Consider the following 503,358-nt stretch of genomic DNA (forward strand, 5'->3'; position numbering starts at 1 on the left):
CAGGTTGAGTTACAGCCAGGCTGATGGTGGGCTGGGGCTGCCAGGAGGAACAAAGCAAGCCCCCCCCCCCCGACCGAGAGCAGCCAAAACAATGTCTTCTTCCACATAGTCTCCTTTCTCCAGCACATGTTGGCTGGGCTGGCAGCCAAGGGGTGACTCCTTCGACAGTAGTTTTGACGGGCAGAGCCTTTTCTGTGAAAAGCTTGTGCGAATCACGCTGAACCGAGCCGGAGAAGGCTTGGCAAAGTGCCCTGGAGAAGCTAGGCTTGAATGGATGGGGCCTCCAGGGAGATGTTGTGTCTTCTCTGGTCTTCTGCTGCTCCCTGTTTGGGTGATTTTTTTAATGGATTAGATTTTTTTTTATCCTGCTTTTATTACTTTATAAGTAAGTCAAGGTGGTGAACATACATTATATTGCTTCCTCCTCTTATTTTCCCCGAAACAACAACCCTGTGAGGTGCATTAGGCTGAGAGAGAGAGAGAGAGACTGGCCCAAAGCCACTCAGCTGGCTTTGGTGTCAAAGGCAAGACTAGAACTCACCTTCTCCTGGTGTTTGGCCCAAAGTCACCCAGGCAGCTTTAATCCCTAAAGTGGGATTAGAACTCATAGTTTCCTGGTTTGTATGCTAGCACCTTAACCAAATTGGCTCCATCCTGATCTATCCAGGGGTGAAATACTACCAGTTCACACCAGTTCAGTGAACTGGTAGTAAAAAAAAAAGCTACCGGTTCATTTGAACCGGTATTTCCGATGATCAGGTGTGCCGCACAATTTATATTTGCTAGAAAGCAGGAAATCCTGCTTTCTAGCGAATCTAAATCACACGGCACAGCTGTTTCCCCCCCCCTCGCTGTTCTACTTATCTTCTTAAGCCTCCTTTTTAACAACGGCATGAGTCACTTAATAATTGCAGTGACTCACTTAACAACCGTGGCAAAAAAAAAAGGTCATAAAATCTGGACCAAGTCACTTAACAACCACCTTGCTTAAGCAATGGAAATTCTGGTCCCAACCTGCGGTTGTAAGTCGAGGACTACCTTCCGTTAAAAAGGATCTAAGAATGATTTCCCGATCAGTAGCAGTGGTGGGTTTCAAAATTTTTTACTACTGGTTCTGTGGGTGTGGCTTGGTGGGCGTGGCATGGCTTGGTGGGCATGGCATAGTGGGTGTGAAAAATCTCCATTCCCATCCCACTCCAGGGGAAGGTTACTGCAAAATCCCCATTTCCTCCCGATCAGCTGGGACTTGGGAGGCAGAGAATAGATGGGGGTGGGGCCAGTCAGAGGTGGTATTTACCGGTTCTCCGAACTACTCAAAATTTCCGCTACCGGTTCTCCAGAACTGGTCAGAACCTGCTGAAACCCACCTCTGATCAGTAGCAATATATTTTTTTTACTACCGGTAGGAAACATCACCCAACAAGATGGGGACAGGGAAGGAAAACAAGAAGATTCAGTCCCACGTTCTTAAATTACAAAGTTTATGCAACAAGCAGATGGGAGAAAAGACTGAGCAAAGGCAGAGGCAAAAGGAGAGCTGGTTTCTATAGAGCAGATGCCAGGTCTCCATGGGAAGGGTGCCAAGATGGTGGTGGCAACCGCCTGCATCAAGCAACCACATAAAACGGGGTAGGGTTTTAATTGCACTGTTTCAGCCACCATCTTGATCTTTTGTTATTCCTTCGTGGAAAAGCTTTAATTTTACACCTCTGTCTTCAAAGCTGCAGGAATGGTAGAGTGCTATATATTGTATGGATAAATAATTATTTGGGAATTAGCAGCCAAAGGTGATCGGGTAGAGTAGGGTTGTCAACGCGATTGAGGGCTGCATCAGGGTTGTGTTTGACCTCAGGGGGGCTGGGGTGGGCGTGGCCAGGTTGGGCATGGCCATCTCAACATCACTCATGTCGAGGGCGCCTGTGGTGGCCTGAGCCCTCTGTCAGTTGCAACAGCCTCCTGCAACCCTCTGCCAATGAAAATGGAACTTGGGAGGGCCGTGTACAGCCCTCGCAAGCTCCATTTTTGGCTGCGACAGCCTCCAGCAACCAACCCTCTGTTGCTTCCAGCAATCCTCTGCCAGTGAAAACGGAGCTCAGGAGGACCGCCCTCCCGAGCTCCGTTTTCGCTGGCAGAGGCACAGCGGGCCGGTCCTTCTCTGTTTCCAGGGTGGTCCTGTGGACCAGATCTAAACGCCACACGGGACTGATCTGGCCCACAGGCCTTGAGTTTGACCTAGAGGAAGCTCAGTGGAGGAGGACATAGATTGCATGCAGATCGAGACGGATTCGTCGTTCAGCATGGCTGCCTTTTCCAGCACAAAGGAACTCAGTTAACAGAAAGCAGAGAAGCTCTCATCATTCAAGAAATAACAATAAATTGTGTACTGCGGTGGTATGATTCAGTAGAGGCAGAAGTACTGAGGGAATGTGAGGAATTTCAAACGTTTTAGGTACCGGGCCAGCCATCTCACACTACTGGGATTAGCCCACCCTTACTTGTTCCCACAGAAGAGGTGTGCTGGAGATCCCACTGGTTAAGGAATGTTGGCTGGTGAGGTCTAGGAAGAGAGCCTTTTCTGCTGTGGCCCCCACTCTGTGGAACATTCTTCCATAGAAGGTAAGATCTGCTCCCAGCTGTCTGATCTTCTAGAAGGACCTTAAAATCTGGTTTTGTTGGTTAGCTTGGGACCCCGATAGTGGTATATAAATTAATAGATAGATAGATAGATAGATAGATAGATAGATAGATAGATAGATAGATAGACGATAGACAACAGACAGATAGAGATGATAGAGATAGATAGATATGACCAGCTGGGTAGGTGTGGCTCAGTGGTCATGTGACTGTGTGGGCTTGGCCAATTCAACATCACTCACGTCTACGGGCGAAGCGCCTTAGCTGTTACAATGTAATAAGGGTTAACCAGAGAGGCAGTTTCTGTAAGCAGGGCAATAAAGATTAGGCTAGAAACAACACCTAATCCTGCCTTCCTTACAGGATTAGCCCTGTAAAGTGGAAAAAAACCAAAATAAGATTTCTTTTAACAACCGGTTCTCCCGAATAGGTGTGAACTGGCTGAATCCCACCACTGGATGTACCCATTAAAGATACATTTGTCCCAAGGCAGATAAAGGAAATTTCTTTTTTTCCTTCTTCAAACCATGAGGACCCAAGAGAGAATCTTCCCATTTTAGATGGATGTTGAGCTCAACATCTCCTGCTAGAGACCACCAAAGAGATATGAGATAGCAGGGAGAAGAGGGTGCAGCATGCTTGGACACCATGGCAAGGACTTTGTGGCAAAAAGCAGAAAGGGTAACATTCTTGTTTGAGGTATTAATGTCATCTTGGTTTAACAGCCCATTCGGGGAGAAGGGTGTCAGCGAAAGCCCAAAGGCCATTAAATCTGAAGCTGAGGGAAAATATTTTGAGGGAGAGAAGAAAGACAGACCCCTTCAACCACCATATTTAACATAGATCATCTACGGCGGCACATTAGGAGAGGTGCAGTGGTGGATTGCCCCTGGTTCGCACCGGTTCTGTAGAACCGGTAGTAAAACCGGCGGGAGGCTCCGCCCACCTACCCCAACATCATCAAAACGCTTCTGCGCATGTGCAGAAGCTTCTGCGCTTGCGCGAGCGAAGCAACCACACACAGCCCCGCTGCGAACCTGTAGTAGGAGCCTTGGTGGCACAGCAGACTAAAGCACTGTTAAGTAATACCAGCTGCCTGCAATTACTGCAAGTTCAAATCTCACCAGGCTCAAGGTTGACTCAGCCTTCCATCCTTTCGAGGTAGGTAAAATGAGGACCCGGATTGTGGGGGCAATAAGCTGACTTGGTATTAAAAAAAAAAGGAACACCGCTTAGGGGGCCCCCAAAAGCCCTACTAAGCAGGTATATACAAAAGTATGAAGGCTATTGCTTAACGCATTGTAAGCCGCCCTGAGTCTCTGGAAAAGGGTGGCATATAAATCAAACCAACCAACCAACCAACCAACCAAACAAACAAACAAACAAACAAATAAATAAATAAATAGTAAAGGTAAGTAGAACCCACCCCTGGAGAGGTGTGGCCTGTTTTTTTTATGTACAATAATACATTATTTACTGCTATAATAGAGCCTGCCGTGAAATTCACCGCTTGTACCTCCCAGTCCCACCTATAAAATACAGTCTCCGTACAAGCTGTGCTTGGTTAAAGCTGCAAACTTGATTTTTTTTTGATCCTGCTATGCAGGGGCCTGTTTCTCATTGACCGGCAATATAAAACAATCATAAATAGTCTGGGAAAGAGTCTGCTTTGTCATTTTTAATACTGGTAAGTCCTCTACTTGCAATCATTTGTTTAGTGACCGTTCAAAGTTACAACAGCACTGGAAAAAAAAGTGACTTAGGACTGTTTTTCACACTTACGACCGTTGTAGCTTTCCCATGGTCACATGATCAAAATTTGGATGCTTGACAGGTGGGTCATGTTTATGACGGTTGCACTTTCCAGGCAGTGGTGGGTTTCAATTTTTTTTACTACCGGTTCTGTGGGTGTGGCTTGGTGGGCGTGGCTTGGTGGGTGTGGTAGGGGAGGGATACTGTAAAACCTCCATTCTCACCCCACTCCAGGGGAAGGTTACTGCAAAATCCCCATTTCCTCCCGATCAGGTGGGACTCAGGAGGCAGAGAATAGATGGGGGCGGGGCCAGTCAGAATTTTAACTACCGGTTCTCCGAACTACTCAAAATTTCCACTACTGGTTCTCCAGAACTGGTCAGAACCTGCTGAAACCCCCTCTGGTTCTGGGGTCATATGATCCCCTTTTGTGACCATCTGACAAGTAAAAACAATGGAAAAGCCAGATTCTCTTAACAAGCATGTGAGTAATTGAAGAAATGCAGTGATTCACTTAACAACTGTGGCAAGAAAGGTCATAAAATGAGGCAATATTCACTTAACAACTTGTCTTGCTTAGCAAAAGACATTTTGGGCTTCATTGTGGTCATACGTCGGGAACTACCTGTATATTATCATAGTCACCATGTTCACTTTTTTAAAAATATAGGTAGTCCTCACTTAATGACCGCAATTGGGACCGGCAACTCCATCAGTAAGCGATGAGAGTTTGATTGTTGAAAGTTGACTGTGAAATGTGCATATGGCAATTTTGTGCCCATGGGGATGCTGTAAGGGTTGCATGCGCAGACCAGCTGTAAAGTTACCATATTTTTCGGTGTATAAGACGTACTTTCCCCCCCCCAAAAGTAGGTGGAAATGTCTGTGCATCTTATAGAGCGAATGTTACTGAAGCTCCGTCCACCCGCTGGCCCCCACCCTTCGGCCTCTGCCTCCCAGCAACTTGCCTCCTTGCAGCAAGCAGCAAACAGCCTGGTCAGCTTCAGCACAGCCTGATTTAGCACAAGCAGCTGATTGGCGGTTGGATAGGCATCCCAGAATACCGCCTATCAGCTGTTCCAGAGTGCGGGGATCGCCACTGCCCATCACCGCCATCGTCGCCGCAGCCTATCTCCACTGCCTGGAACAGGCTGAAAATGGGACAAGCGGAGGCCGAAAATGGGGCACGTGGAGGTGGTGATAGGCTGCAGTGGCGATGGGCAGCGACGGCGGTGATGGGTAGTAGCAATCCCTGCAGCCTAGAACAGCTGATAGGCGGTATTCCAGGAGGCAGATCCAACCGCCAATCAGCTGCTCGTGCTGAATCAGGCTGTGCTGAAGCTGACCAGGCTGTTTGCTGTTTGCTGCAAGGAGGCAAATTGCTGGGAGGCAGATTTTTTTTTCTTGTTTTCCTCCCCAAAAGCTAGGTGCGTTTTATAGTCCGGAGTGTTTTATAGTCCAAAAAATACAGTACTTTTTCAACATCACTGTAATTTTGAATGGTCATTATCAGGGCAGTCATGAAGCAAGGAGTACTTGTAAACCTTGTGGGCACCTTGAATGAGGGTACATAGTAGGTAGAGCCTTTAAGTGGACTAGTAGAATAGCACTTAAAGCTTTGTGGAAAAAACTCTCTGCTTAAGTACACGGCAAGTAGATGTAATGTCCCAGATCTGGTTTCTCAAGTTCAGCTGGGTTTTTTTTTAAAAAAATCTTTACTTTCCATTATTTGATTAGCTTTCTCTATCTCTTTCAAGTATGTGAAATGAAAGCTCCTTTCCCCAGCAAAAGCTACGCTGCTCTTCAACACTTTCCAAAGATTGCAAGGTGGAAAAAAAAAGACGACTCATTAAGATTTCCTCTTACAGTAATGCCAAAAGAAAAGAGGGAGAGAGAGAAAGCATCCGAATTACTACATCCAAACTAGCTGAGTAAAGTTGTTCCAGAGATCCGGAAAAAGGTCATTGCGGTAAAACTTTATGGAAGAAATCGAGGCGGGTGGTATGAGTTTTTCCATGGAAAGTGAGCAGATGGTTTTTGATGGAAAGTCCACCCTGCTGAGATTTGGTTTTATTATTATTATTATTTATTATTTATTGAATTTCTATACCGCCCTACTCCCGAAGGACTCAGGGCGGTGCACAGCCATGAAATAAAACACATAAATATACAAAATTTAAAATTGAATAAAATGAATTAAATAAATTTGGCTGAATTAATATCCAATTTAAAATACCCATATTTTAAAATCCATTAAAAATTTAGAATTTACACTTAAAAGGGGGAAGATTTAGGCGAGGCCAGCTTGATGAAACAAAAGCGTCTTCAACTCGCGGCGGAAGGTGCGCAGATCCGGAATCCTCCGTATCTCTGGGGGGAGCTCATTCCAGATCGTCGGTGCCCCCACAGAGAAGGCTCTCCCCCTAGGGGCCGACAGCCGACATTGTTTGGCCGATGGCACCTGGAGGAGCCCCTCTCTGTGGGAGCGTACTGGTCGGTGGGAGGCTGTTGATGGTAGTAGGCGGTCCCGTAAGTAACCAGGTCCCAAGCCATGGAGCGCTTTAAAGGTGGTAACCAGAACCTTGAAGCGCACCCGGAAGACCACCGGGAGCCAGTGCAGCTCGCGCAGGAGAGGTGTTACATGGGAGCTCCATGTTGCTCCCATAACCACCCGCGCGGCCGCACTCTGCGCCAGTTGGAGCCTCTGGGTGCACCTCAAGGGGAGCCCCATGTAGAGAGCATTACAATAGTCCAGACGAGAGGTGACGAGGGCATGAGTGACTGTGCGTAACGAGTCCCGATCTAGAAAGGGACGCAACTGGCGAATCAGGCGAACCTGATGAAAAATCCTCCCGAACCTGATGAAAAATCCTGGTTTTGTCAATTACTTGTGGTTAAATTGACCTTGGAGTCCTGATTATCTGGGAATATCTTACACACACTACTTAGGGAGGCGCAGAAGGGGATAACAAAATGAGAGAGTTGGAAGGACCTTCGAGGTCTTCTAGTCCAACCCCCTGCTCAAGCAGGAGATCCTATATATCCGTGTTAGCGAACCTATGGCACGCATGCCGGAAGTGGCCGCAGAGCCATGTCGTCTGGCACACGTGGTGTCACCCATTCCTCTTCCGGGTTTCCAGGGCACGCATGTGTACGAGGGGTGGGTTCTACTTACCTTTACTACTGGATTGCGCGCGCGATGATGACATCCAGGGCGGTGGGCGGGGCCTCCTGCCAGTTTTACTACCGGTTCTTGCGAACCGGTCCGAACCGGGGGCAACCCACCACTGATGCGCACCAGCCAGCTAGTCTGCTGGTTACTGATGTGCGTGCGTCAATCAGCTGGCCTTAACGTCTTAGTGCGCGTGCGCACTGGCCATGCCATCATCACCCGCATGCAGCCCCTTTGCCAGCCAGGAGCACTGCCATCAGTCGCTCCCCTGTGCCTGGCTGCCTGCCTGCCTCGTCACCGCCACCACGAGGAAAGGCACCAAAGTTGCGCTGCCTGGGATCCATGTGGGCTGCTGCAGGAGGAGGCCAGGTATGGCTGGTTGGACGCTGCCCGAAGCTCGAGGTTGGCAGGAGGAGGAACTGCTGCTGCCTCTTAGCTGGCACGTATGGCCTGCTGCCGCAGCCTGCCATCATCCTCTCTCCCCTGCAAGCTGCTCCTGCCACTGCCAGGGAAGCGGCTGTGCAAGAACCGCTGCTGCCGGGTACGAGGGGATGGTGGTGGCAAGGATGGGTGGTCAGGGGCTTCCTGGTCTTCCCGCCCAAGTGGGCTTCTGGCATAGCCCCAGGTCTCTGGAGGAAAGGATTGAAGCCCTGGCCTGCTGCTTCTGGCACTGCCAGGGAAGCAGCTGTGCGAGAACCATCACCAGCGGGGATGGCGGTGGCAAGGATTGGTGGTCCAGGACTTCCCTGACTCCCTGCCCGAACAGCAGGCTGTGGCCGTTCTCACCAGCTAAGAGACAGGCTGCTCCCACAGCCTGCCCCCGCCCTCTCTCTCCAAAGTTTCTCACGGCAGAGGCGGCGTTGCGAGTGGGAACCCCGCTTACCTGCTGGAAGCGCAGCCCTGGCTGCTGTTTCTGCCTCTTCTCCAACCACTCGGAGCCCTGCGTAACAGTGCTGCGGCTTGCTCGATTGGACTTTTCCCCTCTCTTCCTTCATCTTCTCCTCCTTGAGGAGGAGCCTCGCGGTGTGACTGAGGCTGAGGAGGGGCAGCATAGTAGCTGCATGGATTCCCCAGTGCTGTGCGCATCCCCTGTGGTGCAGTGATGAAGCGCTTTGCCAAGGAAAGCATAGTCTCTCGGCCGGGCGGGAGGCGAGATCTAGCATCGCCTCCCTGCTGGTGGCTTCTCCTTCTCCTGGCTGCTCCAGGAGCAGCCTGTCTTTTACCTGGCGAGAACGGTTTGCCGCCACAGCCTGCCCCCGCCCTCTCTGTCCTGCCAGCTGCTCCTGGTGCTGCTGGAGAAGTGGCAGCATGAGAACCGCTGTTGCTGGGGGCAAGGGGGGGGGCAAGAGGGTGGCGGCAGTGGTGAAATCTAAAATTTGTTGGTTCTGTGGGCGTGGCTTGGTGGGGGGGTGTAATGTGACTGGGTGGGCGTGGCCAATTTTTTTTTTTTTTACTTTTAAAACCATTTTTTCTACAACCTCTTCGGCGAAGAGGTTGTAAAAAAAATGCTTTCAAAAGGCTCTGACGATCCCAGCTGAGTTGCCTGATCGGCAGAGACTTTTTTTCTTTTAAATGCCTCTGACGATCCAAGCTGAGTTGCCTGATTGTTAGAGGCATTTAAAACAAAAAATGTCTCTGCCGATCAGGCAACTCAGCTTGGATTGTCAGAAGCATTTAAAAGAAAAAAAGGGGTTTTTTTTCTTTTAAAAGCCTTTGATGATTCCAGCTGAACCACGGGATCATCAGAGGCTTTTTTTTTTACTTTTAAAAGCATTTTTTTCGGCCGAAGAGGTTGTAGAAAAAATGCTTTTAAAAGTAAAAAAAAAAAAGCCTCTGATGATCATGCGGCTCAGCTGGGCATGGGGGGGCCAGGGATTTTTGCTACCGGTTCTCCGAACCACCCGCTTCCATCGCTACTGGATCGGGCGATTCAGTCCGAACCGGGAACATTTCACCCCTGGGTGGCAGCGGCAGGAGCAGCAGGCCAGGGCTTCCCTTGCTCCCTCCCCCTGGAGGTCTGGGGCTATGCCAGAAGCCCGCTCAGGTGGGGACACAGGGAAGCCCTGGACCGCCCTCAGAATAACGACTTTCCAGGCCCAAAACAGGGCGTGGGGGGGAAGCACATTTGTGGGGTGTGCAAGCACAATGTGGGGCGCATGTGCTGGGTGAGTGCGGGGAGGGGATCAGTGTGCATGCACATGTGGGAGGGGTTGCATTGTATTATGGGTGCTGGCACGTGCGCAAACTGCTGCGCGCGCGTATACGCACTTCCGGCCCGCCACAAGGAAAAGGTTCACCATCACTGCTATATACCATTTCAGACAAATGGTTCTCCAGTCTCTTCTTGAAGGCCTCCAGTGTTGGAACATCCACGATTTTTGGAGGCGAGTCATTCCACTGATCAATTCTAATTGAAATTGATTAGGAAATTTCTCCTTCGTTCTAGGTTGGTTCTGTCCTTGATTAGTTTCCAGCCATTGCTTGTTCTCCTGCCTTCAGGTATTTTGGAGAATAGCTTGACCCAGGGGTGAAATGTAAAATTTGTTACTACCGGTTCTGTGGGCGTGGCTTGGTGGTGGTGGGGGTAATGTGACTGGGTGGGTGTGGCCAACTTTTTTTTTTTTAACTTTTCAAAGCATTTTTTCTAATGCTTTGAAAAGCCTCTGCCGATCAGCCAACTCAGCTGGGATGGTCAGAGACTTTTCAAAGCATTTTTTTAACCACCTCTTTGGCCAAGAGGTTGCAGAAAAAAATGCTTTGAAAAGCCTCTGACGATCCCAGCTGAGCCGCGCGATCATCAGAGGCTTTTTTTTTTTTTTACTTTTTAAAGCATTTTTTCGTTGGAAGAGGTTGTAAAAAAATGCTTTTAAAAGTAAAAAAAAAAAAAAAAGCCTCTAATGATTTTGCAGCTCAGCTGGGCATGGTGGTGGTGGGTGGGGGCAGGGATTTTTGCTACTGGTTCTCCGAACCACCCGCCACCATCGCTACCAGATTGGGTGATCCAGTCCGAACCGGGAGCATTTCACCCCTGGCTTGACCCCCTCTTCTTTGTGGCAGACATAATCAATTCCTGCAACCATTCTTCATATGCTTTAGCCCCTGGCCCCCTAATCATTTTATTGCTCTTCTCTGCACCCATTCTAGAGTCTCAACATCTTTTTAATACTGTGGTGACCCAAACTGAATGGAGATCCATGTTCCTGGGCAAATTATTGTGATGAGTTGGGAGGATCTTGGCAGGGCTGCAGAGAGGTGGCTTGCGAAAATTGGGCTTTATTTATTTATTTATTTATTTATTTATTTATTTATTTATTTATTTATTTATTTATTTATTGGTTCAATTTATATGCCACCCTTCTCCGGAGACTCAGGGCAGCTTACAATGCGTTAAGCAATAGCCTTCATACTTTTGTATATACCTGCTTAGTAGGGCTTTCGGCCCCCCCTAAGCGGTGTTCTTTTTTATACAAAGTCAGCTTATTACCCCCACAATCCGGGTCCTCATTTTACCTCCCTCGAAAGGATGGAAGGCTGAGTCAACCTTGAGCCTGGTGAGATTTGAACTTGCAGTAATTGTAGGCAGCTGGCAGCTAAGTGCTATTTAACAGCGCTTTAGTCCGCTGCTCCACCAAGGCTCCTTCCCTTCCTTCTCTGAGAAGATGACAGAAAACCTTTATTTTCCTAACCCTCCTCCACCTTAGAACACAGCATTTCTCAGAGTTTTATATAATATCAGGTTCCATTTACAACCTTCTCATATTTACTTGTCCCTTAAGAAAAATAATCAAACGTTAAGGCTACATGATTCTAAAGAAATCCCCCTTCTTTGAGGTTGGAAAGCTTTACATTCCTTGCCGATGAATCCACTGCTTTATCAGTTTCCATAGTTTTGCGTTATTCATGCGCTGCTACGGGAGGTGTGAGGAGGCCGAAGATAAAGGCTGCACCTGTTGAACATATGCCAAATTTCAAAGGACTCCTGTGCTGCAAACATTAAAATGCCCTCTCCGGTCATGGTAATTGTATGTAAACACAGGGCAGGGGGAATGAGAGTAAAAATCCTGTGTCTACACTTCTTTGTAAGACTGTGGTTTTCCACATCTCGAGAACAACTATGTTTAACCAGGGATGGGTTCTAAATTTGTTTACTACCGGTTCTGTGGGCGTGGCTTATTTTGTGGGTGTGGCTTGGAGGTCATGTGACTAGGTGGGTGTGGCTAGCTGGTCAGAGTCATTTCTGGAAGGTCCTCGTACTTACGACCAGTCCTTGCACTTACAACCCGACTCATTTGTTTGCTTTTAACACTGATCAGCTGTAGGGCGGCCCTTTGAAGCCCCGCGGCCAGAGTTTAAACAGTTTTTTTCCCTCTAGTCATCAGCTGGGACTCAGGAGGCAGCAATAGATTGAGGGTGGGACCAAATAAAAGATAAGAATAACGTAGGTGGGGGGGGATGGGAGGGCGGGGGGGAGAACCGTTTCGGTGACGTCATATTGTCACCGCTACCGGCTCGGCCGAACCGGACCGAACCGGGAGGAACCCACCACTGTGTCTAACAAAGAACTTGTACAGGAAGTCCTCAACATACAACAGTAATGGAGCTTGCCCATTATGGGCATATATCATGATGGTAGTAAGTCAGGACAGTCTTGTTGACCAACCCAATTTTACAATCGTTTTTGCGGCGGTTATTAAACTAACACTGCTGTTGTTAAATGAACAAATGAACACCGCTGTTGTTAAATGTGGTCATTACGCAAAACCGTTGGTGGCTATGTGCACAGTTTTTCTAAAACCGCAAGTAACTTCCAGTTTTTGGCAAAACTCATCATAAAATGCAGTCATGTGGCTGCATGACATGGCAAACAGCCATAAATGCATCTATGTTGCCAAATACATATAATTATGTGATTGTGTGTGTCTGTGCAACCATCAGAACTTTGGAACTGGGTCACAATTTTCTTTTTGAGGTAGATTATCACTTGGAATGTCCACTAAGTCAGGGGTCCCCAACTCCCGGTCCGTGGACCAGCACTGGGCCGCAGCATGCCAGAAATCGGGCCGTGCAAGCAGGCGAAGCTCCATCCGCGGGATGCAGGCAAAACATGAAATCACGCCCCCTCCGCTCCATGGAAAACCTCTCTCCACGGAACCGGTTCTTGGTGCCCAAAAGGTTGGGGGCTGCTGCACCAGTGGTGGGTTGCTACTGGTTCGCCCTGGTTCGGGCGAACCGGTAGCAGTGGTGGCGAGAGGCTCCGCCCACCCATCCAGACATCATCAAATACACTCTAGAAGTGTGCAGAAGTGGCACACACGCGAGCAAAGCAAGCACACACGAGTGAACCGGTAGGAAAGGTAAGTGAAACCCACCACTGCGCTGCACTAAGTGATTGGCCATAACTCAAGGATTATTTGTATTTGCATACTGACTCCCCAAGTGCTCTAAAAGTGTTTTAAATCTTAGAGAACATCTTTCGATATGGAGTTACTGGTGACGGCCCTTTGAGGTTCACAGGAATATTAGGTACTTTATTGTTACAGGATCTAGTAACTGAATCTCGGAAACTAACAGGCAATGCACATAAATAGGCGGAGCGTCAATTGTAGAGGTGCAGCCGCCATCTTGACTTCTTTTAACCCTAGACTGGAGACAATTTTGCATGGTAGGGAAGATAAAACGAAAAGCAGAATTCTTTAAGGGTTCTTAAACAAGGCATGGCCAAAATCAGGTGGAATTGTGCAGCATTAAAATTGAATGAAGGAATGAAAAATAACATAAATAAAAATTAAAATAAAGGTATTGTATGTCACACTTACGGATAACTCCCATGTTTTGCCTGAACGCCATAAAATCTTTGTTATGGTCATAGACTAGCGTAGGGCTGCACTCAAACCAGGGGTGGGTTCTACTTACCTTTACTACTGGTTCGCAACACGCATGTGCTCTTCTGCGCATGCGCAGAAGCTTCCTGATGACTTCGGGGTCGGTGGGCGGAGCCTCCTGCCAGTTTTACTACCGGTTCTATAGAACCGGTCTGAACCGGGATCAACTCACCACTGACTCAAACTCAACTTTGTATTTGGATCCTATTCACTGTATGTTCACCAGTTTTAATTCAATATTCCATTTTAATTTCTGTTTGCCACCTTGTATGCCGCAGCGCCTCCCCCTCCCCTGCAAAATGTATAATTTAGATCAATATTGAAGGAAAGATCTTTTGTAAGACTAACCCTAAATAAGACAGAGAATGAGAACGAGCTACAAAAAATTCAGTTCTTTGTGATTATTTTCCTTGGATGGGCATCCTTTATGATCGTCTGATTAAAAATGATAAGATTTGGAGAGAAAATCGTCCAGGGACTCTGAAATTTAGTCACAGTGCACCATCTTGTGGCCAACACTCTAATCTATTTAAACTAGATTGTTCTATGAAATGTGCTGCAAAGGCCAATATATATTATATTAATTTTGATCTGTTTCTGTATCTCTTTATAATTTTTTATCACCGTTAGAATCTCTTGGGAGAAAGATGAACCAAACAAATAAAGCAAGCAAGCAGATTTGGAAGTGAAGATAACTTATTTAAATATTAGTTTCATTTATTTAATTAATAATGGCTTGGCAACTAGGTACCTGCAGAACCAGCTGCTCCACCTGAATTGGCCCAACCTCCTTTTTTTGCAGCCAGGGAGATTTTAAGGACAAAGCTGTTCCAGAGAGAGTACCTTTTCTTCTTATTGGAAGATTATTTTATGCTTTTAAATTTACTGTAAAAATGTTTTAAATTTGTTTTCTAACATATAAGCTAGGTAAAGGTAAAGGTTCCCCTGCATATGCGTGCTAGTCATTTCCGGCTCTAAGGGGCGGTGCTCATCTCCGTTTCTAAGCCGAAGAGCCAGCGCTGTCCGAAGACGTCTCCATGGTCATGTGGCCAGCATGACTAAAAGCTGAAGACGCACAGAACATGGTTACCTTCCCACCAAAGGTGGTCCCAATTTTTCTACTTGCATTTTTTACCTGCTTTCGAACTGCTAGGTTGGCAGAAGCTGAGACAAGTAACGGGAGCTTACCCTGTTACACAGCACTAGGGATTCGAACCGCTGAACTGCCAACCTTCTGATCAACAAGCTCAGCGTCTTAGTCACTGAGCCACCACGTCCCTGTAACGTATAAGCTACCGATGTTCAAATGCTGTAATGTGTCTCTCCCTATAAAGATCAGACTCGCGGAAGCCATATTACTCTATGGAAACAAAAATTGGACTGTTGAAGGAACAGGATAGGAAGAGTCTTGACACATTTGAAATCTGGTATTGGAGAAGACTCCTGAGAACATGGTGGATGGCCAAGAAAACAAACAAATGGATTACTGAACAACTCAGTCCAGAGTTTTCACTTGAGATATAAACGACCAGACTCAAATTATCTTACTTTGGATACTTTATGCAAAGATTTAGCAGTCTCTGGAAAAAAACTGCAGTGAGGGATCCTTGGTGCTCTGGAGTTTTTTTTTTTTGCAAACATTTCATTACCAAACTAAGTAACATCATCAGTGCTAGTAAGGAGTGGGGATTGTTGTTTATATTCTAGTAGTGTCACCATATAAAGGTCACCAACACCTTTATATTCTAAAGGTGTTGGTGACCACCTTTAAAGCGCTCCATGGCTTAGGGCCAGGGTACTTATGGGACCGCCTTCTGCCACCAATTGCCTCCCACCGGCCGGTTCGCTCCCACAGAGAGGGCCTTCTCAGGGTGCCGTCAGCCAGACAATGTTGGCTGGCGACCCCCGGGGGGAGAGCCTTCTCTGTGGTGGCACCTACCCTCTGGAACGATCTACCTCCAGAGATACGAGTGATCTCAGACCTCCGGACTTTTCGTCGGGGCCTAAAAACTTACTTTTTTTAGCTAGCCGGGCTGGCCTGATTCCATGTTGGTTTTAACGTTTGATTGATTTTAATTGATATGTTTTAAATTTATGGGCCAAATTCTATCTAATTAGTTTTAAATAATTATTTTAACTTTTGTACAAATGTTTTTATCTTGGCTGTTCACCGCCCTGAGTCCGAAAGGAGGAAGGCGGTATACAAATTTAATAAATAAAATAGTGCAGGGGTGTCGAACTCAATTTCAGTGAGGGATGCATCAGGGTTGTGTTTGACTTTGGAGGGGGGGGCGGTATGTGTGTGTGGCCGGGGTGGGAATGGCCAGTATGACGTCACTTATGTCGGGGGCACCTGTGGTGGCCTGAGCGCTCTGCCAGTGAAAACAGATTCCCACGCAGCCCCCTGAGCTCCATTTCCGCTGGCAGAGGCCTGCAGGAGGCCGTTGCAGCCGAAAATGGAGCCTGGCCCTCCCGAGCTCTGTTTTCACTGGCAGAGGCACCGTGGGCCGGTCCTTCGCTGTTTCCAGTGTGGCCCCATGAGCCAGATCTAAGCATCCCGCGAGCCGCATCTGGCCCGCGGGCCTTGAGTTTGACATCACCGTTCTAGTGGCATGTCCTGTCAATAGAATTGAGAGCAATCCCCACTCCCTTCCAGCACTGATGTTACCTAGTTTGGGTAATGAAACATCTGCAAGAAAAAAAAAACCCTAAGATCAGAGCACACCATGAGCACATCCTCATTTCAACCCTTGAGCTACAAATATTCTTCTTTAAAGGCTATAATGTTGGGAAAGGTGGAAGAGAAAAACAATCAGCAGTGAAGTGGATGGACTCAGTTGCAGTGGTGATGAGGACACAATCCAACGACTTAAATTAAGAACAGGTTAGGGTCAGTTGATCATCATCACCAGGAGTGGGTTCTAAAATTTTTTACCACCGGTTCTGTGGGTGTGGCTTATTTTGTGGGCGTGGCTTGATGGTCATGTGACAATTATTTAGGATTTAGCAGAGGTAGCAGGCTTTTAACTGCTTGCAAAGCTGTACCAATCTACCCATTTATTTTTGCAGGCACTGATCTACTCATGTATTTTTGCAGGCACTGATCTACTCATGTATTTTTGCAGGCACTGGTCTACTCATTTATTTTTGCAGGCACTGATCTACCCATTTATTTTTGCAGGCACTGATCTACTCATTTGTTTTCTTTTAACACTGATCAGCTGTAAGGCGGCCCTTTGAAGCCCCACAGCAAGAGTTTAAACAGTTTTTTTCCCTCTAGCCATCAGCTGGGACTCAGGAGGCGGCAATAGATTGGGGGTGGGGCCAAATAAAAGGTAAGAATAACGTGGGGGTGGGTGGGTGGGCGCAGGGGAGCGGGGGGCAGAACCGGTTCGGTGACATCATATCGTCACCACTACCAGCTCGGGAGAACCGGGCCAAACCGGGAGGAACCCACCACTGATCATCACACTCACTGTGCTTTGGTAGTTCAGATCACAGTTCATTTAGTGACCATTCAAATTACAACAGCCCTGAAAAAAATGACTAATGTCCATTTTTCACACTCAGGACCGTTGCAGCATCTCCATGGACACGTGATCAAAATTCAGACGCTCGGCAGCTGGTTCGTATTTGTGACGGGTTGCACTGTCCTGAGGATACGGGATCAGCTTTTGCCACCTTCTGACAAGCAAAGTCAATGGGGGATGCCAAATTCACCTAACAACGATGTGACTTAACAACGGCAACGATTCACAGTGGCAAACAAGCTCATAAAATAGGGCAAAACTCACTTAAGATAACATGTCATTTAGCGACATACATTTTGGGCTCAGTTGTGGTCGTAAGCCGAGGACTACCCGTATTATGTGCGTTAAGTGAAATGTGTATTATGTGCCTAAGAATACTGCCGCTACTGCTCTCCTTTCTGAAGAGTTTATCTCATTCTACATTCTTTGGATAAAGTAATTAGGGTTGCCAGGTCTGCTTCCAAAAAATAGCGGACAAGCGGGGGGGGGGGGGTGTTAAGTAGTAAAAAAATAAAAAAAATTTTTACAGTTAAATTATATATTTTCTTACAAACATTTTAACATGTATTAAAATAATCTCTTCAAAACTTTACTTAAAATTCAAAACATCAAATATAATATGTAAAATATTAAATTACATTTTAATTTCATCATAAAGCTTTTGAATAAAAAAAATGTCCACTATTTTGTGAAAAAAAAAATAGTGAACATAATGTGAAAAAAGTGGACTGTCCGCTCAAATAATGGACACCTGGCAACATTAAAAGTAATAAGCTTTCATAATTTTTTTTAAAAAAGCCTTGCATACAAACCCCTTAACTAAACCTGCTGGAAATCCTGTTGCTCTTAAGCCCTTTGGAGTTTGCATCAGTAAGGAAAAGTCGCTTGTTCCTACTCCAAATTATTCTCTTTCTTTTATTTGCTGCTCTCCCCCCTCCCCGCCTTCCACACCGATTCCAAAAAAAGGGGGAAAAAAACCTATTCCCAAATCCAGTGTCATTTTAATCTACATTTCGGGGGCTTGTCTTCAAATGAGAGGAACTTGGACTCCAAAAATGCCTCTCATCCCATTTTCAAATGAGCTGTTCTTTCTTTTATCACAGAAGCAATGAAATGTGCCAAGAACTGGGGAGGGTCTTTCCAGTTTTGAACAAGGTGCACTAGATCAGAGGTCACCAACCTTTCGGACCTCAGGGACCACTAAATTCATAATCTTAAATCCCACGGACCACTAATATGATCTGCCTAATGACCGGCTGGGTGGGCGTGGCTAGGTGGTCATGTAACTGGGTGGGCATGGCTAACTCAATGTCACTCATGTCAAGGGGCACCTCGCCAGCCTCTACTCACCCCCTCCCCTCCCAGCCACTCCTCGCCTCCCTGCCCAGGCTCCTTAGGGCCCCAACAGGAAGCAGTTGTTGGAGCTAAGCAGCCACCATGTGAAAGAGTTGGCAAAACAGCTCAGTCCAAATTGGATTTGACCAAGAAGGAGGTTCAGCAGAAGCACCTCACTCAGGACTAGGAGCATAGGCTTTCCAAGCAGAGGGAAGATCTGCAGGAGTGCAAGTCCAGGTACCGGCGCCTGGAGGCTCAGCGGGCTGAGATGGTCAGCCAGTTCCAGGACATGATGCAGTCCCACTGGAACAAGGCCCTCTGGCCCCTTGCCACCAGTTTATTTATTATTTATTAGTTCGATTTATATGCCGCCCTTCTCCGGAGACGCAGGGTGGCTTACAATGCATTAAGCAATAGCCGTCATACTTTTGTATATACCTGCTTAGTAGGGCTTTCGGGGCCCCCCCAAGCGGTGTTCTATTTTATACAAAGTCAGCTTATTGCCCCCACAATCCGGGTCCTCATTTTACCTACCTCGGAAGGATGGAAGGCTGAGTCAACCTTGAGCCTGGTGAGAATTGGACTCGCAGTAATTGCAGGCAGCTGGCAGCTAAGTGCTACTTTAACAGCACTTTAGTCCGCTGCGCCACCAAGGTTCTTCCCTCCAGCCTTCACCCAAAACCTAGCACCAGGAGGCTGGAGCAGACCCCAAGTTGGAATTTCTGTCCCCCCGACCCGCACAAAAAGACCCCGAAGGGGGAGATTCTCTGCAGCAACACAATCGTTCATTGCACATATCTGGCCCAGGGGCCATATTTGAGGATCCCTGATTTAGTGCAATATACAAAAAATGCCAATAATTTTTCTGTGGACCACCAAAATTTTCTTGTGGACCACCAGTGATCCACGGACTACCAGTTGGTGACCGCTGCACTAGATCACCCACTTTTCTGCAAAAGAGAAGGCTCACACAATCCCAAAGCTTCTGATTACAGATAGTCCTTAACTTACAAACGTTTGTTTAGTGACTGTTTGAAATTGAAAAGGCACTAAAAAAAGTGACATGTGATTGTTTTCATCCCAGTGATGGGCTCCAAATTTTTTAACAACCGGTTCTCTGCCTTAATGACTGGCTGGGTGGGTGTGGCTGGGTCATGTGACTGAGTGGGTGTGGCCAACTCTACGTCACTTGTGTGGGTGGCATCTGTATGGCGGGGCCAGCCAGGTGGTCCGATTTGCCGGTTCTCTGAACCGCACACAATCGGAACAACCGGTTTGGGCGAACTGGTCCGAACCGGCAGCAGCCCACCTCTGTTTCATCCTTATGACCGTTGCAGCATTCCCATGGTCACATGATCAGAATTCAGATGTTTGGCAACTGGCTCGTATTTATGACGGTCGCAGTGTCCCAGAGTCATGTGATCCCCTTTTGTGACCTTCCGACAAGCAAAGTCAATGCGGAAGCCAGATTCACTTAACAACCGTGTTACTAAGTTAACAACTGCTGCGATTCGCTTAACCATTGTGGCAAGAAAGGTCGTAAAACAGGGCAAAACTCACTTAACAACTGTTTCACTTGAGAATAGAAATTTGGAGCTCAGTTGTGGTTGTAAGTTGAAGACCACTTTATATCCTTCAGAATCATCAGAGTGACACTCTTAATGGAGAAAACTTGACAGAAATCCAGACTAAAATCCTCCAATTTCAATATTACTTTACTTTTTTTTTAGAAGGCACATTTATGTCTGTCAGGCTTTGTTGTTGCTATGGCTTAGTGGTTCAAACAAAAATCAGATCCAAACCTTTATGCTGGTGCTAAACTCCATCGAATTACATTAACCAAATGCAAAACAATTCAGGATGATTTGATAGGCTGGGAAGCCACACCGATAAAACGTCGCACTCTAGGTTCGTTTTACCTCGAATTGGTGGCTGCTAAACATTTCTCCGATAGCATTTTTATTAGAAAAATCAAAATTGAATTCAGTGGGAGGTAATGGATCGATAAAAGTTAAGGAAAAATCCACCCCATCAGTTGAAGGTTAGCTTGTTACTTTCCCTAAAAAACAGATTTTAGCAGAGTGCTTCGCTTTAGACTAGATTATTGACAGTCTGGGCACAAAAGGACAGTTGTAACTCTCCCTCTCTCTTGTTTCTTCAATTGGTTGTGTAACAGTTAGCAGAGAATGCAGGGTTAAATCCTGGCAGCCTCTAGCTTGTCCTTCAGGCAGTATTCTGAATGATGAGAGCTATGCCTTGGCCACCTCCGATGCAAGCAGAACCCACGGCGTATTTAGCTTTACGGCGCCTACAACAAACCAAGAGAATAGCAATTACGAACAAGATTCAAGAAGAGACTGAACTGCCATCTGTCAGAAATGGTGTAGGCAGTGGTGGGATTCAAGTAATGTAACAACCGGTTCTCTGCCCTAATGATTTCTTCCAACAACCAGTTTGCCAAACTGCTCAGAAAGTTAACAACCGGTTCTCCCGAAGTGGTGCGAACTGGCTGAATCACACCATTGGGTGTAGGGCAGTGACGGCTAACCTTTTTGCCATCGCGTGCCAGGAGAGGGGGGAGCGCAGGGGGGTGCGTGCCCACACCCATAATTTTATGCGCCCCGCCCCCACGTATGCGCGCACAACACCCCCCTCTCCCCGCTCCTGGCACGCGATGGCCCGGTAGGCCTGTTTTAGACAGCAAAAAATGGGCCTTCCGATCCCACCGGAAGTTGCCAAACAGGCTAATTTCCAGCCTCCGGAGGACCTCCGGGGGGTAGGGAAGGCTGTTTTCACCCTCCCCAGACTCCTAGAAAGGCTCTGGAGCCTGGGGAGAGAGAAAAACGGGCCTTCCCCACCACCCCCTGAGGCCCTCTGGAGGCAGGAAATAGCCTGTTTCCCTACTTCTGATGGGCCCAGAAGGCCCCAAAAGCTGAGCTCGCATGCCCGCTGATATGGCTACGCGTGCCACCTGTAGCACGCGTACCATAGGTTTTCCATCACTGGTGTAGGGTCTCCTGCTTGGGTGGGGGGTTGGACTACATGACCTACAACGCCCCTTCCAATGCTGTTAATCTGTAATCTTCAAATCCCACATTAGGATTACCTCATAATTGATTCTACATTTCAAATCAGCTGGACTGAATTTTTTTTTTTTTTAATTTACCCACCACTTTGGAATTGAGAAGGATTCCAAAGTGATGGAGAAAATGCACATTATAGGATGGCAACACTTCAACAGGGCTGGGAAAACCGCTTCAAAGGCCTAAAAGTGATACGAATCTGTTGAATCAGCTTTCAAGGATTTAGAGAATAGTTGGCTTTGCCGCAAACTGAATCAAAGGTTGCTTGCTTCAGCTCAGAGTTTCTAATGACTGACGTGTGGCTGTGGCTTTTTAAAATGCTTTTTAACAGACTGGGGTGGAATTTGCAGGCAAAATGGAGAATATTTGCCCGTTTTCAGAAAGTTAAGAGATACTAGACTACTCAAGAGCCTAACTGTTCTTAGAGTAAGGTTACATTTGCAGGCAGAATTCCTGCAAGCGGTTTTTGGGATGATTAAGAAAAAAAAAACAGTGATTTTTTTTCCTATTGTTTGATAGACAATGTCTCTCTAAGAAAAATGTGTGACAGATGTGGTCCTTGGTTAGAATTATAAGAGACTACAAAAGATAGGAACATACGTTTTGAAAGCAAGCAACCTAAAACGCAATTTTCAAAACGAAATTGCCTACAAATTCTTTATTTTGGGGGATAATCAGATGAAGTGTTTCAGTCATTAAACCAGTGGTGAAATCCAAATTTGTTTACTACCGGTTCTGTGGGCGTGGCTTGGTAGGCATGGCTTGGGCGTGGCAGGGGAAGGATACTGCAAAATCTCCATTCCCACCCCCTTTGGGCCCAGCCAGAGGAGGTATTTGCCGGTTCTCCGAACTGCTCAAAATTTCCGCTACCGGTTCTCCAGAACCTGTCAGAACCTGCTGAATTTCATCCCTGCATTAAACAGTTTGTATATTCAACCAGCCATCACCAACCAGTAAAATGATGGTACTTATAGATAGGACGTCATAGAATGACAGAGTTCAAAGGGACCTCGGAGGTCTTCTAGTCCAACCCCCTGCTCAAGCAGGAGACCCTATGACATTTCAGACAAAAGGTTGTTCAATCTCTTCTTAAAAACCTCCAGTGATGGAGCACCCACAACTTCTGGAGGCAAGTTGTTCCACTGATTAACTGTTCTAACTGTCAGGAAATTTCTCCTTAGTTCTAAGTGCTTCTCTCCTTGATTAGTTTCCACCCATTGCCTTTTGTCCTGGCTTCAGGTGCTTTGGAGAATGTATTGACCCCCTCTTCTTTGTGGTAGCCCCTTAGATATTGGAACATTGCTGTTATGTCTCCCTTAGTCCTTCTTTTCACTAGACTAGACATATCCAATTCCTGCAACCGTTCTTCGTATGTTTTAGCCTCCAGTCCCCTAAACATCTTTGTTGCTCTTCTCTGCATTCTTTCCAGAGACCCAACATCTTTTTTTAAATCGTGGCGACCAAAACTAGATGCAGTATTCCAAATATGGTTTTACCAAGGTAGTACAAATTGGTACTAGCCTTTCACATGACCTGGATTCTAGCTACATGCTTCAAACTTCTTAGTCTGCAGTAGGAATACAAAGGGAGCAGTTATGTTTTTCATCAGAGTGTCTAATTCTGACTACCGTATTTTTCAGACTATAAGATGCTCCGGACTATAAAACGCACCTACTTTTTTTGGTGAGGAAAACAAGAAAAAGAAATCTGCCTCTGCCTCTTAGCAATTTTGCCTCGTTGCAGCAAACAGCCTGCTTTACTTTCATTTTCGTTTTCAGCATAGCTTGATTAGCAAAAAAAAAAAAATCTGCTCCCAGCAATTTACCTCCTTGCAGCAAGCAGCAGAGGCCGGGGCAGCAATAGGCAATGGCAATCCCTGCAGCCTGAAACAGCTGAGAGTCGGGAGGCCGATCCAACGGACAATCAACTTGTGCTAATTAGGCTGTGCTGAAGCTGAAATGAGCTGTTTCTTCTTGTTGCTTGCTGCAAGGGGGTAAATTGCTGGGAGGCAGAGGCCATAGGGTGGGGGCCAGTGGGTGGGCCGGGCTACATTCAGTGTATTAGACGCAACCAAATTTTCACCCCCTTTTGGGGGGGGGGAAAGGTGCGTCTTATACTCCGAAAAATACGGTACGAACATTCTTTCCAGAATATTAAGAAGAAACAAAAGAAAAAGTTTTCTTTGTGTGTTTATCGACCTTAGTTCGTGAACCAGATGACTCGTGATCCTGGAGCCCGAAGCCGCCAAAGGGTGACCCAAAGCGATGGCTCCTCCATTGACGTTGGTCTTCTCGGGGTCCAGACCCAGAACCTTTTCCACTGATAAGTACTGCGGTGCAAATGCTTCATTAACCTGGAGACACACCAGACAGGCACGTTAGAAATATCTCAAATTGGGGGCTGCTGTGATTTGCTGATTTGAATTATCCTCAAAACTGGTTCTCGTATCTGGAAAAAGCAAAGGGAATGCAGCTTTCCTTGGGAACAGGAGAAATCAGAGATCAAAATCATATGTTAAAAAATACCCCAATCCACCAGGATCATATACTGGGTAGAACTCAATTGTTTCTAAGAATGGTCAAATAGCTGTTCTGTCTATAGAGATAATCTTTGACTTATAACCATTCATTTAGCAACCGTTTAACGTCACAATGGCATTGAAAAATGGACTCACAATCGGTCCTTGCACTTATTGTTGCTGGTATCCTTATGATTTATACTGACTGTTTCCTAATATGATTTGATTGCTTATTTGTTCCCTATGACTATCATTAAGTTGTACCTTATGATTCTTGACGAATGTATCTTTTCTTTTATGTACTCCGAGAGCGTATGCATCAAGACAAATTCCTTGTGTGCCCAATCACGCTTGGCCAATAAAGAATGCTATTCTATTCTATTCTATTCTATTCTATTCTATTCTATTCTATTCTATTCTATTCTATTCTATTCTATTCTATTCTATTCTTCTATTCTAGTAGAAGAAGAAGAAGAAGAAGAAGAAGAAGAAGAAGAAGAAGAAGAAGAAGAAGAAGAAGAAGAAGAAGAAGAAGAAGAAGAAGAAGAAGAAGAAGAAGAAGAAGAAGAAGAAGAAGAAGAAGAAGAAGAAGAAGAAGGCACCAAGACAAATTCCTTGTGTATTCAATCACACTTGGCCAATAAAGAATGCTATTCTATTCTATTCTATTCTATTCTATTCTATTCTATTCTATTCTATTCTATTCTATTCTATTCTATTCTATTCTATTCTATTCTAGAAGAAGAAGACGAAGAAGAATGCACCAAGACAAATTCCTTGTGTGTCCAATCACACTTGGCCAATAAAGAATGCTATTCTATTCTATTCTATTCTATTCTATTCTATTCTATTCTATTCTATTCTATTCTATTCTATTCTTCTATTCTAGAAGAAGAAGAAGAAGAAGAAGAAGAAGAAGAAGAAGAAGAAGAAGAAGAAGAAGAAGAAGAAGAAGAAGAAGAAGAAGAATGCACCAAGACAAATTCCTTGTGTATTCAATCACACTTGGCCAATAAAGAATGCTATTCTATTCTATTCTATTCTATTCTATTCTATTCTATTCTATTCTATTCTATTCTATTCTATTCTATTCTATTCTATTCTATTCTATTCTATTCTACTCTACTCTACTCTATTCTATTCTAGAAGAACTTTGCACCAAGACAAATTCCTTGTGTGTCCAATCACACGTGGCCAATAAAGAATTCTAGTCTAGTCTATTCTTATGACTGTCATAGCATCCCCAAGGTCATGTGATCAAAAGTTGAGCACTTGGCAACCGGCATGCGTTTATGATTGTTGTTGTGCCTTGGGGGGGGGGGGTCATGTGATTACCTTTTGCGGTCATCTAAGCTGGCTTCCAAGAAGCAAAGTCAATGGGGGAAGCTTGATTCGCTTAACCACTGTGTGATTCACATAACAACTGCAGTGATTTGCTTAACGACCGTGGCAATAAATGTCGCAAAATCAGAGGTGATTCACTTAACAATCCAACTTGGTCAGCAATGGAAATTCTGGTCCCAATTGTGATTGCAGGTTAAGGACTACCTATACCAATGATGGCTAACCTTTTTGCCGTTGCATGCCAAAAGTTTAAGGGTCATGCTGGGGGGTCGCGTGGGCGTGTGCCCAAACCCATAATTCAATGCCCCCTGTTCCCCCCCCCCCACATGCATGCAATGGCAAAAAGGTTAGCGGTGGGCCTGGTAAGCCTGCTTTTCGCACTCCCCAGGCTCAAGAGGCTTTCTTGGAGCCTGGGGAGGGCAAAAACAGCCCATTTCCCAACTTCCAGTGGGCCCGGAAGGCCTGAAAAATCAGCTGGCTGGTGCACACATGTGCGCTGGAAGTGATCTAGGGCAACATTCATGTGCCAACAGATATGGCTCCGCGTGCCACCTGTGGCACATGTGCCATAGGTTTGCCATCATGGACCTATATGTTTGATCATATTAAGTTTTTAATTTCTGGGTAAGATCACATGGGGTAAGGAAGAGCTCCGTTTTACTTTGCATCACACTACAGAAACTGAACTGCGCAATTTACCGTATTTTGCCAGTACTGTAGACATTATTATTTCTATGCAATTTTTACGCATAACCCTCGGACACTGTCTCAATACTACAGAGAAGGCAGAGAAATGCAGAATGTCTATGGAGATTCTTAGTCGTATAGAGGTCTTAGTTGTCTCAAAGTTGCTTTTTTTTTTTAAAAAAAAAAGGCAACTGGACAGTCATTTCAGTTGCTTTTTTTTTTAAGCACTTTTGAGACAGAGAAATACAGATATACCAGCCAGGAAAGCTAACTATTAATCACTGATCATCTCAAGGATCCGCACAGGAAGGCAAATTTCATATGTTGTAGGACAGGGGTCCCCAACTCGTGGGCTGCAGCCCACTACCAGGCTGTGAACTGTTCCAAACTGGGCTGCGGAAGTGGCGGGTAAGCGTGTGTGAATCCCCACACACTTGCACAGGTAGTGGGTGAGCGCCAGAGGTGGGTTTCAGCAGGTTCTGACCAGTTCTGGAGAACCGGTAGTGGAAATTTTGAGTAGTTCGGAGAACTGGTAGTAAAAATTCTGACTGGTCCCGCCCCCATCTATTCTGCCTCCCGAATCCCAGCTGATTGGGAGGAAATGGGGATTTTGCAGTAACCTTCCCCTGGATTGGGGAGGGAATGGAGATTTTACAGTATCCTTCCCCTGCCATGGCCAAGCCACACCTACCAAGCCACACCACGCCCACCAGGCCACACCCACAGAACCAGTAGTAAAAAGTTTTGAAACCCACCACTAGTGAGCGCATGCACACCAGGGGTGGGGTCTATTTTTTTTACTATTAGTTCTGTGGGCGTGGCTTATTTTGTGGGCGTGGTTTGATGGTCATGTGACAATTCTTTAGGATTTAGCAGAGGTACTGGTCTACCAGGCTTTTAAACTGCTTCCAGAGCTGTACCAGTCTATTCATTTGTTTTTGAAGGCACAAGTCTACTCACTTGTTTTTGGAGGCACCGGTCTACCCATTTGTTTTTGGAGGCACCTGTCTACCACCAAACTGCCTTTTACCACTGATCGGCTATAGGGCGGTCCTTTGAAGCCCCGCGGCAAGAGTTTAAATAGTTTTTTTCCTTCTAGCTGGGACTCAGGAGACAGCGAATAGATTGGGGGGCGGGGCCAAATAAAAGATAAGAATAACGCGGGGGGGAGGGCCCAGCTCCTGAACAAAGAGAACCGGTTCATTGACATCATATCGTCACTGCTACCGGCTCGGCATAACCGGGCCAAACCGGGAGGAACCCACCACTGATGCACACGTGCTCCTTTTGCGCAAGTGGAGGGCGCAGATGTCTACCGCTTGCACAAATGGAGTTGCGCTTGCACTTTTGCCTGCCTCTTGCGTGGAACCATCCCCTTCTCCCCCCACCCCTGCTCGTCTGCAAAGCTGGAAAGGTTGGGACCTCTGCTGTAGGACATGTCAGCTGCCCTAGGGAAGCTCGGACTCCAACGTTTATTTGATGATGGGAAAACTTAGCCCTAAAGTTTAAAAGCTTGTTTTCAAAATGACAGCCCTGATGGAACTAATATGGGTACTCTTGACACATATTAAGAGAGACCATTCAGAATTCTTCTTTCCACACTGAACAATTACGGCTAGTCCTTGTTGTGGCCCGTACGTGGCCTGTGCAGCTAGTAGCTGATTCAGATAGCGAAGAGGCTGATGTGGTGCTGTGCCAGCAGCCTGTGCAGCTGGCACTCGAGTTGGACAATGAGGAGGCTGGAGAAGATGTGGTACCAGAGGCGGGGATTCAGCCAGGGCCTTCAGAACCTCCAGAAGCTCCTTTAAGTGAAGAGGACGAAGAGGAGGAGCCTCTTCTCGATGCACGGGCAAGCAGAACTGCCCAAAGGCAGGAGTAGCTCCTTAGGAGGAGGTCTCCTCAAGAGTAAGGCTTGGGGTTAATTGGCCACTCCGTCTATTTAAGGAGGAACGCCAACTGAAGCAATTTTCAGGGAACAACTTAGTTCACATACCTTCGTGTCTTGTCTTGCTTATCTTATCAGCTTCCTGCAAATTGTTTCTGGGCATTCTGCCAACCACAGTAAGCTTTCAGTTATTATTCTTTGAATTCTTGGCAGCTGTTAATGCAGTTAATTAACAGCCGTTGTTGTAAAAGACTGGTTTATTCAGTAAATTAAGGTTTGATTGTGTGTGCTGCGTTCTTTGGGGTCTGTAGCTGGGGCAGAACAGTCCTTAATTTACAGGTGATCGCTTAATGACCACTTGAAATTACGACAGACCCATGCCCAAAAGCTACTTACAACCCAATTTTGAAGTTAGGGCCGCTGCAACATCCCTGCAGTCATTTATCTTTATGATCAACTGCGGGGATGCTGCAGCACCCATCCACCCCACCTATCTCTCCCCCGTTAATAACCCATGCATTTGTTTAATGACTGCATTTCGCTGAGTGGCCATTACCTCAACCAAATCCATGTCTTTCAAAGAAAGGCCAGCTTTCTTGAGTGCTTCAGTAACAGCAGGCACGGGACCTATGTCAGAAACATACAAGTGTAAGCAAAAAATGGAGGGTGGCCCATTCCTTAACAGAATATCAGAGTTGGAAGGAACCTTGGAGGTCTTCTAATCCAGGGGTCACCAATCTTTCAGATCCCAGGGACCACTAAATTCATAATTTTAAATTCCACGGACCATTAATATGATCGGCCTAATGACCAGCTGGGTGGGCGTGGCTAGGTGGTCATGTGACTGGGTGGGTGTGGCCAACTCCTCACCTCCCCGCCCAGGCTCCTTAGGGCCCCAATAGGAAGCAGTTGTCGGAGCTAAGCAGACACCATGAGAAAAGTTGGCAAAACAGCTCAGTTCAAATTGGATCTGACCGAGAAGGAGGCTCAGCAGAAGCACCTCACTGAGGACTACAAGCATAGGCTTTCCAAGTAGAGGGAAGACCTGTGGGAGTGCAAGACCAGGTACCGGCATCTGGAGGCTCAGCGGGTTGAGATGGTCAGCCAGTTCCAGGCCATGTTGCAGTCCCACCAGTGGCCCTTCCCTCCAGCCTTCACCCAAAACCCCGCACCAGGAGGCCGAAGCAGATCCCAAGTCAGAATTTCTGCCCCCCTCTGCCCCACACAAAAAGACCCCCGAAGGGGGAGACTCTCTGCAGCAACACAAACATTCATTGCATGCATCCGTTCCAGGGGCCGTAGTTTGAGGACCCCTGATTTAGTGCAATATTAAAAATGCTAATAATTTTTCTGCGGGCCACCAAAATTTTCTCGCGGACCACCAGTGGTCCACGGACCACCAATTGGTGACCGCTGTTCTAGTCCAACCCTCTGCTCAAGCAGGAAACCATTCTGTAGCCTCCAGGCTGGACCTCCAAAAGCTGCCAGTAAATCATAGCTTTCAGTGTGATCCAAGGAGAGAAGTCCCTTATGGCAAACGTAGTAACGGTAGTATTAGACTTATATACCTGTTTTCATAAAATATCAAACGTGTGGGGCTTACACAATTAAGTTGACAAGGAAAATCAATATAGCTGAAAGCAAAGGATTATTTGAAGGATCTGAGAGCTACCAGGACTTAATTGCCTTTCATGCAAAACAAAAGGATAAACTTGATTGGAATCTTTTGTCTCCTCTAGAAATTCTGCTTCAGACTTAAGACATTCCCGTCTGGTTGCCAAACCATTCAGAGGCAGATACTACCTGAGCCCCTTCCCCATACCTGCATCAATAAGAAAGTTGGGGTGTGGGGGGGAAAACAGAGCCCAGAATTTTGCATTTTGCCCAGCTGATCTACTGAATGGTCCCTCCCTGGCTGGGGAATAAATAGAAGCAAAAGGGGAGTGGTATCGTAGGAGACCACAGTTCGGATTCGTTTTGGAAGTTTTTTTCCTGTCTCAGAGACTGTTTTTTTACAAATTTATGTTGTGGCCCACCAGCGGCCTGCGCGGATCGTGGCTGATCCCGATGACAAGGAGGCTGGTGTGGTGTTGCGCCAGCAGCCGGCACAGCTGGCGCTCGTGTCGGACAGTGAGGAGGCCAAAGAGGATGTGATGCCAGAGGCAGAGACTCAGCCAGGACCTTCAGAACCTCCAGAGGCTCCTTCCAGTGGAGAGAGCAAAGTGGAGACACAGCTAGTGCTTTCTTGCTAGAAACGACGTCTCATTACTACAGAGCATCTTGGAGAGCAAGCGACTTCTCATATCTGGGCTGGTTGCCAACCTTTGTTGGACTTTGTTCTTAATAACTTTGATAAGGACCCTTTGCACGGGAAACCTGCATTCTTGAAAGGGGTTTGTTTGGAATTAAACAGTGTTTGCGAAGCTTGGTGTGTGTCATATTCTCTGGGAATCCGAAGCTGGGCAGAACAATTTACAGCTTTATGGCTGGCAGCTCTGGGCCTGGCAATTATCCAAGGAGCTGATAAGGTCTGTACTTCAGTTAACCCTTGGAAGGATTATTGCCTGCCTGGACTTTTCTGTGTGGGAATGCTGTGAATTCACAGTAGCTAAATAAAGAGGGTTTTTTGGGGGGACAAGGAGTCTGCTAAGGCCGGGTCAGAACAGGATGGGAAAAACTTTTGACTGATCAGCAGAAAAGCATCTCCGTGGTCACTTACCAATCCCCATGATGTTAGGGTCACATCCAGTTGCGTGATAACTAACAATTCTAGCCAAAGGAGTGAGGTTGTGCTTTTTTACGGCATCTTCACTTGCTAGGATCACAGCTCCTGCCCCATCGCTCACACCCTACAACAGAAGAACAGCAGGCATCAAGGATGGGCAAAATAAAAACTGGAAGAACATACCAATGGAGTCACATTGAGGCTGAAATGGTAAGATGATGTTATCAGACAGTTACTATTCTCCAATGTGGCATCTTTTCAGTGTGCCTGGATATTGCCTGTACTGACTGAATTTCGGAAACTCTGGTTCCCGATGCCTTAGGAAGGACATAGGTTAAAGAAAGGTGGATGAGGTTATAGCATTGTGCCCTAAAATTAAAACTGAAAAATAAAATAAATCCATCAAGTCTTGCGGTAGAGTGTATTGATTAAAATCCTGATATAACTAAAATGTAAAAGTTTCAATAGAAGAGGCTATTTGTAGCTGAGGGTTGAGCTGTGGACACTTCAGTGCTCTCTAAGCTTGATTGTTTTCCTGCAGACATTTCGTTATCCAACTAACCTCATCCTAAAATGAAGGGTTTTTTTTTATTTTGGCATTTTTAGCCAGTTCTTCAGCCAAGAAGGTTCCAGTATCTGTTGCAAAACAAGCCACATTCTGTATGTCGAAAAAAGAATTATTCTTCAACAGGAAAACATGACTGATCTGAAATTTTAGGAATGGGCCTACCTGGTTACTATTTTTGATGCATGGCATGGAAATATCTAGATCTAGGGGTCGGCAATCTTAAACACTCAAAGATCCACAAATGTCCAAACTGGAAGCCTCTGTTCAATTCTGGAGCTGACCGGAAGTCCGGTTCCCCCACCATAGAGTCTCCTCCTAGCATGGCGTCCTTTTTCTTCTGCTGACCGGAAGTCCGGTTCCCCCACCATAGAGTCTCCTCCTAGTGCGGCATCTGTTTTCCTCTACCTGTCCTAACCAAAAGCCCTATCAATTGTGGAGCCGACCAGCAACAGGGAGCCGCAGCAGAGGGATGAAAGAGCCACATGCGGCTCCAGAGCCACGGGTTGCTGACCCCTGATCTAAACAAAGAAGACTTTTGGGGTAGAATTTGGATATTTTTGAATGTGGACAAAACCTCGATATTGGACTACGAACAAAATACAGGCACTCAGTGCAGTTCTGCTTCAATGCACCACAATGGATTAAAAGAACTAGAATACTTCCTCCTAGTATATTAATTTTTTCTCCTGTAGAAATTTATGGCTGCGGTCCTTCTCTTTACCTTTAGGTAAATTATGTAAAGGGGTCAATAAACATCTGTTCCTCTCTGCTATTCTTAAGCAGTGTCTCGTGAATGTCATTACAGGTAGTCCTTGACTTATGACTGGTCGCTTAGTGACTGTTCAAAGTTACAACGGATCTACCTGGGGAATACTTAAGACATGGCTTCAAAGTTCCGACGATCGGGGAGCCTCCCTTGTTCACATGACTGCAGTTTGAGTGCTTGGCTACCTGGCCAGGCTTATGGCTATTTGCAGTGCCCCATGGTCATTTGACTGCATTTTGCAACCGTTTTGCTGAAAACTGTCATTTACTTCCAGTTTGGGCCAACCTGGCTTCTAGTTTAGTTTAGTTTAGTTTTATTGAATTTCTATACCGCCCTACTCCCGGAGGACTCAGGGTGGTGAACAGCCACGAAATAAAACACATACATATAAAAAATTTAAAATTGAATAAAATGAATTAAATAAATTTGGCTGAATTAATACCCATGATTTAAAATACCCATATTTTAAAACACATTAAAATTTAAAATTTGCACTTAAAAGGGAGAAGATTTAGGCGAGGCCAGCTTGATGAAATAAAAAAGTCTTGAGAGCACGACGGAAGGTGCGCAGATCCGGGATCCTCCGTATCTGTGGGGGGAGCTCGTTCCAGATCGTCGGTGCCCCCACAGAGAAGGCTCTCCCCCTAGGGGCCGACAGCCGACATTGTTTGGCCGACGGCACCTGGAGGAGCCCCTCTCTGTGGGAGCGTACTGGTCGGTGGGAGGCTATTGATGGTAGTAGGCGGTCCCGTAAATAAGTGAACCGTGGGTTCGCTTAATGACAATGGCAGAAAAGGTCATAAAATTGGGCTGGTCCATTTTACACTATCATACATATGACCAAAATGAGCAGGTTCCGTTATGGTCGTAACTCGAGGGTTATCTATGTATTTAACATCTGCAAAATACCAAATGGCTCTCCTGCCTGAAGCTTCTAGAAACAGTAGCCTCAATCCAGCTGAAAAGTTCTAATTTGGGGACAGCGAATTGTGATTTCCAAGGGATAACTTTAAATATCCTTGACGCATATTTTTCCAAATATTGTTGTATTTGCAAAAACTATACCTTAGTACCCTGTTTCCCTGAAAATAAGACATCCCCTGATAATAAGCCCAATTGGGCTTTTGAGTGTATGCGCTAAAATAAACCTCCCCCCGAAAATAAGCCCTCCCTGAAAATATTTAAACGCAGAGCTGGAAATCAGGTAAGATGGCAAGAGGAGCCCCATCTTGCTCCATGGGCCCCAAAATAATAAGACCTCCCCCAAAATAAGGCCAACTGCTTATTTCGGGGTTCAAAAAATATAAGATAGGGTCTTATTTTCAGGGAAACATGGTACCATAACATTGAAAAGCTTTTTTAAGTTGCCTCATACTACTTCATTACTTCACCTCTGCATCCAATTGATATTTGTTCCCTGGCTAGTTAATTAAGGCAAATATGATTCCCTATTTGAAGAGAGATGGCATTAGGAGCCCTGGTGGTGCAATGTTTAAGTTAAAGTGCAGTATTGCAGGCAAACTCTGCCCACAGCCTGAAGTTCGAACCTGATCTGCTCAAGGTTGACTCAGCCTTCCAACCTTCCAGTAAAATGAGGAGCCAGATTGTTGGGGGTAAAATGCAAATAATGCTCTACATTGTAAAGTGCTCATATAAAGCATTATGGGACTTAAAGATAAAGGTTCCCCTCGCACCTATGTGCTAGTTGTTCCCGACTTTAGGGGGTGGTGCTCATCTCCGTTTCAAAGCCGAAGAGCCAGCGCTGTCTGAAGACATCTCTGTGGTCATGTGGCCGGCATGACTAAATACCAAAGGCGCACGGAACACTGTTACCTTCCCACCAAAGGTGGTCCCTATTTTACTACTTGCATTTTTTACGTGCTTTTGAAGTGCTAGGTTGGCAGAAGCTGGGACAAGTAACGGGAACTCACCCCATTACGTGGCACTAGGGATTCGAACTGCCGACCTTTCGATCGACAAGCTCAGTGTCTTAGCCACTGAGCCACCATGTCCCTTATGGGGCGTTATATAAGCCTAAATGTTATTGCTAAATGTTATTAGAGTTTAGCAATTGGACTGCAGCTCCAGGAAAACTTCAAATCTGGACTTCTAAAATGGGGAATGGAAGACTACTGAATGCTTCCTTGTAATTCCTGGAGAAGGAGGAGGCTCACCGAGGCATTCCCTGCTGTGACGGTGCCATCCTTCTTGAAGACCGTAGGGAGTTTTGCCAGTTGCTCCAACGTCGTATCCGGCCGGGGATGCTCATCGCGTTCCAAGCTCTGTTTGCTTTTCTTAACTTTCACTTCAATGGGGGCCATCTCAGCCTTAAAATGTCCGGCTTCGTGAGCTACGAATGTACAAAAAATTAATACCATAAGGTCAAAGGAGGTCATCGATGGTCAGCTCAGGCCAACTTGCTGCGGGACAACTCGCCCCAGGAACAGAGTTACACTGATATCGAAGAAATGGTGGAATGGAATCATTGAAGGAAGGATGTAAAAGGCGGGATAACATGAAATGTGAATGACAAAAATTAAAGTAATTTTTAAAATTATTTTTAATATTTAAATTGAATTGTTGAATTGCCCCACAACAAGTTGTCCCGTGCCGAGTTGGCTGCACCAAGTTGTCCCATTCTATCACCTTGTTGCTGGTCATCCTCTTCTTTTCTGTTGTGGCCTGCCAGCAGCCTGCATGGATTGTGGCTGATCCCGACAATGAGGAGGCTGGTGTGGTGTCGTGCCAGCAGCCTGTGCAGCCGGCGCTCGAGTCGGACAGCGAGGAGGCTGAAGAGGATGTAGTGCCAGAGGCAGAGACTCAATCAGGGCCTTCAGAACCTCCAGAGGCTCCTTCAAGTGAAGAGAGTCAAGTGGAGGAGCCTCTTCTCAATGCTCGAGCACGCAGGGCTGCCAAAAGGCAGGAGTGGCTACTCAGGAGAGGGTCTCCTCGAGAGTAAGGCTTGGGACTAATTGGCCATTCCCTTAGCCTATTTAAGTTCGCTCACAGATAGCACACGCTGCTGTCTACGCAGAGCATTTTGAGACTGAGTTTCTTGTTACATCTTGGTTTCTGGGCTCGTTGCCAACCCTTGTCGGACTTTGTTTATTCTTCGTAATTTATAGCAGGCTGATAAGGACATTTGCACTGGAAGCCTTCATTTTGGAAGGGGTCTGTTTGTATTAAATGGAGTTTTTGGAGCTTTGTGTGTGTCACACTCCTTGGGATCCGGAGCTGGGGCAGAACATTCTCTTTCCTTCTACCTTCCCAGCATTAGAGTCTTCTCCAGAGAGGTAGGTCTTTAGATAATGCAGGGGTGTCAAATTCAAGGCCCGTGGACTGGATCCGGCCCGCAACGTGGTCAGATTCGGCCCATGGGACTCTCCTGGAAAATGTAAGGGGCCAGCTCATGTCGCTTTGGCCCAGTCTACCCAATGCAAAGAGGAAACATGCCAGCAGTTTGGGGAGTGGCGTCAAGCTGGCCACGCCCACCCAGTCAGCCACGCACTGTTGAGTGGCATCAAGCTGGAGACACCCTCCCAGTCACCCCCCCCCAAGGTCAACCACAGCCCTGATGAGGCCCTCAATGAAATTGAGTTTGACACCCCTGAGATAATGTGTCCAATGTAGGAAAATTTGAACCTCATCATTGGTATCTCGAGGGAGAGAATTCAAGTGTCCAAACCCTAAAACTAGAGTGTGCTTCTCCTTTTCTAGAGGATTACTCTTCCGTAGCAGCTAGAAACCCAATTCAATTCAATCAATGAGACTATGAGACAACATGTTTTAGGTTTCACATGGGCACGTCTACATCAAATATAAAACTGATAACACATTGCCGTTGGTTAAAAGATATTCCCCTCAAATACAGAACCCAAGGAAAAATGTTTCTGCTCCCTTTTTCTCTAGTGCCCAGTTTTCCTCATAAAAGATAATCCCATCAACCTAATCCTCAATTTGAGTTTTAAGAAATACAATGCAGATGTCAACTCATCAGCTGCTGGGAGAATTAAGTCTCTGTTGGAAGAAGATTGGTACATTATTAAAATGTGTTTACTGTTTACTGACCAGCTTTCCACCTCTGTTGTGACTTGAAGGCATAGCGGTCACAGTCTTCCCTTGTAATGTTGTATTTTGCAGCAAGATTTTCGGCTGTGATAGCCATAGGAGTCTGGATATGCGAATCAGTTAGACCGGACCACAATACGTCTTCCAGCTGCCAGAAAAGAGGGAACAGAATCATGTTATAGGCTAGTGTTTATCAACCTTGGCCCCTTTAAGATGGGTGGACTTCAAGTCCCAGAATTCCATAGCCAGCTTTGCAAAGCTGGCTATGGAATTCTGGGACTTGAAGTCCACCCATCTTAAAGGGGCCAAGGCTGAAAAATACTGACACAGACTATCAACCAAAAGGGTTTAGCATAATACATTCTATCCCTGTCCATAAGTCTCACCTGCTACCTTCCAGATCTGTGGGACCAACTACCACAATGAAGAGCTGGCGTGACCAAATGTGAGATGAGAATTATGAGATCTTTAGAAGGCCGGGAAAGGTTGCCCAAATCCCAAAAAAGAACATAAAATTGCACTGAAAGTTGGGGTTTTTCAAATATTCTTAGAGTAAGCATAGAATTCTCAAAATGGATGTACCTGCAAAAAATGTACGTGCGGGATTTGATGCCTATCCTAAAATCCAATGTTCTGAATATACTTGCTATTTCTCTTCTCTACAATTCTTGTTGCCCCTTCTCCACTAATGTAGGCCAATGACAACTGGCAAAGAGGCAGGGAGTAGGAGAATACTCCCCTACAGGGTAATTATAATTAGGAATTTTACACATTACTTAAAAAAAGGTAATGACAGCACCTGATAATACATGATCTTTGGTGGTATTGGTTTTGCCATTTTCTGGTTTATCTGTTTTTTACTTCTCAAGTTTAGCCTATAGGTCCAGACCTCCTGGAGGCCTCCCATTCAAATAAAAAACCTGGGATGACCCTGCTTAGCTTCTGAGCCCAGCCAAATTGTCAGGTTTCGAGGTCGTCTCAAATAAATCACATTTCAAACAAAGTCTTTGATGAAAAACTCCCATTTATTAAGCACGACGTTCTAACTCCGACTCCATCGTAGCCAACACTGACTTCCTGACCCAAAACCCTCCCTTTCCTTTCCCCACTCCTCTGCACTCATTGGCCATCTTCCAAGTCACTCTACCCCTAATCTACTGCTCCAGCTCAAAGGAATCTCCCCCCTCCCATCTCATCTCTTAGGGGATATTATCTCCAGGGAAAATAAGTAGGTGAAAAGTCAAACGTTCCTTTCCAGACGCCTCCGCTTCTCCTTCTTATGTCAGCACTAGAGTAAATGCAGCTTGAAGTGCTGACACAAATATTGCTACAAGGCTGTGAAAATAAATTGAAATAGTCTGGATGGAAATGATGTACATTAGTTCATACAAGTCCTTACACTGTAAATATAGTATCATATAATGCAGAGGTCTTCAAACTTGGCAGCTTTAAGACTTGTGGACTTCAACTCCCAGAATTCTCCAGCCAGCATAGCTGGGAATTGAAGTCCACAAGTCTTAAAGCTGCCAAGTTTGTGGACTCCTGATCTAATGGGACAGACTGGTTTTCAAGAAGAGTCTGGACTGCCATCTGTCAAAAATGGTAGGGTCTGCTTGGGCGGGGGGCTGACTAGATGACCTACAAGGTCCCTTCCACCTCTGTTAATTTGTACCTTTGTACCTCTGCACCTAATTCTCTTTCGTGTATTTTTATGCGATCCAGGGCATGACTCAGGGTTCCTTCAGGAGAAATATCCCGGTTTCAAACAAAAAAAAGGAAACACAACGTGATGGGCGCAAAGCACTAACCTGCAGATCAACTCCTAGTTTTGTTCCAAAACGCATATTTCGAACAGCAAAAGGCGCTTGGCTCATGTTTTCTGCGCCACCACAGAGCACCACTTCAGAATCTTTAACGCTAATTTCCTGATTTGAGTGGAAAGAAAAGCATGTTAGATGTGCAATAGCCAGCACTTAAGACTTTATAGCAGTGGTGAAATGTAAAATTTGTTACTACCGGGTCTGTGGGCGTGGCTTGGTGGGGGGTAATGTGATGGGTGGGCGTGGCCAACTTTTTTTTTTTTTAACTTTTAAAAGCATTTTTTCTACAACCTCTTTGGCTGAAGAGGTTATAGAAAAAATGCTTTTAAAAAGCTCTGACGATCCCAGCTGAGTTGCCTGATCATCAGAGGCTTCTTTTTCTTTTAAAAGCATTTTTTCTACAACCCCTTGAGCCAAAGAGGTTGTAGAAAAAATGCTTTTAAAAGGCTCTGACGATCCCAGCTGAGCCGTGCATTATTTTGGCCGAAGAGATTGTAGAAAAAAATGCTTTTAAATGTAAAAAAAAAAGAGCCTCTGATGATTGCATGGCTCAGCTGGACATGGGCGGAGTAGGGCAGGGATTTTTGCTACCTGTTCTCTGAACGACCCGCCGCCATCGCTACCGGATCAGGAGATCTGGTCTGGACCGGAAGCATTTCACCCCTGCTTTACAGCCCTCTCTAAGCGGTTTACAGAGTCAGCCTCTTGCCCCCAACAATCTGGGTCCTCATTTTACCCACTTCGGAAGGATGGAAGGCTGAATCAACCTTGAGCCTGGTGAGATTTGAACTGCCAAATTGCAGGCAGCCGAAGTAACCTGCAGTACTGCACTCTAACCACTGCGCCACCGTGGCTCATATGAAAGTACATATGAAACACACAACTATGTAAACCAGCGGCCTCCAACCTTTTGGACATCAGGGACCGGTTCCATGTAGAGTTTTTTCCACGGACCAGAGGGCGCTGGTCTGCCCGCATCCCAGGGATGGGGCTTCGCTTATTTGCACGGAACAGTTTCTGGCATGTCATGGACCGGTGTCGGTCCACAGACTGCGTCAGAGTATATTTATGAAGTGGAATACGGCATAGCAACAGGTCAGCCAATGAGGGCTGTTTGGCAACTGAAACATAGTATTTGTTTGTATGGGGCCATAAGAGACAGTTTGGAGTCTGGGCGTGGCTTAGACTTGCTGAAGTGTGTATAAGAGTTGGTTTAGCCTCTGTAATGTCTGCCTCTGTACCATATATTAGCCTCTGTATCAGGGGTGGGTTCTAAAGTTTTTTACTACTGGTTCTGTGGGTGTGGCTTATTTTGTGGGTGTGGCTTGGGGGGTAATGTGACTGGGTGGGTGTGCCTTTTTTTTTTTTTACTTTTAAAAGCATTTTTTCTACAACCTTAAGAGGTTGCAGGAAAAAATGCTTTTAGAAGCTTCTGGCGATCAGGCAAATCTGCTGGGATCGCCAGAGGCTTTTAAAGGCATTTTTTTCCCTACAACCTCTTCGGCTGAAGAGGTTGCAGAAAACACGTTTTCAGAAGCCTCTGAAGATCCCAGCTGAGCCGAGCGATCATCAGAGGCTTTTTAAAAAACTTTTAAAAGCATTTTAAAAGTGGGTTGTAGAAAAAAATGCTTTTAAAAGTAAAAAAAAAAAAAAGCCTCTGATGAGGTGGGCGGGGTAAGCGAGCGGCAACCGGGCCGGGGACTGGTTCGGGAGCGTGGCCAGCCAATGTTATTACTGGTTCTCCGAACTACTAAAAATTTTTACTACCAGTTCTTGCGAATCGGTGTGAACCGGGAGCAACCCACCACTGCTCTGTATCTCTCTACTCTGTAATGATTTGCTTCTATGAATATTGCTTCTGCGTTCCTGATATTGTATGTGGAATTTTCCTGTATGGTATTGTATATAAAGAAGTTTCTTATGTAATTTGAATCCTGCTGAAGTTCATTTAATTGTGTCTGTGTGTGCTGCAACAAACACTGACAGACTGGGGATTGGGGACCCCTGTTTTAAACTATCAGATCTTTTTTTTTTTTAAACCTTGAAAGAGTAGAGTGACCAAAACATTTTAAAAAATATATGTAAGTGAAAAGCATGTGAACAATTCCAATCTCTGCATGACATGATAAAGAATAAGTGAACGCACAAGTCTAAATTGCAAGAGAGAATAGGTTGACCAAGAATGTGGCAAAAATAAATGAGTGGAATTAGTACCTGACATCCATTAACAATAGACTGGAAGCCTGATCCACACAATCTATTGACGGTTAAGGCAGGAACCGGGATTGGCACTCCAACACGTAAACCAACATGTCGCGCGAGGTAAATAGCATCTCTAGAACTCTGCAAAAAAAAAGAGAAAATTCACCTGGCAAATTCTGCTTAAAAACTAAGCTGTGTGGTTGAAGTCGACTTTCTTATCTATTTGTAGAAGTGAATAAATGCAAAACATGCTTCCAAGAATGTGACAACAATGTGACCACTGCAGCTGCAAGGACTGGTCATAAAATTCAGCACTGTAATTTCAAACCATCGCTGAACATGGTTGCTAACTGAGGAATCTTGTATACAGGTAGTCCTCGAGTTACGACCACAATTGAGCCCACATTTTTTGTTGCTAACTGAAACATTTGTTAAGTGAGTTTTGCCCCATTCTACGAACTTTCTTGCCAGGGTTGATAAGTGAATCGCTGCAGTTGTTAAATTAGGAACACGGTTGTTAAGCGAAGCTGACTTCCCCATTGATTTTGATTGTCAGACGGTCGCAAAAGTGGATCACATGACCTCAGGCCACTACAACAGTCATAAATGGGAGTCAGTTCCCAAGCATCTGAATTTTGATCATGTGACCATGGGGATGTTACAACAGTTGTAAGTGTGAAAACGGTCATAAGTCACTTTTTCCGTGTTGTTGTAACTTCAAATAGTCACTAAATGAACTGTTGTAGGTCGAGCACTACCTGTACCATTCTTTTCCTTCTTTCATTGCTATTGTTTATGTTAGTTTACTTTTGATAAAAAAGGTGAATGAGCTCAGAAAGTGTTTTTTTTTGTTTGTTTAAACACATTGTTCATTGCATTGTTAATGCAAAAGTCAAACAGAAACTCAATTGTGAAGAAGAAAAAAACATTGCTTGGAGTGCTTGGTGATATAATGATCCAGTGGTGGGACTTGAATAACTTAACAACCGGTTCTCTGGCTGGGTAGGCCTGGTTGGTTGGTCATGTGACTGGGTGGATGATGTCACTCATCATACCCAGATCTGCCTCCCGGCCACTTGCCCCAAAAGCAGAGGTAGGATTCAGCCGGTTAGGGCTAATCCCACCACTGGCTAGCCCCGCCCCTGCCTGTTTTTCAGCCGTTTTTTGGGCCGTTTTCAGGTCATTTGGGGGCCCTTTCCAGCCATTTTCCAGGCTGTTTTCAAGCCGTTTTTCGGACTGTTTTGGGCCATTTTCAGGCCAGAAAAATGGCCTGAAAACAGCCTGAAAAACGAGCAGGGGCAGGGCCAGCCAGTGGTGGGATTTGCCGGTTCGCCAAACTGTGTGGACTCTTAACTATCGGTTTGCCCGAACTGGCAAACAGCCCACCTCTGCAATGATCCCACTGACAAAACTCCGGCCACCGGTAGCCTTCCATCGCCCGGTTCGCTCCCACAGAGTTGGCCTCCTCAGGGTACCTTCGGCTAGACAATGTCGACTGGTGACCCCTAGGGGGAGAGCCTTCTCTGTGGGAGCCCCTACCCTCTGGAATACGTTACCCCTGGAGCTCCGGATAATCCCCGACCTCCGAACCTTGAACCGGGCCTTGAAGACCTGGCTCTTCCAACGGGCGGGCCTGGGTTGACTCTAAACTGATTGTGTAGCTTTTTAAATTCTTAAATCTTAAATTTGAATTTGTATTCCCATGTTTAACCTTATTTATTGGCTATTCTGCTTTAATTTGTCTTTTAACTTTTGTATTTTCTGTTTCTTCTTGTTGTGAGCCGCCCTGAGTCCTTCGGGAGAAGGGCGGCATACAAACTCCAATCAATCAATCAATCAATCAATCAATACAACAACAACAACAACAACAACAATAATAATAATATATTCTACAATGCTAGTAAATTCATTTGCCCAAATGTTCCAAAAAGAAATTGTTTGGAAAATGACTTGATGGAACCAGAAAGGCTCCACCAATGAATTTCTGATTTCTCTGTAAAGGAGCAACTAAGCAAGAACAGAAACAGAATGGCGTGTTGGTCAGGGAGACTGGCAACTGCCAAGTTGTACCAACCTGCATGACATTGCCCATAATCACGCTGTCAATGATTTCTGGAGATATTTTGCCAGCAGACAAGGCTGACCGAGTTGCAATCTCAGCAAGATCTGTGGAGGTGAAGTCCTTAAGCAGGCCACCATAAGCCCCAAATGGAGTCCTTTTGGCAGAAACAATGAATATTCCTAAGAGACAAAACATGGGAAACACACACAGGGAAATATGAAAGGTCCTTATATCAAATCTTACCCCCGTTCATTTAGATCAATGTTTCTCCACTTTAACAACTTTTAAGATGTGTGGACTTCAACTCCCAGAAGCCTCTAATAAGCACGGCCTTGCTGGGGAATTCTGGGAGTTGAAGCCCTCACATCTTAAAGTTGTTCTGTTTGAAAAATACTGATCTAGTCCAATCTTCATTTATTTTATTGATTCAAAGGCCACCTGCTTGATATTTATTTTTATTTTATTTTTATTTATTTTATTTTTATTTTTATATGTCGCCTTTCTCCGGAGACTCAGGGCGGCTTACAATGCGTTAAGCAATAGCCTTCATACTTTTGTATATTTTATACAAAGTCAGCTTATTGCCCCCACAAACCGGGTCCTCATTTTACCCACCTTAGAAAGGATGGAAGGCTGAGTCGACCTTGAGCCTGGTGAGAATTGAACTCGCAGTAATTGCAGGCAGCTGGATGTTAAATGCTGCCTTTGTAGGAGGCATTAGCCTCCTACGCCACTCAGCCATACAGTTTAACCGTTGAAACAATCAAGAAAACCACTACAAAAATAAAATATATTATGGCATTAAGCAAATTTCACCAGTGGCGATTCAATATCCAGGTGCCTTCCACAAGAAATCCTGAATTTTTTTTTCCTGTATTGAGTTTAGATTGCTCCCATACTCCTCATGGATAAAAGCTTGTCTTCTGTTTTGTCAAATTCATGAAAGAAGGGGTTGCAATGTCACACAAAAGATTAACATAAAAGATTAGGCCTTCTATATTGGATGGAATGGTACAGTAGTGTAGATATATGAAAGAGATCCCAAGAGGGTTTTGAAAATGTCATCAGAATTTGGGTGCACGCAGATTTTACAGCTGGTACTGAAATGTGGGGGCGTTTCATTGAAATACTGAGTTAGCACTGAGATAAACCTGTTCCCTCCATGTACTGGGATAATCTGCACATCTGATTATGTTAGCTGTGCTGCGCATCTAGGTAGTGGCAGATAGCCAGAAACTATGAGAAGGGAAAATGAAAGGGAGGATGTTGGGGAAATCAAAAGTAGATGCAGTACCTCCTCAAGATGCTGCCTCAAGGTCACCCAGTTGGAAGAAGGAGAGAGCTGCATATACCATTTTTTTTTTTTTTTAATTTGATTTATATGCCGCCCTTCTCCGAAGACTCAGGGCGGCTTACAATGTGCTCAGCAATAGCCTTCATCCTTTTGTATATTTATACAAAGTCAGCTTATTGCCCCCACAAACTGGGTCCTCATTTCACCTACCTTAGAAAGGATGGAAGGCTGAGTCAACCTTGAGCCTTGGCGAGATTCAAATCCTGCAGTAATTGCAGGCAGCTGGTCTTAATAAGCTTAATAACAGGGTGCCTTAAACCCCTGAACTACCAAGGCTCTTGAACTGAAATTGCACTTGAACTGATCCAGGGGTGGGTTCTACTTACCTTTACTACCGGTTCGCAGCGGGGCCGCTCGCACGCGTGCTCTTCTGCGCAAGCGCAGAAGCATTTTGATGACGTCGGGGTCGGTGGGCGGAGCCTCCCACCGGTTTTACTACCGGTTCTATAGAACTGGTGCGAACGGGGGGCAACCCACCACTGGACTGATCGTTATGAAAACAGCTTGCATGAAGTTGATTGGTTAAATTGGGGTGGGCAATGAAAGACAGGGGAAAGTAGATTTTGGTGCGCGATTCTCAGTTCTGGCTATGCAATGCTGCAATACACTTGATCGCTAATAAAACTATACCTTTCTCAACAAAAGGAAGCAAGGATCATTTCTATTTAGAGGTTCAAGTTGTTCAAGAAATGGCTGTTTTAAAAAGTTGCAGATGGACACTGTGTTACTACTTCCATGCTCCAACACTTTGCATCTGAAGCACTTTCACAGACTGGATTTTAGCAGTTCTAAAGCTTCCCTTTTAATGCCTTTAGCAACTTAGTGAACTGGGTTTTCTGGTTTTTAGAAAGATTTAGTATTTAAAAATACAGGTAGTCCTCAATTTACGACCACAACTGAACCTAGAATTTATGTTGCTCAGTGAAACTTGTTAAGCATGCTTTGTCCCATTTTATGACTTTTCTTGCCACATTTGTTAAGTGAATCACTGCAGTTGTTAAATTAGTAATATGGTTCTCAAGTGAATACGGCTTTCCCATTGACTTTGCTTGTCGGAAGGTTGAAAAAGGGGATCAAAAGATCCTGGGTCACTGCAACGGTCATAAATGTGAGTCAGTTCTCAAGCATCTGAATGTAAATTACAGTATGTGACCATGGGGATGCTGCAATGGTCATAAGTGTGAAAAATGGTCATAAATCATTTTTTTTCAGTGCCGTTGTAACTTTGGTCACTAAGCGGACTGTTGTAAGTCAAGGACTACGTGTATGCAATAGGGCCTTGAGGTGCTATTTGACTGATCAGAGGAATCCAATACGCTCATTAAGTAATAAGATGCAAATGATCAGTTGTTCGCATTCTTCCAAAATGACTAGTTCCTCAATACATTTAAAATTTAACACTTCAAGCTGTCTTCTTAAAACTTGTTATTCTAAGTGGGCAGCGTTTGTGGTCACTATTTTTCCATGCTTTTTGAAAAGGAAATTTATCAATCCCACATCAACAGGGTATTTTGATCAGTGTTCTTTCCAGCTGAGCTAACTGAGGAATATAGGGAATTGTTTATTTCAAGCTACGCCGGAGGTATTTTAGAAGTATAGCACAAAGTATAGCACAGAGCCTTTAATACAGTGGACTAAAGCACTGTTATTAACATCTGCTGTCTGCAATTACTGTAAGTTCAAATCTCGCCAAGGCTCAAGGTTGACTCAGCCTTCCATCCTTTCAAAGGTAGGTGAAATGAGGACCCAGTTTGTGGGGGCAATAAGCTGACTTTGTATAAATATACAAAAGTATGAAGGCTATTGCTTAACGCATTGTAAGCCGCCCTGAGTCTCCGGAGAAGGGCGGCATATAAATTAAAGCAATAATAATAATAATAATAATAATAATAATAATAATAATAATAATAATAATCATCATCATCATCATCATCATCATCGTAGGCAACTTAATCAGAACTAATCAAAATGACAATAAGGTAATCTGTGCGTTAGGCAGAGCAAAGGAAGGAGCCAGCTTCTGAATTTTCCAGAAACCTTTTACTGAATTATAAGGCTCTTAACCGGTATATGGTAGATGGGTTGCTTAATGTCTTTACTGAAAGAGCTGCACTGGTTACTAACTGCTTAGTCAGCATAATTTAAGATATCTTGGTATTAACCTTTCAATCCTCAAAAGGTTTTAAGGTCTGATAACTAAAGCAATTGCTTTTTTCATTGCAAATTTGTTCAGCTGGTTAATAACCGCAGGAGATGCGTTTTCGAAGATTTCTTTGCGGTCAAAGATCCAAATGGCTTTCTCTGGCTTTGTCAATTATGTAATCTTCCTATCATTGGATCCTGGCCCCCATTCTTTCAGTGTAGGGAAAATCTTTTAAGAGACATGGGATGATAAGGCCATTCTATGCACCTCCCTCCCCGAGTTAAGGATTGCATCAACAATTTTGTGAATAGGTTTGCTTTTCATCCTTGAATTCAGGTAGTCATTGATTTATGACCGCTTAGTGACTGTTCCAAGTTACGACAGACCTCCAAAAGGTGCTTATGATCTGGATTCAAAGTTCTGAATGCTACCCTCCCTTATAGTCACATGGTCACACTTTGTATGACTGGCAACCAGCCTGCATTTAGAACAGTTTGCAGTGTCTTGTGTTCACATGACTGAGATTTACAGTATTTTTTTCCCAGTGAGTGGCCTTGGTAGTACAGTGGTCTAAAGCACCCTGTTATTAACACCAGCTGCCTGCAATTACTGCAGGTTCGAATCTCACCAGGCTCAAGGTTGACTCAGTCTTCCATCCTTTCTAAGGTAGGTAAATTGAGGACCCAGTTTGTGGGGGCAATAAGCTGACTTTGTATAAATATACAAAAGTATGAAGGCTATTGCTTAGCACATTGTAAGCCGCCCTGAGTCTCCGGAGAAGGGCGGCATATAAATCAAATTAAAAAAAAAATTACTTCCAATTTCAGAGGGGGAAAAAACACCAATTGTGGACAATGGCTTTGCTTAACGACACCAGCATTCATTTTAACGATCGCCAGAATAAAATGTTATTAAAATCAGGCCAATCATGTGAGGGCCTGTTTAACAACCAACACGATTTATAACCGTAACTCCAGGCTCAATTACGGTCATAAATCAGGTCTATCTATATGTATAATCCTTTTAATTTAATTTTAATTTTCTGACTTGCTAGGTAGACCAATCTGATGTTATATTGCAGGGGTCTCCAAACTTGGCGACTTTTAAGACGTCAACTCCCAGAATTCCCCAATCAGTGCTGGCTAGGGAATTCTGGGAGTTGAAGTCCACAAGTCTTAAAGTTGCCAAGTTTGGAGACCCCTGTTATATTGTATGACGTTTGCTGCATAATCTGATACTAGAAATTTCAGTTCCTTTACTCCAACCTCATAACTATAGTTAATGCAGAAGTCTCAGACTGAGAAACAAAATATAGTCATGATACTTAATTACATCCCTGTCAGTCCAAATTACCTTTACTAATTATTTTTATTAATTATTATTATAAATTAATATTATTAATTTAATATTAATTAATTATTAAAGTTACTACACTCTTCTCAATTTCAAGCTACTGGAACTATCCTTTCCTAAATAATGTAGCTCACAAAGCATTTTAACCCACTTTTCTGATGTTACTTTCCCTCAAAAGCCCACAAAACATGTGACTATTGTGAGGACCAACTGTCTCTACAATTTTGAGTACTCAACATCGTAAAACACGGTATATATCAGTGATGGCTAACCTTTTTGCCATCGCATGCTAAAAGCGGGGGGAGCGTCGGGGGTTGCGGGTGGGTGTGCCCACATCCATAATTCAATGTGCCCCGCCCTCCCGTGCATGCGCACGTGACCCCCACACACTTCCCCCTGTTTTTGGCACGCAATGGCACGGTGGGCCCGGTAGGCCCGTTTTTCCCCCTCCCCAGGCTCCAGAGGCTTTCTAGGAGCCTGGGGAGGGCAAAAACAGCCTTCCCCATCCCTCCATATTGCCCACCAATATGGCTCCGCGTGCCACCTGTGGCACCCGTGCCATAGGTTTGCCATCACGGGTATATATTATCAGATTTAATTTTGGGGCGTGGTTAAGAAAATATGCACAGATTAAGAGAAAAAGGTTAATCACTAGCCATTCCATTCACAAATATAAATATTTAAGGAGGTAAGGTATTGATTGACTAGCTTAGATTGCAAAAATCATTCACCTCGTCATTAACTGGGACAAATGCAGAGGAGAGGAGAGGAGAGGAGAGGAAAAAATAAGTAAGACCTGTTTTTCTGATTGGCAGAAAAATAAAATACTTTGGTTTAAACCTACATACATCTGTAGACAAAATAACAGAGTTGGAAGGGACCTTGCAAAATTATGAACGTGTCAAAATATGCCAATAGATTCTTCCTAGCTCCTAACATACCTTAACCCAGTTTGTATGTGTTCATCTCACTTTCAAAACCTAGTTTGCTTCCAAAGGTTAGGTGATGCGGCTAATATTTGTTCATAAGTTTAAAGTCTGAGAGTCATAAATATTTAAAGTCTGAGGGGCCCAGCTTTCTGATAAGCTGTGGGAAAGCTTTCATTCACTATGGTAGAATTTAAGAAGAAATTTCTTCCTTTTTAATGTAGCATTTGACAGGATAGTAAGAAAAGCAGTACTGGGTGAAGCCAAAAGTCCTGGCACATTCTGCTTAACACCAGTTTCCAGAAAAAAATATTGCAAATCGCAGTCATGTGACTGTGGGATGCTGCAAACAGCTGTCAATGGGGGAGGCGGAGGCGGTGAGTGAGTGCCCAGAATGTAGTCACATGATCATGCATGGGAGTATAGTTGCCAGAACTTCAAATCCAGGTTGTAAGTATTTTTTTCCAAGTCCTTTATAACTCTGAATGGTATTAAGCAACCAGTTATTAAGCTGAGGACTGTCTATATGATTATCTAGTATTAAGTGTTGTACTTTATGATTCTTCACGAATCTTTTCTTTTTATGTACACTGAGAGCATATGCACCAAAGACACATTCCTTGTGTGTCCAATCACACTTGGCAAATAAAGAATTCTATCTATCTATCTATCTATCTATCTATCTATCTATCTATCTATCTATCTATCTATCTATCTATCTATCTATCTATCTATCTATCCATCCACCCACCTACCTACCTACCTACCTACCTACCTACCTTGTTTTCCCCAAAATAAGGCATCCCCTGATAATAAGCCCAATAGGGCTTTTGAGCGCATGGCAATAAAGCCAAGTGCTTATTTCAGGGTTCAAAAAAATGTAAGAAAAAGTCTTATTTTCGGGAAAACATGGTATCCATGTCTTTGTCAAGGCCATAGAAAGCTAACTATAGTTAGACTGGCGATGTTCTAAACTCCAAAGTTTGCTAACATCCACACTTGATTAATTGTGCACTGAATCCTGAGTTTTTTGGGTGAATTGAAAACTATATCTGTTAAAATATCTCCCGTGTGACTATGCTAAGGTTAAAGTTCAAGATGACTCCAGGTTGAACTAAGCTTCTGGCGATTCCATGGACAGAACCATGAAGTTTTCTGACTCTTCCCATGGCCTCTTCAAAGGTGATTTTCAACCTCTGGTGCCCAAATATTAACCAGGCCCAACCCTTCACTTCTAAGCCCAGGTAAGATTGGGCAGATACTGCTACTTGCTGAGGCATGCCAGGCTAGAAAGCAGCCCAAAATTCACAGCTGGTTAGTGTTAGGTCTATCTACTCTTATTTGGCCTTCAGTTACTCAACCAAATTCTTGACAAGACAAGGACACAGAAAGACAAGGCTTATTTGAAAGCTTGCTGGGAAGGTCATAAATAGCAATCACATGACACCCCCCCCCCCAGGACATTGCAACTATCCTAAATACATGCCAGTTGCCAAGCACCTGAATTTGGATCATGCGATCTTGGGGAATGCCATGATGGTTGAAAGTACGAGGACCAGTCATTTTTTCCCCCCAGTGTCATTGTAACTTCAGATGGCTGTAAGTCAAGGACTACCTGTACTTTAAAAATAAGCCTTGGTACCAGGGGTGAAATCTAAAATTTGTTACTACCAGTTCTGTGGGCGTGGCTTGGTGGGGGGTGTAATGTGACTGGGTGGGCATGGCCAACTTTTTTTTTTTTTACTTTTAAAAGCATTTTTTCTACAACCTTAAGAGGTTGTAGAAAAAATACTTTTAAAAGCCTTTGACAATCCCCAGCGGAGCCACGCAATCATCAGAGGCTTTTTTTTTTACTTTTAAAAGCAATTTTTCGGCCGAAGAGGTTGTAGAAAAAATGCTTTTAAAAGTAAAAAAACAGCCTCTGATGATCATGTGGCTCAGCTGGGCATCGGGGGGGGGGCACGCAGGGATTTTTGCTACCGGTTCTCCGAACCACCCACCGCCATTGCTACCGGATTGGGCGATCCGGGCCAAACCGGGAGCATTTCACCCTGCTTGGTACCATTCTCAACAACTCCTTTCTTTGTGGTTAAATAAGTAACCGAAATGCTTTGCTGTCAAATAAATAACAAATGAGGTAATGCCCTTCATATGCACACATCTATACGTTTTGAGAATTCAAAGAATTCCCTACCCACACAATTCTGCCAGAATATTTTTCAAAGTACTCTAGAACTACAGTGTTACAAAACTGCTGCACGATACTCATTAGGTGTTGCAATGGGATGTTGGGACAAAGTCCTCCAGTTATGAGAATCTGTCACCATTCATTATATAGCCTAGTGGAAGTTAAGCAACATCTGGAAGACTTTGACTTGCTTTCAAGTAGAACAGAACAGAACAGAACAGAACAGAACAGAATTCTTTATTGGCCAAGTGTGACTGGACTCACAAGGAATTTGTCTTGGTGCATATGCTCTTGGAATACATAAAAGAAAAGATACATTCGTCAAGAATCATTAGGTACAACACTTAATGATAGTCATAGGGTACAAATAAGTAATCAAATCATATTAAGAAACAGTCAATATAAAATCTAAGGATACCAGCAACAAGGTTACAGTCATACAGTCCTAAGTGGGGGGAGATGGGTGCATTGAGAAGTATTTCCTTTCATCTGTGGTTCTGAAACAATCTCTAACTTCTCTGATTTTAAATAATTCCTTACAATTTCTTTACTTGAAAATATAACACTTCTCACTCTCCAAATGTCCTCAGATACAGACCTGGGAGTCCCACTTTATGTCATCAATTGTCAGTTTATCTTTTCCCATTGTAACCACCAAACACCAAGGACTACTATTCCCCAGCTTCATATATTGAGATCTGGAGTCATGAGTTTGGAGGGGGGGGGGAAGTTTCCATTTGAAATGTCTAACACAAAGTAATGTCCACCGAGTTTCTCTTATTCTAAAAAATCTGCTTAAAAATTCGAGTGCCTCAACAGGTTTTTGATTTTTGAGCTATTTATACTCTGTGTCATTGACTTTGAAGTTTTCCTCACTAAAAGTAGACACTAAAATGCCTGGTTATTTTTAACCTTGGCATTAATATTTTTTGTGGAGATTTTTTTATATATATAAAAAAACATCACCAAGTGCGAAAGATTTTTGTTTCCAGGTTAGGAGGAGGTTTCATTCCTTCCTTCAGGGTATTCACCTAAAAGGAATGAATTGCAAATCACTACCTCCTTCGGCCTCCATGAATAGAATATTCATATATATATATATGGAAGGTAGTAGTAACTACCTCTCCTGCCTAGTAAGACTTGGCTGGGGATTAACACGTCACCCAAGTTTTGTAATTTGTTTTTTTGCAATTTGTTTCCCCACCCGTCTCACGGGGAATTCAGGGGGGGAAACACGAAATAAAGCGAGAGGAAGGGTCGCGGGCCGTGCAACTGCAAGGCATAAAAAGCTGGGCGTCCTTTAAGGCAGGAGTCTCCAACCTTGGCAACTTTAAGCCTGGAGGACTTCAACTCCCAGAATTCCCCAGCCAGCAAAGCTACCTACCTACCTAGCAAAGCTGGCTGGGGAATTCTGGGAGTTGAAGTCCTCCAGGCTTAAAGTTGCCAAGGTTGGAGACCCCTGCTTTAAGGGAAGTAAGGTACATGCCCAGCTTCTGGGATGGGGTGAGGTGGATCTTTGCAAAACCCTGCCCTAAAATGAAGGCCAAAGAGGAAGAGGGGGAGCATTGGGGACTCTCCATTTTTTGGGGAGGAGGGGACCCTGCCTTACCTCTGAGTAAAGCCATGGCTGCAAGCGTGCTGGTTGCTTCCTCTCTAACAAGACTTCCCCGCTGGGATCCTCGGTTGGCGAGGCACAACCCCGCCGCGCCCCCTTCCACCACCGTCCCGCCCTTCGCCCTCTTTACTCCTCCTCCCTCCTCCGAGCCGGAGGAGTCACTTGCAGCAGAGTTCTTCCTTTGCGGGGCTACTATAAGGCAAGGTGAGAAATGGGCGGACGGACGCAGAGAGCACTGCGCACCAGAACAACTAGACGCAAGGACAGTCTTTCCCCCCGAATGCCATCACTCTGCTTAACAATTAATTCCTACAACACTGTCAAATAATTTACTAAGACTGTATTACTAGTATTCTTCTCTTCCTTACTAGTATCTCTCTTCTCTCTCTCTTCTACACTACTATCTCTCCTTACTAGTATCTATATGCACCAAGACAAATTCCTTGTGTGTCCAATCACACTTGGCCAATGAAGAATTCTATTCTATTCTTCCCACTTCTTACTATCACCATGTTGCTTGTTTCTTTCAATTTATATTGTTTCCTAGTACTATTTGATAGCTTATTAGTAACCTTGACTATCACTAAGTGTTGTATCTTTTTATTCTTGATGAATGTATTTTATTCTCCTGTTATAGACTAAAAGCATATACACCTGACAAATTCCTTGTGTGTCCAAACACACTTGGCCAATGAAGAATTCTATTCTATTCTATTCTATTCTATTCTATTCTATTCTATTCTATTCTATTCTATTCTTCCCACTTCTTATCACCATGTTGCTTGTTTCTTTCAATTTATAGTTTCCTAGTACGATTTGATAGCTTATTAGTAAACTTGACCATCATGAAGTAATCTTTTTATTCTTGATGAATGTATTTTATTCTCCTTATGTACACTGAGAGCATATACACCTAAGACAAATTCCTTGTGTGTCCAATCACACTTGGCCAATGAAGAATTCTATTCTATTCTATTCTATTCTATTCTATTCTATTCTATTCTATTCTATTCTATTCTATTCTATTCTTCCCACTTCTTATCACCATGTTGCTTGTTTCTTTCAATTTATAGTTTCCTAGTACGATTTGATAGCTTATTAGTAAACTTGACCATCATGAAGTAATCTTTTTATTCTTGATGAATGTATTTTATTCTCCTTATGTACACTGAGAGCATATACACCTAAGACAAATTCCTTGTGTGTCCAATCACACTTGGCCAATAAAAAATCCTATTCTATTCTATTCTATTCTATTCTATTCTATTCTTCCCACTTACTATCACCATGGTGCTTGTATCTTTCAATTTATATTGTTTCCTAGTACAATTTGATAGTTTATTAGTAACCTTGACCATCACTAAGTGTTGTATCTTTTTATTCATGATGAATGTATTTTATTCTCCTTATGTACACTAAAAGCATATACACCTAAGACAAATTCCTTGTGTGTCCAATCACACTTGGTCAATGAAGAATTCTATTCTATAATCCCCAATCGGGGAGACATAAAAACGTATAGAGTGCATTTGAATTGGAATGTTATGGTATTCAAATGGTCGCAGTTCTGCATAAGATGAATAAGATTTGTTTACTTGTAAAAATATTAATTAAAAAAATAATCAGTGTGTCATCTGGGTACAAATTTTTGTGTGATCATATTTAACACTTACCAGCCTTTTCTATTAGTTTTTTAGCTTTTAATCTGTCAATGGGTTTTAATTCGAATTGTTTTAAATTTGGGTCCCAGTATGTAATTTTAATAATTTTAAATTTTGTACTGGTATGTGTTTTAGTTCTGGCTGTGCACCACCCTGAGTCCACTAGGAGAAGGGCGGTATACAAATTGAATAAAATAAATAAATATTTCTTTGCCTTTACGTTTCAATTTAATAGATCTCCCGTTAAAACATTTTTCTTCCGGATTTATTTAATTTTATACCATTTTTTGTCCATATTCATTTCCTATCCAATGATAAAAAATTGCCCCCATATGTTATAATACTCCGATTCTTCAGAGGAACTGATTTTTGACGCCCCTCTGGACCTGGGAATATCTGGATGAGGCCGGCTGGGGATGATGGGACAGGGAGTCCAGTTGTCTGCAGCCCAGGCTGGGTTAGGGAGCCGGTCGGATAATGAAGGCAGGTGGCAACTCCCCTTCCAGTTTAATCCTAGCTGTGAATTATGGGACCTGGAGTCCGACGCTAGGGAGGGCCGGAAGAGCGCCGAGTCTGGCTCCTCGGCATGGACGAGACTAATGGCGGCGTTATGGGAAAGACCCCTCCTAGCCCCGAGAAAGCCTCCCTGCAACCCGCTCCCTTTTCTAGCTCGGCTGGGGAACAATTTGCGCCATGGCTACCCAAAGGGGCGGAGCCACGCGCAGGAAAGGGCGGGACTTCCGCCGAGGCGCTTTCTGTAACTGCCCCGTCTCCCTGGCAACGCGGCCTTCAGCGGCCTCTGAATCCAAGCGGCCTCGCCAGGCCTCTTAGAGCCGGGCTACAAAAGCTGAGCTGGTAGCGGCGGCCAAGAGAGCTGAGGCGTGGGGGGCTGCCATCCTTCGTTCCCGGCCAGCCAGGTGGGGAAGGGGGACGGCCAGCTTAGTTTGCGGAGCTCCAGGTTGGAGGAAGGCTGGACTAACCGACCTAGACTGGAGCCTGCTGTCGAAGATGTGTGAGACCTGTTTGCAACTCCATAAATGGGGTTTTGCCTTTTTCCTGATTTTGCTTTAAGGAACTGCAGAGGTTTTCAGAATCTCTCTCTTCCTCTGCATGAATTCATTACAACCTTGAGGCGCTTCCTAACCTAATTGATATTTTGACGATTTCAGGATGAGCTACAGATTGAGCATCCAAATAAGCTACTCTGTTCAATTATTTTTCGTTTTTCAAAGCAGTAACTCAGAAAAGTTTGGGAAAGTTTGGGATTTAGTTCCCCAGCTGAGTGTTATTTCTGTTCGAATTGTCTTTGAAAACGAGGAGATTCTGTCTAATAGCAAAAATATAAGAAGGAACAATGGTTTAGATAATCTCTGTCAAAATTTGTCAGTATTAAAATTTAACTGTTAGCCATACAAGAGAATCTGCAGCTGGTAATAAAATGACTGAATTTTATGAGGTAGGTGCCAACATTTGGAGAGATGAGGAATGTTGCATTGTTGTGCAATGGCCTGTTGTGCAATTTTTAAAAATATTTCTTGTTTTATTACCTGGAAAATAGTTGATTAGCTGTTGAGTGCAATCTTAGAATGGAAAAACATGAGTCAGCAATTGATTGCAAAAGGTTGTGACTTGGTTTGTAAAATATGCCCAATCTGTTTTCAGTAAATTAAAAACTGTGCACAGTACTATATCTGAAATGTGTCTTTGTTATGAAATGTTCATCCTATTTGAATGGTAATTTCTTGAAATATATACACTATTCCCTTTTAAGAATTGTAGGAGAATGCACTTTTAACAAGCTAAGGATTATGCATTGTTAAATGTAAGTGAAGAATTAATTGAAGAGAACTTAATGCTATCATTTGCCAAATGTGTATTTATTAATCAAAAATCATTAGAGACTTTTCAAATAAAAAGGCTAAAATATTTCTCAAAACTGGTGTCACTTGAATTTAATTGCTGCAAACTTTTGTTATTTTCAGCAGGAATTACAGAAATACAATAAACCTATTGTTCTAGAGTGGTAAGATACAACTGATTTATTTATAGTACCGGTCAATAAAATGGATGTGTAATATGAAAGCAGGTGTTACTGGAGAAGATCTTGATGCCTGGAAAAATTAATTGACAATTGAAAAAGAGGCCACCGAGAGACAAGGTGCAAGATACTGTTACAAGAACTCAAAGATAATCCTGGCAAAAGGATGTCCCATCAGGTTATGAAGAATTGAAAGTACCTGAATGACTGAAGAACATAAAGATGCTATCATAGTTCTCTCTAAAAATAGCAAGCATTGCTTGCTCGATAATGAAGGGTCATAATGGTAACTTGCATTTCTCTAACCAGTTTTGCTAATGGGGGTCCCGTATAGCTTGCTGAATCTTGAAAATCATTTTGACACTTGTGCACACAGGGCAGAAATGATGGACTATTCTTGACTCTGCTTGCACAATTCTGTACAGAAATTTGCATTTTGCTTTGTGATAATGTTTCTGATTTATCTGGTTCAAGTTGACTTAATTTGTATGCTCAAAGGCTGAGTGGTTAATAATCAAGATCTTCATAAATCAATCCCCTTAAAAAGAATAAATAATCCCACTCGTAAAACACAATGTTGCGCACTCTCTTCCAGGGCTTGAGGGAACCACCAGGTCTTAACAGCTCTCCTGAAATCCAGGAGGAAAGGAGCAAACTGAATCTCCAAAGTATAGGAACAAGGATCCAAAATGCCTGTTTCTAAAGTCCTGCCATGTAACACCCTTGTGTAGATTGGTCTGACTGGACAGGCAGATGGATATTGGAGAGAGAAGGTGGTTCCTCAGTCTGGAGCCAAGGTGCTGCCAAACAGATTCTTGAATGGCATCCAGATGCCAACTGGTGGCCCTGAAAGTAGTGGTTGGACATAGAAAGCAGAGAATACCTTAGGATTCACCGACACTGCCCATCGGGACTCTTGCATCTTGTACGTCTGATGTGCCTTCCAAGGGAACCTCTGTCTCGAACACCTAACAGATGGTCCCATTTGGAGAGCATTGCCCCTTCCTGCCATTGCTGGTCTGTGATGAATAGCCCACTGCGCAATCTGAGTTCTGTGTGGAACTGAATGACGAAATTTGTGCTAACAAAGGCATCTGAGACCAATGCTTTGGCAGCCCCGTAGTTCTTACCTGGTTGCTGATGCACAGAGCCCGAGGCACAGGAGGAAAATTAATTCAGCAGGGCAAAAGCCTTCATGATGGTACACATAGTGGGGTTGGTTGGGATTGCAAAAATCATCGATTATGTAACTTGAGAAGTGACTCTGAGCTAGTCTATTATTTTTTAACCCTTCTCAGTGTGTCTAATAATTCATCTGCTTATATACAGTGCTCATAACCTGCCTTAATGCCAAAAGACTCCGAGTGGTGTATAACATAAAACCAAAATATATTTGAAACATTTACCTAGCTATACACTTTGGGATGAACACCCTTCGAATGGTGCGGAGGTATGAATGGATTTCCAGAACAATTGCAGACCATTTGCGCTTCAGTTTGAAATGCAGACAACACAGACTCCTCACCAACAAGCCTGCGCCTGTGTTCAACAGTGAAGGGAGACAGGGCAGAAAATATCCTGCGGAAAGCACAGCTGCAACTTCTCAATGAAAGAATAAGACAGTCTAATTTTACAGTTGAGGTTTGAAAGAGTGGAACATAAACGTCAAGAGCTGAAATCATTTCTACCAACGGAAGTATTGGAACAGGTCACAGAATTTACAAAGAAGGCACAACTAGCACAACACGAGACAAAAAGCCAAATTTTCTACCCTACAGCTTTAAGACAAGAAAAACCACACAAAATAGAAGAATCAACACAGATGGACAGTGACTTGTATCAGAAAACTGACCAATGGGTGAGAAATCTATCTGACAGAGCTTACCCAAACAGAAAATAATGTTTTAGCCAAAGGACTGGATTTTGCAGTCATACCAGAACAGCTACCAGTTGTAGATGATCTCACAGCACCAGAGTCGGCCATCAGAAACAATAAACTGGCAGAACAATTAAGGATGAAAAGTATCTGCAGCAGTGGTGGGTATCTGCAGCAGTGGTGGGTTGCCACTGGTTTGCACCGAATCGGGTAAACCGGTAGTGGTGGCAGCAGGAGGCTCCGCCCACCTGCCTGGACACTTCTGCGCATGCACAGAAGCGCCATGCGTGCGCACGAACCAGTAACCACGGGATTTGGAACCTACCCCTGATCTGCGGCCTTCGCTAATGCCAAAAGACCCCCTTCCAACCTCATAATTCAAGAAAAGAGAGCAGTGACATCTCTAGGAAGAGACCCAAACATCACCATCCTGCCAGCAGATAAAGGAAGATGCAGTCATCCTGAACACAGATGAATACAAGGCCAAAGTAAAGTCTTCTGAAGCTCACTGCCACGAATGAGACTCTGAAGAGAGATCCCACCAGCATTTACAAGAAAAAGGTCATTGATTTCTTGCAACAACTACTAAAGGATAATGACCGATCAGCCACAATACTACTGTCTTTACCCTGGGGAAGCCATACCATGCATATATGGACTCCCCAAAATCCACAGAAGGAACTCTAGTCAGACCAGTTGTCAGCAGCATCAACTCTGTCACTTACAACATTGCAAAACATCCAACCACCTTATCAGCTCCTCTAGTTGGCAACACCACCCATCACATCAACAAGTCACAGGACTTCGCCAGCAAGGTTTGGAATCTAAAACTGGATGAGCTCATGGTTTCCTATGATGTGACTTCCCTCTTCACCTGCATTCCAGCAACTGAAACTCTCATGGTAGTGAAGAAACGACTGCTACAAGACAGCTCCTTAGGTGACAGAACCAGTCAGCCCAGACCATATATGTGCCATATATGGACCTCTGCCTGACCATTACCTATTTTAAATGCAACGAAGGTTTCCACAGACAAAAACACAGCTGCACCATAGGTTCACCTGTGGCCAATCTCTATATAGAACAGGTAGAAACCAAAGCCCTAAACTCCTTTATAGGAATTCCACCCTCTCATTGGTATAGGATGATACTTGGATCAGGATCAAAACACAGGATTTGGAAGTGTTCACCAAACATATCAACTCTGTGGACAGATACATCTAATTCATGCAGAAAGAGGTTGAGGAAAATAACCCCAACAATCTGGCTCCTCATTTTATCTACCTTGGAAGGATGGAAAGCTGAGTCAACCTTGAGCTGAGTGAGATTCGAACTGCCAAATTGCTGGCAGCCGGCAGTCAGCAGAAATAGCCTGCAGTACTGCATTCTAACCACAGCAGCTCTTTTTACCTTACCTTAATTGATACCGTTGGCATGCTAAGATAGGCCTATATGCTCCATTAAAAATGCAAACTTTTAAAGTACACATCCCATATAGTAGGTATCCATTGAAATATATTTCAGAAACTTTCTTCCAACAGACCACTTGGGTTTGACACATTCATCAACCCAACTATATTTGCTTCCAAAAACACTTTACAATAATTTAAGAAGCAATCTTGAAAACTACCATTGTAGCTTTTATGTGTGACACTTGGAACTTCAGAAAGAAATAACTATGTACTGTAAATGTATTGCAAAGCATTTATAAAACAAATCCATTTCTCTCTTTTAGAATGAGCTTTGAAAGTTAACACTAAGCAATGTTGGAAATAAAAGCAGCATGCAGAAAAACAAGGAAAGCAAAACTTTTTATTCCAAAGTATTTATTTCACAGTATTTTATGCACAGTGGAATGATGGTGACTTTTACAGTCACTTTCCTATAAACAGGTGTTGACCCAATTGTTCAAACTGGAAAAATATTTTCATCAGTAGCAATATTTCATCCACGCTTGCAAATTTAATCAAGCCGGGGCGATTATAAATTGGGGTAGACACACCTCATTTTATGTTCCAGCATTTGCATTCTTTCAATAATTCTCTAGGTTTTATGGGAGCTTTCTTTCAATATATATAAAAAAACAAAGTGTAGCTTGCTCATGCAGTAGATTGGCATGATGGGACAGTCAGCTACATCTATAATGCTAGAATATTCTGACTACTGCATTCTATTGTAGTTTAACAGTGAGAATAAGAAGAAGCAAGCCCATATAGTTAATGTGCTGGGATAAGAGAAATTACTTGAGTGTGTGTACTGTAACTTAAAATTTGGCAATCGTTGCTTGTCCCCATGTACAGACAAGACTTGCTAATTCTTGCACACTTGAGATGTGTAGTATTTAAAAGATTATTCATAGTTAATATCAATGAATCAATATGAATAGATCTGCATTTCTTGCAGCAGTTTTTAATTGAGGAAGAGAGTTGGCCGTATATTTCTTTTTATAAAAAGTTCAAATTAATCTAATACAACAGGAATTACTGAAATCTTTCCATGTTAACTGTCCTAAACAAATAGATATGTAAGGCTGCACATTTGTTAACATTAATTGGATAGCTATCAATACTGTGATCAAGTATTTTATTGATATTTTAGTGCCTTTGTAGGCACTACAAAGATTCCCAATTTGGACTCTTCAAAAACGTAAGTTGGGGAATCTAAAACTTTGTGGAGAAAATAAATTCAAATCCGTGGTTGGATCCTTTTTATGGACTTTTACAGATGTCTAAATCCATATGCAATTTCATCAGTGTTCATGAAAATTCAAAAGTCATTTGGGATGACGTTTAAATTTTTCTCCCAAGTTGTAATACTCAGTTCAGGAAAATGCTGATTGCAAATGTTAAATGTAAAGCCATGCCGAAGGAAAGAATTCAGTCAAAAACAATAAAAAGATGAAATAAGTGACACAATCTACTTTTTGGATCTGTGCTAAAGTATTTTTAAATCAAAGAAATGATCAATTAGAGACAGAAAGCATATTTGTGCATGGCACTGCCAGTGAGTTGGCTTTTTAAAAAGAAAAGTCAAAAGTTATCTTAAAAACAGATCACAAAAGTTACAGACATCAGTTATTTAAACACAAGTTCCTTCAGTAAATCCAAGTTTGCAGATAATTACAAATATTCAATTTCTCTCTGTTATACTAACATATTTTAAAAATGTACAGATATTATATACATAATATAAATTAAATTTTCTTGCAGTCCTGCAGAGAAATATTACCATTAGGTAGAGCTTTAGCCACACTTTATAAATACATTTCCTAAGATACCATAGAAGGTTTTGCATCTTATTCTGCATCTTTAGCCTGCCTGCTAAGAATTAAATACACCAACGTATTTAAAAGCTTTGCAACGTTTGAGGAATTTTTTCTAAAAACATACAGTTTATACAGAAATTGAAGCTTCTTGCCAAATGACAACATAATACTTCCACTTGCCCAGTTTAGTTCCGCAGGATGTTGGAGAATTTGGAAATAATTTTTCATGTATACTTTTAAAAGGTGGCAGATAGGGTCAGAGTTGGCAAAATGCCTGCCCTCTTTTCACACCTATATTTTGCGGGAGAGAAAAGGTCCAATGTGCAGGAGTAAACTGGCCACAATGGGTGAAAAATTACGTGGCAGTTTGACTACCACTTTAGCTCGAGTGTAACTTTTCAATAAAGTGCCTCACTTTTACATTATTTTACTGATGGTGAGTAAACTTATAAGGAATACACAGGAATTATGATATTCAGTTCTTTAGAAAATCCAATGCCTACTTCATATATTACTCTGGAAAGTGGTACTTAAAGAAAAAGGACAGTAAATAAGGGATTTGTTCTATTAGGGGCAACCATCTGTGCTTTTTGTTCCATGTTTATGACTTCTAGAGGGGAGGAGGGGTCTGCCAAAGTACAAATTTATATTTAATTTGAGGAAGGGGGAACCCTCGAATTCATGTTTGCACTAATGCAGAAAATCATGAGAAATAAGCAGATGTTGCCACAAAACTTTTTCTTTTGCACTGAAGTATGAATAATAGAGAAACTTCTATCAAATAAAGTGTCATCGGGTAAAACTAGAGCACCAGGAAAGGTAGCATGCATTTTTCTGCAGGGACCAAGGGAGGAAAAAAAAAAAAAACCCGACACAATTTGCAGAATTATGTGGAAGCAGTGTGGCCACAGCTATCATTTTACCACATGGTTGCAGTCGTTTTATGAATTTAGCATTATGAAGAAATGGTTCCCTGGATACTACACTTAATGACGGAGAGCCATATTCAGGTGCTGAAGCTTCGGAGCAGCACTGCAAGCATTTAAGAGGAGCTAGATAGCAGATGCTCCTGTGTGCATCCATCTGTGCATCAAGAGATTTAGATATTCAGTACCACAACCCATGGCCAAATGCACAAAATGCTTCCCTTTTAGACATCAGATGTCTTGGAGACCATTATCAGTTAAAAATGGACACGTTCTTTGCTTATTTTCCGAATCATACTAGAGTGTTTTACGATTGAACCATTAGTGGAGGAGTGTCTTTTGTAAGTTAGGTGCTTGATTTATAATAACACAATTATTTTGAAAAAGGATGGGGCTCATTTCACTAAAAGCTTCCTGGTCCAATATTTTAACTGCCAAGCTTGCAAGAGTGAAGAGTGCCAAGATCATCTGGGCACGGTTCAAAAAGGTCATTCAATCACATTTCTTTCTTTTTTTTTTTTTGCTTGTAACCCTACTGGGTTTATCTAGGTAAGTGCAATTATAGGAGATTGCAGAATAGCAAATTCTGTATATGGCTGTCTTTATTAATCCATATAATTGTCCCTTCCCACGGTCTCCCTTTTTATGTGAATGCCACTTTAATGGCTATGATAGCCACTGGATAATAGTGGAGCAATGCTTAAAAAAATAAAATTCAGAGAAAAATGTTTGGTAGTAGGCTTTTGGACATAATTTAAAAAGTCGTATTTAGAACACGAAAGGAGATTTTATTTTTTTTCCCCATATGGACAGGAGAGACTGGACCGCTCTGGTATTTTAATAAGTACTTATTAGTTTTTGCAAGAAAGATCATTTCTTACCTATTGTTCTGTGCATAAAAATGCTGACAGAGTCTTCTGCATTAGTTTCCATGATAATTCTCTTGAAAGGCTTCTCTTGGGAGTTCAGATACTAACAAATTTATAGGCTATTATATAGTGCATAACATTGTCCTTGTAACTGGCTTGGAAACACAGCCTGATATTCCATTTCCTGCAAATGTTCTGTCAATGCTGGGGAAATATTGACTGCACAATGACACACAACTGAGCCAACATATCCCTACTGTGTCCTGGCACAGTCCCACGTTGATCATAAGGATGCTTCAACTATCTTGGCAAGGAATCTGTCTCAGAGTCAATGTAGCCAGTACAGCATTTTCTTCCCCAGTAAATCAAAGTAGGCCCCTGTCAGTCACTGGCCTAAATGAATCCGTAGCAGCTTACAGTGAAATTATAATTTGGCATGAAGCAAACATAAGAGGTTTATGGTTCCACAACTTCACATTCTTAGTGATAGATAGGAAAAATTATCAACAGGCACCTGATGGGTAAAAGATGGGACCAGAGTATCCACCAAGTATGGTAAACAAAAAGTCAAAATGGCAGCCACAATGGTGTGATTGAAATTTGGTCTGCTTTCTTAGGTATGTACCACCATATTGTCTTTTTTTAACCATATTTTATGCATTCAGGGACTAACTTGCTTCATATGCAAAGTGGCATTCCTCAGCCTCAGTACAAATTGCAAATGATGCACCTCCAGTAATATCTGTACAAGCTGTGTCACATTTTTTTATTTTAACCTAAAGCAACTTTTTTTTTTTTTAATGAGAAACTAAAGATTAAAGCAAGCTCTATCACAAGGGTCTCCACCTTGGCAACTTTAAGACTCGTGGACTTCAATTCCCAGAATTCCTGCTGGCTGAGGAGTTCTGGGAGTTGAAGTCCACGAATCTTAAAGTTGCCAAGATTGGAGATCCCTGCTCTACCACCATGGACAATCAGAAAATGAGTGGCAATCTGGGCTTCTTTTTGTCATTTCAACACAAAAGTCCTTGAGAAACATAATTCACAAAAGTAAAGCTTCCATCCTGCTTAATCAGTGCATTTGCCTTGATGGCAAGTGGGAGAGAATATTTTAGCATGGCATCAAACAGTTCAACCCCTTCTTATGTTTCAAGTATCAACTGCAAGATCTCCCCACCCACCCCCCAAAAAAATCCCTTGTACAAACCAAAAAGCATCTAACCCAAGTATTTTTTTTTATCCTAAACAATTTAGCACTGATTAATTGGCATGTACTGGTTTTTTCACCATTATTTGGTCCATATTTGAAGAGCTGCTACATTTTCATTTCTTTTTTTTTCCCCTCAGCATATATATTGTGTCTTCAAACTCGGTTAAGGAATTCCAGGTTGAGGGAAGCCGGGATGTGGATAGAGTCCATGGTCAGAGACGAAGGATTGAATGGAAACAAAACTGGGAACATGAATTTGAAGTCTAACAGCAGCTGTGGAGGATCGTTTCGCTCTTGCAATTGTGCCTAGAAGGAACCAGAAGAAAATTATTAGCGAAGAAAATCAGATAGGTGGTGGTTTTAAACCACAAATTTGCCCTCACAGCTGAGTCTTGAGTTTCTCTAGAATAGGACTTAAGGGTTTTAGGAAGGTAAGACATCAACTGAGTCTTTTTTTTAAAGCCCAGTCTTGTAGTGGCAACTAACCTAATAGCACTGTACCATAAGATTGTTTGTTTATCTGGAAATTAGCAGTCATTCCTGGCACTGTCTAGCTCAGAGGTGTCCAATCTTGGCAACTTTAAGACCGGTGGACTTCCCCTGGCTGGGGAATTCTGGGAGTTGAAGTCTATAGGTGTTGTGGCCTGCCAGTGGCCAGTGGAGCTGACAGCAGACTCGGACAGTGAGGAGGTCGGGAAGAAACATGGGCCAGTCCTGGAGTCTGGGGAAGGCTCTGATGAGGGCTCTGCGTCGGAGGCAGAGATAGGGCCAGGGCTGTCCGACAGTTATCAGCTACCTTTGGAGTCGAGATAAGTGGGGCTGAAGAACAGCTGAAGCCTGTTCCCGATGTGTGCATGTGCAGAGCTGCCAGGAGAAGGGAACAATTAAGGAACAAGGGCTGACTCTGTAGTAAAGGCACAGGTGGATGGTGAATGGCCCCTGCCATAGGGAATGAAGAGGAGCAAAAGGGGAGTGGAGTTTGCAGGAGAAAATTAGTTCATTTCATTAGTGTGAAGATCTGTTCGTGATTCAGCATTGAACAGCATTGCGTGTGGAAGATATCAGCCTGGCAGCTCTCCAAGTCTGATAAGGTCTGTGGTTGTAAATTCACCCTGGAAAGACTGTTTGCCGGGACTTTGCTGGATGTGAATGAGAGGACTTCACATTAGCTTAATAAAAAGGGCTTTTGTCAGGACAAGGAGTCTGCTTCGTGCTTTTGTGAAGCCTAGGTCAGAACAACAGGTCTTAAAAGTTGAACACCCCTCATCTAGCTGTAGTATCTTCCCACAAGAACAGCAATAGAAGATCATAGCTAGGACTGGCCACGGCTCCGCCTGGCGTACTGTGTAAATCAGAGGAAATAACCTGGCAATTTGTTCAGTGTTTTTAAATAGCAACAGCTGTTGGCCTTTGTTTCTGTTTTTAGTTTAACCTTGGATATGGTGAAGGTGAACAATTCAGCTGCCGCTTCTCAACGTTTCATCCTGGAGTACCAAGGTAAGATTATAGTAACCAACTGCAGGGGGGCAGATCGGGCAGCTGTGATTTCACATAGTTGTGAAACACTATGAAATAGCACCTGCCATCCCAGGTTCTTGGGTAGGGCATAATAGGTGAGCAAAAATGCCAAATTCAGCATAGACATCTAAGTGATTGTAAGACCGACTATAATGTTTTAAACTTGTAGCTGCTCAATTCTCAGTGACTGAATGGTGCACACCCAAGCGGAATTTAATTCTATGCCCTACCAATCTTTGGCAATCTTTACTTATTTTTCATGCATTTATCTTTTGTCAGTCTGGAGTATTGAGTCCTATCTCACTACATTTTATTAGCCGTAACAGAATGTCCCAGATGAGAAAATCCTACAAAGAAGAGTCTGAGATAGTGACAAAACGAAGAATGCGCTTTGCTGGGCACATGCGCCACAGGAGTTTGCAACGTCCAGCAACGACCGCAATCAATTGGATACCACAGGATGGTTGGAGAAAAAGGGGAAGGCCAAAGAAAAACCTGTCACCAAAGATCTCGGGACGATCTGAAAAACATCAACCTTAAATGGGAAGATTGGAAACTAAATGCAACCAAGAACTGGGGAGTACGCTTGGAGCCCAATGTGCTTAGCATAGGATGTGATAGAACAGGAACAAGTTAACCTGTAGCTCAGGTACAGGCCTCATGTGAACAAACAGAAGAGCCTTGGTGGTGCAGCAGACTAAAGTGCTGTTAAGTAGCACCAGCTGCTTGCAATTACTGCAAGTTCAAATCTCACCAGCTCAAGGTTGACTCAGCCTTCCATCCTTCCGAGGTAGGTAAAATGAGGACCCGGATTGTGGGGGCAATAAGCTGACTTTGTATAAAAAAGAACACCGCTTGGGGGGGGGGCCGAAAGCCCTACTAAGCAGGTATATACAAAAGTATGAAGCCTATTGCTTAACGCATTGTAAGCTGCCCTGAGTCTCCGGAGAAGGGCGGCATATAAATCGAACCAATAAATAAATAAATAAATAAAACTGCAAGTCCGTTTCTTAGCACCTCTAAAATGGGTCTTGGATATCAAATCAGAAAAAAAGTCATCTTGAAACAGATTATTGCTGCCATTTGAAATAGGAAATACTAGACTCCCTGGATCAACTAACTGACTTAAAGATAGCTTATGTACAGGTCGACCTACGACCACAATTGAGTCCAAAATTTATGTTGCTAAGTGAGAAATTTGTTAAGTGAGTTTTGCCCTGTTTTACGACTTTTCTTGCCCCAATTGTTAAGTAAATCACTGCAGTTGTTAAATTAGTAACATGGTTTGTTAAGTGAATCTGGTTTCCCCCACTGACTTTGCTTGTCAGAAGGTTGCAAAAGGGGATCACATGACCCTGGGACACGGCAACCGTCATAAATGTGAGTCAGTAGTCAAGCATCCGAATATAAATCACGTGACCATGGGGATGCGGCAACGGTCATAAGTGTGAAAAATGGTCATAAGTCACATTTTTCAGTGCTGTTGTAACTTCAAATGGTCACTAAGCGAAATGTTGTAAGTCAAGGACTACTTGTATTCCTACTTAGAAGACACATAGATGAGAGGCTAACGGGAGGATACTTGTTTGCTTTTCAATGGTAGAGGCTCCAGGCAGCTCAGGATTTAATTGTTGGATTCCTGGTGATCTCAGCCTAATCATTTTGATAACCTGGGGTGTGGCACGAAGGCAACACAGCCAGAGAACTGGTATAAGTCCCTTTATTGGCACTAACTTTGCCCCCAATGTCTCGTTTACTCTCCGGCCTGGAGAAAAGCTCTCTCACAAACCTGCCACAGCTGGCTGCAGATACTCCAAACGCTGTAAGCAGAATGACTGCAATCAATTACTCCAGCAGGGCAAGATAATGAGTCCCAGAGTGAATTCAGAGAGTGAATTCAGCCTTTGTTCCCGACAAACGCCCCTCCCAACTGCCTCTCCTTTAAACTCCATCCCCAGGTGTGCCTTGTGAAGGGAACTGGAACCATCTCCTTCCTCGTAAGCCACGCAACCCATGTTGCTCTCTTCTGTGTTCTTCCCTGTGCGCCGTAGGATGAGAAGGGGGTGGCCTTGGTCTTCATCTGAACCCCCTCTCCTTTGTTTTACCTCTCCCCTGCTTTGCCCAGCCTGACTTTGCCCTTCCCCAGTTTCCTCCACAGCCAATGGAGCCACTCTCCCACTCTGTCTCAGCTGTTCGTCTTCCGTCTCAGATTCAGACTCCAACGGGGGCATGACAGTCATCTTCTACAGACATTTCATGACCAGGCTAGACAATACCCCTGCAGAGGAGAATTAGGCTTGCTGATTGTTTTCAGATAGTCCTTGACTTATAGCCGATCACTTAGATTGAGTTATGATGGACCTCCCTAGGAGTACTTATGATCCAGTTCTGAAGTTTCAATAGCCAGACCTCCAAAGATGCATTATAAAAACTAGACACAACTTTTTAATTGTGTGGCAGATGTAAAATTCCCTATATTTAATAGAAAACTTACCTGAATGTTTCTTATGAAGGTTACTGTCACTCGCTCTTCAAACTCGTTCACAGGAGTGTAAAGATTCAGTATTTTTACAATCTGAGGAGCAAAGATCAAATGAGGGTTACAGAGGAGATGCAACACGTTCCATGACCTCACTAGCTTGTAAACAGACATCAGAGGTCCTCAACAGAACAAGCGTAGGAAATGGGTGGAATTAGAAGACAATACAGGCTCTCCATCTGCAAGAGAACTGGTGCGCCTGAATGTGCGCCATTTATCCACAATTGTACATACTGTGCAAGATTGACCACAATGTGCGTTGTCTGGTTCCCTAGAAGATTTGCACTAAGCAATGTCTAGAGCACGGGTGTCAAACTCAATTTCATTGAGGGCTGCATCAGGGTTGTGTTTGACTTCAGGGGCCAGGGTGGCATGGCCAGCTTGACGTCACTTGTGTTGGGGGAGCCTGTGGTGGCCCAAGTACTCTGCCAGTGAAAATGGGTTCCCAAGATCTGTTTTTGGATGCGACGGCTTCCTGCAACCCTCTGCCAGCGAAAACGGAGCTTGGGAGGGTTCCACCCAGCTCTCTCAAGCTCCATTTTTGCTGGCAAAGGCACTGCAGGCTGGTCCTTTGCTGTTTTCAGGGCAGTCCCGCGGGTCAGATCTAAGTACCCTGCAGGCTGGATCCGGCCTCCAGGCCTTGAGTTTGACATCCCTAGCAGTGGTGGGTTCCAACCGGTGTTACCACCGGTTCTCTTCACGCACGCACTTTGCGCGCAATCGCTGCGCTCGCAAGCGCACCAAACTTGCGCTCTGCGCAAGCACATTATATTTCTGCCCAGCTGAGGCACAGCAATCCACTCTGCTGCGCTTATCAGCTGGGCTAAAAATTGACAAATAAAGGTAGGTTTAATGCGGGGGCAGCTCACAGTCATAGAGAACCGGTTCGCTGATGTCACATCATCACCACTACCGACTCGCCCGAACCAGGAACAATCCACCACTGATCCCTAGTCTAGAGGCAATCACCTCTGAAGCTGCTGCCTTACACCCATAGACGTTTTGTATATAATTATGCAGATTGTGTGTCTATATTTACTTCTGTCATGTTATCATATGCTAATAATCCATTAATATTTTCAAGTACTTCCCCTGGTTACTTAAAATGACTTTCATCAGCCACATGTTGGACTTGGACAAAGCAAAGGTTTTTGGGGAAATATTTGCAAAATATCAGCACTACATCATTGTAATTGGACCCAAAGCAAGGATGCCTAACAGAGCTGGGTTTCAGCAGGTTCTGACCAGTTCTGGAGAACTAACAGCGGAAATTTTGAGTAGTTCGGAGAACCGGTAAATACCGCCTCTGACTGGCCCCACCCCCATCTATTCTCCGCCTCCCGAGGCCCAGCTGATCGGGAGGAAATGGGGATTTTGCACTATCCTTCCCCTGGAGTGGGGTGAGAATTTTACAGTATCCTTCCCCTGCCACACCCACCAAGCCACACCCACAAAACCAGTAGTAAAAAAATTTGAATCCGACCACTGATGCCTCAGTTCAAATCAGTGGTGAAATCTGAACCGGTTTACTACCGGTTCTCTGACTGTGCATGCGCGCCATGCGCCAAATACGCACTGCATGCGTGCATGTGCAGTGCACACCACACACCAAATGCGAGGTGTGCGTGCATGTGCAGTGCACGCCAAAAGGAGGCATGGGGTAAGTAGAACAGTGCATGTGGGGGGAGGGAGCCGCTGTGGCATGTGATCTTTTTTTTTTACTTTTAAAAGCATTTTTTTTACAACCTATTCGGCCAAATAGGTTGTAAAAAAATGCTTTTAAAAGGTAAAAAAAGAGGCTCTGACAATCGCGAGGCACAGCTGTGATTGTCAGAGCCTTTTTTTTTTACTTTTAAAAGCAAAAAAGCAAAACCTGCGCATGCCCAGAGCGTACAAAACACATTACTTCCTGGTTAAAACCAGGAAGTAACAACAACCAGGCGGGTGGGCGGAGTCTTGCGCTGGGATCGCTACCGGTTCTCCGAACCACCCACCACGATCGCTAGCGGATTGGGCGATCCGGTCTGAACTGGGAGCATTTCACCCCTGGTTCAAATCCTTACTCTGCCTTGAAGCTCTCTGGTGATCTTTTACACCAGGGGTGTCAAACTGGCGGCCCTTGGGCCAGGTGCATCACACGCAGGCCACGCCCAACCCAGCTTCCCAAAGGGAAAAAAATGTCACGATACATCATGTGATGGCAACGTGACGCGGCACGTTTGACACCCGTCTTCTACCCTGAATGAACAGGGTTTGAAGAAGAAAGGGGTAAAGAAGGAGAACCTTATTCTCGTTTTCCACCTTTTATCAGCTGCTCTGAGTTCATACATAACGTGTACCTGCTGGGTAGTGAGGGATGTGCATAAGGAACAGATGGCCTCAGCATCTTCAGGTGTTTTCTTTTTCAACTGCAGGAGCTGTGCTGCCTGGATCAGTGGTTCCAGCGTTTTGGCAGCCCCACTCGGATGCAGGTTCTTCCCTCTCAACCATTCCTCCAGCTGGCTGATGTTAAACCTGGACCCAACGCAATGAAGAGACAAGTTATGGAGAAGAATTGGCGAGATGTTTCTGAATCCTGCTGAGAAGATAGAGTGTTCTCAACCAGCCTGTGCCTGGATCGGTTAATAAAGGATGTCTACTACCACCAATAGCCTCCCACCGGCCGGTACGCTCCCATAGAGAGGGGCTCCTCCGGGTGCCGTCGGCCAAACAATGTCAACTGGCGCCCCCCAGGGGGAGAGCCTTCTCTGTAGGGGTACCTACTATCTGGAACGAGCTCCCCCCGGAGATACGGAGGATCCCGGATCTGCGCATCTTCCACCGCGTTCTTAAGACCTTTTTATTTCACCAGGCGGGCCTGGCCTAACTTTCTCCCTCTTTTTAAACATTTTTAATATTTTTAAATATGTTTTAGTATTTTTAATATTCAAAGTTTAAATTTGTTTTAAATTGATTGGGGTTTTAAATCTGTCTGGGCCAAACTATTTAATTCGATTTTATTTCTGCTTTTTAAATTTTGTATGTATGTATTTTATTGTTGGCTGTTCACCACCTTGAGTCCTTCTGGAGTAGGGCGGTATATAAATCAAATAAAAGTAAAGTAAAATAAAAGTCTCTCCAAGCTCCTTGAGAGCAGCCACTGGGCAGAATTAACGAGACTGATGGGAATTTTTTTTCTTATGTGTTTAGCATCTCCTTTTGCTTGGGTCAACTGAGTGTAGATCCATTGGTTCTAACAGGAATTGACTGACTGGCTTATTGACTGAGCTTGATATCATGGGCTGAAAGAATGTGACTGAGCCATAGTCACCCAACTGTCTTTTATGCCCAGGGCGGAATTAAAATTTACCGTATTTTTCGGACTATAAGACGCACTTTTTTGTTTCCCAAAAGGGGGTGAAAATGTCTCTGTGTCTTATAGACCTAATATTGCCGAAGCCCTGCACGCCCACCAGCTGTTTTTTGGGCTCTGCATGCCCTGTTTTGGGGTCTTTTTTGGGCCTTTTCCAGCCCGTTTTCGGGGCTTTTTTCAACCCGTTTTTAGGCTTTTTTCGGCCCGTTTTCGGGGCTTTTTTCAGCTCGTTTCCAAGGCTTTTTTGGCCCATTTTTTCTGAAAAAAAAAGCCTAGATAACGGGCTGAAAAAAGCCTTGAAAACAGGCCAAAAAAGCTTCAAAAATGGCCCAAAAAAGTCTCAAAAACGAGCTGAAAAAAGCCTAAAAAATGGGTGGAAAAAAACCTTAAAAATGGGTCGAGAAAATCCTCCAAAACAGACTGAAGAAAGCCCCAAAAATGGGCCAAAAAAAGGCTGGAAAAGGCTTGAAAAAAGGCCTGAAAAAAGGGAGGCCAAAACCTTTTTTTACTTGTTTTCCCCTTCTAAATTTAGGTGCGTTTTATAATCCAAAAAATATGGTATTTGGTGAGTGGTCCAAAGTTACCTAGACAGCTTTCGTGCCTAAGACGGGACTAGAACTTACCGTCTCCTAGTGATTGGTCCAAAGTCACCCATCCTGCTTTCACGCCTAAAGCAGGACTAGAACCCACAATTCCTAGTTTCTGGCCTGATGCCTTAACCACTAAACCAACCTGGCTCTTGTCTGATGGAAAAATACTCGGATATAAAGCAGCTCTCTGTGTTTCCATCAACCTATGAATGCAGCACCCAGGAAGGTGTTGCAAGTATGAATAAATTATTGCAGAGCAAACCTTAGAGACCATTTCCCCGTAATATGTCACATTGCAGCCTGCTTTCACTTCAAATGTTGTGGCGCAGTGGTTAGAATGCAGTACTGCAGGCTACTTCTGCCGACTGCCTGCAATTTGGCAGTTCGAATCTCACCAGGCTCAAAGTTGAGTCAGCCTTCCATCCTTCCAAGGTGGTTAAAATAAGGACCCAGATTGTTGGGGGCAAGAGGCTGACTCTGTAAACTGCTTAGAGAGGGCTGTAAAAGCATTGTGAAGCGGTATATAAGTCTAAATGTTATTGCTATTGCTAAGCCAACCACACCCTCGGGGAGAGCAACTTTACACTAGGCTGATCTATCATTTCTTCTCCCTTGCTTTTTGACATAGTCCTTTAGTTTGCAATGGCTGAATAACCAAAGGTTCTGAAGCACAAAGAGGGAATATCACTATTCTATGGATGTCCAGTATTACTTTCATCCATCTATAGCAGTGTGTCTCAACTTTGGCAACTTTTAAGATGTGTGGACTTCAACTCCCAGAATTCCCCAGCCAGCCACGCTGGCTGGGGAATTCTGGGAGTTGAAGTCCACATGTCTTCCAGCGGCCAAGGTTGAGACACAGATCTACAGGAAACAGGACTTCCTCCTCCAATAAAACACTCAGCCTTGAATGCATCACCCACCGACCTTTAAGCCGGAACCTTACCTCATCTGCATGCCAGTGCTCCAAGAACACATGTCCTTCCTCAGCAAGAGGTTGTTCAAGGCCACAGCATTGATCATGTAGAAGAGCTGCTTAATGGCCTGTTGGATGATCTCCGGGTCAAGGCCCTGGTCGTACATGATACTTAAAAATGTGTTCAGTTGGCGGATGAATGCTTCCAAACTGTAGGTGTTTTCGCTGTCCCCTCTGCTGGAGCTTCGTTTGCGGTAGCCCATTGGCTTGACACCTGACAGGCCCTGGATACTTTCATTTTCCAATACCGCAGTCACTGAGAGCAAAAGAAAGAAAGAAATATTCAAAACGGTGAGCAACGTAAGCCGTGCAAATTCTAATTTTCTCATAATTGTTCACAATCGGTGTCTCTTGCCTTCCCTGCCCCGCCCCATGCTCTCCTCCCCATGCTGGCTGAGGAATTCTGGGATTTGAAACCCTCATGTTACCAAGGTTGGACAGCCCCGTTGTAGATACCGTATTTTTCAGAATATAAGACACTCCGGACTGTAAGATGCACCTACCTTTTTTGGGGAGGAAAACAAGAAAAAAAATCTGCCTCTGCCTCCCAGCATCCATCCGATATTCATCTGGCCTGTTCACCGCAGCCCATTCACTGCTGCGGCCCATTCGCCACCGCCCATTTGCCGCCGTGGCCCATTCACTGCCCCGCCCCCATTTGCCACTGCCCATTTGCCGCCATGGCCCATTCACTGCCCCGCCCCCATTTGCCACTGCCCATTTGCCACCATGGCCCATTCACTGCCCCCGCCCCCATTTGCCACTGTCCATTCGCCACCACCTGTTTGGTGCGGCCTATTCGCCACAGCCTGCTTGCTGCAGCCTATTTGCCGCAGCCCGTTTGCCACGGCTCTTTCACCACCGCTGCCCATTCTAGAACAGCTGATCAGCACCGCACCAATCCTCCTCACCCCCGCTGCAACATTCGCTGTATAAGACGCACTGAAATTTCCACCCACTTTTAGGGGTGAAAAAAGTGTGTCTTCTACTCCGAAAAATACAATAATTGTACTATTCAATTATACTACTTGGTTGAGTTAAATATGCCTTTCACCTATCATGGGCTGCAAGACGCCTTCGGCAATTTTGATGAGTTGCTGGTAGATCTGGATGGAGAGATCACTCAGGACCTGACGGTACTCGGTGAGGTCAAAGTTCTTCAGGCAATGTTCATTCTGCTTTGGAGTATTTTGGGTCATAAAGCCCTGCAAAGGTAGAACAACAGAAAACAGCAATGTATGTAACAGCAGATTGGATTACAATTATGAAGAGAAAAACACCAAGTATTGTAAGGTTGGTAGGTAAAGCAAACATTTGTGGAGCAAATTCTGAGGAGAACTGGAACTTTTGGGGGTAGATTTTAGAAAAAAACCCCACACATTTAAGGTTCACTTCCAAGATGGCTACAGGGTACAATACAATTCTTATGATGCCTAAAGCAGGGGTGTCAAACTCGATTTCATTGAGGGCCGCATCAGGGTTCTGTTCGACCTCGGGGGGCTGGGTGTGTGTGGCCAGGGGGGGCATGGGCAGCTCATTTTTGACTGCGACAGCCTCCTGCAGCCCTCTGCCAGCAAAAATGGCGCTTGGGAGGGCTGCGTGCACCTCCCCCGAGCTCCGTTTTCAGCCACAAAGGCCTCCTGTAGCCCTCTGCCAGCAAAAACTGAGCTCCCCCCCCCGCATTCAGCCCTTCCAAGTTCCCTTTTCACTGGCAGAGGCACTGCAGGCTGGTCCTTCGCTGTTTCCAGGATGGCCCTGTGGGCCGGATCTGACTCGCGGTCCTCGAGTTTAATACCCTTGGCTTAAAGAGATGTTTCAGGCTTCCATGTATTCCAGTTACTTGTATAGGAAGATTCCCATAGGGTAGGTCTGCTACCAAGAGCTTCTCTCCAAGTGACAAAGATACCTTAGTGAACATTTGCGAAGTTAAGAATGAAGTGTGGAGTTTTATTAATATTTACACCTACAAAGTGTGTAAAAGAGATCAGGAGGCAAGAAAGGAAAACTGGGATTCATCACCTCTCCTTGCCTCAGACTAATTTTCATTTTGATGTTAGTTCATGCAATCGGATAAAAAGTGGGATCAGGCATTTGGTCTACCACCAATGGTGCAGTCCTGTGAATGCTAACTCAGAATTGAGTTCAATGAGGTTTATGTTCAGGAAACTGCAAAGTTTATAGAACAAAACTATTGCTTGTTCTTTTAATTAGTTACATGTTCAGCCCAATAGTCAGATCTATGATTCACTAACATCAGCGGATACTCAAATTGGAATAGTAGCTATAATTTCAAGCCAAAATTTATAAGAGGCAAAAACATATGCTAATAGCAAATTAATTTCCTCTTGGTCAACTCTTCCATCCTGAAGAGACAGCAATAGCACTTAGACTTATATACTGCTTTACAGTGCTTTACAGCCCTCTCTAAGCGGTTTAAGAGTCAGCCTATTGCCTCGTCAACAATCTGGGTCTCCATTTTATCGACCTTGGAAAGATGCAAGGCTGAGTCAACCTTAAACCCTGTCAGGATCGAACTGCGGGATGTGGGCAGAGTTAGCCTGCAATATTGTCTCCTAACCACTGCGCCATCAGAGCTCAGACCTGGTATGGAATGGTATCATGTGATATACAAATAGTCCTCGACTTACAACAGTTCATTTAGTGACCATTCAAAGTTACAACGTCAGTGAAAAAAGTGATTTACGACCATTTTTCAGTTACAACCTTTGCAGCATCCCCGTGGTCACGTGATCAAAATTCAAAGGCTTGGCAACTGGTTCATATTTATGATCTTTGCAGTACCCTGGGATCAGGTGATCCCCTTTTGTGACCTGACAAGGAAAGTCAATGGGGAAGCCAGATTCACGTAACAACTGGGGCAAGAAAGGTCTTAACATGGGGCAAAACTCACTTAACAAATGTCTCACTTAACAACAGAAATTTGGGCTCAATTGTGGTTGTAAGTCAAGGACTACCTGTACTTTACATGAGATGCGTAAATTGCAGAAAACTCCTTAGCAAAACTCCTACCGATCTCAACGTGAATATATTCACTGTAGTCTGGAAATCTCAAGACATACAGGTAATCCTTGATTTACAACCACAATTAGGACTGGAACTTCTGTCACTAAGCAATGTGGTCAGGGGTGGGCTTCAAAAATTTTAGCAAGGAGTTCTCTGCCCAGTTGCTGGGTGGGTGGGCATGGCCTAGTCGGCCTCCTTCAGCACGGGGGTGGGGGAGTTTTTGCCCTCCCCGGGCTCCGGAGGTTTTCCTCAAGCTCGGGCTGTTTCCGGAAGGGCGAAAACAGCCTCCCCAGACTCCAGAGGCCCTCTGGAGGCCAGAAACGGGCTCATTTCTGACCTTTCTGAACTTCCAGTAGGCCCGTTTTTTGCCCTCCCTGAGCTTCCGCATGCACCCTGCGCTTACCTGCACCCAAAATGGGCTGCGTGGGGACTCCTGGGAGGGACGGGGTAGGCGGGGCCAGCCAGGAGTGGGATTTGGGGATTCTCCGAACTGCACAGAATCTTAGCTAGAGGTTCTCCCAAACCCTTGAGAACCCCCAGCAGCCCATCTCTGGATGTGGTTGATAATCTGTTAAGCCTAATTTTACTACCATAGTCATTCAGTGAATCACACAACTCTTCAATGAATCCAGCTTCCCCCTCTGACTTTGCTTGTCGGAAGCCAGCTGGGAAAAGTTGCAAATGGTAATCACCTGGCCCTGGGAACCTGCAACCATTGTCAATTATGCTAATTGCCAAGTGTCCAAATTGCGATCGCACGACTACAGGGATGCTGCAACGGTTGTACGTGCGAGGACTGGTCATCATTTAATACTGCTAAGCTGCCCAGAGTCGCTTTGAAATGAGATGCGCAGACCGTCTTCTGCCACCAGTAGCCTCCCACCAGGCAGTCCGCTCCCACAGAGAGGGTCTCCTCAGGGTGCCATCGGCCAAATTATGTCGGCTGGCGACACCCAGGGGGAGGGCCTTCTCTGTGGGAGCCCCTGCCCTTTGGAATGAACTGCCCCCAGAAATGCGTAAGATCTCCGACCTCCGTGTATTTCGCTGTGCCCTCAAAACCTTGTTGTTCGGCCAGGCCGGGCTATCAATGTAAAGATTTTAATTGGTTTTAAATGTGGGATTTTAAATTTGGGGGTTTTATAATTGAGCCAATTATTTAATAATTTTAATTATTTTTAAATTTTGTCTGTCTTTGTGCTTTTAATCAGGCTGTACACCGCCCTGAGTCCTTCGGGAGAAGGGCGGTATAGAAATAAAATAAATAAATAAATAATAAATAAATAAATAAATAAATGTAATAAATAAATAATAAATTTTCATGATTGTTGTGATTTCAAAAGATGGTTAGATGAATGGTTGGAAGTTAAGGACCACCTGTAATGAATGATCATCCATTAGAGAGAATTAAAGAGAGATATTTTTAGCAACAAGGCTCTCATCCTCGGTGCAACCGTTCTCTCACCGTATCTCCGCTGTATTGCTTCAGACAATGTAGAAGGCGACATGTGTTGGATAGCCACAATGATGTCATCTCAAAGTCCTCGTTATGTTTCTACGGAGAAGCCAAACAAATACCATGAATCTTTTCCTTGGGTCAGTTATGCCATGAAAAGGATGAGCAACTAGAAACGCAGCGTCCTACTCTAGAGCCTCTCAAGAAAGTGGCATACAAAGAGTTGTCATTAGATAAAATAATAAGTAAGAATCCTTGCCGTTAGGAGGACTTCGCTTGAAATATCAACCTCTTATTTCCAAGCCTTGTGTTGGAAAAAGAGTGCTGGGCAGGGGTGAAATGTAAAATTTGTTACTACCGGTTCTGTGGGTGTGACTTGGTGGGGTGGTGGTGGTAATGTGACTGGGTGGGCGTGGCCAACTTTTTTTTTTTTTTAACTTTTCAAAGCATTTTTTCTAATGCTTTGAAAAGCCTCTGCCGATCAGGCAACTCAGCTGGGATCGTCAGAGACTTTTCAAAGCATTTTTTTTACCAAGAGGTTGCAGAAAAAAATGCTTTGAAAAGCCTCTGACGATCCCAGCTGAGCCACGCGATCATCAGAGGCTTTTTTTTTTAACTTTTAAAAGCATTTTTTCCTCAGAAGAGGTTGTAGAAAATTTTTTTAAAATTTAAAAATAGCCTCTGATGTTCGTGCAGCTCAGCTGGGCATGGGGTGGGGTGGGGTGCCGGTTCTCCAAACCATCCGCCGCCATCGCTACCGGATCAGGCGATCCGGTCCGAACCGGGAGCATTTCACCCCTGGTGCTGGGTTTCCAGGGGTCTGCCTGGAAGAAAAGATAGATCAGGGAGTCTAAAGGAAGGACCTAAAGGAGAGAGGAGAAGATGTCGTAATGGTCCATAAAGGTCCCTAGAGATGCTTCTAATTTGCTTCCTTTAACAGAATAATAGAGTTGGACGGGACCTTGGAGATCTTCTAGTCCAACCCACTGCTGAAGCAGGAGACCCTACATCAATGAAGGCTAACCTTTTACTTCACCGCATGCCGTCCTGTGTGCCGGAAATGGCAAGCAAAACCATCCCGCCTGGACCGCGCAGCCTTGCTGGCCTTCGTGTGCACAGGAGCGCTGAAACCTGGAACAGCAGCGTTCCATCGCACATGAGTACACCGGCACCCGAACTTCCGGTTTCCGGCATGAAGGTGCATCCGATCAGCTGGCCATCACGCATATGTGTGACGGAAACTCGGAAGTTTAGGTGCCGCCGCGCACATGTGAGACAGAATTCTGCTCTTCCGGGTTTCGGCACTCCCGCGTGCATGAAGTCCAGCTGACCAGTCCATGTGTGTGCACAGGAATGTGGCAGAGGAACCACCGAGGCCACGCGTCCCTCATGGGATGGTTCTGCGTGCCGCTTCCAGCATGCCTTCCATAGGTTTGCCAACACGGCCCTATACCATTTCAGACAAAGGGTTGTCAAATGTTTTCTTTAAACCCTCCAGTGATGGAGCACCTACAACTTCTGGAGGCCAGTTGTTCCACTGGTTAATTGTTTTCACTTTTAGGAAATTTCTCCTTAGTTCTAGGTTGCTTCTCTTCTTGGTTAGTTTCCATCCATTGCTCCTTGTCCTACCCTCAGATGCCTTTGGAGAATAGGTTGACCTCTCTTCTTTGTGGCAACCCCTGAGATATTGGTACACTGCTATCATGGCACCTCCCCACCCTCTTGTGCATTATCTTTCATTTTTTTGTATGCTGCTTATTTTTTTACTGTCTTGCTTTCTGCCTCTCTAGTTTTCTATGAAAAAAAAAGTACCCTGATGATGTTATCTAGTTGGGTAATGAAAGCTTGCAACATTAAATCTTCAATTTGATCGTAATAAAACTTTCTACCTTTCCAATTGGAATCTTTCTCATGCAGTCTTTGGTTTAAGTCTCAGTCTACATGTGGAACTAGATTGTGTGGTCTAGAAATTCTGAAGACTGCAGTGGAGGCAATATAAAAACCAACCAGTCTTGGATTCTCCATAAAATCTCAGTTTACAAATAAACTTTACTTTCTACTTCGTCCTTTATCTCCTACTTAAAATATGTTTGTTCCGTAGATACTATGAGTCATCTCAAAGGTATGCATCATCCAATAAATATACCAAACAGAGTCTACCTGTGAAAGAGGAATTTTTTTTTTACCTTTAATACTTTTTTAATGCCGTTAATAGTGGAGGTGAGCAATGAATGCACTTTTTGATCATCATTAATGTAATCAGCATGTCTGATGCACATAAAAAGGATGTAGGCAGGCAAGCAGGGCACAGTGGCCGATACCGTTTGGGGCTTCAGATCTGTGAGCAGGAAAGAAACCACAGGATTCCTTAGCAACTTAAATATAAACTCTATACTGATGGGCCCTGGACACTTACCTAAATCAAAATTAGTCACCAAATTATTTTTATTAACTGATCTCATTCCTCTAGCATAAAATATATTTAAACGTCTCTCCTATTTTTAACAATCCAATTATTCCCATTATATATTTTGGAGCAGAACCATGCCACGCCAAGAAAAAAAAAATGGAAATGAATAATGCTTGACAATAAATTGTTCATGTGTAAATCAGGTTTTTCAAGCTTTTAAAATGACATTTATGCTTCTTCTCAATGTTATAAAGACTTTCCCCTTTTACAAGAATAACAATGGTAGAATCAACCCTGTTTCTCCAAAAGTAGGACCCAACCGGAAAATAAGTCCTAGCATGATTTTTCAGGATGCTCGTAATATAAGACCTACCCCCAAAATCCCAGTTAAGATTGTCAGCCAGATAGATGCATTTAGTACCATATTTCTCCCAAAATAAGACCTAACCAGAAAATAAGCCCTAATGCGTCTTTTGGAGCAAAAATTAATATAAGACCCGGTTTTATTTTTGGGGAAACACGGAAATGCTTGGGGAAGTGCTGGGTTCCCTTTCACTGGACACATTTAAGAGAAAATAGGCAGCCCTTTTTAAACATGGGTTTCCCAATGAACAGGATGGAGATTACTTGAACTACTTACAATAGGCCAATTTCCCTTCAAACCCTACAGTCTTATGACTCTGATGAATAGATTTGTTCTTACTTTGGCAGCAAACTATTACAAATGCCATTTATAACTACAATATTAAAAGCCAGATTGAGAAGCTGAACAAAACCGTTTTACCTGTAATGAGATTTTTTATGAGTGAAGATTCATCCTCTTCGCAATATTCTAACATTCCCTGGAAGTCTTTTTCCTTCCTTTGGACGGCGACATGCCGGCTGATTTCGTGTTTCCGCTTTTCAGACTGTGTAACGGCTTGATCAGCTGTGAAAGACAAATCAAGAACAAACTCAGTCCCTTTCACAGATGGCGTGAAGCAGCCACACTCTTCAGAGGCCCCTCCGAAGTCTGGTTGACTCAGTGGTCTGTCCCGGCTCATTGGAGCTACAAAAAATGATAACTGAGGTAACACAGATATAAAATGAAAGTTCTGATTCTGGTTAAAAATCCAGGAGGAGGTTATGGAACTGTGTGGTTCCTTCTCATCTTCTTCAGAGTAAATTCTATGGTAGAAACCAGCATTACCTTGAAATAGAACCATAGCCGCCCACCTGTACTCTAATGGCTATGATTAATACTGAGGTCTCATATCATGAAAACTAATTATAAAACATCACGTTGTATTTTACTCCTAGCAACCACCTATATTAGAAAGCTAGAAGATACGGTCCATTTCCTGGTCTTATATAGAGTAGCACAGGGCTGTCAAACTCGCGGCCCATGGGACAGATGTGTCACGCGCTGGCGACGCCCCTGCCCAGTTTAGGGAAGGCGGGAAAAGTCCCGATATGTCATGTGATGCCACGGTGATGATGCGGGTTTGACAGCCCTGGAGTAGCATTTGACCACAAAGGCTGCCAGCAGATACCTGGGAATCTCATGTCCAAATCTTTCTCCTTTAACTGCTACCTGAAAGAGCTTGTTGCACTGGTCTGGAGATTACACCTATATTGGATATATTCCACCTTTTACTGAATTTTCTCCAGCACCCGCAAAAGAACCCACTCCACAGATTTTTTTTAAAACATTGGTGCTGAGAAGGAAACTAACACATGTGTTTGGAAAAAACGGCTGTCCAAATAATGGATCTTTTTCATCAGTTATTCAATGGAAAGAAGATTTTACTGTTCTTTCTAAAATATATATATATGCATGTAGAGACATACATATGCACCAAAAGTCAAGACCCATAAACAATCCATTACAGAAATCACATTAAATGCTCATTTTGTTTATCGTTTTCTTTTAAACACTTCTTTAATCATTTGACATAGGCGTTTTGAGCATTTCTGCATACAGTAATTTTTCTCCACAAACATTATTAAAACATTGTAATTGACCCATGGATCTTATTTTTTGGTATTCCATATACTTATGCGATACACAATCATAGAAAAGTAATGGAATTTTAAAAAGATTTTTAGGGGTTTTTTTAAATTTTCTTTTTGCATTTTCATCCCCTTCTTTAACTTTTAGTTTGCATTATTATCTTTTGGTATATTATTCACTTAATAATAGTTTAAATGAAATGTTTTACTTTAGTTTTTGTTGATAATTGCATTATTTTTGTACTTGTATTCATTCAAAGATTCGATGAAAATTGTATATATAAAAAGATTGAACTGGAAATGAAATGAATAAATCTTATCCCCATTTTACCATTTTTCTGATTCTCACCATATTTCAGTGGTTTAAGTATAATGCCTGCAGTTGCCAGAGCTATTGCATCGTTTGTTATACCTAACCTCACTTTCAGAATTTAGTAAAACTCTCCGGATTTAGCTCTAGAGCAGGGGTCTCCAAATGTGGCAACTTTAACACCTGTGGACTTCAACTCCCAGAATTCCTTGGCCAGCATGGAGTTGAAGTCCACAAATCTTGTAGTTGCCACGTTTGAAGACGACTGTTTTAGAGAAAACATATATCATTATAAGCATTAGACCAATCTGACATGTAAAAAATAAATAACCTTCAACTACGAAGATGAAGATGGTAATCAAATTGTGGCTTTATAACCTTGCTAAAGATAATGGGTAATTTCTGCTGCTTTGCCTTCACCAGGGAACAAATGCCGCAGTGGTGAAATGTATTAAAAAAATGGATATGAAGACACAATTCAAGTAACTTTGTGCCAGTCAGTTTCATGCCTATAAATTATAATGACAAGAACCATCTGTGCCAGTTGCCATGAGGTAGTAGAGTCTTCAAATCCTTCGGCTGAATTTCATTTAACGATCAGATTTCTGGGAACCAGGATTTGGGATCCAAGCTGCAGTAGCTAATCACTCTGTCAAGCCATCAAAATCAGAAGAATATATTTCTAATATGCTGCTTCATGACTGCAAATATATAGCATTCTCTAAAAATCCACCTTTAAAGCAATGAGAACCAGCAGGTGGAGACATTCTCCTGATACTGCAAATAGCAAGACCGAAGGAAGATTTGACCATAGCAGGGGGAAAAAAAACTTTTTAAAGTTTTCTAGTCTTGCCCCTTTCAATAAACAGAAGAGCAAATATCCAATCAATGAAGACAACTATAGTAGAAGGACAATGTAGCTCTCTGAAATGCAAAAATATGTTTCAGGACAGGCAGGTATGTCAATTTAATACCTGCCTCCCACTTCTTAAAAAACAGCTGAACCTTCTTAGGATTATATGGGAGCTAAAGAAGGAAGCTGCTAGACCAGGGGTGAAATGCTCCCGGTTCGGACCGGATCGCCCAATCCGGTAGCGATGCAGGTGGGTGGTTCGGAGAACCGGTAGCAAAAATCCCTGCCCCTCCCCCATGCCTGCACAATCATCAGAGGCTTTTTTTTTTTTTTACTTTTAAAAGCATTTTTTTCTACAACCTCTTCGGCCGAAAAAATGCTTTTTTAAAAAAAGCCTCTGATAATCGCGCGGTTCAGCTGGGATCGTCAAAGATCCCAGCTGAGTTGCCTGATCATCAGAGGCTTTTTTTCTTTTAAATGCCTCTGACGATCCAAGCTGAGTTGCCTGATCGTTAGAGCCATTTAAAAGAAAAAAAGCCTCTGCCGATCAGGCAACTCAGGTTGGATCGTCAGAGGCATTTAAAAGAGGTTGTAGAAAAAATGGTTTTAAAAGTTGAAAAAAAAATGGCCACACCCACTCAGTCACATTACCCCCCCAAGCCACGCCCACAGAACCGGAAGTAACAAATTTTAGATTTCACCACTGTGCTAGACCCCAGAAAAGAAGTTGCAAACAGGTGCTAAGTTGCATCTCACAGCCCTGCAAAGGATGTGGGAGAAACCACCAGGAATTGTCTATGGAGATTCTCAGTCATCCAGGTCATAGTTGTCCCAAAGGTGCTTTCTCAAGAGGCAACTGGGCTTTCTTTGTTTTTCATTGAAGACGTTTCGCTTCTCATCCAAGAAGCTTCTTCAGCTTAGAGCTCAGAGCTGAAGAAGCTTCTTGAATGAGAAGCGAAACTTCTTCAAAGAAAAAAAAAACCCAGAAATTCCAGCTGCCTCTTGAAAAAGCACCTTTGGGACAACCAGGAATTGTGATGGCTCCTAATGCAGGTAGCCTTTGTTTTACAGAACTTTATTTAGTGACCGTTTGAAATGACAAGGGCACTGAAAAAAGGGACTTATGACTGTTTTTACACTTATGACCGTGGCAGCATCCTCATGGTCACATGATCAAAATTCAGATGCTTGGCAACTGACTCATTTATGAGGGTTGCAGTGTCCCCACTGGGTCATGAGATCAGGTGACCTTCTGACAAGCAAAGTCAATGGGGAAGCCAGATTCACTTAACAACCATGTTACTATGAGCCATGAGCTATGGTGGCGGAGTGGTTAGAATGCAGTACTGCAGGCTACTTCTGCTGCCTGCCGGCTGCCTGCAATTTGGCAGTTTGAATCTCATCAGGTTCAAGGTTGGCTCAACCTCCCATCCTTCTGAGGTTAATAACATGAGGAGCCAAATTGTTGGAGGCAATAGGCTGACTCTGTAAACTGCTTAGAGAGGGCTGTAAAGCACTGGGAAGCAGTCTATAAGTCTAAGTGCTATTGCTAACTTAACAAAGGCAGTGATTTGCTTCACAACTGTGGCAAGAAAGGTTGTAAAATGGGGCAAAATTCACTTAACTGTCTTGCTTGGCAACAGATTTGGGGCTCAATTGTAGTCATAAGTTGAGGATCACCTGTACGCCCTTCCTTTGAAAAGTAGCTGCACTTAGTCTTCCCTCAAGCCTTATTTAGATCTCAGAGCAAGGCTGCCAAACTTGAGCTGAATAGAATAGAATAACAGAGTTGGAAGGGACCTTGGAGGTCTTCTAGTCCAACCCCCTGCTTAGGCAGGAAACCCTAAGCCACTTCAGACAAATGGTTATCCAACATCTCCTTAAAAACTTCCAGTGTTGGAGCATTCACAACTTCTGGAGGCAAGCAGTTCCTCTGATTAATTGTTTTAACTGTCAGGAAATTTCTCCTTAGTTCTAGGTTGCGTCTCTCCTTGATTAGTTTCCACCCGTTGCTTCCTGTCCTATCCTCAGGTGCTTTGGAGAATAGCATGACTCCCTCTTCTTTGTGGCAGCCCCTGAGATATTGGAACACTGCTATCATGTCTCCCCTAGTCCTTCTTTTCATTAAGCTAGACATACCCGGATCTGAATCCTTTGCTTCTCTTGGTTTAAAGGCAAGCCAGCTTTTTAGCCATCTAAACTGAGTCCTTCGGGAGTAGGGCGGTATAGAAATTTGATTAAATAAATAAATAAATAAACTATTTTGTCAGTATGGAACAGAATATTAATTTCAGCGGCAGAAGGGGATGTGAAGGTTACCTTCGTAATCTTGCACTTTCTTCATATAAATCCTGAGCTGTTTCTTCAGCTTCTTCTCATTCTTTTCCAGTTTCTCCAGCATCTCTTTCAGGTCCTGAAAAAAACAGGAAGACATCCCAGATCAAATTCAGCCACTGCTCACATGGAGCATTTTGCCAAGACCAGTTTAAAAACAGCAAGAAGTGAAAAGAAAAACAGACTTTCCTTTGCAGAGGCGTTCACATATTTGTTTAACAAATGTACAGAGCTGCCCAGGGGAAATTAGGGGAGGAACCAGATAAAACCAAGGTGCACAAATCCAATCAAAAATGAAATTGGATTGAGGCCCCTAAAAAAGCACATTATCAACACATAATCAAATCTAGACTCTCACTAGAACTCCATCAATGCTTGGGGGAAGAAGCAATTGTTTATAGGGTTCTGACTGTCTGCATCTCAAGGGTGGGGGGGGCAGTGGTGAAATCCAAATTTTTTTACTGTGGGCGTGGTGTGGCTTGGTGGGCATGGCAGGAGAAGGATACTGCAAAATCTCCATTCCCACCCCACTCCAGGAGAAGGATACTGCAAAATCCCCATTCCCTCCCCTGGGGAAAGGATATTGCAAAATCCCCATTCCCACCCCACTCTGGGGCCAGCCAGAGGTGGTATTTGCCGGTTCTCTGAACTACTCAAAATTTCCGCTACCGGTTCTCCATAACCTCTCAGAACCTGCTGGATTTCACCCCTGTGGGGGGCCCCTGTCCCACAAGACAGATGCCATGCCAGAATAGGCACACATCTAAGCCCCACAAGGTGCACCCTTTTACAGCAGGGGTCTCCAACCCCCAGTCTGTGGACTGACACCAATCCACGGCATGCTAACAACTAGGCCTCGCAAACAAACAAAGCCCCATCCATAGGAGGCAGAACATGAAACCACGTCCCCTCTGGTCCACGGAAAAGGCTTTCTCCACGGAACTAGTCCCTGGTACCCAAAAGATGATGGTGGGGGTGCTGTTTTACAGAGAGGACCCAGAGCATACCTACGGTGCCAGATCTTGTTGGAACCACTGGGCAGAGGTGATCTATAAGAAACTTGATCCTGTGCCATAGAAGGCTTTAAAAGCGACAATCAGCACCTCGAATGGCACTCAGAAGCTTACTGAGAGTCAATGCAGCTCACACAGCTGCAATACAGGTAAGTCCTCGACTTACACACCCGTCCATTAAGTGACTGTTTGAAATGACAACAGCACTGAAAAAAGGGATTTACAACCACTTCTCGCACTTACAATGGCCACAGCATCACCACAGATAAAAAATCCAGGGGCTTGGCAACCGGCATGTATTTACGATGGTTGCAATGTCCTGGGGTCATGTGACTGCAATTTGCAACCTTCCTAGCCATCTTTTGGCAAGCAAAGTCAATGGGAGAAGCGGGATTTACTTAACGACTGCATGGTTCACTTAAGGGCGGCAGTGGTTCGCTTAACAACCGTGGCAAAAAAGGTCATAAAAATAAAAACACTTCCACAATTTTTTTCCCCACTCAAGAGAATCTATGCTGCAGTTCAAGACATCTGTGTCAAAAGGATGAAGGACGCTTGTCTCAGAGGGGTGACCTCTCGTGCGGTCAGAGCCTTCTGGCCATATGTAGTTAGTTATGGATTTGCATCCAAAATAATAATAATAAAAAAAAAACTGCAGGAAACTGAGGAGAAAGATGCTGTGAATCAGAGATTTTCTACTCGAGCACGGTCCATTCAAGACAGGTGATTAATCACCAGCATTCAGCTTACCCAACCTAGTAGAACTGTTGTGAGAATAAAGTAAACATCTCATTTATGCTTTAATAATATTAAAGGCATTAAAGGTTCCTAATAAAGCTGCCTTTTGCAATTGATGGATGGGGACTTTGTCAGGGCTGACAGGTGTTCACGTGATGCTCCAGATGTTTTGGGATTGCACTCAAGGCACCTATCGCTGTTGGTATTATCTTTGCCTTTTTTTCCCCTCCCCTTGCCGCAGTTGTTCTACTTTTATTTGCAGGCCTTTGTATTTTGTGATGGTGATGATTATATTCTCATCAGACTCAACTGAACTGAGGGCCTTTGGTCGACCTGAATTTGTTTTTTTTCTTTTCTCTTTCGGGAGGTTTATTTCAATCTCTACCAAGCCAATCAATTATACATTGGGAGTCAAGTAATTTTGTCAGGTTGCTATGGCGAGCCTGAATTACTCTAAAGAGCAAGTTGTCACATTGCTTTTCGAGACGCCCTCTTCGGGTTCTTATTTAACGTACCTATAATTTTTACTGAAAACTTGGTTCGGCGAAGGAAATGGGGATCGTGTGGTTTCAGCATGTATACAGTGGCCTTTAGAGCCCGTTTATAAAAGCTGTAAACCCAAGAAGCAACGTTGGGCAAGGTTTAAGGGACCCATATTACTGTTATTTATTTTACAGCGTGTGTCTGCGTGGGAAAAATGTTCCACAGTGGAGCCGATGAAACAATAAAATACTGTTAAATTGTCTGGGGGATTTTTTTTTGGGTGGTGGTGGTGAGGAAATAATTTTGAAAGTGTTGTTTTATCCCATTTTATTTGTACAAGTCAAGGAATTGTGTAGAACGCTCTGTCCTATTTTCGTCCAACAACTACCCTGTGAGAAGAACTGGCCCAAAGTTACCCAGCCAAATTCTGTGCCTAAAGGAGAACTAGAACTCCCAGTCTCCTGACTTCTAGTCCAATACACCTCTGGAAAATTTAGAAGGTAGGGCAAATTTAGACCACCTTAACTTTTTTTCTTTCTTTGATCTTGTTTCTTGTGATGGCTCAATCCATACTTCTTTGGCAGTATTTATTACGTGTCCTGAAAACTAACTTGGAAAAGCTCACACCAGTTCTGTCTGAATGGGCGACTGCGTTTAAGTACTGTATTCTTTGATTGTCCTCAAGGAAAGATTTATGCAGGTCATTTACTTAGCAGGCTTCAGATATTGCAGGGTGGCCATTTTTCACTTTAGATTGTTTGCTTCCCTAACCAAACTGGGACTCAATCACATTGTACACCTGGATCAAGTCTCTTAGGTAGAAGAAAAAAATCTCCTTTGGGGTGGGGCATACCTTTTCCTGCTCCCCTCCCAAAAGTAGGAATGCCCAACCTTAGCTACTTGAAGCCTTGAAGAGTTGAAGTCCACAAGTCTGCAATAACTGAAGCCTGCTAAGTAAATGACCTGCATAAATCTTTCCTTGAGGACAATCAAAGAATACAGTACTTAAACGCAGTCGCCCATTCAGACAGAACTGGTGTGAGCTTTTCCAAATTAGTTTTCAGGACACGTAATATCTACTGCCAGAGAAGTATGGATTGAGCCATCACAAGAAACAAGATCAAAGGAGAAAAAAAAAGTTAAGATGGTCTAAATTTGCCCTAACTTCTAAATTTCCCAGAGGTGTGTTGGACTAGAAGCCAGGAGACTGGGAGTTCTAGTTCTCCTTTAGGCACAGAATTTGGCTGGGTGACAAGAGTTCTTTTCTCTTAGTCCAATGCGCCTCACAAGGTAGTTGTTGGAGGAAAATAGGACAGAGCATTTTACATAATGACTGGCTGGGAAATTCTGACCCATGGTCTATATTAATAGAGTGCTAGGGAACAATGGCTGGCTGAGGAATTTTGGAAGTTGAAGTCCACAAGCCTTCAAGTTGCCAAGGTTGGACACCCCAAATCTAAAGCATACAGCTCTTGAGGTGGTCACCCATCTCATGAGCTTCACATAGAGGAACAAGCTCTGCTGTTTCAACACTTTTTTTTTTAAATTTGATTTATATGCCGCCCTTCTCCGGAGACTCAGGGCGGCTTACAATGCGTTAAGCAATAGCCTTCATACTTTTGTATATTTATACAAAGTCAGCTTATTACCCCCACAAACTGGGTCCTCATTTAACCTACCTTAGAAAGGATGGAAGGCTGAGTCAACCTTGAGCCTGGTAAGATTTGAACCTGCAGAAATTGCAGGCAGCTGTGTTAATTACAGGGTGCATTAAACCACTGTACTACCAAGGCTCTTGGTAACACTTGGCAGTGTTAGCAAAGCACATTTTGGCTGGTTATTGGATTAACTCTTTTTTCTGGATTGCAATAACAGTGAATCACAAATGAAGCGAGCCAGCTGATTTTCCACAAGAGGCTGCTTCAGGTTGAAACTACACTCAGCAAAAACGGCTCAGTTCAGCAGATCGTGTAAATTTATGGCTTTTGAAGGACCTCACATTTATTTACAGGATGGTCTGCTAGTCAGAGGATATGTTTTGGCCCTTTATGGATAGTCCTCAGTTTACAACCGTTCATATAGTGACCGTTTGAAGTTACAACAGCACTGAATAATTTGGCCGACGACCGATCCTCGCAGTTATGACTGTTACAGTATCCTCATGTGATCAAAATTTAAGCAACTGACAATTGGCATGTATTTATGATGATTGCAGAGGCCCTGTGTCACGTGATCCCGGTTTGTGACCTTCCTAGCCAGCTTCTGACAAACAAGTCAATGGGAGAGGCTGGATTTGCTTAACGACTGTGTGATTCACTTAACAACCGTTGCAAAAAGGATTGTGAAATTGGGGGCAACTCACAACAACTGTCTTGCTTAGGAACAGAAATTGTGGTCCCAATTGTGACTGTAAATCGAGCGCTACTTGTACTGCTGCTGAACAGTATTCAGTAGGGAACACGCCATGAACCCAGACATGCAAAAGAAGCTCCTGGAAATCCATCCAAAATTGTTCCATACCAGGCTTATTACTCAACCATGGCAATACTGCTGCTGCTGCTATTATGCCTTTCTATCCAGAAGGCAGATTAAGCATATTCCCACAGGGAAACTTTATTTTTATCCATTTTGTTATCTAAAAATAGACTGACCTGAGCAAACTTCTCAGACTAATACCTGGATCCAAATATAAACATCCTTTAGTGCATGAATGTCTCTGAATTTTGTAATTCGAGTCTTGGCTTAAAAAAAGAAACCCCCGTAAAATATTCATATTAAAACACACTTAAAGCCTAAGTTTGATATTTGTGATCGCTGTTGCTTTTAGAGAAGTGGATCAAAGAAACAATGGTAAACTGACGTGGTCTGGAAACAGCGATCGGTCCATTCCTTCTAAAGGGAAATTCAAGTTAGAATCGTGCTGTACTAGGCAAACTTTTTCCAGGAGCACCAGTGAGGGGAGGGCATAGCTCAGTGGTACAGCCTAAACTTTACAACTGGCTACTGGGCGCTGTTGGTTAAAAGCTGCAGGTCAGGGGTGTCAAACTGGATTTGTTTGAGGGCCAGATAAGCATTGTAGTTTTCCTCTGTGGGCTGGCTGGGGGGTTGGGGGGAGATGGAATGGATGCCTTCTGCAGCACCCTGCTGGCCAAAATGGGGATCGGGGCCCCCCGCATGTGACTCCCCCCCGCCCTGTTTTCAGCCTGGACAGCCTCCTGCAGCACCCTGCGGGGGGGGGGGGGGGGGCTCCTTATTTTCGGTAGCAGAGGCACCATGGGCTGGTCCTTTGCTATTTCCAGGCTGGTCCTGTGGGCCAGATTAAAGCACCCTCAGGCTGGATCCAGTCCGCGGGCCTTGAGTTTGATACCCCTGCTGTAGGTGGTAGGAAACTCTTCTGCCCCAACTTCTGGAAAAATGTTCTAAGGAAAGCTAGAAGGGGCAATAAAGTCTACTGGTTAGGTCAACTACCTCCCTGATCTTCTATATATGATATATTTGTTGTGCTTTGTGTAAGGACAATGCATAATAAATGTGTATAACCATAACACAGAAATCCAGTTTGGTGTAATGCAGAGGTGGGTTTCAGCAGGTTATCTCACCAGTTCTGGAGAACCAGTAGCGCAAATTTTGAGTAGTTCGGAGAACCGGTAAATACCACCTCTGACTGGCCCTGTCCCCACCTATTCTCTGCCTCCCGAGTCCCAGCTGATTGGGAGGAAATGGGGATTTTGCAGTAACCTTCCCCTGGAGTGGGGAGGGAATGGAGATTTTACAGTATCCTTCCCTGCTATGCCCACCAAGCCATGCCCAGCAAGCAATGCCCACAGAACCGGTAGTAAAAAAAAATGAAACCCACCACTGGTGTAATGGTTAAGGTACCAGGCTAGAAATTGGGAGGCTATGAGTTCTAATCCTGCCTTGGGCTCCAAGCCAGCTGAGTGACCTTGGGTCAATCACTCACTCACTCTCTCTCAGCCCTGGGAAGTAGGCAAGGGGAAGCTATTTCTGAAATCTTGCCAAGAGAACTGCAGGGACTTGTCCAGGCAGTTGCCAGGAGCCAACATTGATTCGAAGGGCGAAAACAAAACAAAACAAAAAATTCTAAACAAATACAGGTTCTACGGACTGTTTTAAGCAATAAAAATCGATTCAAAACTAACCCTACAGTTAGGACACGGAAAGAGATCAAATAATAAACCATGCACTATTTTACACACCTGGAAGGAATGCAAGGTTTTTAGTATTGAAAAGATTGCTCCATCCCAAAATTACCAGTAACTGAAACCAATAAGGGCCCCTTGGAACAAAATATTCCAAAGAATATTTGGAAGTTCAAAAAGCAGTTCTGAGAAGCTGAGGCGATTTCGAGATTCCACCAGTTCCAGAACAGTCTTCCCAGAAGTTCTTAATGAAATGCTTTTATTGCATTTATATTTCTTCCTCCCACCCAGCCGCCATTTTGCATATTGCATCTTTTACACCGCACATACAGAATACAGAAGAATAGAGCCGGAAGGGACCCTGGAGGTCTTCTAGTCTAACCCCCTGCTCAAGCAGAAGACTCTATACCATTTCAGACAAGTGGCTGTCCAGTTAAAAGTCTCCAGTGATGGGAACACCCACAACTTCTGAAGGCCAGTCATGCCACTGGTTATTTATTTATTTATTTATTGGTTAGATTTATATGCATAGATTTATATGGTTTATTGTTCTCACTCTTAGGAAATTCTCTTTAGTTCTAGGTTGCTTTTCTCCTTGATTAGTTTCCATCCATTGTTTCGTGTTCTGCCTTCTGGTGCTTTGGAAAATAGGTTGAACTCTCCCCCTTCGTTATTGCAGCCCCTCAAATACTGGCATACTGCTATCATGTCACCCCTAGTCCCTCTTTTCTCAAGATTAGACATAGCCAATTCCTCCAACCGTTCTTGGTATGTTTTAGTCTCCAGGCCCTTAATCGTCTTAGTTGCTCTTCTCTATGAGTAACTTCTCATACACCTATGAGCTCTACATCTATGAGCAGGTCTGGCTAATCAGTGAAGGCAGTGGTGGGATTCAAAAATTTTTTTACTACCGGTTCTGTGGGTGGGGCTTGGTGGGTGTGGCATGACTTGGTGGGCGTGGCAGGGGAAGGATACTGTAAAATCTCCATTCCCTCCCCACTCCAGGGGAAGGATATTGCAAAATCCCCATTTCCTCCCGATCAGCTGGGACTCGGGAGGCAGAGAATAGACAGGGGCAGGGCCAGGCAAAGGTTGTATTTACTGATTCTCCGAACTACTCAAAATTTCTGCTACCAGTTCGCCAGAACTGGTCAGAACCTGTTGAAACCTACCTCTGAGTGAAGGCCACCCTAGAGTATTTTTTTGACTGAAGAGTTGGGCACCAATCTTTCAAACAAGGCAAATTATCATCCTTGGTAGAACCAACCCTGCGTTTTTGCTTTTTCTCCATACCAGGTTTTCGCTGGTCAGCCGCGAGATTTCCTGCTGGATGCCAAACTCCACTTGGGCTTCTGGGGACAACTGGAGCGTCTGGAGGAAGACTTCATGTTGTTTCTCCATCGCTTCCTTCAATGTCTCCATCTGGTCCTTTAGGACTTCTATTTCTTCTTCATATTCCCTTCTCTGTTCCTGGAGTTGAGCCTCAAGGAGCCTGAAGGGGGGGAGAAACGAGAAAGATGAGGACATTTGTCACTCAAATAATATTAGATACTTAAGATACCCAGAAACTGCCATAATGCTTCTAATGATGTGATGGACCAGGGCTTGGATTCACAGACCAAATGCTTTTAAGAAACTGTAGGCAGATCTTAGATAACAAAAGACATCTTCCAAGGTTTTTTTGTGTCATGTGAACAGGAAAAGTGTAGGCTCGCTGATTTATGTCGTATACAGGTACAACAGCTTGATTAGTGACTGTTCAAAGTTACAACAGCACTGAAAAAAGTGACTTATGACTGTTTTTCACACATACGACCGTTGCAGCCTCCCATGGTCACATGACCAAAATATAGACCCTTGGCAACTGGCATGTAATTATGATGGTTGCAGAGTCCTGGGTCATGTGATCCCCTTTTGCGACTTTCTGACAAGCAAGGTCAATGGGGAAGCCAAATTCACTTAACAACTGTGTTAGTAACTTAACAACTGCAGTGATTCACTTAACAGCTGGGGCAGGAAAGGTCCTAAAATGGGGGCAAAGCTCACTTAACCGTTTTGCTCAGGAACAGAAATTTTGGGCTCAATTGTGGTCGTAAGTCGAGGATTACCTGTATATATTTATTTTATATACACAGAGGGAAATGTCCTAGATCAGAAACTGAGAGACTTGAGTTCTAGTCTTGCTTTAGACACAGCCTTCTTGGTGACCTTGAGCCAGTCCTTTTCCTTCACCACCAGGAAGGAGGAGACAAGGGCAAACCACTTCCAAATATCTTGCCAAGGAAACTCAGGGCCTTCTCCAGGAAGTCTCCAGGAGTCAAGATAGGCTTGAAGGTACCCAAAAACTCAATGCCAACCCAACCCAACCCAACCCAACCCAACTCCTCAATAGAGAATTCAACATATCTCAGAACCTTTTCTTTTCAAAGAGAATCATTGCTCACAGTCATTAATCATATACATACTGTAAAGTAGGCAATACTTACAGTAGGAACTAATGGTTGACCACACTCATTACTCATATACATATTGGTGAGGAACGCTTACATTCAAAACTAAAGATTGTGAAGGAGACTCCCACTGGTTAAATTGCATTGCCTGTTTGCTGGGTTGCTACCATAAACATCAGTTTCTTCACATCAGTTTTGGCTACCAAGGTAGCCAGTCCATAAGAATTAAGGGCCTTGGTTATGGATTTCCAGGTTATTTATTTGGTTTACATCAGGGGTGGGTTCTACTTACCTTTACTACCAGTTCGCAGCGGGCTTACTTCACTCGTACACATGCGCAGAAGCGTTTTGATGACGTCGGGGTAGGTGGGCGGAGCCTCCCGCCAGTTTTACTACCAGTTCTATAGAACCGGTGCGAACCGGGGGCAACGACGTAAACCATCCCACCATTCTACTTACAGTAGTGGCCAAAATTGTGGAACCCTTTTGGGAAAAGTGTATTTTCTAAAACTAGCTAATAACACCACTTTTTTTTTGGAGTAGTACCATAAAATTATATATCAATGGAAAGATAATTTAATCAAGAATGTAATGCAATAACTTTTATGAAGGATTTGCTATTAGAATAGCAGTTACTGTGTAAAGAAGAAAACTGGAACACATAGAAAAAATGAGATATACAAAAATTATCACCATAGAAAAAACGAGATATACAAAAATTATCACCATGTTGGTTAATACTTAGTTGGGTAAACTTTAGCATGAATTACGGCCTTACAACGTCTTCCCATGGAGTGAACCAAGTCTTTTAGTTATCATGTGAAACCAAGGTTGAATAATTGCTTCTATTAACTGGGTTTTATTGCTGGGTTGTTTCTGACTAACAAGTTTCTTTAGTCGGCTCCATAGATTTTCAATTGGGTTAAGGTCTGGACTATTTATTCCCAGGCCATTTCAGCAGTGGAATAGGATTATCTTGAAACTCCTCCCAAAAAGTGGTGTTATTAGCCATCAAGCCTCAAAAATACACTTTTCCCAAAAGGTTTCCACAATTGTGGCCACTACTGTAGCTGGAGAGGCCAAAGGAATAACATCTTGAGACGTAGGTTGGGGGCATTTGCTGAGTGTCCCCAACCTACAGCCTCAAAGATTAGGGGGACATGGTCCAGATTGCAGGCTTTTGAAACATCCATCCTTGGAGTCCTATGCTCCCCTCTCCCTCATTTAAAAGTTTCTCATTCCAGAAACAAAACTTTAGAAAAACAAAAATAAAAGCTTTTGGAGTTCACCATTTAATGCAGCTTCCACAAAGTTACCTTCCTAGTTACTTTACGCATCAGAATCAGTGGACAACTGTCTTACATGGTTCCTTTTACCCCCACACGATTATTTCTAAGGTCCCTTTAAGACATTTCCAGCTAAAAACAACTTTATGAATTCCAAAACTGGTTTTTTTATACAGTAAAAAAAAAAAAGAGAGAGAGAGAGGAAATATTTTGTTTTAAAAATGAGGCATCCTGAAGAACGGATACTAAAGGGGGAAGAAAGCAGGAGTGAAATCTAAATTTTTTTACTACTGGTTCTGTGGGCGTGGCTTGGTGGGGGGATAATGTGACTGGGTAGGCGTGGCCAATTTTTTTTTTTTTTACTTTTAAAACCATTTTTTCTACAACCTCTTTGGCTAAGAGGTTGTAAAAAAATGTTTTCAAAAGGCTCTGAGGATCCAAGCTGAGTTCCCTGATCGGGAGGGGCTTTTTTAAAAAGCCTCTGCCGATCAGGGAACTCAGCTGGGATCGTCAGAGAATTTAAAAGAAGAAAAGGTTTTTTTTCTTTTAAATGCCTTTGATGAGTCGCGTAATCATCAGAGGCTTTTTTTTTTTTTTACTTTTAAAAGCATTTTTTTGGCCGAAGTTGTAGAAAAAATGCTTTTAAAAGTAAAAAAAAAGCCTCTGATGATTGTGTGGCTCAGCTGGGCATGGAGGGGGGGGCAGGGATTTTTGCTACCGGTTCTCTGAACCACCCGCCTCCATCGCTACCGGATCGGGCGATCCGGTCTGAACCGGCAACATTTCACCCCTGGAAGAAAGGAACAGAATGAGAAAAGCCAGAAAGAATGAACCAAGGAAATTAAAAATGTGTTTCTTTCTGTGACAAAATGGAAGGGATTTTTTTTCCTCCCCTAAACAAATTCACAGTGTGTATTTGGCAAAACGATGAATTAAGGAACAAACTGCATTTTTCACAAGAAAAGTGGCATGGAACCGCTCTTTGCATTTCTGACTCCATCACAACCTACTCCGGTAGGGAGTATGATTCATCACTGAAAAGGTTACAGCCCTCCTTCCAAGTGCCTGAAGAAAAGCTTAACATTTGGTAAACTAAATTGAGTTTTAAAAGGTACCAATTACAGTTTGCCTGAAATGAAATCTCCACACACACCCCACTCCAATCCTTTTCTTCAAAGTTTTTTCAAGAACCTCTTAAAAGCTCCATTGTCAAGAAGAAGCGGTTCTCATATTTTGGGCCCAGCCTGCCTGGCCTCGGGGGGTGGGGTAGAGTGGATGGAACCCCTCTGGAAAAGTGAAGAAAGACATCTTGAAATTCTCCCCTTCCTCCAAAACAAAAATCCCCTTCCCCGATTTCCCCCCGTTTTTCTCAACAACCAGGAACGGTATGCTTTGAGTATTCCATTCATGGAGAAATTGTAATGCGCATAAACATATAAACATACCTTCAGTCTCAAATTATACAGGTAGTCCTCAATTTACGGCCACAATTGAGTGCCAAATTTCCATTGCTAAGCAAGACAGTTGTTAAATGAACTTTGCTCAATTTTATCACCTTTCTTGCCACGGTGGTTGTGAATCACCGCAGGTGTGGAGTGGATCTGGCGTCCCTATTGACTTTTGATGGTCAGAAGGTCCCAAAAGGGAATCACATGACCCAGGGGACATTGCAAACATCATAAATACATGCAGGTTTGCCAAGCGGCTGAATTTTGATCACATGACCAATAGTTGTGAGTGTGAAAAATGTTCATAAATCACTTTTTTCAGTGCTGTTACAACTTTGAATGGTCACTAAACAAGTGATTGTAAGTCAAGGACTACCTGTAAACCATACCACAAATTATGACTATGTTTGGACTGCAGCAAAGGGAGATGCTGGTTGTGAGTGTGCTCAATAGCACCAGCTGGGTTTTCCTTATTGTCCTATATGCCTCTCCTGTGGTTGTTACACTTTAAGATTGTCTTCCCACCAATCCTACCCACCTCCAATCACAGGAGGGTCCCTGATCCCATTAGCAAATGACACCCAAAGCTTTCAAGCAAGCTGCTGGCACATGTCTCAAGCAAGGAGGTAGAAGGAGGCAGTGTAGTGTATATTGGAGGGGTGATCCTTTGAGAGCTGTATACCAACGAGATTTATTTTAATGTATGCACATTAATGTACATTCAAAGTGACAAAGTTATTATGCTATTCCATTCCATTCCATATTTTCCATTCCCAATGTATTGTATTGTATTGTATTGTATTGTATTGTATTGTATTGTATTGTATTCTATTCTATTCTATTCTATTCTATTCTATTCTATTCTATTCTATTCTATTCTTTTTTTTTTTAATTAACCCTAACCCTAATCCTAACCCATTTCCACCCCAGGGGAAGGATACTGCAAAACTCCCATTCCCACCCCACTCTGGGACCAGCCAGAGGTGGTATTTGCCCGTTCTCTGAATTACTCAAAATTTCCGCTACCGGTTCTCCAGAACCTGTTAGAACCTGCTGGATTTCACCCCTGATCCTATCCTATCCTATCCTATCCTATCCTATCCTATCCTATCCTATCCTGTCCTGTCCTGTCCTGTCCTATCCTGTTTTTTTTTTAAAGAAATTTTATTGAATTTATAAACATATATATATTTATATTTCCATTAATATCGGATGTGCAGTGTTTTTAACTATCTACAAAATATATTTCTGGTGACATTTAGGTTACTTTTTGCTTTTAGTTAACACACCTTTTTCTCTTCCTTTCATTTTATCATTCATCCACTCATACCACCTTTCCCACACAGTATAGTATTCTGAATTCTCATCATCATTTATTTCATGGGTTAATTTGGTTAATTTGGCTTATAACTAGGAAAATACTGGAGTGCGCAGAGATGACCAAAATATCCTATCCTATCCTATCCTATCCTATCCTATCCTATCCTATCCTATCCCATCCCATCCCATCCCATCCCATATGTTCCGTTCCGATTCCATTCCATTCCATTCCATATTTTCCATTCTGTTCCATTCCATTCCGTTCCATTCCATTCTGACACCTTCCCAACTAACTACAGATAGTTAGTTCAAACAGCCCTGAAAAAACAAGACTTATGACCTTTTTCCACAATTATGACCACTGCAGCCTCCCCACAGTCACATGATCAAAATTTGGATGTTTGGCAACTGGCATGTATTTATCACTGTTGCCGTGTCTCAGGTTCATGTAATCACCTTGTGTGACCTTCTGATAAGCAAAGTCAATCCGGAACCTTGTTACTTACCTAACAACTGTAGTGATCTACTTAACAACTGTGGCAAGAAAGGTCGCAAAATGAGGCAATACTCACTTAACAGCTGTCTTACTTAGCAATGGAAATTTTGGTTGTAAATCAAGGACTTACTTGTATATGCTCTGCCTCGTACAAACACCATCCTTAAATCTAATCTTGGATGACTCTCCACACTGCTCCTATTTAACGTTTCCTAAATTGAAATAGATACAACTGGCCTTTCAAAATTCTCCACCAAACACATGGGCAGGAAAATCCTATTATTATTATTTTTTTTCCAATTTTCTTCTGGGGGAAAAAGAACTTCTGCAAAGGTTTCTTTGGATAGGACTCCCCTCTGTGTGGTAAGACTAACTTTGAAATATTTTCTATAGTACAGAACATTCTCTTTCAGCTCTAATCCTCTTGCGTCGTCTTTGTTTTGCTGCTTTGTTGTTGCCTTGGAATGAATTACAAAACAGCTTACACATTCCTTAAAAAGAAGTGATTAATAAATCATACACTTTTTCTAGCAAACTACAAAAATAAATACTCCTTTCTTTCCCTTAACTCAAAGAATGAAAATAATGTCAACTCTAAATACAGTTACTTAAACATTGATCTGAGGCTTCACACTTAACATCTCCACAGCATGTAAAATAAGGTTTGTGTCAGAGAAACTACAAATAAGTTGTCTCAGTGACGATGGAGATTTTTTGGAAGATAAATGGCTGAAATTGTTCTTTTAACTTTACTACCATATCAAATTGAAGATGGCAGAGCACTGAGTTAAACAGCACCCATTTGTATAGCTGTGTAAAATAATAAATTGTAGCAGAAAGACTGATGCAGGCAAATATTAAAAAATGGATGTCAAGAAAAGCCATTTTAATTTTGTTTGTTTGTTTGTTTGAAAAGTCTATTAACTAAGCAACAACATAACATATCTTCAATGCATGTTATTTATCCTAAAATCTACTGGTTTGCATTTTATGGGATGGATGGATGTCGTTGGATTTATTTATTGAACATAAATCTCTCTTGGCTACATACTCTTTATACCTCAGATAAATGATATCTTTTACCTCAGTTGAAAATAAATGTACCGTATTTCCCCAAAAATAAGACCCTGTCTTATATTTTTTTAAACCCTGAAATAAGTGCTTGCCCTTATTTTTGGGAACCGGCTGTGCATGTGTTTAAATATTTCTGGGGAGGAGGAAGCTTATTTTAGCACATATGCTCAAAAGCCCAATTGGGCTTATTATCAGGAGATGTCTTATTTTAGGGGAAACAGGTTAAGACCCTGTCTTATATTTTTTTTGAACTCCAAAATAAGTGCTTGGCCTTATTTTTGGGGAGGTATTATTATTTTGGGGCACATGGAGCAAGATGGGACTCCTCTTGCCGTCTTACCTGGTTTCCAGCTCTCCTTTTAAATATTTTGGGGGAGGGCTTATTTTTGGGCGAGGCTTTTTTTTAGTGCATGCGCACAAAAGCCCGATTGGGCTTATTATCAGGGGATGTTTTATTTTCAGGGAAATAGGGTAGCTGGGAAAAATGTAGGGCCTTTTCACATATTATGAATGTTGATGGATACCAAGGTACTTCAATCCCACAAATGAAAATAGGAAGACTTGGTTGAGAAATGTAACTAATTCAAAGTGATATGCAGACAGATACTCTGGCCGCAAGCTAGAATTGATTCCAGTTTTGGATCTGTATGCTTTGTGGAAAACTTGATTTGATAAGTGCATAACGCTGTCCCTACAGCAGGCAAAGAAGTCATATAGCCTGGGGCCTTTATGCCGATTGAGCTGCTTTAATTAAATATCCATTCTATGATTACTTTGAATGCTGCAGGTAATAAAAGTACAGGTAGTCCTCTTTTTAGTGGCTGCCTCATTTAGTGACTGTTCGCAGTTATGATGATGATGAAAAATTAACTTTACAACCAATTCTCGCATTTATAACCGGGTGTATAAGACAAAAGAAAAGTGAAGTAAAATCATAAGCACAGTTAGTTTTACTTAGTGACTGCTTTACTTAACAACTGAGTTGCCAGTCTTAATTGTGGTCGCTCAATGAGGAGCACCTGTGTATGGATGGCTGAACTGACGAGCATTGCATTGATGCATTGATGCATCCTGTGGGTGCACAATAATTATGGGTGCACAATTAAAATAGCCCCTACAATTCATTGTTTGGAAATTCAAGAGGACTCTGGCAAGGCCCCCTTGTGGTTCTGCAGTCAACTCAATAGGTGAATATCCTCGTCGGAAAAAAAAACACATTAACTTGTCTGTTGAACCATCCAAACAAGATGACAGGCAATCCTCAATTTACAACCACTTGTTTAGTGACTGTTCAAAATCTATAGAACCAGTGCGAACCGGGGGCAACCCACTACTGATCAGCTGCCACCCTGTGATTAATCTTAAAGCAAACACACATATTAGAGCTAGTCACTGACCATGACCCAAGTGACAAGGATGAGCGTAAAATAATAATAATAGCAGCACCCAGTGTTTAAAAGTCTGTGAACTGTACCCATTTTTAGCATCAGGAAAAAGGGAGGCAAGAAAATAATAGCCCACAAAGACCAGAAAAAGAAGGAAAAAAACATATATATTTGACCTGGCTACTTGCTTTAGACCCTGATAGGCCAAGCCGAGTTCTCCATCTTCATTCAGGTACCCCCAGTCCTCAGTCTTGCTAGAAAGAAAGGACAGAGGAAAGGGAAGGAAGAGGAAGACAGAAAGCGAAGACAAAAAGTAATAATCAGATGCAGATCAAAGGGAAAAAGAAAGCTTCAGTCGCAAGCGATTCACAAACCTGTAAGCAGGAACCACAAATGATACTGCTACGTGCAGTTTTATTCATGGCTCACATATAGCGGTCTAGGACAACTCGCTGCGGCCAACTCGCCATGAGACAATTCAAAGCTGTATTAACAGTTTCATTCAGTTACTTCAAAGGAAGAAGCAACTTAGAACTAAGGAGAAATTTCCTGATGGTTAGAACAATTAATCAGTGGAACGACTTGCCTCCAGAAATTGTGAATGCTCCAACACTGGAAGTTTTTAAGAAGAGATTAGATAACGCTTTGTCTGAAGTGGTGTAGGGTTTCCTGCCTAAGCAGGGGGTTGGACTATAAGACCTCCAAGGTCCCTTCCAACTCTGTTATTCTATTTTACTTTTATTATTGGTGACCATGTGTTCGTCAAAATTATTGCACCTCTTGTATTTCTGGGTTGACTTTCTTTATTTTATCATTGTTGGCCAGAGTTTCGTCGAAATTAATTTAATTTTTGTATTTGTTGAATTATCCCGCGACGAGTTGTCCTGGGGCAAGTTGGCTTGTGGTGAGTTGGCAGCAGCGAGTTGGCCCATTCCACACACATGGATAAGTGTGCTTACATTTTCAGAACAGCGGTGGAGGAACGATGGCCCTTTTATGACTTGTGGACTTCGAATCCCAGAATTCCTGAGCCAGGAATTCTGGGAGTTGAAGTCCACAAGTCATAAAAGGGCCATCGTTTCCCTGCACCCCTGTTTTAGATCAACCACATAAACTTATTGTACCGAAGGAAGGTCATAGCGAAGCCAAGAGAAGACCATTGTGAGGGAAATGCTCACTAAAAGCACAATCGAAGCATTTGGAGATAGAATCAACCCAGTAAACTTTATTGGAAAATACTTGAAGTGAGTTACTGGGCTCCCTGCCAGCAGATTGCCAGAGAAAGACCGGAGAATGCCCTCTCCTGATATTATACACCTTGACAATAACATCGAAGCCGCTAGCTAGATAATAGAAAGATAAGGTAATGTAATTGCCCTGTGTCATTTTGTCCTGCTTCGATAAGCTATTCAATTTGATAAGCTTTGATAACTTTTTCAAAAAGCGAGTGCTATGATAAGCTGTTTATTTTTTACTCAATTATTCAGTCAAGTGTTTATGTGTGGCATCAAAAGTTTGCAGTTTATTTGCCTTCTGCTTACTTTCTATTGATTGTCTAGGTCGGTCACCGCTCTGGGTGTTCAGTTATGCATGTATCCTAATTCTATCGAAAGCCATAATACCTTTCCACATAATTCTGTACTGGTAGTCAGGGGTGGGATTCAGCCGGTTTGGAGCGGATGAACCGGATGCTAATTTTACACCCACCCTGCCCCTCCCCTCCCAGGAGTCTCCATGCGGCCCGTTTTGGATGCCAGGTAAGTGCAGGGCCTGCGTGGAGGCTCTGGGAGGGCAAAAAACGGGCCTCCCGGAAGTTCCGGAAGTCTGGAAACGGGCCTGTTTCCAGCCTCTGGAGGATCTCCGGAGCCTGGGGGAGGCCATTTTCGCCCTCCCGGAAGCTCGAGGAAAACCTCCGGAGCCTGGGTAGGGCAAAAACGCCCTCCCCACACCGTGGTGCAGGAGGCTGAGTAGGCCACGCTCACCATGGCCACACCCACCCAGCAACCGGGCAGAGAAAATTTTTGAATTCCACCCCTGCTGGTAGTCCTCGCTTAATGACTGGTTGATTAGCGCCATTCAAAGTTAAGATGGATCTCCTCAGAGCTGCTTACAACCCATGTTCGAAGCTCTGATGGCCGCACCCCTATTGCAGTCATGGGATTACATTTTGGGTGTTTGGAAACTGGTTTGCTTTTATAGCCATTTTCAGTATTCTGCGGCCATGTAACTCCAATTCTTGGCTTCTTCTTTTTTTTTTTTTTACACTGGTTTCTGGCTTTCACTTTCAGAATCTGCCAAAAATTCAGGTAGTCCTTGACTTATGACCACAATTAAGCCCAACATTTCCATTGTTAAGTGAGGTATTTGATAACTGAGTTTTGCCTCCTTTTACAACACTTCCTGCCACAGTTGTTAAGTGAATCACTGCCGTTGTTAAATTAGTGAAATTGTTGTTAAGTGAATCTGGCTTCCCCCTCTTGACTTTGCTTGCCAGAAGGTCACAAAAGGGGATCACGTGACCCCGGGACACTGCAATCGTCATAAATATGAGTCAGTTGCCAAGCATCTGAATTTTGATCATGTGACCATGGGGATGCTGCAACGGCCTTAAGTGTGAAAAACGGTCATAAGTCACTTTTTTCAGTGCTGTTGTAACTTTGAATGGTCACTAAATGAACTGTTGTAAGTCAAGGACTCCCTGTACTCCCTGGGGAAAATGGGTTCGCTTAACAACCATGGCATTCACTCAATGACTGCGGCGTTGGCTTAACAATTGCAGCATTTGCTTAACAACCACTGCAAAAAAAAAAAAATGTCACAAAAGCGGGGGCAGCCACATGGGGACCTGCTTAATGACCATCACGATTTATGACTGTAATTCCAGTCTCAATTACGGTTCGTAAATTGAGGACTACCTGTGTACTGTACTTACTAAACATGGAATGCTGTGTACCAGGCAACTTTTGATTACAGGGTGACAGTGGGAAAATCCTATCTTGCAAAACTGAATTTGAATGAGGTTTCTGGGTATTTTCAGTCTTTCATAATGGTGCAATGTGCACACAGGTACATCAAAACACCGAAGTGGTCCAAGCCAACCAGACAACCAGCCAGCCAGCCATGGTTTATATGATCAACATAATCCAGATTGAGTAACTGTAATGTAGGAGATCTGTGATTTGACCAGATCCTAGCAGACGATCACTTGAATACTGTTGTGGCTCCGTTACCTGAGCCTGTGTCATCGGCAGGAGAGGACTCCGAGAGTGAAGGAGAGGAATTGGCAAGGCCTCCCTCTCCAGGACCCTCCTCTCTGGCAATGCCTTCGGTGTCCGTCGAAGGGCAAGAGATAGGGCCGGGGCCAAGAATGTCCACGCAGCCACAGATGGACAGTGATGAGGGTAATGAGTCTTGGCTGGATCCTCGGCAGCGTCGCAGAGATAAGCAACAGAAGAAAAGGTGTGCCAGAGATTAGGCTGAGTCACTGGACCACACCCCACAGGGTATAAAAGGGGATGAGGTGGCCATTCAGACTCTGTGACGGACAAAACTAACTACTATCAAGTCACATTGCATCTTTGGAAACAACATTATCGGCCTTGGATTTATTTTACGAAATGGACAATTCTTGACTGTGTATTTTGTTTATGGAGTAAAAGTTCTTGGCAAGCAGCTACTGGGTTGCTGCCAAGCGTCTTATCGGAAGAATTGGTTGTCTGCTAGTTTATTTAACCCCCAGCTGTCTGTTTGTGTGCGTGTGTGAGACGGGGACAGAACAAATACGAGCCAGCAGTGTGTGGCAGCAGCCAAAAAAAGCTAATACAATCCTGGGTTTTTGTATAAACAGAGGCATAGAATCAAAATCGCATAAAATATGACTATCATTTTATAAAGTCATTTTATAAAGCCACAGCTGGAATACTGCAAACAATTTTGGTTACCACACTACAAAAAAAAGAATGTTGAGACTTTGGAAAAAAGTTCAGAGAAGAGCCACTAAGATGATCAAAGGCCTGGAGACTAAAACATATGAAGAACGACTGTAGGATTTGGGTCTGGCCAGTCTAGAGAAAAGAAGGACTAGGGGGGACATGATAACAGAATTCCAGTATTTGAGGGGCTGCCACAAAGAAGAGAGGGTCAAATTACTCTCCAAAGCACCAGGGCAAAAAAAAAATGGATGGAAACTAATCAAGGAGAGAAGCAACCTGGAATTAAGGAGAAACTTCCTAACAGGAAGGGCAAATAACCAGTGGAACAGCTTGCCTTCAGAAGTTGTGGGTGCTTCAACACTGGAGAGTTGTTAAGAAGAGACTGGACAGTCACTTGTCTGGATTGGTATAGGATCTCCTGCTTGAGCAGGGGGCTGGACTAGAGGACCTCCAAGTTCCCTTCCAGTCCTGTCCTATCCTATCCTATCCTAGAATTGAAAAATAGGTTACAGAGCTCACATGTGACGCTTTAATTCATTCTAAGTGGGGGAGAAATTCCCCACTATCCTGAAATATAGTCATAGAAAATGTTTCAGATTTTTCAATAAAGGAATCCCTTTGCAATCTGAAGGCTTGACTACAGAAGACATTAAACACACACAATTCACCTTGAGCCCAAACTTTCACAGCGGCAAATTGTTTATCCAGGGGATCATTTCAAAGCAAGCCCTCTGCATGGGGACCTAAAGGCTTTGCCAGTTTGGTCTAGTGCAGGGGTGTCAAACTCAAGGCCCAGGGGGTGGATTTGGCCCATGGGGTACTTAGATCTGGCCCATGGGGCCGCCCTGGAAACAGCGAAGGATTGGCCCATGGTGCTTCTGCCAGCGAAAACGGGCTCCCGAGCTCTGTTTTCATCTGCCACAGCCTTCTGCAACCCTCTGCCAGTGAAAACAGAGCTCAGGAGCCTGTTTTCGCTGGCAGAGCGCTCAGGCCACCACATACGCCCCCGTCAAGAGTGACATCAAGTTGGCCATGCCCACCATGGCCATGCCACCCCCTCCCCGAGGTCAAACACAACCCTGATGTGTGTTGTGGTCCGCCAGCAGCCTGCGGAGCTGGTAGCGGAGTCAGGCAGTGAAGAGGCTGGGGAGGAACATGGGCCAGTCCTGGAGTCTGGGGAAGGCCTGGACGAGGGCTCTGTGTCGGAGGCAGAGATGGGGCCAGAGCCATCTGGGAGTGATGTGCGGGCTCCGGAGCCCCCAGAGTTAGACAGTAGAGAGGCAGAGGAACAGGAGGATCCTGTTCCTAGTGCACGCATGCGCAGAGCTGCCAGAAGGCAAGAGCAGCTAAAGCAAAAGGGACAACTCGGGAGTAAGGCCAGGAGATGATTGGCCCCTCCCATAAGGCTTAAAAGAGAAACAAAGGCACTTGGGCCTTTTTGCAGGAAAGCAATGTTGCTACCTCTGTTTCCAGTCGGCATCTCTTGTTTGTTTCTGAATTTGTGGGGCTTTGCCTTGTAAGGCCTTTGCCAGGGTGTCAAAGAAGATAAAGGTTGGTGATTATCCCAAAGGACTACTTCCGAAGGACTTGTTTTTGGCAACTAATTGGGACTCAGCTGGAAATGATAGTAATTCTCAGTTGTTACAATAAAATAAGTTTTTTTGGGACTAATTGTGTATTCTAATGACTCAGTAAGCATAGGTCACAACAATGTGGCCCTCAATGAAATCGAGTTTGCACCACCCCTGGCCTAGTGGTTAAGGCACCAAGCTAGAAAGCAAGAAATTGTGAGTTCAAGTCCCGCCTTAGCCATGAAAGCAGACTGGGTGACTTTGGGCCAGTTGTTTTCACAGAGTTGTTGTTGTGAGGAAAATAGGAGGAGGAAGGCATGCTTGGATATGTTTGCAGCCTTGAGTTGTTTGTCAAAGTAATAAAGGTGGGATAGAAATAAGTAAAAATTCTCGTATTGGCTTCACTCTGGCCTAGCAACCACAACCCACCTGTGCCAGAGAATGAGCTTTTTCCCCCTCATGTAAATTATAGGTGCAAAAAAAAAAAAGTTGTGGTGAATAGCACAAAGAGCTAAAACCCCCATCCTGTTTTGTGGATTAGGGATTTATCAGAACAAACTGTGAAGGGAAAAAAAAAAGCTTAAAGTGATGGAAATAAACTATAAAACGAATGCCACATGTATCCTGGCCTGGAACAGAGAGGCTCTTGCTAACAACTTGGGAGAAATAACTTGAATCTCCCCTCTAATGGGGTGGAACTAGGAAATAACCTTTTAAACATTACAAAGCAGTGATTGTTAAGCATAAGTACTCAACTGCTGAACAAGGTACTGAAGATCAATTTGGACTATCAAGCATAAGGCTTGGCAGGGTTCCTCAACAGGCTGGGAAAAAAAATATTCAGAATTGCAGATTTGACTCTCCTATTGTTCGCAAAACCTCTCCTAAAATTCCTATTCTGTAAAAAAGGTAACTCAAGAAAGGTACCCTTAGTACTGAATTCAACAATTGCGCAAATTACAAACACAGAGCAACTGTAACAGCTGGGCCCCTATTAAATAAATGGAAAAACGGTTCATATTTCCATTGATCAGTGAAGAGTTTCTTGTTGGAGGCATGACCCTTAAATCTTTTCTTTTAAATGGAAATTGCCTTGCCTTTTATGAGATGACCTGACACAGAAGTTCATTTACATCTTTTTAGACTGCAGGAGATGAGATGCTAGCAGGGGGCCACATGCAATAAATAAAATTGTTTTAAAGGACCGAAATCTATTCTGCCTTAAACATCAAGCTGTTCAGTTCCATTCCAAATGAAACTTTAATGGCAATAGCACTTAGACTTATATTCCACTTCACAGTGCTTTACAGCGCTTTCTAAGTGGTTTACAAAGTCAGCCTATAGCCCCCAACAATCTGGGTCCTCATTTTACTGACCTTGGAAGGATGGAAGGCTGAGTCAACCTTGAGCTGGTGGGAATCCAACTCCTGAACGGCTGGCAGCTGGCAATCAGCAGAAGTAGCCTGCAGTACTGCCTTCTAACCACTGCGCCACCACAGCTCTTTTGAAATAGACAAGTCCAGCAACTCCCAAATGAGTCTGTATCAAATACCTATACTAGCACAAGAGCACATGACGGCCATGGCCAGGGGGGCTTTTTATCAGGTTCGCCTGATACGCCAGTTGTGCCCCTTTCTGAGTTGGGATTCCTTATGCACAGTCACTCATGCTCTCGTCACTTCTCGCCTGGACTACTGTAATGCTCTCTACATGGGGCTCCCCTTGAGGAGCACCCGGAGGCTCCAACTGGTCCAGAATATGGCCGCGTGGGTGATTATGGGAGCGACATGGCGCTCCCATATAATACCTCTCCTGCGCGAGCTGCACTGGCTCCCGGTGGTCTTCCGGTTGCGCTTCAAGGTGTTGGTTCTCACCTTTAAAGCGCTCCATGGCTTAGGGCCAGGGTATTTACGAGACCGCCTTCTGCTACCGATAACCTCCCGCCGGCCAATACGCTCTCATAGAGAGGGCCTCCTCAGGGTGCCGTCGGTCAAGCAATGTCGACTGGCGGCCCCCAGGGGGAGAGCCTTCTCTGTGGGAGTACCTGCCCTCTGGAACGAGCTACCTCCCGGAATACAGCTGATCCCGGATCTCCGCACTTTCCGTAAGGCCCTGAAGTCGTTTTTATTTCAGCAAGCCGGCCTGGCCTGAATAGGTTTTTATGGGTTAGTTTTTTAATTGTATAGCTTGGGATTTTAAATTGGGAGGCCGATTAATTTAATTTATTTTTAGTTATCTTAACTTTTATATTGTATGTTATTTTAATTTTCGGCTGTTCACCGCCCTGAGTCCCTTCGGGGAGAAAGGCGGTGTATAAATTCAATAAATAATAATAATAAAGATTTGCTGCCCCTGCTAGTATCCTATTCAGGGGCAATGCCACCCAATGATGGCATCCTTATTTCCTAGATGCAAAGCCATTGAGAAAAAAGGACAGGTGAATTCTCCAAATTTTTGTTTCCTTCCCACCAACACTGACCAATCAGCCTTGAGGATTTAATGACTATTGGGTGGAAACCTGTTAAAAAAGGAGCCAACCAGTGGTGGGTTGCCCCTGGTTCACACCGGTTCTATAGAACCGGTAGTAAAACCGGCGGAAGGCTCCGCCCTCCAACCCCGACGTCATCAAAATGCTTCTGCGCATGCGCAGAAGAACGCACGCATGCTAGAGCGAAGCGAGCACGCGCGCACTGCCCCGTTGCAAACCAGTAGTAAAGATAAGTAGAACCCACCCCTGGAGCCAACCTAGCAGAAAGGAGAAATTTTCTGACAGTGAGAACAATTAATCAATGGAATAGTGTAGGAAGTTAGCACCCACCCCTTTCCTGGAAGAGTGAAATATTTTAGGAAATATGAAAAAGGCAGAATATTATATTTCCTGGATGAGAAATATGAGAAGCATATTTTACAGACAAAGCAGCTCCCACCTTCCTGCCCCCCACCCTTTGTCAATGGGCCATTAAGGCCTGGGCCAGTCTATTCTACATAACAAAGATCTACCTCCTTCAGGCAGAGCCATAGTAGGAATTGCCAAAGATCCAACAAAGATAGGATTAGCCCTCTACACAATAGCAGCAGAAACTCACCACATGTGACCTGGGAAACGCATGTGACCATCAGCCAGCAAGGCCCCCACCCCCTGGAAGTCTGACAACCAATCAGGATATTCTTTCGGGGCCCCAAGTAATGCAGAGCCAGAGAGAGCATAAAAACCCGAGGATTTTCTGTATCTGCCCCTTTTCTGTTCAGGAACTCAAGCCATGTGATCCTGTCCACCATTAAACCATCTTTCCAAGCAGTCTCCATGTTTCCAGTGTCTGTTTCCCCACTTGGAGCAGAACCTAGAAGGATGTTTCTTCCAACAATAGCTTGCCTCCCAAGGTTGTGGTGTTCCATCATTGGTGATTTTCAAATATAGACTAGACAACCATTTGGCTGAGATGGTATAGTGCACCTGCTTTGAGCAGTGGGTTGGACTAGAAGACCTCTGAGGTCCCTTCCTGCCCTATGATTCTTTAGAGATAGTCCTTGGATTATGATAGCAATTGGGACCGGAATTCCTATCGCAAAGTACTATGGTCATAATGCACAATGTCACGTGACCTTATTGCTTAGTGATGGCAATCCTGGAAGTCGCTGTTGCTATCGTAACCTGAGGACTGTGTGGGTTATTCAGTGAGGATCTCATGTGACCAAAAATTGGAAAGAGGAGGGAGTCCTAGGAAGCAGATTGGCAGCAGGAATTCAGTCAATCTCAGTTTCCGTATGCCACCATTTAAGAAATATCGTGGTTCTGAATATATGGGGGGAACAAGGCCAGTTTGAAAAGACCGGTGATTCTGACATAATTGTCATATTGCTTAGATTCAGCACTTGTGAATCCAGAAGTGAAAGGGCCTGTGAATGAGCTGCAAGTCAATGTGAGGGAAAACTCAGCCAAAGAAATGCTTGCAGAATTGACCAAGATAATCGTAGCAAAGGGATAAAAAGGTGTGAGAAAGAAGGAGGGAGAATTATAGACCCAACAAAAGAAAAAATCAATATATACAAGGGAATGACTCACATTCACAGAGAAGAAATGGCTAGGGACAATTGTAGCTATAGATTTGCTTTGTTTCCGTATTTTACAAGGTTGATACCCCAAACAGCAATCAAAAGAATGCTAACTGAAACTTCTCCACTTAAAGTAGTAAACATGGATGTTTTTCAGGAAAAGGTTCCAGGTTTCGTCCTTTTCAAGGTTCTAGGTAAGATCCTTGCTTCAGAAACAGCTAGCCTTCAATATTGATGAGAGAGAGGGAGAGAGAGGGAGAAGTCTAATGGTTAAGCCACAAGGCTAGTTCTGAACTGAAGAAGCTTCTTGGATGAAAAGCAAAATGTCTTCAAGGAAAAAAAAAAACCCAAGAAAGTCCAGTTGTCTTTTGAAAAGCACTTTTGGTGCACTTAAAAGTTTGTCAACGTTTCTCCACAATGAGATTTAAAAAGAATTCAGTTCGTCTTACTATTTAGGATGGTTGCCAGATACTGCAAAACAGTTCTCCAGAAGTTCTCCACAACACAGGAAGATAAGTTAAGATAAGATAAGATAAATTCCCCACAACACACGAACATATGAAGACATGTCTTCAGAAAATCTACAAAGTCCACAAACATTGTAAATGCTCCAGCACTGGATGTTTTTAAGAAGAGATTGGATAACCATTTGTCTGAAGTGTGTAGGGCATCCTGCCTAAGCAGGGGGTTGAACTAGAAGACCTCCAAGGTCCCTTCAACTGTTATTCTATTCTAAACAGGCACACCACATTAGCCCAGACTATAGGTGATGTTTTTATAAGAGGAAGTAATGTATGTTTCTTTAACAGTCCTCTCACTGTTGATTATCCGCTCTGGTGATACTCCTTCCAATTAATTTAAAGAGTTTAAGTGAGTTTAAAGAGGCCCCAGTTCTAATTTTCCTGGCCTTTCATAATGGATAGATCAAGACAGCTTACCGATTAGTTTGACACATTCCATGGTAGGCCTCAATTGCATCTTCTGGATCCACATGTTTGTCGCTATTGGGCCAGCTGGTTTGCGTCTTGAGGTTTGATTCCTTAAAAAAAGTCAAAAGATCAATATTTTGCCTTATAAAATTATTGCTACTTTTCATAACATGTTGATTATGCATGCAGTAATTTGGGTTTGCAAGCACATTTACCACAGCCACAAAATAAATGAAAACCAACAGAAAGCTAACAGAAAAAGCCCAAGTAATACAACTTAAAGGAAGTTAAAGAGAAAGAGAGAGATAGAGAGAGACTAGATAGATTAAAAAATCTGGTTAAATTCTCTTCCCTCTCCTCTAAAGAATCCTGCATTTTAAAGAGAGCAGTGAGGATTCTCTGTTGAAATATACCGAATAATTCATTTCACAAAATTACTGCTCCCAAATTTAGGAGCAGGAATATATGATACCAACATGAAATCAATGTGTTTGCCAGTTTACAAGGAGAAGAAATCAGTGATAGAATAACGCTGGGATCTAAGGGTAAAGGTTTCCCTGTCCAGTTGTGTCTCATCTCTGTTTCTGGGCCAAAGGGAGCAAGGGTTGTCCGAAGACATTTTTCCATGGTTATGTGGCCAAAGGTACATGGAACATTGTTACTTTCCCACCAAAGTGGTACCTATTTATCTACTTGCAAGTGCATGCTTTCAAACTGCTATGGGAAGGGGGAACTGGGGAAGGAACGGGAGCTCACCCCATCTCAAGGTGCTGGAGTCTCAAACCCAGGCTGTCAGCTTTCCAGCTGACAGGCTGAGCATCTTTAACCATTAGCCATCACGCCCCCTTCTAGGAGGGCTTAAAACTGAAAGTGAAATGGAGAAAGTTATAAAATTCATCACGGTACTGGAGGAAATATACCAGGTATAGCCAAAGTCATCCTCAGAAATTAGTCTTTGTATTAGTTCAGTTGTTGCAGATAGAGAAAAATGACGTGTAGCAGAATTTTATTCGTGTAGCTTATATTCCTTCCTACTCTATTCTCCTATTCTAAAAAAAATAAATCCTGGGATGCAACCCTAAAGAAGAAATTCTGTGGTTCTGTAAAGTAATCCAAATATTAATTCTGCACATTCATCACAATGACGACAATCTCTCATTGTAGCAAAAAGCTTTAGAAAATAAAAGTTGTCAACGCAAATACTGTGAAGAGTGTGCTTCATATAATTTAGGAGAAGGATTAACTTTGATATTGCCTTAGGATAAGCCTACGGATAAGCAAATCAATTAACACCCATTTCATTTTCCTAACTGCATTAGCATTTTTTTTCAATTAATAAAATGTTTGCTAACATTTATGTGTGTGTGTATGTATTTGTGAGTGTCTAGATAGACAGACAGACAGACAGACAGACAGACAGACAGACAGATATCTATCTATCTATCTATCTATCTATCTATCTATCTATCTATCTATCTATCTATCTATCTATGTCTGCCCATCTCTCTATCCAAAATGACTTTGGATGACTTTGAACACATTTTTCTCTGATGTTTGTATGTACAGTAGTTATTAATATTATTATTGAAATGTACATGCATAAATGCCTTTTTAAAAATACATATTAATTTGTTTTTATTCTCTGGCCCATGCCTTTCCCTGATTAAGACTTCTGAATCAACATTTTCCCAATGCAACTTCTTTGAAATGCGAATCATTTTTACTGACGCTTGCAGCTCTTTTGAAGTTAGCATTGATGCAACTGAAACTGGTTGGTTAATCAAATGCCAGGTTCTTGCCTGTGGACATTTCTTTACCTTTCACTTCAGTTTATTTATGTTTTGCAGTGCCATCATTTTTTTAAAAAACCATACTGTCAATGTGCCCATCATTAGATCAGCGGGAAAAAAGCCTTTCGAATATAAGGGACTTCTCCCAAGTGAATACAATAGAGGAGCATATAAACCAAGGGGTGCCAACCTTGGCAGCTTTAAGATTTTGTCGACTTCAACTCCATAATTCTGCAACCAGCATGGCTGGAGTTGAAATCCTTGGTTTGAAATCCACAACCTTGATTTGCCAAGTTTGGAGACCCCTGACATAAACTAAATTTTTCTTATACTTGGGCAACTTTCTAAGGAAAGCACCTGGAACTTAACTGCAATCTTTTGACAGCAGAAACTTCCATCATGAACCAGGAATAGAAAAACACCCTAGCATAACTCTACCTCCGAAGCAGCTAATTTCTTTTTCCTGAACCATCCTGGTCATCTACATTTTTAGAGCAGACATAAATCTTGGCCCAGAGTGGCCCAAGAATCCTCTGTTTCATCATAGATCTCCAGATTTTTCAGCTTCCTTATCACAGAGTAAGAATGGCATATTTAAATCCCAAGGGCCAATCCGCTGCTTAATGCAGGAACCAAAATTAAGCATCCCTGCTAAACTTGTCCTCTGCTAACTCGTGGTTTGTCACATATCTCAATACGGCCTACAAACAATTCCATTTGCTGTTGATTCCTGGTGCAATGTTGATTCAATGCTACATCAATAGCTTTGTTTGCTTCAACCTCTTTGTTTGTTTGAAAGCTCACTGAAGGCCCCACCAAGTCCAGTGGAAGATTAGGAATGGGAAACCCCCTGAGGCTCTTCCAGAAACCTCAGAGCAGCTCTTATTCCCACCCTAGATCCAAGCTTGGAGCTGAGAACTGTCCATTTGCTCTACAGATTGCAGCTCAAGATGGACAATAGCAGTAGCACTTAGACCTATATACTGCTTTACAGTGTTTTACAGGCCTCTCTAAGCGGTTTACAGAGTCAGCCTATTGCCCCCAACAATCTGGCTCCTCATTTTACCAACCTCGGAAGGATGGAAGGCTGAGTTAACCTTGAGCCTGGTGAGATTTGAACTGCCAAATTGCAGGCAGCCGGCAATTAGCAGAAGTAACCTGCAGTACTGCACTCTAACCACTGCGCCACCGTGGCTCACCATCAATCTCCATTACTGCATTGTGGTCAAGATACAGAAGAAAAGCAAGTAGCACATCATTCCTTTATCTGCCAAAGCTGAATTCAATGTTTTAGAATTTTCAAGGCCACAATTTGACTAGTTTTGGAGCTAGATGATTTCATCAGTGCTTCATCGGACATATTTCTTCTGCAAAGGCGGTTTTTTCCAAAAGGCAACTAGAGTTTCGTAGGATTTTTTTCCCCCTTGAAAACATTTTGCTTCTCATTCAAGGAGCTTCTTCAGTTCAATTCCAGTTCTACCTGACTAGTGGGGAATAGAAGGATCCAGTCAATTAGAACTGAAGAAGCTTCTTGGACAAGAAGCAAGGTCGACTCAGCCTTCCATCCTTTCTAAGGTAGGTAAATTGAGGGCCCAGTTGTGGGGGCAGTAAGCTGACTTTGTATAAATATACAAAAGGATGAAGGCTATTGCTGAGCATATTGCTGAGCACATTGTAAGCCGCCCTGAGTCTTCGGAGAAGGGCGGCATATAAATCAAATTAAAAAAAAAAATGTTTGGAAAGAAAAAAATCCAGCTGTCTTTTAGAAAAAGTACCTTTGGGACAACCATGACCTGGATGATTGAGAATCTCCATAGACCAGGGGTCGGCAACCTTAAGCACTCAAAGAGCCACAAAGGTCCTAACCGAAAGCCCCCCGTTCAATTCTGGAGCCGACCAGAAGTCCAGTTCCCCCACTATAGAGTCTCCTCCTAGCATGGCATCCTTTTTCCTCTATCTGTCCTAACTGAAAGCCTTATCAATTGTGGAGCCGACTGGCGACAGGGAGCTGCAGCAGAGGGATGAAAGAGACACATGTGGCTCCAGAGCCACGGGTTGCTGACCCCTGCCGTAGACATTTCCTCTGCATGTCAAAATCTGCATCATTTTCCAGTTTACAGATTTAAAATCAGAAGTTTCCCTCCTTCCCTCTCTCTCTTTCTCTTCTCTCTCTCTCTCTCTCTCTCTCTCTCTCTCTCTCTCTCTCTCTCTCTCTCAGATAACGCTTTAAAAAAAAGTGGAGGAACAATCATCTTGTAAACAACAAAAATGGCTTTGTAATTTTAGTAATACGACGTGCACAACAGCTGACAACGTGGTGAAAAGAACACATGCACAGTGAGGTAAGTTGCACACACTTTCTCTTTCGTTACCATATTTCTGCCTGCGTCTTTTTGCTGGGCTGCTCTTATAATCTGGGTCCTGAGAATGAGCACCTCTTCCTTCCGTACTTCCAGCTCTTCACTAGCTGACTTGAGCTGATTCAGGAGTAGGTTGTAGGTGTCATGAACGTCATTGGAAGAATTGTTTTGGACTACGCCATCCACAACAGTCTTCCTGAGTTCGTTTAGGTCATTTTTCAGTTTCTTGTTCTCGGATTCTAACTCTTGCCTCTATTAAAAAGGATATTTGAAAAGTGATTCCCGTTTCCATACATTTTTATAACTCATGGAGGGCAGGTGTGTTGAAGTGTTTGGAAAAAGACACACACACACACACACACAAAACGGTCAGCTAGATGCACAGAGCTGGGTGATAAAACTTAAAACAGATGGGGGAGCACATTTAAATTAATGTTTCATTTCCTTTCCATCTCTTGGAGAGGCCAGCTGGTAAAACAAAGCAGGTGGCGAGAATATACAAACCACATCAAATGCAAGAGGCAGATTTATCTCCCAAGTGGGCTTGTCTGCTGCTGTATTGAGTGGACAGCAGTGACAACAACACAACATTCAGAAGAATCCACTAGTGGTCACCGTCGGAAAGTACAAAAAAGGAGAAAACTTCGAGATCTTAAAAGTCACAATGGTTTGCAACTGAACAGAGCTAGAAGAAAACCTTTGGATTTTGAGTTTTAGTCTTTCCTTCTCTAAATACAGACACTCTTGAGAAATTGCTCTCAACTGTTGAATGAGACATGGGCATTACCCTTGTTTTTCCCTCAATGGACTGATTTTTTTTCCAGGATTGAGAAAAACTCACTTAATTTACCCTGCCTTGTTTTGGGGCAAGTGAGATCCGGATGTGCCAGAAATCAAAAGAGAAAAAACTCGCAACGGATTTCATGACTGATTGATTTTACATCACAGCTTGTTAGGGATACTATAAAAGAAGCTGCAAGGAAAATGAAGAAAAGGACCTGGGACGATTCCACTGACTGAAAATTCAGCTTGTTTTGTTCTTCCTTTCTTTGAATTACTTCCATCCCAGCTGTTATTATAAAAATGATCTAAATTAAAAACTGATCCCCTGGGCTTGTTATTCACTTTATTCCTTTAGTACAACATTTTTAAGGCATAAGACATGGGGTAGAAACTGATTTCTAGAAGCCCTCTAGGTTGAGCAATTCAGAATAAAGCTGGAAGGAACCTTGGAGGTCTTCTAGTCCAGCCCCCTGCTTAAGCAGGAGAACTGGTTAATTGGGCTCACTGTTAGGAAGTTTCTCCTTAACTCCAGGTTGCTTCTCTCCTTGATTTGTTTCCATTCATTGCTTCTTGTCTTGCCTTCTGGTGCTTTGGAAAATAAATTGACCCCCTCTTCTTTATGGCAGCCCCTCAAATACTGAGTTATTACTATCATGTCCCCCTTAGTCCTTCTTTTCTCTAGACTGGCCATTCCCAATTCCTGCAACTATTCTTCATATGTTTTAGTCTCCAGTCCTTTAATCGTCTTTGTTACTCTTCTCTGCACTTTTTCCAAAGTCTCAACGTCTTTTTTGTAATGTCATGACCAAAACTGGATGCAATAATTGGTTAACGTGCTTTCAGTAAATAACACTTCATTATATGCTTTGGAGGACTTTGCAAGACCCATGAAAACCTCGGTGATCACGAATCTTTGTTGTTTTCGCTGCAGAGGTATTACTTCTAGTCCTCTAAAATTGCAATACTGCCCAAGTATGTTTTGCCAATTAAGTTTCGTCTTCTATGATCACCAAAATTCTGAGCTAAACTTAGCTTCTTTCACAAAATTTGATTTCCCAAGAGCCTCATTTTTCTAGTTTGTCCATTTACCAATATTTGAAATGGATCTCTATCTCTGATTTCTGGGGAAAAAAAAATGACTACAGGTAGTACTCAAGTTGCAACTGGGACCGGAATTTCTATTGTAAATTGTTGCGTCATAAATCAAGTCAGACCCAATTTTATAACAATGGTTGAGTGAATTATGTGTTCGTTAAGTGAACCCAGATTCCCCAATGGGCATTTTTTTACTGGAAACTGATTGCATGATTGCAAGATGCTCTATTTTCCAAAGCACCTGTAGGCAGGACAAGAAACAATGGATGGAAACTAATTAAGGAGAGAAGCAACCTGGAATTAAGGAGAAACTTCCTACAGTGAGACAATTAATGAGTGGAACAGCTTCCCTTCAGAAGTTGTGGATGCTTCATCACTGGAGGTTTTTAAGAAGAGATTAGACAGTGTGCTTCACTCCACCTCTCTTCATGTGTGTTCGTGGTACCAATATTCTCCTTTTGGTTGATTTCTGATCTCATATACATTCTTTTCCCATTAATTTTTCCCATTAATTCTAGAAGCAGCACAGACTATTTACAAAAGTGTTTTGGGGTTTTAGTGCTTTTGACACCTGCTGACTGCCTGGACAAGTCCTTGCAGTTTTCTTGGCAAAATATCAGAAGTGGTTTGCTATTGTCTCCTTCCTTGGGCTGAGAGAGAGGTCCTCGCCCAAGGTCACCCATCTGGCTTTCTGCCCAAGGGTGGGGGGCGGGATTAGAACTCACAGTCTCCTGGTTTCTGTTGTTTTAATCACCGCACCAAATTGGCTCTCACTTGCAAGATACAGTAGAAACTTCCTATTCTTACTTGCGTTGGAAAAGCAGGGGGAACGCCAGTGAAGGAAAAGGAGGCTACTGATTTACTCCCTGCTAAACTTTTATTGTTTCTAAAGGAAACAATTTACCAATGACCTCTATCCACTATCTTGATTTTTCCTCAAAGAAAAAAAAATACTTTCAAATTCCAAGCACCTCTGCATTAATCATGAGCATAATATTTTTTTTAGAAAAATGGTTCAAAATGCAATCATTTCTCTGAAAACTGTTTATGTCAGTAAAAAATAAAGAAGAAGAAACAGCAGATTCTATTTATGCCTTTGTCCTTAGGGAATTTTGCACACAAAATGGAAAAATCCGTAGGTGATAACTTATGGTAGGAAATGGACTATACTGACAATTTTCTGCAGTCTGGGTCTTCATTGAGATGAGAATTCCAAGTGTTGAGAATGGTTCTAACATATTTGCAGGGTTTTCCCAACAGAGTTGGGAAAGGTTGGGCTATTACTTGTCTTGCCCTTGATGGTGGTTAAAGCATCAAGCTAGAACAGGAGTCTGCATTCTAATCTCACCTTAAGTGTGAAAGCTGGCAGGATGACTTTGGGTCAATCACCAGGAGATGGTGAGTTCTAGTTCTGCCTTAAGCATGAAAGCTGGCAGGATGACTTTGGGCCAATCATCAGGAGATGGTGAGTTCTAGTCCTGCCTTAAGCATGAAAGCTGGCAGGATGACATTGGGCCAATCACCAGGAGACGGTGAGTTCTAGTCCCATCTTAGGCATCAAAGCCAGCTGGATGACTTTGAGCCAGTCACTCCCTCTCAGCCCAACTCACCTCACAGGGTTGTTGTTCTGGGGAAAACTGGAGGAGGAAGGTATATTGGATATGTTTGCTGACTTATTTGTAAAAAATAATAAAAGCTAGATACAAATAAATAAATCATCATCATCTCCAAACTGGGGTACAAATTATCCCTTACCCGAAACTTGGGATCAGACTACTGATCTCTCTACACCATCATTTTGAGATTCCATCTCCAAAGTTATTTATTTGCACAGGTATTCAACTCTCTAGCTTACAAACCGAGAAGAATATTAGTTATTAAGATAAAAATTCCCATTTTTGGTAACAGAGGTGGTTGAATTGTGGCGACAGCCTCCTGAGTCAAAAAACTGAATCTTTAATAGATTAGTGTTAATGTTTTTATTCGTGATTCCCAGTTCCATAGGAAGACGGTGCGGTTGTGTTTTAAATTTATTGTAGATTTTTAATTCCCATTCCATATTGGAGAGTCCTACTGTGCTCCAAATTGATAGGTTGTAAATCAGAAATAAATCCTAGAATTAAATGCTCTGTAGATGCTCTCGATTTCTTTTATTCAAAGTAACTTTGAACAATGGCTGGATTCACCTTTTCGCTTGGAGGAGATATGCATCCTAATTTATTAATTAATTAGTCCTAATTAATTCCTTTAGGTCTTTCTATGTGATATTGCAACAGTCATTTCTATGGGCATGGTTAATATTCAGCAGCAACATTTCTTAAGAAGAACAGTAGGAAATTGACAGTCAAGGAGAACATGCTCTTCTGGCTGAATACAACAGATAAGAGTTGCTATGTGACTTTTCTTTTTTATACTTTCTTTCAAGGTCTCTGCAACAAGATGGAACAGCTCTAAGATCCATTTAAATTATTATTTTTTCCCAAATCAACTTGGTATCCTTTCTATGATTTAGTCAAATTCTGAGTTACTGAGTACCTAGAATAATTTGTGGCCCTAAAATCCTGGAATAGAGATTTTGGACCTATCCACCTAAAATTTTCTTCCAGTATCCAACAGAACAAAAAAACTAGGAAAAAAGATCCCTTTCAAACTCCAAACAGCAACATCTTTCTATATATTCAGGTTTTTATGTTGCATTTTGTGTTTTATAAATGGTATGAGGAACTTTTTTAATTGATTTTTTTTGTTTTACCAATTCTGAATATTTTATCAAGGAGAGGTCCGACCTACAACTAAGGCGAAATTTCCTGACAGTGAGAACAATTAAACAGTGGGAAAACTTGACTCCAGATATTTTGGATTCTCCATCACTGGAAGTTTTCAAGAAGAGACTGAACAACCATTTGTCTGAAATGTCATAAGGTCTCCTGCTTGAGCAAGGGGTTGGACCAGAATACCTCCAAGGTCCCTTCCAACTCCAATTAGGATGCGTGCATGTAGAAAGATGTTTTCCTTGGATAATATTACTAGATAGGGAAATAAAAAAGCTTGCAAAATTAGAGACAAAACTGTAATAATAGAATTCTATTATTACAGCTTTGTCTCTATTTATTTATTGTTTATTTATTTATTGGTTCGATTTATATGCCGCCCTTCTCCGGAGACTCAGGGCGGCTTACAATGCGTTAAGCAATAGCCTTCATACTTTTGTATATACCTGCTTAGTAGGGCTTTCGCCCCCCCCCCCCAAGCGGTGTTCTTTTTTATACAAAGTCAGCTTATTGCCCCCACAATCCGGGTCCTCATTTTACCTACCTTGAAAGGATGGAAGGCTGAGTCAACCTTGAGCCTGGTGAGATTGGAACTCGCAGTAATTGCAGGCAGCTGGTTTTACTTAACAGCACTTTAGTCTGCTGCGCCACCAAGGCTCTTCTCTAATTTTGCAAGCTTTTTTATTTCCCTATCTAGTAATATTATCCACAGAAAACATCCTTTTACATGCACACATCCTAATTCCACTCCCTAGTCAATTGTACCAACCAATAGAAGGGTACACCTTGCTGAATGCAGGAAGCCCTCATTTAGCGACCGCTTTGTTTAGTGACAGTTCACAGTGATGAAAATGTAACTTTCTGAGCATTCCTCACATTTATGACCTTCGTGGGTTTATAAAGCAAAGGAAAACTGAAGTAAGCTTCCACTCAGAAATCTAAACAACACTGCCCCCCAATTCAAGGAAAGGAAAACTATAAGTTAGTAAAGTATGACCAGATATTATAGAATGCTCCTGCAAGAGAGATTTATAAAGACTGATAACCGTAAAGCTCTTGCAGGTTATTAGCACCATCACCGGATACCTGGCATTGTGAGGAGGGGGGAAACTGGTTAGGAGATTTCTTTTACCTTCAGACTGTTGTATGCTAGATCTGTATCTCGGTCCAAATCCATTTCATTCTTCGTTTCAATTTCCTAGATGGATTGGGAAGACAAGAAAAGAGACATCTGATTTGACAACAAGTAACAGTGGATTTCTGCTCGCAGGCCTTACACTGTCTGCCATTGATAGCACTTTGATCATGAAAAGGATATTGAAAATAAAGGGCATTTAGGAAACAGAGCAATCTGAGTACAAGATAAACAATGGCATGAGATAATATTAGAAATACAAGCAAAGGGATTTCCTGATCCCTCATTTTAAGTACAGGTAGTCCTCGACTTACAACCACAGTTAGGTCCAAAATCTCCATTGCTAAACAAGACAGTTGTTAAGTGAACTCCCCCCTACCCCCATTTTACAACCTTTCATGCCACGGTTGTTAAGTGAATCACTGCAGTTGTTCAGTTAGTAACACAATGGTTACGTGAGCCTGGCTTCCCCATTGATTTTGCTTGTCAGAAGGGTTCACATGACCCCGGGACACTACAACCGTCATAAATATGTGTCAGTTGCCAAGTGTTTGGATTTTGATCACGTGACCTTGGGGATGCTGCAATAGTCGTAAGTGTGAAAAATGATCATAACTCACTTTTTTCAGTGCTGTTGTTGTAACACTGAATGTCACTAAACAAATGGTTGTAAATCAAGGACTATCTCTATTAACATTGGTGGCCCAGTGGTTAGTGTGCCGTATTGCAAAATACTTCTGCTGACTGTCGGCATTAGTATTAAATGCAAACAGTTCCAAAACAAACAGACTTTATTAGAACAGCTGAGAATTAACTCATTCTCAGCGTAGTCCAAACTAAATTAAAGCAAATCCTTCAAAACACCATTCCTCAGTTTATCACCGACCTTGGGATAATTAGGCAAACTGCCAAAGGCTTTTCTTGGCAAAAGTTCAGAAGCAGAAGACGCCGACAAGAAATTAATACAGTGAAACAAGAAGCAATTCTCTCAACATTGTTTTCCGGCAAAGAGGCCAAGAGCCATTGCTGGTCTTTTAAGCCTTATGGGAGGGGCCAGTCATCTCTTGGCCCTACTCCTGAGTCATCCTCTCTGCTTTATCTGCTCCTGTCTTCTGGCAGCTCTTCTCATACATGCACTAGGAACAGGCTCCTCCTGTTCCTCTGCCTCTCTACTGTCAGCCTCTGGAGGCTCCGAAGTCTGCACATCACTCCCCGATGGCCCTGGCCCCATCTCTGCCTCTGACGCAGAGCCCTCATCCGGGCCTTCTTCAGCCTCCAGGACTGGCCCATGTTCTTCCTCAGCCTCATCGCTTTCTGACTCCACTGCCAGCTCCACAGGCTGCTGGTGGACCACAACAGTTTGATCCCCACTGGTTCAAGGTTGACTCAGCCATCCATCCTTCCGAGGTGAGTAAAATGAGGACCCAGATTGTTGGGGGCAGGATGCTGACTCCGTAAACCGCTTAGAGAGGGCTGTAAAGCACTGTGAAGCGGTATATAAGTCTTAGTGCTATTACTATTGCTATATAGAAGTTGTCAAAAAAAATCTGGTTAGTTTTGTGTTGGGAACTATCACAATGTTACATATGCCGATACAGAATTGATATTTCATAAAAATATGTGCCAGTATTTCTACTGCATTGCAGTCTTCTACTGGGTGGAATATTCTTAAATTGACTTTCAAGAACTGTTACTGGAAGACCATTAACACCTTGAGTTAGATTGATTCCATGAACTCTTACACTACTGTCCTTTGTTAGTCTTTGTTGTTGTTGTTGTTGTTGTTGTTGTTGTTGTTGTTGTTTTTGTTTTTAGTTGCAAAGTCGTGTCCGACCCATCGTGACCCCATGTTAGTCTTTAATATTATATAAACTCTACTGCAACCGACTCAGGAAATGTGACAATCCTTCTGGGATTTTACAGTTAGAGTTACGAGTTACTGTAGAGTTACGTGCAGGAGTAGGAAACCTTTAAGCTTCCAATTGCAACTGCTTTAGCCAACACAGCTGGTTGCCAGGAGTAAGGCTTACGATGATATCTTGAGTTCTACAACTTCACACTCCAATCCATTTGATTTTCTGCAACGGCGCCTTTAAAAGTTGCAGGGCGTTTTCCCTTCCAGTTTAAGCTGTTGTTGCTCCTGTTTGTCAACATTAATAAAAAATGCATCACAAAAAGAAGCGGAAAGGCTGCTCTCCTAGGACTCCGATTGTGATGAGCGTTCTGTTAAATAAATGATGCTTTTGGCGCCAGAAAAAGCCCCAAAACAAACAGAAGTGACTGATGCGTAGGACGAGCAGAACTTCTAAAAAGAGCGTCTCCCAAAAGGAAGGGTCAGCCACTGAAGGAGAAAGTTGACTGGTGGAAGGTGTAGGTAGAGCAGAACTGCCACCATCCATAATACATCGCAAAAAGACATTTGCCTTTCACGGAGAGATAAGAAATCTGGAAGCACGCAAAGGACTTTCTTTTTTCAGCCTGTCAGGATTGATTAAGAGGCAGCGGAGACATTCTGAGTGGAGGCCAAGCTCTGGTTTACTTGATTCCCAAGAGAAGTTATATCAATTCTGGAGAAGCAAATGTAGGTTGTCAAGAACCGTCAACCCCAATTTACTATTTTACCATTGCAGGAAAAGGTGATGCTCCTGGAGTGAGCCCAGTGGACTTCATCTTATGAAAACTGCTATGCCCAATACTAAATCTTAAATTTCCTCTATCTTTGTCCCTTTCTTGTGCTTTGGGACTACAAGAGGGGTGTTGCCTGTAAATCCTGGAATCGGAAATCCTGATGCATTCGGAGAGCTCAGATTAGGACAGTGATGGCTAACCTTTTCCGGACCGAGTGCCCAAAGTGTGCGTGTGCGCCCAAACCCCCCACATGAAATGCGCACGCAGCCCCAGTGCATGCGTGTGCGGCCCCCTGTGCATGCGCCCTGCCCCCATGCAAGCACGCATGCCCCCTGCATGCACACAGGGCCCCTGCACGCACCCCCGTGCATGCACACATGGGCCCCCCACATGCGCCCCGGCCCCCGCACATGCGTGGCAGAGACCCGAAGACTAGCTGGCTGGCGGGAGGTACACGTGCAAGCGCAGCAGAGCTGAACTGGGGCGATGGCTCGTGTGCCATCAGAGAGGGCGCTGCATGCCACCTCTGGCACGCGTGCTATAGGTTCGCCATCACGGGACTAGAAAAATCTAAGGGACGGCTGCTTCTTCCCATCTTTTATCTGGAGAAAAAAAAATACAGCTTAACTCTGTAGGGCTGGAGCTTAAATCTGCAGTCTTCTGCATTAAAATGAGGGCTTTTTCCACAGAGTTGTAGCCACCTCCCCTTGCTGTTAGATTTGTCATCGAAGCTGTGGCAGGTGGACAATATGTGCTGTTACTAAATTCCATTACTTATTCCTTCTACTGAAGCTGATTAGCCCAGGGGTCTCCAACTGTTGTGGCTCTGATCACCGAGCCTGTGTTATCAGCAGGAGAGGACTCCGAGAGTGAAGGAGAGGAGTTGGCAAGGCCTCCCTCTCCAGGACCCTCCTCTCTGGCAATGCCTCCGGTGTCTTCCGAAGGCCAAAAGATAGGGCCGGGGCCAAGCACTTCCATGCAGCCGCAGGTGGACAGTAATGATGATGATGATGAGTCTTGGCTGGACCCTCGACAGCGTCGCAGAGATAAGCGCGCGCAGCAGGGGAAGAGGCGTGCCAGGGATTAGGCTGAGTCACTGGACCACACCCCACAGGGTATAAAAGGGGGTGTGGTGGCGGTTCAAGCTCTGTGACGAGCAAAAACTGATATTGAACAAACCTCTCTGCATTGCTGGGCTTTTTGAATATTCTCTTATTTTTTGTGTGTTGGCTTTGAAAAAACACTCCCTTCGTAAGTAAAAGACTCTTGGCAGCCAGCCACTGGGTTGCTGCCAATTCTGCTCTTAGAGAAACCTTTGTCGGCTGGTTTATTTCACTATTGACTGTCTGTGGGGGTGCGTGTGTGAGACGGGGACAGAACACCAACCTTGGCAACTTTACGACTTGTGGACTTCAACTCCCAGAATTCCTCAGCCAGCGCATGCTGGCTGAGGAATTCTGGGAGTTGAAGTCCACAAGTCGTAAAGTTGCCAAGGTTGGAGACTCCTGGGTTAGCCAAAGGTTTCTTCCATCCTTCTGCCCTGGTACTGGTGAAAAGTCCTGGTGAGCTCACCTTTTGCGTTTGCTTATTCTCAACCTTCTGCATCACTCAATTCTCAATGAAATACAGGTAGTCCTCAGCTTATGACCACAACTGAGCCCAAAACTTCTGTTGTTAAATGAGACATTTGTTAAGTGAATCTTGCCCCATTTTACAACCTTTCTTGCCTCAGTTGTTAAGTGAATCACTGCAGTTGATAAGCTAGCACCCCGGTTATTAACTGGATCTGGTTTCCCCATTGACTTTGCTTGTCAGAAGGTCGTTAAAAGGGGATCACATGACCTTGGGGCACTGCAATTGTCATAAATATGAAGCAGTTGCCAAGCACATGATCATGGGGATGCTGGGAAAGTCGTAACTGTGAAAAACGGTCGTCAATTTTTTCAGTGCTGTTGTAACTTTGAACAGTCGCTAAACAAACTGTTGTAAGTTGAGGACTACCTGCAAACCCCTACACAAGGTTAGCTTGCCACTGCCTCTTTCTTGGAGCTGAGAAAAAGTGATTCACTAATCATTTCCTACTTGGAGATGATTGGAGAGATCAGACCACATTTGGGGGCATCATAAAAAGGACACTGTAAGAGGACATGAACAAATCATTCAGCTGGCTTCCCTAGAACTCACAATCTTCCAGTTTCTAGCCTGAGGCTTTAACCACTACACCAAACTGACATAGTATCATTTGGAAAAGTCCTAATACAAATATGTCTCGTGGCTCACATAATACAAATATCTCTCACGGTTAGGACTCTGGGTTGCTGATCAACAAGCAAGCGTTCGAGACCCTAGTGCTGTTGTGTGATGGGGTGAGTTCCTGTCATTCGCTGCAGCTCCTGCTGACCTAGCAGTTCAAAAGTGTGCAATCGCAAGTAGATAGATAGGTACAGGGGTGAAATGCTATCACTTTGCTCCAGTTCGGGCGAACCAGTAGTGATAAAAACTACCGGTTTGGGTAGACCAGTAGTAAAAAAAAAAAGCTACCGGTTTGGGTGAACCAGTAGTTCGCTACCGTTTCAGTTGAACTGGTAGTTTAAAAAAGCTACTGGTTCCTCCCAACTGGTATTTCCGACGATCAGCTGTGCCGCATGGCTTAGCTTTGCTAGAAAGCAGGAAATCCTGCTTTCTAGCGAAGCTAAATCACGCGGCACAGCTGATCCCCCCTCGCTGTTCTACTAACCTTCCCAAGCCTCCTTTGGTGCATGTTTTGCATGTGTGTGTGTGCAGCGCACGTTTGGTGCGCACTGCACATGCGCGGCTAGTGAACCAGTAGCAAACCAGTTCAGATTTCACCACTGGATAGGTATCATGTTAGGATATTAAATTAAGTAGCTGGAACAGTAAAGTGTACAATAAGCCACAATACACACAGTTGTAGTTGATTAGTTAGAGAGTGCTGACTCATGCATGAGGCAATCTACACTGTGATTGGTTGCTGTACGTATAAAGGGGGATTTCCCCCCTTTCTCCTCATTTTTTCTTCTTCTGTGTGTTCTGTATACTGTTTAATTTACCTCATGATGTTCCTGTGTCCCTGACTATCTTCCTTTTCTGGATGATGACAAAGACTGCTGTAACTTTAAATATTAAATCGGGAACAACTAGCACATATGTGCGAGGGGAACCTTTATCTTTACCTTTACCTTTTATATTTATATAAAAGACTACAAGTTTGTGTTAGTGTCTCTGACTTCATCTGGACAGCTGCTGCGCAATTCCCTGACACACCACTTAGTTGGGCACATTAAGAGCAGTGGTGAAATCCCCCAGGTTCTATCTGGCTCGCCGAACTGGTAGCGCCGGCGGCAGGAGGATCTGTCCACCTGCCAGGATGTCATTACGTCCCCTTTTTTTACCAACTGTGCATGCGCAGAAGAGACATGCGGACGCCCGTTTCCAAACCAGTAGTGAAGGTAAGTGGATTTCACCGCTGATTAAGAGGGACATGAAAGGAGCCCCAAACGGGTGTTCCCCAGGCAATGGTGATGTGACCGGCTAATCCTTTCAACCCGGAAGCGCCTTGGTGCTTCCAACATGAATGTAAAAAATTTAAGATGCCAGAAAATGCAACCCAATTTCGACACTGAATCTTTTTTAGAGAAATCCAACATGCTTCAAATGAACAAGACCAACGCCATAGCTCTTGTAAGAGCAGCTGGATATTCCCCTTAATAAAATAGCAATAGCACTTAGACTTATATACCGCGCCATACTCCTTTTACAGCCATTTCCAAGAGGTTTACAGAGTCAGCATATTGCCCCCAATAATCTGGGTCCTCAAAATGCTGCATCTTAAAACTCCAGCTACTGCAAAATTCAACTGCAAGCAGCAAAGCAAGTACAGGCATTCAATTTGATGCTGCCTTTTTCATCACCTGGCCTCAATCTATCAAGAGCCAATGCAAGAGTCAGATCTAAATTTCCCAATGGCCAGGAAATACAACTGATATAACTTGGATTTCATGACAGCTAAGGAATGATGGCCAAGCTCATTAACTCTATAGCGAGATAAATCATTTCAATAGAGACTGTGCATTCCTGCCCAGAAGACGCAGCAACAGAATTCACGGTCATATTTCTAGATGTATTTCTAATGAACAATCACAAATCTAAAGCGTAGACATCTCAGGATCCCAGATATTACGGATGGGGTAACAGGAAAGAAAAGACCTCCCCATATTATAAAAAGAATAAACATCCTTCTCAACTCCTGGAATAATATTCTGGAAGAGAAGCTTGGTGAAAAGAAAGCTCTTTGGGGGAGAGAGATGCTGAGGTTGCAAACGTATTTCAGCATGGAGCTTTCATTTACAGTCTCAAATGGGGCAGTTCCAAGCCTACTGGAACAGCATCATTAGATTCAGTTCATTTTGTACCCTGTACTTTTAATCTTGCTTGCTACAAAAGGCAGCACTGCACCAGTTTACTGAAAGGCATCTGAGGAGATGGCAGAACTCTTTCTAAAGCGCCGGTTCTCCGATATTTTTTAGAAAAAAAATAAAAAATAAACAGCAGGTTAGAGTATTGGACCATTTTCAATTATAAGATTTCTCAAACGTTCATATTCATATTTCTCTTCTGTGCTCAACAATAATCTACGCTACATCCGTTTTCCATTCTGGGCTCAACGGTGATTGTAAATTCATCGTTTTATTTATTTCTCACAAATGAAGGCAAATTCTATTTATCAAATTCTGAAGCTGCTCGGCTCCCTGACATCATCCATATATAGGAGTGACATGAAAAGCAATTGCTACTTTAGAATGAAGCGCAGAGGCAAGATAGGATGTAAAGTAAGAAGTGAATCTGCAACAAAACAATGAAATGCAATTGTTGATTGGTGAGGGGGGCGTCAAACATGTCATAAGTCAAGAGTCCCCCTGTATGCCGGCAAGAGTTCTAAGTCTAGTCCACCTCTTATCTCCCGCTCATTTCCCTTGACTGTTAGTTGGTCAGATTCTTGTAGCGAGCTTGCAATAAATCTTTATACTCATTTGAACTGCCTGAATCTCCTGATTACCCTAGCGCTTGACATTTGGTCCTTAAAGAATTGTTTCTAATCATTCGGGAATTTGATTTTCAAAACATTTTTGGACCGTGGTGCAAAACTCACTGTTCCTCCAAAAGTATATTGACACTTTCTAGTGGTCCTTTATAGGTAGTCCTTGACTTATGACCACAACAGAGACCAGAACTTGCTAAACAAGATGATTCTTAAGTGAGTTGCACCAAATTTTTTACAATTTTTTTGGGCATGGTTGTTAAGTGAATTGCTTTAGTTGTTAAGTGAATCACATGATTGTTAAACAAATCTGGCTTCCTCCATTGACTTTGCTTTTCAGAAGCCACATGGGAAGGTCACAAATGGTGATCACATGACCTTAGGATGCAGCAACTGTCATAAATACATGCCAGTTGCCAAGCGCCAGAATTTTTCTCACAGGTCAATGAGTCATAAGTGTGAGAACTGGTTGTAAGTCACTTTTTTCATCGCCGCTTTAACTTCAAACGATTGCTAAACAAATGGTTGTAAGTCAAGTCTACCTTTATTAATATTTACAACCTCAACTCACTAAGCAAAATGAATAATTAAAATGTCAGCTGTTGTGGGTACTTATCCCCAACCGCTCTCCTTCTATAATAATTACAGGTGATATTATGAATTCTCCCTCCTTCCACTCAGGCTACCTTGGAATGGACTTCAGGACTAGAGGGAACCTGTTGAAATGCCAGAACAAAGAAAAGTTTAATTTCTTTTCATTTTTAGAGGCATTCTTAAAAGTAGGATGGGGCGTTCTTTCACTACAATATGTGGTTCAATTTGTAAACTCACAATATGCATTTTAATTTTTTTCCAGACGTGCCAATGATAAGTCAAAATCAATTCTGGCCCTACCTGAGATTTCTTGCTTTCATTCTCTTTCTTTTCCAGCTGAGTCTTCAATTTTCTTCTCTCCTGTTCAAGTTCCCGCACTCTCTTCTGAAGTTTTAGGAAGAGATTCATGTCCATGGCTGCCTTCTCCAAGCCAATTTCCTATGGAGGAATAGGAATAGCTAACGATAAGAAAGAAGGGTAAAGCAACAGAGAAGACACCAGCTCTCAGGAAGCTTGGGGAATACTGAGAATCATTGAGAAGCACCTACAAATAAGCAGAACTCATTCGAGAAAGAATATGCAGTTCAGTTCTCTTTTGCAAAACGGGACTTGAAGTAAGAATAGTTGTGTATCTTTGAAGAGGTAGTTTATTATTATTTTTATTATTATTTATTGAATTTATATCCCGCCCTTCTCCCCGAAGGGACTCAGGGCCGTGAACAGCCGAAAATTAAAATAACATACAATATAAAAGTTAAGATAACTAAAAATAAATTAAATTAATCGGCCTCCCAATTTAAAACCCCAAGCTATACAATTAAAAAACTAACCCATAAAACCTATTCAGGCCAGGCAATATGTGTATCTCAATTTGTTTGTTTGTTTGTTTGTTTGTTCAATTTATATGCCGCCTTCCTCCGAAGATTCAGGGCAGGTTACAATACACTTATAGCAATAGCCTTCATTCTTTTGTATATACCTGCTTATTAGGGCTTTTGGCCTCCCATAAGCGGTGTTTCTACGAAGTCAGCTTATTGCCCCCACAATCCAGGTCCTCAATTTACCTACCTCGGAAGGATGGAAGGCTGAGTCAACCTTGAGCCTGGTGAGATTTGAACTCGCACTAATTGCAGGCAGATTCTAGATAGTTCAACGCTTTTTGGCTAAACAGGAAGTCAAAAATGCACCATGTTGCAGTGGTGAAATCTGAACCGGTTTGCTACCGGTTTGCTGGCCGAGCATGTGTGTTGTATGCGTGCATGTGCACCAAACGTATGCTGCGTGTGCAGTGCATACCAAATGTGTGCTGCACGTTTAAAAAGCTACCGGAAGTTTTTATCACTACCGGTTCGCCCGAATAGGAGCAAACCGGTAGCATTTCACCCCTATAGGTGACTACGACAACATTTCCAATATGGGGAAGGCTTCCGATACCTGTTTGTATTCTCTGTAACTCCTGTGAGTGGTGGTGGCGCAGTGGTTAGAATGCAGTACTGCAGGCTACTTCTGCTGACTGCCAGCTGACTGCCAATTTGGCAGTTCGAATCTCACCAGGCTCAGGGTTGACTCAGCTTTTCATCCTTCCGAGGTCAGTAAAATGAAGACCCAGATTGTTGGGAGCAATAGGCTGACTCTGTAAACCGCTTAGAGAGGTCTGTAAAGCACTGTGAAGCGGTATATAAGTTTAAGTGCTTATCCTATTACTGTGGTCTCCTATGTGTAGGAGGAAGGCTCGTACACATCAAAGTTGTGAAAGAGATGTAAGACCTTAATAAAAGTGTTATGTATGTATGTAAAAAAAGGCTTCATGTGTCATGTGTGGCTTGGGGCCAGGTCACTTTCAGGACCATCTCTCCCCCATGGTGTTTACTCATTCCTTTAGATCTGCAAGAGAGTGCCATCTGGTCAATACTCAACTTTTAAGATGTGTGGACTTCAACTCCCAGAATTCCCCAGCCAGCCATGCAGGCCTGGGAACTCTGGGAGGTGAGGTCCATACAGTAGTGGATAAAATTGTGGAAACCTTTTGGGAAAAGTATATTTTCTAAAACTAGCTAATAACACCATTTTTTTTTTTGGAGTAGTACCATAAAATTATATATCAATGGAAAGATAATTTAATCAAGAATGTAATGCAATAACTTTTATGAAGGACTTGCTATTAGAATAGCAGTTACAGTATAAAGAAGAAAAGTGAAATATGTAGAAAAAAAGATATATAGAAAAATTATCACCACAGAAAAAACAAGATATACAAAAACTATCACCATGTCATTTAATACTTAGTTGGGTAACCTTTAGCATGAATTGCGGCTTTACAACGTCTTCCCATGGAGTGAACCAAGTCTTTTAGTTCTGCAGCTGTTATCATGTGAAACCAAGATTGAATGATTGCTTCTATTAACTGGGTTTTATTGCTGGGTTGCTTCTGACTAACAAGTTTCTTTAGTTGGCTCCATAGATTTTCAATTGGGTTAAGGTCTGGGCTTTTCCTAGGCCATTCCAGCCGTGGAATATGATTATCTTGAAACTCTAAAAAAATGTGGTGTTATTATTTATTTTATTTTATTTTTTTATTTTTTTTTATTTTATTTTATTTTATTTTATTTTATTTTATTTTATTATTTTATTTTATTTTATTTTATTTTATTTTATTTTATTTTATTATTTTATTTTATTTTATTTTATTTTATTTTATTTTATTATTTTATTTTATTTTATTTTATTTTATTATTTTATTTTATTTTATTTTATTTTATTTTATTATTTTATTTTATTTTATTTTATTTTATTTTATTTTATTTTATTTTATTTTATTTTATTTTATTTTATTATTTTATTTATTTTATTTTATTTTATTCAATTTGTATACCGCCCTTCTCCTAGTGGACTCAGGGCGGTGCACAGCCAGAACTAAAACACATACCAATACAAAATTTAAAATTATTAAAAGAATTACATACTTTGGCCCAAATTTAAGACAATTCAAATTAAAACCCATTGACAAATTAAAAGCTAAAAAAACTAAAAAAAAAAAAAAGGGGGGGGGGGTTCACGCCAGCCCTGCTTGATGGAAAAGAAAAGTTTTCAGGGCACGGCGAAAGACCCGGAGATCCAATATCCTTCGTATCTCCGGGGGCAAATCGTTCCAGAGGGCAGGAGCTGCCACAGAGAAGGCCCTCCCCCTGGGGGTCACCAGCCGACATTGCCTGGCCGACGGCACCCTGAGGAGTCCCTCTCTGTGGGAGCGTACTGGTCAGTGGGAGGCTATCAGCGGCAGAAGGCGGTCCCGCAAATACCCAGGTCCTATGCCATGGAGCGCTTTAAAGGTGGTAACCAACACCTTGAAGCACACCCGGAAGACCACTGGAAGCCAATGCAGCTCACGCAGGAGAGGTGTCACATGGGAGCGCCCCCTCGCTCCCATAATCCCCCTCGCAGCCGCATTCTGCACCAGTTGGAGCCTCCGGGTGCTCCTCAAGGGGAGCCCCATGTAGAGAGTATTGCAGTAGTCCAGGCGGGAAGTGACGAGTGCCTGAGTGACTGTGTGTAAGGAGTCCATCAAACCTCAAAAATACACTTTTCCCAAATGGTTTCCACAATTTTGGCCACTACTGTACATCTTATACCATACTTGACAAGGTTGAAAAACAAAGTTCTAGTGCAGGGGTCCAAACTTGACTGGCTGAGGAATTCTGGGAGTTGAAGCCCACAAGTGTTAATGTTTGGAGTCTCCTGGCATTAAAAACTTAGCTTAGCCATCAATCCTGGGGCCTTGATAGTGTGGCTGGACCTGCTTTTTTGTTTGTATTGATTTTGAAGTGATTATTCTTGGATGCCATTTTACACCATTATGTTATTTATGCTTTTAATTATTGGTTGTGCTTTCATTCTGTTTTAAAACAGTGTTGTATGTGAGATGGGTGGCCATATTAATTAATCAAGTGGGTCGGAAAGGGATTCTCTAACCAGCTGCAAGGCAGAATTTCACAGTTTCAAGACCAAGTTTGACAAGAGAACCAAAACAATGAGGAACTCTAAGTAATTTTAACTCACACAAGCTTTGTGCCTGAAACTTCAAAAGTAGAAGCTTTTTAAAAGCTCTAAGATATATTGGAATTTGACACCTGAATGCCTTGTGTGCAAACATTGCAAGAAAGGAACCTATAATTCTTTGGAAAGTGAAGTTATGTAAATATATCCCAAGCAAATGCTGGCCTTTCTTTTTCCTAAAGACATTATTGCTTATTGTGCTCTATGTACAGCCTTAAATCTCTAGGAAAAGCATTCATTTAAACAGTAATCCTCCATAATTGGCTAATTAAAAACCAAACCGAGCCAGGAAAATTTATCTCAATGCAAAGCTGAGGTTGCAATGCTTGCTGCTCCAGGATTTTATCTTCTGTTCAATCGTATAGTTCTGTGATGGAGAACCTATGGCACATGTGCCACAGGTGGCATGCGTAGCAGGGGTGAAATGTTCCCAGTTCGGACCGGATCACCCGATCCAGTAGCGATGGCGGCAGGTGGTTCAGAGAACCAGTAGCAAAAATCCCTGCCCGCCCCACATGCCCAGCTGAGCCGTGCAATTATCAGAGGCTTTTTTATTATTTTTAAAAGCATTTTTTCTACAACCTCTTTGGCCGAAAAAATGCTTTTAAAAGTAAAAAAAAAAAGCCTCTGATCGCGCGACTCAGCTGGGATCGTCAGAGGCTTTTAAAAGCATTTTTTTACAACCTCTTCGGCTGAAGAGGATGTAGAAAAAATGGTTTTAAAAGTTAAAAAAAAAAAAAGGTGGCCACGCCCACTCAGTCACATTACCCCCCCAAGCCACGCCCACAGAACCGGTAGTAACAAATTTTACATTTCACCACTGATGCGTAGCCATATCGGTGGGCACGGGAGCTTAACTCCGGCACGCATGTGCGCGCCGGCCAGCTGACTTTCGGGCCTTCTGGGCCCACCGGAAGTAGGGAAATAGGCTGTTTCCTGCCTCCGGAGGACCTTGGGGGGGGGAGGCCTGTTTTTTCTCTCTCCCCAGGCTCCAGAGCCTTTCTAGGAGCTTGGGGAGGGCGAAAACAGCCTTCCCCACCCCCACCCCCCCCGGAGGCCAGAAACGGCCCATTTGCCAACTTCCGGCGGGACCCCTCCCCTCTCCCGGCACACAATGGCAAAAACATTAGCCATCACTGGTATAGTTTAATAACGGCACTTTTAAATCATCATAGTTGGTTTTAAATTAGATTTCTTCACCTCTCCATCTGAACCATGTTGGGGGAGAACTGGGGGGGGGGCTTGTAGTTCAGCAGATCGAGGTCACCAAAAATAACATGGATGGCAAACACATTTATTTTACCTCTGCAGAAGAAATTCTGTTTTATTTCTAATTCCATACCTCTATCTGCTGTATTGCATCTTCCGTGTCTCCTATCTCGGACGTAGAAATGGATGGGTAGTTGGAATCCGATTCCAAGCTGCTTTGGTTTGATGGGTTTCTTCTGTGTCCCGGACTTTGCTATCCAAAGGGGAAAACTGTGTTAGATGGACTCAGAACTAAGACAGGCCAATTACTACTCTAACGCAGATTGGTTTTAAAAAAGCAATGCCCAACAAAACAAGCATTTTATGAATGAATAAATCTGTGTGCCGGGAATACAGGTAGTCCTCGACTTACAACAGGTCATTTAGAGACGGTTCAAAGTTACAACGGCACTGACAAAAGTGACATGACCATTTTTCAGTTATGACCTTTGTGGCATCTCCATGGTCACATGATCAAAATTCAGATGCTTGGCCACTGATTTATATTTATGACGGCTGCAGTGTCCCGTGGTCATGTGTTCTCTTTTGGCAACCTTTTCACAAGCCAAAGTCAATGAGGAATCCAGATTCACTTAACAACCAGGTTACTAACTGATCAACTGCAGTGATTCACTTAACAACTGTGACAAGAAAGCAGAGAAAATCCCTACAGAGGGAGAAGTAATTAAGAAAATATTGGATTGTGCAGAAATGAATAAATTGACTTTGACAATTAAAGAAAGAGAGGAATCGGAGTACTTTAAGGTATGGGAGAAATTTATCACTGGTTAGAGAAAAGATATATATAGCGTAATGTTGTAATGAAATGAGTGAAGAAAGAAGAGAAAGAAGATAGATAATAATAGAAAAGCAAGAAATGTGGGAGAAATGTTATAATAAATGAAATGATAATATTAAGATATGATAAATAGTGGGGGAATGGAAGAAGACACAAAAAATGTACTCAGATGATACACTGAATGACTGATTATGTATTGTATGATTGTTTGTCTATAAAATAAAAAAACTTTTATAAAAAAAACCAACTGTGACAAGAAAGGTCATAAAATGGGGCAAAACTCACTTAAGAAATGTCTCACTTAACATAAACGTTGGGCTCAATTGTGGTTGTAAGTCAAGGACTAATTGTACACTGCAACTTGGCAATTATGCACCTGTCATTAACTCACCTCCTTCAGATGGTGACATCTGTTTTGGGGTGTTATTTTGATTGTGGAAAAGGACAATATATATTTCCAAGTTAAAACACTTAAATGTCTCTCTACAGTTATATCTTGGGTATATGTACGATGGATGTATTCATGCACCAACCATCCATAACCAGGTAGCCTTTAAGCCTAGGATGATCATTATCTACCCATGTCCCGCTGTTATCTGGATGTCAACTGGATCTCTTCCCCATTGTGGGATCCTTGTCCTCAGCTCAGGGGGTCCAGTCTTAGCTGCACCCTTAAAATTCCCCGAAAACAGAGAATCCAGAGAAATCCTGGATCAGCAAAACAGATGCAATTTGGAGGTTGGGTATTATCAGCTGTGAGCTGATACATCCGGTGCAAGAAAAACAATTGTCAAGTTGATCTCTCTTGAGATTGTGACCGTTTCTACTTAGACATAATGGCAGGAGTTCTATTTTGTTTTTTAGGAGACAACATTGTTAACATTACAGTAGGCTGATGTGAGGTCACTTGGCTGAAGCACAAAACCCACATCAGAGGACATGTTGACACTTGTATTCCACATGGGCCTCCTATCACCATCCAAGCATCACGGCAGATGAAACTGTGACCAAGGAAGTCCCAAGTGATAAAGTGTCAGGCATTCAGATGCTTAATTTACTATACCTAGGAGATAGTTCAAATATATTTATAGCAGCAGAGGATAAAGGCATGTAGGCCATGGGTGTAATTAAAATCTAAATTAGAGCTCAGCTGAAATGACCTTTTAAAATTCTTCACCAAATTTGGGAGCCGAGACTTTGGGCAGATAATTTCTATGAATCTACCCAGAAAAAGCTCTCTTAAGAATTGTTTAAAAGGGATGAAGCCACTTCACCACCACCAAGCAGGAAAAAAAAAGTCGAATCAAACTGGCGCCTAATATAAGGCTGGAGGCAAAGGATTTTCTTGAGACTTTTGAATGGAGACAGTACATGGATGAGAAGAAGAAGCTGCTTGTCTGGCTATTGAATCCAAACAGGTGATCACCAGATGTTTGCTAAGGCAATTGGTGGTCTCCAAAGGGAAAGTGGAAGACCAAATATAAGTCATGGTAAAGGCCATGAGTGCCATGGTGCTATCTCACCATGAGAAGATGGTCAAGAATGGCCTTGCAGTTCAGCTGTGCTGTCACAAGGGCATATGATCTGCCCTGGCTGCTGGCCAGGACTCTTGTGGGCAGATGAAAGCAACATTTTGATTAGCCGAACCAATCAAACCAAGATGAAGGCAGCATTTTGACTGGCCAGTCCACAGCTGTTAGGGTTAGACCATATAAAGCAGGAGTGTCTAACTTCGTCAACTTCAAGATTTGTGGACTTGAATTCCAGGAGTTGAAGTCCACAAGTCTTAAAGCTGCCAAGGTTGGACAACTCAATATAAAGCATATATTACCACTGGCTTAGGTTATCCTTATAAAATAATTTATACAGCCATGCTGCCAATGCTAATTGATCTACAAAAAGCTTACCACACACAACTTGTGATCCTTTAAGTTGAATAACTTAAGAATCAGGATGGAGTAAAATTAATTAATTATCATCCTATTCCACCCATTATGTTTTCACTGATCCAATCATATCCTCAGAAAGGAATTTCAGAATTTCAGGTTCTCTTCCATCCAACTGAATCAAAGCATAGCATAACATCTTTGCTTGACACTAGACTATCACTAGGGACTAAATATTAGTACTACTAGCCCTAAAAATTGCAAACAGGCCACGGCTACAACGTCAAGAGAGCCCTGGTGACACAGTGGTTAAAGTGCAGTATTTTAGACAAACTCTGCCCACACCCTGGAGTTCAATTCTGATGGAGCTCAAGGTTAGCTCAGCCTTCCATCCTTGGTTGGGAAAATGAGGACCCAGATTGTTGGGGACAATATGCAAATAATGCTTACATTGCAAATCTCCCAGAGAGCACTATAAAGCACTGGTCTCCAATGTTGGCAACTTTAAGCCTGGAGGACTTCAACTCCCAGCTTTGCTGGCTGGGGAATTCTGGGAGTTGAAGTCCTCCAGACTTAAAGTTGCCAAGGTTGGAGATCCCTGCTATAAAGCACTATAAGGTAGTATATACGCCTAAATACTATTGCTATTGCTAATTAATAGTGAGCTTACCCAAAATGACAGAGTACTATCCATAGGCATCTCATTATGACATTAAGGTAAAAGCAATTTCCCATTACCTTGATGAGAGTCATCTCATCACTCAGATTCTCGAATCTCTGCTCCAGCCTTGAATATTCCTGCACAAGGTTCTGGTAACGTGCTCTCTCCTCATCAAGCTCCTTCTTCATCAGGTTTTCTTCAACTGCATTTTTGGCAAATTCATCTTATAAAAAAATAAGGAAGAATCTTGAAGGGCACTGAAAACAGCGAATCACCCTCCCTGATCTGGAGAGTAACCTGTGGATTTAGCTTTTAGCCAGACAGCGTGTCTACTGGTAATGCTCACTGCAGTCCAGTGACTTCCTCAAATCCAGTGAGTTCCTCAAACCTTACAAAATTGATTACACATTTCCATCCTACATGTACCACAGTATTATGTGCTCCTTCTATATAATTTTATTACTGTGTTATCCATGTACTATGCTGTTTGCTAAATAAAATAACTGCAGTCCAGAATGGAAATAAACCGGTTAGTGCTCTTAAAATGAACCTTCTGTCAGCTTATATTCTTAGGCATATGGTTTACTTTGCTAGCATTATACATAACTTAGAACCGGGGTCCCTACCCCTTCGGGCCGTGGCCTATTCGAAACCGGGCCGAGGAAGAGATGCGCAAGCGAGCGCATGTGAACCTCCACTTACTCAAATGGCAGGCAAGCGTTCATGCGCATGAAGGTCCACTTTTGTGGAGGGAAGTTGTGCTTGTGCACGAAGCTCTGTGCGCACGAGCGGAGGGCGCCTGCCCTCGCACGCAAAGCTCCATTTGCGCGAATGGAGCTTTGCCTGCAAACACAACCACCCTCTGTTCATGCAAGTGGAGCTTCGCACATGGGTTTAAACACCCTCCGTTCAAGCGTGAAGTTCTATTGGCGCGAATGGAGGGCGCACACGTTTGCCACTGACACAAATAGAGATACGCACACATATATGCACCTGCCACTCCCGCGCCCCCCTCTCCTCCTCCCTCCATGCTGGGCCAGGCTGCCAAGCTGGAAAGGTTGGGGACTGTGGATTTAGAACATTTATAGGCTACCCAGAGTCGCTTTATTGGTGAGATGGGTGGCCTAGAAATTTAATAAATAAATAGGCTCCACAGCCTCTTCACAACAGAGCAGTAACCTATAATCAGAACAATTTAAAACAATAGTCCAACAAAGACTTTTAAAAGGCCAATTATATCAGGTACACTTTTTTTAATGTGGTTGTTTTTCATTTACTTTGTTTAAAAAAGGAAGACGCCATTTTGTATAGTATTATTGACTTTCACATTGTATGAATTTCCTCTAAAGTAGAAAAGAACACTTCAATATCCTTGCCCTACAATGTACAAATTAGCTCCAAAGTTCAACTAATATTGATTTGGTCAGTTGAGCCAATTGATGTCTAAATGAAGCCTCTGAAAATGCATTTCTTTTAGCCAATTTTCAGGCTACAATGCTTCAATAAAGCAACATCAAATGCTTACATTTCAGACTTGTTTTCGTTTTTTACTTTTCTTTCACTTTGTTAATGTTTAACTCGGTTTTATGTTGAACTGATACTCTACCGGGTTGCTCCCATATTTCCTGAATACACCGAATATATTCTGGTTTGAACGTTGCTGTTTTTAAATCATCTGCCAACTTTTCAAGGCAATTTCAAGGCAAAGGATCTGTCTAGCATAGGATGTCTCATTCCATACTATTCCCTCCCCTCTGCAGGACTCCAGTGATTAAAATCAGTTTATAGTAACAATCCTCCACCTTCAATGGAGAAATTTCAAGCAATATATTTGAGATGGAGAAAAAGACAACCTGTTTGAAATTTACCAAAATGATTATCATTTACAGTGGAGCCAAGGAGAAAGGACTCATAAACACATATTTGAAAAAAAAAAAATACAAACCTTTTCATTTAGTTATCAATATGAATAAAGCCATCTGCTACTTTTGCCTACCTTCTGACTGACCCAATATCTTGTTGTTCAGTGCCTCTTTTTCTTCCTTCAGGAGGCCATTCTCTTCTTCCAAATCAAATATCCTCTGAAGAAAATATAAGAAAACCAAGTTAACGTCCACAATGTTGGGCAATTGGAGGTCACTGTTTGCTGCAGACCGATTCTGTGTTTCACCTTGGCTGAGTTTTATAGGAAAACCGGTTCTTTCCTCCTTCCTTTATTGAAACAATGATAATGTTGCTCTAAGCATATGCCAGTCAGTTGTTTTCAGTGGTACGTTAAAGAGGAACACACCATAAAACTAGCAAATGTTGATAGTGCAGGTATTACTATCAACAAGAGTAATTACTATCAAGAAGAATTACAAGAGTTTCATTGAGAGACCGTTCAAAGTTACATTGGCACTGAAAATAATAAATAAATTTAATAAAATAGCAATAGCACTTAGACTTATATTTATTATTTATTTATTGATTTTATTTCTATACCGCCCTTCTCCCAAAGGACTCAGGGCGGTGTACAGCCTAATTAAAAGCACAAAGACAGACAAAATTTAAAAATAATTAAAATTATTAAATGATAGGCTCAATTATAAAACCCCAAATTTAAAATCCCATATTTAAAAACCAATTAAAATCTTTACATTGATAGCCCAGCCTGGCGGAACAACAAGGTTTTGAGGGCACAGCGAAATACACGGAGATCAGAGATTTTACGAATTTCTGGGGGCAGTTCATTCCAAAGGGCAGGGGCTCCCACAGAGAAGGCCCTCCCCCTGGGTGTCGCCAGCCGACATAATTAGGCCGATAATATACCACTTCACAGTGCTTTACAGCTCCCTCTCTAAGCGGTTTACAGAGTCAGCCCATTGCCCTCAACAATCTGGGTCCTCATTTTACCAACCTTGGAAGGAAGGAAGGCTGAGCCAACCTTGAGCCTGATGAGATTCAATCTGCCAAACTGCTGGCAGCTGGTGATCAACAGAGGTAGCCTGCAGTACTGCACTCTAACCACTGTGCCATCACGGCTCTTGAAAAAAGTGACTTATGACCGTTTTTCACATGTATGACTGGCCACTGCAGTATCCCCATGGTCATGTGATTTGGAAGCCTGGTAAGTGACTCATATTTATGACGTGTCCAGGGGTCCTTGTGACGTGTCCATGTGATCACCTTTTGCCACCTTCTGAGAAGCAAAGTCAATGGGGAAGCCAGATTCACTTAACAATTGTTTTACTAACATAGCAACCGCAGTGATTCACTTAACAACTGTGGCAAGAAAGGTCATAAAATGGAGAAAAATTCACAATAAATCTTTCGCTTAGCAACCGAAATTTTGGGCTCAATTGTGGACATAATTCAAGGATTAAAGATGATTAGGTGATTGGAGGCTAAAATATATCAAGAACAGTTGCTGTAAGTGGGTATGTCTAGTTTAATAAAAAGAAGGACCAGGGGTGACATGATAGTAGTGTCCTAATATCTCAGGGGCTGCCACAAAGAAGAGGGAGTCAAGCTATTCTCCAAAGCACCTGAGGGCAGGACAAGAAGCAATGGGTGGAAACTAATCAAGGAGAGAAGCAACATAGAACGAAGGAGAAATTTCCTGACAGAACAATTAATCAGTGGAAGAACCTGCCTTCAGAAGTTGTGAATGTACCAACACCGGAAGTTTTTAAGAAGAGATTGGACAACTATTTGACTGAAATGGTATAGGGTTTCCTGCCTGAGCAGGTGGACTAAGTGGCAGCATTGAAGCTTCCCTTCTACCTCTGTTGTTCTATTCCATTACATATATCTAAATCTATGTTTGAGATAGTGAGATTTTCTAATTATATTCCAAGGGATCATGGCCTTCATTGTCCTAGCATTAGGACAGGAAATAGATTATCTAGATAGATAGTTTATTGTCCTAGAATTACAGGGGATAGATTAGCTGATCTTTGGAAAAATCTATCCACAACTATTAATGAAAAGGTCAATAGTTGTGGATCGATTTTCATAAAGATCAACCAACCTGTAATTCTAAAACAACATGATGGCAACTTTAGAGCAACATTCTGTGTCATAAGGTTTAAAGGTTTTGTTTAAAAATCATTTTTTTCCCCTTGTGTACAATATAATGCACTTTTGCTTTGTTCGTACAACGTACCTGTAACCATATATTTCAAGTTTTTCTTGGCAAATGAGTCAATGAGGGGAAAAATTTACTTACGGCAGAAAGATTTAAAATTGCTACATTGGTAAACATTCTATTAATACACACTGTCACCTACAAGAATGAATTCATTATAGTTTACCAGATGAGCTATTCATCTTGCATTTTCACTCAAAATGGGCAATCAAGGGGGGAAAAAAATGAAGGTTACTAAGAGAAATACAATTAATTTTTAAAGGGACGTGAAAAGGGACATGATAATGAAGCATACATCAAACAAAAAGCCATCATAAACATCGTAGTTGTTTAGAAATAGCAATGTATGTCACATGCAGGCACGCTTAATGAAAACTTCTGTGCAACTCAAAAGCCTGCATACCTTCAAATTTTCTCTCTTCAAATGCCCTCCCTACTTTTTTTTTTCTTCTTTCTCCGGGGTAATTGCTGCTTAGGATTACAAGCTTTTCGAGAATCAGCCCTACCTTCTCTACGAAGCCAACCATCCTCGATGCAAAACAAGTCTTGAATGAATGAATAATTTGTCATCTTTGAGGATTATCTTTCCCTCACAATTATTTCAAGTCTGTCTGCCAACCAGAAAAAACTGGCATGTTGAGCCAAGCCCATTCGGGAGACCCAACAAGGCTCATGTTGATTCATTTATTTACTATTCAAAGTTACACCAGCATTGAAAATAATGACTTATGACCAATTCTCACCCTTGCAGCATTCCCAGGGTCACGTGATCAAAATTTGGACAATTGGCAACTGACTTGTATTTATGACGGCTGCAGTGTCCTGGAGTCACATGATCCCCTTTTGCAGCCTTCCGACAAGCGAACAAGAATGGGGAAGCCACATCCATTTAACAACTGTGTTGACAATTGCAGTGATTCACTTAAAAACAGTGGCAAGAAAAATTGTAAAATGGGGCAAAATGGGGCACTGTCTTGCTTAGCAATGGAAATTTTGGACTCGATTTTGTTTGTAAGTTGAGGACTGCATGTATTATTTATCAAACCAATTAAATGAATAATTGTGTGTGTGTGTGTGTGTGTGTGTGTGTGTTTGCCTTCGTGTCGTTGTGGACTTGTAGCAACTGCCTGGATAAGTCCTTGCAATTTTTTGGCAAGCTTTTCAGAACTGGTTTGGCATCACTTTCTCCTTCCTGTGGGTGAGAGAGAGAGTGGCCCAAAGTTACCCAGCTGACTTCATGTTCTAAGGAAGGACTAGAATTTATGGTTTTCTGGTTTTTAACCTGGTTCCTTAACCACTACACCGAACCGACTCTCCAAATAACAAATTAGCATACCCAAAGAGGCTAAGTAACTGTAACTGTAACTAAGTAATTGTTCTGACCTAGACTTCCTTAGACAGTATACAACACAAACTTAGTCCCGGCAAACTTCTTTAATTCATATGGCTGTGAATTATTGTCATTCCCAGTCCGAAAGGCTTATCAAACAGTCTTGCAGGGGAGTGTTTACAAACACTTACCTTATCTCGGTACGGACGATTCCAGACTTACGTACTTTCCGTCGGGCCCTCAAAACCTTTTTATTTCATCAAGTCGGGCTGGCCTAATCTCTCCAATTGTGTATTTTAGTTTGGATTTTTAATGGGGGATTTTAACTGTCGGGCCAAATTGTTTAATTCATTTTTAAATTGTTTTTATATTTTGTATTTGATGTTTTTTACTTCTGGCTGTTCACCGTCCTGAGTCCTTCGGGAGAAGGGCGGTATATAAATTTAAATATTAAATTAAATTAAATTAAATTAAATCTCCCTTGGAATGTTGCCAGAGAACTAACTGCCACACGCAGGGCAAGGCCAAACTTAGCACAGAGTCTAACAGAACTTTTCCACAGCTTTTACCGACCAGATGAACTAATTGCTTCCTGCAAAAGTTCACGTCCCGTTTACTTCTCTTTTATGTCTTATGGGAGGGGCCAATCATCTCCAAGCCTTACTCCCAAGTCGACCCTGTTTTCTTAATTGTTCCTGTCTCCTGGCAACTCTGCACATGCACACACTGGGAACAGGCTCACACTGTTCTTCTGCCTCGCTGATGTCAGACTGTGGACACTCCGGAGGAAGCAAAGAACTACCAGATGGCCTTGGCCTCCTCTCTGCCTCCAACTCAGAGCCATCGTCCGAGGCTTCCCCAGACTAGAAGACTGGCCCACGTTCCTCCCCAACCTCTTCACTGTCCTAATCTGCTGCCAGCTCTGCTGGCCACTGTTGGGCCACAACAGTAACATCATCAGGACTAGCACTGATGATGTTATCTCGTTAGGGTACTGTAATGAAACCTTTGCAAGAAAACAAGAAAGCTCAGAGAGCATCAAGGACCCCTAAGTGGTTTCTGCCCATTACAGTTTGACTGCCCTAAATTGCTTTGGACAAATCATTTTAGTGCAAGCAATATTATTCTGTTACATAGGGGTGCACAGGACCACAGCCTGACACTCCAAATTTTATTGTGCGTAACAAAAACTGCAGCTCACTGAGGGATAAGTTTAATTTGGGGAAATTGCAAAATGCAGATTGTATGAGGATTTTGAGCAATTATCAAAAGAAGGCTTTTGTGCCTCATATCATAAAGGTTTTTTGTTGTAAAAGTAGCAATTTATGGCATCTGTACAGTTGTCTAATTTTTAATGTATGTTCATACATTTCCCCTCACTTTTCTCAGCAGGAAAACTCTGCAGAGGCATTTTATCAGTAATTGCACATGATGTTAAAAGCAAGCAGAAATGGAAAGGAGGAAGCAGTGGGAAGAAACTTTCAGAACGAAAGAGGTTCAAGCTGCTTTGTAATGAATTACTCAATATGCTAAAAAACAGAAGGGAAAGGCGAAAGAAAACTCCCCGGAAAGCAACAAAATTAGAGCAGCTTTTTAATTCCAGTGCCCAGCTAGATGGTACCACCTTGATGACGTTAGCTGATTTCAAAAACAACATAAGATCCAGTATGTGCTTGAAATAACATCAAAGTTGTTAGATGCCAGGATGGGAGACCATCAAGAAATTCCATTCTTAAGCCTAAATTGAGAAGTTGTTTTAAAAAAAATCCTAGAAGACGATAATGGTAAACCAACTTTAAATTTGCAGAGAAAAGTACAAGTACCGTATTTTTTGTAATATCAGACGCACCTTTCCCCCCCCTAAAAGTGGGTGAAAATTTAGGTGTGTCTTATAGACTGAATACAGGCGATTTTGGCCTCCCGAACCCTCCACGCATCACATATTTATCCTCCCCGGCCCCCAGAAACACTCTGCAGTGCACCACATGGCTCATTTAGCCAAAAACAGGCCTGTTTTTAGGCTCCCAAGCCTTCCGTGCATCTGCAGGCCAAAAACGGGAGCGTTTTTGGTAAAAACGACCCCGCTTTTGATGAAAACGGGTTGTGCAGAGCACTGCAGAGTGTTTCTGGGGGCCTGAGAGGATGAAAACACGACGTGCAGAGGCCAAAAACTATTGTTTTCTTGTTTTCCTCCTGTAAATTTAGGTGCATCTTAGTGTTGTGGCCCGTCAGCGGCCTATGCAGCTAGTAGCTGATTCCGACAACGAGGAGGCTGGTGTGGTGCTGCGCCAGCAGCCTGTGCAGCTGGCACTCAAGTCAGACAATGAGGAGGCTGGAGAAGATGTGGTGCCAGAGGCGGGGATTCAGCCAGGGCCTTCAGAACCTCCAGAAGCTCCCATAAGTGAAGAGGAAGAAGAGGAGGAGCCTCTTCTCGATGCACGGGCGTGCAGAGGTGCCAAAAGGCAGGAGTGGCTCCTCAGGAAGAGGTCTCCTCGAGAGTAAGGCTTGGGGCTAATTGGCCACTCCCTTAGCCTATTTAAGGAAGGATGACTGAGGCAATTTGCAGGGAACAACTTCATTCACTCTCCTTCACGTCCTGATCTTAGTTCTCTTATCAGTTTCCTGCAAATTGCTTCTGGGCTTTCTGCCAAACATAGTAAGATTACGATTATTTACTCTTTAGATTCTTGTAGGCTGTTAAGAAAGTTAATTAACAGCCTTTGTTTGAAAAAAACTGATTTAATTTAGTAAACTAAGGTTTGTACAGACTTTGTGTGTGCTGCGTTCTTTGGGGTCCGTAGCTGGGGCAGAACACTTATAGTCCGAAAAATATGGTATGTGAAACCATCAGGAACTGAGCTCAACAATGAATTCCTTAAAAATTAAGGGCTCCTTGATGCTCTCTGAGCTTGCTTGTTTTTTTTGCAGACGTTTCATGACCCTAACTAGGTAATCGCTAGCACTGATGATGTTACCTAGTTACGGTAATGAAACGTAATGCAAGAAAACAAGCAGGCTCAGAGAGCACCAAGGAGCCCTCAATTTTTAAGGAATTCATTGTTGAGCTCAGTTCCTGATGGTAATGCAAGAAAACAAGCAAGCTCAAATGAGCACCAAAGATCTCTTGTTTCAATCCCGACCTACAAATATTCTCCTTTATTGGTCCGTAAAAACTGTTTAAAAATAAAATAACACCCTTAATCTTCAACATCTCAGTACATTAATTTTGCCCTTGGTGTGCTACGGCTTCTGTCTTCAGCATTGTTGCAAATTGAAAGTTGCATGTAACTTTCAAGATGACTTGGATCACCGTAGCATAAATACAAGCAGTCCTCGGCTTACAACCATTTGTTTAGTGACTGTTCGAAGCCACAACGGCCTTGAAAAAGGTGACTTACAATCAGTCCTTGCACTTATGACCACTGCAGCATCCTCACATGATCAAAATTCAGATAATTGGCAACTGGCATGCATTTATAACAGTTGCACTGTCCTGGAGTCGTATGATCACCATTTGTGACCTTCCCAGCAGTTTTCCGACAAGCAATGTCAACGGCGAAAGCCAGATTCGCTTAACAACCGCATGATTCACTTAACAATTGCAGTGATTGTCTAAACCAGCATGGTAAAAAAAATAAATCATAAAATCAGCTGCAACTCACTTAACAACTGCATTGCTTAGCCATGAATATTTTGATCCCAGTTGTGGCCATAGGTCAAGGACTGCCTGTATGCTGTTTCAATGGGTGTTTGGAGCTTGATTCTGAATACTGCTGCATGATGTTATGGTGATCGAGTTGCCATTTTATTTTTTTCTTTTAGAGTTGAATGTCACATATTATTTTTAATACATTTTGAATATTCTACTGTATTATGTGTGCACGAGTATTCCTCAACTTACAACAGTTCATTTAGTGAACATTCAATGTTACAACGGGACCGGAAAAAGTGACTTACGATCATTTTTCACAGTTACAACCTTCGCAGCATCCCTATAATCATGTGATCATAATTCAGATGCTTGGCAATTGGCTCATATTTATGACTGTTACAGTGTCCCAAGGTCACCAGATCCCCTTTTGTGACCTCCTGACAAACAAACTCAATGGGGAAACCAGATTCACATAACAACTAGGTTACTAATTTATCAACTGCATTAATTCACTTAACAACTGTGGCTAGAAAGATCGTAAAATGGGGCAAAAGTCACTTAACAAATATCTCACAACAACATAAATTTTGGGCTCCATTATGGTCATAAGTCAAGGACTACCTGTATAGTCAAGTGAATATATTGATTGCTATAAACTGACAGAATCTTAGGGGCTAAAACGTTATACTGTATATGCAATAAATTAAACAATAAACAAACATAAGGATGTAAAAAACTCTACTACAGCTGACTTCTAGAGTGAAATGTTGAGGATCCATCAACATTAAATGTCTTGCCATACAGATGGCACAATCAGTTGCTGTCTACTATTATTAGTCCTTTGGGGGTATATAGTTCATGCAAAATGGTACATATTCTGTTGCTGTTAGAGAACATAAGCCTGTATATTGGAAAGTTGTAAACTAAAATCTGGATCAGAGTAACTGCCCTTCTTTCCTTCCACAAATTTTTTTATTAAAATTCACCTCATTTCTTCCTTTTCTTTCATGTTTAATAGCATGGAATATCCTAACCCTTGCAAATCTCATTGTCTCTGGATTTATGTTAAAAATCAGAGCAAAATGCAATCTTTAATAGTGGCCAGATATTGCTACTATTTAGATTATCTCAATGATCTGGCAAGAAACAAGAGAAGTCTCAGATCAATCCACACATTTTCCCAAAGTAGAATAAGAGAAACTGATTGAGGAATACAACTCTTAACAGTTTAAACGTTTGCCCGTTTAAAGGTCATGAATTTAATCTCAGCCAACTATGACTTGTGCTGTCCCCACACAACAAATTTGTCTTACAAATCCATGTAACCAGTCAACCAATGCATGTCTTGACTGCCATTAATAAGAACCTCAAAGCCTAATATTGTTATTTGCATTCGGTTATTAAGTATTTCTGCATGATCCTTAAATTTTGCTATGAATGATCATTTAAATTCTGGTCTCTGCTCTACCAACAGTAAGCACAATAATGACAGAAAGACATTTTGTGAAAAGCTGGATGTGCACTTATTTCTTCTCCCTGTAGAAATTCAAGACAAAATGAAGCCTTGTGAACTTTAAACAGATGGGTTCATGCTACCCATTTCTGATACCCAGTTATGAATGCCGGTCTATGGGAGAATTTAACTGAATGGATCAACTCTGAAATACATAAACCAGTCTTAGTGTCCTTAGAAAAGTCCTTACTAATGATACAAACCACGCACAATAATCCGAAAGTAATCAGTGTCTTTTGAGAAGGACCTTCAATGTAGAAGGACTTGAAAACATTTGAATGCTGACCTTTTTTTATTTAGCCGCGGTGGTGGTGCAGTGGTTAAAGTGCAGTACTGCAGGCTATTTCTGCAGCTGACTGCCGGCTGCCTGCAATTTGGCAGTTCAAATCTCACCAGGCTCAAGGCTGACTCAGCTTTCCATCCTTCCGAGGTGGGTAAAATGAGGACCCAAATTGTTGGGGGCAATGGGCTGACTCTGTAAACCGCTTAGAGAGGGCTGTAAAGCACTGTGAAGCGGTATAGACCCCATCTCGCTAAAAGGTGATTTTGCACACGGTGCACACATGAAGCAAAGCCATTGTGAGGTCAGTTTAATTTAGCTATAGTTAAACGTGATAGTTTAAACCCCAGTTTATGACTTAGCTTGTATGGCATCCAAGTGAATGTTAATTCCCCCCCCCCAATAAATTATGGTTAAATAAACCATGGCTTGGCCTATTATGCCCACAGTCATTGGATACAAAAGGCTTGCAACTCCTCACAGAGTATTTACCTTTTGGAGCACCTGCTTCTCCTTGGCATACGTATCTTCAACGATCTTCCGCTCCCCGTGAGCCTTCTCCAGGGCCAGCCGGAGAGAATCAATTTCTTCCTGCAAGCTCACAAGCTGATTCGTGTCTCCCTTCTTCCGCTGATGGCGTTCCAGTTCCTTCTTCAGCTTTTCAATCTCTGTGCAATGAGCAGAGGCTGCTGTGGAGAGCTGCTCATTGAGAGACTTATATTCTTTGTTCTGCAGAGGAAGAGGTAGCAGGAAAACAGTGAATTCACCACTCGCCACTTCAGAGAATAAAATTAAATTGTAAAATTAAATTGTAAACACTGCCGTTTTAAAAATAACTAGACCATCCGCGCCCTGTTGATATGTTTCAGAGGTATTTCCGTACCTAAACAGAGAAACAGAATGAACATGAGTGATCAAAAAAAGCAGGAGAAGCAGGAGTTCTTTCTTCCAACTTCCTGCTGGCTTCCCCAGTGAGTTTTCTTGAGGGAATCTGGCAGGGAACATCAGAAATCTCCTTCCCTCCCCTTTCCAGCAGGCAGGTAAGTATGCAGGATCGGGGAAGCTGCTGCTGGATTGGAGAAGGAATGAGGGATTGCGTGACTGGCTTGGAAACTGTCATGGAATGTTGAAAATAAAAATCACATGATCGCAGCAGTAGCCCAGCAGCTAGTAGCACTGAATCACCCACAACTTCCCCAACGGTTATTCCCTTGGAATCATCATGGATCCCGGATTTTGAACATATTCTGTGAGTTAACCCATCTGAGGTACCTTGATTCAAAAACTGTTGCCCTATGATGCACCATTTCTCCCAGTTAGGGTCATGACAACGAGAGTTTTAGTAGTATATAGATAGATTGCTTGTGTCAGTTCCCAAAGTTAAGCATCACCCTCCAATTCTCACAATACAGTGAAATTGTAAAGCAATGGTAATTTCCACAAATATTCATGTTACTCTGTTCCAATTACATTAATTATGAATGTTGTGGTAAAACGTACATTAAATTTACCTTATACAGCCAGCATGACGCACATTTTAATGGACGAGGGATATTAGAAAATATACTAATATATTCAAAATCTTGAATGATTTTGTCATGATAGAAGTATTCGTCACAAAGATACAAAAAACAACAACAACAACAGCACACTGAAATTGAAATTTAAAGACTTTTCTCAGTTGCATTAACCTATCAGTTATGGTTTGGAAAGTTCTTATAGTAAGAAAGCTTTTTGTTTACAAATTGTTAGTTCATTTCCAAAGTTAAAATACAAAAAAAAAAAAAACCCACCTAACAAACACCAGACACTAAAAGCATAAGAAAACTTAATTTTAACTCCTCATTGAAGGAGAACAGGATGAGGCATGTAGGAAGAGACGTTTTTACACTAGTTTGCATACCAAAAGTTTTACAAATGCTTGTGTACCCCAGGTTGTGTGACTGCCGGCAGTAAGAACACAACAGCAATCTGGAAATGGCAACAGAAGCACGCATTCTTCTAAATCCTGACTGGTCCTCCACCATGGCCTCAAACTGCTGATGACTATAGTTCAGTGGTGGGTTCCAACCGGTGTTACTACCGGTTCTCTTCGTGCACGCGCTTTGCGCATGATCACCACACTCATGCTTGCTTCGCTCGCATGTGCGCCAAACTTGCACTCCGTGCAAGCGCGTTAGGTTTCTGGTCAGCTGAGGTGTGGCAATCCACTCTGCCGTGCCTATCAGCTGGGCTAAAAACCAAGAAATAAAGATAGGAATAAAGCGGGGGAAGGGTGGGAGGGCCCAGCTCCCAGTCACAGAGAACCGGTTCGGTGACATCACATCATCACCACTACTGGCTCTGCCGAACCGGGCTGAACCGGGAGCAACTCACCACTGCTGTAGTTGATATTATGATATTGATATTCTCTTCCTTCTAAGACTTATCCACTAAACTGGGGTGGGCAACTAATTTTCCCAAGGGGCCACATGAGAAATTGGGACCGTTGTGGAGGGCCGAACCAATAGGCCTGTGAAGATACGTAGGCCCATATGCACACAAATATGTAAGGTGGCAGGGGGGAAGCAGTCGCCTTCAAAATAAAAGCAATGCCATTGTATTGAATGCTTGGTGTACACTTAATTTACATTAGATTTCTAATTTCCAATTGACCTCACGTGGGCCAGACAGGGACAGCCAAAGGCTGAATATGGTCCGGGGGCTGTAAAATGCCCAGATCTGCACTAAACAGACTGTGTGGAATTAGAACAGGGGTCTCCAACCTTGGCAATTTTACCACTTGTGGACTTCAACTCCCAGAAGTCCACAAGTCGTAAAGTTACCAAAGTTGGAGACTCCTGAATTAGAATATAATTCCCGCTTCTGAAAGACATATAAGAATTTAGAAAGACTAATAGACATGCATTTCTAAATTAAAGATCAATTCAAAACGTTGCCCTAAATGGAACCGTCAGTGTATACCTGTAGAGTTTAAAACAATCTTCCTAAGAGGCTCTTTTCAAAGCAATGAAATGAAGGAAATGGAAACCTGGGAGAAAAACGTTCAGTGATACAAATCTCTCTACCTCCACAGAAACATTTTTATCTTCTCAAATCTTTTTTAAAGTTATATTGTGGAGTTCTAAGTGTGGTTATTTGCTTTCAGATGTTTCATGACCTAAATAGGTAACATCATCAGCCAGCAAACTCAAAGAGCACCTAGAACTATGCAGTTCAAAACTGAACTACATACATTCCCTTCTATTAAAAGCTATATTGTTATCATTTTATCTTATCAGTTTACTAATTTGTAAGTTGGTGAGTAGTCCACAGAATTTGTTTGATAGGTGACATAAAAATAATAAAAAAATATTCCAAAATACATTAGATGTGTAGCTATGTCTACACAGCTATACATGTGCGAAGGTAAATTATTCCATACTGGTTTTATATAAGCCAGTGTCATGGCTTAGGACCGGGGTATTTGGTGGACCTTCTGCGGCCAGCAACAGCTCCCCATCACCCGGTGCGTTCCCACAGAGAGGGCCTACTCGGGGTGCAGTCGGCGAGACAGTGTCGGCTGGCGACCCCTAGGGAGCCTTCTCTGTGGGCGCACCTACCCTCTGGAATCAGCTCCCCCTGGAGCTCCAGATGGCCCCCAACCTCCGCTCTTTCCGCCGCGAACTAAAAACGTGGCTATTTCGCCTGGCCGGCCTGGACTGATGGGGGTTTTAAAATGGATTTTAATTGATTTTAGGGATTTTATGTGTAACTTTTAACCCGGAGTTGTTGTTTTATTTTTCTGTTTTACTGTTGTGAGCCGCCCTGAGTCCTCTCGGAGAAAGAGCGGCATATAAGTCTAAACAAACAAACAAACAAACAAACAAATTTTGGAAGCCAACCATAGAATTTCATACCAGTTTATGTCAAGAATTTGGAAGTTAACTACCAAAAAAAAGTAGACTAATTTTGTTCTTTACACAAATAAATCAATATCTTGCATAAATTACCCGTGCATGTAATTTGAAACTACTATATGAATTAAACCAATGGTAAAATGGTTTTTCAAGTTTCTCAAAAAGGAAAACTCTGGGCATTTTGTGATTCTGGAACAGAAGACTGAAAATCTGGAAATTTTGATTCTGTACATGAAAAACCTTACAGACTCAAATCATAAGAATTCAAAATCTTTGAACTCCTGTTCTTTGTGGAAATGCCCTCACAAGCAACTTTCTGTAGCTCATTTTCACCCTTGACACAAACCCTTTACTAAAATGGTCTTTGAAGTACTGAAAATATCAGTGGAATAAACAACAGAAAGTTACTCCCAAATGACTGTGTTTTAGGATGAAACCATAGCAAACCAGCATCAGATGCTCAGGTCCAAAACTTAACAATGATAGGGAAGACACAAAGAGATATCAGGCAAGTAGGTAAATTCAGAAATACAAAGGAAAAAGGATTTCTCAGAAATATATTATTTAGTCTAAGAGAGGGTTATCCAACCTTGGCAACTTTAACATTTGTGGACTTCAACTCCCAGAATTCCCCAGCAAGCAACAAAGTTGATTAGGCGACTGTAAGCTAATATATATGAAGAATGGTTACAGGAATTGGGTATGTCTGGTTTAATGTAAAGAAGGACTAGGGATGACTTGATAACAGTCTTCAAATATCTAAGGGGCAGCCACAAAGAAGAGGGGTCAACCTATTCTCCAAAGGACCTGAAAGCAGGACGCGATGCAATGGACGGAGACTCATCAAGGTACGAACCAACCTAGAACTAAGAAGAAACTTTCTGACAGATAAAATAATTACTCAATGGAATGTCTTTTTTTCCATGGAAAGAAAGTCATTCTGTTGAATATACCTGGTCTAAGACTATGTAGAAGATTAAAGTGTTATCTAAAAGGCATAGTGTGATTGGCACTCAGAAACTCTCAATTACACATCTAAGAAGATTCCAAATTATTTTGCCAATTCCTGTCTCAAACTTCCTATTTGGGCTGACCTGCATTAAGTCTTGGAAATGAACTTGTAGTATTGTAGGTCCTTTTTCTGAAATGCACTGAGCTACATTGGCCATCATTCAACAACCATGTTGATATGAGGTAATGGAAGTTGTCCAATAATTCTTGAATGTTTCAAGCTCAAAGAAACTATTCTAGGTCATGATTATATAATAAGGTTATAATGCCCTTCTTTTCCAATATTTTCAGTGTATTATTTCATCCCCAGCCTGCTACTGCTGAATAACTTCACAAGAAAAAGAATTGCACAGTTATGCCAACTCCATGTGATTCAATCACATCACATTTATTGTGTTTCTGTCCCAAATATCCAATAATGCCTTTTTTTGGCTTGTTCAGATTGAACACATTGTTCTTCAGTTAAAATTCAGCTGAATAATTTTAGATAACATGGCGTAAGTTCAAAACCAGCCTTTACAAGAATAATTGTATTATAGTCAATTAGATTATTATTTTTCTACTATAGTATATGTCCTTCCCCTTTCTTTTTATATATTTACAATAGCTACAATAGATACAATCTTAGGTTCCAAGTACTTCCAAAAATTACATTTTCTTCTTAAAAGTTGGTATGACTATGTAGAACAGGGAATGGAGCCTAATTTTAATCATCTTCTGGATAACACAAATTGAACATTCTCCAAAGCACCTGAAGGCAGGACAAGAAGCAATGGATGGAAACTAATCAAGAAGAGAAGCAACCTAGAACTAAGTAGCACTTTCTTGACAGTTAGGACAATCAGTGGAACAACTTGCCTCCAGAAGTTGTGAATGCTCCAACACTGGAAGTTTTAAAGAAGAGATTGGATAACCATTTGTCTGAAATGATATAGACTAGAGTTTCCTGCCTAAGCAGGAGGTTGGACTAGAAGACCTCCAAGGTCTCTTCCAAGTATTCTATTCTATTCTATTCTATTCTATTCTATTCTATTCTATTCTATTCTATTCTATTCTATTCTACTCTACTCTACTCTACTCTACTCTACTCTACTCTACTCTACTCTACTCTACTCTACTCTACTCTACTCTATTTTCCATTCCATTCCATTCCTGAGTAAGATGACTGGGGGATAAATTATGATTTAAGTTCCATCATCTGCACTCTTAGTTTCAAACAGCACTACCTAATTCATATGTCTAACATTTGGCAGAAATAGCAAAATGCCCAGATTTACAGTCAAGGAACAAATGATAAGAAAAAAAAAATAGTAACAATAATCAAAAGAAATGAGATGCTTAATAAAAGCAGCAGCAATACAAAAGAAGATTAGAGAAAACTAATTGGGCCGGCTAGGTAATTCTGGGAGTTGGTCACACATCTTAAAGTTGCCAAGGTTAAGAAACACTGGTCTAAAATAAAAGCTAAGTTCAAATCTTCCAGTAGCAATAATCACTGGGCAGAATCTAACAGCATCCTCTGGATATTAAAGTCCAGACTTCTTAAAGTTGATGAAATGGAGAAACAGTGGGACAGAGGTTGGCAACTTATTGCAAGCCTGCAAGCCACTTTTGGCCCTACCATCCAACATTTTCCAGTCTTTTATCCCAAACATGAAACAACCTCATTTTCTTAAAAAAAAAAAACCTGTCCCTATGGTTTGGCCCAAAGAGACCTCCGAATTGTCAGGGTTCACTAAAAGAAGGAGGCCCATCATCCACTCACAGGGATCATCATCCACTTCCAGCCTTACACAAAGTTTGCTGATCCCTGACCTAGACCAAAGTAAGGTAAAAGGAGTCCTGACGGATTTTACTCCGCTGGTCATTGCTGATTATAGGGAGTGGCACTCATCTCCATTTCAAGACCATTGAGCCAACATTGTCCTAAGACATTTCCGCGGAGAGGTGGCCAGCATGACGTCATGAAGCGCTGTTACCTTCCCATCAAAGTGGTTCCTATTTATCTACTTGCATTTGCCTGCTTTCGAACTGCAGAAACTGGGGCGAGAACAGGAGCTCACCGCATCGTGTGGTGCTCGGGTCTCGAACCTGGGAGGTTGCTTTCCAGACAACTTAGACCAAGACTCATTAGGAATTTCAAGCTATAAAACTCTCCAATGGATACAAACCTATGCAAATCTGTTTTTGTATAGAATGAGAGAACAGGAAGAAATATGTACTTTCTTCTAAGAAAAGAAACCAGTGGTTCTATTTGTAGTCCCTGATAAGGAAATTGAGATTGTTATCACATACATTGTTAGCTTAGCATAGCTTTTCCAGCATTCAGTGGTCACAAGTGCTGGAGGATCGGCACATAAGAGGCTTAATAGCAAAGTCTGGCTTGTCCATCAGTTTTTGCTTACTTTTCTGATAAAACTGGAGACAGAGGTGAGGTCTCTTTATGATTTTTCCATTGTCTTATTTAATGCAGCCTAAGCTAGGATCAAGCCAGGTTACATGGCTTGGCTTTTGGCTTTATGCTGCTGGACACTGAAAACATCTAGCTGTCAATTTGTTTGGCCAGCTTTGACCTTCAGATTTATTTCTAGTCATTTCAAGAGGGTTGTTATATTTTGGTTTTTTTGCAGAATTTTCTTTTTCAACGGTGTTGTTAAGGACAAGCTGTATGAGAAAAGTCTGAGATTATGGTGTGATAGTTTTACTCAGTTGAAAGACCTGCAAATACAGCCCACCCATACTTTTAAATAACTAAATCAGGGTCTCCAAACTTGGCAACTTTAAGACATGTGGACTTCAACTCCCAGAATTCCTCGGTAAGCCATGCTGGCTAGGGAGTTCTGGGAGTTGAAGTCTACCAGTCTTAAAGTTGCCCAATTTGAAGCCCCACCCCCACCCTGGACTAGATGTTAGAGAACTGCAATATTGTAAATATGAATATAGAAAAGTGCTTTGACCTGTGGGACCCTTGACATTGTACCTGCAGTTCTTTAAAGCAGCTGGGACTGTAAAGCAGCTGCAGATATGCAGCTGCTTTAAAGAGATTCAGAGAAGTTCATGCTCCTATGCTCTTCAACTGGAATTCTGGGAGTTGAAGTTCACACCTCTTAAAACTGATAAGGTTGAGAAACAGTAGTCCAAAATTTGGCAACCATTTGCCCTGCCACCCAAAATTATCTAGCCCATAGTTCCAAAAATGAAATAAAAGACTCATCTCACCTACAGCCAGGTTTACATCTGGTTCACCGAACCGGTAATTGCAAGGAATGGCTGGCCCCGCCTACCTTGCCCCTCCCCTTCCAGGAGTCTCCATGCGGCCCATTTTGAATGCCAGGTAAGTGCAGGGCCCACTCAGAGACTCTAGGGGGGGAAAAACAGGCCTCCCAGAAGTTCTGTAAGTCCAGATATGGGCCCGTTTCTGCCCTCCGGAGGGCCTCCGGAGCCCGGTGTGGGCCATTTTCACCCTCCTGGAAGCTCGAGGAAAGCCTCCGGAACCTGGGGAGGGCGAAAACAACCCCCTCCACGCCGTGGTTCAGGAGGCCGAGTAGACCACGCCCACCCAGCAACCAGGCAGAGAACCGGTTGCTAAAATTATTGAATCCCAACCCCTGCCTACAGCTCTGTAACCTGTGACTACCGAACGTACTCTTATTTTCTTAAGAAAGAAACTTGTCCCTATGATTTGGGATATGGGAGAAATTAGCAAAGCAAAGTCTTCGTCATTAAATGGAAAGAGGGTTGAGAAAAAGAAAACAAAGACATTTTCACTAAAGCACTAAAGGGAAACACCAAGCCTTGACAATTTTATACTTTCATCCTGTTCTACCAAGTTGTAGAACTGGATAATATTCTATGGATAGAGAGACAAAACAAAAACCTCAACCATTAATAAATAGTTCCATTCAGAACACTAGGGCGATGCAGGTACAAGTAGTCCTTGAGTTACAACAGTTCATTTAGTGACCATTCAAAGTTACAACACTGTAAAAAAGTGGCTTATGACCGTTTTTCACAATTACGACTGTTGCAGCATCTCCATGGACATATAATGAAATTTTGGACTCTTGGAACTGACTCATATTTATCAACGGTTACAGTGTCCATGGTACATGTTTTTGCGACCTTCTGACAAGCAAAGTCAAAAGGAAAGCCAGTTTCACTTAACAACCATGTCACTAACTTAACAACTGCAGCGATTCATTTAACAACCGTGTCAAGGAAGGATGTAAAATGGTGGGAAAATTCACTTAACCCCTTTCTTACTTAGCCACAGAAATTTTTGGGTTCAACGACGGTCGTAGGTTAAGAACTAGTAGTAAAAAAGAAAACGAAGAAATTCTCACTAAAGCACTAACTGAAAAAGACAAAAGCTTGACAATTTCATACATACTTTCATCCTATTCTATCAAGTTGTAGAGCTGGACAATATTCTATGGATATGGTGGCAAACAAAATGGAGGCAACCATTAGCAAATAGTTCCATGCAGAACACTGGGGAGATGTGGGTTCACACAACAGAGTAAGACTCCGAGGAATTTTACCTGTTCATCTATCTTTCTCTGTAGTTGCACAACTTTGTTTTCCATGCCAATGTTGAGCCTCTTCAAGTGCTCGGCTGACCGGGCCTCGATCTTCAGAGCTTTCAGCTCTTGCTTGGCTTTCATGCGCCTGAAATAGCACTGGATAATCACAGCCGCACATCTGAACTTGGTGAAATTCTTCCGAGCCAGCCAAGCTCGAGTGTGTTTCTGGAGGATGATGGCCTTGTATTCCATAAGTATCTTAAAAGCACATGAACACATAGCAACATACAGAAGACAGGGGAAAAAATAGGGTAGCATACGTCAACGTAGCGGAATAGCATCTAGGAGATTCTAGTTGTCATTGATTATTCTCTCATGATAAATATGAATTTGGTTGTTTTTCAACAGAGCATAATCAAAAAATGCTCCCAATGTTTTCAGTGATGGCCGTCCTGATAAGATTAAGATAACACTTCTAGAGGATATACAGCTTTTGAACATCTCAGTTTTTGAGTAGCAAAGGCATCAGAAAGTTGACATACAAGAGCCGTTCTTAATCTAGTGGTCTCTCGATATCTTCTGACTTCTATAATCCCCTGCTTGCATTGTGGTTGGTTATGAGAGTTGAAATTCAATACATCATGAGAGCACCAGAGTGGAAAGAAAATTACCCACCACGAAGTGGTCTGTGGGACAAATTCATGCATCTACTTAGAGAAGGTTGATGGTCATAGTTCAGTTTTGCCATATAACGTTCATCACCAACCAATGCTTTATTGCTTGGCCACATTTTGATTTTTGGCACTTGTGTGATGAGGAAGAAATAGCACTAAGGAAATATTACTTTTTGACCTTAGCAGTCCATTCCACTGTCTAACAAGTCACCAAACCTCCAAATATTTGTAACATTCATTATGGTGCCTACAGAGGTGGCAAGGTCAACATTATATCATCAACTTAAGGCTAGGAGGTTATAAAATGTGCAAAAATGGAAACAGGCACATTATTGAGTTTCTCTGCACAGGATATTCCTGCAGCGAAGTACAAATTGGTGAATTAAATCACAAATGAATATGTATCAGGTATAAAGCTTGCAAGGTCATCTTTGTTTTACTAGAACCCCGAGATCAATAAAATGGGGTATCACATAAGAAACGGCCCATAATTTGTAAGCTATATAAACACAAATCTATATTTGGTTTGCCATAAGTCCAAAGTTTTAATATTCAAGCTATATAAATTAATCCTCTCCATTTTAGCTAAACATGCTTTGAAAATGTATTCTGTACAGTTCGTTTGTGGCTGAATATATCAAACCATTCCAAAAATTGGGTTAAATCCATACATCATCTTTACACTGACTACAGGTATGGATATTATATAGAAATATGGGTCACTGTTTCAGTTGTGCTATTATTAAAACAAAGTGCCAGTAAACAATTTAATCTATTAAAAATAGTCCAGTGATTTGTCTCAGTAGAACCATGATCTATTTTTTCCCCCATCTTCACATTACATTCAACTGGATCCGTTCCAACAAATAATTGTATTAAAATCAAGTGTCTGGTATTATTCACACAATAGTTTCTAACTTGACATGAATATGAGGAATGCAAATTCACACTATTTGTGGCAATTGTGAACGGTGAATAGCTATTAACATGTATGCACTTCTGTAGTGGCCAAATGATCAAAGATTGACATTGCTCTACTACTGAATACTCAGTAGTACTTCTCCAAAGCCCCTGAGGGCAGGACAAGAAGCAATGGGTGGAAACTAATCAAGGAGAGAAGCAACTTAGAACTAAGGAGAAATTTCCTGAGAGTGAAAACAATTAATCAGTGGAACAACTTGCCTCCAGAAGTTGTGAATGCACCAACACTGGAAGTTTTTAAGAAGATGTTGGATAACCATTGTAGGGTTTCCTGTCTAAGCAGGGGGTTGGACTATAAGACCGCCACGGTCCCATCCAACTCTGTTATTCTATTCTATTCAATCAATAAGGGGATAGTTCATTATTATATCCCTAAAAGCACAAAGGTGGGATAAAATCGAATAAACGATAGAATCCTTCACTACTATGGAGCAGTGGTTAAAATGTTAGTTTAAGACAGGGATGTCAACCTTAGCAACTTTGTGTTCCAAAGGTGCTTTTCCAAAAGGCAACTGGACTTTCTTTGTTTTTCCCTGAAAACATTTTACTTTTCATCCAAGAAGCTTCCTCTGTTCTGAAGAACTGAAGCTCAGAACTGAAGACCTTTCTTGGATGAGAAGCGAAACGTCTTCAAGGAAAAACAAAGCAAGTCCAGTTGTCTTTTGAAAAAGAACCTTTGGGACAACCATGGTCTGGATGACTGAGAATGTCCATAGACATTTAAAACTTGTGGACTTCAGCTCCCAGAATTCCCCAGCCAGCATGGCTGGCTAGGAAATTCTGGGAGTTGAAGCCCACAATTCTTAAAGTTGCCAAGGTTGGATACTCTGATTTAAGACTAATAAAAATGGCAACTGCTGAGATGCGTCTTTTAGGCTCAGAAAATGTGAAGTTTCTTCTCTCTAGCCTGATGTTAGATAATCTTTCCATTTTGCCCTGAGGTTCTTTTCCGTGTGGCTTCATTAATCTAGCCCTCTGAAGAACTGGAGAAAAATTGCTTCTGTCTGTGTAGCTTAAACATTGAAATATCTACAGTTTATGCTTCTGTACTCTGAAAGTGAGCTAAGTTCCGAGTCAGGAGGAGGAGAGGAGAGAGGGGAAAAAATGCTTGGAGAGAAAAGACCTAGCAATAACGATCAAAAAATGCTGCCAAGATTAACCCTATGTATAAAGAGTTACTGAAGAAATAGAAGATATCAGTGAAACATAAGTGAGGTACACTAACAAGTTATGTCTTTAAATAAGTGAAGATGAAATATTATTATGTAGTCTAGGAATTTCTTCCTGTTAGGTGCCATCATACATTATTAAATAATGCCAAAAGTAAAAGGGAAGGGAAGACTAAAAGCTATGGAACAACAGTGCCTTGATAAGTTAAGATTTGAGCTTTCTTATATATATTATTTCCCCAGACTATATAGTACATATACAGGCCACCCACTTTAATTACAGCAAATTCTTCCAAATGATGTTTTCTCAACTTCTTCCTTATTTCCAAACACTTATAGATTGCTAAATTACGAAAACTCTAAGGATTCAATGTTCGCGATCATTTGAATTCAGTGGGGGTCCCTCATTAGTGCTGAATTTATTCCGAGGAGTTAACTAGCAGAATGTCTCATTAGAAAGAAGTAAATGGTTATAATACAGTTTGTCTTGGATGCAGAGAACAGATTGTCCTGGTATCCGTGAATGCTTCCCTGAGCTTCATTAGATGCATTCACTCAGAAATACATGGAAATCACGAAGAGCATCTTTCATCTTAAACTACTTTGTCAGGAAAAAGACAAACACAAGTTTCCTTTGTCTTTAAACACTATGATTCAAGTGTGAAGAATCAGGACTATACATCGCATTCCTGGGGGCCACAGGCTGACTCTGTAAACCGCTTAGAGAGGACTGTAAAGCACCGTGAAGCGGTTTATAAGTCTAAGTGCTACCGCTATTCCAATTAAGATGATCTATTGTTCATGCCTATGCAGAGAAATTTAGTCAACTAACTGTCAGGATTAAATTGATGCTAGATAAGAGTCAACAGAATTCAAGAGAGGTTGGATTTAGACCATTTGTGGGAACGTAAGGACTCTAGGCTGATTGCTTGCTTAATTCCACCACCTGCCTGCTCTTCTCCTACAGTTTGGCCTGAGTGGTCAAAACAGCTAATAGATGCAAAGAGATCGTGCAGCATCTCAACACATAATAAATTAGAACCTAATTCAAATACTCCCATCAGTGAGTTAAAAATAAAATTAATATTAAATTAAAACAGGAATAATGTGAGAATACAAAGACAAGCTATTCGGTCTCTAAGAACCTGCCAAAGAAGCCAACTCTTGACACCTAGACATACCCATGGGAGGGAACCATTTGGAACTCAATGGAGAGATTTATGGAAGAAGCTAGACAACCATTACAAAGCTCTGCTTCTACCCTCCTGGGCTGAGAAAGCCTGGAGCATCTACTCCCAGATATAATAAACCTCTTCGCAGAAGTCCTGAAGATATCTGGCCTCAAGTTCAAGTTGTTTTATGGGTTATTACCAACCTCTTGAGTTTTACTCAGAAACCTACTGAAAGTCAAGGTGAGTTCCTACAGCTTAGATACTGTAAAGTTAATCAAGCTCTGACCCAGTAGCCAGAGGGCCTGCTGCTTCTTGCCTCAACTGCAATTTTTGGGTAATCTTCAAGGCCAGCCCCAGGTATATCACACGGCCATAATCTGTTCTAGAGCTAACAAGGGTGTGAGTTGCTATTCTTAGAACGTCTTGCCCTCACCTGTCAAACAACCAATCTATCTAGCTCTATAGCAATAGGCTACCTATTTGTATTCTAAGAAACACTGGATATAGCCTGTTGAGTATGTCACTAGTTAATCCTTCAAGAGCAGTTTGAAGGTTACTTCAAAACAAATAAACCTTTGTACTCTTTGGACAGGATGACATCCATCTGAGGATTTCAAAAGCGAACCTGTAAATTACAGGATTAATAACCAAGGTTGGGCTCAGATTTTATATATAAGACAGATGGCTGACTTTCCAGATTAATTACCATTGAAACAGGAAGAGATACCTCAAACCATGGAAGCTGATGGAGAAGACATCTATCTAAGGCTTTGACAGGAGCTGCTAATAAGGATTGAGAATAAGGATTGGGCCAGATGCACTTACTCCTTTGACTCCCAGTGTATCTCATTTTGAGATGACCATTCTGTTACCAATCTTATACAATTAGAGAACGAAGACTAAGGGACGCAACATAGCAAACACGTTATGTTTTGAAATTTGACATTTACAACCAAGTGTGGTGATTTTGCTAGCTCTGAATAAAGTCAAGATTTGTAATCCAGATGAGGAGTAAGAAGCTTAAATTACACTTGAAGACAAAAGGAATTCAGAAGCAAAATTTTATGCAGGACTGAAGACGGTATTAAAGACAGATTGAATATTTTTTTAAAAAGTGACATTGATGGTTGGTAGCATTGTTAAGGCCCTCAAAATCCTTATCTATCTTTAACATAATTAAATTTTTGCAGTTTTACAATAGAATCCAACTTGAACTAAAGAGGTAAAAAAGTGGCAGATATTTATTGGCCAATACTTATACTAACACCTATCTGCTCCTTTTCAGCAGTTGTTTTTAGAGTATTTGTTTTTAATCTGTTTTACTATATTTGTGATTGACTGTGAAATACTAAACAAAACTAAGACAACAATGTTATACAAAACATATATGCACATTCCCTGGTTCACAGTACCAAGGATGAACTCCCTTAATTTCCTTCACAAGAAAATTAACTAATATATCCAGCATTTGATTTGTTGGCATGTATCCATGTAATATAAGAACCTGGTTCGCACTAAAGGTCATACAGATAGTCCTCGATTTATTACCACAATTGGGACTGGAATTTCAGTCATACATTATGAAGATCAAGGCCCTCGCATGACATGGACCTAATTTTATGACTGTTTTACAATGGTTATTGTTGAGCTATTCAAATGGTCTTAGGGCTGAATCCATTCACCCTAATGAGTGTTTCTGTCGTTAAAAAAAAAAATCAAACCATGGTTACATGACTGCAGGACACTTCAACCAGTTGTTAAAGTGAGCTGGTTGCCAAGTACTCGAAATTTAGTCATGTGATCACTAAGTAGATTGTGTAACAGTAACAGATTAACAGAGTTGGAAGGGACCTTATAGGTCATCTAGTCCAACCCCCCGCTCAAACAGGAGACCCTACATCATTTCTGACAAACTGATTGGATAGGGCTGCACAATATTGAGGCATCCTTGGTGCTTTCTGAGCTTGGTTGTTTTCTTGCAGACATTCATTACTGAAACTAGGTAACGTGCACTGATGACGTTACCAAGTTGGGCAATGAAACATCTACAAGAAAACAACCAAGGTCAGAGAGTACCAAGGCACCTCATTGCAACCCTGAGCTACAAATATCTTTCTTTATTTGCACAACATTTTATGATGCCCAGAAGTCTCTTTCTGAAGCCATAATTCCAAATGGTCAATTTAATGACTGGTCATAAGTCGAGGACGACTTGTATCCAACTTCCATGAAGCATGAATCAGAAAAAAATAGGGCTACTGAAATATATTTGCGTGTTCTGAAGGCAAAGGCAAAGAAACAAACCTTTTGATAGTTCTTCCTAACGAACATTCCTCGGGTGAAGGACTGGATGGTGATAGCTGCTTGACGGATGGCTTGGTAGGCCCGGCGTATCCTTAACATTCGATATTGTTTCTGGAAAATAATGGCAGCTCTTGTTTTCCTTAGATGATCCGCCAATCTGCGGAAGAGCGAGAGGGGATAAAGATTTAGCAACGACAAATAAGAAGGACAAAACAAACCAACTGTTCCTAACAGAAGTGCTCCTATACTGATTTTCTGTCACTCTGCTGTTCTTTCTTCCAATTTTTTTTTTTTTTACTCCAGCTTGTTTCCAACAGAGACTCAACAATTGTTGGCGATGGATTGTGGCTGCTCCTGAATGGACAACTTTTGCGGAACTGTGTTATTGCCCACAATTCCTTTAAGTGTGCTGTTGCCTTCTTCATGTTCCTTGGTTTTGACAATAAGTCAATAGTGGCCCCAATTGCATAACAGCCATAACAGTTATAAAAACAAACAAACCAATTTCCACTTCATTTATTTATTTGTTTCACTTCCTACTTCTTCTCCAGAAGCTCAAAGCCATATACTGCACAGAGAGTAGTAGTGTCTGATGCTTCATCTTAGGCTCATGATATGTGATGGAATATAGCAAGGAAGTAGATTCCTAGGAGGGAGGGGCTGCAGTCCAGAGGAGTAAGAGGCAACTCAGCCCAGAGTTGTGTGTGTGTGTATGTTGTATGTGAGAGAAAAAGAGTAAAGACTCCCTAATACAGATTTACGATCACAATGGAGCCCAAAATCTCTATTGCTTAGTGAGACATTTGTTAACTGAATGGTCAGAATATTCATGATTGGGTAGACATGGTAACAAGGTCAGCCAATGAATAGGCATAGCAACTAAGTCAGCCAATTGGGAGCTGAGACAGACTGGAGCCAGGGCGTGTCTTAGACTGCAGCTTCTGATTCTGTGCAGAGAATTGAAACTGAAACTATTCAGAGTGAGTGTGTGTTAGTCTCTCTGCTGTACTCTGTGTGCGTGAACGTGTCTGCTGAGCTGAGCTGAAGAACCAATTGTCGGTATTGTGAATATACTTTATGTGTTATTATGAATATAAAGAAGTTAATGAATTCAGCTGATTCAGTTATCTGTGTGTGCTTCTTGATTTGATTTTTGCAAGAAACACTGACATGAATTTTGCCCCATTTTACGACCTTTCTTGCCACAGTCGTTAAGTGAATCACTGCAGGTGTTAAATTAGTAACACGGTTGTTAATTGAATCTAGCTTTGCTTGTTAGACAGTCGCAAAAGGGGATCACAGGAGCCCGGGACACTGCAACCGTCATAAATATGAATCAGTTGCCAAGCCTCTGAATTTTGATCAGGTGACCGTGGGGAAGCTGCAATGGTTGTAAGTGTGAAAAATGGTCATAAATCACTTTTTTCAGTGCCATTGTAACGTTGAATGGTCACTGAATGAACTGTTGCAAGTCGTGCACTCCCTGCAGCTCATAAAGTAGATTGTAGATGCAGATAGTAGAATCCTCAGTTTGGCAAGATTATAGATCTATAGGTGTCAAACAATAAAGCACTCAGCTTGGAAGGACTGCCCCATGTCATTAAGCACATAGGGTAGATTGGGCTAAGGGTCAGATACTGGTTCAATGCTATCCAGTGAGTGAAGATTTGAACCCAGGTTTTCCTGGGCTTGACGCAACACTGACCATTGCACCACACTGATCTGCATAGTTTTTCTCATTCTTCTTTGAAATAATCATTCTCCATTTCTAAAAAAATAAAGTTTTGACCTCTCTCTGAATATTTTCACACCACTGCTTGTACCGCTTCAAAATTAATTTTGATCTCACAGCCTCGTCTATTGTATTATTTATTTATTTATTTAATTTTATTTATATCCTGCCTTTATTATTTTTTTACAAATAACTCAAGGCGGTGAACATATCCAACACGCCTTCCTCCTCCTATTTTCTCCAAAACAACAACCCTGTGAGGTGGGTTGGGCTGAGAGAGAGAGTGTGACTGGCCCAAAATCACCCAACTGACTTTCATGCTAAGGCGGGACTAGAACTCTCAGTCTCCTAGTGATTGGCCCAACGTCAGTCACCCATCTGGCTTTCATGGCTGTGGGACTTGAACTCACTGTTTCCCGTTTTCTAGCCTGATGCTTTAATCACTAGACCAAACATTGAATTAATAAAAATGGCAGCCCCACTGAAGATGTTTTCCTCTGAATTGCTCTAGCTCTACAAAGTTTGTGGAGAATTCGTTTTTCTGTCAGTGAAAAGTTTTACTATTTTAACCCTATTTTCTAGACTCAAGGCAGCCATTATTCTCCATCACTACATCCAATAAAGTTTTATTGCATTTTGTCTGAATGTATCTCTCCCACGCCAATTTAGCCGCTATAGTAACATTCAATCTTGGTCTCAACCTTTGTGGAAAATGTCTGGTTACAGATAGTCCACAATGTATGACCATAACTGAGCCCAGAATTGCAGTTAGTAAGTTATTACAGGTCATCATGTGACTGGAGTCAATGTTACATTTTTTTTGCAGCAATCATTAAAAATCATTAAAAAAATGCTGCAGTCATTAAACGAATACTGTAGTCATTAAACGAATCCATTTTACCCAATGAGTGATTTTTTGTCAGAAACCGGAAGCAAATATTAGAAACCGGCAAAAAAACAACCATAAAAAAACTGCAGTCAAGGCCATAAAACTGAGCCAGTTGCCAAACACTCAAAATGTGATCATGTGACCCCGTTGGGGGAAGGGCAGCAGTCATAACTTTGAAATCAGATCATAAGGCGGTTTGGAGGGGGAGGGGGTCTGTTCTAACTTGGAACGGTTGCTAGGCAACTGGACTTAACTCAAGGACTAGATGTACAAAATGGTAGCTATCAGATCACTATACATCTGACAGGGTTTCTAAATGCAGCAGAGCAGAGTTCCCCAAACTTTCCGGGTTAGCGGTCCAGAACGGGGGAGGCAGTGGTGGGATTCAAATTTTTTTACTACCGGTTCTGTGGGCATGGCTTGGTGGGCGTGGCAGGGGAAGGATACTGCAAAATCCCCATTTCCTCCCGATCAGCTGGGACTTGGGAGGCAGAGAATAGATGGGGCAGGGCCAGTCATGATGATTGCATGAGGGCCCGAGTGCTTCTGATGCTTGCGTGAGCGGGGTCCTGAGCCCCTGTGACGCTTGTGTGTGAGTGGGGTTGTGTGCACACACATGTACGCACACCAGGGGTGAAATCCAGCAGGTTCTGACAGGTTCTGGAGAACCGGTAGCAGAAATTTTAAGCAGTTTGGAGAACCAGCAAATATCACCTCTGGCTGGCCCCAGAGTGGGGTGGGAATGGAGATTTTGCAATATCCTTGCTCCAGGAGTGGGGAGGGAATGGGGATTTTGCAGTATCCTTCCCCTGGAGTGGGGTGGGAATGGAGATTCTGCAGTATCCTTCCCCAGCCACGCCCACCAAGCCACACCACACCTCCAAGCCACACCCACAGAACCTGTAGTAAAAAAATTTGGATTTCACCCCTGGCATACACTACCCGGGCCTTTACACGGCCACTTGTGAATAGGACACGGGCCAATAGTGGGCCGTGGCCCACAACTTGGGGACCCCTGCAGCAGAGGAATGGTAGCAAGGAATTCAGAAGATCTTCAAAAATTTAAACATTTCTACCTATATTTTTTACAAATGACCTTTCTTTGCGTTCTTTCCATCACAGCAACTGTCACATTGGTTTTTCCCCAGTGCACCAGGCAAGGATATGAGCTGAAAACTATGACTGGGGGCATTAGCAATTACTTCTATTTCCTTTGTGGTAGCGTGAGCATAAAGAGAATTTTATTACTCTAGTACCTGTGGCAGTTCAGAGAGCAGGACACTGAATAATATTCTCTGCGCTTTCGTTTTTTTATCATTTACCAGTAGGTAAAAAAATCTTGCAGGTTAAGGTTTCATTTGTTGTTAAAAACAATTTTTATATAGTAATTCTAAAAAAATATATCCTTTTTTGTTGACATTCTTTCTTTTTATTCTTTTTGTGATTGGGTTAATTGTAGTAACTGGTTTTTTTTTTTTTTTTGGTTAGGTGGAATTAGGTGATGGAGTCAGCTTTACCAGATGTGCTCAAGGAAAGCTGGATAGCTATCGGTCTGAATGGCTTAAATAAGTATTCCTCTATGGAGCAGAGAATTGGATTCAGGGACTAAACGGTCTTTAAGATCTCTTATACCATTCATATAGTTCATATATCTAATTTTCAACCTTGCTTGGATAAGAAATGCATTTCTTTCATCATTCTAAAACTGAAGCTATCCAACGAGATAAGTTTCCATATATAAAGGAGTCTCTGCGGACTTTACTCCGCTAGTCATTGCTGACTGTAAGGGGAGGTACCAGTGGTGAAATTTTTTTTTTTTTTAAATTTGATTTATATGCCGCCCTTCTCCGGAGACTCAGGGCAGCTTACAATGCGTTAAGCAATAGCCTTCATGCTTTTGTATATTTATACAAAGTCAGCTTATTGCCCCCACAAACTGGGTCCTCATTTCACCTACCTTAGAAAGGATGGAAGGCTGAGTCAACCTTGTAAAATTTGTTATTACCGGTTCTGTGGGCGTGGCTTGGTGGGGGAGAGGGTAATGTGACTACGTGGGCGTGGCCAACTTTTTTTTTTTTTAACTTTTGAAAGCATTTTTTCTACAACCTCTTCGGCCGAAGAGGTTGTAAAAAAAATGGTTTTAAAAGCCTCTGATGATCAGGCAACTCAGCTGTGATCGTCAGAGGCTTTTAAAAGCATTTTTTTCTTCGGCCGAACTACTGGACTACTGCAATGCTCTCTACATGGGGCTCCCCTTGAGGAGCACCCGGAGGCTCCAGCTGGTGCAGAATGAAGCCGTGCGGGTACTTATGGGGGCGACATAGCGCTCCCACGTAACACCTCTCCTGCACGAGCTGCATTGGCTTCCGGTGGTCTTCCGGGTGCGCTTCAAGGTATTGGTTCTCATCTTCAAAGTGCTCCATGGTTTAGGGCCCGGTTATTTACGAGACCACCTTCTGCCACCGATAACTTCCCACCGGCCAATACGCTCCCACAGAGAGGGCCTCCTCAGGGTGCCGTCAGTCAGGCAATGTCAGCTGGCAACCCCCAGGGGAAGAGCCTTCTCTGTGGGGGCACCCGCCTTCTGGAATGAGCTACCCCCAGGGATACGACTGATCCCAGACCTCCGGACCTTTCGCCGGGCTCTGAAGACTTTTTTATTTCAGCAAGCCGGGCTGGCTTAAAATTTTTAATTGGTTAATTTTATGGGTAAGGGGTTTTAAATTGGGGGAAGCCAATATAGATTTAATTTAATGACTCAACCCTTCCAAGACCGAGTGGCTGTGGCTGCCGGCATCCCGGTATAGCCAGCTGACGCCATCGCTGGTTACTGGGGGTGAATCATTGGCCCCCACGGAAAGGGCCCGCAACTTGGGCGTCCTCCTGGATGCACGGCTGTCCTTAGAAGGGCATATGACGGCCGTGGCCAGGGGGGCTTTTTATCAGGTTCGCCTGATACGCCAGTTGCGCCCCTTTCTGGATCGGGACTCCCTACGCACAGTCACTCAAGCACTCGTCACTTCTCGTCTGGACTATTGTAACGCTCTCTACATGGGGCTCCCCTTGGGGTACACCCGGAGGCTCCAACTGGTGCAGAATGCGGCCGCGCGGGGGATTATGTGACTCCTCTCCTGCGCGAGCTGCATTGGCTTCCGGTGGACTTCCGGGTGCGCTTCAAGGTGTTGGTGATCACCTTTAAAGCGCTCCATGGCTTAGGGCCAGGGTACTTACAGGACCGCCTTCTGCCACCAATAGCCTCCCACCGGCCAGTTCGCTCCCACAGAGAGGGCCTCCTCAGGGTGCCGTCGGCTAGACAATGCCGGCTGGCGACCCCCAGGAGGAGAGCCTTCTCTGTGGTGGCACCTACCCTTTGGAACAATCTACCCCCAGAGATACGAGTGATCTCCGACCTCCGGACCTTTCGTCGGGCCCTAAAAACTCATCTCTTTCAGTTAGCCGGTCTCTCTTGATTTTATGATTTTATGGTTGGTTTTAAATTTTGATATGGATTTTAAATTGATAAATTTTAAACTATGGGCCAAATTTAATTATTTTAAATCTATTTTTAATCGTATTTATGTATAAATGTTTTTATTTTGGCTGTTCACTGCCCTGAGTCCGAAAGGAGAAGGACGGTATAGAAATTCGAATAATAAATAATAAATAAATAAATTATGTTTTAAAGTATTTTAATGTTTATATTGTATGTTTTTTAATCCTGGCTGTTCACTGCCCCGAGTCCTTTGGGAGAGGGGCGGTATAAAAATTTAATAAATGAAATGAAATGAATGAAATGAAGAGATTTCCGTAGTCATGTGGTCAGCATGATGTCAAGGAGCACTGTTACCTTCCCACCAAAGTGGTACCTATTTATCTACTCACATTTGCATGCTTTCCAACTGCTAGGCTGGCAGGAGCTGGGGAGAGGATGGGAGTTCACCCCATCGTGCTGCACTCGGGTCTCGAACCTGGGCTGCCGGCTTTCCAGCTAACAAGCCCAGGGTCTTAAGCAGTAAGCTGCAATGCTGCCCCATTTATGCTAGGTGAAGAAATTCCCACATTTCTAGCAAGCAAAATTCTCTTGGGGAAAGTGTTCGCTTTATGCTTACCTGCGTGCCAGATATCCTCGGGTGAACCTCTGGATACTTAAAGCTGCCTCCCTGGTTTTCCTGTACTTTCTCCTCTGCAACCAGCCACGCACCGTCTTCTGTATCATGATGGTGGCAGCCCGGAATTTATCTGCCCGCAATTTTTCCAAGTAGGCCACCTGGCCAGCACGGAAAAAGATCTTTGTACGTCCAAACTGAAACTGGTCAGGATCCTTGGAAAAGTATAATAGGAAAGCCAAGAGTTTTAAAAACTATTTCTTCCTTCCTTCCTTCCTCCTCCCTAGTTTCCCCTCCCTCCTTCCTTCCCCTCCCTAGTTTTTTCCTTCCTTCCTTCCTTCCTTCCTTCCTTCCTTCCTTCCTTCCTTCCTTCCTTCCTCCTCCCTAGTTTCCCCTCCCTCCTTCCTTCCCCTCCCTAGTTTTTCTTTCCTTCCTTCCTTCCTTCCTTCCTTCCTTCCTTCCTTCCTTCCTTCCTTCCTTCCTCTCTCCCTCCCTCCCTCCCTCCCTTCTCCCTCCCTAGTTTTTTCTTCTTCCCTTCCCTCCTTTTCTCCCTCCCTTTCTTTCCACCAAATTTGAGCATAACATTGTTTAGTGCAATATGTGACCTAATCCAAGTGTTTTGCTTGGCTGAATCATATACAAATAAGATATGGTAGAACAAATAAGATGTATCCAATGGCACTTAACAAAGTATGGTTAAAATAGGAACATGATGATAGGCAAATATTTTTTCAGCAAGGAGCAGAATTCAGTTATTTTAAAATGATTCTTCCAGACAGTTTAATAATTCCATTGATCCCATCATTCTTTCCCAGTCTTCTGACAAAGAAGTTGCAATGGTTTTGAATGAGTTGCAAAGGTTTTTCAGGTGCTTTGGACTATAGTTAAAAGGAGAGGTTATGGATTTGGGACTATAGCGATGCTGGATTATGTGCCAACTTGATTGGTTGGTTGATTGATCTAATAATATGCAGTAGCTCTGACATCTTACCTTAATTAGGCTTTCCAATAACGTTTTACAAATCAGTATCTTGTCTTTCTTTTTCGAAATACTTTTGTCTTTCATAAGCACCCGATACCGATTCAAGAAGTCATGGTAGGTCCACCTAAAGAAAATTGCAATAAACCAGAAATCAATGGGGAGACATTAAATCAAATAAGTGAGTGGGGCAGCCTTCTTTGATGGTGAGTGCTAAAAACTGAGAGCAAAACTGTTATCATATACCCTAAGGTGTATTTAATAATTCGGAAAATTGGTATACTGATCAAGGAGAATATTTGTAGCTCTGAGTTGAAATGAGCTTTGGTGTTTTCTGACCTTGGTTGTTTTCTTGCAAACATTTCATTAATCAAAAGTGCATCATTAAGCGCTGATGATGTTATGTAGTTGAGTAATGAAACATCTACAACAAAACAACCAAGCTCAGAGAGCACCAAGAACCCCTCAAAAATGTTATAGCTGCCGATATTAAGTGCATACCTTTGGGTGGCTCACAATACCTACAAAGACAATATAAACATTCATAACTGAGTAAAACAATACAGTCTAGGGCCGTGATGGCGAATCTATGGCACACGTGCCAAAGGTGGCAGATGGAGCCATATCGGTGGGCACGTGAGCATTGCCCTAGCTCAGCTCTGGCACACATGCGTGCACCGGCCAGCTGATTTTTGGGCCTTCCGGGCCCACCGGAAGTCAGGCAAACAGGCCATTTCCAGCCTCCGGAGGACCTCCGGGGGGTGGGGGTGGTGGAGAAGGCCGTTTTAGCCCTCCCCAGGCTTCTAGAAAGGCTCTGGAGCCTGGGGAGAGCGAAAAACGGGCCTTTTGGTCCCACCGGAAGTCAGCAAACGGGCCGTTTCTGGCCTCCGGAGGGCCTCTGGGTGGTGGTGAAGGCTGTTTTGCACTCCCCAGGCTTCTAGAAAGGCTCTGGAACCTGGGGAGGGCAAAAAAACAGGCCTACCAGGCCCACCATGCCATCGCGTGCCAAAAGCGTGGGGAGCGTGGCATGGTTGTACGTACATGTGCGGGAGCATTGAATTATAGGTATTGGCACGCACGCGCGCAACCACCTGCGCTCCCCCCACTTTTGGCACGTGACGGCAAAAAGGTTAGCCATCACTGGTCTAGGGGGAAAAAAACCAAGAACTCAGACAGCACGTAAGGCTTTCATAAGATACAACCACAGTGGGAAAAGCCAAGGCTTTACAGCCTTCTGGACTTTAGGGCTAAATTGAATCTTGGGGTGGGGGTGGGGGGGGAGGCTATTTCTGAGAGCAATTTCCCCCACTGTTTTCTAAACACACACCTAAAACCACACCTAGAGTACTGCATCCAGTTTTGGTCACCACACTATTAAAAAGATGTTGAGACTCTAGAAAGAGTGCAGAGAAGAGCAACCAGGATGATTAGGGGACTGGAGACTAAAACATATGAAGAACGGTTGCAGGAACTGGGCATGGCTAGTCTGGTGAAGAGAAGGACCAGGGGAGACATGATAGCCATCTTCCAATATTTGAGGGGCTGCCACAGAGAGGAGGGGGTCAAGCTATTTTCCAAAGTACCCGAAGGCCAGACAAGGAATAATGGATGGAAACTGACCAAGGAGAGATTCAACCTAGAAATGAGGAGGAACTTTCTAACAGTGAGAACTATCAACATATGGAACAGAAGTTGCCTTCGGAAGTTGTGGGAGCTTCATCCCTTGAGACTTTCAAGAAGAGATTGGACTGCCATTTGTCAGAAATGGTGTAGGGTCTCCTGCTTGAGAGGGGGGGGTTGGAATAGATGACCTATATAAGGTCCCTTCCAACTCTGTTAATCTGCTAAAATCTGCCAATCAGTCCTTCTCAAGGGGATGCTGCAAGTCTTGTTTATCAGGGAAGATTGCTTAGTGAATGTTCAAAGTTATAAAGAACTCCCAAAAGGTACTTATGATCCAGATTTTAAAATCTGACAGTGGGCTCTCTCTTTCCTCTCCCCGCCAATCTCATGCGCTTATATTTATGGCTGTTTGCAGCATCCCACAGTCACAGGATTGTAATTTATGGTGTGTTTTTTTAAAAAAATGGAAACTAGCATTTACTTCCGGTTCTGGCAAAAGAGCAATGGGTTTGCATAATGACAGTAGCATTCGTTTAACGACCGCCACAAAAAATGTCATAAAATCAGGTCGGTCACGTGATGACTCATTTAATGACTGATGTGACTTACGACCATAATTTCAGGCTCCATTACAGTCATAAATCGAGGACTACCTACAAACAGAGAGGAGGAAATGGGATTGCAGTTTGTTCAGCCAGTAAATGAGAAGCGTAAACAAATAAGGCATAAAGCACCAAACTTAATTCAATAACTGGATTATAGAATTCCTAGTCCTCACAACAGTTTGTTTAGTGACCGTTCGAAGTTGCAACGGCACTGAAAAAAGTGACGTATGACTGCTTTTCACACTTACCACCATTGCAGCATCCCCCTGGTCATGTGATCAAAATTCAGAAGCTTGGCAACTGACTCATATTTATGACGGTTGCAGTGTCCCGGATTTATGTGATCACCTTTTGTGACCTTCTGACAAGCAAAGTCAATGGGGAAACCAGATTCCCTTAATTGTGTTACTAAAGATTATAAACTGAGGCAAAATTCACTTGTCTCACTGAGCAAGATAAATTTTGGGCTGAATGCCAAAAAAAAATTTGGGCTGAATGCAGAAGATAAAGCTTCCTATCTGTATTTTCAAGCAGGGCATCTGATACCAAAATGTGACCAGTTCTGTGGTCTTGGTCAGGGGTGAAATCAGAGGTGGGTTTCAGCAGGTTCTGACCAGTTCTGGAGAATCAGGAGTGGAAATTTTGAGTAGTTTGGAGAACCGGTAGTAAAAATTCTGACTGACCCCGCCCCCATCTATTCTCTGCCTCCCAAGTCCCAGCTGGAAATGGGGATTTTGCAGTAACCTCTCCCTGGATTGAGGTGGGAATGGAGATTTTACAGTATCCTTCCCCTGGAGTGGGGGGGGAATGGAGATTTTACAGTATCCTTCCCCTGGATTGGGGAGGGAATGGAGATTTGACAGTATCCTTCCCCTGGAGTGGGCTGGGAATGGAGATTTTACAATATCCTTCCCTTGCCATGCCCACCAAGCCACACCCACAGAACCGGTAGTAAAAAATGTTGAAACCCACCACTGGGTGAAATCCAGCAGGTTCTGACAGGTTCTGGAGAACCGGTAGCAGAAATTTTAAGTAGTTTGGAGAACCAGCAAATATCACCTCTGGCTGGTCCCAGAGTGGGATGGGAATGGAGATTTTGCAATATCCTTGCTCCAGGAGTGGGGAGGAAATGGGGATTTTGCAATATCCTTCCCCCAGGAGTGGGGAGGGAATGGGGATTTTGCAATATCCTTCCCCTGCCACACCTACCAAGCTACACCACGCCCACCAAACCACGCCCACAGAACCGGTAGTAAAAAAATTTGGATTTTACCACTGGTCTTGGTAAACTTTTAGTTCCCAGTTAAGCGTTTAAATTATAACTTTGGATAAAAGAAATTAGGAGGCAGTGCCAAGCCTCAAGCAGATTGTGTCAAAGCTCTCATCCAAAGAGATGGCTGGAACGATATTTTAATTCTTGGAGGGAGCATCTCCTGCCGTGGCGTTTAGATTTAGAACTTGCAGGCTGGATTGTGAAATTGGCTCTTCGTCTGCCAAGTTTTATTTCGCCCACTGCAAATTAAAGCCTCTGAGTTATGGACCCCTCAAAACGAAGAGAGTCTGGGACTGCCAACTGATGCTGTAACTAAGTGCACGCAAAAGGGAGAAAGAGAAAAGAAACCAAAGAGAGAACTTGAAAGCCTGGAGGACTGCTAAAAATTGGATGAGGCAATGTATATGCTTTATAGCAGGAGTACCCGATTTGACAAACTTTTAAGGCTTGTGGACTTCAACTCCCAGAATTCCCCAGCCAGCATGCATCTTAAAGTGGCCGATTTGGAAGAATATTGGTGACAACCTGGGAGACATTTGCGTACACTGTCCAGGGGTCTTTGCTAAGACTTTGATAGGTTACCAGTTTAATTAAAATAATCGGTTTACCTGGCAAGCTGCACATATTTAATGTTCTTTTCAGTACGAATGTTGGTAGAATCTCTAAGGAGCAGGCATGAGGTAAATCTTAGGTAATGCTGCTTGTAGGATAGATTTTCTTAGTACTGTTTGTGTGGTGCGTAAAATGTATGTGAGTAGGTATGCACTTGATGTTTTCTTGGCCCTTTACTAGGGTGTAATTTCTTTTTCTTGCTTATTTTGGGAGTTGAAGTCCACCGTAGTCGTCTTGGTCTTGGTCTTGGTCTTGGTCTTGGTCTTGGTCTTGGTCTTGGTCTTGGTCTTGGTCTTGGTCTTGGTCTTGGTCTTGGTCTTGGTCTTGGTCTTGGTCTTGGTCTTCTTCTTCTTCTTCTTCTTCTTCTTCTTCTTCTTCTTCTTCTTCTTCTTCTTCTTCTTCTCCTCCTCCTCCTCCTCCTCCTCCTCCTCCTCTTCCTCTTCCTCTTCCTCCCCCTTCTCCTCCTCCTCCTCCTCCTCCTCCTCCTCCTCCTCCTTCTTCTTCTTCTTCTTCCACTTCCTCTTCCTCTTCCTCTTCCTCTTCCCCTCCTCCCTCTCCTTCTCCCTCTCCTCCTCCTCCTCCTCCTCCTCCTCTTTTTCTGCCATATCCACCATCGGACATTGGCAATCATATTGCTGATCATATCCGCAAGTCTTAAAGTTGCCAATATTGGACATTACTGCTTTATAGTCTTATGCAAAGTTTAAGACCCATATTTAGGCCAAAGACAAAAAGAATAAAAATCTTTTACCTTCTTTAGCAGACATGCTGCTCAGATGGGAAATCTCTTTCCTTTAAATGCCAAGAAGATTCCCCCTCCCAAAACACACAAACATATACCAATAAAATTGCTAACCACAGAAAGATGGGATCAATTCATTTTTTCCAGCTGAATCTGGTTACTATGATCAAGTCTTTGCTTGGGAAAAGAACACATTTTACAGGTAGTCCTCGACTTATGACTACATCTGGTCTGATGCGGACCAGAACTTCTGCTGCTCAGCAGGGCAGTCATTAAGTGAGTCATGCCCTATTTTATGACCTGTGATGCCATGGCTGTTCAGTGAATCACCATTGTCCTTAGAGAATCCGCTTCCCCCATTGACTTTGCTTGTTGGAAACCAGCTGAGGTCGTCATAAATGGTGATCATGTGTTCCCAGGATGCTGCAACTTTCATAAATCCATGCTGATTGCCAAGCGCTCCAATTTTGATCTTATGACCGTATAAAACATACGACTGCAACAGTCGTAAGTGCGAGGACCAGTCACTTTTTTCAGTGCTGTTGTAGCTTTCAACAGGTTGGCTACTTTTAAGAATAAAACTGACTTCTTTGACACACTCAAGACAGGAACGTTTTGCACCCAATACTTAGTGGGCAATTAACCAGTGGAACAGCTGGCCTCCAGAAACCGTGGGTTCTCCATCACTGCAGGTTTTTAAGAAGAAACTAGACAGCCACTTATCTGAAATAGTATAGGTCAGTGTTGGCGAACCTTTTCGGAACTGAGTGCCGAAACGGGAGTGCATGCACACGCGCGAGGGAACACCGAAAATTGGAATAGCAGCTTCCCAGCGTGCAGTGGTGGGTTCCTCCCGGTTCGGTCCGGTTCGGCCGAGCCGGTAGCGGTGACGATATGACGTCACCGAACCGGTTCTCCCCCCTGCCCACGTTATTCTTACCTTTTATTTGGTCCCACCCCCAATCTATTGCTGCCTCCTCAGTCCTAGCTGATGACTAGAGGGAAAAAAACTGTTTAAACTCTTGCCGCGGGGCTTCAAAGGGCCGTCCTACAGCTGATCAGTGTTAAAAGCAAACAAATGAGTCAGTTCGTAAGTGCGAGGACTGGTCGTAAGTGCGAGGACCTTCCAGAAATGACTCTGACCAGCTAGCCACGCCCACCTAGTCACATGACCTCCAAGCCACACCCACAAAATAAGCCACACCCACAGAACCGGTAGTAAAAAAATTTAGAACCCACCCCTGCCAGCGTGCACATGTGGGAGCGCCAAAAACCGGAAGAGCAGTTCCCCACCGCGCATGCGCATTCTGGGAAGCTGAGTTTCTGGTGTGTGCATGTGCGCTGGTCACCTGGTCTTCCAGTTTCTGGCGCTTCTGCGCACACAAAGACCAGCTGGCCAGTGTGCATGTGCGCGGCAAAACCCGGACGAGTAACAGGCGACGGCTGGTGTGCCCGGAGAGATGGCTCTGCATGCCACTTCCGGCACACATGCCATAGGTTCACCATCACTGGTATAGGTTCTCCTGCTTGAGCAGAGGGCTGGACTAGAAGACCTCCAAGGACCCTTCCAGCTCATTCTATTCCTATTCCTATTCCCATTCCTATTCCTATTTCCATTCCCATTCCCACTCCCAATTCCCCAATGCCCTGAAAACACACTTATTCCATCTAGCCAGGCTGGCTTGATCCCATCCTCTCAGTTTTAATTGAATTCGGTTTTAATTGGCTTGTTTTAAATTATTGGGCCAAAATTATTTCATTGTTTTTTAAACTGTTTTTAAAATTTTATGTGCTATGTTTTATCTCGGCTGTACGTCGCCCTGAGTACCGCAGGAGAAGGGCGGTATAAAAATAAAATAAAATAAATAAATAAATAAATAAATTCGATTCCATTCCATTCCATTCTATTCTTCCCCATGTTCCGGTGGGACTGTGCCTTCAAAAATGGGGTGTAACTACAACATGCAATTGCTGTCGTTTCAGTAGTTAATTACATCCCAAATTGCATTTCCTTTGAGTATCTAATTAGTAATGCCTCATTTTTTGGATGTGGGACAACTTCAGGTAGGATAAGCACAAAAGAAGAGCTACAAATGAACAGACCAAATAGCAATAAAAAGGGTAAACGGAGATAATTTGGAGAAATGTTTCGTTATTGAGGTCCCTCACAATGTCCAGTCCAATTTTTTAAAACTTTCAGATCAGTTCTAAAAACAATACACACAATATGTTAAGTTTTGATTAAAATGTAAAGGGGCAGTCCCCCCTATATTTATCTGGATTTTTCAGTTCTCCCAAATTAAACCAGTCATGCTTGTGTTAGGCATTCCCAAATTCCACAGGGCAAACTTAATCGACTTTAAATCGTTTGCTATCAATATGGCTTAGACCCTCTTTATTAACAAAAAGGCAGAAATAAACTCACACTAACTGGAGAAAGCAAAAGGAGAGGAAATAGACTTTGAGCTCTCACACGGAAATTGCTCCTTATTCCTTGCCGAGATGCAATATGCTATGAAAAGAAAGGCTGAATGGAGAAGCCGGTTTCAGCCTAGATCAGGGGTCTTCAAACTTGGCAACTTTAAGATTTGTGGATTGCGAGAAACATATTTAATAAATGGAGAAAAAAAATCAGGGTTGCCTGGATACCATTTTGGAAAATATTGAATTGAAAACGAATACAACAATGGAGAGAGAATGGAAAGAGGAGTAGAGGGATAGACGGAGGGGAGAAGAGAGGAAGGACAGAGAGGAATAGAAGAAAGGGAAAAGGAGAGGAAGAAAGGGAAGGGAAATAAGAGAAGGAGAGAAGGTTAGGAAGGGAGGAGGAGTAAGGGAAAGGAAGGGGAAGTAGAGAAGGGAAAGGAAAGGAGGAAAGAAGAAAGTAGAAAAGGATAGAAGAAGGAAGGAAAGGGAAAGAGAGGAGAAGGAGAAGAAGGATTGTTGTAAAAATAAGAGAGATGGAATGGTAGAAGGGCAACCCCAAGTGTACTCAAATTTATTGGGATGAAGAATGAACTAATATGAAAGTTAAAAGAGAATATATATGATTAACAATGGATAAGATAAGATGAAATTAGGATTTGAGGGTGGATGGTGATACTGTTTATATAATTACTTCTCGGTTGGATTACTGTAACGCCCTCTACATGGGGCTGCCCTTGGGATGCACCCGGAGGCTTCAGCTAGTCTAGAATGCGGCCGCGCGGGTTGTTACGGGAGCCTCTCGTTACTCCCATGTAACACCTCTCCTGCGCGAGCTGCACTGGCTGCCGGTGGTCCTCCGGGTTCGTTTCAAGGTGCTAGTGCTCACCTATAAAGCCCTACATGGCTTAGGCCCGGGGTACTTGCAGGACCATCTTCTGCCATTCTCCCATCGTCCTGTGCGCTCTCACAGAGCAGGCTTCCTCAGGGTGCCGTCAGTCAGACCAAGCAATGCAGGCTGGTGACCCCCAGGGGGAGGGCCTTCTCTGTGGGGGCTCCCACCCTCTGGAATCAACTGCCCCCAGAGATAAGGAGAATCCAAGACCTTCGTGCCTTCCGCCATTCCCTTAAAACTTTCCTTTTTCAACAAGCCGGGCTGGCCTAACAAATCCTTTTAAATGATTTTAAATGATTTTAAATGATTTTAAATGATTTTAAATTCGTTTGTCTTTTTAAATTTTGGGCCAAATTGTGATATTTCCTTTTAATCTGTTCTTAATCTATGTATTATGTATTATGTGTTTATGTGTTTTTACTTGGCTGTACACCGCCCTGAGTCCCTAGGGAGAAGGGCGGTATATAAATTTGAAGTAAAATAAAATAAAATAAAAATGTCGGCTGGCGGCCCCCAGGGGAAAAGCATTCTCTGTGGGAGCGCCGACCCTCTGGAACGGTTTGCCACCGGGCTTAGGATAGCTCCCGACCTCCTCTCCTTCCGCTGCGAACTGAAGACGTGGCTTTTTCATCAAATGGACTGACCCGTTGCGGGGGGTTTTTACATTGTAATAATTTTAATTAATTTTAATTGGATTTTAATTTATATTTAATTCATATTGTTGAATTTTTATCTTGTAAGCCGCCCTGAGTCCTTTGGGAGAAGGGCGGCATATAAATTGCAATAAAATAAATAAATAAATAATAAGTATAGAAGTATTAAGACAAGATATAAAAGTAGGGGAAAAGAATACTTTGGCAGAAATTGAAATTATGTAAAGTGTATTTGGATATGATAAATTATATAAGATATGATTTGGTCAATACTCTGTTCATAAAATATGTGCGTGGGAAAAAAAAAACCCAATAAAACTTGTTTCAAAAAAAAAAAAGACTTGTGGACTTCGGCTCCCAGAATTCCTCAGTCATATCATACCATATGTTGGAAGACTGGGGCCAGAGACACTCCTTAGAGCAAGGGTGTCAAACCCAATTGCATCGCAGGCCATATGGTGACGTATCGAGCCATATTGGGATGTTTTTTGCCTTTGCGGACCTGGGGTGGAACTGGCCTGTGTGGGCCGGGGCCTGGTCTGTGCGGCCCGCCAGTTTGACAGGCCTGCCCTAGAGAACAGCTGGATAAGAGACAGCAAAGTCTGTAGCTGCACACTGGATGGAGCAAGAAGCTTAAGAGGATCCCACCCTCAGGCTGTAAAGCTGATGGCGGGAGAACTGTACTTTCAGACTTGAAAGGTTCTGTTAGTGTAGCTTTACAATAAAGTAGAATTGGTTTATCTGGCTGTGTTTCCTATCTGATCTGCCTAGTAAGGTTATTGTGTCCTCCTCCCCTCCCCTCCCCTCCCCACTCCTCCCTCCCCTTCCTTCTCTCATCTCCTCCCTTCTCTCCTCTCCTCTCCTCTCCTCCCTTCTCCTCCCTTCTCTCCTCTCCCTTCCCCTCCTTCTCTTATCTTCCCCCCTTCTCCTCTCCCTTCCCTTCCCTTCCCTTCCCCTCCCTTTTCCTCTCTTCTTTCCTTTCCTTTCCTCTCTTTTCCTTTCTCTCCTCTCCTCTCCTTTCCCTTCTTTTCCTTCCTTTTCTCTGCCACCTTTATTTTGTGCTATTTTCTTGTTTTTTAATGTTTTCAACAATTTGTAAACAGCTCAGAGTTGTTGAGAATCAGGCAGATTATTTCAGGCAGGTGATTCTATACACAACAATATGAAATCACAGCTGTGTATCTTTAGCTGGTGCTGATATTCATCAAGTTTATCCCAAGAACCCAGAATGTTCTGTTCTCCCGTGTCCATTTCTTACCAGGAAGTTACACTTTGTACCTCTGCATTTCCTTCATCCCGTTCTTTTGAGTTTTTCACCCTGTCAGTTAATTGGCTTAATCTTTCCTAGAGCACAAATGTCATCACAATCCACTCCTTTTATCATTATGACACGATTACATCTTTGTTCAAGAAAGGTATAAAAATCACTTTTGGACTCTGTACTGTTTTAACTAATAAAAACTTGCGCAAAGTAAGTTATCTTTGCCCTACATCTGATGTTTAAACATTTTCCCCCCATAACACTGGTTTGGAATCAGCTTCCAACATTCATTAATTTGAGAACAGCTGCTGTAAACCTAAAGTGGATTTTTTGCTGTTTTCAGGGATGATTACTTTTTTTTTTCTCTTTCATTTTAAGTTATCTTCTACTCTTGTGCAATGGTCCAAACTGAAACTGGCCTTTTCAGTTTAAATCAAATAAGATGCAGTGTTGTAATTATCTCAAGAGACAAGAAAATCACCAGGAAACCCTGGGGTAAAGATTCCTACAAAACTAATGTGAAACATTTTAAATTCCTCCATTATATCAGGCTCCAAAACCCAAGAAGATCCATTGTTATTTGTCCCAGCAGATTTATTTATTGTTCCTCGCCCATAGGCAGAGTCTTGCCAAACTAAAGCATTCTAAAGGTAAAGGTTCCCCTCGCACATATGTGCTAGTTGTTCTTGACTCTAGGGGGCGGTGCTCATCTCTGTTTCAAAGCCGAAGAACCAGCGCTGTCTGAACACACCTCCGTGGTCATGTGGCTGGCATGACTCAACGCCAAAGGCGCACAGAAAGCTGTTACCTTCCCACCAAAGGGGGTCCCTATTTTTCTATTTCCATTTTTTACGTGCTTTCGAACTGTTAGGTTGGCAGAAGCTGGGACAGGTAATGGGAGCTCACCCCGTTACGCGGCATTAAGGATTGAACTGCTGACCTTTCCATCGACAAACTCAGCGTCTTAGCCACTGAGCCACCGCGTCCCTATAAAACATTCTACCATCCCATAAAGCAAATACTCTGGGAACTATTAGGGAGGAGCTGTCTTCACCCTCATTCTCTCACGAGAACCATCTGACCTGAGTTGTCTCTTACTTACTCCTCTGAAAGGTACCCCTCCCTCCTGGGAATCCAGACTACATTCTATCACAGCTATTACTGGAAAGCTTAACACTGAACATGCATTGCAGATCTTTTTAAAAAAAAAAACCTTAAGCCTGTCTTTCTTTTTTTAAGGCCATATCACACGCACATCAAAGGGTTGCAATGAAAGGGCAACATCCCCAATGAGTGTTTGTTGTTCTTTGTGTCCCCATGAAGGAAAACGGAAGGGCTTTCGCTAATATTTCTGCTTCAGTGAAGGATGGCAAAGCTTCAAAATGCTATTAGACAAGACAAGAATTGGATAAGATCTTATTAGAAGAAGGGAAAGGGATACTATCTAAATGTTATGCATATTTATTGTCTCTGCAGATAGGACAGGATGTAGTGAAGGACTGTATGATAGCATGGGGGCGAAATTTTGAATATCCCCTTGACTTCCAGCAATGGGAACAGATTTGGTTGAAAAATATGAAATTAACCATGGCCTCCTCATATAAAGAAAACATATATAAAATGGTCTACTGGTGGCATCTCCCCCCGGCGAGATTAGCTAAAATGTTTCCCGGGACATCTGCCTGCTGTTGGAAGTGCGGTTACAGTAATGGAACTTATTTTCACCAATGGTGGACCTGCCCGCAGGCAATTAAATATTGGAAAAAAATACGGCAATGGATTTTGGAAATTACACAGATTAATTTGGAATTAAGGCCCGAGATTTTCCTATTGGGGGCAAAACTTTTGAATGTTAAATCAGATATATGGTTCTTGTTGATTCACATTATTACTGCAGCAAGATTAGAATATGCGCAGGAGTGGAAAAATCAATACTTACCGATAGATTTGAAAATAATATATAAAATTAATGAGTGTGAGGAATCAGATAGATTAACTAGATTGATCAATGGTAAAAAAGATTCAGAATTTTATAACAGTTGGAAAGTATGGTACGATTGGGTCCAGAAAAGGTGGGATAGAATAGATATATGATGATGTATATATATGATGGCAAATATGTATGTATGAAGGAATGACTTTATACTTATGGATATATAATGTAATCACATTATACCATGGTGGCAGGATTGTATATTTTATTTGTGTATTGGTGTATAGAATATATTAATAAAAATTATATTTAAAAAAAATGCTACTAGTTTGTCAGTGTGTATGAGTGAGTATTCATGACTGGGATAGACATGGCAACAGGTCAGCCATTGGGGGACTGGGTGGAATAGAACATGGTAACAAGGTCAGCCAATGAATAGGCATAGTAACTAAGTCAGCCAATGAGGACTGTTTGGAAACTGAAACAGGAAGGAGCCTGGGTGTGGCTCTGTAAGCTCTGAGCTCTGAAGCTGCAAACTAGTCTGTCTGCTGAATTGAAACTGAAACTCATCTCTGCTGTTCTCTCCTTTGCCTGTATTTTTTTGCCTGTAACTCTCTACCAGGCTGGAAGAATCTGCTGTTGAAATTGTATGTGTTATTATGTATATAAAGAGAAGTTAATGAATCCTGCTGAATCAGTTACCTGTGTGTGCTTTCTGGATGTGATTTCTGCAACAAACTCTTGACATAGTTCAGATCAAGGTGCTATCTAGTCTGTTTCTATGAAGTCTAAACAAGAGGTCAGTCGTTTGGTATTCATAATTGTTTGGCTTTCTTTTTTTTTATGTTCTGCTGGTTTTACTGTGTTTTGCATACACATTTATTATCTTTTCATCTGTAAATGCTGGATGCCGGGATAACTTTTGCAAGCACCTTTTTCAATACTGAATGTTATTTACAGGTAGTAGTCCTTGACTTGCACAGTTCATTTAGTGACCATTCAAAGTTACAACTAAAAAGCGTTTTAAAAAAATGTTTTACAATATCCCCATGAGCACATGATCAAAATTCAGATGCTTTGAAGGTACTTCAGGTACTTATGACTGTTGCTCTGTCCCAAGGTCCCAGGATCCCCTTTTGTGACTTTCTGACAAGCCAAATCAATGAGGAAGCCTGATTCACTTAACAACCTTGCGGGGGTGGGTTCTAAATTTTTTTACTACCGGTTCTGTGGGCATGGCTTATTTTGTGGGCGTGGTTTAATGGTCATGTGATAATTCTTTAGGATTTAGCAAAGGTACTGGTCTACCAGGCTTTTAACTGCTTGCAGAGCTGTACCGGTCTACTCATTTGTTTTTGGAGGCACTGGTCTACTCATTTGTTTTTGGAGGCACCAGTCTACTCATTTGTTTTTGGAGGCACCGGTCTACTCATTTGTTTTTGGAGGCACCAGTCTACTCATTTGTTTTTGGAGGCACTGGTCTACTCTTTTGTTTTTGGAGGCACCGGTCTACACATTTGTTTTTGGAGGCACTGGTCTACTCATTTGTTTTTGGAGGCACCGGTCTACCCATTTGTTTTTCGAGCGCACTGGTCTACCACCACACTGCCTTTTAACACTGATCAGCTGTAGGGCGGCCCTTTGAAGCCCTGTGGCAAGAGTTTAAACAGTTTTTTTCCTTCTAGCTTATCAGCTGGGACTCGGGAGGCAGCAATAGATTGGGGGTGGGGCCAAATAAAAGGTTAGAATAACACGGGGGGGGCGCGGGAGGACACAGCTCCCGAACAAAGAGAACCGGTTCGGTGACATCATATCGTCACCACTACCAGCTCGGCCGAGCCGGGAGGAACCCACCACTGCAACACTGTGACTATCTTAACAACTGCAATGATTCACTTAACAACTGTGGCAAGAAAGGTTGAGGCAAAATTTGCTTAACAAATTGGGCTTAATTGTGCTTGTAAGTCGAGGACCACCTGTATATAGAAGAAGAGAGAGAAATGCAATCAAGAACTGCATGAGCAGGGAGGCGAGTGCCACAGGTGGGCACTACAGAGCATGGATGGGCACTATGGGCAGGCACTACAGAGGGCAAGTAGGTGTGTGGGTGGGTGCTATGGAAGGCAGGCCGGCCCAGGAGCATGGGTGGGCCAACCGAGCATTGTCAAATGTGATTAGATGCTGCAGAAGCAGAGTAGATGCTATGGAGCACAGGTAAATCAATGTTCAAAAAAGCAACAGAACTGGGAACAACCTGAGGTCTCCCGCCAGTTTTCCCATTGACTTTGCTTGTGGGAAGTCAGCATGGAAATCACATGACCAATGGATGCTTCAACCGTTGTAATTGCGAGTCATTTGCCAAACACCTGAATCATGAGCACATGACCACAGGCACACTGGGATGGCTACAACTTTGAGGGCCAGTTATAAGTCCGCTTCATTCAGCACCGTTGTAACTTTGAGCAGTCACAGAACAAGTGGCTGTAACTCAAAGACTTCCTGCAACACCGTTGAGATCAGAGCTTGATCGCTCCTAAAAATAATGCCCTGTATATAATTATCTAAAGTGCAAGGATCTATGAGTTCAATTCTTGGCAGAGAGTTTGAATGCTATAGGAAAAAAATGGCTATGTACATCTCATGAATCACAATAAAAATGGAACTGGTCACGTACAGGTAGTCCTCAACGTACGACCCCAATTGGTGGTCGCAATTGCAAAATTTATGTTGCGAAATTTGTTAAGTGAATTTTGCCCCATTTTATGACTTTTCTTGCCACATTTGTTAAGTGAATCACTGCAGTTGTTAAATTAGTAATACAGTTGTTAAGTGAATCTGATTTCCCCATTGACTTTGCTTGTCAGGAAGTCGCAAAAGGGGATCATATGACCCCGGGACACTGCAATCATCATAAATGTGAGTCAGTTGTCAGCATTTGAATGTAAATCACATGATCATGGGGACGCTGCAACGGTCATAAGTGTGAAAAATGGTCATAAGTCACTTTTTTCAATGCCATTCTAACTTCAAACTGTCACTAAGCGAACTGTTGTAAGTCGAGGGCTACCTGTACCGCCTCCTGGTAGCCAAAATATTTGCTGGGTGTAGATTCAAATTAAAGGTGAATGGACAATGTGGATGGATCCATTCAATGGTATTTTTTCAGGGATTAAATAAGAATTTATTTAAACCACTCCAAACTCGATTGCAGAAAATATGACTTCAGCAACAGAGTGGTCAATGCCTGGAATGCATTACCTGACTCTGTGGTCTTTTCCCCAAACCCCCAAAACTTTAACCTTAAACTGTCTATCATTGACCTCACCCCATTCCTAAGAGTTCTGTAAGGGGCGTGCATAAGTGCACCAGTGTACCTACCGTCCCTGTCCTAATATTCCTTTTTACTTACTCTTTTCATGTATTCAAATTATGTTTATATTTTTACCTGTTATCTTATATATGCTTGAAAAATAAATAACTAAAAAATAATAAATAAATAAATTTCAGGAATGGAAGAACAAACCAGTTGTCCAAATTTTTTTTTTAAAAAAAAAATTATTGGAAGAAAAAGGAGACAGTACAAGACAGGACAAATTCCATTTATGACTCGGAGAGCGCACTGGCAGCCACGCCAAATCACAAGGACCCTGAAACACCAAGAGCATCTTTTTATGCCCGAGCGCACAAGCCGTCAATCTCTGCCGACAAAAAATGGCACACTGTAGGTAGTGCTTCATTAAGGAATTCTGCTGACAGTCAGAAGTGATGGAAGGCCACGGGGCAGCTTCCCTCTGAAGCAAATTGGCTCAGATCTTGACGACTGAAACGACTGCCCTGATGATTACACTGAAGGTATCATTCTTACAAGCTGTCAAGTTTAAACTAGTAAATTCTCTCTATTATTTTGACAGGCTACCATAAATATTATATAAAGGTCTTCCATTACTTTGAGAATGGACGGTGAAATCTGTTAAACAACTCCCCAAATTAACAGAGGAAGGAGGGAATTTCCGAGGAAGATCTGCTGAACTTTACCGGAAGAAGTTTACTGTGGGAGAAAGATGATTAATAACTTTCTATTCTGCTAGTCCAGTGGCGCAGGAGGAATTCCCTCACGAAATGCCTACAGGTAGTCCTTGAGTTACAAACCACGATGGAGCCCCAAATTTCTGTTGCTAAGAGAGACGGATAAGTGAGTTTTTTGCCCCGTTTTATGATCTTTCTTGCCACAGTTGTTAAGTGAATCCTGCAATTGAATCTGAACTTGTTAAGTTAGGAACATGGCTGTTAAGTGAATTGGGCTGCCTCATTGACTTTGCTCGTCAGAAGGTCGCAAAAGCTGATCACACAACACTGGGACACTGCAACTGGCATAAGTACATGTCAGTGGCCAAGTGTCAGAATTTTGATCACATGACCATGGGGATGCTCCAACAGTTGTAAGTGTGAAAAACGGTCAAAAGTCACTTTTTTTCAGTGCCTTTGTAACTTTGAACAGTCACTACTGTTGTGAGTCAAGGCCTACCTGTAATAAGCTAACCTGAATTGTCTATATACTGCTTGGTACTCTCTTAGAAAATGAAATATTTTAGGAAATATTAAAAGGGCAGAATATTTCTCCTAAAAGGGAGGCAGAAACCTCCCTTTTTCACACATGCACCCCTTTGTCAATGGGCCATTAAGGCATGGGCCAGTCCATTCTAGATAACGAAGATCTACCTCCTTCAGGCCGAGCCATTTAATTGCCCTTCATTGCATCACCCAGCAAGATTCAACCAAACTTAGCACACAGACAACCTAAAAAGCTAACCATGACTCCTGACAGCAACCAATCAGGATACTCTTCCTGTACCCCAGGAAGTTCAAAGCCAGAGAGGGTATAAAACCCAGGGACTCTCAGCATCTCTTCCCTTTTTTCACCCAAGATCTCCAAGGCATGTGATCCTGTTCATCAATAAACCTTCTTTCCGAGCAACTTCCATGAATCCAGTGTCTTTTCCCCTCACTTGGAACTGAACCCAGAAGGATATTTCTTCCGACAGTACAATGTTATCTAGAATTCCCTATTGCAGGTATCAAAGAAAACAACCCTTCTCTACTCTGTCTGGAGATGTCTGGTGGACCATGCCTGGAGGACTTTCAACTCATATGAATTGGCCTTTTAGTTTTTACAATTCCTCAGCCAAGAGCCGTATTTTAACTGAGGGGTTTGCTGAAGGCTACATTCCAAAAACGAGCAACAAGAACAAATTGTAAATTGCAATTAATTAATATACACCATATACTGATGTATTCTGAGGATACATCAGTATATGGTGCATGCCTCCTGGTTGACATATTAGCAAATCAAACGAGTTTGTAAAATCTAGGGACAGATGGAAACCAGCCTCCTTTGAAAAGGAGAGAGACCAACAGCTGTTACATAAAGCAGGAGTGGGCAACTAGGGCCCTTTTACGACCAGTGGACTTCAATTCCCAGAATTCCTGAGCCAGCCATGGCTCAGGAATTCTGGGAGTTGAAGTACACAGGTCGGACAGGGGCCGTAGTTGCCCACCCCTGACATAAGGCGTGAACAAAGGATAGGCACAAAAAGATTTGAATATTATTTTGATACGTAGCTTGCTTTAGAGATCCTAGCTTGCACTGAACAGCAATCAATGCGACCACATTTCAGGCCCTTGCCAAACACTTTGCATTATGACCAGGTGCCATGTCCCATGGTCACATGACTGAAATTTGTGACATTTTCTGCTTGTTTCTAGCAAAAAAAAAAATCTATCTGGGAGAGTGGATTCAGACTTATGACCGTGTGTTTCCCTTGACAACTGCCATTTAAAAAATAATTGAACCATTAGGTATGGCTACGTAACGCCTCAAATTACGACAGAAATTCTGGTCTCAGTTAAGGTTTTAAGTTGAGGAATATCTTCATCTCAGATATACTCTTGGAATGTGTAAAATTGGACAAGCCCTCAAATTTATTTTTTGTCCATTGGAGATGAAAACAATGAGATACAAACACACCATCTCTCCATCATTGCTTTTTCCAAAGGAAGCACAGCAAAATATTCAGATGATTTAAAATAGTAACATTGATGTAGAACGTGTTATATAGAGGAAGCTAAATTTGCTGACTGGTCAATTTATGCTTCAGATTCTCTCTGGTGTTTGACCTATGGTCAGGATATTATATCTATATCACAATACAGAGGTCAAAATTTATCTCTGAAATAGCCCCCTCTGCTCCAAATGTGATTTTATATGCCAGCGAAGAAAGATATTTATTTTTGGAAAGAATCAATGCTATGAAAAATGATATTTTAAAAATTACACTGACCAGCACACGGAGAGCTACTTAACGGTTGCAAAGGAATTGTGTCATATTGCAGAAAATTCAGGCCGCATTCCTGAATGTAAACCAAGTTCACCATAATATTGTGTGTTGTGTTCTCAGTTCAACAGACAACCCCATTTAAAGGCAGAAAAATGGCCTACAAACTGAGGCCATCCTACTAAACCCCAAAAAGTAAACTAAGCACAGAATAGAGTAGAGTAGAGTAGAGTAGAGTAGAGTAGAGTAGAGTAGAGTAGAGTAGAGTAGAGTAGAGTAGAGTAGAGTAGAGTAGAATAGCAGAGTTGGAAGGGACCTTGGAGGTCTTCTAGTCCAACCCCTTGCTTAGGCAGGAAACCCTACACTGCTACAAAATTGTTTAGGGTTGCATACAAACCATTTTGAATGTTTCTCAATGCATACTTAAACCCTGTAGCTTTTCATGCAGGAGAAAGCAAGATTTGGGGGTGGGGGGGCTGGAATTGTTCAGGATTGAGCTTTACATGGAGAAGCAACTACTGGTAGTTAAGGAGTTCTAAGGTTCTACCAAAAAGTTCAGATTTCACAGAGAAAAGTTCTGATTTTTTTTCTTGAATGCACTCTGAAATATTTCCCTGTTAGGTATCTATCCCTGTTAGAGTACGGTATCCAATCTTGGGGACTTTATAACTTATGGACTTCAACTCCCAGAATTCCTCAGGTAGCCATGCTGGCTGAGGAATTCTGGGAGTTGAAGTCCACAAGTTGTAAAGTTGCCAAAGTTGGAGCCCCCTGCCCTAGAGTTGACTTTCTCAGTCTTTGTCTTCTACATTGTTTTAAAGCACAATTGTTATTGGGAAAAAAACAGAAATATAGAATTGTTTTGAAGTGAAAGTCACCTGGATGGGTAGCCCGCTGCACTGATACGGATGGTCTCCAACACTCCACAAGCTCTTAGTTGTTGTACTGCTCTCTTTGGGTCGAAGCTGTCAAGACACAATTGAGACACTTATGAACATGGCTGTACAACACATTCTGATCCCTATTCATTTATATGGTCTATGAACTCAATGCTAATTTTAAGAATAACCTTCCTAAACTTTAGAGACTCTCAACATGCCTTTATTTATCAATAATTTTGTTTACCAAGATACAAAATACAAAAGACGATGAAAATAGCGGGAAAATGAGGGAGGAAAAAGGGAAAAGGAGTGTAGAGTAAAGGAGAAGAAAGGAAGAAAAACACTGGCTTCTGACAAGTTTTTAGAACAGTAGACTAAGATAGTAACATCTATCTATTATCTAATCGGCAAAAAAAGTTCATTTTTTCCCATCTCAAGCACAAAATCCAGAAACGATTTCCAAGCAGAAGCAAAATTGGATGTGTTCTTTTCTTTGATTAAAGCAGACAATTTAGCCATCTCTGTTGTTCCATCAGTTTTTCCAGCCATTCATCCATTGTTGGAATTAAAGTATTTCCCCATTTGGTTTGCCACTGCATTTTCCAGGGAATTTTTTCAATTTTCAAGTTGAACCTACAGCTCGGGTGGTCTCAGATCTAAATTTAGCAAGAACTGAATGTGGCTAGCTATCAAATTCACCCAAGGTTGGTTGGGTACTGCGATCTGCAGAATAAACTACAACCTATGTGTGTCAGCACAACAAACTGAGTCATTATGCAACTAAGGAGAAACCAAACACAACAGCTGCCTAGGGAATTCTGGGAGTCGACATCCACACATCTTAAACTTGCTAAGGTTTGCTAAGGTTGACAAAAAGTGCTCTAAAGCACTTTTTTTGGGCTTATAATTATAACATGGTTGACATAACATACTAAGCAGCAAATATTTCACAGAATCACCGCTGTGAGATAAGCAGCTGTATCAATCGTATAGATCCGTGATGGCGAACCTATGGCACACATGGCACATGGAGCCATATCTGTGGGCACGCAAGCGTTGCCCTAGCTCAGCTCCAGCACGCATGGATGTACTGGCCAGTTGATTTTCAGGTCTTCCGGGCCCACCGGAAGTCAGGAAACAGACTGTTTCTGGCCTCCAGAGGGCCTCCGGGGGGGAAGGGGGGGGGAGGCCGTTTTTGCCCTCCCCAGGCTCCAAGAAAGCCTCTGGAGCCTGAGGAGGGTGAAAAACAGGCCTACCGGGCCCATTGGTAATCTTTTTGTCATTGCATGCCAAAAGCAGGGGGAGCGCCCATGCGCAGAGGTGGGGAGACATTAAATGGTGTGGGCACGCGGGTGCATAACCGCCCCCCGCTCCCCCGCTTTTGGCACGTGACGGCAAAAAGGTTAGCCATCACTGATATAGATAAATAAGTACACTAAAGTTAATGCTGCCTAATTTTGGCATCTTGCATAAAGTCACAAGGTTCATGACCACCCCAGTTAAGGGTGTTGTGTATTGACAGCTAAGGATTCATAAGGTACCCAAACAGAACAGGTAGTCCACGACTTACGACCACAGTCGAGCCCAAAATTTCTGTGATACAATTGTTAAGTGAGTTTTGTCCAATTTTATGACCATTCTTAGATCTTTCTTGTCACAGTTGTTAAGTGAATCGCTGCAGTTGTTTAGGAACATGGTTGTTAAGTCAATCTGGCTTCCTCGTTGACTTTGCTTGTCAGAAGGTTGCAAAAGAGGATCACATGACCCCGGAATACTGCAACCATCATAAATATGAGTCAGTCACCAAGCGTCTGAATTTTGACCATGGGGATGTCATAAGTCAGTTTTTGCAGTGCTGTTGTAACTTTGAATTGTCATTAAACGAACGGTCACTGAACGAACTGTTAAGGACTACCTGTACTTGTGACAAATGTTTCACAATCACTTTACCCCTTGTCATTCATCAAGTTACAGAATCTCCGGTCTCATCAGGAAGCAATGCTTACGTGAAAGGCAGCTTCTCATCATTGGGCTTGATACACCGAACATAATGGGGAGTGGTAGCATTCAGGGTCTCCATTAATAGGTGCAATGAATTGCGAAACTGAAAGAGGAAAAAAAAACGGTAACTCTGCAGGAAGCGGAGGAATGTGACACGGCTTGTTTTACAGGTAAACATGGATGAAATAGCCAAGCAACTCTGTATAGTGAGACGGGCAGCATATAAATTTAATAATACAGAAATACATTTAACAAAGGGGAAATTAAGAATTTCGAGCTCAAATGCAGAATGACAGAATAACAGAGTTGGAAGGGGTTTGCGAGGTCTTCTAATCCAACCCCTGCTCAAGCAGAAGAGCCTTTACCAGTGATGGCTAACCTTTTTGCCATTGCGTGCCAGCAGCAGGGGGTGGGTGGGTTGCGCGTGCGCATGCCCACACCCATAATTCTATGTGCCCTGCCCCCACGCATGCGCATGACCCCCCCACACTCCCACGCTCCTGGCACGCAATGGCACAGTAGGCCCATTCTGCTCTCCCCAGCCTCCAGAGCCTTTCTAGGAGTCTGGGGAGGGCAAAAATGGCCTTCCCCACCCACCCGGAGGCCCTCCGGAGGCCGAAAATGGCCCATTTGCCAACTTCCGGTCCCACCAGAAGTTGGCAAATGGGCTGTTTCTGGCCTCCAGAGGGCCTCTGCGCCCTCCCCAGATTCCTAGAAAGGCTCTGTAGGCTGGGAGAGAGAAAAAAGGGCCTTCCCCACCCCCCACCCCCTGAGGTCCTCCAGAGGCAGGAAACAGGCTGTTTCCCTACTTCTGGTGGGCCCAGAAGGCCTGAAAATCAGCTGGCCAGCACGTGCATGCTTGCCGGAGCTCAGCTTGCATGCCCATCGATATGGCTACACATGCCACCTGTGGCACGCATGCCATAGGTTCGCCATCACAGGCCTATACCATTCCAGACAAATGGTTGTCCAGTCTCTTCTTAAAAATCTCCAATGATTGGAGCAGGCTGGGGAATTCTGGGAGTTAGAGTCCACACATCACACATTTGCTAAGGTTGAGAAACACTGAGTTAGACAGAGACTACCATCAAACCAATGAATGAACCAGTTAGTGAGACTTTCTGCTCTTCATCATACCTGTCTCTTCTCTTCCTATTAATCTCCTGATTCCAGTCAGGAACCAGGCTATGTTTGGAAGGTACCATGACTACTTATTGGCTCCTGCTTTTACTTTACTTTACTTTTATTTGATTTGTATACTGCCCTACTCCCGAAGGACTCAGGGCAGTGAACAGCCAACAATAAAATACATACATACAAAATTTAAAAAGCAGAAATAAAATCAAATTAAATAGTTTGGCCCAGACAGATTAAAACCCCAATCAATTTAAAACCAATTTAGACTTTAAGTATTAAAGATATTAAAAACGTTAAAATATTAAAATTGTTTAAAAGAGGGAGAAAATTAGGCCAGGCCCGCCTGATGAAATAAAAAGGTCTTTAGAGCGTGGCGGAAGGTCCGGGATCCTCCGTATCTCTGGGGGGAGCTCGTTCCAGATAGTAGGTGCCCCCACAGAGAAGGCTCTCCCCCTGGGGGCCGCCAGTCGACACTGTTTGGCTGACAGCACCCGGAGGAGCCCCTCTCTATGAGAGCGTACTGGCCGGTGGGAGGCTATTGGTGGTAATAGGCGGTCCCGCAAGTACCCAGGTCCTGCTAAAGATCTTTGCTTCCTAAACTCTTACTAAAGTAGCAAACTCAACATTCAATATAAACAATTTTTCTCATTCTGATTTTGAGGCTGGGAAGCGAGGGAAGAATTGCAATACAGACAAAAACACATGAAGAACAGTTGCAGGAATTGGGTATGACCAGTCTAGACAAAAGAAGAACTAGGGGTGACATGATAGCAATATTCCAGTATTTGAGGGGATGCCAGAAAGAAAGGGGGGGGGTGTCAAATTATTTTCCAAAGGACCAGAAGGCAGAACAAGGAGCAATAGATGGAAATTATTCAAGGAGAGAAGCAACCTGGAATTGAGGAGAAACTTCCTAATATGAGGACAATCAGACAGTGGAACAGCTTGCCACCAGAAGTTGTAGGTGCTTCAACACTAGAGGCTTTTAAAAAAAGACCAGACAGCCACCTATCTGAAATGATATACGGTTTCCTGCTTGAGCACGGGGTTGGACTAGAAGACCTCCAAGGTCCCTTCCAGGTCTATTCTGATTGATTTCAGGGAAGAAGCAATGTTTTGCATGCTAATGGCATTTGTGTCCTTTGACCCTCTCCCCAAAGAGGTAATTAGGAGAAAGATATACCAGTAATATATTGATTTTAACAGGGATTTTTTTTTTCATATGGAGCAATCTTGAATTCACTCCCTCTATAGCCCTGGCAATTATTCACTGATAACCAGGGGTGAAATGCTCCCGGTTCAGACTGGATCGCCTGATCTGGTAGTGATGGAGGCGGATGGTTTGGAGAACCAGTAGCAAAAATCCCTGCCCCCCCCCCCCCACTTGCCCAGCTAAGCCGCACAATCATCAGATGCTTTTTTTTTTTACTTTTAAAAGCATTTTTTCTACAACCTCTTCAGCCAAAAAATGCTTTTAAAAGTAAAAAAAAAGCCTCTGATGATCGCGCGGCTCAGCTGGGATCATCAAAGGCTTTTAAGAGAAACCCCCCCCCCTTTTTTTTAAATGTCTCTGACGATCCAAACTGAGTTGCCTGATCGGCAGAGGCTTTTTTAAAAAGCCTCTGCCGATCAGGCAACTCAGCTTGGATCGTCAGAGCCTTTTGAAAGCATTTTTTTACAACCTCTTTGCCAAAGATGTTGTAGAAAAAATGGTTTTAAAAGTAAAAAAAAAAAAAAATGGCCACGCCCACCCAGTCACATTATCTCCCCCCACCAAGCCACACCCAGAGAACCGGTAGTAACAAATTTTAGATTTCACCACTGCTGATAACATTATAACTTGGATGGGGCAGAAGTAAAGCACCTTATAAGAAAAACACAGAAGCTGACTTTGAAAAAAAAACTGTTTTGTACCTGGTGCCCCACTGTTTTCTTGTGTTCTTTATTGGCTGCTTTTACAGTTGGACGGGCAGCGCGGATATTGATTTTGGAAGAAGTTTTCTTTCCAGAAGGAGCAGCTGGAGCAGGGTCTTTTTCATCATGGAACAACTCCACAATCGCTGGGTACTAGAAAGAAGGAATAAAAAGCTGTTATCTTGCTTCAGCGGTCAAGCAACAAAGCATAATTCCTAAGCAAAGGAACATGCTCTCCTCAACGGAAGGTGAAATCCACACCAAATATCGGCAGTATCGGTGTCAATGAAACCAAACCACCTTTGTATATTCCAGGGGTCAGCAACCTGCGGCTCTCGAGCTGCATGTGGCTGTTTCACCCCTCTGCTGCGGCTCCCTGTCACTCAAAATATGCATCACAACTGCCAACGATTTATTGAGCTTTTCAATAAATGGATAAATCCAAGAAAAGAAAAGTCTCAGAAGAAAACAGAATGTTTAATTCAACTACATATGCTAGTTTTGTGGCCGCTCAAGAAATAAGCCAGGTACGGGAAGGGTTTTGTGGCTCCCGGTGTTTTCTTTTCTGTGGGAAATGGGTCCAAATGGCTCTTTGAGTGTTTAAGGTTGCAGACCTCTGGTATATTCCAAAATTAAACAAAGCCTCGTTGTATTGCTTGCTATTGTTTGTTTTATCATTTTAAAACTCTTGACGGTAGGTCCGGGGGAATGTTGAAACATGAAAATCAGTCTGTTGGAGCAGGACTACGCCCATCTAACCGGCATTCTAACTGACATGGTAGTCTCTACATCTATCTAGGAAGCTCACAGATAGAACCCTCTTTCCAATGCTGGTCCTATCTACTCAGTATGTAAGGATGGGCAGGTCATAGAACATGGAATCCTAGGGCTGGAAGGGCCTTGGAGATCTTCTAGTCCTGTGATGGCGAGCCTATGGCACGCAGAACCATCTCTATGGGCATGCAAGCTGTTGCCCCAGCTCAGCTCCACTGTGCATGCGTGCACGCCTTTTCGCGTCTCTGCCATGCATGCATGGGGGCGGGGTGCATGGGGGAGATGTGTGTGCATGCACGGGGGACTGGGGGGGGTCGCACGTGCATGTGTGGGGGCAGGGGGAAGCCCGAGAGTGTGCTGCACCCCCCGGCGGCCCATTTTTGGTTCCAGGAGGCTGCAGGGAGACCTGCTAGGCCGAAAACAGGGCGCGGGAGGGGTCACGCCCGCATGCGTGGGGTGTGTGGGGGTCATGTGGGGGTCACACGCGCATGTGCCGGGGGGTGTCGTGCGCGCATTGCATTATGGGTGCCAGCATGCGTGCACTTTCGGCACACAATGACAAAAAGGTTAGCCATCACTGTTCTAGTCCAACCCACTGCTCAAGGAAGGAGACCTTATATGATCCTGGTCAAATGATTGTCTATTTTTTTTAAAACCTCCAGTGATGGAGGACTCACTACTCCAGGAGGCAAGCTATTTCATCTGATGAATCGTTCTCACTGTCAGAAACACTTTCTATGGTTTCAGCATCTTTTTTGTATTGTGGTGACTGAATGCAGCCTTCCAAGTTTGGAAACTAGGTTCTACAATATCTCACGACCTAAAATGGACACTCAGCATCAAAAACGTCATCAAAAAAGCACAATAAAGAATGTTCTTTCTGCGCCAACTGAGAAAGCTCAAACTGCCCAAAGAGCTGCTGATACAGTTCTACTGAGGTATTATTGAGTCTGTCATCTGCACCTCTATAATTGTCTGGTTTGGCTCTGCAACCCAACAAGACAGACAGAGACTTCAGAGGATGATTAGAACTGCAGAAAAAACAATTGCTACTAACCTGCCTTTCATTGAGGACCTGTATACTGCACGAGTAAAAAAGAGGGCTGTGAAAATATTTACAGACCCCTCGCATCCTGGACATAAACTGTTTCAACTCCTACCCTCAAAATGATGCTGTAGAGCACTGCACATCAGAACAACTAGACACAAGAACAGTTTTTTCCCGAATTCCATCACTCTGCTAAACAAATAATTCCCTCAACACTGTCAAACTAGTTACTAAGTCTGCACTACTATTAATCTTCTCATTGTTCCCACCACCCATCTCCTCCCACTTATGACTGTATGACTGTAACTTTGTTGCTTATCCTTAAGATTTATATTGACTGTTTCCCTATGACTATCATTAAGTGTTGTACCTTATGATTCTTGATGAATATATCTTTTCTTTTATGTACTCCGAGAGCGTATGCATTAAGACAAATTCCATGTGTGTCTAGTCATACTTGGCCAATAAAGAATTCTATTCTATTCTATTCTATTTAAGATCTTGTGGACTTCAATTCCCAGAATTCTACAGACAGCATGGCTGGTTAGGGAAGTCCACAGGTATTAAAAATTGAATACCCCTGGTGTAGTGTTGAGAATTTACCGAGTTCCTTCTTTGTTACTGAATCTCTCTGCTCTTTCCCCTAATCTGAGGTTGCTTCCTTCTGATTTTCTTCCCCACACATATGCACAGAGCACATGTTGTTGGATTCTCCTCCTGGCAGGATATAGTAGCTTTCATACTAGGCTTTGCCTATTCCTGTAATAGTTCCCCTTTAAAAAAAAAAAAACCCTACCTAACTTGCTTCACTAATTTACGTTTGGGTCATATTTCTGCTTTCAAAAATGTTCAAATGCAACCAAAGAGGGCTTCAATCCCTAATACCGTGATGGCGAACCTGTGGCACGTGGAGCCATAATAGTGGGCACGCAAGCGTTGCCCTAGCTCAGCTCCAGTGCGCATGCGTGCGCCAACCAGCTGGTTTTCGGGCCTTCTGGTCCTACCAGAAGTCAGCAAACAGGCCATTTCTGGCCTCTGGAGGACCTCTGGGGGGTTGGGGAAGGCTATTTTTGTCCTCCCCAGGCTCCAAGAAAGCCTCTGGAGCCTGGGGAGGGCGAAAAACAGGCCTAACGGGCCCACTACACCATTGTGTGCCAATAGCGGAGGGAATGGGGGGGTCGTGTGTGCATGTGTGGGGGGCGGGGAACATTGAATTATGGGTGTGGGAATGCGTGTTTGCAACCCCACCCCCATGCTCCCCCTGCTTTTGGCACGCAACGGCAAAAAGGTTAGCCATCACTGCCCTAATATGTCTTCCCCATTTAAGAAAATCAGTCCAAAATGTTTGCTAGAATAACTAGAAGCAGCACATTCCCACAACTGTTTTCATTAAGACAAGACCACAATTTGTCATCTGGTGCTTCCCGAGATTGATTGGCTCAATCAATCCTCTTGAGGGAACAATCTGTTTGCACAGAGTGGTTTTCTGACTTTACACACAATTGTCTATCTGCTTCGTGCTTGCAAGTTTTATTTTAATATCGGCTGCCAAGAAAACCCCTTTGTCTATCTCCTGCCTCCAGCAAGCTTTCGTTGTTTTAGCACCTTCAGGAAAATTGTCACTTCATTCCTGAGAGAAATCCTCTATCCACTATCCCTATAATTTATGGATTAAGAAGATAAAGATTCCATGTATTTTTTTTTTCCAGAATCCGCCTTTTCATATATACGAGTACACAGAAGAGGTTCATAGTAACCGATTTATAGGTAATTTTTCACTTACGACCACAGTTGGGAGCATAAATTACGTTGTTAAACAATGTGGTCATTAAACCAGTTGTGCCTGATTTTAGGGCCTTTTTGCTGTGGTCACTATGGTGGTTAAGTGAATTACCATGGTCATTAAATGAATGGCTTCCGCCACTAACTTTATTCGTCGGAAGTCCCCTGTGAAGGTACCAACTGGGAATAACATGACCCTGGGACACTCCCTCAGTCAAAAGTGCAAGGACTGATTGTAAGTCACTTTTTTCAGCACCACTGTAACTTCGAACAGTCACTAAACAAGTGGTTGTAAATTGAGGACTACCTGTATTACTGGAATGATGCATATAGCAAACAGTGGAAGTGCCAAGGTGCTTTTTCAGGAGGCGACTGGACTTTCCTGTTTTTTCTTTTGAAGACATTTCACTTCTCATCCAAGAAGCTTCTTCAGCTCTGACAGGATAGTGGGGAATGGAAGGATGGAATCCTGACAGAGCTGAAGAAGCTTGTTGGATGGAGAAGCGAAATGTCTTCAAAAGAAAAAACAAGAAAGTCAGGTTGCCTCCTGAAAAAACACCTTTGGGACAGCCATGACCTGGATGACTGAGAATCTCTTTCTCAGCTCCACTGAGAAACAGTGGAAGTCTTGCCCAAAATACAAGATGCTGATGAAAATGAGGGTTAAGCGGTCCAACAGTTTGAGGGCTCAGTTCTCAGATCATTTATTTAGATCACCCCAAAAGTTTCCATCTAACTCAACATCCCAGGAGCTCTAAGTCAAACACTTTCAAGAAACCCACAAATCGTCTTATGGCAAGACTATAAGTAAATTATATTGCTATTTATTGGAACAAGACATAATTGAGGAACAAGTCAAAGAAACTGAAGAGGAAATGCTACTAAAAATTTTCAACTGTGCAAAAATAGATAGACTCACCTTGGAACTCAAGGATAAAAGCATTGTATTATAAAATCTGGGCAAAATTCTATGAATGGTTAGATAAAAGGAGGATAGCCGAGACAAATGTGTAGTGTTAGACTAGAATTATATACGTTATTATAGATAAATATGTATGTGAATTGTATAGATAGGTATATGTAGGTATAGATATGTATAATTGTATAGGAATAAGGCATATATTACTATTATTATACTATGTTTAAATAACGTATAAGGTGTAAGGAATATATTATTATATTATCATTAGTATATTATGTATTAGTTTAAAGTGTTGGAAGATGCTTGGGACCAGTGATGTCATATCTATGTCCAATGTTTTTAATTTTGAACTATTAATTAACTTTTAAAAAAAGAAAAAGAAACCCACAAATAACACGGCAGACAACACTCAAACCCCTATTTTACAATCCAGCACACAGCTAAAATATATCTCTTTTGACTAATCAGCGTTCATAATCTTAAGTAGCGCCAGGGCAGAGAAATCGTTCAACACTTTTAGCACCAGTTCCCGGGCAGAATAGCAAGTGGCTCTGAAAAATTTATTTCTGAGGAGAAGAGAATTCCTCCGGTGGCCTCGTCCGTACTTCTTGCATCACAAAATGGCCCCTGGGTTCCATGAATATTCTAACTTTCATTTTATAATCCCATCCAAGTATGAACCATTTCCAACCCATTTCGCTTTCTCACACTCAAGCTACCACTTCCTTTGATGGCCTTTAGGATTAAGCAGGTCCTTATCGTCCACAATAATTTTTTTTTTAAAAAATCCAGCCAGGAGAGAAGCCTCCCCCACACTCAAGTCAGTCTGCAAAATACTTTTGTGTAACCCAAAGGCCACCTTGCTCAAAATACCAAACGCCCCGTTTGCGTTCTTTGTTTGCCTCTTTTTATAGCCCGTTCTTTCTCTTTGCTCTCCTTTCCTGGTGCACTTGACCCTTTAACAATGGCCTAAGATTACCCTGCCATTGAAATGGTGTTATCTCCTCCAGGCAGTCTGGTCTGCCCACTAAACCCTTTGAAAGAAGCTGCTTATGAACGCAGCCAACTCCTCCCAATCAGACACTCATTTTCCCATCCTTCTTACAGGAATTTTTATCAGATGTCTCCTGGTAAAAGCAAACCTCAGGACATTAAAAAAAAAAAAAAAAAGTCAAAAAAGAGAGAAGCAACACACTGCTCCAGAGAACATCCAATAAAAATAAATTGGGCTACCCTTTTAAGAAAATCTATTTTCAATGATAGGTCAACGTATTGAATTTAAACCAGAGCTGTTCCTATTGGGTATCCTTCCAGGAAAAATTAGCAAGGAAAATGTTTATTTGATAGTCCAGGTAATAACAGCTGCAAAGATTGTTTATGCATAAAATTGGAAAGCGGAGAAAATACCTTTGGAAGGAGAAGTAATTAAAAAAATCTTAGATTGTGCAGAAATGAATAGATTAACTCTGATGATTAAAGATAAGAGAAGACTTAGAATATTTTAAAATATGGAATGATTTTTATTATTGGTTGGAGAAGAGGTATAAATGATTAATTATATAAGTATGTAAAAATATGTGATGAGTAGAATATTATGTTAGTGATGAATTGATATTGTGGACTGGATAAGGATCAAGAAGGAAATAATGACAACTATACAGAAGAAAGAACTTTGGAAGATAATACGGAGATGTCACAGGGAAGAGAAAATTGATGTATTAAATGTTTGTTTGTTTAAAAAATAAAAAACTTTTTTTAAAAAAGAAAGAAAATCTATTTTCAGCAGGGAAGTAGCCTGTGGCTCATTTTGGCATTCAGTCTTAATGCATAAGGAATTGCTAGGTTCTGCAATTCTGTAAGTAGCATATATGAATGTTGTGTATATACCAGGGGTGAAATGCTCCCGGTTCGGACCGGATCACCTGATCCGGTAGCGATGGTGGCAGGTGGTTCGGAGAACTGGTAGCAAAAATCCCTGTGCACCCCCCCCACCATGCCCAGCTGAGCTGCACGATCATCAGAGGCTTTTTTTTTTTTACTTTTAAAAGCATTTTTTCTACAACCTCTTCCGACGAAAAAATGCTTTTAAAAGTAAAAAAAAAGCCTCTGATGATCGTGCAGCTCAGCTGGGATGGTCAGAGCTTTTCAAAGCATTTTTTTCTGCAACCTCTTGGCCAAAGAGGTGGTAAAAAAATGCTTTGAAAAGTCTCTGATGATCCCAGCTGAGTTGCCTGATCGGCAGAGGCTTTTCAAAGCATTAGAAAAAATGCTTTGAAAAGTTTAAAAAAAAAAAAGATTGGCCACGCCCACCCAGTCACATTACCCCCCCACCAAGCCACGCCCACAGAACCGGTAGTAACAAATTTTACATTTCACCCTGGTATATACTAGTATATATCATAATACTTGTATATATCATAAGAGAGTTAGATCGGTGAATCGGTCTCATACATTGACTCAGACAGAAAACATCCTGCATAGAAAATTGACAAGGTCTCAACAAGGAAGAAACTAACCCTGTGCAAATGTGTCCCCTCAAGATTTTATGGAGATCCAGAAGATTAAGTAACTTCCAGTGGTTTTCCTGAGACACACCTTGTTTTTTGGCCTGTGATCCCACTTCTAGCAATGGGTAAACTTGCTACAAACTAGATCTTAATATTGACCAGTAGCTTGGATCTCACATCAACCAAGATGTTCTTCTGCTCAAATTAACCTGAACTGAGCCATCAAAAATGAAAGGATAAGGAACTTCAGCCATAAATAACATATAATGCCAGAATACGACAATCCAATCTATTTTTCCCATAGGTAACTTTACCTTGCTGGCCTTCAGAATATTGATCTGTTCTTCGTGGACTGTATCTCGGTTTTTTTCCAAAAAGCCCTCACAATAATATTCCACCTAGAAAAGATTACAGAACCAGTGTTTGGGTAGGAAAAGAAAAAGAAAAATTAAAATTGTGAGTACAAATCTTATCAAACAAATTAAGATATTCTTAAATATGGACAATATGTCCCTATATTTTTCTTTTCGAAATGCTCTTTTTTAAAAATGGGGCAGCCTAAAACCAGAATATTTTACAGCTAAAGTACCTGGATCTCGATTTCTACGTTCAATTCAAACTGAATTGTGTGTATGCACAAAAGACTAGTTTAGCATATTCATTGTGTCCAGCATTTATCAAAATTAGGTGCTTATTAATAAAAGACTGGCTTTTAACCTGAACAATGTTAATATGCCTGTAGGATGGGTAGAATCACTTTTTTTCACAGGGTAAAAAAAAATTCTGGCCTTCTCCACCAAATGGTTGATGCTATGATTGAGGATGATTTGACTTCCATTGTAAGAGAGACCACATACAGTTCCTGCCATCTAACCTCACTACAAACTCTTAGCAAACTAGTAGCTACAATCAGCAGTGAGTTTCACATATTCTTACTATCGGTTCGCCCTGCCTACGCGCCTTCCGTGCATGCGCCTGGCCTCGAAAACGTGGCTAAATAGGACGGCATTAAGACTGAATGGGTGGGCGAGCCACCCACAGTCTCTGCTTCTGGTTTGCCCGAACCGGCTGAATATCACCTCTGGCTACAATCTTCAAGACTCACAACAGAGTCAAGAGAGGTGAGAAACTGTGGCTGCTTAAAAGTACTAAGGCAGCTTCAGATTTGAGTGGGGAATTCAGACCAAGCCTTCTTAGCTGGATATCAATTTTTTTCCTCCTGACTGGTGTGAATTATAGCCTAGTTCTGAGAAACGGAGCTGAACCGTATGTTTAATGGCTGCTATTAGCAACATGAATGTGCTAGAATAACGAAAAGGGCATATGTACCTGTTTTTTCCTTTCAAATCCAACACTGTATCACTATGATTCTCGCTAGTATGCAATTAAATGCAAAAAAGGGGGGAATCTAAAACTCTTTTTCAATCTCACTCTAAATTCCAGTTTTCAGTTCATTTGTAAATACCCTGAACTTTCTCTTGCCTTTAGATTTCAAAGGTGAAAGGAAAGTGAATAAATAACAGCCAGTACAGGCAACCAACCCAAAGAAAAGAGAGATGTTAAGTTAGTTAAGGTTGGTCCTGCATCAATCCCTCTCAAGTATCTCTGTTCTCATTACCTTATCTGCAAAGTGCACAATAATGAATGCCATGTTTGACATGCGAGGCTTCTGGAAATGTTGACTGTTCCCATGGCGATCATAGAGTTTCTGAGCCCAGTTCTCATCTGTCCCTTTAGGGACCTGTTTTAAAAGACAATTATTCAGAAATGCATGGGACATACACTTAAAAACCTCATTCTGAATGTATTGTACTCAATGACGGCTAGCATTTCACTATACAACAATGCAACTACCTGAAGCAGCTTCTTCTATCTGGAGCGCTTCTATGTTTACTTATTGGGAAAATATTAGCTTATGTGACATTTAACCAAGAGCAAAATTACATGCATACAATAGTCCTCAACCTACAATCACAATTGGGACCGGAACTTCTGTTACTACATGATCATCATCATCATCTTTCAATGATCCCATAATCCCTTGCGGAGTAGAGTCTGGGCAACTGAATGGAGCTGAGTTTTACTGGCCGGATGCCTTTCCTGTTGCCAATGCGGAATTATATTCAGCAGATATAATAATGTGCCGAGAGAGAAAGAAATATCTGCCTCTACCTAGGATCGAACTCACTGCCTCCTGATTGTGAGGCAAGAGCTCCACCTCTAGGCCACCACACCACTCTTACTATATAATGAGGTGCAGATTTTTATTGTCCAGATTATTAATGGTTTAAAAATAAACAAAACGCTCTTAGCTGTTATGTACTTATTTACTTTTCATAACCGTTCTTTTCCTTAACACTTCCATATTACTTTTATATAAGAAAACAGTAAACGAACATTTATGGATAAATTAATTGATTTATTCAGGCTGAATCTTTTCTCTCACTCAACTAAGCAGGACCAGCTTTCACCGTGAACGACCATAACTTTTCCTGGTTTAAAAGTGCAAACAACCCAAAGCTGAAATAAAGAGGTATAGCAAAAATATATTTCACAGTCAACTTAATGTAATATCTTAGTTTTTAAGATCACTATCTTCAAGGTAATAATCAAAGTCCCTTTTTTATTTATTTAGTATTCTGCATCAAATAAATTAAAACGATATTTTAGATAATTTTACTGTATCATGAGGACACGAGACTCCTGCTTCCAAACACCTCTCAATAAATTGGAATAATGCATCAGTAAAACCTTTTTTTGCAGAATTTGTTACACTGCCTGCCAACTTATTTTATTCTGACTTCACTGAAATGAGAGATGTTTCCAGTGGAGGCTGCAGAGCGCTTGTGATCAAAAGACATTGTTCAACCATTCTTTTTTTTTTCCTTCACAGATTTTTCTCCAGGTGGGGAAAAACTGAGAGAACAAATGGTTCACGGACCTTCACAAATTTCCATGAAGGAGATACTGTAGAACTAACATTCAATAAAAACACTCTGGCATCCTGAAAAGAACCGGTGGGATGCATGATAGCAGTGTTCCAATATTTGACGGGCTCCTACAAGTGACGGGCTCCTACACCGAGTGCCGAAAAGGGAGTGCACTCTCTCATCTCGGCCGCAACCCAGAAGAGGAGCTGCCAATGGCACATGCGCGTGCCCAAAAATGAACTTCCAGTTTCCGGGGTGCACAGGGGTAGGTTCTAAATTATTTTACTACCGGTTCTGTGGGCGTGGCTTATTTTGTGGGTGTGGTTTAATGGTCATGTGACAAACAATTCTTTAGGATTTAGCAGAGGTACTGGTCTACCAGGCTTTTAACTGCTTGCAGAGCTGTACCGGTCTACCCATTTGTTTTTGGAGGCACTGGTCTACTGATCTTTGTTTGGAGGCACCGGTCTACCCATTTGTTCTTGGAGCGTTCCGGTCTACTTATTTGTTTTTGGAGCGCACTGGTGTACCACCACACTGCCTTTTACCGCTGATCAGCTGTAGGGCGGCCCTTTGAAGCGCTGTGGCAAGAGTTTAAACAGTTTTTTGCTGCTCTGACACCACCGAGAGCATCAGAAACCATTTTCACGCAGCTTGGTCTCAATTGCCAATCTACCACCACCGAGCGGTTTACAAGGAGCGGATCAGTTCTAGCCGATCAGTTGGGAGACTTCTTGGCTTTTCAATTTAAAGCTAAGGTGTCTTGTTTTTTTTTTCCCTCTCTCTCTCTTCTTTGTCAAGTGAGCCCTGATTTTTTCCTTCTAGCCGATCAGCTGGGACTCAGGAGGCAGCGAATAGATTGGGGGCGGGGCCAGGCAGAGGTGGTATTTACTGATTCTCCAAACCACTCAAAATTTCCACTACCGGTTCGCAAGAACCGGGAAGAAGTGGTAGCAACCCACCACTGGTGTGCACATATGCCCCAGCCAGCTAGTCTTCTGGGTTTCTGGTGCACATGCGCACATGACAATCAGCTGGCCGGCCCGCATGTTCACGCAGGAAAATGGAAGACCAGCTCTTCCAGTTTCCGGCATTTCCGCATGCAAAAATGCCAGCTGATCATCGTGCGCACATGCGCGCCAGAAACCCGGAAGAGGAACGGGTGACGCCGCGTGTGCCAGGCGAAATTGCTCCGTGTGCCACTTTGGGCACGCGTGCCATAGGTTCGCCGTCACGGTTCTAACTGATATCAATGGGTTTACTTGAAATTAACAAAACCTGGATTCCATCAACTGACCCAAATTCTTTCGAAATAGTCTACCTGTTCCCACAACTACTGACTTGTTTTCATCAAAAAGCTCATGGGATGTTAGCACAATAGTTCCTGAAGATATCACCTTATTGCAAGCACATTGGGGGATTTTTTTTTACCTTACATTCTTCATCCAGCAAATCCAAGATACCCAGCTTAGCTTCTATAAGGTCTATGCATGGCTGATTGTCATAAAAATCGATGAGGGTCCAGGGAATTTGCTCCTTCATATATTCATCTTGTTCCAATTTAAAGACATGCTGTGGCAGAGAAAGATAGCAAACATTAAGCTGTTATCTGGAAAGGCTATTTCAATAAATCCTAAATACAGGTGGTCCTTGACTTACAACCATTCGTTTCGTGACTGTTCAAAGTTACAACGGCACTGAAAAAAGGGACTCGTGACCATTTATTGCACTTCGCTGTGGTCACGTGTTCAAAACTCAAATACATGGCAATTGGCCTCTATTTATGACGGTTGTGGTGTCCTGGGGTCATGTGATCACCTTTTGCGACTTTCAGACAAGCCAAGTCAATGGGAAAGCCGGATTCACTTAACAACTCTAATTTAACAACTGCATTAATTCACTTAACAACCGACCAAGAAAGGTCAGGAAATGGGGCAAAAGCCAACAGCTGTCTTGCTTAGCAACAGAAATCTGGGGCTCAACTGTGGTCGTAAGTTGAGGACTATCTATAATCGCTGGAGCCTAATTGGCTGTTTAAAAGCTTCGAACATATTGGATATAGCTCGTTGTTTATTCTGCAGATTTAATCTTTTCCGGAAAAAAACTTAACTTTCTTTGGGCATTTATAATCTTTTGCACATTACAGGCTATTTATAATACATGCAACAAAAAGGCAGAAAAAAGGAATTCAAGGAAACAAAATGAAATAATTCTGAGCCATTTATGTGTCTCAGAATATCAAATCTATTATTCTCTAAAGCTGCAAGAACATTTTTGGTTGAACACTAATCCTTTTAGAAGCAGGTGATAATTACATAGCTATAGGTATCCTGCACTTTAAAACAAAAACCTGAAAAAAGGTTTTAAAACTTAACTACAGGTAGTCCTCAATTTACAACAGTTCATTTAGTGACCGTCCAAAGTTACGACGGCACTGAAAAAAGGGACTTATGACCGTTTTCACAGTTACGACCTTTGCAGCATTCCAATGAACATGTGATCAAAATCCAGATGCTTGGCAACTGGTTCATATTTATGATTTATGATTGCAGCAATTCACTTAACAACCAAGGCAAAAAAATGTCGTAAAACGGGGCAAAACTCACAACAAATGTCTCACTTAACAACAGAAAGTTTGGGTTGAATTATGGTCGTAAGTTGAGGGTTACCTGTATGCAATAAAGTTTCTTGATTTTAGGGAGTTTCCACAAAAACTGAGGAAGTACAAGAAACCATATCCAAAACAGCAGATTTCACCTTAAATCTTGCTGTGATTATGGTTGGTTGCACGGTGACAACAGCAACAGAGATCTGGGTTGACCCTTGATATGGAGTCATGCTCGATTTTAGAAATCAGGGATCATATATTCTATTGCAGTAAACGCGAAAAAGATTACAGTAAAACAAAACTCAAAACCATGCATAAAAATTATATATAAGGATAGGAATATTAACAACTTGAAATCACGCACGAGTAATAGCTGAATGGCTGCAACATGAATCACTCGTAAGGGTCTGAAGACATAATGTATTAGGCTATTAAGAAAACAAGCAGCAGCAAACAGAATTTTCGCAAGGGTTGATGAATATCTTAAAATAAATATTTCACCCTCCTCTCTTGTCAATCCAGTGCAATATGTGTTGCTACGAAAAATTGCTTTTAGGGATTACTGTGGGAAAAGTCAATAGAAAGCAAAAGGAGCAAAATAAAGCAGAAAAATTATTCGAGTTTGTTTTTTTAAAAAAATAACATTGGAAATTATCGAAAAAGCCACAGGGGAGATAAAACTTCTAGAACTTTTGTAGAATGGAAACAGCTAAAAACCGTGAAGATCTGCAGTCTCTAAGTAACGGGGAATATAGTGCTAAGAAGGAATGGTATTCACTTAGCTTCCCTACCAGTTAGCAAATGTGAGCGTGCGAGCTCATGTTCACGCATGCACACGGCCTTCCATGCATGCTCTTTGCTTGTGCTCATGGCTTGCATGCATGCGCACGGCTAAAAAATGTGCCTAAATAGAATGGCATAGAGCCGGGGTGGGGTGGGGGCCCACTTGCGACGCCCACCCACAATTTCTACTATCGGTTTGGGCGAACCAATCCTAATCGGCTGAATGCCACCTCTGGTGCTGAGGATTGTGAGTGACTAGGTATTAGATATGGTAATTAGCCAAGGTATTAGACTAGGTATGTCTGGAGAAGACTCCTGCAAGTCTCTTGGACTGCAAGGCCATCAAACCGGTCAGTCCTAGAGGAGATCAACCCTGACTGCTCTTTAGAAGGCCAGATCCTGAAGAGGAAACTCAAATATTTTGGCCACCTAATGAGAAGGAAGGAAATAAGTCACTGTGCGTATGTATATATGTATATATAACCTTAGAAAGTAGTTAATAGATGAAGTTGAGCATTATATATGTACTGTATATGTATATGTAATTTGTGTGTTTGATTAAGAGAAACTTGTCAGTTTTTCTTATAATTGTTTTAAATGTTTTTTTTTAAATACGAATAAAGTTTGTTTATAAAAAAAATAAAAAATAAAAATTAAAAAAAGAGAAGGAAGGACTCCCTGGAGAAGAGCCTAATTCTGGGAACAATTGAGGGCAAAAGAAGAAAGGGACGGCAGAGAACGAGATGGCTGGATGGAGTCACTGAAGCAGTCGGCGTGAGCTTAAATGGACTCCAGAGGATGGTAGAGGAAGACAGGAAGGCCTGGAGGAGCGTTGTCCATGGGGTTGCAATGGGTCGGACACGACTTCGCAAGTAACAACAACAAGGTATTGGAGCGCAACTTTTAAAAATCTGCTGTTCTTCAATTGAAGGAAATTTAATTTCCTTTTTCTGGGTCTTCCACTACTGTTTGCTTATTTATTATAAAAGCTGAGGAACTCTCAATGGTTATGTTGAAAGAAAATATCTAGATCGCTCATAAAATTATTATATCGTTATATAACGCAAATATAGTGGGGTTCCTAATCTGAAATATTATTTAAAAGGATTTCAGCTGAGACAATATGGGTCCTATTTGCAAATCAACACATTTTCACAGGGGGAACTCACATAATTTCCATCTGGTAAACAGAGCTCATCAAAAATTTATTTGTTTTTTAATAGCAGTACTATGTAATGTAAATAGAGTGGGTTAATCCCTTTTAGAAGACAAGCTTCATTAACATGTTAGTTATTCCTATATCTTGTTCATTTACCACATTCTTAAAACATTTTAATCAAAGCACAGAATATTGTGGATATCTTTGTATTATTTGGCCCCACCCCCAAAGATACTAAAACAAATTTGACAATCCAAATTACCAAATTGAACTGCTGCTGTAATTTTTCATTGGCGTAATTGATGCAGAATTGTTCAAAGCTATTATATTCAAAGGTCTCAAACCTGCAAAACAAAAAGAATATTCTTAGGGAAAGGATTCAAAGAATAGTTTCTGGGGGAAAAATCATTAATATTTACAGATTAATTATTGTACTATTTTTATAAACCACATTGGGAATCTGATTTGAGAGAGTTATTAAAATGAGGTCAATAAATAAAAATTACTTCCAGTTTAGAAATATCAGCGAGAGCTTAAGTTAATTTTCTCAATCCAGATTCCTACAGATGCATGGATAGCTATCACCGGATGCAATTCTCGAGCTGTAATTCCAATATATTTGGAGAACATTATATTGGGGAAGAAATGTTTAGGCTAACGGCACCATCAGTTCCATCACTCACTGTCTCCTAGAACAGGGGCCCCCAACCCCACCCCCCGGGGGCCACAGCTCAGTACCGGGCTGTGGCCCATTCAGAATTGGGCTGGGCAAGCAGCGGGCGACTGTGTGCATGCACGCAGCTCCATTTGTTCACGCAGTATGCGTGCCCGCCACTCGCGCAAATGGAACTGCGCCCGTGCTTGCCCACCACTTGTATGGAACCATCTCCTGTCTCCCTGCTCGCCAGTGCCGATCTACAAAGTAGACCACCAAACTGCTGTCCTAGAGGCCTATCCTATTTCCAAATTTCTTTTTTTTTAAATCATTTTTTTTAAACAGTTTGTCTTTAAAAACAACACAAAAAACAACCACACATATATAAAAACAAAACATGTCAAGACATAACATACTGAACATTACATAACATTAATGGTAATTTTACAAAATTTCATATCGACCTATTTCCAAATTTCAATGGGTAGAACACCTAGTCTCTGGGCCATAAGAACCATAATTTTAAATTTCTCACAATGACACAAGAATGGTAACAAGGAATTAGGGAAAATGTTTAAGTGTTTCTCAACCTTCTAACATTTTTACCATATGAAATCCAAGTCTAAAATGAACCATTTGCAAGATTCTTGAGGGAGGGTGGGAGAAGGGGGAGAGAGAGAGGGAGAGACAGAGAGGAATAGAGGGAGGGAGGGAGAGGGGGAGGGAGGGAGCGGGCAGGAGGGAGAGAGAGAGAGGGAGAGACAGAGGGAGGGAGGGAGGGAGAGGGAGAGAGAATTTGAAGGCAGCTGTACAACACTATTAAAATATCTTATGAGACAAGTTTGAATAGTTTATTATTTTTGGTCTGACAAAATCCTGAGCAAGATCTATAGAGAAATAATACCTCTGCATACAAAACAAATGTTGAAGAATGAAAAAGGGGAAAAAAACTAGATTCTTTCTATTCAACTATGAAAGATTATCAGACGATGAAAGCGTAAGTACCAGACTGCTTTCATTAGGCCCTATACATAAAGGGCTTAAAATAGCTTTGCACTGTCATTTTAAGAAGATTCACATGTAAGTCCAAATTCGTGTTTAATTCAGACACGTTCACTTAAAACTTCCTCCATCTTTTTCAATTTTATCAGAATAAGTCCTCCCCTGTTGTCAAGTGTAACAGCTTAACTGAAACCAATCAAGGAAAACGGAAGTTTAAGATAATACCATTACATTTTATGGTTTTTAGGCATGTTGCTGTAATGGAAATCCAATCTCCTGTTTTGACGTCGATTAACACAATGTCTTTCTCGAGATAGAGTTTAATACCCTCGCCTTGCATTCTTTTCAACTACGACTTTGATTTGGGCTTTGCTTTAATAGATCGGATTCCTATCTACTGTCAAATAAAGTAGGAATTCAATTGCTTCCCGCTACTGTATGAAATCTAATACCGAAACATCCAGAGATCCTGACTTAACACTTCCCAAGGTCGCTCATCTGAATCACACTGTGCGCCCTTAAATCCGGATCTCGGCAAACAAAAGGCAAGCTATCCCATCCTCTTCTTATAAAGTGGTGTGATTTCCAGCCATCGTTCTGCAATAGTCACATCTGCTCCTACCATATTGATTTTCACTGTCTGCAAGAATTAGCGCACTCACATACTTCTAACACTGGAGACATGGCAGACCCTTTTCCCTGCACGCAAGAGAGAGGTAGAGCGGTCCCTAAGATCACAGTACAACTTTGTTACACGCAGAGAGACACTTAAAGCATCTCAGGAGTCAGCTGCTCCAGCTGTGCTTTACAGAATTTGAAAAAGAAAAGCAACACACCAACAAATTGACTTTGATGCCAGCATGCGAGACTCCTCCCTACAACTTGCTCTACGATTTCCAAGTGTTGGTTCTTACGCTCCGGCAAGTAAGAAGAAAGAGTCACACCGCAAAACTTATTAAACTCCACTACTTAGAGAAGACGCAGGAAATACCCGGGAATGCCAGCGTTGATCCTAGCAAACGCAAGCAAAAGGGTAGAGGAACAGGATTCCGAAAAAGCTTTGTTGCTCACCCATAAATGTCCAGCACACCGATAAAGGAATGCTGCTTGACCGTCGTGTACAAGGCCTTGTTGATATGCTGCACAATCCAGTTGAACAGCTGAGCGTAGATGTGCTTGGCTAGCGCATTCCTGGCGTTGACGGCTTGTTGGAGGGACATATTCTTGGTGTAGGTTTCCGAAGTGGTGACCAGCTTCCGATGGCAAAGCCAGTGTTCCATCTGGCTGTGCTCCACTCCCAGTAATCTGCAAAAATGATGCAGGTGTTGATCTTGGTTCTAGGATATAAAGAAAGACATCTGATTCAGCAAAGCACACAGTGGAGGTTGATGTCGCCGGAGGGTTACCCATAAAAAAAAAAAAACCGTGCAACCTTCTAATTCGCAAATGGGTTGGGTGGAAACCTTTGGTGGTCTACTCGAGGCTGCCTTCTTGGGCTGCTGTTTCCAGCTTCCAGGAAACAACTGTGATGGCGCAGTGGTTAGACTGTAGTATTACAGGCTAATTCTGCTGACTGACTGCAGTTCGATTCTCACCGGCTCAAGGTTGACTTCCATGCTTCCGAGGATGGTAAAATGAGAACCCAGATTGTTGGGGAAAATAGGCTGACTCTGGAAACCGCTTAGAGAGGGCTGTAAAGCACTGTGAAGTGGCATGTAAGTTTAAATGCTATTGCTATTCCAATGAAGAAGAATATTTGTAGCTAAAGGTTGAAATGAGGGATCCTTGGTGGTCTCTGAGCTTGGTTGTTTTCTTGCAGACATTTCATTACCCAACTACCCAATGGCACTGATGATATTATCTAGTCTGGGTATGAAACGTCTCCCAGAAAACAACTGAGTTCAGAGAGTACCAAGGACTTCTTGTTTCCAGATTCGCTGGTTTGCAGCGACAAGGATACCAACATCCACCTCATGAAACATTGGGCTCCTTGCCAAGAACATTGCTACTACTATAACCAGCCACAGACATATCCTAACTCATCCTATACATAAGCTAGACAGGTTTTTTTCCCCCTCTGGATCTCTGGCTAATTACTTTCTTTTTTAGTCTATGGCATAGAACACATGGATATCAATAATAAAATTATGTAGAAGGAACACATCATACTGTCAACTTGCAAAGCATTTCTAGTCTGCTCTCAAGTTGCCATGGGCAGAAAGGCGGGAGAACTGATGGAGCAATTCAGCAGCCACATTCCACGCACACCTTCCTCCAAGGTTGGATCTCAGATTACCAAAGCCAGTTTGTGAGGTGTGGTTTCTACAGCCCGCGAAAGTGCCTCTTTGGAGAAGGTGATTTATGACAAAGCCTGAGAGGTGTGTGTGGGGGGGGGAAACAGGGTCATAGTTGAGCCGTAAATTACGTGCGGCAAGGTTGACTACACTTTGGAAGCTGTCGACATGTTGCTCCTAATAAATAAATGGATTTCTTTTGAAACTTGGCTTGAGGCTTATGAGTTAATTAGGGCATTTGTCGGAGCCCTGACACATACTATGATACACGTATGATGGAAAGATGTAGTCAATTTTGTAAGGTTTGAGGAATTCAAGAAATTATATAGGATATAAGTTACATTTTAAAATACATTGATTCCTAAGAATAGATAAGTGTTCTATATATTAATATTGGATAATTAATATAATTATCCAATTAAGCGCAATATCTGTTAGTTAGAGAAAGTCTGGAAGTTTTCCTCCTGTATAAATAGCAGCAACTAATGTGGTCTAGATGAGGAGCATCACAAGGGGAGGGGGGAATCTCTGCCCCATTTAAACAGAGAACCTTGGCAGATGCCATGCAAGGTGCAGTTCCTGTTCAGCTTCTTACAAAAACTATGGCTTTAATAAAGATTATTAGCACTGGTGGGTAGCATCGAAACCCACTCATTTTTACGTCGGGTTAGATATATTTTTTCCAGAAACTGGACGTCTGGTAGTCCAGTTTACACCCCCCTGTGATTTTACATCAAAGTTAGCATTATGAAGCTGCTGTGCAAGGATCAGTGGGTGGTTCCTGGGCTAAATACAACAGTGTAGAGGAGAACTGGATTCTGACCTTGATTATTTAACAATATAAAAACCGAAAAGCTCTTTTCCTTCACTTAGTCAAAATGGAGACCCAGTCCCTCCTGACTCTATTATTCTGTATACAGGCAGGAGTGGGCTGCTGGGGGTTCGCAGGAGTTCAAGAGAACCTCTAGCTAAGATTCTGTGCGGTTTGGAGAACCCCCAAATCCCACTCCTGGCTGGCTCTGCCACCCCGCCCCGCCCCTCCCAGGAATCCCCACGCAGCCCATTTTGGATGCAGGTAAGTGCAGGGTGCTTGCGGAGGCTCAAGGAGGGTGAAAAATGGGCCTACTGGGAGTTCAGGAAATGGGTCTGTTTCTGGCCTCCAGAGGGCCTCCGAAGCCTGGGGAGGCTTGAGCAAAGCCTCCAGAGGCCGGGGAGGGACCACCCCCTGCCGTGGTGCAGGAGGCCAACTAAGCCACGCCCACCATGGCCAAACCCATCCAGTAACCGGGCAGAGAACCCCTTGCTAAAATTTTTGAAGCTCACCTCTGTATATAGGTACTCCATGACTTACGACCCCAACTGAATCCAAAGTTTCTGTTAAGTGAGATGTTGGCTAAGTGAGTTTTGCCCCATTTTACGACTCTTTTTGCCACCATTGTCAAGTGAATCACTGCAAGTGTTAAGTTAGTTGCACAGTTGTTAAGAGAATCTGCCTTCCTCATTGATTTTGGTTGTCAGAAGGTCGCAAAAGGGGATCACATGACCCCAGGGACACGGCAAAGGTCATAAATAGGAGTCAGTTGTCAGGCATCTAAATTTTGATCACGTGGCCATGGGGATGCTGCAAAAGTTGTAACTATGAAAAAGATAATAGTCACATTTTTCAGTGCCATTGCAACCTTGAACGGTCACTAATCGAACTGTTGTAAGTTGAGGACTACCTGTATATCTGATCAAGCATCAGAGATTGGCTTACTGGGGTTGAGGGCAGTGGTGAAATTTATTTATTTTTTATTACCGGTTCTGTGGGCGTGGCTTGGTGTGCGTGGTACGGCTTGGTGGGCGTGGCATAGTTGGCATGGCAGGGGAAGGATACTACAAAATCTCCATTTACATCCCACTCCACGGATACTGCAAAATCCCCATTCCCTCCCCACTCGTGGGGGAAGGATATTGCAAAATCTCCATTCCCACCCCACTCTGGGACCAGCCAGAGGTGGTATTTGCTGGTTCTCTGAACTACTCAAAATTTCCGCTACCAGTTCTCCAGAACCTGTCAGAACCTGCTGGATTTCACCCCTGGTTGAGGGTGTTATTTTGCAAGTCTGCCAAATCTCATAAGATCTCGGTTTTTCTCATAAGATTCTCAGGAGCCAATGCAAGAAACTTGATGGGATTTAGATTATTTTGAAAACTGTTAACAAACACGGGGGGGGGGAGGTTAAAATTGCACAATTGTGCACGTGATTTAAAAATCTGACGAACGTTCTGTACTCAGAAGAATCCTGTTTTGTAATTTGAAGTCCTGACAATCCCCATTTATTGCACTCAAATTGTGTTGGAATTACTACTGTAAGAAGTCTTCACTAGCGCGTAATTGTTATGCTGGCAATTCTCAAACGAAAGAAAGGAGCCCCAGGAGGCTGAATTAGGCCAGGAATGTAGACCGTAGAAAACTTTTTCTCTGCACCTCATATTTTGCTGCGTTTCGCTGACTAAATAAGTTAGCAGGCAGATCAAACGTCCAGAATCATGGATGCATTTCAATTAAGCGGCATCAACATCATTAAGGACAGCAATACCTGAAAAGGAGATTTGCTTATGGACTCAGTATATCCAAGCCTAAGAATTAAAAATAGGCCACTGCATTATTTCTTAAGGAAGTGCAGCAACCTTAAGGAAGTGCAGCAACTGAGCCTTGGTAGCACAGTGGACTAATGCACTGTTATTAACATCTGCTGCTTGCAATTACTGCAAGTTCAAATCCCACCAGGCTCAAGGTTGACTCAGCCTTCCATCCTTTCAAAGGTAGGTGAAATGAGGACCCAGATTGTGGGGGCAATAAACTGACTTTGTATAAATATACAAAAGTATGAAGGCTATTGCTTAACGCATTGTAAGCCGCCCTGAGTCTCCGGAGAAGGGCGGCATATAAATCAAATTAAAAAAACAAAAAAAAACCTTGCAAACCATGTTTTAATATTTGAATTAGAAAAAAACAAAACAAAACACTTCAGCTGACGATCATGGAAATGCATGTGGGCAGGGCTCAACTTACAACCGTTCGGTTTTGTTCACAGTTACAATGACACTGAAAAAGTGACTTTGACTGTTTTTCACGTTTACGACCGTCGCAGCATCTTCATAAAACTTCAGATGTTTGGCAACTGGCTCATATTTATGACAGTTGCAGTGTCCTGGGTCAAATGATCCCTTTTTGCAATCTTCTGACAAGCAAAGTCAATCAGGCAGCCAAATTCACCGAACAACCGTGTTACTAGCTTAACAATTGCAGTGGTTTACTTCACAACTGTGGCAAGAAAGGTCATAAAATGGGGGCAAGACTCATTTAACAACTGTCTTGCTCAGCAATGGAAATTTGGGGCTCAACTGTGTTGGTAAATTGAGGACTAACTGTAATAGATTAATCAGCAATTGTATCACATTTTATCTGGTTAGAATAAAAAGGTAAAGGTTCCCCTCACACATATGTGCTAGTCGTTCCCAACTCTAGGGGGCGGTGCTCATCTCCGTTTCAAAGCCAAAGAGCCAGCACTATCCAAAGACATCTCCGTGGTCATGTGGTTGGCATGACTAAACACCAAAGGCGCACGGAACGCTATTACTTCCCACCAAAGGTGGTCCCTATTTTTCTACTTGCATTTTTTTACGTGCTTTCGAACTGCTAGGTTGGCAGAAGCTGGGACAAGTAATGGGAGCTCACCCCGCTACGCGGCACTAGGGATTTGAACCGCTGAACTGCCGACCTTTCAATCGACAAGCTCAGCGTCTTAGCCACTGAGCCACCACATCCCTGATTAGAATAGTCCCTGGTTAGAATAGAGGTGAGTTAAGTGAAAAGATGAACATTTTGCTCTGCAGGATTTATTAAGGCTTATAAAACTCTGGCCATTGATTCCTTCCTTCCCTGCTCTGTCTGAATAATGAGAATATAAAGAAGTATCTCAGACCCTAAAGGTCTCAAGGGAATTCCCTTGACATGGGATATAATTACATCAAGACTTTGCATAACATTAGGTGTGCGGTGTCACAAAAATTGGACAGCCCTCTTGAAAGAAGCCCTTGCAATTTAGGAGGCTCTAGTAGTCTTACACAATCAAAGCCCTGCTTCTTTTTGATGTGCATCGCATTAATCAAAAGATTAAGAAAAAAAAGCAGATCTAAAGATGTTTCCTCTTTGATGTACAGAGCCCCGTTATGTACCCGCTAAAAACGTACCGTTATACTGCAGGATTCTCCGTCACGTTCGGAACGAAAATCCACATTTCCAAGGTGTAGGACGGCAGCGAGTATCTTAAAAATGGTCATCTGATAGGACTCCTTTACTCCTGAAAAATATGATTGATATCCAATTTTCAAGTGCCTGAACAGCAATTTGCCAGCAGTCCCAGCGAGTATGACATACGATGAGGGATGCTGGAAGATGGATTTTCAGCAAAATCTAGACCATCATAAATTGACCATCCCTGGACCACAAACACCACAGTTTCGGGGGGGGCGGGGAAAGAAACTACCTTCTCTTTAAATCGGTGATGGTGAACCTATATGCTTTGGGTGACATGCCAGCATTCACCCACAACTACAGGTAGTCCTCGACTTACAACCATTCATTAATGAAAAAGGAGAGAAAGGGGAGTGGAGTTTGCAGGAGACAATTAGTTCATTGCTGCATTCTTGCCAAGTATTGCAGCATCTGAAAGATATCGGCCTGGCCACTCTCCAAGCCTGATAAAGGTCGGTAATTGTGAACTATGTTGAAAGACTGTGATGGAGAAGAAAGACTTTGCTGGAGAGGAATTCACTGTAAGTTAAATCAAAGGGGTTTTGGTCAGGACAAGGAGTCTGCTTCGTGGTTTGGGGATGCCTAGGTCAGAGCAGAAGAGGAAAAGAGGAAAAAGAGGAAAAAGAAGCTCAAACAACATCAAGGATCCCACAGTTCAACCCTGAGCCACAAATATTCTCTTCTATCGAAACTTTGCAATATTGTGAAAACTTCCTGGAGAGTTACCCTACATCTTCCTACAGGATAGCTGTATCAGTCACACGTTCTCCTAGGAAGCAGCCCAATTTGGGTTGAAATCCTTACCGAGCAGGGTGAAGGCTTGCTTTGTTTTCTCAAAATCTTCTGCATCGTCAACTCCTTCAAGGGAGGTATCTCCTCCCAAAGACGTGTAGAAAAAATCTTTGGCCTCCACTAGAATAGAAACAACAGCAAAATTAAGTCAAGGGGGAGAAATGCTTGCACTTAGGTCACATTTCCTGAAAAGACTTGCCTGAACCCCAAAACCCACAAGGAAACAATCTGTGCACACAATAAGCACAGAAAAATGAGCACCACAATAAGCACCACACAAGCTCAAACATCAACTCCTCCCAGGGCTCAGTTGCTCCATTTCTGGTCTTCCATTCCTTCATCTGAGGCAGCTTTTGAAACTTCCATTAGATCTTCAGTAAACCAAGGGGCTAAAGCAGGGCTTGGCAACCTGCAGCTCTGGAGCCGTATGTGGCTCTTTCATCCCTCTGCTGCGGCTCCCTGTCGCTGGTCAGCTCCACAATTGATAGGACTTTCGGTTAGGACAGTAGAGGAAAAAAGACGCTGCGTTAGGAGGATACTCTGTGGTGAGGAACCGGACTTCCAGTTGGCAGAGGAAAAAGGAGGCTGCGCTAGGAGGAGACTCTATGGCAGTGATGGTTAAACTTTTTGGTGCCAAGTGCCCAAAGCACACGTGCGCGCGTGCAAATGCAGGTGCGAGTGCCCGAACCGCCAAAATGCAATGCGAGCATTCGCATGTGCATGTCCCCCATGCATGCATCCTGCCTCCCCGCGACTGCACCCGCCACCCCCAGCACACCATTTTGGCTTCCAGATTGGTGCAGGAGATTTTCCAGGCCCAAAATAGGGTGCAGGGGTGCCGTGCGAGGCCCCCCCACCACGTCCTATTTTGGGCCTGGAAAGCCTCCTGCACCAACCCGCACCCCCCCGTGCATGCACCCCCTGCGCATGCACATGTGTCCCCCGCATGTGCCCCACCACCCACTCATGTGCGGCAGAAACCCAAAGACCAGCTGGTCGGCAGGAGGCATGCACACATGTGCAGTGGAGCTGGGCTGGGGTGACAGCTGGCGTGCCCACAGAGAGGACTCTACGTGCCACCTGTGGCATGCGTGCCATCGGTTCGCCATCTGAAGCCACCAAAAGCCCTGGGAACTTCAACACCGTCCCTGGTGTGGTCTCAAAATGGTGCGTCAGACTGCAAACTGCCTATTTTGTTTCACAAAACCAATTCTGCCACTGGTTGTACAACTTCATTCTTTCTCTAAGCACAGTTCTTTTTCTCAGAAATGCTAGGCTCCACAAATTTATTATTTGGAATTATTTTGAAAATTCATTGTGGAGACTAAATACTGTGTGCAAAATAGCATACTTACATAATGAGAGATCCTTCAGTTCTGGGAGACTAGCAGAGGCACACAGCTGATAGAAAATGTGATAGTTTCGCTCATCAGCTGCCTGAGAGAGAACATCAGTTTATTTGCAGAGAAATGAGCTACAATTAATTAAATATCATTCAGCATATCCTTTTCCTCTTTCTCTAGATCAGGGGTCCCCAATCTCTGGGCCTATTCACAACTGGGCCATATGCACACAGCCCCACTTGTGTGAGTGTCAGGGGGGCTCGGGCAGGGGTGAAATGCTCTCTGTTCGGACCGGATCACCCGATCCGGTAGCGATGGCGGCAGGTGGTTCGGAGAACCGGTAGCAAAAAAACCCTGCAACACCCCCCCCGCCCCATGCGCAGCTGAGCCGCACGATCATCAGAGGCTTTTTTTTTTACTTTTAAAAGCATTTTTTCTACAACCTCTTCCGATGAAAAAATGTTTTTAAAAGTAAAAAAAAAAAAGCCTCTGATGATCGCGCGGCTCAGCCGGGATGGTCAGAGGCTTTTCAAAGCATTTTTTTCTGCAACCTCCTGGCCGAAGAGGTGGTAAAAAAAATGCTTTGAAAAGTGTCTGACGATCCCAGCTGAGTTGCCTAATTGGCAGAGAGGTATTTTTTAAAAAGCCTCTCTGACGATCCCAGCTGAGTTGCCTGATTGGCAGAAGCTTTTCAAAGCATTAGAAAAATGCTTTGAAAAGTTAAAAAAAAAAAAAGTTGGCCACGCCCACCCAGTCACATTACCCACCACCACCAAGCCACGCCCACAGAACCGGTAGTAACAAATTTTATATTTCACCCCAGGGCTCGGGGCCCCACTTGCGTGAGCAATGGGTGACCGCGTGCACGGGCCTGCCCCTCCCACAAAACTATCCCCTCTTCTTCCTCCCTTCCTGGCCGCCAACCTGGAAAGGTTGGGGGAAGGAATTTATTTTGTTGGGGGTGTTCCTTGGAACCCTGACAGAATTCACTGTAAATTTATTCAAATTCAAATTTCACACATATTTCTTCAAGGTAAGAATGGATTTTTTTTTTAAAAAAAAGAATATTATCTAGAATTAGTTTTAATCTAATTAAACTAGGAGATGAGGATTAAATGAATGGCAAACAAACTGGCACTGTTCTGATTATGGTTATGAAAGAATGAGAAAGTCTAAAACCGCCGTCGTTAAAATGCATGAGGGATTAACTTCATTTTATAGCAGAAGAACGGAGGCTGGACAGGAGCCCCTTTCAAATTAAGCTTTTACAGATTGTACACTTAATATAGCCTACAGTGCTGGGATTTTCTAGACGAGGTTTCCTATCCATCAACCAGCTAGGACTGATCCTGCTTAAGTTTCTGACTCAATGTGTCTCTTCTAATTAGGATCTAAATGGAGATGTTATGTATGTAACCTTAATCTCAAACGGACAAAGGAGAGATCATACAGGAATAAAAATACAAAATCACAATGCTCAAACATTGGTCCGCACCAGTAGTCACAAATTGCAGGTAGTCCTCGACTTACAACCACAATTGATCCCAACATTTTCCTTCCTAAGCAAGACAATTGAGTTTTGGCCAGTGGTGGGATTCAAATAATTTAACAACTGGTTCTCTGCCCTAATGACTGGCTGGGTGGGTGTGGCCATGGTGGGCGTGGCCAGGGGAGTGCGACAGGCAGTTCTTGGCCTCTTGCAGCCTCCTGGGAGCAAAAACGGGCCATGGGGGCCCCGCGCCCCACACCCCTGTGTCCCATTTTGGGCCTACTAGGCCTCCCTGCAGCCTCCTGGGAGCAAAAATGGGCTGTGGGGGAGGGGGGCTGGCATGCTGCACCCATCCCCCCCATACCCCGTTTTGGGCCTAGTTGGCCTCCCTTCAGCCTCCTGGGAGTAAAAACGGGCCGTGGGGGAACTCCTGGAAGGGGTGGGGAGGGGAGGGGCCAGCCAGCAATTTAACAACTGGTTTGCCCAAACCAGCCCAAACCGGCTGAATCCCACCACCGGTTTTGGCCCATTTTACTACCTTTCTTGCCACAATGGTGCTTTTCAAAAGGCAACTGGACTTTCTTGGGTTTTTTTGTCCTTGAAAGGTTTTGCTTCTCATCCAAGAAGCTTCTTCGGTTCTGACTGAAAAGCTGGCATTCTTCAGAACCAAAAAAGCTTCTTGGATAAGAAGTCTTCTCTTCTCCCCTTTTTAAATGTAAATTTTTAAATGTAAATTTTAATTTGTTTTAAATTATGGGGTATTTTAAATTCAGCCAAATTATTTAATTCGTTTTTAATTCATTTTAAATTTTTTGTATTTATGTGTTTTATCTCGTGGCTGTTCACCGCCCTGAGTCCTTCGGGAGAAGGGCGGTATAGAAATTTAATAAAATAAAATAAAATAAAATAAAATAAAATAAAATAAAATAAATAAGTGAGATGTTTTGAAGGAAAAAAACCAAGAAAGTCCAGTTGCCTTCAGGACAACCATGACCTGGATGATTGAGAATCTCCATAGACACTTTCTTGCTCCAGTTGTTAAGTGAATCACTGAAGTTATTAACTTAGTAACATAGTTGCTCATGAATCTGGCTTCCCCATTGCTTTGCTTGTCAGAAGGCCGCAAAAGGTGATTACATGACCCCAGGATACTACAACGTGATATAGATGTGAGCCAACTGCCTGGTGTCCAAATTTTGATCACGTGACCATGGGGATGCTGCAACGGTTGTAAGTGCAAAAAACGGTCATCACTTTTTTCAGTGCCATTGTGTAACTTCAGTCACTAAATGAATGGTTGTAAGTCAAGGACTATGTATACTCAGATGCAGGGGTGAAATCCAGCAGGTTCTGACAGGTTCGGGAGAACCGGTAGCAGAAGTTTTGAGTAGTTCGGAGAACCGGCAAATACCACCTTTGGCTGGTCCCAGAGTGGGTTGGGAATGGAGATTTTGCAATATCCTTCCCCCAGGAGTGGGGTGGGAATGGAGATTTTGCAATATCCTTCCCCCAGGAGTGGGGTGGGAATGGAGATTTTGCAATATCCTTCCTCTGGAATGGGGTGGGAATGGAGATTTTGCAGTATGCTACACCCACCAAGCCACACCCACAAGCCATGCCACGCCCACCAAGCCATGCCACCAGAACCGGTAGTAAACAAATTTGGATTTCACCACTGCTCAGATGACTCAAATGTAAGTTTTAGTTATAGCTGATTGTGAAGCTATTCAAATCCTGCCAAGATTTTCATTCTTGTAGATTCTAAATCACGGTTCTCAATGTCCATCATCCTCTTTTAACAACCCCATAATCCCTTGCGGGGTGAAGTCTGGGCATCTGAATGGAGTGTTTACTGGCCGGATGCCCTGCCTGTTGCCAATGCAGAGTTTTTTTCAGAAGATATATTTTCAGAGAGAGTGCTCAGAGAGAGAAAAATATATCTGCCTCTACCTAGGATCGAACTCACAACTTCCTGATTGTGAGGCAAGAGCTCCACCTCTAGGCCACCACACCACTCAGGTCTCAATGTCCATGTACCTAATGAATCATGGGCGAGGAGGTTTCCTTTCAATTGGAATGAGTACATCTGCCAAATCATTCAAAGTAGAGGAGATTCAAATAAAATTAGACGTCTTTCTCCTCAGCATCTTACTGACTGTTTCCATGTGAAATCACTCCTCAGATTCATGTGAAACATCTTTAAACAAGGGCTCCGACATATCCTATCTCAGGTACCTAAGGATTGTGAAATGCCTTATTCATATTTCAGGCCACTTATAATCCAACATCTCCACCTCTCAACTTGTGAATATGGAGCGCATGGAGATTAGTAGCAGCTTCCTTCAGCAAAGAAACTATAGTTTGTTATATTTGAATAAGATTATGGAGATACTTTGATGCTTTCGAATTGGAGTGCTGAAGAATACAGGTAGTCCTTGAGTTACGACCACAACTGAGCCCAAAATTGATGTTGCAAAGCAAAACATTTCTTAAGCGAGTCTGCCCCACCTTACGACCTTTCATGCCACAGTTGTTAAGTGAATCATTGCATTTGTTAAATTAGTAGCATGGTTTGTTAAGTGAATCTGGATTCCCCGTTGACTTTGCTTGTCAGAAGGTCTCAATAGGGGATCACATGACCCCAGGATACGGCAATCGTCATAAATGTGAAACAGTTGTCAAGTGTCTGAATTTTGATCATGTGACCACGAGGGTGCTGCGACGGTCGTTAGTGTGAAAAACGGCCATAAGTCACTTTTTTCAGTGCCGTTGTAACTTTGACCGGTCACTAAATGAGCTATTGTAAGGCGAGGACTATCTGTACTCTTGAGAGTCCCTTGGGCTGCAAGAAGATCAAATCTGCCAAACCTAAAAGAAGTCAATACTGACTGGCCTTTGGAAGGACAGATTCTGAAGCTGATGTTGGGAAAGATGGAAGGCAACTTCTGTTAAGATAAGCCAATCAAATACCCACAGTTTCTTTTTCAAATGTAATGGTAGTTTGATACTAGAGGAGATGAATTAACTGACGCAATACTTTGTTTTCTAAGTGGAAAAGCAAATTAACCCCCCACCCACCCACCCACATTCTTAGAATTCCTTAAAAACTAAATACCTCCATTCTCACCAGACTTCATCATATGGCATGACGGAAAGGGTATCAATTCACAAAACTTTAAAACAGATAAGATACAGAGTAGCCCCGTCTATTGTAATTAATATTGTAACGTAAGAGTGAATATTAGCGTTGTATTTTACAGGATTTGTAGTAGTTGGGATCAGCACCAATCTGGACCGAAGCCATCATACAGTTCTTATTCAATCCTCAGATCGGAAAGAACAAAATCAATCAGTCTGTCTGTCTGTCTGTCTTCTACTGGTGTCCATCTATCTATCTATCTATCTATCTATCTATCTATCTATCTATCTATCTATCTATCTATCTATCTATCTATCTATCTATCTATCTGTGTTTCCCTGAAAATAAGATCCTGTCTTATATTTTTTTGAACCCTGAAATAATCGCTAGGCCTTATTTTTGGGGAGGTCTTATTATTTTGGGGCACGTGGAGGAATCCAGAGGAAATGGCGGGGACCGGCTGTGCATGCATTTAAATATTTTCAGGGAGGGCTTATTTTCAGGGGGGCATTACTTTAGCGCATGCGTTCAAAAGCCCGATTGGGCTTATTATCAAGGGATGTCTTATTTTCAGGGAAACAGGGTATCTATTCTCTCTCTCACACACACATATACATATTATATATAAATAATAAAATTTGTAAATCAAGAGCCTTGTTAGTACAGTGGTCTAAGCATCCTGTTATTAACACAGCTGCCTGCAATTACTGCTGGTTCGAATCTCTCCAAGGCTCAAGGTTGACTCAGCCTTCCATCCTTTCTAAGTTAGGAGAAATGAGGACCCAGTTTGTGGGGGCAATAAGCTGACTTTGTATAAAATATACAAAAGTATGAAGGCTATTGCTTAACGCATTGTAAGCCGCCCTGAGTCTCCGGAGAAGGGCGGCATATAAATCAAATTAAAAATAAATAAATGAATGAATGAATGAATGAATGAATGAATGAATGAATGATAAATAAGCTAACCTGGAATACCACTCTTGATTTTTCAAGCAGGTACGTCCTCATGTTGGCACCAATGATACGGTATCTTTTATCGAAGCCAATCTGAATATATTTCCCAAAACGGCTGCTGTTGTCATTCCGGGTGGTTTTCGCGTTACCGATTGCCTTTATGAAATTAATAAAATGTTAAAAATGTAATATCTTTTTTCATCAATATTCATTCATCTCACAAGTACACTTCATTAATTAATTGCATATAATTTTAAAAAAAAAACAATATTAAGGGAAAGACCGAGAGAATGAAAGATGGAGAGAGCAACATTGCTTGAAGATTAAGTGCAACATCCTTTAACAAGATCATAAAATAGCTATTAGCCTTATTCCCTCTACCTGTGAAACAAAAACCAGCAATGATTGCTTTTACAAGCTTGTTTTAGAGTTTAAACAATGAAGACGGCAGCAAAGTAATTATGATAATATTTTGTTATCATATTTAATTAACACTCTAGATTCTCTAAATCGTTTCCCAAATTTGGCATTTTAAAATGGGTAGAATTCAATTTCCCAGACACCTTGGGCTTCACAATTGAATGCTAAGAGGCAATCAAGATACTTAATGTGCCTTTATTAGAACTAACTATACTCCTCAAAGCTTCAAAATGTCATGGATTAATTTCCCAATCTAGTGTCCTCCAGAAGCCTAAATTGGTTAGGAAATACAGAATTGCAGATTATATACAGGTAGTCCTCAATTTACGACCACAATTGAGCCCAACATTTCTTAAGTGAGACATTTGTTAAGTGAATTTTGCTCCATTTTTCAATTTTTCTTGCCTCAGTTGTTAAGTGAATCACTGCAGTTGCTAAGTTAGTAACCTGGTTGTTAAATGAATCTGGCTTCCCCATTGACTTTGCTTGCCAGAAAGTTCAAAGTACATGACCTTGGGACACAGCAACAGTCATAATTATGAACCAATTGCCAAGAATCTGAATTTTGATCACATGATCATGGGTATGCTGGAAATGTCATAATTGTGAAAACCGGTCATAAGTCACTTTTTCAGTGCCTTTGTAACTTTGAATGGTCACTAAGGGAAGTGTTGTAAGTCAAGGACGACCTGTATTTGCAAATAAACCGTAAAAATATGCAAAGAACGTCATATTAAAGAGTTTTTGGCCACCCAGATGAGACCATGCTTTCCTGAATGCAATGTTAATTATACGAAGATAACAACAGACCTACCCACATGTAATTTTAAACAACATTCAATTTCATAAGAAGTATACTCGTTCTAACTAACACAATAAAGTGTGTATTTACATGAATTTATTTGGGGACAGACATATGCTGCAATAGATTGCACTTTTGAAGCAACACAGAAGTTAGTGTCACTCATTGTTTGTTTATTTGTTTGTTTATTTGAATTTGTCAAACAAAACCGAGAAGAATAAGAGAATAAAAATACAATAACAGGGATGAAGTGTGACTTGTTTGATTTTGGCTCAAGCTGTGGTGTGAATCCAGCCATTGTTGTTGGCAGATCCTATTTTGTGGTGTGTTATCTTGTATGGACCCAAACAATCATGTTTTATTCAAACAATCCTGATTTACCATAATTAGTCTATACTTTTTGCTTTCTATAGTGTTTGCTTTCTAAGAGAGAGACCAATGGAAGCTTGCATTGACGGTTTCAGTTCTGGATATACAGCTTTACTGATTTTTCATTACATGTAAAGTTGGGACAAAGCCACATATTTGTGTCTTAATAGCTCAGAACTTGAGCTAAACTGATTACAGTAAAGCAATTGAAATGAACTGTGCTTACAAAGGTTTTAGCGAAACTGTGCTTAGCAACCGTGCCTGCTAAGTGGCAAACAGCTTATATAAGAACAGAACCTAGCTGTATACCTTTAAAAATACTAGCCAAAACTAAAATTAATAACAACTTACAAACTGGCATAGAAAACAGTGTCTTATCAAGAATTCACAACTCTGGATCTTCATTTAAGCTTTAATGAAAGAATGGATTCTGGTTTTAAAAATTGATTAAAAGCAATAATAATAATAATAATAGTAGTAGTAGTAGTAGTAGTAGTAGTAGTACTAGTAGTAGTAGTACATTCATGCCAATAATCTTCTGCTCATATTTTCTACCTTATTGGAGTTTTTGAAATAGGAAGAGATTTTTTTATGTAGTATCCACAGGCATAGGACAACACAGACAGGGTGGAATGGTAATAAGACTCCTCTGGAAGTTATTGTGTAGAAAAGGAGGAGCAAAGCTATTAAATTCTCAAAATATAAATATGCCAGATAGTTTTTTTAGTAAAGTTCCTTCATAGGAAAGATCCCCAGTGATTGCTGCACTTAAATTAAGTACAATGCACTTTTAATCAGCACCCTCTTATTAAGTTTTCATTCAGAACACACCAGTGGTGGGTTCCTCCCGGTTCGGCCGATCCGGTAGCGGTGACGATATGACGTCACTGAACCGGTTCTCTTTGTTCTGGAGCTGGGGCCCCCCGTGTTATTCTTACCTTTTATTTGGCCCCACCCCCAATCTATTGCTGCCTCCCGAGTCCCAGCTGATCGGCTAGAAGGAAAAAAACTGTTTAAACTCTTGCCACGGGGCTTCAAAGGGCCGCCCTACAGCTGATCAGTGTTAAAAGGCAGTGTGGTGGTAGACCAGTGCCTCCAAAAACGAATGAGTAGACCGGTGCCTCCAAAAACGAATGAGTAGACCGGTGCCTCCAAAAAACAAATGAGTAGACCGGTGCCTCCAAAAAACAAATGAGTAGACCGATGCCTCCAAAAACAAATGAGTAGACCAGTGCCCTCAAAAACGAATGAGTAGACTGGTGCCTCCAAAAACAAATGGGTAGACCAGTACAGCTCTGCAAGCAGTTAAAAGCCTGGTAGACCAGTACCTCTGCTAAATCCTAAAGAATTGTCACATGACCATCAAGCCACGCCCACAAAATAAGCCACACCCATAGAACCAATAGTAAAAAAATTTTAGAACCCACCCCTGGAACACACCTATCCTAGGTGAATTGGGGCTATGTTGGTTGCATTCACATAGCAAACTAAGTCATAATTTGTTTTAGCATTTGTTTGAAAAAGCCTTATTTGAATGCAAAGCCTAGGATCCGGCCACTATCTTTCTCCTTCTGAATAAAACCTTCAAATATTAAAATTCAAAGAAAGAATTTGAGGTAATAGCCACCCCCTCCCCCCCCCCAATTGTCACTTATATTGATAGGAGAGAATATTTGTAGCTGAGGGCTCAACTGTGGGGTCGTTACTGGCCTCTGAGCTTAATGGTTTTCTTGCTGACGTTTTATTACCCAACTAGGTAACATCATCAGTGCTATAAGGTTTTGCACTCTGTTCATATACAGATGGCTTGCCTTGTCAGTGTTGGAGCTTGTTCTTGGTGGTTCCTTGATTAGGGTGCTGTTTACTGGTAGTTTGTTTGTTTGAGTTGGTAGTTCCTTGATTAGGGTATTGTTTACTGCTTGATTGCCAGTCTAATATTAATCCTGGTGTTAATCCCTGGTAATAAGCTGGGTGTTGGTTCCTGGTGAGGTCTTTTATGGGTTTTTTGCTTCCTTTCTGGCTTTTTGATTGTCTGTCTTAAATGGCATGTAGATGTTGTTTATCTCTATGTGACTCTTGATGGCTGATTTGTCTAAATGCTAGCTTCCAGGAATTTTCAAGTATTTTTTGGACCTAGCTTGTTCTAGGTTGCTCATCAGAGCTGGGTTTCAGCAGGTTCTGACCAGTTCTGGAGAACTGGTAGTGGAAATTTTGAGTAGTTCGGAGAACCGGTAAATACCACCTCTGACTGGCCCCGCCCCATCAATTCTCTGCCTCCCGAGTCCGAGCTGATCAGGAGGAAATTGGGATTTTGCAGTAACCTTCCCCTGGATTGGGGAGGGAATGGAGATTTTGCAATATCCTTCCCCTGGAGTGGGGTGGGAATGAAGATTTTACAGTATCCTTCCCCTGCCACGCTCACCAAGCCATGCCCTCCAAGCCATGCCACACGCACCAAGCCACACCCACAGAATCTACACACAGTAGTAAAAATTTTTGAAACCCACCACTGATGCTCATAGTTTCCCAGTTGAAATCATGGTTAAATCTGTCCATGTGTTGTAAAACTAAGGCATTTAATCATGTCTTCTGGCTAGTAGTTAGTGTGTAGCTGGTTGTCATGGTGGTTTTATTCCAGACTGAGTTGTTAATAATCCATCAAAGGGCAATTCGAGGACAACTAGCTAACTTCCACACTATTTTCTAGGGGAAATTGGGGCTCTGGGCAGAACCCGGTGCAGGACTTCAGATCTGAAAGCAAAACAGTTTTGGGAACTCCTGCACCCTCTCTGTGTAATTCCTTAAAGCAGCTGCATCTCTTCTGAGAATGACACAACTACCCAACAAGTCGCAGCTCACCTTTTAGGAAAAAAGTATCATGTTTAAAGAGCGCTACATACAGCTACTCCTCAATTTACGACCACAATTGAGCCCAACATTTCCATTGCTAAGTGAGGCAGCTGTTAAGTGAGTTTTGCCCCATTTTATGCCCTTTCTTGCCACAGTTGTTAAGTGAATCACTGAAGTTGTTACGTTACTAACACGGTTGTTAAGTGAATCTGATTTCCCCATTGACTTTGCTTTTCAGAAGGTCACAAAACGTGACCCTGGGACACTGCAACCGTCATAAATATGAGCCAGTTGCCAAGCATCCAAATTTTGATCATGAGACCATGGGGATGCTCTATCCGTTGTGTGAAAAAAACAGTCATAAGTCATTTTTTACAGTTGCGTTGTAACTTTGAACAGTCGCTAAATGAACCGTTGTAAACCGAGGATTACCTTTATCTCATTATCTCTTTTTTTTGCCTTTGAATTGAAAGGCCTTAAATGTATATAAAAGGACAGATGCTCCTCAAATGCTGACCTTCCGAATTTTCTAAGACTTTAGAGCTCATCCCCTTGAATAGCAGGATTGGGAGTGTTTTGGCAGCTTTTCCAAAGGGAGAGAAATATGTTTTTGTTCTGAGAAATCTTTCTGATATGCCTCTTGGTACTGCAGCTGCAGCTTACGCAGCAGAATTAAGGACTGGCCTGCAGAGTTCATTATGATCGCCCAAAGGTTTTCATTTCCACCTCAAAATCAAGCCCGGGTACAGAAATAAAATGAAATGATGATACTCATCGCCAAACATTAGTGTCGTGTTGGCCTTGCTGGCTCACGCCACCGTTTAATTTTAATTGATTGGCTGCACTGATGCATATGAGATGCCTTTGCACATCTGTGGCATGTTTTTAGAAATTGCATGAGTCAGCACAGCCAAGTAACAGGGAGAGCAAGCAACATAAAAGCTGGCCCCGAGACAGAACACATTTGCAAAGAGGGCCGAAAACTCTCACAAACCTGCTAGGACAACTGAAAAAAATACCCATTGATAATAATGACTGAAATTCCACTAGAAGCTACAAAATATTGTATGCTCGTTGTGAGATATTCCACCGCATGTTTGAATTAACAGTACCAGAATTTGCTCCTTCCGTTGTCTCATCAATGTCCTTTTAAATTAAAAACCCTGTCATTAGAACTCGGTCTCCCTGGAACTGGAGAAGCAGTGCACGAAGTCTGAACTCTTATCACCAGGCTAGAGACCAGGAGACTGTGAGTTCTAGTCTTGCCTTAGGCAGGAAAGCCAATTGGATGATTTTGAACCAATCAGTCTCTCTCTCTCAGCCCAACCTATCTCACAGGGTTGTTGTTGTGGGGACGAAAGAAGGAGGAAGGTCTGATGAATTTGTCTGCTTCCTTGAGTTATTTGTAAAATTAAATAAAGGCAAGATAAGGATGGATGGGTGGGTTGCCCCCGGTTCTATAGAATCGGTAGTAAAACCGAAGGGAGGCTCCTCCCACTGACCCTGACGTCATCAGAAGACTTCTGCACATGCGCAGAAGAGCGCAAGTGAAGCAAGAGAGTGCGCGGCCAAGTTGCAAACTGGTAGTAAAGGTGAGTAGAACCCACCCCTGGATGGATGGATGGATGGATGGATGGACAGACAGAGACAACCAGACAGACAGACAGCCCACACACACAGACCTTGGAAAAGATGTTGGAAAAGATTGAAGGCAAAAGAAGAAGGAAGCGGCAGAGGAGAAGATGGTTAGCGTCATTAACACAATGAACATGGATTTGGGCAGGAGATAATGGATGACCGGGGGCTGGATGATATAGTTCATGGGGTCACAAAGAGCCGGACACAACTTAGTGACTAAAAGGTAAAGGTAAAGGTTCCCCTTGCACATATGTGCTAGTCATTCCCAACTCTAGGGGGCGGGGCTCATCTCCATTTCAAAGCCGAAGAGCCAGCGTTGTCCGAAGACGTCTCCGTGGTCATGTGGCCAGCATGACTAAACGCCAAAGGCGCACGGAACGCTGTTACCTTCCCACCAAAGGAAGTCCCTATTTTTCTACTTGCATTTTTTACATGCTTTCGAACTGCTAGGTTGGCAGAAACTGGGACAAGTAACGGGAGCTCAATATTTTCAGGGTGACACAAATGTTCTTTGCATTATACAACAATAAAAGAATCTCCCCACCACCATCGCCAAAGACCTTACCTCCATGATAGGACTGGAAGCCAGGACCTTCTCTTCAATATTGGATTCGCTGGAGGAGCCTCCAACTGAGGCAAAGAACCGCATGGCGTATTTGGCCGAGACTGTTTTGCCCGCCCCGGATTCCCCGCTAACGATAATGGACTGGTTCTTCTCATCCCTAAAGAAAGAAGGAGAAAGACGAGTGGAAAATGAATCTAACATTTCTCTCTATTCTCGCCAACTCTGCCATTACTGCTTCGTATGGCCTAGCCTTCTTTTTAGGAATGGAATAGCACATCTTGACTTGGTGCAGGTTCGAATTCCTCCCCTTCTAAGAATCTCTAGCTTATTTAAAAATCATTGACTGGACAGCTAGTTTGGTCTAGTGGTTAAGGCACCTGACTAGAAAGTGGGAGACCGTGAGTTCTAGTCCCACCTGAGGCATAAAAGCTGCCTAGGTGTCTTTGGACCAATGAGATTGTGAATTCTACTCCTGCCTTAGCCATGAAAACCAACTGAGTGACTTTGAGCCAATCACTCTCTCTTGGTTCCAACTCACCTCACAGGGCTGTTGTGTGGAAAATAGGAGAAGGGAGGTATGTTGGATTATGTTTGCTGCCTTGAGTTATTTGTAATATAATAAAGACAGATACACATAAGTAAATAAATAAATTGTTGCTTTATATACAATTAATAGTATCTCAATTATTACAATTCCCTAGTTAAATAGAGCTTTTTTTCTTTTGTGTTTTAAAATCTTGAACCTCCTTTTTTGCCCTAAATTTCCCATTGTTTGCAGTTTTGCACCTACCTTTTTTTGGTGAGGAAAAAGAAAAAGAAATCTCTGCCTCATTTCGTCACATTGCAGCAAAGACCCTGTTTTACTTTCAGTTTTGTTTTTTCAGCATAGCTAGGGGGAAAAAAATCTGCTCGAGATTTTTTTGCAGCTAGCAACAGAGCCCTCCGCAAAACAGCTGAGAGCAAATCAGCTGAGAGTCGACACTGATCTAATCAACTTGTGCTAATTAATCTATCCTGAAGCTGAAAGGGGCTGTTTTTTCTATTTTTGCAGGCACCGGTCTACACATTTGTTTTCTTTTAACACAGATCAGCTGTAGGGCAGCCCTTTGAAGCCCGGCGGCAAGAATTTAAACAGTTTTTTTCCCTCTAGCCATCAGCTGGGACTCAGGAGGCAGCAATAGATTGGGAGTGGGCGGGGTAAGCGAACGGCCGGCAATCCAACAGAGGCAGAGATTGAGGGTGAGTGAAGGCGTGGGGGGGGGCGAAAGAGGGCTTTGGCGACCCCTGTGAAATGGCCGTTCGACCCCCAAAGGGGTCGCGACCCCCAGGTTGAGAACCGCTGCTTTAGAGCATGGATGTCCAATCTATTCGCTTGCCTGAGCCTCACTGAGTGAAGAGAACTTATCTTAGGCCACATATAAAATATATAATATAGTTAACATATATAAATCACATAATAACGGAAGTTTTCGATCTTGTGGGGCCACGTTATGGCCTGTCCAGACCGCATGTGGCCTGCAGGCCACGTGCTGGGCACACTTGCTTTACGGTATCCTTCATAGCAACCTTAAATTATCATATCATCCTTTCCTTGTAGTGATTACACCTTATCCTAAGAGTCTAAGGTATGAGCTTCCACAAGACCCTTCCAGCCAAATACCGAATAGTCACATCTTCATAAAGAAGCATGCCATATCTGTCACTCACAGCATTCAAGCTCTTTATTATGGGGTATCACTTACTTCTACCCAGGAGGGATAGAAAGCCAATTATGCTTAATGCTCTGATACGGCAAACAATTTTGCAAGTAGCAATCCCAAACTTCCGCTTCCTTTCTGTTGCAGTCATAAAATTTTCAGCATGGACACTGACTAAATACATCTTTCTCCACCCCGGTTTTTCCTTTGGAAACGGGGAACATGAAAAGCCTTTCTGAAATTAAGAGAACATTTCAACTAATGAACAGATTTTACAGAGGGGGGTCAAGTTTACCATGATGATAGCCAGGGAAGAAAACCACCTATTACCAAAGTCTTTTGCTTGTTAACAATAAAAACATTAAAAAGTTAATATGAAAGATGTTAAAATAAAATAAAAAATTCCCTCCAAAAAACTTGTTTCGAAGAACTTTTTAAAAAGAGGCAATTCAGCAGGAAATAATACTTTTGAGGGCTGTGATAGCTACAAGAAAAACCCATCCTGTAAGTTAATTAAAATAAAATGTCTTTTTTTATGTTGAATTTGATTCCTAATGGCTATAGGCAGGGGTGGGCTGTTTCCGGTTGTAACAACCAGTTCGCCCGGAACCGAAAATGTGAGCATGCGCACCTTCTGTGCATCCGCACGGCATTGAAAAACTGGTGATTATATAGGACGTGACAGCGCCAGGGGGGGTGGGTAGGGCCAGCCCAAATTGGAACTACCAATTTGCCCAAACTGGTCTGAACCAGCAACAGCCCACCACTGGCTATAGGAATACACCCAAGTTGTTTTCTTTGCAATAATACAGAAAAGTTAAGTGCATTATTCTAGGACCGTGATGGCAAACCTATAGCCATATCAGTGGGCACGCCAGCTCAGCTCTGGCATGCATGTGTGCACCGGCCAGCTGATTTTCGAGCCTTTTGGGCCCACCAGAAGTAGGGAAACAGGCTGTTTTCTGTCTCCGGAGGGCCTGGGGGGTGAGGGGGTGGAAGGCCCGTTTTTCTTTCTCACCTGGCTCCAGATCCTCTCTATGCATCTGGAGAGGGTGAAAACAGCCTCCCCACCCACTTGGAGGCCCTCCAGAGGCCTGAAACGGCCCATTTCCCAACTCCTGGTTGGACAGGAAGTGACATTTTTTGCTGTCCCCAGCCTCCAGAGACTCCTGCGGGGCGCATAAAATTATGCGTGTGGGCATGCACGCACATGAGAATCTCCCCACTCCCTACCCCCCCAGCACGCGATGGCAAAAAGGTTAGCCATCATGTTGTGGCTCCGTTACCTGAGCCTGTGTTATCGGAGGGAGAAGGCTCTGAACATGAAGGAGAGGAGTTGGCCAGGCCTCCCGCTCCAGGACCCTCCTCTCTGGCAATGCCTCAGGTGTCTCCTGAAGAAGAAGAGATTGACCAGGAGCCAGGTATCTCCTGGCATGGAAAATTGTTTCTTAAAGTGTGACCCTGGGACCGCTGGAGATCCCCAAGACCCTCTCAAAGGTCTGCAAAATTATTTGCCATCTTATATTGAAAAATAATACAATATTAAGATCCCAGCTAACAATCATGAGAAAAGGTAGCGGCAGCAAAGGCATTCATTTTAATTTTAAATATGGTATCATGTTTCCCCGAAAATTAGACCCTATCTTATATTTTTTGAACCCTGAAATAAGTGCTTGGCCTTATTTTCGGGGAGGTCATATTATTTTGGGGTGCGTGGAGCAAGATGGGGCTCCTCTTGCCATCTTACCTGATTTCCAGCTCTATCTCCCTAACTCTAACCAGAGGAAATGGCGGAGACCAGCTGCGCATGCGTTTAAACATTTTTGGGGAGGGCTTATTTTGGAGGAGGGCTTATTTTTGGGGAGGGCTTTTTGGGGGGGCTTATTTGGGGAGGCTTATTTTACCGCATGCGCTCAAAAGCCCGATTGGGTTTATTAGCAGGGGATGTCTTATTTTCGGGGAAACACGGTAAATATCAATAAGTATAACCCATGCAAACAAATGAAAATCTTTTGGAGACCTTCATCATTGAAGTCTTGAGTGAAAAAAGTTTAAGAAACACTAACATACAAGAAGATATATCCTGAGTAACAAGGATGCCAGCGACATAAGGCTTTAAAGATAATAATGACCATTTTGTATCTCTCAAAGAAACAAATGGGCAGCAGGTTTTAGCTATTCAGTATTCCATAAAGAAAACTTTTAGTTTTCTGGAGTACAGAAGAATGTATCATAAAGATAACCAAGATCAAAATGCAGGAGCTGAGAATGTTATGTAACTCCTTTATACTCCTATTTGTTTGTTTTGTATCCTTTGAGTATGGTTTAGGTCAACTGCTTTTTTTAAAAAAAAAAAATTTAAAACTACACAACACATTCCTACTCTATTAGGGATCATGGTGGGAAGACTGATTTACATTATACTGTTAGTTTGCTCTGACTACTATGTGATATCTGCATCTCTGCACGCTAATGAAGTTCATACCTTCAGAAAATATATTCAAGAATGAGATGTGCCTTTTGTCCACTCAACTAGATTGCTATTCCTAGTTTTTCTGCATTTTGTTACTGGTTCTATAGAACTCAGCTCTTGTTAAAACCAGCAACTCCTGTGTTAATAATACAATTCAATACAATACAAATACATTAATACAATTGAGTGAGTCCAGAGATCTTTCACGAGAAGAATACTCCACTCCTCTGTTCACAACAGAATACCTTATGCCACGAGGCTTAAAATTTTGGGATTAGACCATTTAGAACTACGCCGCCTTTGGTCTGACCTAAGCGTAGTACACAAAATTATCTGCTACAACGTCCTACCTGTCAATGACTACTTCAGTTTCAACTGCAATAATACATGAGCACACAATAGATACAAACTTAAGGTAAACCGCTCCAAACTTGATTGCAGAAAATACAACTTCAGCAACAGAGTGGTCAATGCCTGGAATGTACTACCTTACTCTGTGGCTTCTTCCCCAAACCCCCAAAACTTTAACCTTAAACTGACTACTGTGGACCTCACCCCATTCCTAAGAGGTCTGTAAGGGGCGTGCATAAGCGCACCAACGTGCCTACCGTCCCTGTCCTAATGTCCCCATTTATTCGTATCCATTTCATGTATTCATAATCATGTTTATACTTATATCTGCTATCTTATATATTTGACCAAATAATAAAATAAAATAAAATAATAGAATTAGTAAAGTATCAAATACATTTCTCTCCTAAGGAAGGGATACTGTTGTTTTTCAAAAAAGCTTGCTTCCTTGCTTCCTTCTCCTCCCTATCCCCCCCGACATCCATCCATCCATCCATCCATCTATCCATCCATCCATCCATGCTTAAAGCTTTCCTAATAAATATAAGGAACAATTGATTCTTCCTGCACAGCAAGGAATCAGTTGTGACAAAAAAATGTCCACTCATTCATACTAGTTTCCATTATTGCTTTGAGCTGGTCACCTGGTACCAAAACATTCAATGACCGAGAGGACCTTCTCAGGTGGCTGCAGTTTAATTAGTGTCATAGGCCACCAATAGGTTAATTACAAACGTTAATTATGCTTCTTTATATTCCTATCCTATGCTTATGTTACTTCTCACAAAACCACAGGCTCTGTCCCTTTGCTCTAGCCTTTCATTTATCTCACCATATATATATATATGTGTGTGTGTGTGTGTGTGTGTGTGTGTTTTTCTTCTAGCCAGGTTTTCCCTACGTAGCCAAGGTTTTTTTGTAGCTCCAGCTCAGTAGAATCTCATCTACTCATCTACGAGTAGATGAGATTCTACTGAGCTGGAGCTACAAAAAAACCTTGGCTACGTAGGGAAAACCTGGCTAGAAGAAAAACACACATAAACCCTACGAAGAAGTAAGAAAATTGATACACACACACACACACACACACACACACATATATATTGCAAAAATGACATTATCCATCAAATATAAGATCCCCTAATTTTCATTGGGAAGGAAAGCTTCCTTCCCAATGAAATTTTTTTAAAAAAAATTTTTTTGATTTATATGCCGCCCTTCTCCGGAGACTCAGGGCGGCTTACAATGCGTTAAGCAATAGCCTTCATGCTTTTGTATATTTATACAAAGTCAGCTTATTGCCCCTACAAACTGGGTCCTCAATTTACCTACCTTAGAAAGGATGGAAGGCTGAGTCAACCTTGAGCCTGGCGAGATTCGAACTTACTAATTGCAGACAGCTGGAGTTAAATTACAATGCATTAGTCTGCTGAGCTATCCAGGCTCCTTTTTAGGGGCCTGGATAGGGGATCCTTCCTTCCATCTGGGAAGGAAAGTTATGGCAAACCTAGACAGTATACTAAAAAGTAGAGACATCACCCTGCCAACAAAAGTGCATATAGTCAAGGTTTTCCCAGTTGCAATGTATGGCTGTGAAAGTTGGACCATAAGAAAGGCTGAGTGCCAAAGAATTGAGGTCTCTGAACTATGGTGCTGGAGAAGACTCCTTGGACTGCAAGGCAATCAAACTGGTCAGTCCTAGAGGAGATCAACCCTGACTGCTCTTTAGAAGGCCAGATCCTGAAGATGAAACTCAAATACTTTAGCCACCTAATCAGAAGGAAGGTCTCACTGGAGAAGAGCCTAATGCTGGGAACGATTGAGGGCAGAAAAAGAAGGGGACGGCAGAGAATGAGGTGGCTGGATGGAGTCACTGAAGCAGTAGGCATGAGCTTAAAGGGACTCCAGAGGATGGTAGAGGACAGGAAGGTCTGGAGGAACGTTGTCCATGGGGTCGTGATGGGTCGGACATGACTTCGCAACTAAAAACAACAATAATTTTCATTGAAAATCAAGGTATGTTTCTAACTTCATCTTTACCTTGGTTTAGCCTATTTTCTTCTAAAAAGTACTGAAGGGACTATGGCAAAAATTACATCTGAGAATGAGTAGACAAAAGCTCAATTTTTGTTGGCTTATAACAGAGAAGTACAAGTGGCTGAAGCAAACTCCTTGCTGGTTACTTCTTTAAATTTTTCTATTATATGTTTTTGATTTTTCTAATTTTATGAACACTTTTTTCTGCCTTTTTTCTCTATTTCATACACTGAATTTTCAAAGGAGCTCGGATCCCATTCTCTTCCCTTATTAACCTTTTCATAATTTGCATTGCCTCTTCTATATTTTTCCACATTTCTTAATTCTGATTTAGATCAGAGAGGCGGACTAGTTGCAAAATACTGTATGTCTTAATTATTATGGGACCACTAATATATTACCTTTGGGTTGTATAATATTTATATACCAATACAAGAGATACCCATTAAGGAAAAGATGCCAAGTCTTACTGAAGACTTAGCTGAAATTGCTCTTGTGCCTAAGACCTCATTTTTCTTGCCCTCCAATTACAGAGCTAACATATTAGGGAAAAGAAAGATTTAATGAATGAGGTTATGGGATATAACCAGCTATTTCTGCTGGTTCTAAATGGATTGTGTTTACAGTAATTATTTTGCTCCACATGAAGGAATTGGCTGTTCCTTGTTTGTCTATGTCAATGCTTAGTATTTTAGACCAGTGGTCCCCAACCTTTTTATCACCGCGGCCCGCTGAGCGCGCGCAGGGGTGGGGGCACGGCCCAGGAGCTTTTGCGCACGGCCCATTGCGCACGGCCCAGGAGCCTTTGCGCTGCAGCGTTCATGTCCCCCGGCCGCTGTGCGGCCCGGTGCCAGGTACTCCACGGCCCGGCACCGGTCCACGGACCGGGGGTTGGGGACCACTGTTTTAGACTACACTGAAAAACATTCAGGCCATCTCTTCAAAAGACTTTTTGTAAGAACATTCGAAACATCAACAGAGCTTTTGTCACAGTAAGGATGTCCATCAGCTCTACTATTATATCTCTTCAGTTTGGTGACTGATTTCTTATGTAGGTAGCATCAACCAAAGGAAGCAGAGGCAACCAGCATGAGATATAATTGTGAATTTAATTATACATTCAATAATCAGAATAGAGCTGGAAGGATCCTTGGAGGTCTTCTAGTCCAACCCCCTGTTCAAGCAGGAGAACCTATACCATTTCAGACAAATAGCCATCCAGTCTTTTCTTAAAAACCTCCAGTGATGAAGCCCCTGCAAGATATTTTCATTTTCTAATTTCGTTTTATCTTAATCATAATGCTCAGAGGCAAGAGAGTCGCAGGATATTTTTTTTTAAAAAAAGTTGAATATTGGTTTTATCCAACGGTCCTTTTTCCTTCAAAACTCAGAGAAAAGACCAAACAAAAAAAAAAGGCCACAGTAGCTCATGGACATTCCGTGTTTTCTTTGAGAAGCTGAGCTTCTGAGGCTCTGTCATATTTGCCAACACATGTTAGTCTCTGGAAACTGAGGTAAATGATCAGTGCTGTAAACCATATTAATTATTTACTTCTGAGCCACAGTTGGATTCATGAGACTGACGCAGCTGACGTTTTAGGGGGGAGAAGAGAAGCAGTGTGCAAGCATGGAGGGCCAATTTGGCCTAGTGGTTAAAACACCAGGCTAGAAAGGGTTAGGCTGTGAGTTCAAGTTATATCTTAGCCATGAAAGCGAGCTGGGTGACTTTACGTCAATCACCAGGAGACTGTGAGTTCTAGTCCTCCTTAGGCCTGAAAGGTGACTAAGTGACTTGGGGTCCATCACCAGGAGATGGTGAGTTCTAGTCCCACCTTAGCCATGAAAGCGAGCTGGGTGACTTTGGGCCAATCACCAGGAGACTGTGAGTTCTAGTCCTCCTTAGGCCTGAAAGGCGACTAAATGACTTGGGGTCCATCACCAGGAGATGGTGAGTTCTAGTCCCACCTTAGCCATGAAAGCGAGCTGGGTGACTTTGGATCAATCACCAGGAGACTGTGAGTTCTAGTCCTCCTTAGGCCTGAAAGGTGACTAAGTGACTTGGGGTCCATCACCAGGAGATGGTGAGTTCTAGTCCCACCTTAGCCATGAAAGCGAGCTGGATGACTTTGGGCCAATCACCAGGAGACTGTGAGTTCTAGTCCTCCTTAGGCCTGAAAGGTGACTAAGTGACTTGGGGTCCATCACCAGGAGATGGTGAGTTCTAGTCCCACCTTAGCCATGAAAGCGAGCTGGGTGACTTTGGGCCAATCACCAGGAGACTGTGAGTTCTAGTCCTCCTTAGGCCTGAAAGGCGACTAAATGACTTGGGGTCCATCACCAGGAGATGGTGAGTTCTAGTCCCACCTTAGCCATGAAAGCGAGCTGGGTGACTTTGGGCCAATCACCAGGAGACTGTGAGTTCTAGTCCTCCTTAGGCCTGAAAGGCGACTAAATGACTTGGGGTCCATCACCAGGAGATGGTGAGTTCTAGTCCCACCTTAGCCATGAAAGCGAGCTGGGTGACTTTGGGCCAATCACCAGGAGACAGTGAATTCTAATCCCGCCTCAGGCATGAAAGGCAGCTGGGTGACTTTGGGTCAGTGACTCTCTGTCAGCCCAACTCACTTCACGGGGTTGTTGTTGTGAGGAAAATAGGAGGAAGGTGTGTTGATATCAGATTGGATAACCTCTTCTCTTCTCTTCTCTTCTCTTCTCTTCTCTTCTCTTCTCTTCTCTTCTCTTCTCTTCTCTTCTCTTCTCTTCTCTTCTCTTCTCTTCTCTTCCCTTCCCTTCCCTTCCCCTCCCCTCCCTTCTCTTCCCTTCCCTTTCCCTTCCCTCCCCTCCCTTCTCTTCTCTTCTCTTCTCTCTTCTCTTCTCTTCTCTTCCCTTCCCTTCCCTTCCCCTCCCCTCCCTTCTCTTCTCTTCCCTTCCCCTCCCTTCCCTTCTCTCTTCCCTTCTCTTCTCTTCTCTTCCCTTCCCTTCCCCTCCCCTCCCCTGTTCTGTTGTTCTGTTCTGTTCTGTTCTGTTCTGTTCTGTTCTGTTCTGTTCTGTTCTGTTCTGTTCTGTTCTGTTCTGTTCTAGCAGCCCCCAACCTTTCAGGCACTAAGGACCGGTTCTGTGGAGAGAGTTTTTTCCACGGACTGGAGGAGTATGGTTTTGTATGCTGCCTGAATCCTGCGGATGAGCCTTTGCTTGATTGCGTAGATCGGTTGCTGGCATGCTACAGACAGGTACCAGTTCATGGACCGGGGTTGGGGACCCCTGCTCTAAGGCCATGTAACATTCATTGCTGGAGTGTAGGAGAGCACGGAGCTAAGTGACTCTAAAATATGCATCTCTGATACAGCTAGTCCTTGACTTACAACCATTCGTTTAGTGACTGTTCAAAGTTTGAACAACACTGATGAAAGTAACTTACAACCAGCCCTCACACTTATGACCAACCCCTGCATCCTCACAGTCATGTGATCAGACTTCAGCACTTGGCAACCATCATTGATGATGGTTGCGCATCCCAGAGTCACGTGGTCACCATCTGCAATCTTCTCAGCTGGCTTCCAACAAGCAGTCAGTGGGGGAAATCGGATGCGCTTCAGACCGTGTGATTCATTTAACAACTGCAGCAATTCACTTAGCAAAGTGTGGCAAAAAAGGTCGCAAAATCAGGCACAACAATCGCCTTGCTTAGAAATGGAAATTCTGATTCCAATTGTTGTAAGTTGAGGACAGCCTGTAAGCAGTAACTGTTTGCTTTGAGCTACCTAAGTTAATATTTTCAATATTCTTGAATTAAGCTGGCAACATTCAACTATCCCTCTGCCTTCTCACAAGTATATTTTTTGTTGTCCATAACAAATGCCAGCAATGCGAGGAGGATAAACAATTCGATCAAATAAGTTTTAATAGTAAAAAAAAAAAAAAAAGCCTAAGGGAGATTGAAAGAATATTACAATGGCACATGATTTATTTTAAATGTAGTCCCCTTTTTGAAATGATCTCAGAAATTTTATATTGCTTTAATATTTAAAAAAAAACAGAAGAAGAAAAATGAAGAGAAATTAAAAAAAGCATTTACACAAATTCAAAACAAGAGAAAAAGATAAAAGGAAGCAATAGAAATACATTACATATAGAGAATCATTCAGGCTAATTTTAAACATCATTAAACATTCATCATACAGAGTAATATTGATTAGTCTTTTCATTGCATCAATAGACAGTTCATAAAGAGAAACTGAATATGCACTGATGATTCAAGATTGCAAATCTGGGACCATGTTCTATTTCCAGCACCAAAATAAATAATCTTCGCTGCCCCATCCTCTGGTTCAATAAATCTATACATCTACTCTTTTTTTTATTTATAGTACGCTTCTACAGTTCTAATTTTGTATGGTAACTTGGAAGTTATCTTTAAGTATACAGTCACATTTTAAGACATACCGGTCTCAATCGGGGTGGGTTCTAAATTTTTTTACTACCGGTTCTGCGGGCATGGCTTATTTTGTGAGTGTGGCTTGGAGGTCATGTGACTAGGTGGGCGTGGCTAGCTGGTCAGTCATTTCTGGAAGGTCCTCGCACTTATGACCAGTCCTCGCACTTATGACCCGACTCATTTGTTTGCTTTTAACACTGATCAGCTGTAGGAAGGCCCTTTGAAGCCCCGCGGCAAGAGTTTAAATAGTTTTTTTCTCTCTAGTCATCAGCTGGGACTCAGAAGGCAGCAATAGATTGGGGGTGGGACCAAATAAAAGGTAAGAATAACATGGGTGGGTGGGAGGGCGGGGGGGGGAGAACTGGTTTGGTGACGTCATATTGTCACCGCTACCGGCTTGGCCGAACTGGACCAAACCAGGAGGAACCCACCACTGGTCTCAATAAAAGAGAAATATTTGTAATTCAGGGTTAAAGTGAGGGGCCATTGAGATTGGTTGTTTTCTTGCAGATATTTCATTAACCAAATTAGGTAGGTGATCGATCACTAGCACTGATGATGTTATCTGTTTAGGTAATGAAATGTCTGAAGAAAACAACCAAGCTCAGAGAGCACCCAGGATCCTTCACATACTGGTCTTTATAGGTAAGGGTAAAGGTTCCCCTCGCACATATGTGCTAGTCGTTCCTGACTCTAGGGGGCGGTGCTCATCTCTGTTTCAAAGCCGAAGAGCCCAGCGCTGTCCAAAGACGAGAGTCTCCGTGGTCATGTGGCCAGCATGACTAAATGCCAAAGGCGCACGGAACGCTGTTACCTTCCTACCAAAGGTGGTCCCTATTTTTCTACTTGCATTTTTTACGTGCTTTCGAACTGCTAGGTTGGCAGAAGCTGGGACAAGTAACGGGAGCTCACCCCATTACGCGGCACTAGGGATTCGAACCGCTGAACTGCCGACCTTTCGATCGACAAGCTCAGCATCTTAGCTACTGAGCCACCATGTCCCTTACTGGTCTTTATAATACTATATAAATGTACGGACAGTAAAGAAAAGCAGGACAATAATGAGACAAACCCATATCTGCTGAATAATTGTTCCCTCATGTTTCTCTTCCGACATAATTTTTTAAATTTGTATTTATTGATCAAAATTTAAGCGCCACCTATCTTGTTCTCAGAATGACTCTCTGTTAATGAAAATAATAAAGCTGTTACCCAACATTAAAAAAATAATGTTTTCAGTAAATGTTGGGAAAAATCATGTCATCTGAAGGCCCGGTGACATATTCTGTACTTAACATTTTTAAGACCCTCAGCCATGGATGGGATTCTCTTTTGAAATTAGCTGAACCTTTAGCAAAAATGGAACTCACTATCATCAAGGTGGAGAATAAAAGATTTCATTATGCATCCATCAGAGAGGTCTTAATTGAGAGGCAGTATGGGAATTATTTGTAGATCATGAATAGGTAGGAGAATTTGGAGCTGAAGTTATATTTACTTTCTCACAACTGGTACAAAATAAAATTCACACATCCAAAAAAAAATCACCTTGTCTGGGGCTTCCAGCAAAATAATATGCTGTAGCCTACTCTTAATAATGCCATTTATTTTTAAGCCAGCGTTCAGAACTTCAAGTGACTTCCATACTTACAGAACAGAGAATAACAAAATGGACCATGTAAGATGTGGCAGCTTCAATTTCATGATATTAGAATAGAATAGAATAGAATAGAATAGAATAGAATAGAATAGAATAGAATAGAATAGAATAGAATAGAATAGAAGAGAAGAGAAGAGAATAGAATAGAATAGAATAGAATAGAATAGAATAGAATAGAATAGAATAGAATAGAATAGAATAGAATAACAGAGTTGGAAGGGACCTTGGAGGTCTTCTAGTCCAACCCGACTGCTCAAGCAGGAGACTCTGTACCATTTCAGAAAATGGCTGTCCAATCTCTTCTTGAAAACTTCCTGCGTTGGATCATCCACAACTTCTGAAGGCAAGCCATTCCACCGATTCATTGTTCTCACTAACAAGAAATTTTTCTTTATTTCTAGGCTGGATCTCTCTTTGATTAGTTTCCATCCACTGGAAATTAACTAAATCACCAAATGCAAGCTCAAATAACCAAATACAAGTAGCTCCTTTCTACTTAATTATTACAAAAAGCAGCCCCTTCACACGTAAGGCTGATTCTACAAAATTGCACTCTGCTTCAAAACATTCAAAAACACCCAAAACTGCCCCTCCCAAATTCATTCTCATTCTCTCTCTCTCTCTCTCTAGGCTTCCAAGCCAACAATTGCCAAGGTCTTTCGCATTTACTCTATTAGTGGTTTTCTGCATGGGGTTGAATCAGGGGTGGGCTCCTGGGGGTTCGGCAGGGTTCGGGCAATCCTCTAGCCAAGGATTGCTGGGGTTCGGTGAACCTCCAAATGCCACCTCTGGCTGGCCATGTCCACCCCGACCCGCTCCGTCCCTCCCAAGAGTCTCCACGGGGCCCATTCATCATTCCAGGTAAGTGTAGGGGATGCGCGGAGGGCCTGGGAGGGTAAAACACAGGCCTAGCTGAGGTTCTGGAAGTCCAGAAATGGGCCTGTTTTCTGGCCTCCGGAGGGCAATTTTCGCCCTCCCGGAGGCTCGAAAAAAGCTTCCAGAGCCTGGGGAGGGCAAAAAACGCCCCCCACCTGCCATGGTGCAGGAGGCTAACTAGGCCACGCCCACCCGGCAATGGGGCAGCGAACCCGTTGCTAAAGTATCTGAAGCTCACCCCTAGGTTCAACTATATGATCTCCAAGCTGACTTCAACCCTTACATTCCCCAATTTTCCACTGGTCATAAATACTGGGAAGTGAACTGCAGCAAAATCTGAAAGCCCTCTACGCTTAGTAAATAAATTAAAAAATGGCTATTTTTAAGGTGCCTTGAAACTCACTGTTTATAATAAATGCTTTAATACCAAGCTCTATTTCTCTGATGGCGATCTATGCCACCTATTATTCATATGACCATGGAATCTGATAATGGCTGAAAAGCAAGGCATCCTGTTTCTTTCAGCTTTTATTCACTTCCTTGCGAGGTACTGCCCCCGTGGTGACAAAGATCAACTTGGAAGCATGGGCAATACACATTTTATGTATTAAATCTTTGAAGATAAAAAGAGGGTTTTGTAGCATCTCCATCAGCCAATTCTCATGAGTCCATACAAGTCTATAATGAAATGGATGTAGGTAGTTATATAGGTTGTTCTTGACTTATAATCACTATTGAGCCCAAAATTTCCTGTTGCTAAGCAAGACAGTTGTTAGGTGAGTTTTGCCCCATTGTATGACCTTTCTTGCCATTCTTGTTAAGTGAGTCACTGCAGTTGTTAAGGTTATTAAATGAATCTGGCTTCCCTGTTGACTTTACTTGTCAGAAGGTCGCAAAAGGTGATCACATGACCCCAGGACAGTGCAACTGTCATAAATGCATGCCAGTTGCTAAGCATCCAAAATTTTGATCACATGATCATGGAGATGCTGCAACGGTCATACGTGTGAAAAAGAGTCGTAAGTCATTTTTTCGTAACTTTGAACAGTCACTAAACAAATGGCTTTAAGTCGATGGTGGCAAACATACACTACTGAAAGATACATGTATATGGTTTCTGTGTCTGTAAAGGACTACTAAATTCATCTTTTTCATCAACTGTATTACAGGTAGTCCTCAACTTACAACCACAATTGAGCCCAAAATTTTTGTTCTTAAGTGAGACATTGGTTAAGTGACTTTTGCCCCATTTTTTTCAACTTTTCTTGCCCCGGTTGTTAAGTCAATCACTGCAGTTGATAAATTAGTAATCTGGTTGTTAAGTGAATCTGGCTTCCCCATTGACTTTGCTTGCCAGAAAGTTGGCATGTACATGACACAGCAACAGTCATAAATGTGAATCAGTTGCGAAGCATCTGAATTTTGATCATGTGATCTTGGGGATGCTGGAAATATCGTAACTGTGAAAAACGGACGTAAGTCACTTTTCTCAGTGCCATTGTAACTTTGAATGTTCACAAAGCGAACTGTTGTAAGTCGATGACTTCCTGTACTTTGGATAGATTTCCATATTTAGTTTATTCCACATTATTGCAAGCGTGCAACCGATGGCATTTAGGGAGAGTCGTAATCAGGCAGATGGCAGGTAATTGTAATGCAATATTGTAATACAGTCCTCCTTTCGAATAGGCATGCAATGTTATTATTTATCCAAAAGTGGTAGGATGAGCGTGGGAACACTCCATCTGCACCTCACTAATTTTGACCACCCTGTGTTAGTAATCAGTATTGCTCTATGAGAGATTTTAGCCTACTTAAGGCATCTTTCTTTGGTTGATTAGGTCCAATGGTTGAGAAGCTCCTATTCCTAAATCTCATATTCCAGTGAAAGAAAGCTAGAGAAGCATGATATTGCTTATCTATCGCATAACCAAGATGCTGTCAAACAAAACAGATTTATCGGTTGTTTAAAGAGGGCAGAATCTGAAACAAATAGGTAGGAACTTCATGGAAGCAGATTTTCATAAAGCAATGGGAGAACTTCAGTGATGGGATTCAGCCGGTTCTATCCGGTTCTGGTGAACCGGTAGTGGCGACTGTGGTAGGCTCCACCCACCTGCCAGGACGTAATGCACGTGCAATACACATCTGCATGCACAGAGGTGGCGCATGCCGGCAAAGCGTGCGCGTGCTCACATTTGCAAACTAGTAGGGAAGGTAAGTGAATCCCACCACTGGAGAACTTACTAATCATGAGACTGTAAACAGTTGAACGGACAGCTTCAGTAGCAGATCAATAGCAATAGCAATAGCACTTAGATTTATATACCGCTTCATAGTGCTTTTACAGCCCTCTCTAAGCAGGTTTACACAGTCGGCATATTGCCTCCAACGATCTGGGTCCTCATTTTACCCACCTCAGAAGGACGGAAGGTTGAGTCAACCTTCCAGCCTTCCGAGTTGGGTAAAATCAATGCTCCTTGTTGGAGGGTTTTGGCTTTTTTTAAAAAGAGGGATTGTTTTCTCTCTCGGTCATGCATTAAATTCTGTAGTAAACCATGATGTATAAAATAGAATAGAATAATAGAGTTGGAAGGGACCTTGGAGGTCTTCTAGTCCAACCCCCTGCTTAGGCAGGAAACCGTAGACCACTTCAGACAAATGGTGATCCAACATCTTCTTAAAAACTTGCAGTGTTGGAGAATTCACAGCTTCTGGAAGCAAGTTGTTCCACTGATTAACTGTCAGGAAATTTCTCCTTAGTTCTCAATTGCTTCTCTCCTTGATGAGTTTCCACCCATTGCTTCTTGTCCTGCCCTCAGGTGCTTTGGAGAATAGTTTGACTTCCTCTTCTTTGTGGCAGCCCCTGAGATATTGGAACACTGCTATCATGTCACCCCGAGTCCTTCTTTTCATTAAACTAGACATACCCAGTTCCTGCAACCGTTCTTCATATGCTTTAGCCAGTGGTGAAATCCAATTTTTTTTTAATACCGGTTCTGTGGGCGTGGCTTGGTGGGTGTGGTGTGGCTTGGTAGGCGTGGCTTGGTGGGTGTGACAGGGGAAGGATACTGCAAAATCCGCATTCCCTACCCACTCCTGGGGGAAGGATATTGCAAAATCTCCATTCCCACCCTACTCTGGGGCCACCCAGAGGTGGTATTTGCCGGTTCTCCGAACTACTAAAAATTTCCAGTACCGGTTCTCCCAAACCTGTCAGAACCTGTTGGATTTCACCCGTGGTTTTAGCCTGCAGTCCCCTAATCATCTTTGTTGCTCTTCTCTGCACTCTTTCTAGAGCCTCCACATCTTTTTACATCATGGCGACCAAAACTGAATGCAGTATTCAGTTTTGAATGTAGACTAGATAGCATCCAAGATTTCTTCCTATTCTGTGAAAAGTTTGTACAGTAGACTTAACCAGGTCCTGGATACACAACTGGGTTTCCATTCACACAACATGCTAGATTTTGTTGTTTTTAGTGGTTAATTTTTTTATGTCTTACAACAGGTAGTCCTCGACTTACAACAGTTCATTTAGTGACCATTCAAAGTTACAACGACACTGAAAAAAGTGACTTAGGACCATTTTTCACATTTATGATCATTGCAGCATCCCCATGGTCATATGTCGACATTCGGATACTTGACAACTGAACTCACATTTATGACGGTTGCAGTGTCCCAGGGTCATGTGATCCCCCTTTGCGACCTTCTGACAAGCAAAGTCAAGTGGGGAAACCCGATTCGCTTCACATCCGTGTTAGTAATTTAAGAACTGCAGTGCTTCGTGGCGAAGGTTGTTGAGAGTGTGGTCGCACGACAGTTTCCACAATTCCTGGAGGAAACGTCCTATCTGGATCCGTTCCAGTCGGGTTTCAGGCCTGGGCACAGCACGGAAACAGCATTGGTCGCGTTGGTTGATGATCTCTGGAGGGCTCGGGACAGGGGTTGCTCCTCTGTTCTGGTCCTATTAGATCTCTCAGCGGCTTTTGATACCATCGACCATGGTATCATGCTGCACCGGTTGGAAGAGTTGGGGATGGGGGGCACCGTGTTACGGTGGTTCTCCTCCTTTCTCTCCGACCAGTCGCAGTTTGTGTTGACAGGGGGGCAGAGGTCGACCTCGAGGCCTCTCATCTGTGGAGTGCCGCAAGGGTCGGTCCTCTCGCCCCTTCTGTTCAACATGTATGTGAAGCCGCTGGGTGAGATCATCCGTGGCTTTGGGGTGAGATACCACCAGTACGCTGATGACACCCAGCTGTACATCTCCACCCCAGGCCACCCCAGCGATGCCCTTGAAGTGATGGCCCAGTGCCTGGAGGCTGTACGGATCTGGATGGGGAGGAACAAGCTCAAGCTCAACCCTTCCAAGACCAAGTGGCTGTGGTTCCCGGCATCCCGATATAGTCAGCTGACTCCATCACTGACTATCAGGGGCAAGTCTTTGGCCCCCGTGGAGAGGGCGCGCAATCTGGGTGTCCTCCTGGATACGCAGCTGTCCTTGGAGGAACATCTGACTGCTGTTGCCAGGGGGACCTTTTGTCAGGTTCACCTGATTCGCCAGTTGCGCCCCTTTCTTGATCGGGATTCCCTGTGCACAGTCACTCATGCCCTCGTCACCTCTCACCTGGACTACTGCAACGCTCTCTACATGGGGCTCCCCTTGAGGAGCACCCGGAGGCTCCAACTGGTCCAGAATGCGGCCGCGCAGGTAATTACGGGAGCTGCATGGCGCTCCCGCATAACACCGCTCCTGCGTGAGCTGCACTGGCTCCCAGTGGTCTTCCGGGTGCGCTTCAAGGTGTTGGTTACCACCTTTAAAGCGCTCCATGGCATAGGACCTAGTTATCTTCGAGACCGCCTTCTGCCACCAACGACCTCCCATTGACCCGTGCGCTCCCACAGAGAGGGCCTCCTCGGGGTGCCATCAGCCAAGCAATGCAGGCTGGTGACCCCCAGGGGGAGGGCCTTCTCTGTGGGGGCTCCCACCCTCTGGAATCAGCTGCCCCCAGAGATAAGGAGAATCCAAGACCTCCGTGCCTTCCGCTGTGCCCTTAAAACTTACCTTTTCCAACAAGCCGGGCTGGCCTAACAAATCCTTTAAATGATTTTAAATTTGTTTGTCTTTTTAAATTTTGGGCCAAATTGAGATATTTCCTTTTAATCTGTTCTTAATGTATTTATTATGTGTTTTTATTTGGCTGTACACCGCCCTGAGTCCCTTGGGAGAAGGGTGGTATATAAATTTGAAGTAAAATTAAAAAAAAAAAAATTCCCTTAACAAATGTGGTGAGAAAACTGGGGGGGAAATTCCCTTAACAAATTTCTTACTTAGCAACATAAATTTTGGGCTCAACTATGGTCCTAAGTTGAGGTCTACCTGTATGCTATATGGACCCTATCCATTTGATTTCTTACTCAATAAATTGCCCAGTTCCAGAACATGGATTAATTCTGAAGCCAAGTTAAATATCTTGCATAAACTCAAATAAAAATTATTTGCTAGATGGGCTTTAAGGCCTTCTTTCTTCACACATTGCTCTGATTTCTCTTTAAGCCTTAATTCAAAGTTGGCATCTCTAGGACTTGTGGACTTCAGTACCCATGGCTGACTGAGGAATTCTGGGCATTGAAGTCTTAAAGTTGCCAAATTTGGAGACCTCTGTCTTTAATTTATGCATAGGAATTAAGCCAGAGATATGGCAATATTTCAGCACTCGGTTTTTTGTACCCATTAAATTTCTGCCCTCACTGAGATACCATTCAGATTGTAGACATCCAGGTTCCCTGTTGAAGGCTTCTTTATCAACAGCTCAGAATTGTGGGTAGATCCTTAAAGGGTCTTCTACTTTCAGGGGCTGATCTCTGGAGCTCAACGGTGGGTGTCACATTTTGTTGCTATTGGTTCACCCCACACGCACACACTTGCTTTGCGTGCACACACACCTTCCATGCACGCGCCCGGCCTTCCATACATGCACCTGGCACATGTGCTTTGCTCAAGCACACATCTTCCATGCATGCGCCCGGCCTTCCATACATGCACCTGGCACATGTGCTTTGCTCACGCACACATCTTCCATGCGTGTGCCCAGCCTCAAAACCATGCCTAAATAGGATGGCATAGAGCCGGGGCGGGTGGGCGGACCAATCTGTGATCTCCGCTACTGGTTTGCCTGAACCGGTACGAACCGGCTGAATATCACCTCTGCTGGAGCTGGAATATGGCAAGACAAATCTTCTTTTATAAGGAACATCTGAACAGCACAAAGGCATTTTAGAGGTCAGGCCAAAGCAATTAAAAGCAATGGAGTTTGTGCGTAAACCTATTTCAGAGATCAAAAGGCAAGGTTGAAGGAATCACATGAAACTCACGGATTTTTATCTGTGTTCTCAAAGAAGAAGATTCCAGCAAATCATGTCTGAAACTTTCTTTTAAAAATTAATTTAGCTTGGCTGTTTATTAAGCTGTCCCTTTTGTCAAAAAGAAATCAACACAATAAAGGACTAATAATCGCAATAATTGTCCTTAAAAAAACTGGAACCATTCAGGAGAAGCAGTATATTGCCATATAGATTACTGGCACAAAGTAGTATCATGTTTCCCCGAAAATAAGCCCTCCCTGAAATATTTAAGGGCATGCGCAGCTCGTCTGGTTAGGGTTAGGGAGACAGAGCTGGAAATCAGGTAAGATGGCAAAAGGAACCCTGTCTTGCTCTACGTGCCCCAAAATAATAAGATCTTCCCGGAAATTAGGAGCTTATTTCAGGGTTCAAAAAAATATAAGACAGGGTCTTATTTTCAGGGAAACACGGTAGGATAGAGGCTATCACCATAATGTCAGATCTGGAGATAGTTTACATCTCAAAAAACAAAGTATATTTTTATACTACTTGGAATGACACTGATGGAAAGAATACTGGGTCAGAACTGAGAGAGGCAAACTTTTTTTAAAAAAAAAAATTCATTTTGGAATGATAGGAGTATGAAAGGAAACGCCTTGCATCACCACAAGGTATGTAAAAAGAATCTGTTAGAATCTGTTGTGGTTGCAAAAAATAAAGTTAATATGTTTATTCATTCATCCATTTTATGCTCAGTCAGGGTATGTCACTCGAGGCTTCTAACTTTAAAAGTAGAATTGAATTATGCATTCATAAGAGGGACAGCAGCACTCATCTATCACGAGCTTGGGCTACCTTAACTGAATCATATTTTCAATTTCCAAGGCATCTTTTCTGCTTTATCCTACAGGAATCAAGACACGTCCACCCAGGTGCCCTGTGGTTATTATTATTTTTTTTAAGTCATGGAGAAATTGAAATGAGTTCAAATATAGGACAATGTCAATGAGGCAAGGGAGATTTTTTTTATATAGGTAGACCTGGACTCACAACCATTGGTTTAGAATGGTTCAAAGTTACAAAACCCCAAAGACAAAGAAAGTTTGGCTATTTGGCAACCGGCATGTATTTGGCATGGTTACATTATCCTGGTGTACAAAGTTAGCACCAATCGAATGAAATATTTTGATAAGTATTAAAAAGGCAGAATATTATATTTCCCTGGATGAGAAATGGAGAAACATGCTCTTGGAAAACAGCCCCCACCTTTCTTAATAGCCCTCAGCAGATGTCAGCCCTTAAGAGATAAAGAGATAGCTAGCTCTATTCATAAGCAAATTCCCTGCAGCAAGGTCTGAACAAAGGTAGGGTTAGCCCTCAGCCCACAATAGGAATTGCCTAACAAGCCCCTTAATTGTGTCAGCCAAACTTCAACCAACCTTAGCTCACACAAGCTCCTAGGACACCGATGGCTAACCTTTTTGCCATCGCGTGCCAGGAAGGGGGGGCAGGAGGGGTTGCGTGCGCGCGTGCTCACACCCATAATTCTATGCGACCCACCCACTCCCCGCTCACCCCGTTCCTGGCACACAATGGCCCGGTAGGCCCGTTTTTCTTTCTCACTTGGCTCCAGGACCTCTCTAGGCGTCTGGGGAGGGCGAAAACAGCCTTCCCCAACCCTCCGGAGGCCAAAAATGGCCCGTTTGACAACTTCCAGTCCCATCGGAAGCTGAGCTCGCGTGCCCACTGATATGGTTACGCATGCCACCTGTGGCACGCGTGCCACAGGTTCGCCATCATGGTCCTAGGATATGTACATGGCCCCATGGGAGTCTGACAATAGCCAATAGAATACATGTTCTTTGCACAGGAACAGGAAGCTCAAGTGCAAAGCCCAAGAAAATATAAAAATCCCTCACTCTCAACTCCATGTGGTCAGCTGCCCAGAATCACACGTGCTTGGTGGTTCTGCTTCATCAATAAATGGACCTTCTTTCCAATCAGCCTCCAGCCTCCATTTTGTCTCCAGTGCCTTTCTCCCAGCTTGGAACGGAACCTGGATATTTCTTCCAACACTTGGGTCATGTGATCACAATTCGTGACCTTCTCAGCCGGCTTCAGACAAGCAAGTCAATGCGGGAATCTGGATTTGCTTAACAACCACACGATTCACTTTACAACTAACAGTGATTCATTTAAAATATGGCAAAGGAACGTGTCAAATTGGGTTTAACCCACTTAAGAACCACCTTACTTAGCAATGTTAATTCGGATTTTAATTCTGATTGTAAATTGAGGACTACTTGTACATGATTATGGGAAACAGCTGTTCTAGATTGGCATTTTTATAGGGTGGTTTCCGTTCTAAATCACTACAGAGTCAGGTTCCAAGAAAATAAGCAAAAGGGCTTTGGGTAGTTAATCATTATGAGCCACAGGGGCATTTCACATGTGACCAGAAGACAATCACTTTTTAGGTGGACTTTAGCTTTGCATTTCCTCCACTGAACAGGGAGGTTTGGACCTGATGACCCAACTCTATGATCTGCTTGAAATTGAGAAACAGTAGAGCTGCTGGTGTTAGCTAAAAGAACAATGGTGGATTATATGAACTCTTCTCCTAAACCTCGCTGACAGTTATGTTTCTGGGAAACCCCATGTGGCGTATCAGGTGAACATAAATAAGTCTTTACAAAATGTCTCTCGTTCCATCTATTCTGCACATTTATGCCTTGTAATGACAAGTGTAAAATAATGATGCAAAATTCTTTAATTTCACAACATATAGACAGATTTAACCATAGTTTCAATTGGGAAAATGTGACAATCCTAGACGAGGGAAAACTAAAAAATGCCAGGGAATTTCTATGGTAGAAGCCTGGCACTCTGACAAATCAGCCATCAATCGACACATGTTGTTCTTAGTTGCGAAGTTGTGTCTTTCCTCCTCCTCCCCCCTCCCTCTCCTCCTTCCTTCTCTCTTTCTCCTCCTCCTCTTCTTCCTCTTCCTCCCCTTCCTCCTCCTCTTCCTTCTTCATCTCCTCCTTCCTCTCCTTCTCCTTCTTCCTCTCCTTTTCCTCCCCTCTTCCTCCTCTTCCTCCCCTTCCTCTTCCTCCTCTTCCTTCTTCCTCTCCTCCTTCCTCTCCTTCTTCTTCCTCTCCTCCTCCTCCCCTCCTCCTCCTCAATGAAACTCACAAACTGACTGTTGGCATGAAAGTCTTTTTTGAAAAGTTCCCATGGATACCTGCCTTACACAAAACCCTCACGGCAAAATCCTCGTCTTAACTCTTCTCTACGATCCCGGGCGTCCTCCAAATAAGATGTGTCATCTTCTGAATCCTTGGCAATAAAAAAGCTTATCTCCAGTAAAAGGAAGTTTTCACCAAAAAAAATGTTATACAAAGGTGGTTTTATGGCTGTTCCTTCCGAGAACTTATTAAACGAGAAGGAAATCAATGTTGGGACATGGTTTTGCTTTGTAGCTTAAAAGGACATGCTTTATTCAGCAGCACTAAACTTAGCATTTTTACAGGAGAGCTGATAAAACACTCCATAAGGGCGATACAAAATCACTTGCTTCTCTTTATTTGTTCTCTTTTACAAGAAAGTTCGCAACTGCCTGAACTTCTCTTTCTCCGTTATTCTCCAGCATGTCAGAAATAACAGGCATAGCAGTCCTGTGAATGGGGAAAAAATACCAGACATTCTGAAATGACACTCCCACATTACAGCTTTCAGATTTATTCAGCTTTGAGAACTATAATAAATAACCCACTTCTCTTAAAAACAATAACAACTATGAAAATCACCTGGTGAACAATCTGAAAAGGTTCGGTGACACCTCTGTGCGATTCTAGTTAGATCTCTGAACTTTTGGTTGGCTGATAAGTGGCCACCAGGAAAGAGGAGATCACTATTGCAGGATACAATCAGATTGGATCCTGCAACATTACCCTGGGACATGAATATTCGCCTTCATTCGTGACATCACTATTGTTAAGAGTCTTTTACTACACCAGTGGTGGGTTGCCCCCTGTTGTGGCCCGCCAGCGGCCTGCGCGGATTGTGGCTGATCCCGACGACGAGGAGGCTGGTGTGGTGTCGCGCCAGCAGCCTGTGCAGCGGTGCTCGAGTCGGACAGCGAGGAGGCTGAAGAGAATGTGGTGCCAGAGGTAGAGACTCAGCCAGGGCCTTCAGAACCTCCAGAGGCTCCTTCAAGTGAGCAGAGTGACGTGGAGGAGCCTCTCCTCAATGCTCAAGCACGCAGGGCTGCCAAAAGGCAGGAGTGGCTACTCAGGAGGAGGTCTCCTCGAGAGTAAGGATTGGGGTTAATTGGCCACTCCCTTAGCCTATTTAAGTTCGCACACAGATAGCAAACGTTGCTGGAAAAAACCTTTGGTCCTACACAGAGCATTTTGAGAGTGAGTTTTTTGTTACAACTTGGTTTCTGGCAGGATGGATTTGATTTAAATCAAGTTGATTTAAATCACAATTTAAATCATGATTTAAATCACTAGTAAAAAGGCTTGATTTAAATCAACTCGATTTAAATCATAATTTTTAAAGAGCAACTGTCATCTCTGCTACTCCATGGACCCCCTGTTGACTCACCAATAGTCCCAGTGTTGCAGGATATACAGCCTCATTCTACATAACTAAGCTCCATTTCATGCTGAATAAACTAAATTATTTATGTATCTTAAATAGAAAACTATCTTACGATAGATTTTTACCCCAAAAGTTTTTTATTAAAATAAATTCGATAAAAATCAAAAAAATCCAATTTAAATCAAAAAAATCCGATTTAAATTTAAAAAAATCTGATTTTTTTGATTTTTTTAAAAAAATCATTGATTTTTATCCACCCTGGTTTCTGGGCTGATTGCCAACCCTTGTCGGACTTTGTTTAATCTCTGTAATTCATAGCAGGCTGACAAGGACATTTGTGGTTAAAGCCTGCATTTTGAAAGGGGTCTGTTTGTATTAAATGGAGTTTTTGGAGCTGTGTGTGTGTGCTACATTTCTTGGGACACGTAGCTGGGGCAGAACACGCCCGGCTATGACCAGCTCTATAGAACCGGTAGTAAAACCGGCGGGAGGCTCCGCCCACTGACCCAGACGTCATCATAAATGATCTGCGCATGCGCGCAGGCACGATGCAAACCGGTAGTAAAGGTAAGTAGAACCCACCCCTGTACTACACCTTCCTATTTCAGAACTCTACAGAAGAGAGAATTGGATTTCCATTGTTAAGATGCAGTCAGGTTCCTACTGGCTAAGATAAACTTCCCAATAATATGGACCTCAAAAAAGAGGCCTATCACAGAATGAACTCTTAAGTCAAAATGGGGGGGGGGGGAAAGCACTTGCCTTACTGCAAATATTGTCGTGTGAAATATTGCAAAGCAATTTATTTGGCCAAAAATGGATGTAGACAGAATTCTATTTTGTGGCTCCATCTACTCAAAACTCCACAATTTAGTATAGAACAGGGGTCACCAATCTTTCGGACCTCAGGGACCACTAAATTCATAATTTTAAATCCTGTGGACCACTAATATGATCTGCCTAATGACCGACTGGGTGGGCGTGGCCAACTTAATGTCACTCACGTCGAGGGGCGCCTCGCCAGCCTCTATTCACCCCTCCCCTCCCAGCCACTCCTCGCCCGCCCGCCCGGGCTCCTTAGGGCCCCAACAGGTAGCAGTTGTTGGAGCTAAGCAGCCACCATGAGAAAGAGTTGGCAAAACAGCTCAGTTCAAATTGGATCTGACCAAGGAGGAGGCTCAGCAGAAGCACCTCACTGAGAACTAGGAGCATAGGCTTTCCAAGCAGAGGGAAGACCTGCAGGAGTGCAAGGCCAGGTATAGGCGCCTGGAGGCTCAGCAGGCTGAGATGGTCAGCCAGTTCCAGGCCATGATACAGTCCCACTGGAATGAGGCCCTCCGGCTCTTCACCACGAGTGGAGCTTCCCTCCAGCCTTCGCCCAAAGCCCAGCACTAGGAGGCTGAAGCAGACCCCAAGTTGGAATTTCTGCCCCCCTCCGACCCACACAAAAACACCCCAAAGGGGGAGACTCTCTGCAGTAACACAAGATACGTTCATTGCACGTATCCGGCCCAGGGGCTACTGTAGTTTGAGGACCCCTGATTTAGTGCAATATAAAAAATGCAAATAATTTTTCTGCGGACCACCAAAATTTTCTCGTGGACCACCAATTGGTGACCACTGGTATAGAATATATAACATCAGCTTAATTTGGATAGTACATTCTCTAATTTAAAAAAAAAAGTAAAATGACAAGCTTCACAGGTAGCCAGATTACTTGATGGTCATCCTTGCTTTATGCCTTATCTATGTTGCCTTCCTTCCCAATTTTTTAATTATATATAAGGGCCTTAAAATCTGGCTCTGCCACTTGGCTTGGGGACCCCATATGGACAGCAGAGTGGATAAAAATCAATGATTTTTTTTAAAAAATCAAAAAAATCGGATTTTTTAAAAATTAAATCGGATTTTTTTATTTAAATCAGATTTTTTTTATTTTTATTGAATTTATTTTAATAAAAAAACTTTTGGGGTAAAAATCTATTGTAAGATAGTTTTCTATTTAAGATACATAAATAATTTAGTTTATTCAGCATGAAATGGAGCTTAGTTATGTAGCATGAGGCTGTATATTCTGCAACACTGGGACTATCGGTGAGTCAACAGCGGGTCAAAGGAGTAGTAGAGATGACAGTTGCTCTTTAAAAATTATGATTTAAATCGAGTTGATTTAAATCAAGTCTTTTTACCAGTGATTTAAATCATGATTTAAATAATGATTTAAATCGACTCGATTTAAATCAAATCCACCCTGATGGACAGTCTATGCTGGAGGTGGCTGGTGAAGTAATAGAGATGATTCCACCTTTCCATCATTTATGCTCTTGGTTTGTAGTTTCTTGGTTTGATTCTTAATGTTTTTATATTTACGTTTTTATTGTATTGTAAGCTGTCCAGAATCTCTTTGGATACTGTAGCCGGTGGTATATAAATTTAATAAATAAACATCATTATCACCAGTGCTGGTATTCAGCCGGTTCTCTCCGGATCGCGCGAACTGATAGCAGCGATTGCGGGAGGCTTTGCCCACCCGCCCAAACGTAATGCGTGACTACTGCACATGCGCAGAAGGCCATGCACATGCGCAGAGGTGGCACTTGTTAGCGAAGCAGGCATGCACACACTCATTTTTGCGAACTGGTAGGGAAGGTGAATCCCACTTCTGATTATCACCCTACAGCAGTGATGGCTAACCTTTTTGCCATCACGTGCCAGGACCAGGGGGAATGCGGGGGGGTTGTGCGTGCTCATGCCTACACCCATAATTCTATGCGCCCCGCCCCCGCGCACGTGCAAGGACCACCCCCCAATACTCCTGGCACATTATGGTCTGGTAGGCCCATTTTTCTCTCTCCCCAGGCTCCAGAGCCTTTCTAGAAGTCTGGGGAGGGTAAAAACAGCCTTCCCCCCCGAGGCTAGAAATGGCCTGTTTGCCAACTTCTGGTGGGACCGGAAGGCCTTTTTTTTTGCTGTCCCCAGGCTCCAGAGCCCTTCTAGGAGTCTGGGGAGGGTGAAAACGGCCTCCCCCCCACAAGGCCCTCCAGAGGCTGGAAATGGCGTTTGCCAACTTCTGGTGGGACCGGAAGGCCTTTTTTTTGCTGTCCCCAGGCTCCAAAGCCTTTCTAGGAGTCTGGGGAGGCTGAAAATGGCCCGTTTTCCAACTTCCAGGGGGCCTCCAGGGGGGGAGGCCATTTTCGCCTGTTTCCCTACTTCTAGTGGGCCCAGAAGGCCCGAAAATCAGATGGCCGGTGCGCACATGCGCGCCATAGCTGAACTCACATGCCCACCAATATGGCTACTCATGCCACCTGTGGCACGCGTGCCATAGGTTCGCCATCACGACCCTAGACTAAGGGAATCCAACCTTGGCTGCTTTAAGACCTGTGGACTTTAACCATGGCTGGCTGAGGAATTCTGGGAGTTGAACTCCACAGGTCTTAAAGTGGCCAAAGTTGGACACCCTACTCTAGAGTGTCAGGTCAAATAGTTGTGTTCTTCTGAGGTAGGGCCAAAGTCCTGGGACTTGTTATGCCCCTACAGTGTTCAATTACTGAGATAAACCCCAAGCCATGTAGGCTTGGAAAATACCAAATCCAGCACATTTCCCCATTTTCCTCCTTCTAAAAGCCCTGGGGAAGGACCAAGATAAACCAATATTTAAAAAATGGGAACACTGTTCCCCTTGAGAACAAGGAAACCACACTAGGAATTGATTCCTTTGAGATTTGGTGCGGCAGTCAGCCAAGGAAAATAGCTATGGGGTATGAACTGGAAGGATTAACGTTCATTCTGCTACAATTAGTGTGTCAAGCCTTCTATAAATCAAAGTCTTAACCAAACTACGTCAGCATTTAGGGAAAGGCAGCAGATGATTGCCAATTCATTTGATACTTTATACTCTCCCCTTCCTAGGTGTTACAGGAAGCTCTCGACTTACAATCACAACTGAACCCAACATTTCTGTGGCTAAGCAAGGCAGTTGTTAAGTGAGTTTTGCCCCATTTTTGACACAGTTGATGAGTGAACCACTGCAGTTGTTAAGTTAGTAACCCTGTTGTTAAGTGAATCCGGCTTCCCCAATGACTTTGCTTGTGAGAAGGTCGCAAAAGGGGATCACATAACCCAGGATACTGCAAGTGTCATAAATATAAGTCAGTTGCCTGGCACCTGAGTTTTGATCATGTGACCATGGGGGTTGTTACAACGGTCGTTAAGTGTGAATATCAGTCATAAGTCACTTTTTTCAGTGCCGTTTAACTTCGAACGGTCACTAAATGAATGGTTGTTAAGTCGAGAATTACCTATATTTAATAGAGAGAAAAATGGGGAGATTTACAGGTTTGCTTCCCATGTTCCGGAATGTCTAATGGATCTTCAAACATCCAGAAATTCCTTAACAGGGAAAGTCGGCTTGGAATGCTTTTCCTTAACAGGGAGATTACGTAATTAAAAATTCTGCTTAAGAGGAATATGGAAGATAGAAAGAAAAAGGACAAAAGGTTGCAAGACGCCAACAAACCAAATCAATAACTATTATTTTCAGTGGTGGGTTTCAAATTTTTTTGCTACAGGTTCTGTGGGTGTGGCTTGGTGGGCATGGCATGGCTTGGTGGGCGTGGCAGGGGAAGGATACTGCAAAATCCCCATTTCCTCCCAATCGGCTGGGACTTGAGAGACAGAGAATAGATGGGGGTGTGGCCAGTCAGAATTTTTACTACCAGTTCTCTGAATTACTCAAAATTTCCACTACCGACTGGTTAGAACTGGTCAGAACCTGCTGAAACCCACCTCTGATTATTTTCATATATCTGTCTTCCTACCCATCTTTGGCAAGCAACGAGAGAAACTCTAAATATCTAATGCAACATTTGTATGTGAATCACTAACAGTTTTATGAGAATGGGTTTTATATGAAACCTGAACCCATAACTGTAGATGTGATAGCTTAAAGCAGTTTAAAAAAAAATAATAATATTCCTCTGAGCATCAGCATTTGGAATTATTTGTAACCACATTCATTTGCTTGTTTGTAATTATAATCTTAATTGTCAGGCTCAGATTTTTAGAGGTGTGTACACCAATGTACCAGGGGTGGTTTCTAAGATTTTTTACTACCGGTTCTGTGAGCGTGGTTTATTTTGTGGGCACAGCTTGATGGTCATGTGACAGTGGGCATGGCTTGATGGTCATGTGACTGGGTGGGTGTGGCCAACTCAATGTCACTCAAGTCAAGGGATGCCTCGTCTGGCCCCTCCCCTCCCAGCCATTCCTTGTCACACCCAGCCTCAACGTATCTATAGTTCTGTAAAAATGTTGTTCACCTTTTTTCAACTTTTATTATCTACATACTATAGATGTACTTTCATGGACCACTGTACACACCTCTAAAGTACATTGTTACCAGCATCTCTAATATTTATTTTATAAACATAAACTTAAACATAAACTTTATTTTATAAACATAAACATAAACTTAAGGGTATTCTGGGGGATTCAAAATGATACCAACATTTGGTGCTTTGATTTGCTGCATACAAGCTTGCCTTTATTATTTTAATTTAAAGGACTTTTTTTATTTATTTATTTATTTTTATTTATTTATTTATTTATTTATTTGTTTTAATTTGTATACCACCCTTCTCCAGCAGGACTCAGGGCGGTGAACAGCCAGAATAAAACAGAACATACAAAATTTAAAAACGGTTTAAAAATAATTAAATATTTTTGGCCGCAATTTAAAAGAAACCCAATTAAAATCAATTAAAATTAACCAAAACTATGGGATCAAGCCAGCCTGGCTAGGTGAAATAAATAAGTTTTCAGGGCCCAACGAAAAGTCCAGAGGTCTGATATTGTACGTATCTCTGGGAGGAGGTTGTTCCAGAGGGCGGGCGCCACCACAGAGAAGGCTCTCCCCCTGGGGGTCGCCAGCCGACACTGTTTGGCGGACGGCACCCTGAGGAGGCCCTTGGCCAGTGGGAGGCTATTGGTGGCAGAAGGCGGTCTCGTAAATACCCCAGCCCTAAGCCATGGAGCGCTTTAAAGGTGGTCACCAACACCTTGAAGCGCACCCGGAAGACCACCGGGAGCCAGTGCAGCTCGCGCAGGAAAGGTGTCACATGGGAGCACCCTGTCGCTCCCATAATCCCCCGCACGGCCGCATTCTGGACCAGCTGGAGCCTCCGGGTGCACCCCAGGGGGAGCCCCATTTAAAAAAATAGAGTCAATTAGGAGAATATATTTGGCAGGTGTCATGGGATCTAACCCTCTGGTCTTTTGCTTTAGCTGTCCTATCTTCTACTTGTCTTCCTTTGGGCTCAAGTTCCATCAACAAAAGTTCCTTAGCATCATAGCACTATCAACAATTCACCAAGGATTTCAAAATACTCAGATTCCAAAAAATAAGAATAATTACATTCCAGATTGGCTTGAGGTAGATGTGCCACACATTTGCTCCTTCTGTTTTATCAAACAATTCCCGCTGTGTAAATATCACCATCCGGGTAGACTTTCATTATCTTCCTTTAGTCAGCAAAATAAGTCCTTGTATTACTGGATCTTACCTTTGTCTCTCGGCATTTATGGTTCTCCCACAGTGGGTGATGTTTAAAAATAACTTCGCTAATTAAGAGTCCAGAGCAGCCATGCTTTTATACATGGAGCAAAATATCCTCATGAAACCAAGACTTTAAGACCTCAGAGGGACTCCCTTCATTACGCCTAATGATCATTCTAATCAGAAGCCTTAATAACGCCATTAGTCAATCTTTGTCTAATGGACCAACAAGTCCACTTTGCTGCTGTGAATTCCAAAGTTCTGGTTAAAAGCAAGACTGGAAGGGACAAGATTGAACACAGAGTTGGAAGGGAACAACTTGGCTGCCCAACCTGTGCATGAAACCCTACAGTGATGGGAGTACACACAACTTCAGGAGACAGGTTCTCCTCACTGCTTAATAGCCCTCACAATCAGGAAATTCCTTATTATTTTGAGTTTGGGTCTCTCTCTGTAAAGCTTCCATGACTAGTTCTTGCCCTGCTCTCTGGAACTACGGAGAATAAATCCACATTTCTCTGCGCCTACCACAGGGGAAAAGGTGTGGATTTATCTTGCAGAGTATCAATGAGATATCATATGCTTGAATCACCCACTCATTTAGTCCTTACTTCACCCCTAGAAATTTTCCCACATCCAGTCATTCTCAACAAGAGCATATTAAGCATATCCATATCAGTGGTGAAATCCATTTTTTTTTACTACCAGTTCTGTGGGCGTGGCTTGGTGGGCATGGTGTGGCTTGGTGGGCGTGGCTTGGTGGGCGTGGCGGGGAAGGATACTGCAAAATCTCCATTCCCTCCCCACTCCTGGGGGAAGGATACTGCAAAATCTCCATTCCCACCCCACTCTGGGGCCAGCCGTTCGAACGGTATTTGCCGTTCGAAGTTACAACAGCTTTGAAAAAAAGTGACTTGTGACCATTTTCACACTTACGACCGTTGCAGCACTCCATGGTTACGTGATCAAAACTTGGACGCTTGGCAACTGGCATGTATTTATGATGGTTGCCAGGTCCTGGAGTCATGTGTTCCCCATTTGCCACATCTTCTAAGAAGCAAAGTCAATGGTCAAGCCAGAGTCACTGCACAACTGTATTACTCACAACTGCAGCGATTCACTTAATAACTGTGGCAAGCAAAGTCATAAAATGGGACAGAACTCACTTAACAACCGTCTTGCTGAGCAATCGAAATTTTGGGCTCAGTTGTGGTCATTTTTTTTATTTTATTTTTTAAATTTGATTTATATGCCGCCCTTCTCCGGAGACTCAGGGCGGCTTACAATGCGCTAAGCAATAGCCTTCATTCTTTTGTATATTTATACAAAGTCAGCTTATTGCCCCCACAACTGGGTCCTCAATTTACCTACCTTAGAAAGGATGGAAGGCTGAGTCAACCTTGAGCCTTGGCGAGATTCGAACCTGCAATAATTGCAGGCAGCTGGTCTTAATAACCAGCTTAATAACAGGGTGCCTTACACCACTGTACTACCAAGGCTCTTGGTAGTACCTGTAATTCTATTATTTTTTCCTTTTATCTGAGCTAATTGTGACTCTTGAGTTTAATTTGCTAGTCTACGATCGAATAAAGATTGACTTCATTTTATTGGAGAAGCAGACCACAGCATGCAAGAAAAACAACAATAAATAAATCCGTAAATCAGAAGGGAAAAGTTTGCAAATGGGAGTAAATGCATGAGTAAGAAGATATAGGCTAAACCAGTAGTGGGAGTCAAATCCTGTCGCTACCCGTTTGCTTCTGCACATGCACAGAGAGACATCCAGGTGGGTGGGCGGAGCGTCCCACCGCCACCGCTACCAGTTCGCTACCAGTTACCGGCCGAACCAGTAGCAACCCACCACTGGGCTAAACGTAAGTATAGGAATGAGGGAAGGGAGACATAAATGAATGGAGAGAAGAAGGGTGGCCTGTGCATTTTTGCTTTTGAAATTTAGATTTCACTGCAACCAATGCCTGTGTGGGAATCCCCGGTACTATGGCCTAAACCCAGGGATGGGCAATTAATAACCTGTGGACTTCAACTCCCAGAATTCCTGAGCCAGCCATGCCAGCCAAGCTCTGGAATTCTGGGAGTTGAAGTCCACAGGTCATAAAGGGGCCATAGTTGCCCACCCCTGCCTTAAAAAAAGAACAGGACCTTAATATCTAAACAGTTTTATATTTGTACTACTTTGCTTTGGGCAGCAAAATGGAGAGAGGCATGCAAGCTCTTTCTTTTTTTCCAACTTGCACTATTTACCTAACCCTGTTCTTTCATCTTAGGGCAACCTGCCTACATTCTATGGTGCCGCTTACATTGGAAGGCTGCGTTTGCATTCCGTGAGTTAATTTTAGTTATTTTAAAACCAACAGGCTCAATGAGGCATTTGTGAGCTGCCTTTTTTTAAAAACAAAAACAGGCAGCGCTCAAATAGACTTTCTCCTCAGTGTAATTTCATTAATTCCATATTCATTACAGAGTCACGCACCGTATGCTATTGCAAACAGCCATTGTATTGGCAGCTAGTCTATGATTTTTAGCTCGTCCTGCGTAGGAACAGCCGAAGGCATTTTATTCTAAAATCTACCATGAGATATCACCACCCCTTTCACTGTAACAGAAGATGCCAACCTGCAGTATGTTGGGGTCTCCAACCTTTCGGACCTCAGGGACCACTACATTCATAATTTTAAATCCCGCAAATCACTAATACGATCTGCCTTATGACTGGGTGGGTGGGCGTGGCTAGGTGATCATGTGACTGGGTGGGCATGGCCAACTTGATGTCACTCATGTCGAGGGGCGACTCACCAGCCTCTACTCGCCCCTCCCCTCCCAGCCACTTCCTCGCCTGCCCGCCCGGGCTCCTTAAGGCCCCAACAGGAAGCAGTTGTTGGAGCTAAGCAACCACTATGAGAAAGAGTTGGCAAAACAGCTCAGTTCAAATTGGATCTGACCGAGAAGGAGGCTCAATAGAAGCACCTCACTGAGTAACTACGAGCATAGGCTTTCCAAGCAGAGGGAAGAGCTGTGGGAGTGCAAGGCCAGCTAGCGGTGCCTGGAGGCTCAGCAGGCTGAGATGGTCAGCCAGTTCCAGGCCATGATGCAGTCCCATTGGAACAAGGCCCTGCAGCTCTTTGCCACCAGTGGCACTTCCCTCCAGATTTCACCCAAAGCCCCACACCAGGAGGCTGAAACAGACCCCAAGTCAGAATTTCTGGCCCCCTCTGACCCACATAAAACGATCCCGAGGGGGGAGACTCTCTGCAGCAACACAAACGTTCATTGCACGTATCTGGCCCAGGGGCCGTAGTTTGAGGACCCCTGATTTAGTGCAATATAAAAAATGCAAATAATTTTTCTGCGGACCACCAAACTTTTCTCGCAGACCACCAGTGGTCCATGGACCACCAGTTGGTGACCGCTGGACTTGATAACACCCTCCAGTTCTTTTCATGAAAAAAGAAATACTCTATCCTTTTGCTAATTTAACAATGTCACAGAGATATGCAGAATAACAGAGTTGGAAGAGGCCTTGGAGATCTTCTTGTCCTACCTCTTGCTAAAGCAGGAGATGCTTTCTCTGTTTGTGCATGTGTTTGTGAAGACTTTTGTTTCTATAGAAATCTATCCTACAGGAATGAGCAAAGAACATATGTTTTGTTTTGAATTGATTAGAAAGTTCTGGGTTGGATCCCATCCAGTGGTGGGATTCCAAATTTTTTACTACCGGTTCTGTGGGTGTGGCTTGGTGGACGTGGCTTGGTGGGCATGGCAAGGGAAGGATACTGTAAAATCTCCATTCCCTCCCCACTCCAGGAGAAGGATACTGCAAAATCCCCATTTCCTCCCGATCAGCTGGGACTCGGGAGGCAGAGAATAGATGGGGGCGGGGCCAGCCAGAGGTGGTATTTACCGGTTCTCCAAACTACTCAAAAGTTCCGCTACCAGTTCTCCAGAACTGGTCAGAACCTGCTGAATACCACCTCTGATCCCATCAGAATGAAACTTGATCTCTGAACTTGGTTGTTTACTTACAGACGTTTCATTATCCAAATTAGGTAACATTTTCACTACTAGTCAGAGTACTATTAATCAAACACTAATATAGTGGAAGGATAAGAACAACACAATGTCTGATTTACTCAGCGAAAACAACAATAACGCATACAATGAAAGGGTGAAGACATAGGGAATATCTGTTTATAGACATGCACAATGCTGGAATTTGTATCTTGAATGGCAAGGCAATGAATGCTACGCAGTAAAATGTACAGGTCATTTCTACCAATCATTGTTCCAAAATCACATTTCATCACTTTGCCCCATGATTGTCTACAAGAAATTCATCCTGGGGGGGGGGACCTTTATTCCTATGGGCCAAAAGAGCTGAAGACGGGGATCTGTGGAGGACAGCTTGGGCTTGGTCCATAACCATGAATGCCTCTAGATTTCACCAATCATATGATCCACTCCAAATTGATGAGGCAGGGAATTCCCACTCAAGTGTGATTTTTTTTTCCGCCACCAATACTTGTGCCATTGATTTGATTGCCATTTGGTTGTGTTGACTCTTAGCTACCACAGAGTCAGACTCTTAGATGCCACAGAGTCCTCAATGTGGTGTTGGAAAAGCCCAGCCAGACGGGGAGGAGAGACCAAGCAGGGAATTAGCCTTGAATCCTTGTGCTGCCACAAAAGATCCAGATGTTCTGACTTAGGCTTCTCCAGCAGCACAAAGCCGAGTCCTTGTCCCGATAAACCCCTTTTATTTAATTTACAGTGAATTCATCTCCAGCAAAGTCTTTCCTCTCCCACAGACTTTCAAGATAGTTCACAATTACCGGCCTTTATCAGGCTTGAAGAGTGGCCAGGCCGATATCTTTCAGACGGCAAGAATGCAGGAATGAACTAATTGTCTCCTGCAAACTCCACTCCCCTTTTGATCCTCTTTTATTCCCTCTGGGAGGGGCCATTCATCGTCCACCTGTGGCCTTACTCCCAAGTCGACCCTTGTTCTTTAGCTGTTTCCTTCATCTGGCAACTCTGCGCATGTGCACCCTGGGAACAGGCTCCAGTTGTTTGTCTGCCTCCGAAGGCAGCTGATACCTGTCATATGGCCCTGACCCCATCTCTGCCTCTGAAACAAGCATTCGTCAGAGCCTTCCCCAGACTCCAGGACTGGCCCATGTTCCTCCCCAATCTCCTCACTGTCTGAATCTGCTGCCAGCTCTCCTGGCCGCTGGCGGGCCACAACACCAGGACTGACCTCCTAAACTCCATAGAGGCTTATCTATGTATCAACAGTAGAGACCTTCAAATTTCTAAGTTCTACCATATCGCAAGATCTAAAATGGACAGCTAACATCAAAAACGTCATCAAAAAAGCACAACAAAGAATGTCCTTTCTGCGCCAACTCAGGAAGCTCAAACTGCCCAAGGAGCTGCTGATCCAGTTCTACAGAGGAATTATTGAGTCTGTCATCTGCACCTCTATAACTGTCTGGTTTGGCTCTGCAACCCAACAAGACAGACACAGACTTCAGAGGATCATTAGAACTGCGGAAAAAACAATGGCTACCAACCTGCCTTCCATTGAGGACCTGAATACTGCACGAGTCAAAAAGAGGGCTGTGAAAATATTTACAGACCCCCTCGCATCCTGGACATAAACTGTTTCAACTCCTACCCTCAAAATGATGCTATAGAGCATTGCACACCAGAACAACTAGACACAAGAACAGTTTTTCCCTGAACGCCATCACTCTGCTAAACAAATAATTCCCTCAACACTGTCAAACTATTTACTAAGTCTGCACTACTATTAATCTTCTCATCGTTCCCACCACCCATCTCCTTCCACTTATGACTGTATGACTGTAACTTTGTTGCTTGTATCCTTATGATTTATATTGATATTGTTTCCGGATTGCCTATTTGTACCCTATGACTATCATTAAGTGTTGTACCTTATGATTCTTGATGAACGTATCTTTTCTTTTACGTACACTGAGAGCGTATGCACCAAGACAAATTCCTTGTGTGTCCAATCACACTTGGCCAATAAAAAATTCTAATTCTATAAAAAATTCTAATTCTATCTGTTCCTCAGAGAAGGTGAGCAGTCTGAGAAGATTCCTGTATAATAGGTAGAAAATAATAAAGTAGTTAGCTTGAACTCTAGTTGTGCGGGTCTGGCTGCTTGTGACTGACACTTGGTCGTTCAGATCTTCCAAAAGGGCAACCACTCCTTCTGTATCTGAGTCCATCCACTCTGCTGCTGGTCATCCTCTTTTACTTCCCATTTTTTCCAAAATTACACACTTCTCAGAATAATACTGGTGGTTTTATCTTAATGACAGACAGGTAAGAACCTTATCAACGCCCAAAGTTCACACCCTAATTTTAAAAATTCCTGTTTTAATTGTATTCTTAATGTTTTACAAACTACCAAATATTATGCGGTTAAGAGGAACTGTCCTGGTTATAACCTTTCCTTTTTTCATACATATGCACATTCTTTTATCCTGGTTTAGTACGATTATTAGTACTAATTATAGAGGTTGGAGAAAGCAGGATTCAAAATAGCTCAGTCGTATAATTTTAAAAGTTATATGTTTTATTACAGAAAGCTTTGGAATGTAGTGTAATTGACGTTTTCTTTTGAACCTGGGGCTTTGATAGAAGAAGTGCTAGAGTTTATTAAACTAATTGTAACTCTCAAAGACTTTCATCACCCATAGTGTTAAATCATTACATTCAGTAATTGGTTTCACTTACCTAGGCTACCGGTTCGGAACTGCGAGTGCACAAGCTTCACTCGCGCACGGCGCTTCTGCGCACGCGTAGAATCTTCTGCGCATGCACAAAGAGTCCGTGATGACGTCCAGGCGGGTGGGTGGAGCATCCCGCCACCCCCGCTACCGATTCGCCCGAATCGGTGCGAGACGGTAAAAACCCACCATCGATTACATTGTTGGCTTATTTCTGTGTCTATACCTGATGTGTGAAGCTGCTTTCCATGTCAAATCTGGATGATCAATAGTTCCAGGCCACATAACACCTTCAAATCTTTCGAGTATTGTTAGGCACAAAAGATCAGGACCATATGTTAAATTGTATTTACAATTTAGGATTATACACAAGAATCTAGTCAACTGAAGTTGAAATCAGAATTAGTGCCAGAGAAGGGTCAACAGAACTCAGTGGGGGTGGGGGGTGCTTGACTTGGATTGTTTATGTCAACATAAGAATTCTAAGCTGCTGACACATTTAACTCCACCACCAGCACCCAGCTCTGCCTGCTCTTCTCCTACAGGTATGGCAGTGGTGGGTTCTAACCGGTGTTACCACCGGTTCTCTTTGCACGCGATCGGCACAAGCGCATTGGATTTCAAAACAGGTGAGGCATGGCAATCCCCTCTGCCGCACCTTTCAGCTGGGCTAAAAACAAAGGAATAAAGGTAGATATAGCTTTATACCTACCGCCCAGCTGATGTTTGGAGCGAACCGGTTTGCTCTCACGTCAACATTTCCGCTACCGGCTCTCCCGAACTGGGGAGATCCAGTAGCAACCCACCACCGAGGTATGGGCTCTTGAACCCTTCCCAAAACTGCCATCAAGCTGGAATGTGGGATATGATACATTAAACAATTATTCAATGCAGGCAAAGTAAGGATGTGAATGGCATTCAATTTACACATAAATCAACCAGAGTTAATTTTTTATTAACTCTATTTTCTATTCTATTATTAGCTCTTATTTTCTATTCTAGGAAGAGTGGAGCTCACTACTACTTAAAGATCATTTCAAGTTCAGCCTAAGAAAGCTATCGCATTCTATTTTATGGCTTAATTTTCTGTAGGAATTTCTCTGATTCGTTTAATGAACTGTGAATAAAATAATCCTAGATCAATGTCACTTTTGAATAAGGCCTCATAATACCAATTGGTTACTTGGTTTAGATAGACTTAAACTCAATAAACAGCTGCCAGCTTTAACAGTGATGGATTTGTATATGACTAACAAAGGACCAAAGCTCCCATCATCAATTTTTCATATTGATAGACCGGGATCCCACAGTGAAGCTTAAAGAACCAAGAAATATCTCCGGTGGCGCACTGGTTAAAAATGCAGTATTGCAGGCAAACTCTACCCACAGCCTGAAGCTTGATCCTGACAGGGCTCAAGATTGACTCAGCCTTCCATCCTACCAAGGTTGATAAAAGGAGGACCCAGATTGTTGGGGGCAAATGCAAACAATAATGCTTCTACATTGAAAATCATTCAGAAAGTGCCATGGGGCGGTATATGAGCCTAAATGCTATTGCTATGTACAGTATTTTTGAGCATAAAACATAATGAAACAGTGATTGTTGAACATCTTGATTTAAGCTCAGGACTGAGCAACATCTAGGTTCGTGATGGCAAATCTGTGGCACGCATAGCCATATCAGTGGGCACGCGAGCTCAGCACTGGCCAGCTGATTTTTGGGTCTTCTGGGCCCACCAGAAGTAGGGAAACAGGCTGTTTCCTGCCTCCGGAGGGCCTGGTGGGGGTAGGGAAGGCCCGTTTTTCTTTCTCACTGGGCTCCAGGGCCTCTCTAGGAGTCTGGAGAGAGCAAAAACTCCAGGGCCTCTCTAGGAGTCTGGAGAGATGGGGAACTGAAGTTGTCAAACGGGGCGTTTTCGGCCTCCGGAGGACCTCTGGGGTGGGGGGTGGGGAAGGCCGTTTTCGCCCTCCCCAGACTCCTAGAGAGGCCCTGGAGCCAGGTGAGAAAGAAAAACAGGCTGATCAGGCCATCGTGTGCCACTAGCGGGGGGAGGGGGGTCGTGCGCACATGCACGGGGCATATAGAATTATGGGTGTGGCATGCACACAACCCCCCTGCTCCCTCTTCCTGGCAAAAAGGTTAGCCATCATTGATCTAGGTCATATGTACCCTTGAATTATAAAGTTCATACATTTAAAAAATAACCAGAAGCTCCACAAATAGACCCAAAGTCTCATAATTGTTGGATAAAGCTTTTGCAGTCATTACATTTAAGAAAAGAGCACGCCAGGATAACAGGAAGTTAAAATGGGAAAAATCATCCCATGGTTAGATAAAAATCTGAAAAATCCAGATGAGCCTACTAGTGGTATCCTCAGGTCACTGGTAGACAGTGGTGGTACTCAGCCGGTTCTATCTGGTTCGGCCGAACTGGTAGCGGCGGCGGCGGGAGGCTCCGCCCACCTGCCCAGATGTCATCACATCCCGTTTTTGACATTCTGCGCATGTGCGGAAGGTCCTGCACATGCGCTCACATTTGCGAACTGGTAGCAAAGTTAAGTGAATACCATCCCTGCTGGTAGGCCTCTTATAGTCTTGAACCCATGGGGGGAAAGTCAATTAACCCATCCCTCCACCCCTAGTTGCCCATCCCTGTTCCTCCTAGAAACTAATCAGTTGTTATTATATCATATTACAAGTTTTGTTTCACCTTCCTTTTGTTCTTTTTTTAATTTGCAATCTGTTTACAGACTGTAGAGTTTGCTCTTAGCACTCTCGAGGCTCAAGGAAGTTGGGAGCGTTTAACAAACATCACCAGGAAGTTATTTCAATACTGCAGGGTAAGATGAGTGAAACATTACACCGCTCTCCTAAGCGACAATGTTCAAAATACACACAAGGATCAAACAGCACATTATGGAAGGAGGAGAAAGCCTCTGTGCCCATTTTTATTAAAAGCAACAGAAAAGAAATTGGAAGATAATTCTAAATGCAGAAGAACCAAGAAGAGAAGGAGGAAATTTTTAGCTCTGTTCCTACAGACAATTTTTGGACACAATTTCATCCTAGAAGGAGCCTTATCAACAACAGGGAACAAACTGCATTAATAATAATAATAATAATAATAATAATAATAATAATAATAATAATAATAATAATAATAATAATAATTGGAGCCCTTGGAGCAATACCCAAAGGGCTACCCTGCTATTTAGAAATTCTAAATTTGCCGGACTTGAACATTTTGACTCTACAAAAAACCACCTTACTCGGAACAGCTTACATCCTCCGATGATACCTTAACAGTTCCTAGGTCCTTGGTTAGGACTCGAGCTGCTGAGCTATTAACCAGCCTCAAAGGCTGTGAATCTCATTAAAGATTAACCAATAATAATAATAATAATAATACTCGGCACACTGGGTGCTGTGCCTAAAGGCAAACACTTACAAATAATTGGCATTGACAAGATCCCCATTGGTCAGCTGCAGAAGGCCACCTTACTGGGATCTGCTCGCATAATCCGCCAATACATCACACAGTCCTAAATGCTTGGGAAGTGTTCGACTAGTGATTTGGGATACGAAATCCAGCATGGTTATCTCGTTTGCTGGGTGGGCGTGGCATGGTGGGCATGGCCTAGTCAGCCTCCTGCAGCACAGTGGGGCGGGGGGGGCATTTTTGCCCTATGGAGGCTTTCCTCGAGCCTCCAGGAGGGCGAAAACAGCCTCCCCAGGCTCTGGAGGACTCTAGAGGCCGGAAGTGGGCCCGTTTCCGGCCTTCCTGAACTTCTGGTAGGCCCGTTTTTCAGCCTCTCCAAGCCACCGCACGCACCCTGAACTTACCTGCATCCAAAACGGGCTGCATGGGGACTCCTGGGAGGGGTAGGCGGAGCGGGGCGCAGAATCTTAGCTAAAGCTTCTCCCGAACCCCTGCGAACCCCCAGCAACCCACCCCTAAGTAAAAGGATCTCAAATCATGCAGAACTAAGATATTCAGATTGAGGAGAAACTAAAGAATATTCAAGTTGTGTTCCTATCCTGTTCCGTAGCTGTACAGGTAGTCCTCGACTTACAACCACAATGGGGATCACACTTGGCCAAATAAAGTATTCAATTCAATTCAGTTCTATGGACTGGAAACAAGGCTCCACACCCATTTGCAGGGCTTCGATGACCCTGAGGAGATAGGCAAACCTCCAAATGGTCTCAACAACTCTTAAAGAATGCAAATGACCAGCTGTCTGCAAGGAATATCAATCCTTCCATTCCCCACTATCCAGTCAGAGCTGAAGAAGCTTCTTGGATGAGAAGCGAAACGTCTTCAAAGAAACACATAGAAGTCCAGTTGCCACTTAACAACCGTGTTACTTACTTAACAACTGCAGTGATTAACTTACTGGGAATTCTCAGCCAGCCTGGCATACAGATAGTCCGCGACTTACGACCATAATTGAGCCTATTCCTAAAAATTCCTAAAAATTCCTATTGCTAAATGAGACAGTTGTTAAGTGAGTTTTGCCCTATTTTATGACCTTTCTTGCCACAGTTGTTAAGTAAATCACTGCAGTTGTTAAGGAAGTCACACGGTTGTTAAGTGAATCTGGCTTCCCCGTTGACTTTGCTCATCAGAAGGTCACAAAAGGTGATCCTCATGACTCCCGGGACACTGCAACCGTCATAAATATGAGGCAGTTGCCAAACATCTGAATTTCGATCACATGACCAGTTCTAAGTGTGAAAAATGGGCATAAGTAACTTTTTTTCAGTTCTGTTTAGTGAATGGTTGCTAAACGAATTGTTGCAAGTCAAGGACTTCCTGTATTGTGTTCAGGTAGATCTTGTATTCCTGCACCACTCTTGGAATTTTTAAAAAAATTAAATATGCTTATTCAACATCAACAGTTCCACCAGGGAGTGCAAATGTTTCTAATTATGCAGAATCCACCCTATTCTTAAATTCACTTGAAAGACAAAAACTGCAGCAGAAATCCCTACGATCCACACAGGACAATCCACAGGTCACTTTGGACTGCAATGCAGGTTAATTTCAGTACAGGAGTGGGTGGATAAAATCCTCATTAAGTCTGAAGAGCTACTCCTGCTCATCACAATTCTGAATCTGGCTCGAGTATTATCGATGATAAAAATTATACAAAAAGAACCAGTCCTTAAAAAAAAAAAAAAGTAATGAAACTAATAAAAGGGAAGCAAATAATGAGGGCGAATGAAAAGACAGAGAAATAAACCATCATTGCAAACCTTGGTAGGCTCTGATCCACCTTAATTTAATTTAATTAATTTAATTAATTAAAATTTATATGCCGCCCCTCTCCGAAGACTCAGGGCGGCTTCTCTCAGCCTTGCAAGGTAGACAAGAAGCAGGGCCGGAAGAACTAATTCTACTTTATTGTAAAGTGAGATTAATCTTGAGCATCAAAGATGAAAGTGAAAAATTTGGACTGCACCTTAAACATCAAGAAAACAAAGATAATGACAACTGCAAAGAACACACTGGGCAGAACGCGGATTGACAATGTGACCATAGAAACAGCAAAGGAATCCATCTTCATGAGGTCTAAAATCAACCAACATGGTGACTGCAGCCCTGAGATCAGAAGGCGTATAGCATTTGGAAGAACTGTTGTGGCCTGCCTGCGGCCAGCGGAGCTGGTAGCAGACTTAGACAGTGAGCAGGTCAGGGAGGAACATGGGCCACTCCTGGAGTCTGGGGAAAGCTCTGATGAGGGCTCTGCGTCAGAGGCAGAGATGAGGCCAGGGCCATCCGACACTTATCAGCTGCCTTCGGAGTCAGATATCAGTGGGGCAGAAGAACAGCTGGGGCTTGTTCCCAATGTGCGCATGTGCAGAGCTGCCAGGAGAAGGGAACAGCTAAGGAACAAGGGCCGACTTGGGAGTAAAGACACAGGTGGATGGTGAATGGTCCCTCCCATAGGGAATAAAGAGGAACGAAGGGGAGGGGAGTTTGCAGGAGACAATTAGTTCAATTCATTTGGGTGAAGATCTGTTCCCAACTTCTTGCCAAGTAATTGCTGCTACAGCGTAGCATTTGGAAGATATCGGCCTGGCAACTCTCCAAGCCTGATATAGGTCTGTAGTTGTGAAATCTCAGGAAAGACTTTATCCCGGGATTTTGCTGGAGAGGAATTCCCTTTATCCTAAATAAAAGAGGTTATATTGGGACGAGGAGTCTGCTTCATGATCTTGGGAGGCCTAGGTCAGAACAAGAACTGCCATGTCCAACATGAATAACATCTGGAAGAGTAAAGACGTCAGCCTCCCAACTTGATGCAAATTAGTTAACACAATAATTTTTTCCAATTGCTACTTATGGCTGCAAACCGTGGACTCTGAAAAAGGCAGATAGGAGAAGGGTGGACGTCTTCGAGCTGTGGTGCTGGAGGTGACTATTACGCATCCCAAGGACTGCAAAAATCACAAAGAAGTCCTAGACTGAACATCACGAAAATAAATCACCAAAAATATCACTTGAAGCCAAGATTGCCAAACAGAGGTCGTCATACTTTGGACATGTCATGAGGGCTGACTCACTCGAAAAGTCAGTCATGCTGAGAACGATCAGTGGAAAAAAGAGAAGGGGCCCGTTAGAAATTCTGTTTATATAAAGCACCACACAGAGCAAACAAAGAGTACAGTCACCATGTGCTTTACTGCTCAACTATTTTTCTGTAACAGGAAACTCTATTTAGAACAAAAGAGCATAGAGTATATACCATAGATGATGGATCCAAACTTATAAATACTGCCATCTACTCGCTGAATACTACTGTAGTTGCTGCATAGAAACACATTCTAACAATGAATTCCAACAAAGCCGCCCTAGCACCCACTGATTGGACCAGTGGTGGGATTCAAATAATTTAACAACCGGTTCTCTGCCCTAATGACCTGCTGGGTGGGCGTGGCTATGGTGGGCATGGCCAGGGGGTATGACAGGCAGCACTCGGCCTCCTGCACACCCCTGGGAGAAAAACAGGTGGGGGGGGCATGCTGCCCCACCGTGACCCATTTTGGGCCTAGGAGGCCTCCCTTAGGCTTCCTGGGAGCGAAAACAGGCCACAAGGGGGCACCCCCCCACCCCGTTTTGGGCCTAAGAGGCCGCCCTGAAACCTCCTGTGAGCCAAAATGGGGCGCGTGGGGACTCCTGGAAGGTCAGGTTTGGCCTGAAATGGCCCAAACCAGCTGAATCCCATCACTGGATTGGACACTATAAAGGATGACAGTGGGATGACCATGGAGGATTACTGAAGGAGGCAATGAGAGACAGAGGGGCATGGAGAGTGCTGATCCATAGAGTGGGTGGGGGTCAGACATGACTGAAAGGTTGATGATATTAACAGAATCTTGGAAGATTGAAAGTATATATCTCCCCTTTCACCGTTACAGCCTGAGAAACTAGGAAGGGTCCCTTCTAAGGCATTTGCCGTCCCCACAATCACTACTGTGGGTTAAGTTGCCTTTTACCCGGGCATTCCCTTAGCTGCATCTCTTCTCCCTGTCTCTCAAGGTCATTCCCACATACCTTACCTCCTCATTCTCTGCCACGACCAAAAATTCTTAAAAGCAGATCAGTCAAGAGGAAGAGTAAAGCAGAAGATTTTGAAAGTTAAAACCACAGGCTCAATGGACAAACAAATGGGAACATCTTATGGAACTTGGGTTTCATACATGATAAGATTTTGAACCTACCAGCCCAAATTCAACAATAACACTGATTTATTATTTAGCAAACTTTTATTGCTACTTATCTACCAAAAAGAACCTTGGCAGGGGACAAAATCAAAGAACTACACAAACTTAAACCAATAAACTACATTCAGGGCCTGATAAAAACTCATTTTCATCCATCAACATCCTGGCCCCAGACATCTACAACACATCCTTCGCAGATATCTCAAAAGTTTGCATCATGTTGTTCCACTTGCAAGTGTTGTGGGGGAAATAATGAAATATGTTGTGCAGAAGAATGGAAGATTACAACAAAGGAAATTCTAAGCAACTTCAGCTTTTACGAAGCATTTTTAATTCACCAGAAATGAATATAAGGAACCAACTTCCCTGCAACCTAACTGGAAAATGATACTCTCCATCATCAAGGAACGATGGGAGTTCCTTGACGATGAAGGGCCTCGTGGCTTAGCAGACTGATAGCATTGTGATTAACACCAGCTGTCTGCAATTACTGTAAGTTCGAATCTCACCAAGCTCAAGGTTGACTCAGCCTTCCATCCTTTCTAAAATAGGTAAATTGAGGACCCAGTTTGTGGGGGCAATAAGCTGACTTTGTATAAATATACAAAAGTATGAAGGCTATTGCTTAATGCATTGTAAGCCGCCCTGAGTCTCCGGAGAAAGGCGGCATATAAATCAAATTTAAAAAAAAAAAGTTTAAACACATTTAGAGAGGATCGGATTGAGGAAAACTGCATTAGGGAAATGATCTTCACGCCAGTTGATATGACACAACAAATGCATTCTCACGTTTCTATTTGTTAAACCATGAGGACCAGGGTATAGATTAAGAAATAACTAAAAAGAGGAATTAAATGGAGCTTCTCAGAGTTCTCAGGCACTCTGTTTTCCCCTCATTCCAAGATTCATTGTGAAGATTTCCAGAAGCCTAATCATAGTTTACCTCCTAAATTTGAATCTATTTGTTCATTTGGGGCAGGGGTGTCAAACTCAAGGCCCAAGGGCCGCATCTGGCCCGTGAGGTGTTTAAACCTGCCCTAACTGCAAGACTGCCCTGGAAGTGGCAAAAGACCAGCCCGCAGCGCCTTGGTCCGGCCCAGGCCAACCAGGCGCTGATCTGCAACCTTGTGGCGGCCATCCAGGCCGGACCGCCACCAGCCTTACATCCACAGCAGGGCCTCGGCTCCGGCCCCGGCCCCAGCCCCTGGGCATGCACACAGGAGGCAGTGAATATGTTCAGGGCCTGGTTTCCCTGAGGACTTGTTTATTTATTTATTTATTGGTTCGATTTATATGCCGCTCTTTTCTGGAGACTCAGAGCAGCTTACAATGTGTTAAGCAATAGCCTTCATACTTTTTGTAAATACCCGCTTAGTAGGGCTTTCGGCCGCCCCCTAAGCGGTGTTCTTTTTTATACAAAGTGAACTTATTGCCCCCGCAATCCGAGTCCTCATTTTACCTACCTCGGAAGGATGGAAGGCTGAATCAACCTTGAGCCTGGTGAGATTTGAACTTGCAGTAATTGCAGGCAGCTGGTGCTACTTAATAGCACTTTAGTCTGCTGCGCCACCAAGGCTCTCAGGACTGTGTTCTGAGCGCTTCCCTTTCACCCAGGACACCAGCGCTTGCACGCTTGCCGCCTCCTGCACGCACACCCAGGGGGCGGGGCCAAGGCAGCACCATGGATCTAAGGCCGGCTGTGGTCTGCCCCGGATGGCCACCATCAGGGAGCAGATCAGCACTGCGGCTGCACAAGTGTCTCCATGCCCAAACGATGTTGAGCTGACCACACCCACCCCAGCCACACCCATGCACCCCGCCCCCCGGCGATCAACCACAAGCCTGATGCAGCCCTCAATGAAATCAAGTTTGATGCCCCTGAACTAGGGTAACCTCAGTCTCCATTTAAATACACGTATCAGTAGAAAGGAAGAAAAGTTTTGCACTCACCTGGCCATTTGTTTATATGCTTCTTCCGCAACTGCGAAAATATGAGGATCCATATCACCCATGTTTTGGCCGCTGTAGGCGTAGATGACATCTTGTCCATAAATTGGCAATTGTTCATAAGGATTTATGGCAACAAGCACGATACCTTAAAATTAACGAGAATGCAAACACTTTAAATGATACAAAAACAAGAGAGGCACAAATTACCCACAAACAGAGTAGTTTAAAGATGACTCACTGGTCACTTCATAGTGTCAACGTTTGTTTGTTTTTATTGTGCATCAATTTACAAGTTCATTGCAGCCAGCTATTTAAATAAATAAGCAAGCAAGCAGAAGCATTCGCCCCCACTTTTTGTTTTATAGGTTCAGCAGATTTGAAGGTTTTCCAAATTAAAATTCAACTGCTACAAGTTTCCTGAGCTGGCAAAGTTAGGTCTCAACCAGAAAATTCTCTAACTAAATAGTTCTCGACTTACTTACCAGAATTTCTGTTGCTAGCAAGATGTTCAGTGAGTTGTACCCAATTTTATGACCTTTTTTTTTTGCCAAGGTTGTTAAGCAAATCATTGCAGTTAAGTGAATCGTGAGTTGTTAAATAAATTCAGCTTCCCACATTGATTTTGCTTGACAGAGGCCAGCTTGGAAAGTTACGAATGATGATCGCATGAACACAGGATGCTGCAAGCATCATAAATACACACCAGTTGCCAACACTCCAATTTTGATCATGTGACCAAGCGGATATGTGAGAACCGGTCAAAAGTCACTATTTTCAATCCCGTTGTAAATTTGAACAGGTGTTAAATGACTGGTTGTAAATCTACCTGTACAGGTAGTCCTTGGCTTTGACCACAATTGAGCCCAAAATTTCTGTTGCTAAGCGAGACATTGGTTAAGTGAATTTTGTTCCATTTTACGACCTTTCTTGCCACGGTTGTTAAGTGAATCACTGCACTTTTATTTAAGCTCGTCACACGGTTGTTAAGTGAATCTGGCTTCCCCATTGACTTTGCTTGTCAAAAGGTCACAAAAGCGGATCACATGACCCCGGGACACTGCAACTGTCATAAATATGAGTAAGTTGCCAACCATCTCAATTTTGATCATGTGACCATGGGGATGCTGCAATGGTCATAAGTGTGAGAAACGGTCATCAGTTGCTCCATTGGCTGCTGATTTGCTTCCGGGTGCAACTCAAGGTGCTGGTTGTCACCTTTAAAGCCCTTCATGGCTTGGGACCACGTTATCTGAGGGACCGTCTCTTGCTGGTCACATCTACCCAACCCATCAGAGTTGGGAGGCAGGGAATGTTGCGGGTCCCGTCCCCGAGGGAGATACACCTGGTGGGACCTAGAAGACGGGCCTTCTCTATGGTAGCTCCCTCTCTCTGGAACATCATTCCACCAGAGATTAGGATGTCCCCCACTCTAATAATCTTCAGGAAGACTGGGTTCTGCCTAGGGAACCCAGAGGGGGATGGAGCCCATTAAATGTGTTAGGATATGGTTTAAGCCTAACTATGTTGTACAGGCAATATAAGTGTACTGTTACTTTAAGCTGTAACTGTATTATGTGGCTTTAATGCTGAGTCATGCTGTAATCATATAATTACTGGTTGTGAGAATATTTAAGCAAAGCTTCTGTAACGTGTTCAGTTGCTGCTATGATCTGCTGTTGATGATGAAGCTGCAATGATGAAGCTGCCGTTGTGTATGAAGATAATGAGAGGATGAAGCTGTGATGATAAGCTACCATTGAGAGGAGGTGCTATCTGTAATCATTGTTTGATGGATCTGCAACCATCGTGAACCAGAGTGAGTTTGTTATTCTAACCAACTACTGTTTGTTGGGTAAGAAGATTCTGTAACTACTGGACTGATTTACTGGCAAAGACTTGGAATTTGTTTAAAGACTATGAGACTGTTTTTCTACTATAAAGTAAGCTTTTGATAAACCAGTTTGCATATCTCTTATTCATTGCTCTCAGCAACGTTTCACTGTGCAATCTACTCTGCTGGTTGGTAACACAACAACAATAACCTTAACAAAATGGCTTGTGTGATCTGCTCTCACTGGGACGGGGGCACTGGTGGGTTCCTCCCGGTTCAGTCCGGTTCGGCCGAGCCGGTAGCGGTGACGATATGATGTCACCTAACTGGTTCTCCCCCCCCCACCCTCCCACATTATTCTTACCTTTTATTTGGCCCCACCCCCAATCTATTGCTGCCTCCTGAGTCTCAGCTGATGACTAGAGGGAAAAAACCTGTTTAAACTCTTGCCCCGGGGCTTCAAAAGGCCGTCCTGCAGTGATCAGTGTTAAAAGCAAACAAATGAGTTGGGTCGTAAGTGCGAGGACTGGTCGTAAGTGCGAGGACCTTCCAGAAATGACTCTGACCAGCTAGCCACACCCACCTAGTCACATGACCTCCAAGCCACGCCCACAGAACCGGTAGTAAAAAAAATTTAGAACCCACCCCTGGACGGGGGGGTGGGAGGTGGAGGGCGATTTTGTTATGTTGTACTATATTAATTTATTTGATTCTTTTTGTTAGTTTTTATTGTTTCAAATATGGTTTTATATTCTGTAAGCCGCCTTGAGTCCCCATGTGTGAATAGGCAGCAATATTAATTAATTAAGTAATTAATTAATTAATTAATTAATTAAGTCATTTTTTTCCCAGTCACTAAATGAACTGTTGTTAATTTAGGCCTATCTGTAGTCTTTCCAAAAGCAATGCCCTATGTCAATACTCACCACAATAGGTATAGATGTGATTTGATTCCAAAAAGCGGACTTTTAAGTTATGCAAGACGGCCGGTTCATGGAGGTAACTCAAAGCTGTCAAGTCATTTTCTCCAACCAAAATATCTGGATTACGCAAAAAAGGAAACTTGTTCTCCTTAGGTTCAACAGGATATTCCAGGATCTGAAATGGTAAAAGGGAAAACAGTAATTTATCCAAAGGTCTACCTGGGACATTGTTACATCTCCATAACCTGACCAAAGTAATGTTTTAGGATACAAAAGAAGCGGGAAAATCAAATGAGAGGTGAACCACATTCACAAAACAGAACCTTGAGGGGGAGGAAGGTTGCCTTAAATAGCTCAACAATGCACCCTTTAAATTAAAAAGCTTTTCTCATGTGATCGGTTCATTTATCTGGAAAGGAAAGAAAAGCATTATTACCAAAAAAACAAAAATTCAACTATATTGCTTGTTTTTATTGCAATTTGCCTAAAAATTAGATTAGAGCTCTGTAATTTTATAGAGAGTTGTTTTTAAGATGGTCACCAGCTAAATTTTTAATACAGGTAATCCTTGACTTACTCCCACAATTGAGCCCCAAATTTCTGTTGCTGAGCGAGACATTTGCTAAGTGACTTTTGCCCCATTTTACGACCTTTCTTGACACCATCAAAAGGTCACAAAAGCGGATCACATGACCCCGGAAAACACTGCAGTTGTGATAAATATGAGTCAGTTGCCAAGCAACTGAATTTTGATCACATGACCATGGGGAAGTTGCAATGGTCATAGGTGCGAAAAAGGTCATAAGTCCCTTTTTTCAGTGCTGTTGTAACTTTGAACGGTCATTAAATGTACACTTCACTAAACGAACTGTCAAGAACTACCTGTACTCCAGTGGTGGGTTGCCCCCCGGTTCGGACCAGTTCGCAAGAACCGGAAGTAAAACCGGCGGGAGGACCCGCCCACCGCCCCGGATGTCATCATCAGCGATCTGCATACGCGCAGATCCCGTTGCGAACCGGAAGTAAAGGTAAGTAGAACCCACCCCTGCTGTACTCGTGACAAATGTTTCACAATCTCTTTACTCCTTGTCTTTCAGGAAGCTACGGGATCTCCGGTCTCATTAGAAAGCAATTGACCATGGAGATGCTACAATGGTTGACTCAGCCTTCTATCCTTCCGAGGTGGATAAAATGAGGACCCAGATTGTTGGGGGCCATAGGCTGACTCTGTTAACCACTTAGAGAGGGCTGGAAAGCACTGTGAAGCAGTTTATAAGTCTATTGTTATTTGCTAAGTCATTTTTTTCGGTGCCATGGTAACTTTGAACAGTCACTAAATTAACTGTTGTCAGTTGAGGATTACCTGTATATATGATGTGTGTATACAAACAGACTTCTGTTCGGCCATTTTTTTAAAACAAGGATTATGCTACATACAGAAGAGAAGCTATATTTTAGAATAGAATAACAGAGTTGGAAGGGACCTTGGAGGTCTTCTAGTCCAACCCCCTGCCCAGGCAGGAAACCTTACACCACTTCAGACAAGTCCAACATCTTCTTAAAAATTTGGAGCATTCACAACTTCCGCAGACAAGTTGTTCCACTTATTAATTGTTCTAACTGTCAGGAACTTTCTCCTTAGTTCTAAGTTGCTTCTCTCCTTGATTAGTTTCCACCCATTGCTTCTTGTTTAACCTCAAGTGCTTTGGAGAATAGCTTGACTCCCTCTTCTTTGGGGCAGCCCTTAAGATATTGGAAGACTGCTATCATGTCTCCCCTAGTCCTTCTTTTCATTAAACTAGACACACCCAGTTCCTGCAACCGTTCTTCATATGTTTCAGCCTCCAGTCCCCTAATCATCTTGGTTGCTCTTCTCTGCACTCTTTCTAGAGTCTCAACATCTTTTTTACGTTTTGTTCACCCATCACTCATCACTTCCAGACCACTGGACTAAAAAATTTGCAAAGATGCTAAGCATACTTTTGCCTTGCTGTAACAAACCCAGGTCTAGGACCACACATAGCCATACAGGTAGTCCGTGACTTATGACCATGTGTATAGCGATCATTCAAACTTACGACAATCCTGTAAAAGATGCTGGCTGAGGAATTCTGGGAGTTGAAGTCCACACAGCTGAAAAGTTCCCAAGATTGAGAAACACTGCTGCCGATAAATTGTCTCAGTAATCAATCAGAATAGAGAAGGATGTCTTCTAGTCCAACCCCTTCAGTGGTGGGTTGCTATCGGTTCTCCCTAGTTCTTGCAAACCGGTAGTGGAAATTTTGAGTAGTTTGGAGAACCGGTAAATACTACCTCTGCCTGGCCCCGCCCCCAATCTATTCGCTGCCTCCCGAGTCCCAGCTGATCAGCTAGAAAGAAAAAATCAGGGCTCACTTGACAAAGAAGGAAAAAAAAAAAAAGAAGACACCTTAGCTTTAAATTGAGAAGCCAAGAAGCCTCCCAACTGATCGGCTAGAACCGATCCGCTCCTTGTAAACCGCTCGGTGGTGGTAGATTGGCAATTGAGGCCAAGCTTTTTTTTAAAATTTGATTTATATGCCGCCCTTCTCCGGAGACTCAGGGCGGCTTACAATGCGTTAAGCAATAGCCTTCATACTTTTGTATATTTATACAAAGTCAGCTTATTGCCCCCACAAACTGGGTCCTCAATTTACCTACCTTAGAAAGGATGGAAGGCTGAGTCAACCTTGAGCCTGGGGAGAATTGAACTCGCAGTAATTGCAGGCAGCTGGATGTTAAATGCTGCCTTAGGAGGCATTAGCCTCCTACGCCACTCAGGCTCCAAGCTGCCTGAAAGTGGTTTCCGATGCTCTCGGTGGTGGCAGAGCGGCAAAAAAACTGTTTAAACTCTTGCCGCGGCACTTCAAAGAGCCGCCCTACAGCTGATCAGCGGTAAAAGGCAGTGTGGTGATAGACCAGTGCGCTCCAAAAACAAATAGGTAGACCGGAATTCTCCAAAAACAAATGGGTAGACCGGTACAGCTCTGCAAGCAGTTAAAAGCCTGGTAGACCAGTACCTCTGCTAAATCCTAAAGAATTGTTTGTCACATGACCATTAAACCACGCCCACAAAATAAGCCGCACCCACAGAACCGGTAGTAAAAAAAATTAGAACCCACCCCTGAATCCCTTGTTCAAGGAGGAGACCCTATATGATTTCAGGCAAATGGCTATCCAGTCTCTTCTTTAAAACCTCCAGGGATGTAGCACCCACAACTTCTGAAGGCAACTTCCCTTCCTCCTTAATTGTCCTCACTGTTAGGAAGTTTCTCCTTAAGTCCAGGTTGCTTCTCTCCTTGATTAGTTTCCATCCGTTGTTTCTTGTCTTGCCTTCAGGTGCTTTAGGAAATAAGTTGACCCCCCCTCTTCTTTGTGGCAACCCCTGGCTGACCTTGCTTTGAGTCCACCCTGGTTACAACTTGGATGTAACCACCACGAAACCTGTGCTGGCCAACCACGTTTATGCTGTTGCCAAGAAAATTACGAGGAGACACCTATCGGCATATCAATTTCCAGGTTTCAAACTTGACCTTACTTTTTATCGTAGCGTTGCCAAAAGGCATCTGGCTGGCCCTGCTAGTAATGACAACCTTCCGCCATGCTAATGGGGGAATCTGAGGAATTGCAACTTGGGTGGGTGCCAGGTTGGGTGAGGCTGTTGGCATCAGCGTGCTTTGATGTTCTTTGGCACGTTGGTTTCTGTTCTCGGCACTGACTAACTCTGGGCTCATGTGTGCCCGCTCGCTCTTGCTGTCTTACATCCATCATGCCCAATCTAATAAACGGGAGTGACTTGTCAACTCAGCTGAAAGCAAAATGAAGGGAATATATCTGACAGAACTAGGGTGAGAAAATAAGAACACTCTAAAAGGCTTGTAGCTTGTTGGGGACGGTTGATTCCAGCCCAGAAATGGGGATGGCATTCACACGACATGCAAAACTACCTTGCCATTCACCTTGGTCAGAGGGAGAAGCCGGCCACCCTCCCGCAGACGGTCAAATCATAACCCTGACAGCAACCTCTGCTGGCCCTGACAATTAAGAGACCAGCTACCACAGCAATTTTTGCACTGATCAGCTATTTCTAATTGTTGATGCTGTTATAATTGGTGTGAGGGAGGACACAAAGGGACGAGGTGGCTCTATTAGCGCTGGACTCACAATGTGGGAGAAAGTGGAGAATTAGACCTTGAAGTCCTTTATGGGGGGAAGAGAAGGGGAAAATGGGGAGGAAAGGGGAAGGGAAAGAGAAAGAGAAAGGAAAAGGGGAAAGAGAAAGGGGGAAAGGGGAAGGGGAAAGGAAGGGAAGGGAAGGGAAGGAGGGGAGGGAAGGGAAGGATAGAAAAGGGAAGGGAAAGAAAGGAAAGGAAAGGAAAGGAAAGGAAAGGAAAGGAAAGGAAAGGAAAGGAAAGGAAAGGAAAGGAAAGGAAAGGAAAAATAAAAGCAGGAAAGTTGGGGAAGGGGAAGGCTTCTGAGCTGCTGTTCTCACTTCATTTTCCTGGAGGACCAATGGGCCACTTAATCCAGGAAATGTCTACATTCTACCAACCTACATCCCAGCATGGTTACAAACTGATGTTAACACAATTTCCTTTAATTACACTCTGGCCCAAAGTCTGCATTGGCATACAACAATAAGCCACGCTACTGTAGGGCTTAGCTCTATGGATGGCTCTCAAGTCACACCAAAGCCCTAATTTTTTTTCCATCACGGTATATGGAATAAACCAGAGTGACAGAGTCCACACTCCAAACCAAAATCAAACCAACCAACATTAAGGCTTAGCAAATGGACGAACGCAGCCACTAACCTCCCATCCTTTTTATTCAGCCCTTGATTTTTAATGAATTTGGAGTCATGGGATCTACAAACTGGTTTTAAGAAACTAATTAGTAATATGGCGGAGATGGAAAAAAAAACCAGTAGATCTAATAACATAGAAGGCTACAGTCCGCTATTATGGTCCTCTTCCTGACCAAATCCTCCATATACCGCCCTGAGTCCTTCGGGAGTAGGGCGGTATATAAATCCAATAAAATAAAAATAAATATAGCCACAGTGGCGCAGTGGTTAGAGTGCAGTACTGCAGGCTACTTCTGCCTGCCAACTGTCTGCAATTTGGCAGTTCAAATCTCAGCAAGCTCAAGGTTGATTCAGCCTTCCGTCCTTCCGAGGTGAGTAAAATGAGGACCCAAATTGTTGGGGGCAATAGGCTGACTGTGAATTGCTTAGAGATGGCTGTAAAGCCCTATAAAGCGGTATATAAGCCTAAATGCTAGTGCTAGTGGTATTGCTATATGAAGAACACATACTGAAAATAATCTTGGTATTTTAAGTCTCTTTGCCCTCTTTGCCCCTTGGTATTTTAAGTCCCTTTGCCCCGCTTGAGAGAGCTACCAGTCAGAAGAAATTGAACAAAATTCATTCCAACACAGAAGCTGTTGCTTTAAATCAGGGGGGACAAACCTTGGCAACTTTAAAAACCTGTGGTCTTCAATTCCTAGAATTCCCCAGCCAGCCATGCTGGCTGAGGAATTCTGGGAGTTATAATAAAATAGAATAACAGAGTTGAAAGGGACCTTGGAGGTCATCCAGTCCAACCCCCTGCTTAGGCAGGAAACCCTACACCACTTCAGACAAAGGGTTATCCAACATCTTCTTAAAAACGTCCAGTGTTGGAGCACTCACAACTTCTGGAGGCAAGTTGTTCCACTGATTAATTGTTCTAACTGTCAGGAAATTTCTCCTTAGTTCTAGGTTGCTTCTCTCCTTGATTAGTTTCCACCCATTGCTTCTTGTCCTGCCCTCAGGTGCTTTGGAGAATAGCTTGACTCCCTCTTCTTTGTGGCAGCCCCTGAGATATCGGAAGACTGCTATCATGTCTCCCCTAGTCCTTCTTTTCATTAAACTAGACATACCCAGTTCCTGCAACCGTTCTTCATATGTTTTATCCTCCAGTCCCCTAATCATCTTGGTTGCTCTTCTCTGCACTCTTTCTAAACATCTTTTTTACATCGTGGCGATCAAAACTGAATGCAATATTCAGTTTTGGTCGCCACAATGTAAAATAGATGTTGAGACTTGAAGTCCACGTCTTTAAGTAGCCAAGGTTGGACGCTCCTGATTTGAATTATGATGCCCTTTCTCTTTTCAGTTCCTTAAAGAATAGAAGCCTGGGAGACCACCAGTAAAGCTGTTTAAGGATAAAAAGAAAACATACCATGAAGTTTTCTCAACTTAAAGTCACAGCTGCTCAACTAAAACAGAGCCAAAAAAAAGTGTTACCATCTGGCCATCCAGATGTTGGATATGCCAGGGGCGCAGTGCATAATTCCCCACTGTTTTTGCTTTGTGCATGTTAAAAAAAGGCTTCCTTTTTTTTTTAAACAGATGGTGTGTGTTTATAGATATGTGTACGCATCTATTTGCACACATACAAAGTGAGATAAGGCAGGGTGATGTGAAGATAGTTTTACTTTGATGAAAAGAAATGTAAGATCTAAGTTGTTGTGATTCCCTAATTTGTATTATTGGGTTTCTGTTTTAAGGCCACCTAAAATATTTTGCTAAGTATAACCAATGGATTTTATTCTCAAATCTCGGTGGCGCTTGCTTGTCCTCAGTGCCAGTTTAATGTTTCTTCAGGTCTGATCTTCACCACAATTCCTCTGTGTATTTCAGGAATATGTGAGTTATTTATTGCTGCAATTTATATGACACTTTTCTACACGTTGGAAACTCAGGGCAGTGAATGATCTAAAATAAAACTTAAATAATTTATTTATTTATTGGTTCAATTTATATGCCGCCTTTCTCCGGAGACTCAGGGGGGCTTACAATGCGTTAAGCAATAGCCTTCGCACTTTTGGTATATACTTGTTTAGTAGTGTTTTCGGGGGGCCCCTAAGCAGTGTTCTTTTTTTTATACAAAGTCAGTTTATTGCCCCCACAATCTGGGTCCTCATTTTACCTACCTCGGAAGGATGGAAGGCTGAGTCAACCTTGAGCCTGGTGAGATTTGAACTCGCACTAATTGCAGGCAGCTGGCAGCTAAGTGCTACTTAACAGCACCTTAGTCCGCTGCGCCACCAAGGCTCCTTAAAAAGCACTAAGAGATAAAGCTTTTAATTCACCTAGCTCAAAGGGTCAGGATCAAGAAACGAATGTTCATTTCCTGACAGAAGCAGGAAAAAAATGAAAATAAACAAAATTCCCGAGAAAAATGAAATCTACAACCTAAGGACTAGATGAGATGTGTTAAGATACGTGACAATCCCCAACATTTTCCATTATAATTCCGCTTGTAGCATCTCTTCGTGGTGATAAATTGGTCAAGACCATAGATTAGAAGGTCTGCATGAGTCTAAATTAGGGGTGTCAAACTCAAGGCCTCAGGCCGGATCTGGCTTGTGAGGTGCTTAGATTTGGCCCACGGGGCCACCCTGGAAACGGCGAAGGACTGGCCTGCAGTGCCTCTGCCAGCGAAAACAGAGCTTGGGAGCCCATTTTTGCTGGCAGAGTGCTCGGGCCATGAGAGGCGCCCCCAGGACGAGTGACGTCAAACTGGCCATGCCCCCCCTGGCCCCCCCAAGGTCAAATACAACCCTGATGCGGCCCTCAATGAAATCGAGTTTGATCCACCTCGTCTAAATCCTTTATATTTTTCTGGATAGTTTCTAATTTTTTCAGCTAAAAATCCTTGTAATTTTTCAACGTCTTACTGACAAGTGTCACACAGTTGGGAAAGATCCCAAGGTATTTAAGCAAAGATGTTTTTAATACTTGGTGGAGTAAATGCAGAATCTTGGAAACCGTAATAAAATTGTCCTAGCCTCCTATACGATGAGTTAATTAAGGTGGAAAATTTTTTTTGAAAGCTTTGAGATGCTTCTTTCCAAATTTCTCTTCACTTGAGCTAAATTGTTATTTATAAGATAAGCTGACAACTGACTCATCTGCGGTCTCTTGTTTACGGCTATCATCTTTTTCATCCCTTTCCACAATCTCCCCATAATCTGTCACAATGACTGCTAGTCCTCAACTTACAACCAAATCATCACAGTTGTAACTCAAGACATCCTGTGACCAGACCCGATTCTATGACCAATTTTACCATGGTCGTAAGGTGAATCACATGGGCGTAAGTGAATCCTGCTTTCCCCACAGGTGTCAGTTTTGAAATGCTGTTAAATCTCAAGGTCTCAAGGCAAAAACCACCTGCACTATCAGAAACACAAAAAATATTGTGCAGGGAATATTTGTCATTAAGGTGTCTAGATTAAAATAGTTGTTTTAATGAGTTTCAGATAGGAATTACCTTTCATGTGCACCAGTGGTGAAATCTGAACCAGTTTGCTACGAGTTTGCTGGCCGCACAAGTGTGCTGCGCGCCAAACACACGCTGCATGTGCATGCATAGTGCACATCCAACGAACACTGTGCGTTTAAAAAGCTTGATTTTAGCGTGAACAGTATGCGCCAAAAGATGGCTTGGGAAGGTAAGTAGAACAGCGAGGGGGGGGATCAGCTGTGCCGCGCGGTTTAGCTTCGCTAGAAAGCAGGATTTCCTGCTTTCTAGCAAAGCTAAATCGTGCGGCACAACTGATCGTCGGATCGTAGCTTTTTTTTAAACTGCCGGTTCGCCTGAACTGGTAGCCTTTTTTTACTACTGGTTCACCCGAACTGGTAGTTTTTCTTATTACCAGTTCTCCTGAACCAGAGCGAACCGGTAGCATTTCATCCCGATGTGCACCTAATTTCAGTGGTGGGTTTCCAATTTTTTTACTACCAGTTCTGTGGGCGTGGCTTGGTGGGCATGGCAGGGGAAGGATACTGTAAAATCTCCACCCCACTGAGGGGGAAGGTTACTGCAAAATCCCCATTTCCTCCCGATCAGCTGGGACTCGGGAGGCAGAGAATAGATGGGGGTGGGGCCAGTCAGAGATGGTATTTACCAGTTCTCTGAACTACTCAAAATTTCCGCTACCGGTTCTCCAGAACTGGTCAGAACCTGCTGAAACCCACCTCTGACCTATTGGCTTTTAAACCTGAAGTGTCCTAATCTTCATAATTTTAAAATCTAAGAAAATGGCCTCCCATTTGATAGATCAGCATGATCTATCAAATTAGTATGGTCTATAAATAGCCATGAAGCAATGGATGAAAATTTATCAAGGAGAGAAGCAACTTAGAACTAAGGAGAAATTTCCTGATAGTTAGAACAATTAATCAATGGAACAACTTGTCTTAAATGGTACAGGATTTCTTGCTTGAGCATAGGGGGTGGACTAGAAGACCTCTAAGATCCCTTCCAATTCTGTTATTCTGTTATTCTGAAGGTGTCTCACGGAACTGGGTCAATTGTTTAAATTAGTGAAACAGTGAGTTGATAGGCTCATGCAGATTATGCTAAAATAGTAGTAGTGAAAGTGATGATTATACAGTTTTTATTATTTAAAAGAGAGTCCGCTTTTGTGGAACAGCTTGATTGCATTTTAATTATCGGAGCAAGATTACATCTCATATGTTACAGAATATGAGGTTGAGTCAGGTTTGCCATTATTTTATGCAAGCTCTGAAATTTCTACAGAGCTGGGAATTAATAGGACCGTTTTAACCCAATTAAGTACTTGCAGCAGGAATTCCAATCACCTTTTTTGGAGACGGGATCTGGCCTGCATTCAGGGATAGCTCAAATTCATATGACCTTTATTAATTAATACAAACACATTTTAATGAGGGACAGTAGAATCCCAGTGAACTTATGGTCTGAAGGACAGGAACTTTCAAAGACATAGCAATTAACCCTTAAGGATCTCTTTCAAATATATTCTCTTCCACCCATGGTGATTCCTATACAGCAAAGGTGTCAAATTCAAGGCCCATGGACTGGATTCGGCCTGTGGGGTGCTTAAATCTGGCCCGTGTGGCCGGCCTGGAAATAGTAAAGGACTGGTCCGCAGTGCCTCTGGCAGCCAAAATGTTTTTGGCCTGGATGGCCTCTTGCAGCACTCTGCCACAGTGGTGAAATTCAAATTTTTTTACTACCGGCTCTGTGGGCGTGGCTTGATGGGTGTGGCAGGGGAAGGATACTGCAAAATCTCCATTTCCACCCCGCTCCAGGGGAAGGATACTGCAAAATCCCCATTCCCACCCCACTCTGGGGCCAGCCAGAGGTGGTATTTGCCAGTTCTCCGAACTTCTCAAAATTTCCAATCCCGGTTCTCCAGAACCTATCAAAACCTGCTGAATTTCACCCCTGTTCTGCCGGCCAAGTGCCTTTATGCCGGTGTTTCTCAACCTTAGCAACTTTAAGCTGTGTGGACTTCAACTCCCAGAATCCCTCAGCCAGCATAGCTGGGGAATTCTGGGAGTTGACGTCCATGCAGCTTAAAGTTGCTAAGGGTGACAAACATTGCTTTATGTTACCTCTTTTATAAGGGTAAGATACACCTTATATAAACAGTGACAACGTTTACTTGGCAAGCTTAAAAATCAGTCACAATGTAGACTTGGTAGATTTTGCAGACAGTGGAAGTGGCATCTGCTAACTCATTTGTTATCACAAATGATCTGGTACTCAACAATGATAGGAAACCGTAATAAAGAATTTCTGTTGCTATTAAATTGGCCAGCTAGGTAACAGACACACCGTATCTTAAATTAGAAACACTTCCATTAAAACTGCATTTATCAGATGAATTGGTGTTATTCCTTTGTTGGTATCATCAGCAAAAACACTAAGGTTTTTTTCAGAAGTTACTGAATTTTTTTTATAATGAATTTCCAATATTTTTTATGATACAGTACATCCTATTTCAATCTCTGCTGTTTAATATATTTCAGGCCTGGAGAGACAGAATAGACACTTATAGGGGTCTGTTATATTTGAGCCCAATTATTCAAACCACAAAAGTTGCCAACACAATACCCAAAGATGTCAGGTGCCATTGAATAAGTAATTGATGCTTGCATCCTCTTCAAACTGTTAAAAAGAATCACATTTTGAAATAATTACCTGAAAGGATGTGACTTGAAAACACAATGGCCACTCATAATAATGCTCAAATGAAACAAACAAAATGTTAAAAAGTTATGAAATTTATGTAGTTCCTTACCAGGCACATCTAAATGATGTTAAAGTAACCAAAATATCTTTATCTCCCAAGGCATGTCACAACTTTGGAGCGTCCCTAATGTTTAGAAATGGAAAGCTGAAAAATTTGACACGCCCTAACATTGTTCATTGAGTATAATGATAAAATAATATTAATAGTGGTTCAGTTGAGTGCAATTGGGCAACAATTCTCAGAAACACCGAATCTCTTTTCCTGTATGGTGCAATGAGGGTTTTTAAAATGAACAATTAGCTTAGTCCTTGGATGAAACACGGCATATTCAGAATCACAATCACTGAATTTTACAGTCCAAGAAAAGAAATTGTAAGAAAAAAAAACCCTGCAAAAGAAATAATTACAGTGTGAAAATGGGCAATGAAAAATACCTGCTTTAACTCTCCACTTCCCTATATACCCGTACTTTTCAGAGTATAAGACGCACTTCCCCCCCCTCCCCAAAAGAGGGTGGAAATGTTGGTCTGTCTTATACAGTGAATACAGCCATTTTTGGCCTCCTGAAACCCCGCCCCGCGCATCCCGTTTTCACCAAAAACAGGTCTGTTTTTAGCAAAAATAGGATGTACAGAGAGTTTCAGAGGTCTGCAGAGTGCTCCTGGGGACTCCATTCCTGTTTTTGCCCTCCCCAGACCCCAGGAGCACTCTGCAGGCCTCCCAAACCCTCTGCACGCCCGGCTTTCGTGAAAAACGGGCCCATTTTTGGCCTCCCAAACCCCCCACGCATTGCGTTTTTCCCCCTCCCCAGCCCCCAGGAGCACTCTGCAAGCCTCCCAAAACCTCTACGCATTCCATTTTTGCAAAAAAGGGGCAGTTTTCCACAAAAATAGGATGTGAAGAGGATTTGGGAGGCCTGCAGAGTGTTTTTGGGGGCCGGGGAAGGCGAAAACTGTTTTTTTTTCTTGTTTTCCTCTTCAAAATCGTGGTGCGTCTTATACTCCAGTGCGTTTTATAATCCGAAAAATATAGTATAGGTTCAACGTTATTCATTTTTAAAACATGTTTACATCTCTTCTAGGAATCTCTGCCAACAGGAAGAATTACAGTATTAAAATGTCAGTGCTGGTTAACCATCAAATTGCTTTCCCAGCCTTCCTTCAGATAACAATTTATAAGATAGACCTGCAGTAGAGAACTTTACGAAGAAGGAAAAATTAAAAAAAAGAATTAAAAAACAAGCCAAATGCCTACCGTTTCATCTTCAAGTTTCAGGCGGAGAGTTTTATCCCCTTCTTTGTAATCTCTGATGATTTCACCTGATTTCCAGACTTCTTCTGGGTCAGGAATCCAAACTCTTGTATACTGCAATGGGAGAAAAATAAGAGAAAATGTAAAATAATAAGTTGAGCACCAGGAAATGAACACAGGCCAACAAAGGAAATACAGATAGTCCTCGACTTATGACAAGTGAGCCCAAAATGTCTGTTGCTAAACGAGACATTTGGTAAGTGAACTTTACCCCAGTTTATGACCTTTCTTGACACATTTGTTAAGTAAATCACTGCAGTTGTTAAGTTAGTAACATGGTTGTTAAGTGAATCTGGCTCCCCCATTGTCTTTGCTTGTCAAGAAGGTTGCAAAAGGGAATCACATGACACCAGGGCACTGCAACCCTGGTCATAAATATGAGATAGTTGTCAAGCGTCTGAATTTTGATCACATGACCACTGGGATGCCACAACAGTCGTTAAGTGTGAAAGGTGATCATAAGTCACTTTTTTCAGTGCCATTGTAACTTCGAATGGTCACTGAATGAATTGTTGTAAATTGAGGACTACCTGTAACTGTCGATTCCTGAACCCTAACTTTAATGTACCCCAGCCTAGTGCCTATGGGGAAAAGGGCCCCCCACATAAAATAATTTAATATTGTCATTCAAAGTATATATTATTCTCAATATAGACTTTTTTAGGATTTCCAGGCTACTGGTAAGTTAATTCAACGCTAGGTTAGCAAACATCCCCACTCTATATCAGTGGCGAAATCCAATTTTTTTTACTACCTGTTCTGTGGGCGTGGCTTGGTGGGCGTGGCTTGGTGGGTGTGACAGGGGAAGGATACTGCAAAATCCCCATTCCCTCTCCACTCCTGGAGGAAGGATATTGCAAAATCTCCATTCCCACTCCACTCTGGGGCCAGCCAGAGGTGGTATTTGCCGGTTCTCTGAACTACTCAAAATTTCTGCTACCAGTTCTCCAGAACCTGTTAGAACCTGCTGGATTTCACCCCTGCTCTATATGGCAGAAGATACCGGTAGTTGGAGCAGTAGGAATTCTGTAACATTAATCAAACTATCCAAATTTATTGCAAGGAAGCTATTTTAATAAAGCCGTGGTTAGATAATATTATAATAATAATGACAAAAGTATATGGATCCGCTGTATCGGCAGACAGCAAAATAGAAGAGAAAGGGAGAAGATGACAAAGTACAAAGACCTGCAAATAGAAATAGAACAACTGTGGGAAAAGAAAGCAAAGGTTGTATCACTTGTCATAGGAGCCTTGGGTGCAATCCCAAAACATTTGGAGCACCACTTGAACATCGTTAGCAGCATTGACAAATTCACCCATCAATTGCAAAAGGCAGTTTTACTTGGAACAGCTTACATCCTGCGACAACATCTTTAATACCATCAAACAAACACATCCACCTATCCCAGGTCCTCGGGAAGGACTCGATAGGTAGACAAAAATGCCAAATCCAGCCTAAACATCTGGTTGACTGTATAACCAACAACAATAACCTTGCCCATCATATGGAACGTTCTCCTCCACATTAAGTAAGACCGAATCCATCTTTCTAACCATTCTGGAAGTCCTTCAAGATCTGGTTGTGCCATGAGGCCTGAAGGCCTCAGGGAACCAACGATGTTCTTGGATGAAATACAGAAAAACAGAATAACAGAATTGGAAGGGACCTTGGAGGTCTTCTAATCCAACACCCTGCTCAAGCAGGAGACCCTACATGAATTTGGGGTGTTTTAAATTTTGTTTTCCGGGCCAATTATTTAATTGTATTTTAATGGTTTTTTAACATTTGTATTATATGTATTTTATTTGGCTGTTCACCGCCCTGAGTCCTTCAGGAGTAGGGCAGTATACAAATTCAATCAACCAATCAATCAATCAATCAATATACCAGCGATGGCTAACCTTTTTGCCGTCACGTGCCAAAAGCGGGGGGAGTACGGGGGGGCCGTGTGCAGGTGTGCCCATACTCATAATTCAATGCGCCCTGTCCCCCCATGCATGCGTGTGCAAACCCCCACACTTGCTCCCCCCACTTTTGGCACACAATGGCACAGTAGGCCCGGTAGGCCCATTTTTCGCCCTCCCTAGGCTCCAAGAAAGCCTCTGGAGGCCAGAAACGGCCCATTTGCCGACTTCCGGTGGGACCAGAAGTCCAGTTTTTCACCCTCCCTGGGCTCCAGAGGCTTTCTAGGAGCCTGGGAAGGGCGAAAACGGGCCTCCCCCCCCGGAGGCCGGAAACAGCCCATTTGCCGACTTCCAGTGGGCCCAGAAGGCCCAAAAATCAGATGCGCATGCTGGAGCTCTGCTAGGGGAATTTATTTATTATTTATTTATTTATTTAATTATTGCGATTTATATGCCGCCATTCTCCCGCGGGAGAATGCCATAGGTTCGCCATCACGGCCCTATACCATTTCAGACAAGTGGCTGTCCAGTCTCTTAAAAGCTTCCAATGGTGGAACAACCACAACTTCTAAAGGCAAGCTTTTCCACTGGTTGATTGTTCTGTCAGGAAAGTTTTCCTTAGTTCTTTCCTTCGCTCCTTGGTTAGTTTGCATCCATTGCTTCTTGTCCTGCCTTCAGGTGCTTTGGAGAATAGGTTGACCCCCCTCTTCTTTGTGGCAGCCCCTGAGATATTGGAACACTGCTATCATGTCTCCCCGAATCCTTCTTTTCATTTAACTAGACATACTCAATTCCTGCAACTGTTCTTCAGATGTTTTAGCCTCTAGTCCTCTAATAACCTTGGTTGCTCTTCTCTGCACTTTTTCCAAACATCTTTTATATATTGTGGTGGCCAAAACTAGATGCCATATTCCAAATGTGGTCTTACCAAGGCATTATAAGGTGGTAATGGCTTCATTGTAGTTAATTGTTTCTTCTCTTTGGGTGGTTTCTATATTTTTAGTATTTTGTGTGTTAATTATTTATTGCCTTTACTGATCGTTGTACACTGCCCAGAGTCACTTTTTGTGAGATGGACAGCCATGTAAATGTGAGGAATAAAGAAAATAAATAAATGTTCCTGAAAAATAATGAGAGGCAAGAAGGAAAGAATCGGAGAAGAGAACTAAGCTGCTATGACAACCTGAATCCATACTTCCAAGCTCTTGAGATGCTGTTAATGCTCTTACTTCTAATTATACAAGGAAAAATTGCCATGAAAGAATCTTGACATTTATAGCTCACACTGGGCTCATTTAATTCCCACACATAACCGTTTACCTTCTGTGGCTCCAGATCCAGAACGCAACCCTGGTGGGTATCACATTTTGAAAGACTAAGAACCATGAACTTTTAAAATAAATCAACAATGAAGTTATTAATTTTTACCATGAGAGGCTGAAAATCTAAATCTGACAATAAGTAGGCAACTCGTTTATTTTTTAATGTGCTTTTGGCTTAAAAGTGACTTAGAAATTGATTATTGTGGGTTTATACAACAGGGATGTGGTGGCTCAGTGGCTAAGACGCTGAGCTTGTTGATCGAAAGGTCGGCAGTTCAGTGGTTCGAATCCCTAGTGCCGTGTAATGGGGTGAGCTCCTGTTATTTGTCTCAGCTTCTGCCAATCTAGCAGTTCGAAAGCACATAAAAAAGGCAAGTAGAAAAATAGGGACCCCCTTTGGTGGGAAGGTAACAGCGTTCCGTGTGCCTTTGGCGTTTAGTCATGCCAGCCACATGACCACGGAGACTCTCGTCTTCGGACAGCGCTGGCTCTTCGGCTTTGAAACGGAGATGAGCACCACCTCCTAGAGTCAGGAAGGATTAGCACTTATGAGCGAGGGGAACCTTTACCTTTATCTTACTACCGGTAGTTCTTGACATATGACCATAATGGAGCATGCCTATTATAGTCATATGTCAAGACAGTCATGAAACAGGTTAATCATATGACCAACCGGATTTTTATTTTTATTTTTTAAATTTGATTTATATGCCGCCCTTCTCCGGAGACTCAGGGCGGCTTACAATGCGCTAAGCAATAGCCTTCGTTCTTTTGTATATTTATACAAAGTCAGCTTATTGCCCCCACAATCTGGGTCCTCAATTTATCTACCTTAGAAAGGATGGAAGGCTGAGTCAACCTTGAGCCTGGCGAGATTCGAACCTGCAGTAATTGCAGGCAGCTGGTCTTAATAACAGGGTGCTTTAGACCACTGTACTACCAAGGCTCCTTTTTTGGTTTTTCTCTGGTGGTCATTAGGTGAAAGCCATAGTCGTTAAGCAAACCGATGGTTCACTATGAGCATGACTTTGCCCAAAATCAGAAGTGCAAGTTACATGACTCTGGAGAGGGTCCTACTGTTGGACCTTTCAATCTGAGTCATAAGTCTCCTTTTCTCACATTGGTTGTAACTTCAGTCTCTAAGCAACTGGTTATAAATCAAGGACTACCTATGGTATATGTGCAAATCAGATTGTTAGATTGATTCACCAAATCAAGATTACTGCGGCTTTGGGTGAACCCAAGGAATGTCTGATAGACTGTAGTTAGTGAGATCTTGAAAATGCAGCCAGCCCTCGACTTAGTTCGTTTAACAACGGTTCGAAATTACGACAGCCTCAGCCTCAACCCACTTTACAACGTACAACTTTCTACTCCGGGAAGCAGAACTGAAGAATTGGCAAGCTCTGAGTTTCTACATGTGCTTAATCATAGAGTGACCATCTGGAAATTGCTATGACTGTTGGATGGGATGCCAAGCAGTAGCATTCCAGGGTTGTTGTTGTTGTTTTTTTTTAAGTCTTATTAGACAAATCTGCCTTCTTTCCTGCAAAAGCAAATTTTGCCATCCCCTTTTCCCAGCATTAAATGGAAAAATAGAGAGTGAACATTATAACTACAGTACTTTCTTCACAGCTGATTTTCGGACTGCTTATAGGTCGTCCCTTAGCAACTGTACAAATAGTCCTGAACTTACAACCATTCATTTAATGACTGTTAGAAGTTACAGCAGCGCTGAAAAAAACTGACTTATAACTGATTTTCACATGACCGTTGTATCATTTCTCCTTGGTCACATGATCAAAATTCAGAGGCTTAGCAACTGGCATGTATTTTATTTATTTATTATCAAATTTATAGGCCGCCCTTCTCCCGAAGGACTCAGGGCGGTGTACAGCCAGAGTAAAAAACATAGATACAAAAATTAAAAACAATTTAAAAAGATATATATATAAATTTGGCCCCAAAGTTAAAAAAACAGTAACAAACATATTAAAAACATTTAAAAAGCATTAAGCCAGCCCGGCTTGCTAAAAAAGGAAGGTCTTCAGGGCACGGCGGAAGGCACCGAGGTCTTGAATTCTTCGTATCTCTGGGGGCAGTTGATTCCAGAGAGCAGGTGCCGCTACAGAGAAGGCCCTCCCCCTGGGGGCCACCAGTCTACATTGCTTGGCCGATGGCACCCTGAGGAGGCCCTCTCTGTGGGAGCGCACCGGTTGGTGGGAGGTCGTTGATGACAGTTGCACTGTCCTTGGGTCATGTGACCGCCATTTCTAACCATGCCAGTCGGCTTCTGACAAACAAAGTCAATGGGGGAAGCCAGATTCACTTAATGGCCGCTTGCTTCACTTAACAACTGCAGAGATTCGCTTGACTGTGGCAAAAAGTTCATAATCCAGGGCAAAACTCACTTAACAACGGTCTTGCTTAAAACGGAAATGTGGGGCTCCACTGTGGTTGTAAGTCAAGGACTACCTGTACAAAGTTCTGACTGACATCTCCCCTAAAGGTGGTTATGACCCAGTTCCAGAGTTCCGACAATCACAATATCCCCCACACCAGTGGTGGAATGCTGCCGGTTTAACAACCGGTTTGGTGAGCGCGTGTGTGTGTGCTTAAGGCGCTTGCGCGCAGCGCTGAAAATGGAGCACTTAGAAGTTCAGCTGCTTAGCTTCCAGGTTAGCAATGGTAAATAGAACAGCAAGGGGAGAAGAAATCAGCTGTGCCACACGATTGAGATGAACTACACAGCAGGAAATAAAGGACAGGATAGAGCGGGGGCAGGTGGGCGGGGCCAACTGATCATTGGCGCTACCAGTTTGCCTGAACTGGTCCGAACCGGCTGAATTCCATCTCTGCCCCTCACAGAAATATGACCGCATATTAGGATCGCAACAACTGGCCGACATTTATTGCCCTTTGCAGTATCCCAAGGTCACCTGATTGTGTTTTTATGACATATTATCAACTGAAAAACAGCATTTACTTCTGGTTTTAACAAAAAAATGGCCCATTGTTACAAAACAATGGGTTCGCTTTATACCACAGCCATGGTCTCATTTGATAGATTGCCCTGTTTGCTTAACACCCTCCACAAAAAGTTTGTAAAAACTGCTCCAATCATTTGGTGACCTACTTTACAACTTATGACCATAATGGGCAGGTTCTATTATGGCTATAAATCATAGGACTACCTATGTAGAAACAGCCATTATCAACAGCATCACTAAAACTAATAGAGAAGAAAAGTACAGTAGTTCGCATTTTAATTGATGTGTACAAAACTTCCCCGGCACACAAATCCTCCAAACATTCCCATTAAATATTGTAAGCATTTTTAATTCTGCCAAAGGGAAATATTACTGCACAATTGTACAGACCAGAGAGATGAGCTGTATTTAATTCATGCTGTTTTACTATTAAACAGCCTAATTCTTACTTCCCAAATTATTATTTGAGCTGGGAGAAAGGTATCCTTTGGGCTTTACATGCCTCTGAACTTTGTTTCCCAATTCCACCATTCAAAAGTGTGTACAAAAATGAGATTAGCAACAATCACATCGATAGGGAATATTGTTTCACAAAACTCTGCATTTCAGGGCAAATGTATAGAAAGTGCATCATTTTTCACATGCGATGTTTCCTTCCAAATTCCCAATGCGGTGTCAAATAAAATAGACATGAAACAATTTTTTTCCTTCCATCCTAGCTAAGAACCTTGCATTTATATATATGACTATTTTTAAAGCCGCCGGATTAAAACTGTCTTCTTAATGAAAAATCAGAGAACCTTACAGTTCTTTTGCTAACATTTTACAGTATTTTAGGAAGAAAGATGAGAAGATGTTGCACGAGCTAAAATTGGCAGGATTTCTTATTATTCTAGATTTAAAGAAGAACTTCCGACACCATTCTCACCAATAGAGATAGAGAAAGCCACTAGAACTGTAATGGTGAACCTATGAGACGCATGCCACAGGTGGCACACAGAGCAGTGGTGGGTTCCTCCCGGTTCGGCCCGGTTCCACTGAGCCGGTAGCGGTGACGATATGACGTCACTGAACCGGTTCTGCCCCCCTCTGCCCCCTCACCCCCCCTGCATTATTCTTACCTTTTATTTGGCCTCACCCCCAATCTATTGCTGCCTCCTGAGTCCCAGCTGATGGGCTAGAAGGAAAAAAACTGTTTAAACTCTTGCCGCGGGGCTTCAAAGGGCCGCCCTACAGCTGATCAGTGGTAAAAGGCAGTTTGGTGGTAGACCGGTGCCCCCAAAAACAAATGAGTAGATCGGTACAGCTCTGCAAGCAGTTAAAAGCCTGGTAGACCAGTATCTCTGCTAAATCCTAAAGAATTGTCACATGACTGTCAAGCCATGCCCACAAAATAAGCCACACCCACAGAACCGGTAGTAAAAAAATTTAGAACCCACCCCTGACGCAGAGCCCTCTCTGCTGGCACACGAGCCATCGCCCAGCTCAGCTCCATCCCGCATGCGCACATGCCTCCTGCCAGGCAGCTGATTTTCGGGTCTCTGCTGCGCATGCCAAGGAACAGGCACGGGGGTGGGCTGAGGAATTCTGGGAGTTGAAGTCCACAAGTTGTAAAGTTGCAGACCCCTGCTCTAACTGACCTCCCCTTCAGGCTGGGCTGAAGACATAATAGAATGAACCATGTTTGAGCCAGTTTACCACCCCCCAAAAAAGAGGAAGGAATATGCAGACCAGCGCATTCCTGCAGGGGTAGAATTCCATAAAACTAGGCCCATTACAGAGAAAATCTGTTTTTCTATCCACCCTCTTACACTGTATGTCTCTGAAAAGGCTGTCCCTTGATGACCAGATGGGCAGATTCATTCCTGACAAACTAATCCCATTAAAAGGGTTTTGTTCAGGTGCCAGAAGTGTCAAAATCCTCTGTTGTTCATCTCCTTTAAAAAAAAAGAACAGACTTCTACTCTCCATGAATCCAACTCCAATTATTTGTACTGTACTTACAAAATGAGTATAAGTATTTTACAAAGTGTATATATTTCTTTTATGTACACTGAGAGCATATGCACCAAGACAAATTCCTTGTGTGACCAATGACATTTGGCCAATAAAAAATTCTATTCTATTCTATTCTATTCTATTCTATTCTATTCTATTCTATTCTATTCTATTCTACTCTACTCTACTCTACTCTACTCTACTCTACTCTACTCTACTCTACTCTACTCTACTCTACTCTACTCTACTCTACTCTATTGGAGCACTTTAAGAATCAGCCTTTCTCAAAGGTGAATTAGTAGATTTGCTGAAGTACACCCGCATTAATAAAAAACTTGCACTAACATCTAGGTAACCACCTTGTGAAATCTGACACACACACACACAAAAACAAAACACTTCAGTTTGAGCCTTTAAGCTGTACCTATAGTAACAGTTTTAAAGTAAGGCAGTTGATGCTTCCCACTTTCTAAGTGCAACTCTCGAGAGCAATGAGGAAGAGAGAGCAATATCTAGCCACAGGTTTCTGACACTAAATCCATCTTTAAAGTGGATTTAAATTCCTCTTCAAGAGCTAACATTAAAGGTCAGGGAGTGTTCCAGTGGACTGCAAACATTTCAGCATCTTCCTATAGCTTGGTATTTCAGTTCTCACACTGGTAAGTGTTAATTCTCAATTCCATAGTAGAGCAACTACTAGCAGGAATAAATTAAGCAATTTGTTATAGGAATCTGTGGAGTCAAAAGCACTCACCTCCAAGGAGGCATACCACTGTGCCTCTGTCTGATTCAGTGTCCTGACTCGAGTTCTTTCCATTAGCCTCCCCAAAGATGGGCTGTTTTTTTATTAGGTCTGAATTTCAAATTAAGAAATGCCATAGAATTTCCCCCTTTTTTAAAAGAGTTTGTCCGATCTTTCTCTATACTAATTATTGCAAACATACTAGGTAAAGGTAAAGGTTCCCCTCGCACATATGTGCTAGTCATTCCCGATTCTAGGGGACAGTGCTCATCTCCGTTACAAAGCCGAAGAACCAGCGCTGTCTGAAGACGTCTCTGTGGTCATGTGGCTGGCATGACTAAATGCCAAAGGTGCACGCAACGCCGTTACCTTCCCACCAAAAGGGGTCCCTATTTTTCTACTTGCATTTTTTGCGTGCTTTCGAACTGCTAGGTTGGCAGAAGCTGGGACAAAATAACGGGAGCTCACCCCGTTATGCGGCACTAGGGATTCGAACCGCTGAACTGCCAACTTTTCGATCAACAAGCTCAGCGTCTTAGACTGTGAGCCATACTAAGTTGTAGTATATCAGCATGTCCCAGTCTTTCGTACTCTAAAAGTCCCTAGTTTTCCACAAACTACTCTCCAGCCCTTTTAATTCCTCCAGGTGTATTAGAGTAGCACTTCATACACCTGAGATAGGACAATGGTTGTTTTCCAAATTAATGGCAAAACTCTGGAGCGTATAACACAGTTTGTCTGAAAACACCTTGAAACAATGCAATGGTTACTAGAAGTCACCATGGGTTCGTCAATAATAAAACTTATTTCATTTGGGATTGGTTAGCTCGTTTAATAGATTGTGGGAATGTTGTGAATATAATACCTTGCTATGAATGAAGCATTTGCTAAACAATTCCATGACATTCTGTTCAGCATGAACTGGGTGGCCTATTAGATCTGTACCTGGCTTGAAAACCATGATCAAAGAAAACTCAATAACAATTTCTTGTCAAACTAGAGTAAGATATCAAATGGGGTGACACATGGTACATATTCCAAATTTTGTGATTTGATATAGAAAAACAAGTTCAAATTACGCTTAAACTTCCAACCAGGATGGATTTGATTTAAATTGAGTTGATTTAAATCACAATTTAAATCATGATTTAAATCACTAGTAAAAAGGCTTGATTTAAATCAACTCGATTTAAATCATAATTTTTAAAGAGCAACTGTCATCTCTGCTACTCCTTTGACCCACTGTTGACTCACCGATAGTCCCAGTGTTGCAGAATATACAGCCTCCTGCTACATAACTAAGCTCCATTTCATGCTGAATAAACTAAATTATTTATGTATCTTAAATAGAAAATTATCTTATGATAGATTTTTACCCCAAAAGTTTTTTATTAAAATAAATTCGATAAAAATAAAAAAAATCCGATTTAAATCAAAAAAATCATTGATTTTTATCCACCCTGCTTCCAACATCCCTCACCACTGAGCAGGCTAGCTGGGGCTGTGAGGAATTCAGTATATGAAGACAATCATAGTCAGTTTAACAAATGACTTTTGAGTTGAGTTTTGAGTTGTTTGTGCCTTTTCATTATTCCTAATCTTGCCGGCCCACCCAGGAAAAACAGACTACAATACCATTTGCATGGACCTCAAGCATATCTCAGTTCCAATTGAAACTCCAACACCATCCTTGCAGGGGTGGGCTTCAAAAATTTTAGCAAGGGGTTCTCTGCCTGGTTGCTGGGTGGGCGTGGCCATAGTGGGCATGGCCTAGTGGGCCTCCTGCACCACGGGGGGGGGGGCATTTTTGCCCTCCCCGGGCTCCAGAGGCTTTCTTTGAGCCTCCAGGAGGGCGAAAACAGCCTCCCCAGACTCGGAAGCCCTCTGGAGGCCGGAAATGGCCCATTTCCAGCCTTCCTGAACTTCCAGAATGCCCGTTTTTCATCCGCCCTTAGCCTCTGCTCACGCCCTGCACTTACCTGCATCCAAAACGGGCCACATGGGGATTCCTGGGAGGGGCGGGGTGGGCGGGGCGGGGCCAGCCAGGAGTGGGATTTGGGGGTTCTCCGAACTGCGCAGAATCTTAGCTAGAGGTTCTCCCGAACCCCTTCAAACCCCCAGCAGCCCACCCCTGCATCCTTGGATATTTCAGAACCTGAAGTAGATTTAAATATCAGGAGTGCAGCTTGAATTCATTGTGTTTTCTTTCATATAATTAATCTCCTTTCTCCTTCCAACATTTTTTAATCTAGTGTACTGTATCTTCTTGCACATGTGATCCATTCAGGGAATAGGAAAATTATTTTTCTTACCATTTTTGCTCCAAACTGAAAACTATTTTTTAAATATTCTACCATTTTTTTCCAAGGAGTTTGTCATAATCCTCATATTTATCATGATCACCATCATTTCAGTGTCATTATTATTGGTCCCTTGTAAGATCTAAATTTGAAAGGTAGAATGTAAATGAAAGTTATCCCATCACTAATATTTTTATTCAACATTCTTAACACCCTTTAAAGATGTCTCTTTTGTGCCAGAACATTTTATTATGGGCCATCAGAGGAAGGCGCAAACAGATCATAAAAAAAACCTAAAGCATTTATGTATTGAGTGATAATACTCACCTTCACAAATTGATATAATTTGAAAATGAAACTCAACCGTTTGTAAAAATGGCCAATGAGCTTCTTGCATCAAAGATACAACCTGCCAATCAAACCTGACCTTACAAGAGGTCAATTTTATCATCTTCACGTTTAAGTCAACCACAATTTTATCATCTTCAAGATGATTTGAGGAAGCAGCTGGGTTCCGCCTTAACTACCCAGCCATGGATACCTGTTAACATACTAACAGAAGTAAAACTTTTGAGTAGCAAGGATGTCAGTCAGCCAGCCAGCCAGCCAGGCAACTGAATAAGGCAACATTTGGGAAGCTAATGGAGGTGATCATGCAGAAATGAAACTGCCAGAGTCATCAAGTCTTGGGAGTTTAAGGAGAATTGACCTACATTCTTTTTACATTAGTCTCTCTGATTAAATGATGGGAGGGGAGGATCACTTTTGCTACTATAATCTAATGATAACTGCAAATGTTTGGATGGGAATGGTTTCAGATCCGCCAAGATTCACCTGGATGTACAACCGTGATGATCACAACGACCAGCTACCTTGAAGAGGCCCTCTGCTTTGTACCCTACCTAGTGAAGGAAAGTAGTATGACGGTTTCATAGTTTAGGCCAGGGGTCTCCAACCTTAACAACTTTAAGACTTGTGGACTTCAACTCCCAGAATTCCCCAGCCAGCCATGAAGTTCACAAATCTTAACGTTGCTAAGGTTGGAGACCCCTGGTTTAGACATTAGACATTCCCTTTGGGCAGTGATGGGATTCAAGTAATTTAACAACTGGTTCTCTGCCCTAATGATTTCTTCCAACAACCAGTTTGCCAAACTGCTCAGAGTGGTTAACAACCGGTTCTCCCGAAGTGGTACGAACTGGCTGAATCCCACCACTGCCTTTGGAATTATTATTATTTATGGTACTAATATTACTCATTTATCTCCGTTCTTGTTTTCCAAAACAGGCACTTGAGGAAATATTTAAATCCATGGGTGATTTAAATAGGTATACTTACATCTAGCACAGAGGTGGGTTTCAGCAGGTTCTGACCAGTTCTGGAGAACCGGTAGCGGAAATTTTGAGTAGTTCGGAGAACCGGTAGTAAAAATTCTGACTGGCCACACCCCCATCTATTCTCTGCCCCCCGAGTCCCAACTGATTGGGAGGAAATGGGGATTTTGCAGTAACCTTCCCCTGGAATGGGAATGGGAATGGAGATTTTACAGTATTCTTCCCCTGCCACGCCCACCAAGCCACGCCCACAGAACCGGTAGTAAAAAAACTTTGAAACCCACCACTGATCTAGTAGGTATGTATCTATATATATTTATATAACTAATATGTATGGATACATACCTAGATGTATCTATACATATCAGTTATATTATAATTATATGACATATATCTATGCGGTTGCTAAGAGTTGACACCAGCTAAATGGCTTGTAGTCATACATACACTAAATACACCAGGCAGGTAGTCCTCAATTTATAATCAACTATTCAAAGTTATGGTGGTGCTGGAAAAAATGACTTATCACTGGTCCTTACACTTATGACAGTCATGCCTCTGCAGTCACATGATCAAAATTCAGGTCCCTGCCAACCAGCATGGATTTATGATGCTTCATTTAATGAATATGGTTCACTTAACACCCACAGCAAAGAAGGTCATAAAATCATTTCACAACCATATTGCTTAGCCACAGAAGCTCCAGTATTGGGGCTGCAAGTTGAGGATTATCTATACATATCCTAGATCTGGATATTCTTATTCATTCTGTTCGTGTACTAAGTAAGTTATGAGTTACCAAAAACCCCAACCTACATTTGGCTAGGTCACTGATGGCTAACCTTTTTGGTGCCAAGTGCCCAAAGCACGTGCATGTGTGCGAAACCCCAAAATGCGATGTGAGTGCCCCCCCGCGCATGCTCCCCGCCCCCCCATGCATGCACGTCCCCCGTGGATGCGTCCCCCACACCCATTTTTGGCTTCCAGGTTGGTGCACGAGGCCCAAAACGGGGTGCGGGGGGGCCTCGCACGGCGTCCCCATGCCCCATTTTATCTTCCAGGTTGGTGCAGGAGGCCTTCCAGGCCCAAAATAGGGCGTGGGGGGACGTGCAGGCGTCTGCACATGCGTGCATGCATCCCCGCATGCTCCCCATCTCCTGCGCATGCACGGCAGAGAGCCAAAGACCAGCTGGCCGGCAGGAGGCATGCATGCATGCATGCATAGTGGAGTTGGGCTGGGGTGATGGCTGGTATGCCCGCAGAGAGGGCTCTGCGTGCCACCTGTGGCATGCATGCCATAGGTTCGCCATCACAGGCTAGGTCAAAACAATTCATAAACCATGGTTTCCAATCCCACAGAAGGCAAGTCTGTATAGCACCTAAGCCAAACCAAATGTTGTGACTGCAACCCCCGAGCCCATCTTATCGGAGGGAAAAGACTCCGAAAGTGAAGGAGAGGAGTTGGCAAGGCCTCCCTTTCCAGGACCCTCCTCTCTGGCAATGCCTCAGGTGTCTCCCGAAGGAGAAGAGATAGGCCAGGAGCTAGGCACTTCCGAGCAGCCGCAGTTAGACAGCGACGGAGATAAGTTTTGGCTGGATCCCCGACAGTGTTGGAAAGACAAGCGCGCGCAGCAGAGAAGGAGGCGTACCAGAGATTAAGCTGAGTCACTGGACCACACCCCACAGGGGATAAAAGGGGGTGTGGTGGCCATTCAGGCTTTGTGATGGACAAAACGGAAAGCTAGCAAGTCATTCTGCATTTCTGGAACTTTGTTATATGCTCTGCTTGGATTGATCTTTTGGACTGGACTTGATTATTCTTTGGCTTTTGTGGATGTTTTCGGTCGGAGGAGATAAACCTCCCTTTCTAAGTAAAGACTGTTGGCAAGCAGCCACTGGGTTGCTGCCAATTCTGTTATCAAAGGAAATTCTTGTCTGTTGGTTTATTTTAACTCTTGGTCGACTGCTGGTGTGCGTGTGTGAGACGGGGACAGAACACCAAATAATATTCTAGGGGTCGCGACCCCCAGGTTGAGAACCGCTGTTCTAGTTCAATGAAGTTTGTTTCAGCTGGACCCCTCCAAGTAAATTGGCCTACAATTCCCAAAAGTCTTAGTTCAGCACAGTTGCTATGACAGCTGGGAAATTCTAAATCTGAGCCTCAACATCTATGCAAATTCCCAGATTGAGGAAACCTGAGTTACAATAGTGTGTGGATTTAGACACCGTGTGTCTTACACACTCCCTGCCAGTGGTGGGTTTCTACCGGTTCATGGCGGTTCGAGCGAAGCAGTAGTGGCTCCGCCTACCCGCCCGGACGTCATCATGGACGCTCTGCGCATGCGCAGAAGCGCCACACGTGCGCTCACAGTTCCAAACCAGTAGCGAAGGTAAGTGAAACCCACTACTGCTCCCTGCCTTGTGGTATTTTAAACTCAGGTTGGATTCCAGTTCTTAAAAGGCTTTAAGTCAACACGGAGAATGTAATACAGTATTTCGTTTCTCCTACGGTTGTGATTTTAAACAGCTCTTTCAATTATATTGTTGAGTGTCTGGTTTGGAATGCAGGAGCCATCAGGGAAAAGATGCCTATTTTAAAAAGCAGCACTGCCTACATTAGGGCTGTGAAAATATCTACGGACCCCTCACATCCTGGACATAAATTGTTTCGACTTCTGCCCTCAAAACGTCGTTATAGAGCACTGCACATCAGAACAACTGGACACAAGGACACTCTGTTAAACAACTAATTCCCGCAACACTGTCAAACTATTTACTAAGACTGTATTACTATTCTTCTTCTTATCCTTCCTATTAGCTTTCTCCTCCTACTTATGACTATAACTTTGTTGCTTGTATCTTTACAATTTATATTGTTTTATTTAGCTTCCTAGTATGATTTGATTGCTTATTTAGTATCCTATGACTATCATTATGTGTTGTTATGATTCTTGATGTATTTTTTTATATACACTGAGAGCATATGCACCAGAGATAAATTCCTTGTGTGTCCAATCACACTTGACCAAGAAAGTATTTATTTATTCTATTAAGACCTTCAAGGTCTCTTCCAACTACCCTACTCTACTCTACTCTACTCTACTCTACTCTACTCTACTCTACTCTACTCTACTCTACTCTACTCTACTCTACTCTACTCTACTCTACTCCATTCCATTCCATTCCATTCCATTCCATTCCATTCCATTCCCGTTACCATTTAGTCTTCCTTTAAAAAAAAAGATCATCTTAAATTACCACTGTAGTACTTTTCAGATTTTGCATTTCTTTGGGGCAAACGCTTAAACATTTTATGCCCTTCTAGGGTTGTTTAATGTAGTTATGGAAGACACTTTCTGGACTTTGGGAAGAGCCCAAATATATGACAGCTGCTTAATAATTACCAATTAAGATCAGTGATTGTACAACTGCATTGGCAGGTGCATAAATCCCAGCTCTGCACATATCACAAACCTGACTGAAAATTCAGAAGTTGGGCAAATCAGCAATATAACCTGCCTTGCCATTTTTAAACAGCTTCTTCTGTTTAAAAGAAGCGTTCTCAGAAAACCTGAGAATTTATTCCAAATTTATCCTAGTAGAGTTTTGAGTTTACTTAATTATTGGGAAGGGTGGAAGCGGTGCTACTGCTCTTATCGTTTTATTTTTCACATCTTTCCACCATTTTCCACATGTTTTGGCTGTGACTCCTTCCCAAGTGAGATAAATGCAGCATTTCCTCTAGATATTTTCCAGTGGGTTTAATAAGAGTTAGGCTTAGGTTATAAACCACAAGACACTGTGGTTACCTAAATCATTACAGGTAGTTAGTTCTCAACTTACAATCATTCATTCAGTGATCATCTGAAGTTACAATGGCACTGAAAAAAGTGACTAATGACTAATCTTTTACATTTACGATCATTGCAGCAAATTGATGGTCATGGGATCAAAATTTGGACACTTGGCAACTGGCTCATATTTATGACGGTTGCAGCATCCTGGAGTCATGTGATCACCTTTTGCAACTTTCTGGGGAGCAAAGTCAATGACTTGTTAAGGAAACCAGATTCCTTAGCAAATATGTCACTAACTTAACCGTGGCAAGAAAGATCATAAAATGTGGCCAAACTCAATAACTGTCTTGCTTAGCAATGGAAAAATTGGGTTCAATTGTGATAGTAAGTCAAGGACTACCTCTATAGGACTACAATTCATGAGAATTGTTTTATAAATTGGGGGGGGATTATTAGTTGAATAAAATACATAGCCTTTATCAACAAACAACTGTATTCACACATCAGTTCTTGTCAGGGTTGCGCTTCAAAAATTTTAGCAATAGGTTCTCTGCCCAGTTGCTGAGTGGGCACGGCTATGGTGGCCGTGGCCTAGTCGGCCTCCTGCACCACAGGGTGGGGGCATTTTTGCCCTCCCCAGGCTCCAGAGGCTTTCCTTGAGCCTCTGGGAGAGTGAAAATGGCCTCCCCAGGCTCTGGAGGCCCTCTGGAGGCCAGAAACGGGCCCTTTTCCAGACTTCCCGGACTTCTGGTAGGTCTGTTTTTTGCCCTTCCCGAGCCTCCGTGCGTGCCCTGCACTTACCTGCATCCAAAACAGGCCGCATGGAGACTCCTGGGAGGGTCAGGGCAGGGTAGGCGGGGCTAGCCAGGAGTGGGATTTGGGGGTTCTCCGAACCGCACAGAATCTTAGCTAGAGGTTCTCCTGAATCCCTGCGAACCCCCAGCAGCTCACCTCTGGTCCTTGTTGGATGTGAATGAACCATATGCATTTCATTCACTTCAGTTAGCTAAACAAACCGGGATTTGGCATTTAAATACAGCTTCCAGAGCCACAGGTAAATGCTTAGAGGCAAAAGAGGGAGGATGGAAATAAGATTATAAAACAGATTCTGTGTGACAGTAAAAGAACAAGAATTAAGATAATGTTAGAGTGAAGATTCACAACCAAGCTTTACACCAAATATGACTATTAACACAACAATTCTGCAGCAGCATTTTTCCAGATATGGAATGATTTCAAACCTCGCTTTGATTTTGGGAAATAGAAAGTCTTGACACTTAAAAAAATTAAATTCTAACTATTAACTATCATTTGAGTGGTGTACAGATCAGGGGTGAGTTCTAAATTTTTTTACTACCGGTTCTGTGGGCGTGGCTTATTTTGTGGGTGTGGCTTGGAGGTCATGTGACTAGGTGGGCGTGGCTAGGTGGTCAGAGTCATTTCTGGAAGGTCCTCGCACTTATGACCAGTCCTCGCACTTACGACCCAACTCATTTGTTTGCTTTTAACACTGATCAGCTGTAGGACGGCCCTTTGAAGCCCCGCGGCAAGAGTTTAAACAGTTTTTTTCCCTCTAGTCATCCGCTGGGACTCAGGAGGCAGCAATAGATTGGGGGTGGGACCAAATAAAAGGTAAGAATAACGTGGGGGTGGGGGGTGGGAGGGTGGGGGGAGAACCGGTTCGGTGATGTCATATCGTCACCACTACCGGCTCGGCCGAACCGGACCAGACCGGGAGGAACCCACCACTGGTACAGATGCCCCAGTAGGCAGAAAAAGGAAACCAATTGTGTTGCTTTAATAGTAACAAAACAAGAAATATCTTTAGGTGTATTAATACATTTATAAAAGATGTATGTTTTAAAAAAATATAGATCAGAGCTAAGTCACATACGACCAGCAAATCTCAGAAGAATTTAAGCGTTGTAGGAGCTTCGGTAGAACCTTCAAGTCTTCAGCAAAATTAATTCCTCAGCAAAATGCAAGAATTGACAAGATCTGCTTCAATGAGAGGTTCCAAAATGATTTCATTAAGTTTGTCTCTCAGTGTATTTCCACAACCAAGGCTGGCCAAGTAATTACCAATAGTAATACTTCAGGGGCAGGTCAAAAGCACTTTAAATCAAAATGTGCTAATTATCTGAGGCAAGGTAAGATGTTCCATAAATCTGGTCAATGAAACCAAGCCCTGACCTTTGGCAGGGAAAGACTCCTTGCTGAGCCAAATAAGGTTCCTCCACTTAGGTTGCTTCACTTAACAAGATCAACAAGACTCCTTAACCGTGGTCCTAGGATTTTTTTCAACCTGTAGGTTACTTCTCTGCTTCCTGCCATTAAGACACAGAGGGCACTTTATCCTTCTTCTGCTACTCCATCTCAAGAGGGTGCCACCCAGGGGTGGGATTGAAAATTTTTAGCAACCAGTTCGCTGCCCGGTTGCTAGGTAGGCGTGGCCATGGGGTATGGCCTACTCAGCCTCCTGCACCACGGTGTGTGTGGGGGCTTTTCACCGTCCCCAGGCTCCGGAGGCTTTCCTCGAGCCTCCAGGAGGGCGAAAATGGCTTCCCCCAGGCTCCGGAGGCCCTCCGGAGGCAGGAAATGGGCCTGTTTCCAGACTTCCGGTACTTCCAGTAGGCCTGTTTTTCGCTCTCCCCAGGCTCCGGAGACTTTCCTCGAGCCTCCAGGAGGGCGAAAATGGTCTCCCCTGGGTTCCAGAGGTGGGACCGGAAGTTGGGAAATGGGCCATTTTCGGCCTCCGGGGGGGAGGGGAAGGCCGTTTTCGCCCTCCCCAGACTCCTAGAAAGGCTCTGGAGCCTTGGTATTGCAAAAAATGGGCCTTCCCCATCACCTCCTGAGGCCTTCCGGAGGCAGGAAACAACCTGTTTCCCTACTTCTGGTGGGCCCAGGAGGCCCGAAAATCAGTTGGCCGGCATGGCACATAGGTTCGCCATCACGGGTATATGAGATCTACAGTCATGGTGCAAACATCTTTATCCATCTGTATCTTAAAAATGCTGTTGTTCGCAAGCACTTTCCTGACAGGTATATCAAATAAAAGGAAGACATGAAACAACAACTTTGTGTTCTATTTTTCACACCTTGCCAGGCAGCCAGTGAATTGGTTGCATTTGCAACACCAGTCAGGGACACTGGAAATCAAATGTGCCTTTGGATCAAGTAGTGTGTACAGAGAGCAGTCTCAAGAGCCCAGAAAAAGAGGTACCTGCTTTAAGATGACCTTAACAGATGCTATATGCTCAGTTACAGGTGCTATTTTGTCTTTTGAATCCAAAGCTCTCCTTGAAAATGTAGGGTTTTTTCCTGAAAAACCAGGAAAATACAGTATAAAGTGAAGATAGCCTGGCATTTCCACATTATGTATATCTAACACAGTGATGAAATCCAAATTTTTTTACTACCGGTTTTGTGGGCGTGGCTTGGTGGGCATGGCGTGGTGTGGCTTGGTGGGCGTGGCAGGGGAAGGATATTGCAAAATCTCCATTCCCACCCTACTCTGGGGCCAGCCAGAGGTGGTATTTGCCAGTTCTCTGAACTACTCAAAATTTCCGCTACCGGTTCTCCGAACTGCTCAAAATTTCCACTACCGGTTCTCCAGAACCTGTCAGAAACTGCTGGATTTCACCCCGATCTAACAATTAGCTGGGATGAACACTATCTGGGATCCTTTCTGCTATCCCAATTTATGTCCTTTATGTCATTTTGGCTAGACGAGTACACCCCATAATTTATTAGTTTATGAGATCCAAAGGTATTTGTGCAAATAAAGAAGTTATATGAAGGCAGAACTTTGCAATATGTCAGTTTTCTCCAAACTGCTCCGAGCCAGGTGACTTGGGCCACAAATCACATCATCCTATAACCAGCACCTCCTTTAGGGAATTATAAAAATCCAATATATCAGGTTGGAACAGACTGACCTAAAATCAACCAATAAACTTCTTAGTTGGGCAAGACCTACAAGCAAAGTTCTCCACATCTAAACCTTCTAAAATGTCCTGTATTCTACTAATTTTCTATATTTTAGAAATCCTTCAAAGCACGCATGCAAAAAATGGTCACTTGGACTAGCACTGATGGATGCATTTTGAACTTCTAGTTTTTATAGGTCTATCCAAAACCTAATTACCCTCTAGCTATGCCCCTGTATCATAGGATGACAATGGGAATTATAGGCTATCTGGTTGCAGAAGGCTAATTAACAGTTCTTTGTATTAACTAAGTTTTACATTCTACAATAGTATGCTATTATCTCTTATGGATAATGTATAAATTCCTCTGGAAATAAGATCTTTATGGATGGAAGAAGAAACTTCATCCAAATCGAAGGGACAGATCTGTACACTAAGTATGATTGTCTACACAAGTTATCTTTTGTGCATTTTTGCTTTGAGTTTCAAGATTTGGGCTCCATCTGTCTGTTCTTATAACTTTCTGTTACCCTTTCAAGGATTAACAAATTGAATTTTAATCATTTTTTTTTTAATCTTCAATGTCATGTTTAAGGCTAATAATGTGATTCTAGATGCCTCCCCTATCAAGCTTTCTGCCTTACCCAATGTACTTAAAAGTTGTTTATTTAAAAATAAATATTGTATTCGTTCAGGCGTATTATACTCAAAGCAGACTGAAAACCATTTGAACATATTTGTAGTGCATGCAAAATTGAAGATATCTGTTTAAAGATAAAGACTTATAAATGCAAATTTTAAATGCTTGGCAGTCTTCATCTACTCTTAATCCAAGTTTCCAACCATTTTCACAAATTTCAATTAAAACTTACAGCAACAGACCCTGAGGATCTGTTAAGTATAATTGTTCTTCAGATGATAATAGTACAGCTTTATCGCAATATTGCTTCAATATAATTTAACGGTAACGTACAGAATTGGTAATGCAGTGGAATGCTACGCTAAACATTGTACATATTTTTCTCTTAGTGTAAACATGGAATCGTAGATTGGAAGAAGCCATCAAATCTATCTCACTGATCAGTGCAAGCATCCAAATCCTTGACCAAATATTCAGCTTCTGTTTGATGACATCTAACCCAAGAAAGTCTTCCTACCGGCTTCAGGAATTGGTTCTACTGTTCAACTACTGTCCGTTTGCAGTCCTATGGTTTTTCTAACATTCAATCTTCCTGAAATTTAAAACCACAGTGCTGTGTCATTCACATTAGGATATCTGAATCCCTCTGAGGAATTGCCTTTTTCTAAGAGTTTCTACATGTCCAACTAGATTGACCAACTGGGCGTTATGCAGATCCCATCAGCCAAACAGTGCTGGGAGACCAGAAAATGAGTTTTTTCCCACATGGTTCCTCCATTATGGAGAGATTACAATGGCCCCAACTCTGTTAGTCTTTCATAAGGCCCTAAAAATCTGGGTACGTTCCTATGCCTGGGGTGTTGAATGCATTAAGGGCCCTGTTTTTGGCTGTACTAATAACTGCTTTCTTCTGTCTGGCTGGGAGATTCTGGGTGTTGAAGTCCACGCATCTTCAGGTGGCCAAGGTTGAGAAACACTGTTGTAGAATATGAGAACAGAAAAGTGGGAAAGGATTAAAACCAGCATTAGGAACCATCGTGACAAGAACTTGAGAAGAAACACTGCAGAAGTTGCAACTTGTGCACTGTTTCTTCTTAAGTTCTTGTCACGATGGTTCCTAATGCTGATTTTAGTCAGAATTAAAATAGAGCTGGAAGGGACCTTGGAGGTCTTCTAGTCCAGCCCCCTGATGAAGAAGGAGGTTCTCTTTGGAGGAGGTTCTCCTCCTCCAAGGTCCCTTCCAGCTCTATTCTGATTCTGACTAAAACCAGCATTAGGAACCATCGTGACAAGAACTTGAGAAGAAACACTGCAGAAGTTGCAACTTGTGCACTGTTTCTTCTTAAGTTCTTGTCACGATGGTTCCTAATGCTGATTTTAGTCAGAATTAAAATAGAGCTGGAAGGGACCTTGGAGGTCTTCTAGTCCAGCCCCCTGATGAAGAAGGAGGTTCTCTTTGGAGGAGGTTCTCCTCCTCCAAGGTCCCTTCCAGCTCTATTCTGATTCTGACTAAAACCAGCATTAGGAACCATCGTGACAAGAACTTGAGAAGAAACACTGCAGAAGTTGCAACTTGTGCACTGTTTCTTCTTAAGTTCTTGTCACGATGGTTCCTAATGCTGATTTTAGTCAGAATTAAAATAGAGCTGGAAGGGACCTTGGAGGTCTTCTAGTCCAGCCCCCTGATGAAGAAGGAGGTTCTCCTTGGAGGAGGTTCTCCTCCTCCAAGGTCCCTTCCAGCTCTATTCTGATTCTGACTAAAACCAGCATTAGGAACCATCGTGACAAGAACTTGAGAAGAAACACTGCAGAAGTTGTTCGTTCTACTAAGCCTGCTTGTCAAGCGCTCATTTGATCCAGAAACAGCCCGAACAGGTAATACCGGAGTGAGTGGAATATGAAGGTGTAATTAGATCAAAGGGTTTTTCACCGCTGTCGCTTGCATTTTAGGACAAGTCTATTTTCTAACAGTTTTTGATCAGATCACAGTGGACACAAATCATTTTTGCTTTACATATTTCTGAAATAGATTCCCAGCAATTGATGTGACCCATACGTGGCCTGTGCAGCTAGTAGCTGATTCAGACAGCGAGGAGGCTGGTGTGGTACTGCGCCAGCAGCCTGTGCAGCTGGCACTCGAGTCGGACAATGAGGAGGCTGGAGAAGATGTGGTACCAGAGGCGGGGATTCAGCCAGGGCCTTCAGAACCTCCAGAAGCTCCCTTAAGTGAAGAGGACGAAGAGGAGGAGCCTCTTCTCGATGCATGGGCGTGCAGAGCTGCAAAAAGGCAGGAGTGGCTCCTCAGGAGGAGGTCTCCTCGAGAGTAAGGCTTGGGGCTAATTAGCCACTCTCTTAGCCTATTTAAGGAGGAACGCCAACTGAGGCAATTTGCAGGGAACAATTTAGTTCACATACCTTCGTGTCTTGTCTTGCTTATCTTATCAGCTTCCTGCAAATTGCTTCTGGGCATTCTGCCAACCACAGTAAGCTTTCAGTTATTATTCTTTGAATTCTTGGCGGCTGTTAATGCAATTAATTAACAGCCATTGTTGTAAAAAGACTGGTTTATTTAGTAAACTAAGGTTTGAAATGACTTTCTGTGTGCTGTGTTCTTTGGGGTCCGTAGCTGGGGCAGAACAGCAATGCAGACGGTCCTTGACATGCAACAGTTTGTTTAGTGACCGTTCAAAGTTACAACAGTAACAAAAAAGTGACTTATGACTGTTTTTCGCACTTTGTTGCAGCATTCTCCTCAGTCACATGATCAAAATTCAGATGCTCGGCAACTGACTCACATTTATGACCTATTGCAGTGTCCCAGAGTTATGTGATCCCCTTTTGCGACCTTCTGACAAGCAAAGTCAGTAAGGAAGCCAGATTCACTTAACAACCGTGTTACTCACTTAACAACTGCAGTGGTTCACTTAACAACTGTGGCAAGAAAAGTTGTAAAATGGGGCAAAACTCACAGCAACAGAAATTGTGGGCTCATTTTATGGCTGTAAGTTTTTAAATGGATGGGAAAATCCGCTATTGATGTTCATTCAATAGACGTCTGCACAATTAAGACAATGTAGTTACAATTAATGTGACAGGTAATCCTTGACTTACAACCATTCATTTAGTGACCATCTGAAGTTACAAAGGCAGTGGGAAAAAGTCTTACAACCAGTCCTCGTACATATGACAGTCAAAATTTGAGCACTTGGCAGCTGGCATGTATTTAAAACAGTTTCAATTTCCCAGGATCAATGCGTTGGCTGTTTGTGACCTTCCAGGCTGACTTGGAAACAAAGTCAATGGGGGAAGCAGGATTTATTTAACACCAAGAGAGTCACTTAACAACTACACTGATTTGCTTAACAATCAAAATTTCTGTCCCTGGCAAAAAAAATAATCTTAAAATTGGGCGTGACACATTTAACAACTAGTTTGCTTAACAATAGCCACAGTTGTGGTCATCAGTTGAAGACTAAAGAAGAGGTACAAAAACTCACAGCTCAATCAGACTTGGTTAATAGCTGGATGGGAGACCACCAGGTAAAGATCCCATGGCAAGCCTACTTCTGTTGCCATGGAAATGCTATTTGAGGGAGTCTACTTAAGGAGTCTACTTAAAGTGACGTGGTGGCTCAGTGGCTAAGACGCTGAGCTTGTCGATCAAAAGGTCGGCAGTTCAGCAGTTCGAATCCCTAGTACCGTGTAACGGGGTGAGCTCCCATTACTTGTCCCAGCTTCTGCCAACCTAGCAGTTCTAAAGCACGTAAAAAATGCAAGTAGGAAAATAGGGACCACCTTTGGTGGGAAGGTAACAGTGTTCCATGCGCCTTTGGCCTTTAGTCATGCCAACCACATGACCACGGAGACGTCTTCGGACAGCGCTGGCTTTTTGGCTTAGAAACGGAGATGAGCACCTTTCCCTAGAGTCGGGAACGACTAGCACATATGTGTGAGGGGAACCTTTACCTTAAACAAAATAACAAAATAACATATTTTAACTTGATTTAAAATTCTCAATATTTAATGCCTTGCATCTCAGCTCCTTCTGATATCAGCCATCAAAGACCACAGTACTCTATAAATAAAGGGACAAAATTCAAGTATTCAAGCCTTCCACAATTTTATTGGTACTGTTTTCCATCTATACAGAAATGCCTAAAAACATTTCCTTACCATGACATGTCGGCAGTGGAGTTAAAACAGGATAATTCATTGGCTCCTTGGAAGCCTAGTTACCCAGTTCACAAATTATGCACGAAGGAAACATAATGCAATAATTAGTCATATGGAAAGAGACAGAGTTTTGGAATGGAATTTGAAATTTGTCTCTCCCTGTATGAGGGTAACATATCAAAAGCAAAGACAGGCACTAATAAGCAAAGTTGTTCTGAATCTATAAAAATGTAAATGTTTTCCCCTGCCCGGTTGTGTCTGACTCTGGGGGGCGATGCTCATCTCCATTTCTTAGCCAAGGAAGCCAGCATTGTCCGAAGACACTTCCATGATCATGTGGCCAGTGTCAACTCACAAAGCCTGCTCTCAAGTTGCCATAGGCAAGGGAGATGGGAAAATGGCGAAGCAGCACAAAAGCATATTCCAGACAAAAACGAAAGCACATTCCAGACATATCTCTCTCAAGGCTGTCTCCCAGGGTTACCCACAGCGGCCGGAGGGGAGTGATCTCTACAACCTGCAAAATTGCTCCATTGGCGAATGTGACTAATGAAACACCCCGGGGGAAGGGGGAAACAGGGTCAAGCCTGGGTCGTAAATCACGTGGGGTCAGACACGAAGCTCCTAATAAATAACTGGATTTCTTTTGAAGCTTGGCTCCAGGCTCATGATTTAATTAGGGCATCTGTCAGAACCTTGATAGCCAGCATGACTATACATCAAGGCACATGGAACGCTGTTACCTTCCCACCAAAGTGGTACCTATTGAGCTACTTGTATTTGCATGCTTTTGAACTGCTAAATTGGCAGGAGCAGGAATGGGAGTTCACCCCATCACACAGTGCTTGGTATTGAACTGCCAACCTTCCAGTTGACAAGCCCAACATCCTAACCACTGGGCCACCATGTTTAAATTAGAGATCTACAGATAAAATAATGAGTCTCCCTTCCTCACCTGGGTGTTAGGTTTGAGGTTAACAGATACTAAAAATGCAAACCTGTACAAAACAGAAAAGAACAGCAAAGCTTGGAAGAAACCAAGTTCAATTCAGAAATCAGAACTGCTGTTACAGTTCAGCAATGTCATAAATTAAGATTCAAACTCTTGAGTTAAATTACCAATCAGGAGGGTCAGATCAAGACAAGTTCAACCTTCATCCATCACTATTGATACAAATAAAAATTCACTTCTGATTGCAGGACAATTCAAGGTAACTTACATAAAAGATAAAAGCTATATTAATAGGTCACCACAACACATCTGCAGAGATGAAAGGTAGAGTGATTTGCGGTCATTTCCAAAATATTTACAAACCCAACACATTTCAGCTGCCAATTCTCTTTATTTTTACAGGACCTGGAATTCTGCCACTCAGCATTACTGCCAATGTAAACAGTTTCCCATGCAACATATTACAGATTGTGAGGTCCCTGCTGCTCTTTGAGCCTGTTTCGACTCTACAGTTCAATCCTGCTATGAATATTTTTTTTCTATATTGCAGATTTTTAAACACACATGAAAGAAATGTATAGATTTGTTTGTATAATTTCTTGTATACAAGATATATACATTGAGCTGGCCAGCCAAGTTGAGTTTGGGGCAGGTGGATGAAGTGCCGTGGGGATGGTCCTGGAAAGATCTGGAGAACCTTGGTAGAGGTTCAACAAGGGACAAAATGTGGACAGAAAGGAACTTGACATCAGTGGGATGCAGGGATGGGCCGCTGGGGATTCACAGGGGTTCGGGAGAACCTCTAGCTAAGATTCTGTGCACTTTGGAGAACAACCAAATCCCACTCCTGGGTGGCCCCGCCCACCCCACTCCGTCCCTCCCAGGAGTCCCCACGCAGCCCATTTTGGATGCAGGTAAGTGCAGGGCACGCGCGGAGGCTCAGAGAGGGCGAAAAACAGGCCTTTCGGAAGAGGGCCTCCGGAGCCTGGGGAGGCCATTTTCGCCCTCCCAGAGGCTCAAAAAAAGCCTCCAAAGCCTGGGGAGGGCAAAGACGCCCCCCCGCCATGGTACAGAAGGCCAACTAGGTCATGCCCACCATGGCCATGCCCACCCAGCAACCGAGCAGAGAATCCTTTGCTAAAAGTTTTGAAGCCCACCCCTGGTAGGATGCCTTTCCTTCAGAAGTTGTGGGTGCTCCATCACTGGATATTTTTAAGAAGAGACTAGACAGCCACTTTCTGAAATGGTATCGTGTCTCCTGCGCGGACATCATGATGTTGCTTTTTTTTGCGACGATTTTAAGCCTCTGCGCATGAGCATGCACAGACAATGGCACACCTGAGCAAAGCGAGCACACATGCAGTGCGTGCACATTTGCAAACCGGTAGGGAAGGTAAGTGAATTTCACCCCTACATTAACCTTAGAAATAAATCTCAGTACACCAGGCTCAGCTCCGTACTCATGGAGTTGCTTATGCTTAAAGCTCATGGAGATACAATAGCCCAGCTTACACAATTGCTTTATTGCTGCCAACACAGAAGTCATACAACTTCAGAAGATCCGTCTAATACTGAACCCCAAAATAAAGCCATTCTCCTTCTGTTGCAGAATTTAAATCCTCAGTCTCCTCTACTCACTCACCTTTTGAATCAATTCCCAAATTTGGAAATTTGGTCATTCTCTGAGATTAGAGGACATTTGCTCCGCATTCTGCCACCGATTGCCTCCCACCGACCAGTACGCTCACACAGAGAGGGCCTCCTCAGGGTGCCATCACCCAAACAATGTAGACTGGTGACCCCTAGGGGGAGAGCCTTCTCTGTGGGGGCCCCTGCCCTCTGGAATGAATTGCCCCCGGACATACGAAGGATCCCCGACCTCCGCGCCTTCCATCGTGCAGTGAAGACTCTGTTATTCCAGCAAGCCGCTCTGATGGGATAAATGGTTTTAATTTGGTTTTAATGGGGTTTTAAAATTGGTTTTAAATGAGAGTTTTAAATTCGGCCTATGATTTAATTATTTTAATCTGCTTTTAAATTCTATTTTGTACACTGTTTTATTATGGCTGTTCACCGCCCTGAGTCCTTCGGGAGAAGGGCGGTATATAAATAAAATAAAATAAATAAATAAATAAATAAATAGGTTTACACAATGGTTCAACCTGGCCTGAGAGACACCAGTTGTCCCCCTTGCTAATTTCGGGCCCTTACAACGATCTTACATCTAATACAGAAACATTAGATTGAATTTAGTGGTGTGCTGTGCCTCCAGCCTCTTTTGAATGTGGCACAATGGTCTCCCATGCAAACAAAGTTAAAGACAGTTTAAATTTTAAAGGTTTTTCCATTCCCTTAGCTGAATTTGGTGTTCTCAAAAGAACTTCTTAAGAAATACAAATTCAAATATTTTATTTAAGTCTACTGAGGGTTTTTGAAAGCAATCCTACACATACCCAAGAGAAAGTGGATTTTAGTAATAAGCTTACAAGACGCAGAACTCTGCTTTTAACTGAAAATGCTCTCTCGGGCTTAGCTCATTGTTTGCTGATGAGGAAAAAAGTGAGGGCATAAGGTATACAAAGCTGATTGCCAAGCTGCATAGAATTTTAATTTTCAACCGGTGACCATAACAATCGCAATAGGTAAACCTGTTTGTTGGATCATTGTCAATGATCTAACAAATCATTAAACATATAACTGTCTGGTTTGGCTCTGCAACCCAACAAGACAGACACAGACTTCAGAGGATCATTGGAACTGCAGAAAAAACAATTGCTACCAACCTGCCTTCCATTGAGGACCTGTATACTGCGCGAGTCAAAAAGAGGGCTGCGAAAATATTTACAGACTCCTCACGTCCTGGACATAAACTGTTTCAACTCCTACCCTCAGAATGACACTATAGAGCACTGCACACCAGAACAACTAGACACAAGAACAGTTTTTTCCTGAACGCCATCACTCTGCTAAACAAATAATTCCCTCAACACTGTCAAACTATTTACTAAGTTTTCACTACTGTTAATCTTCTCATCGTTCCTATCACCCATCTCCTCCCACTTTTGACTGTATGACTGTAACCTTGTTGCTGGTATCCTTATGATTTATATTGACTGTTTCCTAATATGATTTGATTGCTTATTTGTATCCTATGACTATCATTAAGTGTTGTACCTTATGATTCTTGATGAATGTATCTTGTCTTTTTATGTACACTGAGAGTTTATGCACCAAAGACAAATTCCTTGTGAATCCAATCACACTTGGCCAATAAAGAATTCTACTCTACTCTACTCTACTCTACTCTACTCTACTCTACTCTACTCTACTCTACTCTACTCTACTCTAATCAAACCAACATCATTGAAACTACTCAAGAAAGGATATTTTATAGTAGCTATAGATTGGCAACATCGCAACAAATTACAACAAACCAATAATACTTTGGGCGCAGTTGTGACCTCCTTTTTATAGAATCCAACGACAAAGAATATGTTGGCATGTTTCAAGCAGACCCTCTTAAAGATCTAGAAGCACAGGGATGAGAAGCCAAAAGAAAAAACAAAGAAGTCCAGTTGCCTCCTGAAAAAGCATCTTTGGGCCAACCATGACCTGGATGACTGAGAATCTCTACAGATTTTTAGATCTAGAAGCGCATTATCAAAGTACTTCCAATTCTGTGGTCCTTTAGCTACCCTAAAAGTCAAAATGATAAAAAAGAAAAGAAAAATAATTTGAATTTTTAAAGCAAAAATAAAGCCACTTGAGCCAAACAGAATATTTCCTTATTGCTTCATGTGATCAATGAATCATGATAGAATTATCTAACTGATTAATAACCACATCTTAAAAAGCATCACCTTGCCAATAAGGCTGACGCATCTATCTCCTGCTCCATCTGTCTCCAATTTTCAGAGTTAATGGAGGGACAATGTTTTTGAACATGTGGCAACTGCTTATCAATGCAGGAACATTATGGGATGTTCTCAACAAGAAAGAACAATCAACTTCCCATATCATTTTACTTAAAAGCATATGGTTTCCTGCTTGAGCAGGGGGTTAGACTAGAAGACCTCCGAGGGCCCTTCCAGCTTTGATTTGTTTCAAAGCTTCTACAAATCAGATACCGGAGCGAAGAAACAAATCTCTGTGGAATGGGCGTGTGAAATCAAGCGCAAGGACAAACTTTGAAGGGCTGCCTTTTTGTGTAAATCTAAGATAGGCCAGAGGAATTTGTTGTCACAATATTTAAGCTGCCATGGATTCAACCTGCCAAATTGTAAATTAGCTCAAGCATCGCGGGAATTAGTACTTGTGCTCTTCTTTGATTCCAAATGAAACCAACCCAAAGCAGCAATTCACCACCCTACAAGGTCCTTACGACTTTGGAAGAAAAGGCACATGCACCAAAATGTGTCTGTAATTAAATGTTTTTAAATGTAGCAAAGCTGGACCTCTTGGAAAATAATTTTTGGTTCAGAAATGTTTTGTGTTGTTCACCCCATTCCTTTTTGCTGCTATAGGCATTTTTTTTTTAAACATAAACAATTTTATCTAGGAAAGGGGAGTAGCGGTTTCTACCTTCAGGGTGGCATCTGGGTTGTCTTAAGAAAATAATTAGAGGAAGGAAGGAAGGAAGAGAGAGAGGGAGGAAGAGAGGGAGGGCCATTGAGTCAGGTTTTATTCCTGATGACTTCATAGACAAATGCTCACTACCTTGACAGGAAGGAAGGAAGGAAGGAAGGAAGGAAGGAAGGAAGGAAGGAAGGAAGGAAGGAAGGAAGGAAGGAAGGAAGGGAGGGAGGGAGGGAGGGAGGGAGGGAGGAAGGAATTATAGTGAGTGGAGGAACCTACTTCTCTTCCTCCATTTTAACCAGATGTAAGTGACCCCAAACTGCAGTCACAAAAAGGCAATAAGCATAAGGATGCAAATCTTCCATGTTTGAACTTCAAACTGGAAGAGGGTGTCCAACCTTGCCAACTTTAAAATCTGTTGATTTCAATCAGGGGTGAAATCCAGCAGGTTCTGACAGGTTCTGGCGAACCGGTAGAGGAAATTTTGAGCAGTTCGGAGAACCAGCAAATACCACCTCTGGCTGGCCTCAGAGTGGGGTGGGAATGGGGATTTTGCAATATCCTTCCCCCAGGAGTGAAGAGGGAATAGAGATTTTGCAGTATCCTTCCCTTGGAGTGAGGAAGGAATGGAGATTTTGCAGTATCCTTCCCCTAGAGTGAGGAGGGAATGGAGATTTTGCAGTATCCTTCCCCTGGAGTGAGGAGGGAATGGGGATTTTGCAGTATCCTTCCCCTGGAGTGAGGAGGGAATGGAGATTTTGCAGTATCCTTCCCCTGCCATGGCCACCAAGCCATGGCCAGCAAGACACATCACGCCCACCAAGCCACACCCACAGAACCGGTAGTAAAAAAAAATTGGATTTCACCACTGATTTCAACTCCCAGAATTCTGGGAGTTGAAGTTCACAAATCTTAAAAGTTGCCAAGGTTGGACGCCCCTGATCTAAAAGAAGACCATGTTTTGCTTTTCTTATCACGACTCCATATTCAGGGCCAGCTGGAATGAACCTTGGGACCATCAATTATACAAGAATCTTTTAAATTAAAGAAAGGCGCCTGGATCACAGATGGAGAACAATTCTCCACACTGGATTACATCTGTGATTTCCTTTCACTGAGGAAATAAATGCAAAGGCGTGGAACAGAAATTTCAGGAGGCCTCATCAGAGCTACTGAGTTAATAATTGAGCATGTACTACTTTCAGCAAACCATGGACCTCATTTGAACATCTGGAGCAAAGAAGCGCCAGCCATCATCTTACTACGCTGATACAATAATTAAGTGCCACTGAATCAGGTTTGATTCCTGATGACTTCATGGAGGCTGGTGACCCCCAGGGGGAGGGCCTTCTCTGTGGGGGCACCTACCCTCTGGAATCAGCTGCCCCCAGAGATAAGGAGAATCCAAGACCTCCGTGCCTTCCGCCGTTCCCTTAAAACTTTCCTTTTCCAACAAGCCGGGCTGGCCTAACAATGCCTTTTAAATGATTTTAAATTTGTATGTTTCTTAAATTTTTTGGCCAAATTGAGATATTTCCTTTTAATTTGTTCTTAATGTTTATATTATGTGTTTTTATCTGGCTGTACACCGCCCTGAGTTCCCAGGAAGAAGGGCGGTATATAAATTCGAAGGAAAATAAAATAAATAAAATGGACAAATGCTCATCACCTTGACCCGTCTTTAGAAATCAGGTACAAATTCTACAGATGTTTAAAATTCTAAGTGTGATTTCTAGATAGTGCAAGACTTCGGATTCAAAAGCAAAAAGGTGTTTTGTTGCCCAGGGAAAGCATCTGTTTGTAACTCCTTAAACCAATGATTCCCAAACCTGAGTAAATCACCCAAAATTGGATAAAAGTGAGTTATTTTTCTTTGGGTAACAGTGCATAAACTCATTACCCAATCATGACAGGGACATTTAAATTGACTTAAAGTGTTCTACCTGTATTGGGTAAGAAGTCTTTCTGATAAGGTGGTAATGAACGTTTGGGAAATACTATATCAAACCCTTCTTCAGGGGATAAGGAGCTGCAAAGGCCATGAGCCATGGTGCCGCAGTGGTTAGTGTGCAGTACTGCAGGCTACTCCTACTGACTGCCGGCTGACTGCAATTTGGCAGATCGAATCTCACCAGGCTCAAAGTTGACTCAGCCTTCCATCCTTCCGAGGTGCGTAAAATGAGGACCCAGATTGTTGGGGGCAATACGCCAACTCTGTAAACCTCTTAGAGAGGGCTGGAAAGCACTGGAAAGCGGTAGGTAAAGGTAAAGGTTCCCCTCGCACTTATGTGCTAGTCGTTCCCGACTCTAGGGGGCGGTGCTCATCTCCGTTTCAAAGCCGAAGAGCCAGTGCTGTCCAAAGACGTCTCCATAGTCATGTGGCCATCATGACTAAACGCCAAAGGGGCATGTATTTTTCAGACTATAAGACTGAATATACCGTATTTTTCAGAGTATAAGAAGCTCCGGACTATAAGATGCACCTAGCTTTTGGGGAGGAAAACAAGAAAAAAAAATCTGTTTCTGCCTCCCAGCAATTTGCCTCCTTGCAGCAAACAGCAAACAGCCTGGTCAGCTTCAGCACAGCCTGATTTAGCACGAGCAGCTGATTGGCAGTTGGATCTACCTCCCGGAATATCGCAACAGCGGCACAGCTGTGATTGTCGGAACCTTTTTTAAAGCATTTTTTTACTATCTATTTGCCATATCCGGTAGTAAAAAAATGCTTTAAATAAGTAAAAAAAAAGGTTCTGACAATTGCACGGCACAGCTGTTTTTTAACCTTTTTAAAGCACTTTTTTTACTACTGGTTCGCCCTAACCGAAGTGAACCGGTAGCATTTCACCTTTGGTCCCTGGCTTATAAGCACAATTGAGCCCAAAATTTCTGCTGTTAAGCGAGACATTTGTTAAGTGAGTTTTGCCCCAGTTTACGACCATTCTTGCCACAGTGGTTAAGGGAATCACCACAGCAATTAAATTAGTAATGAAATTGTTAAGTGAATCTGGCTTCACTTAACTATTGACTTTGCTTATCGGAAGGTCGCAAAAGGTGATCACATGACCCCGGAACACTGCAACCGTCATAAATACGAGTCAATTGCCAAGCATCTGAATTTTGATTACATGACCATGAGGATGCTGCGACGGTCGTTAAGTGTGAAAACAGTCATAACTCACTTTTTTCGGTGCCATTGTAACTTTGAACAGTCACTGAATGAACTGTTGTAGGTAGCCCTCGACCTACGACCACAACTGAGCCCAAAATTTCCATTACTAAGCAAGGTAGTTGTAAAGTGAATTTCGCCCCATTTTACGATATTGTTTGCCATGCTGGCTCAGGAATTCTGGGAGCTGAAGTTTACAGGTCATAAGGGGACCATAGTTACCCGTCCCTGGTCCTAAGTGGTGCCACATTCCAAACTAATCGCTGAGCTCAGGGGTCCCCAATTCCTGGGCAGTGGGATGGTACCAATCCATGGCCTGTTAGGAACTGGGCCGCACAGCAGCAGGTGAGCAAAACCATACATACAGTCCAGAGGTGGGTTTCAGCAGGTTCTGACCAGTTCTGGAGAACCGATAGAGGAAATTTTGAGTAGTTCGGAGAACCGGTAGTAAAAATTCTGACTGGCCCCAACCACATCTATTCTCAGCCTCCTGAGTCCCAGCTGATTGGGAGGAAATGGGGATTTTGCAGTATCCTTCCCCTGCCATGCCCACCAAGCCACACGCACCAAGCCAAGCCACACCCACCAAGCCACGCCCACAGAACTGGTAGTAAAAAAAATTGAAATCCACCACTGATGCACAGGATCTATTTTGGGTGCTCCTCTTTCCCCACAGCCCGAGTCCATGGAAAAATTGTCTTTCCACGAAACTGGTCCCTGGTGCCAAAACAATTGGGGACCGCTGGCTTAGCTGTCTTATTTTATAGAATAGAATAACAAAGTTGGAAGGGACCTTGGAGGTCTTCTAGTCCAACCCCCTGCCCAGGCAGGAAACCCTACACCACTTCAGACAAATGGTTATCCAACATCTTCTTAAAACTTCCAGTGTTGGAGCATTCACAACTTCTGGAGGCAAGTTGTTCCACTGATTAATTGTTCTCACTGTCAGGAAGTTTCTCCTTAGTTCTAAGTTGCTTCTCTCCTTGATTAGTTTCCACCCATTGCTTCTTGTCCTATCTTGAGGTGCTTTGGAGAATAGCTTGACTCCCTCTTCTTTCTGGCCGTCCCTGAGATATTGGAACACTGCTATCATGTCTCCCCTTGTCCTTCTCTTCATTAAAGTAGACATTTTGCACCTGATCAGAGGCATCAAACTGGTGCAAAAGAAGGCAGCTAAATTATTCGTTTGGAAGGTATTAGTCTCGTGAACAGCCATCCCACGTAGAGGCATTTTTACGTTTGCGGCATTTTTACGACTCTGTGACCAAATCGAGGCAATGATTCCCAAAACCAATCAGCTCAGGAAATGCTGCAGCTGCCATACCAGACATAGCTGGGAACACAGATTTCCTTGCCATCACTGCACCCTGGAGATTTAGACCCAGCCAGGATGAAGGAATGCACCAAAAAGCTGCACCTGCTCTTTCAGCAAAATGCAACCCCATCTATTTATTTAGCGTTTCATGCCACCCATTGGAGTTTCTTTCTCCAAATAGGATTTTTTTATTACCTCTCCTCTGCATGTATGTTTTCTGTTCTCTTCTGCTCAAAAATCTACCCGTTCGACGTGGTTAGATAAGATGTTTGATTCAGTGGTGAAATCTAAAATTTGTTACTACCGGTTCTGTGGGCGTGGCTTGGTGGGGGGGTTCATGTGACTGGGTGGGCGTGGCCAATTTTTTTTTTACTTTTAAAACCATTTTTTCTATAATCTCTTTGGCGAAGAGGTTGTAAAAAAAATGCTTTCAAAAGGCTCTGACGATCCCAGTTGAGTTGCCTGATCGTCAGAGGCTTTTTTTCTTTTAAATGCTTCTGACGATAAGGCAACTCAGCTTGGATCGTCAGAGGCATTTAAAAGAAAAGAAGGGTTTTTTTTTCTTTTAAAAGCCTTTGATGATCCCAGCTGAGCCGCGCGATCATCAGAGGCTTTTTTTTTTTACTTTTAAAAGCATTTTTTCTGGCGAAGAGGTTGTAGAAAAAATGCTTTTAAAAATAAAAAAAAGAGCCTCTGATGATTGTGTGGCTCAGCTGGGCATGGGGGGAGGGGGGCAGGGATTTTTGCTACTGGTTCTCCAAACCACCCGCTGCCATTGCTACCGGATCGGGCGATCCAGTCCGAACCGGGAGCATTTCACCCCTGGTTTGATTGCCTGGCCTTACAACCATTCATTTAGTGACAGCAAAGTTACAACAGCACTGAAAAAAGTGATTTCTGACCGTTTCTCACACTTACGATGATCGCAGCGTGATCATGGGACCAAAAATTCAGGAGCTTGGCGACTGGCATGTATGTATGACAGTGGCAGTGTCCTGGGGTCATGAGATCACTTTTTGCGACCTTCTGACCAGCAAAATCGATGGGGAAATCAGATTCGCTTCACAATCGTGTGAAGTGAGCTTCACAGCTACGCTTAACACTGTATCTAAACAGCTACCGTGATTCACTTAACAACTGTGGCAAGAAAGGTTGTAAAATGGGGCCAAACTCACTTAACAACTATCTTGGTTCGTCAACAGAAATTTTGGGCTCAGTTGTGATCATAAGTCAAGGACTACCTGTACTAGAATGAAGTCATTCAATTGTTCTCTGCTTCAGCCACCGATCTTGGAATCCATCCTTTCTCTCACCTTTACATGGCCTTTTCATGTCGTAATATACCCCTTGCTTTGTGCTCCTTAAGAGTTAGAATAACTTGGTCACTTTAAATCAGGGGTGTCAAACTGGATCTCTTCGAGGGCCGGATCAGCATTGTAGTTCTCCTCCACAGGCCGAGGGAGGGGGCCGGACGGATATCTCCTGTATACGGGGTGCGGGGGTCCATGTGTGGCCCTACTGTGCCTCATTTTCACCCTCCATGGCCTACTGCAGCACTCTATTGGTCGTTTTCGGGCCGTTTTTCAGGCCGTTTTTGGCCCATTTTTCGGACCGTTTTTGGCCAGCAGAGTGCTCCAGGAGGCTATGGGGGGTGAAAACAAGGTGAGGGGGGCCGCACGCAGCCCGTTTTAGCCGCCAGAGGCCCCATGAGCCAGATTTAAGCACCCTGTGGGCCACATCCGGCCCCTTGGGCCTTGAGTTTTTTTTTTGTTTTTTTTTTAATTTGATTTATATGCCGCCCTTCTCCGGAGACTCAGGGCGGCTTACAATGCGTTAAGCAATAGCCTTCATACTTTTGTATGTTTTATACAAAGTCAGCTTATTGCCCCCACAAACTGGGTCCTCATTTCACTGTAATTTAACACCAGCTGTCTGCAATTAAAGTAAGTTCAAATCTTGCCAGGCTCAAGGTTGACTCAGCCTTCCATCCTTTCTATGGTAGGCAAATTGAGGACCCAGTTTGTGGGGGCAATAAGCTGACTTTGTATAAAAAAAATATACAAAAGTATGAAGGCTATTGCTTAACTTAACTTAACTTAATGCACTGTAAGCCGCCCTGAGTCTCCGGAGAAGGGCAGCATATAAAACAAATTTAAATATATATATATATATATATGGATGCCCAGAAAATGAGCGCTCTTTTAGAATATGGGAAGATAAGTTGCTTTTTTTAAAAAAAAAAAGAACACTATTTGAGGGCAAATATTGAAGAGCATATCCTAAAAGGAAGACAGATTAGCTTTCAAGATGTGAAGAAGTAAGAGCTGCCGGATAACAGATGATTCCAGCCACAAAGAGAATTTATCCATTTAAAGAAGGTATTAAGACATACTTAAGTAGTGTATGGCTCACACATCTAAATCTTTTAGTGTGACCAAGCGGTAAAGTGCTGCTTCCTTCATTTGGGGGCAATGTTTGATAGCATGACACTGGATAATTAAGGGTCCTGGGACAGGATTAATGTGCCAGTCACATCTGTCATAGGACAATGATTCATCTGCCTTTAAGCCACACTGTTCTGTTGCTATCACTTCCTAACCTTACTTCAAAGAGTATGTCTCTGCTTCAAGCTTGGTATTTGAACAGTTTAACTCTTGCACTGGAATTAGAGAAGCTACACTTTAATAGGCTGAGAATTCCATATTCTGATCATCCCGGTTACGTTTACCAAAAGGAAGTGGATGATTATTAAGCCCAGATTTAGTATGTACTGCAAGGTAATCTCCGATTTACAAGCACAATGGGGAGCAGAGTTTTATTGCTAAGTAAGTGAGGCGATTGTTAAGTGAATCATTCCTCATTTTGCAACCTTTTCTGCCATACTTGTTAAGCAAAATCACGGCAGTGAATCATGCCGTCATTAAGCAAATCCAAGTCCCCGAATTTTGATCATGCGAGCTTGGGGATGCTGCAATGGTTGTTAAGTACAAAGACAGGTTGTAAGTTACTTTTTTCAATGCTATTGTATCTTTGAATGGTTGCTACATATATGGTTGTAAGTCAAGGACTACCTGAATAGTTGCACTCCAAGCTTCTCTGCTTTCAAATTGCTATCTGTCAGAGTCTGGCTGCATTCCCGGACATATTGCATGTTATGTACTCAGCCTGCTAAACTTCCTTTACTATTGGAGCCAAACGCCCCCTCATTGGACAATTTGCATAACAAACATTGTGAAACTTGAGCTGAAACAATGGAGAAAACTCTCAAGAATTCCTACAGAAGCAGACCAAAAAAAAAAAAAAAGCTTCTATTTTTTTTTTTGTATTGAGAATTCAAGTGACCTCAAGAAGATCTACTGTAATTATTTAATACTAGAAAGCGTAATGTGAGACTGTTCCTGGTGTAGGAAGCCCCTTCCCATTCCTAGAGAATGAAATATTTGGGAGAATATTAAGAGGCAAAATATTATATTTCCCTAAAGGAGAAATGGAGAAGCATGCTCTTAAAGGCAGAAAGCAGCCACAATTTCCTGCATAGTAAAACAGCCTCCAGCAGATGCCTGAAATCTTTTAGAGATGGAGATGTTGCGCCCATTAAGAAATCCAAGACAATCTATTCATAAACAAAACATCTTCAGCTCCAGGTGATGGGATTAAGGAGGACAGGACATGACCTTTAGGACATAATAGGATTAACCCATCACCACTGAAATAGCAAGAGACACAAAAGCCCCTTCATTACACAATTCCAAGAACAGTTCAAACTTCAAAGTCACAGAAACCTATAAAGATCATCCTTTCATTCAACCAATTTGTCAGCTGCCCCAGAACTGCATGCTGTAGTTCTGATTCCAATAGACAGAATCCTTCTTTCCAATCAACCTCCATTTTATTTCCAGAGCATTTCTCCCAGCTTGGAACCATACCGGATTCTTCTTCCTACACTGGGAAGCCCTGATAATTAAGTTAAATCTGACATAATTTGGATACATCATGAAAACATGAGAGACGTTGGAAAAGAGTGATGTTTGGAAAAATAGAAGGCAGCTGAAAAAGAGAGTGAGAGAAGGCAAAGTGGTTAGATATTATCACTGAGGACACCAGCATGAGATTACAAGAATTCAAATAGTTACTGATAGTCCTGGTAAATGATATCTATTGGCTTACAAGCTGCTGAAAGTGACTGAACTGAAATTTTGCAACAATAACCAAGGTTTTTTTTTAAATGTAGCAGGGCCTGTCTATGGAGATTCTCATCATCCAGGTTGTCCCAAAGGTGTTTTTTTCAAAAAGAATGCAAATGTCCAGCTGTCTGCAAGGAGTATAAATCCTTCCATTCCCCACTATCCAGTCAGAGCTGAAGAAGCTTCTTGGATGAGAAGCGAAACATCTTCAAAGAAAAACCAGAAAGTCCAGTTGCCTCTTGAAAAAAAGGACCTTTGGGACAACTGCAACCTGGATGACTGAGAATCTCCTTAGACATTTAGCTATGCATTTTGCGATGCGCACCTTTCAAATGGTATGGAGTATGGAGTATGAAGAGATTTCCAGAAAAAATTGCAGACTACAGGAACCATTTACACTTCAGTTTGAGATACAGACAACACAGCCTCGTCCCAAACAGCCTGCATCTGGGTTCAACAGTGAAGGGACACTGAAGGGGCAGAAAACATCCTGCAGAAAGCACAGCTCCATAACACAGTCCTTTCAGCAATTCCAAGAAGGCTCTCCACACCCATTTGCATCACTCAGGTGACCCTAAGGACACAGAAAAACCTCCAGGTGGCCTCAATGACTCTCTAAAAAGAATGCAAATCACCAGCTGTCTGCAAGGAGTACAGTGGTCTAAGCACCCTGTTATTAACACCAGCTGCCTGCAATTACTGCAGGGTTCGAATCTCTCCAAGGCTCAAGGTTGACTCAGCCTTCCATCCTTTCAAAGGTAGGTGAAATGAGGACCCAGTTTGTGGGGGCAATAAGCTGACTTTGTATAAAATATACAAAAGTATGAAGGCTATTGCTTAACGCATTGTAAGCTGCCCTGAGTCTCCGGAGAAGAGCGGCATATAAATCAAATTTTTTTTTAAAAAATCCTTCCATTCCTCACCATCCAGTCAGAGCTGAAGAAGCTTCTTGGATGAGAAGCGAAATGTCTTCAAAAGAAAAACAAGAGAGTCCAGTTGCCTCTTGAAAAAGCACCTTTGGGGCAGCAGGATCTGTTTTTGCGATAGTAGCTGAAATACTATACACATCCTGATTCTAAAATTCCACCCTGTGTATGTTTGTGTGTAAATGTGTATAAATGTTTCATATACAGCAGTGAAATCGCCCCTGGTTCTATCCGGCTCACCGAACTGGTAGCGCCAGCGGCAAGAGGCTCCGCCCACCCACCGGGACATCATTACGTCCTATTTGTTACCAACTGTGCATGTGCAGAAGAGGCGTGTGCCCGCATAGCTCCCACGCACTCCCGTTCCCAAACCAGTAGCGAAGCTAATTGGATTTCACCGCTGTACATATATAATACTTGTCCAGGTTCACTGACTACTATTCAACAAAGATACTGAAAGATGGAAAAAACTGCAAAAAGGGAATAAAAAATAAACTAGATCGGAACAATTTTCATATGAGGAAGAACTTAAATTTACAAACAGAGAATTAAGGTGTGTAAAGGCATATAGAGAAGATCTAGGGCCGTGATGGCGAATCTGGAGCACATGTGCCACAGGTGGCACACGGAGCCATATCTGTGGGCACGCGAGCGTTGCCCTAGCTCAGCTCCAGCTGATTTTTGGGCCTTCCAGGCCGACCAGAAGTTGGGAAACAGGCCGTTTCCACCTCCAGAGGACCTTCAGAGGTGGGGAAGGCTGTTTTCGCCCTCCCCGGGCTCCTAGAAAGCCCCTGGAGCCTGGGGAGGACGAAAAACAGGCCTACCTGGCCTACTGTGCCATCGCATACCAAAAGCGGAAGGAGTGGGGAGGTCGCGGGCGGATACGCAGGGGGCAGGTTGCATTGAATTATGGGTGTGGGCACGCATGCGCGTGACACGCCTCCCACACTCCTCCTGCTTTTGGCACATGACGGCAAAAAGGTTAGCCATCACTGATCTAGGGGAAACCGAGGGATGATGTTGCACCCACCACCAATCTATCCTCCCCTTCTATTCCACTGTAGGAAGGCCCCCCCTCCCCCCGCTTCTAGAGAATTTAATATTTTGGGGAATATTAAAAGAGGCAGAATATTATATTTCCCCAAAGAAGTAATGGAGTTCCTGCCACAGGAAAATAGCCTCAAACAGAAGCCTCAAGTCTTTAGAGATGAATATTTTCTACCTGGGCCAATCTATTCATAAACAAAATGCCTTCAGCCACAAGCTCCCACCAAAGGCTGGAGCTGATGAGATTAAGAATTTACATTCCCCGGCCCAAATTCTAAGGACAGGACAGGACCTTTAGGACATAATAGGATTTACCCACCAGCTTTAGAATGGCAAAAGACAAGGCTCACTACATTGCACAACCTCCTGGAGCATCTCAAGCACCAAACCCAGAACCCTCTAAAAATCCATCCATTCACTCAGCCATTTTGTCAGCCACCCCAGAAACATGCTGCTGTCACAGAAGTTTCGGAAACCAAATAAGCAGAGACCTTCTTTCCTTGTAGCCAACCTCCATTTTATTTCCAGCGTTTTTTTCCCGACTTGGAACAGGACTGGATTTTTCTTCCTACACCACCCAGATGTGTCCCTACAGGTCCTGAGCCATAGCAGGTCACCTATGAGCTGCAATACGGGCCTGGTTCTACACCAGCCCTCACCTACTTTCTGAGCCACCCTGCTTAACAACTACAACAAGGAGAGCAGGGATTGTGATCATTAAGCAAGGCAATCATATAGGTGCCTCACTTAATGACAGCTGGGAATTATTACCATAATTCTGGGTTCAGTTGTGTCCGTAAGTAGAGGATTACCTATACCGGTTCAGTAGTTGAATTTTGTGTTGAATTTTTGTTGTACTGCAACTCTTGTTTTTATTGCACGGTATCCATAGACGCATTTTTCCAAGTTACATAGCCACAGAAATACTTTTAAATAAATAAACAAATCAGCACTTTCCCTGTATTTAAAAAATGATAATGACATGTTTAATCCTGGACAATAGAAAAATCACAATGCAACATGTCCCTGGAATTAAAACAGAGAGCAACCGTTCATATGCTTCATACATAAACTATTTTACTTCAGGCAAAGATTCAACCAGCCCACATCAAACATCAAGTAAACGCTGTTGATCTTCTAAAAATTTAAACAAGTAAATTATTCATGAAAAGATTGCTTTAGCATTTCTATGAAAGATTCAAGTGAAGTTTAATTTCTATCTAAAAGAGAATTTTGTAATCAAGGAAAACTTGCATCTTAATCTTTCCTGGGGATTTTTTGCTTCCAGATATGAAACCACTGTTATTATTTTGTTCCTCCTTTGTTTTTTCCCTTGTTCTTGCTTTTCTCCTCCTGAAATGAAACCCAGTTTTAATGTATTTTCCCCCTTTGCGCCATTTTTAAAGCACTAAGATGGCAAGAGATTGATATTTTTTGGCATACGGCTAAGCATAATGTCGGAGGGAGGGTATGTTTCAACGAAGGGCTGCAAAACTGCTTCTGGTTTGGATGGAGTTTCCAAGAAACAGTGATAAAACTTGCCAAAGTTTTGAATCTTAAAATCTTGATTGGGATGGAATGGAATGGAATGGAACAGAATAGAATAGCTGGAAGGGACCTTGGAGGTCTTCTAGTCCAACCCCCCTGGCTCAGGCAGGAAACCCTATATCCGTGATGGCGAACCTGTGGCACATTTTTCGGCCGAAGAGGTTGTAGAAAAAATGCTTTTAAATTTTTTTTTAAAAAAGCCTCTGATGATTGCGTGACTCAGCTGGGCATGTGGGGGGGGCAGGGATTTCTGCCACTGCTACCAGATCGGGCGATCCGGTCTGAACTGGGAGCATTTCACCCCTGATTTGCGTGTATCAGGAGTCCTTCCAAACCAGCAATGAGTCTCTAACTTATTTCCAATCATTTCTTGCTTGAGAAGAAACGGTCAATGACAGAGAGCATTTGACATGCAAAAGAACAGGGGTCCCCAACGGAAAAGGGTTAACTCTTACGGTTTACAGGTAGTCCTTGACTTACAACCATTCATTTAGTGACAGTTCAAAGTTACAAGAGCACTGAAAAAAATGACCATTACAGTATACCCAGTCACATGATCAAGATTCAGCTGTTTGGCCACTGTGATTTATTTATGACAGTTGCATTGACATGTGTCATATGATCACCATCTACCGTATTTTTCGGAGTATAAAATGCACTGGAGTATAAGACTCCACCTATCTTTTTTGGTGAGGAAAAGAAGAAAAAGAAATCTGCCTCTGCCTCTGAGCAATTTTGCCTTGTTGCAGCAAACAGCAAACAGCCTACTTTACTTTCATTTTCATTTTCAGCATAGCTTGATTAGCACAAGAAAAAAAAATTGCTCCAGCAATTTACCTCTTTGGAGCAAGCAGCAGAGCCTTGCGCAAAAGAGCCTTCTCTGTGGGGGCACCTGCCCTCTGGAATGAATTGCCCCCGGAGATTCACATGATCCCCGACCTATGTACCTTTCGCCGTGTCCTTAAGACTTTACTGTTTCAACAGGCTGGGCTGGCTTAGAAAATGAATTTTAATTGGGTATTTGTAGTTTTTTAATATAAGGACCAAACTTTTTAATATATTTTAAACTGTTTTTAAATTTTATGGGTATATGTTGTTTTAGTACGGCTGTACACCGCCCTGAGTCCTTCGGGAGAAGGGTGGTATAAAAATTTAAATAAATAAATAAATAAATAAATAAATAAATAAATAAATAAATAAATAAATAAATAAATAAATAAATAAATAAATAAATAAATAAATAAATAAATAAATACAGCTGAGAGCAAATCATCTGAGAGTCGGGAGGCCGATCCAATCAACTTGTGCTAATTAGCCAGTGCTGAAGCTGAAAGGAGCTGTTTCTTCTTGCTGTTTGCTTGCAAGGAGGTAACTGCTGTGAGGCAGAGACCTTTTGGGAGAGCCGTTGTAACTTTTAATGGTCGCTAAGTGACCGGTTGTAAGTGGAGGACTACTACCTGTATCCAAATCATAAACCTGGAAACGAGGAAGGCTTGATAGAGCCAGGAGCAATGGCTTGGCTCGGCTCCCATACCAGGCACAAAGCAGGTTGCCTCAATTGATCTAATTGTGCCTTTCAAAAGATGACTCAGCAAAGTGGCAGGTGGCAGCACACAGACCGAGAGGCTGCTAAACTAGTTCTGCAAGGAAGCCTTGGTTTGCAGGAAGAAACCGTGGAGACTGAACTTCCACCTTTTGCTCGCTGGGGGTTTATTGAAACCTGGCCCTGCGCAGAGGAAGAAGCTACAAGGTTTTTTTTCCCCCCTCTTCCTTTCTCTACTCTCTGGTTACAACACCTTTTTGAAGTATCTACTTGCCAATCCTGTTAGTCAAATGATATCTTCCCCTCTCACCCTGTCTGTCTCTTTTCTCTTTTAAGGTAAGGTTGTATTGCTGAATCTATTGTACCTATAATTTGTAGTAAATTAGGGTCGTAAGTCGAGGACTACCTGTAGTCCATTCATTTGAATGTTCACCTTGAAGCAGGGGTGAAATGCTCCTGGTTCGGACCGGATCGCCCGATCCGGTAGTGATGGCGGCGGGTGGTTCGGAGAACCGGTAGCAAAAATCCCTGACCTGCCCCCATGCCCAGCTGAGCCGCGTGATCATTAGAGGTTTTGTTTTTACTTTTAAAAGCATTTTTTTCTACAACCTCTTCGGCCGAAAAAATGCTTTTAAAAGTAAAAAAAAAATCTCTGATGATCGCACGCGGCTCAGCTGGGATCATCAGAGCCTTTTAAAAGCATTTTTTCTACAACCTCTTCGGCCGAAAAGGTTGTAGAAAAAATGCTTTTAAAAGTTAAAAAAAAAAAAGTTGCCCACGGCCACCTAGTCACATTTCCCCCCACCAAGCCACGTCCACAGAACCAGTAGTAACAAATTTTACATTTCACCACTGCCTTGAAGTGACGGCAAATCTAGGACACGCGTGCCAGAGGTGACATGCCAGCATTCACCAACATTCAATAACTATTTTTGAAAGCACACCTCCTTTTCGCAGTATTTTCAGAAACCGTGGAGGCTGCGTGAGAATGGGGTGTATCAGGCTGCACAATGAATCAGGACCACGGGTTCCAGATAAGAGGGTTTATTGATTATACCTATTCACAAGAATCTAGTCAATTAATGGTCAGCACTAAATTGGCGCTTGATAAGCTTCAGTGGAATCTGAGAGAGGTTGGACTTAGACCGTTTGTGGGAATGTAACGACTCTAGACTGATGACTTGCTTGACTCCACCCCTGCTTTGCCCACTCTTCTCCTACACAAGGGCTGTTGATGGAAAAAGAGCATTGTCTGAACATAAGCTGAACAACATAAGATCCAGGAGAGTGCTGGGCTATTGAATTATTCTTCAAGACTCATGTGCACTGGGAAAAAACGTGAGGTGTTGAATGGCAGTCTGGCACTAGGGCAGAAGTCAATACCAGGGCCTTTGCTTCAGGCCCATCCATGACATTGCCACTAAGTGCCACTGTTCAGGGAAGCCTAGATGGAGGGGGACATAGAGAATTGTTTCACTTCTGTTTGGGGTGGGGGTGAGGGTGACACACCAGCAGAATCAACTTAGACATTTTTTTAATTTTTTACATGCTGATTCCAAAGGATTCACCATCTCTCTCTCCTAGTCTCCAATGAGCTTTCTGCTATTTGGATGATCTATGACAGTGATGGTTAACCTTTTTGGTGCCAAGTGCCCAAAGCGTGTGTGCGAGTGCCCCCCAGCGCATGCACCCCATCCCATGCACGTGCACACACCCCACACATGCGAGCGCCTTCCCGCATCCACGTGTGCCCCCGACACATGTGTGCACATTCTTCGCTTGTTCCACTGTGATTTGAAGACCTGGTTGTTTCATAGCCTGGACTGATGGGGGGGGTTAATAGTTTAAAATTGATTTTAAACTGTTTTAATTTGGACTTTTAATTTCATATTGTTTTAATGTGCAATTGTGCATTTTATTGTTGTGAGCCGCCCTGAGTCCATTGGAGATAGGGCAGCATATAAATCGCATTAAACTTAAACATCCCTGCGTGTGCGCCCTGCTCCTCTGCCCATTTTTGGCTTCCAGTTTGGTGCAGGAGGTTTTCCGGGCCCAAAACGGGGCACGGGGGGGTCACCCGTTGCCCCCCACTCCCCGTTTTGGCTTTCAGGTTGGTGCAGAAGGCCTTCCAGGCCCAAAATGCAATGCGTGTGCACATGTCCCCCAAAGCACACACACACACACCCATGCATGCGTGGCACACACCCGAAAATTAGCTGGCCAGCGGGAGCTGCACGCACATGCATGGTGAAGCTAAGCTGGGGCGCCGGCTGGCGTGCCCACAGAGAGGGCTCTGCATGTCACGCGTGCCATAGGTTTGCCATCACGGATCTATGATTTCAATAAAGATAGTCCTTGCTTAATGACTGTCCGGCTTAGCAACTTTTCAAAGTTATGATGGCATTGAAAAAGTAGCTTTACAACCAGTCCTCAGATTTATAAGTGTCGCAGCATCTCCATGGTCAGGTAATAATAATAATAATAATAATAATAATAATAATAATAATAATAATAATAATAATAATAATAATAATAATAATAATAATAGTAATAGTAATAGTAATAGTAATAATTTTATTTCTATACCGCCCTTCTCCCAAAGGACTCAGGGCGGTGTACAGCCAATTTAAAAACACAGGACACAACAATGATTAAAAATAAAATAATTAAATAGATTTGGCCGATTTAAAACCCCAAAAATTTAAAATACCCCAATTTAAAATTATTATGTTGATAGCCCAGCCTGGCGGAACAACAGGGTCTTCAGTGCGCAGCGAAACACCCGGAGGTCGGAGATCTTGTGTATTTCCGGGGGCAGTTCATTCCACAGGGCTGGGGATCCCACAGAGAAGGCCCTCCCCCTGGGTGTCGCCAGCCGACACAACTTGGTTGATGGCACCCTGAGGAGACCCTCTCTGTGGGAACGGACTGGTCGGTGGGAGGCTATTTGAGATTTGAGCGATTCATAACCGGTGGATTTTATAGCAACCCCACCATTTGCACACTTCGCAGCCAGTTTCCAATCAACTGAACAATCAAAGGTCACAATCATGCAATGTCTTGTTTAATAGTGGGGCGGAAGTGAGGACATAAATCCATTGTGGTCACGGGATTTCTCATTTAATGACTCTACAGTAGAATTGCCAGGACCAATTGTGGTTATTAAGCAAAGACTGCTTGTATTCTCTCGGTCAAATGTATGTTTAGCTGCAAAAATGTGTGTGATTATACACTGGTGTATAAACCAGTCTACAAAATTGCAAATCAAAATACCAGGAAAAATAGAACGCTCTGAAAGACAGCATTTACAAACTTGTTTTTCATGTACGTCAAATTCTCTGGAAGAATTAGAATTGCTTGTCTCCCACTCAACTAATAATGTTTAGCTTGAAAACTGCAAAGTATGATAATTGTTAGCAGTTTCCAGACATGGTGATTATCTACCTACCAGAAATGTGTGCTGTGATAAGCAGGAAGCTACCAACTTTTATGTCAACACTTAAAGCCTGTGATTTTTGTAAAAAAAAAAGAAAAGAAAAGAAAAAGAAAACCGTGAAATCTGATCCGTGGATAAGCTGAACCCAATTTTTTCCATGTATTTTGGAGTCAAAGTTCTTAGTTTATATGCGAGTATACAGTATATAGCAAGGATGTCAAACCTGATCGCATTGTGGGCCGTATCGCAACGTATCAGGATGTTTTTTGCCTTTGCGGAGCTGGGGTGGGAGTGGCCTGTGCAGGCCCAGGCGTGGCCTGCACTGGTCATATCCAACCCGCAGGCCGCCAGTTTGACAGGCCTGGTATACAGTATTGGTGGCGCAGTTGTTAGAATACCACATTGCAGGATGACTCTGCTCACTGCTAGGAGTTCAATTCCGACCAGCTCAAGATTGACTCAGCTTTCCATTCCTTCCGAGGTGGGTAAAATGAGTATTGTTGGAGGCAATATGCTGATTCTATAAACGGCTTAAGAGAGGGCTGTAAAGCACAATGAAGCGGTATATAAATCTAAGTGCTATTGCTATTTACAATTCTGGGTCTTTATCGCAGTTTTGGATTCCTCGGTTCTTAGAAATGTTCTGCTTTTCCTATGTAGCACTGGTTGCCATCCAGAAAGATAACTTTGTACATGACATTAGCTCTCTCTTTGGTTGGGAGTGTGTAGTTGTGCGTTTGCACAGACTTCTTCATTTCGTGGTCCTGAGAGATGGTCATTCAGTGTTTCCACCCACTCTCACACTCCCTGTTTCATTGCTGAAAAGATCCTAACATTTTTTTCCCTGATATCCTACCAAAATCTTCATTCCTGTTATAGATAGTCCTTGACTTATGACCAGTCACTTAGAGACCATTAAAAGTTACAACAACTCCCCAAAAGGTACTTACGAGCCTGACTGACAGCTGCTCCCACTGCAGTCATATGATCGGATTCTTGGAGCTCAGCAACCAACCCACATATGTGGTTTATGCAGCATCCCATGGTCACATTAGTGCATTTTTTTTTTTGCCAGAAACTGGTATCTACTTCTCGTTTCCAGCAAAACTGCCCATTGTGGAAAATGTATTTGTTTAACAACCACTACATTCGCTTAAAGATCATCACAAATGTTGCAAAATCGAGTCAGTCACATGGATGCCTCAACTTACACCCGTCAAGATATACAATGGAAAATCCAAGCATCATTATGGTTGTAAGCTGAGGACTTCCTGCATTTAATCATGTCTTCTGGAATAATTCTCAACAATTATTTTACACTGCAGTCTTCCAGATATCAGCAATAACTCCAATGCCTCCTTATAGTTTTCTCATCTTCAGGTCAAACATACCAATATCTCCAACCAATTCTCCCTTTGGCCCCCCCAACCCCCAAAAGAAAATGGGACTCAGTTTCCAGAGCTCAGTCAATTAAAATTTAAAAATTTAAATCTCACCTTTTGTGGGTTAAACAGGAAACATTAATCGTGTTACAATTAAATTGCTTTTAATCGTAACACGTGTTAATTCAACTCGCCAGGGAATGGATGCTGTCAGCTCATTGTTTTGTGAACACTATTAATCCTATAATTATCACTCTGTAATATCTAAATATCATTTCTCTCCAATTTCACTACCTTTTTTTACAGCTTCTCTGGAGCTGGAGGGACCATTTTGGGAAGCTATCTGATACCAGCTTCAATTAAGGTTCTCGTGGGGTTAGACAAGGATGACAAAATTTATTATTATTTATACTGATAGATCTTTCATTCAGCGACCATTCAGCTACAACAATGCTGATTGAAAGGTATTTAGGACCGGTCCTCAGAGTTACACCTATTGTAGCTGAAGAAGCTTCTTGGATGAGAAGCAAAATGTATTCAAAGGAAAACGAGAAAGTCCAGTTGCCTCTTGAAAAAGCATCTTTCGGACAACATATACAGTACTTCATGCGTCTGACATTACTGTTGTGTTACTTCTAACTTATGTGCTATTTCACATTTGATCAATGTAATAGAATTGGATTTGGGGGGTCATCATTTTAATCTGGTTATTGTAACTTTGCTTTACAGTTGGGGTCTCCAAACTTGGCAACTTTTAAGACTTGTGGACTTTAATTCCCTGAATTCCCCAGCAAGCACATCTGGTGGAGGAATTCTGGGAATTGAAGTCCACAAGTCTTAAAGTTGCCAAGTCTGGAGAACCCTGCTTTACAATATGGTTAGTTGTCTAATGTCCTCTTTTTGAAGGAAAGGTGGAATTTAGGTTGCAAGATACAACAGATGTAGAACACCATAATATTTAAGGTATCAAAAGGGCAGGAGTTGCTCTTGCTGCAAATAGCTAACATGGAAATAAATAATAATGATAAGGTGACCAATAATCCTCCTTTAGGGAGGACAGTCCTTCTTTTGTAAGTTCTGTCCTCTCTCGAAAAGTGTCCTCCTACATGTCCTCCTTTTTGATATTTGAAGACTAATCTTTAAATCTCCGCATTGGATCGATGCCGATCCGATCCGTTGTGTCGATGTGACGTATTTGCATTTGACATGACGATTCGTCAAGGCTCGGTACAGTGTGGCAAGACGCGATTAGGAGATGCATGCGCTCCGCATAGGAGAATTGTTTTGAGAGAGTGCGCCACGCGCAAGTGGCTTTGTTTACTTCTTACCGAAACACGACACGGCATACACGCACGCATTAGACTCCTTGTTGCAATGAATAAAATGTTTCTTTTATTTACGATATATTTTTTCTTCAATTTATTTGTGTCCTCCTTCTCATTGTAAAAAAGTTGGTCACCTTAATAATGAATTTAATGGAAATAAAGCTATGGAAAGAAATAATGATGAATTGCAGAGACACGTGGTGGTGGGAAAACAACACATTTTTTCTATCCCTCAGGATGCAGACACTTACTAAATAACCTTGGGATGACACTATCATCTAAAAAGATGCCTTTTCCACAAGACCACTAAAATCCACATTTAAATCTCATCATGTGCTGAATCATATTTCTGAACGTCTTAGTCAGCAGGACCAAGAGTTATCAACTAGAAAAACAGGATGTGGCTGTCCCCACATCAGCCATGTCCCCAGCATCAGCCATGTTCAATCAAATTATGTACTCAACAATGCATGATGCAGACAAATTAGAGCCAGTTCCGCGGCTTCCCACACAGTGGCTGGAGCTGCTCCTGACACTTGAAGCTGTGCCGAAAGCTACTCATTAAATGCTATAAACAAGCCAAGTTTCTCAGTTTATTCTGCTACCACCTCCCTTTAAAAAAAAAACAAAAAAAAAACAGGTAGATTCGAGAGAAGTCATGATTTTCCTAAGATTAAAGTTCAATCCTTTTTTTTTTAACCCGCTTGCTTTCCAGATCCATTCTTGAAAATCTGGGGCTAACCGTGGAAAATTTCCAGTCAAATATTTATTATTTATTAATTCAATTTGTAAGCCGCCCCTCTCCGAAGACTCAGGGCGGCTCACAATGCATTTAAAATCATTATAAAAAACATATTTTTTTAAAAAAAATTGATTTATATGCCGCCCTTCTCCGGAGACTCAGGGCGGCTTACAATGCGTTAAGCAATAGCCTTCATTCTTTTGTATATTTTATACAAAGTCAGCTTATTGCCCCCACAAACTGGGTCCTCATTTAACCTACCTTAGAAAGGATGGAAGGCTGAGTCAACCTTGAGCCTTGGAGAGATTCGAACCAGCAGAAATTGCAGGCAGCTGTGTTAATGACAGGGTGCACTAAACCACTGTACTATCAAGGCTCTTTAATTTAAGAATTAAAAACATTAAAAACATTAAAACTCATTCACACCATTCATGGCCGGATCTCGCCGGATCACAAGAGCGAGATCAATGGCCCCAGGCCTGCCGGAAAAGCCAGGTCTTCACCGCTTTTCGGAAGGCCAATAGGGTGGGGATGGTCCGGACCTCAGGAGGTAACTGGTTCCAGGGAGCTGGGGCAGCCATAGAGAAGGCCCTCCCCAGCGGGCCCGCCAGCCGGCATTGTTTAGTTGACGGGACCCGGAGGAGACCAACTCTGTGGGATCTTACCGGTCGCTGGGAGTTATGCGGTAGAAGGCGGTCTCGAAGATACCCTGGCCCTGAGCCATGTAGGGCTTTAAAGGTAATAACCAACACCTTGAATTGTGACCGGAGACCAATATTAATGGACCAGTGCTTTAGCCCTACTCAACAGTGTCAAACACTGTTGTGTCAAACACTTCCCCCGGGAACACTGTTCCCGGGGGAAGAAGAAAAACAGAACACATGTGATGCGCCAGGGCAGTGAGGACTCGAATCAATGACTTATGTAAGCTAATATTCTCTGGCAAGGTTGCCACATAGAGGAGGGGATCAACTTATTTACCAAAGCACCTGTAGGCAGGACAAAAAACAATGGATGGAAACTAATCAAGGAGAGAAGCAACCTGGAACTAAGGAGAAACATCCCAACAATGGGACTATTAACCAGTGGAACAGCTTGCCTTCAGACGTTGTAGGTGCTCCATCACGGGAAGTTTTTAAGAAGAGACTGGACAGTCACTAGTCTGGAATGATAGAGGGCCTCCTGATTGAGCAGGGGTTGGACTAGAAGACCTCCAAGGTCCCCTCCAGCTCTATTCTGGTTGGTTGGTTGAGTTCCTGGTAGAACTGTTTTAGAACTACTGCCCAATTATAAAGTGACTTTTAGCCAGATGACAACCCCTCTAAATCATGTATCCTCCCCAGCAATATATCCAGGTGGTCCTTGACTTACAACCGATTGTTTAGTGATCATTTGAACTTACAATGGCACTGAAAAAGGGGGCTTTACAACAGGGGTGGGTTCTAATTTTTTTTACTACCGGTTCTGTGGGCGTGGCTTATTTTGTGGTCATGGTTTGATGGTCATGTGACAACTATTTAGGATTTAGCAGAAGTACTGGTCTACCAGGCTTTTAACTGCTTGCAGAGCTGTACCGGTCTACCTATTTGTTCTTGGAGTGTTCCGGTCTACCTATTTTTTTTTGGAGGCACCGGTCTATCCATTTGTTTTTGGAGGCACCGGTCTACCTATTTGTTTTTCGAGCGCACTGGTCTACTACCACACTGCCTTTTAACATTGATCAGCTGTAGGGCGGTCCTTTGAAGCCCCGTGGCAAGAGTTTAAACAGTTTTTTTCCTTCTAGCCGATCAGCTGGGACTCGGGATCCAGCAAATAGATTGGGGTCGGGGCCAAATAAAAGATAAGAATAACGCGGGGGGGGGGCGGGAGGGTCCAGCTCCTGAACAAAGAGAACCGGTTTGGTGACATCATATCGTCACCGCTGCCGGCTCGGCAGAACCGAGCCGAACCGGGAAGAACCCACCACTGCTTTACAATCATTCTTTGCTCTCATGACCACTGCAGCCTCCCCATGGTCACGTGATCAAAATTTGGGCCTTGGCAACTGGCATGTGTTATTATGATGGGTGCAATGTCCCAGGATCATGGGATCCCCATTTGCAACCTTCCCAGCCAGCTCCAACGAGCAAAGTCAATGGAGGAAGCCAGATTCACTTCATGGCCACATGATTCATTTAACAACTGCAGTGATTTGCTGAACAACTGCGGCAAAAGAAGGACATAAAATAGGGCAAAACTCACTTAACAACTGCCTGGCTTAGTACACAATTTTGTGTACTAATGTGGTCGTATGTCAACCTATATTAACTAAGCTTCTCAGTGGAGCATTTAATGTCAACACAGCCTACAGCTTCTATCGTATACATTATACATTGTACTAAAAGCTGGATTAAAAGATTATTTTTCTTTAAATCAGTCCTGAATTTCCTAGTATTCATTTGGAATGCATTGTGAATATTATGTGTTGTGCTCTGATGTCAGAGAGCAAATTACTCATTTATCCTGGCCTATTACTTCTTAATATATGTTAACACAGATGGCAACATTACATCACAGCCAGCCAAAATGATGACTAATCCTCGGGTTACAAAAATAATCCAAATTAGGGTTAGGTTGTCCAAAACATTTTCCTTCTGACCAGGATACTTCCAAAGAGTCCAACACTCCAGCATATAACTCTGCAACTGAAGAAGGAATAACAAGGGCAGCTTTGTGAATACTAGTTTAGCCAGGGGTGGGTTCTAAATTTTTTTACTACCGGTTCTGTGGGCGTGGCTTATTTTGTGGGCATGGCTTGTGGAGAGGTAATGTGACTGGGTGGGAGTGGCCAACTTTTTTTTTTCTTTTAAAAGCATTTTTTCTACAAACTTAAGAGGTTGCAGAAAAAAATGCTTTTAGAAACCTCTGACGATCAGACAAGTCAGCTGGGATCGCCAGAGGCTTTTAAAGGCATTTTTTTTTTCCTACAACCTGTTCTGCTGAAGAGGTTGCAGAAAAAAATGCTTTTAGAAGCTTCTGAGATCCCAGCTGAGCCGCGTGATCGTCAGAGGCTTTTTTTTTAACTTTTAAAAGCATTTTTTCAGCCGAAGAGGTTGTAGAAAAAATGCTTTTAAAAGTAAACAAAAAAAAAAGCCTCTGATGAGGTGGGTGGGATAAGCGAGCAGCGACCGGGCCGGGGACCGGTTCGGGGGCATGGCCAGCCAATGTTATTACCGGTTCTCCGAACTACTATAAATTTTTACTACCAGTTCTTGCAAACCAGTGCAAACCCACCACTGAGTTTAGCCCTGGAGAAGAAGTGAAGTGAGAAAGGAACTCTAGATTTCATTTCATTGATTCATTCATTTGGGTATAAGTGGTGGAAAGAGAAACTCGGGCTTTCGAGTTTCTGTTATTATACCCTAAAACAGGGGTGTCAAACTCAATTTCATTGAGGGCCGCATCAGAGTTGTGTTTGATCTTGGGGGGGCCGTGGTGTGTGTGGCCAGGGTGGGCATGGCCAGCTCAACGTCACTTGTGTTGGGGGCGCCTGTGGGGGCCCAAATGCTCTGCCAGTGAAAATGGGCTTGTGAGCTCCATTTTCGGCTGCGACGACTTCCTGCAACCCTCTGCCAGCGAAAAAGGAGCTCGGGAGAGCCGCGGGCCGGTTCTTTGCTGTTTCCCTTGGGCCAGACCTAAGCATCCTGCGGGACAGATCTGGCCTGTGGGCCTTGAGTTTGTCACCCTGCCCTAAAACAATAAATTACACTTCCAGCAGTTTTTGATTCTGTTTCCTGACTAAGCCTACCTCAAAGGGCTGACATCTTCCCAGTTACACCTGACTGCCATGGTTCTCTTGTACAAACACAATTAATAAACCATTAATTGCATTCATTTTAATAAGTGAATTCAGGTGACCCCATCTGCAACAATGATTGTTTGATGCAATTCCATCCACTGAAGAAAAGATAGCATGGTACCTAGGGGTGAAATGCTACCGGTTCGGACCGGGTCTCCCATAGTAAAAAAAACGCTACCAGTTCAGGCGAACCGGTATTTCCAACGATCAGCTGTGATGCACGATTTATATTAGCTAAAATCATCGGATTTCATGCTTTCTAGCTAATCTAAATTGCGTGGCCCAGCGGATTCCTCCTCCCTCGCTGTTCTACTTACCTTTACAAACTCAGAAGGCGTCAAAATGTGCTCAGTAGCAGATTCACAGAACCGGTAATACACTTCAAAGGATTTCACCGTTGATGGTATTGTACAGTAGTCATCAACTTACAAGCACACTTGGGCCCAGAATTTCTCTCGCTAAGGAAAGGTGGTTGTTTACTCAGTCGTGCCCAAATTTATGAGCTCTTTTGCTATGATTGCTAAGTTGAGTCATGCGGTTGTTAAGTGAGCCCAGCTTCCTCCACTGCTTGTCGGAAGACAGCTGGGAGGTCACAAACAGAGATCACACAACTACAGGACATTACAACCATTGTAAATACATTCCCGTTGCCAAGCACCCAAATTGTGATGCTGAAACAATCATTAAGTGTGAGGACAAGCCCTAAGTTATTTTTTTTTTTCAGTGCCATTGTAATTTCTCAGGGCCCCTAAACAAAATGTTGCAAATCGAGGACTGACTCTATAAAAGCAAGCTGTCTACTGTACTTTGGCAAATGGCTTTGCTCGCATTTTTGCATAAGTTTATTACATTACGTAAATTTGGAGGAAAGATTTACTCTCAGTTAATTGTCACCAAATGAGGCAGCCAGGCGATTGGAGAACAAGAGAACCTAGAAATACTCAGAAATAATAAAATGAATCCAGTTGCTCCTTTAATAGGGATTTCATATTAATGGAACAATTAAGGGGGCATGATGGTTTAGCGGTTACACACACTGAGCTTATCAGGTGGAAAGCTGACAGCCCAGGTTCGACACCTGAGCGCTATGTGACAGAGTGAGCTTCCATTCCTTGCCCACCTAGCAGTTGCATGCAAGCATGCAAATGCAAATAGGTAAATAGGTACCACTTTACTGGGAAGGTAACAGTGTTTCTTTCACCTTGGGACATAATCATGCTACATGATAACGAAAAGGGTCTTCGCATGACGCTAAAGAGTCAGACACAACTGGCCACAACTCAGTCACTCACTCACTCTCTCTCTCCCCCCCCTTTTTTTCCCCTCCCTCTCTCTCCCCAACCCACCTCACAGGGTTGTTGTTGTAGGGAAATCAGGAGGATTGGATATGTTTTTCACCTTGACTTATTTATAAAAATAATAAAGGAGAGATTAAATTAATAAATACGTAATCAGATGTACAGCTGGTAATACTGCATATTTGTTATTCAAATTCTGACATCAGCTGCAACCTTCACTTGTGGGGCAGGTCCAACAAGTCTCATCACATAGGAAATGCAGATGCCTATTTTTCTTAAAAAAACACACGATATGCTACTATTTGTTATGATTGGCACCCATGGGATATTTAAAAACACTCCAAAAAAAGAGAAAAATTCAAGATACACTAAATTCAAGATTACACTAACTGTAAATACAACAGTTCTAAAAGCATTTAAAAAGCACTATTAAATCTATCCATAGCAAAATAAAATAACGCCAAATAAATTAAACAATCTCCAGTCGAAGAGTTAGTTATTTGAAAGAGAGATTCAGATTCAAAATCAGGGGAGCTGTTAAGCAGTGGAAGAGCCAGCTTTATGGAGTCTGGGGGCTGCATCACTGGAGGTATTTCATTTACAGGAAGTCCTCGACTTACAACAGTTCCTTTAATGAACGTTCGAAGTTCACACTTATGACCATTGCAGTATCTCCATGGTCACGTGATCAAAATTCGGATGCTTGGCAATTGGTTCATATTTATGAACCAGTTGCAGCGTCCCGGAGTCCTGTGATCACATTTTGCGACCTTCTGACAAGCAAAAACAATGGGGAAGCTAGGTTCATTTAACAACTGCAATGATTCACTTAAGAACTGTGGCAAGAAAGATCATATATGGGGCAAAGCTCACTTAACAAATTGCAAGTGTGAGATTGTATGGGTACAGTATGTCAATTAAATAAATACATCCAGAAGGTAGATTCTCGCTTAGCTCAATTGTGGTCATAAATTGAGGACTGCCTGTATCTGGGATTGTCCTTTTGCGCTGGGCAGGGGTCACACTAGAAGCCCTTCAAGAGCCCTTTCAACAATACATCCAAAAGGTAGATTTCAATTCTATGAAATCTACCTTCTGGATCTAATTGACACAGCCACACAATCTCACATTTGCAATTCTGGGTGGCGCACACAATTAAAAAGAAGAAAAAAATAAACAAAAATAATTAAAAACAAGGATCGTTAAATCCACAATTAAAAAGACAAAGCTATAACAACACACACACACAAAAACACACCAACAGAGTGCTTTACATGCAATACATCCACTTTTCACACTTCCATGACAGCTTCAGGCCTGATGAAAGAACCATGTTTTAAGACTCTTCTGGAAAGCCAACAAGGTTGGGACAATCCCCCTTGGGGGAAAATGATGTGCCACACCATAGAACCGTGATGGCAAACCAATGGCACGCATACCACAGATGGCACACAGCGCCCTCTCTGTGGGCACGTGAGCCGGCGCCCCAATTCAGCACTGCTGCACATGAGCCTCCCGCCGGTGCTGGCACCTTCCGCTAGCCAGCTGGTCGGGTTTCTGTCGTGCATGCGGTGGGGGCAGGGCGTGTGCGAGGGATTGCATATGCATGCGTGGAGGTGGGGCACATGTGAGGGTCGTGCATGCATGCACGGGGACGGGGCGCGTGCAGAAGATTGTGCGTGCATGCAGGGAGGCGGAGGCAATGTGGGGGTGCATGCGGGGGGCGCACAGGCATGCACAGGGGCGAGCATGCATTGCATTTTGGGGGTTCAGGGGCGCGTGCACCCATTCGCACGCACACACGCTTTGGGCACTCTGTCTGGAAAAGGTTAGCCATCACTGGCATAAGGTTCTCCTCTTAGGTCCCACCAAACAAAGTTTCTTCACCAACAGCACCTGCAACATGTCCCACCTGCCAGAGCTGATCAGACAGGTAGAAGCCACCAGGGAGAGATGGTGCCTCCAATAACCCAGCCCTTAGAGTTCGTAAGCATTGAACTGCATCCAGAAGTCAGCTGGCAGCCAATGCAGCTGAGGGAGCACAGGTATAACAAGTGTTGCAAGCACCCATAACTGTTGTATTTTGTATCAGCTGAAGCTTCTGGACCCCCTTCAAGGGCAGCCCCGTGTAGCTGCTGTCCTTGCATTACAGTAATCCATTGGGGAGGTGATGATGGAATGAGTGATTCGGACTCCTAAGCCAAGAATGGATACAACTGGTGCATAACACAAAGTTACACAAAGGCTCTCCTAGACTTGGCTACCACTTCCTTTTGGCAGGAATCATGAGTCCAGAAGGACACCCAATATTAAAGACGGTAAGAGCCTTGGTAGTACAGTGGTCTAAAGCACCCTGTTATTAACATTCAGCTGCCTGCAATTAGTGCAGGTTCGATTCTCACCAGGCTCAAGGTTGACTCAGCCTTCCATCCTTTCTAAGGTAGGTAAATTGAGGATCCAGATTGTGGGGACAATAAGCTGACTTTGTATAAATATACAAAAGTATGAAAGCTATTGCTTAGCGCATTGTAAGCCGCCCTGAGTCTCCGGAGAAGGGCGGCATACAAATCAAATTTAAAAAAAAAAAAAAAATTCTGAGATCTGAAAGGTCCTAAGCTCCAAAGGCACTCAGTCTTGCCCAAGTTGAGTTGGGGAACTCTATTTGTTCCCCATCCAAACCGCTGTAGGCCCCCCAGGTATTGAGACAGAACATCAACAGTATTGTTTATTTTGCCAAAGATGGAGATGTACAGTTGGCTATCACCAGCATAGGGATGGTACTTTGTCCCCGGTGATAAATGACCTCACTGGGCGGCTTCATGCAGACATGAAACAGGAGTGGAGAGAGAACCAAAGCCAGCACTTTAGACTCTTAGCCCTTTATCAAGAGTCCCGGAAGGATTGCATAGTTGATGGTATCAAAGACCATTGAGAGGTCATGAAGAGCAAAGATGGATGTACGACCCTCATCCCTTTCCTGCCGGATGGTCATCCAAAAATGCAACCAATTCCATCCCATATGGAGGGATAAAACCTGACTAAAAGGCATCCAGATAATCCATCAAGGATCCTCTGAAGCTGTGGCATGATCACCTTCTCAACACCTTCTCTAAAATGGAAACATTGAATTGTCCAGTTCAATGAAATCTAGCAATGACTCTTTGAGGAAGGGCAAACAAACACCTCTGAAGGTAGAGGAACAAACTCTCCTTCTCAAGAAAGACTTCATCACCAGAACTCAACCACAAGTCCTTAGCTAGTGGGTGGCTGAGGAATTCTGGGAGTTGGAAATCCACACATCTCAAAGTTGCCAAGAGTGACAGACACTGATCTAAGGCACATTCCGGTTCAATTGGGCATTCCAACCATTGCCTCCCATAAGCTATTCCTGATTTATTATCAAAGAATTTATTGGGCATAAAGGTAAAGGTAAAGGTTCCCCTCGCACATGTGTGCTAGTCGTTCCCGACTCTAGGGGGTGGTGCTCATCTCCGTTTCAAAGCCAAAGAGCCAGCGCTGTCCGAAGACGTCTCTGTGGTCATGTGGCCGGCATGACTAAATGCCAAAGGCGCACGGAACGCTGTTACCTTCCCACCAAAGGTGGTCCCTATTTTTCTACTTGCATTTTTTACATGCTTTCAAACTGCTAGGTTGGCAGAAGCTGGGACAAGTAACGGGAGCTCACTCCATTACGCGGCACTAGGGATTCGAACCGCCGACCTTTCTGATCGACAAGCTCAGCGTCTTAGCCACTGAGCCACCGCGTCCCTTTTATTGGGCATAAAGAGAGACAATGATCAGCAATGGAGGCAGTAGAATTTTAAAAATCTAATCCAGTGACCATCTCTTCCTAATTTTTCTTTGAGATATTCTTTCAAGCTTATTATCCTACACTTACTATTCTCCATGTTACAGGTAGGGAGGGAGCATAATATTTTAACCAGGTTTCCTGGAACACAGCTCTCTTAGAATTAAGATTCTCCTTAGGGGTTTTTAGAAGGTGTCTCCAAATGAACGCTTCCTTGCCTCAGGACATCAACAAGAGAGCAATTAGAGACATAAGTATATGAAAAGGTGTTATGGAATGTGGGGAAGACCTTGGGAGACAAAGCAAAGAGATGCTGCCAAGGGAACAATCAGATAAGAGACAGCACAGCCTGCAGCTGGACAGTGGGCAAAGCAAGAAGCCCAGAAGAGACCTTCCCTAGATTGTTGAGTAGTAAAAGAGATGGAGGGGGGAACTGTACTTTCAGACTTGCAAGTTTGAAATTGGCCTCGTGGGTAAGGAGGGAGGAATAGAATAGGAATCATGGCTAGGTAAACCATTTCTATTTTGTTGCAATGCTACACTGACTGAATCTTGCAAGTCAAAAAATAATCCTGAAGGTGCTGTTCAAAAGACAACTGGACTCTGTTGTTGTTTTTTCCTTGAAAATATTCTGCTTCTCATCCAAGAAGCTTCTTCAGTTCTTGGATGAGAAGCGAAATGTTTTGAAGGGGGGTAAAAAAACGAAGAAAATTCCAATTTACCTTTTGGAAAAGCATCTGTGGGACAACCATGACCTGGATGACTGAGAATCTCCATAGATAAGTTGAAGAGTACAATTCTCTACCCCCCCCCACCATCTTCTTTACTGCCTGAGAAACTTGGGAGGGTCTCTTCTGGGCCTATCTAAAGACTGCTTGGTTGGGAACACTGATCTACACTGACAGGTTGCCCATCAGAGCATCCACAACCGAACTGAATGAAAGGAGGCTTAAACGCTTACATCAAAATATTTGGTGCCAGTGGATATCTGCCCATCTGGTTTTTTTTAGGGATTAAAAAACGGCCCTTTTAATTACAACAAATTACGTGAATTTTCAGGATGCATATTATCACGTTTCCAAATAGGCTCCTGGTCCCCAGTAGCATTGTGAGAAATTAACACATGGGGCTCCCCTTGGGGTGCACCCAGAGGCTCCAGCTGGTCCAGAATGTGGCCGCGCGGGGGATTATGGGAGCAACGGGGCGCTCTCATGTGACACCTCTCCTGCGCGAGATGCACTGGCTCCCAGTGGTCTTCCGGGTGCGCTTCAAGGTGTTGGTGACCATCTTTAAAGCGCTCCATGGCTTAGGGCCGGGGTATCTACGAGACCGCCTTCTGCCGCCAATAGCCTCCCACCGGCCAGTATGCTCGCACAGAGAGGGCCTCCTCAGGGTGCCGTCGGCCAGACAATGTCAGCTGGCGACCCCCAGGGGGAGAGCCTTCTCTGTGGCGGCACCCGCCCTTTGGAACAATCTACCCCCAGAGATACGCACGATACCAGACCTCCGGACTTTTCGTCGAGCCCTGAAAACTCATTTATTTCATCTAGTCGGGCTGGCTTGATCCCATCCTTTCGGTTTTAATTTGAAATTGGTTTTAACTGGGTTGTTTTAAATTGTGGGCCGAAATTATTTAATATCTTTTAAACTGTTTTTAAATTTTATATGCTATGTTTTATTTCGGCTGTTCACCGCTCTGAGTCCTGTTGGAGAAGGGCGGTATAAAAATAAACTAAATAAAATAAAATAATAAATAAAATAAAATAAAATAAAATAAAATAAAATAAAATAAAATAAAATAAAATAAAATAAAATAAAATAAAATAAAATAAAATAAAATAAAATAAAATAAAATAAAATAAAATAAAATAAAATAAAATAAAATAAAATAAAATAAAATAAAATGAAATGAAATGAAATGAAATGATAATAAAATAAAATAAAATAAAATAAAATAAAATAAAATAAAATAAAATAAAATAAAATAAAATAAAATAAAAAATAAATAAATAAATAATAAAAAAACTGTGGGCAGTGGCATCATAGAGCCTTGTTGAAACAAATGTCCATTAAAGTGGCAGGGAATTTTAACAGGATAGGGAGCATCCCAAGGATTAGTGATGGAGAACCAGCCTCCTGCTAAATGGGTGTTTAATGACCAGTTAGACCAGTGTTTCTCAAGCTCTTTCTGCCCAATCCACCTAGCAGGGCTGTTGTGGAAAAACTAGATGGCAAGAGTATTATGTAAGCCACCTCAAATTGTGCAAAATAAAGGTGGAATATAAACCAAATAAATAATCACTGCAGGACCAGCCTGCTTTTAGTTTTCCTATATTTCTTACCTGTTTTAAGCATTTCTATACTTTTTATAGTGAAGAGTTTACTCACGACTTGACTATTCCTAAGGCTAGGAAAAGAGTGCAAACAAACTGGAAAAATGCACAGAAAACGGTGGGCAGATTTTCATGCTGACTTTTTTTAACTGGTATCTTTTGCAGATAGATACGGGAGCCCCTTAAAAGCAGGGGTGGGTTCTAAATTTTTTTACTACCGGTTCTGTGGGCGTGGCTTATTTTGTGGGTGTGGCTTGGAGGTCATATGACTAGGTGGGCGTGGCTAGCTGGTCAGAGTCATTTCTGGAAGGTCCTCGCACTTACGACCAGTCCTCGCACTTACGACCCGGCTCATTTGTTTGCTTTTAACACTGATCAGCTGTAGGGCGGCCCTTTGAAGCCCCAGGGCAAGAGTTTAAACAGTTTTTTTCCCTCTAGTCATCAGCTGGGACTCAGAAGGCAGCAATAGATTGGGGGTGGGACCAAATAAAAGGTAAGAATAACGTGGGGAGGGTGGAGGGCGGGGGGGGAGAACCGGTTCGGTGATGTCATATCGTCACCGCTACCAGCTCAGCCGAACCGGACCGAACCGGGAGGAACCCACCACTGCTTAAAAGGAACATCTACTAGGAAAAATGAGAAACGACACAAAAACCAAAACTAACAAGATTCGCTTTTCCTAGCGCCACCTCTGTTATTACTGTGATTGTTTCATTATTTCAATGACTTGTCATTTGTTGCTTTGATTCTGCAGTATTCCCCAAGGGGAAAGAAAATATAGAAAACATTTGAAGTACATTAATTGCATTTAACTAATGACATCACCATGCAATAATATAGTTCAGGCTTCAAGTACTGTATATAGACGTGATGGCGAACCTGTGGCACGTGTGCCCGAAGTGGCATGCAGAGCCATGTCGCCTGGCACGCAAGGCATCGCCCGTTCCTCTTCCGGGTTTCTGGCGCGCATGCGCGTGCTATGATCAGCTGCCCTTTTTGCATGTGGCAGTGCCGGAAACTAGATCTTCTAGTTCAGGGATCTGCAACCTTAAACACTCAAAGAGCCATTTGGACCCGTTTCCCACAGAAAAGAAAACATCGGGAGCCACAAAACCCTTCCCATGCCTGACTATTTCTTGAGCAGCCACAAAACTAGCATATGTAGTTGAATTAAACATTCTGTTTTCTTCTGAAACTTTTCTTTTCTTGGATTTAGACATTCTTGGCCTACCAGGGGTTGAAAAGATCAATAAATCGTGTGCCGGCAGGTGTCGCACATTGGCGGTTGTGACGCATATTTTGAGTGACAGGGAGCCACAGCAGAGGAGTGAAAGAGCCACATGCAGCTCCAGAGCCGCAGGTTGCTGACCCCTGTTCTAGTTAATCTTCCGTTTTCCTGCGTGAGCAATCACGCCAGCCAGCTGATTGTCCCATGTGCATGCATGCTAGAAACCTGGAAGAGCAGCTGACTGAAATCGGAAGTTCAGTAGCTGAAACCGGAAGTTCATTTTCAGGCGCGCACATGTGCCCTGGGCAGTTCCTCTTCCGGGTTGTGGCCCAAACACGCACACACACTCTCTCTTTTCGGAACTCGTTGCCGAAAAGGTTTGCCATCACTGGTATATATAAGCTGACTTTGTATAAATATACAAAAGTATGAAGGCTATTGCTTAACGCATTGTAAGCCGCCCTGAGTCTCCGGAGAAGGGCGGCATATAAATCAAATTTATATATATATATATATATATATATATATATATATATATATATATATATATATATATATATATATATATATATATATATATATATATATATATATATATATATATATATATATATATATATAGAATAGGAAATGCTAACAATCTTCACAGTTCTTTGGATATTGGCACAAAATTAGACTGGCAGTCTTTAAATGCTTCATGATTTAGAGGAGAATGTCGGTTTATAAAAAATAATACACATAGAATTTATAAAGAAAACCCAAGCAATTTCCTCTTTTTCACAATGACAACAAACCTATTCATCCCATTTTCAAAGTATCTGAATCTGAAGTTTGCCTGCACGACCTACCTATCATACGCCAACCTTTCCTTGGATAAGTAAAGCCAGTCCTCAACTTACACCAAATGGATGTCTAGTGACCATTCAAAATTACAACAGCACTGAAAAAAGTGACTTATGACCGATTTTCACATTTATGACCATTGCAACATCTTCGTGGTCACGTGATCAAAATTCAGATGCTTGGCAATTGACCCAGGGGTGAAATGCTATCGGTTCGGGCTGGTTCGCCTGAACCGGTAGTAAAAAATGTTTTTAAAAAAATTCCAACGATCAGCTGAGTGACGCGTAATCGTCAGAACTTTTTTAAAAACTTTTTTAGCATTTTTTTTTTACTACCGGTTCTCCGGAACTGGTAGTTAAAAATGCTTTAAAAAGATTTTTTTAAAAAAAGTTCCGCCGATCGCGCGTCACTCAGCTGATCGTCGGAACTTTTTTTTTTTTTTTTACTTTTTAGGCATTTTTTTACTACCGGTTCAGGCGAATAAGTAGTAAAAAACGCTTTAAAAAGTAAAAAGGCTTCAACGATCACAACTGGGCCGTGCGATTGTCGGAACCTTTTTTTTACGTTTCTAAAGCATTTTTTACTACCTATTCGCCAGAGCAGGTAGTAAAAAATGCTTTAAAAAAGTTTTTAAAAAGGTTCCCATGATTGCGTGCCACAGCTGATCACCCCCTATACGCTGTTCTACTTACCTTCCAAAACCTCCTTTTGGCGTGCACTGTGTATGCGCGTGCACAGCTTGTGTTTGGTGCACACTGCACATGCGTGCACACCATGCGCATTTGGCACACAGTGCACATGTGCGGCCAGCGAATCGGTACTAAACTGGTTCAGATTTCACCACTGAATTGACCCATATTTATGAAGGTCGCACTGTCATATGATCCCCTTTTGCGACCTTCTGATAAGCAAAGTCAAGGGGGAAGCCAGATTCACTTAACAACCGTGTTACTAACTTAGCAACTGGGATGAATCACTTACTAACTGTGGCAAGAAAGGTCAAAAAATGGAGCAAAAGTCAATTAACAACTGTCTCACTTAGCAACATTAAATTTTGGACTTCATTGTAGTTGTAAGTTGAGAACTACCCGTACTTTGGAATGTCCTGTATCCGATGATCTGTTTAGAGATGTGCAAAAAATACAGGTAGTCCTCGACTTACAACAGTTTGTTAATTGACTGTTCAACGTTACAACGGTGCTGAAAGGGACTTATGACCATTTTTCACACTTACAACATTGCAGCATTCCTCTAGTCACGTGATCAAAGTTCAGGAGCCTTGGTAGTACAGTGGTTTAATGCACCCTGTTATTAACACAGCTGCCTGCAATTTCTGCAGGTTCGAATCTTACCAGGCTCAAGGTTGACTCAGCCTTCCATCCTTTCTAAGGTAGGTTAAATGAGGACCCAGTTTGTGGGGGCAATAAGCTGACTTTGTATAAATATACAAAAGTATGAAGGCTATTGCTTAACGCATTGGTGAGTCTCCGGAGAAGGGCGGCATATAAATCAATAAAAAAAAACAAAAAACTCCCAGAATCCCCCAGCCAGCAGCACTGGCTGGGGGATTCTGGGAGTTGAAGTCCACCCATCTTCAAGCTTCCAAGTTTGAGAAACACTGCTCTAAACGAATGGCTGTAAATTGTGGACTACCTTTAATAGCAATAGCACTTAGACTTATATACCGCTTCACAGTGCTTTACAGCCCTCTCTAAGCGGTTTATAGAGTCAGCAAATTGCCCCCAAAAATCTGGGTCCTCATTTTACCAACCTTGGAAGGATGGAAGGCTGAGTCAACTTTGAGCCTGGTGAGAATCGAACTGCCCGCAGTACCGCATTCTAACCACCGCGCCACCATGGCTCTTGCAAAATGTAATGCAAAATCTAGAACAAATCCAGCACTATCAGCTGCTACCATCTTCAACCAGAAGGTAAGTCTTGAAACATCACAAAAATAAATCTGAAAGAAATGTTTAGTCACCCAAGAGGAAGCAACGTTCAATGCTGTGCTCTCTTACAGAGGAGGAAAAATTCGGAGAAACTGCAGGCAGATTTTCAGCCCTGGCTTAATTGCTTCTCTATCCTCACCTGCTCCAGGTGTTCAAACAAACTTGAACAGTTGCCAGGATGACTAAAGCTGAACTGTGAAAAGCAGAAATGTTTTTGTGATTGCGAGCATCTTCCAGGGCGGAAGCGGTTGTGAATAAACTGAGGGCTCTGCTCGCCAGAACATTTTTAAAGTAACTTCGCAGTGAGTTATGAGAAGCGTTTTCTCGTTGATTCATTCCTTGGAAGCTGCAGTAGGTGTCCTGCGAAGCTGGCCTTTGTTTCACTTTTCTTGAATCAATCCCCAGCCGCTTAACAGCAAAGCCAAGCTGCAGCAAGAAGGGATTTTCCATAAATAACATTCACATTTCTGAGTTTTAAAACTCAGTTCTGTGGTGGGTTGCTACCAGTTTGCCCCGGATTGGACGAACCGGTAGCGGTTGCATAGGGAGGCTCTGCCCACCCACCCGGATGTCTCTGTGCATGCACAGAAGTACTGCGCGCACGCGCGAGCGCCCACAAGCGAACCAGTATTGGCCAAAATTGAAACCCACTACTGATACAGGTAGTCCTCGACTTACGACCATAATTGAGCCCAACATTTCTGTTGGAACAAGGAATTTTCCATAAATAACATTTGAATTTCTGCGTTTTGAAACTCGGTTCCGAAATCATTCATACAGGTAGTCCTCGACTTACGACCAAAATTGAGCCCAAATTTTCTGTTGCTAAGCAAGACAGTTGTTAACTGAATTTTGCCCCATTATACAACCTTTATTACCAGAGTTGTTAAATGAATCACTGCAGTTGTTAATTTTCCAGTGCCATCATAACCTTGAACAGTCATTAAACGAACTGTTGTAACTCGAGGACTTTTCTGTATTTAGAGCAATATTTCTCAACCTTGGTAGCTTGAAGATGGGTGGACTTCAACTCCCAGAATCCCCCAGCCAGCAGCGCTGGCTAGGGGATTCTGGGAGTTGAAGTCCACCCATCTTCAAGCTACCAAAGTTGAGAAACACTGATTTAGAGGCAGCTGAAGAGTAGCCAATGTAAAAGAAGTGGGGTTTTTGCACATGAGATTAAAAAACGGCACACTTTCTAAATATACAGAAACTCATCTAAAGGGAGAATCTCACATTTTTTTAAAAAATTCACGCCTGGAATTTTAAACGCAGTTAGTTAGAATGCCAACTGCCAGAGGGACAGGCGTGTTAATCTGGTGCTTTGACATATTAAAGACCGGCAAATGTACTGCAATCATTTATAAACAAGCTCGACTTGAAAGTGCCACAAAACTGTCGGTTGTAGTTACAGAGGTATGTGTTTCCCGGCAATTTGTAGCATCTTCAATCACGGGCTTATGACACTGGAGTAAAAATGCAATCCATAAAGTGTCCCAACCACTGGAAATGACAAATACATATTTGCACTGTGGATACTATCCAGAAAGATAGCGTTCACAGACACCAAATGCGACATCTGTCCAATTTCTCTTGAAAAATATTAATTTAATGTAAATAAATACATGTACAGCACAGTTAAAGTGTAGAGCTTAAAAGCATTCAAATTGAATCAGTTATCTAATCAATAATCTAAATTGAGCAGCTCTTGAAATCCAAGCCAATCTACCAATTCTTAGAAAAACTAAGCTCAAAGTCTACTTGCAATGAATCTTTTTCCAGTCAACGTAAGGATTACAATATTTAATTATGGAAAATATCACAGCAGGTTGTGATATTACAACACCTACTTGAAGTTGCCTGATCACAAATTACATCGGACTCTAAGCACGTCAGATCAAGTTAGTTCGTGGATGGAAGACCACCAGTAAATCCTCGAGTGTGGGAGGGTCAAATAGATTATTATAGGTAGGAAATAGGGAAAAATTCCCAAAGAAAGGCACTGGCTGAATACTTGGAAATTGTTGCCAACAATGAACCTAGTAAATAACCAGGAATTAAGCTCAACTTTTAAAAAATCTTAATATTTTATGGATGAAAATACAGATAGTCCTAGTTGAACAACTGTTTGGAATTAATAACAGTGATGAAAAAATAATTTCACAGCCAATCCTCACATTTATGACCTCCATAGGTCTGTAAAGTAAAGCTGAAGTCAAGTAATCAGCATCAGTCATGGTTTCACTTAGCGACCGTTTCGACTAACAATCAAGGTGCCTGTCCCAGTTAGTTCCTGCTAAACAAGAACTAACTGTATGACAAAACACCCACCCCATTTCTTGCTTGGTGGGGGAGGGAGTGTTACTGACACAATATCGAGATGAAGTCATTATCACTTAGGAAAGAGACTTGGGAAAAAGCATAGTAAGAAAAAAACAGAAGAATGACACCATAAACTCCAAAGAACCCAGATACTCTCCATAAATATCAATACATTCTCCATAGATCTTTTTTAAAAAAATCTTTCTGTATGATGTGTACAGGTAATCCTCAATTTACGGCGATAATTGAGCCCAAAATTTGTGTTGTTAAGTGAAACATTTGTTAAGTGAGTTTTGCCCCATTTTATGAATTTCTTGCCATAGCTGTTAAGTGAATCACTGCCTTTGATAGGTTAGTAACCCGGTTGTTAAATGAATCTGACTTCCCCATTGACTTTGCTTGTCAGAAGGTCGCAAAAAGTTATCACATGACCCCGGGACACTGCAATCGTCATAAATATGAATCAGTTGCCAGGCATCTGAATTTTGATCACATGATCATGGGGAAGCTGCACGGGTCGTAACTGTGAAAAACGGTTGCAAGTCACATTTTTCAGTACTGTTGTAATTTTGAACGGTTGCTAAATGAACTGTTGTAAATCGAGGACTACCTGTATAGGAATGTCAGGCACAAGGAACCAGGAACGTGAGTTGAGTTCAAAGGATTAAGAGTTTATCACATGCTACCTATACACAAGAACTTGGCTTGGGTCAAGTCAAGTTGGCACTAGATAAGGATCCACAGAATTGACTGGAGCCAAACTGCTGACACCTTTAATCCCTCCTTCTAGCTCAGCCTGTTCATCTACTACAAAGAAATAAGAATATTCTTCATTTTCCAGAGGAGAATGCCTCAATCAGTGTCTGCTTGTACAACATCAAATGGGGGCTGATCGGTCACCCCACTCTGAGACCCCACGCCTTGCATATTTACAGAATCATCCTTGGCTGAACCAGAGAATGAGCTGAAGAGAAACAACAGAGCCTTCTTCCAATTTGATATCTAAAAGCAATAGATAAGTAGTCCTCGACTAACAACCATTCTTCTAGTGATTGTTTGAAGTTACAACGGCGCGGGGAAGAGCGATTTATGATCAAGATTGACTCAGCCTTCCATCCTTCCGAGGTCGGTCAAATGAGGACCCAGATTGTTGAGGGCAATGTGCTGACTCTGTAAACTGCTTAGAGAGGGCTGTAGAGCACTGTGAAGCGGTATATGTCTAAGGACTATTGCTAATGACCGACCTTCCTTCCTTCCCTCCCTCCTTCCTTCCTTCCTTTTCCCAGTGGTTAGAATGCAGTACTGTAGGATAATCCACTGCTCACTGCCAGCAGTTTGATTCTGACTGGCTCAATGTTGACTCAGCCTTCCATCCTTCCGAGGTCGGTAAAATGAGGACCCAGATTGTTGGGGCCAATATGCTCACTCTGTAAACCGCTTAGAGAGGGCTGTAGAGCACTGTGAAGCGGTATATACATCTAACTGCTATTGCTATTGCTATCAGTCCTTGTACTTACAACCATGGCAGCATCCCCATCAGTGGTGGGTTCTAACCAGCTTTACTACTGGTTCTCTTCATGCGCGCGCTTCCTATAAGGTAGCAATAATGCGGGGGCGGGTAGGAGGGCCCAACTCCCGGACAAAGAGAACCGGTTTGGTGATGTCATATAGTCACCGCTACCAGCTCGGCCGAATCGGGCTGAACCGGGAGGAACTCACCACTGATCCCCAAGGTGATGTGATCAAAATTTGGATGCTTAACCACCGGCACGTATTTACGAGTTGCAGTGTCCCAGGGTCACATAATCACAATTTACAATTTTCTCAGACGGCATCCAACAAGCATATCCAACAGGTTTGAAGCTTGATTTACTTAACAACTGCAATGATTCGATTAACAACGCGAGCGGTTTGCTTAAGATTCGTAGCAAAAGAGGTCGTAAAATCAAGCACGAATTCATTTAACAACAGTTAAACGTTTAACAATGGAAATTCCAGTCCCAATGATGGTCATAAGTCAAGGACTAGCTGTACTACAGATTTCACGGACCGAATCCCAGGAAATCAATCGAGTTATCCTGTATAGATTAGTTTTCAAACAATTTTTTCAAAAGCCACATCAAAAGGTGGGATAAAAAGGAAGGAATTGCGGACAGCTGGATGGGCAAGATGATGTACGAAGGAAAAGAACTAACTCTTCACTACTTCACAGCCCTGGAAAATATCTGCTCCCTGCCACAACCATGAGGATTTCTCCAACCCATACTTCTTAAGACTTTTTATTCATCAATGTGGGTGCGAAGCCTCAGTAAGTAAATCTCCAGAATCTTATTCATTGGAATACTGTCTCATGCATCCCATCCAAGTTTCTTCTAGCCCAGTGATGGCGAACCTTTTTGCCATCATGTGCCAAAAGCGGGGGTAGTGGGTGGGATTGCATGCGCGCGTGCCCACACCCATAATTCAATGCGCCCGTCCCCCACGCATGCTCGTGTGACCCCCCCCCCGCTCCCCCACGCTTTTGGCATGCGATGGCACGGTGAGCCCAGTAGGCCCATTTTTTTGCCCTCCCCAGGCTCCAGAGCCTTTCTAGGAGCCTGGGGAGGGCGAAAACAGCCTTCCCCACTCCCCCGGAGGCCCTCCAAAGGCCCGGAAATAGCCTCTTGTCAGGTTTCAAGGTTGTCTCAAATAAATTGCATTTCAAACAAAGTCTTTGAAGAAAAATTCCCATTTATTAAGCACGACATTCTACCTCCAACTCATCGCAGCCAACACTGACTTCCAGACCCAAAACCCTCCCTTTCCGTTCCCCACTCCCCTGCACTCATTGGCCATCTTCCAAGTCATTCTACCCCAAATCTACCGCTCCAGCTCAAAGGAATTTCCCCCCTCCCATCCCATTTCCTAGGGGATATTATCTCCAGGGAAAATAAGTAGGTGAAAAGTCAAACGTCCCTTTCCAGACGCCTCCGCTTCTCCTTCTTATGTCAGCACTAGAGTAAATGCCGCTTGAAGTGTTGACATCTGTTTCCCGACTTCCCGTGGGCCCGGAAGGCCCGAAAATCACTTGGCCAGCACGTGCATGTGCGCTGGACTGAGGTAGGGCAACGCTCACGTGCCCACAGATATGGCTCCGTATGCCACCTGTGGCACCTGTGCCATAGGTTCACCATCATGGTTCTAGCCTTTTTCTAAACACACAACTCCAGGTAGGTCTGTAATTTAGCAAACAGCTCCCAAAGTGCGTATCCAGACACAGAGTGATAAAATACCAACTTTAGCAAGGCAGGCAAAAAAACAAACAAACAACAACACGTGGGATGTCCCTGAAGCTGCTGTCATTCTTCACTCTCAAAAAGACCAGAACGATGTTCTCAAGAACCTCTCAAAACTCAAGCTAACAATTAGAACCAGGAAAGGTTCAAAACATAAATACCAGAAAAATAATTACAATGGAGGAAAGTGAGTTTTTCTCCCCCAAAATTATTACCTGTGGCTTGGGAGGGGCAGTCATCTTGCATTCCCAGATGAGAATAGGAGAAGCTGTTGAAAACAAAGGAGCAAGGAAGAGGTACAAATGACTTACAAGCCTCTTTGCTACAAAGGGTGGATACTTTTGAAGATTACTTTGAAGTGGCTGCTCCTGGGAGGAGCAGTTTGCCTGCTGATTTTAACCCTTTAGTAATGCCTGAGCAGTCTTCAGTTGTCTCTTCCATCCTTCTCAACTACTCCAGCTTAGCTCCTCCTTCTTTGTTCCTTTCCTTATCTTCCCAAGATAATTACACCTTCCTCCCATCCCATCTCCATCCTGTTTTTCTTTCTTGGTTCTCCGGGAAAGGAGGAAGTCTCTCTGTATGTGAGAGTGGTTGACATATGCAGATAAGTTATCTTGCAACATAGGTAATCAATTTGAATGAGAAGCAATTAATTCTAGTTCTGTTTGTTCTGGTTGAACCCCATTTTGGTTTCAAGACATACCCAGCAGGTGGCAGCACTTAGCTGACTTTGGTCTCAAAAAAAAAAAAAACCCAGGGTCAGACCTCTTTGACAGCTGGATAGGAGACCACTAGGAATAGACTGTAGGTTAGATTTGAAAACTGGGGAAAATCCAAAGAAGGAAATGTCAAACTTCTGAATCATTGACAAAAACACTAAATGGCCAGGCACATGAAGTCAAAAGGAGTTCAGCTCAATGAGGGTAAAAAAACTATATTTTTCTCTGATAGGTATAAAAACACAGACACTTTATTTGAACAGACAATTGTGGCTCATGCTAATGTTTTGTGGGAAGCAGAAGACATCTTAAAGTTCAGAACTATTTTATTCTCATATAAATAAATCCAAGTTTAGCAGTATTATTTTAAGCAGAACATACAAAAATCAACTGCTGAACACCTTCTAATATTTTCTTCATTTAATATATCCCCTTTTTGAGCCACATAGCCAGCCAGGTTCAACCGAAGATTCAGAGTCAAGTCTAAATGCTTGCTTAATGCAAGGATCCAGATTACGCCTTTCTCAACAAATTGCTACCTCGATGTCCTTTCAACACATCCAAAGAAGGAAAGACTACTTTTAAGGATGCCATGAACTATAGAAAAAAATCTTGTTTTTCTTCTGTGATGCATGCTTTCACCTATCTGAACAGTGCTCTTATTCTCACTCTTTTTTCTCATAGTTACACATTTCATAATTACTCATGACACATGTCATCTGCACCTCTATAACTGTCTGGTTTGGTTCTGCAACCCAACAAGACAGACAGAGACTTCAGAGGATAATTAGAACTGCGGAAAAAACAATGGCTACCAGCCTGCTTTCCATTGAGGACCTGTATACTGCATGAGTCAAAAAGAGGGCTGTGAAAATATTTACAGACCCCTCGCATCCTGGACATAAACTGTTTCAACTCCTACCCTCAAAACAACATTATAGAGCACTGCACACCAGAACAACTAGACACAAGAACAGTTTTTTCCCGAACGCCATCACTCTGCTAAACAAATAATTCCCTCAACACTGTCAAACTATTCACTAAGTCTGCATTACTATTACTATTAGTCTTCCCATTGTTCCTATCACCCATCTCCTCCCACTTATGTCTGTATAACTATAACTTGTTGCTGTATCCTTATGATTTATATTGACTGTTTCCCTATGACTATCATTAAGTGTTGTACTTTATGATTCTTGACGAATGTATCTTTTCTTTTATGTACACCAAGAGCGTATGCAACAAGACAAATTCCTTGTGTGTCCAATCACACTTGGCCAATAAAGAATTCTATTTCTACTTCTTTCATCTTTTGATGTACAGGTAGCTCTCATTTAACAACATAATTGTAAACAGGATTTCTTATCAGTAAGTGATGCAGTCATAAAGCATGACCCCACATGACCATACTATTCAATGATGAAAATTCCAGTACTGGTTTTGGTCTTTAAGCGAATCCCATGCCATCATTAAGAGTGACATCAAATCGTTGCATTTGTGACTTCCTGCTAGCTTCCCCAATGACTTTGGTTGTAGGAAGCTAGCAAAGATCGCAAATGGTATCATGTGACTATGGGACAATAGAACATGATACCAGTAATTACAAACTGGTCACTGGGTATCTGGATTGTAATCTGTGACTGCAAGAATATTGCAATGGTCACAATACTACTCATTCAGTGCCATCATTAAGTCTGAACAGCCACTTAAAAAGTAGTTGTTCAGTGAGGACCACCAATAATTTCCTGCACCTTCAACATCCTTGTTATCCTTTCCTGAATCTGTTCCAATTTTTTTTTAATCTTTCAGGCACAGTAGACGAGGTCTACACCTGACAGTCCAATTAAACTGATTTAAACTGATTTTCATCCCCCTGCATTCCCTCTTCCTCCCCCATCTTTTAATCTCATATTACTGTGTTTTAATTGTCTTCTTCATTGTTTATTTTGTTTCTCTATCTTGCCACTGTTGTGTTTACACTGTTCATTTATTCGTTTTTACTGTTGTGAGCTGCCCTATGGTGAGATACATTTATTGCTAAAGAGCCTGTATACAGAAATCTTCTCTATTAATGGTCAGCACCTGCTTTGAGTTAAATAAGGGTCAAGGAATTCAAGGAAGGTTGGACTTAGTCCGCTTGTGACTACGTAGGGATTCTAGGCTGATCGTTCTTTTAACTCCGCCCCTGCTTCTCCTACAAAATACTTCTTAAAGTATGGTGTCCAGAACTAATATTAAGATGAGATCTGATTAGTACAGAATAATGGGGAACTATTATTTTCCATGGCTTGGAAATTATGCTGAGGTTGATGCAATCTAAAACTGCATTTAATTGTCCCTTGCCTTTTTTTTGCAACCACATCAAACCCCACTGATATTAATATTTCACTGAAATAACGATTAGTGTTCATAATTTCATTACTGTCTGTAGGCATTACCAGGGGTGGGCTCATGGGGGTTCGGCAGGATTCGGGCGATCCTCTAGCCAAGGACTGCCAGGGTTTGGCGAACCCCTAAATGCCACCCCTGGCTGGCCATGCCCACCCCGCCCCACCCCTCCCAGGAATCTCCATGCGACCCGTTCATCATTCCAGATAAGTGCAGGGGCCGAGCGGAGGGTCTGGGAGGGCAAAAGATGGGCCTATTGGAGGTTCCGGAAATCTAGAAACGGGCCTGTTTCTGGCCTCTGGAGGGCCTCTGGAACCCGTGAGAAGCTGTTTTCACCCTCCTGGATGCTCAAAGAAAGCCTCTGGTGCCTGGGGAGGGCAAAAAACCCTCCGCCGCCATGGTGCAGGCGGCTGACTAGGCCACACCCACCATGGCCACGCCCACCCAGCAACGGGGCAGCAAACCCGTTGCTAAAAGATCTGAAGCTCACCCCTAGACATTACTGTTCACAGAATATGAAATCCTCTTGAATACAAAGGGTCTAAGTAAATATAGATGATATATACTGTACACACCTGTCATTTTTTTCACACTCTGCATGCTTGCACCCATAACCAAGCAAATGACTAATAAAACCATGATTTGTAAACTACACAGCAGGCAGGAAAAAGGACACCTATTACAGTAATATTGGATAGTCTCAAGATTTGAAAACATCACATGATAATTGAAGGCAGTGCTAATGACTGCTCTTTAATTCAAAATTACAGTCACCCAGAAGAAATTGTTTCCTATCCAACACATTATCCTTGATAGAAGTTATTAAAATAATAATTTTGGTATCTTGCTTGCCTTAAAAGCGAGTGAAGAGAAACCAAGTGGAAACACTTTACAGCCCAGGTCAGGATAAAAAGTTGAATTAAAGTTATGCTCTACAGCATAATGCATTTAAGGCTGGTGGGAAAAAAGATTCCAGATGCTTACAATTTCTTTGCAAGTACCTTAATATATCATTAGCTGGAATTTTTGTGGGTGAAGAAAAGGAGATCAGCAAACTGCTTGACTGATTCATAAGGAATTAAGATTTTTTTTTTTATGAAGAAAAGGGATGTACTAACCCTTTGATTTAACAGACTAAAGGAGAGTAGCATTTATTAAAACAGAATCTTCATTAAAGCTGAATACAATCCTATACACCTGTGTATATTTATGCCAAATATCAAATGGAATTTGAAACACTTAAAAACACTTTAAAAACCACTCTTCTTCTGCCAATGCCAAAATTAGAACTGTCAGAATATTTTAAAATACTTGAATTACATATCACTAGTTTTAGGCACACAAATCCTTTTTTTTCCGTTATGTAAATATACAGTAGCAATACAGACATGCACCCAAATCTGGAAATAATTTATTTTGCCTTTGATCCAATGCTATTAGGCTCCTATGGTGCAGGTAATCCTTGACTTATGACCACAGAGACTTAGCTACTGTTCAAAGTTAAAACGGATCTACCTTGTGGCTACTTACAACCTGGATTTGAAGTTCTGACTGTCAGGCCCAAATCCTGGTCACGTGATTGAAGTTCAGGCACTTAACAATGCAGCTACAGTTGCAAGAAAAAGTATGTGAACCCCTTGGGATTACATGGAGTTTTGCACGAATTGGTCATAAAATGTGCTCTGAACTTCATCTAAGTCACAACAATAGAAAAACACAATCTGCTTAAAATAATACTACACAAACATTAGATGTTGCCATGGTTTAATTGAACATAACATGTAAACATTCACAGTGCAGGGAGGAAAAAGTATGTGAACCTTTGGACTTAATAACTGGTTGACCCTCCTTTGGCAGCAATAACCTCAACCAAACGTTTCCTGTAGTTGCAGATCAGACCTGCACAACGATCTGGAGTAATTTTGGACCACTCCTCTTCACAAAACTGTTTCAGTGTAGCAATATTCTTGGGATGTCTGGTGTGAATCGCTCTCTTAAGCTCATGCCACAGCATTTCAATCGGGTTGAGGTCAGGACTCTGACTGGGGCACTCCAGAAGGCGTATTCTGTGCTGTTGAAGCCATTTTTTTGTTGAATTACTTGTATGCTTTGGGTCATTGTCCTGTTGCATCACCCATCCTCTGCGGAGCTTCAGTTGGTGGACAGATGGTCGTACGTTTTCTTGCAAAATGTCTTGATACACTCTGGAATTCATTTTCCCATCAATGACAACAATCCGTCCAGGCCCTGAGGCAGCAAAGCAGCCCCAAACCATGATGCTCCCTCCGCCATGTTTTACAGTGGGGATGAGGTTTTGATGTTGGTGTGCTGTGCCTTTTTTTCTCCACACATAGTGTTGCGTGTTCTTCCCAAACAACTCAATTTTGGTTTCATCTGTCCACAGTATATTTTGCCAATAGTGCTGTGGAACATCCAGGTGCTCTTTTGCAAACTTCAAACGTGCTGCAATATTTTTTTTTGGACAGCAATGGCTTCCTCCGTGGTGTCCTCCCATGTACTCCATTCTTGTTTAATGTTTTCCTTATTGTAGATGTGTCAACAAAAATGTTAGCATGTGCCAGAGATTTCTGTAGGTCTTTAGCTGACACTCTAGGATTCTTCTTTACCTCATGAAGCATTCTGCGCTGTGCTCTTGCAGTCATTTTTACAGGACGACCACGCCTAGGGAGAGTAGCAGCAGTGCTAAACTTTCTCCATTTGTAGACAGTCTGTCTTACCATGGACACATGAACATCAAGGCTTTTGGAGATACTTTTGTAACCCTTTCCAGCTTCATGCAAGTTAACAATTCTTGATCGTAGGTCTTCTGAGAGCTCTTTTCTGCTAGGCATGGTTCACATCAGACAGTGCTTCTTGAAACCAGTAAACCCAAAACAGGTGTGTGTTTTTAAAGGACAGGACAACTGTCAGCAACACATCCAATATCATCACACTGATTGGAGTCAAGGTTGGCTCACTCCTGGCTCCAATTAGCTCTTGGAGAAGTCATTAGGCTAGGGGCTCACATACTTTTTCCTCCCTGCACTGTGAATGTTTACATGTTATATTCAATTAAACCATGGCAACATCTAATGTTTGTGTAGTATTATTTTAAGCAGACTGTGTTTTTATATTGTTGTGACTTAGATGAAGTTCAGAGCACATTTTATGACCAATTCATGCAAAACTCCACGTAATCCCAAGGGGTTCACATACTTTTTCTTGCAACTGTACATTTATGGTGTCCCATGACTGAGTTTTGAGATGGTTGCGCCCAAAACTGGCACTACTGGTTTTTGGCAAACCAATGATTTGCTAAATAACCACCACAGAAAAAAATTGTAAAATATATTGGTCATGTGACTGGCCCATTTTATGACTGTCACGGCCTATGACTATGATGGGCAGGCTCCATTGCAGTCATAAGTCAAGGACTACTTTTATTATCTACAGGTCCAATTGTCAATTATCAAACAATAGCAATGGAAGGCCAAGATAATACTGTGCCCATCAAAACAGTCATACTCACTCTAAGTCTTCAGGAAAAAATGGTTTTATTTTAAGCATGGCATCTAAAAAAAGAATATAGTTTCTTCACGGATAACACTAATAAACTGGATTTAGGGGTCCATGTCATGCTCTTTAATATGGAGTTAAAAATCAAAATCCAGGTTACAGTGTGTCGACATAACACCATGCCACACAATCCTAAAAAAAATCTCATTTTCCAGCTGACGTACGTAAAGACATTTGAGACAGATTGATTGACTGGGAGTTTTCTTTTGTTCTGCTATTTTGGGCTAAAACACGGAGCAGCAACCTGCGACTCTGGAGCCGCATGTGGCTCTTTCACCCCTCTGCTGCGGCTCCCTGTCACTCAAAATATGCGTCACAACTGCAAATGTGCGACACCCACCGGCACGCGATGTATTGAGCTTTTCAACCCCCAGTAGGCCAACCATGGATAAATCCAAGAAAAGAAAACTTTTAGAAGAAAACAGAATATTTAATTCAAGTACATATGATAGTTTTGGGCCACTCAAGAAATGGTCAGGCACGGGAAGGGTTTTGTGGCTCCCGGTGTTTTCTTTTCTGTGGGAAACGGGTCCAAATGGCTCTTTGAGTGTTTAAGGTTGCAGACCCCTGGGCTAAAACATACCCTACTTTTGCAAACATGAGATGTTAACATTTATTTATTAAATTTATTTTCCGCTCATCTATAGGAGGTTCCTAGTCAACAATAAAAATGAATATTGTATTTTCTCTAATCAAGGAAGTCAATTTAGCTATCTCTGTAATTTTCATCATCTTCACCGACTAGTTCTCTATTGTGGTTAATGCCAAATCTTTCCACTTTGCACAAATAATAATCTCCCTCTTAAGTTATCCTATATAAAAGCAAATGTCTTTTTTCCAGCTGTTTGTCTATCAATCTCAAAAGAGAAACATCCGGTTTCAATTGTATATTAATCTTTAAATTCCTCCAAGTTGGTGTATGTAGGCTACTTCTTCAGGGAAATGCAGTGTTAGCATGGCACAACAAAATTAACTGAGTCTGCAGTCTTCAACAGACTGACTTGAGAATATGTCTATAAATGTTTACATCATAGTAACCATGCCTAGGATTATACTGAAAGAGCTTGCTGGCACTTATAAGAAATTAAGGGTTGTTTTTTTTTAAAGTAAAGATGTTTACAGGACAGAGGCCACATTTTGAAAATGCATGAAATATTATTTTTGTAGATGACTGTGTCTACAGAATATATGGGCACAACAGAGTTAAAAATTGCAATAGCTAAAACCTAAAAGCAATAAAATGCATGTAAGAATTTCTGATGTTTCTGTACCAATCTTGAAACTTACAAAATAAACACAACAATACAAAATAAACACAACAATTGTGAGCAAGCATGGAAAGTAACGATGTTTTATCACTGCTGTTTTAATTTTACTTTATAGACACCGCAAGGCAGAATACCGCTGTAGATTTTCAAAATCTACATTAAATCACACATTAAAATCTGTGCTATTTTAAATGGATGTGAAAACATGTCAACTGAGAATAACATTTTATGCATTTACAGTACTTTATGAAAGTTTCCCATAATTCGTTAAAACAATCTGGCTGCCTCCAGGAATATTTGGACTACAACTTCCATTTATGGCTTTACCTCAAAAAAAAAAAAAAAGGCTATTAATACCTGAAAGGAAAGAATAAGGAAAACTGAGGATCGTGGGCTAAAGTGCAAAGTAATAAAAAAAAAACTTGGAGGGCAGGACAAACCACTTTTAACTGTTAAAACAGCACAGAGTTTTTTGTGTGATGGTAACATTGGTGGAATAGAAATTGAGAGATTGTGAGTTCTAGTCCTCTCTGGCTGGGTGATTTTAGGCCAGTCCCTCTCTCTCAGCCCCACCTCATAGGGTTGTTGGGCAGAAAATAGGAGGAAAGAAAATTATGCCAAAATAAAGCTGGGATGTCAATTTAACAATAATAATGAATGTCAATCCTCATCAAGTCACCAAGGGTTGAACTTATCCCAAATGAAGTTTTTGCCTTTTAATTTGTGGTTCGGTTTGCTAGACAAATCCAGGCAATCAATTTAATTCAGAAAGCAGGGGTGCGTTAACCATGGTTAATCATAATGTACAACGACTAATTATGTGAGGAATTCCAGAACTGGGAAGCCCAACATTTCAGAATGAGCTCCAGACAAGTTTAAAATGTATTGGGAAATATTCTCTCTCTAGTATAAAAATGTCTGTAATATATTAAAACATATTTATTACAATTTTAATATACATTATATGTAAGTTATATGTAATATGTTTTTTCATATAATTACACTCATTTCCCTGTTTGGTAGCCGAAGCAAAAGTAAAATTGGACTAAACACTCCATGCATTTTATGAACATAGAACAAGAGAGTTGGAAGGGACCTCAGAGGTCTTCTAGTCCAACCCCCTGCTCGAGCAGGAGACCCCATACAATTTCCGATAAATGATTGCCCAGTTTCTGTTGGATAGCTTTATGAACAAGCTGGATTCTTTATGAACAATGATTTGTTCATTTCTTTATGATTTCTATGTATATTATTCTATTTATTTATTTAGGTTCCAGGTTCAAATCCAGCTCGTTCATAAAGGGAATTCTTTATGAACAAGCTGGATTTGAACCTAGATCTTCCCTTCATAAAGACAAAGCAGATGGTGTAACCATCCCAGTTCACATTTATCCTGGTGGTAGAATTTTACGTCTCCAAACAGGCAGCCCGGCTGCCACAGCCGCCAACACAGAACAAGGAATAGTACACTGTTACTGATGCTACACTGACAGGTAGTCCTCAACTTACGACCACAATTGAGCCCAGAATTTATGACGCTAAGTGAGGAATTTGTGAAATGGGTTTTGCCCCATTTTATGACCTTTCTTCTCACAGTTGTTAAGTGAATCACTGCAGTCGTTAAATTAGTCACAGGGTTGTTAAGTGAATCTGGCTTCCCCGTTGACTTTCCTTGTCAGAAGGTCACAAAAAGTGATCACGTCACACACACACACACACACATGGACACTGCAACCGTCATAAATGTGAGTCAGTTGTCAAGCATCTCAATGTAAATCACGAGACCATGGGGGATGCTGCAACGGTCATAAATGTGAAAAATGGTCGTAAGTCACTGTTTTCAGGGATGTTGTAACTTTGAACGGTCACAAAGGGAAGTCGAGGACTACCCTGTATTCTACAATTTCCCAGGTTCCTGAACTAGAACAGGGAGCTGCGCATTGTGACAACCTTGAGTGTCCTGTTCTTTTAAAAATCCTGGAGAAAACAGTAGTAGCAAAAACTGCAGAAAAGCCAGCAATCAAAGGCAGAGGGAATCAAGCTATTCTCCAAAGCACCTGAAGGCAGCACAAGAAGTAATGGATGGAAACTAATCAAGGAGAGAAGCAACCTAGAACTAAGGAGAAATTTCCTGACAATTAGAACAATTAATCAGTGGAACAATTTGCTTCCAGATGTTGTGAATTCTCCAACACTGGAAGTAAGACCACACCTAGAGTACTGCATCCAGTTTTGGTCACCACACTATAAAAAAGATGTTGAGACTCTAGAAAAAGTGCAGAGAAGAGCAACCAAGATGATTAGGGGACTGGAGATTAAAACACACGAAGAACGGTTGCAAGAACTGGGCCTGGCTAGTCTAGTGAAGAGAAGGACCAGGGGAGACATGATAGCAGTTTTTTCCAATATTTGAGGGGCTGCCATAGAGAGGAAGGGGGTCAAGCTATTTTCCAAAGCACCTGAAGGCCAGACAAGGAATAATGGATGGAAACTGACCAAGGAGAGATTCAACCTGGAAATAAGGAGAATTTTTCTGACAATGAGAACGATCAACCAATTGAACAGAAGTTGCCTTCGGAAGTTGTGGGAGCTTCATCACTTGAGACTTTCAAGAAGAGATTGGACTGCCATTTGTCAGAAATGGTGCATGATCTCCTGTTTGGGAGGGGGGGTTGGACTAGATGACCTACAAGGTCCCTTCCAACTCTGTTAATCTGTTAAATTTTTACAAATAATTCAAGGTAGGTGAAATGAGGACCCAGTTTGTGGGGGCAATAAGCTGACTTTGTATAAATATACAAGTATGAAGGCTATTGCTTAACGCATTGTAAGACGCCCTGAGTCTCTGGAGAAGGGCGGCATATAAATCAAAATTTTAAAAAAAAATAAGGCAGTGAACGTATCCAACACCCCTTCCTCTTCCTCTTCCTATTTTCCCCACAACAACCCTGTGAGGCGAGTTGGGCTGAGAGAGAATGACCGGCTCCAAGTCACCAGGTTTTCATGACTGAAGTGGACTTGAACTCATGATCTCTTGCTTTCTAGCCCGGTTACCTTACCCACTAGTCCACTAGGCTCTTTTGTTTGGTTTCTACCTATAACAGGGTGGATAAAAATCAATGATTTTTTTAAAAAAAATCAAAAAAATCAGATTTTTTTGATTTAAATCGGATTTTTTGATTTAAATCGTGTTTTTTTTATTTTTATTGAATTTATTTTAATAAAAACGTTTTGGGGTAAAAATCTATCGTAAGATAGTTTTCTATTTAAGATACATAAATAATTTAGTTTATTCAGCATGAAATGGAGCTTAGTTATGTAGAATGAGGCTGTATATTCTGCAACACTGGGACTATCGGTGAGTCAACAGTGGGTCAAAGGAGTAGCAGAGATGACAGTTGCTCTTTAAAAATTATGATTTAAATCGAGTTGATTTAAATCAAGCCTTTTTACTAGTGATTTAAATCATGATTTAAATCGTGATTTAAATCAACTCGATTTAAATCAAATCCACCCTGACCTGTAAAACAATGTACTTTGCACTTATCCTAGAGAAAGAGAGCTAATTAGGGCCACATATTTCAACTGTCAAAGGAAAGCCATCCCAACTGAAGGTCTAGCAACAAAAACATAAAAGGCAATAAAGCAATCAAAATCCACTTCCTTCTCGGCACCCAGTCCTATGGGAAGTAGCACCCACAAGCCACAGTTTAACTGGCCAGGTGATGACTTGTTACAAGCAGGATTGACAGAGAGAGAGAAAAAAAAAAGACAGTGGAATTTTATCGTTGCGTTTATCTTTAGAAACTTCTTAACTTCCAGCTTTAGGGATGCTTTTCAAAGGAATAATTTTGTTTGTGTTTGTAAATTGTTTTAATTGCTGTTTTATTTTGTAAGCCACCCAGAGTCAACTGGAGTGGGTGGTTATCTTTACACCTAAATAATAAAAGTAATCACTTGCGCTGCTGTTTTTCAGCAACGCTAAGCAAAAGCTGAGGAAATGAACCCAAATGCCAGTGAGCCAGGGTGGATAAAAATCAATTATTGTTTTTTTAAAAATCAAAAAAATCAGATTTTTTTTATTCAAATCAATTTTTTTTATTTAAATCGGATTTTTTTGATTTTTATCGAATTTATTTTAATAAAAAACTTTTGGGTAAAAATCTATTGTAAGATAGTTTTCTATTTAAGATACATAAGTAATTTAGTTTATTCAGCATGAAATGGAGTTTAGTTATGTAGCATGAGGCTGTATATTCTGCAACACTGGGACTATCGGTGAGTCAACAGTGGGTCAAAGGAGTAGCAGAGATGACAGTTGCTCTTTAAAAATTATGATTTAAATCGAGGTGATTTAAATCAAGCCTTTTTACTAGTGATTTAAATCGTGATTTAAATCAACTCGATTTAAATCAGATCCACCCTGAGGTGAGCCACTAATCTGGAGAGGATGGGAGGAGAAAAGGTCCACCAACCTCCAATGGTAGTCCTCTCTGAATGATCTGAAAAAAAAAAGCCTCTGATAAATTGCGTGGCTCAGCTGGGCAATGGGGGGTGGGCAGGGATTTTTGCTACCGGTTCTCCGAACCACCGCCCGCCATCACTACCGGATCAGGCAATCCAGTCCGAACCGGGAGCATTTCACCCCTGAACTAAGGCCTGGAGACTAAAACATACAAAGAACGGCTGCAGGATTTGGGTTGGGCTAGTCTAGAGAAAAGAAGGACTGGGGTGTGGGGACATGATAGCAGTATTCCAGTATTTGAGGGGCTGCCACAAAGAAGAGGGGGTGGTCAAACTATTCTCCAAAGCACCAGAGGGCAGGACAAGAAGCAATGGACGGAAACTAATCAAGGAGAGAAGCAACCTGGAATTAAGGAAAAACTTCCTAACAGGGAGGACAATTAACCAGTGGGAACAGCTTGCCTGCAGAAATCGTGGGCATTCCATCACTGGAGGTTTTTAAGAAGAATCTAGATCAGTGATGGTTAACGAAACAGAAGCCCGTGTGCCGGAGCACCAGAACCCGGAAGAGCAGCTGGCAATGGCGCGTGTGCCCACAGAGAGAGCTCTGTGTGCCACCTCTGGCACATGTGCCATAGGTTCGCCATCACAGATCTGGACAGTCACTAATCTAAAAATAAACTAGGTGGCTCAGTGACTAAGACGCTGAGCTTGTCGATCAGAAAGGTCGGCAGTTCGGTGGTTTGAATCCCTAGTACAGAACTCCTGCTTGAGCATGGGGCTGGACTAGAAGACCTCCAAGGTCCCTTCCAACCCTGTTACTGTTATTTATTTATTTATTTATTTATTTATTTATTTGTTTGTTTGTTTGTTTGTTTGTTTGTTTGTTTGTTTGTTCGATTTATATGCCGCCCTTTTCCGGAGACTCAGGGCGGCTTATAATGCATTAAGCAATAGCTTTCATACTTTTGTATATACCTGCTTAGTAGGGCTTTTGGCCTCCCCCAAGCGGTGTTCAATTTTATACAAAGTCAGCTTATTGCCCCCACAAACCGGGTCCTCATTTTACCTACCTCGAAAGGATGGAAGGCTGAGTCAACCTTGAGCCTGGTGAGATTCGAACTCGCAGTAGTTGCAGGCAGCTGGCAGCTAAGTGCTACTTTAACAGCACTTAGTCCACTGCGCCACCAAGGCTCTATTAAACTGTTAAACTGGTATAGGTTCTCCTGCTTGAGCATGGGGCTGGACTAGAAGACCTCCAAGTTCCCTTCCAACCAGTGGTGGGATTCAAATAATTTAACAACGGGTTCTCTGCCCTAATGACCAGCTGGGTAGGTGTGGCTCAGTGGTCATGTGACTGTGTGGGCGTGGCCAATTCAACATCATTCACGTCTATGGGCGAAGCGCCTTAGCTGTTACAATGTAATAAGGGTTAACTAGAGAGGCAGTTTCTGTAAGCAGGGCAATAATGATTAGGCTAGAAACAACACCAGAATGTTTCCTTCCTGCCTTCCTTACAGGATTAGCCCTGTAAAGTGGAAAAAAACCAAAATAAGATTTCTTCCAACAACCGGTTCTCCCGAATAGGTGCAAACTGGCTGAATCCCACCACTGCTTCCAACCCTGTTACTGTTAAACTGTTAAACTGGTATAGGTTCTCCTGCTTGAGCATAGGGCTGGACTAGAAGACTTCCAAAGGTCCCTTCCAGATCATTCTATTCTAAATTCGAAATCACTTATGAAAAGTCTCACCTGCCACCCTCTGGGTGAGTTGGGACTGCAATTCCCAGAATTCCAATTCCTGCCCAACACCGGGCTGGGGGGGGGATTGGGAAAAGTTATGGTCCCTGGGCTAACCTGGAGGGATCCATCCAGATCCACGTGGGAAAAGGTTACTTCTTGCATCTTCTATTGGAAGATACGAAATCGGACACCCTGCACAACCAGCAAAATTCTGGCCGCGGGAAGGCGTCATCCCCCCATCCCAAGAGCCAGAAGGGGCAAGGGGTCTCTCCAGGGCCCGCCAGACTCCTAGTCAGCAGAGCAGGAGCTGCAGGAGGGCGACCCGGGAACTCCTCCACTTCCACTCGGGTCCTAAGGACAGAACCCGCCTGCTTCCTAGCCAAGAAGTTGGAAGGTGAAACAAGCCAAGAAAAGAAAATGTGGGAAAATGTGTATGATCTTTTGTTTGTAAAGAAGAAACGATATAAAGTAGAAAATGAACGTCAAATAAGTTTAATACTTAAATATCTGTAAATATTGATGTATAGAAAGAATAGACCGCTGTATGTAGCTGAAAAGAAAAGTGATCTTTTTCTTTGTTGTGGTACTTCTTGTTGTATGTATATGTTTGATTTTTAATGTGTTTTAATGTGTTTAAAATAAAAAACTTTTTAAAGAAAGAAAAGAAAAGAAGAAAAGAAAAGAAAAGAAAAGAAAAGAAAAGAAAAGAAAAGAAAAGAGAAAAGAGAAAAGAGAAAAGAGAAAAGAGAAAAGAGAAAAGAGAAAAGAGAAAAGAAAAGAAAAGAAAAGAAAAGGAAGGGAAGGGAAGGGAAGGGAAGGGAAGGAAAGGAAAGGAAAGGAAAGGAAAGGAAAGGAAAGGAAAGGAAAGGAAAGGAAAGGAAAGGAAAGGAAAGGAAAGGAAAGGAAAGGAAAGGAAAGGAAAGGAAAGGAAAGGAAAGGAAAGAAAAGAAATCAGGGAAGCCCCGGAAAGAAGAAGGGGCTCAAGTGGCTAAGACGCCGAGCTTGTCGATCACAAAGTTCAGCAGTTCGAATCCCTAATACAGATCTCCTGCGTGAGCAGGGGGTCGGGCTAGATGACCTCCAAGATCCCTTCCAACTCTTGTTACTGTTACTGGACGAGGGGAAGAGCCGGGATAGCTCCCACCACCACTACCCCGAGGCTGGAGATCGGCCTTAATTCGAGCCGCACCTATCCAACCCCCCCCCCCCCACACACACACACACACACACCCGACCCGGGACTTCGGAAACTCGCGGGTCAGGCAGCAGCGCTTATTCTCACAACCACCCTGGAAGAAAGAAGAGCCAAAGCAGCTTTTTGTGAAGGAGGCGTCCGCGTTCAGCGGGGATCACACACACACACACACACACACACACACACATATACCCCACAACCGTGCCTCAGTTTCCCCCTCCGGGAAATGGGAACACCACAGATTTCCCACCCCGCCGCCGCCGCCGCCGCTGCCGCCTTTCTCAGCCGGGCTGCCCTGAAAGCAAGCGGGCGAGGGCGGACTTGCACTCTCCAGGAACAAACTCAACCGGCCGCGAAGGAAACCGCAGGGCGCGCCGCAGGCGGCTCCGGGGAAGGAAAGGAGACGGAGGAGAGGAGAGGAAAGCAAAAGCGATCCAGGGAGCCCCGGCCCGACCTTCCCCCCCTTCTTTCCCTTCCCTTTTTTACCTTGCTGTACAGCTCCGTCACCGACATGTCCCGGCCGCCGATGCGCAAAGCCGAGCGCGGCGCTGGCGCCCCGGAGGAAAGTCCCGAGGCAACTCCGAAGCATGCAAGCCCAAGCCGGCGTTCCAGGCGCGGGGTGGTGGTGGTGGTGGTGGTGGAGATACCCAGGGGATCCGTCGGCCGAGGAAGCTCCGACGGCCGGCGCGCTCCGGTGGAAAAGCGCCCCGCGCGACCTTTGCCCGGCCTCTCGGCCCCGACTTATTTACCCAACGGCCGGCGAAGAGGCGGCAAGGCGGAAGGTGGGGGGGGGGAGAGGAGCAGCCGCTGCCCGGCGAGGCGAGCGGGCGGAGCCGGGCGCCGCTCCCTCGTCGCCAGGTAGGGGAGGCGCTGGCGCTCGGCGGGGAAGGTGGGGGAGAGGCGGCCGCCCGGTTCCGCTTTCCTGGCGCTCGCTTGGTTGGCGCAGGTGGGAGAGAGCCGGGCGAAGCCCGCGGGCACGGCTCGCCCTCTGCCGGCCGAGGCCTGGAAGCAAGCGCCGCGCCGTCCGGCTTTCCGTCGTCCCCACTCCTCTCACCCTCCCGCCGCGATGGCGCCTCGCGGTGGCGCGGCCGAACTGCCGAGGGACGGCACGGCTAGATGCCCTCGGGGGGGACCCCTTCGGCTCTTCAGCACTCTCCGAGGCTCCCTCCCTTTCCTTTAACTTCTTCCCGGGGCAAAAGCTGCGGTTTCACCACCGGCTGTCTTGGCTTCTCCGGAAGGTGCCTGGGGGAAGAGCGGCAAATTTCCTTCCCTTTTTTTTTTTAATATATAAATAAGGCCTGAGGATGCGACGTGTTGAGGAAAGTTGGGGAGATGCATCCTGCACCCCGGTCCCATCTTTTTTTTTTCTTTTTTTTCCTCATCCCTCTTTTCCCAGCCAGGCTCCAAAAGATGATGACAAGCCCTGATTTGAGGATCTACTTTGTTATAGTAAAAGATGGCATCCTGAGTAAGTCCTTGGAGAAAATCCCACCACCACCACCACCACCTTTGTCCTTCTGGGAGAACATCAGGAGCTCTGGCAAGATCATCAGATGGTTCTCCAGGTAGTCCGAGTCCCACAATTCTTCTTGGCTGGTGAGATGCCAAGCCCACCCATGGGAGGCTGCCAGGTTTAGAAAGCTACATTATCTTTTCTTTTCTTTTCTTTTCTTTTTTTTAAAAAAAACTCCCCTGGAAAGGATCTGTCAGACAATTTTACCGTCTGACCGAATGGAGAAGGGAGGGAGAGGGAAAGTAAATGAATGGGGAAGGGAAGGAAAAGAAATAAATGGATGAAAAAGAGAAGGGGAAGACAAGGGAAGGGAGAAATGTGAGAGGAAGGAAGGAAGAAGAGTGGGAAAGGAAGGAAGAAGAGTGGGAAAGGAAAGGAAAGGAAAGGAAAGGAAAGAAGGAAAGGAAGATAAAAGAAGGAGGGTAGGGAAGGGAACATAAAAGAAGGAGGGAAGAGGAAAGGAAAAAAAATAATAATTTGTTCAGCCAAATTATTTAATTCGTTTTTATTCTATTTTAAATTTTTGTATTTATGTGTTTTATCCTGTGGCTGTTCACCGCCCTGAGTCCTTCGGGAGTAGGGCGGTATAGAAATTTTAAAAAATACATACATACATACATACATACATACATACATACATACATACATACATACATAAAAGATGGGGGAAAGGAAAGGAAGATAAAAGAAGGAGAGTAGGGAAGGGAAGATATAAGAAGGAGGGAAGAGGAAAGGAAAATAAAATAAAAGATGGGGGAAAGGAAGGGAAGATAAAAGAAGGAGGATAGGGAAGGGATGATAAAAGAAGGAGGGAAGAGAAGGAAAGGAAAAGAAAATAAAAGATAGGGGAAAGGAAAGGAAAGTGGGGAAAGAAGGAAAGAGAAAGGAAAGGGAGAAAGGTGGAAGGAAAGGAGGGAGGGAGGGAGCTTCTCTCCCTCTTCCTTGGATGACAGTAGCACAGATAGGACTTTATTTTTTTATTTATTGATTTCATTTTTATTTATTTAGTTTGTCAAGCATGTATGAGAAAACAAGTATAAATATGAACATAACATATAAACATAAACAGGTATAAATATATACATAAGAAATGAGTACGAATAAATGCAAACAGTAGGACAGGGACATTCCTGCAATTTTTGAAAGATTTCTAGGCAAACGAAAGAACAAAAACTATAGTTTGGCCTCAGTTTTGAAATGTGTACGTACAGGAGGCATTTCATGAATATCAGAAAGTGTGCCTTTATTAAATCAATTGCTGCTTCATTGCATCACAGGCAGTGAGTAACTGAATTAAGCGTGGGAAAAATCAATGAATAAGAGGATCCCACGTTTTGCCTGACTTGCGTAGATGTTACAGCATATGTTCGTATCGAAACCATTGTTTGCTGCTCTTTCTAGCATTTTTTTCTTTTTAGTGTGAGTGTGCACATACGCACACCCACACCGCATGGTAAGCACTGGCAATAAATACGGATTGTCTCAATCATATGCCAAATGGCTAGGAGAGTTTAGAAGTCAGAGATTCTCAGTCCACCTTACCTACCGAAGGCTAATCTCTCTCTTGGCTGTGTTTCCGTGACACAGTGAATCGCAAATCAAGGAGCCATATTTTAGCCCAGTGTGCTGTGTGATTTTTTAAATTTATTTTTATTTTATTTTATTTCGAATTTATATACCACACCTTTTCCCGAGGGACTCAGGGTGGTGTACAGCCAGATAAAAACATACAATACAAACATTAAAAGCAATTAAAAAGATATATATTAATTTGGCCCCAATTTAAAATAACAAACCAATTCAAAATTTTTAAAAAATATATTAAGCCAGCCCAGCTTGCTGAAAAAAGAAAGTTTTAAGGGCACGGCGAAAGGCCCCGAGGTCTTGGATTCTCCTTATCTCTGGGGGCAGCTGATTCCAGAGGGTAGGTGCCCCCACAGAGAAGGCCCTCCCCCTGGGGGTCACCAGCCTACATTGTTTAGCTGATGGCACCCCAAGTAGGCCCTCTCTGTGGGAGTGCACAGGTCGGTGGGAGGTCATCGGTAGCAGCAGGCGGTCTCGAAGATAACTAGGTCCTATGCAATGGAGCGCTTTAAAGGTGGTAACCAACACCTTGAAGCACACCCGGAAGACCACTGGGAGCCAGTGCAGCTCACGCAGGAGCGGTGTTATGTGGGAGCTCCAGGCGGTTCCCGTGATTACCCGCGCGGCCGCATTCTGGACCAGTTGGAGCCTCCGGGTGCTCCTCAAGGGGAGCCCCATGTAGAGAGCGTTGCAGTAGTCCAGGCGCGAGATTCCAATCTATGTGTGACGTTATAAACCACAAGTTCTTGCACCCCAGGGGGTTCGTATCTGTCTTGAAGGCTGGCAAGATCTCAAAAGTGTAGAATCTGTGATATTATATTCCTTTGACTTCAAATTGCTGCTTCTGGGTTGCATTGGAATCACACAGCGCACTGGGCTAAAACATGGCCCACTGATTTTGAGAGAAGTCATGGATTTAATAAGGGGAAACCCACAGGTGTTCAGGGCCGGATTTTCCTATAGGCTAACTAGGCTTCAGCCTAGGGCCTCAAGATCAAGAGGGGCCTACATTCAAATTATTAGCAAAATTAAAATTACACTTTCACTATAGGTGAAAGGGCCTCATAAGTGGAATAGCCTAGGGCCTCTTTTCATCTAAATCTGGCCCGGCAGGTGTTCCTGATATTCATGGAACACCTCCTGTACCCACACTTTCCAGAACTGTAGCAAAGCTGTGTAGGGTTTTTGTTCTTTTGTTTGCCTGGAAATCTCATTCATTACTTTAGCATGTGCAATAGTTGGAAGGGACCTCAGAGGTCTTCTAGTCCAACCCACTGCTCGAGCAGGATACCCTATATCAGTGATGGCTAACCTTTTGGCTGTCGCATGCCAAAAGCAGGGGGGACCGCGGGGGGATCGTGCGTGTGCGTGCCCATACCCATAATTCAATGCCACCAGCATGCTCCCCCTGCACATGTGCACGTACCCCCCCTGCACCCCGTTTTGGCCTATTAAGCCTACATAAAGCCTCCGAAGGACGAAAGTGGCCTCCCCCCCCCCCCGAGGCCCTCCAGAGGCTAGAAACGGCCTGTTTTCTGATTTCCGGTGGGCCCAGTAGGCCCGTTTTTCGCCCTCCCCAGGTTCCAGAAACTTTCCTGGAGGCTGGGAAGGCTAAAAATGGCCTCCCCCCGGTCCCCCGAAGGCCCTCCAGAGGCCAAAAATGCCCTCCTAGAGCCTCTGTGCGAGCCCTGTATCTACCTGGCATTCAAAACAGGCTGCGTGGAGACTCCTGGGAGGGGAGGGGTGGCGTGGGTGGGGCCAACCGAAAATCAGCTGGCTGGCACGCACATGCACATGTGCGTGTCCACACCCATAATTCTATGCGCCCCACCCTCACGCATGGGCTCACGACACCACCCCGCTCACCCCACTCCTGGCACGTGATGGCCCGGTAAGCCCGTTTTACTCTCTTACCTGGCTCCAGAGCCTTTCTAGCAGTCTGGGGAGGGCGAAAACGGCCTTCCCTCCCCCCCCCGGAGGTCCTCCGGAGGCCGAAAACGGCCCGTTTGCCAACTTTCGGCCTCCAGAGGACCTCCGGTGGGTGGGTGGGTGGGGGAGGCATTTTCGCCCTCCCCAGACTCCTAGAGAGGCTCTGGAGACTAGGGACAGCAAAAAACAGGCCTTCCCCACCCCTGAGGCCCTCCGGAGGCAGGAAACAGCCTGTTTCCCTACTTCTGGTGGGCCCAGAAGGCCCGAAAATCAGCTGGCCAGCGTGTACATGCGCATCGGAGCTGAGCTTGCAAGCGCACTGATATAGGGGGACTAGAAGACCTTGAAAGTCCCTTCCAAATCTAATTGTTATTCTGAAGGCAAGCTATTCCATTGGTTAATTGTTCTCTCCATTAGGAAATTTCTCCTTAGTTCTAGGTTGCTTCTCCCCTTAGTTAATTTCCATCCACTGTTTCTTGTCTTGCCTTTCGAGAGCAATGCACCTCTTACATCACTCCACAGTGATTTCTGTACAGGTCCTCAAAAATCATTCCAGCCCAAAGCCTGAATTTCATGAGACGTCAGGCTGAATTTTGTAGTTCAGTGGTTAGAAATGACCAGGCATCTAACCACTAAAAATGCTTCTCTCTGGTTTTAACGATATGCCGAGTCAGATATTCTTTTCATTCTGCATCAGTGTTCCTTACAGATGCTTTTAAATTAGTTCTCTATTCTAAAGCGCTGGAGTGAGACGAAACCCTCTGAGGTTGACTTCTGGGAACAAAGAGAAGCATTTAGAAATTGCTTTGATTTGGGGGGTTAAAAGGTCTACCCATCTGCCCAGAGCCATATAGGAATATTGAACGTGGCAGGAAGCTCGCTACTCATTTGCGGATACCAAGGACTGTCACCAAAGGCATGGAGGGACCCTGGTTTATGATGAACACAGCAAGAAACCTCACAGAATAGAAGGTGGAGGAATTGCTAGGAGTAGATCAGGGATGTCGAACTCGGTTTCATTGAGGGCCGCATCAGAGTTGTGTTTGACCTCGGGTGGGGTAGGGGGGTGGGAGTGGGAGTGGCCAGGGTAGGTGTGGCCAGCTCGGTGTCACTCATTGAGACTCTGTTTTTGGCCACAATGGCCCGCCCGGGCTCAGTTTTCAGCCGAGATGGCCTCCTGCAGCCCTCTGCCAGCGCAAATGGAAGTTGGGGAGGCCACATGCGGTCTGTCCAGGCTTAGTTTTCACTGGCAAAGGATTTTCTGTTTCCCGATGGCCTCTGGAAGGCCTCGGGGGGGGGGGGGGGGAGAGGCCGTTTTCACCCTTCCCAGGCTCCAAGAAAGCCTCTGGAGCCTGGGGAGGGCGAAAAACGGGCCTTCCGGGCCATCGCATGCCAAAAGCGGGGGGAGCGTAGGGGAGTCGTGGAGCGCATTCAATAATGGATGTGGGCCAGTGGTGGGTTGCCCCTGATTCGGACCAGTTCTATAGAACCGGTAGTAAAACCGGCGGGAGGCTCCACCCACTGACCCGGACATCATCATAAGTGAACTGCGCATGCGCAGAAGTGCGCACAGGCACGATGTGAACCAGTAGTAAAGGTAAGTAGAACCCGCCCCTGTTGTGGGCGCACGCGCGACCCCCACACATTTTTGGGACGCAAAGGCAAAAAGGTTAGCCATTACTGCTATATACCATGTCCAGTCTCTTCTTAAAAACTTCCAGTGTTGGAGCACCCATGACTTCTGGAGCCGCTGTGGCTCTTCCTTAAACGTTCGGCATCTTTTGATACTGTGGGTTGTTGTGTGGAATCAAATGCAAGACACACACCCCTCCCAGAAAAAAAATAATCAAGGCTCATTACGGTAATTATTTATATAGGAGCAATTCTCTCCAGGAAATAATGGGAGGGATTCCTAGAGACAAAAGGATGTACTCATAGTTATGCATTTTAGGAAAGGAGGAGAAAATGATACAATCCTATATATGCATAGATATTAGATGGTGTAAGCATAAATATTCATAATTAATAAACCTCAAGTTTCTTCCCCACCCCTCTATTGTTGTTATACTCGAGAATTTTTGTCTTAATAAAAAGAAACACATCAGTTACATTGCCATAGCAGTTTTGATGACGCGTACAGAGACTCAAAAGTGTGAGAATGGAGGACTTCAAGGCTGTCCCACTTAGCACACATTCCTTCTGTGTTTCTATCTTGCCAATACATTCCGTTCCTCCAAGAACGTGTTTTCCTCAACAATTCAGTCATATTGGGCCAACTTGAGACGTTCTTATCTGTGGGCCAGTCCCCCAAAAGTAGCGTTAGAGTAGGAGTCTCCAAACTTGGTAACTCTAAGATTTTATGGACTTCAAGTCCCAGAATTCCTCAGCCAGCCATTCTGCTTGGGGAATTCTGGGAGTTGAAGTCCACAAGTCTTAAAGCGGCCTAGGTTGGAGACCCCTATGTTAGGATATTGAATTGAATGTAGTAGCTGGAAGAGTAAAATACAATAGTCCAGAACACACAGTTGTAGTCGATTAGTTAGAGAGTGCTGACTCATGCGTGAGGCAATCTACACTGTGTTTGGTTGCTGTAAGTATAAGGGAGTGTGTCCTCTTTTTTCCCTCCTTTTTCTTCTCTGTGTTCTGTATACAGGTAGTCCTCGACTTACAACAGTTCATTTAGTGACCATTCAAAGTTACAACGGCACTGAAAAAATACAATTGCTATCTCCATGTAATATGTCATATTGAAACAAATAAACCATAATATAGTTTAATTTGATGGCCTGTTCACTTGGGATACAAAAATAATTGCTGGGTTTCACATAAACGCCATTTTAGACTAAAAACTACCAAGTGTCTTTCTAATGTTACACACACAGAAAGAGAGAGAGAAATTTCGAACTATGAAATGTGTAAAGTTTATTACTTCAGTTACTATGGAATACTCCAGCCTAGTTTTGTCATTTTTAATAAATTTAATTTCCCTATTTTGCAGAAGCAGTAAATGAGCGGTTGGAGAGGAAGGCAATATAAAAAGAGCCTTGATAGTACAGTGGTCTAAGCACCCTGTTATTAACACAGCTGCCTGCAACTTCTGCTGGTTCGAATCTCTCCAAGGCTCAAGGTTGACTCAGCCTTCCATCCTTTCTAAGGTAGGTGAAATGAGGACCCAGTTTGTGGGGGCAATAAGCTGACTTTGTATAAAATATACAAAAATATGAAGGCTGTTGCTTAACGCATTGTAAGCCGCCCTGAGTCTCCGGAGAAGGGCGGCATATAAATCAAATTTTTAAAAAAAGGGGGGGGATGCAATTGAACTTTTTAGTGTTGGAACTATGAAGCACAAAATGAATTACGGGTATAGGAGGTAAAAATTTAAGACACATTTTAGAATGGTTTAAAGGACAAAAGGACAATGTTTATAGTATTTTTTTTAGTAAGGCTGTGATTTTCTTGTAAAGTGGATTTTTGAGTAGGCTGAACCTGTTTTTCCAGACTGATCCAGAGGTACCGGGTATCTTCCCTAGAAGTCTGGTGCCTTAAAGATACGTTTAATTACTGTTCCCATCATCCTTAACCACTAAAAGCAATGGTTACGAACACCAAAATATTGGTATTACCATCTAATCTGTTTAGAGAGATCCCAGGTTGGGGAAAAGTTATATAAAATGGAGGAAGCAGGAGTAATTTATAGCACATAACTCTCAGTTGTAATGTGGGGAGCTGAGAAAACCAGATAGGGAAGAATGCTGATAAAACTTCACAGTAAAACATTTGAGAAGGTTTACTTGTTAGCTGTAAATTAAATTCTAAGGTAAATCAATCACTTAATACAGCAACAGAGTAGATGCACTAACAGACACATTTTCTTGTGGGACATTTTATGCTGCCATGCTACACTATTTAACAAGTTTTAAAATGCAATAAAAGAAATAAACTTTGATACCTATCAGTGCCTAAAATAATTTTGGAGACATATTCTTTAAGGTTTAGGATCCTTACATTTTGAAGTCTAAAAGTGAGCTGCTAAATGGAAGATACATTTGGTGGTACAGTATTTATCAGACCTTCCCAGGGAAGGTTCGAATCTCGCTAAGGCTCAAGGTTGACTCAGCCTTCCATCCTTTCTAAGGTAGGTAAATTGAGGACCCAGTTGTGGGGGCAATAAGCTGACTTTGTATAAATATACAAAAGGATGAAGACTATTGCTGAACACATTGTAAGCCGCCCTGAGTCTCCAGAGAAGGGCGGCATATAAATCAAATTAAAAAAAAAAAAAATAGCTGGCAGGATTTTTTCTTCTTAGCAACACCTTAAGGCTTTTTTTAAAAAAATCGTTATTTTAAAAAAATCTTTGCAAAGTGAAATTAATCTAATCTTAATATAAGAGGAAATAGTCTGCTAGTGTCAGTTAGATCTCTGGTATGTTCACTCCGAGCCTTGCAGTAAGGAAGCATGAAAACTGTGGCACAAAGTATAAAACCATTTTAACCTTTTCTACTTTTAGGCTGATTTTCTTTTTTTTCTGCATTTTATCTGGACGCCAGGGCTTTGAATTCTGTTTTCTCATATTGGTTTCAACATTTCACTCTGCACTGTGATTGCACCCATACTTTATGATCATCCCATCATTCAGACAAATATGTATATTCAGTCAGATTTCCCAAACGGCGCACTTGCCAGTTTGACAAAATCAATTAGAATGGTGCTATTCACACAGAATTTACAGATATTACATAAATTCAGAATAAATGAACATTTGCCTTTAGCAGACTCACTTTGTCTTACTGCTTTCGTTCTACCTACTGATGGGATGTTGAGATGATAGTTCATGTCTTTTCCAGATAATTTTTATTATTTGCTGGGACTTCTCTGTTATTTCATAGATAGAAATCTACAGGGCAAAGATTTATATTCCTCCAAATGTAATTAGCATGATTTCTGTAGATCCCTGTTACTGAGCAACAGCTCACAACGCTTTTCAAATCACAATGGACTTGTTCATGTGACATAATCTGCTCTAAATCTTATTTTGCAAATGGTTAGATTCTCACAGCATGCTAAGCTAGATGTTCCAAAATGCACAGTATGACTGAAGAGTTGTGTAAATGCTGCTCCTGAAATAACCACTTACTAGCAATAGATCAAGGTGGATAATTTAAAAATGTCAAATTTAGATTTTCAAAAGCCAAACCGAACAAGATTTAAAAATGATTTACAGCAGCTCTTCTTTTAGGTTAGTATTTATTTCTTAAAGTTTTAATAGCTGGAAGACTTTATTTAAGATATAATTATTTTAACATTGAAAGAGAAAAAAAGTAGTGAGGAGAGAAGCGTTTACCTGGACAAAATAATAATAATAATACTGAAAGATATTCCTTCAAATTCCCGCCCTTTCCTTTCTATCCCTGGGCTCAGTTAGCATCGACATATCCATATAGGGAACCAATAATTAACTCCTAGAGCTAACGACTAGCTGCCTCCTTAAAGGGTGAAGAAATTTCAACTTCATGTATGGTCTGGAAAGGATATCTGCCAACTTTTGATGATAAAGCTTTTCCGCTTCCTCTGCCAGGGCATATTCACGGCGCTCCTCCTCCTTTTCCATTTCACGGGCTTCCTTGAGGTGATCCATTTGAGCACGGAGTTCTTCCCGGTATTGTTTCGATTGCTGCAAACGCCTGCAGGGAACATGTACAGGAGAAAGGAGTTTAGCACTTGGCACGTTGAGCACTTGGCATGGAGGTTCAGAAGGCCAAGAGCTGGTTCCACAATTGCCTTTCATCTTCAGGAGCCGTGGTGGCACAATGGTTAGAATGCAGTACTGCAGGTTGCTTATGCTGGCTGCCGGCTGCCAGCAATTTGACAGTTCGATCCTAACTGGCTCAAGGTTGACTTAGCCTTGCAGCAAACAACAAACAGCTTGGTCAGCTTCAGTTATCGCAGCCCCAGCATGTGGCTCGTCAGGGCTCCGCTCCATTGCAATCACCACCAGTCAATTCTGCTGAGCTGCTGCCGCTGCCAGAGAATACTGGAGCCTTCGCTGCCGAGCAGCTGATCGGCAGTTGGATTGGCCTCCCGGAATACCACCAGTTAACTGTTTTAGGCAGTGGGGATTGCCGCCGCCGCCGATCGCTGCCACCTATTGTCGCTGTCGCCATTTGGCAGCGGTGATCGACAGCAATTGGCAGCAGTGATCGGTGGCGGTGATTCCCGCCGCCTAGAACAGCTGATTGGCAGTATTCTGGGAGGCCGATCCAACCACCAATCAGCTGCTCGGCAGCTAAGGCTCCAGTGTTCCCCAGCGGCGGTGAACGGCAGCAACGGTGACACCAACCCCCCTGCCCCCCCACCACAATATTAGCTCTATAAGATGCACAGACATTTCCACCCACTTTTGGGGGGGATGAAAGTGCGTCTTATAGTGCGAAAAATACGGTAAGTCCAAGTGCTATTGCTATTTCCCCAATCTGGTACACCCCAAAGGGTTTGGAGCCCAACTGCTTTCTTCTCTAGGAGCACAGACAAATATTATACTGGTTTCCAGTACAAGTAATCCTCCATTTCTGACCACAAGGAGACCAGAATTCCCATTGCTAAGTGAATCATGCCTGATTTTATGAACATTTTGCCATGGTTGTTAAGCAAATCAGTGCTGTCATTAAGTGAATTGCATGGTTGTCAAGTGAATCCATCTTCCCTCATTGACTTTGCTTGTTGGAAGCCAGTTGGGAAGGTCACAAAAGGCAATTTATATGATCCTGGGGCACTGCAGCTGTGCTAAATACAACATGCTGGTTGCCAGGGGTGAAATGCTCCCAGACCGGATCGCCCGATCTGGTAGCGATGGAGGCGGGTGGTTCGGAGAACCAGTAGCAAAAATCCCTGCCCCCCCCCACCCCATGCCCAGCTGAGCCGCACAATCATCAGAGGCTTTTTTTTTTACTTTTAAAAGCATTTTTTCTACAACCTCTTTGGCCAAAAAATGCTTTTAAGAGTAAAAAAAAAAAGCCTCTGATGATTGCGCGGCTCAGCTGGGATCGTCAAAGGCTTTTAAAAGAAAAAAAGCCTCTGCTGATCAGGCAACTCAGCTGGGATCGTCAGAGCCTTTTGAAAGCATTTTTTCTACAACCTCTTCGGCGAAGAGGTTGCAGAAAAAATGGTTTTAAAAGTTTTAAAAGTTTTAAAAGTAAAAAAAAAAATTGGCCATGCCCACCCAGTCACATTACTCCCCCCCACCAAGCCGCGCCCACAGAACCAGCAGTAATGAATTTTAGATTTCACCACTGCTGGTTGCCAATTACCTGAATTTTCATCATGTGACCATGGGGATGCTACAACAGTTATTAGTGCAAGGATTGTTTTTAAGATACTTTTAAGATACTTTTAAGATACTTTTAAGATACTCAATGCTGTTGTAACTTCAAACCTGTCGCTAAACAAATAGTTATTAAGTCGAGGACTAGCTGTGCACATGGGCATTCAGCAGAAACCACAGTGACATCACATCATCTCATGACATCATGTGTGTGATGGTGCCCGTGACATCATTTCCCCCTCCTTGAAGATAACCTTGGGAAAGTACAGGTAGTCCTCGACTTACAACCACAACGGACCTCAAAATTTCCGTTGTTAAGTGAGACATTTGTTCAGTGAGTCCTGCCCTATTTTATGACCTTTCTTACCATAGTTCTTAAGTGAACCACTGTATTAATACGGCTGTTGTTAATCTGGCTTCCCCATTAATTTTGCTTCTCAGAGAGCGACCAAAGATGATCCCATGATTCAGGGACACTGCCAACCGTCATAAATATGAGACAGTTGCAAACATGTGAATTTTGATCACATGAGGCATGGGGATGCCGCCAGGGTCGTAAGTGTGAAAAATGATCATGTCCCTTTTTTCAATCCCGTTGTAACTTTGAATGGTCACTAAATGAACTGTTGTAAACCGAGGACTACCTGTAGTAGGAAATGCCCCTTGATTGAGAAAAGTCAGGCCTGTTGACAGGGCCATGAGCAATTACCTTGTGCAGGTCTCTTGTTCTATCTGTTGGTATTCCTGAATGGCGGCCTTTAATAATTCCTTGTCCTGTAGAAGATCTTCCTGCTCCTTGGCGTTTCTCTGCACTGAGAGGTGGAAAACGGCACAAGTCATTGGCTAATGTCGAAACAGAACACGGGGCTCATTGGACAGCCATGCTCAGTAGTTCCACCCCACTTTCTTAATGCAGTTTTGGTCATTACAAGATTTAACTACATCGTAAACAGACAATCCATGCACCGTAGGGTCCTTGTTTCAAATATACGGGCAGTCCTAGGGTTACGGCTGCAATTGAGTCCAACATTTCTGCTGCTAAGCAAGACAACTGTTAAGTGAGTCTTACCCAGTGGTGGGATTCAGCCGGTTCGGACAAACCGGTAGTTAAAATTGCTGACTGTCCCCAAAAGTTCCTTACATTTATCCTCAATCTGAAGCTTCCTTGTGTCCATGACTTCTTTGAGTAACCGATCTCTGGCTAGTTTCAGGGCCCTTTCCTTCTCAGCTCTCTTGGCCCACATTTTGGCAGCATCCTCGGCCCGCAACCTGTCCATCTCTTTTTCCTGTCGTTTGTCCTCTTCCTTCTGTTGAGCCAGGTAAGCCTGATACATCTGCTGCTCTTTAAAGAGTTCCCTCTGAAAAATGAAAAAAGGGGAGAGATTTTAAAAGGGAGAAAAGAGGGAGAGAAGGGGGAGGAGTAGGAGGAAGGAGAAGAAGAAGAGGAAAAAGGAGAAGAAGAGGAGGAGAAAAGAAGAAAAAAGAAGAGGAGGAACTGGGGGAGGAAGGAGGAGGAGGAAGGAGAAGAAGAGAAAAGAAAAAGGGAGGAAGGAGGAAGAGGAAGGAGAAGAAGGAGAAGAGAAAAGAGGAAGGAGAAGAGGAAGAATAAGAGGAGGAAGAGAAGAAGAGGAAGAAGAGGAGAGGAGGAGGAAGGAGAAGAAGGAGGAGGGAGAAGAGGAAGAACAAGAAGCGGAAGAAGGAGAAGAGGAGGAGAAAAGAAAAAGGAGGAAGTGGAGGAGGAAAGAGGAAGGGGAAGAAGAAGGGGAAGAGGAAAAAGAAGAAGAGGAGGAAGGAGAAGAAGAAGAGAAGGAGGAGGAAGGAGAAGGGCAGGACCTCCATTTCTATGAATTACTTGATAGCTTCCCTGCTTAAAAACCTGCAAGGTCTGAAATTCTGATGGATTTTTCCATCCCTTTTTTGACTTTTATCCTCTTAGTCTTCCATATTTCATAACTGGCAAACTGAAATGTTTTCCTACAACTACATAACTTCAGGAGCTAAGGAGAATCTTTCAGGCCACCATTTACCCATTCAACCAATCTGCAGAAGAAATTTAGTGGTTGACATTAAAGGCTACTTGAGGTCAAGGCGTCTGAAAACCACTGGAGTGACCTATCACATGGTGGACGAGCAGACTTTTCCTCACGAGGCCTATTTTTATGCATCTGCCTGGCCTCATCATACTCAAACCATGCTTTCACAACAGTACTGCCATCCTTACCCGAAACAAGGCCCGGGAAAAGGGAAGATGAAATAACTACACAGTTAAAAAGGAACATTCCGTTTGTATGGATATAATAACTTTTAAGTTCCACCATTTTTTTCCAGATATATGTTTGTGTAATACAACAATCTGCAAAGCTTCAAGTACGAACGTATCTCCAACTTAGTGGCACTGTAGCTCCTATTGCACAAATCACTCTTCTAATTGTGGCTACATAGTCATGTGGCAATAGACAGACAGACAGACAGACAAATGATAGAGAGAAAGGCAGGCAGGCAGATAGGGAGAGAGAGAGATGATAAATGATCAAAAGTAAGTAAGTAGAGATGGATTGGTGGTAGATGATCAGTAGATAGATAAGTAGATATAGACAGTAGATAGCGAGAGAGAGAGAGAGAGATGAATGATGGATGGATGGATGGATGGATGGATGGATAGATAGATGAATTATAGTTATCTTCAGTGGTGGGATTCAGCCGGTTCGGATCGGTTTAGGCCGATTTGGGAGAACTGGTAGTTAAATTGCTGGCTGGCCCTGCCCCACTCCTTCCAGTAGTCTCCGCGCGCCACATTTTGGCTCCCAGGTAAGTGCAGGGAGGCTTCCTAGGCCCAAAACAGGGTGCAAGGGGGTGCAGCACCCCCCCTGCCCACCGCAGCCCATTTTCACTCCCAGGAGACTTCAGGGAGGCTTCCTAGGCCCAAAATGGAGGGGGTTAGCGCAGGGAGGGGCGTGTCCCCTGTCCCATCCCCCCACGGCCTGTTTTTGCTCCCAGGGGGTTGCAGGAGGCCGAGTGCTGCCTCTCACATCCCTTGGCCATGCCCACCCAGCCGGTCATTAAGGGAGCGAATGGGTTGTTAAATTATTTGAATCTCAGCACTGGTATCTTGCATAATATATCAAGCTTACAACCAGGTGCACTGTTGGCTTTACCTTCCTTTGTCTTTGGCTCTCCGTGTCCTCCAGGGATTCTTGCAGGACGTGATCTAAGATCTTCATTTCTAAAGCGAGCTCATCCTGCCTTTCTTCATTGAGACGCCTCGCTTTCATCTTCATGGAATCCAGCAACATGTCTCTGCATTCTCTCAGTTTCTCTCGCCTTCTGATCTCGGCTTGTTCGTTCTCCAGTTTCATCAGCTGCCGTTCTTCTTCCTGTGCAAGAGGAGCAGCAGTTGGTTACTCATCACCTTCTGCCTGACAAGTTCCGAAGGAGCAGGAGTTGGACGTAATGACCCACAACATGCTAAAAGGAGTTAAGTAAGCATAATAGATGAAGTAAGTGGGAATATGGAAGGCTGACTTCATCAAGAGGTTCTGATGAATCTGAGAGTCAGCACACAATTTCCATTGTTTTGAGATGGACAACAAAGTAAATGTAGTGTTAATTCTACAGAGGTTTAATATAGTTTAAAGTCTTCTGGGTACCCTCAAACTCCTCGCTAAAATCTAAGGAAGAATGAAAATTCTTGGCTCCAAACACACATGATCCTTTCCTTTCCTTTCCTTTCCTTTCCTTTCCTTTCCTTTCCTTTCCTTCCTTTCTCTTCCCTTCCTTTCCCTTTCTTCCCTTCCCTTCCATTCCCTTCCCTTCTCCTCCCTTTCTTTCCTTTCCCTTTCCTCCCTTCTCTTCCCTTCTCTTCCCTTCCCTTCCCTTCCCTTCTCTTCCCTTCCTTTCCTTTCCCTTTCCTCCCTTCCCTTCCTTTCCTTTCCCTTTCCTCCCTTCCCTTCCCTTCTCTTCCCTTTCCTTCTCTTCCCTTCCCTTCCCTTCCTTTCCTTTCCTTTCCTTTCTTTTCCTTTCCTTCTTTCCTTTCCTTTCCTTTCCTTTCCTTCCCTTTCCCTTTCCCTTTCCCTTTCCCTTTCCCTTTCCCTTCCCCTTCCCTTCCCCTTCCCTTCCCTTCCCTTCCCTTCCCTTCCCTTCCTTTCCTTTCCTTTCCTTTCCTTATTACCTCTGTGTCCCAAAATGATTGGGCTACCCCTGTGCATAAGAGGCTGCCCACCTGTGATCTATAGGTGAAATCCATATAACCAATGATATAGCCAACTAACATAAATTATCATCCAATCTAAACCTGAGTGCAAGGACTGCAGAAGGGAGATAATTATGCACAGCAGATTATAGCAAGCCACAATAACTCAGGTTTAATTATAGGCCACTGTCAAATTGAGGGGCTACCAGTTTTTCTTTTTTTTCTTTTTTCTTTTTTTTAATTTGATTTATTTGCCGCCCTTCTCCGGAGACTCAGGGCGGCTTACAATATGCTCAGAGGCCAAGCTCTGGCTTCTCCCTTTTAAATCTTTTGTCATCTTATGGAACATGGAAAGTCTGTCTTTGTTGTGATTGTCACAAGTCTACAACAGGCTCCAACTCTCCTCCTGTTTAGGAAAGCTCTTCAGACCAGCATTAGAGGCTGATTTAGCCTCTCCTTGTTATCTGCTTGGTCAGCATTTTACAGTTATTGTTATTAACAATTTTCTTTCTTTTTTATTCATTTTAGCTGTTTTTATGCAGTACAGCCATCTGCCATCTTTTTGAATCTTAAAAGTAAACAAATAAGTAAAGACCTCTAAAGGTGTCGCTAGAATAGATGAGGTGGCTTTTAGCATTGACAGCTGCTTTCAAAGCAGAGAATAAAATAGAGTAGAGTAGAGTAGAATAGAATAGAATAGAATAGAATAGAACAGAACAGAACAGAACAGAACAGAACAGAACAGAACAGAACAGAACAGAGTAGAATAGAATTCTTTATTGGCCAAGTGTGATTGGACACAGAAGGAATTTGTCTTTGGTGCATATGCTCTCAGTGTACATAAACAGAAAAAATACATTCGTCAAGAATCATAACGTACAGCACTTAATGATAGTCATGGGGTACAAATAAGCAATTATGCAAATTAGTAAGTGGGAGGAGATGGGTGATAGGAACAATGAGAAGATTAATAGTCATAGTAATGCAGCCTTAGTGAATAGTTTGACAGTGTTGAGTGTTAACTAAAACTTTCCATGAGATATAAATCTGAGGACTTTGGGGTCTACAAGGAATTTGTCTTGTAGAGAGCCTTTGTAGCAGGGCCTACTTTGCTACTTTGTAGCAGGGCCTACTGTAGCAGGGCCTTTGTAGCAGTCCCACTTCCTCCACCCCACAATTGTGTCCACAAAGTCCTGGAAAGATGCAAAGAGGATGCTAAAACACCCAAAAGGTCCCCGACAACAGAACCATACTTGATTGGAAAGCAAGAAAACACACGTCAGAGACCTCTGGGAAAATGCTGGCACTACAGAACAGCCCTGGGAATAGCTACTCGTCTCTGCCAGGCAACGCGGAGTAAGATTGCTGCGGGAAACAAGCCTCCTAAGGGAGATCCGTAGCTAACCATGGCATTTCCATCAGAAGGAAAAGCATCAAGGTAGAAGGATTGGTCATACTCTTGTAACGGGAACTCTGGAGAACTGCTGCCAATCAAACCCAAACATACTGGGCTTGACAGCAAGTCTTTGGGGAGGTGTCGGAAGCAAGACAAGACGATCTTGGGGAGCTGCTCAGCTAGTCCTCGACTTAAAACCATTCGTTGAGCCTTAACTAGTCTCCAGGAACACAATGTATTGGGCTGCTCTTATTGATGTCAGCAATATAATATTCATTAGCTAGCATAAAAAAATACCATGTTTCCCCGAAAATCAGACCATGTCTTATATTTTTTTGAACCCCAAAAATAAGCACTTGGCCTTATTTTCGGGGAGGTCTTATTATTTTGGGGCGCGTGGAGCAAGGCGGGACTCCTCTTGCAGTCTTACCTGATTTCCAGCTCTGTCTCCCTAACCCTAGCCAGAGGAAATGGCGGGGACCGTCTGCGCATGCATTTAAATATTTTCGGGGGGGTCTTATTTTCAAGGGGGGGCTTATTTTAGCGCATGCACTCAAAAGGCTGATTGGGCTTATTATCAGGAGATGTCTTATTTTCAGGGAAACAGGGTAGGTTCTTATTCATCTGGGCCCAATCTTGTGTAAATCTGATTTTGACATGTGTGCACTCTAGTTCTAATTGAGGGAATAACAAGCAAGGGGAGTGTGACTTCTAACCGTTCTCAAAATGGAAAGGTAAAGGCAACAGTAACCCACATTCTCATCACCTCTGGGTTGGATAGCTGCAGTGCACGATATATGAGGTGGCTTTGAACAATATTCAGCAACTGCAGCGGGCAGGAAGCACAGTGGTCTAAGAGCTGTGTCGAGTGGTGAAATGTAAAATTTGTTACTACCGGTTCTGTGGACGTGGGTTGGGGAGGTGGTAATGTGACTGGGTGGGCTTGGCCAACTTTAAAAAAAAAAAAAAACTTTTAAAAGCATTTTTTCTACAACCTCTTTGGCTGAAGAGATTGTTTAAAAAAATGCTTTTAAAAGGCTCTGGCGATCAGGCAACTCAGCTGTGATCGTCAGAGCCTTTTAAAAGCATTTTTTCTACAACCTCTTCGGCATTTTAAAAAATACTTTTAAAAGACTCTGACGATCCCAGCTGAGCCACGCGATCATCAGAGGCTTTTTTTTTTTTACTTTTAAAAGCATTTTTTCAGCTGAAGAGGTTGTAGAAAAAATGCTTTTAAAAGTAAAAAAAAAAAGCCTCTGATGATCGTGTGGCTCAGCTGGGCATGGGGGGTGGCGGCAGGGATTTTTGCTACCAGTTCTCCGAACCACCCGCCACCATCGCTACCAGATCGGGCAATCCGGTCCGAACCAGCAGCATTTCACCCGAATGTCCCTTTGCATCACTTCCCATATTGCCAGATTAGGATCCCACTTGACAGATAGTCCTCGACATACAACCATTCCTTTAGTGACAGTTTGAAGTTACAACAGCAGTGGAAAAAGTGACTTATCGCCATTTTTCCCCCCTTACACCCATTGCAGGATCTCAGTTAACGAATGTTTCGCTTAGGATCATAAATTTTGGGCTCAGTTGTGGTCCTAAATCAAGGATTACCTGTACCATGGATGGGGGTTTAAAGTTGATTTATGATGATTTTTGCTCAAAAAAATGGCATGGTGATCACCTTTAAAGCGCTCCATGGCTTAGGGCCAGGGTACTTACAGGACCGCCTTCTGCCACCAATAGCCTCCCACCGGCCGGTTCGCTCCCACAGAGAGGGCCTCCTCAGGGTGCCGTCAGCCACACAATGCCGGCTGACGACCCCCAGGAGGAGAGCCTTCTCTGTGGTGGCACCTACCCTATGGAACAATCTACCCCCGGAGATACGAGTGATCTCCGACCTCCGGATTTTTCGTCGGGCTTTAAAAACTTATTTTTTTCAGTTAGCCGGTCTGTCTTGATTTTAGGGTTAGTTTTAAAATTTTAATATTGATTTTAATTGACAAGTTTTAAATTATGGGCCAAATTTATAAATTATTTTAACTTTATTTTTAACTGTGATGTTTGTATAGATGTTTTTATCTTGGCTGTTCACCGCCCTGAGTCCGAAAGGAGAAGGGCGGTATAGAAATTTGAATAATAAATAAATAAATAAATAAATAAATTTACTTCCAGTTTCTGGCCCCCCAAAAAAAACCCGCTCATTGTGAACCTTGGATTCACTTTATGACCACTGCAAAAATGTTATAAAATGGGGCACGGTCACAGGGTGACCCTCTTGATGACCAGTATGATGTGCGACCATCATTCCAGACTCAGCTACAGTCGTAACTCGAGGACTCCCTGTAATGAGGAAATGAGAAGCTACTACCTTACCATCAGTTTTGCCTCTTCTTCCTTCAGTCGCCTCGCCTCTTCCCTTTGAGCATCCGCGATGGCTTTCTGGGCATTGAGCGTGTTAATCATTTCCTCTCTCCAACCGGATCGTTTGTTGGCCTCCTCAAAGGCTCGTTTCTCCTTGGCTAACCGGTCCTCTTCCCAGAGAGTGGTGTACATGGCCTCCTCCATCTCCTTCTGCTTGTTCAGCTCGTCCTTGAGGGCCAGCTGGGTCACTCGGTCTTTACAGACCTCCTTCAGGTGCTGCTGGCTTAATAATAACCGCACCTCCTCACAAGTTTCTCTGAAACACAAATAAAAAGGAGAGAGATTGTAATTTTGAGTTGCAAGATTCAATCTGGATCGGTCCCTGGAACCAGAAGTTTTGTCTTCCGAAGCTTTCGGACTTGTGCTGGAGCCCATCCTCAGGGAACTTCTCTCTACTGGAATATGCGCTTTGGGCTATTCTATGTTTCATATTTATGTGATGCCTTCCTATTGCTTGATTGATGTGTTGATGGACGGTGATTTAATTTTTACTGCATATGAGGAGAGAAGGTTTTCTATGCAATTGGGCAAATAACAGGGGTGCTATTCAGCAGGTTCTGACAGGTTCTGGAGCAGTGGTGAAATCCAATTTTTTTTACTACCGGTTCTGCGGGCGTGGCTTGGTGGGCGTGGTGTGGCTTGGTGGGCGTAGCTTGGTGGGCGTGGCAGGAGAAGGATACTGCAAAATCCCCATTCCCTCCCCACTCCAGGGGGAAGGAGATTGCAAAATCTCCATTCCCACCGCAGTCTGGGGCCAGCCAGAGGTGGTATTTGCCAGTTCTCCAAACTACTCAAAATTTCTGCTACCGGTTCTCCAGAACCTGTCAGAACCTGCTGGATTTCACTTCTGTTCTGGAGAACCGGTAGTGGAAATTTTGAGCAGTTCGGAGAACTGGCAAATACCACCTCTGGCTGGCCCCAGACTGTGGTGGGAATGGAGATTTTGCAGTATCCTTCCCCTGGAGAGGGGAGGGAATGGAGATTTTGCAGTATCCTTTTCCTGCCACGCCCACCAAGCCACGCCCATAGAACCGCAGTAAAAAAAATTGAATTCCACCACTGGAAAATAAAATGTTATGGTAGGATATATAAGTATGGGTACACATTAGGCCCAAATGTATTTATTCATTGTGCTGTAAACTACCAATACTAGGTTCCAAAGGTGTCTTTTTCGAAAGACACCTTTGGACTTTCTTTTTTTTTCCTTGAAGACGTTTCGCTTCTCATCCAAGAAACTTCTTCAGTTCTAAAGGGTGACTGAATGGTGGAGAATGGGAGGATTTGTGTTCTTGCAGTTGTCTGGTTGTTAGCACTCTCTCTGAGAGTCATTGAGCCCACTTGGAGATCACTATTCAGGTGATCCTGAGGGCACAGATAAGGCTCCAAGTGGCCTCAATGACTCTGAGAGAAAGTGCTAACAACCAGATGACTGCAAGGAATATAAATCCTTCCATTCCATTCTCCACCAATCGATCAGAACTAAAGAATGGATGAGAAGCGAAATGTCTTCAAGGAAAAACAAAGGAAGTCCAGTTACCTCTTGAAAAAAACACCTTTGGGACAACCATGATCTGGGCGACTGAGAATCTCCATAGACATTTGATAATAACAGTTTTCTGGGTCGAGGTAGGAGAAGAAGAAAGGATATGATTTCTTCAGTGGAAAACTCATTTAAATTTTAAGCATATACAGGTAGTCCTCGACTTATAACCACGATTGAGCCCAACATTTCCACCGATATGCGAGAAAGGCGTTAAGTGAGTTTTGCCCCATTTTACGATCTTTCTTGCCAGAGTTGTTAAGTGAATCCTAGCGGTTGTTCAGTTAGTAACATGGTTGTTAAGTGAACCTGCCTTCCCCCATTGACGTTGCTTGTCAGAAGGTTGTAAAAGGGGATCATATGACCTCGGAACACTGCAACCGTCATAAATACGAACCAGTTTGCTAAGGATCCTAATTTTGATCATGTGACCACGGGGAGGCTTCAATGGTCGTAAAATGTGAAAGCCGATCATAAGTCACTTTCTTTAGTGCCATTGTAACTTTGAACAGTCACTAAATGAATGGTTATAAGTCAAGGATCTGTATCTGAATAGCAACTGTTTCTTGCTGGCACCAATCTGGGCGATTCTAGGTTACAGAAGATCAACAGAAGAAGCCCTACAAGAATGAGGGTGAAACCAGGAGTGAAATGCTCCCGGTTCGGACCAGCTCACCCTATCTGGTAAAGATGGTGGCAGGTGGTTCAGAGAACCGGTAGCAAAAATCCCTGCGTCCTCCCACCATGCTCAGCTGAGTCACACGATTATCAGAGGCTTTTTTTTTTTACTTTCAAAAGCATTTTTTCTACAACCTCTTCCAACGAAAAAATGCTTTTAAAAGTAACAAAAAAAAGCCTCTGATGATCATGTGGCTCAGCTGGGATCCTCAGAGGCTTTTCAAAGCATTTTTTTTCTGCAATCTCTTGGCCGAAGAGGTGGTTAAAAAAAAAGCTTTGAAAAGTCTCTGATGATCCCAGCTGAGTTGCCTGATCGCCAGAGGCTTTTCAAAGCATTAGAAAAAATGCTTTGAAAAGTTAAAAAAAAAAAAAGTTAGCCACGTCCACCCAGTCACATTACACCCCCCTCCACCAAGCCATGCCCACAGAACCGGTAGTAACACATTTTACATTTCACCCCTGGGTGAAACCCTCCCAGGTGTTCTCTAGGACCATATCCAAGTTCTCCTTCAAATCGGACTCCCAATATGGAGAGGGGAAATTCAATGTTTTCGTTTTTCTCTTGTCACAGCTTTCGAAGTGGCCCTGAAAGGGTACCGCCAAAAGAAGAAGTAAAAAACAAAGAAAAGAAAGGAACCGTTTAGCCCCTTCGGTTATTGGCATTTGTGGCCAGCAAAACAGCATTTGGCTCCTCTGCATTTACAGGATGCTCCCTGTCCAAATTTTATCCTTCCAACAAGATTATTAAACCAGACTATAACCAACTCTGTGGCTGATTTGTGTCACTGTCAAAGGACATCTGGGAATATATTTTCAGCATGTCGGCTTTGTCTCTTTCCAAATGAGAAGCCCAAACAACCACAACACCAACGTAAATTACTGACTGTCTAAGAACGAACCGTCACTGAAAAGAATTCTGTCAGAAATTACTTGGCTCTTGGGATGCAGGCTGGTATCTCTGAAAGAGATTAACTCAGCTGGCAAAAGAGTCATTTTGCCCATCAGGAGAGACAATGGGCATAGGAGATAGGCAGGGCCGGATTTTCCTATAGGCTAACTAGGCTTCAGCCTAGGGCCTCAAGATCAAGAGGGGCCTCAAGATCAAGAAGGGCCTACATTCAAATTGTTAGCAAAATTAAAATTACACTTTCATTATAGGTGAAAGGGCCTCCTAAGTGGAATAGCCTAGGGCCTCTTTTCATCTAAATCCGGCCCTGGAGATAGGAGTGGGTGGGAAGGGAGGATGGAATGGCTTAACAGGAGTAATGGCTGCCTTTCTGTCCACAAAATTCAGAAGGCTTCCATGCCAGTCCCTGCTACTTCTGTTGCTCCTCTGAATCTTAATCTCCTCTCCCAAGCTAATAGAGGGAAGAAAAGGGGCCCTACTGGATTCTGCACAGCTAAATCTAAACCCCTAGTGCAGGGGTCAGCAACCTGCGGCTCTGGAGCCGCATGTGGCTCTTTCACCCCTCTGTTGCGGCTCCGTCACTCAAGACGAGACTGTTATTTGCCACCAATAGCCTCCCACCGACCAGTTCGTTCTCACAGGGAGGGACTACTTGGTACCGTCAGTCAAATCATGCCGACTGGCGACTCCCAGGGGGAGGGCCTTCTCTGTGAGGGCTCCAACCCTTTGGAATGAACTGCCCCCGGAGATACGGAATATCCCTGATCTCCGTGCTTTCCGTCGTGCCCTCAAGACCCTGATGTTCCGACAGGCGGGGCTAAACATGAATATGTGAATGTTTTTAAAATGTTATCTAATTTTAGGTTCTATTTAATTGGGCCAAACTATGTTATAATAATAATTTTAATTAGCAATTTTATGATGTTTGTGTATCTATATTTTTCTTGACTGTACACTGTCTTGAGTCCTACGGGAGAAAGGTGGTATAGAAATAAATAAATAAATAAATAAATAAATAAATAAATAAATAAATAAGTAAATAAATAAGTAAATAAATAAATAAAATATGCGTCACAGCCACCAATGTGCAACACCCACCGGCATGGTAGGCCAACCATGGATAAATCCAAGAAAGGAAAAGTTTCAGAAGAAAACAGAATGTTTAATTCAGCTACATATGCTAGTTTTGTGGCCACTCAAGAAATAGTCAGGCACGGGAAGGGTTTTGTGGCTCCCGGTGTTTTTTTTTCTGTGGGAAACGGGTCCAAATGGCTCTTTGAGTGTTTACCCCCTAGAGCAGGGGTGTCAAACTCAATTTCATTGAGGGCCGCCTCCGGGCTGTGATTAACCTCGGGGATTGACTTCTGACTCCCTTTGATGCAATAGAATAAGATAATAGCATCAAATCTCAACTTTTTTACTTTTAAATAGTCAGATAAACCAGCCATTTCTATAACAACAAGCCTATCTAGTTGGCAAAATGCAAAATCAGAGTTTCGGTTTTTTTCCATCTCAAGCACAAAGTCCAGAAGCGGTTTCCAAGTAGAAACAAAAATAATTGTGTTTTTTTTCTTTGATCAAAGCAGTCAATTTAGCCATCTATGCTAACTCTATAAACTTTTGCAGCCATTCCTCCATTGTGGGAATCAACACTCTCCCTGAGAGCTCTTGAAGCCACTTGGGGGTTTATCTGTACTCTCAGGGTCACCTGAATCAGGATGCCATTGCTTGTGGAATCTTCTTGGATAGAGAGCTATCCAAGGCAAGTCAAATATCAAGTCATATTTGAGACAACAATGACCTGGATGACTGAGAATCTCCACAGACATTCCTAGAGGGACATTCCTAGATTTGGCTCACTTACCGGAACTGCAGTTCCCGTTTTTCCGCCACTAGGTTCCGCCGAGCCTCTTCCCTCTTCTCCCTCAGCTCCTTGGCTCTCATTCTCATGCTATTCCTACGACTGTCGATGGTTTCTTCCTGCGATTCCATTTCGGCAATGAAGCCCTTCTCTTCAGTTTCCAGGAGATCCCGAAGTCTGAAAAGAGACAGACGCAATTGGGCTTTTCTTGAAATCAAGCTAATAAAGATTTTACAAATGTTTAGCTGTAAGATTTTAAACTGTAAGAACACCAAATACAAGCTGGGCAGATATGACCTCGTAGACGTCCCCCACTCTGTCAAGGATCTGGGACGGGTGAAATCCAGCAGGTTCTGACAGGTTCTGGAGAACCGGTAGCGGAAATTTTGAGCAGTTCGGAGAACCGGTAGCAGAAATTTTGAGTAGTTTGGAGAACTGGCAAATACCACTTCTGACTGGCCCCAGAGTGGGGAGGGAATTGAGATTTTGCAGTATCCTTCCCCCAGGAGTGAGGAGGGAATGGGGATTTTGTAGTATCCTTCCCCTGGAGTGGGGAGGAAATGGAGATTTTGCAGTATCCTTCCTCTGCCATGCCCACCAAGCCACGCCTACCAAGCCACACCAAGCCCACCAAGCCACGCCCACAGAACCGGTAGTAAAACAAATTGGATTTCACCACTGACCTAGGAGTACTCATCTCAAATGATCTAAGCCCCAGAGCTCACTGTAGCAGTATTGCCAAAAAGGCATTAAGAGTTGTTAATCTAATTTTGCGAAGCTTCTTCTCCGGTAACATCGAACTGCAAACTAGGGCATACAAAACCTATGCCAAACCAATTCTCGAATACAATTCGTCTGCCTGGAATCCACACTGTATATCGGACATTAATACAATTGAGCGGATCCAGACGTATTTCACAAGAAGAGTACTCTACTCCTCTGCTCACAATAGAATACCTTATGCCACCAGGCTTGAAATTTTGGATAACCTGGAACTACGCCTAAGTATAGTACACAAAATTGTCTGCTACAACATCCTACCTGTCAACAACGACTTCAAGCTTCAATCACAATAATACACGGGCAATCAATCGATACAAACACAAGGTAAACCGTTCCAAACTCGATTGCAGAAAATACGGCCTCAGCAATAGAGTGGTCAATACCTGGAATGCACTACCTGACTCCATTGTTACATCCTCAAACCCCCATGGCTTCAACCTCAAACTGTCTACCGTGGCCCTCACCCCATTCCTAAGAGGTCCATAAGGGGGCGTTCATAAGCGCACCAGCGTGCCTACCATCCCTGTCCCGCTGTCCCATTTATTTGTACTCATTACCTGTGCTCATTCCATGTTTATACGTATACCTGTTATCTCGTACATGTTTGACAAACTAAAGAAATAAAAGGAATAAAATAAAGATGGTTGGACTTCAACTCCCAGAATTCCCCCGTTTTCCGAATTTTCAGATAAAGGATCTTTGGTACATCTCAACACCTCAGTGGTGAAATGTAAAATTTGTTACTACCGGTTCTGTGGGCGTGGCTTGGTGGGGGGGTAATATGACCGAGTGGGCATAGCCAACTTTTTTTTTTTTTACTTTTAAAACCATTTTTTCTACAACCTGAAAAAATGCTTTTAAAAGCCTCTGACGATCTCAGCTGATTTGCCTGATCGGCAGAGGCTTTGTTTTTACTTTTAAAAGCATTTTTTCGGCCGAAGAGGTTGTAGAAAAAATGCTTTTAAAAATAAAATAAAAAGCCTTTGATGATTGCGCGGCTCAGCTGGGCATGGGGTTGGGAAGGGATTTTTGCTACCGGTTCTCCAAACCACCCGCCACCATCGCTACCGGATCGAACGATCCGATCCGAACCGGGAGGATTTCACCCCTGCAAGACCCTATTGTTAATTAAACCGAAGCAAACCACATAATTCTTTAATGCTTGTTTCTTCCCCTGTGGCTTATGAATTATAATTTGTGGTTCAACATTTTAGGTGAACGTGGCTTAAGGCTTTCCAAGATCATTGAACTACAGATTAAATGTGTGCAGTCTGCTAAGGTACTACAATAGTCCTCATTCTATGACTGTAAGTGCCTAACACCTACCTCTTGTTAAGTTACAGGTAGTCCTCGACTTACAACCACAATTGAACCCAAAATTTCTGTTGCTCAGCAAGACAGTTGTTAAGTGAATTTTGTCCCATTTTATGACCTTTCTTGCCAGTTTTTAGTTGAATCACTGCAGTCACTCAGTTAGTAGCACGGTTGTTAAGTGAATCTGGCTTCCCCATTGACTTTGCTTATCAGGTTGTAAAAGGTGATAACTCTGGGATACTACAATCGCCATAAATGTGAACCGGTTGCCAAGTATCCGAATTTTGATCCTGTGACCATGTTACAGTGGTCGTAAGTGTGAAAAAATGGTCATAGAGGTTACTTTTTTCAGAGCTGTTGTAACTTTGAATAGTCACTAAATGAATGGTTGTAAGTCAGGGACTACCTGTATTCTAAAGTATACTTTCTCCTTTTTGATGTGAAGGAATGTAGCAAAAATAAAGGGTGAGAAAGAAAATTGAAATAAACCTCATTTTATTTTTATTTTATTTTATTATTTTTTATTTTATTTTATTTTTATTTAGTGTAAAGACGGTAGAGAAATAAACTATGAGAAGCATTCAAAATTCTGTTAGAGATAGTCCTTGAATTACGACCACAACGGAGCCCAAAATTTCTGTTGCTAAGCGAGACAGTAGCTAGGTACGTTTTACCCCATTTTACGACTTTTCTCGCCACCGTCGCTAAACGAATCACCACAGTTGTTAAGTTAGTGACATGGTCGTTAAGTGGATCCGATTTCCCCATTGGCTTTGCTCGTCGGAAGGTCGCAAAAGGGGAATCATGTGACTCTGGGACACTGCAACCGTCATAAACGGGAGTCAGTTGTCAAGCACCCAAATGTAAATCACACGACCATGAGGGAATGCTACAACGGTCGTAAGTGTGAAAAATGGTCATAAGACACCTTCTAAAGCAGTGTTTCTCAACCTTGATAGCTTGAAGATGGGTGGACTTCAACTCCCAGAATCCCCCAGCCAGCAGCGCTGGCTGGGGGATTCTGGGAGTTGAAGTCCACCCATCTTCAAGCTATCAAGGTTGAGAAACACTGTTCTAAAGTGTTGTAACTTCGAACGGTCACTAAACGAACTGTTGTAAGTCGAGGACTACCTGTATTGCTCAGACAATAAGAGGTTTTGTGTCAGTTTTTCTCTCCTCAGGCTTAGTTGGCCAAAATCAAAACCCACAAACCCCGTCATTGAGTAATTCTTCTTCTTTACCTGTCTTTCCTCTCTTCTTCACCAGTCAGATAAGCCTGGATTTCCTCGCCGATTCTCTTCTGAACCTCCCGGTGATGTCGTTTCCGTTCGCTGATATCCTCCATTTTACCCTTAATGATCCCAACTTCGTGGGTTCTGGCGTAGCGGGCAAATTCATGGCGCTTTGCTTCCTGAGCCCTCCAATAAAAGAGCTGCTTCTGGCTATCCTCCGCTGTATTGGGCAACACGGCTCTCTGCGGGAAGAAACGTGATTTAATTGAAGCATCTGGCCACAACTGCAGAAGAGAAGAAAGCGGGCTGCCCCCTTGGCCCCGAACAAGCTTTTGCAAACCATTTATTTATTTATTTATTGGTTCGATTTATATGCCGCCCTTTTCCGGAGACTCAGGGCGGCTTACAATGCGTTAAGCAATAGCCTTCATACTTTTGTATATACCTGCTTAGTAGGGCTTTCGCCCCCCCCCCAAGCGGTGTTCTTTTTTATACAAAGTCAGCTTATTGCCCCCACAAACCGGGTCCTCATTTTACCTACCTCGAAAGGATGGAAGGCTGAGTCAACCTTGAGCCTGGTGAGATTTGAACTTGCAGTAATTGCAGGCAGGTGGTGTTACTTAACAGTGCTTTAGTCTGCTGCGCCACCGTTGCCCGGTTCACCATATTAATTCACCATGTTAATATAAATTTATAATGCCTTGGTAAGACCACACTTGGAATACTGCAGGAGTCTCAAACTCATGACGTCACATGACATATCACGACTTTCCCCCCCCCCCTTGCTAAAGTGGGCGTGGGCAGCGTGTGATGCATCCGGCCCACGGCCCACGAGTTTGACAGCCCTGGAATACTGCATCCAGCTTTGGTCACCACAATGTAAAAAAGATGTTGAGACTCTAGAAAGATTGCAGAGAAGAGCAACAAAGATGATTAGGGGACCAGAGGCTAAAACATATGAAGAACGGTTGCAGGAACTGGGTATGTCTGGTTTAATGAAAAGAAAGACTTGGGGTGACATGATAGCAGGGTCCCAATATTTGATAGGCTGTCACAAAGAAGAGGGAGTCAAGCTATTCTCCAAAGCCCCTGAGGGTAGGACAAGAAGCAGTGGATGGAAATCAATCAAGGAGAGAAGCCTGATAGTTTCCTGATACTTAGAACAATTAATCCGTGGAACAACTGCGCCACACAGGAGCCTGTGTGGCGCAGTGGACTAAGTGCTGTTAAAGTAGTACTTAGCTGCCAGCTGCCTGCAATTACTGCAAGTTCAAATCTCACCAGGCTCAAGGTTGACTCAGCCTTCCATCCTTCCGAGGTAGGTAAAATGAGGACCCAGATTGTGGGGGCAATAAGCTGACTTTGTATAAAAAAGAACACCGCTTTGGGGGGGCCGAAAGCCCTACTAAGCAGGTATATACAAAAGTATGAAGGCTATTGCTTAACGCATTGTAAGCCACCCTGATTCTCCGGAGAAGGGCGGTATATCAATCAATCAATCAATCAATCAATCAATCGAATGAATGAATGAATGAATGAATGAATGAATGAATGAATGATGGTTGTTTTTATGTTTTATGTTCAAAAATAAAAAAAAAAATTCCCCCAAAAAAGTGATAGGCTATAGATCATAAATCATAAGTACAATCATTAATCATAAGATACAAACAAGTGATAGATTTCAGATGCCAATAGGAGAAGGTAGTAGGAAAGATGAGATGAGAAGGATAATAGCAATACACTTACTACATGGGTAAATATCTTTAGGCATAAGACAGTGCTATGGAAATTAGCTATTCAGCAGAGTTGTTGGCATGGAGAAACAAACTATCTTTATGCCTAAAATGCTCAATTTATTAAAGAAGTTATTAGCCACTTTGGAGAGTTACAAAACCCGGAAAACAACAACAACAATGATGTGTCTAGGCCAGCTACACATCCCGCAGAGGGGGACCGGTTGCTATTTGGAGCTTCTTAGTGGAAAATGCAATGTCCAGGCTGCAGTTCCAACCTCTGGCGGGGAGGAACAGGGCTAGCTTGGTAGACGGCTTCCACCAACGCGTGGAGCAAAGGGAACTAAATCGTGGAAAGCCGTGCGGAACGGAACGTCCTCCTTGAGGACTAGCTGCTTGGCTGGCCCGCGGGTAAAAAAAAAAAAAAGAAGAGCGTCCCGTGAGCGTCCCCCGCCATTCCCCAAGGCAATCCCCCTTCCCCATGGGCGACTCACTAAGGCCACGACGTACGGCTTGGGGCCTTTCACCTCCCGATGCACGCGGCCCCGATCGTCCATCATCTTGCCGGCTGCCCCTCGGGCTCGCCGCTGACTCCGACGCGCTGCAGTTGCCGCGGCAACCAACGCTGGGGAGGGCGGGGGCGGGGCGGGGGCGGTGACGTCACCACGCAAGGGCGATTCCCGCCGGGGCTTTGCGTAGGGATCCCCCTGCCTGGGATTGGGGGGGAGGGGGGCGGAGCAAAAAGGATTTGCAGCCAGATCTTTTTTTTTTTCTTTTCTTTTCTTTTTTTTTTCACTTATCGAAAGTGAGTTTCCTTGTTAAAAACTGCAATGCAAAAAATAATAATAATAATGGCAGCAAATTCATGAAAGAACGAGGGAGATTAGATGAGTAGAATAGAACAGAATAGAATATCGAAAGAACAGAATAGAATAGAATAGAATATCAAAAGAACAGAACAGAATAGAACAGAACAGAACAGAATAGAATATTGAAAGAACAGAATAGAATAGAATAGAATATCAAAAGAATAGCATAGAATATCGATAGAATAGAATAGAATAAATAGAATAGAATATCAAAAGAACAGAACAGAATAGAATATTGAAAGAACAGAACAGAATAGCATAGAATATCAAAAGAACAGAATAGAATAGAACAGAATAGAATATCAAAAGAACAGAATAGAATAGAACAGAATAGAATATCGAAAGAACAGAATAGAATAGAATAGAATATCAAAAGAACAGAATAGCATAGAATATCGATAGGATAGAATAGAATAGAATAAATAGAATAGAATATCGAAAGAACAGAATAGAATAGAACAGAACAGAACAGGAGCTGGAAGGGATCTTGGAGGTCTTCTAGTCCAGCCCTTTGCTCTGGCAGGAGACCCTATACCATTTCAAGACAAATGGCTGTCCAGTCTCATCTTAAAAACCTCCGGTGATGAAGCGCCCACAATTTCTGAAGTATTTGAGGGGCTTCCACATAGAGGAGGGAGTCAACTTATTTTCCAAAGCACCTGAGGGCAAGACAAGAAACAATGGATGGAAACTAATCAAGGAGAGAAGCAGCCTGGAACTAAGGAGAAACTTCCTGACAGTGAGAACAATTAACCAGAGGAACAGCTTTGCCTTCAGAAATTGCAGGGGCTCCATCATTGGAGGCTTTTAAAAAGAGATGGGATAGGCACTCGTCTGGAATGGTATAAGATCTCCTGCTTGAACAAGGGATTGGATTAGAAGACCTCCAAGGTCCCTTCCAGTTCTGTTCTGAATTGAAATAGATTAAAGAGGAAGAGAAGTGAAAGGACAGTGAGCCTGTTTTTTCTGACTTTACTGGACCGGAACAACAGGTAGGTGATCATCTTTTTCCTCAAAGAAGATCCTCAAGGGAAGTTTTATATGTAAGGAAAAATATCATCATCGTCATCATCTGTTTAAGTTTTAGAAAGATCTTGGGTATCAGTCATGGAATAGTTGAAAAGGAAAAGGATGTTGCATTGTATGAGGATTATGCAGAATTGTGCAAAGAATTATGCAGGTTCGCACAACACAGATTAGCGAAATATTCAGAGTTCACACAGGCTATTACGCCCAAAGAAATCACATTAGAATATTATTAGATACATGCAGATTAGTGCATAGGGAATATTAGATACATAGAGATAAACTATGTTTACACACCTTTCAAAAGATTATAAAAAAGCTAAGAAGGAAATGAAAAGATCAGAACACATCCTCTGTAGCAGTCAACATCCAGATAATCAGGGATTAACCCCAGACAAACAAGCAAACAGAAAACAGTTCCCTTATCAAGGAACTATTCAAGGAGAAAACATTCCCCCACCCACACTAGAAGGCCAAGCAAGCAGGGAGCAAATTTCACACTTGCTACCCATGTTACCTAATCAGGTAATGAAACATTTGCAAATACAGTTAATCCTCGAGCAACAACTGTAATTGAGGCCCCCAGTTGTAAATTGTGACAGCCATAAAGCAGATCACCATATGACCGGACCTGATGTTTACAACTTTTGTGGCAGTTGTTAAGCAAAATGGCAGTTGTAAAGCGAACAGGGCACTTGTAAAGCGAACTCGTTGTTCGCCATGGGGCAGTTTTTGCCAAAAGCCAGAAGTAAACATCATTGTTAATTGCGGTCCTGTGACTGCAGGTTTGGTGCGAATGGTTATGAATATGGACTGGTTGCCGAGCATGTGGTTGCTGAAATGTGACTGTCAAGTTTCGAGGTCGTCTCAAATAAATTGCATTTCAAACAAAGTCTTTGAAGAAAAACTCCCATTTATTAAACACGACATTCTAACTCCGACTCCATCGCAGCCAACACTGACTTCCAGACCCAAAACCCTCCCTTTCCGTTCCCCACTCCCCTGCACTCATTGGCCATCTTCCAAGCCACTCTTCCCCTAATCTACTGCTCCAGCTCAAAGGAATTTCCCCCCTCCCATCCCATCTCCTAGGGGATATTATCTCCAGGGAAAATAAGTAGGTGAAAAGTCAAACGTCCCTTTCCAGACACCTCTGCTTCTCCTTCTTATGTCAGCACTAGAGTAAATGCAGCTTGAAGTGCTGACATCGACCATGTGACCATTGGGGGGGGGAGGCAGATGTCAGAACTTTGAAGCCGGATCATAAGTCCCCTTTTCTGGGTCCGTTGTAACCTTGGTCACTAAGCGACTGGTCATAAATTGAGGATTATCTATAAGCAACCAAATTCAGAGAACACCAATGACTCTACAAGCTATATTAAGAAGCTGGTTCTCACAACCTGCAGAGAGAGTATCTGGATGGGCAGGGCACACCGAACTAGTGTATATGCATCGAGTATGTCTCTGAATACCGTATTTTCCAGCGTATAAGACGACTTTTTAACCCAGGAAAATCATCTCAAAAGTCGGGGGTCGTCTTATACGCCGGGTACCCGAATCTGAGATGCTGGCGCTGACCGATGACACTTTGGGAGCGCCGGCAACATTGAGGGGAAGCTGTACTCCGAATTAGTTCCAACGTATAAGAGGTGCCAGGCAGTGCGCGGCCTACGAGAAAGGAACGCGTCCCCACTCTACCCCGGAATTCGGGTCACCTTCCTTCCTTTCCCAGCAGTCCACGGTGAAAGCGGCGCTGCGGTCGACCTGGGCCAGCGCCTTGCACACCTGGCTCTGCGTCTCCATTATGAGAAGCTCCATGCGACTTCGCATGTTTCCGCCCCAGTCGTGCAGCTCTCGCAGTCTGCTCACCAGAGGAGCCATGAAGCGCTCGCACCGCCTTGCCAGATCTTCCTCGTCCTCCTTTCCCCACGGCTTTTCCGGTTGTAATTGTTGCTGTTGCCGCCGCCGAGGCTGCTCCTTCATCTCCGCCCGCCGCACCAGACCCAGCCCGGCCAGCACCATTCAAACAATTATTGAATTTAATGAACCTAAACAGGCACTAGAGGGCAGAATTGTCCTTTTTAAAAAGAATGATAGAGTCTCTTTTCTTTAATAATTAAAGGTGAGGTTTATTTTATTGCTGCCTATCCTATCATTATATCTTTGAAAGGCTACAAGGAAATACACCTTGTATTTAAAATATCCTTAAAATGCTTTCTTCTTTCTCTTTTTTTAACATTACCAAAAGATCATGGAAACAAACAGCGGAAGTCCCAAAGGTGCTTTTTCAAAAGGCAACTAACTGGACTTTTTTTCCTTGAAGATGTTTTGCTTCTCATCCAAGAAGCTTCTTCGGTTCAGAACTGAAGAAACTTCTTAGATGAGAAGCAAAATGTCTTCAAGATTAAACAAAGTCCGGTTGCCTTTTGAGAAAAGCACTTTTGGGACAACCATGACCTGAAAGACTGAGAATCTCCATATAGGCAAACAACTTAAATCCATCTATTTCTTCTCACCTTGCTAGGCAAGCCAACTTCAGTGCCAAACGTCCTTAAAGAAAACTTGGTGAGCTGAAGAACTTCTTCTGAAGACAGCACAACCCAGGGAGATGCAAAGAGAGGTTAGGGTTATGACCGGGTCCTAAGTCATACAGGGCTACATATGTCATAACAACCTCTTTGCATTTTACCTAGAAACAGACCAGTAGCCAAGAGAGTTGTCTGAACAATCAAACTCCCGTTTCATATAACCAGGCTGTGTCCTGATGTGGATTCAAGTGGCATTGTAGAGCAGCTGAAACTCCAAACATGAAGTGTGTTCCAATATCACAAAGGGGATATCATAAAGATGATTAAGGGACTGGAGGCTAAGACATACGATGAACGGTTGCAGGAACTGGGCATGGCTAGTCTAGTCCAGTCCCGAACCATCTTTTCTGTTACTCCATATTGTCTTGCAGCAGCACAGTTATTATGTTACATGGCAAAGTTTACAACTTTAAGTTTAAAACTGGCTTCATATTTCTTTCTTCTTGCTGGTGGAAAGCAAATGTAAAAGCATTAAAGAGTATGTCAAGGGGTAAGTGTGCATTAAGAAGAGGCACCCCACATTGGCCAGAACTCGAAAAACATGTAGCAGACATGGTGAATGAGCATCGCCAAAACGGTTATGTAGTGACACGAAATACGTTTGTTTGTACTTCAGTGGGCCAAATCTAACCCAGATCACAGCAACAGATTTAAGGCCACTGTATCCTGGTGTACTAGATTCTTGGAAAGGCATAATTTGGTTCTGAGGCAAAAGACAAAAATTGCACAAAAATTACCTGCAGATCTTGATGCCAAAGTAAATAGTTTCCATCGATATGTAATAAACAGCGCAAGAAACATGGCTATGCGTTAAGTAGTATCGGAAATATGGATGAAACTCCAATGAATTTTGATATGATTGGAAATAAAACTGTCCATCCAAAAGGTGAAAAAACAATTTTAATTAAAACAACAGGACATGAGAAGTCCAGTTTTACAGTGGTACTAGCATGCACAGCTGATGGCTCCAAACTGAGACCAATGATTATTTTTAAAAGAAAAACAATGCCGAAACTAAAGTTCCCTGTTGGTTGTTTTGTACATGTGAATGAAAAAGGCTGGATGGATGAAGAAGGGGTAAAGCTATGGCTTGATAATGTATGGAGCAGGCGACCAGGTGGACTTATTCAAAAACGTAGTCTACTGGTGTGGGATATGTTCAGGGCTCATTTAACTCCCAGCACCAAGCAAAGGCTTGCAAGAATAAACACAGATGCGGCAGTTATTCCTGCAGGATTGACATCGTTGGTACAGCCACTGGATGTGTGCCTAAAATCGCATTCGAGAACAGTGGAATGAGTGGATGGTTAGCGGTGAAAAGTCATTCACAAAAGGAGGAAACATGCATGCTCCACAGTTGGATGTTTTGTGCAAGTTTGTCATACAAGCCTGGAATGATATTGATGCAGAAACAGTAATCAAGTCTTTCAAGAAGTGTGGCATATAAAATTCATTAGATGGTATGGAGGACGACTACTTGTGGCAAGATGAAGAGGAAGCTGAAGCTGAGACCACACCATCTGATACGGAATTAGATCCATATGATAACTGCCTTACAAATGTATCACAAGATGTCCTTGATGTACTTATGATATCAGATGACGAACAGGAGGATTTTGAAGGCTTTTAAAGGGAAACTGTCACGCCAGCAAAACCTGTAAAATTATAGCTTGCAGTTATGATGGGCATTGCTGACTCGCCAGGGACTTGCCCAGCACTGGCTCTCTATTCTTTGTTATCTTCCTCCTATCATCATCAGTTCCAGTTTGGTTGACAGCTTAGAAACAGCTCCCATGGGTTTATTGTCTTATCCTTCCTTTCAGCTTTAGAGTGAATTAGGAAAAGTTTAATCCAATTGCACTGTTTTATGTTGACATGTTTGATGACAAACAGCCTTATGTTTATAAGTGACAGTTTTCCTGCTAAGTACCTGCATGTCATAAGCATTTGAATTAAAATTACCATATTGAAATCAAATCTGATGTTTTTTAATTTTTATTTGGTGTGCGTTGGAAGAGGGGTAGTCTTATACGGCGAGTATAGCCCAAACCCTATATTTTAACAGGAAAAGTAGGGGGTCGTCTTATACGCCCAGTCGTCTTATACGCCGGAAAATACGGTATATTGATATCAGACATCAGAGACAGCCATGGTGACACTTAACAGATCAACAGAGTTGGAAGGGACCTTGTAGTCATCTAGTCCAACCCCCTGCCCAAGCAGGAAACCCTACACCACTTCAGACAGATGGCTGTCCAGTCTCTTCTTGAAAGCTTCCAGTGATGAAGCTCCCACAACTTCTGAAGGCAACTTCTGTTCCACTGGTTGATTGTTCTCGCTGTCAGAAAAGTTCTCCTTATTTCTAGGTTGAATCTCTCCTTGATCAGTTTCCATCCATGATTCCTTGTCTGGCCTTCAAGTGCTTTGGAAAATAGGTTGACCCCCTCCTCTCTGTGGCAGCCCCTCAAGTATTGGAAGACTGCTATCGTGTCTCCCCTGGTCCTTCTCTTCACTAGACTAGCCATGCCCAGTTCCTGCAACCGTTCATCGTATGTCTTAGCCTCCAGTCCCTTAATCATCTTTATGATATCCCTTTTGTGATATTGGAACACACTTCATGTTTGGAGTTTCAGCTGCTCTACAATGCCACTTGAATCCACATCAGGACACAGCCTGGTTATATGAAACAGGGGAGTTTGATTGTTCAGATAACTCTCTTGGCTACTGGTCTGTTTCTAGGTAAAATGCAAAGAGGTTGTTATGACATATGTAGCCCTGTATGACTTAGGACCCGGTCATAACCCTAATCTCTTTTTGCATCTCCCTGGGTTGTGCTGTCTTCAGAAGAAGTTCTTCAGCTCACCAAGTTTTCTTTAAGGACGTTTGGCACTGAAGTTAGCTTGCCTAGCAAGGTGAGAAGAAATAGATGGATTTAAGTTGTTTGCCTATATGGAGATTCTCAGTTTCAGGTCATGGTTGTCCCAAAAGTGCTTTTCTCAAAAGGCAACCGGACTTTGTTTAATCTTGAAGATGTTTTGCTTCTCATCTAAGAAGTTTCTTCAGTTCTGAACCGAAGAAGCTTCTTGGTTGAGAAGCAAAACATCTTCAAGGAAAAACAAAGTCCAGTTAGTTGCCTTTTGAAAAAGCACCTTTGGGACTTCCGCTGTTTGTTTCCATGATCTTTTGGTAATGTTAAAAAAAGAGAAAGAAGAAAGCATTTTAAGGATATTTTAAATACAAGGTGTGTTTCCTTGTAGCCTTTCAAAGATATAATGGTAGGATAGGCAGCAATAAAATAAACCTCACCTTTAATTATTAAAGAAAAGAGACGATTTTTCTTCATCCACTCTTTTTAAAAAGGGCAATTCTGCCCTCTAGTGCCTGTTTAGGTTCATTAAATTCAATAATTGTTGCTGAAGTACAGTAGCTCAAAAGTGAACTTTAAAAAAAAAAGGCAATAAATTTTCTTTTTTTCACCTCCAGGAAAGCTGGCAAGTATAATAAGAGTGGTTCAAGGGAAATAAAGCAAAATAATTCTGTTCAGCTTTGGTAATTTTAAAATTAGCAATGCTTACAGAAAATAAATTTGCACTGCGATTCAGAGACACTTGTGTCTTTAAACCTGAATGTGGGTGGGAGTGTTGTGTGAATCCAGCTGTGGTTTATAGCTTCGCATTGTTTAGAAATACCACCAAGGTGGCTTATTTAACAAACCATGGTTAAAATAAACCATAGTTTAATGCAAGATGGGAGCCCACAGGATCCTGTAAATTCACAAGAGGTTGGCTTTGTTATAATCTAAAAATGTCTAGGTTGAAAATTGAGGGCCTATTTTGGAATGCTGGACTAGGGAGATATGTCCATAAAATGGCCAAAACTAGCCATTCACAAAATCTTGTTTTACTAGAAGGTGAATAAGCCCTCCAGATGCTCTCTCCTGCTGCTGTCGTTATTGGGGATGTTACTTCAGGGCCCCAAGTGCTGTTGGATATGGATTTTTAAAATGGCTTCATATATATATATATATATATATATGTTTTCTCAGGTTTTCACGGGTGTTTGTATGTAGGTCTTTGGTTATTCGGGTCTTCTCCCACGTAAAATTTTATATATATATATATATATATATTTTATTTTATATATATATATATATATATATATATATATATATATATATATATATATATATATATATATATATTATTTTTGTCACTAGCCTCTCATGATTATAGTGAACCACTTTGGTGTAATTCCATGTTAGGCATAAAAACCGGCTGGGTGATTTTGGGCCAATCAACCAGGAGACTGTGAGTTCTAGTCCTGCCTTAGGTGTGAAAGTTGGTTGGGTGACTTTGGACCAATCACCAGGAGATGATGAGTTCTAGTCCCGCCTTAGGCATAAAAGCTGGCTGGGTACTTTAGGCCAGTCCCTCTCTCACAGTCTAATCCACCTCACAGGGTTGTTGTATGGGGGAAATAGGAGGAGGAAGGTGTATAATGTATGTTTGCTGTGTTACTGATAAAGTAATAAAGGCAGGATAAAAATCAAATAATTAAATGATATATAGGGTGGCCATATAATGTCCTAAATAAACAAAAGCCTGGCTGAAAATGAAAATGTTACAGGTATTCCTTGACATATGACCACAACTGAGCCCAACATTTCTGTTGCTAAGCAAGACAGTTGTTAAATTACTTTTGCCCCCTTTTATGACTTTTCTTGCCACAGTTGCAAAGCGAATCACCCCAGGACACCGCAACCGTCATAAGTATGAACCAGTTGCAATGGTCACAAGTATGAAAAATGGTCAAGACTTACAACAGTTCATTTAGTGACTGTTCAAAGTTACAACAGCCCTGAAAAAAAATGACTTATGACCATTTTTCACACTTACACCCTTTGAAGCATTCCCATGATCATGTGATCAAAATTCAGATGCTGGGCAACTGGTTCATACTTATGACCGTTGCTCTATCTCAAGGTCATGTGATCATCCCCTTTTGCAAACTTTTGCCAAGCAAAATCAATGGGGAAGCCAGATTCACTTAACAACCGTGTTACTAACTTAACAACTGCAGTGATTCACTTAACAACTGTAGCAAGAAAGGTCGTAAAATGGGGCAAGACTCACTTAAGAAATGTCTCGCTTAGTGATGTAAATTCTGGGCTCAATTATGCTCATAAGTCGAGGACTACCTGTATTAAAGGAAAAATTTAAATAATCATTTAAACAATTATTACAACATGTAGGAGCAAGGCAATAAGTCTAAATTCTCAACCTTGAAGAGAATTGGGGGCAGAATGGCGATTCTTAAGTGAGATACCCCTGATTTTATGGCTGGAAAAAAACAGGCCCAAAAAAAGCCTTGAAAACGGGCTGAAAAAAGCCTCCAAAGCAGGCGGAAAAAAGCCTCGAAAATGGGTCAAAAAAAGGCCCCAAAATGGGCCGAAGAAAGCCTCAAAAACAGGCTGAAAAAAGGCTGGGAAAGGGCAGAAAAAAGGCCCGAAAAAACTTTTTGTTGTTGTTTTCCTCTTCTAAATTTAGGTGCACCTTATAGTCCGAAAAATATGGGTACTAGTGCTGTAACAAGGGACTTACAACCAGTACTTACACTGTCATCATTCCCACAGTCATATGATTAAAATCTAGGCACTTGGCAACCAGGATGTATTTAGGACGGTTGGAATGTCCCAGAGTCACATGATTGTCATTTCCAACCTTCCCAACAAGCTTCCAACAAGCAAATTTCACAGGGGAAGCTGGGTTTGCTTATTGACCACAATTCCCTTAATAACTGCAGTGATTCACTTAATTGTGGCAGAAAAGTTTGTTAGATGAGATGCAACTCACTTAACGACTGCCTGGCTTAGCAACAGAAATTTTCATTCTAATTGTGATAAATCAAGGACTTCCATATCGAACCAAGCCATGGTTTGCAAACCACAATCACTTAAACTAAATAAATGACATTACTGACTTACTAGGAATCCCTCAATTTCTGTATTTTAGGGCTGGGGTTTATGATGTCACATTGAACCAGAAGCCATCTAGCCACATTTTAATCTAACATGTGCAGAATCCCAGTTTGATTAGCTAATATATGTACCAGGGTTTTGTGTGGTCCCAGAAAGTGGGGAAAATTATAGAAATTACGATTTTTAAAAAATGCCATGCACAAGCAGCTATAATGTTAGAACCAAGTTGGTATCAACCACAGTCTGCTAAGTGCCAAGCCTCCAGTATGATGGCTAGTAGTGAGTTACCAGAACCAGTTAGGCATAGTGGTTAAAGACACCAGGCTAGAAACCAGGGAACTGTGAATTCTAGTCCCTGTATCTGCCAACCTAACTTTGTTGGAAGAAATATCCATCTGGGTTCAGTTCCAAGTGGGGAGGAAAGACACTGGAAACATGGAGACTGCTTGGAATGATGGCTTTTAATGGTGGACAGGACCACATGGTTTGAGGTGGGGGCGGTGATGGAGGGAAGAGATGCTGAGAGGGCCCTGGTCTTATGCCCCCTCTGGGCTTTTGAATTTGACCTTGTATTCTGATTGGTTGTCAGACTCCCATGGGGCCATGCAGGGGCAACTCTGTAGGCCCGTGATGGCAAACCTATGGCACACTTACCACAGGTGGCACGCAGAGCCATATCGGTGGGCACACGAGCGTTGCCCGGCCAGTTGATTTTGGGGCCTTCCAGGCCCACTGGAAGTCAGCAAACGGGCCATTTCCAGCCTCCGGAGGCCTCTGGGGGGATGGGGAAAGGCCATTTTCACCCTCCCCAGGCTCCAAGAAAGCCTCTGGAGCTTGGGGAGGGCAAAAAACAGGCCTACCAGGCCCACCGTGCCATCACGTGCCAAAGACGGGGGGGCGCAGGGGCACGTACACGCATGCGCAGGGGGGCTGGGTGCATTGAATTATGGGTGTGGGCATGCACACTCGCCTCCCCCACGTTCCCCCCCTTTTGGCACGCGACGGCAAAAAGGTTCGCCATCACTGCTGTAGGCTGTCCTAAGCTTGGTTGATTCTTGCTGGGTGATGATGTAATAAAAGGGCTTTGGGATTCCTATTAGGGCTCTGCCAGAAGGAGGTAGATCTTTGTTATGTTGAATAGACTGGCCCGTTGTCAAAGGTGGAGGGAGGGGCTGAGTTTCAGCCTCCCTTTTAGGGGAGATATTCTGCTCTTTTAATATTTCCTAAGATATCTCATTTTCCTAGGAGAGGGGTGGGTGCTAACTTCGTACAACTTGAAGACAAAAAGAAAATAAAAGTATATAGCCCCGGTTTACACACTAGCCATTAATTCAGTCTCAGTAAAAGGAGAATATTTATAGTTCAGGACTGAACTGAGAGGCCCTTGGTGCTCTCTGAGCTTGATTGTTTTCTTGCAGACTTTTCATGACCCAAACTAGGTAACAATATCAGTGCTAGGCCCAGCACTGACGATGTTCTCTAGTTTGGGTCATGAAACTTCTTGCAAGAAAAAAAAAGATTGAAAGTTGAATACTCTGCCAATACCCAGCCAATGTGAGAGGGTGGCTATGAGTCTCTTGCCACGCCGAAAGGACCGGTTGCCTGTTCCCCAAAAGGATCGCCTAGACTGAGTTTGGCGTCTGCCACGATCCCTGAAGGTTGCTCGGTCAGATGATTGATTAAATCCTTGGGAATAAGCCGCTGAAAGTAGGAACCCCCCCCGGGTTCAAAATCATAACGAAAGAACTGCCGCTGCGAATAGGGAGCATATTTGTGGTCCAGTCTCCTTTGAGAAGAAGATAAGACCTTACGTTTATCTCATCCCTCTACTAATACTGGCTCCAATGCGTCCCCGAAGAGGCTAGATCCCTTAAATGGTGCCGATGTGAGCTTCCATTTTGATTTCGTGTCTGCTTTCCAATAGCGGAGCCATAGCAGTATATGTGAAGTGACCGTAGAGGCCACTGCTCGAGACGCAAACTTCACCGCGTCCAGAGTTGTGTCCGCTGAATACTCAGTAGCGGCTACTAACATTACCGTCTTGGTGAAGACACACTGCCTCGGGGGTTAGCTGGCTCTGTAATTGCCGCAGCCAAATCAGGGACTCTCTATTTAAAAAATGAAGCGGAGGAAGTCGCCCAGATAGCCCAAACAATCAGCCCAAGCAACCTCAGAGAGCACCAAGAACACCTTATAATTCAATTGCTGGCTTAATATATTTTAAAAATATTTTTAATTGGTTTGTTATTTTAAATTGGGGCCAAATTAATATATATCTTTTTAATTGTTTTTAATGTTTGTATTGTATGTTTTTTATCTGGCTGTACACCGCCCTGAGTCCCTCGGGAGAAGGTGCGGTATATAAATTCGAAATTTAAAAAAAAAAAAATGCTGGAAAGTGAGTCAATTCAATAAACAACAACGCACTTGGGAGTTAGGTTACCATTTATTTTATTTATTTATTTTATTTATTTATTTTCCAATTTATATACCGCCCTTCTCCCTGAGGACTCAGGGCAGTGTACAGCCGAATAAAAACATAAATTACAAACATTAAAATAGTATTAAATATATATATATATATATATATATATATATATATATATATATATATATATATATATATATATATATAAATTTGGCCCAGTAATTTAAGAACAATAACAAACCCATTTAAAACATTTAAAAAATTAAGAAAAAAGTTAAACCAGCCCGGCTTGCTGAAAAAAGAAGCTTTTAAGGGCACAGCGGAAGGCACCGAGGTCTTGGATTCTCCTTATCTCTGGGGGCAGCTGATTCCAGAGGGTAGGTGCCCCCACAGAGAAGGCCCTCCCCCTGGGGGTCACCAGCCTACATTGTTTGGCTGATGGCACCCGAAGTGGCCATCAGGAGGTTATCTTGTGAACACCACCAGCTCTGTGCCTGGTTTGCACCAAGCTTATTTAGACAATAAGATCTTGTTGAGAAGAAGAAGAAGAATGAGAAGGAAATCATTTTCCTGGCGAGCCTGCTACTAGGAACTCTTCGGTACCTCTTCTTTTTTTTTTTTGTCCTGCAGCTATTTTAGCAAGTTTGCGGTAGCCTTCTTCATCAAAAGAATGGCAGAGGGTGGGAGCTGAAGTTACACTGAGGTGTTGGTTTTCATTCTCCAGGAAATAGCAAGTTACGAGGGCATCATGTGATAAACTGGCAGAGCTCAGTTCAGCCTCCCAGAAAAAGTTCAGCGCGCCAGCCAGAACTGCGCCTCGTTTATTTTCTCAATCCGGAACGAGCTGCTGCTGCTGCGTTTCTAATCCCCCCCCTCCTTTTTTTCCCCTCCTCTTCCTTTTTTTTGGGGAGAAGCGTCCGAAGGGCAAGATGGATTTTGGGGTGATTGTTTCCAAGAGCGTGCTGCTATTTATCAGTTTCATCTTCTGGGTAAGTCTGGAAGGCTTCCATCCTTCTGCTCCGAACCTAAATGAACACGCAGCTAAAACTTACACAACAACTGGTGCGGTGGATGGTTGGGGGCTTCTAACAACCCACCACCAAGCTGTATTTTGCAAGGAAACTGAACCGGATGGTGGCTTGAAAGAAGTGGAGATTGACTCCCCCCTCCCCAAGTTTTTGCTCCGAATTTAGAAAAGTTTTTCTTGGGAGCCTCAAAAGATGGGTGATGCGCTGGCCTGGTTTATAGGGTTCGCTAACCTCTATTGTGATTCTGGCTTCGGTATATTGTTTGAAAACGGCCCTTAAGGGCTTGTTAACCATAGTTTGTTGTAGTTTGTGTAAAGCCAGTTCCCAGGGTTAAATTATATTCCAGGGTAATTGTCTAAACGTGGTCTTTAGATGCAATCCGACATCTCTGGGATATAAACTAATTTTTGGATTTTTTGTGTATTGCAACTGGAATTTTCCATCATTTAAGGGGTGAGATGTACTCATGAAGAAGCTGAAATATTTGTGATGCCTTCCTTTTAACTAACACCCATTTTGTTTAAGACGTTTTCCAAAAGAACCAGGTTACAGGATGATGGCCTCCTGAAGTCCTTGCTTCTTCTGCTGATTCCCTAGCAGCAAAATTTAGGTGGAATAATTTATTTATTTTTTGGCCTGAAATCAAGAATTGCTTCTCCATTCAGAAAAGGTAGTAGCAGACTGAGTGAAGAAGAGAAATTCTTTTGTTGTTAGAAACCCAAATTCTAGTTCCAGAGTAATAGCCACTGAAGCAATGTTTAGTGGCCATTCTAAGAAAGGTGGATTTGAACTCCCAAAATTCCCAGTCAGCTCTTAAAATAGTTGGACTTTTGCTCCTAGGGTTCCCAAGCCGACTTGAAGATTGGTGGAGTTCACCTCCTAAATTCCCCCGCCAAATTTAAGATAGATTGGCTTTTAGTTTCCAGTTCCTAGCCAACTTTAAGATAGGTGAAATTCAGTTCCCAGAATTCCCCAGCCAGCTTTGCTGTGGAATTGAGAAGACTGGAAAACACTGCAATGTTATTGTTCAGGAATTGAACATAAAAGGATTCCAAACTAAATCCTAATTCTTGACCATAACTGTATATCACATTGGATGATTTTGGATTTTGGATGCAGGGAGTGTGGATCTCCCAACCAAAAATATACCTCATGGAGATGTTGTGGGGATTAAAATACAGTGAATACTGCCTGTTATATATGTTTCCTTGAATTCCTGGAGAAGTTACGATAAATCAACCAGTAGCTATCCTAAGGAGTAAACCGTATAAGGTTGTACAGCACAATTGTGGAAGAAATGACTTTGGGAATAAGGAAGAAAAGTGACTTTGAGTCAATGGTTACTCAGAAACTGGCTTCAAAAGGAGTCTGGAGAATGGAGTCTTTCCCAAATCAATCCACCCTGTTTTTTCCCTCAAGGCTTTGTTATGTGTCTTGGAAATGCATCTTAAGTGGATTCTATTGTGAAACAAGTGAGATTAGTAATGGTTGCAGATTTATTGAAAATCATCCATCTATTAGTACTGGTTCTCAATTTCGGCAGCTAGTGCGGTAGAAGATGGGGAATTCTGGGAGTTGAAGTCCGCACATCTTATACGTTGCTGAATTTGTACATTCTGTTTCAAGTTCAACTCTGAATTAAGTGTACTGTAATTCAATTAGTGACCGGTGTGGATGCTGAACACCAAGAATAAAAGTGAAAGGAACTCGGGTATGTTGGGTTTAAAGCAGCATTTCTCAACCTTCGCAACTTTTAAGATGGATGAACTTCAACTTCCAGAATTTTCCATGCTGGCTGGGAAATTCTGGGAGTTGAAGTCCATCTATCTTAAAGGTTGCTAAGGTTGAGAAACGCTGGCTTAAAGACGAGAAGGCTAAGAGGAAACATGTGAACAATCTTCAGATATTGGAAAGAGGTTGTGAATGTATTTTTCATAGTTCTAGAGCAGTGGTCCCCAACCTTTTTATCGCCGAGGCCCGCTGAGCGCGCGCAGGGGTGGGGGCACGGCCCAGGAGCTTTTGCGCACGGCCCAGGAGCCTTTGCGCTGCAGCGTTCATGTCCCCCGGCCGCTGCGCGGCCCGGTGCCAGGTACTCCACGGCCCGGCACCGGTCCGTGGACCGGGGGTTGGGGACCACTGTTCTAGAGGACAGGGCAAGTGAATGGAAGTGTTACAGAAGGAGATCCAAACTCTTAAGGAGGAACGTTGAGACTTGTGAAAAAAATTAAGCAGTGGAACAGACTGCCTTCTAAAGTTGTGGGTGCTCACTGGAAGCTTCAAGCAAAATCTGGGCCACTTGTCTGAAATGGTATGGAGATCCCTGCCCTGGGCAGTGTTTGTGTGTGTGTGTGTGTGTGTGTGTGTGTGAGTGAGTGAGTGAGTGAGAGAGAGAGAGAGAGAGAGAGAGAGAGGGAGAGGGAGAGGGAGAAACTAGAAGGCCTTCAATGTTCTTTCCATCTCTCTGATTCTAACAAAGAGCCCAAATCTCCACTTCAGATAAGGAGTAGCAATGTTTATTGTTGTTTATATCAGTTGCTAAGGTAGTATATTGGTTTTCTTCTGCTTTCTAATCTGTAATTCCTCCGTTAGAAGGTTTCTAATGTATGGTCCTCCATATGTTGATACACAAGAGAGCTCCAGTAGTCCCCTGGCAATGGTGAAGTGAAGCTTGTCAGTATCATTTAGAGGACCAATGTTATTCAGAATGGCATTAAGACAACAGTATATATAATAATTGTCTTCTGTATAAATGAATGGAAATATGTCATTTCTTTAGCATGTCACAACTCTTTAACAACTATGCCAGACTTCTTTAATCTGGTTGATCCTCTCCAAGTTTCTTGGACAAATGCCCTTCAACTTCTCAGCCAGCAGGTTGGGTAAGAATGGGTTATCTAGCTCAGGGGTCTCCAAACTTGGCAGCTTTAAGACTTGTGGACTTCAACTCCCAGAATTTTGAGAGAATTTTGGGAGTTGAAGTCCACAAGTCTTAAAGCTGCCAAGTTTGGAGACCTCTGATCTAGCTCTAAATAGGCTAGATAACCTTCTAGGATAGGTTCCTTCTGCAAACCGTCTGATCTCGAAGGCTTGCAGAAGGAACTCTGTTGATATCCCTTGCCAAATTAACTTCCACAATTGAGGCAAGAAAACTGCATGATGAAAGAAAGTTATGGGAATGAAGAACTCAAAATATCATAGAAAGAGGAAATCACAGATTAGGTACCCTTGTTGGATTGTTGATTCATTTCCGCCAAGGCTGCTCACAAGTTGTTGACTTTGGCTGGGTCCAAAAATGCTAAGATGGGTTGGACTCACTCACTCTTGGGATTGGAGTTGGAAATCCCAGAGCTATAGATTGGAAAGTTGAAAAAAAATCTCAGAAGGCAAATGGCAAAGCACTTCCTCATGCCTACCAAGAAAATTGCATGTCAATATGGTCATCAAAAGTCAAGTATGACTCGAAGATGCCTGGACTTTTAAAAGAGAAACAGGATGCACCTGTTGCTGATCTTACTAACCACCTTCTTCTCACACTGGTTGCCCGCACCATCTTCGTCATCTTTGACAATAGTGGTGAAGACCACATCTGCTCTCTTAGGATTGCAGGCATTGGGGCTGTTTCTCAGAATCTGGATTCCTGAATAAACCCAGATGCTCAGCAAAGGGTTGGTTTTCATTTTTGGCAGAAAAAACAAAATGTGGGGGGGGGGGGAATATTTGCTGAACCTTATAACCGTGTGTTAGGTCCCTCAAAACTGAACACACATTCACATACGGGATATTCATGAATTCCTTAGTGTGTCAACTTAGAATCGAACCTGGCAGAGCCTATTTTTCTGTTTCTCAGTTGCCATGCAGAGGGGAAAGGGGGAAGGAGATTGGAATGTTTTACTAGACACAACAGAGCATTTTCTCCTGAGAATCAAGGTCATCTCTACTGACAATGGATAAGGTTAGGGAAGGAGTGCCTAGAGAGCCCGCCAATTAACCCAGTTGGCCAAGGTGACCTGTGACACTTGGGGATGGTGGTTATTTCCTAGTTTAATTATACTGTAATGGCGGGAAAGATTTAGAATTGGTTTTCCTTTGAAACTGTGCCGATATGATGTACTCAATAAAGAAGACCTTTGAGAAGTATCAGAGTTACCTGATTTGCTTGGGTTCATTAGTCGGAGCCTTGACACAATGATTCCCAGCTTTTGCAACTATAAGATATCTGGACTTCAACTCCCAGAATTCCCCAGACATGCTTTGCCGATCTAACTTCTTTAGATTATCATTGCAATTTTTAAAACCATTGTTAGCAGGCTCTCTTTTTAATCTTTAGAACCTGACTTTTGTCTGTCAAGCAGGGTGGATAAAAATCAATGATTTTTTTAAAAAAATAAAAAAAACATTTTTTTTATTTAAATTGGATTTTTTTGATTTTTATCAAATTTATTTTAATAAAAAACTTGGGGTAAAAATCTATCGTAAGATAGTTTTCTATTTAAGATGCATAAATAATTCAGTTTATTCAGCATGCAATGGAACTTCGTTATGTAGCATGAGGCTGTATATTCTGCAACACTGGGACTATCGGTGAGTCAACAATGGGTCAAAGGAGTAGCAGAGATGACAGTTGCTCTTTAAAAATTATGATTTAAATCGAGTTGATTTAAATCAAGCCTTTTTACTAGTGATTTAAATCATGATTTAAATTGTGATTTAAATCAAATCGATTTAAATCAGATCCACCCTGCTGTCAAGTACATATTTTGTTTGTTTTTGTGGTAGAACTGACATATAACTGGTCAATATATATCATTTATCTTCCACTGGTGGCTAAAATAAATCAATAAAAGAAATGGATAGGACTTCCATGAATGAATTCTCTGTAATTGAGTTCAAGAAGACCTTGATTTAACCCTGTACTGGGTTACTAAGGCATGCAGGCATAGATTATTTTTCATATGACACTGAAAGGAACCTCGTATTTGTCGTTGTTTATCTATATCAGTGTTTCTCAACCTTGCAACTTTAACATACATGGATCTTACTCCCAGAATTCATGCATGGATCAACTCCCAGAATTCCTACTGGCTGGGGAATTTTGAGAGTTGAAGTCCACTCATTTTAAAATTGTTAAGGCTGAGAAATACAAGTCTACGGTGTCAATGAAAATTTGTGTCCATTAGCTATGGAGCAGGGGTCTCCAACCTTGGCAATTTTAAGTCTGGAGGACTTCAACTCCCAGAATTCCCCAGCCAGCAATGTCCTCCAGGCTTAAAGTTGCCAAGATTGGAGACCCCTGCTATGGAGGATCTCTGTTACAACATGTGGTTGAGATATATAAATGTTCTATCACCCCAAAATTAGGATGGAGTTCTACTCCCTCTTGTTTATTTCTTCTTCAGTGTAGGAATCCAAATTCAGGGAGAGTGCCATCTCACTAAGGAACCGAATTTTCCTCTGTCATTGATGGGAATTACCTTCTCTGTAACTGGACACCCCTTCAGAGTATTTAGAAGTACTATCATGTTCCTTCTTTTCTCAAAGCTAACTATCCTCAGCTTTCAATTCCCAGCCTGCCCTTGTGCCTCTCATTTCTCTCTTCAGTGACTCTGTTCCAGTTTATCTAAGACCTCCTTAAATTATGTAGCTCCAAACAGGACACGGATCATGGTCAGGGCTGATAAATGCAGAATGGGGTAGAACCACTACTGTATTTCCATAATTAGGGACACTTTGCTTCTATTCAATTGCCTCTTTGTCTTCTTCTCATTCTTCCTTCCCTGCTGAAAATTCCCCAGCCAGCCTGGCATTACAAAAAAGATCTTGTTTTCTAGATGCCACTGCAGGGCAGGATGGGAGAAGGGTTGCTAAAAGGAGGAAGGTCCAGATGACCTCTGAAGGAACAGTGTGCCAGACCTGAAGGTTTAATCTTGCACACTTGTCTCCATGGGATATTTCCATCCCCACCCTGCTTGAATTGTTCACGCTTAAGAGGAAGGTTGAGCAGGGCTGCTAGCTGAGAAAAATTCCCTCTTCTGATCTTCACTGGGATTTATTTATTTATTTATTTATTATTGCGATTTATATGCCGCCTTTCTCCCTGGGGACTCAAGGCGGCTTACAAAATGTCAAATTCCAATACAAATCACAATGAAATAAAATTAAAATCAGCAACCCTATTAAAACAGTTTAAAATTATGACAGTGTACAGTGTACCCCCAAACGGATCAGTTGAGTTGACGGAAGAGCCACATCTTCAGTTCGCGACGGAAGGAAAGAAGGTCGGGGGCTGTCCTGAGCTCGGTGGGCAATCCATTCCAGAGGGTCAGGGCTCCCACAGAGAACGCTCTCCTCCTGGGGGCCGTCAGCCGACATGGTTTGGCCGACGGCACCCTGAGGGGGCCGACTCTGTGAGAGCGCACAGAACGGTGGGAGAGCGGCTGGAGATGGTCCTGCAAGTACCCCGGGCCTAAGCCATGAAGGGCTTTATAGGTAAGCACCAGCACTTATGACCTTCTGAAGGAAAGCTTGTGGAAAGAACAAGCCTTTCAGCTTCTGCATTTGACATTCTAGTGCAAGGAAGATCTTCACAATTGCTGCAGTGTTTTATCTTCAAACCCGATCAGGGTGCGTAATGGCACAGCCGCCCCTCTCCGTGCCAATGCATCAGGGTGCAAAGATGCCTAAAATTAAAGGAACTAAATGAAGCTGTTCTGCAATTTCCATATCTACTTCTCTTTTTCAAGTTAAATTTAAATCGCAGCTATAAGGTGGAAATTTCCGGAAGAAAGAATCACATACACTCTGTTAGTTTTTACATGGCATTTATGGAAATTTAACAAGAGAAAAAACCACCGTAGCTTGGATTGCAACTGCCCCAGTTTCCTAATTGAAACTGCATTTTGAATACATTCTTATGTACATTCCAGGGAGGGAGGGAGGGAGGGAGGGAGGGAGGAAGGAAGGAAGGAAGGAAGGAAGGAAATTAATTTATAGGAATCAATTAGACCTACGCCATGGAGTAAGGTGGTTTGGCCCCTGTCAGATTTTTTTTTCAAGGTGTGCATATTATTAGCTGGATTCTCCTTTGGGTTTTCTTTTCTTTTATAATGTTCTATTTTATTTTCTATTTTGTTTGGTTTTATTGTGCACTGCCTAGAGTCATTTTGGAGTCAGGCGGTGCCTAAATTGAACAAATTAAATTAAAATTAGATCTAGTCCAGATTTTTTCAATTCAGAAGGCTGTGGATGTGTTGCAGCTCTCCGAATTCTTGTTTTTCTGTAGGAGGTTCATGGTCTCCCTAAAAAAGCAGGCATTACTCAACGTTTGGGTGGATGAGAATTCTCCAAGTGGCACTGCCAAATAATACAAGAGGCGTGGCTGATTTATTAGCCTTTTAAAGCTGTTTGTTGAAGGAGAAATGTCAGATGGATGTCAAATATTGTCCGATATGTTATACTCCTGAATTTATATGGGCCAACCACAGGTGTTTTAGAAGAAAAGCATACCATAATTATTTTCAATCTCTGTAAATTTAGCCAGAGGGCCATGTACGCATGATTAGTCAAAAAAAAAAAATATTGTAACATTCCTGAATGAAATTAAATCCATGGATTCTCTGTAGTACACATTCAACAGATTTACATTTAATTTAGTGATTTTTAGTGTTCTATTAACCCTTCTCATCCAGAATATGTTTCTATCGTCTACATCCAGAAGTTTTCTTTGGCTAGATTACTTCCTGATAGTTCACTATTTGATACTGAAAGTAACAGCAGGTGACATATATAATCTCAGTCATCTTTTATCTAGTAGAAAAATAAATGGCAAAGGGTTCTTTATATTAACCAGAATGTGATTGCATCATTGTTTTGGATTTAGGACACTGCTAGGGCAATATTTGAAGTGGAAAATAAAGACTGTTTAATACAGGTAGTCCTCGACTTACAACAGTTCATTTATGACCATTCAAAGTTACAACGACTTAAGATTCACTTAACAACTGTGTCACTAATTTAACAACTGCAGTGATTCACTTAGCAAATGTGGCAAGAAAAGTCATAAAATGGGGCAAAACTCACTTAACAATGTCTTACTTAGCAACATAAATTCTGGGCTCAATTGTGCTCGTAAATCGAGGATTACCTGTATTAAAAGAAATTTTTAAATAATTGTTTAAACAATTATTACACAATGTAGGAGCAAGGCAGTAAGTCTAAGTTCTCAATTTAGAAGAGAATTGGGGGCAGAATGGCAGTTCTTAAGTGAGATACCTCTGATTTTATGACCATTTTGCCATGGTTGTTAAGCCAATCACTGCAGTTGTTAAGTGAATAGGTGCGTTGTAACTTCAAATAGTTGCTAAACAAATGGTTATAAGTTGAAGACTAGCTGTGGAACATATCTCTGGCTTTTCCAAGCCAAGCCTAGAACAAGACCAAACCTCCAGCTTTGTGTATGTAAACCGGATCATTGACACACACAGAATTGTCCTGTGGAACAAGTCGTACTCAATTGGAGAAGGTTTAATTGCTATCCATAGCAAAAATAACAATAATCCTTGCAGAGGTCAGACAAACCCATTTATTATATAAGGGCTGGGTTTCTCAGCCTTCTCAACTTAAAGTGTGTGGACTCCCAACACCCAGCCAAAATTGCCAAATTTTAAGAAACTCTGTTTTAGGAGCATCACAGCAACACAAAACTAAACAATCTTTGGGTTTGCCTTTGAAGAAACTACAACAAGCAGGATACCCAAGGCAAACAATCCCTCCCCCCCCCTCTCCAAGAGCGGTGCCTAGATTCTCACAAAATGTGAGACAAAGAAACCACAGGATGAGGTTACACAATACACAAATAGTTGCACATCTCTTTCCTGTTTGGTCAACTAAGTTCAAGATGGTTAGATTTTCAGGCTTTTTCCAGAGACATCAGAGAATATTTTATTTACTTATTTTCGAGAAGCTGTTCTTGCCCTGGAATGGATGCTCTGCACTATTTCTTACATAAATGGAGGTTGAAATAATTGCCAACACATTGAAATTGAAGGTGATCGTTCATATCTGAAGTTACAACTATTCCTGCTGGCAGATGTCTTCTGGAAATCTCTTAGTCTGCCCAGCTCCACACCATAGAATAACAATAACAGAGTTGGAAGGGACCTTGGAGGTCTTCTACTCAGGCAGGAGATCCTATCCTCTTTTAGAGAAATGGTTGTCCAATTTCTTCTTAAAAACCTCTGGTGTTAAGAGTACCCACAAATTCTAGAACAGTGATGGTGAACCTTTTCGGGGCGGAAACGTCATGTGCGTGCTCATCAGGGATCACACTCTGGGAAAGCTGAACTTCCGGGTTCTAGCGCGCATGCGCGCCTGACTATCAGGTGGCCGGCAAGCATGTGCAGGCCGGTTTTTGGCACTGCCACAGATGGGCAGGGATCACACTCTGGAAAAGCTGAGCTTCTGGGTTCTGGCGCGTATGCGCACTTGACAATCAGTTGGTCGGCATGCAAATGTGCACCGGTTTTTGGCACTGCCGCGCGCAGGGACAGCTGGTCATCGCGCACGCATGCATGCCAGAAACCGGAAGAGAAACAGACAAGGTCACGCGTGCTGGGCGACTTGGTTTTGTGTGCCACTTTGGGCACGCGTGCCATAGGTTCGCCATCACATTTCTAGAAGAAAGTTGTTCCACTGATTATCTGTTCTCACTGTCAGGAAATTTCTCCTCATTTCCAGGTTGGTCCCCTCCTTGATTAGTTTCCATCCATTGTTTCTTGTTCTGCCTTCAGGTGCTCTTCTCTGTGGCAGCCCCTTGGAAATAAACATTGCTATGGTTGGTTGCACAACCAACGAGATGTTTAGACTGGATTTGGCATTTTTATCCATCTGTCACAGGGGTGTCAAACTCAATTTCATTGAGGGCCGCATCAGGGTTGTGTTTGACCTCAGAGGGCTGGGGTGGCCGTGGCCAGGGTGGGCATGGCCAGCTTGATGTCACTCGTGTCGGGGGCGCCTGTGGCGGCTTGAGTACTTTGCCAGCGAAAACGGGCTCCTGAGCTCTGTTTTTGGCTACCATGGCCACCTGCAACCCTCTGCCAGTGAAAACAGAGCTCGGGGAGGGCTGCTCTGTTTTCGCTGACAGAAGCACCATCGGCCGGTCTTCACCGTTTCTAAGGCAGCCCTGCGAGCCAGATCTAAGTACTCTGTGGACCGGATCCGGCCCCCCGGACCTTGAGTTTGACGCCCCTCTATCAAGTCTTTCCCTAAAGGAAAGCTGAGGTAAAATCATAAGCACAGTCACAATTTTATCTAGTAACCATTTCGCTTAACAACCACTATTTGTAAAGAGGCTATTTTATCCCCCCCCCCCATCATTGTAAAACAGAGAAAGAATGATTAGTAATAAATCATTAGTAATAAATCAGTTTAATTGGAACTTCGGGTGTGTCACATTCCAAATGGCAACCACAGGAAAAATATCACATTGGAAACCTGCAGGAAAATGCAATATTGAGATCAAAATGAATAGTAGGAAAATTGCTTGTACTATACCACAGTAAGGAAGCCTGTTGCCCCACTCCTGGAATAAACACTACAAGTAATCCTCAACTTGTGACAGATTGTTTAGCAACTATTCAAAATTATGACAGACTCCCCAAAACAGGATTCAGAATCCCAATATCTGACCTCATTCCAATGGTCACAGGATCACATTTTGGGCACTTGGCAATCGGCTGCATTTACAGCCATTTGCAATGCCTCGTGGTCATCTGATCACAGTTTACAATGTTTTTGCCCAAATACTGGTCATTCCTTCCGCTTTCCTGCATAAAAAATGCCTTATAGTGAACAACCATGCTGTTTCCTTAAGGGTGGATTTGCTTAACGACCACAGCACTCAGTTAAGGACTGTGTTGCTGTCTTTACAACCGCTGTGTTCACTTAACAACCATTGCAAAACAGGTCATAAAATTAGGCACAGCCTTATTTTGTCAACTGTTACGACTTGCGATCAAAATTGTGGGCTCAGTTATGGTCATAAATCGAGGATTACGGTACCTGTAATGTGAATTGGCATTAGTTATTTTGTATTTGGAAAGCAGCGTGTGGAGGTGTCTTTCCTTTTTTTTTCTTAAATATTTCAACTGGGGAGAAGAAGCAACATGCTACAACATCCGGTAAAAAGATACCTTGGTTAACGCATTGGAATTCTACTTAATTCTTTTAATTTGTATAACTAGCTTATTAGTAAATTGTGGCAGAGCTCAGTTAAATTACATCTTCTAATCCTATAATTAGAAATGTTCCCATTTCACAGCAAGAAGTACTGAATACGTTTACAGTAATGAGCTTTTGCAGCTAAATGAGTTTAGCTTTACACAGCATGATTTCCCCGTAAAGTTTCCATAATTATAAGAACAGATAAGACTTTGTTTGAGGAATCTACATTAACGTAAACCGCAGGAAGTTACCCCTGCTGAAAAATTCTTGATTTAAAAAAAGGAAGAAGTGCCTTGTTTTCAACCTGACGGGTAGCCTGAAGATAACTATACAGTACATTGTCTGGTGATAGAAATTGGAAACTGAGTAAGCATCTTCAAATGTTTTCTCTCCAACTCCTTGCCTCATTGTAAGCTGCAAAGATAGCAAAGCCTCATTTCTGGATACTTTTATAGGGCTGCTAAAGCATTAACAACAAACAGTCCTTGGCTTACGACCACATTTGAGCTCAAAATTAACGTTGCAAAGTGAAAAAAATTGTTAAGTGAGTTTTGCTCCATTTTACAACATTTCTTGCCACATTTGTTAAATGAATCACACTGTCAGGGTTGCAAGTAACACCCCCAACGAAATCAAACTCTGAGGCTTGAGTTTCCTCAAAGCTAATTTTTATTAGAGATGTCATATTGGTACATCTGGGAAAACCCGAATCTGAAAGCTTCCGGGTTTTCCTCACCCAAAAGAAAGTTCAAGTCCTTGCCCTTCACCCACATGTCCATCACATGAACCAATCAGGTACCCTCCAGAACAGAAAAACACCTCCTCATTCTTCTCAGCACAGCTGCAGGGCCTCATGGCCTTGACTTTCTAGAAAGAATGTTATTTTGACTACGTATTGTCTTCACCCCATACAATCCCCCCTCCCATTTTCCCACAATAAAATTTGTGGCAGGCTTGAAGGCTCAAAGGTGAAAAGATGGCATCCAGGTCTGACACGCTGCCATTGTTAAGTGAATCACTGCCATTGTTAAGATAATAACATGGTTGTTAAGTGAATCACTCTGGTTTCACTTCATTGACTTTGCTTGTTAGAAAGTTGCAAAATTTGATCACATGACCCCAGCACACTGCAACCGTCATAAATGTGAGTCGGTTGTCAAGCATTTAAATGAAAAATCATCTGACCATGGGGATGCTACAATGGTCATAAGTGTGAAAAATGGTTGTAAGTCACTTTTTTCAGTGCCGTTGTAATTTTGGTCACTAAACGAACTGTTGTAAGTCAAGGACTTACCTGCATTTGTAAAGGCAAGCTATAAATATTAAATAAATATAGTATTTCAGCCATTGGTTGAAGTCATTCTTACACCAACATATACTCAAGGATCTCCGTACAATTATTACTGTAGTTCTCTTGCGTAAGAGTATCTTCTGGATTTTAGCCAGAACAATTAGGATTGGCTAAATGGTAGGATAAGAGTCCTTCTTTTTCTTGCTTCATCTCTGGGGTCAAACAGGACCAAAGTTTTCAAATTTGCCTGCCCTACTAACCCTTTGTTCTCATTGAACCTCTTGATATGAAGATCCCATTTTTAATGTACTAGAAATGTTGAGTGTCCTTGTATGAAGAACCACAAGGAAAATCCTTGAGTACCAGGGGTGGCCAAGAAATGAACAAACAATTCAATTTGCTTCAATTTTGTCCAGATGTTTGGACCTCACTTACACCAGCCATGAGGATGCTGGGAAGAACTGCAGGATTGCAACACATTGGGTAAAGTTTCAGTCATAAGTCATAAGTCACTTTTTTTCAGTGTCGCTGTTGTAAAACGAGGACTACCTCTAAGTTAGCTCAGTCATTAGATCACATCTTTTAGCTGTTGTTTAACAGTACCGTCTTCCTGATTTGGCTTGTGGTCACTCACTCACAGCTCTGGTTAACAGCCATACTCAAATCACTTTCAACTGAACACATTGTTGTGGCCCGCCAGCTGCCAGCAGAGCTGGCGGTAGACTCGGATGAGGAGGAGGTTGGGGAAGAACGTGGGCCAGTTCCAGAGCCTGAGGAAGGATCTGATGGATGCTCGGTGTCGGACACAGCGATAGAGTGAGGGTCGTCTGACATTTCCCAGCCGCTGGAGAGGCAGCTGCCTTTGGAGTCAGAGATGAGTGAGGAGGAGGCCTATTCCAGATACACATATGCGCAGAGCAGATAGGAGAGGTGAACAACGGAGGACAATGAGTCGGGAAGCAAAACAAAAGTTTGGACGCTGAATGGCCCCTCCCTGGCTGGGGAATAAATAGGAGGAAAGGTTTGGTTGTAGCAGACAACCATTTGCATTTCTAGAAAGTTTATTCCTTGTGTGTTTCGTGTGACAAAGGCTGTCTTGCCAGGACTGAGGTTTGTCTATTTCTCTGACTTAATTTGCAGCCTTCCAGTTGGGAGCTCATAACCTTGCATTTATCTTAAGGAGCTGATAAGGACTCTTGCTTCAGTTAACTCCTTGCAGGTCTCTTGCCTGGACTTTCTGTTGGTGAATGCAGTTAATTCCCAAGGTGTAAATAAAGAGGGTTTTTTCCTTTGCGAGAAGTCTGTTTTCTTTCTTCTGTGTAGGCCGGGTCAGAACAGGCACAAACGGGTTCATGAGGACCCAGTGAATTTAAAGTAACAAACTTTACTGGTTGTAGTGTTCTCTCTCCTTCTCTCTCTCTCTCTACACACACACACACACACACACACACACACAGGGATTCAGCCGGTTCGCTGAACCGGTTGTTAAATTGCTGATTGGTTCCGCCCCTTCCAGGAGTCCCCCTCCCCCACGCCCCGTTTTGGCTCCTAGGAGGCTGCAAGGAGGTCTACTAGGCCCAAAACGGGGTGTGGTGTCCCCCCCCCCCCCCGTGGTCCGTTTTTGCTCCCAGGAGGCTGCAAAGAGGCCTACTAGGCCCAAACAAGGCCCCTCATGGCCCGTTTTTGCTCCCAGGGGTGTGCAGGAGGCCGAGTGCTGCCTGTCACACCCCCTGGCCATGCCCAGTATGGCCACGCCCACCCATCCAGTCATTAGGGCAGAGAACCAGTTGTTAAATTATTTGAATCCCAATTAAATTAAATTAAATTATTTGAATACACACACACACACACACAAACACACCTACCCCCATCCTTGTGTAGGTTGGCAGGCACTACCCAGTGGGACTTGGCAACAGGCATGTGTTTATCATGTGTTTACAATCATTTGGGATCATGTGATTGCCGTTGTGACTTTCCCAGCCAGCTTCCCACAAGCAGTCAATGGACAGAAGGAAGCTGGATTCGCTTAATGACCATCGCATGACTCACTTAACAACTGTAGGGACCCTCTTAATAATGATAAGCAAGGTTGTAAAATTGGGCGCAAGTCACCGAACAGCCGCCTTCTTTAGCAACATAAATTCTGATCCCAATTATGGCCATAAGTTAAGGACGATAGCTGAAATAGAAGAACCTATGGTATAATTTGACTTTAAGTGTGCCAAATAGGCATTATGTTGGTCTCCTTGGGTTCAATGAAGCTAATGTACATAACAGGGTAACAGAGTTGGACGGGACCTTGGAGGTCTTCTAGTCCAACCCCCTGCTAGAGTTTGAAGATAACTAGGCAGAGGAGGAAATTTTTTGGTTTTTAAGGGCATGACCAATTACGATTTACATCACATGAGTTTATCTCATGTGGCCTTTTCAGTTTTGATTTTGCATATGATTAATAATCAAGTGTTTTTATCTGTTGTTCATCCATGCATTCCTTCACTCATTAGATGAAATCATGCTTTTCCTTAAAAAAAAAATCAGGCACAAGCGTAACATTCTCTTCACCAGTTTTTCTCCTCAACAACCAATTTATAATTCTGATGGGCTCAGAATCACCTAGTAAGTTTCCATAGCTGTGAATAGGTTTGAAAAACAGGCTCTTCCCCATCTTTTTTCCAGTACTTGAATTCTGACATCTCACCGGCTTTCTTTTTATCTTTTTGCTTATATTCTACTATGCTTTACCAGTTTTCAAAACTGGTTACCAGAATGTATGTGGTAGACCAGGCCTGGGCATCTATGGCCTCGTTATGATCTGTGGACATCAATATATATGTGTGTGTGTATGTATATCTATATATGTACCGCGTTTCTCCAAAAAGACCCACCTTGAAAAGAAGCCCTATCACGTTTTTGAGCGCATGTGATCAAATTAAGCCCCGCCAACAAAATTAGCCCTAATTAAGACCCCGCCCACCCCGGGTGCAACGGGTGGGGTGAGGCGCACAGGTAAAAAAATAAGCTAGGGTGAGGATGGGGGGGGTGGAGCTGCCCTACTTACCAGGCCTCGCACACCCCAACACTTGCCTTGCCTTCTGCGGTCGGTTCTTCTGCGACCGCTTGCAACCACTCGCATGCATTGTCCTGGCCTCCATTTTGTTTTGAGATGCCTGCCAGAAGGCATCTGCAACTGATAAACAGAGTTCCAGATCAGTCTGGAGCTCTGTTATTGGCTGCAGAGGGCTTTCCGGCAGGCATCTGAAGGTGAAACAGAGGCCAGGGGGATGCATGTGAGTGGTGGCAAGTGGCCGCAGAAGAAGTGGGCCAGCAGTGGGCTCCTGCTGGGCGGGGCTGTCGGTGCCACCGCCGCGAGGTGAGTCAATAATTAGAACCCTCCCAAAATAAGGCCTAGCCGTTTTTTGGGAGGTCAAAAAAAAAAATAAGACCCAGCCTTCTTTTTGGAGAAACACGGTATGTATGTATATATGTGTGTGTGTGTGTGTGTAAATCACAGACCATTTAGAATACATAGAAAAAAAGCGTCTTGAAAGTTGATAGTCAATACTGTATGGAGTGATATAAAGCTGTTACAGAATCTAGTTCTTCTGCTTTGGATACTGCAAAATCTCCTCCCAGAAGATAACAAAGAAAACCAGTTATGGAGAGGATGTGTAGCGTTCCAGACAATACTGCTGACCCTGGTCAAGCATCGTTTATATGCTATGTCCTGGTTAAAAGGAAGTGAACTACCAATAATCTTTTTCTGCTGTCCTCACCACTCTCTGCACAGTCTTCCTTTCCGAAACAGAAATACCTTCAAACCACACTGTAATACAATGTGAAAGTATAAAAGTATAAGTATAAATTAGATTTTGCTTGCAACTTGGGTGGCTGGCAGTGACATGGAATCTGGAGTGAATCTTGTATAAGATGCTGTTGGAAGGAGTCCTTTGGGTTTATAGAGGAGGTAGGTCAGGGGTCAGCAACTCATGACTCTGGAGCCGCATGTGGCTCTTTCATCCCTCTGCTGCGTCTCCCTGTCACTGGTTGGCGCCACAATTTTGAGAGGAGCTTTTGGTTAGGGGAAAGCATGGTGTGCCAGGAGAAGACTCTATGGCAAGGGGCGGGTTTTCCAGTCGGTTCCACAATTGATAGGGCTTTTGGTTAGGACAGGTAGAGGAAAAAGGACACCGCACTAGGAGGAGACTCTATGGTGGGGGAACTGGACTTCCGGTCAGCTCCAGAATTGAAGGGGGGCTTCCGGTTAGGACCTTTGTGGCTCTTTGAGGGTTTAAGGCTGCCGACCCCGAGGTAGGGTGATAGAAGATCTCTAACTGAAGCTGATTGATTGGATTACACTTTGAAACCATCTCCTTATCTTTTAAAGGGTGCAGCAGCTGGACTCTTCTATGTTGGCGCGCACGTCCTCAACGCTTACAAGGAATACGACCCTTTTCTTCAGAACCGAGATGCTCTCTTACCCCCCATAATTATCATTGCCGTTGCTGTGGTCATGATGGTCATTGGCATAGTTGGCTGCTGTGCCACCCTTCGTGAATCCAAGATTGGCCTCGGAGTGGTAAGAATAGGACCTGGCGGCTGGTGGTCCCATTTATAATAATACCATCGCATGGAGGTGATACTGGAGAGTGGGACAGTGGCCTAGAGGTGGAGCTCTCACCTCACAATCAGGAGGCTGTGAGTTCGATCCTAGGTAGCGGCAGATATTTTTCTCTCTGGGCACAATGGGTAAATATCTGCTGTGAACTTTGCATTGGTGACAGGAAGGGCAGTAAACACTCAGTTCCATTCAGTTGCCCCAACTCCACTCCAATGCAAGGGATTATGGGGTCATTAAAAGACACACACACAAAAAATGGAGGTGATGCTGGAAGGTGGACAGTGGTAGAGGTGGACATTGAGATTATCCCATTCCCAGTCACTCCATTCCTGGGCCCTTGCAGTTGCCTAATAGGAAGGGATATTTTTAGTACATTATTGGATCCAAATGATCCAGAAATCCCTGACACTTGTCAACTTGCTTGAGGGTTGATTCCATCATGCCCACAGATGTCTAAAAACCCTGTTGCCTACAGTAGAGTTTCTCAACCATGGCAATTTGAAAATGTGGACTTCCAATTCCCTGAAAGAGAGGGTAGATCTCTTGAAAGAGGGTAGATCTTTCCTCAGAACAGTCAAATCTTCCAGATGTTGGTTTGTTGGCAGCATCTGGAGAAGATCACATGTCTCTCTGCTTCTTAAGTGGTCTCCTTTTCTTTCTTCAGTTCTTGGTCATCATCCTGCTGATCTTCACTGCAGAAATGGCAGCCTTTGTCCTTGGATTTGTTTACAAAGGAAAGGTGAGTGAAAATATCTATAAAGATTATCCAGGTATTGAAGCAACACCAGTAGTCCTCAACTTAACAACTATTTGTTTAATGATTGTTCAAAGTTATGAGGACCCTGAAAAAAAGTGACTTGCAGTGGTCCTCACATGACTATTGCAGCAGCATCGCTGTGGTCACTAAGCGACTCTCCATGGGATTTAAGCATTTCTGGATTCCCCCATTGACTTTGCTTGTTAGAGACCACCTGGGAAGATTGCAAATGGTGATTTTGTGACCTTGGGGCATTGAAACCATTGTAAATACATGCTGATTGCCAAGCATAAAAATTATGATCACAAAGTGACAAAGTCACTTTGATGGTCATAAGTGCAAGGACCGGTTGCAAGTCATTTCAGTGCTTTCATAACTTTGAATAGTTATTGAATAAATGGTTGTAAATCAAGGACTACCTGTTGTTTCTTTTTTTCTTTTTTTTTTTTTGGAAAAGGTTTTTTTATTTTTTAAACAAACAAACATTTAATACATCAGTTAGCTTTCCCCTTCCAAAGTTCTTTCTTCTTCTATGTAGTTATTTCTTCTATTTTGAATCCTTATCCAATCCATTATATCAATTCGTCACTAACATAATATTCTATTCATCACATATTTATACATACTTACATAATTAGTGATTTATCTCTCTTCTCCAGCCAATAATAAAAATAATTCCATATTTTAAAATATTCTGAGTCTTCTCTATCCTTAATCATCAGGGTTAATCTATTCATTTCTGCATAATTTTAAGATTTTTTTTATTACCTCTTCTTTCAGAGGTATTTTCTCTACTTTCCAATTTTGTGCATAGACAATCCTTGTAGCTGTTATTACATGTATTATCAAATAAACATTTTCCTTGCTAGTTTTTTCAGGTAGGATACCCAATAGGAACAGCTCTGGTTTAAATTCGATACGTTTCTGTATCATTTCCTCCAGCCAACTCTTAATTCTACTCCAATAGTTTTTAGCTTCTGGACATATCCACCACATGTGATAATATGATCCTGGTGTTTAATGAAGGACTACCTGTTGCTTAAACCCTTTTATTAAGGAGGAAGAACAGCAAAACCTCATTGTTTAGAGGTGCTGCTATTTGATACACAAACCTTGCCTTTTTAAGGCTTAAAGCTTTCCATTGCATTTCAGATGGATGAAAAGATGTGATGTAATAACAATCTGTGCCTTTCTTTTTTTGCCATAGATAATAGCTGAGTTCCATGACTCTATGTCGAAAGCATTTGCAGCCTACGATGGAAAATCAGAAAACTCTCGTAGTGTAGATTACCTGCAGCAGGAGGTAGGAAAACAGGTTTTGGGCTAGCATTTGTGTCTCAATTCCTGATACGACGATATTGGTTTTGGAAACATGGATTTATTTTTATTTTGCTGTATGTTCATTCTGGTTGCAGTTTCCCTAGTTGGTGGTGGTTTTGTTTTTAAGAACAAAAAAACGGATTTTGAATTGGAGTTGGGGTAGAAATCAACATAAAATCCCTAGATAGAAGAAAAATAGCAAATCCACTGTAAAGTGAATAGAGACGGTAATGCAGGTAGTCCTTGACTTATAGCAGTTTAATTAGTGACTGTTTAAGTTACAGTGGCATTGAAAAAAGTGACTTATGTCTGTTTTTCACATTTACGAACGTTGCAGCATCCACACAGTCATGTAATCAAAATTCAGATGCTTAGCAACTGACTCGTGACGGTTGCAGTGCCCCAGAGTTATGTGATTAGCTTTTGAGACCTGACAAGCAAAGTCAATGGGGAAGTCAGATTCCCTTAATAACCATGTTACTAACTTAACAGCTGTAGGTTAGTAGGTAGGTGGATGCCGTAGATCAGGGGTGTCAAACTCAAGGCCCGCAGGCCAGATTTGGCCCGCAGGATGCTTAGATCTGGCTTGTAGGGCCAGCCTGGAAACAGCAAAGGACTGGCCCACGGTGAAAACACCCTGCCCACCCCAAGCTCCGTTTTCACTGGCAGAGGGCTATCAAAACAAACTAAAAACAAAACAAAAGGAGAAATGTTTCCCCTTTTGCAATTGAGGGAAAGAAAAGGAAGGGAAGGAAAAGGAAGGGAAGGAAAAGGAAGGAAGGTAGGAAGGAAGGAGATTATAATGAGAGTTGAGGGAGGGTCTCAGGGAAGTCCTGAGCACAGGTGCCCTTGACATGAGTTATGTCGAGCTGGTCATGCCCACCATGGCCACACCCCTCCGCCCCCCCCAGCCCTCCAAGGTCAAACACAACTCTGATGCATCCCTCAATGAAATAGAGTTTGACACCCCTGCCATAGATAAATTAGATAGATTAAATAGATAGGTATGTTGGTAGGTAGGTAGGCAGGAAGATGGATGGATGGATGGATGGATGGATGGATGGATGGATGGATGGATGGATGGATGCTTGGATGGATGGATGGATGGATGGATGGATGGATGGATGGATGGATGGATAGATAGATAGATAGATAGATAGATAGATAGATAGATAGATAGAGTCACCTTGTAGGGGAGATTCGATGGGTGGTATAAAAAATAAGTAAAAAGGTACGCCGTCCACCCTTCTTAGAAAGGCAAATGCTGAAAGCTTCTGGATTGCAAGTGTATTATATAATAATGGGAAAATCTTGAATAGATTGAGATTGTGCATTTCCCTATCAGCTCCATAGAGTTCTGTAAAGCAGGTAGAGGTTAATTAAAAACAATGGCTATGCCAGCTTTATCATCCTGCTTGCTGGATCTAGGTGTTGTATCTAGAATTCCTAGCCAAGTTGGAGGACATCATATTGGAAGGACACTGGTTTGCTAAGACATGGTTAAGCCAAGAGTTATTGACTAAATAGTAGCCAGCTAGATTTCCAAATTCACCAAAACTTAGGCTTGGTTTATAACGAAGAACCAAAACCATTTTGCCCAAAGATAAGGCCATTCTTGTGTATAAATTTATCTAATTCTTTCACTTTATTTTTGCAACATTCACCTGAGGTTAACAGTATAAAATATTCAATAAGGTTTAGATTTTATTGTAATTTTTTAAAATTAATATATTCTGTTTTAGGATCTTTTTTTCAGCAGAAATTTATTATTTATTATTATTTATTTATTATCTGGGCTTGTATGCCGCCCTCTCTCCAAAGGACTCAGGGCGGCTCACAACAATAAATACACAAATTCAATTATAAAATATAACAGATATAAAAACCCGTTAAAATCACATTTAAAAATCCTTTCAGTCCAATCCGGCCAGGCCAAATAGCCATGGTTTAAGATCACGGCGGAAGGAGCAAAGGTCAGGAGCCACCCGGAGCTCCAGGGGGAGCTGATTCCACAGAGTAGGCGCGCCCACAGAGAAGGCACGCTCCCTTATTTATTTCTTATTTATTTAAGAAATGTTGATCATATTACCCTGTTTCCACCAAAATAAGACATCCCCTGATAATAAGCCCAATCGGGCTTTTGAGTGCATGGCAATAAGGCCAAGCGCTTATTTCAGGGTTCAAAAAAAATATAAGACAGGGTCTTATTTTGGGGGAAACACAGTAGTGTCTTATTTTGGGGGAAACACAGTAGTGTCTTATTTTGGGGGAAACACAGTAGTGTCGTGATGAATGGCTCGGTAGGAAAGATCTTATCTGTTAGAGTTGCAAAGAGATGGTTTTGCTTCCAAAGTAATGATTGCATTTAAACAAGTGTTTCCTGATCATGTGAAAAAAATACAACATTCTCAATACATTGTTGTTCCAAAAATTAGCTATACAGAGCTGATACTCTATTTAAAGAGATTAGAGACCAGTTCTCTTCCTAAATCTCACTTTTTCAATTAGACTAAAATTAGGGAGGGAGGAAGGAAGGGTGGATTACTGCAGTCAATCTATCATTCCGGTGACCATATTTTCTTGGAAAAAGGACAAACCTGAAAAAGAGGCAAATATGAAAGAGATTCATAAAGGGTAAAACATTTTAATTCTTAATGTTTATAACTTTGCTTTACAAAGGAAGATTCAGGTGCAAAACCAACAAAAAAAACTTTGTAAAAATGCATATTGTAATAAAGATATCTAAAATTGAACCCTATGTATAAATGTATGAAAAAAGACAATTCAATGTCCATGTTTTTCACACAATGTGAAAAACTGCGCACTGTGGTACCATTTGTACAGTAAACAATTGTCCTAAAAGAAAGGACAAAAGTGATTTTGTGAAAAATAAGTCCCATCTAAAAGACAGCTTTCTGAAATAAAGGCCTGTCCTTACAATACGGTCACTGTATGAATTGAGTTTTCACCAGAGGGATTAATCTTTCGCAGAACATAACGAAGGATCCGGTGAGAATCTTAACAAAACTTGAGAAAAGATGAATGTGTGTTTGGCCCTTAGATAGGAGGCCCTGGAAAATAAAGGTTATTTTTTAAAGCTAGACAAGGCAATGAAAAATTACTTTATTGCCCCCCCAAAAAAAAACCTACATAGTTGTTCCCACATAAACATCACAAGGGAAGGTCAAGTTGAAACAGTTTTTTTTTTCTTTTCATTGTGAAGCATCAGCAACAATAGTTTGATGTTTCTGGAAAGTTCTCCAGCATACTGAATCTGGGCAGGAGTCTCCACAACACACAGATGCCAATTTCAGCACTTGATTGCAGTGTTTTCCCAAAGAGGAAGAGAGTCTGTATATTATATTACGAGCCATGGTGGCGCAGTGATTAGAGTGCAGTACTGCAGGCTACTTCTGTTGACTGCCGGCTGCCTGTAATTTGGCAGTTCGAATCTCACCAGGCTCATGGTTGACTCAGCCTTCCATCCTTCCGAGGTGGGTAAAATGAGGACCTGTTGTGGTCCGCCAGCATGCTGTGGAGCTGGCAGCGCAGTCGAACAGCGATGAGGCTGAGGAAGAACAGGGGCTAGTCCTGGAGGCTGGGGAAGGCCCGGATGAGGGCTCTGCGTAGGAGGCAGAGATGGGGCCAGGGAGTGAGGTGCGGACTTCAGAGCCTCCAGAGGCTGACAGTAGAGAGGCAGAGGAACAGGAGGAGCCTGTTCCTAGTGCACGTATGAGAAGAGCAGCTAAAGCAAAGAGGACAAATCGGGAGTAAGGCCAAGAGATGATTGGCCCGTCCCATAAGGCTTAAAAGACCAGCAATGGCTCTTGGGCTCTTTGTCGGAAAACAACATTGATAGACTTTTTCTTGTCTTGCTGCACTTATCTCTGGTCGGCGTCTTCTGCTTCTGAACTTTTGCCAAGAGAAGCCTTTGGCAGTTTGCCTAATTATACCAAGGTTGGTGATTAGACTGAAGAATTTGTGTTATGAAGAGTTTGTTTTGCTTTAGTTTGGACTACGCTGAGAATGAGTTAATTCTCAGCTGTTCTAATAAAGTCTGTGTCAGTGCTGGGACGCTGACAGTCTGTTTGTTTTGGAATTGTTTGCGTCGATTGTTACCTAATTGGACCAGGGTCACAACAGGACCCAGATTGTTGGGGGAAAGAGGCCGATTCTGTAAATTGCTTAGAGAGGGCTGTAAAGCACTGTAAAGCAGTATATAAGTCTTACTGCTATTGCTATTATGGCTCTTACTGAGCATTCTTTACCTGGCACTGTCCAGACGCATGGAATTCTGGGGGATTCTGGGACTTGCCATTCTAGCACATCTGGAGGGTATCACGTTCTGGAGAAGGTGACCTTGAGGGATAAGCCCTCCAAGTCTCAAAGGCAAATGAACTGAACTTTGGATGTGCCTCTTCCAACCACAGTTGTTGCTCTTTCAGCTTCAGTGTTGCGGTGTCCAAAACTACACTGACTGGATTGGGACTCAGTGGTTCATAGGCAACCATACTCTTCCTCTGAGCTGCTGCAAGCAAGGTCCGGCTTTCAAGAATTGCACAGGACAACTGAGTGAGAAGCATCTTGTCAACACCCAAGTAAGAGCATTCAGAGTTTGCTTGAGTGTGATCAAAGTTGTAGGAAACGAGAATTTAAATTGTATGAACCAGCTTCCTACAATGTTGGTTTGGGGTTTTTTTTGGCTTTGCTGGCTGTCTTTTCTTAACCTTACTCTGGAATATATGTCTCCTGTTTCAAATACAAAATTCCTCTCCCTACATATATGTGGAGATTCTCAATCATCCAAGCCATTGTTGTCTCAAAGGTGGTTTTTTTCAAAAGACAACTGGACTATGTTTTTAAGAGCCGTGGTGGTGTAGTGGTTAGCATGCGGTATTGCAGGCTGACTCTGCCCACTGCCAGGAGTTCAATCCTGACAGATTGGCTCAGCCTTCCATCCTTCTGAGGTTGATAAAATGAGGGCCCAGATTGTTGGGGGCAAGATGCTGACTCTAGAAACCATTTAGAGAGGGCTGTAAAGCGGTATATAAATAAGTGCTATTGCTGTTTTTTCCCTTGAGGAAGAAAATGTTTTGCTTCTCATCCAAGAAGCTTCATCAGTTCTGGCTATACGGTGGCGGTGGTGGGGAAATGGAAAGATTAGTTCCAACGGGACGTTGGGTGTGTGTCGAAGGATTATATTTCTTTGCAGTCATATAATACATATGAGTGCAAAGAATATAATACCTCCTATCAGAACTAATCCTTTCATTCCCCCACTTCTCCCACCACCAGCCAGCTAGAACTGATGAAGCCTCTTGGATGAAAAGCAAAACGTCTTCTTCCTCAATGGGGAAAAAACACAGTCCAGTTGCCTTTTGAAAAATCACGTTTGAGAGTCCTCTCCCTACATTTAACTTCAAAGAAAACACTTGTCTACCAGCCCTTTCATATTTGTGGATTGAGCTGATGAAACCAATATGTACTATCATACATATAACTGGTGGAATTCACTGCCCCAAGTTAGGGTTTCATCCAATTTGCTTGAGGGGAATAGAATAATCTAAACCAAGAATGACACACAGTGATCTTCCAAGATGAGTTCTTTATTGTTCTCACACTTATACCGTTTCCCCGAAAATATGACCTACCCTTGAAAGTAAGTAAGTCAAGCGTAAGCTTGATTTTTAGCACGTGTGCTCAAGGTCGACTCAGCCTTCCATCCTTTCTAAGGTGGGTAAAATGAGGACCCGGTTTGTGGGGGCAATAAGCTGACTTTGTATAAAATATACAAAAGTATGAAGGCTATTGCTTAACGCATTGTAAGCCGCCCTGAGTCTCCGGAGAAGGGTGGCATATAAAAATAAATAAATGAAATAAATGAAATGAATGAATATTTATTTATTTTTTATTTATTTTATATCAAATTTATATACCGCCCTTCTCCCTGAGGACTCAGGGCGGTGTACAGCCAAATAAAAACATAAACTACGAACATTAAAATACTATTAAAAGATATATATAAATTTGGCCCTGTAATTAAAAAACAATGACAAACCAGTTAAAAACATTTAAAAGTGTTAAGCCAGCCCGGCTTGCTGAAAAAAAAAAAGTTTTAAGGGCACGGCGGAAGGCACTGAGGTCTTGGATTCTCCTTATCTCTGGGGGCAGCTGATTCCAGAGGGTAGGTGCCCCCACAGAGAAGGCCCTCCTCCTGGGGGTCACCAGCCTACATTGTTTGGCTGATGGCACCCTGAGGAAGCCCTCTCTGTGGAAGCACACAGGTCGTTGGGAGGCTGTCGGTAGCAGCAGGCGGTCTCAAAGATATCTAGGTCCTATGCCATGGAGCGCTTTAAAGGTGATAACCAACACCTTGAAGCGCACCCGGAAGACCACTGGGAGCCAGTGGAGCTCACGCAGGAGAGGTGTTGTATGGGACTGCCATGCAGCTCCCGTAACTACCCGCGCGGCCGCATTCTGGACCAGTTGGAGCCTCCGGGTGCCCCACAAGGGGAGCCCCATGTAGAGAACGTTACAGTAGTCCAGGCGAGATGAAAATAAATATAAGCCCTGCCCCCCAAAATAAACCCTAATTAAGATCCCGCTCACTCCAGAGTGCACAGGTAAAAATTAAGCTACGGTGGGGATGGTGGAGCTGTCCTACTACTTACTTTTGGATAATTGTAGCCAGGCCCCTATCACAGCCCGACACTGCCTTTCCGGCCCATTTCTTCTGCAGCTGGCAAGGCTTTCCTGAAGGCTTCTGTAGCTGATAACAAGATAACAGAGCTGCAGCTCTCTTATTGGCTGCAGAGGCCTTCAGGAAAGCCTTGCCGGCCACAGAAGAAGTTCCTGAAGGCCTCTGACAGCAAAAAGGAGGCCGGGGGTGATGCCCGCAAGTGAGGTTACTCAGTGGCTGATATCCCCCGAAAATAAGACGTGCCTTTTTTGGTGGCAAAAAAAATATAAGACAGGATCTTATTTTCAGAGAAACATGGTAGACAAAATCTTGAAAGATGTAGGACTCTACTATCTCCATCTACAATATACTCTGGGAATTATTAGGGAGGAGCCGTGTTCATCCTCTTTCTATCACACATAATATCTGAGCTGAGTTGCCTCTTATTCCTCTGGACTGTTGCACCCCTTCCCTCCTGAGGATCCACCTCCTCACTATAGTCCATCATCAAGTCTCTGATTGGCTATTGTGGAAAATATGACAATGGACTAGCTTGGTGTTTCTCAACCTTGGCAACTTTAAAATGAGTGGACTTCAAGTCATGGCTGGCTGGAGAATTCTAGGAATTAAAGCCCATCCATCTTAAAGTTACCAAAGATGAAAACATTGGACTAGATCAGAGGTCTTCAAACTTGGCAGCTTTAAGACTTGTGGACTTCAACTCCCAGAATTCTCCAGGCAGATTTAAAACTTGTGGACTTCAACTCCAGAATTCTCCAGCCAGCTGGCTGGAGAATTCTGGGAGTTAAAGTCCACAAGTCTTAAAGCTGCCAAGTTTTAGGACCCCTGGACTAGATGAACTTCTGGGCAGGTCCAGAGGCCTTTGTGTCCTTATCCTTATAGAGCCGTGGTGGCGTAGGTGGTTAGAATGCAGTACTGCAGGCTAACTCACTGCTCACTCCAGCAGTTCGATTCTGAGCGGGCAAGGTTTACTCAGCCTTCCATCCTTCCGAGGTGAGTAATACGAGGACCCAGATGGTTGGAGGCAACATGCAGATTCTGTAAGCAGCTTAGAGAGGGCTGTAAAGCCCCTTGAAGTGGTATATAAGTGCTATTGCTATCTTTACCAAGTTCTTGAACAAAACTCTTAAACTTTTCTACAAAACTCTTTGAGCTTATGTAATCAATTCTTCTCCATCATCTCCCCTCACTAACAGGGCTGTGAAAAGATAATAGATCTCCGTGACCTGCTCAATTACGCGATGCTCATTGTCTTGGCTTTTGCCATTGTGAAGGTATGTGTGATTGCCAAGTTTGAACATGTTTTTCAGTTGGGTTTATCCAGGGACTGGAAAGAAAAAACTGCATGGTGGACCCCAAATGGTTCCAATCCACTTTCAATCCGAATGGCCTGCTCTTCTCGTTCCCATCCTGATTTGGTTTTTTTTTAAAAAAAAGAAAAGAAAGAAAGAAAAAACACAACATTCAAAATTGGCTGTTTCTGTTTAAATGGTGGCGATTGTTGTGACCCAGGCCCAAGTAGGTATTATCAGACTCAATCAGTTCAAAACAAACAGACTTTATTAGAACAGCTGAGAATTAACTCATTCTCAGCATAGTCCAAACTAATTCAAAACAAATTCTTCATAACACAGTTCTTCAGCCTTATCACCAACCTTGGTCTAATTAGGCAACCTGCCAAAGGCTTTTCTTGGCAAAAGTTCAGAAGCAGAAGACCCCAACAAGAAATAAATGCAGCAAGACAAGAAACAAATCTATCAATGTTGTTTTCCGATAAAGAGCCCAAGAGCCATTGCTGGTCTTTTAAGCCTTATGGGAAGGGCCAATCATCTCCTGGCCTTACTCCTGAGTCGTCCTTTTTGCTTTAGCTGCTTTGCCTTCTGGCAGCTCTTCTCATGCATGCACTAGGAACAGGCTCCTCCTGTTCCTCTGCCTCTCTGCTGTCCAACTCTGGAGGCTCCGGAGTCCGAGCATCACTCCCAGATGGCCCTGGCCCCATCTCTGCCTCCAATGCAGAGCCCTCATCCAGGCCTTCCCCAGCCTCCAGGACTGGCCCATGTTCTTCCTCAGACTCCTCGCTGTCCAACTCCACTACCAGCTCCACAGGCTGCTGGCGGACCACAACAGTGATCCTGGAGGTTTCCTGCAGTCCAAGAGTTTTCATAGATGGTCGCTAGAGAAACATGGCCTTATCCTGCCAGTCTCCTCTAATGTTCTTTTGATTCTAAAGGTTTTTATCTTTTCATTTGCTCAATTGAAAACTCCACCCATCAGATTAAGTGGAACATTCCAAGGGCTCTTGTCTTCCCTTCGAAAGCTTAAGCAATTATCATTCAGTTATATTTCTATCGCTGCCGTTTCTAGCCTAGTTGGTGTCTTTCCAGGGCCAGTTAACGAAATTGATTCATTATTTGCTTGGATCTTCTGTTATGAGTAATCACACATAGCCGTAATCCACAAACAGCCAGTGGTTTCTTTTAAAAAAAACCAGAAGCGCAGGGTTCATGCAGTATTTACTTTATAAACCATGATTTACAAACCATGCCACCAGGGGTGGGCTGCTGGAGGTTCGCAGGGGTTCAGGAGAACCTCTAGCTAAGATTCTGCGCAGTTCGGAGAACTCCCAAATCCCACTGCTGGTTAGCCCAGCCCAACCCGCCCCTCCAGGAGTCCCCATGTGGCCTGTTTTGGATGCAGGTAAGTGCAGGGTATGCGCGGAGGCTCGGGGAGGGCAAAAAACAGGCCTACTGGAAGTTCAGGAACCGTTTCCGGCCTCCAGAGGGCATCCAGAGCCTGGGGAGGCCGTTTTCGCCATCCTGGAGGCTCGAGGAAAGCCTTCAGAGCATGGCGAGGGCAAACACCCCCCCCCCCGTGGTGCAGGAGGCTGACTAGGCCACGCCCACCATGGCCACGCCCACCCAGCAACCGGGTAGAGAACCCCTTGCTAAAATTTTTGAAGCCCACCCCTGCATGCCACCCATGATCGTGCTACATGTAGCTATGGCTTGCTTAGTCCTGATTGTTGAATAAACTGTAATGGACTGAATCCAAACAGTACATCAGGCCACAAACCTTGGTTAGAATTAGAAACTACACAATGCAATAAGCCAAAACTAAGCAAGTTATGGAATCAACCCCACTATTAGATTGTTTGCATCATTACTCTGGTGTTAACTTGGACCTGCAGGCAATAATATTTTGCAGTCCAATTTAGTGCCTTTTGATTGATTCTAAAGAAGGGGGTAGACAACCTGCGTCCCTCCAGACATTTTGGTCTATGGATCCCATTGAGTTCTTCCATGGTACAAGCCCTTCTGTTGTTTTATTATGAAGCCACAAAGATCTGGAGAATACCAGATTGTTTATAGCCCTGAGTTATAACTACCTTCATATTCTCCAGTTGGTTTCTCACTTGATGTGTCACACACCAAGGATTGTGCTAACTGAAATGGATAGAGCATATATAGGTAGTCCTTACCTTATGACCATAATGGAGTCTGCCCATTACGGTTGTAAGTCATAATGATCATAAAACAGGTCACTCACATGACCAGCCTGATTTTACAGTCTTTTATTTAACAATAGTTTAGTAAACACCATGGTTGGTTGGTTCGCTCTGGGCCAGTTTAGCCCCAAACTGGAAGTAAATGGTTGCCAAGTACCTGGCATGTGGTCACATGACTTCAGAGGAGCATTGGAACTTTGAATCTAGGTTGTGGGTACCCCCCTCCATGGAGCTCAGTCGGAACGTCAAACGGTTGCTAAGCAACTGGTCATAAATTGAGGACTACCTATAATCCAGAATATCTAGAGGACACTCAGAAGGGCAAAACTGAATTTGATAGAGAAATGAAAATCAATAGTTGTAAAGAGAATGTTAAGGGTCAGATTTGAGAGAAGAGCAATCTATTTTCAAACTATAAATTCTGTAAAGATTGCCAAGTATGGGGTCCTTTGTGCTCTCTAAGCTTGATAGCTTTCTTATAGGCATTTCATTACCAAACTAGGTAACATCATCAGTGCTACCTAAAACTAAATCCCAGAATCCAAGAGGCCCCGGAGTCTGAATGGGTGGTCAACATGTCCTGCCATCCACTATCTACTGCAGAACACAATATTTTACAGAGAGGCCTCCACTTCAATACAGGTGATGCTAATCAACTAAAATTCTAGAAGGAACATTTAAAACCAGCAGCCCTGATGATGTTACCTAGTTTGGTAGTGAAATGTCTGCAAGAAAAGATGCCAAGCTGAGAAAGGATCAAGGACCCCACAGTTCAACTTTGACCTACAAATATTCTCTTCGATGCTTTGCACACAGACTGAAAGATTAATTACAGGGTTTTTTTCCTTTCAGTTTTTTGGAATGCTTGGGATCTGCGTGTTGGCCTGCAAGAAGGAAAGCCAAGGGTATCAGTCCCTGAGCACCGGAGTGTTTGCCTGACCAAGAAATAGATGACTCTTCCTTTTGGGATCTCCATGAACAAAAATGGAAAGATATCTTGAGTAGAAAGCATTAGCCTACTTTTTATGAAATCCCAAAAGAGATTACACTGGCTTTCAGAAGTCGTATTAAAGGTGAAATAGTTGGCATTAACATCCTGATAAGCCTGAGATTTGTCTGATGTAGTTGAAATTAAGGTGCCCTTTTTTTAAACAGCAGATGGAGACATTCACCAGAAAAGGCAGACCAACGCTTGCAATTCCAGTGCCTGATGATATAATTTGTGAATCTATCCTTGAAGAGAGACTTAAAGAAATTATTTTTTTACCCAAGACACACTTTTTCCTTGATTGGCTAGGCCATTGGCATATGGTAAATGGCTAGATGCTTATAGCAAATCTCTAAAATCCAGTGGAAATGGCAGTTTCCAGTTAGATATGTTGAAATCCACTCTGAGGTAAATGTTGGGAATATAGCATGCCTTGGATTGAAGCTGGATTCTTTTCCCAAGAAAAATTATAGGGTATGAATGCGGACAATTTCTTTTACTCTAGACTGATATTTTCTAGAGTAACTTGAAAGATTTAGACATAGGCAGACTTTATCTGGTAGTGACCAGCTTTTCTTACAGAATATCCATTAAATGTCTGACCATATGAATTCTTTTGCTCAGAAGTTGAGTTAGGTCAGAAATGCATATAAGATTCCATTTTTTTTAGCTCATGATGATGAATTCTGGTGGTAAAGGTTCTCCAAACTGACAATTCATATAGGGGAAGCACAATGCAGTTGTAACATAATCCCTAAAAGAGGTTTCAGAGTGTCCAACTTTGGAAACATTAAAATTTGTGGACTTGAACTTCCAGAATTCCCCAACCACCCATACTTGCTGGAGAATTCTGGGAGTTGAAGTCCACTAGTCTTAAAGTTGCCAAGGTTGGACATCCCTATTTTAAGCAAAGAAGATACTCTGCTCTAAATATCAATCACAGCCTTATCTCTGAAAAAATATATATTTATTCCTTGTTACCACTGCATCCTTAGTTCTGGTCTATCAAAACTAAGTACAATTCCCAGCTATAAATTTGTTGAGCTACAGAACAAAATCAGAGTTGCAAGAATCCTTCAGAAGTGATGGATTAATTACTTATTCCTAGCCATATCTGCACAGAGTAATTATGTATTTCAGAGACACCAGGTTACAGAAGGCTGATATAGGTGTATATGGTTTTAATTTTTTAGTCTTTATTCGCTGGATTGCTCCAGTTTGAATACAGTCTATTTTTGGTCCCAATAATCAAGTAGGCACCACAGTTGAGTAAAACCTGGAAACATGATGCTACTTTCATTCCAACAACTGAGCTTGATATTATTCTGCATTCTTGGATGGTATTAAAACAATTTCTCCAGATGAAGGGTGTTGATTTGTTGGGGCACGAACAGATGTATTCTTCATCTTTTGTCGTTTTGTTTTTGTTAGCAAAGAAACAACTTACATAGCATATATGTTGCTGGGGGGAAAAGCAACAGTTTTGGTTTTTCAAACCATCTCTCTTTCATTTTTGAGTATTGTATGGCTACTTAGATTACATAAAGAGCCTCCTGAAACCCTAAATAAAAACTTCAAAAAAAAGTGCAGTATTTTATTTCATTTGAAAATACAAGGAGAATTGAAAAAGCCAGTGTGTAAAATAATAACACAAGGACACGAAGATATTTTAGTTAAACTTCTGATGATTTCACAAGCAACTTGGAAAATATAGAAGGACTTTGCTAGTGTCCTGTTCTGGAATTATTATTTCCCCCCCCCCATTTTTAATACATTTTCTGGGTTTCTATCATACATAGAATGGCAAAATATTCAATGACTTTTCGACAATTTGCTGTGGAATTCACCTACTACATACAATAAAGTCTCCAAGATGAATTTAGGTCACGACTCCACTTACACTTCCATGGAGCTGGCACTATGGTGGTGCTATGTAATTGCTACCTTCTTGAATTATTAAAAAAATATCCCAGTCTTAATTTTGAACTCTGGAATCACTTGGTGGTCTCCCATCCAAGTGCCAATCAGGCCCATCCCTCAGAGTTTCAGAATCCACTCAAGATCTGCCAGGAACAAATGAGAATAAGGAAAGAGAAGCCAGACTATACTATTACAGCAAATTCCTGCATCTTCTCATTTGTTTGCTAAAGTTGTATTCATACAACCCATGATTGAACCAGTCCTTATATATTATGCATAAAACATAATACATAACACAAGATATTGCAAAGGCACAAACAAGAGAAAAGACCTGGTTAAAACAAACTATATTGTTTGAATGCAAAACTAGATTTTTTTTTATGTTATGTGTGCTTGGATAAGTCCAGTTTACACCTAAGAACTGATGAATGGTTTTGCTAAGCTTTCCAAATAACTTGGAAACTGGTTGCAAGCAAACGATCACTAGATTTCAGCATACCTTTTGCTTGAATACTGGAACCGTTGCATTCCCAGTTTCATCCCTCACTTCAGGCTTCCATTTAGCTTCAACTGAATTGTAAGGCTGAATAGGGACGCAGATTTTACTGCTCAGACTTCCAGTTGAGTGTTGCTGCCCTTATAAACAACAGTTTCAGGAATTGGGCATGGCTAAGGCTCAGTGATGGGATTCAAGTAATTTAACAACCGGTTCTCTGCCCTAATGATTTCTTCCAACAACCAGTTTGCAAACTGCTCAGAAAGTTAACAACCGGTTCTCCTGAAGTGGTGCGAACTGGCTGAATCCCATCACTGCTAAGGCTATTGAAAAGAAGGGTAGGGGGTGACAACAGTATTCCAATATCCAATATTTGAGGGGCTGCCACAAAGAAGACAGGTCAGATCAACCTATTTTCCAAAGCACCAGAAGGCAAGGCAAGAAACAATGGATGGAAAGTAATTGAGAGAAGCAACCTAGAACTTCCTAACAGAGAACAATTAACCAGTGGAACAACTTGCCTTCAGAAGTTGTGGGTGCTCCCATCACTGGAGGCTTTTAAGAAGAGACTGGACAGCCACTTGTCTGAAATGGCATAAAGTCTCTCGCTTGAGCAGGGGATTGAACTAGAAGACCTCCAAAGTCCCTTCCAATTCCGATATTCTGTTATTGGTCAGAATTGCTGCCATGAAATACAGGTAGCCCTTGACTTACAATTACCAAGAGAGGCACTTGTTAAGTGAGTTGTGCCTCCTTTTATGCCACAGTTGTCAAATGAATCACTGCAGTTAAGTGAATCATGCAGTCGCTAAACAAATCTGATTTCTCCCGTTGACTTGGCTTATCAGAAGCCATCTGGGAAGATCACAGCTCGTGATCTAAATGACCCCGGGACTGCAACTCACTGTTAAATACATGCCGGTTGGCAGGTGCCCAAATTTTGATCATGTGACAATGGGGATGCTACAATGGTGTGAAAACTGGTCATAAGTCACTTTTTAAAGTGTTGTAACTTCAAACGGTCACTAAATGAATGGTTGTAAGTCAAGGACTACCTGCACTCGCATTCCACTTTATGGAATTCAAGATCTTGACCATACAGCAATTAGCATAGAGGGCCAGCATCTTGTGTAGAGAATGTATAGATTCATTGTAGCAGTGTTTCTCAACCTTGGCAGCTTTAAGATGGCTGGACTTCAATTCCCAGAATTCCCCAGCCACAGCATGGCTCTGGGGAATTCTGGGAGTTGAAGTCCATCCATCTTAAAGCTGTCAAGGTTGACAAACACTGTATTTAGGCATATTTCTAATGGACTTTTGCCTTTTGGCTGGTCTTTCTGTCATGTTCTTTTCTGCTTTCACCTAGGACGGGTGGGCAATTGTGGCTCTCTTACAACCTGTGGACTGCAACTCCCAGAATTCCAGAGACAGCCAAGAGCCACAATTGCCCACCTGTCCTAGGTGAAAGCTTGGCTGTCTCAGGAATTCTGGGAGTTGCAGTCCACAGGTTGTAAGAGAGCCACAATTGCCCACCCCTGTCCTAGGACATCTGGGCCGCAGCAATGTGGACGACCATGTGAGGACAGGAATTACCTGTTTCTTTGCTACCGTCCAGATCAGTGTTTCTCAATCTCAGCATTTGGGGGTTAGACTAGAAGACCTCCAGGGTCCCTTCAACCTCTGTTACTGTTTTTAAGATGGATGGACTTCAACTCCCAGAATTCTGCTGACTGGGGAATTCTGGGAGTTGAAATCCATTCATCTTAAATCTTTACAGCTCGACAGTCTTTATCGCTGGTTGTCTGAAAGTGCAGGAGGAAAAACTCCATCCGAGCAAAACTTTTAAAGTCTACCCTATTGATAAAGTTCCCCTGTGCCTGTCAATTCAGATGCAAACCCCTTTAGTTCAAACTAAGGACTTAATTCTTAATCCTTTTCTCTCCAGTGGTACAATCCATCCCCACCACCACCACCACCACCGTATGTCGATGCTGCGCGACTCTACAATTTCTATCTCCCAACACTTGTGTGCCGTTCTATATTTCTCGTCTATGGCTAAACTTCTCACTGTTCGTAAATGGGTGGCTAAACCGTGTGCCGCTCTATATTTCTCGTCTTTGGCTAAACTCGCCACTCCCTCCGAGGTTGGGAATGAGCAGGCACGCCTCCGCGGCGAGATGACCCAGTTCTCGCGCGATTGGAGATTCCCAACCGCTTGGGCGGGTCATTTGAATGCGAGCGAGTCGCCGCTGGATGGAAGTTTTTGATTTTGTTTTATTAAATGGTGATCGTGGCTATGGAAGAGGACAAGGCGGCAATTGATTCTCCCGGTGATGCTGACGGTGAGATCACGATGCCCTTTATGTCTTTCTTTCGAACACAGTTTAAAATAATATTAATATTTATTTATATATTTATTCTATTACTCCAGCCGCCCATCTCAATCAGTGACTCTGGGAGGCTTAAAATTCCAAAATTATAATAAAGTTTAATATAACATTAACTGAAATAAATAAATATTTAATATGTAGTGATTGTTATATTTTGCATTATTATAAAATTATTACATTATGTTTTTCTATTGCTATTATAGCACATTATTTTTATAATAATGAATTAATTGCCTTCTATTGATATATATGTGTGTGTGCATACAAACCCTACTTCCCTTTTAGCATTTTTGGAACTGGCCACGATTCTTTTGGGAAACTATTTAATAATAGTTGTAATAAAATACAGCTACTCTATGTGTTGTTAGTAAAGAGATCAATTGTTCTTCATTCTCAACTAAAGAATGCTTTCATTTTTATTTTGGAATTGGTCTTATGATATTAAATATTTCTGCTATCCATTTGTAGGCAGATTTGTAAAAGCATTTGTATCCTTAGAAAAGCATGAAAATGTTGTGCAAAAACTGCCATTATAATACTTTTATTTTCATTCTAATTTTTATATATATTTATAATACTTTTAAAACCATTTCTGCCTTTGTATTCCCTCTACCTATGATATTAAATATTTTTGTATCTATTGCAGATAGGTAAAAATACTTGTTTTTCTTACAAAGTGAAAATGTGTAAAACATCATTAGTCTATTTTCCCTTCTTTTTCCTTAAAGCAAGAAATTGGGATACAATTTCTTCAAACTTAAATGACTTATGCTTTCATCTCAACTCCAAGATCTCAAATATCAAAAAGTCACTTCAGTTGAGAAAAATAGGTAAGAACATTTCATTTTGTTTAGGGCAGAACTGGTGTTTGCAATAGTGTTTTGTAAATTGATCTGGGAGTCTGTTGGGAACGTATGCATGGAAAATGCCACTCTGATAAATATTATACTTGCAGATTATTTAATTCCCTTTGTACAAGGCATTAACTATGCAATTTACTGCTGTCCAAGGTTGTGTCTGCCAACTGAGATAGTTTTACAATCAGACTGAACAATTATATGGAGAATTAATGCTACAATAATTCCTGAATCACAGGAAGAATATCTTAAACAATCACAAAAGTGTTACTGCCTTCCTCAATGTATTTGCTTAGTCACTATTTGATGCCACATTTTATTTATTTGTATCCCACCTTTATTATTTTTACAAATAACTCAGGGCAGCAAACCTATCCAAACACACCTTCCTCCTATTTTCCCCATAACAACAACCCAGTTATTTTGTGGTAAGAGTGGTAATAAATTTTATAAATAAATAAAACTTGTGAGGTGTGTTGGGCTGAGACATGTGACTAGCCCAAAGTCACCCAGATGGCTTTCATGACTAAGACGGGACTTGAATTCAGGGTCTCCTGCTTTCCAGCCTGATGTCTTAACCACAAGACCAAACTGGCTCTCAGTTGCTGGGTCATGTTTTGGCTAATTCTATAAAGCTCTTCTTGAATGACAGGTATCAAAACCTGTAGAAGTATTAGCAAAAGTCTGACATCATCTTGGAGGCTAGCCAACCAGTTATAGAAAGAATGAAAGATTTCAGAATACAAAGGAGAAGACTTCAGAAAACAATTCTCAGTGCTAACATGATGAGGAATTGGCTTGTGTTAGATTGTGTTGGATTAGGCCTACATTTACTTTACTTAGCTGAGGAGAGAGGCAACCTAGAACTAAGAAAAAATTTCCTGACAATTAATCAGGTTGTGAATGCTCCAGCACTGTTTTTAAGAAGAGATTGGACAACCATTTGTCTGAAATGGTATTGGTGGGTTTCCTGCCTGAGCAGGGGATTTGGCTAGAATAGTGATGGCTAAACGTTTTCTCATCGTGTGCCGGCACCCATAATGCAATGCGCACACAACCCCCCTACTCCCCCGTGCATGCGCACATCGTTCCCCCCCCCCCCCCCCGCGGGCGCAACCCTGTCCCCCATTTTTGGCCTAGCAGGCCTCCCTGCAGACTCCTGGGCCCAAAAATGAGCTGGGGAGGGCTTCCCCCCCACCCCCACATGCATGCACCCCACCCAGGGGTGGGTTCTAAATTTTTTTACTACCGGTTCTATGGGTGTGGCTTGTGGGGGGTTTAATATGACGGTGGGCGTGGCCAACTTTTTTTTTTTTTTAACTTTTGAAAGCATTTTTTCTACAACCTTAAAAAAATGCTTTTAAAAGCCTCTGACCATCAGGCAACTCAGCTGGGATCACCAGAGGCTTTTAAAGGCATTTTTTTCCCCCCTACAACCTCTTCCACTGAAGAGGTTGTAGAAAATATACTTTTAAAAGTTTTTTTTAAAAAAGCCTCTAATGAGGTGGGCAGGGTAAGCGAGCGGCGACCGGGCTGGGGACCGGTTCAGGAGTGAGGCCAGCCAATGTTATTACCGGTTCTTGAACTACTACAAATTTTTACTACCGGTTCTTGAGAACCAGGAGCAACCCACCACTGGTCCCGCCTCCCGCACATCCTGAAAATCAGCTGGCCAGCAGGATGCGTGGAGGAGCTGACCTGGCCGGCTGCTCTTGTGCCTGCAGAGATGGCTCTACGTGCCAGCTGTTGCACGCGTGCCATAGGTTTGCCATCATGGAACTAGAAGACCTCCAGGGTCCTTTGCAACTGTTTGTTCTGTTCTGTTCTATATTCCATTCCAGTTTTTCCATGTTTTGACTGATCTTGTTTATTTGTAGACCAGGATCCATCTTTGAAGACAGTGCTCAGTAAGGTAGTCCATGAAATGTTTCTCTTAAATAACCTCCTTAATAAATTGGAAGAGGAATATCACCATCAGAAGAGACTGCAGAAACAACTCAAGGTACTAATGATATTTGGTGCCTCAGAACCAGGGGTGAAATCTAATTTTTTTTGCTACTGGTTCTGTGGCCATGGCTTAATTAGTGGGCGGGGCTTGGTGGTAAGGTGACTGGGAGGGTGTGGCTTGGTGGTAAGGTGGGCGTGGCCACGTCAATGTCACTTCTTTGCCCTTTTTTAACCTACAAAACACAACACAACTGGCTCACCCACAATGTAAAAGCAGCTGCGCTAGACCCAAAATGGCCCCTACAACAAGCAGGAACCTCACACAGCCACAAAAAGCCCAAAAAACCAACTTTTACACTTTACACACACAAAATTCCACATACAGCTTTGTGAGATTTTGTGTGATTGTGTAGTTAGAGTGAAACACTACAGAAACACACTAAATCTCAGAAAGCTGCACAAATATTATTTTATTTTAATTTATTTTTATTTTTATATAAAAGCAGCTAAATTTAAAACTTCCTAAACTTTAAATGGCTAGGTCTAAAAAAAGAGCAACTAAAAAAAAAACCCAATTAACTATTTTTTTAAAGCTCCCAAAGGGGAAAAAAACTTACCCAATTGAACAGGGGTCTCCCACCTTGGCAACTTTAAGACTTGTAGACTTCAACTCCCAGTATTCCTCAGCCAGCTTTGCTTTGCTGGTTGAGGAATTCTGGGAGTTGAAGTCCACAACTCCCTGCCTGCTTGATTGCAGGCAGGGAAATTCAGTTGCTTGCTGATGCAATGGATTGCAGGGATTACAGCAAGGTGTTGCGACCAGCAGCTAAGGTAAGCAAGCTGAGGGGGGGAGGGGGAGGGATTTTTGCTACTGATTAGCAGGCAGAGCCATTTAAAAGGAAAAAAAGGCTCTGATGATCGCACGGCTCAGCTGGGCATGGGGGGCGGGGGCAGGGATTTTTGCTACCGGTTCTCCAAACTGCCCGCCACCATCGCTACCTACTCGCCCGAGCCGGTCTGAACCGGGAGCATTTCACCCCTGCTCAGAACCTCAATAAAATGTATCTACTGAGATGAAGGTGGCCTCTACAGATGTTAAGCATCTGAGGCAATATTGTCCCACTTGCCTACAGCCTCCCAGCAATGGTTCTCAACCTTTTCTTCACCACGGACCACTTTAAATACCTTTTTGGCCACGAACCATGGCCACATACTCCCAAGACTCAAGATTTAAATCATAACATTTCTTCAAGCCTTTGTGGACCCCCTTTGACGACATCATGTGTTTAGAAGAGCATCTGACGGCTGTGGCCGGGAGAACTTTTCGTCAGGTTCGCCTGATTCGCCAGTTGCGTCCCTTTCTGGATCAGGATTCCTTACGCATGGTCACTCATACCCTTGTCACTTCCCGCCTGGACTACTGCAATGCTCTCTACATGGGGCTCCCCTTGAGGAGCACCTGGAGGCTCCAACTGGTGCAGAGTGCAGCCGCGCGGGTGGTTATGGGAGCGACGTGGCGTTCCCATGTAACACCTCCTGCGCGAGCAGCACTGGCTCCCGGTGGTCTTCCGGGTGCGCTTCAAGGTTTTGGTACCACCTTTAGAGCACTCCATGGCTTAGGACCTGGATACTTACAGGACCGCCTGCTGCCACCAGTAGCCTCTCACCGGCCAGTACGCTCCCATAGAGAGGGGCTCCTCAGGGTGCTGTCGGCCAAACAGTGTCAGCTGGCGGCCCCCAGGGGGAGAGCCTTCTCTGTGGGGGCACCTGTTCTCTGGAATGAGCTCCCCACGGAGATACGGAGGATCCTGGATTTACGCACCTTCCGCCGCGCCCTCAAGACCTTTTTATTCCAACAGGCTGGACTGGCCTAACTTTCCCTTTTAAATGGTATATGAGTAATTTTAAATCTGTTTTTAAATATGGGGATGTTTTAATTCGTCTCGGGCCAAATTGTTTAATACGTTTTTATACTGTTTTAAATTTTATAATCTGTGTGTTTTATCTTTTTGGCTGTTCACCGCCCTGAGTCCTTCGGGAGTAGGGCGGTATATAAATCTAATAAAATAAAATAAATAAATAATAAATCACAACCCCCAGGGCTCTGTGGACCGCCAGTTGAGAACCACTGTATTTACATTATTCTAGAAAGTTGCTATAGTGCGGGGGTGAGCAAATATGGCCCCTTTATGACCTGTGGACTTCAACTCCCAGAATTTCTGAGCCAGCTTGGTTGTCTCAGGAATTCTGGGAGTTGAAGTCCACAGGTTGTAAAAGGGCCACATTTGCCCACCCCTGCTATAGTGTCTTCTTCAGCAGAGGACCAAGAGTTATGAATTAATTCTAACGACAGGTAGTCCTTGACTTACAACAGTTCATTTAGTGACCGTTCGAAGTTACAATGACACTGAAAATACTGATTTATGACCGTTTTTCATGCGACCATTGTAGTATCCCCATGGTCACGCGATCAGATGCTTGGCAACTGACTCGTATTTCTGACGGTTGCAGTGTCCTGGGGTCATGTGATCACCATTTGCAACTTTCAGAGAAAGGAAAGTCAATGGGGAAGCCAGATTCACTTGACAACCGTGTTACTAACTTAACAAATGCAGTGATTCACTTAACAACAGTAGCAAGAAAAAGTGGTGAAGTGGAGCAAAATTCACTTAACAAGTGTTTCACTTAGCAACATAAATTTTGGCCTCAATTCTGATCGTAACTCGAGGACTACCTCTATTTCACTCTTAGCTGCAGAAACGTGTGTTTGGGGAATTGTTTGTTGTATGTAGCACAACTACCAAAAGCTATTTCTTGTGGCAACGGAATGAAGTTCCCTGCATAAGCTACCTTGAGTTCCTGAAAGATGGGAAATAAATCTAGTAAATATGCAAAAAGTAAACCAAGTGTGCAATTTATTTTAGCTTAACTCAGAGTGAACTAAAATAAGATTTGCACATTAGCTAGAAATCAACAGAAGCATCCAGGTTCATGGATTAATACAGGATAGGTTGGAATTTGTATCACTAGTATATTTGAAGTAATTTCATCAGGCATCATAAGAATCCTATCATGGTATTTTGATGTGAAAATAGTCATCGTTTATAATATTTTGAAAACAAAAATTTCAGGAGGCTCCTGGATTTTTTTCTATGCCCTATGCCCGTGATGGGGAACCTATGGCACGCAAGCCACAGTGGGTGCGCGAGCCGTCGCCCCAGTTCAGCTCGCTGTGAATGCAAGCACACTCCCGCCAGCCAGCTGGTTGTTGGGTCTCTGCCATGTAGGCGCGTGCGTACATTACATTACATTACATTACATTACTACTGCAATGCTCTCTACATGGGGCTCCCCTTGGGGTGCACCCGGAGGCTGCAGTTAGTCCAGAATGCGTACGCGCGGGGGATTATGGGAGCGACGGGACGCTCACATATGACACCTCTCCTGCGCGAGCTGCACTGGCTTCCTATGGTCTTCCGGGTGCGCTTCAAGGTGTTGGTGACCACCTTTAAAACACTCCATGGCTTAGGGCCGGGGTATTCGCGAGACCGCCTTCTGCCGCCAATAGCCTCCCACCGACCGGTTCGCTCGCACAGAGAGGGCCTCCTCAGGATGCCGTCGGCCAGACAGTGCCAGCTGGCGACCCCCAGGGGGAGAGCCTTCTCTGTGGCAGCACCTGCCCTCTGGAATGACCTGACCCCTGAGATACGCACGATATCAGACCTCTGGACTTTTCGTCGGGCCCTGAAAACACACTTATTCCATCTAGCTGGGCTGGCTTGATCCCATCCTCTCAGTTTTAATTGAATTTGGTTTTAATTGGGTTGTTTCAAATTTTGGGCCAAAATTATTTAATTGTTTTTTAAACTGTTTTTAAATTTTATATGCTATGTTTTATCTCGGCTGTACACTGCCCTGAGTCCCGCAGGAGAAGGGCGATATAGAAATAAAATAAAATAAATAAATAAAATTTTGGGGGTTTGGGCATGCATCCGTGGTTTGGGCACTCAGTCCGGAAAAGTTTCACCATCACGGCCTTAAGCTATCATTTTGCTTTCATTTTTCCTAGAGTGTTCTATATTTCTTTCTATACATGCTTACTGTATGAGACCTCCGAAGTAGATTTAGCTTAATCATTTCTGAGATGGCATCTCACAAATGAGAAGCCGGCTGGTCTACTTGACTTTCTCCATATTCCAAATGGCCATCAGTATCTAATAATCCAGTCTTGTGCATTGATATTTCTGATTACAGGATCTGCAAGAGTCGATGGAGAGGGACTACCTCGAAGCCCAGCATCTTGAAGAAAACGTGCCGATCTACCTTCCGCGAGCCACACAAGGCAGGTCTGTTTCCTGTCAATCACTTTGGTTACCAAGGTGCAAAAGAGATACGGTACTTTTCATAGTATAAGACACACTTTTTCTAAAAGAGGGTGGAAATGTTCGTGTGTCTTATACACCGAATACAGCCATTTTTGGCCTCCCAAAATCAGGCCCATTTTTTCGCAAAAATGGGACGCACAGAGGGTTTGAGAGGTCTGCAGAGTGCTCCTGGGGGCCGGGGAGGGCAAAACTGGACACGCAGAGGCCAAAAGCTTTTTTTTTTTTTTTTTCTTGTTTTCCTCTTCGAAATCTTGGTGCATCTTATACTCCGGTGCGTCTTATAGTCCAAACAATATGGTATATGTACTATGAAGAAATAGCCAATGTTTTGCATGTTTTACAATCGGACTGAACAATTATATGAAGTATCAATGCGACAGTAATTCCTGAATGACAGGCAGGATGTCTTAAACGAGCACACAAGCGTTACTGCCTTCCTGTTTCTGCTGCAAGCTTCCTCAATGCATCTGCTTGGTTGCAATTTGAGGCCACATTTTATTTATTTATTTATTTATTTATTTATTTGTAACCCGCTTTTATTATTTTTACAAATAACTCAGAGTAGCAAATATATCCAACACATCTTCCTCCTCCTATTTTTTCTCACAACAACCCAGTTACTCTGTGGTAAGACAGGGTGGCCAATAAATTTTATAAATAAATAAACCTTGTGAGGTGTGTTGGGCTGAGACATGTGACCAGCCCAATGTCACCCAAATGGCTGTCATGGCTAAGACGGGACTTGAACTCAAGGTCTCTTGCTTTCTAGCCTGATGCCTTAACCACTAGGCCAAAACGGCTCCCAAATGCTGGACCATGAATACTTAGAAAAGATATGTAGAAAGTGGAACCAGTATGCTCCATCCCATATTTGGGTAGACCCCAAATGTTTAATGTTTTTAATGTTTTTAATTTAAAATGTTTTTATAATGATTTTTTAAAATATATTGTGAGCCGCCCTGAGTCTTTGGAGAGGGGCGACATATAAATTGAATTAATTAAATTAAATTAGACCAGATTGCCTGATAAACCGGTCTCACCAGAAAAACACTTAGAAAAAATATAGGTGGAAGAGGCTTTAGAACAGGGGTGTCAAACTCGATTTCATTGAGGGCCGCATCAGGGTTGTGTTTGACCTCTGGGGGGGGGGCACGGCCTGGGTGAGTGTGGCCAGCATGATGTCACTTGTGTTGGGGGAGCACCTGTGGCGGCCCGTGTGCTCTGCCAATGAAAACGGGCTCCCAAGCTCCATGTTTGGCTGTGACGGCCTCCTGTAACCCTCTGCCAGCAAAAACAGAGCTCGGGGTGGCCACACGCGGCCCTTGCAAGCTCCATTTTTGGCTGTGACGGCCTCCTGCAACCCTCTGCCAGCGAAAACGGAGCTCGGGGTGGCCACAAGCGGCCCTTGCAAGCTCCACTTTCAGCTGGGATGGCCTCCTGCAACCCTCTGCCAGTGAAAACGGAGTTCGGGAGTGCCGCACACAGTCCTCACGAGCTCCGTTTTCTCTAGTAGAGGCACAGCAGGTCTGTTTTTTGCTATGTCCAAGGTGGTCCTGCAGGGCAGATCTAAACACCCAGCGGGCCAGATCTGGCCCCTGGGCCTTGAGTTTGACACCCCTGCTTTAGAAGATATCTAATCAAATCTGTTACTCAGTTCAGTAATTTAACAAGTGCAGTGACTTGCTTAACAACATGTCTCACTTAGCAATAAAAATGTTGGCTCAATTGTGCTCGTGAGTTGAGGGCTACCTGTATGTGTTGTTCTTTGCTAGTAGATTTTCCGCAGAGATGAGGCTTAGCTCTCAAAACTAAGGTTTTATATCATTTGCGAACTTATCAAATAAACCGATTCCTTTGTCGATTAATATTTCTTGGACAAATGGCACTGGAGCATTTTCTTTTTCTTGGCCTTTTGCAAAAATTCCTGGCTCTGCCATGAAAATGCAGCGAAATCAAAGAAAATTGTATTGTCTTCCTTGCAGCTAGTACCAAAGTTGATGGATTTAAGTGTATTTATAGTTACTGGCATGGTCAGCTTTTGATGGACTCTCTTTGTTATGCATTGCAGTTCGATGGGCGTAACTCTAAAGGAGAAGGAACCATGCAAAGCTGAGGAGAATAAATGTGCAAAGAAGTCAGCCAAAAACTCCAAGTGCATCAGAGAAGCACCCTTCATAACGGACAAGGAGTTTGATAGTGTTCCCTCGTGAGTAAACTGCAAACAGGAAATTTAATCTGGTCTTGTTATTATTGTGCTGGATCTGAACCATCATAATGACCAGCCAGTATATGACCATAGGCCTGAAAGGAATCTTTGGGCCAATCACCAGGAGACTGTGAGTTCTAGTCCCGCCTTAGGCATGAAAGCCATCTGGGTGGCTTTCGGCCAATCACCAGGAGGCTGTGAGTTCTAGTCCCGCCTTAGATATGAAAGCCATCTGGATGATTTTGGGCCAGTCAATCTCTCTCAGCCCAACCCACCTCACAGGGTTGTTGTGGAAAAAAAGAGGAAGAAGAAGGTATTCTTCTATGTTCACTGCCTTAAGTTATTTATAAATTCCAGATTGACTTACAACCGTAATTGAGTCCAACATTTCCATTGCTAAGCCTGAGTGTTGTTAAGTGAGTTTTGCCTCATCTTACAATCTTTCTTGCCACAGTTCTTAAGTGAATCACTGCAGTTAAATTAGTAACATGGTTGTTAAGTGAAACTGGCTTCCCCATTGACTTTGTCAGAAAGTCGCAAAAGTTGATCACATGACCCCGGGACAGTGCAACTGTCATAAATACATTGATCACGTGACCATGGGGATTCTGCAATGTTCATAAGTTACCGTATTTTTCAGAGTATAAGATGTACCTTTTCCCCCCTAAAAGGGGGTGAAAATTTAGGTGTGTCTTATACACTGAATGTCGCCCCTCCCACCCTTTGGCCTCTGCCTCCCAGCAGTTTACCTCCTTGCAGCAAGAAGAAACAGCTCGTTTCAACTTCAGCACAGCCTAATTAGCACAAGTTGATTGGATCGGCCTCCCGACTCTCAGCTGTTTTGCGCCGGCCTGTGCTGCTTGCTGCAAGGAGGTAAATTGCTGGGAGCATTTTTTTTTTATTTTTTTTTTTTGTGCTAATCAAGCTATGATGAAAATGAAAGTAAAGCAGGCAATTTGCTGTTTGCTGCAAAGAGGCAAAATTGCTGGGTGGCAGAGGCAGATTTCTTTTTCTTGTTTTCCTCACCAAAAAAGATAGGTGCATCTTATACTCGGAGCATCTTATACTCCGAAAAATACAGTACTTTTTTCAGTGACGTAATTATGAAGAGTCACTAAACGAATGTTCTTATAACTTGATTACTACCTGTAATAAAGGTGGGGGGAAAGTCTGATAAATTAATAGTGGTTAGGGAATTATGGCTGTTGAGGTATAACATGTGGACTTCCAAATGAAATGAAGTGGCTTTGGGATTGCATAACGCGCCATTCTTTCTGATTTTCTTTTCCTCTATATCCATAAATGTAAAAATGAGGAAAAGTCTATGGTTAATGTGCAGTTGCTACATAATGAAAACAAAAGTGCCATCATTTTTCTAGTCCCAATGGATGATCTCGAGCCCAAGTGATATATTTTATTTATTTATTTATTGGTTCGATTTATATGCCGCCCTTCTCCGGAGACTCAGGGCGGCTTACAATGCGTTAAGCAATAGCCTTCATACTTTTGTATATACCTGCTCAGTAGGGCTTTTGGCCCCCCCCTAATCGGTGTTCTTTTTTTATACAAAGTCAGTTTATTGCCCCCACAAACCGGGTCCTTATTTTACCTACCTCGAAAGGATGGAAGGCTGAGTCAACCTTGAGCCTGGTGAGATTTGAACTTGCAGTAATTGCAGGCAGCTGGTGTTACTTAACAGCACTTTAGTCTGCTGCGCCACCAAGGCTCTTCATTTTGTTGCTTCTTTAAAATATAAACACCCACAGAGTAGCGGATATATTTAGCTGCATGTGATTAAGTTGTGTGTTGTTGCTCAATGATTCAGCCAAGTAATTGGATCCTTGGTCAATTTTTGGGGGGGATGACAATAAGCTCAGAAATCAGCCAAATCAATAACACTCTTCTCAAATGTGCCTCAAAATGTCGTGTGGGCCAAAAGATAATACAGTGCGTGACTCAGCCATGACTCAAAAGCCAGATTCGATGAGTGATCCTTAATGGCTTGATTGGCGTCTCACAAGGCCCTATTCTGGGCTCACTGAGATGTTCAGAGATAGTACGAAGCTTGATTTAGGCTTGTCCAGACCTTCATGTAGACCAGGGGTATCAAACTCAAGGCGTGTGGGCCAGATCTGGCCCGCAGGGTGCTTAGTTCTGCCCCACAGGGCCAACCTGGAAACAGCGAAAGACCGGCCCACAGTGCCTCTGCCACCAAGAACAGAGCTCGGGAGGGCCGCACGCTGTGTTTTCGCTGGCAGAGGGTTGCAGGAGGCCATCACAGCCGAAAACGGAGCTCAGGAACCTGTTTTCGCTGGCAGAGCGTTCAGGCCACCACAGATGCTGACATAAGTGACATTGCGCTGGCCACGCCCACCCCGAGGTCAAACACAACTCTGATGTGGCCCTCAATCAGTAATGGGATTCAAATCCCATCGCTCATGGGCGCACACAGCGCTTCTGCACAGAGACTCCCAAGCAGGTGGGCAGTCTTCCACCGCTACCAGTTCGCCAGATCTGGGGCAAACCGGTAGCAACCCACCACTGCCCTCAATGAAATTGAGTTTGACACCCTGACATAGACACCGACACATATCTATGCTGCAAAAGAGTTGAGGGGGAAGCGTAGGTTGAAGATGGTTGCAGACTGGCTGTGTTCTGCCCCAGCTAAGGATCTCAAAGAACGCAGCACACACAAAGTCCGTTCAAACCTTAATTTACTGAATATAGCAGTCTTTTACAACAACGGCTGTTAATTAATTGCATTAACAGCCGCCAAGAATTCAAAGAATAATTGAAAACTTACTATGGTTGGCAGAATGCCCAGAAGCAATTTGCAGGAAGCTGATAAGATAAACAAGACAAGACACGAAGGTAGGTGAACTAAGTTGTTCCCTGCAAATTGCTTCAGTGGGCGTTCCTCCTTAAATAGGCTAAGGGAGTGGCCAAATAGCCCCAAGCCTTACTCTCAAGGAGACCTCCTCCTGAGGAGCCACTCCTGCCTTTTGGCAGCTCTGCGTGCCCGTGCATCGAGAAGAGGCTCCTCCTCTTTGTCCTCTTCACTTAAGGGAGCTTCTGGAGGTTCTGAAGGCCCTGGCTGAATCCCCGCCTCTGGCACCACGTCTTCTCCAGCCTCCTCATTGTCTGACTCAAGTGCCAGCTGCACAGGCTGCTGGCACAGCACCACACCAGCCTCCTCGCTGTCTGAATCAGCTACTAGCTGCACAGGCCACGTACGGGCCACAACAGGCTGATGCACAGACCTCCCAAATCTAAACTACGTGTTGTGTGGAGATGTGCATCCTGCATGCTGATTGATTGATCCAACTTCCTTTTGGGAGGTGGACATTTTGAGCACCCTCCCCCCACCAGCCAGAATGGTAACATTACGCGTAGTAATTTTATAACCTTTCTTGCCACAGTTGTTAAGTGAAACACTGCAGTTGTTAAGTCAGTAACACGGTTGTTAAGTGAATCTGGCTTCCCCATTGACTTTGCTTGCCAGAAGGTTGCAAAAAGTGATCACATGACCCCAGGACACTGCAACCGTCATAAATACGGGCCAGTTTCCAAGTGTCCAAATCGCATGACTATAGGGATGCTACCGCGGTTAGTTCTGGAAATGAATTGGAGTAACATCTCAGGTTTCCTACTCTTATCCTTTTCAAATATTGTGTATGTCCCAAAGGTGCTTTTCCAGAAAGCTAGACTTTCTCGTTTTTCTTTGAAGATGTTTCGCTTCTCATCCAAGAAGCTTCTTCAGCTCTGACTGGAATGAAATATTCCTTGCAGACAGCTGGTCATTTGCATTCTTTTACAGAGTTGTTGAGGCCACTTGGAGGTTTATTGTGTCCTCAAGGTCACCCGAGTAGTTGAAGCGCAAATGTTTCCTGCAGTCTGCAATTTTCCTGGAAATCCGTGCATACTCTCGCCCCATTCGTTCATACTCTCGCACTGTGTCCCTAAGGACACAGACAATCCTCCAAGTGGCCTCAACAATTCTCTAAAAGAATGCAAATGACTAGGAGTATTCAAGGAGTATAAAACTGTGGTCACTAACCAATGGTCCGCGGACCACTAGTGGTCCGTGAGAAAATTTTGGTGGTCAGCGGCGCACCTGGGTGGAAGAGCTGCTCCAGGATGAGCAAGTCCTGTGACTAGAGCTCTGGAATATGGGACTAGCCAGGCAGCTCATGGTGGGGCTGTAAATCTCCACCATAAAGGGAGGTTCGTGCAACTTGCAACTTTGCAGCGCAGCCCTCGCCAGCTGGAATGAGGTCATGGTGCAAGTGGGGGTGGCGGTGTAGGCAGGCTGAAGCAACAGGTGGCGGGAACCCCAAGCTGTTTCTTCCCCCTGCTGTAGCTTCCTGTCGGCTGAACCCACCAGTGGCTGTCCCCGCCCTTGCTTCCCAGTCACTCCTCGCCTGGCAAGGGAAGGGCGGGGGATGGAGATTCGCTCCATATTCCAGAGCGGGAGCGAAGCATTTCTTCCGGCCCTTGTTGGTGCTCCGTGCACCTCGATCTCTCGGGGAGACGCTTGACTTCCTGTCAGACCCAAGACACTGGCTGGCCCATGAGATATGAGAGAGAAAGAGAATCAGAGAGAGAATGAAAGAGAGAGAAAGAGACAGAATGAAAGAGAGCAGGGTGGATAAAAATCAATGATTTTTTTTAAAAAAATCGGATTTTTTTAAATTTAAATCGGATTTTTTTATTTAAATCAGATTTTTTTTAATTTTTATTGAATTTATTTTAATACAAAACTTTTGGGGTAAAAATCTATCGTAAGATAGTTTTCTATTTAAGATACATAAATAATTTAGTTGATTCAGCATGAAATGGAGCTTAGTTATGTAGCATGAGGCTGTATATTCTGCAACACTGGGACTATCGGTGAGTCAACAGCGGATCAAAGGAGTAGCAGAGATGACAGTTACTCTTTAAAAATTATGATTTAAATCGAGTTGATTTAAATCAAGTCTTTTTACTAGTGATTTAAATCATTATTTAAATTGACTCGATTTAAATCAAATCCACCCTGAAAGAGAGAGAGAAAGAGACAGAGAGAGAATCTGAGAGATTATGAGAGAGAATCAGAATGAGAAAATCAGAATGAGAGAGAGAGAGTGGGGGAGAGAGAGGAGGGAGAGTGCCTGAAGGACCCCATCCCATCACTGGGAGTCCAGGCGCTTCAGCAAGCGGCACTCTGGATTCGTATTAATGGTCCGCAGGATTTAAAATTATGAACTTCGTGGTCCCTGAGGTCCAAAAGGTTGGGGCCCCCGGTATAAAACATTTCTCACCATCCAGTCAGAGCCGAAGAAGCTTCTTAGTTGAGAAGTGAAACATCTTCAAAGAAAAAAAAAAAAACAAAGTCCAGTTGCCTCTTAAAGAAACACCTTTGGGACAACCATGACCTGGATGACTGAGAATCTCCACGGACTGTGTATGTCATTCTCATATTACATCCGTGCTTTGGAAAACACGCTTTCAGTCTTACTTAACATTTAAGTTTTTTTTCTTCTCCCCTGAAGGTACATGAAAGGCCGTCTGACCTGCAGCCACGTGAACGCGGTCGTTGCAGAGATCAACAAAGCTGTTGCTAGCAAATACAGCATCATGCGCCAGCCTCTTAAAACCATGGGGAACCCAACCAGGAACCTCTACTTCCGATTCCAGGAACAAGAAACCAAAGACACAAAAGGTAAGTTGTTAAGTGAAGTGCACGTCTCTAAATCAGAGGTCCCCAACCTCTGGTCTGTGGCATGCCAGCAACTGGGCCACGCAAACAAGCGAAGCCCCATCCGCGGGATGCAGGAAGCACGTGAAACCACGCGCCCTCCGATCCATAAAAAAACTTCTCTCCATGCAACCGGTCCCTGGTGCCTAAAAGTTTGGGGGGCCTCTGCTCTAAATGCTATGGGAAGAGGGTACGTACTGTAGGAGCCTTCCATAAACAAGTACAGGGAGTCCTTGACTTATGACCACAGCTGGCGCCAGAATTTCCATCGCAAAGCAAAGTGGTTAATAAGTGGGTTGTGCTTGATTTTATGACTTTTTTTTTTTTTTTTTTTGGCCAGAGTTATTAAATGAATCACTGCAGTTGCTGAGTGAATTACGCAATGAATAAGGCCGTCTTATTGACTCTGCTTATTGGAATCCAGTTGGGAAGGTTGCAAATGGAGATCACGTCACCCTGGGATGCTGCAATTTTAAATATAGGTAGTCCCCGACTTACGACCACAACTGATCTCAAAATGTCTATTGTTAAGTGAGACATTTGAATGGCTGATGGTCGGATTCCGAAAGATTTCCTATATGGAGAATTAGTGCAGGGAAAGTGCCTCAGAAGGAGACCACAGCTGCAATATAAGGATATCTGCAAGAGGGACCTAAGGCCCTGGGAATGGATAGCTCTGCAGACAAGGCACTGTAATTTAACACCAGCTGTCTGCAATTAAAGTAAGTTCGAATCTTGCCAGGCTCAAGGTTGACTCAGCCTTCCATCCTTTCTAAGGAAGGTAAATTGAGGACCCAGTTTGTGGGGGCAATAAGCTGACTTTGTATAAAATATACAAAAGTATAAAGGCTATTGCTTAATACACTGTAAGCCGCCCTGAGTCTCCGGAGAAGGGCGGCATATAAATCAATTTTTTTTAAAAAAAATTAACAACTGGAAAACCTTGACCTCCGATCGTTCAGCTTGAAGGCTAAAGACGCAGCATGGCCTTCTCCAATTCGAAGAGACACTTGTTCGGCAGGCTGAGGCAAAGAGGCAGTCCCGGAACCAGCAAAATCTGGGGGCTGGGCAGGGGATAGAATGTATCTGCCCTCAGTGTGGAAGGGATTGCCACTCTCGAATTGGCCTTTTTAGTCACACCAGATGCTGTTTTAGGACCTCTTTCCAGAGCACGATACCATAGTCTCTTGAGGCAGAAGGATGCCAATGCAAAAAAGTGAGACATTTGTTAAGTGAGGGTGTGGGGGTTTTTTGCCCCATTTTAGAACCTTTCTTGCCACAGTCGTTAAGTGAATCACTGCAGTTGATACGTTGGTAACTCGATTGCTAAGTGACTCTGGCTTCCCCATTAACTGCATGTCGGAAAGTCGCAAAATTTGACCTCGGGACACAGCAAGGGTCATAAGTATGAACCAATTTGCTGAGCATCTGAGTTTTGATCACATGATCTTAGGGATGTTGCAAAGGTCACAAATGTGAAAAAAAACCGGTCATACGTCACTTTTTTCAGGGCCGTTGTAACTTTGAACGGTCATTAAATGAACTGTTGTAAGTGGAGGACTTCCTGTACATGCCAGTTGCCAATCACTGGAATTTTGATTGTGTGACTGGGAGGGCTGCAACTGTTGTAAGTGCAAGCACCAGTCATAAGTAACTTTTTTCAATGCCGTCGTAACTTTGAACAAATGCTAAATGAACGGTTGTAACTCGAGGATTTCCTGTACCCATCCCGCACGACCTGGAAAGCTGTAAATTAAAAAGATGCTAATCTTGATGCTAATTTCCTCTAGTGAAAATAAAATATGACATCTAGTTCCAGGAATTGCCAATACAGGTAGTCCTAGTTACAACAGTTCATTTAGGGATTGAAGTTACGACGACACTGGAGAAAGTGGCTTATAATCATTTTTCACACTTATGACCGCTGCAGCATCCCCACGGTCATGTGATCAAAATCCAGGTGCTTGGCAACTGGCAAAACACACTTTCACGTCTGTCTCATTAGCAACAGAAATGTTGGGCTCAATTGTGGTCCTAAGTCGGGTCTGTAACCTTAAATACTCAAAGAGCCATTTGGACCCATTTCCCACAGAAGAAAACACCGGAAGCTACAAAACCTGGGTGGGTGTGGCCAACTCGGTGTCACTCACTTCCACCAGTCACATGAAACCCCTCCCTCAGCCACGCCTATCCAGCCGGTCATTAGGGCAGAGAACCAGTTGTTAAAAAAACACCGGGAACCACAAAATCCACATATCACTCTCCCCTCCTTCCCCTCTCTCTCTCTATCTCTCTATCTCTGCCCTGGCCGCTTCTCCATCCCCCACCATCGCCCTTACCTTCTCAGGCCAGGTGAGGAGTGACTGGGAGGGGAGGGCGAGGGGCGGGGCCAGCCAGTGGTGGGATCACCTGACAGGGAGCCACAGCAGAGGGCCCAAAGAACCGCCTGCGATTCCGGAGCCGCAGGTTGTTGACCCCTGGCCTAAGTCAAGGACTCCCTGTAAAAGGTGATCCTTATTTCAATATTTCAATCCTTAAAATGGTCTAAAGCAGACACAAACTGGGTTGTGGGAAACTGCCTATGGCACCATGGGACAGCTTGTTTAATTGCTGTGTATGCAACAAACTGGCTAAGTTCACAACATTTAAACAACACTGTGACTTAGCACAATGTGTGAACCAGCCCCAGAGTAAGAACTCTGGTCTTACTAGCTCTCTTATCAATCTGCATTGATTTGGTCAGAGGATTTCAGAGAAGGAATTTTCCTCAGATTTGCATGAAGATGTCAGGATCGAACTGGGTCCTTTTACATTGAACCTTTGGGGTGTTTTTCCTTGCTGAAAGAATTGATGGAGTTTCCCAAGAAATGTGAAATGTGCAACCCAAGGCTTGAGGGTTATCTCAAGCCACAATTCCTTTAGGATGAAAATTCATAGATGGCAACATATGCTTTGTACAAAGAAGTTGAGTTTCTAACATCTCCCATTATGAAAAAATAAAGCTTGTCAAAGGAAAATAGAGAGGAAGGTACCATATTCTCTAACAACCAGGAGATTTTTAGGTAGCTCATAGTAGCTAGTTGGACCAATGGTCTAGCTCCATGATGGCGAATCTATGGCATGCGTGCCCAAAGTGACACACGAAGCCATGTCGCCCGGCACGCTCAGCCTTGCCTGTTTTTCTTCTGGGTTTCTGACGGGCATGTGAGTGCAACAATCAGCTGTCCTTCGTGCGCACGACAGTACTGTAAACCGGTGTGCACATGCACGCCGGCCAGCTGATTGTCGGGTGTACATGCGTGCCAGAACCGGAAGTTCAGCTTTTCCGGACTGTGATCCCTTCGCGCACATGGCAGTGCCGAAAACCAGTCTGCGCACCAACCGGTTGATCATCAGGCCCGCATGTGCGCTAGAACCCAGAAGTTCGGCTTTTCCAGAGTGCGGCCCTGACAAGGGTGCAGGTGCGCGATATTTCCGCGTTCGCCATCATTGGTCTAGCTTGCTATTAGGCAGTGTGGTATTCTAGCATGCTTTTGCATCTTCAGTAGAGGCCTTTTCCTTCACTGTCCTCTTGTCTTAGAAGATCAAGATGCAGCCTTCCATTGATTAGATCTTCCACTGTGTTTTTGCTTAATTGGAAATAAGTCCTGGCTGAAAAGGATAAAGAGGCAGCTAAGGACAATAATTTACTCCTTAGCTTGTCACCCTAGGAAGAAGGCACCATTTTTTTGGGTCAGTCCTGTATCTGCTGTGAAAGAGTTCTTTTAAGCTTGGGAAACTTCACTGTGTGACCAAAGAACAATTGATTAGTTGTAAGAATGATGTGCCATCATTCTTACAACAAGATGAAAATTATTGTGTTTCTGTGTTACAACTAAAGGAAAATCTATATATGGTACTATTTTCTGAAACTGACTAAGGGCTCTTCTTTGTATCACATCATGGTGCAGAAGAGCCTGGGATCACCAACGATTTTTAGCCCCTTAACAAGCTGCAGCAGCCAAGATTCTTTAGAATCTTGGCCAAAGAAAGCATAACAATAGCACTTAGACTTATATACCGCTTCATAGTGCTTTACAGTCCCCTCCTAAGTGGTTTACAGAGTCACCCTATTGCCCCCAACAATCTGGGTCCTCATTTTTTCGACCTCAGAAGGATGGAAGGCCGAGTCAACCTTGAGCCAGTCAGGGTTGAACTGCTGGCTGTGGGCAGAGTTAGCCTGCAATACTGCATTCTAACCACCGTGCCACCACAGCTCCTAATGCAATTGGTAGATACTTGTGGCCAATACATGACCTCCAGATCAGGGGTGGATTCTACTTACCTTTACTACCGGTTTGCAACGGGATCGCGCTCGCTTCGCTCGCATGCGCAGAAGCTTCTGCACATGCGCAGATCACTGATGACGACATCCGGGGTGGTGGACGGGGCCTCCCACCAGTTTTACTACCGGTTCTTACCAACCGGTCCGAATCGGGGGCAACCCACCACTGCTCCAGAGGCTTTCAGACTGCATTTGACTCCCAAATGAAACCTTGTGTCTCCCCAGGTGAATATTTTATTGTGGAGGCTGATATTGAAGAATTCACCCAGCTGAAGGCTGACAAACGTTTTCACAGTATCCTGACGATCTTGCGACATTGCCACCGAGTGCGAGAAATCCGAGGATCCCGACTCGTCCGCTATGCCATCTGCTAAAAATTATTGGTCACCACTGTGGACTTTTGTTTTTTTTTCCTCCTGACAATGCTGCTTCTTTGTTTTGCTTCTTTCTTGCCATTATTAGAAAAAATGGGTTGGCATTAGTAAAATGTTTGTTGTGGGACAAAGTTTTTTTTAGCTTTTTGCTGTGTTGAAGGCAGTGGAACCAATATCACAGCTTTTCCTGCCATCTCCTCATTCCACTTTAATTTTCTACTTGGTGAGTTTAAGACATTTTAATTTGGCAACACGAGAAGCGTAATAGATGAAGTGTTTAAAATGTGATTCGCTCAAAGTCTTTGGAACTAGAACTATTGAAGTTGTGTGTTGCTAATAAATCAGAGAAGGAATAAATGTGCAAAAGAACTGCTGGCTTGTATTGGTATGAATGAGAGTATGGAATCATGGTGTCTGTTCATGAAAAAAAAATCATTGGTGAAGATTTCCTCCCGAAATAGATTTTCAGCATAAAGGATTCCTTTGGAGGGTTGTAAGAGCTTGTAAGGTTTTTCAAACCTCTCAGGACACGGCTAAAGGGCATTGCATGCCAAAACAACTAGACACAGAGACAGTTTTTCCCCCTCGTGCCATCACTGCTCAACACCTAATTGTCAGCGCTTCAACACTGGCATAGAGAGCAGAGGAGAGAGAGATAAGCTCTGAACTTTTGCCTGCTAAATCCCTTTGAAGTCGGGTTGTCGTGGAAATGAGGAGGGGGGACATTCCTGGGAAATGACGAGACAAGAAGTCTGAAGAATGACTTGGAAGATAGCCAATGAGAAGCAGAGATTTGGGGATCGGAAAGGGAGGGATTGGGGGGCAAAAGGTCAGTCTTGTCTGCATCGAGTCATGATCCGGTGGCTGTGCTCAATTAAAGAAAAGATTTCCTTAAAGATTGGCAGTTTGGAAATTCATTTATTTTGAGATAGCATCGAAGTCTGACACTAATTCTCACAGCACTGTCTTATCTGTATGGATATTTACCCATGTAGTAGGGCCGAATTATCCTTTTACTCTTTTTCTACTACCTTCTCTTATTGGTATCATTATTATGATTATTATTACTCTATTGCTTTGCATGTACACTGAGAGTTTATGCATCGGAGACAAATTACTTGTGTGTCCAATCACACTTGGTCAAGCCATCTTTTTCATTGGATCTTCAGGCCTGCCACATTTCCTACTGTGGGAAACTGGGAGGGGGAATTGTGTGGAGCTAGGCTGATATATAGTCATAATAACATTCCTTTCTCAAGGAGTCAAGGCCATCTTGCCCTGCACCTGGAAGGCTGGAATTGGGAGGCATCTCCAGTTGGGACGGTGATTTGATTGGACCATGTGATGGACATGTGGGTGTTGGGCAGGGACTTGGACTTTCCTTTGGGTGGGGAAAATCTGGAAACTTTCAGATTCGGGTTTTCCCAGATGGGCCAATATGACATCTTTAATAAAATGTAACTTTGAGAAAACTTAAGCCTTAGAGTTTTCTTTCGTTGGTGGTGTTACTTGGAATCCTGACATTTGGCCAATAAAAAATTCTGTTATGTTCTATTTATTCTATTTGAGTCTATTTATTTTATTTGATTATTGATTCTATTCTATTGACTCTATTCTATCCTATTGATTCAATATTCTATTCCTATTCTATTTCTGTTCTGTTCTATTCTATTTGATTCAATTATTGATTCTATTCTATTCTATTCACTATTCTATCCTATTGATTCAATATTCCACCTATGCCTATTCTATTCCTGTTCTGTTCTATGTATTCTAATTACGCTGAAAACCTAGAATCACTGAAATACATGTTGACTGCTGCACACTATGATAAATGGAAATAGTATCCCTGGATATGTACACCAGATCCCAATATATGTTAGGAATCAGTTTTTTTTTAAATGCCCCATGTCTACTTTTTTTAGCTATCTGTATTACTAGCACACCACAATAGATGAGCTTATGTCCTTTGTTCTGCCACAAAACCAGGAACAGGATTGTTCTGGCTCATCATTTGCCCAAATATCCATCGCTGGTGATAGTTTCTACCTGCATGGATTAAGTAAAATCTTCAAGACAAGCTTGACTCCTGGTGACTTCGTGGATTCAATTCTATTGGCAGCAGAACGAACATGGTGAAATTGCTTTGAGGGAACGCCACAGGACACAATGACATTTTGTGGCTAGTGTTCACAGAGCAGGTCTGAAACAACTTGACAACAGAGGTCACATCCTTAAGAACGGATTGTGTAAAGCAACTGGATGTCCATGGCCAATTGTTAACCATGAAGATGACGGGATAACCTTTCTCCCTATTTAAATTAATTGGATGTTTGTACATTTCTGCTGCCTCTACTGATTCTAAGGGGAAAAAGTTACATGCCAGATGCTGTTATTTTTCAGATCTGCTTTGTAGAAGGGATTCAGTGATTGAGGTTCAGCTCGGTGGGTTTCAAAAATTTCTACTACCGGTTTTGTGGGTGTGGCTTGGTGGGCATGGCATGGCTTGGTGGGCGTGGCAGGGGAAGGATACTGTAAAATCTCCATTCCTTCTCCACTCCGGGGGAAGGTTACTGCAAAATCCCCATTTCCTCCTGATCAGCTGGGATTTGGGAGGCAGAGAATAGATGGGGGCGGGGCCAGTCAGAATTTTTACTACCAGTTCTCCGAACTGCTCAAAATTTCCGCTACCGGTTCTCCAGAACTGGTCAGAACCTGCTGAAACCCACCTCTGAGCTAATGCTGACTTTCCTGTTTACAGTATAATCTTAACATCTTCCTTCCTTCCTTCCTTTTTTATGAAGTTTTTTTCTTGGTTTCGCTCTTGAATCCTTTCTACAGCAGTTATAAACAAAGAATGAAAATATTTTATCCTTACGAATCTCTTTCATATTTGCCTCTTTCCAGTTTGTCCTTTTTTTCAAGAAAATATGGTCACCGTAACGATAAATTGACTGAAATAACCCTTCCTTCCTTCCTTCATTCCACCTGACTCCCAAAGACTCTGGGCAGCTCACTAGGCGCTGGACAGACATGGGATGCCGAGATCTGTACAGTATCTCTGGTACTACAGAGCAGTTATGGATGGGTCTGGTCACCAGGACCACAGGTTTAATCTGAGCTTTCGGATTCGTGCTGGAGCCCATCCTCGGGGAACTTTTCTTTCATCAGAATGTGCTTTAGGCTATTCCATGCATAGTATTAGTGTGGTGCATAATTGTGTGTGGTTTAATTAGAATAGAATAGAATAGAATAGAATAGAATAGAATAGAATAGAATAGAATAGAATAGAATAGAATAGAATAGAATAGAATAGAATAGAATTTTTTATTGGCCAAGTGTGATTGGACACACAAGGAAATTTTCTTGGTGCATATGCTCTCAGTGTACATAAAAGATACATTCATCAAAAATCATAAGGTACAATACTTAATGATAGTCATAAGGTACAAATAAGCAATCAAATCATATTAGGAAACAGTCAATATAAATCGTAAGGGTACAAGCAACAACATTACAGTCATACAGTCATAAGTGGACGGAGATGGTGATAAGAACGATGAGAAGATTAATAGTAGTGCAGATTTAGTAAATAGTTTAACTGTCCTGGTGTCTAGTTGTTCTGGTGTGCAGTGCTCTATAGCATCATTTAGAGGGTAAGAGTTGAAACAGTTTATGTCCAGGATGTGAGGGTCTAAATATTTTCACAGCCCTCTTTTTGACTCTTGTGCAGTATACAGGTCCTCAGTGGAAGGCAGGTTGGTAGCAATTGTTTTTTTCTGCAGTTCTAATTATCCTCTAATTATCCTCTTAGTTGTTGATTGGGGTTTTGATGGCAGATTATTAAATCATTGACTGTTGTTTCCTTGTGCTGTCAAGTCCTCTGCTCCTAAGTGCCTGATAAGCTGATGGTAAATCAGCTCTCCTATTGACTGTCATCAGGCCTGTTTCCCAGGCTTCAATCACTTCCCTGGCTACTTTTGTACCTGCTCGGCCAACAATTTTAATAGCTACAGAATTGAATGTATATCCTTGTTCATTGCAATGTGAGGCTACCAATGAGTTCGGGTCTCCTCGTCTGACCTCGCTTGTGTTCTTGCAATCTGATAGTTAGCTTCCTCCCTTCTGTCCTACATAGTAATGGGCAATCAATGCAGGGTCTATATAAGTCTTGCAGTACTAAGTAGGCATGGAAATTGAGCATGGTTATAAAACTGGAGGAAGAAACAACAATAACTTGCACTATGCTGATAGATGAAAATGCAAAAGATCTGAAAGCCGTAGTCTTAAAAGTCAAAGACCACCACGAAAAAATAGGATTAAAATTAAATATAAAGACGTCCAAATTAATGACAACAAGTAGAGCCTTAGAATTGACAGGAGTATCAAAATGGTAAATAATTTCTGCCTTTTAGGGTCAGTAAGCAAAGGAACAAGCATTCAAGAAATAGGTTGCAGACTAGCATTTAGTAGAGCAGCCGGGAAAGCCTTGGAAAAGATATTCAGATGCTGCAGTGGTGGGCTGCTGCCGGTTCAGACCAGTTCGGGCAAACCGGTAGTTCCAACGATCAACTGGTCCCGCCTACCTACCCACCCCTGCCCTATCCTATCCTATATTTCCTTCTTTCTGGCTCAGCTGATTTGCACGGCCCAGCTGATTTCCGCACCTCTGCTGTTCTACTTACCGGGGCTGCCTTAGACAGGTAAACAGCTGAGCTTCAAATTGCTGTTTTTTGAACACTGCATGTAAGCCGTGTGCGGGCGCGAAGTGTGTGCGTGCAAAGCGCGCGATCGCCGAACCGGTTGCAACCCACCACTGAGATGCTGTGATGTGTTTATACACCTACAAAGATCAAAATCATGCATGCTGGAATATTCCGTGACCCTCGATGGATGCAAAAGTTGGACTTTGAAAGAAGTAGGATAGGAAGGATATTGATGCTTTTGAACTTTTATGTTGGAGAAGATCAAAATAACTGGACAGCCAAGAAAACAAACCAATGGATCATTGAATAAATCAACCCAGAGTTCTCACTCAAAGTGCACATGAGCTGGCTCAAATTATCCTACTTTGGACACATTTCCAGAAGACCCAACTGTCCTGGAAAAGGTTCTAATGCTGGGAAAGATGGAAGGAAACAGAAGAAGAGGAAGACCAGCAACAAGATGGATGGATTTAATTGGAGTGACGATGGCTGTCCATTAGAAGACTTAAAGGATCTGGTTAATAATAATAATAATAATAATAATAATAATAATAATAATAATAATAATAATAATAATAATAATAATAATAATAATAATAATTTTATTTCTATACCACCCTTCTCCCGAAGGACTCAGGGCGGTGTACAGCCTATTTAAAAACACAGACAAAACAGCAATTAAAATTTAAAATAATTAAATAAATTGGCTCAGATTTAAAACCCCCAAAAATTTAAATACCCCAATTTAAAACTATTATGTTGATAGTCCGGCCTGGTGGAACAACAGGGTCTTGAGGGCACAGCGAAACACCCGGAGGTCGGAGATCTTACGTATTTCCGGGAGCAGTTCGTTCCACAGGGCTGGGGCTCCCACAGAGAAGGCCCTCCCCCTGGGTGTCGCCAGCCGACATAACTTGGCCGATGGCACCCGGAGGAAACCCTCTCTGTGGGAGCGAACTGGTCGGTGGGAGGCTATTGGTGGCAGAAGACGGTCTCGGAGGTACCCGGGTCCTATGCTATGGAGCGCTTTAAAGGTGGTAACCAACACCTTGAATCGCACCCGGAAGACCACTGGGAGCCAGTGCAGCTCACGCAGGAGGGGTGTCACATGGGCACAACGAGTTGCGCCCATAACCACCCGTGCGGCCGCATTCTGGACCAGTTGGAGCCTCCGAGTGCTCTTCAAGGGGAGCCCCATGTAGAGACCATTACAATAGTCCAACCGGGAAGTAACAAGGGCATGAGTAACCGTGCACAGGGCGTCCCAATCCAGAAAGGGCTGCAACTGGCGAATCAGGCGAATCTGATAAAAGGCCCCCCTGGCCACGGCCGTCATATGCTCTTCTAAAGACAGCCGCACGTCCAGGAGGACACCCAGATTGCGAGCCCTCTCCGTGGGGGGCAAAGATTCACCCCCAATAGTCAGCGATGGCACCTGCTGACTATATCGGGGCGCCGGAAGCCAAGCCACTCGGTCTTGGAGGGGTTGAGTCTGAGCCTGTTCCTCCCCATCCAGCCCCGCACGGCCTCCAGGCAGCGAGACATCACATCAAGGGCATTGTTGGGGTGGTCTGGGGTGGAGATGTACAGCTGAGTATCATCAGCATACAGATGGCACTTCACCCCAAAACCACAGATGATCTCATCCAGCGGCTTCACATAAATGTTGAACAGGAGGGGCAAGAGGACTGACCCTTGCGGCACTGGTTAGAGGTAGAACATGTGGAAAGTATTATTTTGATAAATATATTCAATAAGTGGGGGAGGCTATTTTTGCCCTCCTAGAAGCTTGAGGAAAGCCTCCGGAGCCTGGGGAGGGCGAAAATGCCCCCCCTCTGATGCAGTAGCTGAGTAAGCCACGCCCCCATGGCCAGCAACCAGGCAGGGAACTGGTTGCTGAAATTTTTCAATTCCACCCCTGGAGAAAAGCTACCTATGTTGAAAACAAGCCTGATGACCCATAATCAATCAAACATCAAGTACTCTTGGCAACCTAGATCTTGCTGAACTACAATTCCCAGCATCCCTCGGTATTGTTCCTGCAGTTGGTAGGAATTGTAACCACTGAGGATGTAAATAGTAAATCCGTTTATGGTTTTTATTGGGTGGTAGCAGATTTTTATAGGATGGTCAGTTTCTTAAAAAAAAAAAATTTTCAAGTAGCAGGGTCAGTTGTGGCAGTATAGTAGAAACCAAATCTCTCTCTTGGTCTGCCTTTTTCTTACATGGAAATCATAAGGCGATTGTCTAAATCTCATTTAAATGGGGAGCTTAACGCCGAGCTTTTGCTATTAATTTCAGTGGAATTTAAACATGCTTCATGGCCTCTGAATTGTGCCCTCTGTCAAGTTATTAAAAGGCCAAGTTTATTTCGTTTTGCTTTTCAGAGACATATTTAAGATTATAGGTTACTGTTAGCTATTTAAATCCCAGCTTATCCATTTTAGTATATCTCTGCTTAAAGTTTGTTCTGCAAACATTTGGCAGGGCAAGAATATAAAGAGTATTATTTTCTTAGCTTCTTTGTTTTTCTGTTTGGGACAGACTGCCTTCTTTGATCAGGATTTAGCTGGTTGGGACTGTTCGTTTTTCTCTCTAACTTAAAAGCTTAAGAAAATGCAGACAGTTTACTTTAATGGGAGCTATCAATCTCGCTGAATATCTTTTTTTTAGCAGCATTTTTATATAAACATATTTATCTAAACAGGAAAAAAGGGAATGTTGAGTGACAATAGTTTTTTCCTCTATTCCGTGCCCCCCTTTTTTTTGCATTTGGGGGAAGATTTAACGATGAAATGAGTTACTCTTAACCTCCTTCATGGGTGCTATTCTCCATGTGCTACCAAGTTTGCTACAACCCTCAAACCTACATAAGTGGTTCAATCCTGGGAAGGCGAAAACGGCCTCCCCAGGCTCCGGGGGCCCTCTGGAGGCTGGAAACGGGCCTGTTTCTGGCCTTCCCGAACTCCAGTAGGCCCGTTTTTCACCCTCCCTGAGACTCTGCACTTACCTGTTACAAAACAGGCCGCGTGAGGATTTCTCGGAGGGGTGGGCGGGATTGGTGGGGCCAGCCAGGAGTGGGATTTGGAGGTTCTCCGAACTGCACAGAATCTTAGCTAGAGGTTCTCCCAAACCCCTATGAACCCCCAGCAGCCCACCCCTGCTTATACAGTAATAAAGGTGGGATAAAAATATGATAAATCAAAATGTTTGTGGTTTCTAGTCTCTATCCTGATTTGGTTCTACATTCCTGATAAAGCTTTGACCCCAAGCTGCATCTTCTTTCCAGAAATAAGAGCCATCATAGATACATGAAGGTCTTGCTTGTTGTATCTAAACAAAAATGGCTCTTCTACTGAGGGGCTATCACAGAGAAGAGGGGGTCAGAATAGAATAGAATAGAATAGAATAGAATAGAATAGAATAGAATAGAATAGAATAGAATAGAATAGAATAGAATAGAATAGAATAGAATAGAATATTCTTTATTCCAAGTGTGATTAGACACACAAGGAATTTGTCTCCGGTACATAAGCTCTCACTAAACATACATACAAACAAACAACCAAGTAATATAATAAAGTACCAATAGGAGAAGGTAGTAGAAAAGATCAATAATGGATTTCCAAACCATATTGGTTGATCTCATACCAGGTACCTAGCCCCGCAAAGCAGGTTATACTGATGTTTATCACAATATAAGAATCCTAGCTATTATGTTCAACATATGATACAATGGTTCAAACAAAGAGTGGTTTAGAATATGTTGGTGTGATCAGAGTTTATAACAAGTTACAGACTCCAGTTTGAAAATCATTTAAATTACGAGATAGAACACACTTGGCATATGAATAGTTTTGGGGTTTGGGGTTATTCTTTCAGATCTCCAGCTACTCATTTCTGAAATGAGTTTTCTGAAAGGGGCCTTGGTAGTACAGTGGTCTAAAGCACCCTGTTTTAAGAACAGTTGTCTGCAATTACTGCAGGTTTGAATCTCGCCAAGGGTCAAGGTTAACTCAGCCTTCCATCCTTTCTAAGGTAGGTAAATTGAGGACCCAGTTGTGGGGGCAATAAGCTGACTTTGTATAAATATACAAAAGAATGAAGGCTATTGCTTAGTGCATTGTAAGCCGCCCTGAATCTCCGGAGAAGGGCGGCATATAAATCAAATTTAAAAAAAATAAAAATCTGAAACATACCGCCAGTCAGCTCATATTACTAAGCTAGATACATCAATTTGACTTCATACAAGCCAACAAGATTTTTATTTTGCTAATTAAGCAAAGTAGACATGTGCCTCACTGTGTCTATTTACAGCAGGGTTAATCACCGGATCCACATGTGGAACATTGCAATTCATGGATGAATTTAGTCTGATATCTTTGCAATCGGGGTATTTAAATGAATTAAATTCTTCACCCCCACATCTTGGGCAGGGCAAGCAAATATCAGCCGGGTCACTGCTTCATAAAGACAGATCATTGCAATTTAAAAAGATTCCTTGCTGAGTGCCAAGCTGTATACACGGTGCTAAATTGTTCATGGTTTACGCTTAATTCAACCGTTCACACTTTTTTCCTTGGAGATAAAGCTTTGAGGTTGGGAAGACCTGAAATAGCATCAAAGAGCTGTTAATTGCCAAGCACTTCATTTGCCGGAGAGATGGGAAGAAAAAAAAACATGTATGTGCACATGTTGGGTGCTTTTAAAGATTAGAAGGCATAAAAATAGACATAGAGCTGCCATTGAAATGCACTCAGTTCGTTTTATGAAGGAAATCTAGAGCAGGGGTCTCCAACCTTGGCAACTTTACGACCTGTGGACATCAACTCCCAGAATTCCTCAGCCAGTAAGTGCTGGCTGAGGAATCCTGGGAGTTGATGTCCACAGGTCGTAAAGTTGCCAAGGTTGGAGACCCCTGATCTAGAGCCTTGCCAACTTGAAGACATGTGGATTTCAATTCCCAGAATTCCTTGCTGGAGGGGGAATTCTGGGAGTTGAAGTCCACACATCTTCAAGCTGCCAGGGTTGAGAAGCAATGCTCTATAGACACTATAGCTTAAAATAAGGTGACCAGACGTCCCGCTTTTGGCGGGACAGTCCCGCTTTTGAGCAATTTGTCCCGCGTCCCGCGGCGTTTCAAAAAAGTCCCGATTTTTCTTGAGCCCCAGCTGATGGCTAGAAGAAAAAAAAACTGTTTAAACTCTTTCCGGGGCTTCAAAGGGCCGCCCTACAGGCAATCAGTGTAAAGCAGTTTTTTTTTCCCCTAGCTAAGCTTCAGAAATGAAACCGAAACCAGGGTCTTTGGTGCAACGTGACAAAATGAGGCAGAGAGAGATTTATTTTTATTTTTATTTTTCCTCCCCAAAAAAGGTAGGTGAAAAACTGCAAACAATGGGAAATTTAGGAGGAGAGTTCAAGATTTTAAAACACAAAGGAAAAAAAGCTGTATTTAACTAGGGAATTGTAATAATTGAGATACTATTAATTGTATATTGTGTTGAAAGCAGAAATGGTTAAGTTGTGGTTTGGAGGAATATATGGGGGAAATTATTTGGTTTATTATTATTGGTAAATATAATTAATTGATTTGTAAGAAATTGGATTGCATGGAAATAATTGGAATATTCATGTTCATATTGATTAATATACAAAAAAGATAGTTTTATAACTAATTGATTTATATTAAAATGTTGAATTTGTATTAAACAACTGTATTACATAATTACATAATTAAACAATGTGAGGATGGATATAAAAATAGATGACAATGGGAAGGGGTATAATATAGAATAGAAGGGAAAAATTGAATTTGATTAAGATTAGAGATGAGGATGAAGGGTAATATTGGTTTTTTTAAAAAATAGATGAGGAATAAATATGGCAAAAAGGAAATATAGAAATTGTAAATTTAATTGAAATGACTAAACGCTGTTTAAATTTGTGAACCAGCCAAATATTCTGTTCAAAGAAAATACATTCTATGTTTGTATGTGTGTTTCTGATTATTGCTATTTATTCATATTTGTTCTCTTTTATTCTTTAAAGTTTAACAATTCATTCTTTATCTTAATATCTTTATATTTGCTTGGGGTTGGCTTTCTTCCCTTTCATCTTTTTTATTGTACAGCAATCTTTCTCCTCAAACCTACCACCTCTCTCTTTTCTTTCCTTCTTACTTTCTCTTCCCCCCCTCTTCTTCTCCTCCCTACTTCCTCTTTCTTTCTCCTTCTCCTCCTCTCTTCCTCCCTCTCTTACCCTCACTCCTACTCTAATTTCCATTCCTTCATCCCTCTCTATTGCTGTAATCCTTTAATGCATATGGACTACTCAGAGGGCTGAAAAAGTTATTTTTGACTGGTCCTCACACTTTTGACCAGTCCTCGAACTTACGACTGTCCTCACATTTTACATTTTTGCCCTATCTTGTCACCTTGTTGAAGAGAAGCAGTTGTGAAATGAGTGACATGGTTGTTAAGAATGCTGCACGGGCATAAATGTGAAGATGGTCATAAGTGTGAGGACCAGTCAAAAGTGTGAGGACCTGTCAGAAATGACTTTTCAGCCCTCTGAGTAGTCCCTATACACATAGCCATGGCCACCCGGTCACATGACCAGGTAGCCACGCCCACCCAGTCACATGGCCTCCAAGCCACGCCCACACAATAAGCCACGCCCACAATGGTGTCCTTCTTACCAATGTTAAAATCTGTTCACCTTACCCTATAGACATAGCCATGGCCACCCGGTCACATGACCAGCTAGCCACGCCCACCCAGTCACATGACCAGCTAGCCACGCCCACAAAATAAGCCACGCCCACAATGTCCCTCTTTACCAATGTTAAAATCTGGTCACCTTAGCTTAAAAAGAACAGCTGCTGGGGCCTTTTTGTCTCTCTCTCTTTGAAAACACGTACAAAAATTGCACAGGACTAGTAACTTGAGGACAGTGAGGATCCCCTTTCTTTCCCATCTTCCCCCACTCCCATTTTATATCGTATAACCGGCTTGGTGTAGTGGTTGAGGCAGCAGGCCAGAAACCAGAAGATGGTGAGTTCAAGTCTTGCCTTAGGCACGAAAGCCAGCTGGGTGACTTTGGGCCAGTCTCTCTCTTTCAGCCTAACCTACTTCACAGGGCTGTTGTGGGGCAAAATAGAGGGAGGAAGGTATATTAGGTATGTTTGCCACCTTGAGTTATTTATAAAAATAATAAAGGCAGGATTAAAATATCTATAATAACTAAATAAATAAATCTTCAGTATGTATGTTGGACAGTGACTACAGTATTTTATTAAATTGGTATAGAGCCGTGATGGCAAACCTATGGCATGCGTGCCATATTGGTGGGCACGCAATCTCAGCTCTGATGCACATGCGCACACCAGTCAGCTGATTTCAGGCCTTCTGGGCCCACTGGAAGTTGGCAAATAAGCTGTTTCCGGCCTCCAGAGGGCCTTGGGGGAGGGAGGCAGTTTTCGCCCTCCCCAGGCTCCTAGAAAGGCTCTGGAGCCTGGGGAGGGTGAAAAACGGGCCTACCTGGCCCACTGTGCCATCACATGCCAAAAGCGGGGGAAGCACGGGGGGGTCGTGCACACATGCATGGGGGCGGGGTGCATCAAATTATGGATGTGGGCACGTGTGCACCCAACCCCGCCCCCCCACTCTCCCCACTTTTGGCACGCGATGGCAAAAAGGTTAGCCATCACTGGTATAGAGTATCCTGAAATTCTTATACTGAACATATCTTTTCCTTTATGTACATTGAGAGCATATGCACCAAGACAAATTCCTTGTGTGTCCAATCACACTTGGCCAATAAAAATTGACTATGACTATGAAAAGTAAGGCAAGTTAACAACAGGAAAGTACTTTAAATAAGAAAAAAAAATCATTACCAAATGACATAGCTACCTCACTCCACTGTTTCCTATTTAATGTATCTTGAGCAACTTTTTTTTTCCATTTCCACTTTTTCTAAAACTATAGTATAAAGATTATTTTTAAAGCTCCAAAGTTAATTTTTCCATTCTCTAAAATACTTATATACATTTGTTCTTAACACTTCTTATGTTATTCATCCTCATCTCTTATGCTAATCTTGATGGTTTGTTATTTATTTCTTACATGTTAACCATATTTTTGTATTCATTATCTTTTCGCCCCAAAGAATGATTAACAGGGTGAAATTTAATTTTATGCGGTGTTATTTTTATATACCCTGTACAGCGCAAAGCATCCTCACAGTAACTCTTAATTTAGTTACATTTCCACCAGACGCTAGAAAAGGTTTTTGCTTTCTCTGAGTCCCATTTTCTTTTCTTGCAGATGCTTTAAAGGTTCTATCATATCATATTTCTAGGTTCTATCATATCTCAAGACCTAAAATGGACAGCTGACATCAAAAACATCATCAAAAAAGCACAACAATGAGTGTTCTTTCCGCACCAATTCAGGAAGCTCAAACTGCCCAAGGAGCTGCTGATCCAGTTCTACAGAGGAATTATTGAGTCTGTCATCTGCACCTCTGTAACTGTCTGGTTTGGCTCTGCAACCCAACAAGACAGACACAGACTTCAGAGGATCATTAGAACTGCAGAAAAAACAATGGCTACCAACCTGCCTTCCATTGAGGACCTGTATACTGCACATGTCAAAAAGAAGGCTGTGAAAATATTTACAGACCCCTCGCATCCTGGACATTAACGGTTTCAACTCCTACCCTCAAAACAACACTATAGAGCACTGCACACCAGAACAACTAGACACAAGAACAGTTTTTCCCCGAACGCCATCACTCTGCTAAACAAATAATTCCCTCAACACTGTCAAACTGCATTATTAAGGCTGCATTATTATTACTATTAGTCTTCCCATCATTCCTATCACCCATCTCCTCCCATTTATGACTGTATTACTCCATGACTGTAACTTTGTTGCTTGTATCCTTACGATTTATGTTGATATTGATTGGTTCCTAGTATGATTTGATTGCTTATTTGTACCCTATGACTATCATTAAGTGTTGTACCTTATGATTCTTGACGAATGTATCTTGTCTTTTTATGTACACTGAGAGCCTATGCACCGAAGACAAATTCCTTGTGTGTCCAATCACACTTGGCCAATAAAGAATTCTGTTCTATTCTATTCTATTCTATTCTATTCTATTCTATTCTATTCTATTCTATTCTATTCTATTCTATTCTATTCTATTCTATTCTATTCTAATTCTATTTGGTCACTTCATACCAGATGATCAGATCTCATCTGATGAAGTATTTCTTGCTCCATCCCTTTATTGTTTCCCTTATACAAGTAGTCCTTGACTTACAACTATTTGTTTAGTGACCGTTAGAAGTTATAGCAGCCCTGAAAAAACTGACTTACGACCCACTTACAACTGTTGCAGCATCTTTATGTCCATGCAATCAAAATTTGGATGCTTGGCAACTGGTTCATACTTATGACGGTCGCAGTATCCCGGGGTCTTTTGATCACCTTTTGCGACCTTCTGATAAGCAAAGTCAATGGGAAAGCCGTATTCACTTAACAACTATGTTACTAACTTAACAACTGCAGTGATTCACTTAGCAACTGTAGTGAGAAAGGTCGTAAAATGGGACATAACTCACTTAACAACTGTCTTGCTGAGCAACACAAAATTGGGCTCAGTCCTCGCCTTACGACTCAATATAAGTCATAAGGCGAGGATTACCTGGAGAGGATTTTTAATTCAGTGCTTAAATTATAGATTGCCTTCTATTTACTCTTTTTTAGATGTGTACAAAACTAGGAAAGCGAGTTTTTTTTCTGGCTAGTTTTGTTTTAAAATCGAGCGGCTGACCATTTCTTGTTGGGGAGTCGATTTTAGGAATATATTTTCTTTTCACACACTTGCATGACCCCAAATCTTCCTGTCTGCCCTGGTTGTGTTTATAAAATCTGTGATGAACGTCTTGCTTAGGCTCCAATATTTTAATGTTTGCAATTAATACGCCTCTCTGAAATTACTCACAGACATGATGTAATGGGCTTAGCAGGGGTCTAATTTGAATGAGTTTCTTCATGTCTGCCACCGCAACGGATTTTCGGCACCAAGTGCCTGTTTTATCGGCCTCTTGACATCCATCATGAAATAAGTAACTGCTTCATGACGGCAAAAAGGTGGCTGGTTAATAGGGTTTATTCACAGGCACTGAGACATTTGTGCCCTGCCTTTCTTTCAACCTTTGTGCTTCTGGGACAGCAAAGAGAAAAAAAAAACAACAACCAATGATTAACTGCACAATCCAGTTACGGTATCAAAAATGATCAAAAAGCAGGACAGCCGAAACATGGAAATGTAGAAAGTCAGCACCCACCCCTCTCCTAGAAGAATGAAATATTTTACCCCGTTTCCCCAAAAATAAGACCCAACCGGAAAATAAACTCTAGTGTGATTTTTCAGGATGCTCGTAATATAAGCCATACCCCAAAAATAAGATTGTCAAGCAGACGGAGGTGTTTAGTACTGGATTTCCCCCAAAAATAAGACCTAACCAGAAAATAAGCCATAATTTTATTGTTTTTTTCGCTCTTTTGGAGCAAAAGTTAATATAAGACCTGTCTTATTTTGGGGGAAACATGGACAGGAAATATTAAAAAGGCAGAATATTATATTTCCCTAAAGGACGAATGGAGAAACATGCTCTTTGAGACAGAAAACATCCCCCACCTTTCTTAATAGCCCTCAGCAGATGTCAGCACTTCAGAGATAAAGAGTTTATTGAAAGAAGACAAGTATCTAGGTAGCTCTATTCATAGGCAAAGCAAATAATGCAGGCAGAAATCCATTCAAGAAAGACAGGATATTTTGAAATTCTCTGCAGCAAGGTCTGAACAAAGGTAGGATTAGCCCACAGCCACAATAGGAATTGCCTAACGCCCTTTCAATTGCACCCCCCTCCCAGCAAACATCAAACAATCTTAGCTCAGACAAACACGTAGGATTTGCATTTCCTCTTTTGCCTATAGAGCCAGCTATGACCCCTACATAACCCCTACAACAGCCAATAGAATACATGTTCTTGCACAGGAACAGATAGCTCAAGTGCAAAGCCCAAGAGAAGGTATAAAAGCCACCCACTCTCAACTCCATGTGTCAGCTGCATCAGAACCACAAACATGTGGTCCTGTTCATCAATAAATCGACCCTCTTTCCAATCAGCCTCCATACTCCATTTTGTGCCTTTCTCCCAGCTTGGAACTGAACCAGATGGCTATTTCTTCCCACAGAAATACCTCAATCAGGACAGGTCTTACCAAATTCAGATCGAGTTTTTTTTAAAAGGCCAAATAACCATCTTGCAAATTAGACAATTTTGACAACAATCTATTGTGGTAAAGCTGCCCCCCAACAAGAATGAAATATTTTGGGGAATATTAAAAAAGGCATAATATTATATTTTCCCAAAGGAGAAATGGAGAAACATGCTCTTAAAGAAAGAAAGCAGACTCAGTCTTTCTTAATAGCCCCCAGCAGATATTTTGTTCCCATAAAAAAATCCAGGCCAATTTATTCACAAAATAAAAGATCTTCCTTCACCTCCAGGGATGGGATTAAAGTTTACGTTCTCCTTCACCAACATTCTAAGAACAGGACATAGCATTGCATAGCACAGTTCTACAGAGGAATTATTGAGTCTGTCATCTGCACCTCTATAACTGTCTGGTTTGGCTCTGCAACCCAACAAGACAAACACAGATTTCAGAGGATAATTAGAACTGCAGAAAAAATAATGACTACCAATCTGCCTTTCATTGAGGACCTGTATACTGCATGAGTCAAAAATAGGTCTGTGAAAATATTTACAGACCCCTCGCATCCTGGACATAAACTGTTTCAACTCCTACCCTCAAAACACTATAGAGCACTGCACCATAGAACAACTAAACACAAGAACAGTTTTTCCCCGAACGCCATCACTCTGCTAAACAAATAATTCTCACAACACTGTCAAATAATATACCAAGAATGTATTACTATTATTCTTCTCTTCCTTATCCCACTTATTACTCTATCCGTGTTGCTTGTATCTTTACAACTTATATTGTTTTTATTTGGTTCCTAGTACGATTTGATAGCTTATTAGTAACCTTGACTATCACTAAGTGTTGTATCTTTTTATTCTTGATAAATGTATATTATTCTCCTTATGTACACATATGCACCAAAGACAAATTCTTTGTGTGTCCAATCACACTTGGCTAATAAAGAATTCTATTCTATTCTATTCTATTCTATTCTATTCTATTCTATTCTATTCTATTCCATTCCATTCCATTCCATTCCATTCCATTCCATTCCATTCCATTCCATTCCATTCCATTCTAATCTCTCTTCCCTTATGGACTGTCTCCTTGGTTTTGAATCACTTTGCCTCTCGGAAAGCTTCCATAACATCTACCCAATTTGACATTACAATGGTTCGTTTTGTGACTTTTCAAAGTTACAACAGCATTGAAAAAAGTGACTGATGACTGTTTCCACACTTATGACCGTTGCAGCATTCCCATGGTCAGGTGATCAAAATTCAAATGCTTGGCAACTGACTCATATTTATCACGGTTGCTGTCATAGTGCTGACCTTTTGAGACCTTTGACAAGCAAAGTGAATGGGGAAGCCAGATTCATTTAACAACCATGCTTAACAAAGGCAGTGATTTTACTTAACAACTGTGGCAAGAAAGAGGATAAAAAGGAGGCAAAAATTCACTTCACTTGCTCAGCACTGGAAATTTTGGGCTCAATTGTGGTTGTAAATCGAGGATTAATTGTACATGCTCTTAACCCTGCAAAAGCCTAAATACTTTTGGATTCAGAGATTATTGGTACTTAGAGTACCCTAATAATTGTAATGCTATTACTATTCTCATGGTCTTGCATTTTAAGACAGGAATGGATTTGCTGGATGAAAGCAGTTGGTGCAAGCCTTAAGCAGCTTAAATCACTTAAATATTTTCCCCCTTTGGCAAACTGGTAATCTTAATAGGGTTATTTAAAAAATGATAACCTGACTCTAATACAGGTTGGAATGTGTCTAATTTAAATTTTTTTCTCCTTGGATGGGTGAGCAAACTGGGTTTCTCTTTCTCTCCGTCTGAAAATAGTGACTGACAACAGATACACAGTTTGAATCTCTGTGCCTCCACTCTAAGCTAAGCTATACAGGTAGTCCTCAATTTATGACTCCAATTTTCCTTGCTAAACAATGTCGTCGTTAAGCAAGCCGTGTCCAATTTTATGACTTTTGCCACAGTTGTTAACTGAATCACGCAGCTGTTAAGCAAATCTTCGCCCACTGACCATGTTTATCAGGAAGACCGCTGGGAAGGTCAGAAATTGTGATCACATGACTTTGGGATGTTGCAGCCATCATAAATATATGCTGGTTGCCAAGCGACCAAATTTTGATCGCATAAACATGGGGATGCTGCGATGGGCGGTGGAAGAACCGGTCCTAAGTCATTTTTTTCCCCACTGCCATTGTAACTTTGAACGGTTGCTAAGTGAATGATTGTAAGTCAAGGGTGACCTATATAAGCACAAATGGGATTGCTATTTCCATCTCTCCATCTCTGCTCACTCTGTCTTAAAGAATAAGTGGATTACTTAAGTAGATACTAAAATACTGAATAATGAAATTAAGCCAGTGAGAATTCCTCAGGTTGAGAGGAGTGTAGGTAAAAAAAATCAGCTCCAGTTCCAAGCTGGGAATAAAATGGAGGCTGTTTAAGAAAGAAGGTTTATTGATGAGCTGAACAGCATGCGGTTCTGGGACAGCTGACCCCTTGGCTTAGGAATGGAGGGATTTTTATATGGTTCTGAGATGATCCAGGGAGTTGTGCAATATAGTGAGCCTTGTGCCTTTTGCTATTCTAATGGTGGTGGGTTAATCCTATTATGTTCTAAAAGGTCATGTCCTGTTCCTAGAATTTGGGTGGGGAATGTAAACTCTTAATCCCATTAACTCCATCCTGGGGGAACTGTGGCTGAAGGCGTTTTTTTTTATGAAAAAGATTAGTCTTTCTCAAAAGGTACAAAATATCCATCTCTAAAAACTTCAGGCACCTGCTGGAGGCTGTTTCACTATGCAGGAAGACTGGGGCTGCTTTCTGCCTTTAAGAACATATTTCTCCATTTCTCCTTTGGGGAAATATAATATTCTGCCTCTTTTAATATTCCTGAAAATATTTCATTCTTGGGTGGGCTTCCTATATGAGTAACCATTACCACTATTTTTCAACCTTGACTGCTTGAAGATGTGTGGACTTCAATTCCCAAAGTTCCCCAGCCAGCAAGGGAATTCTGGGAATTGAAGTGCATACATCTCCAAGTTGCCAAGATTGCCTTCCATGTTCTTTCTCAGCCTGATGTCCTCCAGAATGCTACTTAGGGATCCAGGGAATAGAGAAGGCTGCCCCTGATATTTTCAAAATTGGAAGAAAACAGCTTTTTCTCATGTCCAAACCTGGAATAGTATAGTGGTTGGGACATATAGGTAGTCCTCGACTTACAGCAGAAGCCAATCCCCTATTCTCTGTGGCAGCCCTTCAAGTACTAGAAGACAGTTGTCATGTCCCCACCAATCCTTCTATTCGATAGGCAAGAAATATCATTTATCATATGTTCATCATTGTGCAAAGCCCGACTAATCCTGAGGAGTTTTGAAAGAAACAATAATCTGTTAGATTTTCCCTGTGTTGGAAGAAATATCCAGGTCCAGTTCCAAGCTGGGAGAAGGGCACTGGAGACAAAATGGAGGCTGGAGGTTGATTGGAAAAAGGGTCCATTTATTGATGAAGCATATGATTCTGTGCAGCTGACCACATGGAATTGAGAGTGGCTGACTTTTATACCTTCTTTTGGGCTTTGCACTTGAACTTCCTGTTCCTGTACAAGAACATGTATTCTATTGGCTGTCGTAGAGGTCATAGTTGGCTCTGTAGGTTGAGCTCCCAGGTTTGGTTGAAGTTTGGACTGCTGATGCAACGTCCTTAGGAGATTGCGCAATATGATATGCTCTGTTGCTAGATGGTAGTGGGTTAATCCTATTATGCAGGGGTGGGATTCAAAAATTCTAGCAACCAGTTCTTTGCCCATTTCCGGACTTCCGGAACTTCCGGGAGGCCTGTTTTTCTCCCTCCCAGAGCCTCCGTGCGGGCCTTGCACTTATCTGGCATCCAAAACGGGTCACGTAGAGACTCCTGGGAGGGGAGGGGAGGGGTGGGCAGTCCTCGCAACTACTGGTTTGGTGAACCAGATGTAAAATTAGCATCCGGTTTGCCCAAACTGGTCCAAACCTGCTGAATCCCACC

At 42.9% G+C, this 503,358-nt stretch overlaps 5 protein-coding genes, 3 long non-coding RNA genes and 1 other non-coding gene across 16 annotated transcripts; 6 read left to right on the forward strand and 3 right to left on the reverse strand.

Annotated features, from left to right (window-relative positions):
• Window positions 1–20,002: 20,002 nt before the first annotated feature.
• ACAA2 (acetyl-CoA acyltransferase 2) lies at window positions 20,003–42,243 on the reverse strand. The gene is made up of 9 exons (XM_034401758.2): window positions 42,046–42,243; window positions 39,984–40,112; window positions 37,758–37,874; window positions 35,950–36,097; window positions 34,056–34,231; window positions 30,542–30,671; window positions 28,379–28,449; window positions 23,587–23,741; window positions 20,003–20,613 (listed from the first exon to the last, which is right to left on the reverse strand). Exons 1-9 carry the CDS (start codon window positions 42,226–42,228, stop codon window positions 20,529–20,531), a joined length of 1,194 nt encoding a protein of 397 aa, XP_034257649.2. The 5' UTR covers window positions 42,229–42,243; the 3' UTR covers window positions 20,003–20,528.
• A 14,083-nt stretch (window positions 42,244–56,326) lies between these two features.
• Window positions 56,327–56,414, forward strand: LOC117654851 (small Cajal body-specific RNA 18). Its single transcript, XR_004588418.1, has one exon.
• Window positions 56,415–63,465: 7,051 nt separating this feature from the next.
• Window positions 63,466–384,999, reverse strand: MYO5B (myosin VB). 7 transcript variants are annotated; one of them, XM_034401759.3, is made up of 40 exons: window positions 384,428–384,999; window positions 296,364–296,474; window positions 284,022–284,193; window positions 281,265–281,409; window positions 233,766–233,922; window positions 227,134–227,277; window positions 221,552–221,633; window positions 220,209–220,316; window positions 219,341–219,450; window positions 213,879–214,144; window positions 211,413–211,494; window positions 208,032–208,172; window positions 205,289–205,411; window positions 203,985–204,068; window positions 196,638–196,790; window positions 193,592–193,689; window positions 191,583–191,669; window positions 172,364–172,478; window positions 171,376–171,587; window positions 164,646–164,802; window positions 158,364–158,603; window positions 149,405–149,641; window positions 140,005–140,089; window positions 138,086–138,231; window positions 134,757–134,876; window positions 129,662–129,799; window positions 121,078–121,143; window positions 115,309–115,548; window positions 111,156–111,256; window positions 100,838–100,915; window positions 92,496–92,694; window positions 84,794–84,887; window positions 80,104–80,247; window positions 79,096–79,247; window positions 76,919–77,008; window positions 73,487–73,637; window positions 72,403–72,688; window positions 69,854–70,028; window positions 67,470–67,550; window positions 63,466–63,763 (listed from the first exon to the last, which is right to left on the reverse strand). In XM_034401759.3, exons 1-40 carry the CDS (start codon window positions 384,452–384,454, stop codon window positions 63,611–63,613), a joined length of 5,550 nt encoding a protein of 1,849 aa, XP_034257650.2. In that variant the 5' UTR covers window positions 384,455–384,999; the 3' UTR covers window positions 63,466–63,610. The 7 variants fall into 7 exon arrangements, with proteins under 7 accessions (XP_034257650.2, XP_060546736.2, XP_034257651.2 ...); XM_060690753.2 differs by having other exon boundaries at window positions 115,294–115,548; XM_034401760.3 differs by lacking the exon at window positions 100,838–100,915.
• On the forward strand, window positions 63,776–65,405 carry LOC148115032 (uncharacterized). The gene is made up of 3 exons (XR_015732051.1): window positions 63,776–63,888; window positions 64,884–64,954; window positions 65,293–65,405. It is a non-coding gene; the product is annotated as an uncharacterized LOC148115032 (long non-coding RNA).
• Window positions 115,191–116,180, forward strand: LOC132711514 (uncharacterized). Its single transcript, XR_009622400.2, has 2 exons — window positions 115,191–115,278; window positions 116,121–116,180. It is a non-coding gene; the product is annotated as an uncharacterized LOC132711514 (long non-coding RNA).
• A 9,201-nt stretch (window positions 385,000–394,200) lies between the features above and the next one.
• On the reverse strand, window positions 394,201–414,971 carry CFAP53 (cilia and flagella associated protein 53). Its single transcript, XM_060690755.2, has 8 exons — window positions 414,840–414,971; window positions 412,622–412,854; window positions 409,287–409,460; window positions 404,250–404,553; window positions 399,444–399,662; window positions 397,430–397,646; window positions 396,998–397,100; window positions 394,201–394,651 (listed from the first exon to the last, which is right to left on the reverse strand). The coding sequence occupies exons 1-8, from the start codon at window positions 414,903–414,905 to the stop codon at window positions 394,423–394,425; spliced, it is 1,545 nt and encodes a 514-aa protein (XP_060546738.2). The 5' UTR covers window positions 414,906–414,971; the 3' UTR covers window positions 394,201–394,422.
• On the forward strand, window positions 399,644–407,279 carry LOC132711513 (uncharacterized). The gene is made up of 2 exons (XR_009622399.2): window positions 399,644–399,767; window positions 407,087–407,279. It is a non-coding gene; the product is annotated as an uncharacterized LOC132711513 (long non-coding RNA).
• A 13,039-nt stretch (window positions 414,972–428,010) lies between the features above and the next one.
• On the forward strand, window positions 428,011–458,761 carry LOC117654847 (tetraspanin-36-like). Its single transcript, XM_034401776.3, has 7 exons — window positions 428,011–428,222; window positions 445,154–445,345; window positions 446,052–446,126; window positions 447,352–447,447; window positions 451,910–452,062; window positions 455,361–455,438; window positions 458,522–458,761. The coding sequence occupies exons 1-7, from the start codon at window positions 428,163–428,165 to the stop codon at window positions 458,606–458,608; spliced, it is 741 nt and encodes a 246-aa protein (XP_034257667.1). The 5' UTR covers window positions 428,011–428,162; the 3' UTR covers window positions 458,609–458,761.
• A 4,444-nt stretch (window positions 458,762–463,205) lies between these two features.
• SKA1 (spindle and kinetochore associated complex subunit 1) lies at window positions 463,206–484,847 on the forward strand. 2 transcript variants are annotated; one of them, XM_034401763.3, is made up of 7 exons: window positions 463,206–463,415; window positions 464,192–464,293; window positions 466,198–466,322; window positions 470,522–470,613; window positions 472,721–472,858; window positions 478,390–478,559; window positions 483,145–484,847. In XM_034401763.3, the coding sequence occupies exons 1-7, from the start codon at window positions 463,355–463,357 to the stop codon at window positions 483,291–483,293; spliced, it is 837 nt and encodes a 278-aa protein (XP_034257654.2). In that variant the 5' UTR covers window positions 463,206–463,354; the 3' UTR covers window positions 483,294–484,847. The 2 variants fall into 2 exon arrangements, with proteins under 2 accessions (XP_034257654.2, XP_087741680.1); XM_087885554.1 differs by lacking the exon at window positions 472,721–472,858.
• Window positions 484,848–503,358: the final 18,511 nt, after the last annotated feature.

The sequence above is a fragment of the Pantherophis guttatus genome, chromosome 2, assembly GCF_059756535.1.
Source record: "Pantherophis guttatus breed Tessera chromosome 2, ASM5975653v1, whole genome shotgun sequence".
NCBI classification, from domain to species: Eukaryota; Metazoa; Chordata; class Lepidosauria; order Squamata; family Colubridae; genus Pantherophis; species Pantherophis guttatus.

Bases quoted from the DNA above. Each gene is read 5' to 3' on its own strand.
- CFAP53 (XM_060690755.2), bottom strand. From the start codon at position 414,905: ATGATGGACGATCGGGGCCGCGTGCATCGGGAGGTGAAAGGCCCCAAG. The intron at 412,855-414,839 runs GTGAGTCGCCCA...TTCTTCCCGCAG, and splicing joins AGCCGTACGTCGTGGCCTTA to AGAGCCGTGTTGCCCAATAC. The intron at 399,663-404,249 runs GTAAGGTAGTAG...CCTCTTGCACAG, and splicing joins AAGAAGAGGCAAAACTGATG to GAAGAAGAACGGCAGCTGAT.
- SKA1 (XM_034401763.3), top strand. From the start codon at position 463,355: ATGGTGATCGTGGCTATGGAAGAGGACAAGGCGGCAATTGATTCTCCC. The intron at 463,416-464,191 runs GTGAGATCACGA...TTTTCCTTAAAG, and splicing joins TTCTCCCGGTGATGCTGACG to CAAGAAATTGGGATACAATT. The intron at 472,859-478,389 runs GTGAGTAAACTG...TCTCCCCTGAAG, and splicing joins GAGTTTGATAGTGTTCCCTC to GTACATGAAAGGCCGTCTGA.
- LOC117654847 (XM_034401776.3), top strand. From the start codon at position 428,163: ATGGATTTTGGGGTGATTGTTTCCAAGAGCGTGCTGCTATTTATCAGT. The intron at 428,223-445,153 runs GTAAGTCTGGAA...TATCTTTTAAAG, and splicing joins TTATCAGTTTCATCTTCTGG to GGTGCAGCAGCTGGACTCTT. The intron at 455,439-458,521 runs GTATGTGTGATT...TTTTCCTTTCAG, and splicing joins TGGCTTTTGCCATTGTGAAG to TTTTTTGGAATGCTTGGGAT.
- ACAA2 (XM_034401758.2), bottom strand. From the start codon at position 42,228: ATGTTTTGTCTCTTAGGAATATTCATTGTTTCTGCCAAAAGGACTCCA. The intron at 28,450-30,541 runs GTAAGTGACCAC...TTTCTGACATAG, and splicing joins CCCTAACATCATGGGGATTG to GTCCCGTGCCTGCTGTTACT. The intron at 20,614-23,586 runs GTCGATAAACAC...GGTTTGTTGTAG, and splicing joins CATCTGGTTCACGAACTAAG to GCGCCGTAAAGCTAAATACG.
- MYO5B (XM_060690753.2), bottom strand. From the start codon at position 384,454: ATGTCGGTGACGGAGCTGTACAGCAAG. The intron at 211,495-213,878 runs GTGAGCAACAAA...TTTGTTTTGCAG, and splicing joins GGTGTGCTGGACATTTATGG to GTTTGAGACCTTTGAATATA. The intron at 172,479-191,582 runs GTGACTTTCACT...AATTTTCTTTAG, and splicing joins GCAGCGGGCTACCCATCCAG to GTGGACCTACCATGACTTCT.